Source organism: Cavia porcellus, unplaced genomic scaffold, assembly GCF_034190915.1.
Source record: "Cavia porcellus strain 051 isolate PalLab524CR breed Dunkin Hartley unplaced genomic scaffold, mCavPor4.1 scaffold_7, whole genome shotgun sequence".
Classification (NCBI taxonomy): domain Eukaryota; kingdom Metazoa; phylum Chordata; class Mammalia; order Rodentia; family Caviidae; genus Cavia; species Cavia porcellus.
In genome coordinates, this window is record NW_026947490.1 from 16,442,760 (window position 1) to 16,849,794 (window position 407,035).

General features: G+C 44.4%; 5 protein-coding genes and 4 pseudogenes across 29 annotated transcripts; 4 read left to right on the forward strand and 5 right to left on the reverse strand.

Annotated features, from left to right (window-relative positions):
• Nucleotides 1-1,827: 1,827 nt before the first annotated feature.
• On the forward strand, nt 1,828-59,924 carry LOC134470279 (zinc finger protein 30 homolog). 2 transcript variants are annotated; one of them, XM_023564019.2, is made up of 8 exons: nt 1,874-2,308; nt 4,400-4,573; nt 5,737-5,863; nt 7,411-7,506; nt 17,497-18,444; nt 28,624-28,636; nt 39,241-39,255; nt 52,962-59,924. In XM_023564019.2, exons 2-8 carry the CDS (start codon nt 4,565-4,567, stop codon nt 54,358-54,360), a joined length of 2,607 nt encoding a protein of 868 aa, XP_023419787.2. In that variant the 5' UTR covers nt 1,874-2,308; nt 4,400-4,564; the 3' UTR covers nt 54,361-59,924. The 2 variants fall into 2 exon arrangements, with proteins under 2 accessions (XP_023419791.1, XP_023419787.2); XM_023564023.2 differs by lacking the exons at nt 7,411-7,506; nt 28,624-28,636; nt 39,241-39,255; nt 52,962-59,924 and having other exon boundaries at nt 1,828-2,308; nt 17,497-27,234.
• LOC106027115 (RNA transcription, translation and transport factor protein-like) lies at nt 40,485-41,212 on the reverse strand (annotated as a pseudogene).
• LOC106025049 (succinate--CoA ligase [ADP/GDP-forming] subunit alpha, mitochondrial-like) lies at nt 42,265-50,569 on the forward strand (annotated as a pseudogene).
• A 23,440-nt stretch (nt 59,925-83,364) lies between the features above and the next one.
• LOC106027095 (large ribosomal subunit protein uL22-like) lies at nt 83,365-84,182 on the forward strand (annotated as a pseudogene).
• Nucleotides 84,183-124,915: 40,733 nt separating this feature from the next.
• On the reverse strand, nt 124,916-135,759 carry Wdr87 (WD repeat domain 87). The gene is given in 5 exon segments (XM_013149725.3): nt 124,916-129,997; nt 130,404-130,660; nt 131,323-134,180; nt 134,703-134,873; nt 135,647-135,759. Coding segments are annotated over 5 exon segments (8,301 nt in total). The 5' UTR covers nt 135,722-135,759; the 3' UTR covers nt 124,916-125,057.
• A 15,829-nt stretch (nt 135,760-151,588) lies between these two features.
• Sipa1l3 (signal induced proliferation associated 1 like 3) lies at nt 151,589-370,146 on the forward strand. 11 transcript variants are annotated; one of them, XM_063252656.1, is made up of 23 exons: nt 151,592-152,114; nt 210,793-210,930; nt 239,146-239,213; nt 274,710-276,509; nt 280,248-280,378; nt 287,161-287,349; nt 288,283-288,457; nt 291,107-291,210; nt 293,866-294,023; nt 300,594-301,170; nt 307,983-308,257; nt 315,867-316,118; nt 316,908-317,045; nt 325,518-325,645; nt 331,916-332,034; nt 334,020-334,447; nt 346,356-346,577; nt 356,825-356,990; nt 357,758-358,025; nt 359,393-359,536; nt 364,415-364,550; nt 366,295-366,376; nt 368,044-370,146. In XM_063252656.1, exons 4-23 carry the CDS (start codon nt 275,018-275,020, stop codon nt 368,185-368,187), a joined length of 5,328 nt encoding a protein of 1,775 aa, XP_063108726.1. In that variant the 5' UTR covers nt 151,592-152,114; nt 210,793-210,930; nt 239,146-239,213; nt 274,710-275,017; the 3' UTR covers nt 368,188-370,146. The 11 variants fall into 11 exon arrangements, with proteins under 11 accessions (XP_013005328.2, XP_063108726.1, XP_013005327.2 ...); XM_013149873.3 differs by lacking the exon at nt 210,793-210,930 and adding an exon at nt 271,090-271,148; XM_063252658.1 differs by lacking the exons at nt 151,592-152,114; nt 210,793-210,930 and adding exons at nt 166,817-166,937; nt 271,090-271,148.
• Nucleotides 231,803-232,215, reverse strand: LOC100725372 (large ribosomal subunit protein eL27-like; annotated as a pseudogene).
• Nucleotides 370,147-372,675: 2,529 nt separating the features above from the next.
• Nucleotides 372,676-387,153, reverse strand: Dpf1 (double PHD fingers 1). Of its 13 annotated transcripts, none has more exons than XM_063252664.1 (12): nt 387,019-387,153; nt 380,481-380,641; nt 380,270-380,377; nt 378,876-379,003; nt 378,259-378,342; nt 377,386-377,464; nt 377,046-377,177; nt 376,146-376,196; nt 375,936-376,055; nt 374,618-374,730; nt 373,891-374,002; nt 372,676-373,746 (listed from the first exon to the last, which is right to left on the reverse strand). In XM_063252664.1, the coding sequence occupies exons 1-12, from the start codon at nt 387,048-387,050 to the stop codon at nt 373,676-373,678; spliced, it is 1,191 nt and encodes a 396-aa protein (XP_063108734.1). In that variant the 5' UTR covers nt 387,051-387,153; the 3' UTR covers nt 372,676-373,675. The 13 variants fall into 13 exon arrangements, with proteins under 13 accessions (XP_063108734.1, XP_063108735.1, XP_063108731.1 ...); XM_063252665.1 differs by having other exon boundaries at nt 373,891-373,972; nt 378,259-378,348; nt 387,019-387,152; XM_063252661.1 differs by having other exon boundaries at nt 378,259-378,348; nt 387,019-387,152.
• An 11,591-nt stretch (nt 387,154-398,744) lies between these two features.
• Nucleotides 398,745-406,056, reverse strand: Ppp1r14a (protein phosphatase 1 regulatory inhibitor subunit 14A). 2 transcript variants are annotated; one of them, XM_003467143.5, is made up of 4 exons: nt 405,648-405,924; nt 403,387-403,467; nt 402,487-402,519; nt 398,745-401,628 (listed from the first exon to the last, which is right to left on the reverse strand). In XM_003467143.5, exons 1-4 carry the CDS (start codon nt 405,846-405,848, stop codon nt 401,527-401,529), a joined length of 417 nt encoding a protein of 138 aa, XP_003467191.3. In that variant the 5' UTR covers nt 405,849-405,924; the 3' UTR covers nt 398,745-401,526. The 2 variants fall into 2 exon arrangements, with proteins under 2 accessions (XP_003467191.3, XP_063108747.1); XM_063252677.1 differs by lacking the exon at nt 402,487-402,519 and having other exon boundaries at nt 398,745-401,646; nt 403,379-403,467; nt 405,648-406,056.
• Nucleotides 406,057-407,035: the final 979 nt, after the last annotated feature.

Sequence of the window (407,035 nt, forward strand, 5' to 3'; positions counted from 1 at the left end):
TCTGCTACTACAAAGGCTAAAATTACTTTAAAATTAAAAAAGTAATGAGATACAGTTTTTTTGGAATGTGGCTTGTAATTGTCCTGTTGCATTTTCTCTATTTTTACAAATATTTTTGTTAGTTTTAAATTCTCAATGAGTGGCAAAGAGCTAAACCTTAAAGGTTATGATTTAAAAATCATCCATTTTGGGGCTGGGGATTTAGCTCAGCAGCATAAGCGCCTGCCTTGCAAGCAGGCAGTCGTGAGTTCGATCCCCTGTACCTATAAAAAGGAAAAAGACAAAAAAAAAAATCATCCATTTAGCTTCATATATTTGCCCATTTTATTAAATGTCATCAGGAAATAAAATGCAGCACATATAATTTCAGAACTATTATATCTTTTGAGTGAATTTTTTGGTAAGCAATAATTATTTTGCTGTCTAGTGATTTTTTAAATTAATGTCACCATTGTCTGATTCAGAGTTACTTTGTTATTTTGGTAAGTATTTCGCAAATATGAGTTTTTGTTTTGTTTAAGTTTGTAAGTTTTAACGTCTTTGAAATTGCAGCCTTTCTGATTAAGCATTAAATGTGATACATTTAAACACCTGTTTGTACATTTTTAAATTACCATTTTTTTGTTTGGTTTTTTAGTTTTAAAGAGAAGGTCTTCCCATCTAGTTTGGGTTGGCCTTTAACTCACTATGTAGCCCAGGCTGGCCTCAACTCATTGTGATCCCCTTGCTTCAGCATCGCAGTGCTGACATTACAGGCTTGCACCATCAAGCCAGGCTTTCAAATTCACATTTAATCTCCTTTTGCATCTAAAAATAGTTAATCATTTGAATAAACAATAATTGATGATAAAAATGAGTCATTTTTGAGGTGGGTACCAGAGATTGAACCAACGGCTCATACATGGTAGGCAAAAACTTTACCACTAGACTACATTCTGAGCCCTTTCTTTCTTTATTTTTAAATTTTGAGACAGTCACACAAAGTTTCAGGTTGGCCTGAAACTTGCAATCCGCCAGGTTCAGTATCCTAAGTAGTTGGGATTACAGGTATGCACTAGCCTTATTTTCTGCACATTTTTCTCCTAATTTTGATTTTCTTTTGTGTTTACTTATTCTGAGTGTATTTTTTGCCATTATTCCTTTGGAAAATATTCATTCTTGTTTGATTCTCACAGTGGTATAGAAGTATAACTAGAATTTGAGTTCAGAAAATCCAAATTTAATTGACGTCTATCATTTCCATGTAACTGAGGTTTGAAGAATGCTTTAATTTCAATTCTCCTATCATAACGTTTGCTATTATGTAGTTCTTTAATTCATTTTGCTCTTATTTTTAACTAGTTGAATTAAATATTTTAATATTTCATGCAGTTGATGGTAAAGACGTATAAAGGACATATAGCAATAATTGTTGGTATATTTTGTGTACAAGTCCTTAATCAAGTATATATATTATGATCACCTCATCTGTCATTTGTTTTTTTTCTGTCAGTTATCTTCTCTTGATGATGTCTTTGATGAACAAATTTCTTCATTTTAATGGAGTCTAATTTATCATTTTTTCTCATAAGCTTTTTAAAAAACTTTCTTCTTTGTGTTAAGAAAAATTTTCTACTCCAATGTTTATTTTTGTATATATTCTTTAGCAGATTTCAGGTTCAAAGTTTCACATTTCAATCTTTGATATATTTCAAATTAAATCATTGCAATTTATTCATTTATATATACTCTTTTATTCATATATTTAACTACAATTCACTTATATATTTTGAGAATTAAATTTAATTAAAATAATTTTTTTGTTTTTTGAGACAGGGTATTACTTAGTTCCTCCTTTGCTTGTGTTCAGAAAATCTATTCTTAAACCAGAATAGTAAAAATACTTAAACAGTGTTTCCTAAAATATTTTTAAAATCAAACTTATTCAGTATATCTCTATCTTGGCGAATGAAAACCATAATGTAAAGCCTTTTCTCCACAAAAAAGCACCAAAGCATGGGGGGGGGGCATCTGCGCACGCGTACTCCAGACTCGGTGGGCTCTGGCCTCAAGGCTGGAGGATGGGGCGCAGGCGATTTTCCCAGAATGCAGCGGTGTTGTTTTTCACGTTGCCAGGACTCCATTTCCCACATAGGACTGTGACCTGGACGGTCTGGCGTGAACTACATTTCCCACAAGCTATCAAGGCAAAGTCCACCTCACTCTGTGATCTCAGTATCTCCGACCCCTTGAGGGAAGAGTGGTCGTGGGTTGCTGCAAAAGAGATTCTGTGGGTCCAGACGTGGCACCCGCGGGGCCCAGTGTGGCGGTGAGAGTGGGTCGCAGTGCTGCGCGCCGCGGCGGGAGCTGGTGGGGAGGGTGGTGACATCTGTGGGGACCGCAAGGTGGATGAGGCCGCGCTCACCCCGGGTGGATGAGCAGCTGTGAGGCTGAGCAGCGCGTGGCTGTCGCTGTGTGGCGGGGACACGGTGCGTATCCTTCACGTGTGCATGCGTTGCTGCAGCGATATGGTGAGCGTCTCTGTAACCCAGGAACTCCAGGTCCTCTGCTCTATCTGTGTCCTCTGTCACTGTGACTGACTGCTGCAGAGAAGTGGCCCGGATGGGGAGTCAGATATTGCGCCCTAGGTGAAAGTTTCCAGTGAGAAGAAACGGGCACCTGTTTAAGTTTCAAGTAGAACTCGCACTTAAAACAAATGTGGATTCTGCTAAAGAAAAACTTATTTTATGATACTTGCTGAAACATGTTAAGGAGGACTTTACAGTGGGTCAGGCGAGAGATGCAGGTTCCACTGCAGTGAGATTTTGCTGTGAATGGGAAATGGGCTCCACATGGACCAATGGGAGTGTATAGTCAAGGAGCAACACGGAGGTGAAGGGAAATCACTGAATTGAAAATAGAGAGAACATCAGGAGCAAGAGGGGTTGTGCCTAAACTGACCTAATGGGATTCTTGCTGGACAAGCCAGGGTGATCAGACTCACCTGTGGGATGGTGGAGACTGTGAAAACCAGAAAGATATGGGAATGAGGCTGTACAGGCTTGAAGAAAGTTCAGGAATCTGGTTTAAATTGGATCAAACAGAATCTTTGTTAGTTCTAAGAATTGGATTTCTTCCTGGTAGGGTTACTTCCTCCTGGGCGTCTTCTGAGTATCATACAAGTATATGTTTAAGAAACACAGTGTTCCTGAGCTCTGACCTCAGAACCCTGCAGTGAGCACTACTGATTCCATCCAGGATGGTTCCTTTTGGCTGTATGTATGAAATTCTAGCTAATGTACACTTGGAGGCAGAAACATAAGCTTTCAGTGATTTGAGGGAATCCTGGGTCACCCCCTTTTAAATTCTATACATTGTAATATTTAAAATACATAAAAATCAAGATCAAAGCAAAAATTAAAATACTGATTATCAAATTGTAAGTGTGGAGAAGTTTCTAAGCAAGAGTTTTGTTTACTACTTTAGGTTTATTCAGTTGTTTCTTGTACTGACCAAACAGAGCTCAATTCACAGTGATTTATTTAAATAGTCCAAACCAAATTTAAGCATTTTAAATATATGGCCATATAAGTTCCCTATATATTTGACTCCTGTATTATTGTCCATCGGTTTTCCTAGCCTTGTTAGCTAATGTAGTTCTGTGTTTTACAAAAAGAAATGTACTGGCCAGTCTGGGTTTTCTGTTGACCTTGTATCAGAATCCCTTCTTTAAATATTTTTCTAAACTTCACATTTAATTACTACTTTCTATTCTAGTACAATGATGATAGTCTGTCATACTTGTAATCAGTAAACTTTGCTAGATTCAGAATGCTGAGCTTCCCTTGTCCATCCTCAATATCTTGACCATTTCATTTAATCTCAAGACCACGAGACATTTTTATATGAATGATGTGGCCTCTTTCAGCCTTGAAGATGGGAATAGAAAGAGGTTGGTGTACTGTATTACAGCAGGACTCAATCTTATGCCTGATCTTAGGTCTTCATCGACCTCAGCAAAATGATGCATTGGCCAGAATGTGCCCTGCTCAGTATCTGGATTTACTTGAGGGTACATATATGCCTGGGCCCTCTGGCTTTGTGCTTGTAAAGATCTGGGCTTTTTTTGTTTTTGTTTTCTTATTTTTTGGTACTGGGGATCGAACTCATGACCTCATGCTTGCCAAGCAGGGGCTTGTGCCTCTGGGCCAAATCCCCAGCCTACTTTGTGACTTTATATAGCTGAGATTGCTAGGAATTTGATGAAGAAATGGGTTGATCTAAAACCCTAATCTTTCCAAATTGTATGTGACGAGAGGTAGTTTGGAACCTGGAATGAATAAATAATAGTAATATTGATGCAAAGCCTCCAGAGAACACTTAAAACACAACTGATCTCAGTGTCTTTCCTTTCTTTCAGGTCTAAGTCTCTGGAACTGCACCTGCTGGTAGAGGAATGCTGAGAGCAGATTGGCACTTTTTTTCTTGGAATGGGAATCAAACTCAGGACCTCAAGCTTGCCAAGCAAATGCCATTCTGCTGAGTTGTATCCCCAGCATTGATTTGCTCTTGAAGGTCTAAAATCATGGCCTGTGTAAGTCAGTGTTTCTTTCCTTATTGGTGTTTGTGTGTGTGTGTCACTGATAAGTCATATAAGAGTCTTCATTATTTTTCCCCAGAGTTACCTACAATGGGAGGATCCTCCAGTAACCTACTCCACAGTTCTTGTTCCTCTTGTAAAGTGTGTCCCATATCATCCAGCATTTTCTTTCCATTGCTCACCGTAAATTAACTAGTGTTCATGACATTATTAACAGATGTAGCCCATGGCATTGTGCATGCAAGGCAAGTACTCTTACCACTGAGCTACAACCCCCAGCCCTTATATCATTATCAAAATTATTCAGTGTTGTGCAAGTTTTATATTATAGGTAGTGATAGAGAATAAAGGAATTGAGTTTCTTCCATGTCAGTGTTACTGTTTTGTGAGACAATTATTTCATTTTACTATCCATGAAAAGTCTGTGAAATTTTCCAGAGATTGATTTTTGGCTACATTTTAAATATCTAAACTTTCATGCATGGTAAAGTTTTGTATGATCTTGCATGTGACTGGAAAAATACAGGAATTAGGAATTTTCATGGAAAATCCAGAGAAGTAAATACTATAAAATATTGGCTGAGAGTGTAGCTCAGTAGCATAATACTTCATATATGCAAGGCCTTGGTTTTAACCCTTAGCACAAAAAACAAAAACAAAACAACCCATAAAATCATGTTAAATGTCAAAATTCCATTTTTGTTTTGTGAAAACAAATACAAATTCTCATGATAAGATCTTACATAGTGAAGTACTTGATGCTTGTTAATTTTATGAAAACTTTATGTACTACATTTGAAAAAAAAATCTTAGTTAAAATTTTCAATTCTATTCCAAATGAAACCTCCCCACTAACTAACCCTTTTTGTGAATCTATGAAGCACCAGTCAGGCATTATGTGTATGATAATAATTGAATTTAATATTAAAATATCATTATTTTGTCATAAAGGGAAAACATTTGAGAGATTTTCTAGAAGATACAGTGAGTGGGTCTGTATCAGCAGGCTTTTAAAAATATGTGTATTCATCCCTTTCCTTCATATTGTAGATTTCTACCTTCTGTGCCAGTCATTTTCTTTTGCTGCACTGAGGTCCTTCATCTCTTCCATGTCTTTTCCTTAATTTCTCCAGTAATACATGGGTTTGCTGTTTCAGGGATTAATTTTATTCAAGGATGTGGCCATAGACTTCTCTCAGCAGGAGTGGGAATATCTTGACCCATTCCAGAAGACCTTGTACCGGGATGTGATGATGGAGAACTATGATAACTTGGTCTCACTGGGTATGTTTATTAACCTAGAATAATTTACATGTCCTTTGCTGTAGGATGTGTGCCTTTTCCATTGCAATTCACAGTGTTACTATTCAAGAAACTAGTTAAATTTGTTTTTCTTGAAGTGATTTGAGCTTTGTTGGCTTGGAAAAGAGAACTCCATTAAATACCTCCTTGTTCTTTTTCAGTGATTTTTACAATTCCATTACTTCATGTATTTGCCTATTGTTCTGAATAACCAACGGTCTAGTTTAGAACTCTCTGACAGTTATTTTAGAAGCATTGTGAAAAGGATCCACATAAGCTGTTCATTTGTGATCAGAATTTCTACAGTACTCTGTTTTCTGATCCAGTTTTAGGGATATTAGTTTGACACAGGGTCTTTAGTTACAATCATTATCCAAAGAGAGGACATCTTTTTATAGTGTTGGATTGAGTAAATGGAATTCTTTTTTTTTTTTTTTTTTTTTTTTTTTTTTTTTTTTGATACTGGGGATTGAACTCACAACCTTGCACTTTCCAGGCAGGCGCTGTGCCGTTGAGCTATATCCCCAGCCACTGAAATTCTTCTAAAACAGATAAAGTAACCCATTTCCTAAGACAGAGTTTATTTTACTAATGGTCAAAATTTGTAATCTATGAATATTACATGTAAAATAGAATGAATATGCTATGGCTCTCTCATCTTGTATGCTTTTAGTAAAACAATTACAATAATATAGTAACAGTTTACATTGGAATTAGTATATATCAGACATTTTTCTAGTTACTTTACATCCATGTCATCTAACTCAAAGTCTTTTCAACAGTCCTGTTATTTTCCCAATTTTATAAGTGAGAATGCTGAGAAACCAGGGGTTTAAGGGACATACCAAGAGCATAGCCAGCTAGAAAGTAGCAAAGTCAAGATTTGATCCCAGGCTCTACAGTATGTGTTTTCAGTCACATTATGCTTGTTCCTTCATAAGAATTAGAGGACATATTACTTGACTTTGTTATTTATTTACTTGACTTTATTTATTTATTGGGGTTTTTTTGCTCTTTTTTTTTTTTTTTTTTTTTAACTTTTTATCGGTACCAGGGATCGAACTCATGCTGCCTGCTTGCAAGGCAGGTGCTTATGCCGCTGAGCTAAATCCCCCGCCCTATTTATTGGTTTTTTTGAGACAGGGTCTATGTAGTTCAGGCTGGACTCAAACTCAGAGTGATCCTCCTGCTCTACCCCTCAAGTTCTGGGATTAGAGATATGTACTACCATGCCCAGTGGATACATGACTTTAAGGGAAAAAAAATATTGACTTTATGTAACTAATTTTTTTTTTTTTGTCTTTTTCATTTTTATTGGTACCAGAGATCGAAGTCACGACCGCCTGCTTGCAAGGCAGGTGCTTATACTGCTGAGCTAAATCCCCAGCCCCTATGTAACTAATTTTTTATTTCACTCATCTCCATACTCGGTATCATTATGACTTGTCACTTACTATAATTATAAATTAAATTTTGACTTTTAAAGTTTATTTCTGCATCCTATGATCCTTGCTTTTCTTTGTATCCAGGACATTCCTTTTCTAAGCCACATATAATTACCTTACTGGAGCGAGGACAGGAACCTTGGATGGTTGTGAGGAAAGAAATAAGAGGAGAGTGTACAGGTACGGAAGCTGAAGCCATTTGTGTAAATAAGTCCATGAGGAAGTGACCAACTCTTTTGGTAAACACATCCTTGAAATTTTGATTAGAAAGCTCCTTTCTCATTAGAGAAAAGCCATCTAATGTGGAGAGAAAAAGAGAATCATAGCATGAGAATCATAATATGAGGTAGCATGATTTTCCGTGTTACTTCCGTATCTACTTGTTATTCTTACATTTCTCTCCCAGTTGGTCTAGTGACAGGCATTCTTCCATGGAAGATAGGCTTTTTCATGGTGCAGAATTTTAATTCTACATGCTTTTTTGTAGATCTATATATAGAGCTCTATTCTTTAAAAATACATCTATTTCTATATATGGCAAATATTTGATTATTCTTGAGTCTGGCACTATCAGTCTGGAAATACTGAATAGGACAGATAATGTTCCAGTAACTATGGAGATTATTAAAAAGATAGCTAATCTTTTATGGAAATTAAGATACACACCAAATACATAAAAACAATACTAGGTAGTAAATGAAGTGAATTATTCTCTGAAGGATAGGAAATAAGAATAGGGCATGTTTACATAATATAGAGTGCTAAGCCCCCCCCCGCCTCCTTATTTTTAAGAACCCTTTTTTGAGGTGATAACATTCATATAGGGATCTGAAGTAAGAGATCAGATTGTTTGAGTATATGAGGGAAAATATTACAAGAATCAATAGCCCCATAAAGGCTCTGAAGGTCAAGTGAGATTTGTGTGTTTGACAATAGCGGGTAGAGCATAGCAGAGTTAATGAGGATATAAAATATATTAGGAGGGGGCACGTTTAGTAAGGTGTGCATTATTGTAAAGGATTAGTATTGTTTCTAAGATCTAATCCAAGGGTTAGGGATATAGCTAAGTGGCACAGTGGCTGCCTGGCAAGCTTGAGGTCCTGAGTTCTATTTCTGGTAAACCCCCCCTCCCCCAATCAGCTACAGAATATATTTTAAAATGGCCATGACTGAGTCCCAGTAAAATCTAATCCATTACCTGATAATATAGTTCATTATTTATTTTTGCCCTTGAGATAGGGTCACATTGTGTTGTACAGGCTGGTCTCAACTTCCTGAACTCAAGCAAATGGTGCTATAGGTGAGTGTCATCATGACTAGCATTGATATAGGACTTTCTTTTGGTATTAGGGATTAAACCCACAGCTAGGCATGCTAGGCATGTGCTCTACCACTGAACTACAGTCCCAACCCCTATGCTTAATTTTTTTATAATTAACTTTAGAAAAAGGTATAAACTTTTATTAATGTTGAAACATTGCAAAAATTTTAATTAAGGAAATAGGAGTTAAGTTACTCACTTTTATATACTTTTGATACCTTTCCAGTTGCCTCAATAGCATTATAGTTTTCCTCTAATTTGAAACATTTCTTTGATGCATGCTTAATTTGTCTCACTCACGTTTGTCTTTTTTCTTCTTATACTTTTTTTTTTTTTTTCCTGTCTTTTTCCTTTTATCAGTACCGGGGATTGAATTCACGACTGCCTGCTTGCAAGGCAGGCGCTTATGCCGCTGAGCTAAATCCCCAGCCCCCTATTCTTATACTTTCCTACATGAGATTTGACATTGAACTTTCTTTGGTCATTTTACCAGATTAGTCTTTCATGTGTTCAAATGATGGTTTAGGAACTAACAGATATATCTAGGAGCACAATTTTGTACAATATTGTAATTAAAATAGTATTAGTGAGGGGCTGGGGATTTAGCTCAGCGGCATAAGCACCTGCCTTGCAAGCAGGCAGTCGTGGGTTCGATCCCCGGTACCGATACAAACAAAAAAGACAAACAATAAAAAAAAAAAAATAGTATTAGTGTGATTTCAAATTGTTACACATTAAGATGGCAGTGCAGCCTCAAGGAAAATTGGGGGTGAGGGGTGGGGAAAGAATGAAAAAAAAACGTACTTTAAAAGGAGTAACAACTGGTGGACACAGTGGAGCACACTGCAATCCTAGCCACTCTGGATACTGAGGCAGGAGAATGACAATATTGAGGTCAATCTGAGCAACGTAGAGAGAGACCCTGACTCAGAAATAAATGAAATGAAATGAAATGAATAGAGTATATTGAATTCAGAGTGCCCCTGAGTTCAATCCCTAATACTGTAAATAAACAAAAAAGCATAGGTTTAAAGTATAGAATATTGGTGCTAGACGTGGTGGCACAAGTCTATAATCCTTGTCCAAGTCTATAATCCTCCTGTCTCAGTCTCTTGAGACTGAGACAGGAGGATTGCTGCAGTTTGAGGCCAGCCTGGTATACTACATACTGAAACCCTATCTCGAAAAACCAATAAAAAGACAACAACAACAATAACAACAAAAACCCCAAAACCATAGAATGCTACAAGAGGCCCATTGAAAAACATTGAGTGCTGAAGTGGCTTTATTAATAACTAATAAAATAGACCTTAAATCAAAAAGTTAAAAACATTTTTACGATGCAAATCCTAGACAACAGCTAAAACGGCTTTCCTATAACTGAAAAATTAGACTTTAAGGCAAAAATTTTTACTAAAGAGAAAAAAAGATATAACAAAAGACATTCCATATACATGAATCTTCCTATCTAGCTTCATGTTAGGATGACAGTACTTTGTAAATTGACATACATGAGCCAGTTATGGTGGTGCACACTTGTAATCTGAGCATTTGGAAGACTGAGGCAGGAGGTTTGCTATGAGTTTGAGGTAAGCCTGGGTTTCAGTGTGAGCTCGCAGCCAACCTGAACTACATGACAAGACCCCATCTCAAAAAAAAAAAAAAAAGATATATAGAGTCCCTGCAACAAGACTTTATGTTAGAAGTTCACATCCAAATCCTAAAATATATATGGAAATTACTAGAGGCCCAAAACTTCCAAAAGATTAAAAATTTTATAAACCAAGAAAGCTAATACCTCCTTTTTTCTCTATAGTGGGGTAATAATCTTTGGCCTGAGCTACAACCCAGCCCTTTTCATTATGTTTTAAATTTTAGATGGGATCTTGCTAAATTTGCCAAGTGAGACGTGAACTTTAGATCTTTCTGCCTCAACTTTTTTCAGTACTAGGATTATAGGAATGTGCCACCACACTCAGCTATGAATGTCTTTAGTTGTGCTGTCATGGCTTTCTCAACGTTCTGATTAAGTTGTCCAGATTGGCCTGATAAACTCACAAGGATTAATATATGTTACATATGTGGTCCTTAAAACAGTCTGTCTGTGTCTCTTGTTACCTGCAGTGCAGAAGTTGTCATATTTTCCTAGTGGTATGAATCCCACTAATATATTATTGATTCTTTTGCTCTTCAGCTGGAAGTCATTGGAAACATTTGTCTGTGTTACAGCGTGGCCTTTTTAGATGCTGTTGTAGTGGATTTTTCTTATGTTAACCCAGCTGAGCTTTCTGTGTAGTTCCCTAGCCAGCCAGTGAAAGTTTGGGTGACACTGGCAAGATAAAAATGAAGGAGAAACTATATTATTGTGCTTGAACCATCAATACAGGCCAATACCTTGTATTGTAGCTTGTGCACATTGAAACTCATCACCTGGTGATGCATGTTAGCATGCTCAACAGATGAACACAGTTTCCTCATTCCTCCTAGATCTTCCTTCAGCTTCTATAAATCTTTGACTAGCTTCATCTATTTGAGGAGAAAAAAAATCCCAGCTTTTCCTACAGATCTTTTTTATCATTAACATGGCAGCTTGAGGACATGTCAGTGTACTCAACAGTTCTTATTAGTACTGGTTCCAGTCTGATTTCCTGAGTTTCACATATTTTATAAGACTCTGTCCTTAACTTCTCTTGCTATATAGTCAGTATTGTTGCCCAGCTTCTGACCCTCCTAACTTGAAGTTCTAGCCTGTGACTGATAGATTCCTACTATAGTTCTCTTATTAACTAGCTTTCTGGATAAATCTCTTACTATGTTATCCCTTACTATGTTGAAATCACATTAATACCATTTTATTTTTTTTATTTAAAGAGAAAGAAACAAAAAAATCGAGGAAAAAAAGGTTAGAAATAATACAGAATTACAGAAGAATAAACAGTAAGAAATCACTAGTTAATAAGTTACATATTGTCATCTTAAAAATGGTTGTTCAGGTTACAAAAGCATACAAAGCATACAAAGTGACATTCAAATAGTGACACTGCAAACAGTTCTGCTCAATGATCCAACAAAAACTTAGTAATATGGTTATCAGTCCTACACACTTGTTTTTTATCTTAAAGAGGGTAAGATTATACATATCAAAACAGAACAAAACGGTTCATAAAGAAACAATTTAAAGAAATACAGATTTCAAAGCAAGTCCACTGGAGATCTTCACTGTCTATCTTATTGTCTCTAGTTTTCTTCCAAATAGTTGTCCCCATCTTCGCACACAATATACATACTGCATATTATAGAACTAATCAAATCATTACAGGATGATGAAGGCTTTTTAGGTCTTCAAGACCTGACATTGGGGAAGTCAATAATGACTACCATAATGTCTCTCATTCTCTTCGTAGTAGCCATCCTTATCTTTATGTATGCTGAAACTGAACTAAGAGACTAGACTAATATCATTCTGAACAGTGAATAATAGTATTGCTAGATTTTATATCGTAATGTTACAGAATTAGCATTGGATTTCTTAGTGTCTCTTCTTCAGAGTATCTGTTCATTACATCTTGTATTATATAATCTGTTCCCATAAACAGTTTAAAAATTCTTCCCATGTGTGAATTTCTACATGTATATCTATCTTCTCTGTATTATAGGGAAAAACAGATCATAACAAGACAACAAAATAAATTCCTAGAAAAACATGCAATGAAAAAGACACATAAGACCACAATATTAGGTGATCTACCATAGTTACTATGCTTTCTCTTGTTATTTTCAATAGACTTGTCCATATCATTAGGTTTAATGTGGTTAAGCATATTATTACATAGCTATTTTTATAAAAACACAACTTTGAAAACATTGTAGAACTTGAGAGCTGTTAATAATCAAAACCAGTATGGATATCTTTTACATCTTGTTATCTTCAGAGAAGTTGCCTCTACTTTTAGACTTGATACTATCAAGCATACCAAATTCGAATAAAATCAGCCAAGGTAAAACTGCTGTCTAACAAACCATATTCAAATAAGATCAGTCATATTAAGACAATGTAAGTAATTCAGGGTTTCAGTTTAAGTTAATAGGAAATTAAGGATATTTACCATGGTATAACCTGCTATTTTTTTTTTTTTGTCTTTTTCCTTTTTATCGGTACCAGGGATCGAACTCACGACTGCCTGCTTGCAAGGCAGGCGCTTATGCCACTGAGCTAAATCCCCAGCCCCATAACCTGCTATTTTTGGGTTAGATGTCTGTGCCTTCAAATCTGATATGAGTGGACAGACCAGAACAAAATAAACTCAAACTAAACAAGAGTGATAAGACTACTGTGACTTTTAAATCCTGATACATTATTAACAATGTCCTCTGCCTTCTTTTTTAGGCTATTTTTCACCTTTCCCCTTCTCAGGATGTTTTGTATGTTTTGGGTCTCACTAGCCCCTTTAGTTTTTAGATTAGGGGGCCAGCCCATTGTCTATCTGAGTGTTGCTGAACGTTTCTACTCCTGAGCTTGATCTTGAGCTGTACTCCTTTACTCACTAAAGTCATAGAGTTTTCCTTCCTTCCAGTTGTGTAATTCTACACTGCCCAAAAGTGTCATAGCTTTCCAATCTATCTGTAGCTGCTGGATGAGTTGTAACTATTTCTCTCTGGTTTCCTGTCACATATAGCTTTGCTTTCTCATCTTTGACTTTCAGTTTATTAACCCTCCTTTGGGTTGAGTGTATTTCCCATTCAGAGCATCTCAATGGAGCCTGCCTCCTAATCTACTCTGCCTGTTTTTTTCTTTTTAATTTTAGTGTATCGAGGCTGTCTATATTAAAGATTATAGCTTACCGTCTCTGCCTCATGTCTGCTACTCGACTTTACTGCTATAATTTGTCCACCTTACTCCCTCATTCCACTGTCTGCCCCATTCATTGAGGCCTCTCTGCCACTGTTGGTGGAATCCTGGCATCTCTTCCTTTCTCTCTCTGGAATGTCCTTCAGCATTCTTTGTAGGGTTGGGTTGGTCTCTTCTGTATACTTATCCTGGGCTTATCCATGAACTCCCACAGTTCCTCCTTGTCTTGGAAACATCTTGTTTCTCCATTAATTTTGAGAGAGAGTTTTTCTGGGTACATCAGTCTTGATTGCAAATTATTTTCTTTCAGGGCTTGGACTATTTCCCCCCAGGCTTTTCTCAATTTGAGAGTTTGTGCTGATAAGTCTTGTTGTTATTTTGATCATTTTTCCGTTGTAGGTAATCTGCTTCTTTTCCCTGGCTGCTTTTGGTATTCTGTTCTTTTGGTGGATTTCTAGAATCTTGATTATTATATGTCTGAGTGTAGATCTGTTTTGGTTGTAGGTGGCTGTAGTTCTATATTCCTCATTTATCTGGATATCATTTCTTTTTCCTATGCTTGGCAAGTTTTCTCTTATTATATCTGTGAATAATCTTTGTAGTTCATTTGTAGTTACTCCTGCTTCTTAACTCACATTTTTTATTCTTAAGTTATAGATCCTCTTGTCGTCTTCTAGCCTTTGAATTGTTTCTTTCCTGTTCCTCGTTATTTTTAAGGGGTGTTTTCTTTCACGATCATATATCATAAATCTCTCTTCAAGTTTCAAAAGGCTAACTTTAGTTTCTGTCAAGGCATTTTGCCAATTTTCAATGGAGTTTTTAGTTTCCTGGTAATCTCTTTGGATCTGTTTCATGTATTCTAGGCTATGTTTAAATTCTTCATCAGAGGTTTCTCTTTTTTTCCTGATTTCCTCTGTTTTTCCATCTGTGTTCTCGGGAGGGGCTTATTTCTTTAATCATTTTATATCTTGCCTCACTTGGGTCAGAAGTACATTTTTAAATTCGTCTATAAGGTCATGAAGGTATTTCTTATATCTGCTGATGCTGTGTCTAGTATTGGATGGTTATCACACTGGTTCTCTTCTGTATTTATTTATCCTGGGCTTATTTTCCCAGGTTTGGCAGCTGAAGATTTTTAAAAATTTCTATCTCTTGTCGTGTGTCTGGTTTCTTTCAGACCGGTGTGTCCTGGGGGTCTCTAGCCCTCTCTGTATTGCTTAGGGTCTTTCCTAAGCATGCTGACTGCGGCTTTGCTGCCCTCCCCTATTTGCTGTTATCTGAGGTACACGCAGGGATGCAGGGACATTGCAGGCTAGCCTTGAGCCTTTGAGCCAGTCAATCCGCAAGTTAGGTGTACCTTGTGGATGTTACAGAGTTGCAACAATTTTGTACCTGCTTATTGAGTCCAAACCAGAGGTGTAGCTCAGCCCCAGCAGACCCTGCTAGTTCTCTCTGCACCAGGGGCAGCTGACTAATATCACCACGGCGCCAGGCTCTGCCCAACTCCAAGCTGTCCTCCACCAGACCTTTCTGTACTAGGGGCGACTATCTGATGTCACAGTGCCAGGCTATGCCCAACTACAAGATGTCCTCCACCAGTTCTCTCTGTATCACTGGTGCTGCAGTGGCGGTAGGCTCTGCCCAATTCCAAGATGTCTTCCAGCCAGCAACAGCAGCTGTGGGACCCAATCCCTAGCACTCACTGGGAGTCAATGCAGATCTTCCTCTTGGGTCCACTGCTCACTGCATCATGTGTCTTCACTGCATTCCCAGCACTACACAGTCAGAAAACTGTGCAGTGTCTGGCTTCGGAGCCCAGGTGTATGGTCTTCTCGCAGTTTCCTCTAGTGCAGCCAGGTGGCTCTGGCTGCTTCGTGGGCCCCCTTAGGTCCCAATTTCCAGCAGTCACCGAAAGCTAATATAGCTCTTCCCCTTGGATCCACTGCTCACTGTGCCACATCCTCCTCTTAAGGGACTGGACTTCACCGACTCCTATTATCGGCAGCCGCAGTCTCAGCACGACCTAGGATCCTCCTGGCAAGCCTAGTACAGCGCGGAACAGGTGTTAGTGAGCGCGTCGGGCTTCAGCTCTCTACCTGCGCTTTTCCTTCCTCTTCCTAGTTTTATTTTTCCCTTCGGTCACTGCCTTGGTTAATAAGAATCGTTATCCATTCATCTGGCCCTCTCCATCTTGTCATATTCTAGCATCTGATCTGATTTCTCCACAGAGACTCTCCATCCAGCCCCCCTAGCAAGCCACCATTTTTTTTCTCTCCAATACCATTTTAATTACAATATTGTACAAAAATTTTGCTTTGTATTTTTTTTTTTTTTTTGAGACAAAGTCTCACTGTGAGATTCAGGATAGCCTTGATCTTTGAACTTCAGGTGTTTCTCCTGCCTTAGCCTCCTAAGTGCTGGGATATAGGTGTACCCTACCATATCTGGTTTAGTTGCCTTTTAACAAAATCATTAAATGGTAAATATTTTGCAAAATGGGATTCTTGGTTAAGAAGTTTTTTCTTTCATCCCTTTGAATTTGTCACCTTGAAACTTGTGACCTTTAAACTTTATAATGAGAAGTAGGTAATCATGGAAGGGATTCTTTGTATGTGAAGAACTGCTTTCAAGACTGTTTTTGTTTTCATTGTTGGGATTGAACCAGGATCTTGAACATAATAGGCAATAACTCTACTATACCTCCTCAGGAGTTATAGTATATTCAGTTATGGATCTCTTGAGTTCATCTACTTGGAATTCATTAAATTTCTTGGGTGTTTACATTTGTATCTTTCATCAAATTTTTGAAGATTTTGGGCTTTATTCTAATAATTTCTTTCTTTTCCTTTTTGAATTTCTGCAGTGTTTAGGTCGGCCTGCTTAATGGTGACCCTTCAGGCTCTGCCCTCTTTTCTGAAATCTTTTAAATTTTTGTTCCTATCTGTAATAATTTTAGTTATATTGTTTTAAGTCCATTAATTCTTCCTTCTGCCTGTTCAAATATGTCTTCGAATCTTGCTAATAAATATTTTAGTTACTGTACTTCTTAAGGTCCTTCTGGAATTTCCTTTTTGTCATTTAAGTTTTCTTTCTTCTTATTCATAATTTTAGCTTGTCCATACATCATTTTCTTGACTTTTTATACAACTTCCTTTAGGTTTTTTTTGAGCCTTTTAGATAGTGTGGGTTGGGGATGTAGCTCAATGATAAAAGTGCTTGCTTAACATACAAGGTTCTAAGTTCACAGTAAAAAAGGATCCTCAGTAACACACACATGCACACAATCACACACATACACACGAGGGAAAAAAAGCAAAAGGTGGTCTTGAAGATGTGTTTCTAGCAAGACACCATCTAATATTTATTAAGGATCATTTCTTTTATTTATTTTCACTTTGTGTAGCCTAAAATTTTCCTGTTTCTTTAAACTTTGATTTTCATTGTTGAAAACTTGAATATGTTGGTACAATATATGTAACTCTGGAAATTATATTCTCCCTTTTCCTCAAGATATGCTGATTTTGTTGTTGTTGTTTGATGTAGGTTCTCTATGCCAAGAAGTATTCTGAGTTGTGAGTTTAGCATATTCTCAGGTCTTTTAGAAGCTTGCATATACACTGCCTGCAAACTGTCCCAATAACACATGTGCAGCTGATTGCCTCGGGCTGGTGGGATGGATAGTTGCTTTGAGGAGAATTTGATGAAAATTACTACAGCTTATCTTTCATGTTTTTCTTGGGTAGTTACAGCCTTTAAATATAACTCAAAGTTTAAAATGGTTATGTCATAAAACTTCCACAGTTGTTATCTACCTAGGAAGACAGATTTTTGTACTGACTACTTTACCATCTCCCTAGAATTCTACCCTAATATCTGTGTTCTGGAGTACTTCATACTCTCTAATCTGTGAGATTTTCCATTTTCTCTTAATTATGCCATAGTATATTTACTTTTTCTGGTCAAAGAAACCAGATGCTTTTCTTTTCTCATTTTTTTATAGATTTGGAGTCAAGTTATGAAATGATCAGCTGTGGAAAGATGTACATTTATAAAAGAGATTCATCTCTTACTCTACATCAGAGAAATCAGTATGGAGAGAAACCTTATAAATGTAAAGAATGTGGGAAAGCATTTAGTCGTCCTACACACCTTAGACTACATCAAATGATGCACACCGGTGAGAAACCTTATAAATGTAAGGAATGTGGCAAAGCATTTAGTCGTCCTTCAGATCTTAGAGTACATCAGAGAATTCACACTGGCGAGAAACCCTATCGATGTGAAGAGTGTGGAAAGGCCTTTAGTCGTGCCTCACACCTGACTCAACATGAAAAAGTTCATACTGGAGAGAAATCTTATGTATGTGATGAATGTGGGAAGGCCTTTAGTGGAGTTGGAAGACTGAGAATACATCAAAGAATTCATACTGGTGAGAAACCCTATGAATGTAGGGAATGTGGAAAGGCCTTCAGTCAAGCCTCAAACCTAGTACAACATGCTAGAATTCATACTGGTGAAAAACCCTATGAATGTAAAGAATGCGGGAAGGCCTTTAGTCAACCCTCACATCTCATTCGACATGACAGAACTCATACTGGTGAGAAACCCTATGAATGTGAAGAGTGTGGGAGAGCTTTTAGCAGTAGTCACCAACGTACTATACACCATAGACTTCATACTGGTGAGAAACCCTATGAATGTAGAGAATGTGGGAAAGCCTTTTGCGTCTATGGACGACTTACTCAACATCAGAGTATCCACAGTGGTGAGAAACCCTTCCAGTGTAGCAAATGCAAGAAATCTTTTAGGCTCAATTCAGGCCTTAAAGTACATGAGAGTGTTCATACTGGTGAGAAACCCTTTGCATGTAACAAATGTGGGAAGTCTTTCAGGCTAAGTTCAACTCTTAAAGTACATCAAAGAATTCATACTAGTGAGAGACTTTATGGCATACATATATAGAAGGAATAATGTATTGTAGAATGAATTTACACCACTAAGAAACAGTTGGGAGAGAATATGAGAAGGCTTTTACCTGTGCTTCAGTTTTTATAAAGAAATCAAATAATGTATACTGATATGAACTCTTTGGAAGGTTAATAACATTTCAGATTTTTAGTTATGCCCCAAATATTTAGGCTCAGGGACCTTATAGAATTTTGTTTTAAGATTTCCTTCTGTGTTTTAGTGTTTACTGGCTAATCAGGGAAGAGACTTAACACATAACTTGAAGAAGACAGATTGCAAGTACATCAGGCACACGTGTTGTAACATGTATGTTAAGCAACAGGAAAGAGAGAAAACACAAGGGCCTGCCCCTATAAGTGCGTCACTAGCCTTGGCCATCAGAGCTACTATGAAGCTGACATAGATGATATGGCTATACACATTCCATTCTGTGTTGTGGCAGAACCTGAGGCTCTCTTCCCTATGGAGTATGAAATACAGAATTCTATGAGTGTGCCTCAGGACCATTGCTACTTAAACAGCACAAAGGAATGCGCATTGAGTCAGAAACAGGAAAAGATATTCCCACACAAGTTGCTAAATTTAACAGCTTTTCAGGATCTTTTGTCTCTTGTTACGGAAGTATTCCCGGATCAAAGCCCAGTCGAATGTGGCCATGCAGAAGGTGAGAGACTGCATGAATGAGATTCCTTTCCTAATAGTCTTTATGGATTATCAGATTATTTGTATTGAAGGAAAATTAAGAGAATGTATGAAATCCTCATTTTTTTTATGTATAAAAGGCTTCCAGCAAAAATCACTTATTAAATGAGTTACATCACAGAAAACCCCTGCTGATCTAACAGCAGTAAAGTGTTTACCATTTATTTGTTTCTATCTAAATTATTATGATGGTGTTTCCACTCTTTGTCTCATTGGTTTATAGTTCTAATCATGCCTTGTACCTGATTCAACTTAGATAAAGAAATAATAGTAATCCTACATTATAGTACTATTGGAATTAAACTAGTTGATGTTTAGGGAAAATATGGGAAATTGCGTAGCATAGTTCATGTTCGGTGCACAATGGCTACAAGTTCTAATTCTATTTTCTATTGGTAGAGAACTTTTTTTAAAGGGATTAAAAAAAATAAAAACAAAATACAAATGATACAGGATTTCAAAACAAACTGATTGGAAATTAACAATAGTCACTATATTCCATATTGTTATCTTCAAAATAGTTGTTCAGATTACAAGATATGGGCATTCAAAACAGATCAAACAGTATAAGCAATCACAGTTTCTTTCTCTGAACTAATAGGATCAGTAATACAATTATTTTAGATATCTTGTGTGTGTGTGTGTGTGTGTATTTATATTTTCCCTTCCTTCTTTTCTTTCTCTCCATCCCAGTTCTTTCCTTTTGAGCAATTTCATTCCCTTTCACAATATCTATTGTACTTTTTGGATCTTATTTAATCTTTCAGTTTCTTACACGAAGGAGAAAGTAAGATGTTTATATATGTGAGTCTGATTTATCTCACTTATGAGGATGGTCTCAAGTTGCATCTATTTACCTATAAAAGCCTCTAGTTTATCCTTCTTTATAGCTGAGTAGTACTCCATTGTATAAAAGTACATTTTAAACTATTTAATAGGCATTTGGATTGTTTCCAACCCAAATTGTGCTGCTATCAACATAGGTGCGCATATATCTCTGTGGCATGATGTTTTTAATTTTTCTGAAAAATACCCAGAGGGGGGAATAGCTGGGTCAAATGGGACCTCTAATCTTAGTTTTTTGAGAAATCTCCACACTGACTTCCACAGTGGTTGTACCAGTCTACATTCCCACCAACAATGGAGAAGGGGTCCTTTTTCCCTGCAACCTTGCTAGCATTTTTATTGATTGATTTCTTGATGATAGCCATTCTTTCTGGAATGAAGTGAAATCTTAGTGTTGTTTTAATTAGCACTTCTCAAATAACAAATGACAAAAATTTTTTCATATGTTTATCATTTGTATTTCTTCATGATAAAGGACTCTTATGGGGATTAAATGAATTTAGGAAAATTTCCTATAACTATCCTTTTTGAATTCGAATTGATGGCATATAAAACACTGAGAGCATCTTCATTCACATTTCTTAAGCTCAATCAGTTTTTAAAATTTTTAAACAAAATTTAGATTTATAGGTTTAGAATTTATGAATGCATTTAAATTAGGTGGTAAATTGATTAGAAATTAGCCAAAGAGGACCCAAAGGTATAGGTCTGTGTTAGAGCACTTGCCTAGCAAATATGAAGTCCTGTGTTTGACACCTAGAAACCATACACACACACAAAATTGCCACAGTCCATCCATTTTGCAATTTAATTTCATGTGCAATTAAAAATTTTTGAGCACAGAAAAGTTGAAATAACAGTACAGTCAGGTCTCCATGTCCATGTGGCTCATATTTGTACATTGAACCTCAGATGATAGTACTTAAGAAAACTTTGTACTAAACATGTATGGACTGCTGTTATCCCCTAAATAATATGTATAACAACTACTTACACACATTTGCATTGTATTAGGTATTATAAGTAATCTAGTGATGATTTAAAATATAGTTATTGGGATCGAGGATATAGCTCAGTGGCACAAGTACCTACCTGGCAGGTGTGAGGTCATGAGTTCGATCCCCGTTACCAAAAAAAAAAAAAATTAAAATACAATCATGCATTGCTTAACAACAGAGATACATTTACATAAATCTAGATGATCCAGCCTATGACACCATAGGTTATATCATACCACTTATTACTCCTAGGCTATGAACTCATATAGCATATTACTGTCCTGAATATTGTAGGCAGTTATAACACAGTGGTAAATATCAGTGTATCTAAACATACCCAGACAGAAAAGGCACAGTAAAAACAAAGTATAAATGATTTTGAAATGGTATACTTGTGTTGTACACTTACCATGACAGGAATCTATACAATGGGAAGTTTGTTTTGGGTAAGTCAGTGAGTGGTGAGCAAATGTGAAGGCCAGTACATAACTATCTACTGTTACAGACTTTATACATACTGTACACCTAGGCTACAGTATACATAACATAGTATTTTTCTTTCTTTAATAATAAATTGACGTTTATATAGACTTAAATTTTTTCACTTTTTTGTAATAGATTTTGTTTTGTTTTTTGTTTTGGTTGAGATACTTTGCTATATATTACAGGCTGGTCTTACATTCACTATGTAGCCCAGGCCTGCCTAGATTTTGCAGCAATCCTCCTGCCTCAGCCTCCCAAGTCCTGGGGTTACAGATGTATGCCACCACACATGACTATAATAAGAGTTTAAAATACACATGTTGTAGCGTTTTACAAAACATTTTTATACATCCTTATATAAGCATTTACATTTTTTGTTTTTTTACTTTTTAAATGTTTGTGTTAAAAACTAAGATATAGGGACTTCCAGGAGAACATGGTGGATAGATAGCAGCATCTTCACAGGCTTTCTGAGAAACCACACTTAAAATCCAGGAATGGTGCCAGGCAAAAAGTCCTAAACAAGGGGAGATATACTTTGCGGACCCAGGAACGAACTAAAGTAAGAGAAACCAACTGAAAACACAATCCCAGTGATATAACAGGAACAGATAAGGTCTCAGTGCGGAAGCTGGGGCCTGCGCCACTGGAAGCCGTGATTTGAATTTCCTGCAGCCACTGTTGTGTCCCAATCAGCACAGCAAGGAGAGAGGTGTGAAAGCTCTGAGAGTGGGAAGCAGTGAATGGAGTTGAGAGCGGGACTGGCCGGGAGCCATGCATCGACCTATGGTGAGTGAGCGGATCGGGCACCCTTCCATAGAGTAGGAGGCTTCAGCAAAGTACATACTGGGACTGGGCAGACTAGCCGGAACAGGGCGCTGCAGTGACTTCAGTCACATATTCCCCTCTCAAGCAGGATTGGTTGGGAGTACCTGGCTTGGGTGACGCCGCTGACTAAGACCCAGTAAGCTAGCCCAAACCAGGTCCCAGTGCCTGGAGGTGCACCCTAGCAGTGAAGCCTTCAGTAGGTTGACCTGGAGGGCCAGGCCCAGCATAGGCTTCCCAGGTCTGTGTCTCCCTAGTACACTGCACTGGGCAGGAACACCTAGCCGGCGCAATTCAAACAAACTGTAACCGACAAAGAAAGAAACTGGGCCTCCTATATACTCTTGTATGAAAGGAACAAAAAATATGGGAAGATGGAGCAACAAGAAAGGGTCCTCGGCCCCCAATCCTGAGAAACATGCAATATCAGACACGGCACCAATAGACATAAAGCGCTATCTCCAAGCCTCATAGACGAGTTCAGGAATGAAGTTATTAACGACCTGAAGCAAGATATAAGTAGAATAGTTAGAGAAATGCTAAGCACCGCCCAAGAAAAAACAGATGGTGGAATGGAAGAACAGAAAAAAAGGGGAGAATTGTTTGATGGAGAAAACAGAGAATACATGAAGCAAGTTCAAAGAGATTACCAGGAAACTAAAAACTCTATCTAAAACTGGCATAACAGCTTGAAAGAAACTAAGGATAGATTATCTGAACCGGAGGGCATATTTGTAATATGGAAGCATGAAATGAAAAACTTCTTAAAAATAATTAAAAAAACAGCAGCAATGCAAAGGCTAGAAGATGATAAGAGGATCTATAACTTAAGAATTAAGGACATAAAAAAAGTTGGGACACAAACAAATGGACTACAAAAGCTATTCACAGAAATAATCCAAGAGAATTTCCCTAATTTAGTAAATGGTAAAGATACTCAGATGTATGAGGCATATAGGACCCCAGCCACCTACAACCCAAACAGAGCTATACCCAGGCATATAATAATCAAAATTCCTGAACCAATATAAGAACAGAATATTAAAAGCCATCAGAGACAAGAAACATCACTTACAAGGGAACACCCATGAGAATTACAGCAGACTTCTCAGCACAAACCATCAAATCACGAAGAGCATGGGGGGAAATAATTCAAGCTTTGAAAGATAATAACCTCCAGCCAAGATTGGTATATCCTGCACAACTGTCCCTAGAAATTGATGGAAAAACAAGGTGCTTCCAGGATAAAGAGGAACTAGGGGAATTTGCAAACACCAATTCAACTCTACAGAGAATACTACAGGATATTCCTGCAGGCGATGCTGTGTCCCAATCAGCACAGCAAGGGGAGAGGCGCGAAAACTCTTGAGAGTGGGAAGCGGTGAATGGAGTTGAGAGCGGGACTGGCCAGGAGCCCTGTATCAAAAATACCAAGATTCCAGAAATAGTGGCCGAGAGGCCACAATGAATGGAGCAGAAAGCAAAATGAAGAAGACAAACTGACAACAAATGACAGAAAAAGAGCTCAACAGGAATGAGGCAGAGAAGATCAGATGGTAGGAACAGCTATTTTGCAGAAAACAAGACATCATAATAGCTAGTGCTGATTTAGTATCATCTTGTTTTGAAATCCCATCAAACTTATATTCTTCTGCCTCCATCAGTCTTAAAAGGTGTTATTGGATTTTATTATATATGATAATATAAGCAAAAACTTTTATAGACAAGGAGATTATACAGAAACCATTGTTCATTTTCTGTTAATTGATTCTAAATACCCTGTAATAATGTCATTCTCTTGAATGGTTTTATAGTGTCTTGATATGTTTGGTGCTACAGTATACGAAGTTATACTCAAAGATTTCAAGGAAAGAGACACTATGGTAACTATCTTTATGTTGGGATATCTTGTGGTGAAGCACTATTTTGCTTAAATGTTTATGTTTTGACCTGCGCTATTCTTTTGTTATGCCCTCTCTTATCTCAATCTCCCCTTTTTAAAAATTATTTACTTTTTAATTTTTATCTTTTTAATTAAGGGAAAAATAAAAAAATAGCAGGATACATTATAGTAACCAACCTTGATTTCCTATTAACTTGATTTGAAATCCTATATTGCCATCACCATCTTATTTTGACTGATTTTCTCCTATTCTGCTTTGCTTGATAGTACCATGTTTGAAAGCATAGGCAACAACTGTGAAGACAATAAGAATCATTATGACGCCCATTCTGGTTGACTTATTATCTTCTTTTAAAGTCCTGTAATGTCTCCAATGCTTTGGTTTTATTCTTTACTGTTTCATTCAATTTTATTATAACTGGCAATTCTTAAAATAGCAAGAGGCAGTATGGTAACCATTGTTGATCACCTTGTATTTTGCTTTTACACTATCTATTATGTCCATCCTTTTGGTTTGACTGACTCTGTTCTGATATGTCGCATTTGGTTTTACTCTCTTCAAAAAAAGTAATAAGGGGGCCTGGGGATTTAGCTCAGCGGCATAAGTGCCTGCTTTACAAGCAGGCAGTTGTGAGTTCGATCCCCGGTACCGGTAAAAAGGAAAAAGAAAAAAAAAAAAACAAAAAAAAGTAATAAGAACTGTGGGACTAATAAAACCCAAAATGTGTAATTGTCATTGTACAAAAGAAAAGAAAGTGCTCTAAAGGTTATAACTACAAATATGTTTAAGTGTATAAGATAGATAACCATATTCCTGAGTTTTTTTAGGTCATTGAGCAAAACTGTTTGCACTCTCACTGTTTGAAAGTCTACTTTATATGCTTTAATTTTGCAACTTGAACAACTGTTTCTAAGATGAGAATATGTAATCTATTAACTAGTGATTCCTTACTGTTTATTTTTTAAATTTTGTATTACTTATACCCTTTTTCTGTTTTTTTCTTTTTCTCCTTAAATTAAAAAAAAACTAAGATATAAGCATACACCTTAATCTAGGCTTACATAGGGTAAGGATCATCAGTAGTTTTGTCTTCTACCTCCACATTTTGTCCTATTGGATCAGGGTAATAACATGCATGGAGCTGTCACCTATGATAACCATGCTTTCTGGAATGCTTCAGGAAGGACCTGCCTCTCTTTTATAGTTAACTGTTTTTTAAAATTCTCTTCTGGGGTTAAACCCAGACCCTTGCTTGTGCTAGGCAAACACTACCTAGCCCTTTTATTTTTTTCAGATGGGGTCTGGCTAAATTCCCCAGGCTGGCCTGAAATTTGCAATTCCCCAATTTTGACTTCCCAAGTAGCCAAGATTGCAGTAATGTATTCCTGGTTTAAACTTTTTTTTAAGTAGAAGGAACATACTTTAATGATTAAAGCTGAGTATGGTGGAATACACCTGTAATCACAGCATTCTGGGAGCACAAGGAAAGAGAGCCACAAGTTTGAGCCCAGCCTCGACAAGTTAGTGACTTCGTGAGACCTTGGTTCAAAGTAAAAAATTAGAAAAGGGCTGAGGCTGTATCTCTATGTGAAAACCCTGGTCTCAATCCACAGTACTGCCAAATAAATAATTTTAAAATGATTAAAATTAGTATAGCCAAGCATGGTGGCATGTGCATGTAATCTTAGCTTTTTAGGAGCCTAGGCAGGGGGATGGCAAGTTTGAGACTAACCTGGGTACTTTGTGAGATCCTCCCCCTGATAAAAAATTAAGTAGGCTGTGGATGTACCTCAGTGATAGTATGCCACTCTTTTCAATCCCCAATATCAGCAAAAAATAATCATCTTTACTAATATAGCCAATAAAGTTTTGTTACGGATTTATTACACATTAATAGCGCACATCAAAAAATTCAGCAAATTGTGGTGGTGCATGTCTATAATCCCAATTCTCTGGGAGGCTGGGGCAGAGTCATAAGTTTGAGCTGGGGCTGTAGCTCAGTGTGAAGGCACTGGGTTTACTCCTCAGTACCAAAAAGAAATCCTTAAAGTCTACATATTAAAATATTCATATTGGCTACTGTTGTAGAGGTGTGTTACGGACAATTTTTTTTTTGTTTTCTACTTTTACATTTTCATAATAATTTTTGAGGAAATTACCAAGGAGTAACTATTGCACATTGCTTCCTTTTTCCTTCTCCTGTAAAACCTAAAATTTTTATGTGTTGTCCTGGTATCTTTGAGTGTCCCTCCAGGGTGCTAAGTACCTAAGCATAACTTCCCTCCTATCATCTGACAAGCCTCCATCCAGTAAGAAGCACTTTCAACCAGTTAGTTTCCCTTGTCCTACTTGGTCTTAACCTAATAGGGATCCCTTCTGTCAGACTGTGGAACCAGTGAAGCAAGATATTTGCATTGTCACATGGGAACCAAGGGATACCTCATCCTCTTTGCTATTTGAGAGTCTGAACCTCACAGCCCTGCTGATTTACTGTACTTCCAAGTGGAACCATTCTGGGGCATGTGGTGACCTTCACCCTTTGGGATGTGAGTATATGTGATTAATATTTTTTTGAAACAGGGTCTTGTTATGTAATTTAGGCCAGTATTGAACTCACTGTATAGCCCGAGCTACCCTCAAACTCAGCCTTTTCAGAGCTGGGGTTACAGGTGTGTGCCACAATGCCTGGCATATATGATTAAGTATTATCAGTCTCATCTCTCCTATATATATGTATCAGATGGTTAAATACTTGTAGAATCTTAAAGCAAGACACTTCTATCACCAACAGGGTAGAAAGGAGATGACAAAAATACTTCTACTTTTTTTCCCCCCTTGGATAGAACCCAGGGCTTTCTCATGAAGCTACATCTCCATTCTTCCATTTTTAAAAAAAATTCTGAGGGTTGCTGGGGATTTAGTTCAGTGGCATAAGTGCCTGCCTGACAAGTGAGAGGTCGTGAGTTCAATCCTTGTTACTACTACTAGTAATAAAACATACAAACATGAAAACTGATGTCTGTGCAGTAATATGAATTAAAGCATTGCTTTTTGGAAAATAAATTCCTTAATGCAGAGTAGAAGAAGACATGTTTCTTAAGTTAGGGTGCATCCATGCCTTAGCCTTTTGTAGTTTTGAAAATGATACTTATGTACTGATTTGGAACCATCTTTGTATGGAGAAAATCACATAGTTATATGCATATAACATAGGTATTTGAAATTATTTGCAAATATGCATATTCCATCTGGATTGGCACAAAGGCTATTATTTTTCCGGTTTAGATTTGAAAGCTTTCGAGGCAGACGATTTTATGTAACATACACTGTTAGTGGAAAAACCGTATTTTCAGTTGAGAAAAAGTGGTTAAAGTAAGACATAATTATCATTGTAAAAAGGGGAGAGTCAATGTAGTCCCTCTCTCCTTGCTAGGGATTGAACCATGGTAGCATGCGTGACAGGCAAGCACTCTAATCTGAGGTACATCCGCAACTCTTTAAATTTTATTTTGAGACATGGTCTGAATTGGTCAGGCGGGGTTTAAGCTTGTGATTCTCCTGTTTCATCCTCCCGAGTAGCTGGTATTACAAGCATGTGTCACCATGCCCACCATAAGCTTCTTCCTAAAATCGATCATTATGTGTTTTTTGAAAATTAGGAAAAAATTTTTCACAATGTTATGCTATATGCACATGAGTATATGTACGTGTATATGGACACATACACGCGTAAGAATACACATGTCAGAATGGAAAATTCTGTCCAACTTCTAATTACTCAAGCGTGCTATCCTCCTTAACAGTCAAAGCACTGATTTTTTTTCAGGGAAGATCCTCACAGGCCTGAGTCATAGAAAAAGACTAGCTCCAAAGTTTTGTTCTTTTAAATAACTGGGTCTACATCAAGGAGATCTGCCTTTAATCTCATTCCTGAAGAATCCTTTCTTCATCCGGCATCTGCGCATGCGTGCGCTCGCACTCCAGGCACAGTCTGCCCCGCCCAGAAGGCTGAGACCCTGGCTTTCGGGGCTGTGGTCCAGCTCAATCCCAGCGCCTTTCACGTTTAGCGACTGTGGACTTTGTTTCCACAGCAGACTGCGGGCCTGGACGGTCTGGGGCGGACTACATTTCCCACAAGCTACCGAGGTGACGTCCACGTCAGGCTCCTGAGGGAGAAGTGGCCGTAGGTCGCTGTGAAGGGGACTCCCTGGGCCCAGCGTGGCGGTGAGAGCGGGTGGGAGAAGGGGAGGGGCGCGCTGCGGCGGGAGCTGGGGGAGGGTGGTGGCTTCTGTGAGGGACAGCGGGGTGGCGCGGCTGCGCTTCTCTCATTGGATGCGCTGTGAGAACGAGCGATGCCTAGGTGTCTCTGTGTGACTGGGACACAGGGTGTGTGTGCTTCAGTGTGTGAGCTTTGGTGCGGCGGTATGGTGAGCGTCTCAGTAACCTGCGTCTCCAGGTTCCCGGCTGCTTCCTGTGTCCTCCTGTCAGCCACTGTGACTGACTATTACAGATAAGTGGCCCTGGATAGGGAGTCCGATACTGAGTTCTGAATAACAGTTTTCATCCGAAAAATATAGACGTGCTGTTAAGGTGGGAACTACAGAGGAGGAATTGGCCCTGAGACAGTAACCTAAAAGACTTAAAGTTAGGGACAGGATTTCTATCTGGTAGTTCTCTGGGCTTCATATATGTGTTTGTGAACTGTACCATTCCTCGGCTCTTACCCCAGGAACTGCTGTGAATGCTGCTACGGATTCCCATCCCTTCCATCCGCCCCACCTCTTTACATCCCATTTCCTGCGCTGAGGATTGAACCCAGGGCCTTCACACTCAGCTACGTCCCCAGCTCTTTTCATAATTTTGAAATATGGTCTAGTTAAATTGCCCAGTTGGGTTCAAACTTTATTCCTCCTGCCTCAGCCTCCTAGAGTGCTGGGATTACAGTTGCGTTGCAGTCAGTATTGGCTTCACCGGGCTGTAGGTACAAGGAGTGCATCTGTGAAAGATAGTAAATGCTCAGCATTATAGTTACTTGGATCATTCCCCTTTAGATTTCTGTAGATTAGAAGCAAAGAAAATATGAAGTTAATTATATCATGCTCTTGCCTCAGTTTCCTGAGTATCTGAGTACAGGTGTGTGCCATCATATCCACTCTGAATTTTCTTGAAGTCTCCTTTTTGGAGAATACCTTCATGTTAACAAAATTTTAAAGATACACATATATTTCAAGTTATTACAACAGTAATTGTGGAAGAAGCTTTAAAAACAATATCAAAACAAAACCACTTAATAGATAACCATATAATCTTCCAAACTTTTCTGTTTATTGATTTCAGTTGCCTGTTCGCCTCTTTCTCACTCGTTGAGATATTTCACTAAATAATTATATTGGTCAACCTGGGTTTTTTAAAACTGACTATCTAGAATATTTTCCATATTTTTAAGCCTCACATTTTACATCTACTTTGTATTGTACAATGATAGTATGTCATATATTTAAGTACTAATCTTTGCTAGATTCATAATACAAAACACTGTCTGTCTCTTAATCAACTTCACCCAATTCCAAAGTGGTTCTAATTTGGATGACGAATGCTCTTTTCAGTCCTAGAAGGTAAGAACTAAAGGAAGAGGATCTGCTCAGAGCAGAACGCTGGTGCCTAATATCAGGTCTATTCATTTGACTTACCAAAATCACACAGTGGCCAGAAAACTTGATAACATGGGTCAGGTAACGTTCTGTCTTCAATGCAAAAATGCCTGTCTTCTGTGACTTTTAAGTGGAGACCTTTGTGATTTGGATTTACCTAGAACTCTAATTGGCCCAAATCATATGTGATGTGAAATGGTCTGGAACTTGGAATGGAAGACCATAACAGCAATATTAAATAAGTTAAGTTCTGTAAACAACACTAAAGCAAAAATGGTCTTAAGGTGTTTTTCTTTTCTCAGCTCCAACTTTCCAGATCTGTGTTTTTGCTAAAGGAACCCTGAAAACTGGTCCACTCTTGCAGGTTTAAACCATGGACTATGTAAGTTAATATTTCTCTCCTTGTTGAAATTTTTATGTGTTTATGCAAATATTTTCATTAATTTTCCTGAAGTTTCCCAGTAGGAGAAATTTCCTATCAAATAACCAGCAAAGTCATCTAGAAACATCTAGGTTTTATTCATCCACTGAAGTGTGATTTCAGGTCACCCAGCCTCCTCTTTGTGTAATCCACTCTAAATTTACTAGTTGGTGTAGGGAAGTAGAGTGCTTGCCTAGTATGCGGAAGGCCTTAAGTTCCATTCCCAGCACTAACAACAAATAGAACTTACTAGTTTTTATGTAATTAGTGAGGAAATTATCAGCATGTCTTAAGTGCCTATTCATTTATCAGTGGCAATAATGGATTTAAGTTCCTTGAGGAAAGATTTATACCTTTTGGGTCAAGTCCAGTGGGGGAGTTAGAGACAGTTGTTGTATTTGACTGTCCATAACAAAACGTAAAGTGTCTCAGACATGAAACTGCCAGATAATGAAGATGGAAGTTTGCTACTACACGACCAAATGTGTAGATAAGAGCCTGTATTTTGCGTGGATTAGTAGATAACTAGGACCTGCAAATTTGGAGGTCATGGATCTTGGCAGGAAATCTCTGAGATAAGTATCAAGACTGATAGTATTCAGTTTTTAAGTGAGACATACTGAACTTGGGTGAAATGTATTCATCATCCTTCCTCAGTATTCTTGAAATGTATTTTTATCTATAATTATAAAGAAAATTAATGACCTTTTTAAAAATAATGGAATCCGCTGTGTTGCCTAGAGTTGTCTCAGACTTAACTGGGACTATAGACATGCATTACCAAAGACATTGGACTTCACCTGAAACTTGTGGCTTAAGATAGTCAACATTTCATAGTTTTTGCTGGTCAGATATCTAGACTGGCTTACTTTGCCTCCTGATTCTGAGTCTCTTATGAGCTTATTAAAGTATTAGTCAGGATTGAAGGCATCCTTGTGCTCAATGTAGGGGGATATGTTGCCAAGCTCATTTAAGTGCTTGTTAACAGTTCCTCATGGGTTGTTGGTATGAGGATCTCAGGTATTCATTGGCTATTGACTGAGGCCATCCTTGGTTTACTGTCATGAGGTTCTGTCAGTAGAACTTAAAACCTGGTAACTGCTGACTTTGCTAGTGAGCAAATGAGATGCCAAGAGAAGGAAGGCAATACGGAATTTATAGAACTTTGTAGCCTTTATCAAATATAACAACTTAGCAATTTAGCTGTTTATTAAAAGCAAATTACTTGGTTTAGCCTAGGTACAAAGGAACAAGATTTCAAAAAAACACAGTCCTGAGACATGGAGTAATTAGTAACCTACATAAAAGCTGTCTGCCACACTAAGCTTTTATTTGTTCAATAAAAAATAGTAGATGGGCACAAAAATGGTGATTATATACAGTATATGAAACACAGAATCTTAAAATTGAGACAAACCTCACAAATACTATACCTCTTAATTTATTAAATGACTAAATCTAATATATACATACAATACAATCTCATGTAGTAAAAAGACAAAAAAAAGGGCTAGGGATATAGCTCAGTGGCACAGCACCCACCTGACATGCTCAAGGTCCTGAGTTCGATTTCTAGTACCAAAAAGAGAGAGACAGAACAAAACAAGAAAAATGCATATGCTAATATCTGATGTAATGAAGTATGTATGTATGTATGTATTTATTTTGGTACTGGGGATTGAACTCATGGCTATGCACTTGCAAGGCAGGTGCTTATGCCACTGAGCTAAATTCCCAGCCCTGTAATGAAATATTTAAAGTCATGAGAATTCTGAACTTTATGTAGTCCTTATTTTCTAAAATTGATAATTTACATTCTGAAAAAATACTCAATTACATTTTTATCTTCTCTTGAAAGCAAAAAATTTCACCAGAAACTCATATTTATTTAAAAATATGTGGGTGTCTTGGTTACTTTTCTCTCAGTGCTGGGACAAATATCCAACACCCCAAATTAAGGAAGAAGAGATTTATTTAGCTCACAGTTTATGGTGGCTTCAGTCCATAGTCAGCTGTCTCCAAGGCAGGGTGGCTGGCACCAAGGCAACATTTCAAAATGGCAGAAGACAACAAAGCAACAAGAGCAAAAGGAAGGAGAATAAGCCTCTTTACCTCCCTTATACAGGCCACCCTCTTCCAGAGTCTAGCACTCAAAAAATCTCCTTGCCTTTCTCTTGTGCCAGATGAGGATGTTTACAAAGAACTCTGGCTTGCTGCAGAGTCTCTTAGTTAAATTTCTAAACTTTTGAAGTTGACACAATGTATCAAGTGTAACAATGGGTTACTGATGCAAAAACAGACATGAGGACCAGTGGAACAGAATAAAGGAGGCAAAAATTACCCTAAGCACTTTCAACTATTTGATCTTTGAATGGAGCCACAGACATACCACTAGAGAAAAGATAGCCTCTTTTAATAAGCGATCTTGGGAAAACTAATGTCTAAGATTGAATCTAGACTTATATCTCTTACAATGTGCTAAACTAAAATGAAAATGGATAAATAGTTAAGTGAAACACAATCTGCTGGAAGATAAAATGGGTAAAACTCTTGAAGTTATAGGCATGGATAAGGACTTTCGGAACATAACTCCAGTGACACAACACATAGTTCTGTGTTCTGTACAACAAATGGAATTATATCAAACTTAAAAGATTCTTTACAACAGTAGAAACAACCAACAAAATGAAGAGATAATCCACAGAATAGGAAAATATTTTTGTACAAATGCCCAGTAAATACATAAATGTTCTCTATTACTGGGATTAGAGAAATGCAAATTAAAAACAACACTGAAGCCAGGCATGGTAACATATGCCTATAATCCTACCACTCAAAAGGCTGAGGCAGAAGGATGGCTATGAGTTTGAGACCAGCCTGGACTACAAGTAAGTTTAAGTCTTCAACCATATAATGAGACCCTGTCTCAAAAAACCAAAAGTAAAAAAAAAGAAAAAAGTAAAACAACACTAAGATTCTACTTTACACAAGAAAAAAATAGCATCATCAAGAAATCAAATAGAAACAAATGCCAAAGGCTGGTAATATAGTTCAGTAGCACAAGCACCTGCCTGGCAAACACAGTGTCCTGAATTCAATTCTTGGTACCCAAAAGAAAAGACAAATGCTAACGAGGCTGCAGGGAAAAAGGCACCCTTCTATATTGTTGGTGTGTATATACACTAGTATAGCCGCTGTGGAAGTCAGCATGGAAATTCCTCAAAAACGTAAAACTAAGGGCCCACCTGGGATTTAGCTCAATGGCACAGGCGTCCGCTTCACAAGCACAAGGTCATGAATTCAGTCCCTGGTACTGGAAAAAAAATCAGAAATTAAAACTAGAAGTTCCATTTTACCCTGCTATTCCCCTTCTAAGTATCTTTCCAGAAGAGTTTAAGACATCATATTACAGTGATACATACATATCCATGTTCACAGCAGACAATTCATAGTAGCTGAATCTTGGAAGCAGCCTAATTGTTCATATAAATGGATAAAGAAATCTCTATACACACAATGGAATACTACTCTCCCTTAAAGAAAGATAAAGTTGAGTCATTTGTAGAAAAATGGATGCATTTTGAGATTGTAATGTTAAATGAGATAAGCTAGACATGCAAGATTAAAGATAGCATGGTTTCTCTTATAAAAGATAATAGGAAGTAAGGAATTAGACCTTCCTCCAATGGGATTGGATCAAGAGACAGAAGGAAGGACAGGGAGTAAAAAAGGAATTATGATGTGTTATATACATGTACCAGCTTCTCACAAGGAATGTAAATATGTACTGCAAATGTATACTAATAAAAAATAAATTTAAAACAATAAAAGTATCTAAATATAATATATAGCTCAACAGTAAAGTACTTGTCTTATATGCTGAAGTTTCTGGGTTCAATCCCCAGCACTCAAAAAACAAAATTTTATGTGGCACATACCAACCAGATATTTTGCTTGTATTCACTATTTAATAAGCAAACATTTATCTAGTCCAAAATGTTCTGAAGATTTAAGAATATACCTTTGTTTTTTACATCAGCAGTTTTGTTTAAAAATATCCTGCATCTTCTCTTTCAGTTCCTCCCATATTATAGATTCATAGCCCTGTTACATTGCTCTTTGGGTATTCCAGTCTATATAGTCTTATGTTACTCGCATTTTAAAAAATTTTATTGGTGCACTTTAGGTATGCATAACGGTAACATTAATCATAGAGAATTTATACCTGTATATGATATATCTTGCTTCTTCTTTTTTTCCCATTATCCTCCCCTCCCTTCAACTTCTCATTTTTTAAAGAGAAAAAAATAAAATAGGAGAATAACAATGGTTAATACATTGTGTATTGTTATCTTTAAGTTAATTTCTCAGAGTATAAAATATAGGCATTTCATTGTCCAAACAATATTAGCAGAAACCTTTCTTTTCAATAAACTAAGAGAAACTATCTTAACGATCATATATATAGGTATCTATATATATATCTCTGTATGTGTATATGCATGTGTGTGTGTAATATAACAGTTCTTTTAGTTTCTCACACTACGGAGACAATACAATGTTTACCCGTAAGTCTGATATTTCATTTATGGAGATGGTCTTTAGTTCATCCATTTACCTATAAAAGTCTCAAGTTTATCCTTATCACTGAGTAGTACTCCATTGTATAAAAATACCTTTTTTATCCATTCTTCAGTTGATGGGCATTTAAGTTCTTTCCAAGATCTAGCTATTACAAAACTTTTGTGCTGCTATAAACATGAGTGCACATATATTACTCTGGTATGATGTTTTTAATTCAGGGAAGATATCCAGAAGGGGCATTGCTAGGTCAAATGAGATCTTTAATCCTAGTTTTTTGAGGGATTTCCATAATGATTTCCATAGTGGTTGCACAAGTCTACACTGCCACTAACATTGGAGAAGGATTCCTTATTCCCCACAGCCCCTCGAGCATTTTTAATTGGTTGATTTCTTGATCATAGTCATTCTTTCTGGGGTGAGATGGAATATTTTAATTTGCATCTCTTGAATGACTAGTGATGCTGAACATTTTTGCATATATTTGCTGTTTATGTTTCATCATCTGAGAAGTAATATTCATCTCAGATGCCCATTTTTGGACTGGGTCTTTAAATTTGGGAGGTCTGATTTTTTTTTTTTTTTGAGTTTTTATGTTCTCCGTAGTAATTCTCTGAGGAACAGCTGGAAAACATTTTTTCCCACATTGTGGGTTGTCTTTTCTCTCTGTTGGTGGTTTCTCTTGCTGTGCAAAAGCTTTTTATACGATGAGATCTTAGTTGTTGATTATTTGTGATAATTCCTATGTGATTGGGGTTTTATTCATAAAGTCTTTGAGTACACCAATGTCTTTAAGTGTTTACCCATTCTATCTTCCAGCAGATTTATTTTTTCTGTTTTAATATATATATCTTTGATCCATTCCAAATTTAGTTTAGTTCATGGTGAAAGACATGGGTCTAGTTTTACCCTTCAGTGAATGTGCTTGGCACCTTTGTCAAAGATATGGTGACCATGTCTGGAGTTGTTTCTGTATCTTCTAATCTATTCCATTAATCTTTAGGTCTTGTTTTTTGTTGTTGTTGTTGTTGTTGTTTGTTTGGGTTTTTTTTTTTTGCCTGTACTGTGCAGTTTTTATTACAGTAGCTTTTTAATATAATTTCAACTCTAGGATTTTTATGCCCCCTGCCTTACCTTTGTTGCCCAGAATTGTCTTTGTTATTCTAGGTCTCTTCTGGTTCCAGGTGAATTTTAGGATTGTTTTCTCTAATTCTGTAAGACATGCTGTTGGAGTTTTGATTGGAATTGCGTTAAATCTGTATAATAGTTTGGAACTGTGGCCATTTTCACTATGTTGGTTTTTCTTACACAAGAATAAGAAATATCATTCCATTTTCTGATATCCTGTGCAATCTCCTTTTTTAGAGCACTGTAGTTTTCAACGTAGAGCCGTTTACATTTTTCATTAGATTGATTTCTTGGTATTTCATTTTTTGGATGCTGTTGTGAAAAGTGTTGTTTCCCTGATTTTTCTCTCAGTGAGTTTGTTATTTGTGTACAGGAAGGCTATTGATTTTTGAGCATTTTTATCCAGCTTTGCTACTGAATTTGCCTTATTTAAATCTGCCAGTTTTTTAGTGGAGTTTTTAGTGTCTTCCATATAGAGTATCATGTCATCTGCAAGTAAAGATAATTTAACTTCTTCCTTTCCTAACGTTACTTCTTTTATTTCTTTCTCTTGTCTAATTGCTCTGGCTAAAGTTTCCAGGACTATGTTGAATAAGAGTAAAGACAGTGGACATCCTTGTCTTGCTCCTAATTTTAGAGAGAAAGCTTTCAAGTGTTGTCCATTTAGTATGATGTTGGCTGTTGGTTTGTCATAGATGGCTTTTATCAGGTTGAGATAAAGACCATCTTATTCTAATTTTCTGTAGGGTTTTATCATGAATGGGTGCTGGACTTTGTCAAAAGCTTTTTCTGCATTTATCGATGATCAGATGGTTTTAGTCTTTGGCTCTGTTAATATGGTATATTACATTTATAGATTTACATATGTTGAACCATCCCTGCATCCCAGGGATGAATCCAATTTGCTGAAGACAGATTTGCTGCATTCTGTTTGTCAGTGTCTTACCAAGGATTTTTGCATCTGTATTCATTAGGAAGATTACTGTATACTTCTCTTTCTTAATGGAGTCTTTCTCCAGTTTTTATATCAGCGTAATGCTTGCTTCCAGGAATGAATTGTCAAGTATTGCTTCCTTCAGTTTCATTAAAGAGTTTGAGAAGTAATGGTGTTAGGTTTTCTCAAAATTTCTTGTAAAATTCAGCAGTGAATCCATAGGGCTTGGGCTTTTCTTGGTTGGTAGGTTTTAATTACATCTTCAATCATTGACTGATACTTGTTTATTTAGAATTTTTATATCTTCTTGATTTGGCTTTGTCCATTATCCGATGTATATTATCAGACCACAAGGCAATGAAACTGGAAATCTGTCCATTTCTTCTGTGTTTTCATTCTTATTAGAATACAGATTCTTAAAGTAGGTATATATGATCTTCTGGATTTCTGCAGAGTCTGTTGTAATTTCACCCTTTTCATTCCTAATTCATGAATTTGAGTATTTTCTTTCTTTTTATTGATAAGTTAGATGCAGGTTTTGTTGATTTTATTTAATCTTTCAAAGAACTAGCTCTTGGATTCATTGATTTTTTGTTATTTTAGTCTCTAATGTGTTAATTTCTGCTCTGATCTTTTAATTTCTTCCATTATATGAGTTTTTGGCTTATCCTGCTCTTCTTTTCCTAGAAGTTTGTGGTTTACCATTAAGTTGTTTATTTGTGCTTCCTATTTTCCTGATATGGGTATTCACTCATATAAATTTCCCTCTTAGGACTGCTTTCACTGAGTCCTATAAGTATCACTATGTTGTATTGTTATTATCATTTAATTGTGGAAACGGTCTAATTTCTTCTTTAATTTCATCTGTGATCCATTGGTTGTTTAGGAAGGTGCTATTTAATTTCCATGTGTTTATGAAATTCTTGTAGTTTCTTTTGCCATTGATTTCCAGTTTCATTTCATTATAGTCTGATAATATGCATGGAATAATTTCAGTTCCTTTTCATTTACTTAAGCATGTTATATGAGCTAGTATGTGGTCTATTTTGGAGAATGTCCTGTGTGCAGCTGAGAATGTATATTCTGATGTTGTTCCCTCTTTATTTAAAAAAGCTTTGTTTCCATTTTTAATTTTTTTCTTATCCCTTCCTTCCTTTTCCCTCTTCCCACCGTTTCCCCCCTCCTCATCTGAACATTTTCTTTCATTTGCCAGTATTTTATTATTCATTTTGGTTTTTATTTATACTTTTGGTTTGTCTGTTGCAGGAAGTTTCCCAAGCCAGGCCAAACCAAATCAAACCAAAGGAAGACTCTTTGCTCTAAGCAGATAAGAAAGCAGCATTTAATCTTTACACCAGTAGACTGTTGGATTTTCATGCCAATGGACTGTTGGAAGGATAATTCCTCCAAAGCAACCATCCTGAATCAGGAAGAAGTTTAGCCTATATAGAATTAGAAGTGGAAGGTACAAAGCAAGTAACCAAACATTACATGATGGGTTATATACATTGAATCATGTATTGACAGGCTAGTTATAAAAGAATGAAAACACTCCACAAACCAGGGGAGGGGGTGCTTACAAAATGAGCATTGTTAAGGGCATTACAATACAGAAGTGTTCTAGAGAGAGAGCCTTTACTAAATGAGCACAATTAAAAGCATTACCGTAATATAGAAATGTTCTGGAGAGAAGGCCTTTACTGAATGAGCATGAATCAGCCCAGGGTGCATTAAGGTATAGACAATTACTTTGACTTAGTGCTCATCTGCAGCAGGGCTGCAGACACTGTCAGGGTCAATTAAATTTAGCAAAAACATCAGAACAGCATCTTTTCAGATGCTTTAATTGATCATGAAATATCTTTAAGTTTACCATCTGATGAATGTGTTTCTACATTGTAACTGTGCCCCACAGTGTCAAACCAGAAAAACAGTGCTATATTTAAATATGTGTTTAACTTATTCCTGTTAAGAGTGTGGTCTCAAAGTGCATCCATTAGGCTAGAAATGTCTCAAGCTTATTTTTTATGGCAGAGTAGTACTCAATTTATTTTAAAAAACACATTCTTTATTCATTTATTGATTGATGGACATTTGAGTTGCTTCCAGGATTTAGCTATTACAAACTGTGCTACTATAAATGTGGGTTTGTGTATACTGTGGTAGTATGGTGCTTTTAATTCCTTTGAGAAGATACCAAGAAGGGGAATAGCTGGGTTAAATGGAACTTCTAGTTTTGGTTTCTTCAGAAGTCTTCACACTGATCCTCCATAGTGGTTGCAATAGTTTACTCCTACCATCAGTGGAAAAGAGTTTCTGTTGGGGTCTTAACCCCAACAGCAGTTGTTATTGGTTGATTTCTTGATAATAGCCATTCTTTCTGGAGTAAATGGATTCTCAATGTTGTTTTAATTTTTATCTCTCAAATGGTCAAGTGATGTTGAACATTTTTTAATATATTTGCTGTTTCTACTTCATCTGAAAAGTGTCTGTTCACTTCAGAAGCCTATTTTTGGACTGAATCTTTAAAGTTGAGGGGTCTGATTGCTTTTCTTTTGAGTCAGGATCTTACTATGTAGCTCAGGTTGGCCTCCACCACAGCAGTACTCCTCCTGAGTGCTGAGATAACTCAGGCATGTGCCACTGATATGGGGGAACTAAACTCTCAGTGTACTACATGTCCAGTACGAGTTTGTGTTCTCTAAAATCAAAGAATAAATTTTAGGAACAACAGAGGTTAACAGCAGAATCATTTATTGAGAGAAAGAAAGCTGCTGTCTGAAACAAAAGGGGTCCTGAGTGGGTTACCAAAAACTGCCTTTTCTAGAGACTTTATAGAGCAAAACTACAAGGTGAGGCAGGTGTCAGGTCGGGAAAACATGGGAACTCTCAAGGTAGGCATGAGGTGGGACAAACTGTGGTCAACCAATAAGATTAACTGCATAGGTAAAATTGATTAAATTGAGAACAAATGGGGAAGCGAGTCACCTGATAAGCAGACATGAATACCGAACTGTGACTTTTCCTGTAGGGGGTTAGAATAGTGACTTGTGGCTTCCTTAGAATGCTAGAGTCCTATTTAAAATATCAATTACTGATGCTTATCCTTAGGAAATATGTGGGTACATTTGATTAATCTTTTGTCTTGAGATCTGGCCACAGTGGGAGATGTCTATCTCTCCCACAGTTACAAGGTATCTGGCCTTCTGCACTGGTTCCTTGGAGGGCCTAACCCTGTCTGACTGTCTAATTGTTCTGTCTAACTCAATTGCCTATAACAGTACCATGCTTAGCAGGTCTAATTTTTTGAGTTCTTTATATATTCTAGATATTAATCCTTTGAGAAACAGCTGACAAAACTTTTCCTACACTGTGTCCCCCCCCCTTCTTAAACTTTATTAAAGAAAAAAAGTAACCATGGTGGTAAATTTCATAGTCAATTTTCTTGGATTTCTTCCTGCAAAGTGAGATTTGACTTTCAAATACATGCCAGAAGTATATAGTTCCCAACTGTACTAAGCAGGTAAGAAGCTGGAGTCTAAAGTGTTCATCTTTCAACTTTCCCCAGTCTGTGGTCTGTCTTTGGATCAGCCATAATTGCCTAAACAGTTACTATGGCTTCATTAATTTTTGTCTGTAGCTCTCTGAATACTACTTCTATATGCAGCACTTGCAGAATTTGGCCAGTTTATTAAGAACTGCATCTCCTGTGTCAAAACCAAGAATGGGTTTGTGTGAAGCAAAAGGCAAACCCTCTTTTGTCTGATTTGCATTAGCAATTGCATTTTGTATTAGGTGCCCCTGAACCAAAATGCAAATTGCCTTAAGCATTATCAGATAATCATCATGGCACTGAATCTCAAGGTTAGCCAAAGCCATTATGCCAGCCTTAAAATTGGAATTATTTACATCCAAATTGATCAATGGCTCTGCATTTTTAGTTGCATTGTTAGTATTTCTTGCGCTGTCAGATGTTAAGTCATATATTTCAGCATTATTTCAATATTCAAGTCTTAACAGCTAAGCTAAGGAGCCAGTCAGTTGCTTCTTGTTGATTTTGAATCTTGAAAGGACAGTCTACATCTCTGAGATACTTTTCAAAGAACTTGGACCAATCACTGATGGGGATGCTTCTTAAATTACCTCTTCAATTGAGTAGCGTCTGATTTTCTTGTCTTCAAGCCAAACAAATAAGTTTCTAAATTCTGCTTCATCTTTGCAATTGAAGCCGACAGGGTTGTGGTAGTTGAGAGCCATCAGCTTGTGTAGGAACATGATCCCCGCTTCTCACTCAGGTCCCTCAGGCCTCTACAGGGAGAAAAGAAGCAAGCTTTAGCAGGCTGCTCAGATACTGGTGGTATGATGAAAGCTGGCAGTTGCTTTTGATGTGCAAAAGCTTTTTTTTTTTTTTTTTTTTTTTGGTCTTTTTCCTTTTTATTGGTACCGGGGATCAAACTCACGACTGCCTGCTTCCAAGGCAGGCGCTTATGCCGGTGAGCTAAATCCCCAGCCCCGCAAAAGCTTTTTTATAAGATGGGAGCCCAGTTGTTGATTCTTTGTGATATTTCCTGTGTGATCAAGATTTTGTTCATAAAGTCTTTGCTTATACCAGTGTCTTCAGGAGTTCTTCAAGCAGCTCTGGCTAGCATGCAGTCCATACACTCGGATTCCAAGTACTCTGCTTTGTATTGTCTCTTGAACTGAAGAGCTGACGCTTGTTTCTCCTTTCAGCCTTGGCCTTTCAGGTCCAGACATAGCTGGACCTAAATCTCTGATCCTACACCCCTGCCCCATTCCAGCTGCAGGACCCCACTGCTGCTTAGGCACTTTCCCCTTCTCAGTCTCTGCCCTGGGCACGTTGCTGCCATCACCCCTTCACGCTGTTTTAGTGTTCTTTCTCTCCCCCAAAGCCTGCTTGTAGTGCTCTGCCTACACATCCACATGCACTAAAGCTAGCCAGCTCTTTTCATGCTTATATAGAGGAAATGCTAGATGTCAAATATACCAATTTCATGTCCCCCAAAGTTGAAGAATGAATTCTAAGGAACAGTGGAGGTTAAGAGTAGGAAAGCTTATTGGAAAAAGGATGGGGAATAGGATAGCTCCTGAGAGACAAGCTCCTGAGAGATTGTTGGCATCCTGAATGGGTTACCAACAATCCTTATATTCTTTGTGTCCATCTTCAAAACATTCTTTAATTTCTATAGTAACACCTGGGTTTGCCATTCCAGGGATCAGTGACATTCAGGGATGTGGCCATAGACTTCTCTCAACAGGAGTGGGAATATCTGAGCACCTTTCAGAAGACCTTATACCGGAATGTGATGATGGAGAACTATGGTAACTTGGTTTCACTAGGTATGTTTTCTGCCTCAAATAATTGAGGATAATTTAGAATCTTATCTTTAGGATATGTGTTTTTTCTACTCTGATTTTCAAGGCTAGCCTCTTAAGAAACTAAATTACTTTTCCCTTTTCCCCAAATGTGTGGTTTGAACTTTGTTAATGTAGAAATTACAGCTCCATTATAAATGTATTCATCTTCCCTTTCCAGTGATATTTAAGCTTTCTCTGAAGCCACTTAGAGTTGCCTTTAAGGAAGAACTAGATTAGAATTTTGTGACATATATCATACAACAATTGTTAAAGGAGTCAGGTTTTCTATTTATTGTGCTCAGAATTAGTGTACATACTACATTATCTCATAATCCATTTATAGGAAGAACAGCTTGACAGAGGATCCTAGATGGTTGTAATTATTTTAAAAATCTGCAACATATATAGTGATGAGCTGAATAAATGGAAGTCATTAAAATCTGAAGCAAACACATTTCATTTAAGACTTTTTTTTGAGACAGGGTCTCACTGTGTAGTTCAGACTAACCTTAACTCACTAGGTAGTCAAGGACTGCTTTAAACTCACAGCGATCCTCTTGCCTCAGCCTCTTGAGTGCTGGGATTACAGGCCTGCACTACCACACCCCACTTCTAAACCAAATTTTATCTGACCATTGAAAGTTATAATCTAGCTGGGGGTTTAGCTCCGCAGCACAAGTGCGTTTCTAGGAAGCATGAGGTTGTAAATTCTATCCCCAGTACGAAAAAAAAGAAAGTTGTAATCTGTTAACATTTGTAAAGGTAATATAAGCACTTTAAATATATTACAAACAGAGATAGATCAGCTGATCTAATTTTTATGAAATCAAACAACCTTATTTTTATTCCCATTTCCAGATAAAAATACTGAAGAAGAGTGCATTTAAAAGACTTAGCCAAGATTCTATACAACTAGAAAGTAGCAAAGTCAGGGATTGGTAATAGATATTAAGATCAATATTTCAGTTATATGCTCTCAAGTTGCATGCATGCTTTCAAGAAAAAGAGGATATAGGTGTGTAAATTATGTTTTTAAAAAATCTTACCCTATGTAACTAATTTCTTATTTTTAAATTTCTTCACCTTCTTTTCTCAAAAACTTTAATACCATTTTGACCCTTTAACTTATTATAATTTAAAGCAGACAGTTGTTCTATATTATATGGCAATTTTTTTCTTTGTAAACAGGCCATTCCATTTCTAAGCCAAATGTAATCACATTATTGGAACAAGGAAAAGCACCCTGGATGGTTGCAAGGCAAGAAACAAGAAAATTGAGTGAAGGTAAGTAAGAGTGAATCTGGCTCTAGAAAGTCATCTGTGTAGCAACAGCTCAACTGATCAAGGAAGATCCACATACCTGGGATGTTGGTTGGAAATCTCCATTTGTAGTTCAGAAAAGGCTTATGATCTAGAGCAGAGATAAATAGTGTGCATGAGCTTACCAAAGGGCTTTATCTTTACCCTTATATTTGGGGAGTTTTCAGCTGTTACTTTTTCAAATAAGTTTTCTGACCCTTTTCTTTCTAGAACTCTAAAAATACATACATTGGTCTGCTTGATGGTGTCCTTGAGTCTAATAGACGTCCTCCTTTTTTAAAACTTCTTTCTTTTTGATCCTTTAATTTGATTTCAAATGACCTATCTTAAAGTTTGCTAACTCTTATGCCTAATCAAATCTGCTGTTGAATCTTTTTAGTGAATTTTATTGTTTTTTCCAACTCTAAAATTTCTGATTGGTGTTTTTGTTGAAGTTTCTATCTCTTGGTTGATACTCTGATTTCGTTGCTGGCATTGTTTTTGAAATTTCATTTGATGGTCTGTGAACTCCTTTAGGTCACTAGAATTTGTTTTGCTTTGCAGTGTGGAGGATGGAACCCAGACCTTGCATATTCTAGGCAACATCTAATATATATATATATATATATATATATATATATATATATATATGCACACACACACAAATATTTTTTTGTCTTTTTGAGACAGGATCTCTCTATGCAGTTCAGGCTGGCCTTGAGCTCACTTTGTAGTCTAAGCTGGTCTCATACTCGCATCAATCCTCCTGCTCAGCCTCCCAAGTGCTGGGATTGCAGGTGTGAGCCACCACGCCCAATTTATCTTTTTTTTTTTTTAAGTTTTATTTTGAAGACAAAAAAAATTTCAAAACAAGATAGTAGCAGAATAACAGTGGTTAAAATAATAGGGGCTGGGGATTTAGCTCAGAGGCATAAGCACCTGCCTTGCAAGCAGGCAGTCGTGAGTTCGATCCCCGATACCAATAAAAAAGTTAAAAAGAAATATTGCATATTGTTATCTTTATATTAGTTACTCAAAGTGCAACATATAAGCATTTATTTGTCCAAACAATATTAGCAGAAACTTTTCTTTTCAATGAACTAAAAGAAATTAGTAGTATTACTACCTTAACTATCATATATGTGTGTATATGTATATACATACATATACATAAAGCATGTATATGTATTTTTTTATAGATATGCTTTCCCCTTCCTCCTTTTTTCCTTTCCCCCATTTCTCTTTCCTTTTGAACAGCTTCTTCCCATTTTATATTATCTGTTGTACATTTTAGATCTTATTTATTCTTTCAGCTTCTCACACTAGTAGGGAGACAATATGATGTTTATGCATGAGTCTGGTTTATTTCATCTATGAGTATTGTCTCTAATTGCATCCATTTACCTATAAAGGTCTCAAGTTTATCTTTCTTCATGACTGAGTAGTACTCCAATATATAAAAGACCACATCTTTTTTATCCATTCCTTAGTTGATGGGCATTCAGGTTGTTTCCAAGATGTACCTATTACAAATTGTGCTAAATAGCCCTACTATTGAGCCACACCCATATCCTTCACTGAGTTCTTTAAGACACTTATTCTAAATTCTTTGCCAAGAACATTGTAGATCTTTGCATATCTGAAGTTTGGCTTGCCTTATTTCTATGTTTCTTTTTATGTCTTTTGATCTTTTGTTTACATTTGAAGTTTTGAAAAAATGGCCACCTCTTCCCCCTATCTTTAAAGACTTTCTTTTATGCAAGGGAAAACCTTCATCCATCAACCTAGCTAGGGATTCTGAGAACATTCAGACTTTGGGAATACATTTTCCTTTGTATATATTTCCTTTTTATAGTATACATAGCTGCTTTTGGTTGTTTTGGGTTATGTTTTTTCTCAGGAACTTTTGGTTTCTATTGTATTTCTCTGCCCTGGTATCTTTCTCCCCACAGTGCATGGCTGTGAAAATATAAATTCCCTACCATTCTAACATGGCACAGTGCTCACCTTTTTTCTATGACTTCTAATCTGGTATTCAATGTATCATGTTGTTCCTGTCACTACCCTAAGCCATATGAGGCAGAAACAGTTTCCTCTGGCAGCTCCCAGGGAAGTCAGGGGAAGCACCAAGAATGAGAAGACAGTGTTTTCCAGAAGCACCACATTGTACTAGATTTAGAAGAGGTTTAAGAAAACTGTCATACTCTCTTGCCATTCTCAGCTATTTTCTTCTTTTGCTTATATACTCACCTTCGTGCTGTGGCTCCTTAACTAATTTCTAGAGTTCTTATAAAGATACCTGGGTTTGTTGTTTCTGTAATTTAATATCTCTGGTGGGGAATCAAGAGAATTGAATATTTCTAATCTGCTATCTTCCAAACAGTTTCAACTTCTAGTTTTTCTTTCCACTTTCCTACTTTGTTTTGAAATATTTGATATTTTTATTATTTATTTCATTTTACCTTTTGTGTTACATTTCTTTGAATTTCTTTTAATGGATGTTGTTAAATATCTATGTAGCTAACCTTTGGTTTTTTTTGGTTTTTTTTTTTCTTTTTCGTTTTTATCGGTACCAGGGATTGAACTCACGACTGCCTGCTTGCAAGGCAGGCACTTATGCCGCTGAGCTAAATCCCCAGCCCATAGCTAACCTTTTAAAATTTACCTAGCATTAATATTATACTACGTCTTGCAAAATGAAGAATTATTATTTGTGTCTATGTGTTCCCCAAACCCCTGCACAGTCAGGAGGGGCAGGCTTTTCAGAAGAGCTGAATCTAGAGTTTGTGACTGATTAATGATCCAGTGCTGGGATTAAGGATATGAGGTGAGTGTTACACTTGCCTTAGGGTGGGTAGCCTGCATACAATATAATGGATGTAAAGAGTCTTGTCCCTGGGGCTGGGGACTTAGCTCAGTGGCATAAGCGCCTGCCTTGCAAGCAGGCAGTGTAAGTTCGATCCCTGGTACCGATAAAAACAAAAAAGACAAAAAAAAAAAACAAAACAGTCTTGTCCCTCCCCTTTTGGTTGTTGATTTTGCTGTCTTCCACGGCCATGAATGATTGCCTGTCTGCCATGCACCTCCCTGTCTTGGAACCAATGATTTATGGATTGAAACTGCTACAAATTGTGAGCTAAATAAACTTTTCCTTCTTTAATTTTGGATGTTAGGTATTTATCTCAACAGTGAGAGAAAAGTAAGATAACCATGCATCCATTTTTGATACAAGGTATTGAACCCACGGTCTTACGTGTGCTGGGGAAGTGCTCTGCCTCTTTAGCTATATACCCAGCCTACTGTACATCCTTAATACTTTTTATATCTATCCTTTCCTTTGTGGTTACCAAATACCTTACATCTATATACGTTGCACATACCACTAGACAGTATAAAAAGTTTTGCTTTTAAATAGTCGTACTTGGCTCAGAGAACTTAAGAGGGAAATAAATGCCTTATGCATATAGATATTTCTCTACTTTGATATTTTTTATTCTTGAAGAGATTTGAGATTCTTGTATCATTTCCATTAGCCTAATTAATTGCCTTTAATGTTTGTTTTAGAACTGTTCTCCTAGTACTTATTCATTTTAATTTTCTTTTATCTGAAAAATGTCTTTATTTCATCTTTATTCTTGAATGATATTTTCACTGAAGTTAGAATTCATTGCTCACAATCTTTTTGTTTTTCTTTTGGTCAGTCTAACCATCTTGTTCACTTCCTTTTGGCCTCTTGTATTTCTCCTCTTTTTTTTTTTTTTTTTTTTTTGAGACAGGGTTTTACTATGCAGCTCAGGCTTTCTGTGAGCTCACTTTGTAGTTGAGGCTAGCCTTAAATGCACTTTGTAGTTGAGGCTAGCCTTAAATTTGCAATGATCCTCCTATGTCAGCCTCCAAGTGCTGGGATTGCGTGTGTGTGCCAGCACACCCAGCTTTTTTCTATTTCTCTTTCTTGAGCAAATTAATGATTTGAATAACTGTTACTCTGTATATTATCATTTTTCTCTACTTTCAAGAATTTGATATTCATTTTTAGTAGATTTTGATATATCTAGACATATTTTCCCTTTCATTTATCCTATTTGGAATTTACTGCATTTTTTTTAATCTACAAATTTGTATCTTTCACCAAGTTTAGGATATTATCAGCCATTATTTCTTCTGATAATTTTCCTTCTTCAGCCTCTTTTTTCTTTTCTTCTACTCATATCTTTTATAGATTCCCACAAGTCCCTAAGCTCGTTTGTTAAAAATTTCAACCCACAACTGCAGCTGCCACCACAACCGTGGTCTCTGCCAGTAGCGGATTGGCTGCCACCAACTTATTGTCTCACACCTTCCTCCCGTGACAGAATGGAATTAGACATTGTTCTTACGCAGCTTCTCAGAAGCATCTCTATGTTGATAAAAGTACAACAGGGCACCTTTCATAGCCAGCAGGCTTTGGAATGTGGCATCATTCTTGTTGGCGGAACCACCCTAGGGAAAGGTGGCAAGACGCACCTGGGCTTACCCATCTTTAATACAGGGAAGGAGGCCAAAGAACAGGCAGGAGTGACAACATCTGTCATTTATGTCCTTACTCCTTTTTCTGCCACTGCCATCACTGAGGCAGAAATATACTTAGTTATGTGTATTATGTAAGGTATCCTGCAGCAGGACATCACACAAATCAAGCACAGGTTGGCCTGCCAGGGAAAGATGAGGCTAATCGGCCCAGAGTCATCAGTCCTGGAGAATGCAAAATTGGCATCATGCCTGGCCATATTCACAAGAACGAAAGAGTCAGTGTTGTGTCCACATAGGGCACCTGACTTATGAAGCAGTTCATCAGACAACAAAAGTTGGATTGGGACAGTCTTTGTGTGTTGGCATTGAAGGTAATCCTTTAATGGAACACATTTTATTGACTTCCTTGAAATCTTTCTGAGTGACCCAGCCACAGAAGACATCACATTGATTGGTGAAATTGGTGACAGTGCAGAAGAAAATGCTGCAGAATTTTTGAAGCAACATAATTCTGGTCCAAATGCCAAGCCTGTAGTGCCCTTCATTGCTGGTCTAACTGCACCTCCTAGGAGAAGAATGGGTCACTCGGGCCATTATTACTGGAGGGAAAGGTGGAGCTCAAAAGAAGATTGCTGCCCTTGAGTGCAGGCATCATGGTCAGCATATTGCCTGCACAGCTGGGGACCATCATCTACAAGGAATTTGAAAAGAGAACAATACTATGAAAGAACAAAGATGTCCTTACTCCTGTGGGATGAATCACAATAGACAAGGGAAGCAGCAGCAGTTCACTCCCTTGTCTACTAATTATTGACTCTTGTGCCTGACACGGGTCTTTCAGTGTAACAGGAAACCAAAATGAGGCTTAGAATGTATTAACTTGAGATATTTTCACCTATTGTACAACAGAGACAGACAATAAAGATACCATTTGAAAAAAATTTCAACCTACGTTATCTATAAATTTTAGCTTGGATGATATCTATAGGTCATGACACACTAATTCTTGTATCATTTTCATTCTGTCATAAAAGCTCTTTAGAAATTAAATTCTTTAATTCTATAATCTCCATTTTGTTATTTTATTTCTTTCACTTAGTTATATAAATGACTTTTCAGTCATTTCAAATGTCTAGCTTTTTCAAAAAAGTTTAAATCTCATAGAATATAGCTAAAATATTTACTTTCAAGTCTTCAGTAATTCCACATCATAGTCATCATTGGTTTTGCATCTGTAGTCTTTTTTTTTCCCTTAAGAATAGGACCTATTTTTTGTGTATAGTTGTTTGCTAAATAATTTTAAATCATTCTTTGTATATTTTTGAGGGTTGTGTTTTGTCAATTCTGGGTTCTGTTTGTTTCTTTAGAGAACATTATGTTTTATGTCAATATTTTTACTTTATCAAGGAATCAGAGCAGTAATATTCAGAGAATAATTTTTGTCTAGGTATTTTAGTTCACAGTTTGGTTTTCTAAAATTTGGTTACACTGGATTACGTCCTCTTATGCATGTGTTCTACTCTGTTATTTCTTTTCTTTTTTTTTTTTTCTGTGTTGTTGGAGATTTAACCCAGGGCCTCAAGCATGTAAGAGAAGAGCTCTACCACTGAACCATATCCCCATCCTTGCATATGTTATTTAGTGTTAGTCTCAAATTCTCACTAGTACCTATCTAAAGTTCAAAAATATTCTCTGGATATACCCCCATTTCCTATCTTTTTCTGTTTGCTATGATTTCTTACCTTAATTTTGCAGCAAAAAATATGTTGCGGGTGGGCATGGTGGTGTATAACTGTAATCCCAGCACTCAGAAGACTAAGGCAGGAGGGTCGCTATGAGTTTAAGGCCATCCTGGGCTATGTAAGTGAATTCAAGGCCAGCCTGCACCACATAGTGAGACCTTGCCTTAAAAAAACAAAAAATGTGTTGGAATTTTGCTGCCCTACTATAAATGGAGCCCATATTTGGTTTGTTTTTGTTTTTGTTTTGGTACCAGGGATCAAACTCATGACCTCACACTTGCTAGGCAGGTGCTTATGCTGCTGAGCTAAATCCTCAGCCCTGCTTTTTGTTTTTGAGACAGGTTTGCTATGTAATTCAGATTGACCTTGAACTCACTATTAACCCCCGCTTGGCCTTAAACTCACAATGATTAGTCTGCCTCAGACTCCTGAGTATCAGTATTACAGGTGTATACCACTATGCCCACATGTGGAATAAGATTATGAGTTCTAGAGAAAATAGTAAGAAACTCTGAACAGTGTAGTTCATTTATTTATTTATTTTGGTTCTTTTGAAACAGGATCTTGCTATGTAATTAGGCTTACTTTGAACTCACATGTAGCCCATGCTAATCTTGAAATCACAGTGATCCTCCTGTCTGTCTTCTAAGAATTGGGATTATAGGTATCTGCTATCACGTCTGACAGTATAGTTCACTTTTTTTTTTTTTTTAGGTACCAGATATTGAACTCATAACCTCCCACTTGCCAGGTAGGCACTTGCGCCGCAGAGCTAAATCACCAGCCCTTGTTGTTTGTTTTTTGTAGTTCTTTTTTAAAAATATTTTTACTTGCACTATCTTCCTGTTTTGCTTATTCCTAATAATTGACCTTGATTTTTAAAACTTTATTGAACATTTTTAGTTAATAATAGAGAGGAAGATGAACAGTAAAAAGTTTATATAACTATTATAGAACTACATCTTAAAATCAAATTATTGAACGGTTTTGCAAAATTTCTTTTTCTTGTGTCACTATTAATTCATCACTTTTTATTATATTGCCTATCACCTGCCTGATAAGTGTGAGGTCATGAGTTCAATCCCTGGTACCACAAGCAAAAAAAAAGGATACCATTATATTGCTTATATATCTACCATAGTCATCTTTATATGCTGCTATTTGCATTTTTGTTTAGTCCTCTGGCTTTGAGGTTTTTGTTTCTTTTGCAGATACAATTTCTTTACCCACCTTCCTGCTACATTTGAATCTTAATTGACACTTTATTCAGCTATCTTTCATCCCTAAAGATTAGTATTTAGAAATTAAATTTAGGAGTAAAGAGAGCTCCTTAGAACTGTCTTTTCTGACAGTTTTTTCTGTTTTCTTTGTGTCTATAGCTCTGTTTGGTTTTTCCCTTTGTGGTCAATTTTGATTAATTTTTAATGAAAATCACCTATGTCATTTGTAATTTCGAAAGTATTCATGATCTATGCAAAAGTATACAAACTATAAAGGAAATTCTTTTTGTTTTGCATTTTATCTGTTATATATTATTTTTCTTTTACTCCTGTTTGATTGATTTAGCTTATTGTTGCATGTTTTACTTTGTAGGGTGTTATTTTTTCTTTTTGCAGGGCTGAGAATTGAACTAAGTCCTCATGCATGATAAGCAAGTGCTTTACCATGGAGCTACATGCTCAGACGTTACTAAAGTTTTAAGCACAAGTTCTTTGACTTGTTGATACTCTTGGCCTTCCAACTTACTATTTCCTTTCATCTTAGTTTTTCTTTACTTTGTAATGGATAAATTATATAAAATCTGGAGTTGAATTTTTACTTTATTTCTTTAATTTTTATTGAGGTTTTCTGTGTATAGAATGTAGTGAAAACTGAATTTGGGGCTTTCATGCTCAGCTGTATCCCCAGTCCTCCTTTAATTTTTTATTTTGAGACAGTGTCTTGATAAGTTGGTAAATTGCATAAGACGGACTAGAACTTGGAATTTCCTTGCCTCAGCCTCACAAAATGCTGAGGTATTACAGATTCCTACTACTGTGTCTAACATATTGGAATAATTTTTTATCCCAATTAAATTATTTGAATGTTGAAAAGTAATGCCAGTGATTTTGGTATATACTTTTTATTATAACTTACTATAATTCTTTCTTCTCAGGCTTTTATTTCATATTGATCTATAAGTTATTCTGGAAAGGATATTTTCATTTTCAGATGAAAGATGTTTTAGTTTTCTGATAATTGCCCTTTTTTTGTAATTACTGTATTTCAAAGAGAGAATATATTTATATATTTCAACATTTGTATATATATTATTTTTCACAAGAAGACATTTCCAGTCATTAGCCATGCCCCACTCATTCAGCACTCTCAAATTTGCTTAAGCTATTCCATCTGATAGGTTATTATCCTCTAATGTAAATCTTTTTGTTATTTTTCCTTGTACTCCTGGCACTCTTTCTCTAGACTTCTTCAGTGTATACTTAAGTTCCCATCTCAGATTACCAAAATATTCAGAATTCCATAAGATTTTCAGTAGTAAGTAATTCTAGAACATACCTGAAAACACATTGACATGTTCTTTTGGGCATTACCAGATTGATCAACTTTCTCAGAAAAGATATGAAGGAGTAAAGCGATTAGAACACTTGCAAAATGGATAATTAATGAGAAACATCTCAGCAAAGGTAATAAAAATTTAAGGTTTGGATTTGAAAAGCAAAGTTCACACACTTGTGCACTGAGGTAATTAACTATGATGTCTGTATTTTTCTGAAGAGATATACTTTGATGAAATTCAAGTGTAAGTTGTTACTTTTAATTTATTTGTTTATGTTAAGTATTAAAACTGATACAGGAAAGACTTTTAATCACTGTAGTGAAGTCTGATAAGTATGAATTATAGAGACATTGTCAGTAACAGTTCCAAATTATATAGCTGATTTTAGTCTTCTTTTTAGTATTCATCTCTAACTGATAGATTTAGCATTTAACTAAATCTATAAAACATTTTTTTTAAACAGGAAAACAATTGTTTCATTTCTTTTAGATTTGGAGTCAAAGTGTGAAAAAGTCAGCAATGGAAAAGTCCACATTCTGAGAAAACATTCATCTGTTAATCTACATCAAAGAATTCATAACACTGGGAAAGCCTTTGAATGTGACAGATGTGGGAAGGCCTTTACTCGTCACACAGACCTTACAGTACATCAGAGAATTCATACTGGTGAGAAACCCTATGAATGTAAACAATGTGGAAAAGCCTTCAATCGTGCTTCTAACCTGCTACAACATCAGAAAATTCATACTGGTGAAAAGCCCTATAAATGTGAGGACTGTGGGATGACTTTTAGTCGTAATATAGATCTTAGAGTTCATCAGAGAATTCATACTGGTGAGAAACCCTATCAGTGTAAAGAGTGTGGAAAGCTCTTTAGTCGTGCCTCATACCTAACTCAACATAAAAAAATTCATACTGGTGAGAAATCCTACATATGCCAACAATGTGGGAAGGCCTTTAGTAAAGGTGGAAAACTTAAAATACATCAAAGAATTCATACTGGTGAGAAACCCTATGAATGTAAGGCATGTGGGAAGACCTTTAGTCAGGCCTCTCACCTTGTGCAGCATGACAGAATTCATACTGGTGAAAAACCCTATGAATGCCATGAATGTGGAATGAGCTTTAGTCGTGGAATAGATCTTAGAGTACATCATAGAATTCATACTGGTGAGAAACCTTGTAAATGTAAAGAATGTGGGAAGGCCTTTAGTTGTACCTCAAATCTTGTTCAACATGAGAGAATTCATATTGGTAAGAAGCCATATGAGTGTGAAGAATGTGGAATGACTTTTGGTCGTATTTATCAACTCATTCCTCATCAGAGAATGCACACTGGTGTGAAACCCTTTGAATGTAGTCAATGTGGGAAGGCCTTTAGTCGAGCCTCAGCACTTATTCAGCATGAAAGAATGCATACTGGTGAAAAACCCTATAAATGTAAAGAATGTGGAAAGGCATTTATTCATGGTGGTAGCCTAAAGATACATCTGAAAATTCATTCTGGTGAAAAACCCTATGAATGTAAAGAATGTGGGAAGGCCTTTGGTCGTACTTCAGACCTTGTTAGGCATGAAAGAATTCATACTGGTGAAAAACCCTTTAAATGTCAGGAATGTTGGCGAGCCTTTGGTCATATTGAAAGCCTTCGAATGCATCACAGACTTCATACGGGTGAGAAACCCTATGAATGTAAGGAGTGTGGAAAGGCTTTTAAGAGTAACCATCAACTTACTGTACATCAGAGAATTCATACTGGTGAAAAACCTTACGAATGTAAGGAATGTGGGAAGGCCTTTAGTGTATATACACGACTTACACGACATCAGAGTATTCACAGTGGTGAGAAGCCTTTTCAGTGTAACAAATGTGGAAAATTCTTTAGGCTTAATTCAAGTCTTAGAATACATCAAAGAATTCATACTAGAGAAAAACTATGAGTGAAAGAGCTTTGGAAAGGGCCATATATAATAGACAATATATGTCTCATTATATTTGTAACATTGACAATTTGAATGAAAAGAATATGGGAATGCTTTTACAGGTGGTTCAGTTCTTATAAGACATTAGTTGACACTGTGAAAACTCCACAGACTACATAATACTTTGAGTTATGATTCAAAGATTCATATTCAGAGAATTTCTAATGTATTATTATGTAATAAGAAAACTTTCATGCTTGTCTATTCTTCAATTATCAGTATGTTCACTGAGGAAAATTCAGAGAATATAGGGATATCTTTTTTATGTTTTCTTTATAAAAGTTTTCTGGCCATGCTAATTATTAAATTGAGAAAATTTGTACCATCGAAAATTTATGTTGACCTAATAAATATAGAAAATATAGTGTGATTGCCATTCTATTCCTTAGAGTGTGCTTGACGTTGGGCAAGACATTTATCCTATGGGGAGTTTGCTGCAAATGTTGAAACCTGTACCTATATTATAGTGCTGATATTACAGTGTAGAAAACTTAGAAAGCTATCTCACATGTCATCTCTATTCAGTAAGTATTAGATACCCTGTTTAAAATGTGAATTTTATGGACCGGGGATTTGGCTCAGTGGCATAAGTGCCTGCCTGGCAAATGTGAGATCATGAGTTTGATGCCTGGTACAAAAAAAAGTGAGTTTTATTATTGGAGCAGTGGCACAAACATTTATTTACATATTATCTGACTACTTGCATATTACTCTAGCAGGGCTGAATAGTTTAGAACAAAGACTGTGTGGCTTATAAAGCCAAACATTTTGCTCTCTCTGGTTAAAAATTGCCACCTCCTGTTTAGAACAATATTCCCATAATTGTTTCATGACTTTGGGCTTTTAAATAGTACAATATATTTCTTTTCTTGAATGTGCCCATATTCTGAATTTTAAAAGTTACTTTCTTTGTGGATCATTTTTCTTTTTGTGTTTTTTTTTTCTCTTTGCTTTTCTAGTGCTGGGGATCAAATCCAAGATCTCATAGGCAAGAATAGTACTCAACCACTGAGCTGTACTCCTGGCCCTTTATCTTATTCCTCTGTCCCTAGTATTTTCTGTAAATTTAAGTTAAGCAAAGAGGAATAGATAAACCAGTGCTGTATAAATTAAAACATGCATAATGTTGAATTTTCCCATTACAAATGGAATATTCCTGATCTAATTCTCTGGAATTTGAAATGCTTCAAAATCTGAAGCTTTTGAACACCAATATAATGGTCTAAGTAGAAGGTTCCATACATGTCCTCATGTGACATGACAAAATGTATACAGAATGTACTAAAAATATAGTTGTGTATAACTTAAGGTGAGGGATACATTCTGAAAAATACATCATTAGATAATTTTGTTCCATGGAAATATAGAATATATTTATACAAACAAAGCAAAATAGTCTTATAGGACCACCAACTGTATATACAAGGCCATTGTAAACCAAAACATTTATGTATCTTGCATGATTGTATTGTATAAAACTACCTTCAGGATGTGTTTGCGTGACATATATGTAAACAGATGAATTTTATGTTTACATTTGGGTTCCATCCTCAAGCTATTTCATCATATATGTGCAAATATTCTAAAAATCAAAAAATTCCAAAATCTGAAGCACTTTTGCTTACAAGCATTTAGGATAAGAAATAGTGAAACCTGTATTATTGATGTTAGATGTTATCACTTGGTTATAAATGTGACTATTTGATTTCTCCCTTGTAAAGACCTACTTTTCATTTACTAATCTGAATGGAAATATTTCATCACTCTCTTTTGATAATAGACTTTTTTTTGTACCAGGGATTGAACTTACAACCTTGCACTTACCAGGCAGGCATTTGTGCCACTGAGCTAAATCCCTGACCATCACTCTCTTTTGAATTTGATAATCTGGTATTGATATATGTATGTATATTCTAAGTTGAATAGAAGATTAATGTAGAACTTAGGGCCTATTAAGAAAAATGCATTATGAGATGTGATCAAAAAAGTATGCTGAATATTAAAAAAATTTTTTTAACTTCTTACGGTAAAAGACATTGCCATCATACCCTCCCTTATCTAATACACTTATTCCATTGTTCTTGTAACTTTCTTGAGCAGTTATAGAGGTCCTCTTTTTTAAATTGTTAGTTGTGCTATTATGGTTGGCTCAAAATTCTGAATTGATTCAAAATATTTAACTTTCATGATCATTTTGACTGTGGGGAAGAGCCAGAAATCACACAGTACCATTTCTGGTGAATAAGGACACAACATAATGGAGTTTTTTGTTTGTTTCTTTTTGTTTTTTGATATAGGGTTTCATTATGTAATTAAGGCTGAACCTGAACTCAATGTGTAGCCTCTGCTCGCCTCAAACTCTACCTCAGGGTCCCAAGTGCTGGAATTACAGATATGAACCACCCTGTTCAGCCAGACTATAATTTTTGTATGCAACAGAAATTGCTATAAATGTTTTGAATTGATGCAGGGTAATGAAAAAGCCACAAAAAGACACTCAAGAAAGAGACTTCGAAAATTGTTTCATAAAATGGCAAGAATGATGGGATAAGTGTGTTCAAAGCAAGGAAGAGTACTTTGGGGGGACAGTTATGGCAATGTGTCTCCTGTAATAATTTTTAAAATTTTATTTAAACACTCATCATAGTTCTTTATCACAGCCCATGTGTCAGAGCTTTGGAATGTTGGCAGTCTTCTATTCAGGGGCAGGTTAATACTGTTTAAAAGATTACTTCTTGTCATCTAAAAGTTTGATGACTTATAACTAAATTAATGCTTTAATGTTTGGAGGGGGCAGGCTCTCACTATGTAGTTCAGGTTGATCTTGAATTTACAATGTAAGCTCAAGGTGACATCAAACTCATGGCAATCCTCCTGCCTCGGGGTCCTAAGTACTGTTGTTACAGGTGTGTGCCATCATGTGTAGCTAATGCTTTAGTTTTTAAAAAATTTTCTGCTAAAGAATGTTAACTTCAGATAGATATTGGTAAGTCTAGTCAAGGAAAAAAACAGAAAGGATTACATTATGGAATTGTTAGTAAGAAAGAAAACATATTTAAGACTTACCACTTGACCCTAATCCCAGTACTCAGGAGGCTAAATCAGGAGTGCTGTGAGTTTGAGGCTAACCCGGGCTACATAATGATTTCAAGACCAGACTGAACTACATAGTAGGACCTTGTCTAAAAAAAAAAAGAATAAAGAAAAAAGAAAGAAGGAGGACATGTTTATAGGTAATAGAGGACATGTTTATAGGTAAGATTTTGTCTTAATTATAATGTAATAATTACATTATACAAAATCTTAATTATAATGTAATAATTAAATTTATTCTGTTTTAGAAATCTACTGAAAGTGAATTGTCTTCCTAGAAAAAAAGTATAACTTAAAAAAGGTGGTGGTAATAGGCCTTTTTTTTTTAAATTCAGGAGTTTTTAGTCAAAAGGAAAACCTTTCCCATTTTAAAAGCAGCATTTACACTATGGTGCATTCTCAAGTAAGATTTAAAATTATTTCTAACAATGTTTTCCCAACTCCTTATTACATGGATTAGACTAACATGCATAATAAATCTGTGAGAATGACTCCTTAAAAAATCAAAAGTTGCCAGGTGTGGTAGTGTATACCTAAAAATCTCAGCAGTTGGGAGGCTGAGGCAGAAGAATTACTGAATTGAAGGACAGTCTGGGCTATATAGTGAGACAGTGTCTTAAAAAATGGCTAACTCATTTTCCCTTAAATCTAAGCATAGAAATATGAAATATATTGTCTACCAAATGACGATCTAACTGAAGAACTATGAAACTTACAAGCACTGATTTAGAATATTTAAGATTTCAGTCTTTGGGGCTGGGGATTTAGCTCAGCGGCATAAGTGCCTGCCTTGCAAGCAGGCAGTCGTGAGTTCGATCCCCAGTACCGGTAAAAACAAAAAAGACAAAAAAAAAAAAAAAAGATTTCAGTCTTCTAGTTTAGTTATAAGTCTTAATACATGACAAAATCAATCCATCTTTGATATGAGTTCAGCCTCTGTGGCACATAGGCATGTTTTAGAAATAAAAGTTTTTTGAAACATGCTATATTCATTTACATATTGTCACAATTCAAGAGTAGGGAGTAGAGTTTTTTTTAATATACAACAGATGACTCACCCAAATTACTTACTTTTTGGGCCTTTAAGAAAAATTTGTAATATGTAGTTTAGATTTATCATTGTGTGTATATGTGTGTGCATGAGTATGTGCACATGTGTGTGTATGGTGTTTTGGGGGCTTTTTAAGACAGGGTCTTGATAGGTAGTTCAGTCCATATTTGAACTAACAGTGATCTCCCTAAATGATCCATCCAGCTAGTCTTATTAATTTTTCTAATGTTTATTCAAGAAAAGTTGAATTATAGTGACTGATATTGTTACTACTAAAAGACATAGTTGGGTTCTTTTTGTTGTAGTTTTTTGTTTTATCTTCCCTGTATTTTCTGCAAATCTCAGGAAAATATCAGAAAATATTAGTTTTGTTGTAATAGTGTGTTTTGAGTTAGACTTCAATGTGGTTAGAGACCAGACTCTTGAAATAATTCGTGCCTTTTGGATAAGAATAATTGACAAAAATCAAAAATTATACATTGTTAGCCAACCATCTATGATGTCAATATTATTTTCCATTATAATTAATATTCCTACATTTCTATGTCCATTTTTAGCAGATCGGAGTCCAATAAGACAAGACAGAATAAGTCTTGTAGTTCTGTAATAAAATACATCATTGAATAGGTTGTTATTTCTCCAGGTTGTAATATATTTGTGGTAAATAGAAATGTAGACCTTTATGCTTCCAGGAACACTATTGATACTTGACGGTACTTTTAACAAAAGTTTTCCTACTTAACCAAGTTTATGCTGTATGATTATTAAATCTTGACTTTGGAATAGTGTGAAGCTCACATTAGTCAAACAAATGAATAAAAAGTCTTGTGCTAGAGAAGATTTTAAAATGTTACCAAGGAACCCACATTCCTAATACAGTCTAACATCTTTAAAAAAAAGTTGCCACATCCAAAGGGAAATGTCTATAGGGCTAAGATTTTCAATTATCATTTCAATGATTATCCATGACTGATAGATTTCTCACATTCTAACCTGATTAGCCTCTTTTTTCTGAATGTAGGTATGCTATTTTTCTATAGAGTGAAATATTTTTGAGACTAATCATTTTATTTTATTTTTTTCTGTTCTGTGGTGCCTGGGGTATGAATTCAGGGCCTTTCACATAGGAGGCAAGTTCTCAGTCCTCAGTGTAATTTTTATATGATTATACTTTATTATTTTTAAATTTTTTAATTTTTCAGTTGAAAATTATACAGTAATTTAAAATTTTTACTTTAGAAAAAAGTAGTTTTGTGTTTGTTTTCTACTGCATGTGATTGTTCAGGCAGAGTGGTAGACGTGCAGGTTTGATGCATATAACCAACTTGTACACTTTTCTAACATTGACAACTCAATTAAAATTAAAATATGTTCTATATTTCTCCTATGGTGTATTTTTATTTTTCTAATCACTAGCAAGTTGTATAGTTTTCACATATTGTATTGGCCAATTGTTATTGTCATTTTCATAGCTGTGTTTTTTGCCTGTTCAGGTTTTTTCCTTTTGATTTGTGTTTTTTAAAATGAACATATGAAGCGTGGTGGTGAACTCTTGTTATCCCAATCCTTGGGAGGCTGATGCAAAAGAATTGCTGTGAGTTTGAGGCCAGGCTGGGCTCCATAGTGAGACCTTGTCTCAAAAAAAAAAAATTCTGCCTTAAACACAACAGAGACTTCTAGGAAGATGGCAAAGTGCTGAACAGCAGAGAAACAGCCTGACATTTGGTGTCTAGATGCTAGAATATAACAATGTGGGGAAGAGAAGTAGGAAAGAAGTGGGTTCCAAGAACCAAGCAAGGATCTAAAGTGAGAATGGATACCCATGGGAGAGCAAAGAGAGACTCAATGAAGAAGAAAGGGATGGAAAGTGGCACTTTCTTCATAGCCTTGATTCACTGCATAGGAGGAGCAGCTTAAACCTACAGACACAGTGACTACTGGAAACCCCAGAGGCCTCCATACAGAAACACACCAGTGGGACAGAGCAGTGGACACAGTGAACTGCAGCGGCTGGTAAATTATTCAGGTTCTGCTGAGAGATTAGCTGGTAGCATCTTTAAGAGGGGCCAACTGACATCGGAACTCAGAGCAGCTGCAGGCTGGCCCCATCTAGAGGCTCTCAGGATGATGTGGAACCAAGTTCAAGTTGGCAGAAAGTCAGGGAGCCAAGTTCAAGTTGGCAAGAGGCACATGGAGTATTGCAGGCTGAACAAATTGGGTTCTAGGCTCATAGCCAGAAACCTGAACTGCAGTAGAACTAAAGGTGGGAGCTTAGCTAGACTCATCCACTATCCCACCAGAAATCTACAGCTGGCTTGCTGGGATCAAACAGCACACCTAGATTCTCTCTGCCAACTTTGTCTACCAATGGCAGAAGAGACATGCCTTGAAGTAGACATTTTTTCTTTTTTTCTTTTTTGTCTTTTTTCTCTTTGTTTTTTACTGTTTTTATATGAACATGACCATTGTTTCTAGTTTTGTTGTTATTGTCCTGTTCTGTTCTTATTTCTTCCTTTTTTTTCCCTCCTGTCTACTTTGCCAGTTTCTCAAAGTTTACATAATCATCCTTTGTTCTCCAGCCCTGCTTCTAATCTCTTCTTCTACTTCTCTTTTTTTCCTAGTGCGTTTTAAAGATTCTCCCCTGAAAGTAAAATCACCTTACCAAGGGCACATTTACTGTGTACAATTTGCTGGTTTGAGATTTTTTTTTTGTTATATAACTACAAATCTAGTTCATATGGTTAATGGTAGCAAATTAATAGTTACCAGTTTGTCATTTTCTAGACTGTTTCATGCTATTTTAGCCAATGTGACATAAGTGTTCTAATAAGTTGTCCTTCCTGGTATGCCAAGACTGAGATTGCCTGAGTCATAAAAAATACTACAGGTCAGTGCCAAGGAACCAAGGGTTAGGCCAAGTAGGCAGCAACTTCTAACCTCAAATAAATTGAAGAGGTAAGAGCATGCAACAAGTTCAATACCCAAAAGCCAGCTACAGCCAGAAGGCATCTCTGTGAAGTAGACATTTCTTAAGGGTTGTAAATAAAAAGCCATAAGCAATTTACAAACATTAACCCAGTAATTAAACCAAAAAAAGAAAAGAAAATAGAGGGCCAAGGACATAGCTCAGTGGCACAGCACCTGCCTGGCAAACACAAGATTGTGAGTTCAATCCTTGGTACAGAGAAAGAAAAAGAAAAAAGAAAATAGAAATGACAAGACATTTAAGCAAGATATACCCCAGGCTTCCAGCTCACCAAAAGCAAACCCAGAGAGTAATGAAGTGAAACAGTTTAAAAGCTACTTAGCTGTAACTCTCTGAAATTGTAACAGAAGTAATAAATTAGATTAGTTAGGCTCTAGAAAAAAATTGGAAATAATCTCATAGATAACAGAGAGATGGTGACTGTAATGAAAGACTCTAAAACAGATACAGACTTTTAAAAATAGAAGAGTTTAGGAAACCATAAATGCCAAACATAGGAAAGAAATGGAATCCACTCAAACAAATACCCAGGAGGTAAAAATGCTACTGAAAATATACCCAGCAGAATGAGTCAATGTGAAGACAGAGTATCAAATATAAATGACAAGATTGTAGTTAGAAGTCATGAAAAGAAAGATTTCTTAGGCCAGGTGTGGTGGTGCATTCCTGTAAGCTCAGAACTTGGGAGGCTGAGGCAGGCGGATCGTTGGAAGATGAAGAACAACCTGGATGCAAACATTGTCCAAGGTAAAAAAAAACAAAAAACAAAAAAACGACCTGGGTTACAAAGTGAACCCAAGGCCAGCTTGAATTGCACAGTGAGACCCTGTCTCAAAAAGACAGAGAGAGAAAGAAAGAGAATCTTAAAAATAGTAAGGGACACAAAAAATCCAAAAATCCATTTGCTAGATGATGCAAAAAAAGAATAACATAAGATTGACTAAAATCAATGAAAACAAACGGGCCATAGCACAAACGATATGTTTTTTAGGAAACCTGCTCACAGAAGAAATGGCAGAAAATTTCCCAAGCAGATGAAAAGAATTCAAACTCTCAAGGAGTAAAATATTTTTTCTTTTTCTTTTTCTTTTTTTTTCTTTTTTTCTGTCTTTTTTTTTTTTTTTTTTTTTTTTTTGTAGTGGGGCTTGAACTCACAACCTTGCACTTGCCTGGCAGGTGCTTAGCCACTGAGCTAAATCCCCAGCCCATGGAGTGAAATATTTCAAGCCCTAAAAGAAAACAAGCTCTATCTCAGATTAATATATCCCATGAAACTGTATTTCAAAGTTAATGAAGAAATAAGATACTTCCATGAAAAAAAAAAACTGAAGAAAATTCATAACCACTAAACCAGCACTCCAAAATGTTCTGAAAAACATTCTAGAGAGAGATAACAAGAACTACAATTCCAGTAATCTCATGATTCCAAGAGGCAAGGCAAACAAATACAGGGGAAAATGAACAACAGGAAAATGGCAAGGAAAAGTCAGTATGAATCCATTAGTATAACCATCAATGTTAATGATCTCAATTCACCAGTCAAAAGAAATAGACTGGCAGGATAGATCAAGAAGCAAGAACCAACAATACACATGAGAAACACATTTAATTCAAATATAAATTCATAGATTGAAAGTCAAAAGATGGAGACCAATTTCCATAGTAGTACAGGAATGTGGGAAAAAGCAGAGGTAGCTATTCTTCATGCAGACAAAGTGAACTTCAAGTCAAGACTAATTAACAGAGACAAGGTTATTATATACTTGTGAACAGAAAACTCCAAGAGGAAGAGATAACAATCATAAACATACATGGACGAAATACAAACACACCCAACTATATTTTTAAAAAAATACAGACATGGAAAATCAAATGGGCACTAATACAATTATAATAGGGGACTTCAATACCCTACTGTGACAAATAGACATAAACTAGGCAAATAGTTAACAAATACTAGAACTTCTGAATAAGTGGACTTAGTAGATATCTACAGTGTTCCACCCCAAAACATCAGACTATACATTCTTCTCAGCTGCACTTGGTATGTTCTTCAAACTATACCACATACTAGCTCATAGAACATGCTTAAGTAAATATGAAGGAATTGAAATTTATCCTATGTATTTTATCAGACCACAGTGCAATGAAATTGGAAATCAGTGGCAAAAGAAACCACAAGAACTTTATAAACACATGAGAAATAAATAGCACTCTACTGAACAACCAGTGGGTCACAGATTAAATAAAAGAATAAATTAGTTTCTTCAACTAAACCATGATACCAATATAACATACCAGAAATTTTGGGGCCAAATGAAAGCAGTTCTACAGGAAAATCTACAGTGATCAATTCCCATATCAAAGCACAAATAAACAACCTAATGTTGAACCTAAGGCTTCTTGAAAAAGAGCATGTCAAACCCAAAACTTATAAGAGGGAGAAAATTATAAAGAACAAATCAGAAATTGATACAATGGAGACTAAAAAATAGTACAAAGAACCAGTGAATTCAAGAGTTGGTTCTCTGAAAAGTTAAAATTGAGAAACCCTTAGCCAACCTTATCAAGAAAAGGTTGGAAGGGGGAAAAAAGACTCAAATCCATGTAATTAGGAATGATAAGGGTGAAATCACAACATATCCTGCAGAAATCCAGATAGTCAATACCTACTTAAAGAATCTGTATTCTAATGAGATGAAAAACACAGAAGAAATGGACAGGTTTCTAGATACATATGAATTACTAAGCTGAATCAAGAAGATACAGAAATTCTAAATAAAATATCAATGAAAGTGAAGATGTAATTAAAAACCTACCAACAAAGAAAACCCAGGACCCCAGGACCCGTTGGATTCACTGGTGAATTCTATAAGAAATTTAGAGGAGACAATGCTACTACTACTTAAACTAATGAAATAGAAAGAGGAGAAATACTCCCAGAGTAATTCCTGGAAGCAAGCGTTACCCTGATGCCAAAATCATAGAAGGATCCAACCAAAAAAAAGAACTACAAGCTAATCTCCCTAATGAATATAGATGCAAAAATTCTCCATAAGATACTGGCAAACAAAATGCAGCAAATCATCAAAATGATTATACAGCATGACCATGTCCAAATAAGAGTCATCTCAGGGATGGTTTCACATATGCAATCAATAAAAATTAAATTTTTAAAAAGGTTAAATATTAACAGAGCCAAGGATTATCGTGTGATATCTCAATAGATGCAGAAACAGTGTTTAACAAAGTCCAACACTCATTTATAATTAGAACCCTACAGAAAATTGAAATAGATGATCTTTATCACAAACTGATAAAAGCCATCTATGGCAAACCAACAGTCAACCTTATCCTAAATGAACAAAAACTGAAAGCTTTCACTCTAAAAATCAGAAGACAAGGATATCCAGTGTCAACACTCATACAGTGTAGTTTGGAAACATTAACCAGAGCAATTAGATAAGAGAAGGAAATAAAAGGGATAAAGATAGAAAAGAATAAATTGAATTATTATTTGTGGATGACATTATACTCTATATAGAAGACCCCAAGACCTCCACCAAAAGACTTAGATTCAATAACCAAATTCAGTAGCATAGCTGGATACAAAATCAACCCTCAAAAGTCAGTAGCCTTCCTATACACAAATAAAAAACACTGAGGAATTAGGGAAGCAACATCTTTCCAGAGGGCATCCAAAAAATTGAAATACCTAGGAATCTAACAAAGGAAGTAAAGGACCTTTACACCGGAAACTATGTACTCTGAAAAGGGAGTTCAAAGAAGATATCAGAAAATGGAAAGATATCCCCTATAATTTGAAATTTGTTATACAGATTTAATGCAATCTCAACCAAAATACTAATAGCACATCTCAACAGAATTAGAGAAAACAATCCTAAAATTCATTTGGAACCAAAGAGACCTAGAATATCAAAAGTAATGCTGGGCAACAAAGACGTAGCAGGCATTACAATCCCTGACTTGAAATTATACTACAAAGATACTGTGATTTAAAAGAAAAACAGCATGGTGGTTCCTAGGACGGTGGTGCCAGTGAGAGGAGTCTGAGTTTGTGCTCCTCCCTCCCTCCATCACCCCATGACACTATGGCTGACAAGAGGAATCTGACTCCTCTTTGCCTCCATCCACCAAGAATGGTTCGACTCGTGAGTATAGTGTGAGTTCAGCTCCTCCCTTCCTCCATTGACCCAGGACGGCATGGCTGGAGAAAGAAGTCTTGAGATCTGCCCCCAACCCCACTTCCCCTGGTAGGACTCAGCCTGGAGACCTAGAGGAACACTGGTTGCACAGTATGACCATGGCTGAGGCAGACATGATGGACAGATGGACCTGGAGGCATGGAAATATCCCATGTAACATTACTGATATGAGTCAACACATGGTCTCTAACCTTCATTTTTGTTTTTTTCTACTTGTCCTCTTCTGCTCTTTTATCAGCTATCTCATTTAACTCAAGGACAGTTTCATGCAAGTAAACATTGTTTTTCCTCATTTAGGTCTACTTCAAAACTCCCAGGCTTTCTCTTCAATCTTTCCCTCCTGTGTCTTACAATTGTCCAAAACCTGGATGATCATCCTGTTCTCTCCAACCTTGCTCCTACTATATTTAACCTCACTCATCTCTCCATTCTATGTCCTACCCTCCTGACCATCCTCCATCCTCCACCCCCCACCCCACCCCACACACACACTAGAGTAAAAACACTCTGTTAAGTGGGAAATCATTGCATACAAGTTCCTGGTATAAATGGAATTCTAGTTCTATAGACCTTCCTCCTACCCTCATAGATATCAGGTAATAGTTACCACAGATTGTCAGTAGACAGGCTATACTTGAGTCTATTGTTAGTGCCAGCTGAACTAATTTAACCAGGATATCATACCTGCTATATCCAGCTTTTCCATCCTGAAGACAACACTACAATTGTAGAGGATCATAATTACCACCATAGTCCAGTACAAAAGGAATGGGCCCTCAGTCAAATACATAACAACTCCTGAGTGTTAATATATTGGAAAGGGTTCTGGGAATAGGCCAAGAACCACATATATCTTGAAGATATCCGGAGGAACACCTAGGAAAGCCTTGACACTAGTGATAAAGCTAACAAAAGAAATTTGCAAGCATCAACCCACAAAACAAAATAAAATAGAAAATGACAAGATGAAGAAGCAAAATGCAATCCCAAATGCTCAGCCCACCCAAGACAAGTTCAGAACACAAGAGGCAGAGAAAATCAGAAGCCAACAAATGGTACTGTCTGAAATGATAGCAATAGAAGTGAAAAAACAAATGTGAGAGGTCACTGAAAAAATAATCTTTAAGGTGCAAAAAGAAATGACTGTCAAAGTGCATTCAAGCAGACACAGATAAGCAATAGAGGAGTTTAGGAAAACTATGGAAACCATGAATGCCAAACATAGACAAGAAATGGAATCAATGAAACAGACACACAGAAATGCAGGTTACAAACTCCATTGAAAGTATAAGCAGCAGATTGTATGAAGGTGAGGATAGAATATTATACCTAGAAGACAGGAACATGATTAGTGACCAGGAAAAGAAAGATATCTTAAATCATGAGACTAGGAAAAAATCAACAACTACAGGATAAAGCAAAGAAGAACAACATAAGATTGATCAGAATCAATGAGAAAGTTGAAGACAGCACAAATACCATTAAAAACTTCTTCATAGAAATAATGACAGAAAACTTCTGAAATGGGGATAAAGAATTTGACATAGAAATAAATGAAACATACAGAACTCTAGTCATGGCCAAAATAATCTACACCAAGCCATATAATAATCAAGATTCCAGAAATTCAGCACTAGAACAAAATATTAAGAGCGACCGGGGATTTAGCTCAGTGGCATAAGTGCCTGCCTGGTAAGAGCAAGTTCATTGGCACCAAAAAAAGAAAAAAAAATTAAGAGCAGCTAGAGAAAAGAAACTTATCTGTAGAGGAAAGCTCATCAAAATCACAGCAGATTTCCCAACACAAACCCTCAAATCAAGGAGAACTTGGATTGAGGTATTTCAAGCCTTAAAGGAAAACAATTTTCAACTCAGATTGATATACCCCAAAAAACTGTCTTTCAAAATTGATGGAGAAATACTTCCATGACAAAAAACAACTGAAGAAATTTATGACTACCAAAGCAGCTCTACTGAATGCTCTGAAAGAGCATACTAGAAAGAGATAACAGAGACAACAAAAACATGAACCAATAGAAAGAAGATGCCAGGCAAGGCAGGCAGTTAAACAGAGGAGAAAGACAGGGACCAAACCTGGAAAACAACGTGAAAAAGCCAATACATATCGGTTATAATCATCAACATAAATGGTCTCAACTTACCAATTGAAAGAAATAGACTGGCCAAATGGATCAAGAGGCAAGATCCAAAAATACATTGCATTCAAGAAGCACATTTAACCCAAAAAGAATTTCATAGATTAAAAGTCAAAGGGTAGAAAGCAATTCACCATGCCACAGGAACCTAGAAAAAATCGGGTAGTTATTTTACTTGCAGACACTGCAAACTTTATGTCAAAATGGATCAAAAGAGACGAAGATCACTACATACTTGTTAAGGGAAAACTCCAAGAAGAGATATCATAAACATACACCAAACATGGTTCACCCAACTATATAAAACAAATATTAACAGACTTGAAAAACCAAATAAGCACTAATGCATTTGTAGTGGGGGACCTTAATACCCCACTCTCACAAATAGATCAACTAGACAAAAAAAATCAACAAGTAAATATTAGAATTAAACCAAGCCTGTGAACAAATGGACTTGGTAGATGTCTGCAGAGTGTTCTACCACAAAACATCAAAATATACATTCTTTTCAGCTGCATATGGGATGTTCTCCAAAATAGACCATATATTAACTGATTACATGTTTAAGCAAATGTGGAGAGAAATTGAAATCCCATGCATGCTATCTGACCATAGTGTAATGAAACAAAATCAATAAAAAAGAAATCACAAAAACTACATTAACACATGGAAATTAAACAACTCACAGAGAAAAAGACTAAGCTGTATATACAGTTAAACTATAATGCTGATACAACATACTGAAACTTAAGGAATGCAATGAAAACAGTGGAAATTTATAGCAGTGAACTTGCACATCAGGGAAACAAAACAAGTTCAAATAAACAACTTAATATTGAACCTCAAACTTCTAGAAAAAGAACAAATCAAACCCAGAGCTCATAAAGAGCAGAAATTATAAAGATCAATGCAGAAATTAATACAAGGGGCTAAGAAAAACAATACAAAGGGTTAATGAATCAAAAAGTTGGTTCTTTGAAAGAATAAATAAAATTGATAAGCCATTAGCCAGCCTCATCAAAAAAGAGGAACAAAAAACCCAAACTCAAGCAATTAAGAATACAAAGAGGAAATCAAAATGGATTTTTCGGAAATCCAAGAGATCATCAATATCTACTATGAGAAACTATATTATAATAAGATGGAAAACAGAAGAAACAGACATATTTCTAGACACAAATTGCCTAAACTAAATCAAGAAGATACAAAAATTCTAAATAATCCAATATCAACCAATGAAATTGAAAACAACAAAGAAAAGCCCAGGCCCCGACAGATTCACTGTTGAATTCTGCAAGAAAAATAGAGAACTAATGCCACTAATGCTCAAACTCTAAAGAAGAAAGGGAAGCAGTATAGTTCCAAACTCATTCCTTGAACCAAATATTGCCCTGATTCAAAGCCAGAGAAGAATCCACCCCAAAAAGAAAATTACAGGCCAATCTCCCGAATGAACATAATGCAAAAATGCTTAATGAGATACTGGCAAACAGTACAATAAACTGTCAAGAAGATTATACATCATGAGCAAATAAAATTCATCCTAGTGATACAAAGATGATTTAACATGCAAATCAATAAATATAATATACCATATTAACAGAGCCAAAGACAAAAATTATATGATAATCTGAATAGATGCAGAAAAACCTTCTGACAGAGTCCAACATTCATGATTAAAACTCTACAGGAAACAAATAGGTCTTTGCCTCAATCTTATAAAAACCATCTGTGACAAACCAACAACCAACTTCGTACTAAATAGACAAAAACTGAAAGCATAGGGGCTGGGGATTTAGCTCAGCAGCATAAGCGCCTGCCTTGCAAGCGCGTGATTGTTAGTTCAATCCCTGTACCAGTAAAAAAAAAACTGAAAGCATTCACTCTAAAATCAGGAATAACACAAGGATGCACATAATTACCACTTCTATTCAATATAGTTCTGGGAACATTAGCCAGAGCAACAAGACAAGAGAAAAAAAATGAAAGTAATAGTCATTGAGAGTTTGAGGCCAGCACAGGCTGCAAAAGTGAGTCCAAGGCCAGCTTGAACTGCATAGCGAGACCTGTCTCAGAAAACCAAACAACAGTAAAAATAAGTCAATGGTATTCTTGTACACAAGCAACAAACTCAGAGAAATTAGGGAAAGGACACCCTTTACAGTAGCATCAAGAAAATGAAATAGGAATCTTACCTAACAAAAGATGTAAAGAATCTGTAAAATGATAATTACAGTACCCTAAAAAAAGGAGGTTGAATAGGATATCAGAAAATGGAAAGATATCCCTTGCTCTTGGGTAGGAAGGACCAACCTAGTGAAAATGGCCATGCTCCTCAAACTGCTATACAGATTTAATGCAATCTCAATGAAAATACCATTAGTGTACCTTACAGATTTAGAGAAAACATTCATAAAATTGATTTGGAACCAGAAAAGACCTAGAATAGCAAAAGAAATTCATTGCAATAAAGGCAACCCAGGGGATACCACAATGCCAGACCTGAATTTAAACTACAAAGCTACTGTGATAAAATCAGCAGGATATTGGCAAAAAAAAAAAAAAAAAAAAAAAAAAAAAAAACAGGCCTGAGGATCAGTGGAACACACTAGAAGATGCAGATACAACCCCAAACACACTTATCTTTGACAAAGGAACCAAACACGTTAATTCCCTTCCAGGAATTAATAAATGATGCTAGGGAAAAAAAACTAGCTTTCCACATGCCAAAGACCAAGATAGAACCATGTCTACCACTATGCACTAAAGTAAAGACAAAATGGACCAAAGAGCTAAATATTAAAATAGGAACACTAAATTTACTGGAAGAAAAAATAGGTAGAACTCTTAAAGACATCAGTGTATGCAGAGACTTCATGCCTTTTAAAAAAGCTTTTGCACAACAAAATCACCAACAGATTGGGAAAATGTACCTAGTTGTCCCACAGACAAAGGACATGTATCTAGAATAAGTAAAGAATTTTTTAAAAACCCAGGACCCCCAAATTCAGACTTGATTCAAAAATGGGCATCTGAAATAAACACACACTCCTCAGATGAAGAAATACAAATGGAAAATACATGAGAAAATGTTCAGCATCACTGGTCATTTGAGAGATGCAAATTAAAACAACATTGAGATTTCATCTCATCCCAGAAAGAATAACTATCATCAAAAAAATCAACCAATAACAAATGCTAGAAGAACTGCAGGGAAATAGGAACCCTTATCCACTGCTGATAGAATGTAGACTGGTACAACCACTATGGAAATCAGTGTGGAGATCCTTTTAAAAATTAGAATTAGAGGTCTCATTCAACCTAGCTATTCCTCTTCTGGGTATCTTCCCAGGAGAATTAAAAACACTGTACCACAGCGATAGATGTGCATCCCTGTTTATAGCAGCGTAATTTGCAATAAGTAAAATCTTGCCCATCAACTGAGAAATGGGTAAAAAAAGATGTGGTGTTTTTTATATATATAATTAAATACTACTCAACCATAAAGAAATAAAAGAAAAACCATTAAAAAATCAAACAAAAACCCGAGACTTTTTAAAAAAATGTTTTTATTTTAAAGAGGGTAAGATTTAACATAACAAAACAGAACAAGACAGATCATAAGGAAACAATTTTAAGAAATACAGATTTCAAAGCAAGTCCACTGGAAATCTTCACTGTCTATCATATTGCCTCTAGTTTTCTTGCAAATAGTTGTCCCCATCACCACACAGTGAATACATACTGAACATTATAGTACTAATCTAATCAGAACAGGATGATGAAGGCTTTTTAGGTCTTCAAGACCTGACATTAGGGAAGTCGAACAATGGCTGCTATAATGTCTCTCATTCTCTTTGAAGTAGCTGTCCATATCATTACGTATGCTGAAATTAAACATAAGAGACTAGACTAATATCACAACAGTGAATAATAGTATTACTAGATTTTGTATCATAATGCTACAGAATTAGCACTGGGTATCTTAGTCTCTCTAAAATCAGAGAATCTGTTCATTACATCCTGCATTATATAATCTGTCCCGTAAACTGTTTAGAAATTCTACACATGTGTGAATCTCTACATGTATCCATGTATACCTGTCCTTTCTGTATTATAGGGAAAAACATCAAAACAAGACTACAAAACAAATTCCTAGAAAAACATGAAACAAAAAGACATAAAACCACAATATTAGTGATCTACCATAGTTACTATGCTTTCTCTTGTTTTCAATAGAATTGTCTATGTCATCAGATATAATATAATTGAACATAGCATCACATAGCAATTTTAATAAAAACACAACGTTGGAGACACTGACTTCAAAAGCAGTTAATAATCAAACCAGAATGAGTATCTTATTACATCTTGTCATCTTGCCTCTACTCTTAAGACTTGATACTATCAATCATAGCAAGTTTGAATAAAATCAGTCAAGACAAAACAGCAGTCTAACAAACCAGCTTCAAATAAGATGTCATAGACAATCTAAGTAATACAAGGCTTCAGTTTAAGTTATAGAGAATTAAGGATACTTACCGTAGTATATCCTGCTATTTTTGGAATAGCAGTCTGTGCCCTCAAATCTAGTATGAGTAAGCATACTAGAACAAAATAAAATCAAACTAAACAGAGTGATAAGACTAATGTGGTTTTTAAATCCTGATACACTATTAACAGTGCCTTCTACCTTCCCTTTTTAGGCAATTCCTCCCCTTTCCCTTTCTCAGGGTGCTTTGTATATTTTGGGTCCCACTAACTCCTTTAGTTTTTAGATTAGGGGGACAACCCATTATCTATCTAAGTGGTGTTGAACCTTTTTACCCCTGAGCTTGATCTTGAGCTGTATTCCTTTACTTACTAAAGCCACAAGGTTTTCCTTCCTTTTAGCTTAGTAGTTCTCCACTGTACAAAGTGTCATGACTTTCCAACTTATCTGCAGTTTCTGGACAAGTTGTCTCTATTTCTCTCTGGTTCCCTATCACATAGAGCATTGTTTTCTCATCTTTGACTTTCAGTTTATTAACCCTCTTTCAGGTTGAGTATATTTCCTATTCAGAGCATCTCAATGGATTCTGCCTCCTAATTTACTCTGCCTGTTTCTTTTTGTTAGTGTATCAAGGCTGTCTATATTAGAGATTATAGCCCACCTTCTCTGCCTCATCTCTACTATTCTACTTTTCTGCTATTATTTGTCCACTTTTCTCCTTCATTCCACTGTCTTCCCCATTCATTGAGGCCTCTCTGCCACTGTTGCTGGAATCCTGGTATTTTTTTTCTATCTCTCTATAGAATATCCTTCAGTATTTTTTGTAGAACTGGATTGGTGGCCATGAACTCTCACAGTTCCTCCTTGTTTTGGAAACACCTTGTTTCTCCATTAATTTTTTTTGTCTTTTTCCTTTTTATCAGTACCGGGGATTGAACTCACGACTGCCTGCTTGCAAGGCAGGTGCTTATGCTGCTGAGCTAAACCTCCAGCCCCCATCTCCATTAATTTTGAGACAGAGTTTTTCAGGGTATATCAATCTGGGTTGGAGGTTATTTTCTTTCAGTGCTTGGACTACTTTACTCTAGGCTCTTCTTGATTTGATAATTTGTGTTGAGAAGTCAGTCATTATTTTGATGGATTTTCCTTTATAGGTGATCTGCTTTTCTCTGACTGCTTTTAATATTCTGTTCTTGTGGTGAATTTCTGGGTTTTTGGTTATTATATGTCTGGCTGTAGATCTGTTTTGGTTGTAGTTGGTTGGAGTTCTGTATGCCTCATTTATCTGGATATCATTTCTTTTTCCTATGCTTGGGAAGTTTTCCTTAATTATTTCTGTGAATAGCCTTTGTAATTCATTTGTGGTTACTCCTGCTTCTTCACTTACATTTTTTATTCTTAAATTATAGATCCTCTTGTCATCTTTGAGCCTTTGAATTGTTACTTCCTGGTTGCTTGTTATTTTTAAGAGGTCTTTTCAATTTCACGATCACACATTGAAAAATCTCTCTTCAAGTTTTGAAAGGCTAACTTTAGTTTCTGTCAAGACATTTTGCCAGCTTTCAATGAAGTTTTTAATTTTCTAGTAATCTCTTTGGATCTGTTTCATGTATTCTAGATTTTGTTTATATTTTTCACTGAAGGTTTCTCTTTTCTGGGTTCCTCCATTCTTCCATCTGTGTCTTCTTGAGAGGGCATTAGCATTTCTTTTATTAATCTTTTTATATCTTGCCTGACTTGGATTAGAATTTCAGTTTTAAGTTCATCTATGCGGTCACGAAGATATGTTTTTTATGTCTGCTGATGCTGTTGCCAATATTGCATGATTGCTGCCCTGGATCTCTTCTGTATTTACCTCTCCTGGACCTATTTTCCCAGGGTCAATGGCTGGAGGTTTTTTCTTGTTTCTTTCTCTTGTCATGTTTCTGGTTTCTTTCAGACAGGTGTATGGTGGAGGTCTCAGGCCCTTTCCATATTGCTTACGGTTTTTCTGAAGCATGCTGCTGGGGTATTGCTACCTTCTCCAGTTTGATGTTATCTGAGGTGCACACAGGGACTGTGGGCTGGCCCCACTTCTCTGAGCCAGTCAACCTGTGAGTGCCTTCAGCAACATAGGCTGTGCTGTGGTGAACGTCAGAGGTTCGGGACAGTTCCGTCCCTGGCTATTGGGTCCTGACCAGGGTGTGTCTCAGCCCATGCAGGTCCAACCAGTCTTCTTTGGGCCAGGGGCCGGTGACTGACACCACCACGCACCAGACTCAGGCCTATCCTGCCCAATTCCAGTGTGTCTTCCAGCCAGCCACTCCCTCCATGGGATCTACTTTCCAGCCCTCACCACAAATTAATGCAGTTCTCCACCTTGGTTCCACTCCACACTGTAACGCATCCTCCTGCCAAGGGCCTGGGACTCACCACTCCTGCTATCGGTGGCCGTGGCTTCAGTGTGACCGTGAATCGTCCAATTCCAGGGCACGCCCAGCACATTGTGGGACTGGTCTCAATGAGTGCATCTGGCTCCAGCCCTCCACCCACGTTTTTCCTTCCTCTTCCCCTTTTTCTTTTTCCTCAGTTTCCTCCTGGATCACGAGAATCCCTCTCCCCTCATCCAGCCCTCTCCATGTTTGAGCAGTTTTTCACAGAGAGGCTCTCCACACAGCTACCTATCAAGCCACCATCTTCTTGTCTCTCCAAGACTTTTATAGGTAAATGATGTAACTAGAGACCATACTTACAAGTGAAATAAACCAAACTCATATGTGCAAACATCATATTCTCACTAGTGTGAGAAACTGAATAAGTAGAAAAGATGTACAATAATGTCCAAAATGTACAATAGATGTTGAGAATTGGGAAGAAAATTAAAAAACAAAAAAGACAAACTATGATAGGGAAAGCAATAAAGGGGAAAATAAAAATATATACATATACACAGGATAATTAATATAATTATATAGCTAGTTTCTCTTAGTTCATTGAAAAGAAATATTAGTGCTAATATTGTTTGAATAATCATGCCTATATCTTATACTCTGAATAACTACTATAAAGGCAACACTATACAATGTATTATTGTAACTGCCCTACTAACCTGTTTTGAACTTCTGTTTCATTGTTATTTTTATCTTTTTTCCTCTTTAAAATAAAAACAAAAACAATGGAACAGATTAAAGATGTGAAACACTTCCAAACACACTCAACTTCTTTATCTTTGATCAATGAGCTAAATACCTTCATTGGAAGAAAGATAGCCTTTTTAATAAATGATGTTGGAAAAACTTACTTTCCACATGCTGAAGATTAAAAGTAGACACATAACTTTCACCATGCACTAAACTAAAATAAAATGGATCAAAGAAATAAATATTAAAACAGAAACTCTAGGGCCAGGGTTGTTGCTCAGTGGCACAGTGCTTACCTGGCAAGCACAAGGTCCTGAGTTGGATTCCCAGTACCAAAAAAATAAAAACAAAAACAAAACTTCAAAAAGCCCCACAGAAACATTAAATCTGTTGGAAGATAGATTAGGTAGAACTCTTGAAGACATTGGTGTAGGCAAGGACTTTATGAACAGAGCCCATCACACAGGAACTATCAGCAAAATTCAACACTAGATCTCATCTTAAGCTCTCAGCTTAAGCTTCTGCAGAGACAACCCACAGTGTGGAGAAAATTTATGCCAACTGTTCTTCAAACAAAAGACTAATATCTAGAATATATAAAGACCTCTAAACAAACCCAAGCAAAAACAGAATAAAGCCAATCAAAACAAGACAAGATCTGGGGCTGGGGATTTAGCTGAGCGGCATAAGCATCTGCCTTGCAAGCACGTAGTCGTGAGTTCGATCCCTGGTACTGATAACAAAAAAAGACAAGATCTAAAAACAAGGTACTAGGAAATCAACAATGGCTATCATAATGCTTCTTATTACTTTCAAAATAGCTGCCCATAACTTCAGATATAGTAAAATTGAACAAAACAGAAACAAAAGAGAATAAAAACAAAAACAAGAGAATAGTAAATCAAAATGATAGCTGCCCATGCCATCAGATACAACAAAATCAAACAAGATAAAACAGGATAAAACAAGATAAAACCCAACCAAACAAAACAATGAGACTAACACAGGATTTCAAGACAAGATAATAAGGAATTAATAGTGGCCACCACCTTCAGAAGGAGATCCCCCACATATGCTGTATTGTGTATTGTTATCCTCTTAATAGACGGTCAGACTACCAGCTTTAGGCCTGCAGTCAGTGAAACACTAAACACTAAAGCATTAAGTTATACTTTACTTCATGAGCTATCATCACAGTGTATGTTTCTCTGGATCAGCTGGTTGCTCATGGGGGGAGGGCGGAGGATAGGGAACATTGGCTTTTCTTGTCTCCCTGCCCACGTGCCAGAAGGGGCTGGCATCTGGCTCTCCCTAGTCAGCCTGCGCATGGCGCATACTCATAGGAGGTCTTAGCTTCTTGTTGACTTCTTGTTCTCCTCCCCACAGTCTGCGAATGGCACAGACTCACAGGAGAGGGCTGGCATCTGGCTGTCCCCCAGGCCAACAAAATTTAAAGATCAAGTCCAAAATGGGCATCTGAAGTGAGTATATACTTCTCAGATGAAGAAGTAGAAATGGTTAATAAATATATGAAAAAAATTTACTCTTACTGATCTTTTGAGATATTGAAATTAAAACTATGCTGAGACTACACTTCCAGAAAAAATGACTGTTACCAAGAAATCAACCAGTGACAAATGCTGGCAGGGCTGCGGAGGAAAAGGCAGTGGGAGTGTAGACTGGGGCAACCACTGTGGAAATCAATGTGGAGCCTCCTCAAAAAAATGCTTTTTTCCAAAGTTCATTTCAGGATTCTGAAAATGGCGGCGGGCTAGGGGATCGAGCGAAGAGTCTCTCCAGAGAATTCAAACTCGAAGCTAAAAAAAGACAGCATGGAGAGGGCCAGACAAATCGATAGCGATTCTTATTAACCAAGACAGTACAGCTGGAGGATTTAAAGTCGTGCTGAGACTTTCAACGCCGATAACGGGAGGCTGCAAATCCCGCACCCTTAAATCAACAAACAACTCGTGGACCCAGCACGAAAAGCTGAGTTGCTTTTGGGGACTGCGGGAAACGGAGACCCGGACCGAGACTCCAAGTAGCAGCCAGTTCTGCACCGCTGCACCAGAGCGGATGTACAAAGCTCTGGCGTTTCAAATCTAAACGGTGCACAGATATCTGACCGGTCAGCGCTGTACCGGGAGTGTGGGAAAAGTGGACAGCTTGGTGTGCGGCGGTCCCGGAACGAGGACTTGCACCGGACTCTGGTGAGTACAGAGAACCCCGCGGCTGCTGGGTTTGGCCAGAGAACAGCTGGCCCGCCACCACGGGGAAATCAATAACACAGAGTCTGGTGCAGACATATTAGCCTGGCTAATATGTTTATTATCTATCTGGTGCAGACATATTAGCCTGGCAGCTTGGTGACATCACCAGGTCCCCTTGTAGGGAGGGCTGGTGGAAGACATCTTGAGTCCTGGCAGAGCCTGATTACTTGCTGGCGTCAGCTCCACACAGAGAACTTAGTGGGAGCCATCTTTGTTTTGGGCAGATCTGCTATTCTGGTGCTCCTGTCACAGAGAGGTTTGGAAGAGAACGGCTGGGACTTGGGCAGAATCCTGTGCCATTACTCAGCTGCTTCTGATTCAAAGAGAACTGGCAGGAGCTACTGGGGCTAAACCAAGCCTCTGCTTGGGGCCCAATAAGCGGATACAAAATAGTCACAACTCAGTGACAACCAGAAAGTACAGCCTAATTTATGAACTAACTGACACAGAGGCTAGAGACTAAACTGTACCACCCCTGCATCCCAGCCTACCCCAGATAACAGCAAATTGGGGAGGACAGCAAAAACTCAAGCCAGCACGCTTCTGAGAGGCCCTAAGCAATTCGGAGAGGGCCAGAGAACTCCAGGACAGTCTGAAAGAAACCAGAAACATGACAAGAGATAAAAATAAAAAAAATCTCCAGCTGTTCAACAGGAGAAAATAAACCCAAGAGAACTAAACACTGAAGAGAACAAACATAGTAACCATCCTCTACTCGACACAGCATCAGCCGAAATTAAAAAGTACTTACATGATCTCATAGAGGAATTTAAAGATGTACTCCTGATCCAAGTGAGGCAAGATATAAAGAGATTAATTAAAGAAATGACAAGCCCCGCCCAAGAGAACACAGATGGAAGAACTGAGGAAATCAGAAAAGAAAGAGAAGCATCTGAAGAAGAATTTAAGCATAACTTAGAATACATGAAACAGATCCAAAGAGAATATCAGGAAACTAAAAACTCCATTGAATATTGGCAAAATGCCTTGACAGAAACTAAAGACAACCTTCTGAAACTTGAAGAGAGATTTAGGGCTTATGAACGTGAAAGAAAAAGCCTCTTAAAAATAACAAGGAACCAGAAAGAAGCAATTCTAAAACTGGAAGATGATAAAAAGATACATAACCTAAGAATAAAGAATGTGAGTGAGGAAGCAGGAACATCCAAAAATGAAATACAAAAAATATTCACAGATATATTAAAGCAAAATTTCCCACGTATAGCAAAAAGAAATGATATCCAGATAAAAGAAGCATACAGAACGCCAGCTACCTACAACCAAAACAGATCTACGCCTAGGCATATAATAATCGAGATCCCAGAAATCCACCAAAAAAACAGAATATTAAAAGCAGCCAGAGAAAAGATGCAGGTTACCTATAACGGGAAATCTATCAAAATAACAGCAGACTTATCAACACAAACTCTTAAGTCAAGAAGGGAGTGGGGAGAAATATTCCAAGTCCTGAAGGAAAAAAATATGCAACTGAAGTTCATATATCCGTCAAAACTCTCTCTAAAAATTAATGAAGAAATAAGATACTTTCAAGACAAGGAGGAACTGTGGGAGTTCGTGGCCACCAATCCAACCCTACAGAGAGCGCTGAAGGACATTACAGAGAAAGAGAGGAAGAGATATCAGGATTCCAGCAACAGTGGCAGAGAGGCCTCAGTGAACGGGGCAGACAATGGAATGAGGGAATAAGGTGGACAAATTATAGCAGAAAAGTGGAGTAGCAGACATGAGGCAGAGACGGTAAGCTAGTCTTTAGTAGAGACAGCTCTGAAACTATATTTAAAAAAAAAAGCAGAGGTCATTGCTAATGGTGTATAACGATTTAAAAGACACAGTAGTCCTAGTGCCATATTTAGATTGAATTAAATTTGTTCTGGTCTGTCCACTCATGTCAGATTTGAGGACACAGACCTCTAGAACCAAAAATAGCAGGTTATACCATGGTAACTATCCTTACTTTCCTATTGACTTAGGCTGAAATCCTGTATTACTTACATTGTCTTACTATGACTGATCTTAATTGTATCTGAATCATAAGACTATTGGTTGGCCTTGACTGATCCTATTTGAAATCAGTATGCGTGTTAGAATCAACCCTAAAAGTAGAGGAAACTACTCTGAGCATGACAAGATGTAAAGGATATCCATACTGGTATGAATCAGTAACAGCTCTCAAATACTACAATGCAGTCAAAGATAAGTTTTTATAAAAATAGGTGTTAGTATGTTTAACTATAATAAGCCAGTGTTGTGGACAAATCTATTGAAAATAACAAGAGAAAACATAGTAGCTACGGAAGATCATTTATATTATAGTTTTATAAGTCTTATCCATTGCATGTTTTTCTAGGAAATTGTTTCGCTGTCTTGTTATGACTTGGTTTTCCCTATAATACAGAGAGGATAGGAACAAATACTCTGAGGAAGAGACCTGAAAAACCCGAGGCTTATTTTGTAGCATTATAATATAAGTTCTAGCAATCTATTGCTTGCTGATTAGAATGACATTGGACTGGTTTCTTCAGCTCAACTTCAGCATATGCAGAGATGGGGACAGCTATCACAAAGAGAATGAGAGATGCGATGGTAGTTGCTATTGTCTTCCCTAATTTGGAACTTGAGGACCTAAAAAGACTCCATCATCCTGTAATGATTTGATTAGTTCTATAATATGCAATAAGTATATAAAGTGGGTGAAGTTAGGGACAACTATTTGTAAGAAGCTAGAGACAGTTAGATAAGGTAGATCTCCAGTGGACTTGCTTTGAAATCTGTATTTCTTTAAATTGTTTTTTATTTTTTTTTTAAATGTTCTGTTCTGTTTTGATATGGTTAACCTTACCCTCTTAGAGATGTAAAACAAATAGGTGGGACTGATAATCATATTACGGAGCTTTTGTTCGACCATAGAGCAGAATGGTTTGTAGGGTCACTTTTTTGAATGTCATTCTAAATACTTTAATTCTATAACCTGAACAGCCATTTCGAAGATGACAATTTGTAACTTATCAACCGGCAATTTCTTACCTTTTGTTTGTCTGTAATTTAGTATTATTTCTACCCTTTTTTTTATCTCCATGTATTTTTTTTTTCGTTTCCTTTTCTTTAAATAAAAAAAAAACAAAGTTCATTTCAATATTTGTTGCTGTACTTGTATATTATTCTTATTTTATTAATATACTAATTAATGTTGACTTCTTTTTTTATTAGTATGTTTGTAGTACATGACGACTATAATTACCACAGGGAGTTGACACATGTAATAATATATTTTAATTCTTTTTTTGTTTGTTTGTTTGCTGTGTTTTTCATTCTCCACCTTTCCCCCTCTTCCCTCATCCTTCCAACATTGGTCCTTTTCCTATTGACAACAGACTATTTTCATTAAATATTGATGTCTTCATTCTTAAACATCCCTAGAATAAATCTTGTTAGCCATGGTATAATAGTCATTTAGTACTTACCCAGTTCCAGTAGTTATTACTTTAAGGATGTTTGCATCTGTATTGTCAGATCGTATTCTAATTTCCTGTGTAACTTATGCATTTTGTGTTTGATATTGCAATTATCAGTTTTTAAAAATGTGGTAGAACTTGTCTTTGAAAACTTATAGAGCTTTTTCATATTTTTCTGGGGGTTTTTTGGTTTTGTTTTTAATGTTAGGTTTCTAATCACTTTAAAGAGAGCATCTTTTTATATGAGCATATAAGTAAAAGTCAAATATCATACATTTTTGACAATACTTTTTGGGACACCAGAACTCCTCTAGAAGGACATGAGTTTTTTTTTTTTTTTGAGACAGGGTTTTGCTATATTGTTTTGTCTGCCAGGCTGGCCTTCAACACGTGACAGTATTCCTGCTTCAACCTCCCAAATGTTGGTTTCCAGGCATGTGCCTGGTTATTCATGAATTACTTTTGTTTAAAAAGTTTGGATCCTTTTAAATAACCACATTAAATAGTATTCACAGATTCTTTTATTGTGAGTTTTTAGAGATAGTATATTGACAATATTGACTAATTAGAAATTCTTATTAATTTAGGAATATTTATAAATAATGTTTGTTACTTAAAACCAAGTTTTAGTCTGTCAATTACTACTTCATTAAACATCTAGTGGCAGGCATGGTGGTGCAGAAGTGTAATACTAGCACTCAGAAGGCTGGTACAGGAGGATAGCTAAAAGTTTGAGGCCAGCCTGGGGCTATATAGTGAGTTAAAGACCAGCCTGAACTATAATGTGAGATCCTGTCTCATGGAAAAACTTTTTTAGCAATAAGCATTTCTCTAAATACTTGCTCCTTTACACAACTAATAATTCAGATCTTAAAGATTAAATAAATATCTTTACTGACCAATTACAAACCTAAGATTTGAACATGGGATGAAAATCAGTAACTTGTTCTCATGCTGTCTTGTTCCTTCTCCCAATAGAATGTGTAGACTGTAGTCAGTAACAAGCAAAAAAATCTTTGCCCAGGAGTGTTGAAATAATGGATATGAGGTAGGAGTAGAGCTTAGATGTAGAGTGCTTGCTTAGCATGCAAGACGCAAGGTCCGGGGCTTGATGCTCAGTACACACACACACACACACATGCACACACACGCACACCAGAGAATATCGATTTATCCACATGGCAACAATCAAGGAATACTAATAGCCTCACATCCATAATGGTTCAAATAACCAATAAATTAAACCAGACAGTTATGGAAAAATCCAGGGAATGAGGCAATGAGAGAGAGATTGGCAAGAACTCACATATTCCTAGTGATCTTGAAACAGTAACTATTGCTACTCAAGAGAAAATTGAGAGGGTCCTAGTGAGCTGCTTATTCCTGATTAACCATGAGACTTCAGAAACACAAGGAGTAAAAAGCCATGCTGTTTTATCAGCTTAGATTTTGGAGCCATAGAGAGCTCCAATTGCAAAGCATAGGGGTTTATTGTATTACAATGACTAAATAAAACCTCCAATTAATATTTAATTAAGCTCTCCTGAGAGAACAAAATTTTTAAAATAAATTAGACCTCTTTCTGTAAGCGGCCCGAGGTGACCTGTAAAATGGTTCACTACTGTCTTGACCCAGAAAACTCCACAAAATCATGCAGATCAAGAGTCTCAAATCTTCATGTTCACTTTAAGAACACCTTTAAAGCATCCCAGGTCATCAAGGGTATGTATCTTGGTTACTTTTCTCTAGTTCTGAGACAAAATACCCAACACCCAAAGTTAAGGGAGGAAAGGTTTATTTAGGTCACCAATTGTGGTTTCTTTCAGTCCATCTTCAGCTGGCTCCAAGGCCTGATGGCATGGCAGAAGGGCAACCATTCATGGCAGTTGAAAACAACAAAAGCAACAAGAGCAAAAGGAAAGAGCAAACCTCTTTTCCTCCTTTATATGGTATTCAGACTATCTATGCTAGGGCTGGTGTCACACTCACACCCCCAATCTGAGCACTGGACTATAAACCAATTCCAAACTCTAGCTTCAGCTACCTCTGAAATAGCCTGCCCCCATGATTGCGTGAGGCTTTGAGGGGACATTCAGACATAAGAGTATGCATGTCCAAAAGGCCACCAAATATCTGAAGGATGTCACGTTAAAGAAGTAACATGTGTCATTCTGGTGTTACAATGGTGGTGTTGGCAGTTGTTCCCAGGCCAAATGGTGGGACTGGGCACAGGATCAGTGGCCAAAGAAGAGTGCTGAGTTTTTGCTGTACATGCTTAAAACTACAGAGTAGTACTTAACTTAAGGTTTCAATGTAGATTCTTTAATCATTGAATATATTAAAGTAAACAAAACACCCATGATACACTACCATAATTATACAATTCATGGCTGGATTAACCTGTACATGCACTCCTCCTGCCACACTGAGATGATCCTTACTAAAAATGAACAAATTGTTCCTAAACCAGAGGAGGAAGTTGCACAAAAGAAAAGATATCACAGAAGAAACTGAGGAAACAAAAATGTATTGCATGGGAATAAATTAAGAATAAGATAAATGCAAATAAAAGTTTAAAAGTAAATAAATAAAATGAAAGAGATATCAGAGTCTGCACAACCTTTATAGAATTAACCCAAGCAACTCAAAACAAACAAAAGCAATGACTGGCATCCAAGAGAAAGAAAGTCAGACTCTTGTAGAGTAACTACAGCCCATTTTTAAAAGATGTCTTATTTTCATTTTTTTCAAAAACTTTAAATCTTTCAAAATGGGAGAAAAGTCAGTAGAAATGTCTCTGCGGGGGCTCAAGATTGGACTTAGAGGACAAAGATTTAAAAGTAGCTATTATAAATATGTTCAGAGAGCTAAAAGAAATATGCAAACAGTTAAAGAAATGTATCATGTGGTTGTATCCTGCCTGTAATCCTAGCTACTCAAGAGGCTAAGGGAAGAAGATTGCAAGTTCAAGGCCAAGGGATGTAGCTTAGTAAAAAGTTCCCTGGTTTCAATTTACAGTACTGGAAGGGAAAGAGGGAGGGAGGGAGGATGACAATAAGAAAACAAAGGATATCAATAAGGAGAAAAATTTCCCTGGAAATTCTGGCAGTGAAAACTAAAATCAAATTGAAATTGTAAGTAGACTGCCTAATAGCCAATTTGCATAACCAAAAGACTCATTGAACAAGAGGATAAATCAGTAAAGATTATCCAAATTGAAGAACAGGATGAGAAAATAAATACACAATAATAGAACACACACATTTTAGAAATCTTGGAGCAGTGATATGGACTAAATCATGTTCTCCAGAAAGTCTTATGTTAAAATCTTAACTTAATCCCTCGTACCTCAGAACATCACTGAAGATGGAAAATCTTCAAAGAGGTAATGATGTTAAGATTAGGTCATTAGAGTGGACCCTACTGCAAAGATGATGATGAGCTTATGAGAGGAGGAAATTTGGACAAGGACATTATGATATAGTTTTAATAAAGTATATATTAAGGCATGTAGAAATATACCTTCAACCTCATTTCCTGGTGAAGAACACCTAAAAAATATTGGAATCTCTAGAATAACATGACTTTGGTATGCTATTGAGTTGATGGTGGCAGACAGCCCCTAAATAGCCTCAGGATGGGGACTGGTAGCTAGAAGGATCAAGGCATAGTAGAGGTTGAGAGTACCAGCATCTAGGGAAGAGAGAGGTTAAAAGTTATGTTGATCATCAGTGACAGCTGATGTAATCAATCATGCTTATGCAGTGAAAACTCCATCAAAATTCAAAAGCACTGAGTTCAGAGTTTCTGTATTGCTGATCATGAGGTAACTGGAGGGTAGTGTGTCTAGAGAGTATGGAGACCCTGTGGCCCTTCTATCATATCCTGAACATCTCTTCTATATTATTGTTCCTCTGAATCCTTTGTAATATTTGTAATAAATGAATAAATATAAAAAGTGTTTGAGTTCTATATCCAGTTCCAACAAATACTTGAGTCAAAAGACGTGATCACTTGAGTCAAAGAGGTGAGCCTTGATTTACAGCTGGTCTATCAGGAATATAGGTGTGCTTAGTTTGGATATGGAATGTCCCCCAAATGCCCATGTTTTAAAGGCCTGGTCTCCAGACAGGGATGTTATTGGGAAGTGGTGGAACCTTTAAGAAGTCGGGCCTATTAAGAGGCTTTAGGTTATTGGGACTGTGTCTTCAAAGAGCATTGTGGGAAACCAAACTTTTGTTTTCCAGCTGCCATGAGATGGGCAGCTTTGCTCTCCCACATGCTACCTGCCATAATCTGCCCCAAACTCAGAAGCAATAGAGCTGATCAATCATGAACTGAAACCTCTGCAACTGTGAGCTAAAATAGATCTCTCAAATCTTGTTACAGTAACAGAGAGCTAACACAAGTTAATAAAGTAGTACTGGCAACTGACATCTGAACAGCAGAGCAGTCTCCTGGAACTGAACCCTCAACCTATGGGATATGATAGCACCACCAGGTCAATAGTATCAGAATTAAATTATAACATGCCTAGTTGAATCTGCTGTCAGAGTGTTGCATTGAGTGATATAAGGACTATCAAAAAAAATTTGTTTTTAACCCATATATCTGTAGACAAATACAGATAAAAAAATCCACATGAAGATAGAACATGCCATGTATAAATCATGAGAAAGACTTAAGATACCTCCTACAGCTAGGCAGGATTGCACATGCCTATAATTCCTGCACTTGGGAGGTTAAGGTAGGAGGATTATGAGACATAGAAGAAGTAAAAAAAAAAAGAGGAAAAATATACTGTCCGGAGCCGCTTCTGTCCCGCGGAATGGAGCACACGAACACTTAGCCTCTGCAAGCACCTTTATTGACTGGGCAGCAACCTCAATACATGTCCGTCCTCGACGGCTTCTTCCGTGTTGTGCGTCGGGCACTTCCTATACTTGGGCTTATATAGCTAATGTTATCCAATCATGGGATTACACGTGGGGACAGGCGATTGGGCGGCAACAAGGAAGCAATCAATCATTACCATATATGGCGGGGACAGTAAGCCGAGCAAGAACCAGGAAGCAGGATGTGTGCACCATCTTGGGCACACGATGGGCGGGGGAGCAGCGAGGCGGTAGGCAGACGCCATCTTGTGGCTATATTCTCATGGGTAATACGGCAGGCTCCCAACATCTCCCCCTTTCTTATTTACAAGGAAGGACAGCGAGACCTTCCAAGTGACTACAGAGGTCTGTACCCCACTGTGCATGGCTCTGAGGTCATCCCCCAGCACAGGTTGGCCACCCCCGCGTCGGAAGGGACCTCCAAGCCTCATCCTTTTGCGCAGGGCTAGGGTAATTCGGATGAAACCTAGATGCATACAGACATATAGCCTGACATCTCTCTTCAAAAACCCCAAGAGTAGAATGTCATGCAGTACCATCTGGTCTCGCACCTTGGTACCTCTCACTGTCTTAATGGAACGGGGCCTGTCTTAGGTTGAGCAAGGTGGGGTACCTTGATCTTACCCGTCTTCAGCTCGCCCATTCAGCATCCTTATAACTGATGCTCTGCAACATGAAGGAGATATGCAGTCGCCCGACAACCAGATGGGCCAGCCTCCGCCAGCTGCATAGCCACCATGGCTGTAAATCTGACTTGTTGTTGAGTCTGCATCAAGCGATCAAGCAAGCATTTAACAACCACTAATCCAACCAGGATAGCAACAGCAATAAAAATCCAGGTAGTCAAATTGGGCCAGGAGAACCAAGAGGTGACATGATTCCATAAACCTTTTAGAACATCACTCAGGGTAGACAAATCAAATCTAACCGGGTTCAACTGAATTTTTTCTATTTCGTCTAATTCCTGACTAACAATCATTGACAGGTTGTGAAATTTTGGCAAACAAGTGTCCTGCAGCCATTTAGTCATAGTCTTTGTAGTTTCAGTCAGGTTGGTGCGAACAGGGGTGACGCAGACCCGTAAAGGCAGCCACCTCTGATCACAGAGTTGAGTGGCAACCTGCCACAACGCATCAATCTCCTGCCCGATGAGCTGGATCTCTTCTTGTAGCCGAAGTATAGCCTGGCTGTTAAGCTCAATCTGTTGCCTTTGAGCCTTGATGGTCTCTCGTGTAGCGTTGCTCAGCCGATTGACTGCATCCATGGTCAGCGCGAGCTGCTCGGAGGTCCATGCCTGCAAAACAGCCTGTCCCACTGCAGGGACAAACAGAGAAGAGACCACCCCCGCTGCCTGCCACAACCAATCTTTTATCCCTCTTTTTGTTCTGGTTGGCAAGGAAGAGAGCGAGATCTGCTGTGAGACCGGTCCAACCCAGTCCTGGGCTTGCACGGGAATCCAAAGATAACTTGGGCGGTAAGCTAGAATGGCGAAATTAGGGTAACCATTCCAGCAGTTGGACAGTGTGCAAATGGTCTCATTGGTCTCATTATCAGCAGATGAGTTACAATAAAAGGAATACCGATGGGAGAGGACAAAGACACCTTGCGAGTTGTGCCCAATCCGAGGGTGTCAGAGGGGTGGCTCCTATGTTTTCCAAAAGAGCCTGCGTAAAGGGGACATTGGGGCCGTAAGTGGAGACTGCCTCTTTTAACCCCTTAACCACTTTCATGTCCAGGGGCTGATAATAAGGCGCGCCAGCCTGGTCCTGGAGGACCGGGTAGAAGCTGGGAGCGTCATACGAGGCAAGGCCCCTACGCAAGACGTCCCATAAACGGCCATGAAATGAGCGGCGTCCGGAGAACGGAAGTGTGGCAGGGAAGGGAGGGGGCGGCCCCCAACCACCAGGGGCACTCATTCCCTGGGGTGATTCCCAGGGAGGGGCCGACGGGACTAACCCCGCCTCGCAGGGGGTGCGCATTTCCTGCAGATCACTCTCCACCCTCTCGAGCTCCTCCCCTAGGCTCTCCATCATCCCTTCACACAAGGCTCCAGCAGGTTTATGAACTTTCTGCCCTGTATTGCGATGTGGGCCTATCTTACTGTCAGTTTCCTCCTTTGGGCCCACCTTAGGGTCTTCCCCCTCTGAATCTGAATGGCTCGGTGAGCCAACCTTTGAGGCCTCCCTGGAGCTCTCCGAGCACGCCTGCTCGAAAGCGTGGCGTGCCTCTTTGAGTCCCTGGGCTGCGCCTACCATACTTTCGGTTTTGAGACATGCCCGAACCATCTCCCAAATGGGGCGAACCATGGGGTCGACACCTGTGCCTTGCTCTTCTGCAAATTGAATGTCTCGTCCTAATTTCTCCCAGGAGGGCAAGGTGAGGGAGCCGGTGGGCAGGAACCACGGGGCCAAATCGTTGATGCATTTGAAGAATTGTAAAACCGTTTGTTTTTCCATCCTAATTCCTCGTGCCCCAAGCAACATCCGCAATGATAGGGCGAGGGGGCCACAATTAACAATTGCCCATTTCAGCAAATATAGAAAGCCCCGAGGCGCTATAGCCAGCAGGGGCCTGCCCTTCCTTTTCGGGCAAAATCGACCCTAACAAGGGGTCAACTAACAAATCCCTTAAAGTGCGTCCACCAAGGGCCGGGTTGAGCCTCCACTCACCCGCAGGTACGTACCGTCTCTCAACACAGTCACAGGAGTCGCAGAGGGCGCGGGGGCAATCGCAGGGTCCCCGTACGGGCCACCAGCTGTCCGGAGCCGCTTCCGTCCCGCGGAATGGAGCACACGAACACTTAGCCTCTGCAAGCACCTTTATTGACTGGGCAGCAACCTCAATACATGTCCGTCCTCGACGGCTTCTTCCGTGTTGTGTGTCGGGCACTTCCTATACTTGGGCTTATATAGCTAATGTTATCCAATCATGGGATTACACGTGGGGACAGGCAATTGGGCGGCAACAAGGAAGCAATCAATCATTACCATATATGGCGGGGACAGTAAGCCGAGCAAGAACCAGGAAGCAGGATGTGTGCACCATCTTGGGCACACGATGGGCGGGGGAGCAGCGAGGCGGTAGGTGGACGCCATCTTGTGGCTATATTCTCATGGGTAATACGGCAGGCTCCCAACAATATACTACCCTACTAACACAGCATTGGTCTTGGACTTTTAATCTTCAGAATTGTCATGAAACAGATGTCTTATTTAAACCACTCAGTTTGTAATATGTGGCTATGGTATCCCTTGCAAACTAATATGGACTCTATTAATTGTACTAACATAAACATAGGAGCAGTCCCAGAAGTACAAAAAAGGAGAGTAAAAGGGCAGAAAAATATTTGAAGAAATAATGATGATGAAAATTTCCCAAATTTGATGAAAAACATGCTTCACATCAGATGGCTCAACAAGCTTCAAGTAGTATAACTACAAAGATGTACTCACCTACACATAGACAAACTGTTGAAAGACAAGAAAAATTTAGTTCATCACAAATAAGAGTAACTGCTGAGATATAAGAAACAGTGCAGGCCACAAAGCAATGGGATGGCATACCCAAAGTACTATAGGAACAAAAATGTCAATCAAAAATTACATATCAAGAAAAAATGACTTCAGAAGAAGATGAGATACAATTCCCCAATAAAGACTGAGATAATTTATTTCCAACAATGAGATGATAAAAGGGAGAATTCAGGTTCAAGTGACACTGGACAAAGTTCAAATCACATAACAAATAGCACAAGTAAACATGATTGTATAAGATTGTCTAAATGGGTGGATCGGGAGAACATGGCGGACAGACAACAGCAACTTCTGAACGCTCTCTAAAGGCTCGGCTCAGAGGCCAGGAATGATGCGGACTAAGGAGATACGAACCGGTAGAGATATGCTCTGCTAACTCAGGAACAAACTGGGCTGAGAGAATCCAACTTGGAATACAGTCCTGGCGCTAAAATAGGAACAGAAAAATCTCAGTGTGGAGGCTTGACTCCGCGCCATTGGAAACCGCGGTTTGGATTTCCCACCGCCGCCCGGCGGCCGGCTACCTCCACAGCGGCTCAGCAAGGAGAGACGCGACCGCCGAGCTCTGGGAACCGGAGTCCCCGAACGGAGTCCCCACGCCATCGGAAACCGCGGTTTAGACTTCCCGCCACCAGGCGCCCGGCTACCTCCATAGGGGCTCGGCAAGGAGAGACACGCAGAGGCTTGGGAACGGGAATCTGCGAACGGAGTCGGAAATGCGACGGCCAGGGAGGAAGGCTGACTGGTGGTGAGGTGAGCGAGGAACTGACTCCCTACCGCAGTTTGACTCCAGCGGAGGTTTTTCTGGGCGCGGGCAGTCCTGTAAGAGCAGGGCGCGGTGGCAACTGCAGCCGCACATTTCCCTCTCGGACGGGATTGGTGAAAGGTGCCTGGCTGGAGGGACGCTGCTCGCGGACCCCCTAGGCTGGCCTAACCCAGATCCCAGAGCCTGACGGTGGCCCGGAGGAGCGACCGACTCCCGCGTAGGCTGCCTCCTCCGCAACTCCCTGGGGCGCAGCGGTGAGCGGGAACAACTAGCCAGCGCAATTTGATCAAGCTGTGGCTGGCAGGCAGGGAAGCCGGGCCTCCTGTGTAAGATTACATTTTATAAGGAACAGAAAATATGGGGAAGGGAAGCAACAAAAAAGGCTCCTCGACCCCCAATCCTGAGAATCAGGCAATTGTGGACACTGCACCATTATACATTAAGCGCCATTTAGAGAGCCTCATAGACCAATTCAGGAATGAAGTTATCAATGACCTGAAGCTAGAAGTATGCAGAATAGTTAGAGAAATGCTAAGCACCACCCAGGAAAAAGCAGATGGTGGAATGGAAGAACAGAAAAAGAGGGGAGAATTGCTTGATGGAGAAAACAGAGAAAGCATTGAGTATGTGAAGCAGGTGCAAAGGGACTATCAAGAAATTAAGAAGTCTACCCAAGACTGGCATAACAGCTTGAAAGAAACTAAGGACAGACTATCTGAATTGGAGGGCAGACTTGAAACATGGGAGAATGAAATGAAAAACTTCTTAAAAATAACAAAGAAACACACAGCAATAATACAAAGACAAGAAGATGATAAGAGGAGCCATAACTTAAGGATTAAGAACATAAAAGAAGAAGTAGGGACACAAACAAGTGAACTACAAAAGCTACTCACAGAAATAATCCAGGAGAATTTTCCTAATTTAGCAAAAGGTAAAGATACTCAAATGTATGAGGCATACCAGGACCCCAGCTACCTACAACCCTAACAGAGAAACACCCAGGCATATAATAATAAAAATTCCAGAAAGTCAATACAAGAACAGAATATTAAAAGCTGTAAGAGACAAGAAACAGATCACTTACAAGGGAAGACCCATCAGAATTACAGCAGATTTCTCTTCACAAACCATCAAATCACGAAGAGCATGGGGAGAAATAATTCAAGCTTTGAAAGATAATAATCTCCAGCCAAGATTGAGATATCCTGCACAACTGTCCCTGGAAATTGATGGAAACACGAGGTGCTTCCAGGATAAAGAGGAACTGGGGGAATTTGCAACCACCAATTCAACCCTACAGAAAGTATTGCAGGATATTCTAAAAAAAGAAAAATACAAAGAACCCAGAAATAGGGGCGGGGAGGCCACAACGAATGGAGCAGCGAACAAAATGAAGAAGACAAACTGACAGCTACTGACAGAAAAAGAGCTCAACAGAAATGAGACAGAAGATTGGATGATAGGAACAGCTTTTTTGTGGAGAAAATGACATCTTAATAGGTAATACTGATTTAGTACCATCTTGTTTTGAAGTCTCATCTAGCTTTTGTTCTTCTGTCTCCAATGGTCTAAACAGGTTGTATCTTATTGGATTTTGTTATGTACGATAGTATAAGAAAAAACCTTTTAAAGACAAGGAGATTATACAGAGACCATTGTTCATTTTCTGTTAGTCGATTCTAAATATTCTATAATGCTGTCATTCTCTTAAATGGATTTACATTGTTTTGATATACTTAATGCTACAGTATATGAAGTTGTACTCAAGGACTTCAGGGAGGGAGTCAATATGGTAACTATTTTTGGGTCAGGATTAGCTGGTGGTGAAACACTATTCTGCTTAAATGGTTATGTTTTGATCTGCCCTGTTTCGCTGTTATGCCCTCCTTTTTCTCAATCTCCACTCCATTATTTACTTTTTTATTTTTATCCATTTAATTAAAGGGAAAAATATAGCAGGATATAATATAGTAACCCACTTTGACTTTCTATTATCTCGATTTGAAGCCCTGTATTACTCTCACCATCTTGTTTTTGGCTGAGGTTCCTATATTCTGTTTTGCTGGATAGTATCAGGTTCGAAAGTTTAGGCATCAGCTGAGAAGATAATGAGATTCATTATAACGCCCATTCTCGTTGACTTTTATCTACTTTTGAAGACCTACAATATCTCCAATGTTTTGGTTTTGTCGGTTTTATTCTTTACGGTTTTGTTCAATTGTATTACAACTAATGATATAGGCAATTCTATTAGAAATAGCGGGAGGCATTATGGTAACCATTGTTGATCACCTTGTATTATGTTCTTATATTATCTATTATGTCCACCCTTTTGACTTGACCGATTCTGTTCTGTTATGTCACATTTGGTTTTACTCTCTTCCAAAAAAGCAACAAGAACCGTGGGAGCAATGAAACCCAAAATGTGTAATAGTCACTGTACAAAAGAGAGGAAAAGAAAGTGCTCTAAACTATATAACTGCATGTATATTTAAATGTATAAGATAGAAAATGATATCACAGAGTTTTATTGGATCATTGAACAGAACTGTTTGCAGTATCATTGTTGGAATGTCCACTCTACAAGCTTTAATTTTGTGACTTAAACAATTATTTCTAAGATGGCAATATGTAATCCATTAACTAGTGATTTCCTACTGCGCATTTTTTTATTCTGTAAATCTGTATAACTTGTACCCCTTCACTGTTTTTTTTTCCTTTCTTTTCTTTTCTCCTTAAATAAAAATTAAAAAAAAAAGATTGTCTAAATGTACATTTTATATTTTTAGCTGATTTAAAAGATAATTGCACAATCAACCAAAAAAGTGGCTAAATTAATTATGGAAATGGAAAATTATGTAGCCAGTTTGGAAAAGAGCTTGGTAGTTTCCTTAAAAGTGAAATTTGAAATGGAAGCACATATCACCCCAAAAAACTTATATATAAATATTTAAAGCATTATAAATATTTTAAGCATTATTCATAATAGCCCAAAAGGAGAAATAATTTATGTGCTATCAACTTGTGAATGGATAAATAAGTGTGGTAATCCATATTATGGAATGTTACTCAGCAATGGAGAGGAACAAAGTAATCGTAAGAGTTGTGATATGGATTAATGTCAAATACATTATGCTAAGTGAATGACACAGATACATATGGCCACATACTGTAATACTCCATTGTTATTAAATATTCAGAAGAAGCCAATCTATAGAGACAATAAACTCATGATTGCCTTGCACAGAGAGTTGAAACAGTGGCTGCCAAAGACCATGAACCAATTTTTGAGGTAATAGTAATGTCCTAATATTGTGTCTTAATGATGGTTACACACATCTGTTTATACTTACTGTCTTAGTTACTTTTTACTCATTACTGAGACAAAATACCTGATGCCCAAATTTGGGAAAGGAAAGATTTATTTCTTAAGTTTTTGGAGGTTTCAGTCAATACTCAGTTGGCTCCAAGGCAGGGTGGCATGGCAGGGCCACAGTTCATGGCGGCTGCAAACAAGTGGAAACTGGCAAGAGAGAGAGACACACCTTCTTCCTGCCATTACATTATATGGTGGCTCCACCCCTAGGTGGGTATAGCACTGACACCATCAATCCAAACTCTAGACAGTGAACCAATCACAAATGCACAATGCAAATGCATGAGGCCTGGGGTCCACAGACATAAACCATGACACTTACTAAAACTCATTAGATGGTACACGTGCACAGTGGGTCAATTTTATCCTATGTAAGTCACACTTCAAGCTGCTAAAAGGATTCATCTAGAATAGAGGAATAAAAGAAGATTAAATAAAATGGATTTGCAAAAATATATGATGTACCAATGTGGATCAGTCATGATTCCAAACCTTAGGTTAAACAGAAGAAGTTTATTCATTTTGTTTTTTGGCAGGGCTGGGAATTAAACCCAAATCCCCACACATGCTAGACAAATGCTCTACCACTGAGGTACATCCCAGCTCCCAGGCTCCTCCAACCTCAAATTTGCTTCTGCCAGGCTTTTATGAGCTCTGGGTATATTTTCTGAACTTTTTTTTTTCACTTTTTCACATTTTCAACTCCAGGTATTCCCTTTGTACTCCTAGATGATACCTTTGAAATCTGACTCTTGTACCAAGATTTCTTCTCAGTTCATGGAATCTCACACTTACTTCAAGAATTTGTCTTCTGCCAAAATCTTCTAAGTCACTTTTTTATTCTCCAGCCTAGTTCTTCCTTTGCCTTTGCTAGCATTCTCCTTAAACTGTGTTCCTTCTCCTAGAGAGTCCACAAACTTTCTTGAGGTCTCAGAACTCTCCTCGATTCTTAGTACACTAAAATGACATACTCAGAATCGTATTTGAACCTCACAATGAACTCTGTTTTGCACACAATAAACTAAGGGTTAAAGAGGTAAATCAAATTGCAAAGAAGGGATTCGAATTCTGGTTTGATTCTATCCCATGTTTTCATTCACATGACATTTCCCATTAAGATAGATATCTATTAAAAAGAACTATATCATAGAAACTGTGTTAGACATTTCACTAAGTTAGGAATTATTACCACTATTTTACTTTGAGGAAACCAAAAATTAAAATCATAGAACTAGGTCCAGGAATATTGTTCAGTGGGCATAGTGCCTACCTGGCAAGCACAAGGTCGTGAGTTTGATTCTTGGTACCAAAAAAAAAAAATCATAGAACTAGGAAATAACAGACTGACAGTTCTGTATTCAAAGTTTTTGTGGTACTGGAGACTGAATTCAGGGCCTTTGCATTGATGTACCCCTCCTACCCCAGTGTTATCTTTTATTCTGAAACCAAGTTTCACTAAGCCACTAATTTGCCAATCATAGGCCCAAAGTTAAACTTTTCCTGCCTCATCCTCCTGGAGTGCTGAAATTTTAGGCATGTACCACTGTGTCCAATTTCAAAGTTGATATCCTTAACCATTAGTGCATTTCACACTATATCTCCATTATGTAAATGAGAACACTGAGGCTTAGGAACTAACTCAGAATCAAAATTTGTAGAGGAGCAAAATTAACAGCCTTTCTCTTTCATCTAATGATAAATAGATGAAAGGTCAATTGCAAGAGATCTTCTAAGTAAATAGTAGCTAATGGATAGCTATTAAAAAGAACTATATCACAGGAGAGACTTTTCTGGTCCTTAGCTCCCACAAGATATACTCTAATGACTGGAAAATATGTTTTCTGTAATAGAGTATCTTTTCTATGGCCGCTTTCCAGGAGATTCTAGATTTGCAGAAGAAAAGAAGTAAAAATCTTTGTTACAAGTAGTTTCATTTTATTCTGTATACAGTAGGACTTATAGAGTGAATGAAGGTCCTTGTCTAACCTCTACTTGAAGTAAGTAGCAAGTAAGAAAGTTTAAAAACTATGGCACAGTCTCACAATTTCTAACAAGATCTCAAAGTCTTAATACTAGGCCAAATCAGAGAGTGGAGGTGTTGCACAACCTCTCAATGTTGAAAGGATTGACTTGTGGTAGGCTTTTCCAGGCAAGTTCTAAGAACCCATACTGGGCAATACCCACAGGTTGGACAGTAAGCACCATGTTCTTCCCAGAGATGGGTATCACATTCTGGAACTTGAGGGAACCTGCAGGGACATGGGCATGACCACAAACTAGGCAAGAGAACACCCGTTCCCCAGGTACTGGCTCCGTAGCCTGCAGGGCCTCTTTGTAGATGATCTGTTTGTGTTGAAGTTCCTTTCCCAGTAGCAAATCTTGTAGCAGCCTCTGGATTCTGGGAGCCTTGAGCTGATACAAGGCCATGAGCTGATGGAACTGTTCCATCCAAGCAGCAGTCCTTACTTACCATATCGCTGCTGTAGCATCTGCAAAACATGGTACAGTGCCACAAATGTCTCCCAAGGAGGTATCTTTTCCTTCTTTTGTGAGACAGGCTGTGTCTTCTTCTCCAACTTGGGCAGTTTGGGAAACCCGTCCTTATCCTTAAAACCCCTAAGGTCCTTCTGAAACATTAGTGCCACAGTTTATTTTTCCACAGAGGCATGGGCACCTGTGAAGAGGTCTCTTTTGGCAGAACCAAAATGTCATGTCCCCAGCTCTTTGACAGCACTGGGTAACTGCTGTATCCACGTGCTTCTGTAAGGCTCACCTAGAAGATGCCAGTTTATATTTTTTGGGACTTGAGTCCTCTTGGTGATTGGTGGTAACACTGGTACAGGGATGGGCGGTATTTTCTTCTTTGCCTTGAGAAATTTGGGAAATTCACCCCTCCCCTTCAAGGTCAGGGAATTTTTACCCACAAAGGGACAGACAGCTGTGGGAATATCCCTTCTAGTTGGGTAAAGGTGTTTTATCTCCTTGACAGCAATGGGAAACTGTTGTACTTGTTCCTCCCCGTAGGACTCAGCTAAGAGAGGCCAACTGGAAGTCTGTGGGGTTTGAGTCTTATCGGTGGCTGATGGTAACATTGACTCAGGGACAGAGAATAGTTCCAGTCAGCTCTCTTTGTCTTTTCTTATAATTGGAGGGAACATTTTTAAGTATGCTGGACGCAAGCCACCCTTACAAAGTTGTGGGAGTGTGACTTAAATCTATGTTCTGACTGAGATGTTTAGTAATGGCCTTAAGATTGGACAAACAAAGCAAGGTTCCCTCTGGAGTAAACTCTCTGAGGAGTTGGCTCAGATGGTGGAAATTGTCCCTGGAAAGTTGTTTCCCTGCTTCCAGCTTTATTAAGGGATTGTTAATCCAGTCCTAATCTGAGACATTTACTTCTGAATCAACTAATCTTTCGAATGAAGAGGTGGAGGCTGGAGCCTAACTCTTAGTTTTCCCCAACAGAGAATCTTGATCCCACAGCAACCACTTCCATATGTAACTTTTCGGTTTTGGTTTCTGAGTTTCTATGATAATATAAAAAAATTGCAACTCTGGTCTTTGGAGAGCTTTTGGAATCTGGGTCTGTAAGCCTGTTGACATGGCTTGTGAAAACATACCCCTGGTTTTCTCCAAAAATATTTTTTCTTGTCTTTCCAATGCACTTGGTTCCCCAAGAAGTTGGCTGCCTTATCTTTTTTTTTTTGTCTTTTTCCTTTTATCAGTATCGGGTATCAAACTCACAACTGCCTGCTTGCAAGGCAGGCGCTTATGCCGCTGAGTTAAATCCCCAGCCCCCTCCTTGTCTTTTTTTCAAATCCAAAAGATCTGCCACTTTCAGGATCATTCCCTCTTTTCCTTCCAGGGCCGTCTGGGGTGGTATTTTGTCTCTAAGTCTAGAGTCTGTCTTTCCATCAAGCAAGTGCTCTTTCTTAAAAAGCCTTTTCCTTCTGGCTGTATTCTTTTTCTTTTCTAGCACTGGTTTGGGAAAGCCCACTTCTTTTGAAAGCTCTGATTTCAGCACTCTATCATCTTCTGAAAGCATCACATCTGGAAGTCTGTACTGCTTTCCCTCCTCCTCACTGAGTCCCTCCGCTTCCACCTCCTTTTCCTCCTCCTCTTTCTCTTCCTCCTCCTCACTGAGGCCCTTTTCCTCTTCCTCTTCTTCCTCCTCTAACTCCTCTTCTACCTCCTCCTCATCCTCACTGACCCACTTCCTCCTCTTCTTCCTCCTGAACTTCCTCTTCCTCCTCCTCACTGAGACTCTCTTCTTTCTCACTTGGATAACCCTGCTCTGCAATAAGGCTGTCCTCCTCTTCATTTGGGCCCTCTTTCTCCTTACTCAGAATGTCTTTTTCCTTAATCAATTTCTTTTTCTTTTGGGGGGCCAACCTCTTTGTCTTATGCTTCTTAGCCAAGTTCTTCAACTTCTCTTCACTTGGACTTACTATTTCCTTTTTCTTTTCATTTATCAGATATCTTTTTTTCTTGGGAAGAATCTCCTCTTCTCCTCCCTCTAGCAGATTCTCCTTTTTCCCCTTCTTAGTTAGACTTTCCTTTATTTCCTTTTCAGTCCAGATCTTAGATAAGCCCTCAAAGAGTTTGTCTCTGATGTTCTCCAGTAACCACTTCATTTGGGTTCTTTCTGATTTACTCTTCTCCGTTTTCTCCTGAAGCTTCTCTAGCTGCTTTTTTTCTAGCAGATTTTGCTCTTGTACCTTCTTTAATATAGTCTTTACTTGGATTTCATCAAGCAGAATCTTGTCCTGGATCTCCTCTAAAAGCCTTTTGTCCTCCTCCAAGCTCTGTGTCAGTCAGTGTTCTCTCTTTGGTGGCCAGACTGTCATCTTGTAGTTTTCTCTTTTTCTGAGCCTGCTCTTTCTCTTCCTCATATGGGCTGTGACCATCAGTTTCAATTCCCACAATAGTTTCTTTTTCTCAGTCATTTCTACCTCCTCCAAAGGCACTGAACAAATTTCTTTAATCTCCCAGCTAAGACTTTCAATAGTCGATTCTCTTTCATTTCTACATTTTTCTTCATGGAACTAACCTTTTCCTCCTGTGAACTAACCCCTTTTCCTCTGTCAAGTTTCCTTACTGCCTGCTTTCTTTTCTCTTTGATTATTGTCTTTTCTTCAACAACACGTGGCTCCGTGGTCCTCTCTGCCAGGGCAATTATTTTTCTTCTTAAAAAATTTCTCTCTCTTCTTTGGTTATTTTTTTTTCTCTTAATTGTCTCAATGCCTTCTTTGACTTTGAACTTTTCTAGCAATATGCCTCTTTATTGGCCCATATATCTTCTTCAGTCAGTTTCTTTTCTAATATCCTTTTCTCTTTTTTCCTAACCTCTTCCCCTTTCCTTGAAACTATCTCCATTTCACCAGCCTGTACCTCTTCCTTTTGAGAGTTTCCCCTTTTCCCAGGCCTGTTGTCTTTTTTGTTCAACTTCCTCTTTCTGACTATGCATTTCTTTCTGGAACAATTTCTCCACTTGTAGGCCTAGTTTCTCTTTTCTTTGAGTCCACTTTTTTTCCTTCTCAACTGTTTCCTCCTCTTTCTCAGGCTGCTTCTCCTTTTTCTTAGCTTAGCTTTTTAGCTTTTTTAGCTTTCTTAGCTTTCTTAGCTTTTTTTTCCCATGACCTGTTTCCATTTTTCTTGGAGCATTTTCTCAGTATCACTCATCATTTTCTTCTCCACTGGGACCAATTTCATTTTTTTCTATTGGCTGTTGTTTTATTTTCTCAACTTCTCCCTGCATTTTCTGAACCAGTGTCTCCTCTTCCCAGGCCCAATTCTTTTCTTCCCAGCCCCATGGTTTTTCTTCTTGGGCTTGTTCTTCTTTCTGTGACCACTTCATTCCTTTAGCCCTTTCCTCCTTTCCTAGGTCTCCTTTCTCTTTTACCCAGGATTTTTGTCTCGTTTCCTCAATTTTCTCTTTCTGGGCTCTTCTCTCCTCTTTCCAAGATTTTCTTATCTTTTTCCAGGCCTGTTTGAAAGGGTTTTGGCCCAGACAGGACACTGTAGCTGGTGAAGCCTTAAAGGTGGAACCAAAGAGCTCCTATCTCCCCCACCCCTAGGAATTTACCTGTGACGCCATCTTCCCCGCCCCTGGGAACTTACCTATGGCGCCAAACCTAGGACCAATGGGCTACCCGTGCATCCCTGATGCCCCCCTTAGGCTCCACCTCAAACCGAGGCTACTCACATACCCCCGATGCCACGTGTCCGCCAGAGAGAGAGCCGGACTCCAATGGTCGGGGGTGCTGGTTCTCTCTCTCCGTGTTCTCAGAATAAAGGCCTCTTTTGTTTTATACTTCTCATCTTTTGTATATAATCTTATCACTGTTTGTCTTCTTGTAATAACTTTTTCATTTCCCCAAACTTTACATCCTCCTCTAGGTCCAGTTTCTTTCTTTTCTGAGCTAAATGTTTTTTCTCCTTCTCCTCTTTCTGATTCAGACTCTCTTTGTAATCTTGTTTCTTCTGTTCATCCTGTTTCTCAATGTGTTTTTTCTTTTCTTGGGTTGTTTCTTTTTATGGGGCGTCTTGTCTTTTTCAAGCCATCTTTTCATTTCTTGGACTAACTTATACTCTTGCTTTGCCAGACTCTCCCTGTCTGATGCTTGTTTTCTGTCTTCCTCAGACAATCCTTTGTCCTCTGTACACAGATAATCTGGGGACAGTGTACCCAGTTCTTCCTCACTTTCCTCCTCCTTTTCCTCTTCCTCTGGAGATTCCTCTTTTCCCAGCTATGTTTCTTCCTTTCTCCAACTTGTTCTTCTATGCCCAGGATCACTGCCTCTTCCTCCTCACCTAGTTTACTCTCATGGAATAACAATCCCACTTTCCTGGCCAGGAAGCCTTCCTTGTCATCCTGCATAATCTTTTCCCAGTTCCTTTCTGAAAGAATCTTGCCCTAGGCCGGACACTGTAGCTGGTGAAGCTGGGAGGCAGAACCAGGGGGCTCTATCTTGAGCTCTATCTTCCCCGCCCCTAGGAATTTACCTGTGGTACCAGTGGGCTACCTGCGCATCACTAATGCCCCTTGGCACCACCCCAAACCTAAGCTACGTGTATGCCCCACTCCGCATGTCCGACAGAGAGAATGCCAACCCCCAGAGACCCCAGAGGGTCAGGGGGTCTCTCCCTGCATTCTTAAAATAAAGGTCATTTATATTTAATACTTCTTATCTTTTCAGCCACTCCAGAATTCTATCACTTTCTAGGCTTAGCTTCCCCTCCTCTGAATTCTTTCTCCAAGAAACTTCCTCCCTTTTCCAATTAGTCTCTTTTCTTTTTTGAGTACTTTCTTCTCTTTCATACTTGATTTTCTTTGGTGGGGAGTAAGTACTTCTTTTTTCCAGGGCATTCCTTCTTCTGGGTAGGTCCATTCCTTTTTATCCTTGGTCATTTTCTCCATTTCTCGAATTGACATTTTCTCAGGCTTTGTTAGTTTTCCTTCTTCTCCAACTATTTTCTCTAGATGCTTGTCCAGTTTCCTCTTTCCTTTCTCTAAGACTGGGTGACCTTCTAAGAAAGTAACTTTCTGCTTGACCTTCTAAGAAAGTAACTTTTGGAGAATATTTCACATATTTCTTCATCCTTTTTTAGCCTCTTGTTCTTTCAATACTACTGGTTCTTTGTCATCAACAGCCTCTCTAACCACATTTTCTGTTTCGTCAGGTGGTTCTCCCACTTGTCCATCACACGATTTTGATGAAAATGGGGTTGAACCTTGAAAAAGGGGACAGATCTCTTTGAAGACTTCCCTGCTGGGCTGCTGATCAGCAAGCACAACCTGAGCCAGATCTACCAGTTCTTTACCCAGATCCCTTAGCATTCCTGGAGAGGAGCTCGCTATCCTTGAGGTGACAAGTTGACAAATGTCAGACCACCAAGACCTCGTGTCTGATCTAGATACGTGTCCAGAGTTTCCAGCTATTTTTTTTTCATATTTCTTTCCATATTTCTTCTTTGTATCGTTTTCTGGTTCAGAAACCTGTAAGAGTTCTTCTGTAACTTCTTCTTTGGGCTCTTCTTTAGCCACCTCTGAAACATCTTTGAAATCCTTTTTTCTCCCCACTTATTCTTGGCTATTCTTTGACCTTTTTTTGCTGCCCTTTTCCCAAGTCTTTTAATGTGTTCTTGTCTTTCCAGCTTATGGATCACTTCTCCAACATCTCTCATGCTCTGTTCATCTGTATTCTCTGTGTCCTCTGTGATCTCCTTGGCTTTTGAGATCTCCTTGGTTTTTGTGGCCTCCATTACGCTCTCCTTTGTTTCAGCATCATCCTGGGGTTTAACTGGGCTGAAAGGATTGACACCTCTGGTTCCAAAGCAACATCCTAGGTGTCATCTTGCTCTGATTTCCTGACTTCTCTTTTTTCATGTGAATCCTCTGAAGTCACAGTCACAGAGCTAACCTTTTTAAATTCTATCTTTCTATGTCTCCTGGCAACTTTCAGAGCCTTTTTAACTGCAGAGATAAGGAGAGAAAAATAGAGGAAACGTAGAGGTCTTAAGTGAGATCTTTTGTTATATCTAGTTCAGTAAACTGTTATGAAAGATAAAAAGGTACCAAGGGCTAAGGCATTATGATTTAGAAATGCTCATTCATCATCCCAGCTTCCATATCCTAAAGAAATAAAATTGGCACTTGTGGGGTAGTCTTTCTTAGGAAGCCTACATTCTGTGGATAAGATTTTTCCACTTAACTATTTCCATTAGTATCATTTTTTATACCTAGGTCTAATTGGCTCTGCCTAATGAGGTTCGCCCCAATCACTCCCCATACATATTAAATTCTCTCATCTTTTCTTGACTATGTTTCTTTCTTTTGTTCAGTTCAATGATCTTTTCAGGTTCTGACAAAGGTATGAATGTTTGTTTAGCAGTAAGCTCAAGTTGTTTCTCTTCTGGTGTAGCAAAAGAAAAAGTAAATGGTTTATCTTTATAGGATAAGGTCAAATTTTCATTTAGCCTCCACCACACATGTGTAAGTGTGCATTGGATATCATTAGCTTGAATCCCCAGCAGCTCGAGCAAGGAGACTTCTCCAATAGTCTCCAACCTAAAAAAGTCAAACAGAAAAAAGGACAATACTGATTCAATAATAAGACAGAAATATTTTTTAAAAGAAGTTATAATGGATAAGACAGGGATAAAATAGACACTGAAAACCTAATAGGATAAAGTGACAGATACAGAAGAAAGAATAATAGCTGGGCATGGAGGTGCATGCTTGTAATCTCAGCTCTCTCAGAAGGTTGAGGCAAAATGATAGCAGGTTTGAGCCTAGGCTGGGCAATTTAGTGAGACCCTATTTCAAAAAAATGAAAATAATAAAGGATTAGAATGCAGCTTAATGTGCAAGGGCCTAGGTTCAGCAGGAGAAAGAGAAGAAGGAGAAAAAGAAGAGGAGGAGGAAAAGGGGCAAGAGGAGGAGAATGGGAAGAAGATAGGGAGGAAGAAGAAAAGGCAACTGGAGTGTAGCTTAGTGGTAAAGCACTCACCTAAGACATGCAAGGCCTTGTGTTCAATGCCTACACCAGCAATGAAGAAAGAAAACAGAAGAAAAAGGAATAAAGAATACCAATGAATAGTCAAGGTGACATATAATTCTTTGGGAGAGTTGTGGGTTTGAATAGTAAGGAATCTTAAGGAAGTGAGAAAATAATAGAAAATAGGAGCCAGTGGTCAGAAGAAAAGAGGAGATGCTAAGGTAAAATCAAATAGAACTAAAAAACAAAAGGAGAGAAAAAGAATTTTAGAAAGGGGTTGTGGTAAAGAGTAAAAAGCTATCAAATTCTGGAAGCTAGGAATCAGAAGAAGGGGACATCACCATTCAACCTATCCATTTCCTGAAGAATATCTTCTTTCTTCAGCAAGCAAATAAGCAGTCTTGGTTTGTATGCCTGTAACTCTTGTCATAAGATATAGCACCTTAGTCCACACATCCTTATCACTGTCCATCAATCCCATAGCCAGTGGAACAGCAAAAAGATGGCTCATAAAGCCCAGCCTTTCTAACCTCTCCCATGCTAGCTCACGGATATGTGAATTGTAATGGGTTGTATCTTTCAGTAAGCGACAGGCTGTCTCAGTGCACGATCTTGAAAGGTACTTGGTAACTGGCAAAAATATGTTCTAGGATATCAAAATATCTCTTGTAGTTCTCTAGAGAACAATAAGCTGTGAGGTTGAGAATGGTCTCTATTAAATTGCTTATTAACCCTTCACTAAATCTTCTCCCCACCCAATTTTGGTTTGTTGCATTTTCAAGGACATTAAAGTAAATTCTCTTTTACTCCTTGGGTTTATCTTTCTTTTTACTCATGGAGACTTCATCTTCTAGAGTCACAGGTGACAGTGACTGGGGTCTTAAGAATTCAGTCATGTCCCAGTTCTTATCTTGATAGGGTGAGTACAGATCATAGCGTAGGAAGATTGGGGTACCTTCAGGGCAAAGGGAGGCTCAGATCACTGAGTCGGGAATGTAGCAATCAGAAGCAAAGGGCCATTGCTTTCCCTGACCAAAAAAGCACTGCAACATGCAGTAGATGTTGAGTTCATCCCAGCTGGCCAGCTGTAATTAAGCAGGAACTACATATGGGGGTCGATTATGCTTGGAGTCTGGAGTAGACAAATCAATATCTTTATCCTCCAAAAACTGAAAATTGGATATGTCTTGAACCACAAAGGGCATATGGCTGTCTTCTACAACATGGGGTACAGTATTATCAAAGGCAATGACTTGTTTGTTGACAAGGGTTTCTAGTCCCTGCAATTCCTGCAGACCTTGTCCCAAGTAGACAAATTTGGGTACAAATACCATTTCAAACAAAAAGAAGAAGCTAGGCAGGGTTTAGGAACTTCTCGTATTTCATCTACATTACTTAGGCTATGTAAGTAAATCAGTCTATTTGGAGGCAGCAGTTTTAAACAGGATACTATATAAATACTTTGGTTGATAGTCAAAAGCAGGTCACCCCAATTATTGGCAAAGCAGAGTGGTCCAAATTGCAGTGTTGAGTCCAACTCAGTTATAAGTCTACCCCAGAAGTCCCAGATCCGGACTGAACCATCAGTGGCCCCTGTGACAAAAAGTTTCAGAGAAAGGCAGGCATCAAATGAAGTGATAGCATACTCATGCACGCATTTCGTCTCTCCAAAAAGCTTTGTTTTGATTCTGAAGAAATCAAGAAGTCTTCGTAGCACTAGAGACACTGATAGCAGCCACACAATCTGGCAAGAGCATCAAGTGTTTTAGGGGGCAACCACAGAGAACTCTGCTGATGGGCTGCAAGATAACCTTGCTGTCTTGAAGCACAGCCTCTGTCAGGTGTATAATGTTATGCTTGCCATAGGAGGAAAGTAAGGAGTTTTCTTGGGAACCTTCCAGAGTAGACAAGGACAACACTGCCCCATTGTGGATGGTCTTCTCTATTCGTGCAAAACTGCAATGGGAAAGGATTCTCACAATGCCACTTTCATATCCACAGGACATCAGTCCTTCCAGGCCCTTACCTAGATGGGACCTCCCATAGGCCAGGCATCTTACTTTATCCCTATGGTTTTGGTGTTCTGAAGTACACACAAGATACTTGGCTGGACAAGGAGAGCATGTTGTATCAAAAACCAGCACCTCTGAACTGTCTGTTGCCACAAAGAGCTCCTTTCTATTTGAGTCATAGGCCCAGGCCACAGCCTTATTCAGGACAAGTAGAGGTCATGTGATAATCAAGAGATCCCCTGTTACTGGAGACAGGAAACGCAATAAGCCATCTTCAGTGACACACAAGATCCGAGTCCAATTTGGCCACAGCAAACCCGCCGCAGCTGCTTAGGAGCAGAACCACAGACATTGAAAAGGTTATAAAAATAGGGCAGGTGATGCAATGAGAAAGTAGAAGTACTCTGGCAGAAAGAAGTGGTGTTATCAAAAATTTCAGTTGCTGTAAATTCTCATCAATACTCAGCTGCCTCAGCAAATTCCCAGAAGCAAGATTCCATTCCCTCAATACACCTTCACTGCCTGCCGTTAGTAAAGTGTAGGTCTCTGCCTACTATGGATACGTGTCACTGATAAAGAATTGGCCTGGAGGCTGCGGGGAAAGTTATTGTCATCCAAGCTCCAAGCATGGGTTAGCTCCAAGCTCCAGCTTTGTTTCCTGCATAGAAAGTGCTCTGAGAGACACAAATAAAGGAGCAAGTGATGGAAGGAACCGCTGGTTACGAGTGAACTTCTTTACTTCTTTCAGCTGGCCTTGACCCTGATAGGTACTGACCCTCACTGCATTTTCACATAGAACCTGCAGGGAACCCTGGGCATGATTGAGGGATATGCCCTGTACAAGCTCACCACCAGGCATGGGCACTGTTTGAGCCAACTGGAGGTTCCTGCCATTTGGCAAAATAAACCAGGTAACGACAGCCCCCAAGATACCAGACAGCAGCATCTCAGTTTCTGAGTCATAGCAGAGGCAGCTGATGGAGAAACGACAGGGCACAGTACCCAAAGATGTGAATGCTTGATGGTGATCTCCAAAGAGTCTCAGGCACATGTGACTACAGTAAGCAATTAGCATGTGGTAGGAACCAGTGTGGACCATTGCCTTGATGGGTGGCACTTGTTCCATCATGTGAAACTTCACCTTCTCAATCACTCCTTTCATATCTGTATTATTTTTCTGTATCCAAAGCACTGCCTAGAAGAAGATGAGACATAGACGGCTGATTATGGAGGCAGATCATCTCCCAAAAGTATGCATTAGAAAAACACCAAATATTTGGATCACTTATTCCTTTTTGTTAACTAAGGAAGGATGACTTTGGAAGTTTCCTAGTGTTAGGTGCTTGGTAAATGATAGAAGCACCATTTTGAAGGTCCTTTTCTTGGCCTTCAATTCTACTTTTTAGGAAATATGCATTCAGTGAGCCTGCATCCAGATCAAACTGGATATGGAAAAGGGTATTCAAATGAACTAATTCAGAGTCACCTCCATCATTCCGAAATGAGGCCGATGTAGCTTTGGTACCTATAAATCGAGTTAGGCAGGAGGAAAAAAAATCATTGAAGTAGCTTTACCTGCATTTGTTTTCCATACAATTCTACCCAATTTAAGGAGACAAAACAGTTGACATTGATGAAGTAGAAGCAGACAAAAGGCTTGTTCTGGGGATGATGAAATTCTTGGTAGAGAGTCTCAGGCCAGTCACTCAGAACAACCACATTGTTGTTGGTTCCTTCACCAATCTGAAAGAGAAGAGTGACCTGAGCTAAAAAGCCCAAGTCCACACTTATTCATTCATTTAATAAATATTTGTTGAAGGGTTAGTGGACAGTTTTAGCTGTTATTCATTCTCCCTAATAGTGGAAAACATTTGAGGGAATCATCTCTCCATTACCCTCAGTCTGCAACAGGATACAACCTTATTGATCAGAGTATCTTCTAGAATTTTTTAAACCAAGTTTCATAAGAAAAGGGAGTCTCTTATGGTATCCATTCTACATAATGAATGGATCTTTCTTCTAGTCATCTAATTATTAGCATTGAAAAAAAATGAGAAAACAGCCCCTCAAATAATTTTCACTGTTCCATGTTCAAACACAGTAACAAGACTACAAACAACTGATTGGTTCTACTAAATACACTGGCGATACAATACTAAGCAAAACAATCGTGGTCTTGGATCTTAGAAACAGAGCATCCTGGGGCAGGGACATGACTTAGAGTGCTTGCCTAACACATGCAAGGCCCTGGATTTGACCCACAGCACTACAAAGGCCAAACACAATGAAACAAACAAACAAGAGTCCAGTAGGGGAAAGAGATATTTAACAAGTCACAACCAAATACATAAGAGGAAAAGAAGGCATAGTGGCATATGCCTGCAATCTCAACATTCTGGGAGGCTGAGGCAGGATGATCATGTATTCAAACGCAGCCTGGGCAACTTAATGTCTTAATGAGACTCTATTGTCTCAAAAGCTAAAAGAGACTGGAAGTGTAGCTCAGTGCAAAGGCTCTGGGTTCCATCCCAAGTACTGGAAAAGAAAAGAAAAGAAGTGCTTATAATAGGATTATAATTCCATATGATTACGACAAAGGAACCCAACCATGGGAAGTAACTATACCCATCATAGTTGGAATAATTTTTCAGAGTTCCTGCCTGCAACAAAGGACCAGTTTTATTACAGTCACACATGCAAGTCATATTGCTCAAAGAAACTCACATATCACAAACATATAATAGAACTTTCATCATATATGATAGCTATATCTTGTGACTTGTACTTCCTGCACTCTTCATACATGTGTAAAGGGAAATGGGTGCCCTTCACAACACTAGGTTTACTACTTCAGGTCTAAAATTCTGTATTCTGCCCCAGTTGGGCAAGTGTGTGTGCACATGTATATGTATGTGTATCAAGGAAGATACATATCTTTTTTTGTCTTTTTTTAGACAGGGTCTCACTATGCAGTTCAGGCTGGCCTTGAGCTCACTTTTGTAGCCCAGGCTGGTTTCAAACTTGCAACAATCCTCCTGCCTCAGCCTCCCAAGTGCTGGGATTACAGGCATGTGCCACCACACTCAGCTACATTCTTTTTAATGTGTTATGCAGAACAATATAACACTTGTTATCTTCCAGTGATGCAGCATGTCTGTGACATATCTACATAAACTCATACTGATCAGCTTAAACTGAATCTCATGAATTTTACTTTTGGGATTCCCCTATCTCAGCAGATACTTGTGCTATACCTACTTCCTAAACAATGCTGCATGTGTCTAACTCTCCAAGTTTCTGTGTATCGTTATTTGTGTTATGTTCAATAAGCTGCAAAGTAAAATACTAAATGAAACTGAAGTATTAACACTGCTTTATTTCAATGTCTGCTTCTTGCAGCCACAAAGGATTTGAGACTATGCACTGAGGCCAATATCCATAACTCAGAACCTCAATTCTCCCTGTATTTCTCATTTTCAGAGTTTGAGTTTTATATTGTCATTTTTAATTCAGTGGCTACAGAGAACTGACAAATAGGACCGTAAGGTTCATTCAGGAAGCTGGATCAGAAGGCTCATTTATATAACATTATTCTACTAGTTAATCACTATTCCTTTTCTCCTTCCAAGCCTTCCTGTATTATCACTCATTGAACAATATTAAGGTGATTCCCTAGAGAAAGCTAATAAAAGACTAAAAAAATCTTTAAACACAAGCAATGTGTTTGTGCCTGACATTATGATGTCTATTCTATATGATTTTCCTTCACCTTCCCTTCATTCCTAGTTTAGGGTGATCATGGACCCAGAAATTCTGGCCACACAAAATATTACTAAGGGCTGGGCATGGTAGCTCACGCCTGTAATCCCAGCACTCAGGAGGCTGAGGCAGGGGCTTGTTGTGAGTTCGAGACCAGCCTAGGCTCAAAATGAACTTAGGGTCATCCTGAACTGCATAGTGAGACCCTGTCTCAAAAAGACAAAAAAAAAAAAAAAAAAGAACTACTAAGATCCTCCAAGGCTGGCACAGGCTTGTGGCTCACTAACCATCTATCTTTCTTCCTGCTTGGAATTTGAAGCTTATGCATGGAAGTACAGAAAGTATCTTACAACCTTAACATAATATGCTAACATACTATGGGTGGTAGTATGTTTCATCTATGTAAGTCCATTTTATAACCTGTAGGAGAAAGTATCCTAATTGTACCTAATATTATCATCTCAGTGTAGAAAAGGAGATTGTTGGGGGCTAGGAGAGGACCTTGCCAAAACTGTGCATATCTTGCCCATGTCACAGCCTTCTGTCAGGGGCCTTGTAGTTAATCCAACCTGACCGGAACAAGCAATTAGTTCAAATCCACAGTGCTCATAACTCTCAAGTTTCATAACATCACCTTATGTCCTTCAGGATCTTATTTATGAGGAATCTTAAGTCTTTCCACTGGGGAATAAGTCTGGATGAAGATGACTTCCCAGTGACACACCAGCCTTCACAGACATAATGGATCACAGGACCTATGGAAGGTAACAATAACTGAATGTCAACATCTGAAGGTGACCTGTAAATTAAGAGAATTGAGAAAGAATGAAGAGCAGGACAAGTTAAAGAAGGTGGCAGCAGAAGACTTATTTATCAATGAAAGAAGTTCCATTTCTTTTTTTTTTTTTTAACAAAGGCTAGGTTGGGAGATGGCGGTACACAACTGTAATCTTAGCACTGTGGGAGGCTGAAGCAGGAGGCTTAAAAGTTTGAGCTGGACAACTTACCAAAACTCATCTCAAAATAAAAAGCAAAAACTGTCTGGGGATGCAGTTCTGGGCAAAGACTCTGGGTTCAATGCCCAGCACTAACACATATGCACACGCACACACAGACATGCACACAAAAAGATAAAAGTGAGAATAAGCTACTGATACAGCACAAATGAACCTCAAAACCACAGAGCACAAGAAGGAAGACATAAAAGAGCACTTCTATGATTTCATGTCCCTGAAATTCTAGAAAACATAACCAGGCATATAGGCATACATCTGTAATCCCAGCTACAGGGGAAGCAGAGACAGGAGAATCACAAGTTTGAGGCCAGCCTGGGAAACTTAGAAAGATCCTGTTCCAAAAAATTAAAAGAGCGGAGATTGCAGTTCAGAGCCCTTGCCTAGCATACATAAGGCCCTTGGTTCAGTCTCTGGTACCCCTCCCAACTCTTATACACAAAAAATTAGAAAGTGAAATACATGGGAGAAGAACTGTGGCTGGAAAGTTGGAAAAGAAATATCTGTAATAGTCCCTGGGTTTCAGGCCAAGGTTCTGAATGAAATTTTATGAATTCTAGGAAGCTAATGTTAAAGTAAGAACATGTATGAAGGATATAAGATCAGTTTGAAATATACTTGTGTGACTATGGATCCCCTGAATAAAGATGACTGGGTGGGTGGATCAAGTGTGTTTCAGGTTGGAGATAAATGCATGGAAATGACCAACTAAAGGATAGCTGAAGCCATCTACCAAGAGGAAAATACCCAGAGGAGAGTATGCAGCATGAAAAGCAGGCTCCATAACCAGTTTAATAATAGGGAAACACAGTAAGAAGGAACAACTACAAAGACAGAAAACTCTCTCGAGACCAGGGAAGAAACAAATAGAACAAGTAAGAGGAAGCAAAAAATGGAATTAGAAAATGGTAGTGATACCCTTAAATGAGAAGAATATCACAGTAGTTATTCCTGATGGTAGGAGAGAACTGAGTGGTAAATGAAAGTAAGAAACCCAAGACCACTGAAGTGCAGCTCTTTAAGCTTGGAGATAAAGGGAAAAAGGAAAAGGAGAAGAGAGAAAGAGAGAGAGGTACAAAAGGATGTGAAATCAAAGAAAGATATTTTAAATTTTTAATTAAAATTTTAATTTAATTTAAAGTAAAATTTCAAACACGATAATTAGAGGGTAACAATGGTTAATACATTTCATATTGTTATCTTTAAATTAGTTATTCAGCATACAAGATATCTGTATTTAATTGTCCAAACAATATTAGCACAAATCTTTCTTTTCAATAAGCTAAGAGAAATTAGTAGTATAACTATCGTAACTGTCATATATGTAACATATAATTTCTTTCAGTTTCTCACACTAGTGAGACAATACAGTGAGTGTCTTATTTATTTCACTTATGAGTATGGTCTCTACTTGCATCCATTTACCTATGAAATTCTCAAGTTTATCCTTATTTATGGTGAGTAGTACTACATTGTGTAAAAATACCACATTATTTTTATACACTATTATATTAATGGGCATTTAGGTTATTTCCAAGATCTAGCTATTACAAATTATGCTGCCATAAACATGGATGCACATATATTGCTGTGGTACAAGGTTTTTAATTCTTCTGGGAAAATATCCACAAGGGAAATAGCTGGGTCAAATGGGACCTCCAATCTTAGTTTTTTGAGGAATCGCCACAATGATTTTTCACAATGGTTACACCAGTCTGCACTCCCACCCACAGTAGAGAAAGATTCCTTTTTCCTCACACCTCTAGCGTTTATCATTGATTTCTTGATAGTAACTATTCTTTCCAGTGTGAAGTGGAATCTTGGTGTTGTATTAATTTGCATCTCTTGAATGACTCGTGATACTGAAAAATTTTTTATGTAATTATTTACTGTTTTTATTTCTTCATCTGAGAAATGCATATTCATCTCAGATGCCCATATTTGGATGGGTCTTTAAATTTGGGAGACCTGATTTTTTAAAAGTGCTTTATATGTTCTCAGTGGTAATCCTTTGTCTGAAGAACAGCTGGAAAACATTTTTACTACATTGTGGGTTGTCTTTTCACTCTGTTGGTGGTTTCTCTTGCTGCACAAAAGCTTTTTAATAAGATTAGACTCTGGTTGTTGATTCTTTGTGATAGGTCCTGTGTAAGGGCTTTTATTCATAAAGTCTTTTCCTACCCCAATGTCCTCAAGAGTTTTACCTATTCTATCTTCCAGAATATTTAATGTATGTTTTAATATTTAGATCTTGGATCCATTCCAAATTTAGTTTAGTATATGATGAAAGATATGGGTCCAATTTTAATCTCTAGTATGTGCAGAGTCAGTTTTACCAGCACTGCTTATTGAAGAGACTATCTTTCTTCCAGTGAATGTGTTTGGTACCTTTGTCAAAGATAAGGTGGCTTAGGATGTCCAGAATTGTTTCTGAAACTTCCAATCTGTTCCACTGATCTTCAGGTCTTTTTTGCCAGTACCATGCTGTTTTTATCACAGTAGCTTTATAGTATAATTTCAAGTCAGAGAATAGGATGACCCCTGTTTTGCCTTTGTTGCTCTTCTAGGTCTCTTCTGGTTCTAGATGAGTTTTGGGATTGTTTTCTCTAATTCTGTGAGATATGCTATTGGAATTTTGATCCGAATTGCATTAAATCTGTATAATAGAGTTGGAACTATAGTCATTTTCACTATATTGTTTTTTGCTACTAAGAGCAAGGGAAGTGTTTCTATTTTCTAATATCCTTTTCAGTCTCCTTTTTCACAATACTGTAGTTTTCAAAGTAAAGTTCTTTTACATCCTTCATTAAGTTGACTCTTAGGTATTTCATCTTTTTGGATGCTATTTTGAAAAGTGTTGTTTCCCTGATTTCTCTCTTAGTGACTTTGTTGTTCGTGTACAGGAAGGCTATTGATTTCTAAGTGTTGACTTTGTATCCAGCTATCCTACTAAATTTAGTAGTATAAGCAAATTTGCTTATTAAGTCTAACAGTTTTTAGTGGAATTTTTGGGGTCTTCTATGTAGAGTATTATGTCATCTGCAAATAATGATACTTTAACTTCTTCCTTTCCTACCCACATTATTTTTCTTTCTCTTGTCTAAGTGCTCTAATGTTTCCAGAACTATATTGAATAAGAAAGGTAAAAGTGAACATCTTTGTCTTGTTCTTAATTTTAAAGTAAAAGCTTTCAGTGTTTGTCCAGTTATTATGATGTTGGCTGTTGGTTTGTCATAGCTGGTTTTTATCAGGTTGAGGTAAAGACCATCTACTTCAATTTTCTGTAGGGTTTTTATCATGAATGGATACTGAATTCTGTGAAATGCTTTTTCTGCATCAATGGAGATGATCATAGGATTTTTGTCCTTGGCTCTTTAATGTGGTACATTACATTTATTGACATATATATGTTGAAACATCTCTGGGATGAATTCCACTTTGTCATGGTATATAATCTTCTTGATGATTTGCTACATTTTGTTTGTATCTTATTGAGGATTTTGCATCTATGTTCATTTAGGAAATTGGTGTGTAATTCTCTTTCTTAGTTGAGTTCTTTTCTGGTTTTGGTATCAGAGTAATACTTCCAGGAATGAATTTTGAGCATTACTTCCTTCTTTTTTTTGGACTGGGGATCAAACTCATGACCTTGTGCTTGCCAAGCAGGCACTTATGCTGCTAGGCTAAATCTCTGGCCCTTCCCTTTCTATTTCATTAAAGAGTTTGAGAAGTAGTGATGTTAGGTCTTCTCTAAATTTCTTGTAGAATTCAGTAGTGAATCCATCAGTACCTAGGCTTTTCTTTGTTGGTAAGTTTTTAATTACATCTTCAATTTCATTTATTGATGTTGGTTTATTTAGGATTTTTGTATCTTCTTATAATTCATATATTTCTAGGAATCTGTCCATTTCTTCATTTTCCACCTTATTAGAATATGAGTTCTTAAAGTAGGTATAGGTGATGTTCTGGGTTTTTGCTGGGTCTGTTGTGATTTTATCCTTTTCATTCCTAATTGTGTGAATTTGAGACTTTTCTTTCCTTTTTTGATACAGTTTGATAAAGGCTTGTTGACTTTATTTAATCTTTAAAAAACTCTTGGATTTATTCTTTGTATTTTTTTTTAGTCTCCAATGTGTTAATTTCTGCTCTAATCTTTATAATTTCCTCTCTTATATGAGCTTTTGGTTTAGTCTGCTTTTTTTCTAGAAGTTTGAAGTTCAACATTAAGTTGTTTATATGCACTTGCTTTTTTCTTAATATGTGTATTTATTGCTATGAATTTCTCTCTTAGGAGTGCTTTCATTGTGTCCCATAAGTTCCAGTATGTTGTACTGTTATTATCATTCAACTATTAAAAACTGTCTAATTTCTTCTTTATCTGTGACCCATTGATTGTTTACGAAAGTGCTGTTTACTTTCCATCTATTCATGAAGTTTTTGTGATTTCTTTTGTCATGTTTTTCTAATTTCACTGCATTATGGTCTGATAATACACATGGGATAATTCCAATTCCTTTGTATTTGCTTACATATGTTCTATGACATAGTATTTGGTCTATTTTGGAGAATGTCCCACGTGCGGCTGGAAGGAGTGTGTATTCTGATATTGTGGGATGGAACACTCTGTAGATTTCTACTATGTCCATTTGTTCAAGAGTTTGGTTCAGTTCTAATATTTCATTGTTGATTAACTAGTTGATTTGTCATGACAGTGGGGTATTGAGATCTCCCAGTAAAATTGTATTAGAGCTTATTTGATTTTTCATGACAGTTAATATTTGGTTTATATAGTTGGGTGCACTAGTATTTATTGTGTATATATTTATGATTGTTATTTTTTCCTCTTGGATTGTTTCCTTTATGAGGTTGTAGTGACCTTCTTTGTCTCTCTTAATCAGTCTTGACTCAAAAGTCAATTTGTCTGCAAATAGAATAGCTAACCCTGCTTTTTGCTGAGTTCCTGTTGCTTTCCATCCTTTGACTTTCAGTCCATAAATTTATTTTCAGATTAAATGTGTTTCTGTATAATGTGTTTTTTGTATACAGCATATTGTTGGATCTTGCTTCTTGATCCATTCTGCCAGTCTGTGTCTTTTGATTGCTGAATTGATATTGTTATAAGCTCAAAAACCAAAAATGTGCTATACTTATAACTTGTTCTCTTCCTGTAAAACTTGTGTAATTGTCAATTAAGTTGCAACTTTACTGTGTTTAATGGAACCCGTGTCATGCTGGGACCTGGAACACTGGGAAACCAAGGAACCCTTCCTCCCTGGTGAGCAGCTGTGAGCATAGCAGGCTCCTGTGGCCCAGGATGGGAGCCACCAACCTTTACTGGGACCCTGTGCCTTGCTGGGACCTACAGCACCAGGAAACCAAGCAACACCCCCCCCCCCAGCGGCTGGGCTGAGAATCAAACATCACATCCCCTCCCCCCATTAGCAAGTGGGAGTCAGTGATCTGGACATCCCTTAAGAGGTTGACTATAGGCAATGTAGCAAATAGAGGGGATTTCCTTCTACCATCTCTTTGAAAGCAATTACTTTTATCCCTGTTTTGTTTTGTTCTAATTAATGGTGTTATTTTAGCCTGTTTTGTTTTGTTGAACTTCAATATACATGAAAATATGGACAGCTATTTTGAAGAGAAGCAGAGTCTCTACAACAGCCATTAGTAACTTCCTTATTTTCTGGTTTTAAAGACCTACAATGCCTTTCTCATTCTGTTTGGATCAGTTTTATACTATCTTTGTTTTGTATGAATTCTCTGTATGCAAAGACATGGACAACTATTTGGAAGAAAACAAGAGACAATATGATAGATAGTGAAGATCTCAGGTCATCCAGCTTTGAAATTTATCTCTCTTACATTGCTTTCTTATGTCCTATTTTGTTCTGTTTTGTTATGTTTAATTTTACCCCCTTTAAAATAAAAAAAAAAAGAAACATATGAACTACCAAAGCTGGGTCAAGAAGATGTAAAACTGCTGAATAACTCAATTTGTACTAATGAAATTGAAAATGTAATTACGTCCTTACCAACAAAGAAGAGCCCAGGCCCAGACAGATTCACTGCAGAATTCTCCAAGAAATTCAAAGAGGACTTAATGCCAACACTCCTCAAACTCTTCAGTGAAATTGAAAGGGAAGCAATCCTTCCTACATCATTCCTGGAAGCAAATATTACTCTAGTACCAAAACCTGAGTAAGACCCAAGTAAAAAAGAGAACTAAAGGCCAATCTCTCTAATGAACACAGACGCAAAAATTCTCAATAAAATATTGGCAAACAAGATGCAGCAAATCATCAAGATTATAATAAACCACGACCAAGTGGGATTCATCCCAGGCATGCAGGGATGGTTTAACATATGTAAATCAATAAATGTAATCTACCATAAAAAAGTTGCAACTTTATAACCATAACTTCAAAAGGTGCTATGATTGTTACTCAATGTGGCCTTACAACTGACTTCCTTTCTGTAATACACACACCGTGTAACATTCTCCCTATTTCCTTGCTTCCTGTAACTGCTCATCCCACTCCCCAATGTCCCCGAGACCTACATATTTCGAGAAAAATTCAACAAGTTACCTTTTATGGAATCAACCTGATCCTCAGACCCTGACCCCTCCCCTTGTGGCTTGTTGTTTTATAGCTCCCTGCAGCCCCTTACTTGGTGCACACTTCCCTGGCTGCTTTTCTGGGACAGTGCTGCCACTGAGCTCAGCTAAAAAGCGCTTTTGAAAATTTTTTGGAGTCTGTCATTTTTCTGCCCATGTCAGATATGATTAATACTGATGGTTATAACTGATACGTATTGACTTATCTTTGTCATGTTATTTTCCTGTTGTTGGCTCCCACTCTTTTTTCCCCCTCCCTCTGTTTGCCTTTCCTGGTGGATTCCTTCTGTTGGGGTTCATGGAGTGGTAGCCCTTGTTATTTCTTCCCAGAATGTCCTTCAATGCATTTTGGAGTGCTTATTTGATGATTATAAATTTCCTCAGATGTTCTTCATCATGGAAGTATCTTATTTCTCCATAAGTTTTGAGAGATAGTTTTTGCAATGTACATCAACCCGGGTTGAAGGGTGTTTTCCTTTAGAACTTGAAATACTTTACTCCAAGCTTTCCTTGACTTGAGAGTTTATGCTGATAAGTCAGCTGTGATTCTGATGGGCTTTACTTTATAGGTGATTTGTTCCTTTTCACTAACAGTTCTTAACATTTTATTCTAGTGTTGAATTTCTGGAATCTTGACTATGACATGCCTATCCATAGATCTTTTTTTGATCATGGCTAATTTGAGTTCTATATGCCTCACTTATTGTATGTCAAATTCTTTTTCTCTACCAGGGAAGTTTTTTTCTGTGGTTTCTGTGAACAGATTTTAATATCATTTGTGGTATCTCCTACTTTTTCATTGACTCCAACCAATCTTACTTTATTCTTCTTTGTCTCATTTAGCAACTGCTGGATTGATTTCTCAAGGTCCCATGCTATTTTTGAGAAATCTTTCTTTTCATGATTGTTAACTGCAAGTCTATCTTCTATATTTGAAGTCCTGTCTTCACACTGGTTTACTCTGTTGCAAATACTTTCAATGGAATTTTTATTCTCCTGGATATCTGCTTGAATATGCCTTATGGATTTCATTCTGTCCTACGTTGAGCATTCATGGCTTCCATAATTATCTTATGCTAGTGTTTCTTTTGTCTGTATTTGCTCTAGCATCACTAAGCATGGTCTTTATTTTGGACACCATTTCTGCAGTTATCTGAGATTATTTCTGATTTGATTTTTTCCAGAGCCTCATCCAATTGCTTTATTGTTACCACTTCAGAGAAGCCAGGCTTTTGGGTTGTTCCACCTCATTGCCTCCTAGGTTTGCGTTTGGAGAACTGGATATCTGTGTTCGCAATCTTAAGTGTCTTCTCATTTTCTTTTCTTTTTTTAGTTCCTGGGCTGATGCTTGTAAATTACCTAAGGTGGGTTGCTATATTGCTAGTATTTAGGACACTTAAGTAATGATTATGTCTCTGAGGTACCTTTCATGTGTAGCTGGTTTTGGGGTTTTGAATCCATTGGAAGAGCCTACCTCTTCAGTTGGTTGGAGATGAGAAGTTGCTGCTTGTTTGGCCTAGTCCCTGGTTCTTTGGCACTGTGTGACAGTGTTTTCTGTGACCCTTAGTCAATTTCAGACATGGAATACCAGGACCAACAGCTGTTTAGAACAATTATGTCAGTTTTGACTATAGTGGTACCAATAGCATCAAACAGCCTTGAAAATGACAAACTGAGCTAAACCTTAATTTGTCACTTTTAATCATATAAACTAGGTTTGTGGTTTGTTATAGTTTATACATTGTATCAACTTGAGAAGTCTAGAAATTTAACTAAGAGACTCAGCCGGGAGCCAGAATGCTTACTTTGTAAATATCCTCAGCCTGGGCAAGAGGAGGGCACAGAGATGGTATGAGTGCTACACCTGCCCTGGGGTGGTGGGGACGGGTAGGCTGTTTACAGTATAAGGGACGGGAAGAGGCTTGCTCTTCCACTCTTCTGTTCTGGCTGCGTTTGCTGGCTGCTGCCTTAAAGTGTTGCCCCAGTGCTATGCCACCTTGCCTTGGAGCCAACTGATTATGGACTGAAATCTCCACAGACAATGAGCTAAATAAATCTTTTCTTCCTTCATTTTGAGCACCAGATATTTTGTCCCAGCAGTGAGAGGAAAAAGTAACCAAGACAGAATTTGGTACTAAAGGAGTAGAGTCGTTGTTGTGACTATACCTGACCATGTGGTTCAAGAGCCTTTGGAAGTAGCTTGTGGGAAGAGTTTGGAAAAGTTTGGAAATATTGCCTGAAAGCATAGAACTGGAATGTTTTAGGCTGTTGTGTATGGGAGATTCTGGTCAGAGCTCAGAAGACCAGAATGCTGATAGAAATCCTGCTGGTAAAGACCAGGATTAGGAGGTTTCTGCTGGAAAGGACTACATTGGGTGCTGGACTCCAGATGATGTACGCTATGGCTTGGCAAAAAGTTTGTCTGCATTTTGCTCATGTCCAGAGACTTTACCCAAGACTAATATTAAGGGTGGTGGACTAATTAATTTGGCAGAAATAATTTCAAGGCAGTCAAATGTTGAGGCTGTGGTATGGCTATTGTTGGGGGCTTTTTAGCCAGATCTATATTGAGAATCAAATGCAAAGAGCCTAACAGGATAATTTAAAGTGCTAAGAGTTTGGGCAGAAAGGAAGCTCCAATAACACTGTGACTGCAAAGATAAAGCTGAGGAGATCTTGATTGTTGAGAAGGAACTAGAAAATAGAAAAGATGGCCTGAAGGCATCACAAAAAAAGCAGCAATTCTTAAACCTTCATAATTTCAAAACTGCAAAAGTGATAGACTGCTTTGAAACAAAAGCCACAGACACTACGTTCCAGAATGATGGCAGCATAGAAACTTTATTCCTCAGTGATCCAGGCACTTGTCCTACAGCCAAGCTGTTTGAAAAGGCCAGGATCATAGATTTTCTAAGGAAAGCTGCAAGAAGGGAGGAAAAGCCAACCTAGGAGAGAAACCATGGAAACTACAATTACCACAAGCACTGTGGGGATGGAGTCACTTAAGCCTTTTGGAGCTCAAAACTAGATTGCTTCAGATTCTGAACATGAAACTCCAGGACTTAATGTTTGCCCCACTGGATTTCTAGACTTCCTTTGGTCTCACTCCTTTGTATCCCCATTTGTACCCTTTGGAATGGTATTCTTTATCTTGTTCCATTAAGTGTAGGAAGTATTTAACTTTGTTTTCACCAATACGGGGGCTTGCAGCTAGAGTTTGCCTTACATCTCAGAGGAGGCTTGGGACGTGGACTTTTCAGTAATGCTGAAACTCTTAGGCCTGTGGCAAGTCTTGCAGATGGACTAAATGCCTTTTACACAAAGGAATGTGCACAAATCTTTGGGGGCCAGGGATGGAATGCTATGGTTCTAATGTAATATAATATTGGTAAGACTTAATACTGGTTCTTAAAGATTGTTAAACCTGTGTAATAGTGTTCAAGTTGTGAAATGATATGAATAAGCATGTCTTTTATCTGGAAACAGGTTTAAAGAAATGTGTCTGGTTGCCAGATTGACAAGGGGTGGATTGTTATGGTTGATACATTGTGTAGAAATTTAACTAAGAGACTCAGTGGGCAACCTTTCTAAATTTCCTCAGCCTGTGCAAGTGGAATGCACAGAGGTGGTGTGAGTGCTACACCTGCCAAGGGTGTGAGGAGGGCAATCTGCTTATAGTATAAGAAAGAAGAGGCTTGTTCTCCCCTCTTTTGTTCTGGCTGTTTTTGTTGGCTGCTGCCTTGAACTGTTATTGCCCTGGTGCTATGCCACCCTGCCTTGGAGCCAGCTGATTATGAACTGAAACTTCCACGAACAGTGAGCTAAACAAACTTTTCTTTCCTTCATTTTGGGTGTAAGATATTTTGTCTCAACAATAAAATAAGAGTAACCAAACAAAATCTAATTTAAAAAATCTAAAACAAGTCAGAAAATTATATGCAGTATATAAGTCCTTAATATGTCAGTTTTAGGCTAGGGATATAGCTCAGTGGCTCTGCATCTGCCTGGCAAGCACAAGGTCATGAGTTTGGTTCCTGGTACTCAAGGTTTATAATTTAAAATGGGTTAAGGGGAAAATAGAGAAGTGGAAGAAGAGGAAGAGATTGCAAGGTTGGAGGACAATGGAGGATCACACTAACTTTGGGAAACTGGTACAGAAGACTGGAAGGAAAGAGAGAAGGAAAAGATAAAAAGAAGAACAGAACAGAACCACAACTATCACAAAGAAGCTAGAAACCACATTCACACTCATAAAAACAAGATCAAACAATGGAGAAAAAAATAAAAACAAAAACAAACCACTACCACCACCACCACAACAACAGCAACAAAACAAATGAGAGAGAGTCCACTTCCAAAGTTGTCTGTGCCTTTACTGGTAGACAATCTGTAGAGATAGAGTCCCGACCCATGCCAGTCTATCCCAGCAAGCCAGTAATAGGGGTAGTAGATAATCTCAGTGAGCCTGCACTCTCTGGCCAATACTGGACTCATCTGGCTCACCGCTGACTGAGCATCTTCTGCAGGTCTGAGCCAACTGGGAGCCACTAGATGAAGCCAGCTGCAATTCTGTATTCTGATCTCAGCTGGCCCATCTCCAAGATGGCTCTGGATCAATTGCTCTCCCCTGCAGGAGGACCAAGCCCCTAGCACTCACTGCCCAGCCAGTGCAGTCCTTCACGTCCATTGCTCCCCTCCACTGCAGTGCCTTTCTATGGCGGCCTCCAGGGTCACTACGTGTCCACAGGTTTGAACCACTCCTCTCACACACATAGTGAGTCCCTTCTTAGGGAAAAGATGCCACTGGCTATCTATTTCTTCACTGAAGTTTCTCTCTTTACTCTCTCCACAGGCTTCAATTCATGCTTCAGATTCTTCCTGGGTCCAGGGGAGCCACTTCCCTACTTCTTGTCTTCCTCATGTTGCAATATTCCAGCATCTGGATGGTGATTCTCAGACTCTCTTTTTCTGCTGCTTATCATTTTGGCCATATTGGTCCAGTCCAAAGAAAGATTTTTACTGCAGGTTGTTTATTATTAAGTTCAACAGACATAAAACTACTGTGTTTCATTAAGTTGCTACAAAATTTTCTAGATTCTTACTCTGAATTTTTAAACTTATCTTATTGGAAGCACTGGCTGGCTCTAGTGTGCTATGGAGGCCCCTACTTCATGATTCCTATTTATAGAGCTTAATGGCCCTAAGCATTTCTTTTTCATCTAGCAAGAGTCAGTACCATACTTCAATTTCTACTATAAAGTTTGGGTTCTCCAAAATCTTGCTTATTACTCTCTATGACATGCATGAGAAGACCTAATTATTGGGTTCCGCAAAAAGGATTTTTTTGAAATCAGAAAACCAAATATGTTTAAATGTTTAGAGGCAGAAGCCAACAAAAAGAGAGAGTGAAAATACAGAAGAGATTGATGTAAATAAAAATGAGGTTAAATCTCAGTCTCAATCTCCCTAAAGTTTCCTCTGGTAATTTAATACAGGAGCTCTGGCAGGGAAAATGGGAGATGCTAGACATTTTGGTTTAAACCCTAAACTAACACTGCATCCCATCAAATTTAAAATGAGACCCAGACATTTCACTTTCATCCTCTTGACTAAAGAATACCTTGTGCTTCTCTACTAAAGCATAGAAGACTTCCTGTTCCTTATATTGTATGTAGGCTACCCACTCTAGGGTGGGTGTAGTCTCACACCTATAATCCCAGCATTGGACCATGAATCAATCACAAATTCTAGAAGACTGCCCCCATGATTGGAGGCTTTGGGGGAACATCCAGACACAAAACCTTAACAGGGATAAGTGCAAACTCATGTCTAAGAATCCTTAAAAAGCACCTTATTTTTCCTACTTCATGTATCTAACATACCATAACCAGGTGGACAGATTCTATTTTGGATTATCTGCCTCATCCTGTTATTCTCCTCTTTATTCAAAAGTACAACCAGTTATTTGGTTCTGGTTCAAAACTTTTATCTTGTCCTCATTGGGGTATAAAAACCCAAGCAAGATCTTAAATTACTACAACCAGAAAACCATACACTTTGCCACATTGTCTAAACAATAGGTCACAGGCCTATCACTTGTGTGCTTTATTTGTGTTGATGTGGGGGATTGAACCTATGGCCTTGCTTATGCTAAGCATCTACTTTTATCACTGAGCTGCACCCCTAACCTAAGACCTACCATTTGATTTTATTTCTCCTTCATATTTTGTTGCTGATCTTATCAGCTCAGCACAACTTCACATTTGAAAGGATGATTATGTTTTAGTCAATATTTCTAAATAATTTGTAGTAAAATGATATACTATTAGGTTGACCATAATTCCAGAGATAGAATTGTTTCCAAGCCCCATTCACTAAACTATTCCTGAATTTCAAATTTGTTACCTATGACTTTCCCTGATAAAAATCAGTACTTGCCAGTTGTGGAGGCACACACCTGTCATACTAGCCCTCAGGAAGCTGAGGCAAGAGGATTGCTCTGAGTTGGAGGCTACTGTGGGAGCTACATAGTGAATTCAAAGGCATCCTGAACTGCATATTTAGACTCTGTCTCAGAAAGCCCAAAAAATGTCGCTACTTTTCTTTGATCATGCTCTGTGACTGAGCTACATCTCCAGCCCCCAGATTTGCATAACAGAAAATACAAACGAATGACTTCTTGCCATATCTGAATCGTTAGGCTGGGTATGATGGTACATACCCATAATTTTAGAACTCAAGTGACTGAGGCAACAGGATTGCCCTGAGTTGGAGGCTACTGAGGGGGGTCACATAGTGAATTCAAGGGCAGCCTGAATTACGTAATGAGACCCTGTCTCAAAAAACAAAACAAGACAAAGAAACTGGTCACAGCAAGTACCAAGGTTCTGAGGCTCCTTTCTGACCTTAGGATCACAACAATTCACTGGGTTTTGTTTTTACTAGAGGAGCCACCGATAACCTGACTTTAGTTTTATCTTTTTAAGTATCTTTAGGTTTCTGTAGTGGTGTCCCTCTTTCATGCCTCATTTTCATAGTGAGTATTATTCCCTTTTGACAGATAAGTAAACAGAGGCCAAAAAGGAGAAGTGAGTCAAGTCAAGGATACTAGGCTATCCTTACTTTCACTGGCTTGCCTAGCTGTCAAGTGAGTCATCCGTTTTGAGGCTTTCTGCTCCAAACCATGGCTCTCACACAGTCTATGTGGCCCAATGGGTACCCTAATATAGAAGAGCCCAACTGCGGATTCATAGCTCTCATTGCTCTTGACCTTTGAGCTGAATTTAACTTCTCAGAATGTTCTGCCCTCTATCTCCTGTTTCCTCCCAAAGGAAAACACATACAAAGATGCAAAGGATTAGAATAACAAAATAGAGGTTGTGGCAGGGAATGGACAGTGGCAAAGATGAGGTGCTCACTAGACGCAGTTGGAAGATTCAGCTTCCCTTGAAAGAGGCAGCTCTGAAGAGTCCATGTAAGGAAACAACGAGATTACTAGCAGTGAAAGCTTCCTCTACCATCATTTTTTCTTTTAAATCTTATGTTTTTATTTGTTGGAAGTAAGGATCATAAATTCCTCAACAACTGGGGACTTATTTGAGCCTATACTTAGTCTTCTGAATTCTTATTCCATCACTCTCTCAAACTCCATCTCCAGGTGGTACCAAAGGAAATGAAAGGCATAAGGTTCTCTCCTGCTTTAACCTCAGATGGCTTCACTCTTTAGTGGAATCCAGCAATGAACTCAGCAGATAGTACTGCATTAAACTTGGTGAAGTTTTTTCCTTTACTCTAAGGATCTCAATACCCAGCACAATTGCTATTTAGGATTCAAGTCATCATCATGCACAGCTATGATCAGGGAATTAGTGTCACTCCCCACAGCATGCCCCCCAAATACTAAAATCAAAATGTTAGCTCTGTGATTCTTAAATCCATTCCACTTCTTATATTAATGCGTATATACACTACTTTTGTGACAGTTGTTTCCTGTAGTTTTGGGGGTGGGAATGGTGGGAGATAAGGAAGGAAGAGGTCAAGGACAAACTCTTCAAGAGCTTCACAGAGTAAATACCGTAGCCACTGGGACATTTTCCCACTCACAGAAGTGTGTGTCTTTGACTACCTTTCTAAAAATATAAATTTTGGGGAAAAAGAACACATTAAAGTTGAAAAAAAAACCTCCTCTTTATTCCACAAACAGGTTTCCAGAAATGGGTAGGGAAAGCACTTTGATCTGGTCCCTAGAAATGAACCTCTAGATTCTGATGAGCAAAGCTTTCTCCAATTAAGAATGTAAAGTTCTAACCTCTAGCCAGTCCCAAATTTGGGAGTGGTAGCAATGATGCGGGGAAATCCCTTAGTGAGGCAAGTATCAGCTTGGGGCAGGCTCTTCCAGGCAAGTTCTAAGATCCCATATTTGGCAATACCTACAGGAAGGAAGGTGCACACACTATTCTATCCAGGAAGGGGTATCACATTCTGGAACCCCAGACTGCTTGGGGTATGAGAGCCACCACAAATCAGGCAGTAAAACACCCGTTCCCCAGGTACTGGCTCCATAGCCTGCAGGGCCTCTTTTTTGATGATCTGTTTGGGTTGAGGCTCCTTTCCCAGTAGCAGATTTTGTAGCAGCCTCTGGATTCTGGGAGACTTGAGCTGGTACAAGTCCATGAGCTGATGGAACTGTTCCGTCCAAGCAGCAGAGTCCTTACCGTATCGCTGCTGCAGCATCCGCAAAACATGGTACAGTGCCACAAATGTCTCCCATGGAGGTATCTTTTCCTTCTTTTGTGAGACAGGCTGTGTCTTCTTCTCCAACTTGGGCAGTTTAAGAAACCTGTCCTTATCCTTAAAATCCCTGAGGTCCTTCTGAAACATTAGTGCCATGGTTTGTTTTTCCACAGAGGCATGGGCACCTGTGAAGAGGTCTCTTGTGTCAGGATAAAAATGTGTCTGCATTTCCCTGAGAGCATTGGATAGCTGCTGTAGCCGTGCGCTTCTGCAAGGTTCACCTAGAAGATGCCAGTTTGTGGCCTTTGGGTCTGTAATCACCTTGGCAGGTAATAGGGACTTTGGTGTAAGGACAGTCAAGGATTTTAGCCAACTTTCCTTCTCCTTTCCTTTTCTAGGAGGAATCGCTTGCAGGTGTTTCAGAGTCATGAATTTCCTGCTGGGCTCCGAGGCCCTTGTGCTTCGCGACTCCAGAGCCTGCATGTGATGGTGCACGATGGTGTCAAGCATGGCCGGATGGAGCTACTCTAAGTTTCCCTCTGAGGTCAGGTCTTTGAGGAGCTGACACAATCTGTGGAAGCTGTCTCTGGAAAGCTGTTCTCCTGCTTCCATCCGTTCTAGGACCTGATGGATCCACTCTGTATCTGTGAGGCTTACTTGTACCTCTGGATGTTGTTTGTCAGTCAGGATCTGAGCAAGAGGTGGTTGTATCTTATGTTTTTCTGTCAGAGATGGATGATGCTCCAAAAGCCACTTCCACCTGGCATCAGGGAGTCTATGTTTGAGTTTGTGAGCCTCCACTGTTTTCCTAAATATGTTGAATGTGAATGGTATCTTCGTGTCCTGCTCTTGGAACATTAAAATTGTATCCAAAACAGGTAGAGGAACGTGTTTATATTTTTCAAACAGTTCTCTTTCTTTATCCTCTAGCTCTACCTTTGAGACTGTGCTCCATGTCTGAAGTGCTGTGAGTTTTTCTTCTGGAGGTACTTGTTTGACAGGCAGGGGCATTTGTATCTTCCCTCCAATATCCATAGATACAGAGACTGGCTGTCCGGAAGGGACTTTTAGAACTCTCAGTTTTGCACCACTGCCCTTGACTGCAACAAATCTTTCTCCAATAGAAGGGACTACTTCTCTTCTTTGTAGGTCCTTTCTTCTTTCTTCCTGTAGCTTAAATGGTTTTTCTCTTTTCAAGGTGTCTTTTTCCTTGCCCATTTCTATTGAACTTCTCTCCTCCTGTGTCTCACTCAAACTTGCCAGTTCTTCCTCTCGCATGTCTTCCTCCTCCTCCTTGGAACCTTCATCCTCTTCCATCTTCCTTTTCTTCTTCTTTTCCTTTTCCTTACTCCTCTTTTCCTTCTCCTTCCTTCCTTCTTCCTTCTCTCCTTCCTCTTCCTTGTCTTCCTCTTCTTCTTCCTCCTCCTCCTCAGACAAACTCTCTTGTCCTACTTCTAATAGATTTTCTATTTCCTTAGAAATGCTCTCTTCACTTTCTATCTCATCCACTTTTCTGTGAAACTTTTCATTTAGGGTATCAATGTCTTTTGACTGTTTCCTTTTTCTCTGCTTGTGTTTAAGGAATAGAGTTTTATCTTCCTCCTCTATTACCCCTTCCTTTTCTACAGCCTGTATGACTTCTCTCTGCTCCTTGGCCAATTTACTTTTCTCTTCAGCCATTTTTTTCTCATGATATGTAATAGTACTCATTTTTTTGGCCATTTCTCTCTGTTTTTTAACTGGTTTCTTTTCATCCAGTTTTGACTCTTGATCAGAAATATTCAACTCTTCGATATCAAGTCTGCTCTGTTCCTTGCTCAGTGTGCTCTCCTTGACAACAAGTGACTGCTTTATGTTTGTCATCTTTATTTCTTCAAGACTTATTTTCCTTTCATCACTGACTAGTTTTTGAAGTACCATCATCATCTTTTTTATGTTCAGTGTGTGTTTTATCTTAGCAACTTCCAGCTCATCTCTGAGTATTTCCCTTCCTTGGAGCGCTGCCTTCTTTGCCACAGATAATTCCATTTTTTCCTGGGCCACTTTCTCCTGGTTTCTAGCCAGGGCTCCACCTGCTTGAACCAGGTTCTTCTCTACAGCATCCAGTTTCTCCTTCTTCTTGACCAATCCCTCATTTTCCTGACTCAGCTTCTCCTCTAGCTGAACCAGTGTCTCTCTGTATGTATCTGTTTTCCTCTTCACCTGAGCTAATTGCTCTCTCTCCTGGTGGAGTTCTTCTTCGACATGGTGGAGATTCTCTTCCTGCTGAGCCAATTTTTCCTTTTCCTGAGCCAAATTCTTCCTTTTCTGAGCCAGATTCTCTTCCTTCTGGGTCAGTCTCTCTTTGTTCTGTGTTAATTCTGTCTTGTTCTGGGTCCGTTTTTCCCTGTCCTGGGCCAGTTTCTCTTTGACCTCTAGCAGTAACTGCCTTTTCCAAGCCAATCTCCTTGCTTCCTTAGGGTTTTTTACCTTGTCCTGCACCAGCTTCTCTTCTTCCTGCACCAGCAGCTCTTCTTCCTGGGCCAATGATTTCTCTTTCTTAGCCAGATTCTCCTCTTGCAAGGCCTGTACTTCCCCTTCCTCATCCAGTTCCTCCTTTTCCTTAACCAGTCTGTCTTCTTCCTGCTTCAGCTCTGCTTCTTTTGAAGCCAGGTCTTCCATGTCCCTTGCCAGTTCCTCTAGTTCCTCAGCCAGCACATTTTCTTGCCAGTCCAGACTTTGCTCCTTCTGCTTCACTATTTCTGCTGTCTGGGCCAACAGTATTTTTACCTCAATTGCTTTTTCTACTCTTTTTGCTAGTTTCTCTTCTTCCTGAGTAACTTTCTTCAATTTCTTGGCCAGTTTATTCTCTTTGTGAGCCAATTTCTCTGCTTTGTGGCTTAACTCCTCTTCTCTTTGAGCCACTTTTTCCTCTTTCTGGGCAAACTTAGTGTCTAAGTGGGCCATTTTCTTATCTTTCAGGGCCATTTTCACATATTCCTGGGCCAGCTTTCTCTCTTCTTGTGTGAGTCTCTCTTCTTCTTGTGCTAGTCTTTTCTCCTGTTTATCTTCTTGTTTTTTATATTGGGCTTGTTTTCTCTGTGCCCTCGCCTTTTTCTGCTCTTCCTGGATCTGTCTCTGCTCTTGTGTGGAGGACAGCTCTTCTTTTTCATCTTCTCTTTCTCTTCTCAATTCCTTAAATACTTCTTTCCACTCTTTGAATAGTTTTTTCTTATCCTTGAACCTCGGAGAAAACACGTTTTCCCAGATCTGTTTCCACTCATCCCTACTCAGCTGCTTTTTCTTCCCCTCCTGCATTTCTTCCTCTAGGAATAGTTCCTCTTCAGCCTGGGGCAGTTTCTTCTCTTCCTGAAGATGGGTTTTGTCCCAGTCTTGCTTCCATTCTTCCCAGGATATCTTTCTCTCACTGCGTGCCTGTTTCCACTGATCCCACGAGGTCTTCCACTCCTGCCAAGACTGCGTCTTTTCTACACTAACTGGCTTTTCTTCTGGCTTAACCACTTTCTCTTCTGCTTTTGTCATTTCCTCGACTTTCTTGCTCACATCTCTCAATCCTTCAGTTATTTTGTTCTCCTTTTTATGTATGTTACTGTCCTCCTGGGTTGTTTTCCTCTCTTCCATAGATGTCTTCTCAGAGGATTTCTTCTCTTCCTTCTTTGACTTTTGTTTTTTCTTAGTCAGGTCACCTGATTCTACAGAAACAACTTGCTTTTCCTTGCCTTTTTTGGGAACTACCTGCCAGCCCTCCATGTCCCTGTCTTCCCTTTGCACTTGTTCTTCGTACTCCACTGGTGTCTCTTCCTTGTCTCTGATAACCATGTCCTCCCTAATTTCTTCTTCATAGATAAAACTTGGTTTCTCTTCTGGCCAGACTACATCCCTGTCAAGGTCCTCAGACATTTCCATGCTTTGTTTCTTCAACACAGGGCAGATCTTCTGAAAGAGTTCCCAGCTGGGTTGCCGATCCGCCAGAATCTCCTGAGCCATAGTCACTAACTCAGTGTTTAGATCTTCTGACATTTTTGTTTGGGAACCAGATATCCTCAGGGTCATAAGACGACATAGATCATCCCGCCAGGAGGTGGCAGATCCAACCTTATGGCCAGGCACTCCGGCAGCACCCCGCCCCTGAGGTTTAATTATTTTCCTAGCTGGTTCTTCTATTGGTTCTACAGTAGACACCTCTTCCTCAATTAAAACTTCTTCCTCTTGTCTTTTCTTGTACTTCTTTGTGAGTTTCTTAGCTGTAGCTTTCTTGCCTCTTGTGTCAGGCATTTGCTTTAACATCTTCAAGGTCTGAGCAGTGTAACTCTCTGAGACATCTATTTCTGAAGGTTCAACATCTTGAAAGTCCTTTAAACTACTGATTGAGGTCCTGGAGTAGAAAGTTGTGTTCTCCACTTCAAGTGGCACAGTTTTACTCTGATCAGTTTCACCTTCTGTTGGGCCTGGCTCTGTGCTCATCTGTTTAAAGTCTCCCTCTTTCATCTTTCTAAGACCTCGCAACAATTTTTGAGCTGCAAGAAAAATTAGTAGATGAAGGGAATGGCCATGGAAGAAAGAGTAACAGAAAGGGATAGGGCTTTTTTTCTTTCTTTTTTAAAGCATTCCTTACATACATATAACAGTTCCTAATGATGAATCTAATTATTACTGCAAATTTTACAATAAAAAATTTTAAAGTAAAAAATAAAAAAGCATTCTATAGACTCTCTGTATTCCCACAGCTTACTCCTCAGCAATCCTTGGAAAGATAGCCCTTGGGATCATCACAAGTTTCAGTAGATAGTTCTGAGAGAATTTTCTTCTATGATGAAATCACTTTATCTCTCTCTTCCCTCCAGTATCAATTGACCTGTTTCAGCCCCAACTACTTTGCTTCTTAGGGACCCAGAGGCACAGATCAGATCATTCCATACATACTGTGCCTTTTGCCCCCTGTTTGGCCCCGTCTTTGGCCTTTGCTGCGCTTGACATCAGCTTCTTCAGGAACAATGATAGGTTGTATAGGAGAGAGCATAAGGTTTGAGACATATAAAGAAAAATGAGACATCCTGTCTTCTTTTGACAAGGTCAAGTTTTCATTCAGTCGCCGCTGCACTTGAGTGAAAAGGATTTGGAGATCTGTGGGCCGCATCCCCAGCAGGTGGCCCAGGGATTCGTCCCCAATCACCTCTTGCCTAAGAGAGGAAAGACTATGTTAAACGATGGACAGAAGAGAGAATGAGAAAGAAAGAACTTTTCTGTAGAATAGGCAGGGAGTTTGGCAAAGAGACCGAGGGGGACAGCACAGGTACAGGTAAATAATGACCAAGAAGAAAGAAAAAAATCTAAGAAACCAAGATGGCAGTGACTGGAGGGAATTTGTGTAGGAACTACAGAGTAGCAAGAAAAAATGAAAAGTAGAACTTAAAAAGACAAAGTGCAGGCAGAAAATAGCAAAGAAATGGAGAAAAGAGTGAGTAGATAGGATCATCAAGAATAGTCTAGGAGGGGCTGGGAATTTAGCTCAGCGGCATAAGCACCTGCCTTGCAAGCAGGCAGTCGTGAGTTCGATCCCTGGTACCGATAAAAAAAAAAAAAAAAAAAAGAATAGTCTAGGAATTGAAAAAAGTTAGAAAGCCAGGTATGCACCTGTAATTGTAGGTGTGTGGAGGCTGAGGCAAAAGGATCACAAGTTTGACCCTAATTTGGGTATCATAGCAAGACCTCATCTCAAAAAGAAAAAGGATTTGGGAGGCCTAGTGAACAGGGATTAAAAAAGATAAGATTGAAAAAATGCAGAAGAGGAAAAAGAAATTTAGCAGGTGGTAGAAAATTGAGGAAAGCACAAACAACTTACTTCATCTCCTGTAAAGTCTCTGGTCTCTGAATCAAGTTTAAGAGTGAGGTCTTAGAGTGGATTCCAGTCTCTGGCATGATGTTGAGGGCCTTATTCCTTACTCTTTCATCCTTATCCATTAACCCTTGGGCCAGAGGCAAGGCAAAGAGATGAGTGACCATTCCTAGGCGCTTCAGCCCTTCCCAGGCTAGCTCTCGGATCAGTGGGTTGGAATTGGTTGTTTCATCCAGCAGACGATGAGCAGTCTCAGAGCGCAGGGATGGACACACCTGGTAAGAGGCAAAGATCTGTCCTAGTGCACCAATGCAGCACTGGAACTTCAGTGGAGGAGCATGGGTCATAATAGTGAGGATCGTCTCAACTAGGTTCCTAATAGCTACTTCACTCATTTTTCTGCCCAGCCAACTACGGTTTGCCGAGTCTATAAGGACACTGTAGGTTCCCTCCTTGGATTTTCTCATTGCTAGGAAACTTTCCTCCTCCTCCTCTTCATTTGCTTGCACTTTACTTAAAGTTCTTGCCCTGGTTTGCCAGAAGAAGAAGGGTTGGGATGTTTCCCACTCCAGTTCACGCTGGGGTGAATGCAGGTTACACTGTAGGTGTATCGGGCTGCCCTCTGGCCAAAGATGGGCACGAATCACTGAGTTGGGGATGTAGCAGTCAGGGGCAAGGAACCATTCCCGCCCATCACCAAAGTAGCATCTCAGTATCTGATAAGGGTTGAGTCCATCCCAATAAGTCAGTTGTAACTGAGGAGGAACCACATAATGGTGATGGGGAGGCTTTCTCATCTGTACTCCCTCCTCATGTTTGGGGGTACCCAGTAACACAGGACTCCCATCCTCATCTTCTTCTATGACATGTGGCACAGAATTGTCAAAGGCAATGGCCCGCTTATTGACAAGGTTCTGCAGACCCACTAACTCCTGTTTCCCATGACCCAGGTAGATATACTTGGGCAAAAACATGGTCTCAAAAGAGAGGAAGAAGCTTGGTGTGAAAGGCTTAGGGGCTTCTAGCACTTCATCTGCTATACTCCTTAAGGAAAGGAGAGAAAGCAGGTTAGGGGGAAGCAGTTTTAAGCAAGACACCAGATAAAGTCCCTGATTGAAACTCACAAGCAGGTCTCCCCTGTCATTTGCAAAGCAGAGCGGGCCAAAGTGCAGTGATGAGTCCAGCATGGCTATGAGTCTGCCATGGAAGTCCCAGATCCGGACAGAGCCGTCACTAGCAGCTGTGACAAAAATACTCAAGGACAGGCAGACATCAAAGGATGTGATAGTACACTGGTGCAGAGGCAGTGTCTCTATGAATTTTGAGCCTTTTTGTGACCCATAGGACATAAAATCATGGAACTTCCAGAGATGCAGGCAGTTAGCATCTGTGATGGCTCCCACAGAGTTGGGCAAGAGAATCAGTTGATTTAGGGGACAGCTGCTGAGAATGCTCGAGAGAGGCTGCAGCTGTACTTTGGTGCCATCAAACACAACTTCTGATAAGTGTATATAGTCATCCATTCCATAGGAACACAGCAAAGAGTTTTCTAGGCCACTTGAAAGCCCTGCAGCCAGTGTAGAGAGTGCCAGGACAGTCCCGTAGTGTATGAATCTCTCTGTTCGGGCACAGCTACACTGGGAAAGCACTCTTACCATACCACTCTGGTGCCCAGAGAATACCAGTCCTCCTATCCCTCGCCCCAGGTGGAAATGTCCATAAGCCAGGCAGTACACAAAGTCCCGAGAATTTGGTGATGTGCATATAAGATACTTGGCTGGGCAAGGACTACGGGTTGTGTCAAACACCAACACTTCTGTGCTGCCTGTTGCCACAAAGAGCTCCTCTTTACCTGGGTCATAGGCCCAATCCACAGCGTGGTCCAGGATTGAGAAGGGCCAGGTGAGAAGCAGAAGATCCCCTGTTAATGGGGACACAAAACGCAACAGGCCATCTTCTGTAATGCACAGGATCCTGTACCAGTTATCGCCACAGAAGACCCGATGCACCTGCTGGGGAGCAGATCCACAGACATGGAAGAGGCTATAGAAGCAGGGTAGACGGCGCAAGAAAAATGTGTGGGAAGTTTGGCAGAAGAAGGTAGTGTCATCAATAAACTGGAGGCAGTACAGCTCCTCACGGAGTTCTAGTTGCCGAAGTAGGTTCCCTGAAGTAAGGTTCCACTCCTTCAGTAAGCCTTCCTGGCCGGCTGTCAGCAGGGTGTTGGCCTCTGACCGGCTGCGGATACAAACCACCAATGAGGAGTGGGCCTTGAAACTGTGGAGGGCGTGGCTGTGACTGAGGCTCCATACTTGGATTTCCCCAGCCTTGTTTCCAGCATAGAGAAAATCCTTATCCAAACAGGTGAAGCAGCAGGTGATAGAGGAGCCACTGCTGGTGGACATGAACTTCTTCACCTCTCCCAGCCTGCCCTGGCCCTGGTGCTCAAGGGCTCTCACTGCAGTCTCACAGAGGGCTAGGAGGGAGCCATTGGGACCATTGAGCACGATTTCCTGCACAAGCTCATTACCAGGTATGGAAATCATGTGAGCTATCTGGAGGCCCTTGCCACTGGAATCAATGACCCAGGTGACCACAGACCCCCAGATGCCTGACAGAAGCATCTTCATTTCTGGGTCATAGCAGAGACAGTTGATGTTGAAGCGGCAGGGCACAGTGGCTAGGGGTTTGAATGCCCGAAAGTGGTCCCCAAAGAGGCGCAGGATCAGGTCACCACAGTAAGTCACGAGAATATGAAAGGAACCGGTGTGGACCATTGACTGGATGGGTGGCAGTCGCTCAGTCATGGAGAACGCTCTCTTCTCAACCGTGTCCTCAGATGTGCTCTTCATCCACACTATAGCCTGGAAGAGAATGAGGTAGAAACTAGAAAAGATAGTAAAGCAGAAAAGGGCCAAATACTCAGCTACGCTTTCCTGTTCTTTTGTTAAGGAGGAACTGGAAGACTCTACAGTGATTTTGCCCCCTAGTGATGGGACTTGGAACTAGGGTAGAGGTAGAAAGTGTAGGACCCTTTTTTAAACCTCAGTCTATTTTACAGGAACTCAAGTGTACTCAGCATGGAGACAGTAATTGGGGAAAGTAGGTGGCAGGGCACCAGGATCCAGGTCACATTTATTTAAGGGTTTATATTCCTTTGTCAGTTTGGTCTGAGAGCTGTATGGGTTTGGCCCATAGAAAGTGGGCTAAGAAGGCCGGGGGGGGGGGTTAGCTCATTGGCATAGTGCCTGCCCAGCAAGTGCTAGGTCATGAGTTCGATTCCCAGTACAAAAAAGGAAAGAAAGAAAGAAAGAAAGAAAGAAAGAAAGAAAGAAAGAAAAGAAAATGGGCTAAGAAGGGAAAGAAGAAAGAAAAAGAGAGTTTACCTGTGTATCTTTTGTGTGGGGTGTCACCCAGGAGAGGGAGGCAAAGAAGTGGGCATCACAGAAATAATGGCATATAAGTGGCATATGTTGAGGATAGCGAGATTCTTTGAACAGTATCTGGGACCGGTCACTCAGCACAACTGTTTCATTCTTTGAGACATCTAACGATTCCTAGAGGGAGACAGCATAAACTAAGAGTCCAGGGCACACATGCACTAAATGTGTTTTCACAAAGTTCATGATTGAAGCAGTTCCTCAAATCACACCTCCCACCTCTCCTAACTCCCATTACACCCACACATGCACAGCTCACCACCAGTGGAATCTCTACATTTGTGACAAATCTCCTAATGCATGAGGGAACTTGAATCCTTAGGCCATGTGTGGACAGTTTTATAGTGGGGGTACAGGGAAAAACGATATTTTTCCCAAACTGATACTCACCACATCTTTCCTCTTAACATTACCCAAGTAAGTATACCACCTTAAGAGAATTTTCTAAAAATCAGTTCAGCCCTAAGTTACCAAAGCTTAAAAATGTACAAGTAAGACATTAGGACACACTGTCTGGCCATTAAGTTTAACAGAAACAGCACATATACAGAATGCATGATGCATAGTGCTAGAACATGTGCTATAAAACATGTATCTGGGATCCATTGATACAGAGCCATCCATAGCAAAACTGAGGTTGGCTAATGCTCTCTCTGCTGCCTTCTCCCTTCTGTTAGGAAACCTCTCTTTCCAGAACATTAGCTCCTCTGACAATGCTTCAGAGTTTTGTCTACAATTCAGTACCTTTGTAAGAGGCTCACTTTCTACTAAAGTGACAACTGTTTTGATGGTTTATCCTGCTTGCTTCTTGGACATAGACAATCCATGGCTCCTCAGAAATGTTCATTAGTGTAAGATAGAGGCTGACTGATGCCATATTAATGCTTTACCTTGTTTTTATGTATGATGTCATTTATGAAGGTGTTAAAGTCCTTCCAGCTGGGGATGAGTCTGGGGGAAGACATCACCTTGATTTTCCTAAGGTCCTCAGGACCATTGCTTAAAACACCTGTGGGAACCCAAAAAAAGGCTGCTTGACTACTGTTATATTTTGAGGAGCTACGGAGTCAGAAGAAAGAACCATGAATTCATGTTTACTGCACACCTTGTATATTTCAGGAATTACAAGATCTTCACATTTAATCTTCACTATGACCTTGTGACATAGGTTAGTATTCTACCTATGCTTTAGACTGAAGCTTAGAGAGCATAAATAAAGGATTAGGGAGGTAAGCAGAAACTCAGAGAGAGAGAGAGAGAGAGAGAGAGAGAGAGAGAGAGAGAGAGAGAGAGAGAGAGAGAGACTAGAAAAGAATACCCTGACAGGAAAACAACATTTTGTGAGGATGAGCAGATTTTCAGAGTGTGGTTCTTGAAATTCTTATATCAAGACTATTGGGGAATGGGGTACATCTTCAAATGCCAAATCCCGGTCCCTGTCCTAGACCTACACTGAGGTGAGACCCAGAAGCTGTAACTCGTAACAACTCCTTAGGGATTAGGGGAGTCTATTGACATCCAAATCTGATTCCTGAGATAGGAAGTACACAGAGAAAAGGAGCACCTGGACTGCTTGCCCCTAGCACAGCTGGAGGAAGGATCCAGCCTATGGTCTTTTTGTTGTGTGTTGAGGCAGGATCTTTGCTATATAGGTTCACATTGGTCTTGAATTCATTATGGTGTCCAGGCTGACCTCGAACTTATGGTAATTCTCCTGCCTCAATCTCCCAAATTCTGGGGTTACAGAAATGTGCTACCATGCGTGGACCAGCCTGTGGTCTTGTAGGCTTTCCCAGGATTGTGGAATTGGGTGACTTTCTTGTAGAAAACAATCTACCATTCATCATTTGCTTCTTCCTTCCGCTTTTTTTGTCATCATGAGGAGGAGCTTTTTTTTCCTGGTTGAATTATAAATAATCCTATAACAATCCCTTTCTATCAAGTGTCTGCCATTAGCGGTGCCACAATGGGCTTGTTTCTCCCCATTTATAAAATGAAAATGCCAGACTTCCATGTGTCACTGGATTGTTTTGTTTTTTTTTTTTTTTTTTTTTTTTTTTTTTTTTTTTATTTAAGAGGAAAAAGAGAAAAACACAAAACAAACCAAAGCGGTGTAAGGGTACACGTAATACAGAACTACATAAACAAAACAAAACAAAGCAAAACAAAAACAAAGCAAACAAACAAACAAAAAAAAACCATAACAGTAAGAAATCACCTGTTAGTATATTACATATTATCATCTTGAAAATAGTTCCTCAAATCACAGTATCAAAGAATACAAGGTGGACATTCAAACAGGTAGACTGCAAACATCTGTGTTCAATGATCCACAAACATTGATACAGTCAGCTATTTAACACCCCTAAACACACTTGCTGTTATATCCGTTAGAGCTCTCTTTTTTTTTTCTTCCCCTCTCTTTTTTACTACAAAATTCACACCCTTTGGATTTCATTACTCCTTAGTGCTTATTACTTTTGGGGAAGGGGGGGAGAATACAGTCAAATATGGCAAAACAAAGCTGTCAGTCAATACCAAGGATAGACATAGCACATGGTGTAGAACACAGTACAAGTTTATCAACTATGGTTATCAACGTTGTCCCTTGTTTCCTTAAAAAGAATTGTCTATCTCATTAGATATTATAAAGTTGGACAAAACAGTAGAGAACAAGACCAATACAACTTAGGCATTGTAAACATTACAGGACTTCCAAAGAAGACAATAGTCAAACCAGAATGGGTATCTTAGTGAATCTTATTGTCTTCAAAGTAGTTGCCTATGTCTTCAAACTTGATACTACCATATAGAATGGAACAGAGTCTAATCGTCTAATCAGTCAAAACAAGATCGTGGGAGCACTACAGGACTTCAAAACAAGTTAATAGGAAATCAAAAAGAGTTATTATTTATATATCCTAATTATTTGAATTTTTTCTTTAATTAAGACAAACATAAGAAATGACTAATTTTTTTAAAACAATAAGGGGGAGATTGAGATAAAACAGGACATAACAATATAACAATAGAGGTCACAGCATGACTGTTTCAACAACCTAGTACTTCACCACCATATAACCTGACTTAATAGTAGTTACCATAGTGTCTTTTTCCTTGAAATATTTGGATAAAACTTCATATACTCTAGCTTCAAATATTTTCAAATCAAGAAGCCCAGAATAAAGCCTTTCTAATTAATGAGTGAAAACTTTATAAGGCTCCAAGGCCACCTAATGGGGAATCATGATTACCACATATTTTTATATATTTGAATCATTACTTACATTAGGGAAACTATTCGGTATTCACACATGCGAGATTGATTTATTTCACTTATGAGTATGGTCTCAAGCTGCGCCCATTTATTGATAAATATCTCAATGTGATCCTTCTTTATAGCTGAATAATACTCCATTGTATAGAAATACCACAACTTTTTTATCCATTCCTCAGTTGATGGACACTTGGGTTGTTTCCATGATCTGGCGATTACAAATTGTGCTGCTATAAACATAGGTGCACATATATCACTGTGGTATGATGCTTTCAGTTCTTCTGGGAATATGCCTAGAAGTGGAATAGCTGGAATAAATGGGACTTCCAGTCCCAACTTTTTGAGAAATCTCCAGACAGATCTCCACAAAGGCTGTACCAGTCTACACTCCCACCAGCAGTGCAGGAGAGTTCCCTTTTCCCCACAGCCTCTCCAGCATTTGTTGTCGGTTTTCTTGATCCTGGCCATTCTTTCAGGAGTGAGATGGTATCTCAGTGTGGTTTTAATTTGCATTTCTCTAATGACCAATGATGATGAGCATTTTTTCATGTATTTATTTGCCATTTGCATTTCTTCATCTGAGAATTGCGTATTCATCTCAGATGCCCATTTTTGGATTGGATCTTTGAATTTTGGAGGTCTGAGTTTCTTTAATTCTTTATATGTTTTAGACAAGAGGCCCTTGTCTGAGAGAGAGTTCACTAAAATCTTTTCCCAGTTTGTGGGTTTTCTTTTCACTATGCTGGAGATTTCTTTTGACATGCAGAAACTTTTTAATAAGAAGTGGTCCCAGTTATTGATTCTGGGAAGTATTTCCCGTGCGGTTTGAGTCCTGTTCATGAATTCTTTACCTACTCCTATGTCTCCAAGGTTTCTACCTAATTTGTCTTCCAATAGATTTAGTGTTTCTGTTTTAATATTCAGATCTTTGACCCATTTAGATTTTAATTTAGTACATGGTGATAGACATGGGTCTAGCTTTAGTTTTCGGCAAATGGAGAGCCAGTTTTTCCAGCACCATTTATTAAAGAGACTGTCGTTCTTCCAGTGAACCTGCTTGGCTCCTTTATCAAAGATAAGGTGGTTGAGTGTGTTCGTAGTTGTGGTTGTATCTTCTAATCTATTCCACTGATCTTCGGCTCTGTTTTGATTCCAATACCATGTTGATTTTACTACTGTTGCTTTGTAGTATAACTTCAAGTCAGGGATTGTGATGCCTCCTGCTTTGTCTTTGCTGCTTAGAATTGCCTTTGCGATTCTGGGTCTCTTCTGGTTCCAGATGAAATTTAGGAGTGATTTCTCTAGATCTATAAGGTATGTTGATGGAATTTCTATTGGGATTGCATTGAATCTGTATAACAGTTTTGGGAGAATGGCCATTTTCACAATGTTTGTTCTTCCTATCCATGAGCAAGGGATGTCTTTCCATTTTCTGAGATCATCTTCAATTTCCTTTTTCAGTGTATTGTAATTTTCACTGTATAAGTCTTTGACTTCTTTCGTAAGAGTAATTCCTAAATATTTCATTTTTTTGCTTGCTAATGTGAATAGTCCAGTTTCTCTTATTTCCCTCTCTGTAATTTTGTTGTTCGTGTATAGGAATGCTATTGATTTCTGAGTATTGATTTTGTATCCAGCCACATTACTGAATTTATTTATTGTATCTAAGAGTATTTCAATGGAGTTTAGGGGGTCTTCTATGTAGAGTATCATGTCATCTGCAAACAATGATAATTTAACTTCTTCTTTTCCTATCTTTACCCCTTTTATTTCTCTTTCTTGCCTAATTGCTCTGGCTAGTACTTCCAGTACTATATTAAATAGGAGTGGTGATAAAGGACATCCTTGTCTTGTGCCCGATTTTAAAGTAAAGGCTTTCAATTTTTGGCCATTTAGTATGATGCTGGCTGTTGGTTTGTCATAAATGGCCTTTATTATATTGAGGTAAAGACCATTTATTCCAATTTTCTGTAAAGTTCTTATCATGAATAAGTGTTGGACCTTATCGAAGGCTTTTTCTGCATCTATAGAGATGATCATGTGATTCTTATTTTTGGCTTTATTGATATGGTGGATTACATTTATTGATTTGCGTATGTTGAACCATCCTTGCATTCCTGGGATGAATCCCACTTGGTCATGGTGTATAATCTTCTTGATGATTTGCTGGATCCTATTTGCCAATATTTTATTGAGGATTTTTGCATCTGTGTTCATTAGGGAGATCGGTCTATAGTTCTCTTTTATAGTTGGGTCTTTCTCAGGTTTTGGTACTAGAGTAATATTTGCTTCCAGGAATGACTTAGGAAGGATTGCTTCCCTTTCAATTTCATTGAATAGTTTGAGGAGTGTCGGCATTAGGTCTTCTTTATATTTCTTGTAGAATTCTGCAGTGAATCCATCTGGGCCTGGGCTTTTCTTGGTGGGTAAGGCCTTAATTACTTTTTCAAGTTCATTAGCAGAGATTGGGTTATTCAACAGTTTTATATCCTCTTGATCTAGCTTTGGTACTTCATATGCTTCTAAGAATCTGTCTATTTCTTCTGTGTTATCAAACTTTTGAGAGTAGAGGTTTTCGAAATAGGTGTTGATGATCCTCTGTATTTCTATTGGGTCTGTAGTGATTTCTCCTTTTTCATTTCTTATTGCATGAATTTGAGCTTTTTCTTCCCTTTTTTTAATAAGGTTGGCTAGGGGCTTATCAATTTTATTTATTCTTTCAAAGAACCAACTCTTTGATTCGTTGATTCTTTGGATTGTTTTCTTAGTCTCTATTGCATTGATTTCTGCTCTGATTTTTATAATTTCCTCTCTTCTTTTGGCTTTGGGCTTGACTTGCTCTTCTTTTTCTAGCTGTTTGAGGTGTAGCATCAAGTTATTTATTTGTATTCGTTCTGTTTTCCTGATGTGGGAACTCAGTGCAATAAATTTTCCTCTCAGAACGGCTTTCATTGCATCCCACAGATTCCGGTAAGTTGTATCTGCATTTTCATTTTCTTTTAGGTATTGTTTAATTTCTTCTTTAATTTCTTCTGTGACCCACTGATTACTCAAGAGTGTGTTATTTAGTTTCCATGTGTTTGTGGAATTTTTGCAGTATCTTTTGTCATTAATTTCTAATTTCAGAGCGCTATGATCTGATAATATGCAAGGGATGATTTCAACTTTTTTGCATTTGCTTAAATATGTTCTGTGAGCTAATATATGGTCTATTTTAGAAAATGATCCATGTACTGCTGAGAAGAATGTGTATTCTGATGTTGTTGGGTGGAACATTCTGTATATGTCTATCAAACCCATTTGTTCACAGGTGTGATTCAGTTCTGTTATTTCTTTGCTCATTTTCTGTCTGGTTGATCTGTCCCTTGGTGTCAGTGGTGTATTAAGGTCTCCTGTTACAATTGTGTTACTGATAATTTGAGTTTTCATTTCTGTTAATAATTGTTTTATATAACTGGGTGCTCTGGAGTTTGGTGCATATATATTTAAGATAGTTATCTCTTCCTCTTGGAGTTTTCCCCTTACGAGTATGTAGTGACCTTCTTTGTCCTTTATGGTCATTGTTGGTTTAAAGTTCACGTTGTCTGCAAACAGGATGGCTACTCCTGCCTTTTTTTGGATTCCTGCTGCATGGAGAATTGTTTTCCATCCTTTGACTTTCAGTCTGTGAGTATCCTTCTGGGTTAGATGGGTTTCCTGTAAACAGCATATGGTTGGATTTTGTTTCTTGATCCATTCTGCTAGTCTGTTTCTTTTAGTTGGTGCATTGAGACCATTTACATTAATGGTTATTACTGTTAAATGCTGATTAATTGTAGGAATGTTATCTCTTTGCTGTTGCATCTTTATCTTTCTGTTCTGTTTAATTATTTGCTTTGCTTAGTGGGTTTTTCCTTTGTGTTTCTAAACTGTCTTTCAATATTTTTTGCAGGATTGGTTTGGTGTTCATGAAGTTCTTCAGCTGTTCTTTGTCATGGAAGTATCGTATTGCACCATCTATTTTGAATGATAGTTTTGCAGGATATATCAGTCTCGGTTGGAAATCGTTTTGCTTTAGGATCTGGAATACTTCACTCCATGCTCTTCTTGACTTTATTGTTTGTGCTGAGAAGTCTGCTGTGATTCTGATAGGTTTTCCTTTATAAGTGATCTGTTTTTTCTCTCTGACAGCTTTTAATAATCTATTCTTGTGTTGGATTTCTGGGATGGTGATTATTATATGTCTGGGTGTAGTTTTATTTTGGTTATGACTGTTTGGAGTTCTATATGCTTCGCTGATCCTGATGTCAGTTTCTGATCTCATGCTTGGGAAATTTTCAGCTATTACTTCTCTAAATATCCTCCTGACATCCTTCATGTTGTCTCCCTCTCTTTCATTAATCCCTATCATTCTTATGTTATTCTTCTTTGCATCGTCCTGCAGTTGTTGAATTGTTGTTTCCTGATTCCTTGTTATTTTCAAAAGATCTTTCCTTTCCTGTTCACTAGCTGCAATCCTGTCTTCAAGGTCTGAAATTCTATCTTCACTTTCATTAAGGCGGTTTTTACAACTTTCAGTGGAGTTTTTTATTTCCTGTATATCTCTGTGCATCTGCATTATGTATTCTGTTTGTTTCTTATATTGCTCATCTAGGGATTCTATCTTTTTGTTTAGTTCCTCCAATTTTTTATCTGTGTTTTCTTTAGATATATTTAGAATCTCTTTCATTTCTTTTATCATTTCTTCTTTTATCTGGGAGATTATTTCGAGTTTGAATTTCTTTAAAGCTTCCTGGAGTTGCTTGTCAATTTCAGTGGCTATTGTGTCCGATATATGAGGTGGATGGGATATATTTTCTTCTATATACATCGCTCCTAGGGTTTCTTGAGATGGGCTGGAGGTTTGAGGTTGTAATTTAGTCTTTCGTTTTGTCATTTTCCTATATTTCTGTGTTTCAAGTGTTATTTGAAAGCTACCTCAGGATCTGTTGAAAATCCCCTTCTATGTTTGGAGCTACTGAGACTCTGGCACCACGCTACCCCAAGCCTTTGGGCCTACAGAACTAGTGGCTCTCCTCTGCCTGCTCAGAACTCCGCAGTTCCAGACAAGCTGGGCCTCAGGGACACTGTGCGCCCACCTGCCCCTTGGAAGCTCCACAGTTCTTCAATCGCAGCCGGGTTAGGGTACTCACCACAGGCCGCAGTGCTTCAGGAACCTGTGGACCCTCCCTGGTTGCAGAGATATCCACAGTCCTCCAGACACGCAGAGAGGCCTGTGAGGGCACCCCAGATCTGCCCAGCTCCTCTTCTGCAGACCTATGTCCAGGCGCGGCAGCTAAACAGGCTGGGCTACGCTGATAGTGTGGGCCCGCCCATCCGTCGGCAGCTCAGCAGGTCTCCAAGTGGAGCCGGAATGGGGAGGCTGATGTGATAGCCTCAAACCCACCTCGCCCCTTTGCTGCACCTGGAAGCCTGGGGGAACTCCAGCAGTCTGGGCGGAGATATCCAGAGTCCTCCAGGCATGCAGAGAGGCCGGTGAGGGCACCCCAGATCTGCCCAGCTCCTCTTCTGCAGACCTATGTCCAGGCACGGCAGCTAAACAGGCTGGGCTAGGCTGATAGTGTGGGCCCGCCCATCCGTCGGCAGCTCAGCAGGTCTCCAAGTGGAGCCGGAATGGGGAGGCTGATGTGATAGCCTCAAACCCACCTCGCCCCTTTACTGCACCTGGAAGCCTGGGGGAACTCCAGCAGTCTGGGCGGAGATATCCAGAGTCCTCCAGGCACGCAGAGAGGCCGGTGAGGGCACCCCAGATCTGCCCAGCTCCTCTTCTGCAGACCTATGTCCAGGCGCGGCAGCTAAACAGGCTGGGCTACGCTGATAGTGTGGGCCCGCCCATCCGTCGGCAGCTCAGCAGGTCTCCAAGTGGAGCCGGAATGGGGAGGCTGATGTGATAGCCTCAAACCCACCTCGCCCCTTTGCTGCACCTGGAAGCCTGGGGGAACTCCAGCAGTCTGGGCGGAGATATCCAGAGTCCTCCAGGCACGCAGAGAGGCCGGTGAGGGCACCCCAGATCTGCCCAGCTCCTCTTCTGCAGACCTATGTCCAGGCACGGCAGCTAAACAGGCTGGGCTAGGCTGATAGTGTGGGCCCGCCCATCCGTCGGCAGCTCAGCAGGTCTCCAAGTGGAGCCGGAATGGGGAGGCTGATGTGATAGCCTCAAACCCACCTCGCCCCTTTACTGCACCTGGAAGCCTGGGGGAACTCCAGCAGTCTGGGCGGAGATATCCAGAGTCCTCCAGGCACGCAGAGAGGCCGGTGAGGGCACCCCAGATCTGCCCAGCTCCTCTTCTGCAGACCTATGTCCAGGCGCGGCAGCTAAACAGGCTGGGCTACGCTGATAGTGTGGGCCCGCCCATCCGTCGGCAGCTCAGCAGGTCTCCAAGTGGAGCCGGAATGGGGAGGCTGATGTGATAGCCTCGAACCCACCTCGCCCCTTTGCTGCACCTGGAAGCCTGGGGGAACTCCAGCAGTCTGGGCGGAGATATCCAGAGTCCTCCAGACACGCAGAGAGGCCGGTGAGGGCACCCCAGATCTGCCCAGCTCCTCCTCTGCAGACCTATGTCCAGGCGCGGCAGCTAAACAGGCTGGGCTAGGCTGATAGTGTGGGCCCGCCCATCCGTCGGCAGCTCAGCAGGTCTCCAAGTGGAGCCGGAATGGGGAGGCTGATGTGATAGCCTCGAACCCACCTCGCCCCTTTGCTGCACCTGGAAGCCTGGGGGAACTCCAGCAGTCTGGGCAGAGATATCCAGAGTCCTCCAGACACGCAGAGAGGCCGGTGAGGGCACCCCAGATCTGCCCAGCTCCTCCTCTGCAGACCTATGTCCAGGCACGGCCGTGTCACTGGATTGTTGCAAAGATCAATAGGATAATTCATTCAAAAACTTTTAGGATACTCTGAAACAGCAATGATGATTACTGGTTCTCAGGCTGGTGACCACTCTATTTCCATTCTTTTCCTAGTTTTTACTCCTTGGTTACTTTGGAAACATGACAGGTTAAGTTTATAGTATGGCCAGTAGAGGGCAATAGAGGCCAACCCTGCCTGTCAGATGTTCGCAGAGTGGTGGTTCCCTGGGTTGGCAGCTTCAGCTGGGAACTTGTTAGAAATGCAGCTAGCTTATTGTCCAAACCCCACAACTTTTAAACTGGAACCTGAGGACAAGACCCAACAATCATTTTTATTCCCCAAGTACTGAGCAATGAACTCAAGGTCCTTGTACTGAGCTACACACACACACCCATTTTAAGACTCGGTCTCATTAAGTTGCTAAAGTTGCCCAGGCTGTTCCTGAACTTGGGATCCTTCTGCATCAGCCTCCCACCAGTGCCGGGATTTCAGGTGTGTGCAGCCACACCCAGCTAAATAATCTGGGCTTCACCGAGCTCTTCAGCTAATCTGATACACACTAAAGTGTAAGGCTTCAGGTTTAGAGAGGTATTGGAGTCCTCGGTCAGTGTGGCCCGAGTCTCCAAAGCAAGGTCAGCAGAACCCACCCTCTGATGTGGCTGAGCCTGTGCCCTATGTTGCCACAGAGACTCGATGGCTAGATTTGGGGGAGAAGCAGCAGGCATAAGTTCTCTGGCACGTGTGGAGTGGGTTAGAGCCCACAGAAAAGCTTCCACATTAATTTCTTCACTAGTTCTTGAAAGAACCCTAAGAGATAGTTGTTGTCTTCCTCGTGTGAGCAACATAAGGTCTGAGAAGGAAAGGGACGTTTTGGAGGCTACAAGAGCAGATTCAAGACTAAGAGCCCATCCACAGCTCTGGGTTCTGTGTCAGAGGAGGAAGAGGCTCTGCTAGATGATACTAAGGACGCACTCTGATCACCAGATCCACTAAAAGCAAGCACCCCGTCTCCTTCCACACCCAGGCTGTACACTGTGCTCCTGTGTTGTCATTTTCATTTTGTTTCCCTTTGATCCTGCACTCGCCGCGCATTTGGATCACTGTGCAGGAGCCAGTGGGCTCTGCTTCAGATCATGCACATCAGTGGGCGGCGATGCAGGCCAGCCCCACAGCTCAGTTTCACTCCAGTAGCTTCTTAGACTACAGAGCTGCTGAGGGTCATCCTTTGTAGCAAATTTACAGTTTCCTATTAGTCTCAGTATCCATTCACCAATTGATGGGCATTTGGGCTGTTCCCATGATTTGACTGTTACAAACTGTGCCACTATAAACATGGGTGTGCATATATTGCTGTGGTGTGATGCTTTTTAATTATTTTGGGAAGACACCAAGAAAAGTAATAGCTGGATCAATTGGGATCTTTAGTTTTAGTATTTTGAGGAATCTTTACACTGATTTCCACAGTGGTTGCACCAGTCTACACTGGGTCCCACTTCTCTTAACAAAACCCCTACAAAAACAAAAAGTATGTGGTGGAATCCTTGCGGAGAATATTTGTAGGGGATGAATGAAGAGGGCCTTCACACCCTAGACTTTTGTTGATAATTTTGTTTTTGCTACTCTCTATCTTCTTTTTTTTTTTTAATTTTATTTAAGGAGAAAAAGAAAAAAAAGCAGAGAAAGGGTACAAGTTATACAGATTTACAGAAAAAAATAAACAGTAGGAAATCACTAGTTAATGGATTACATTTTGTCATCTTAGAAATAATTGTTCAAGTTACAAAATTAAAGCTTATAAAGTGGACATTCCAACAGTGAGACTGCAAACAGTTCTGTTCAATGATCCAATAAAACTCAGTAATATCATTATCTATCTTATACACTTAAATATACATGCAGTTATATCATTTAGAGCACTTTCTTTTCCTCTCTTTTGTACAATGACAATTACACATTTTGGGTTTTGTTGCTCCCACAGTTCTTATTACTTTTTTGGAAGAGAGTAGAACCAAAAGTGACATAACAGAACAGTCAGTCAAATCAAAAGGGTGGACGTAATAGATAATGTAAAAACATAATACTAGGTGATCAGCAATGGTTACCATAATGCCTCCCGCTATCTCTAATAGAATTGCCTATATCATTGCTACTCTCTATCTTCTTTGCAGATCAGTTTCCTCAAAAAAAAAAAAAAGCCTCTCTCCCAATATTCCCCACATTCCTCTATGCAATCCTACTACCTGTCCTTAAAAACAAGTTTAGAGTGAAATCTAGATGCCTTAATCCCAACTTGGGGGGAGAGTACCAGGAATTGAACTCAGGACCTTGTGCTTTCCAGGCAAGTGCTTGTGCCACTGAGCTATACCCCTGGCTCTTTCCCAGTGGTTTTGACTGCTTGGTATGTCAGTAACCCACAAATAATCCAAAGGGAGAACTCAAGTGATCAATTTAGGGGAAGAACTGTCAGTGGGAGTATAGACTGCACAACTGCTGTGGAAATCAGTGTGGTGATTCCTGAAAAGACTAGGACTAGAGGTTCCATTTGACCCACCTGTTCCCCTTCTTGGTATCTTCCTGAAAGGATTAAAAGCATCATCACACAGCAGTATATCCACACCCCTGTTTATAGTGTCACAGTTTGTAACAGTCAAATCACGGAGACAGCCCAGAATGACCATCAATTGGTGAATGGATAAAGATGTGGAGTTTTTTAAGCAATGGAATACCACTGTGCCGTAAAGAAGGATAGGCTTGAGACATTTCGAGGTAAATGAATAAACTTTGAGACTGTATTCTTAAGTGAAATAAATCAAATACATGTGTAAATACCACATTGTTTCTGTAGTATGAGAAACTGAAAGTGTAAATAAGGACCAAAATGTATAATAGGTATTGTGAAATAGGAAGAAAATGTTCAAATAGGGAGGGGGAAGGGAAAGAAAGTAAAAGTAAAAAAATTAAAAAGGAGATAGAACAGAAGGAAAAATTGGAAACAAAGCTTTTACAAATAGGGAGGGAAAGGGGTTGAAGAGAGGGTAAGGAAATGGGAAAAAAGAAGCAGCAAGATGTATCATGTACAGGTACAAATTCTCTATGATGAATCTGATAATTATGTATATCTAAAATGTGCCAATAAAATCTGATTGGAAAAAACAATTTAGGGGAAGATATGGTATGAAGGAAAGCAGATATCCTGACCCTGCCTTGAAACAGAGTTGGCTTTAGGGGGCATTGTACTCCACTACCTTGAGTCCTTAGGGTCCATCTGGGTCCTTCTCTGTGTTGTTGTCTAGGATATAAGGGAAGACAGACAATGTTCTTGCTTTATATCAGGAAAAGCACATATCAGAGTAGTCATGAAATTGACAACCATGGGAAATTCTTGGTAATGGGCTATTAGTCTTTGAACTTTTCTGCAACTTTAATTTTCTTAAGCCAAATTACTCTAGTGAGTCAGGGGTGTATGTTTTGCTTTTTTTCCGATACTGGGGAGTGAATGTGGGGACTTCATACTGAGCTAATCCCTAAACTTTTTATGTTTTGAGATAGGTCTTGCTAAGGTACTAAACTGTCCAGGCTGTCCTCAGCTTAGAATCTTCCTGCCTCAGTATCCCGGAGTGTTGGGATTACAGGTGTGTTACCACTATTCTAGGCTCTTTAATTTTTTTTTTTTTCTTTTGAGACAATGTTTTATTGAGTTGCCTGGGCTGGTCTTGAACTCATGAGGTCAGGTGATCTTCTCACATTTGCCTCTTGATTAGCTGGGACTGTAGGCATGCAACACCATGTCCAGCTTTAGAGATTAAGTTGTAAGAAAAGTACAAAGCACTGTAAGTACTGATAATGAGGCCTGGGTATCCCAAAGGGTGATGTATGCTCTGTACTTCGAGGTGGTGTTCTGCATAGAGCAATCAGCTTTACAAGTAGGTCTCACATTTGGAGAGGGGTGTATAGAAAGTCCAGCTATTATCAGAAGGATCAGGTAAATTAACTGCAAAGCCAGGGGCACTGGTTCTGATGGTGTACAGTTTAAGACAGGCTGAGCAGAAGGATCAAAAGTTGAGTCCATCTTGGACAACCAAATAAAAATTAAAAATGGGCTGGTGTAGCTTGGTGCAAAAGTCTTTAGTTTGGGGCTGGGGGTTTAGCTCAGCGGCAAAAGCACCTGCCCTGCAAGCAGGCGGTTGTGAGTTCAATCCCCGGTACTTAAAAAAAAAAAAAAAAAAAAAAAAAAAAAAAAAAAAAGCAGTCGTGAGTTCAATCCCCGGTACTTTAAAAAAAAAAAAAAAAAAAAAGTCTTCCGTTTAATCTGCAGTACCAGGTCAAAAAAAAAAAAAAAAAAAAAAAAAGAGGCAACCTTGGCTTTCTTGGTTTGCCTTAGAGTGCTATCTTGTCTTTACCATTTTTTATGGAAAAACAAGTTTCTAGGATGACAAATACACATTAACAAGGTAGACTAGTTTCTTTTGGGTTGAGGAGTTACTCAGGAGCCTTAGAAATAATAGCATTCAGAACTAACAAGACTGTACAATGATAACTAGGCAGTTTACATAATTTTTATTTAATAATTACAGTGATTCTGTGATTTAGCTTACCACCTCCCTAAATAACTTTTAAAAATGGAGATGGTTAAAATATACTGAGTAGAATTTAAATAAAAGTCATTTTTTCACCTTACCACCTGTCATTTCCCTTTTCAGAGATGACACTGGTTGTATCTTTCCTGTATCTTTATAAAGGTGTTCTATACATGTTCAGGCATATATATAAATGATAATTCTTTTATTATGATTAGTATTATTTATTGTTATTGTTAAGACAGTGTCCCCTTACACAGTCCAGGCTGGACTTCGACTCACAATGTAGCTCAGAGTGGCCTCGAACTTGTGGTAATCCTCTTGCCTCAGCCTCTGGGGTGCTGAGATAATAGCCTCGTGTTAGCATGCCTGGTTTCCTATTTATTTATTTATTTATTTATTTATGTATTGTGGTATTGGGGGTTGAACCTGGTGGCAGTTCACCACTGAAATACATCCCCAGGCCTTTTCAAAAAAATGTGGAGACAGTGTTTCACTAAGTTGTTCAGGCAGGACTTGAACTTGAAATCTTTTTGCCTCAGCCTCCCAAAATGCTGGGGTTAAGATGTGAGCCATAATGGGCTGGGGATTTAGCTCAGCAGCGTAAGCGCTGCCTTGCAAGTGTGTGGTCATGAGTTTGATCCCTGGTACCAAAAAAAGACAAAATAAAAACAAAAATGTGAGCCATAATGACTAGCTACATTCTCTTTATGTTAGTGCATATAGCTTTATTTTCCAGCGGTTAACAGCTTCAGCATGTTCTACTGTGTGGCTCAAATATTATTTATCCAAATTTCGGGAAATTGGGCACTTCCTAAACTTTTACTACTACCTATGATAGAGATATATATCTTTATTGGTGCCTCATAGTTGCAATTTTATTCAATTTTAATTAAATTGTAAAACTAAGCAACAAAAATTATTTCCATTCAGTATAAGTTGGAATAGCATTTTGAGTATATTTGGGCTCAATGTTATTAAAATAAATTTCACTAGTTCTATATAAATTTAAAATTGCACAAGCAGCTCTCATTATATATCTGTTAGTACTGCTTGAGATTGTCACTCATTGTGGCCTGATAACCCCTATTGGACCAAGAGCCTCCTAAACATATAGCTCTTTGGAGCCTCCATCTGTCTAGGTTTCTCCCGTGTCCTCTGTAACCAATTGCTCGATCTGAAGTAGAGCAGGTGCTTAAGATATTTCTGTTGAATGAGCAGGCAAATGACTGACCCTCTGCTCTCTCCTAGAAGAAATAGATGCTTCCTAGCTTCAAGATGTGCTGAGCATCTTCCTCCAATCAAGCTGAGGCAGGAAGGTACAGTAAAGAAGGCTGTGTGATTCCAATCAATTCCCTCAATGATCTTTATATTGAAGGAATGGCAGTATCATCAAAAGAGTGGTTTCAATGGGACACGTGTTTGGCCTCCTTATGCCAGCTGTTGTGATGTTGTTAATGAGAATAAAGTGACTTAAAAAAAAATGGTTGAGTCGCAAATATGCCAGCAGGTGAGCTAAATTTAGACAAAATTTCCAAGATTGTAGATATTCAAACACTACTTACAATATGCCTCCGGTAAATCAATGAAAGATAAAGCCTTTGGGGCAGTCCCAGGGTCGTGTGCCCGAGGCTGCTGGCTCAGGCAGGGCTCTGACGCCGCAAAGACAGGGAAGAGATGACCATCCAGACTCAGGTACCCGCGTGAGGAAGAAGGCAGCTGTGTTCGCCTCTTTAAAGCAGGTTACCTACGACAAGGATCCCCAAAAGGGGCGGTATGGCGTGTTTGGCGGCACCCAGGAACTCCTAGGTGGACGAATAGATCTAGAGAGAGCGTCTGAGAAGCTATCTCGCGGATGCTGCGCAAGGACGCGGCCCGTCAGAGCGTGTGGCTCCGCAACCCTGCGCCCAGCCGACTAACTGTAGCGACGGGAGTGGGCGCGCGTGTCCTGGCACGCGCCCGCCGCGAGAACCCGCTCAAGTCCGTGCACACGTTCTAAAGGTTAAAAAAAGTCCCGTGGGGGCCCGCGACAATTTGGCCCCCAGTCGGGCAGGCGTGGGCGCGTGCGCGAGCGCGCATTAACGCCCTCCTCCACAGCCCCCTCTGAAGGGGTGTAGCGCAAAAGCTTCCCTTCTGTCAGCCCTCTCGAGGCTCGAGCCCCTGGGGTAAGGAACTCGTGCCTTGTGGAAAAGAGACGACCCGCCGCCGAGTGATGAGGGGGCACACGGAGCTGGGAGAAAGGAGAAACCCCGGCAGGTGGAGGAGCGCGGCTTGCGGGCAGGAATCTGCACAAAATATGCCTCTTCTCACGTCCCTGGAGGCTGCGGAAGTGCTCTGGAGACTGGAGCTGCACGGAGCCAACCAGTGAACTACCATTCCCAGAGGGTAGCGCGGTGATGCGCCTACGGCTCCCGGCAGCCTTCGCGCGCCAGGCTCTTTTTAGCTCGCACCCTGTTTAGACGAAACTACAGTTCCCAAGAGGTCTCGCGCGAAGCGGCTTGGAAGTGGGCACCCTGGAAGTCACTCGGGCCACTGGAGCTGGCGGCGTCTCCGGCGAGCGGCGTGGGGTCGAGCGCTGCGGTCCAGGGGCCCGCGGGGTGGGCGGCCAGGACGCCCAGGTATGTGGCTTCAGGTGCAGGAGCGGCCTCGCGCAAGGGTGGCGAGGAATCGGTAGCTGCTTGGACCCCGAGGGTCAGCGCGGGCGGGCGACCAGGCAGACGGCCGGGTGTGGGCACTGGCTGTGGGGGGCGGCGGCGCCGGGACTCACGCCCTCGGGACCTGGCGGGACGCGTGCCCGCATGGCTCAACTTTTCAGACGTGCAACCCAGCGCGGGTGGGAAACAGCTTGGAGTCGGGGAGCGACGGGTGCACGTCCCGGCTCTGCCGTTAGGGAGCTGCGGTCTAGAGAAACCGCGCCGAACCACAATTTTCCTTTCGGTGAAACGGGGAAGGAGAGTGTTTTTTGCTGTGGAATTCTGTGGAGATGTGATTCGGCGAATAAAGCATTTGCCATATAGAAGGTTCATATTATATGTTTGCGTTATTGTTAGTTCCTGGAGAAATGAGGTAAGATATTATCGATTACATAGAGTGACGGTTAGTTGAGCCAAATCCATGGTGAGCACTCAGTGCAAGGTAGCTGCTATTAACTGAGATTATTTTGTTAAACGCTTTGAATTGAGAAGCGGAGAGATACAGATTCCAGTTTAGGCTCCACCGTTTGCCAGCTGTGTGACCTTGGGCATTTGACTTCACCTCTCTGTGCCTCGGTTTGCTTGTCTATAAAATAGGGACTTTAACAGTGGCCACTTCATAGAGTTATTTGGAAGATGCAATGAGAATACCGTGTAAAGTGCCTTGCACAGCAGTTGGCACATAGCTCTTAGTAAATGGTATTTATACAGTGTTTTGCCAATGGCCCAGAGATCTTTTGAGAGAGGGACCGTGGTTGTAGTATTGGTCTTCAAACCAGCCAAACTCAAAACTGGACTAGTTGACTTTTCCTCTTACAGCCTCATTTTTAAATATGGAAGACTAACACACATTTCCCCAGAAGGTTGTGAGAATTCACTGAGATTGCATTCCTAGTCTGAGCCATCCATCACTAAGCAGCAGCCCTTATGTATTATAATTGTTCTTCTTCAATATTCTCCATCTGGCCCCGAGAATGCCTAACTGTGGGCTGTGACATGACAGCCCTAAGCTCCCCCACACATTTGCTCCCAGCCTCAATGTCCCATCTGTGAAATGGTAGTCATAGGACTTTTATGCCAGAATTGTTCTGGTGATTCCAGGAGATAATTCATGTTTAGTGTTTAGCACAGAGCCCAGCATATATTAAATGTTTAATAAAGGTATCTTTCTTTTTGTTGTTTTTCTCCTCTCTTCCCCCTCACATAGACTCCTCTGTTACTGTTTGTACTCATAGTAGTGCGGGGACAAGATTTGTGCTTCTTACCCTTCCTCCCCAAAATTTACTTGTCAGAAGTTGAATTGTGGAATATCATTGAAGTATAAGGGGCTGAGAGGAGTTGGTGCTGATCTGCCATCAACAACCCGCTGTGTGGAGCCTCCTCTCAAGCTTGTATATTCACTCTAGTGCTTTACTGATTGTTTTGTTATTTTTTTGGTGCTGGGGATGGAATCCAGGGCCTTGTGCACGCTAAGTGTGCTACCTACCACTGAGCTGCCTTCTTACTACTGGTGCTTTAAAATTATTGTCCAGTGTGGCCAGCTGTGGACCCTGTATCTCAGAGCCATAGTGGCCTTGAGCTCGAGCTCCAGATAAGAAACCTGTGTTTCCTCGATGTCCCTTGATAGCCATCGTTGGGCGCTATAAATACAAGTCCAACTTTATTTCTTCCTTCTCCTGGACCTAGTAGTCACCATTTTGTCAAATGGGCCAACATTTACTCAGTCACCCAAGCCAGAAACTTGGGAGCTGCTCTTCTCCATCCTTCCCATATCCCGTTGCTCGTCAAGGATAGAGCTTCCAGGTCACAGAGAACCCATTTCATTGGCCCATATTAGTCTCTTGCCTGATGAACACTTGGATGTTCCCCCATAGTGTAGAGACGGTCGTTTCTAACAGGGTCAAGCTGCTAAAGTCACCAAGGATTAACATAAGTGAATAGGTAACGTGTGTTGGTTAGAGATAGAGAATGCATTATGGACTTGACTATTCTGCAGTGGCTCAGATGTGGCAAGAAGACCTGGCTTTCAAGGGACCCATTTGTAAGGTTTTAGCCTGACAAAGGTGAGCTGAGTTGTTAATGTGTTTCCGAAAAATTATACTCTGTCATCTCCAGAAATAAGGCAGTGATTTAAAACAAAACAAAACAAAAAAATAAAATCTTGGTTGATTCCCATTATTAGTGACAACAGTACATGGCTTTTTAGGAGTCTGTAGAATGTTTTCAGAGTTAAATGTGAGCCTGTTTTCAGACATTGCAGTTGTTAGATGGTAAATCAAAAATGAAATTTAGAATGTGCACATTTTGCTGATATATTTCAAACTTTTACTAATTTTCAAAATATAAATTAGATATACTTACATTTTAATAAAAGAATCTAACAGTCATTTCTTTTTAAAGTACAGTGTTTGTTCTTAGCTTTTAGGTTAAAAAGCTATTAGACCAGTTTGTGCATTTGTGTGTTCTTTAAGAATTTTCTGGTTTTTAGGATTATTCTGTTCATGACCTTTGTGTGTGGTGCATGTGTGAGTGGTATAAATTTGGCTTTAAAAAGTTATATAGGAAATACACGCTCATTGTAACGTCAAAAAGGAGAGAAATGTAGAAGAAAAAGAATAAATTCCACCCTCCATTCAAATCCCATTTCCCTAATGAGTGGTAACTATTAATTCCCACTGTAATGAGTCAGGTCATGGAGTTTCAGAGTGAACAAAACAGATATGCTCTCTGGCCTTAGTGATATGGTTGGCCGTGCTCTCTCACCTTTGTTTGGGCCTGTGTCAACTGCTTTTATCAATTATTTTCTTCTCTCTTCCTTTCCTTTCTCTTCCCTGAAAAAGGAGGGGCACAAAACAAGATACACATATTTGCAATTTGATTTTTTTCAGTTAATGATTAGGCATATTCCATCAAGTTATTATATATGGACCCACCTCATTTGATTCTCTGTGCATTCTTCAGCACAGAGGGATTATGCCTTATTCTGCCATTCCCCTATTGCTGGAAATTGAGGTTGTTTCTGAGATTTTTTTTACCTTAGCAAATACACATCCAATAAGCCTTTTACCGCCTTAAACAGTATGGCATGGTGACTAGAAATGCATCCTCTGGGGGCCTGCAGGGCTTGGATTCTAATTTTGACCCCACCTGTGTAAGTTGCAATACATTGGGTAAGCTTAACAGCTCACTGTACATTAGGTAAGCAAAAATGAGAATGATACCAGTACTTAACTCATGAGGGAGATACAGAGAGAGTGTTCAGTGAGAGTCTGTCACGCTTGTAGGGCAGAGCCTGGTGCAGTTGTTACAGGTGATTTTTTCAAACCCAAAGTAACTCATTGGAAATGACAGGTAGAGATCAGAAAAAGTTATAAAGCTGGGGTCTACCTTAGAGAGTTGGTGTTTTAGGTCAGGAGACCTTGCTGGCCTGGAAAGAGGAAGATTTCCTGAGGAAAGGAACATAGCAGCCAGCAGGGCGGCCTGACCAAAGCAAGTGGTAGGGGTGAGGGGACTGGAGGGGGAGCATCAGTGAGACGTATTATTTCTTATATGGGAAGGGTGTGTAATGGTCGGAAGGTGGCTTAAGTGGCAGACGGGTCTGGGTTCTAATTTCAGTACAGCCTCTCGTTAATAAATGAGTATTTTGTCTTTAGGGCAAAATGGGGTTGGTGGTAGTCTTTACTTCAGTAGTAGCTGGAGACTGAATGAAATATCTGTAGACTCAGCCCACAGGACTGTCATTAGCCCTGTGTCAGCTACAGCTCTCATTTTATTCACTTGACAAATATAGTGAGTGCCTACTGGGTGTCAGGTCCTGTTCTGGGCACTGCAGATTGAGTGGTGAACAGGACAAATGAGATCCTCTCTCTTACTGACATTTCTCTCTTTTACTGCTCTTAAAGTGTTTGCTTTCTAGCTGTGGAGTCACATAATAAACAAGATAATTTCAGCTTTTTTTAATTAAAAGAAAAAAGCCAGGTCCTTCCACTTACAGATGTTTTTAAGTATTATGGAGAAAATAACAGGGTAAGAGGATAGAAAGCGGCTGCTGGGAGGGCTGGTGGTGGGGAAGGGGTGATTACTCGGATGGTCAAGGAAGGCCAAAGTTACGTGAGCTGAGATGGAATGAGCAGGCAGCACCAGCTGTGCCAGGAGTTTGGGGAAGAACATTCAAAGGAGAGGGAACAGAAAGTGTGAGGGTCCGAGGTGGGAATGTGTTTACTGTGGAAACAGTATCATGACGGAAGGGTGAATTTCTTTCAAGTTCACACTGCTTTAATTTTTGTGAAATAGTAATACCACTATTTAGCAGGGCTTTCTCTGTGCTAGGTGCTCTTCTGAGTGTTTCACATGTCCTCAGTTAATCCTGACTGTCGTCCAGTAACGTAACTTCATTGAACTCATCTTACAGATGAGGAAACTGACTCAGACTCGTGCTCATCACGCTGTCTCTCCCTAGGTCCTCTTTACTATCCTGAGGCAGATTGAGGAAGTGGACACAGTTCCTTTGCAGGTTGTTGGACTGGCAAAGCAGGCTATCTTTCGTACCTCACTGATGCGGCAGCAGCCACGATCAGGGATGGTTAGGCATCTCTCCCACTGGGGATAGGACAGGGTAGCGTCCATTTCTGTTGGTGTGGTTTGTTAAAGCTTCTCAGTTTCAAAACTAAAGGTCTTTCGGCAGAGCTTATTAAGTAAAACAAGGTTACTTGCTTGGCAGCCACTGTACGTGGCTGACAGGAGACATAGTGTGGGGTGTAAACAGAGTACGCAGGAGTCAAGTTGCATTTGTTAAGTTTATCAGAGACTTGGACTGGCAGGAGCCCGGGTGTTTTAAGCACCGAGCCAGTCTTCTGGACTGTTAAAGTGGTGCAGTACAACCCAGCAATTAAAAGGATGACGCCTGGCCCGACAGGGGCCCCAGGACCTTTCTCCAGCACCATGCCTGTGACCATTTTGATTGGTACAGCCTGGGCCTTGAGGGTAGTTAAACATTTTGAAGGGTAACCCTGGTTAGATGTGAGGACAGGAATGAGTGCTTTGAGGACCACAAGTGATGAAAGAGCATCTTTCATCCGTGTATCTGAGACGTTTCTTCTACTTTATCTGAGTGCTAGGCACCATGCTAGATGCTGAGAGCAGGAACTTTGGATAAGACACTTGTTCTAAAGGTCCCACAGTCATGCTGGCCAGCAAAAGTATAATGTGAAGGGCTGGAGGTTTAGATCAAGCACTTGCCTAACAGGTATAAGGCCCTAGGTTCCATCTCCACCACCACAAAAAAGAAAATAAAAAGATATAAAAAACAAAAAACAATAAAGGGGCGATTACTTTTGATTATATATTTTATGTGGTCCAAAATATTTCAACATGTAAAATTACTAATATTATTTGCTTTTTTGAGACAACATCTCACTATATCATCCAGGCTGCCCTCAAACTCAAAATCCTGCTGCCTCAGTCTCCCCAGTGCTGGGATTATGACTCCTGGCTTGAAATATAAAAATTATTAATGAGATGTTATATATGTATATGCTTTTCTTCTTTCTTTTTGAGATGAAGTTTCACTGTGTTGCTCAGGCTGGTCTTGAACTCCTGGACTCAAGCAGTTCTCTGCTTTAGTCTCCTGAGTAACTAGGAATGCACGCATGGCGCACCGCACCCAGGTGATGATGTGTATGTTATACTTTCAGCACATCACAGTTTGACTGGACACATTTCAAGTGCTTGATAAGCACATGGCTGTCATAGTGGATAATGTAAGCCTAGAACATGAGACTCAGGTGTAAACAGAGGTTGCGGCCTTCCCTGAATTTCCTTTCTCCCTCCCTTCTTTTTTCCTTCCTTCCTTCCCTGCCTCCAGAGATTGAGTCCAGATCCTCTGTGCTCTTCAGATAAGTTATATCCCCAGCTCATTCCTGCTTTATTTTGGTTTTGGTGAAGAAGGGCAGATGAGTGATAAGAAAACATCTTTGTTATCAGCAGGTACTGGGAACCTTGTAGCTTCTTCTGTCAAAGGCAGTATTTTAGTTACTTTTCTTATTGCTAAGACAAAACACCCAACTCTTAAAGGACGAAAGATTTATTTGGCTCGCAGTTTGCAGAGATATTAGTCCATATTTGGTTCCAGGCTGAGTAGCACATGGCAAAGGGACAAACATACATGGCAGTGGAAGACAGAAAAAGCAATGAGAGAGAGAGCAAGACAAACCCTTTCTCACCGTGATGTTGTATCCAGGCTACTTTGATTAGGCCAGTGCCAATCCTGGCAGTGAACTGATCCAGCATTCCCTACTCTAAGCCCCCCACCCTTAATCCCAGCATTGCACTATATATCAATCACACACTAGATTCAGCCACCTCCGGAAAAATCCCACCCCCATGACTGCATGAGACTTTAGGGGGACATCTAGACACAAACCGTAACAGGCAGCTATGTGCCTGGCACTGTGCTTAGTGTTGGTGGCATTACCTGTGTTCTGAGGTGGCAGATAAGGAAGCTGCAGTGTGCCACTTACTCAAGGTTGTAAAGAGTTAGGGGTAGAATTTGGGCTCGAGTTCAGTTTTCTCACTTTATTTATTTTCTGGTGCTAGGGATGGAATCAGGGCCTAGGGTGTGCTCAGCATGTGCTCTATCACTGAGCCACACTCTCAGCCCTCCCAGTTTGTATGTAGTTAAAATCTCTGTTGTGCTTCCACATTGGAGTGTTTGAGTGGGATGGGGGTTTTGAGTTTTGAGCAAAGAAAGCCATGGGAAGGTTGTGTATAAATGGATTCCCAGAGTGTGTCAGCTCCAATTCTGAATTTATGTTGGAAGTGGAGTGAGCAATTGCCAGATTGATCAGGGACCTAGCCAAGATCCCCAGTCTCCCAAATGAGTGTATGGAAAAGGCTTAAATAAATGAGACAAGTGGTATGATTTTAGGGTTCCGGGAGAATCAAAACCCTCTGCAGAGTTTGAGACTCTGTGGGCTAAGACAGTGAATGTCTCTGGGTGGCCCATATTTATGTAGCATTCAAACAACACGGGAAACCTTGGGAGGGGTTCAAGGACCCCTCCAAGCAACAGATGGTGCTAATTAAGGAGAATTAAGAGAAAAATATCTCCAGGTGTCCTCAGCTGTGGCGATCTTGCCCCACCCCAGGTGTCTCCCCGTTCTTAATTCAGCCATGCCCGGGCTGTGCCATAGCCCTGCACGTGTATTCAGCTTCAACATCTCCAACACAGTTCCATTCCTGAAAATGGGCTCTACGTTTGTTGGACGCAGACCTCACCTTCCAGGAAAGAGGGGAGCTGAGAGAGTGAGGAAGGCAAGGAATGGGTCCAGCCTGTTTGAAAACTTATTTCTGAGCTACTATTTGGATGTGAAGCGCTTTCCCTTGTGTCGCTGACTCTCTCCTTCGTCTCTGGGGCCTGGGGGCACTCGTGACAGTTCCTCCTGTACTGTGAGTTCAGCTACAGCAGAGCTTAGCTGCACATCTGGCCATGCTCTGTGCCAGGGACATCTCTGGGTTGGCAGGGGCAGGAGGGGATGTCTCTGACTTCCTCTGTCAGCTCCATGGTGGGGTCACTTCTCCAGCCTCTCTTGGTTTGGGATTTCCTGGTGGCAGGAAGGATCTGGGCCTTCTACCCAGATTCTGACCTGGTTCATGTCTCCACACTTTCCTCCTGCTGCTGGGCAGTGTCTGACATGTAAAAGATGCTCAATAAAAATCTGTTGGCTGAACCAATCATACTAGCCAGCCTTCATTGAGTTCATTGCCTTTTTTTTTTAACCAGTGACTGAACCCAGGGCCTTTGCATGGAGCTACATTCCTAGCCCTTTGCATTTTTTATTGAGACAGGACCTTACTAAGTTTCCAGGCTGGCTGGCTCACATTTACAGTCCTCCTGCCTCAGCCTTTCAGAGTGCTGGGATTACAGGTGTGCACCACCATGCTCAACTTCATTGAGCTCTTGTTATGTGTGAGGCACTGCTCTGAGGGCTTTCATGCAATATCTCATTTAATCCTATCTATTCCAGAGGTTAGTACTGTAGTGTTGTTTCTCGCATTTCTTGTATGGGGAAACTGCAATCCAAAGAAGTTCAAGTCACTAAGCTGGTGAGTCTCAAAGCCAGGATTCAGACTGAGGCCACTGATTTCAGAGTCCAAGCTGTTAAATGCTCACTCTGTGGAATGGACAGACAGACTGATGGGGTGAGCAAGAGGTATTTGCCTCACTGGTTGCAGCCTCTCCACCCCACATGTGACCTCTGGTCTCCTGTTAGGGGAGATCTGCAGGTTCACATCAGATCCCAGGCTCCTTCAGACCTTGGGGCTTCAAGGCCACTCTGGGCGGAGGACTTTTCTGGCATTCTGGGACCTGCTCATCCCTTTTCTCTAGCAAAAACAAACTGGATATTTGGTATTGCTAAGGAATTCTTGTTAATTTTTCAGATCTGATAATGACACTGTGGTTCTGCTTCAGAAAAAGTTCTTTAAGATGTACATTCTGAAATTTCGATGAGTGACCTGATAAAATGACTGGGTTTGCTCCACCGTTGTTAGATGGGGCAGAGAGTGGAGGGAACAAGTGCGTGAGTGTGAATAAAAGATGAAACAAGCTGGGCCACGAATTGATAGCTGTTGAAGTGCTGGGCATGGAGGCCTTGTCCTCTTTTGTTTGAAGTGTCCCATCATGAAAAGTTAAAAACAAGCACAACAGATTTCACTCAGCATTTGTGTGTTTCAAGCTCGAGCCTGTGTGTGGAGAATCTCCTCCCTCTACCCAGTCCACTTATATAATAAAAGTGTTTGAAAGTGTCTGCTTTCTTTCCCCTTAATTATGCAAGCCAGTACTTGGCCCAGGGCTTTGGCAACTGCTTTGATAAAGCAGGCAGCGGCCAGTCGGGAGAGCACCTGGTGAGGTACCAGTGGCCACACACTCCCCAGCTTCCCTGGATCACAGGCCACGGTGGCACCCGCCTTGCAACCAGTTCCCTAGGTCCCTCTTCCCTGAGATCTGTTTCTCTCCAACACCTGCCTAGGGGGCCCCTCCCACATTTTTTCCAAAGACTTGCTTCAACAAGAGGCCTCAGATCCTCCCTTGATCCTTCCCTCAGAACAGACTGCACAGCTCCTCTGACCCAGGCCTTCCTCTCTTTGTTAGAGCCCCACAAGGAACCAGAATCCAGCCTTTGGTTTGCTACAGCTCTGCAGTGGGAGGCCGGGAGAGTGCTCCTTTCAGTTCTGATACTTGACAAAAGGACAGGGGCAAGATGCAGCTTGTGCCAGTGCCTGGGATGTGATGATACTTCTCATCAAGCCAGCAGTTAAAACTCCTTTACAACCATCCTGCACTCCCCATTCACACCAAGGGTGAGCTCCTGTTGCCTTTGTTACCTGGAGATCTGTAACTTCACAGCCAGTCAGTATGTGGTGAAACTGTTACCTGGAAGCAAAGAGGAAAACACACACTTGGGAGTTTCTGCTGGTCAGTTGCTTCCTGAAGGTGGAATTGGTTGATGTGTATAGCAGCGCTGCTCAGCCTGATCCTGCTGGAGTGCTAACACCCTTTGTTCCATCTGCAGCATTTTTTCTCTCTCTAGTGCCCCTTTCTCTGTACCATGCCAGGCTCTTGGGTTCACAGGGAGGAAGGCCCGGGAAGTCCTGCCGCCTCTCCAGCTCCCTTTACCTCTGTCCCTGTCCCTTCTTCATTTGTATCCTTGCTTTTTCTTTCACATGTGCTTTTTTGCAGTTCTTTCAGTAAGGAGGCCCCGTGGTGAGTCTTGTGTGGGTAGAATGTTAGGAGCACCATCTGTGGGGTAGGCAGCTTGACTTCTGGGTTTCCTAGTGTGGACCTGCACATGCTGGATCTGAGGGCAGCCAGGCACTGCATCTGGGTTTTAAACTTACTTGTTCAACATGTATGCACTGAGTTGAGCACTCTTCTAGATACTAGGGATATAGCAGTGAGTAAGACAGACAAAGCTTCTTGTTCTCCTGAGGCTCATGGAAAAGTGAAGGATTCAAAAACAAGATAAAGCAAACGTATACTATATCCCTTAGGTGGTTCCCTAGGATCTGTTTCCCTCCAGCACCTGATGATAGGTCCCTTCCCACTTAAGTAATCAGGGCTGAGGGAAAGAAATGAAGCAGGGGAAGGGGGATAAGAAGTAGTGTTAGGATATGGAGTGTTGAAATTTTAGGCAGAGTCGCCTGAAGGTACCTGAAGGAGGTGAAGGTGTGCGAGCCATGACGGACCTGTCTGTGCAGAGGAAGCAGCTTGTTCAAAGGGCCTGAAGCAAGGAGCCTGGTAATTTGAGGAAGACACAAGAAGGCCCACAAGGCTGGAACAGAGCGAGGAGGGGAGAATGGTGGTAAGTTTACAGATCTCTTAGAATCTAGCACAGAATGTTTTTGTTTGTTCTGACTGAGATGAGAGATACTGCAGGGCTGAGTATTACATTCAATTAAATGTTGAATAGTGACCACATGCACATGAGCCCAAAAGAACAAAAAATGAGGAACTTAGTTCTCTCCCCTAGAGACTGCCAGCATCCCAGTTTTGTTTTTTCGTTTTTTTTCCCAGGTGACCAGTTCCTTGACATTGTATTTTTTGAGTCATTTTCTTGGCTTATATTAGGTTGAATCATACGAAATTGTCTTTTTAAGATCAACAGTAGTTGAATATTGGTTGGGTTTTTTTTTTTTTTTTTTTGGTACTGGGGATTGAACTTACAACCTTGTGCTGAGTTAAATCCCTGGCCTGAATATTATTAATTTTATTAGATTCAGCCCAACAGCTTCCATTCAGGCACAGGAGGCATTTGATCAATCCCTTCTTGTCCTAAGGATTGGTGGTCAGAGGTCAGGACTTTTGACCTCCCATCCTTCTCTGTCAGTGACAGGACCAACAGTGTCTATGATGCTAGTGTGTGAAGGTCCCTCTAATACCTGTAGCACCAAAGCCAGGCTCACTGTAAGCCCAGACAAAAGGCTACCTCTTCCTGCCTTACCTGGCAGGTGGCATTTAGTCAGTCTTAGCCAAAGCTTTGTGTATCCTGGTGTCACAGTTTTGAATTCCTAGATGTTCCTGAAAGGAAGATCCTTGTTCTCTTGCACGATGTTTGGTATGACAGAAATGTTGGGGTGCTTTCTGGGGCCAGGCTGAACTTAACAGCATCCTGGAACAGTTATTGAGCAAAAAGCTGGCAGAGCACCCAGCTAGTAGTGTCTGTCTGTTGGAGTGGCTGTCTCTTGGGACCGTGGTGGCCCAGCCTGTAGGAGGAGGCCTGAGGAGCCATGGTATGGACATGGGAGAAAGGCCTTTACTCCTCCTGTTTGTCCTACTCCTGTGCTGACCAGTGAGGTTGTTGCAAGTCCTTGAGCCCTAAGGCCCTGGGCTGGAACCTGTGGGGTAAAATAAAGGAGGTGCAGATCCAGCTTTGAGAGAGCTCAGTCAGGAAGTTACAGCAGTTGGTGTGCTTTGGCTGCAAACAGTAATAATAGTAACAGCAGCTGCAGCAAGTAGGTGACTTATGTAGCATCTAGTATATACCAGACACTGCTGGGGACTTCACAGGAAATGACTTCATTGAAGTCTCCCAACAACTTCATAAGATACTCTTATTATTCCTGTTTTGCAAAGAAGGAAGTTAAATTTAAATGACTTGGTCAAGGTTACACAGGTAGAAGACAGAAGTGATGTGATTTAGAGTCAGTCAGTCTTGACTCCTGAGGCCATGCTCTTTCCTCATAAGCTCTGTGTACTTGGGTTCTCAGACCCGAGGCACATCTAAACACCCTGCAGAGCTCACTGAAACAGAATGCTGGGCCGCACCCAGAGTTCTTGACTCTATAGGTTCAGTTTGAGAATTTGCGTTTCTGACAAGACGCCAGCTGACAGTGGTGCACTGAGTCCAAGAAACACATTTGGGGAACTCTGATATACTCTATTAGCCCAAATGAAATTGGCCTGAAGTAAGGAAGGTTATGATGTCATGTAGTAAAGTAACCAGGAGTGGTTGACTAAGCAGTTCCATAATGCCTATAAGGATCCAGTCCTTCTCCTTAGTGTCACTTGGTCATCCATGGTATGCCTTTCCATGTCCTTAGGCGTCCTACATAGCCACAAGGTATCCCGGTTGGCATATCCTGACTGGCCATATCCCCAGCAAAAGAGGGCATCCCTACTGTGTGTCTCTCTAAGAGCGAGGAAATATTTTACTGATTCTCCTCCTATCTCATTAGACTCTTAGTAGATTCTCCTCCTATTTCATCAGTCAGTACTGTGATAAAGGACCCTGCCTGGGCAAATCACAGGCAAGGCCCAATCAGGACTTACTCTCTTTGGGGCAGGTGGGGGCAGAGGGGATGGGGGAATGAAGCCAGCTTTACCTGAGTGTCATTGGGAGGATAGTGGCTTTGGAAATAAAATTGGAATACTATTTGGAAAAGACTGAGAAAGAGGGATGAATACTGGGTAGACAGGCATCTGAATCTGCTGCAGAAATGAGCAAAACAATGTAGAATCATAATACCCATGCATTTTTGTGTCATTGTATTTACCAACTTTGTTGTAATTACCTCAATCAGAACTTAGCTTTTTGTTCTCCAGTCATTTCTACCTGTGACACACCAAGTATCAGATCTTGTAGAGATACCAAATATTTCATTTGAAAATTCAGGGAAACACTAGTTGGGTGGTGACCCAGCAAGCTGAAGAGTAGTAGGTCTTTGAGAACAGTTGACCTGCTTCAGAACTTGGAGCTTCTCTCTGCTCGCTGCTCATTACTCACTGTTGAGCACCCTCTTGTAGGCTCAGCTTTTTCTCAGCGGGTTGTTGAGCGGATGAAAGGAGGAGCTGGAAGATCAAATGCTTAAACCTACTGTCAGGCCTTGGTGAGTGATCAGTTATTGGCTCTATTAGTAACATTTCATGAGACCTATTATTTGAATAATTAAATTTTATCATTTAATAATCCCTTTTGCAGATAGAAATTTCCTGTGGATGCCTGTTGCTATTCCTCATGGCCAGTGTAAAGTAATTGCCCTGCAAGCCTGCAGAAGGGCCCAGAAATGGGGCATAGGCCCTGGAGCCAGACCATATCTGTGTGCAAGTCCTGGATCTGTCTGGGGCTTCTGTATGGCTTGAGCAAACCGCTTAGCCTGACAGTGTCAGTTTTCATGTCTGTTTTCAGACAGGCAGAACTCTGAGAGGTCTGTCATGCCGGGTTATTGGCAAGAGTCAAGTGCAGTGAGGCAGAGACAGCACTTAGAACACTGCATAGCATGTCCATTTTATGTGTTCAGTGCCCAGTATATCTGCTAAGCTAAGAGTAGCTTGTGCCAGTTTATTAACAGATGACTATATGCTCCCTACAGGCAGGATCTGTATGGTTCTTGTTTACTGATGCGCTCTATTACTTGCTTATTCAGAATAGACATTTTCTTTTTTCTTTTTTTTGATAAGAGAGTTAAGAATCTTTGTTTAATCCCAGCACTTGGGAGGCTGAGGCAGGAGGATTGCTGTAAGTTCGAAGTCATCCTGGGCTACAAAGTGAGTTCAAGGCCAGCCTGAACTACATAGTAAGACCCTATCTCAAAAAAAAAGTCTTTGTTAACTTTTTTCCCTTTAGCCACCCAGAATTTAAATTCTGTGACTAGAAGTTGATCACTCCTTATTTTGAATGCACCAGCATGGACCTGGTTGAATCTAAGAGCAGCATGTATAAGGGAAGCTGTTAGTAATTGAGCATTTTTGCTGGCCAGAGCTAGGTGCTTTTCATACAGAGCTCACTGAATTTTCACCTCCATCCCATTTTACAGGTGAAGAAACCAAGGCCTAATAGGGGCACCTGCTTCTCCATACAGGAAGACATCTGGTGCAGTGGTTAAAATCTGGGGCTCTGCTTGGGTTGAATCCCTACTTTGTCACTTTCTCGCTCTGTGACCTCCAGCCTGTGGTTTTTCTGCATCCAGTGTTCTTATCTATAACTGACTTACAGGGTAGCTGTGAGGGTTAGGAGATGTTCTCAGCCAGTGCTTAGAACAGCACTTTGTTCGTGGTGAACACTGTGGTTGTGGTGATGGCTGTTACTCTTAGCTTCCAAGGCAGGCAGGAGGAGCCCTGAAGCAGTGTTTAATCATTAACTATATGGCCTGTGAGCTGGCACCCCATATCTGTGAGCCAGCACCCCTGTTATCAGGGGTGGAGAGCCCACCTTTGGATTGTGAGGCTGTGAGTGAAGCAGCCAGTTGCAAGCCCAGAGCAGGGTGCGCTGTGGCACGCTTCCAGCCCTGGCTCGTCTGTCGAACACGTGGCCCGCTCCTGAATCAGAGGTAACAGGCCAGACATCTTTGTTACCTTCCAGCTTTCTCTTAAGCCCATTCAGACTCCTGAACCACGTGCCCAATGAGTAAGGAGTCCTTTGATTTTCCTCCCCCAAAGGGACTAGCAAAACAGCCCTGTTTGGGAATGTGCCTGTTCATGAACACCAACCATCTCCCAGGAAACTCTGGTGTGACTGGCGCGCTCTTGCGGGGCAGTTGAATAAGTCGCTGTTAGAAGCTGGCACGGCAGGTTCCCGTTTCCGCATTCCAGACACCCACAGCTGCTGGGGGAGGCACCACCCTAGGTCGGCTGAGAGCTCAGGCAGGTGGCCTTTGCCTTGGGAAGACCTAGGACGGGAGCCACACCTGGGGCCAGCCTAACAGTCACCTGTTGACTTTGTGAACACGCTTATGTTCCGGGATGCCTTTTAGGTGAGCAACGTATATTAACTTTGGTGGTAACTTGTAGAGAAAGTTCGTGTGTTTCTCCTTTGTGAAAAGTAGATAGTTGGCTTTTTTTTTTTTTTGTCCCAGCCCCCACCCTTCTCCCATGAAATGTTTACCTGTCTGCTCCTAACTGTGAAGAAAGGGTGGGCGGAGTGTTGAGGAAGTGAGAAGAAAATGGAGGACATTTCTCTCTGGATGAGTCAGTGACTCTTTTAGTTGAGCTTCTACTAAATGCAGGCTTCTGTGCCAGGGATTATGGAGCATCCAGCCTGGTACAGGCAAGCTGCATAGCCCCCGGCGGGGGTGAGGATTCTGTTCCTTAGTCCCTTCTTACGAAATAGGAAACATCAGCACCCACTGGGTCATGGAGATAGAGTGTGTGCGAGCCTAGCCCAGGAGTAGTGCTCAGATGTCAGCCATCTCTTGTTCCTACGCCAACCCTTAGGTCCCCAGATTCCTTGCCTGACCTTATGGCTGGCTTGCTGGATTCCAGCTACTCCGACCTCTGACTATTTTTCTCTTCCTTCCCCTGCTGATTCCCTTTCTGCAGGATCCCTAAACCTGCCTCCCTCTTCCAGGACTCTGCTTAGATGTCACCTTTTCAGTGAGCCCTTTCCTTATTCAGTAGTCCTTTTTCCTCATGTGCTAGCCCTTTATTCTGCCTACCTTTTCATCACAGCATTTCTTCAAATTTGATTTATGTGCTTCTCAAGTAGAGACTCCTAGAATTGCAGGCCCTTTGTCTCTGTCCTTTTGGAACTGTGCCTGGAACGTGGTAGGTGCAGGATAAATTATTCTGTGAATGAATTTATGATACCAGGCACCTTGTCCAAGGATGGGTGGCTGGCCCATTTGGGATTTGATTAGAGCCTGTGGCAGTGGGTGGGGTGGTATGCCACGTGCTCTCCTGTGGTCACTCAGCAGTTCTCCGGAGGCTGCCTGCAGCTGCTAGCCTCCAACTTCCTGTCCCCAGCCCCTTAAGACCATGCAGCCCTGGCCCTAGGAATGGCTCATCTGGGATCATGAACTTGGCACAGAATGCCTTGGCACTACAGCATAGGTGGAGAAGGGTTTGTAGACACATCCCCATATATACATGCACCTGACATGTATATGGAAGCTGACTTTATCTGCAGGCTCTCCTGGGCGTTCTTGCAGCAGGGAGGCCAGCAGATGCCTTGGAAAGGCAGAGTTTATCGGTCTCCCTTGCTTTAATAGGCAGTAATTCTTGCTTGGGGCAGAGCAGGTTTTAAATTAAATGGTGAGCACGAAGAGCCTGACTGTGTAATAACTGACACATTCTCATCTGTTTCTGGCTCCTGGTGTCAGCAATTGATTCTGTAAAAATCTCCTGGGGAGGGCTTCCCCAAGCCAGGGAAGTGAGCTCAGTGGCTTCTCAGATTTCTGCAGCAGCATGAAGCACTGAGGTGCCTATGGCCTTGGTGCTGCCCTATTACACATTGGGCCTGAGGCCATTTTTATAGGGTGCAGGGTGGTAGAAAGGCCATTTCCATGATAAATAACTGTCCTGCGAGCTCCCTGTACTGCAGTTTTGGGGTTGAATTGGGGAGAGGCCATTTCATGTAATATCTGAGTCCTAGCACTGCATAAGCTCTGGGCCTTATCTTCTCTGTGCCTTAGTTTCCCTATCTGAGAAATGGACTGATGGATAGTGCCTGCTCCCTCCCCCTGGGGAGCTGGGGATGGAACCCAAGCCCCTAAGCATGCTAGGCAAGCGTTCTGTCATTGAGCTATATCCCCAGCCCAAATCTGCTCTTTTTAATGACTGGGTAACACATGGTGGTGTGGATGTACCAAAATGCATTTGGCCGGGATATTACTGGTGTGCCTTCCCTTTGTTTCTAGGTTTTTTTTTTCTAAATTGTTGTTTTTATTGATAACTTTCTTTAAGTTGTAGGTGTCCAACCTGCTTAGCCACCTTCTTGTTAATTGAGCTCTAGGGCTTTGAGGAAGAATTTAAGGTAATAGTATAATGATGCTTTACATCCAGAGAGGAGGTATATTTTCCTGAGCATTTGGGCAGAGGGCAGGCGCAGCATGAGGGCCTTGTCAGGACTTTGGAGGGGCATCCTGGGCAGTGAGAGTGGAGAGGCGATGGAGTCAGATGGCGTGAGACCTTTGAGGCCACACTGGGAAGACTTCTGGCTTTACTCAGAGTGAGATGGAGCTTTGGGAGGGTTCCGAGGCAGGAGAGGGGCATGATCTGATTACTGGCATTTGGTGGCGAAAGAAGTCACGAGCAGTCCTCTCAGAGTCCCCTCCACTTAGCCACCTTTTAAAATAAGTAAATGGCTTCAGATACTGTTAACCTAAGGGCTACTCTGGTTTTACTTCTATCCTCCACTGTGTTTTATAAAAAGCTAAATAAATAGTTCAGGATTCTTTAAAGATATAAAAGACTATTCTCATGATTAAAATAATCAATAATTCCATATATCTTCCAGTATCCAGTCACTGCTAACACTTCAGATCTTATAAATATCATTCAAGCATTGACTTGTTTCCAGTCCGGATCCCATGATGTCCTCACTGGATTTGGTTCACAGGTCTGTTAAGTCTTGTTTTTTGTTTTGACACAGGGTATTGCTGTGTAGTCCACGCTGGCTTTGAACTCTCCATGGTCCTGTTGGCAGTCCCCCAAGTGCTGGGATTACAGGCATGTGCCACCACTCCCAGTTTGCATTAAATTTTATTTAATCTGTGGTCTCTCCCCTCCTTTTTTCTCATAATTCATATGTTGAGAAAAGCCATGCCATCTGCCCTGTAGATGATCAGGTCTGGATGTGACTGCCTGTGTCACTGCTGTGGTGCGTAACACGTTCCTCTGGCCATGTTTCTTTGTAAGTGAGGAGTTGGACTTAGAGTTGGTTGAGAGTCGGAGCTAAGTAGTGTACCTATACTCACACACGCCCTCCCCCTTCCTTTGGCAGAGAGGACAGGACCTCCTTCTGTTGGTTGCTGTGTGTGTGCTTATTTCCATTAGGAGGTAAGTCCACTGTGTTGGTGTTCCAGAGTGTTGGTGGCCATTATTTAGATCTCTTACATCATCTGGGGTTTGCAAAAATTGTGATGCTGTAGTTCTGTCCCCTCTTCATCTGTTAGCTGGAATATTCCTCTAGAGACAAACCTTTCCTCATCTATTATTCAGTTACCTCAAGGGTACTGACTTTCCAATTTTTGTTTACATTAGAAATGAATACTGATTGATTGGACCCTGGATTCCTAATCTGTTGGTACTTTTCCCATCTTTGGTTTTGTGTTCATTCATTCTGTATTTACTAGTTTCTGCTATTACTCACCTGTCCTGGCCTGGGGAGGAATGAGATAAACCACCTCCAGCCGTCCGCCTGGGGCTGCTTCAAGCCTTACCTTTACTTAGGTGGGGCCTAAACATGTTTGTCCCACAGCATAACCAGGGAGAAATTACTCTAGGCTGCTAACATTTGCCTTTTCTCACTTTCTTTCTTTTCCCAGCTTTGTATTTTGAAACTCTGCAGTCTTTGCTCAGCACCAGAGGATTAATTCTTTATGCTCAGGGCAAGAGGCTTTTGAGCATTTGGGTTTCTTCTGATCTGACCCTTGTTCCTAGACAAAAGAACAATAAAGGGCTCTGCTCTGTTGCAGAGGCTGGTCCTTCTAGTAGCCTGGCCTGGGGCGAGCTCTGACCCCAGCCACTGTTGTCTGGCTCATAAATTCTTGAGAGCAGTAGCACGCTTGAAATCATTTGGATGCTTTGGGATCAGTTACACATTATATTGCACTATATATCTAAGGGCCTCTTGGCTTCTGGAGATTACAACACATTTATTCCCTTTAGAATATTTGATGTGCGATGATGTGCAATTCATTAATTCATCCAACTGCTGACTTACTCATTCAGCATTTATTCAGTGTTACATATGTTTCAGCCTGAGAAGACCCATTCTGGAATTTATGTTCAGGTTGAGGGACCAGACAATAAAGAAGTAAACAAGTTAATAAGATAATTTTGGGGGTGGGGGTGAATAATGCTGTGAAGTCATTAAAGCAGAATGGTGAGAGACACACCTGGCAGGTGGAAGGGGTTGTGGGAGGCTGAACAACTGGGATGACTGGGGGAGAATGTCTCCCAGGTGGTGACACATCAGCTGAGCCTGGAATGGTACAAAGGTGCTGGCCTTGTGAAAGACCTGGGGAAGAGCTTTCGTGGCAGAAGGAACAACAGGTACAAGGTCCTGAGGCAGAAATGAGGTCTCTGTGTCCAGGAAAAGCAAAGCAGCTGGTGCATGAGTGCCTCAGAGCCTGCAGTGGGAGGATGAGCAAAGGGAGAGCCTGGCTGCGTGAAGTTGGTTCTGAGTGTAGCCTCCTTCCCTCTGGTCACTGAGAAAGGCTTAGGTTGAAGAGCTGGAAGTAGGACACTGGAGGAGGCAGCCTGGTCTGGATGAGAAAGTGTCAGAGTGGTGGCATGACTGCTGGACAGAAGTGTGTGGCCCAACAGAACTTGCCAAGGACTTGGGTGGGGGTGAGTGGTTAAATAGGGTGAAGGATTTTCAGAGGGCCAAAGCTTTGGTCTGCAGGTTTTGTGGTAGTAATAACAGCCCTAGTTCCGTTTTACATGAGCTGACATGTTTATGTTTTATACCTTACACATTACAATAGCTTTCGTTATAGTAGACTCTTCATGTTTTACTGAGAAAAGAAAACTGAGGCCTAAAAAGGTTAAGCCCTCACTTATAGTCACACAGCTAGTCAGGGCTGCATTGGCCCAATCCATAGTCTGACCTTGTTCCCCTTTTCTCCCTTCCTCCAACTTCAGCCATTAATGCATGATGCTGACACAGCCAGTACCCAGCAGGAGCTAGATATCCATATTCCATCTATGTCCCTGAAACATGTGTAATACTCTGCACCTGTGGCCTTTCTACCATCCCCACTAACCTAGATCCTGATCCGCCTTTTATTACAGTATTTATTACAGGGCAGAAAACAAGAACTTTTCTATTGCTGACACATACGTAACTTTACACGTGGCCCAGATAAAGTACCGGGCTCTGACTTTGAGCTTCTGCATCTGCTTAACTGATAGGCTGAAAATCTTCTCACCCATCAAATCCTCCTTATCACCTTCTCTAGTGCTCAACACGTAAAGAGAGATCACCTTCCATAGACTGTATACCTTGTGTGGTATGTGAGTCTTTTAAAAAGCGTTCTCAAGTTTGGTACTGCTTCTCTCTGTGCACGATTCATCCTATGGGGGTAATGGAGACTGTCCCTGCTTCTTCTTGCATTTAGCTTTCACAGCAAGGAATTTTTTTTTTTTTTTTTGTAGATAGGAGGAAATTTTATTAGAGAAAAGCTGCTGAAAGCAGTAGGGGACTCGAAGGTGGGTTGCCACACGAACTCTTTGTCTAGAGGTTTTTGTATAAGAAAATGGCCACATCTCAGAGCACTCTACTCCAGGCTGAGGTCAACTTAGAGGTTCAAACAGTTCAGCCAGAGTTGCGCATATAGAAATTCAGCCCTGGCCATTGTGTCTCCATGTTGGGCCCTGGTTCTTGTCAGCCCTCTGTCTCAGGCTTTGTCTTATCTTGGCCTCCCCTGAATCAGCCCACCTCCATTTTGAGCCTAGCTTGTACCTAGCTGTCTGCCCTGCCAAACACAAAGTCCCCCCTCTAAAGGGGTTGTCTCTAACGGCTGTTGGGGGAAAATGGGTGATGACTCTCTAGCTTCTTCCTGCTGGAAGGGGCTGGTGTAATAGTTGCAGTCAGGGATGTTCCCCAGAGGATCTATGTAAAGGTCCCCAATAGAGAGTAGACAGATAGCCTTGAGTCAGGAAGAGACAGAGCTTATTAAGCAATTGAGTACGTACAGCCTAAATAGCAGTCTCAAGAGGATAATCAGCCCAGTGACCAATGTTTCTTCCTATCAATGTGAGCTAGGAATGGCACCGAGGATTTTTATCTCTATTTGAAATGTGCAGGAGCCATAGGCTGGTTGTAAACCATAGAGCAGTATGTAAAGCATGGAAGTGCTGTCTTTCCATCTTTATCTGTGGCTGGCCTTCCCCTGACTTCTTGCTCAGAGGGTTAAATACACTCTTTCAGGTGGAGTATGTTGAAGAGCCAGAGTCCCTGGAATCAAATCCTAGTTTTGCTGTGTACTGACTGTGCACTGTATGCCTCTGTGCCTGTGTTTCCCTGTTTATAAACAGGGAAAAATCTATAGATATGAAAGTCTCAACCTTACAGACCTATGAGGACTTAACTAATAATGTATGTAAAAGAGTAGTGCCTGACATGTGGTAGGTGCTCAAGTGTTAACTGTTTGTATTACGCATATGTGTGTGTTGCTGTTTGTTTCACAGATGTACTCTCGTTGTTCTGCAGATTGTACTATAATAGACCGCTTTAGAGATTCTCTGTGGCAGAGGGTCAAGGCCCATGGCATTGATTTTAATGACTGCACAGTGGGATGTACTGATTGTTCCCACCTTTCATTATTGTAACTCTCAGTATCACACACAAAAGCCTTTGTTGCTAGGAGTGGTGGCTCACGCCTGTAATCCCAGCACTCTGGGAGGCTGAGGCCAGAAGTTTGAACCCAGCATGGGCAGTTTAGCAGCAGTTTAGTGAGATCTCTTAAAAATAAAAATAATGAACTAGAAATGTAACTCAGTTCAAAGGTACTGGGTTCAATCCATAGTGTCTGTAAAAAACAAAAAGCAAAACATCAAAAACACACAAGCCTATGTTTGCATCGTACATTTTTCTTTTCCTTTGTCTGTTTTCTTTTCTTTTTTGAAACAGGATCTCCCTATGTAGTCTAGGTTGGCCTCAAACTTCACTGCAATCCTTTTGCCTCAGCCTCCCAAATCCTGGGATCACTGGCATGTGCCACCACTCCCAGCTGCATTTTAGAATTTTCTTAACTGAAACAAAGTACACAACAAATTTTGTTTTTTGAGACAGTATGTAGTTCTGGCTGGCCTCAGACTCACTATAAAGTCTTATGCTAGCCTCAAACTTGAAATAATTCAAGAGCTCTGGGATGACAGGCATGCACCACCACACTTGTTTTATGTGAAAGATCTAAAAATTTTTTGAGATTTGTTGCTGACTTGTATTCTAGAAAGGTCCTATAGTATTGAGTCCAGTTAGCCTGAAGAGAGTCTAGATTTTCCTCGATCCTCACCAACATGGGGTTCAGAATGCTTCTTAAACTTTACTACTTTGGTGACCAAAAAAACAGCTCTGAATAATGTTCATTTACTTCATTTCTGATAAGGGTTATTGTATTTTTTATTAATCATGTACATTCCTTTAGTAGTTATCTGTTTTTCTGATAGAATATTTTTGTTTCTTATTGATATACAGATCTTTATTGAAGAAATGAATCATTTTATTAAATGTTATATTCTTGGTTACTTTTTATCTTTTAGTTTTTTTGTGTTCTTAAACAACTGAGATGTTTTAATTTTTATGTTGTTAGAGCTATTTTTCCTTTTTGGTTTGTGTTTTGCTTTACCCTTTAGCCTTTAATTTAGGATGAGATAAATACTATGTTTTCGTTTTGGTAATATGTTCGTAGTTTACGATTTTTTCTTTTCCTCTTCCTCTATCCCTCCCCACACCTTCTTTGGTGTGGTCCTGGAGCCTGAATGCAGGGTCTCCTGAGTGCTGGGCAAGTGCTCTACCACTGACCCAACACTCCAGCTATATGGCTTCTGTTTTTCTTCATTGGCTTCATTTTATTTTATTTTTTTTACATCCAGCATCTGAAATTTATTTTGGCATTAGGTTGAGATAAAGATCAAATCCCCCAATAATGAATTGTTCCTGTACTACGGTTGACTGAATAACCCATCCTTTTCCACAAATTTGAAAAGTGTAGTAGGAGCCAGGCGCTAGCCTCTGTGTTTTAATGTTTCCCTTTCAGTCTTCGGCCCCAGCTCAGTGAAGCAGGTTTGATAACGTTTGCATTTGTGGTGAGGTCACAAGGCACAAAGAGATACTTGCTGGACATCTTGCAGCTTGGTTGAGGCAGAGCCTGTTTTGGGGAATTGTAGATTTATTTAATACCATCCTCCTTACTTGCAATGCATTTTCAACAGCCTTCCTACAGTTTTTTGGCAGATCTTCTTTTTATCTACAAGTAACAGTAGTTTTTATTGTTCCTATGCTGTGACGTTGTGGTTTGGCCTGTACTCTACCCCCTGTCTTATCCAGAACTTCCTGACTGTGAAATGCCAGTGGGGGTGCCAGCAGGAGTTTGATGTCTCAGATGATTTATTCTGCACCTCCCCACCTGGTTAAATGGGCTTCAGAATGTTTCTGAGTCCCCTTATAGGGTTTATGATGACCATGCAGGCAGTGGCAGTGTCATGAAGGACATCTGTCCTCATGGCTGGGCCACATGAAGATGGTGGCGTCAAACACAACATTTTGAGTATAAGCAACAGTGAGCAGGGTTCTAGGCTGTCCATTAATATGGAGGAAAAAATAAGCTTATTAAGGAAGCAGCACACTGAGCCAAGGACGCAGGAGCAGCCTCAGAGCTGCTGCTGCCGTGGTGGTACTGGTTGTCCACTTAGATGTCGTAAGGCCAGAAGGCAAACTAATGGTTCATATCTGTGCTTTTTCTGGCAGGGTGGACTTGGGCAAGTAACTAAATCTCTCTCTGCCTCAGTTTCATCTTCTGTAAAATGGGGTAATAATAGCATTTACCCTAGGTTTTTGTGAAGATTAAATTAAGTGACCAGTGTAGAGTTCTTAGAGGAGTGTTAGCACAGTAAACACAGAGCGGGGATAAAGGTCCCAGGAGATGTGTGGGTGAATATCATTCCTCAGGTAGTTTCTGAACACCTGCAGCATGACACCCAAGTGCTAGGGCTGCAGCAGGGCTTAGGTCCCCAGGCTTTTCTTGGAGCTGACAGTCTGGAAGGGTGGTGCATGCTAAGCATACAGATAATTTCATGTGAAGTAGTGAAATGGGTAGTGAAGAAAATTGATCAGGGAAAATGTCAACTGAGGTACTGTTTAGCACATGTTGTCAGGGCAGAACCCTGAAGAGGTAGTGTTGAGGTGAAGGTGTGCGGATAAGCAGACTTGGTGAAAGAGCAAGAGAATAGCACATGTAAAGACTGCGGCTGGGTCTTGCAGGGTTAGTTCTAAAAGGTGCAAGTAAGATAATGCTGCTGGAGGGCAGTAAGGGAGAGGAGAGTAGCAAGAGAGGATTTCAGGGAGGGAGCCAGGTGGGAAAGTCTTACCCTAGTTTTTTAGCTTGAAAGTTCAAAAACCCAGTGTGATCTGATCCTAAAAAAATTTTGAAACATGAAATAGGCTTTGTTTCCCAGCATCAGAAGCAGTAGGCCCAAGCCTCACAGCTTTGTCTTGCCATCTCTAATCTCTGCCACTATTTTTCTGTGTTACCTTCTCTCTCTCTGCATTTTTCTAGACCCTTGGCTGTTTAGAACTTCATGCCTTATAGTTCCAGTTCCCAGCCACAGGCAAAGACTTGAGTGGCTGTCTGCATCTCAGGATGAAGGATCTGATTGGCCAGCTTTGGTCAGGTGGCTACCACTCACCTAATTTTTGTCCAGTTGTGCCTGGACAGTATTCATGCCCCCCCCCCCCCCGCCTCCCTTATGTACTCATGCAGTTCTCATTAAAAGGAGACTCCCAGGAAAGCCGGATAGGCCCAATTCTCTGCTTCCCTGGACTTACGGTATCATTTCTGTTATATATGAAGCAACACCGTGTCATGGTTAAGAACATGAGCTTGATGGCCTGGAGTCAAAGCTCTGCCACTTGCTAGCTGTATGACCTTGGGATTATCACCTCCTAAGGCCTCAGTTTTCCTTACCTGTCAAATGAGGATGCTAAAAGTCCCTATTCCAGAGGGTGACTAGAGCATTAAAAATTTACATGAAGTACTTAACTTGAGCCAGGTAGGTAGGAAGTGCTTGGGAAGTAGTCATTAGCATTCTCCTTATTTGTCCTTCCTAAATCTGGATAGTGCTGTGTATTTGAAGCTAGGTCTTGGGGAAGAGAAGCTTGGAATTGATCCCAGCTCTATTCTTTTTGAACTTTGTCACCGGGGCCTAGTAAGTAACTTCCCTTAGAGCCTTGGTTCCTTCATCTGCATAGAAAGGAGAGTAACAGGGAGCTAACTGTATGGACTCATTTGTTGAATATATATTTGTTGTTTGAGATTAGGAAATGACAGAATGTGTCAAGGCTCAGGATGGTCATGGCGCTGATGACACCTCAGGATTGTGAGCTAATGGCAGGATTGATGATAGGATCCATAAAGGCTTTGTGCAGGACCCTGTGTACGTAGCAAAGCGTGCCGTGCTTTCCTTCTCATGAAGAACACATCTGGACATAGCTTCTGGGGAAATGTATTTGTGTCTGGATGTATGCATTCCTCAGAGAGTGATTTTTTTTTTTTTTTTTAAATCCCACAGTGCTAGGGATACACCCAGGACCTCATACTGGCTAGGCAGGCACTATGTCCCTGAGCTACATCCCTAATCTGAGTGTGGTTCTTAAGTCAGGCTGTGAATGCCTTAGGATCTTGTTCATAGTTAGGATTCTCTGGCTTAGCTCCGAGAGCTTTGCTGCTACAGGTGTAGTAGATGATTATCTGTTGTTTGGGCAGCCTGGCAACCATTCATCATTCTTTGGGGGCTTTCCTGTTGGATTTTCTTGCTCTTCCACTATGCAGTCTATTCATTTACTGAGCCTACTCTGTGTAAAATGCTACTTACTCTAGGCTCTGGGGCTGTGGCAGTGATTCAGACAGAAAGTCCTGCCCGTGAAAGTGAATAATGTCTGTACGTGAGATAACAGTATTGTGCAACTGTCACTTCCTGATTTTGGTAATTATACTGTGACTGAGAGAATATCATTCTTAGGAAATGCCCACTGGCATCCTTGGTAGTTAAAACAAGAATAAGTTCATGAGAAAAGGGAAGCAAATAGTATTGGCTGAACAAACATGAAAATAACTAAAATGTTTATGCTTTTTTCAGTTGGGGAGGTGATGTGAGTCCTCAGCCACAATGAAATGCACTGTTGTACAGAATTGGGTTCTATTCAAGGAATCAGTGCTCATGTGCACAGCGGTGAATGTAAAGACTAAAATATTTGTTTATTTTGAGACACGATCTCAATATATTGCCTAAGCGGGTCTTGAACTCCTGGCTCCAAGTGATCTTCCTACCTCAGTCTCTCTAAAGCAGTGACTACAGGTGTGCACCATGTTGCCAGCTTAAATTCTAAAAATTTTACTTGGGAGGGCAATCATAGATTGTTTTCACTTGCCACTGTATACTTTTATGTATGTTTTACATTTTCTAGAAAAAACTTTTAGAAACAGAACAAGAATGAAATGGGGGGGGGGCAACTATGATGAAATACTCTGTCTCCGATGGTCTAGATACAGAAATACCTTAGCAGCAGGTGCAGGCATGGGCCTTCTTCCTGCTACAGTGATTGGTATAGGGGTGGGCTCAGGAGCACGTCAGTCTAGTCAGAATGAAGATGGGTCTTCTGCTGGATCTATGGGGAAGAGTAGGGGCTGTGCTTACTTTCTACTGGTGTACCAAGTTTGCAGGATAAGCTTAATGCTACTAGGAGCCATCTTTGCCCAGAGGGTTAGATGCAAATATCAAAATGATTGACACATTCTTTGGGTTTCTAGAAGTCAGAATAACCCCCAAAGTTTTCAATAATGTGAGCCAAAAAATTGTTTTCCTTTTTCACCCCACCCATATCAGTTTGAGTTGGGTCTCTGCCACTTACAACCAAGAGTCGTAAGTAAAATAGTTAGTTTAGTGGGTCCTAAATTCTGTATTCCAAGAATTCTCTGTAAATGAGTTGTATGAATCAGATGTTTGGGAAACACTTTGTTAGACTTTTCTAAGTGCTAGTTCACAGACTTAAGTGAACAACAGACTTGTCTGGGAACTTGTTAAAAATACAGAGGCACTGTTCCAAATTGTAGAAGATTCTGGTTTGGAGCCTAAGGGCTGGGTATCTGAGATTCAAACAACATGCTCGGTGACAGGGTGCGTATCAGAATTTGAAAACCCATCCAGTAAAGTGTGTGAATCATGCACAGCCAATGGCCGAATCCAGAGAGGGAGCAAGCCTCTTTCTTTGATGAGTGGAAGTGGACTTTGGGTCTACATCTCCTTTGGAAGAAATGTTTCCTTTCCCTGCCTTTTACCCAGCCTTGCACACCAGCTTCTAAACATAAATCTAGAGTATTTCATTATGTTGTAGGAGGAATTTGGTCAGATAGTCGACCTTTATTAGTATAATGGTTTAACAAGTGTGTACCCCTCATAGGTAATTTTGAAAAGAACTAGATGTAGTTTATGTTAAAATGTTACTACAGGTTCAGAACAAAGACTGCTCTTGAAAATGAACTTTGCTAAAAGCAGAAATTGTTCAAGAGATGATTGTTGGTGTAGTCCAAGATAATATGTGGTGAATGTTTTCTGTGCGTGTTTGTGTGTGTGTGTGTGTGTGTGTGTGTGTGTGTGCGCACTTATTTTAGTTCCCACCTTTTACTTGAATGAAGGAGAATCTTTTAAGTTGATCCATTGGGCCAGAAAATCCCTTTTCAAACACTCTCATGTAGCAGCTTTGCTTTTGAGGCCCCTGAAAGAGCTGAGAGAGAAGAGGGTGTGGGCCTAACTGACCCACCCTCTTGGCTCCACTGGTAGGCACGTGTGATGTTGCCTTTGTGTAAAGGCCTTTTTTCCTCAGGATTTGTACTCCTTGCCGAGTAACTGCAGCTCATCCACTAGGAATTAGGCCATGGGTTAGCCAGGGTTATTCAAATGTAAACTGGTCATCTTCAGACATTTTGCATACATTCTTCCAAAAGAATTTTGATAAGCCATACTTCCTTTGTATGAGTAAGAGTAGCATATAAAATAATTTCATGGTAACTTTAAATTTTTCTTATTTTGGGAGAAAGAAAATAGTACATATTTAATTATAATAGAAGTTAAGGTGAAGATTAGCTATTTGAAATAAATATTTTGTGAAAGGCTAAATTAAAGTGTTCTCACAGCTTGGTGAAGTGGTATGTATCTGTGGTCCCAGTTCCTCAGAAGTCCAAGGCAGGAGAACACCGGAGCCCAGGAGTTTGAGACCACCCTGGGCAACATACTCTGTCTTTAAAAAAAAAGTTTCATTATGTTATTAAATAAAACATACAGATACTGGGGAAAAAATCACATGAAATTTTCCCTACAAATTTTTTTCTGGTGAATTTTGAAAAAATTGGTGGTCCTGAAAATCACTCCATTTAAAGGAGTCAGGACTCCTGACCTGCACTACTTTGTTCATGATCCCGACATGGATCAGAATGTCTTGTTTTTTAATCCAAATTTCATATTTGATAAAAAGATGTGTGAGTCATGGAAGAACAGGTAGGACTGTTCATTAAAGACTGCTTCCCTAGAACTGATATTGATGTCTTCTGTGGCCTAGAGTCCTGGGGAAGATGTGGAGGGTTGTTACTGCATGGGGTTGGGCCACTGAATAGGAGGCAGGCTGGTTCACATTTAGACCAATCTTAGGAAGAGCAACTTGTGAAAATTGAGGGTCAGACTATTACTTCCCTTAAAACCATTCACGTGGCCAATCATAGTGGTGCATGCTTGTAATCCGAGCTCTCTGGGAGACTGAGGCAGGAGGATTGCGAGTTTGAGCCCAGCCTAGGCAATTTAGCAAGATCCTGTTTCAAAATTAAAAATAAAGAAGGTCTGGGGATGTGGATCAATATGAAGATCCTAGATTCAATCCCCAGTACTGCCAATAAACAACCCACAAAAAAACAAAATAAAGCTCCTGCCTTTGGATCCAGTGAAAGTTTCTATAGGCTTCTCAGGATACTGGTAAGCAGATCTGAGCCCTAAGACTGCTGGCTTTAAAAATTTGGCAGTTTCTTTTGGAACAAGAGATCCAGAGGTAGATAGGTTACAGGAACTGCAGTAGTGATGTCCACCACCGCCCAGCCTGGCAATTCATGTGGTGAAACATACATTATAGGTGCAATTTGATGATTTTTTTGTAGATTTGTAAAGTTGTACAACTGTCAGCACAGTCCAATTTTAGAATATTACCATCACCCCAAGAAACCATCTTGTGTCTGTTGGTAATCAGTCTTTGCTTTCGTACCCAGGCCCTGGCCACTACTTAGCTGCTTTTGTCTTTATGGATTCACCTTTCCTGAATATTTCAAATAGATGCAGTCATAAAATATATAGTTTTCTTTTTGCCAGCTTGTCTCATTGAGCATGTTTTTTGAGGCTCTTTCATGTTATAGTATGTGTTTGTAATTTATGCCCTTTTATCGTTGAATAATATTCTATTGTATGGGTTTAACACATTTTGATAGGCTTTATGTTTACTTTATGTATAGTTTGCTCAGAGTTGCCATGTTAATATCTGGTTACCAATCTGGGGGCAGAAATGCTTCTCCATTTATTTAGATTTTCTTTAAAGTTTTTGCAGCAGGTTTGTTTCATGGCTTTCAGTGTACAGATCTTATACAATTTAATTAAATGTATTCCTGTATTTTATTCTTGCTGAATGATGATACAGATTTTTTCTAATTGATTTTACTTTTTTGACTGCCTTTAAAAGTAGTTTTTTTCCTTTATCGAATTGGTGCAAGTTGTAATACAGTGCCAAGTAGGAATGGTGAAAGTGGACATCCTCTTGTTCTCTAAGAGGTAAAGTATTTAATTGTTCCTCACTATTTTTAAAAAAAATTTTTTTTGACTTTTTGAGGCAGGATCTCACTGTTCAGTTCAGGCTGGACTTGAGCCAACTTTGTAGCCCACGCTGGTCTTGAATTTGCAACAATCTTTGTGCCTCAGCCTTCTGTGCCTCAATCCTCCTGCCTCACCTGACTTGTTCACTATTGTGTTAATTATAGAATTTTTAAAAAATGTACACTTTAGCCGATTGACAAAGTTTCCTAGTTTGTAGCTTGTAGTTTGTGTATATGAGGGACAGGGTCTATGTGGTTCAGGCTGGCTTTGAACTTACTATGAGTGTTTTTAATGAGTGAATATTTAGTTTTTTCAAATACTTTTGCTATATAGAGATGATCATATACTTTTTGTTTTTTATTGTAACAGTGCATTATTGATTTATAGAGGTTAAACTAATCTTAAATTACTGATTTGAAATCTTTTTTTCTAACATAGGCATTTAAAACTCTAAATACTATTTTGCTTTCGTTATGTTCCATAAATGCTATGTGGTTTTCATTTTGATTCCATTCACGATATTTTCTAATTTCTCTTGTGATTTTGTCTTTGTCTCATGAATGTCTTGTTAGGTGTTATGGTACATGCCTGTAGTCTCAGCTACTAAGAAGACTGAGTTGGAAGGGTGACTAGAGCCCATGAGATTGAGAATAGCCTGGGTAACATAGCAGACCCCTGTCTCAAACAAACAAACAAACAAAAAGTTGTGTTTAATCCAAATGTTGGACATGTACTACATTTCATTCTATTTATCTTTTAATTCCATAATAGTGAAAAAAATACTTTGTATCATTTCAATTCCTTAATACAATTCTTTTACTTTTTATTTTGAATTAAACTTAATCCTCACGTGAAGTTGCAACAATACTACAATACACAGATGTGAAAGAATGATATTGCTCCCTAACCTTCCACCATATACAAATTTAACTTGAAGTAAATCATGTACCTAAATGTCAGAATTAAAAGAATAAAACTTTTAGTAGAAAACATAGGAGCATAGTTTTGTAACATTAGACATTTTTTTAAAAAAAAGATATGACACCAAAGGCACAAAGAATAAAAGGAATAAAAAAGATACGTTGGACTTCATCAAATTTAAGAACTTCTGTGGCCAAGCCTGGTGGTAAAGACCTGTAATCCCACACTCTGGGAATCTGAAGCAGAAGGATCACAAGCTAGAGTTCTGCTGAGACAATTTAGTGAAATCCTGTCTAATTATAATGATGATGATGATGATAATAATAATAGTGTCAGAGACATACCTCAGTGCAGAGGTCCTGGATTTAGTCTTCAGTACCATGACAACAAAAAACAAAACAAAATGAAAAATAATGTCTGTAAATTCAGAAAACAGCATCAAAAATGTAAAAAGACAACTCATAGAACAGGAGAAGATATTTACAAATCTTTTATCTCAAGAGAGACTTGTGTTATATACAGAATATACAAAGAACTCTTTGATTTGACAATATGAAAACAACTCAATTTAAAAATGGACAAAAGATTTGAATGGGTGTTTCTCAAAAAATATATTCAAATACCCTATAAACACATGGAAATATGTCCAACATTGGTAGTCATTAGGATAGTACTGATCAAAACTACAAGATTTCATTTTACACCAAGTAGGATATCTATAATTAGAAATAACAGATGTTTGACGACAATGTGAAGAAATTAGAACTTGCATACATGTTGCTGGGAAAACAGTTCCTCAAAGAATTACACATAGTTACCATATGATGCAACAGTTCTACTCTTAAGTATACACCCAGGAGAAATACTAACATGTTCATACAATAACTTGTACGCAAATATTCATAGCAGCATTACTCAAAATACCCCCAAAATAAAACAGCTCAATGTCTACCTGATGACACTGTATACACAATGGAAGGAATGAAGTACCAGTGTACACCATAAAACAGATAAACCTTGAAAACACATGAACGAATGAAAGAAACGAGATACAGAAGACCACATATATATATGACTCCATTTATATGACATGTTCACTATAAATAAATCTATGAAGAAAGACAGAAAGTAGATTAGCATTTGCTGGGACGGGGGATGGTATGAGGGAAGAGTACAAAGTGACTGCCAAGGGTCCAGAATTGATTTTTGAAGGCATAACAATTTTCTGAGCTTAGGTTATAGTGATGGTTGTGCAGATTTGTGAATATACTGAAAACAACTCAATTAGTTTTAAAAACAATGATGCATTTCATCTATTCATGTTTGATGTAATTGTTGGTATGTTTGTATTAACATCTGTTAGTTTATTTGTTTTCTTTTTTTTTTTTTTTCTTTCTTTCTTTCTTTTTTGGTACCAGGATCAAACTCACAACCTTGCACTTGCCAGGCAGGCACTTGTGCCACTGAGCTAAATCTCCAGCCCTTAGTTTATTTTTTGTAAATCTTTCCCTTCCCCTCCTCTGCCTTTGTCTCCCCACCCCCATTATTCTTAAACTGCCTTTCTGGTGAGTGGCTATCTTCTAGTGTTTTATTTTTATTCGTTTGGTGTTTTGTTTTTTTTTTTTTTAAACCGGTACCGGGGATCGAACTCATGACCACCTGCTTGCAAGGCAGGTGCGTATAAATCCCCAGCCCGGTTTGGTGGGTTTTTAAAAAGCTCTTTCTCTTATTACTTTCTTACAGCTTTCTAGTGATTATAGGATGCATCTTAATTTGTAGAAGTATACTTCAGGTCAATACTAAAACTTAGTTCCAGTTAAATATAAACATTTTGCTCTAATCCAGTTCCATTTCTTTTTCCTTTTGTGTTACGATTGCCATATATATTTTCATATATCACAAGCTCCTCTGTGCAGTTTTATAACTATTTTGTGAATTCTTACATCTTGCAGATCAAAGAAAAACCATATTTATGTGGTCTTCTAAATATTTGCCTGTTGTTTTTATTTCTGTTGCTCCATATCTTTTGTCAATTGGAGTTATCATATGCTGTATTTTTCTCTCAGTCTAAAGGGCTTGTGTAGTATTTCTTGAAGAGCAAATCTTGGAAGGCCTTAATTGTGCTTGTTTGAAGTATAGTTTTGTTGGATATAGAATTTTTGTTTGACAAAGATCTTTCCTCCTTCATTATTTTGTTTTTGCTTTTTATTGTGCTGGGAATGGAACTGAGTCTTGTGCATACCAGGCAAGCGCCCTACATACCCAGTTCAGCTCTCTTCATTATTTTGAATATGTTATCCTGATGTCACCTGTCCTCTGCTATTTCTGATGAAAATGAGATGTTGATTATATTGATGCTTCCTACTGTTTTTCTCAGTACTTTAAAATTTTTGTCTTTATGTTTCACCAATTTGACCGTATTGGGTCTAGGTGTGGATTTTTCTTTTGCTTTTTGTTGGACTTCTTGGATATGTAAAGTAATATTTTTCATCAAATTTGGGGTGTTTTTGGCCATTCAAATATATTTTTTCTGAGTTTCTTTTTCTCCTCTTCTGCATTTTCCATCATGTCTTCATTGCCCTTCGTGATATTTCTCACGTCTCTAAGGTCTATTTATTTTTATTCAATCTTCTTTTTTTCTGTTTCAGATTGTTCTGTTGATCTATCATTGAATCCACTGATTCTTTCTTCTGTCATCTCGAATCTGTTAAGCCCTTTTGTGAAAGTTTTTCATTACAGTTACTATAATATTCTGTAATTTCTATTTATTGTCTCTGTGATTTTCCTTAGTCTTTGAACATACTTGTGCTATCTTTTTGAAGTCTTTGTCTGCTAGATCTAACTTCTGTACACTCTAAAAGACAAATTCTTTTACCTGCTTCTGTTCCTGAATAAGGATCGTATGACTATTTCTTTGTATATCTTCTGGGTTTTTGCTAAAATGTGTATGTTTTAGATTACATAGCAGCTTTAGATTTTGATCACTCCCTCCCTAGCCCATTGTGATTGTAGCTGTTTTTTAGTTTAGTTTTGTTTAATGACTTTCCTGGGCCAATTCTTAGGAGTCTGTTTCCCTGTGATTTGGAAACTGAGCCCTACCCCACACCCTTTGCAGATTCCTGTCTTAACTTTAAGCATGATTTACTGTGGGTTGCCCTTGGTTTAGCATGGTTTAGTGGTCAGTTATTGTTTGATCAGGATTGAAATGCCCTAAGCCAATAAAGTTTCCATCCTTTGCCATTGGATCTGGGTATGGGTTGGGGAATATTTTAAAAGTTCAAGCAGTTTATGTGTCTGCCCAACTATGACTTTCTGCCTAGTCATCTGCTATCTCTCTTGCGCACTCTTGAGGCTTCATGTTCAAAGCCAGGGATGCATGGGTAGTTAGGGTCCTCTCTAGTCTCTTTAGAGCATGTGTGCAATCATGTACATACATAAATGCATACACACACACACACACACACACACACACACACACTTCCATAGCAGCAAGGATAAGTGAAATTTATTAAGACCCAGCACTACACTCATTCCCCATTCATCAGTAGTGGCAAATCTATAGCACATGTTAGTGCAGCGGGCACACAGAGCCCTCTCTATTGACACTCTTCAACCCAGCAGAGAGCATTGGAAAACAGTGCACATAGGGGTAATGTTGGCACTTTGCCATAAATAAGTAGGTTTAGGGTTGCAGTTTGGGGACTTGTTCTCTAAAAGGTTTACCATCACTGCCCTAGATCTTCCTGTGAAACCTCTGGCCAGCCTGCAGGTCTGTTGCTCCCGTCAGCAAGTTTGTAACCACAGTCCAGCTGAGATGTTGGTCTTCCCTATGTGTTTGCCACTCAGACTCATGCTGTTCTAACAACTCTGGACAGTGTAGGGTTCTCCTTGTTCTGTTTCAAATCAAGTCTGCCCCCTCTTGCAGCAGTTTTCATGGCTTACACTGCTTCGGTCAAACTGGTAGAGCTGATGCATGCGCCGCTAGCAACTCCCAGTTAGACACCACGTATTCCCATGTTTTTACTTGAAGCTTAGCTGTTTTTCCTTTTCTTTTTCAATTTTTTTTTTTTTTTTGGTCTTTTTCCTTTTTTATCGGTACCAGGGATCGAACTCACAACTGCCTGCTTGCAAGGCAGGTGCTTACGCCGCTGAGCTAAATCCCCAGCCCCAGCTTAGCTGTTTTTCTTGAACAAATGCTTCTCAGGTTATTAGCTGCTTTTGGTTGATTTCAGATGGGTGTGGTTCACAATCTTGTCCAATATTATTGTTGATTTTAAAGGAAATACATTTTCTGAGTACCTTGTTTTGTCATTCCAGAGGACTGGTTGGGAATTTTCTTTTTTTTTTTTTCTCCAGTTCTGAGGATTGACCCAAGGCCTTTGCACTGAGCTACAGCCCTTTTTCATTTTTATTATAACTAATTTAATTTTTTGGTTTTGTGAGATGGGGTCTTTCTACATAGTTCAGGCTGGCCTCAGGTTTGTAGCAATCCTCCTGCCTGAGCCTGTTGAAGTTGGGATTACAGGCATGTGCCACTATACTTGGCTGCAGTTTTGAATTTTGATTTCATCTTTAAGGCATACCTAGAAGGCTTCCCAAATTTACAGATTTCAAATACATAGCCCTGACTACTGGAAAACTTTCTAAATTGTTGATATTTTAAAACATTTTACTTTTTATTATGAATACTTACAAATATATAGAAGTAGAGTATATATGATCCAATCATGACCAGTCTTGTTCATAAACTAAGTCATACAAACTTCAGTACACTCCCCATTATTTTGACTCAAATACCATATATCTTATCCTGTAGTCCATAAATATTTCAATACATAGTCCTAAACAGAGACTGGATCTCTCTTTTTTGGTTTGTATTTGTTTTTTCTTTCTTTCTTTCTTTTCTTTCTTTCTTTCTTTTTTTTTTTTTTTGAGACAGAATCTTGCTATGCAGTTCAGACTGGCCTTGAGCTCACTTTGTAGCTCAGGCTGATCTGGAACTCACAATGGTCCTCCTGCCTCAGCCTCCCGGGTATTGGGTTTACACCACCACACTTGGTGAGACTGGCTTTCTTTAAAAGCATAATCATACAAAGAAGAGAAGAAGGGGAAGTAAAAAAAGATTACAATGTGATATGTCTATGTGCCAACTCTGCATGATGAGTGTATTTATTATGTGTTGCAAACACGTACTAATAAATACTTTTCAGATTAAAAAAATAAAGTTATAACCACAATACAGTTATCATAGCTCAAACAATAATTATTCTTTAATGCCGTCAGATAGACTTGGGGGAACCTTGAAAAATGCCATTAAGTGAAATCATACTCTCTTAGGCCTGAAACTTGGCCAGCCATCAGCCTATGTTAAACTTTTTAGGTACCTGTGACTTAGAGCAGCATTGAGAGCCTTTGGGTTATCTTCTCATCCTTTTCCAGAGTGGGTCATTTCACACTTAAATGTATTACAGTGAATGTTATCATATGAAAAATGTTTTGGGGAATTTGAGAAACATTTTCTAATACTGGATCAGTTTTTATCAGTGTCCCATGGATATTTTATAGAGAATTAATCTTAGCTCTTTCCTGGCAAACAGCTTTATGTAAACTTTTAAAACCTAGTTACCAGTATGTGTTACACAAACTCTCTATCCTTACTTTTGGTCAACTTTATGTGTTAACGGTTATGGTTTTGTCAATTCTTCCTAGATTTCTAATGATTTTTAAGCATTTAGAGTTATGTTTTCATAATTTTGTTAGGAAATTCTGAAAAAAGAACAGCAGACTACCACCTGGCTATCTGTTTTTGTGTTTTTGGGGGGAGGGTTTTTCTGTGTAGTTTAGGGTGGTCTTGAACTCACTTTGTAGCCCAGGTTGGCCTCAAACTAAGGACAAGCCTCTTGTCTTAGCCCCTAATTTTTGTATCTTTGAATACTTAATTGGATTCTGATCACCATGTTATCCAGTTTATTGAGTGTTATCAAATGCCACTTCAGTCCTACCATAATAGGCTCTTTCTCTCCAAAGTTCATGTCTGTGCATTATACTTCCTGCCCACCTCAGAAGCCCCTGCTAGATTCTGCTTTTTGTGTGTGGGGGGCCCTTTGAGGAAATGTGTACATTAGAAGCAACAAACTGTGATTTAACATCTTTTTTTGTGTGGCCCAAGTGTGTGCTGGCTTCAGGTTCCACCCCCTCTGCCAGCACCATTTGGTCTCGACACAGACAGAATCTCCCCACTCCCCTGCTGTGTGATCCGGGCTTACTGCTTCTCCTGAAATAAGTGCTAATTGATTTTTAATTCCACTTGGATTTTAATGCTGCCCACTGGCTTGGTCCAGAAACACTGATCTGTTAAAAGAAATATTCTGTAGGAAGAGGAATCAGTACTGCAGGGAGCTGGCAGGCTCTGTCCTTCCTAGCTTGTCACAGTGGCCTTAGGCCTCTACCAACCTCATATGCCCCTGCCTCAGGCTCAGTGCAGGATGCTTCATAGGGACTGGCTGGGGATGGCAAGGGCAAGTTTGGACAAAGTACCCACACCTCCTCCGTGTAGGTACAGGGAAGCTGGAGGAATGTCATTTGACCAGATTGGAGTGGTGGGTCTCAGACTCCTGGGCTGGGATCCAGGAGTGTGCTTGGGTCTTCTGGATGACTCCTGCCAGTGGACCACCTCCCCCTGTACCGCCCATCTGGGGCCAGCTCTGTTCTCTAGTCTGCTGTGGGAGAGCTGGATCACATCATGCCAGCCATCTGGGATAGGGAGGTGATTTTGATCCGCCTCCAACCTCCTCCCCCAGCGTTTTCTTCTGCTCAGAGCACTGTTCCTGCAGTGCAGCCTCAGGAAACCTGTACTTATATGGGCTCATTCATTTTCCTCACTTGCCCAGGTGCTGGGGGCCACTCAGGAGTGACGGGGCGCAGGTGTCAGATGGAGAACAGGAGTTGTGGAGGGTGGGGCTGGAACAACAGGGGCTTGGAGCACAGACGCCCACAGCCATGTGGGGAATCTGGCACAGGTGACCATATTGCTCTGCACCTCTGTGTCTTCACAATGTTAGTTTGCTGCCGTAACAAAGTACCACATACTGGTTGGCTTAAGCAGCGGAAATTGATTGTCTTGGAGTTCTGGAGGATGGAAATCTGGGCTCTAGGTGTGGGCCTGATTAGTTCTTTTTGAGCAAGACTTTGAGGAAGACAATGTAGGGCCTCTCCTAGTTTCTGGCATTGCTGGTGTTCCTTGGCTTGTGCTGTGTCATAAGCTTTCACTCCTCTTCATGTGGCATTGTCCCTGTGTATACGTCTATTTCCCCTTCTCATGAAGATTCACTAGAATTCATTTTAGATTAAGGGGGGCTGGGGATTTAGCTTAGCGGCATAAGAACCTGCCTTACAAGCAGGCAGTTGTGAGTTCAATCCCTGGTACCGATTTTAAAAAAAAAACAACAATTTCCTCATTTTAGATTAAGGGCCCACCCTCCGCGAGTCATGACATCTGCAGCAACCCAGTTTCTAGATGAGGTCGCATTCTGAGACACTGAAGGTTAAAACTGTAGCAAACGCACTGAGGAGGGGAAAGTTCAGCTCATAACAGAAAAAAGTAGCATTTATAATACTACCTGTAACGAAAAGCACTTAGCACAGTTTCTGGCACATAGCAAGTGTTCAGGAAATGTTCAGTCTTAGTGATGGGTTCCAGTGCCCTCACCTCTCTATGGGACTCTTGCAGTCCTCATTGATTCCCTGCTTTTATTCTTGTCCCTCCATTCTATTCTCCAAAACCAGAAGTAAAGGCTTGTCACATACCCTGTGTGTAAATTCTCTAGTAGTTTCCCATTTCTGGCAGTCAGAGTAATTTGGTCTTAGGTAACGGAACCCAAACTGGATATAAGGAAATTGAGAAATGATTGGCTTAACACGGTTGAAGTGTAGGGATATCTGCAGAGTGCAAATAATGTTATTGCTAATACTTTTTCTCTTCCGTCTCTCAAGTGGTTCCAGTCTCAAACTGGTTGTTCTGTGGTAGTTACAAGTTGATTACTACTCTAGCCCCAAATTGTAAGGTTCAGGTCCAGAGGAAAAAGGAGATCCCCACCTCCTCTTGTGTGGTAACTTATGCAAATGTCTGAAATTCTCTGTGAGCCAGCTTAGGTCGTGTGTCCATGTCGATGTCCGCTCCCGGCCGGCAGGAAGGACACACGACAAAGTCTGGCAGTGGACAACCTTTTCTTTTATTTTCCTTCTCCGTACAGCCTGCCCTGGGACCGCTCCCAGCTGAAGCCTCCTCTGGTCCGCTCCCCGAGGCTCCTTTTGGGCTTCTACTTCCGGGCTTCTACCGGGCTTCTACTTCCCCCCAGGGGTGGCACCGGTATATATACGGATACAGTGTCCAATCATGTTAAAGTGAGCAAGGCAAGCTGATTGGCTAACATCATCAGTTGCCAGGCAGACCATATTGTTGAGCGGGTTGTTTACGCGGTAAGCAGGAAACTAACGTGCTCGATGGGAGGGGTAATGTACCTCAGGCTTTACTCTTTACTACAGGCCTCACGTCCGCCAAGTGAGGCGACCGGGCTCGGGGCTGCGGCTCCCAACATGTCCATCTCTTACCATCAGTGTGACCCTGGGATGCATTGCTTGGCTTAGGCTTGGGACCGGTCTGGAGCCTTATCAGCATCTCATAACCTGAAAGTGTAGGGGTCTCCTGGATCTCAAGTGAAAAATAGTATAAGTTTTGGGAAAAGAGATAATGAATGTAAATGGAGAATGCATGAATTATCTGCTAATATAACCTGAGATAACATTAAAGAAATCCTTATTATGGCCCCACAGTTACACCCCTTGCCAACCTTTCCCATAGCACAGCAGTCTTTCATTTAAATCCTTTTTTTTTTTTTTTTTTTTGTCTTTTTCCTTTTTATCGGTACCGGGGATCGAACTCACAGCTGCCTGCCGCTGAGCTAAATCCTCAGCCCCTTCATTTAAATCCTTAAATAAACTACAATTTTTTCTTGCATTTGTATGTGCCCTTCCCTGTGCTTGAAATGCTTTTCCTGATTGCTTTTCTCCCAGCCTCTTCATTCCCTGAGATCTCAGCTTATGTTTCAAGTCTTCCTGAAGCCCGCTGAACCATCCTGAAGCCCAGCTAGGCCCCTTGTTATTCTTGCCTGGCAAAGCTTCATAGTAGTTATCATAATATTTAATTATATGTTATGTTTGTCTTCACATGTTTAATACCTATCTTCCCCACTGAGCTAGAAGCCCCAGGAGGGCAAGCCCAGGCCTGTCTTTTTCCTTTGCATTGGATTCCTGTTACATATTAGATGTTTTTTTTTTTTTTTTTTAAATCTTTATTAAGTGAGTGTGGTGGAGTGGAGTGGTTTATTCTTTTAAAATTATGGTTAGTGTGCCACTGAACTGGAGCAGGGAACAAAGTTCTGGCCGGAAGTTTTAAAAACCATGGCAGTGAAATTTTGAAGTGAGAGTTTCAAGTGGATTATGTTTTGGCTATGTTTTTATAGGCTGTTGGCATTAGTGGTGCCCAAGGTGACCTACCTTTTGGAGTCTTGGGGCCAGTTGAGATGATATCTTTCCAAACAATAAAAACTTTGCCATGTTAACTGAAGTCTAACAAGTTAACACTCATTTTCAATTAGCCTTGTAGGCATCTTGCATCTAAGGAGGCAGGGTAAGCACTTTGCACTTGGTTATTGGAGCACCTCTAAGGAGGCTCACATGGTTCTGAATCTCTGTGGTCTATAAAGGATCCTGCTGCCAGGAGCCTTTTTCCAGGTTACCAGCTTCTCACTAAAGCCCCATTTCTCCTTTTTACCTAAACTATCTGTCTAGCCTTTTAGTGCAGAGTGAAGAGGTCACCAAACTACATGGCATTGCAGATGTGCTGTGGATGGGAGGTGCATTTTGTGGAAGAGCTAGCCTTGGCTACCATTAGAGAAAGCTGAGATGCTACAGAGTGAAGAGCACCATTACTATTTGCTAATATGTTGGATGTTAGTTGGATATAGATTTGGCTTCTGGAACAGACTTAGAATAATAGTGGCTTAAATGAGAGAGCAAGTAACCTAGGGCTGACATGGCAGCACCACTGTTCTGGGGACCCAAGCTTCTGCCGTCTTGATGCTCCCCATTCTTAGAGGAGCAGCATGTGCGTATCCAGAGTGATTTCCTGTTAACTAGTACTTTCTATTTAAGGTAGGAGGTATTTTGTTTTTTTCCTTTAAAAGCATACATTTCAATGGTTTTTTGTATATTCACAAGGTTGATTGACCACCATTACCAGGTAATTGTAGAACATTTTCATCACCCCATAAAGAAATCTGGAATTCATTTTCCCTCTGGATTTGTGTCTATGAATTGCATCTGTATATAGAAATTTTGTGTGAAAGGAATGATAATGTTATAGATGCCTGTTTGTGTCTGGTTTCTTTCACTTGACACAATTTGTTATTTGCAGTGCTGGGAGTGAGACCCAGGGCCTCATATACACTAGACAAGTTGTCTACCACTGAACTGTACCTCTACTCCTGAGCATAATATTCTTGAAGTTCTTTCATCTTGTATGTGAATCAGTATTTCACTTTATTTTATGACTGAATAATATTCCACTGTGTGGATATACAAAGTGGACTCCAGCTTGGACCTTTGGTTGTTTCTAGTTTTCAGATGTAACATACTATGAATTTTGTACATAGGTTGTATTTTTCAGCTTTTTTGGATACCTAAGAATGGAATTTTAGAGTCATGTGGTAACTATAATTAATTTTTTGAGTAGTAAGGCAGAAGTTCTCAATATTTGTGTGCTCTGGACTTCGATATTTTTAACAGTCACACCTTTAAATTCCTAAAATACATGAAATTACAGAAGAAAGCAGTTGTGTCAAAATACAGATTTTGAAATAGGAAGATAAATTTGTGATATAGTATAGCAAAATTCAGTAATGATGTAGTGGCTACCATAATTTCCAAGTAATAAAGGGCATAAATGCTATTTTAAGATATCTTACAGGAATCATAATATGATAATAATGCTTGTGGTATCTATTGGTGTCAGGTATGAAATCTATTGTGGTTTGTCTGTATTCATAATTAAAGGAAATGCTGAATTTCCAGTTAGATGTTAGTGAAAATAAAGAGAGAATTCCACTTTCCCTATATAAATACAGTTCTTGAATTCTACCATGTTTCAGAGGACATGACCCAGAAGTTGTACACTCCTCTTCTATTTCTATGCCATTGGGCTAAATTTAGTCTCGTGTCCCCCACTTAGCTACAAGGGAGGTTGGGAAATGTGATTGTCATTCAAGCCAGTCATCTGCCTGGCTAAAATGTAAAGGTTTTGTTATTAAAAGAAAAAGAGTGAAAGTGGGTGTTGAGGACAAAGAGAAGTTAATATTACACTATGTCCCATGCAGCCAGTTTCTCCCCAAGGTTGAGAACATGTGTTCTTTCTTCTGATGAGCACATACCAAAGGAGTTCATTTGCCTGTAGAGGCCGTGCTGTATGAGAAGAATAACACGCGTTTCAGTCGGTAGACTGCTGCTCAGAGGGAGCCACTCCCCTCCCGTGATGAAGAGCTGAGCCTGCCTGAGGGAAGAGCATATGCCTGCCATGGGCTCATCTTCACACCAGAGCAAGTGCTCACCAAGTGGAATGCTGGACATCTGTTCTTTTTCCATTATTTGTCCTTTAGTAAAGAGTGAGAGGGTAACTTCCCTGTGCCTTTTTTTTTTTTTTTTTAACTGTGAAATATGTGATTGGCTTCTAAGATGACTGGGTTGTGATGCTAGAACTTTTGATCTGAGCATCAGAATCTACCTTCATTTACCCAAGCCAGGACTGATTTGTTGGCTCAGAGTCCTGGGAAGATCAGCGACAAAAAAGTGGAGCGCTTAGGCCCCAAGGTAGCAGTCAGCAGGATGTGTGTGGTCCATTGGCAAAGTGACCTCCTCATGGTCTTGGTTGTGAGGGCTGAAGAACAGTAATGCTGAGTATAATAATGCTAATGGGAGGTCTTTATGGAGCTCTTGGTTTGTGCCTGCAGTATCCATGAACTCATTTTACAGCTGCCTTAATGAGATAGATCCTGCTCTCCACCCATTTCCTAATGCACGCGAGTTATCTGACCTGCCATGATCATGTAGTTACTCATCTGTGACAGGGGTGGGATTTGAACAAGTCTGTTCTCGCTTTTTCTCTAGGTCCCGAGGACCAAAGATGAGGTGCAGAAACAGAGGGCTTAAAACTTTGGACAGGGAAAGTTTGTGTTTACTTCGCGCTTTCATTTCCCCAATCTTTATTTTTAATAATAACCTTTTGAATTTACATGGTTGTGCCAGACTCTTCTGCCTCTAATCCAGCACCCTGTGGCACATCCCTCCTTATCCAGCACCACTACTAAAGCATTCAGGTGACTCTCGCTGGTTCTCTACAGTGCTTTTGATTGTAGGCCAGCTCTCACCTTGGTTTCAGTTTTTATTTTTATTTTTTTATTTTTGGTATCAGTTTTTAAAGACAGTACTTTGCTGCCCTGGTTTTAAACATGAACTTTTAAAAAAGAAATATTACTAGGAGTGCAGTTCAGTGGTAAAGCATTTGCCTAGCATATATGAGTCCGTGGGTTTGATTTCCAGCGCTGACTAAATAAATGGAGCTGAGTGAGGCAGCGCATGCCTGTAATCCCAGCTTCTTGGGAGTCTGAGGCAGGAGGATCCTGTGTGAGGCCAGTCCGGCCAAGACCATCTCAAAATAAAAATGAAAAGGGCTGAGGGAATGGTAATTAGTAGAACGCACCATCAATCAATTAATCAGTCAGTCATCAGTGGAAGAAGAAAGTGCATTTTGTTACTCAGCAAATATATACAGTGTTTCCCAGGTGCCAGAACTGGGTTTCCAGACATATCCAGGTACATCACTAAGCTGGTGCCTGCCTTCCTGGAACTGACCCTCTGGAGAAGAGGCAGGAGACTCTAATGTTCAGCAGTACAACTTCAGAGCCTCAATTTCAGCTGTGATAAGCGCCATAAGAGCAAAATTCAGGGAGCTAGTGTTTGGAACAGCAGTGTGTGGAACCCTAGTTCTGAGCCATGGGGCACATGTCTGAGCTGAGGCCTAGAGACAGTGGCATCAGAGAGGGAGTAGAGCGCAAGCCAGGGCAGCCTGGAAAGTCCCAGTCTTGTTAGTCACAGTCCCTATTCCCACCTGCACTCTGAGCAGGCTGCTGCTCATTGAGACTCCCTCACTGTGTGCTAGTTACTCACACAGCTAGTAACTGTGTGCTAGTTACTCACACAGCCTGTCCAGGCTCCGTTTCCTTACTTGTGATATGGGAGTGATTTGGGATCCTGGTGCACATTACATTGGTGGGTGTAAGAATTCTTTTGGCATATGGGGAGGGGTCTGTGAAAAGTATTAAATCATTAACATTTGTAAGCCTTGATACTAAAAGTAGGTGATAAAAAACCTCCCCCTCAAATCAGTCTAGTGTTCAGCTAGAATCCAGATCAGGTAAGTGCTTGACATGGACTGCCAGACATGGGGACTTGGTGTGGGATTCAGGGATGCAGCCACTTGGTGCCACCCCTAGCAGGTCCTCAGGACGGGAGAGGGGGTAGTTTTGATTCACAATGAGTAGGGGACAGACAAACCAGAGTTTAGGTCTTGAGGGCTAGAGTTGCTAAATGACCTTTAATGCACATAATTGGCCTGGCAGCAAAGGATTGCTGCATCCAAAGCCCCAGTGACAGCCCCTATGGAAGGCTGTCTCCTCTTTCCCAGATTCTTCCTCCTACTCTGTTCCCTTGTTGGGTTTCTCTCCCCAGGGTGGAAAGATGGTTGCTCTTGGAAGTATAGGCTGCCCCCAAATGCCCTGACCATTGACTCCCACTCCTAAAATGTTTATGAGGTGACCCTGCACTGTGGAACTTGGAAGCGGTGTCAGCCAGCCTGGCAAGGTGTGTGAAACCAAGTAATTGATCCTGGTTTATCAGTTAGGGTACTTGTGTTGCAAGCAACAGAAACCAGCTTGGGCTACCTACGGCCCTAAAAGGAAACTCAGGTGAAGCAGCCCAGGGATGTGAGGAGGCAAAGAAGTAAGGAGCTGTGAGACACTGCAGCAAGCCTCCTTGGTGTGACATCCAACCTCAGCTCTCGCTTGTAAGTTTCTCTCAACCTTTTTGTGCCTCAGTGTGTTACCTCTAAGATGGAGATAAGACCAACAGAGAGCCTATTAGGATTCAGTAAGTTGATACTTACTATGCATTTATATGTGTGCCTAGTACCGTGTGGTTAGAAAAACATTGACTATTATTTTTAATTTATTGCAGTTGTTATTACTATTATTAGTTTTATTGGCAACTTGACATTTAAATTGCTGGTCAAGATTGGCCCAGTTTGGATCAGGTGGGTGGGTGAGTCCTGTGACTGACTGTACTCTTCCCCTCTAGCTAGCAGGAAGAATGAGGGAGCATGCTGCACTTTCCCCAGAAAAAGTAGGCTGCTGTCACCAGATATTGGGGCTGTCATCAAACGTCCTCTTATGTTCAGTAGTTTGATACAATAAATGTTGGTTTCTTTCCTGTCTTTTTTTTTTTAAAGACAGGGTCTCACTGTGCGGTTCAGGCTGGCCTGGCCCAGCCTCACTATGTAGCGTGGCTTGTGGCAGTCTTCCTGCCTCTACCTCCTGAGTGTTGGGATTACAGACATGTGCTACCGCATCTTGCTCTTTCCTCTTTTCTGCCGTGGCCTGTGTGGAACACAGCTGGCATAGAAGGGGCACTGATTTGCAAGCTGTCTTCTTTGTAAGACTCACAATCCAAGGGAAACAGTTGAAAAATGAGTTAAGAGCAAGCACCTAGAACAGTACTTGGTCTTTAGGAGGTCCTCAGTAAATATTTGTTGAATAAATATGAGCCAAAAAAAATGCAGAGGCTTATGGGAATATACAACCAGAGCATCCTGCCAGTTATTTTAAAGGAAACTGTTTGCAGCTGCAGCTTTGAGGGGGAGGTGCTGATGGTCATCCACCTACACAGCTTTGTGCATGAATGTCTTAAGTGGAATCTAGATGACCTCTCAGATGGTTAGTCTTTTGAGTTCTTCAGTGTACAGTTGAGAGCAGACCCCAAACTGGGGAGTTGGTTGCCTTCTCAGTTGAACAGGATGTGCAAACATGGCTCCAGGATGCATCTCTGTGGAATGCAATTGCTAATACAAATGAGCTTCCTCATGTCACAAGGCATCTATTATGTGGACAGTCATGGGACTGGGCAGGCTGTCCAGGGGAATTTCATAGCCACAATAATGTTTAGGGCTTCCCTTTGGAGAAGGGCTTTTCCCTAAAAATGACTTTTAATAACCAACTGTAGTAAGCACCACTTTCCCTTGCCAGTACTATGTAAAAGGATGAACCCCTAGAGTCTGCATAACAGTGCATGAGGCCAGCCTTCCATCCCCTTTGTGCTGAAGCTCAAAGAGGTAAAATAACTTACCTGGTAAGTGCTCAGCAAGTGAGAAATTTACCTGGGAATCTGGCCATAGCCTCTTCGTTGAAGCTCAGACTTTTTACTCTATGCCATGTGTGGCCTCTTTTTTCCTTTACTAGACTTCTCAAACAATATTATTTTGACCTGGAGCTCAGTGGTGGAATGCATGTGTAGAATGTGTGGGGCCCTAGGCTCCATCTCTAGCATAAATAAATAAATACATAAATGGATGCAAGAACGAATGCATGAGTGAAACTATATTAACTTGGACATGGTACAATATTTAAAAATAAAAAGTCAATTTCCTTTCTATCCTCTATAGAAGTAGCCACTATGACCTCTTTCTTACATCTCTGTTCAGAAATTCTCTGTGATTACGCAAGCAGATAATATAAGCAGGGTAACCATATTCCACACCAAAGGTGGCAAACTACACCACAGGCCAGATTTGGCCCGGTGTTGTTGTTTGGCCTAGGAGCTAAGAATAGGCTTTATGTTTTCACAAGATTGAGAGAAAAAAATCAAAAGATTTCGTAACATGTCAGATGATTTGAAATTCAGGTTTCAGTGCCCATAAATAAAGTTTTATGGAGCACAGCCATGCTTGTTTGGTTACATAGTCTGGCTTTTCAGACTTGAGTAGGTACAGTATAGACAAGATGGTCCTCAAGCTTGTAATAGTTGTCCTCTGGCTCCTTACAGAAAAAGTTAGCCGATCCTTGTACTCCATGCTTTCTTTCCTGTAGCACTATCGCACTTTGTACCTGCTTTTGTTCCCTCCCTGTCCCCTGTCCCCTGCCCCAGGGTGGAGCCCAACTACAGGCTGTAGGGCAAGCCGGGGTATGCGGCTGCAAGTAGGTCTGTCTGTGCCTCCACTACACACTCACTCTGAGCATTGCTGGGGCACCAGCTGCAGGACAGCCTCCGGCTGGCAGCCAGAGCAGGTCCAGGCCTGTCCACAGGAATCTGCAGACCAATAGGGGGTGGGGTGGGGGTGGTGTTATCAGTCAGTTCTGGGGTGGGTGTTTTTATTCATACCTGCTTTTGTGCACCGCCTTTCACACTCTCCTGTCACTCCTGCTTTATTTGTAAACTTAAAAAATAGGTTATACATTTAGATATGTCAAAAATCAATCTTGGGACTGGTGATTTAGCTCAGCGGCATAAGCACCTGCCTTGCAAGCGGGCAGTCGTGAGAGTTCGATCCCTGGTACTGATAAAAAGGAAAAAGACAAAAAAAAAAAAAATCAGTCTCACTGTATGTGTATAGATAAAATTATGCACCATGAGAGGTTTCTCTGCTTCCCCTTTCCCTGCCCACCTGGTTCCTCCACCCTTTAAGTAATTATTTATATTGTTTCTCCAGTATCCTTCTGTAAATACAAGCAAATGGGAAGATCTATTTTTATCTTCCCCTTGCTTACACTCAGCACCCTGTACTACACTTTGCTTGTTTTACTTTACAGCACGTCCTGGGGATTTCTCTGTATCTTCAATATTTTGGCTGATACAGAAGGGGAAGTATTAAATAGAGGTAAGAGAAGGGTAATGGGGTGCAAAGGAACAGCATGAGGGTCAGCAAGGGCCTGATGGTCAAGGAGGGACCATGGCCTTGATTCTGGGAGCTCTTAGGTATGTGGTTCTGCTCTGTTTCCTTCTATGCCCTGTTTTTCTTTGTAGCCAAGTACACATGGCCTTTGTTGCATCAACCAAAAAGTTAAGACTATCCTTGAGAGTTGGTTATTGCCTGCCTATAATAGTGAAAGAATTTCTCCTATAAGCTGTTCTAAAAATTTGTAGGCTGCTTCCCTGCCCCATGGTTCTTTCTAGGCATCTGACATGGGCAAGTCCCAGCACCTCTCCTCGTTCAATGAACATGGTCACAGCGCCCATCATGGGATTGTCTGGAGTGTGATGCACACACTATGGTCATTCGACTGCATAGTGTGTGCTCAATATGATAACTTCAGTTCTTTTGAAAGGATTAGCTTGGGTTTCTTCTTTGTTAGCATAGCTCAGGATTAGAATTTTGAGCCAGGAGTGTTAGTACTTATCTGTAATCCTAAAACTTGGAAGGCTAAGGCAGGAGGATTACTACAAATTGAAAACCAATTTGGGCTACATAGTGAGTTCAAATCCAGTCTGAACTATATAGCAAGACCCTGTTTAAAAAAAAAAAAAAAGAATTTTGATTTGATTAGAGAGCCTGATCACCTGGGTTCTAGTGTGCTCCTTTGCTGTGTTGGGCACGTTACTTACCCGCGCTGTATTTGACTTCTGTCATTTGTAAATGAAAGTGATAATTTCTGGTCCTGGTCCTTTGCTGAGGAAGAAATGAGTTAACATTTGTAATGCTCTGAAAACAGTGCACAGCACATAGTGACATCAAAGGATGCCAGCTGTTGTTATAATTACTATTATTTCACACCTTCTGCTTTCTGTCGGGAGCTCTACTGAATAGAAGACATGGGCCTCCAGGCAGTGGTGGCTGTTTCAGGACAGCAGTATTCTTTGTCATCAGCCATCCTCTCTCCCAAAAGACACTTTCTTTTCTGTCCAGGGGGTTTGGGTGGAGCTACCATTTAGGTAATTAAGAAAAGAGTCCCTGGAACAGAGATTGTCTATTTAATCAACCCCATCAGATTTCACTTTATAGTCATTGGCCATATAAAGTTACATGACTTGTCTTAACTGCAAGGAAGGCTGTGAAATCGAGAGTTTTCCTCTTTGTCCTCTCCCCCATAGAATATAAATGCAAATATGCCCAGTAAATGTTTGCAAGCACATGAATCCATTTACCAATCTAGCCATCATGGGCAGCCATCCTGTCAATGTTTTACACATGTATGTTTGGAAAAAAATGTCACCTATGGATGTGGCAAAAATACCTGATCCTCAACCTTGAGTGCTAGAGGGAAGCCTATGAGGGACACAATTGTTTTGAACCCTCCTGAGATGTATTGATCTAATCAGGGGACCAATTAAACCCTCCAGATCAAAGGCAAGTTGTGGGAACTGGGCCTTGCTTGATCAGCCAGAGAGGCTGCAGAACCGGTTTCTTCAGAGCTAGCTGTTTACCTGTGTGTCTGATTGCCTGGTGGACAATCCCATTGGTTCCCAGAGGCCTTCTGGGTTGTCTCCTACCTCTGGTTGGGGCCCTCTCTTGGTAAATGACTGAACCCCCTAAGGCCAGGGAGTGCCCACTATGGGGTCCCAGAGATAGTAGTAGGAAACACTGAGCACTCAACTGTGGGCCGGTGTTGCAGGTATTTGGGTTAATGGATTTAGTCCTTAAAGCAGTCCTGTGAGGTGGGACAGGAAAAACAGGGAGATACAACTAGGACTACTAAATTACTTGCCCATAGCTAGGTAGAGGTAGTCTCTCAAGTCTGAGTCAGAGCACTGGTCTTGGTAGCTTTTGCAGGCTATGTGCACTTCTTTGGGGTTTTTCCATAGTGGGCTTTCAGAAATCCTAGCTTCCAAGGGCTATATAGCAGTTTATGGTGATCCAGGTTAGTGGTGTTTGTGAATGTGGGTGCAGAGGAATCACATAAAGGGAGCAGAGGCTTGGGCTGGGAACCCTGGGCTCTTTCATTGTGACCCATAGCAATCCAAAGAAGAGGATAGGTGTTACAGACAAGGACATCAGATACCCTCTCTGAGCTTCTTCTGGCTGCTCAGGATTATGTGACCTCTCAAGGATGCCCTCCTAAGACAGATGCATCTCTATCGGGCCCATGCCCCCTCTTCCCTTGACAGCCCTGGGTTTGCTGTGCCGAAATTATTTTTGCATTTTTCAGTTCCCCTAAGCAAAGTATTTGTAGAGTGGGAGCCTTGCATCTACTTCTCTTAGATCAGTGATGACGAACCTTTTAGAGACAGAGTATTGAAACTCAGTGATGTCATCACCTGGCACCACTACTCCTTTCCAAGCTTGTGCATGGCTCCTGTGTGCACTGTTTGTTACCTGATGCTCAGTGCTGGGGCGACTTGGCTCACATGCCAACAGAAAGGGTTCTGCATGCCTGCTGTGGCACATGTGCCATCAGTTTGCCACCACTGCTTTAGACTAGGCCTGGCCATGTGATGGGGTTTAAACATGTCTGAATGAAAGAGGATATAAATGACTCATGGAGCACAATTAACAGATAAACAGAAGTTACTTGCAGTATCGTTTGGGCAAATGCCAGATCTGGGTTAAAGAGGCAGCAGAGGGTATCCTTAGGCTTAATGCTATACATTGGGGTTCAGATCCAGCCATCACTTGTTTATCACTTTCAGCAAGGGGCTACATGTGCTCTTACACTCTCATTTTTATCTGCAAAGTGGGGGTTATAATAGGACCTCGCTGATGGGGTGGTTGGGAAGATTTGTGGATTGAAATGTTAGCAAGTGCTTGTATAACAGTTAGCTGTTACTGTTGGGGGTTAACAGTACTGTTAACTATAAAGAGCGATTGGATCTGAGCTTCATGTGTGTGGAAAGGCCAGCTCAGCTCAATTCCTGGGGAGGAGGTGGTCAACTCCTGAGCCTGAGAACCAGTGCTTTAGCCAGAAAAGGCAGCTATACCCGAGAGTGGACTTGTAAGGCTGACCCCTGTCAGTAGGCTTGCCTTATAGGCAGAGTTGTGTTTTTTGGAGTTGTGAGAAACTGTGTGTTCTTTGTGGGGAAAGTGGGGATAAAGACACAGCCTGGCTGAGTTTCCTGAGAACAGTGAGTCACTTTTGCAGATGGCCTCTTCTTTTTTTTTTTTTTTTTTTTTGGCTTTTTCGTTTTTATCGGTACCAGGGATCGAACTCACGACTGCCTGCTTTCAAGGCAGGCGATTATGCCACTGAGCTAAATCCCCAGCCCCCCGCCTCTTCTTATATCTCAGGGAACAGTGCCTGTGCCCTGTGCAGAAGAGCTGGCAGAGTAGGGGTTATGGGCTGCATTTAGCCCTTACTGAAGAGTGGCCTTGGACAAGTGACTGGCCTCTCCAAGCCTCAGTGTCCATCCCTGGAAAGTGAGAAGCTCAGTCACATTGCCAACTTAATCAGTGAGCCTGAAAGCTGTAAACTTTACACAGGGCCTGGCACATAGCAGGTGTACGTTAAATGGAAGCTAAATTATCATTACGATTATAATGATAGTTAGTATTTTCTTTAAGTTGCTGTAGAATGTGGCTGTACTCTACAAATGTTTCTCATGTAGACAAATCTGGAGTGTATCATCGTGGTGAGTCCTCCAGAACAGAATAGTCACTTTATTAACCTGACTGTGAGTAAAAATTCATGTATTCCTTCATTAAATATTTATAGAGTTTCTGCTTTGTGCCAAACATTTCCTAAGGCCTGATTATATAACAGACATATAACAGGCATAGTGCCTACCCTCCTGGAGTGCAAGATCTAGTAGGACAGATAGACTGGAAGTAAATAGTACTTATCAGAGGTGATTGGTAGTGCTATGATGAAACCAAACCAGGAAAATGTCATGTGATGGGGGATGGATGGGGTAGGGGCACCACAGAAGACCAAGAAAGGCCTGAAAGGGTAACACTTCATCTGAAAATTGAAGATTGAAAAGGAGTCAGCCATGCAAAGGGTTGAGGAAGAAAATACCTGGCAGAGAGAATAGCAAGTGTGAAGGCCCTGAGGTAGGAACCAACTTGGCAAGTGGGAGGCACAGAAAGGAGGCTGGCATGGCTTAAATGGTTAAGTTGGTAAGCAACGGTGAGACTATTGTGGAAGGGATTTACGGGCCCTGAGTTTGTCCCCTGAAGCTTCCACGTTCACATTCTCCCAAGGCAGTGGTGTGGAGACAGGATTTCAGGGAGCCATTTTGCATCTGTGGGAAGAAGGCTGAGTGGGACCAGTGGTCCAGCTTTTGTGTCCCTCTGACCAACTTCCCAAAGCCCTTACACTAGGACTCCAGGCAGCAGAGAAGAAAATTCCCTTTGCCCTTGGGTGGGCTCTCTGACTTCAGCCAAAAATGTGATTTTTCCTTATTGTCCCAGGATGACCCAGCTATGTTGTCATACAAAGCAAAGTGTCAGTACTCTGTGTGTGAAGCCTATTTCTCCTTCCCCAAAGTGGATCACCCAAAAACTGCCTGCTCTGGAGAAGTTCCAGGAAACCTCCAGGGCAAACTGAGCCTGCTGCTTGGGAGGGGAGGAAACAATGATCTCTTTTGTTTGGGTCAGAGAAGAAAGGTATTAAAGCCTTAGTGCCTACTGGAATAAATCAGTTGAGAAGCTGTGCCCAGACTCTAGGTTTCAGCTCTGGCTTCACCAGTTACTACCTGTATGACCTTGGCTAAATAACTAGTAACTGTTTCTTGCCCTGGTCTTCTCTTCTATAGAATGGAAATAGTAGCCCTTGTGCTTAGAAAAGTGCACAAAGTATTCTATGGAAGTATATCATCATCCACTGTTAATCACAGTGTGATGAGTTTCTCTTTCCTCTGGTTTTTGTTAGCACTTAGAATGATGGATTTTACTCTCATTTCTCCACATCAGCCTCCTTCTTGCCCAGGAGCTTGGCGTCTGGCAGACAGCCTGGTTTCAGATGCCAAAAAGCAGCTATACTTCTGAGGAACAGGTTATTTGATACCAGGCAGCTGAGCGTGGTCAGAGTATTTGTCTCCAGAGATAGGGGACTGAATGAAGCCTCTGCAGTGGCAACTCTCCTGCCTGCCAGAGAAGATAGACTGCTTCCTCCTGGCAGTTCTGTGTTTCTTCACCCTGGCTCCACACTGGCATTAGGTGGAGAGGGTGGCAAACAGACCCAGGCATGGACATTTCTTGGGAGCTCCTTGATTGTCTGGGGACCTGCAGGTGCTGATTTGAGGGGCTGCTGCTCCCTAGATCATACTTTATAGACAAGGCCTGGGAATCTGGCCTGCAGAATCTTGGAGCAAATGTGCATTTTCCCCAACTGTTTGGTGACTGTACGTGAGCATTTGAGAATTTAGACTATGGTTTCTTCACCTTGTCACTGTTGACCTCGGGATCTGGTCATTCTTTGTTCTGGAAAATGGTCCTACGCCTCATAGAAAGTTTTGCAGAACCCTGGCTTCTACCTCTAGATGCAGTTAGCAAACACTTTCAACTGCCCACTCCCTAGGACAAAACAAGCCTCTAAATGTGCCCAGAATATGGGTGACAACATTTGCCCCCATGCTTCTGACCTCAAGGCCACTTGGTTATATGTAGTGATGTCCACGCCCTGCAGCCTCAGTTTCAACTGCTTCATTCTGGACAGGACTGTGGTGGCAAATAGAAGCTCCTGTGTGACTTCTCTTCACTGCTCTGGCCCCTTTACTGCCCAGGAGATGGTGAATGGGGCTGGGCAAGCAAGGGGAAAAAAGACTATAGAGACAGTTCTCAGCTTGATGGTACCATCTCTTTTGGAAATTGTCCCAAGTTCAGTTTCTGGTCCCCTCCTCCTTACCTCCTCTTTCTGCATGCTGGTCCTATCCTCTTTTCCCCTGGACTGTGGCAGCAGCCTGCCTCTTTCCATCTCTCTGCCCACTCCCGTCCTAGTAGTCTGTGCCCTGCACGCAGACAGGAGCTGTCTGTGAGCACTTGAGTCGGGTCACTTCCCTTCCCTGCTTAGAAGCCTCCGCTGGCTCTCAGTCACGGGGTGGGGGTGGGGGGATGTCAGATGCTCTCCATGGCCCATCGGGGTCCACATGATCTGCTGGTGACACCTCTGCTTTCATCTTTCCCCACCTGCCCCCTTGCTCAGTGGCCATTCTGCTGTTCCTCGAACACCCTGGGCATTGTGCTGGCACCTTCCTGTCTTCTCTCCGTCCCTCTGTCCCTCTTATCTCTCTGTCTCTCCCTGCCTCCCTCCCTCTCTCCTTCTTCCTTTCATATATATCTCTAATCTCTAATCTCTAATCTGTCTCTTCAGAACTGAGAATTTAACCCAGGGCCTTCAGGCTGAGCTACATTCCCAGCCCATTTTATTTATTTGTTTATTTATTGAGACAGGGTCTCCCTAAGTCACTAAGTTGGCTGGGCTGGCTAGGCATGAACTTGTGATCCCCCTGCCTCAGCCTCCCAGAGTGCTGGGATTTCAGGTATGTGCCATTACATCTAGCCCAGTGAGGTCTTCTTTTCCCCTGGTCCCCCAAATAAAAGTGTGTGCTACATTTACTTGTTTACTATGTCCTTTCCCCCTAGAATGCAAGCTCCTTCGGTGCAAAGGCTTAGCTTTACGTAGAAAAACACCTGCCCTCTATTAGGTGCTTTATGTTTGATGACTGAAGAGTAAGCAAGCGAGCTCCTGCCTGTAAATGCTCCTTTTTGCCTGGCCTTGTGCTTCTTCCTGTTTAACCTTCCGACTTGATGAAGTAGATACTATACTGCGCTTCTTGTTTCAAATGAAGAAACAAAAGTTCTGATTGACAAAGTCACTGCCCAAGGTCTCCTTTGGACCGGAAAAGCTGAAGGATGTACACCAAGCCTCCCTCTTCAGGATGAATTCTTTCATTTGCTACATCATTGTACAACTTGTTGGGGTGGCATCTCCAGTTTGAGCCTTGGGTTCCCAGTCACCCAGTGAGGGTGTTGAGGCTTACTGAACTGGTCCTTGAAGGTAGGAAGATTTGGGGTTCACGCTGCTGTGTCTGCTGATTGTATTTGAAAAGCGAGCCATGTGGGCCAGTCCCCTGGCCTTTTGTCTGGTTGGGGTTGTCCATTGGTAGGTGTGGAGCCCACATGTCTATTTAGGGTCCTTGTGGGAGTTTCAGGGGGATTCCACTGAGAATCTGGGGTGATGGCACCTAGTGTTTCTGCCTCCCCTTCAATTCTGAACCTTCCTAGACCTGTTTCCATACCCACATGTTGCTCTGTCGTGAAATGGACAGTGTCTCTGGGGCTTGGAATGGAGGGAGAGATCTTTTGCGGCCTGACAAGCAGTAGTATATTGTTATACTGATCCAAAAACATTCATTCATTAAATATCTGTTTGGGACCTCTTGTGGGGTGGGGGTCACAGCCTTGCCCATTCAAGAGGAAAGCAAGAAATGGAGCTTGAGGTTGTTGGTGAACATCTATGGGGCTGTGGCTGGTGCCAGGTCCAGGGGGAATACCCCTGGCTTTCTTGGAGTTCTCTCTTATGGTGGGTGGAGGGTGGAGATGAGGAATAAGTGGACAAATAGTCCAATGAGCCAAATAATTACAAGTGGACTGTGATTATAGCTGTCTCAGAGCTGGGAAGCAGGAATGAAGAACTCTGGCTCAACGTCAGGCAAGTGTGCCAGCAGGCCAGAGGGGATCTTGAAGAGTATTCCTTTCCTTGACTTGTAACTGATGGGTAATCTCAGGGTCTCAGGGGCCCGGTGGATGTCTCTGTCCACCCATGTGGTGTCAGTGTGTCTGACTGAGCTAGTTGTCCCAACAGTAGTGATACTTGAAGTATCAGGCCCTCTCCTAAGTGCTTTTCAGTTCCTGTAACAACCCTGAGATGGTGGTGATGGTTTTATTCCCTTTTCTAGATGAGAAAACTGTGACACATGGCAGTAACACATCCTACATCTCACAGCTGGTAATTTAACAAAGCTGGGATTTGAATCTAGGCCATGTGGCTTCAAAGTCCACACTCTTCAGTACTCTGTAGATACATGGTATGGGCGGACAGGGCTAAGCTGGCTAATCTGCCTGGGGAAAGCACAGAAAGGTGCTTCCAGCTGGACATTCTAAGTCTAACCATCCCTCCACACCCTTTGGGCAGTGTCCTTAGAGAAAGACCTGAGGGCAAGGAGAAAGCCATATCACTGGTCTGTCAGCATCACCTGGAAAGCGCTGGCCTGGCTCCTGGAGCCCACAGGAGTTCAGCAGGCCCAGGCAGAGCAACAGATGCTGGAAGGGAGGCCTGGAATCTGGGCCTGAGGCTATGGAGCCTTGTAGCTAATGGCTTTGGAGTTACACTGTAGGCAACTATGTCCTCTCTCCATCCTGTAGCAGCAGTGTGACACAGGTAGGTGACTTTGGGTAGATGACTTCACTTCTCTTGAGCCTCAGGCTGTCCTTTTTAAAATGTCTACCTTATTGGGTCCTGAAGTGCTGGGTGTGGAGTGCGGTAATTTTGAGATCAACTTATATAAAATCTTTAGTCCAGAGCCTGGCATCCTGTGAGGTGTCATGTTTTGGGGGCAGTGTCACCAAGTAATTTTGGGCAGGGCCTCTAGACCACCATTTCAAGATCCTGGCCTTGGTTGGACAAGTGGTTTTTACATTTCTGAGGCTGCGTTTCCTCATCCTAAAACAGGGGAAATGGTGTTTCTACCTCATAATCATGCCATGAGCAGTTAGCACAGAGCCCTGAACTTATAGTGGCACTGTAAACATGAACTGGCATGATTATAATTATCAATTAAGAGTCTAAGCCTAAAGCCTAGCACCCTGGTGAAAAGAAACCTTGCACAGAATAATGTTATGAAAGTCTTGGGCATGAGAGATGGTGACACCAACCTCCATTTGATTTGTCAGGAATTCTTTTCCTCCAAAGAGCCTTTCTGGAATAAGTAATGTGAGTTAATAGTGGGAAAGCCAGGGAATGGGGCTATTCCAAGGCTTCTAGGCATCAAGGACAGTTCTGCGATCAGTTGTGCAAAGCAGGAGCAAGCCTGGAGAGTCAGCAGACCTAGGTTCCCAGGAATCCCAGCTTTGTGGCCTCAGGCAGGATCCTTTCTCAGTGTTAGACAGAATGCTTGTCCCAGCACCAGGCTCAGAGTCCAGCCTGAACAGTGTGGGCTGTTCCAGGGGCAGCAGAGTGGTGAGGGTTGGAGGGTAGGTCCAAACCCTGCCTGTGTCACACCTGACAGTGGCTTAAACCTTCTGAGCTTCACTGTCCTCATCTGCAAAATGCGGATACCATGTGCTTTATATGGGCTCTGTGAGATCGTGAGTTAATTGCATTAACCCCTAAAAGTACTACTTGGTACACAGCAGGTCCTGAGCACACATTGGCTGTTATTGGTGGTTCTAACCTGTTTTAGAAAACAAATTAGGCAGAAGGTATAAAACCAGGGTTCACTCAGGAGCAGAGCCTTGATGGGGAAGTCTAGGGGCCAGGATTCAAGCCTGTGCATTTTTCTAGGAGCTGAGTGAGAGTGTGCAGAGGAGAGGAAGGGGTGTGTAAACCAGATGTGCTGTCCTCTTACCAAAGCAACAGGTTTCCCAGGGTCAGATCAAGCCACAGATAATTTGAGGTAAGGTGGTATATAAACACTTTAAACAGCTTAATAGTTGTAGTTTTATTTTTATGTGTAACAGGAAAAGAATTTAAACAGCATGTCAGGCCTAGAATTCCATGACCGTTGCTGTTTTGGGTGGGGCTAACATTGGTATTTGAGCCAAAATTTAAAGTGAACATAGCTAGAGAAGTTTGAAATAAGCAATAGTACCCATGGTCTGAGGATGTAATACAGTGGTACCAGGCACATACAGAGCCTGGGAGCTGGAGCCACAGGAAACAGGGTCAGGCTGGGTGTGGGTCAAAGGCTACAGTTCCCTCAAGCTACTGTAGAGCTGTTGGGCCCCTTCGGTTACCCATCCCCCCCCCTTCCCTTGAATGGCAGTGGAATCCCAGCCACCCAGAAGGGAGTAACAGGCCTGACAGCTACAGTTTCTCCATTGGAGGTGGTGGGGTGGGAACGAAATTCACTTAAGTGTTTGCAGATAGGGCAGTGAAATATGAAATACGAAAGCATGATATGGTTAGGAATATTGACAGTAATCTTTGATCAACATTGGGTGAGTGCCAACAATGTGCTAAGTGCCTTCCTTGCTTGATGGAATTGAATTCTTGCTCTACAAAGTGACACATGGGACAGCAAGTAACAAGATGCCTGTGAATCTGGGCAGGAGTTGGAGTCGGTTATTTAATCTCATTGCAAACCACGTGGAGGAAACAAGCTGCGTACTGGCGCAGGGAATCTGTGTTCGCTTTGAGCACCTCTTGCACTGTTTCTTTTTCTCTTCTACAGTTTCTGTGTGCAGCTGTTCTGTTATCTTGATGCTGGGCATGGCATGGATGTGCATAGGTTGCCCCAGCTCATGATCACATCCTTACGTATCCCAAGCAAGGAGGAAGGGTAGGAGAAAAGGCTTTCTGTTCCTGGGCTTTTCCTTTTGGAAGAGAATGTATTTCCATAAACACTTCAACTCCTACAGAACCTTCTTTATGTCTCACGGGCCACCAATCAGTCAGTGACCACCCTGCAGCTACAAGGGAGGCTGAGGAAATGCGTGTTCATACAGTGAGAGGCAGTCAGAGAGATGGGCTAGAAATGGCTGCGAGCTACAATCAGATGTCTGCTCCATGTGCACATTGTTACTATTCCCTCTTTAAATAAGAAGCATCAAGGATCAGAGAAAGGGGTAAGTGGCTTGCCTAGGACCCATAGAGTTTGTGGAGGCAGAGCAGGAAGTTGAAGCTACTCCCCTCTCATTTGGTACTGAGGACTGAAGCCAGGGCCTTTACATTGAGCTGTACCCCGAGGCCTTTTTATATTTTGAGACAAGGTATTACGAAGTTGCCCAGGCTGGACTCAAACTTGTGGTCCTCTTGCCTCAGTGTCCTAGAGTACTGGGATTACAGGTGAAAGGCCACATCTTTTTCCCTGCAGGGCTTCAGCAGGTGATACCAGGGTGGCCCTAATGCAGGGTGATGAGTGGGAAGCACCAGGTGGAACAGAGAAAATAAAAATTCTGGCTGTGTCTCGTCAAGGAGAGCTGTGGAAAAGAGGAATGCTCAGCTGCTGAAGGTGAGCCAGAGTTCTGCCAGGTGCCCAGGGGAAAGGAAGGCATGGTGAGGTAACCCGAGCAGAAGGCACAGGACGAACAAAAGTAGGTTGGGACATTGTGTGCTCAGTGGGTTAATCAAGACTCCTTGGGCTGGGAGATGAATTTGTCTGTGTCTCTGGGAAGTCTAAAAGCAGAGCTTCCAGCAGCCCTTGTTGGGAACTCACACATATCATCGAGGCTCTGATCCTCATTCTGCTTGGCTTCTCTGTGCCAACAGGCTGGGTCCAGGTACAAAAGTGCCTGGTTTATCACCCCAGGGCAATTTATAGTCCTCAGTTTTGATACATAAAAATTATATACATACATATATACACATATGCATATATACATATACACACATATTTATATTTGTGATGTGTTTTGTTTTGATACTGAGGATTGAACCCAGAGCCTTGCACATGCTAAGTATGCAAGCTATTTCTTCAGCCGTATATATCTTTATGGGGTGCATGATTATGTTTGGGTATATCTGTACTTTGTGGAATGACAAATCAAGCTACTTAACATACTCATTACCTCACATACTGTTTTGTGGTGGGAAATCTGTCAGTAGTAATCAAATATACAATATATTGTTAACTGTTGTCAGTGCAATATAAATAAATGTCTTGATTTATTCTCTCTGGCTAACTGAAATTCTGTATCCTTTGACTTAATGTCTCTTCCCTATTCTCAATGTAATTTTTTAGTGTTTTGCTTGCTGGTGCTGAGGATTGAACCCAGCACATACTAAACAAGTGCTTTACCTTGGAGTTATATTCCGAGCTTTTTAGTTCAGTCTGTTGGCTGATTTGATACAGTCTCTTTATGTAGTCCAAGCTGGTGTTGAATTTATGATCCTCCTGCCTCAGGCTTGTGTGTGTGTTTTTTGAGATGGAATCTTGTTGTGTTACTCGGGCTGGCCTTGTACTTCCGGACTTAAATGATCTTTCTCCTTCAGCCATGCTGGTGACTAATATTTTTGTATCCTAGCCCCAGAGAAAACTAATTGGGTCTTAGGCCTGTCTGTGAAGGTGGTACTTGAGGATGGAATCAAAAAGATAAGGCAGAGATGCCTGGGAACCTTAGATATGTGCATTAATAACTGTGTAACCTGTCATCAGTGCTTTCATCTTGCATACTTCAGTTTCCTTGTCTAAAATGTTGGACTAATATAATTGTCCCTACCTCATACAGATAACGGGCAGATTTTACATAGTAAGCATTCATCAGTATGATTAGGGAGTGCTCTGGAACCTAGATCAGTGGCCTCCTAATTTGAAGTCCCTCAGTGGTGCTTTGCCAGGACCTGGTATTACCATTTAAACCTTAACTGCTTGAGGTTCAAACCCTGGCTCTGTCCTAACATAATGTTAGCAACACCACCAACAAACAAAGCAGCCCATCTCACTACGCAGCACACACACAAACACACTCGCACACACAGCCTGAGATCCTGCTGCATGTGGGCAGTTAGAAGCTCCCAGCCGGTGGGGAGAGGGTAAATGACAGCCCTGCAGCCCTGTTTCCCGGGCCTCTCCATGGTTCCCCTTTGTGGGTTCCTGTTTTGGCTCAGCAACTGAAAGATAGTGGCTTTCCCACCAAGCAGTGATTTTTCATCTCTTCTTGTCCTGGAAGGGAGATCAGCCTCCCTAGAGCTTAACTCCTCAGGCTGTTCTTGCTGATGGATCTATTTTTACCATAAATAGAGGGAGCCCTGAACCGCTTTTCCCTAAGGATCTGTGTGATGAAGACAAAAGCCTAAGTGACTGGGACTCCACAGTAACTGGTTACTGACTCCAGCCTTTCACATCCTCTGAGCACACAGACAGTCCTTGCCCATCCTCCTTATGCAGGCTACTGTCCTGATCTTTTCTCCATTCTCCCTCGTGATGAGGTGATCTGAGCTTTCCGTTCCATTGCCCTTGGAAGGTTGGGGGCCTCAGCCCATCTGCTACTGGGTAGGGCTCATCAGAGCAGGCTGACCCCTGTTCACTCTGGTAAGGTCATCGTTCAAGAATGTTTATTGGGCAGCCCCATAGGACACTTATGTGTTCCTGTGGTCAGCTGCAGCTTCCGGCTGTCTCACTTTTGCTGAATTCCATTTCCTTTAGGAATTCTCATTTCCTTTAGGAAACAGAATGAGTCTGGAGAAAAGTATGAATAATCATGCTGGCATTAAGGATACTGGAAATCTGACTGTACTGTTCATAGTTAGTATCATTATTGGCAAGATCTTTTTTTTAAAATTTTATTTAAGGAGAAAAAGAAAAAGAAAAAAAAAACAGAAAAAGGGTACAAGTTATACAGAATTTCAAAAAAACAGTAGGAAATCACTAGTTAATAGATTACATATTGTCATCTTAGAAATAATTGTTCAAGTTACAAAATTAAAGCATATAAAGTAGACATTCAAACAGTGAGACTACAAACAGTTCTGTTCAATGATCCAACAAAAACTCAGTAATATGGTTATCTATCTTATACGCTTAAATATACATGCAGTTATATCCTTTAGAGCACTTTCTTTTCCTCTCTTATTTACAATGATATTTACACATTTTGGGTTTTATTACTCCCACAGTTCTTTTTACTTTTTTTTTGAAGAGAATAAAACCAAATGTGATATTATTGGCAAGATCTTTAGCAGTGTAGACCAGGGGAAAGATAGTTGAGCCTAGATAACCTGGGTTCAAATCCCAGTACTACCGCCTGATGGCCACGGAACTGAGGAAAGTCTGCTCTCTCGGTACCCCAGCTTCCTTATCTGTAAAATATTGATATTACCTACTTCGCAAGGTTGTAAGAATTAAATTAGGTGCTGCTTGTAAAGTTTTAAAAACTGCTTCCTATACAAGTTGTTTAATATTGAACATGGCAAGTACCATATCCTACAGTCATACCATTGGTCTATAATGGTAGTTTAGATGGAAGCAGAAATTAGAGGAAAGAAAAAAGGAAGTGTTTTCCTCTCTAACATTTCCCTGTAGTTCAGGGAAATGGACTTAATTTTACTATTCAAAAACATTATTTTTCACTTAATGTTCAAATTCTCATGGGGAAGCCCAGGCAGAAACACTTTTTAAAGGGAACAGTTGTATCCCCTCTTGTACATACACATGCTCCTGAAAAGGGAAAAGACTGCAAAGAAATGAACCAAAGTCTTAGTGGTTATCCTTTGGTAAAAGGTAACAGGCAGTTTTATCCTTTTCTCGTACAAGTTCTCTTGTAGTCAAATTGACGTAATATGTTTATGCCACTTTTATAAACAGCAAACATATCTTAAAAGGTAAGAAATGTGTGCAGTGGCTTCTGAGGTGGTTGGTTGGAAATTTCCCCATATGCCGCTCTCTGTTTACTCTGTGTGTGTCCAAGTCCATGTCTCAGCCTTCCCTAATGAGGGGTATTGAGCCCTGTAAATTTCCCACTCAAGACAGTTTTTTGTGTGTCTGTTTCTGCAATGCTGAAGACTAAACTCAGGACCTTGCACACATTAGGCAATTACTCTGCCACTGAACTATATCTCATTCCCAGAAAGTTCTTGATATCAACAGAGATTCTTCAACATCCATCATGTCTTGCCCAACCTTCTTCTACATATTTATGCGCTCAGTCCTTGACATGGAAGAACTCCAGTCCTTTTATAGTTCTGATCTTGAGATAGAACTGCATTTTTTAGTACTTTTTATTGTGGTAAAATATGCATAGTATGAAACTTACCATTTAACCATTAAATATTTTATGTAACATTTGGATTTCCATTTTAAAGCTAGCTTGATTATGGTGATTATTTCACAGTCTGTATGCACAGCATTTAAATTGTACACCTTAAGTAGATACAATTTTTACTCATCATATACCTCAAAAAATAGAAATAAGAAAGCGCATAACTCATTTAGTAATCTAGAATTCAAGTGTATGATTTTCTGATATTTTATTACATGCATTTTATTTATATGATATTACTGATAAATACAGTCACCAAAAAAGCTTGCCATTTTAAAATTTGCAGTTCATTGGCATTAAGTACATTCACACATTGTACAACCATCATCACCATCTGCCCAAAGAACATTTTTCATCTTACAAAACTGAAGTTGTATCCATTAAACAGTTTTCTGTTCCTAAACCTTTAGCTCCTGGTAGCCACTTTTTTTTTTCCCCTGAAATTGACTACTCACTTGAGTGGAATCATTCAGTGTTTGTCCTTTGTGACTAGCATATTGCACTTAGCATAATGTGTTCATGATTCATCCAGGGTGGCTTGCACCACAATTTCTTTCATCTTAAGGCTAAATGATGTTCCACTGCATGTGTGTGCATTTTGTTTACCTATGCATTGGTTGATGAACACTTGGAGTTGCTTTCACCTTTTGGCTATAGAGAGTAATGTTGCTGTGAACATGAGTTATCAATAACTCTTCTAGTCTCTGCTTTCAGAAAGTGGATTCCACAGAAGTGGAATTGCTTGATTATATGGTAATTCTGTGTGCTTCATTTTTTTGAGGAATTTTTGCTGTATTGTTTTCTATGGCAGCTTCACCATCTCAAATTCATACTAGCAATACACGAGAGTTTCAGTTTCTCCATATCCTTACCAATACTTACTTTCTGCTTTTTTGGTGATGATCATAGCCATTTCAATTGTTGTGAAGTGATATCTCATTTAGTTTCAGTTTCCCAAATGATTAGCGATATTAAACATCTCATTGGTATTTCCTCTTTGGAGGAATGCTCACTCAGGTCCTTTGCCCATATTTTAGTGGGGATGTTTTCATTGTTGAGTTTTAGGGTTCTTTATCTGTCTTAGATGTTGACCCCTTTTCAGATACATGACTTGCAAATATTTTCTACCATTCTGTGGGGGCCTTTTTATTTTGATAGTGTTTTTTGATATGCAAAGGTTTTTACTTTTGATGATATCTAGTCTATATTGTTATTGTTGCCTGTGTTTTTGGTTTTATATCTAAAATTATTGCCGATGTAACACCTTGAGTTTTTCCTCTTATTTTCTTTCAAGAGTTTTATAATTTTAGATCTTTGATCCATTTCAAGTTAACGTTTGTATGTGGTATAAGGGAAAGGACTAGATTACCTTACCTCATTCTCTTGCGTGTGGATTTCCAGTTTTCCCGACACCACTCTTTTAAGAGAGGGAACCTCATTTTGGTATGGTATTGGTATGGTAGTACCTCATAAGGTGTCACACACTCTCAACTCACTGCCAAGTTTATGTGTGAGTTGAAGTTATAAATATTATTACAATTGAAAACCAAGACAGCTCATTTATTCAGTAAACATCAATTGGACCTGTCTGGGCTAGGCAATGATAAACAAGACAGTCCATCCTTCATGGAGCTCGCAGGCAGGGGAAAAAAAACAAGAAATAAGGGGCTGGGGATTTAGCTCAGTGGCATAAGCGCCTTCCTTGCAAGTGTGTGGTCATGAGTTTGATCCCTGGTGCCGATAAAAACGAAAAAGACAAAAAAAAAAAAAAAAAAAGAAAGAAATACTGCATACGGATAAGAATTGTGTCCTGTGTTCTGGAGAAGAAAGGGATTTTTGAGCTGCAGAGCAAGGGTTCACAAAAGTTTCTCAAGGAAGTAAAGTTCAAGTGTCATAGTCTGGGTGCAGATGGAAAAAATGAAATTGCTGTCCATCTCTAGATAAGCTTTGGTCCTGAACACTTCCAGCTGTGGACAGGGATATCCAGATGGGTGTTGCCATGGAAGCATCTTCCACTTTTCACTTCCTGACTGAATTTATTTCTGAGTTTCCCATGCTGGTGCCAGTTCCCAGCTGTAAATACAGACGTGGTGGGTTCCTTTTTCCTGCTGCCTTGTAGCTACTCAGAGCGGATGTGGCTAGAATCTAGCCCAGGAGCAAACCTCCCAGCAGATTCAGTTGTGGGGCCTTCATGTGGTTGTTTCTCTTCCTCCAAGGTGCTCTTTCCTTTGTCCTCCCTAGAGACTGTGCCAACATGTTTCAGCCTGTGTTTTGAAACTTTAGAAGCCCAGCTTGTATCAAATGGAGAAATGAGCTCATGAGGGCTTTCTCCACTACCCAGCCCTTGGAGAAGCTGAGTTAAATCTCTCTCATTCAACCCCTCAGTGAAGCCGCCACCTTTCTGACAGAAACTCGGCTACCTGTTCTTTGAATCTGTGAAGAAAAGACTCACTGCCCTGAACAAAGGCTCTGGCATCAAGATAGGAAAGAGCTATGTCTGTTTGCCTACTGGAATTGAGACCTTTCGGCTACCCTTTAGTACTTTAGAATAAAACAGTTGTGTGACCCTCTTAGAACATAGGGACACAAACTAAGACAGCTTACGATGTCACAAGGCAGTGTAACCTTATGGGACCACCATCCTTTATGTGGTCTGTTGGTAACTAAAACAGCTCATGTGTGGCTTACAATGTGGTAGGTAGCCTTTAAATAAGTTTTAATCCTTTTAATAACTCAATCAAATATTTATAATTAGCCCCCACTTTACAGCTGGGGAGACCATGGCAGGGAACAAGTTAGGTCATTAGCTAAATTTCTGTACTGCAGTAGTTTAGGCAAAAAGGGGAGATTTAACCAGAACTTTATACCTTCTTTGGAAAGGACTTTACACCAGTCAGTTCCTTGGTTGCATGTAAGAAAAATAGCAGCCCAAACTGGCATGAACTCCAAGGTAAAGAATCAGTTCACTCTCCTGGATAAGCCCAGACTGGGCCGGTTAGTCCAAGAGCTTGGTGCTATTACCAGTGACCCACTTTCTTTCTGTTCCTTTATTCATCCCTCTGATGTCAACATCATCTTCAAACCTGGCTTCCCTGGAAGTTGCAGGCTGGCTGGAGTTTGTGTGTCCTCATCCCTGCGCAGAGAGCTAAGATATTTGTTCCCTGTCCATAACACAAAGCTTTAGCATTCTTGTCTGATTGGACTAAAACCCCAGGTCATGTGACATTCCTGGAACCCATTACTGTGATCTGAGAGGTGGGATCATACTTATAGTCTGGTCTGCCCTGCCCAAAGCTACTCATAGGGGAAGAACGGATGCTGGAAAGCAACCAACAGTGGATTGGATCCAGAACACAAAAGCCACTATTTGTGTGCACATGTTCCCTCCCCACCTCTCTGTCTACTTTATTCTCTTATAGTGATAGTCTCACTTTCTACCTTCCCTTCTTCTGGGTGGGAAGCCTGGGCATCCACAGTCTGCTAAGCTGTGTGCCTTGCAGCACACTGTCCCAAAGAATAACACTGTTCCTGTCATCCATGCAGCCCATGATGGGCAAGACTGAGGTGGTTGTTCCCTCTGTCCTGTTCTGAAGGTCTGCCTACCTGCATCTTCTTCCTAGGACCTCTGAGCTGGGAGGTACAAGTAAGTAAGGTCCCCAAGGACAGTGGCTGGTCATACTTCTTGACTGTAGTGACACTAAAATATCATTTCACACCTAAGGTACTAGAATATGTGGTATGCCTCTTGCATTTTCCAGATACCCACAGCAGTGCCCTGTGGAAAGGCCAGCTCTTCAGCACAGCTCACCAGGCCCGGCATGCTCTGGCCCCTGCCTGCTCCCTGTCCCCAGCCTCATCTGCACATCACTACTACCTCCCTCTATCTTCCTGGCCTGCTTTCCTTGAATGCATGGCATTTGCTCTCTGTTCCTAACAAGCTCCCTTTGCTCCCCCATCATCTTCCCCTGCAGCCCCTCTCCATTGCCCTTTTGTCCTGACCAATGCAGATGCCCCTCACAGATCTCTCCCTCTATGTCACACCAAGGGGCCTGTCCTAAAGGCCCACCCTCTTTTCTTCCCTGATCACTCCACTGATAAGTGAGGGTCTTTCTCCCTTGTAATGTTAGCTTCACAAAGTAGGATCCAAGTCTGCTTTGTGAAAGATGTAACCCCTTTCACCAAAATGTGTGTCACTAAACTTTGTTAAAGCAATGAATGCAGTATTAATAAAGATTGAGGGGGTTTTTGTTTGTTTGTTTGTTTGGAGAGAGGGACTGTCTAAGTTACCCAGGCCTGCCTTGCATTTATGTTTCTCCTACCTCAGCCTGCTGAGAGCAAAGAATACCAATTTGCCTCACCAGACCTGGTTTAGGTTAAGAACTTTTTATTCACAATGTTTGGGATCAGGCAGGTGATGCACACTTGTAATCCCAGCATTTGGGAGACTGAGGCAGGAGGATCTCTCTGAGTTCAAGGCCAGCTTAAGGCTACATAGTGAGTTCAAGGCTAGTCTGAACTACATCCAAAGACCCTGTCTCAAAAAACAAAGTTTGAGACCAGTAACCAGGCATGGTGGCACATGTCTATAATCCCAGCACTTTTGAGGCTGAGGCAAAAAGACCACTACAAGTTCAGGGTCAGCCTCGACTACCTAGTGAGTTCAAGACCAGCCTGAACTATACAGTTCAACTCAAAAAGTGCTTGGGATCAGAAGTGACAGGGAGATATCTTGGAAGTGGGACTAAGTATATATCCAAAGTTTGTATTTCATACATGTCTTTTACACATAGCCTAAGAGAAATGTTTGTTGTTTGTTTGTTTGTTTACAGAGTCTAAATTATCTTGACTGGTCTCAAATTTACAGTCCCTCTGCCTCAGCCTCCCAAGTGCTAGAATTACAGCCATGGGGCACCACACTCAGCTGCTATGATATTTTTAATGCACTTGTGTTTTTACTGTATCCTGTCACAGGACATCAGGTATAGAATTTTCCATTTGTGTCATCAGCACGATTTTTCAGATTTTGGCAAAGTTTGGATTTCAGATTTTTGGATTGGGGATGTTCAACCTGTACTACTATAAAAAAAAGATAGTAGCTATCTTCTGGTTGGCTGTAATAGGAAACACTTTTACATACCGTCCCTTGAAATGAGTATTCCTATTAAACAGAATATAATCAGGAAGGTACTAATTGCTGAGTAAGTACTAGCCAGTATTCTAAACCCCTTACTTATGTCATCTTGTTGGAGTCTTGTAGCAGCACTCAGAGGCCAATGTCATTATCATCCCTTGGTGTCAGTTGAAGGAAAGGGAGCATAGTGACTTGCTTGCTCAAATCACTCCTCTAGTAAGCAGCAAAGCTAGGATTTAAGCCCAGACTAATTGCTATCCTGCCTGCACTGACGGTGACACAGTTCTGGAAAGCTTCATTTTACTAAGGCCACATAATTAGTGGAGGCTTTCCAATCGAGAGCCTGATGTCTGTTAACCACTTTTGATGGGGCAAGTTTCATACCAACTGTACCTATATTTTTGTATGTTCTGTATGTGCCATAACACTGATTTTACTCATTTGTTGAGTTGCTAATATGGTCAAGGGGTTGACAGTTCAACAGAATATGCAGAAGCATATCCTTAGTTGATTTTTGTGGTTGTGCAAACACCATAGTATATATTTACACAAACTAAAACAGTTGTGTCACTAAGTAATATAATCTTATTGGACCACTGTTGTACATATGGCTTATTGTTGACCAAAACATTGTTGTATAGTGCGTAACTGTACTGTGAAGTGTTTTTCCTGTTCCTATCATCTGGGCACGTGAGCTCTCTTCCTAGCCCCAGTCACTGTTAAGTTCTTTGTATGTGAATTGTCCTGCTGAATATTTACACACATGTAACACACGGGTTTGTTTTTCTTTTTCCCAGAAACCATTTTACTTCTCATGATCTGCTGAGGCTGCTGTTGCTCATAATCGGCCCAAGGGTTAATTTAGTCAGGTTTCATATTTCTGATTTTTCTTCCATCCTGAGTTTAGGCTAAAAGTTTCTGTCCTGTGCCTCTCTCTCAATTTGGCATCATCCTGAACCCAATTCCTTTCCCCAGCAACCCTTCCTGCTTGGCTGCTGCAGAGTCCAGGCTGGTATGGGAAACAGCATAGCTAGGTCCATGGAAAACTGTGTCTCAGGAGTCTGGGAATCCTGAGAGGGGGCACAGTGATCCCAGTGGCTTCTGAAGAGGCATAACATTGGGAGCAAGAGCCCACAATGATGTTCCAGCTTTGTGCCCCTCCCTTGAACAAGTCTGTCCACTCTTTTCGGCCCTTCTGGGGGTGAGAAGTTAGTGAGTCAGTACATGTACAGAAAGCAGCTTGAAGGTTGGCATGTGGTATGCACTGAGGGCACACTACCTGGTAGTGTTCTGTGGGGATGTCTCTGATTAAAGTGCCCTAGAATGTGAGACCTCATGGAGATTCTGGGTATAGCTCAGAAGCACTTCATTTCCCAGCAGGTGTCTTCAGTTTAGCCTGTCCCATAGGGGCTGAGAGCAGGGACAAGCAGGCCATTGCCTAAGATAGCACGAGCATGCTTGCCCTCTCTGCTTGAAACGTCTTCCCTGTCCCCTTGACTTGCCAGCTCATGCGCTCTCTGCAGAGGCCCATGGAAATGTCCTTTCCCCAGGAAGCGACCCCTGACTCCCACCCTGGGCCAGGCCCCCCCTCCCTTTTCCTATACTTTGTTCTTAGGGTGCCTGAGTATCTGACACTCCTGCTAAATGGCACAGAGTGCTGTGGTGGTTAAATGGTTAATTGGTGATGGTTTTTTTAGTGTTTATTTCCTACAAAAGTATATGCTGTTTATTCATTTCCAAATATTTATTATTTGTGGGCTCTGCCCTAGTGTGTGTGTTGCAGGGGACAAAGTAATAAACAGGGCCGTGCCTGACCTGGTCTGTCAGAGCTTGTTACTTGTGAAGGACGGGCTGAAATAGATGGTGCACAGGCAGCAACTAGAGATGTCAGGGCCTGGGTGGGGAAGGGTGGGACTGTGAATGCCCAGAGGAAGTACCTTTACCCGCTGGCCTCAGGGAAAGCTTCCTGGAGAAGCAGGAGCTGAGAGCTGAGGAGGGAGGCACCTAGAAGAGGGCAGACTCTATACCAACCATGCTGTGTCCCCAGGCCACCCTACCCCTCCTTGGCATGTGTCTCAGTCACTTGGTCTGTAAATGTGACCACACTTCTGTGTGCCAGGCTCTGTGCTGGATGTGGAGAACTCAGCTCTGAACCACATGGTCCCTTCCCTCATAGACCTCAGTCTATTGTGTGTGCGGTCTATTGTGTGTGAAATGGGGATAGGGAGAGAGAAGGGTGTTAAACAGATGAGCACCCAGATGCCCATGGAGGGAAAGAATGAGGTGCCAAGAAGACATGGAGCAGGGCTGGAGATTTAGCTCAGCAGCATAAGCGCCTGCCTTACAAGCAGGCAGTCGTGAGTTCGATCCTGGTACCGATAAAAAAGGAAAAAGACCAAAAAAAAAAAAAAAGAAAAGAAAAGAAAAGAAAACATGGAGCTAGTTGGGAAGGTGACACTGAGGCTGAGAGCATTGGTGATTTCAGAGTGGGGCCTGGGGACATTATATGCAAGGACCCTGAGGTAATGTAGAGCCCAGTTTGGAAAAACTGCAAGACCAGAACTTGAGAGTGTCACGCGTGAGGTGGGATTAGCACAGTGGAAGGTGTAAAGTTGGTGGGGGCCGAGCCATGCTTGACCATGTACACTTTAGACAAGATGTTCCCCTTTGACTTTGCATATTCTAGGGTCTGAGGAGCATAAGTAGGGGAGGTGGGCAAGAGAGATAGGAATGCTTTGAAAACTGGTGTGAGGATACTGTCCGAGGAGATGAGGTATCTGCCACACCGCCATGGGCAGCATCTGTAAAAATAAAAATAGGAAATGCCTCTTAGACATGCGACACTGCATGAGAGAAATGCCAATTAAAATCATGTCGAAGTAATATTTTCCCCCTCTCCAAAGGGCAGAGCACAAGGCATGAACATGTGCTGCTGGCCACAGTGTGGGGAAGCGGGCAGGCTCCTCCATGGCCGTCAGGAAGGGACCGAGACCTGCTCTTCGGAAGAGATGCTAACCATGTCTCTCAGGGACCCTGGCATGTACATACCTCTGCCTCTGCAGCTCCATTCCTGGGACATTTTGTCTACAGTTGTCTGCAAGTATGAGAAGATGATGTCTATAGTGTCCAGCTAGGAAAATGGAAAGAAAGAGATACTTTTTAGTTCTAATTCCTAGTCAGGGAGGGCATATGGGAAAAAAAAATGGAGTGGAAGTATAGAATCTTCTGAGAAGATTCCAACTCTCGTCAGCCTTGGAACACTGGACTCTCAAATTAGATTGTCTTAGGTTCCCACACCAGGCACTGTGTTCTTAGTGATATGTATTGTATTTGTGCATAGTATGGATATATATGTGTACGTGCATGTGTGCATATGTGTACATGTATGTATATACACATGTGTGTATGAAGTTACATATATGTATGTGTATATATAATTTAATTTCTTTATTCAGGTTGCTGCTTGAGTGGCTGAGACACTGCCTCAGAGAGGCTGTACTGAGCCTTCTCTGTCATTTTCGGTCCCTGGCATCACTCCTTCATTGCATGTAACAAGCATCTGATGTTGTGGGTTTGCTTGATTTTCTACCATTCTCCTAAGACTGGAAGCTCCAGGAGGATATGGTCTTTGTCTGTTTTGTTCTTTTCTGTATCCTCAGAGTCTAGACCAAGGTCTGTCTGGTCCATAGTAGTTGCCTGGAAAGTGTGTGCTGGGTAAGTGTGAACAAACTTCATGTTAGCCTCATGTTACAGAAACAGGCCAGAATCCTGGAGCCTTTCTCTCCTTGTATGAACTCTAAGAAATGAGGGACAAACTGCCATCTGTTTGCAGAAAAGGCCGGAAGTTGCCACAGGCTGCTTTTTTGCTCTCAGAATTCTCTCTGAGCTCACAGTTCCTTTGCAAAGTTCCCTTGAGAGTTCTGGGCCCAGGCTGGGGCTCTTTCGCTGGGCTTGGCTCTGAAGCTAGGAAGCATACTGGGCATCCTTCCAGCCAGCTGGCCAGTCTTTCCCTTCTTGGACTTGTTCTGGGAAGTTATTCCATGGAGAACAGGTAGAGGGCCTCAGAATTTGCTATAGACATAGAAATAGGTATCTCTATTTAACGTAGTTTGCTTCTCTTTACACTAGGTGAAAGGCGTGGGTGGTATGCAGATTTATCTTAGTTTTTCTAATAGTTATGAAAGCATTCATTTAGCAGCTACTTTCTGAGCATCTTCTGGGTACCTGGGGATGTCATTGTAAACAGAACAAGAGTTCTGTACCCATAGAGTTCATATCATGAGGTAGTAACCGATTATAGGGAAAAGCAGTGGTAATGATAAGTATTCTTCAAGGGATAAAAATAGAGTCAGGTAGAGGCCACCTAAACTGGGATGCTCAGGGAGGAACAGTCCCAGAGAATCCTAAGTGGCAAGAAGAAGCTAGTTTTGGTAATACCTAGAGCAAAATGTACAAAGGCCTTGGGAAGGGAAAAGCAACCTCCAGAGTGGTGGAAGCATTTTGGTGATAGGTAGAGGGTAAGAAGATGAGGTCTGAAAGATAGTACCTAGGCTGGCCTCCAACTCCTAGGCTCAAGTGATGTTCTTACATACTTCAGCTTCAGGTAGCTGGGACTATAAGCATGTACCACTGTGCCTGGCTGAGAAGTTGAAGAATATTAAGCAAGGAAACAACCTGATGTGATTGCCATTTTATCCACCTGGCTGACTGGAGAATAGAATCTAGGAAGGCAAGAAGAACCAGGGAGGCCAAAAACGAATCTGATAAGAGTTGTCCAGGAGAAAGATGGTTGGTGATTTGGTCTGGGAAGAAAGAAAAAGGAAATGACTTCAGGATGTATTTTGGAGGTAGTGACAACAGACCTTGGTAATGGGGTTGCTGTGGAAGAGGTGGGAAGGAGGACATAAAGGATTCTGTTGTGTATCTGCAGGGCAACTTGTTGGTCAGCCCCTGCAGACACTCAGGCTGCCTGTGATTTTTGCCTACACCATGGGCCCAATACTGAAGGACCAAGGGCAAAGGCATTCCAGGTAGAAGAAACCCTTGGAGCAAAGCTGAGGCCTTGCTACTGGGGCTATATGGAGAGCTTTACCCATACCAGGTCAGCTCAGGCAAGAGGGGCAAGTCTAGACCGGAGGAAGCTGGGAAATGACAGCCACAGCTCTGAATCTGCCACCTGAATCAAGTGGAATTGCTGGCCATTTTGAGGTGATGTTGTGTTCTCCCAACCTCCATCTTCCCTGAGCAGCTTTCTCGGTGAGGCCATTTGTCTTCACTTTCTCTTAACAAGTTAAGATCAGAGTTTCTGAGATGGATCATGTGCATTGTGTTGGCCTTCCTGCCATTCTCCAGGTCTTGCTCTCTGCATTTAGGTCAGCTTTGTTGTCCCAGGGACTCAAGGCAGTGGCTTATCTGGCTCTCGGTTCTGGGTCAGCACTGAAAGAAGACAGATTGTAGAAAGGCTTCTTATTTGTATGAACTTGGGTCCCCTACATTCCTTATTCCCTGTTCCCTCCAGTTTCTCTTGCCTTTTTTCTTAGAATGCAGGTCCCGTGGACAGTGGCTACTGCTGTAGATTCTAGGCAGGACGTAGACCTTTCAGACTGTAACTTGCAAACACATGGTGAGAGAGTCCCTCCTCCCCTGCTCCTGCCATTGATCCCTCAGTTCCCTGAAGACCAGGGCTGACTCTGGCCTGGGTTTCTCTTTTGCTGCTGAGTTTGCTGGCCAGGCTGTCTGTCACATTAGCATCTCTGGGAATTCACCTTCTGCCTACTCAAGGGCTGCAGACAGAAGGGACCACAGATCACAGGAAGGTGAAATTTGATACATTTCAATGCACACCAGCCCCACCCCCAAAGGAGGAACAACCTTGAAGGAGAAAGATATGGGGCATTAATGAGCTCTGTAAGTACTCTCCTAGCTTGCTAGAGGATGTGTGAATCATTGTGACCTTTTTAGAAGACAGGCTGAAAGCAAAAGTTCTATTTTTTTTTTTTTTTTTTAATGAGCAGTGCATGCCATGCATTTGGTAAAACATTCAAAGGGCACAAGAAAGGTATACAATGAAAAGTCACTATCTCCCTCTCCTTTCTAAAGTCACCCAATCCCCCTTCTGTCTAGACACTTACTTAAAATGTGTTCTTCCAAGATTTTCAAGTGAAAACAACCACATACTATACATGCACTTCTACAACTTGACTTGGAAATTATTCCATAGTATAATGATAAAATATTCCATAGTCTTTGACCTAGTACTCCACCCCTTGAGGGTCTGCCTTGCAGAAAAAAAATAGGCTCAGAAAAAGGATATTTGGGGCTGGGGATTTAGCTCAGCGGCATAAGCGCCTGCCTTGCAAGCAGGTAGTTGTGAGTTCAATCCCTGGTACCGATAAAAAGGAAAAAGAAAAAAGAAAAAGGATATTTATTGCAGCATCATTTGCAGTGAATGATAAAACAAAAAAGAAATCCTATAAATAAAATAAATGGTCTTTTTTTAGGGAATGATTGATAAACTATAGTGCATCAATAACATTGCAATATCAGCTGTGAAAAGTGGGCAGGAAGCCAGGCATGATAACATGGTATCTAATCCCAGCACTTGGAAGGCTGAGGCAGGAGGATCACAAGTGCAAGCTTAGCCTGGAAATTTAATAAGATCCAGTCTCAAAATAAAGGGGAAAAAATGGGGGTGCTAAAACCCTGGGTATAATCCTCAGTACTGCAAAAACAAAACGTGAGGGTAAGAGCACTACCTATTGATGTAAGAGTATTAGAATAGTGAATATGTTAGGATCCTGTTTATATAAAATACAATGACAGAAGTCATTATCATTTTATTTGAGGTGATAGGTATTGTACTTCATTCCTTTCCATATTACAGCCCGCTTAGGCCTGGTTTTCTGTATAGGAAACTTGGCAGCTGTGGTTAAAAACAAACAAAAAAACCAAAAAATTTTGCACACTAATCAAAAATTGAAGCCCACAGGTGGCTAGCCCATGTGGTGATATTGGTTTATGCACACCTGGGCCCGTCAGACTCAGAGAGCATAGTATATTCCTTGGGAGTGAGTGCCATGGTGAGAAGTTGCTTCTCACAGACCTTGACAAACAATTTGACATGTTTCCTACTCTTGGTGGAATGAAATAAGCACAGAGTTTGATCACCTGTGAAGAACACAGTGCTGCTGAATCTGCCGCTTGAAACAGTGATGCAGAGGAACCATGGAGACGCTGAGGTCAAGGCATTAGGTGTCTGGCTGTGTTCCACGTGAAGCTTTGAGGGGCAGGCAGCACAGTCATTCACCTCATGTCCTCCCAAGCCACCACACAGCCACCCTTCTCATGCCCCATTCCTATTAGCCTTGTTACTCTAGGAGGAAGGCTACAGGCTGACACTTCCACACAGGACCATCTCTGTGGGCCACTCCAAGGCCATGCTTGGCATTGTGATGCCTAGGATTTTTCTCTGTGGGCCTCCCTTACTTTCCCACTTCTACATCCAGGACAAGGGAACATTCTCTCAAGCTCTCCTGCTCCCCTCGGAACATATGTGGTGTTCAGTGACAGGGGCGTAAGACCTCTTTAGATCATGCCTGTTCCCTGCCTTGCTTCACATCCACAGGAGTTGTCCTTACAGGAAAGTGTGAGGGTCAAGTTGGGCCTTTCCCCAGCTCTGACTAGCCCATGTTTATTCTCAGTGCTTCTCACTTTACTATACCCTACCATCACCAGGAATAAGGAAAAGTCCCACAGCACCATCTCGCCCTGACCCACTCCTGCAGGTTGTCATCAGAAGTGCTTGCATCCATTCCTCAGGCCCCTCAGAGAAGGAAGGCCCAATTGCCATTGACTTGGTGGTTTTATTCTGTATAGGGAGTGTGTTACTTCCTGCATTTTCTGGCCTCCTGCAAGGCAGCCAAGGGCAGTTAGTTTATCTTTGTGGGGTTGTGGGAGCACCTTCAGTGGAGGCCACATTTACAAAGATGTAGGGTGGGGCAGGGAAGGGACTGGAGGTGGGGACACAACCCAGGAATCAGAAGACCAAAGAAGGGAGCCATTCTTGGGAAGCATCTGGCTCTGGGAAGCCAAAGAAAGACACAAAAAGAAGGGAATGTAAAGAAAAATTTAATCTCTTAGCAGAAAAATTACCTTTCATCTCTGTATTGGTGCGGTACCAGTTTTTAATGCAAACAGGACATCATTTCATTCATGTGTGGAATTGCTAAATGGCACACTTTGTGTTTCCTATCTGACATATGCATCTTTGGTTCATTCTACCCTGAAGAGTAGAAATACTTCACAAAACCCCCACAACGGTTTATGTTTCATATCTCGATATGTATACAATCTGCCAACACTCTTGTCTTGGCTTACTGAAAAGAAAAAGAATTATGGATTGCCCTAGCCTTCTGTGTCACCACTCAGCATACTTGCTTAGCAAATCTAGCGAAGTGTGGCTAGAAAGGAAGGATGTGATTGGGCTCCTCGGACCTATGTTTGATGGCATCCCATTCCCTCCTGCTCACATGCATGCACCATTGGCTCTTTGACTTCACTTAAAACATACAGTATTGGGGCTGGGGATGTAGCTCAGTGGTAGGGAGCATCTCTGGCATGGGCAAGGCCTTGGGTTCCATCCTCATACTACCAGAAAAAAAAATTTAGTGATAAAATTTTTAAGAATTTTAAGTTAGTGAAGCAGCATTAAACCCAGTGAAGGGTCCTGTGCAGCTCGCTGGTTGGGTCTCGTGCCCAGAAAGCCAGCCCTCTCTGACTTGACAAAGTCATGTGACACATGAAGTAACCGATGCCTAGTTTGAAATTGGGTTATGTCACTGTCAAAATTTTAACTGGCTTAGAAATTAAAATACTTTCAGGGCCGGGTACATTTTTGACCATTCTTTTTTTTTTTTTTTCCCTCCCTTTCCCACTGAGCTACATCCTGAGCCCTGACTATACATTTTAATCAAAAGTATCATTATCACAACTTGCACCTGGCAGATAGTGCTCCATCTTGGTAAATAACACCATCTCTTAACCCTCCCTGTGCCCATATCTGAGATACATACATCTGTGTATACATGCTGAAAATTCACATCTTTACTAAGAATGCAAAAATGTACCCTACAGGGTCAGGTACAGTGGCATGTACCAGTATTTCAGGTAACTTGGGAGCTGACACAGGAGGGTTGCTGAGCCCATGAGTTTAAATCCAGCTTCTACAACATACCAAGACCCTGTCTCAAAAAAAAAAAAAAAAGTACTCCATGAAGAAACGATACAGTGACTATTCGTTTTTATCAATTCAGGCATTTGGCATTTTGGTAAACAGCTCTTGATGTTGTTCTGTATACAATTTGAATCTGGCAGAAAACGCCTTTGGAAAATCACATAAGACCATATAAAGGTCATTCTGGACTCTTTTTCTTCCTTGCCCCTGTAGCCAATCCATCAGCAAGGCCCATTTGTCCTTGACCTGAAACAGATCCGTAGCCTCCTCCTTTCCATTCCACTGCCCTCATCCTGGGCCTTGCCACTGTCCTCTCCTTGGGTAGAGAGCAGCCACCCCATTGTTTCGCCCCCCTGATTTGGAACCCCGACAATCTCTGTGCAACAGCCAGAGGGATTTTTCAAAAAAGGAAATCAGAACACATCAGTCCCCTGCTTCCTATCATACTTAGAATAAGAAGCGCCTGGCTGGCCATGGCCCACACACCCTCAGGCGTGCGGTACAGCTCCCTGCTCTCTCCTGTGCAGCAGTGATCTGGCCACGTAGGCCTCAGTGCATTTCTTTGAACAGACTCGTGTATCCTCCTCCATCCCCTGAGATATTCTGTCCAGCCTCCCCCATTAGGGACTTTATTTCCAACTCAATAATTAGTCTCAGTAGCCTTTTCATGTCTGCTAACTGTGTTATAATTCACATTACAAAATTCAATCATTTTAAAATGTAAAATTCAATGATTTGTAGTGTATTCTCAGGTTGTACGGCCATCTCAGTGTCTACTTCCAGAATATTCTTACTGATCTGAAAAGAGACCTTTAAACCATTATCAGTCAGCCAACAGTTTCCCTCACCCCAATTCCTGCTAACTATTAATCTATGTTCTGTTCCTGTGGATTTTCTGGATATTTCATATAAATGGAACTATGTAATACATGGTATTTTTGACTGGCTTCTTTCACTTAGCATCAGGTTATCAGGATCAGGTTGTACTTCATTCCTTCTTTTCAGGTGAATAATGTTCCATGATATGAATGTATTGTGTTTGGTTTATCCATTCTTAACAGATATTTGGGGATGATATTCTACTTTTCACATTCCTTCCTTTCTTTAGTTTTGGGCTTCAGCCACACAGGTTTCCACATGGTATATGTTTATTTGTTTTCTGTCGCTTGTTCTGTAAGCTTTTGAAGGGCAGAGTCTGTATCTGATTTTGCTCAGCATTTTACATACCCTTCCACACCATGTCCAGCAGAGGTTAGGGCTCAACAGTTGTCTAACTAATGGTTCAACATAGCACATATTTCTCATATAACCTCTTCCTAAGATGAAATGATTGCAACACCATTCTGTTCAAAATTCTAAGAAGTTCAGTATCGAATTTTTGTCTCATGTTGAGGAAAGTGCAGGTCCTAAAGCGCAGAGATCCTTTAATCATTGGAAAGTTGTTAGCCAGATTTCCCTGGTTTCTTATATGCCATGGAAAACCACAGTATCACCTGAAGAGTGTGTTTGGCTGCCAATAGCAGAGATCGTAAAAAAATAATTATGTAAATTCAGTGGAATGTGGTTTCTCTCATGAGTAAAATGTCCAGAGAATGGCAGTCTGGAGCTGGTGTGGCAGCTTCATGGTCATCAGGAAAAGTCGATCCCATGGTGTAGTAACCTTCTGCTTCACAGTCCCTGCCTCAAGGCTTTCGTCCTCACAGTGGCTTTGTGGCCCAGTGCGGCTACTAGAGTCAAGCAAGTGAGCCTGCAGTCCAGGTGGGAATGGGGGGGAGAACTGACACAAAAGCATAGTCCAGATTTCTGGTTTTGGTAGAATTTTCCTCAAGGTCCTACCCCAGCTTCCCTATACATCTTCTTGACCACTGCTGGCTACTGTGAGGCTTGGAAAATATAGTCTTAGCTGAGTATCCTGAGAAAGAAGGGCAGTTAGCAACTTTAGTAGGTCTCTGCACCTTGGCAGCCAGCTTCTGTTCACTGGCCTGCTCCCTCAGCCTCTTTTTCCCCCTAAGTGGCCAGAATCAGATCAATAAGCTTTTCTGTATATCTGGTTGTCCAGAGGCTGAGATTGTTGACTTCTCTCACCAGTCCAGGAAACCCAGCATATCACAGGCAATAAGAATAATGATAACTCACATTTATTAAACACCTAGTACACGACGTTTTTCATGGGATAATTTCTTTACTTAATCCCCACAACACTCCCATTATTACCCTTGTTGTATAGATGAGGAAACTGAGAGGTTAAGTAACCATAGATGTTCTCACAGTTTTTAAAACCTCCTTTTTCTGGGGCTGGGGATTTAGCTCAGCGGCATAAGCACCTGCCTTGCAAGCAGGCGGTCGTGAGTTCGATCCCTGGTACCGATAAAAAGTTAAAAAACAAAACCAAAACTCCCTTTTCAATATATTATGAATAAGAGGATTAAAAAATAAAGCCTGACCTATTTTGGTAGACTGACCGACTGTTCTAACTTCCATCTGATTGGCTGGGATGTGGAGAATACTTTGTGGAAAGGCACCCAGCAGTAGAAACCACACTGACAAGCAGTTTTTATGAGTGCAGGAAGGGGCTTAACTGTTGGCACACACGACAAATAGCTGGTGACAGGAGGAAAAAGGATCCACAAGCTATGCAGGATTTTCCCTGGCCTGTGGGGCTGGGGCCCACAGATCACAATGCAGTTGTGCTAACGAACTGAGTTTAGCCTTTCTTTTGGGGAGGTGGGTAAATTTTTAATGATGGAAACAAACAAAAAAGCATTTAAAACCAAAGCTTCTGGAAGAACCACTTGTTTTTGCCTGTCTTGTATCTCTCTTCAGATGTGACCTTAGCCTCTCAGTGGACCTTGTTCTTGAGAGCTGAGTCTGTGAAGACATCCTCATTGACCACAGTTTTGTTCAAGGGGATTTCTACAGAGTGAATACCTGGTGGACATAAAATGATTGTGGTTAAAAACTTTCACAAAGGACTTGATCTTTGGCTTCTTGGTGATTTTCTACTTGCCAATGGCAGTTGTCTCTTTGCATGGATCGTGGTTAATTCCAGCCACAGGAGCACGGCTGTGGGGGCAGTCTAAGGTGCCACTGTTGAGTTCTTTAATGATGACAGCTTTTTGTCTGGAATAGCATCCAGTCAGAACCAGCACCCTTTTCTGATTTCATGAACTTTCCCATTTCAACAGTGCTGAGCTGGGGCCTACTGGCTTAGCCTTTACAAAAACAATCAGCCCAGTGCTAAATTTTAGAAGCCTAATGGAGAAGGTCTTCCCAATTCAGTTCCTCCAAGAATTAATGTAGACACTTCTTTTCAATGCTTCTCATTAGCCGTGCTCATTAGAAATATTTGATTCCCAAAATTCATCTAAGTCAAGTCTGCTTGAGAAACCTTCTTGTCCAAATCAGTGGCTATCAGCAAACTCTCCAGGGTGGTGACAGCCCTTTGCTACTGAGGCCTGGGTGTGGCAGAGGTTTCAGCTGGGAGTGCATTTGGCTGCAGGTATCAGAATATACAAGTGGCCTTGTTACTTCAACATGTAGGTAGTCATTTGTGTCACATTACGGTGTCTGAAGGGAGAGAATGATGGTTCAACTCTGTGACTCTCTTTGTTGTCCATGGCTTCAAGATGGCTGCTCCATCCACCTTCATCAGGAAGCTAGGGATGCAAGAGAGTACAGTCCTTCTCTCTGGGCAAGGTGGTATTCTGGGGGGCAAGGAGCCAGCCATCACATCCATATCCACAAGCTAAAAAAAGATGCCCTGGTGAAGGGCTAGAGGACTCTGTGGGTGAATTGGAGAGGAAACAGTTTTCCAGAATTCTTGGATGAGTAGCCAGAGCCTGCCCTGAGGTTATGAAGCTATTCTCTTGTGTTGCTTTTAGATGCACTTGTGTTTTCCTGTTCGCATATAGCTCTTGGACCCATTGATGTCTGTATGTGTAGGGTTCAAAGCTAAGACTGCTCTTCACTGCTGAATTTGGAAGGCAGTATTGTTGGTGATTCTGGATCCACCTGAGTTCAGATCCTCCTGAATGTGCCACCTACTTGTTGTATGATCTTGGTAAAGTTACCTCTCTGGACCTCAGTTTTGTGGCCTGTGAAAAACATGGGTCCTAGTAGAACTCTCATAGGTTGTTACAGAGATTAGATGGATCAGTAGTTACAAAGAACTGAAAACCATGCCTAGCATGCAGTAAAATCAAAACAAAAATCTGTGCCTGAATACAGAACAAGAATGCTCAAAGCTACACATGAGTCTGGGAGCTTGACGGGGACCCCTGCGTCCCTAATAGTGGGAGAATTGAAGCATGTCACTGGGATACTGTCCCTTTTATAAGAAATTGCTCTCCAAAAATGCAGGCTTGAATTTCCACTTCCACCCACAGTGACTGAGCATTCCCTTCCCTCCACAACTTCAGCACATACTTGGTGGTGTCAGATTCTGGCATTTTGGCTTCATGTGACATGGTCACACAGTGTTGCTGTGTCTGAGCAGCTTCTCTTTAAAGATCTGTCTGCAAGACACTCCAACATGGAGTTACCTGGCGAGGCTGCAGGCAGGACAGCCATCATCCTCTCTGGTACAGTGGAATCTGCATAGCTCTGTATTGGGGACCTACTACCAGCACACTTACTTTGGGGGCAGGAGGGGTGCACAAGAAATGAGGAAGTGAAATCCTTAAAGCTCCTGGTGACCCAGTCTGCAGACTACATCTATCCAGGAAAGAACCTGTGTTAAATCATTAGTGTGAGCTATGAATAGAATATAGGTCATAAAGAGAAAACATGATTAATTGCAAGATGATCTCAGAGGCAGTTGAGGGCCTAGATTTTTTCCCAGGGTAGACTCCATTTATCCTGTGTCAGCTATTTTTTCTTGGAATGTGGACAGAGGATATTAAATGAACAGTTACTTTCCTAAATCAGAGCTTCAAAGACAGGGTGGGGATGGGTGTAATGGGAATCTTCTCTAAATGAAACACACGGGAGCCACTTTATCGATAGATAAGTAAGTTCTTAATGTCTCAATAGTACACTTTGGTAAAGTCCAAACAGAGAATGTAGCAGCAATAGGGGTGTGGATCTCCATGCCTTCAAGTTGTAACACCTAGACCAGCTGTCTACTAGCTAGCTGCCCCTCATTACCAGCTGGGCAAAAGAGTGTGCCTGTGGGCCAGGTCCTCTTAGAAGTTGGGTAGACATTGCCCACGATATGTGTCCTGTTTTGTGATCGTAAGTAGAAACGCCCTCTTCCTGTCTCTCGCTTGGTCTTGCCAGGCTAGTAATCCTGCCCTCTTGAAAGCAGATGCCAGCATCAATCAGTTAGATTAGCCATTCCTCCTTCCTTGTGGAGGGCCAAGTAAGTGGAAATTGTTTTAGTAAGCTTTGCATTACTGTAAAAAAAAATACCTGAGCTAACCAAGTTAAGAAAGGTGAAGGTTTATTTTGGCTCACAGTTCTGTAGATTTCAGTCCACAGCTGCTTGGCCCATTAGGGCAAGGAGGGCTGTAGCAAAACAGTAAATCAAAGTGGGGTCTCATGATGGAGCAAACTGCCCACCTCACGGAGGCCAGGAAGCAAAAGAAAGAGAGGGAAAGACCCAAATCCGATGATCTCTATGGAGGGCACACCTACAGTGACCTAAGACCTCCCATTAGATCCCATCTTTCAGAGGTCTCCCACTTGCCTGCCAATATTCCTATACTGCAAACCAAGGCTTTAACCTATGGCTCTTTAGAAGGTATTCCAGATCCAAACTATAACAGGAGTGAGGAACTACAAGTAGATGATCCCTTTCATGTGAGCTGAGATGAAGTCTGAGAGTGGAAGAGAGAAGTCAGGACCAGAAGAATAGGAACAGAGAAGCCCAGGTATGCTGGCAGCCTTGGGGTCAGCAGAGCAGTGCCCTAGTACAAGTGTGGAAACAGCTCACTTGGAGCCATGATGATATTAATGCCTTTTTCATAGGACCAAAACCAAGGTCATTAACAGCTCGAAGTCTATAAAAGATTGGTTTCAGCACATTGATTATGGAATTGTGGAACTTTGGTCAGACACCTCCCTGAAAATGTAATTTACAAAACAAAACCACGATGCTGCTGTAGGTGAAGTGGTCACACAGACTCTTAGAGCCTCACTTGCTGCCTCCCAGACCTTTTGCAGCTTTCTCTTACACTCAGCAGAGTGTGAGGTAAAAATCATAGGGCATTAGGGAGACTCTCCTTCTTCTTTGGCTGAACCTGGGCCCCACACAGGTTGTTTGAATATCAGTTTCCTTATCAAGTGGACAGGTCAGACTGGATCAGAGTGCTCTTTACCCCATTCCTGAGGACACAAACAGGCTTTGATAGCCTTGAGATTGCCTTTGATAGCATTTTGTGGGGTATTTTTTCCTGAGAAGACATGACATAGTTTTTTGTCTTTTTTCTTTTTCTCTGAAACATGAAATAAATGCTGTGCTAATTTTTGAGGTCCCTTGTCCAGTTCATTGTATTGTGACAGACTCTCCTTGACTTAAACTGGGAGAGGAAAATCATAATGGCTCAGGGACCCAGCAATCCTAGTTGCTACTCAGGTATTTCTCTTCAGGAATTTGCCCTTGGGGTGGAAAAGAAGCCCCAACTTTCCCTGCCTTCCTCTCCATCTCTTTCTGCAAGTAATTACAGAAAAATGTCTAGGGCCAACTCTGATTGGCCTTAGATGGACCACGTGTCTCTCTCAGAGCCAATCTCTGTGATGGAAGGAAGGGGACATTCAGCCTAGGAATCAAGCCCAGGTACGTCCTCTTGACACCCAGTCTTTTTCTGGGACTCTCCTATAAACGAGTGATAAGTAATGTGCTTGGCCTGTGCCATGCATATTATGTGTGTCACAGATGGGCCACAGCCAAAGGGCATGCTGGGATTGCTGAAGTAACTTCTGGAACATCCTCCTTCCCCGGGATCTCAGGTGAGGCCCTGGGATATTGGAACATGGCCTGTAGCCCTTCTTTGCTGCTGTTGTCACAACCCCTTAGCATTTTCCTCTTTGCCTTGTGACCCTCCATAGCCTCTTCCAGTCTGTAGGAAGCAGGTTCTGGCCCAGAGAAAAGCAACCCTGGCTTGTCACTGCTGATCTGCCTGTAAATAAAATTCATCCCTTAGAGAAAAAAAGGGAAAAATTTAGAGTGACAGAAAAGCAATTTCCGCTGCAATTTAAAAGACGGCTATTAAAATTTTACAAGAACTTTATTGCAGGGGCTTCCTGATCATCCCAGGAATTTTTTTACGGGGCTGGGGATTTAGCTCAGCAGCATAAGCGCCTGCCTTGCAAGCAGGCAGTTGTGAGTTCGATCCCTAGTACCAATAAAAACAAAAAAGACCAAAAAAAAAAAAAAGAGAGAGAGAGAGAAGTCTGATGATAAAGGAAAACATTCTGAGTGTTTCTGGTTCCCTCCTGCCCTGTCACACATCTTAAAAATTGAAGCTGTTATGGTTTATAAGCTAGCTTACAGATATAGCTGCCCAAGGGCTATTTCTTAGTTTTTAAAAGAATTTTTGTTTTGTTTTTTATGTTTGCTGTTTCTATACATAGTAACTTTTTCTAATTTATTTTGTACTTTCCTAAATGGCCTTGAAGTGAGTTACGAGAATCACTGAGAATGGCTCTACCTCTCTCTATTAGTTGAGAGTCATTTGTTTGTATGAACAAATAAAAATTAAGATCATTCTGCTTATGTAGAAAAGGAAATGTGTGGCTTGGGAAAGTTCATTTCTAATGATATCAGGAATGGTGGGATCCAGGATTTCAGTGATGTTGCCAGGCCCCATTTCCATCTGCCTTCTAGCTCTGGATTCTTATACACTTGGTTTATTCTCAGGCGAGTCTAAGACAGCCCCTGACAGCTCCACAAGTAGATCTGCTCAGCTCAGTGGCCCTGGGGAAAATAAACCATCTCATTACTCATAGTCCAATGCGTGTCCTGGGGCTAGAGTTTATTGACTGTTTTTGGTTCCATTGCTGGAAACAGCGGGGTAGTGCAATGGCTTTATTACTGGACTAGCTCCTCCCCATGAACGAGGTCATTCACAGACTAATTCTGTGGGCTAAATGGGAGAGGCCAGGTTCAAAGGGCTGACCCAGGGAGGGAAGTGGGTGCAGGTGGGCCAAATAGCCCAGGATCAGAGCTCCTTCCCATGCTAAGTTCACAAGGCTGCATCTGCCACACACTCACAGTTTTTGTCTCCTCTTGGAACCTGTTCCACATTTCTGCAGGTCTGGTTTAGGGTTTGTTTTGTTTGTTGTGTGTTGGAGTTGGAATCCAGGTGCTGAGTAAACACTCTATCACTAAGCTTTATCCTCAGCCCTAGTCTAAGTAGGAGTTCTTAATTGTTGGTCTAAACACCCGGAAAGGTGGTGTTATGGATTAAAAACTGGTGGTCAGTTTAACACCAGCTGACTTAAATCAGCATGGTACTGAGTGTAGATGGTCCACCTGAGGAAAGTTGCCAGCCTAAATAGAGATGTGGAGAAGAGTGAGGCATTGTTGCTGTTTCAAGACATTGGTTCTCCTGGAGGAGACTGTCATGACTAGCTTCCCCAGTGTGAGTTCAACCATTATCATCAGAGGAGCTGGGGACCTTGTTGGTGAGAGTGGCTCTGGTTCACTTTGTGGGAGATCTGGTCCTTCATCGAGCATCGCTTCCTAGTTCCAGAGGGGAAGATATGTGCAGTTTAATCTCCACGACAAACTTGTCATGCTGCCTTTCTGGCATATACTCAACTGTTCTTATTGTCGGAGGAGCTTGGGACCTCTGTGTTGTTGCGGATGGCTGTGGTGCTTTTCAGGACAGCCCTGGTCTTTGTTTTGAGCTTCTGGGCTTCCCTGTAGAGCCCTAAACCTACCAGCAAAGCTCTTTCACCCCGCTGGCATAGACTTTCTAGCTTCCACTGCTGACCTTTGGGCCTTCCCAGTGTGGATCTGTAAAACAGACTGGTGTGAGTCCTTTTCGTGGGCTCTAGATCTCCAATGGAAGGCATGTCATGGGGTCTAGATTTTCATCTGGGCTTATGCAGGACATTGCTGTAGGATCTAGGCCCTTGGTTGAATATTCTGAGTCTTTAGTGTTGTGGACAGATTTCCTGCACTTTCTGTGTTTAACTCTGGGTGACCATCATAAAATAATATAAATTCTGTGTCCTGATTCTAATTGTTCTACTCACAACCTATGATTACAACAGGTGGGAATTGAAAGTTGACTAGGAAAAGTTACGTCTCAGTTTTCCACTGTAATCTTGTGTGTTGTACTCTACGCTTTTAAAAATATGCTTCTGAAGAGAGGAGAGCAGAGGCAAGGGGGAGTAAAATGATTAAAATGTGATAATTATGAATATATAGCCCTCCCTTTTCCACCATCATAACAGAGTAAGGTCTAGTCCACGAATCTGGTGTAAGCTCTGGAGCTAGGGTGCCTGAGTTCATGTCCCAGGTAGACTACACTTCAGGCTGGGCAGTTTCAGCTATTGAGTTCCTTACCTGCTCCATTTCTCAGTTTCTTCATCTGCAACATGGATAAAATACTAGAATCAACCTCTTAGGGTTGTTGGAATAATGAAGTGAAATCAGCCTCCAGGACAGAGCTGGTCCGTGAGGACTGGAGGTCATTACTAAATGACCATTCTGTTTAGAAGGGTTGTAGGCTGACCTTTTAGATCGATCTTTCTGACTTAGCCTGGGCTACATCTTAAGGTACCTGGAACATGGTGGCAAACAGAACAGATTATCTTCTCAGCCATGCGATGTTCATCTGTGAAATACCCATTCATGTATGAACAACCATACTAAATAGTCATAAACATAGATTCATAAAATAAAGTTACAAGTCAAGAGCTGTTTCTCTGCAAATCCTCTCCCTTCAGTAGTCTGAAGGAAATGTCCTTATGATGGTGTCTGTCGCTGAAGATAGCCCTTTGTGTTAGCCGCTGGTGTCGTATCAGTGCCTGGCATGTAGCAAGAGTGCAATAAATACCTGTTGAGGGAGTGAATATGTGAATGGCAGATGGATATGACTGCAGGAAGGCTTGAGTTGGCCAAAGAAATGACCTCTTTTTTTTTTCCATTTTGTGTAGATGCACAGTCTTTGACATTGGTTCTCCTGGGAATCTCAAGGTGCACTAGAGTCTAGAACACACTGAGGGTAAGTATAATGTGGCTATTTGCTTAAATTTTACAACTAATAACATAAGCATCTTTATTATGTTTAAAATGTATGTACACCGAACAACATCAAAGGAAAAAGTGTCCTTCGCGGTCCGTGCTGTCCTCACAGCCTGATGTCTTTCCTCAGAGGTAGTTATAACTATATGAGAATATTCCTAATTATGTGGATATACACTTTTTATTTTAGTTTGCTATATAAGAAAAAGGGACCATGTGTGTGGATGCTTCTGGATCATGTTTTCTCTGTTCTCACAGTGGTGCGTTATGGAGATCCTTGTTCATCAGCATTTATGAGTTTAATGTGCTCTTTTTTTATAATTTAATTCAATTTTAAACTTTATAGTGAGTAAAGTTCAGTCTTCAGTGTATAGTTTTTGAGTTTAGACAAAAGTATTCAGTTGGGAAAAATCACAATTCAGTAGCAAAAATCACAATGCAGAAGAGCCCCATCACCCCACTGCTTAATTGTGCTTTCTCTGTAGGTTAGGTATAGATATTTGCCCATAATTTAAAAATGTACATATGGTAAACACTTGCCTATAATATATGTAGGTTTTTAATGTGTTCTGTTTAGGTTTCTGAGTTTTGTTTTTGCTAGTGAACGTCCTCTGTCATGTCTGTGAGATGGACTCAAGTGGAGGAGGCCTTGGGCCGAGTGCTGTTCCAGTTTTTAGTGAGGCATTGCTAAATGGGGACACCAGCCTGTGTTGCTAAGGTGCTAGGGAGAAGGTCTGGTCTGAGCCTTGGAGGACCAAGAGATCCTCGCTGTGGCAAGTAGGGAATGGAAGATTCTGAACTACAGACTCTGGATGTGGAGCTGGAGCTTTCTGAGTTGCAGAGACCAGTCAGTGGAGCCGTGGGCCCTGAGAGAGAAAGCACAATTAAGCAGCTCTCTCAACTGCTTCCTGTGCTCATCTTGCTCCTTCATCTGGTGAACTCCTCCTGGATACGTAGCGCTTCCTCTAGGGCAGTTTCTGTCAGTGGAGGCTTCTAAGCGCAATTCATTATTAGCTCTTAAGTTTAATTGTTTCAGAGTTACAAAAAGTTGCCTCTCAAAAAAGGTTAGCATTCACCTTGGGTTCCTCTAGTGTTACCGTCTTACACCCCTAACACACAGCAACCAAAACCAGGAAGTAGGCACTGGTCCAGTACTATTAACAGAATTACAGACTTCAAACAGATTTCAGCAGGTTGCCCACCCATGTCCATTTTCTGTTCCAGGATCTCACAGTGCATCATTTAGTTGCCATCTCCTCCTGTCAGCAGCAAGTCCTTCATTCCTCCTTGTCTTTCACAACGTTGGTACTGTAGAAGAGGACTGCTCTGTTATTTTGTAGAATTCTGAATTTGGGTGTGTGCAACATTCTCCCTTGGTCTCACTGAGGTTCTCCATTACAGAAAGACCTCCACAGAGGCGATGCACCTTTTGTGCTCACACTGGGGTCCCTGATGTCCATAGTTGTTATTCCCATACCTGGTGATTGTCACCTGGATCCCTTTGTGAAGGTGGTGCCTGCCAGCTGTCTCCACTGGTGAAGTCACTGTTTTCCTATGTGACTGATAAGTATTTTGAGGGAGATACAGTACTTTGAAACTATGTTAACATCTTGCTTCTGCTGACACTTCCACTTACTAATCTTAGCATCCATGGGTGAATGGAACTTGTTTACAACCATGACAACAGAGGTATCTCACTCATGGGGGTTTTTATATAAATCGTTTCCTTCTGTGTGTATTAACTAGAAGTCTTCTGTAAGGAAGATATGTCCCTTTATCCTTACTTATTTCTTTTTTCAGTTACTAATTTATATTGTATGGATTCACAATTAGGCTTTAATTGAGCACATTCTTTTTAAATGTGGTTAAAGTTCCCAGATTCCTAATGTATTGCCTCTCAGACTACAAGAGGACTGGAGATTTACCTGCATGGTAGTCAGGATCTTAGGAAACTGAAAAGAAGGAGACAGAGTTTCATTTGGTCATTCATTCCCCCTCTTTCACGAGTATCCATTTGATTGGCTATTAGGTTCCAGTATGAACAAATCAGAGCTTTTCCCCAGTAGCTCCTGTTGCACTACAACAACCAAAAGATAAGAAGTGGATATAGGATAAGTCTGATGGGGATGAACAGTATAGATACATGAAAGAAAAAAGCTGGGCAGGGGAATAGGAGCCACCACTGGGAATTTTAGATAAGGACAAACCATGTACAGAAAAGGGCCTGGCCTAATTCTTACACCAGCCAGCTGGGAGATCTCGGCAAATCACCTTGCTTCTTAACAGGGTCTTGGGAATCATATTAACTAGGAAGGATGTTCCTTCTGAGGGGCAACCCTGGCTCAGCTGTAGCACGTTGTTACCCTGTGGCAGTGCTGGGTATAGCTAGATCTTAGCATAGTGTTTCCCCTGGGAGAAAAGAAAAACGAGGAATTTTTGCTAGTCCATTGAAAGCAAATTTTCAGTGGTGCATGAATAACTATATTCTGCTTGTTTTCACTGTGTTTGTTTTTAACTTGGTTTTTTTGCAGGGGGTAGCAAAAGATACCAGTTTTTCATTCTTAATGGAGATAGGGATTATGTCTTTAAAATTCATGTGTTTAAATTTAAAAATGAATGCCTTAAAGCAGTTGGTAAATGGGTGTATAGAGTAGACATAGAAGCAGCTGAAAAGGAAGGCAGTGAATGATGACTGGGGTTTGGTAAATATCATGTTGGCCCAGCCTTTCCTGTAGACCAGGGTTCCGGATTGTCAGCCTGGACCGAGACTGGCACGTGATGACTGGAGTCTGCGCTCAACAGCGCTTTGTGTCATGTGAGTGCATCACCCAGTGCTTTCAGCTTCAGAACAGGAAACCCCCCTCACAGCAGCTTAAATGAGTGAGGGTTGATTTCTCTCCCACAACAGCAAACCTGGTGTACTTGGCTGCCAACATTAGTTTGGTGGCTTAGTAGTGTCAGGGCTAGGGCCTTGGTGTTTCTCTTGGCCTTTTCCCTCATGGTCCTTGATGCTGCAGCTCCAGGAAGGACAGAAAGGGAAGAATTAACTCCACTGACACGTGTGCTTCTATTCTCCCAAAATCCCCCGGAAGACTCCGCTTCCATTCTGTGGCCAGAATTGTGTCGCATGGCCTCCCATTGTCCAAGAAAGATGGGAATTCCATTTAACTTTTCAGTCTTTCCTGAGAAGTAGGCCATAGAAGAAGGGAATTGAGAATGTCAAATAGGTTAACCCAGCCAGCAATGTCTGACTCCACAGGGAAGAAAAGCAATAATAATTGGCATTAATGGATGCTGACTTAATGCCAAGCCCTGGTGTAAGCTACATGTGTAATCTCACTCAGTACTTACAGCCACCCTGTAACGTCACTGCTGTGATATCCTTATAGTAATAAATAGGAAACCGGGGCACAGAGAGGCATAGTTGCTTAATTAGCAGAGGACCTGGGGTGGAATCTTACAGCCCCTGCTTTTAACTATTACATTATGTTATCTAATAAGAGTACCAGGGTTCTAGGCTGCTTTCTGTCTGGCCTCAGTTTAGATTCTTTTAGCAAGGGAGAAATAAGGCAGCGTATCTGGTGTTGGTGAAATGCTGGTCCTGCTGCAGTCCTGATGAATGCCATCAACCACATACCTTCCTGCCAGCCAGAAAAACTGTATCTGTACTTTTAGTTATTCTCCCCAGAATGGGGCTTCCTGCCCTGTGCATTTCTATGGCGTTCTGCTTCTTTCATTTGTGCTCAACACACATTTAATACACACCTCCTCTGTGCTTGTCCCTGTAGTTCAGTGGATTCATAGTGGTGGCTGAGGTTGCCTCGTGGCTGGATGGGCCCTGCACTCAGGGAGGCAGACCCTTAGATAGTGATAGCCCTGAGTGGTCAGGGCTCCTGCAAGAAGCTTTTGGACCTGGGAGAAGCAAGAGAGGAGGTAGAGAGGAATAGAGATTCCTTCTGGGAGGAGGAATAGGAATTCATCAGTTTCCTTCTTCTTCTGTACCTCCCCTTTCTTCAGTGAAACTCTCACTCTAGGTTGACTTTCTGCATATGTGCTTCCCATCCTCTAAAATGAAGGATTTAGATTTGAGTTTCAAGTCATCTGTCCACCATCTGCCAAGCAGTAGCAGGGCGTGCCCCCACACTTCTGGTTCTGTGCTGGGTATTGGCTTCCCTGGGTGTTCAGTGTGTTGATGGAGCTCTCCAGTTAAACAGAGTAATGAGAGTCCTATCAGGAAAGCCATGGGCTTTAGGCACCCAAAGCCAACACCCAGCCTTAATTTGGGGTTTCATGGCAAGATTCTTGAAGGAGATAAAATCAAAAGTGAGTCAGCACATTGGTCAAGAACATGAGCTCCAAAGTCTGCCACTCTAGGTTCTAGTTTTACCTGAACCACTGACAGGCTCTAAGTGGGCAGCTTAACTCTTGGAGGCTCTATTTTCTCCTGAGGTTGTTTTGGGGATTAAAATATGTCTATGAGCCAGGCAGTCTCCGTGGTACATGTCTATAATCCCAGCAGTACCAGAGGCTGAGGCAGGAGGAGCGCAAGTTCAAGCCCAGCCTGGCCAATTTAGTAAGGCCCTGTGTCAAAATTTTTTTTAAAAAAAGGGAAGGGGGCTGGGAACGTAACTTAGTATGCAAGCCCTGTATTCAGTCCCTAGTGTTACTAAAAACAAACAAAAAAGGTGCTTATGAATTTCAAGCCCCTTAGTGTGTGCCACACAGTAAGTTACTTCATAACTGTGATGACAATGAGAGGGCTGGCAAGAGTGCTGGTAGCAGCTCACATTCGTTAGCCCTACCTGTATGTCAGAGGTTAGTAATAAGCGTTAGCTGCTGCCTTGGTTGGTTATGTAGCCGCCAAGCCTGAGAGTGTTTACCCTGTGTCCAGCCCCCAGCTAGTGACACAGAGCTTGGATATAGCAGGACTGCGTTCTGGGAAGAGGACCTTTTCACTGGCCTGGCCAGGAATTTCATAGGAGAAGACAGTCTCTGTGATGTGTGTCGGAAACCCACAGCCTCTGGCCTCCCATCCCCTTCTTCATGTAGTCCCCGAGCCTTTCAACACTGCCCTTGAGAGCATGGGTTGCCCTTGACCTCTGTGACCAGAACGCATGGGTGCTCTGCTCAGCCCGTCAGCTAAGGCCCAAATGAAACCTGACAGCATGATTTATTCTCTGGGATGGAGCTGGGAGGGCAGAACCCCAGTGGGTGATTCCGAGGGAAGGTTGTCAGCACGAATTAGCCCAGGCCTTTCATGTACCCTTGCTGTTTCAGCGGCCTCCAGCTAATAGGGTTTCCAGGGTGTCGCTGGCTTCTGAGCAGCCTCCCCTCCCGTCCCCCATCCCCTGGGACTGGGACTGGGACTTGGCTGTGATCCTGAAGAGCTGTGTTTGATGAGAGCTGTGACAGAGGCATGCCCTGGCTGATGGCATGAGGCTCCAAGGCCTTTCATTTGACCCATCAGGAAGTGAAAGTGCCAATTCCCGGGGAGTAGCTCCCCTCCTCCTCTCCTGGTGCTTTCACTGGGATTCACTCCTGGCAGCTGGAAGCCCTTCCCTCTCTCTGCCACAGCAGTCTGATCAAAGGGTCTCTCTGTCTTAGCTACCTTCATTCATTCACGGGAATTTCAGGGGTGAGTGGGATTTAGTCTGCTCATACTCAGAGCTTGTCACATGGCCCTGCCTAACTGGAAAGCTGGCAGAGGATGGAGGGGTTATCATGTGGGTATTCAGTAAACAGAAAATATTCTGATCACAATTGACAGGTGTGGTATTTATGTAGCACCTACCCAGTACCAGGTCTTTTCAGGGGTTCCCACCTTCCTGAGGTTCCTAGTTCAGTGGAGGAAACAGAATCCAACCAAGTAATTATGCCAACCACCTACTTCTGGCTGTGTTGGGGGCTTGCCATGTTGGAGACGTGAGGCGATGTCTGTCATAGGTCTGACATTGGGAGGTGGCCTGAGGAGTGAAGGATGAGAGGTAAGCGAGAAGGTTCCTAGTAGGGGAAGTAGAGGGGACAGCACCATTGAAAGAACAACAGTGGTGAATTTCTAAAGGTGGGAAGGAGCTAACTCTTGAAGGAATAGAAACAGAGTTATGATTTGGGGCAGTAGGTGAAGGCTGATGATGTGGAGTCTGTGTGGCTGTGAGGACGAGTTTAGTAGTTGTGCCACCTCCTTTTGGAGCTGCTGACAGAATTAAATCTTAATCTCTCAATATCTCTGTCCTTTCCCTTCACTTTTTCCCTGAGGATTAAACCCAGAGCCTCTGCACTGAGATCCATCTCCAACCCTTTTTAAGTTTTTTTATGCTAAAGATAGAAAGTCTCACTAAGTTGCCCAGTCTAGGTTCAAATTTGTGATCTCCTGCCTCAGCCTCTCAGAGTAGTAGGATAAGAGGTGGGTGCCACCACACCTGGCTTTAAATCATTCTTTCAACACATGCTGAGTTGTTCTCTTTGGCAGGAAGTGTTTCAGGTACAGTGGACAAAACAGAGAATAAAGCCTACAGATATCCCTGTTACCTTGAGGTTGGCATTTTAGAAAAGACAAACAATAAACAGAAAAAAATAATAATTTCATAAGAGAGAACATGTGTAATTGGGATGTATCTGGCTACAGGTAGCAAAAAAATCCCCATTCACGCCAGCCTAAATGGTTAGGAAAGATACGGGCTCTTTAGCTCCAAGGCCCAGGATTCTTTGTATCACCCTGTGCACTCTAAAATCTCCTGCTAATCTTCCCTGGACCAGGGAGTTCCCGGAGCCAGTGTGAGAGCAGGGAGGAGGCTACCGCTGTGATCCAGGCAGGGGGCAAGGTAACAGCACAGAGATGGAGGGGGGAGTGAGGCTCTGGGTACAGCTTGGAGATGGCATGGCCAGGCCTTGCCAGTGGCATGGCTGCTTGAAAGAAGCAAAGTTGAGTGCACACACACATGTTCGTCTCATCTGTGTCTTCCTCGTACAAAAGGCACAGTGCACAGTTCCATGGTCCTGTTTATTGGTCAACCGATTTTTTCACCAGTAAAAATCATTTCTATTAGGCTCTGAGAAATCCTACAAGAAAGAAACTTGCTTTTTTGATTATGGTGCCTTTTTCTTTTTGAAGATCATAGTAACATGTTCTGTAGTATAATTTGGAAAATTGTGTTTTAATAGTGATTCTTATTCTTGCCACACATTAGAATTTCATGAATTCAAAGAGTTTAATCGTTCTTTCAACAAATATTAAGTTTCTGCTCTTTGAGGAGTTTTAAAAAATCCCAAGGCCTGGGCTCCACCCCAGAGTAATTCAGTTAGAATTACTAAGAGTAGGACCAGGCCTGTGGAACTTTTTTTTTTCCCCAAAAAAAGCTCCCTAGATGATTCCAATGTGTGGTCAAGGATAAAAAACTACTACTTTGTCATGTCCTTAGGTGAACTTCACATTAGAAAGCTGGGTTGCCTTTGTGTATTTCTGATTATCAAAGTATAGTACTTACTTGTTGTGTAATAAAAAGAAATCAAAAGACTCACAATACCCTAAACTAATCACTTTTAGGTGTTGGTGTGTGTCTTCTAGTTTTGTTGTTGTTTTGTTTTGTTTTCTCTTATTCATAAAGACCACAGTTGTATTCCACAACAATGTGATTCCCCATCTTTCCAAAGAAAAGATTTTTGCAAAGTCTTGGGACCCACTTGAAATATTGGACATAGATAACATAATCAATTGCCTATTTATATTTTTTAATTTGTTAGTTTTTTGAGACATTTGGAATCCTAGAATCAAGCTGGGCGTGGTATTCACACCTATAATTTTGGGGAAGCTGAGGCAGGGAGAAGTTCAAGACCATTCTGGGCAATTTAGCAAGACCTTGTCTCAAAATAAGATACAAAGGGGCTGGGCATGTAGCTCAGTGCAAAAGCCTCGAGTTCATTCGCCAGTACAGGGGAAGAAAAAAAAAAGAATCCTAAAATTTTAATGCTAAATTCAAAGTTTTTCACGTATTTCCTTTTCTCTCACAGACCATAAAACAGTACTCACACTCTGCACACTCTGCAAAGGGTAACTTAGCATCACAAGTTACTCTTTCACTCACCTACCCTGATTGCCAGAGTCCATCTGGAGTATTGATGGTGTGGCACTTACTGAATTTTACTTTTGTTTTTGTTTTGGTACCGGGAATCAAACTCAGGACCTTGTGCTTGCCAGGCAGGCACTTGTGCCCCTGAGCTACATCCCCAGCCCTGAATTTGCATATTATATTGTCGCTGCAAAGTGTCCCAGCCCTTAAGCGCCACGCATAAATATGTAGAGTTTTTAAAAATTCTTTTTAGTTACATATTGATGGGCTCTAAAAATAGCCACTAACTATATTACATTTTTTAAAAAGTAGAAAACTTTGATTTTTTTTTTTAATGACAGTTCCTGGAAATGTATAAGTGGCCAAATAATTGTGAACAAGGCTGGGAATAACTCAGTGGCTCAAGTGCTAGCCTGATAAATACGAGGTTTGATCCCCAGTACAAAAATAAATAAATAAATAAATAAATAAATAAAATAAATGTGAACATATAAGAGGAGTTACATAAGCACTAATTTCAGGTCAGTCAGACTAATCATTTCAATATGAACAATAAATGGTGAAAAGTAAATTTCTCCATGTAAGTTCATTCCACACAGTGGCAATTTGTTTGCATCTTACTTTGTACATCTTAATAGGACCTGTTTATAATGACTTATAACACATGGAATTGTGTGCTTAAGCCCTTTGGCATAGTTAGTTCTTTTTGTGTTATAATCTATCCTTCCTTTTATTTTGTTGCAAAACTATCATTTAAGTTTTTAGAACATTTTGTTAAAAATAATACAGAAGGCTCTGCAAGACAGTTGTTATTCCTGAGGATAATTTTTTGGGGGGAGTGGTGTTTGACCTTCCTGCAATTAACTGTAACTAGTTGGTGAGCCTAAATTCTCTACTTCCCCAGCTGAATCCCATTCTGTCATTCATCCATTCCTTCAATCTTGAATTATAGTAGTTCTTCTTATCCTGGTTTTTTTTTTTTTTTTGTCATTGTTTTTTTGTTTTTGTTTGAGTCAGGGTCAAGGCTGGCCTTGAACTCACTTTGTAGCCCAAACTGGTCGCAAATTTGCAATAATCCTCCTGCCTCGACCTCCAAGTGCTGGGATTAAAGGTGTGTGCCGCTGTTTTTAAATAAAATTTATTTCAGTATATTGTTAACATTTATTGTTATATGTTCATTGTTTTTAATTTCTTCCTGAGCTTATTTGTAAATTTTTTATCACAAGTATGTACAATAGGAAAATACTAACTGTGCTTGTAGACATCCACCGGGGGTCTTGGGGCGGTGTCCCCTGCAGATGAGGAGGGACTGCTAGTGTAGTCAGCATTTCAAGGGAAACAATTTAATACAGGACATACAATTTATAGGAGTATTTTATAATCACCCAACAAGTCAACTAGAAAAGAGTGCCAGAGGTCTGTCCACACACTAGAGACCCAGAGAATCCAGCTGAAGGCCTGGATCCCATGGCAGTGTCCTCCATGGGTCCAGCTGAAGACCTAGAGCCTGTAGCAATGTCCACCACGAGTCTCACTGGAGGCCTAGTGCCCACGACAATGTATCATGCAAGTCTGTATCAAGGATCTGCACTGGGCGGGCCCAAAGGTCAGTGGTGAAAGCTAGAAAGTCTGAGCTAGCGGAGCAAAGGATCTGTGCCAGCAGGCTGAAGGATCTGCACTGGAGCCAGGAAATGATTCTCAAAGTAAGGACCAGAGCTTCTCCCAAAGTGAACCACAGCCATCCTCAGCCACAGCAAGGTCCTGCACTCCTCCAGTGATGAAAACAGAAGTGGAGTTCATATCAGGAAAACCAGTGTGACAGACTTGGAGAATCAACAGCACACACTTTTCCCGCCCACTTCTCTTTTCATGCTGTTGCAAGGATCCTCAGGTAGACATCCACATCAGCTGATTCAGTTCAGCTGGCCGCTGTTACCAGTGGCCCATTATTTAATCCGCCACAACTGCCATGTTTCCTGTCAGCTATTCAGAGACCCAGTGTAGACACTTACGAAGGTGACCTTTAGAAAATGTCATTGGCCCAGCCCTCCACTTGTGTGGCAATGGCCAGAGCACTTAACCTTTGTGTGCCTTGGTTTCTCCATCTATAAAATAGAGATAAAGCTCCCTAACTCCCTAAAATAACCGTGGGCACCCATGGACTTAAATTCAGAGCCACAGTCGCAGGTGAACTGTGACCAAGCTGACATACTGTTACCACTGCAAAACGTGATGGGGGTAGATTACCAGTGCTCTCCAGACCCTGCTGGGTTGCCTTTATAAAATCCAAATTATTCAGAACTCCAAAATACATCTGGCCCAAGAAGTTTGGAAAGAGACCAAGCAGCTGTACATATGCAACACTTAGTACAGTGCCTAGCACATAGTAAACACTATGTCAGTGTTGACAGTTTATCATTGCTGTTATTACTGTTGTGTTATTCAGAGTGCATACCTCAGCATCCTTAGTCATCATTATAAAAATGGAAATCACCGTGAGGTGCCATTACACACACACCTCAACAGCAACAATAAAAAGAAAAACAGATGAGGTCAGAGGGCCATGCCAGACCATTCGCTGAGCACCTGGTGCTGTGGGCTAGACTGACCCAACATCCCCAAATAACAGATGGGGTGCTGACTGGTGATCTCCTGGAGCTGTTGTAAGGTGCCATACTTAGGTGTTTAATAAATGTGAAAGTAATACTAGAGTTACCATTATTCTGACTTCACAACCCTTGTCATCTAGGTGGGGAGGTGGATATTTAATAATCACTCAAATGACCACATAATTTACCTGGGTAATTAAATCATAAAGAAAAAGTGCAGAGTTCCATGAGAGAGACAGCAAGGGGTAGAGATCTTTCAAACTGAGCTGGGGCAAAAGGGTTTGAGGAAGCCTTTCCAAAGAAGTGACCCTTGAACTGAGACTTAAAGGGTAAATAGAAACACACAGGGTTGGCTAGAGGTTAGGGTGTATCTGGTGACAGGAATAACCCATGCAAAGGCCCTGAGGTAGGAAGGTGCTGGGTGTGTCAGAGGAACAGAGCTATCTTTATGACTCCAGCAGGGTGAGGAAAAGGAAAAGGCAACAGGGTTGGCCCCTCTGGGCCTGGTGAGCCATGATAAGATTTAGACTTTTCTTTCCACAGCCCCGTGGGAGGGTTTTAAGGGAAGAACGGGTACAGTTTTGTTTCAGATGCCTTGCTGACTTTCAATGACTGATGTTCTGGCTCCCTTCCTCCTACAGGACCATTTGTACTGATTGTTTCAAGCCAGGGTCAGGGTCAGAAACTCTACTGCCTCCCTGTCCCCCAGCCCTCACATGGCACCTTGAAGCCTTGGTGCTGTCATCTGGCACTCTGCAGGGTCGAAAGGAGTTTTCTGTGAAGGAGGTAACCCTGGTCTAGACTCATCCATCCCCAGGAAGGAAAGTTTGCTGACCTTCCGCATGCTGCCGGAGGCCTGCAAAACAGGTCATGACCGCCTTGCCTCTCCTTAGAAAGATTCCAGGCTTCAGACACTCAGGATTCCTTCTTCCCGAAAGGGACCCCAGCCTGCTCCCCGCAGAGATGGCCTTGTTTCCTCCCAGACTCAGAGCTGCCAACCCACCCCTACCCCCGCCCACCCCCAGCTTCCCAGTTTCTTTCATAAGATGCCAACCAGTATGTTTCTCTCGGTTCCCTCTTGTGGGCCAGGCCCTGGAAAGAGGAGAGCAGCCAGAAGGGCCTTGCGTCTTCTGCTCTACACATGGCAGCGCACTATCAGAGCAAGGCAGGCACTCGCCTTGCAGGCAGGGGCCTTCCCTTCACAGCCCTGGAGTTGTGTGTGTCTCTTGGGAAACCCACAGAGCTCATAGCTGTGGCTTCTTAGCAGAATTGACACTATAGTGAGAGGTTCTTTTAGAGAGCCCTCCATCCAGGCATGGTCTCTTTTTTAATACAGATTTTTAAAATTTTTTCCTTAAGCCTGGTGTGATGGCACATGCCTGTGATCCCAGCAGCTTGGGAGGATAAAACAGATAGAGTGCCACAAGTTCAAGGCTAGCCTAGGCTATATAGTGGTTTCAAGACCAGCCTGAACTACATAGTGAGACCCTGTCTCAAAAAAACCCCCAAAAGCCAGGAATTTAGCTTAGTGGCACAAGTGCCTGCCTGGCAAGCCCAAGGTCAAGAGTTTGATCCCTGGTACAAAAAAATTTTTTTAATTAATTAATTTCTTGCTTGGGCCTCTCGGAGTGCTAGGATTATAGGCGTGTGTCATGATGACCAGTTTAAATCTGGTCCTTGTTGCCATGTATTATGAGTATTGACTCAGTCCTTCTAATAACCCTGTGAAATGGGTATTATCTATTTTTAAAGATGGGAAAATTGAGGCAAAGATTGGATACTTACCTAAGCCACACAGGTAGAAGCAGTGGAGTCAGGATTTGAACCCAGCCTGTCTGGCTCATAATTACTGGGCTGAGTCACCTGCCAGCCTATTGCCCCTCCTGTGTAGATCACCTTGTTTATTTTCTCTTACACTTATCATACTTTTTAGTCTGTATGCATCTGCAGTGGTGCCTTAGTTCACAAACACTTTTGTTTGCAATTAGGTTCGCAAACAGAAATGTTTGGCAAAGTTTTGTTTTTATTTGCAAACTCAGCATCAGGGTGACACATGTGACCACCATGTAGTCATCTTTCTCACACAGACACAAACATGGCCATCTTTTCCAAAATCATAGAGCAAATTAAATTCATGAACTGAGGAGACACCACTATATTTGACAATATGAGTTCTGTGTCTTGTTTGTTGCTGTGTAGCCCGCACCTAGCACACAGCACCTGCCCCGCAGTTGTGTTGAATGAGTGACCCAAAGTTGCCCACAATAAGGACATTGAGTGCCTGGGATTCTCAGATGCTGCTGGTATAAAATGGTGTGGCTGCTCTGGAAAACAGATTGACGGTTTCTTAAAATGTGTGCATTATGTCCTGTGGGTATTTGGGCATGTCTCTCAGAGAAGTAAGACCCATGTTCACATTAAAATCTGTGCACCATTTTTCAGAGCAACTTTGCTCATAGCCAGACACCCTGCAGGAGACAGAGTGTTAAACTTGGAGTACTGCTCTACAAGATCAGGGATAACTCCCAGCATCAACTGCTAGTCTTCTGCCTGTGTCAAAACATAGTTTAGGGGCTGGGAAAAAACTTCTAGGTAGGTGCAGGGAAGGTGCCTTGCCCCAGCTTCATCATCATGTAGAAAGAAATAGCTTTTATAGTCACCTCTGGGCCACCATGGTGTCCAAATATAATGTGTCTGTGGACACTTCCCTAAGCTGAAGAACTATGCACACAGTACTCCAGTGGGTTGTCCCTGTCGTTAGCCAGCCTGTCTCTTCTTGGGAGCATAGGTCACAAGTTATAGACATGTGTCACACTTCACCAAATGTGAGCTCAAAGCAGATACGTTTCATTATGTAATGTTCCCAGTAAATAAGGAAGTAAAGCTGCATCACTGAATAATACTGTAATGCCAATAAGATAGTCATGCACCAGCCTCTGCACGTCACACTTTATGTGTGTTAATGCGACAGTCTTATGAGTTGGGTCCTTTGCAGACAAGGCAGTCTGAGTTGCATTGCTGGTCCAGGCAGCAGAGCTGTCTGTGGGAACAGCAGTGATTGGACCTGGGGCAAGCTGACTCCAGAGTGTATGCTCCTTTGTGTCCCCCTTGCCTCACTTGCCCTTTATTCTGATAGAGTGATGGTACACTGCAGCTGGGAGGTCCCCTCGCTGAGGTCCTCAGGCCTTGTGCCATTTCCGAGCTCCGTGTGGTAGCCCAGATCCAGAAGTCCAACCTTTGATTCAGAAACAAAGCCGCTACAGGCAGCCAGGCGGCGCTTTCTGGGCCTGTCTCTCATCCTGAGCCCCAGCCAGCTGGGGATTAACCTCCTGCCGGTGTCAGAAGTGGAACACAGGAAGCTGGCTGCAGGATGGTTGTTGTTAAGAACGAGAGAGACAAAGTGACCCACCACAGAGGGTGTCCTGATGCCCAGAGGACAGCGCAACTGACTGTTCCTGTGGCCTCTGGATGGGCAGGAGATGCGCAGCTTGGAACTTGGAAACATTCTCCTTTCCATGAGGACTAATTGGCCCTGCCTGTTCCTGCCTCTGATGTCCCGTTTTTCTCTTGTAGAGATTTTCTCTTATTTAACAATCAAAAATTCCTGTTTGTGTATGTCTCCATTTGGTTGCTTTTAGTTCCCGATAACAAGATCATGGCCAAACAATAGACAGTTCATGTGTCCTGGAAAGTTAGAGTGGGGTCTTATCAGGCAGAGTAGAACCTGGTAGCTCAATGTGTTTCTAAGGCTCTGGTTCTCAGCCTTAGCTTCCTCTTGAAGCCTCTATGTATCTCTCTTGGACCCTAATGGCTTCCAGTCATATCCAGAACCATTTGCTCTCTTGTCTAAAGGCATTATGGGAGGAGACTGCCCCCGAGTTATAAATACTTCCTTTTAGGCTATAATTTGTCCCCCCCCCCCACTTGGACAGTCAGATTACCGCAGGAATTGTGCACCTGAATTGCCTCTGACCAGTTGGGACCCTCTCGAGGAGCAGGGGAAGGGAGAAGTGGGAATGAAGTAGACAAGCAGATGCCCATCACAGCCAGGAAAGGCCTCCTGACTCTGGCCTGGAGGCCCCACAGACTTTGGGACATTTAAGAACAAAGAACTGAGGTCTCCTTTTGAAGAAGTATCGTGAGTTATGTCTCGCTTCTTCCTCCTGCCTCTTCTATCCTTACTCAGCCACTAAAAGAGAGGCAAGTGGACTCCGGCTGCCAAGGCTACTTGTCTGATGGTAGGAAAATGATACGTGTTTCCTGCGTAGATTTTGTTTTCATTTTCTATCCTTCCTTTCATTCCTTCCTCTAGAAAGTGTGTGCTAGACTAGAGCTATGTATATATCCTCACAAAATATATGAGATCTGAGTAAAGAGTCCTTTCTGTCTTCCAGTTTCACCAAATGGCATGTTCTAAGAGCTGGCCATGTCATATGTATAGGGAAGACACTATCTAGAATCTAGATTCTAGAATCACTCTAGATATTTTAGGCAGAAAATTTGTCTAAATATGTGGTACAGAACAAAAAAGAGGCAGAGAGGTAGACTCTAAATAAGCAAAAAGGGACATACACAGCCTGCTGAAGTGGGGTCAGGGAGTCATCTCCTGCCCTCTGTCCAAGGTTCAGGGCTGGAGGGAGGACCTTCCTGGCTTCTGCCCCAGCCCCTTTGCTAAACCTGACCAGGAATCCTGGGAAATGTGGTTCATACGGTAAGAATCACACAACAGGTCAAATAGGAAGTTTGATCCCCATTTTGTAGATGGAAAAACCACGTAAGGTTTGAGTGGCCTGTCAAGGGTGGTGTTTTAGTGATAAGCACCTTTGCTGGCACTCTGGTTCCTTAGTTGCCAGGGTAACCTGAGGCAGGTTCAAGCATTGCCTGCCAGCTGCTGGTCACTGCCACCTGAGACGGGCCTCCATGGTTACGGGCTCTCCCTGTGCCAGAAGAACCCACTCCACGCTTCCTCAGTCTGTGCTCAGAACAGGCACTACCTTTTATTGCCAGTCATCAGACAGGGCTGTGCCTGTCCCAAAGAATTCCCTGCTGAGGCAGGACAGGGTGCCAGCAGAGGGGGCAGTCTGCTTGCCTGGAGAGCGTGGGTGGCAGATATTCTGAGTTTCAGCACAAGCCCCTGATGAGGGACAGGGTCCCAAGCCAGAGAGAGGCCAGAGGAACTTCCTAACATTGAGCAGCACAGGCTGGGAGCTGCAGACTCTGCTGGGCAGTGGGCACAGAGAAGAGAACTATGGCTTCCTGGAGGCTGGGGCAGTGGGGGAGGGCTGCCAGTGGGTGAAGAGGAAAGTCCCACAGTGGTGTGAGAGCTTTAGAGAAGCGTGGACACCTGCTCAGGGCCATAATGCTGGCAAACAAGAGCAGGCACTTCTTGTAAATGATACTTGATATTCAGATTCTTCATGCTTACTCATTTAATGCTCGTAATCCTTTGAGGTAGGTGCTGCAGTTAATAGCCTCTAAGAGTTAGATGAGTTGCCTAAGGTCACATATATGGGGCCTTGGAGTCTGTGTAACAAAGTGGCAGCCCTAGCAATGCCAGGCTTTACCCTCACAGCTTCGCTCCTTAACACATTTAATCTTCACAGCCACCCTATGCAGGAACTGCTTCAATGTTTCCACTTTATAAACAAGGCAGCTGAGGCACAAAGTGATTAAATGACTTGTCCACGTCATGCAGGTGAGCTGGGATTTAAAGCCAGGAAGCCTGAGCTCAGGATGCCCTGAGTGCTCCGCCATACTGAGTCAATGAGAAGGATGAATGTTGGCTTAGTTTCAATTTATCAATTCCTTAAATTGAAACAGTGCACACTGCTGGGTCCAGGATTCCAGTACAGGGAGCAGCTCTGTTGTTTCCATTTCTCCGGAGGAGCTATATGACCTTCCTTCCTGATTCATTCAGCAGGAACATGTGAGCACCTGCCTTGGATTCCAGGAGATGAGGGGTGAGCAGAAAAGAGCTCTTCCGGCAGGGGATGGGAAAGACAGGCAGAGAAGCAAACAAATGGAAAAGCAGGTGGAGAGCAGGGTGTGTCCAAAGCCAGTTCTTGCAACTAAGATTCCAGGGGCTGCTGTGAAGTGCTTAGCAATAGATTCACATTCTAGCTGTCTCTCTTTTTGGCTGCGTGTGACTTTGGCTGGTTACTGCCCCTGCTGAGCTTCAGTTTTCATATCTTAAAATGAGGACTTGGCTAGAACCACTATCAGTCAAGATTGCACCCAGCTGCATCTAACAAAAACCTATTGAGCAGTAGCTTCAGTGAGACAGTTGTTCTCTTGTGCCTGAGAAGGAAGGGAGTGTGGGCAGGCCAAGGCAGGGCTGCCATGGGAAGGAGTAAATTCCTTCAGATTACTTGCCCTGCTGTCCTTAGCAGGCGACTCTTGGCCTCATGCTCACAAGACGGCTGCCACACTTCCTGATACAGCATTCACATTCCAAATACAAGAAGGCAGAAAGAAGTGTGTCAGCTGAGCCCACCCCCTTTTTGTGAAGAAAGCGATATCCTTTTTCCCCTGCCCCTGGCAGACTTTCACTTACCTTTTATTAACCAAAATTGGACAAATAATTAGCGATAGCTACAAGGGAATCTGAGAAAGCAAACTTTACAGAAAGACATTCTGCTGCCCAACAAATTCAGACTTCACTCAAGAAAGAAGAGGAGAGTAGGATTCAATTCATATAACAGCAGAGGAGTCCCAAAGCCTAGCACTGGAGCAGCCCAGCATGGAGGATGCAAGTGTCTCACTCTGGGACCATGTTCTGGTCCTTCCTATGAAGCAACACCACTGCTTTATGCCCCGTTGCCTCATGTGCCCTTTGGGAGTGGTATACCCTCTGCTCACGATCTACTGGTGAGCACTTGTGAGTCTGTAAAAACCTGCATGGGAAGGGTGTTGAAATATATCCCACACATCCTGAGAGGAGGGGCAAGGCCAGTTTGAATTTGGAAAATTCTCAGATTTTCTTAAAGCCAAATCCAGCCCTGCCAGTCAGTTGTCAGAGCCCAGAAATACTACCCTGAAATGGCTCACAGATGCTTCTCTCTCCCCCTCTGAGTTGGACAACATGAGGGCAGAGAGCCAGAGCAATGGCCATGTGTTTACAGCTAACATCTGGCCTGGTACCAGGGCCCTACCAGGTGTTTGGTTGAGGAATGAGGTGCCCAGGGCACCTCCTCCTGCAAGAAGCGGTTAGATGGTTCACAATCTCTTCCCTTCTCTATGGTAGCAGCACCCAGCTGTGAGCCAAGCCACTCTTGCCCCCATGTGGATGGCACCCTGTTGGGTGCATTATGTCCATGGCAGCCAGGTCAGGCCATGGCCCTAGGAAGCCTGCAGTGGAAGTGAACTCCAGGTTTCTAAGTCTTTTAGGATCTTTGTGCTTGCTGTTTGTCTGTTCCTTTGCCAGTGTCTCATCCTTTAAGGCTGAAAGAGTGCCGCTCTCATGAAGTCTTTCTGGACCACCTAGTTGGCAGCACTCTGTTCCTTTCCTCCCTCAGTGTGTTCTTTGCTTGTCTTTATACTGTACTTGTTCAGTGCATTTAATAAATGTTGTCTCCCCCGAGGTCAAAGGTCAGAAAAAGGGTTATCTTTTCTACTCATTTATCATTCACTACACAGTAAGATCTCGGAACCATTTGTGCATAGACTAAAGTGAATGGAAACTTGCTTGTTTGGGAATTTTCCTCAATTTTGAAAACATATTTATTGAAAGCAATTTGAAAAAAATACAGGAAGATATAGAACACATTTTCAAAAATGTCATTCCAGAACCACAGTTTAGAGAAATTCTTTCTAGTCTTCTCTGAACTCACACTTGTGTGTATAAATGTTTACTCCTGTAAGGATATGTATTCATTTAACCAGATTCCTGGTATCCATTGTGAGGGTTGGTTCTATTAGGGCATTTGTTTTTGTTTTGCTTTATAACCAATGCCATGAAATTTTTTTTCTTCATCTCTAGTTGTTTTTTTGGGATCAGTTCCCAGAAGTAGCATTCCTGGTTCAGAGGGTAAGAACATTTTTTAATGCTATTGCCAAATTGCCTCTAGAAATGTTCCACCAACTGAGAGCATTTTTAAAAGTCTTGTCCGGGGAGAGGGGCTGATTTCCCAATGTCCATTCTGAAGGAGAGCCATTCTCTCAGCCTTCTGAGGTCCCCAATCCCCCAGCCAGCCTGTTCCCTCTTCTCGGCTTGCTTACCTGGCCTGTGGGCCTGGCTTGTGCACAGTCCAAGGCAGGATGTTTGATTTTTCTGTTGTACAAATGGAGCAGTGGGCCCTTGCCGTCTGTCAGCTAGTCCTGCAAGACTGAGAAAAGGCTCTGCACCCAATCAAGAGTCACAACCACAGCCCTTCTAGAGCCATCTGTGGCTTCACTGTGGAGGGGCAGAGCTGGGATGCATGTGTCCCCCAGCATGAATCACCTCCATTTCTTGGGTGGGGGTGGAGGGTCCCTCCCGCTCTGCCCCAAGCTGCTCTGTGGGGAGTTGTCCTGTGGAGCCTGCTCAAGTGGGTACGGCCCACTTTTGCTACCCGCTCCTGGCAAGGAGGGAAGTGCACCCTCCTCGTGCGCCCCAAGGTTGTGTTCAGACAGATGGGGTGGGCCTGTGGCCTGTGGGAGTGGAAACCTGTGTAGGAGAGAAGATGAATCTCAAGCAAAGGGCAGGAGAGTGACAGGGGTGTTTGTGCGTGGGTACAGTTGCACGAAACTAACCCTCAGGTCTTCTGAGGGGTGATCAAACAGCTGGGATTTTAAAATAAAAATTACACATACAAGAGTATAATCACTGTTTAAAAGTGTTTCCAACCTTACAAAAAGCTTTTAAAAACTTCATTATTGTAAAATATAGCATACTTACAAAGAACTTTATAAAATGTGAATACAGCCAGACATAGTGGCACATACCCCTAAGCCCCTAGCTCTCACAAGAATGAGGCAAAAAGTTTATAAATTAAAGGCCAACTTGGGCAACTCAGCAAGACTTTGTCTCAAAATAAAAAGGGCTTTGGATATAGCTCAGTTCTAGAGCACGTCCCTGGCATTATGCAAAGTATAGGGCTCGGGCCCCAGTACTAGAGAAAAAAAAAAAAAATTAAATACATTTGGCCTTCCAAGTCAGTGGTTTTTGCATCAATTGTAGATCAAAGATATTTGAGGCTGGAATGGGGATTGTGTCTTTGTTGAATATGCACAGACATTATTTTTCTTGCCATTTTCTAAAATAGCCTAAAAACTATTTGCATAGCATTGGTATGATATTAGCTATTCTAAATAATCTAGAAACGACTCAAAGTACCTGGAAGGGTGTTGGGTTATACTCAAATACTACACCATTTTATATAAGGAACTTGAGCAGCTGCAGAGTTGGAGGTCTTCAAGGGGTCCTTGGTCTGAAGACCAAGAGGTGGCTATACACAAGTTAGCAAGGAATATTAAAGGAAGCACTCACAGCAGTCCGGTCAAGGAGGAGAAGCTGCCAGTGCCCAGAGCCCTGTACACCCTCTCTGCCCTCAGCCGCTGCTCTCCAGTCTTCCACGGTCATTATTTACTGGTGTTTTGAAAGTTTCACCCCAAATGTGGTGAGCACTTCTAAATAACACAGTTCCGGTGGCTGTGAACTTCGTGTAAACAGAATGTGTTGTTCTGTGCTGGACTTGCGTGCTCAGGATCCTATCTGGGAGATGCATCCTGGTCGAGATAGCCACACTTCACTGGTACTAAAAAGCTTGTTTTTTTCTGGGTTGGGTGTGGTGGTGTATACCTATAATCCCAGCATTTGGGAAGTTTAAGCAGGAGAATCTCTGAGTTCAAAGCCAATCTCGGTTACCAAGTCAGTTCAAGGCCATTCTGAATTGCATAGTGAAATCTTGTCTCAAAAAGACCAAGGTGAGGGGAGATGTAAAAACCCGAGTCTCACTGTGTAGTTCAAGCTGGCCTTGCACTCACTATGTAGCCCATCTTGGTCTCAAACTCGTGGCAAACCTCCTGCTTCAGCCTGAGTGATAGGATTACAGGCATGCGCCACCACTCCTGGTTTAGGCTTTCTCATCAGTAATGTAATAGTGGTACAGGTGGGGCGTGCTCAGCCTGAGTGGAGGCACGTGACTTTGGGAAGGTTAGGAGCTTGGGGCTGGAGACAGCTGAAGGTACGTGCTGTCATTGACCCCGCCCTTGAGGAGTCACTGTTAGCTTTCAGGTCTTTCCTCAGCTCTGACCTAGTTCGGCAGATTCAGAGGGAGGGAGAAAGATGGACATAACATACGTGAAAGAGAGTGTGCCATTCTTTTGAAATACTTCTTGGGTTTTTGAGTTTGTTGATGAAAGCAGCCAGTTCCCTTGTAAGAGTCCACCTCAAGCTCAGGGAGTGAATCTAGACCAGGCATTCTGAGTCCTACCTAGGACACTGGGAAGTTAGAGGCCAGAATAGTGCCACGTGGCCCAGAGATTTGTTTGTTTATTTGTTTAGCAGATGATTTGGTGTCTGCCTTAACTCCTTGCAGCCAATAGTCTTAACCGATTCCTTAGCTTTCTCCCTCTCTGCATATGTTGGAAACTTGGGCCCTGGAAAGAGGTTGCCGGCCTGGGACATACTCTCAGCGGTGAGTTAACATGAGGCTGTGCCTCAGGGTGTGGCCATCTGTGTGTGCGTATGTATAAGAGATTCAGACAAAAGAACAGGGGTGCAGAGGTAGAGGGGAGACACAGAAACATGGACAGAGATGCAGCGAGGTGGGGTGAAGGTGAAGAAAGTTGGGGACAGGACAGACCTGAGACCAACTGTCTTATTAACTGGTTCGGGTTGGTGTGCTCTGATTGGTCAGTCATCCAGTTGGCTGACTCATTGGTTACCAGGTTACCTGAGTGGCTGACTAGATACCTGCCTGTTTGTTTGTTTGTTTGTTTGTCTGGCCTCATGTACTTAGCCTGCCCCCGGCACTGTTCTGTGTGCTGCTGGCTGAGCAGCAGTGGGTGGTGTCCCACGGGCTCTTAGGTATTGGACCACCAGTCTTCACCCTTACCCCTGTGACCGCTCTGTGAGCACAGTCACTATTGTTGCTGCTTAAGAATTTCAAATAAGGGGGTTAGGGATTCAGCTCAGTGGTAGAACATTTGTCTAGTAAGCATGAAACCCAGGATTCAGTCCTTAACACCAAAAATTTGAAAACAAACCAAAAAACTGAAGTAAGAATGTACTGGGTGTTGCTTGCCTCTGGGTGTTTACCTTCCCCAGCACCTTCCAGGAGCTTCTCGTGGCTGTATCAGCAGTCTAAGTGGTGGCATTTACCCTCTCTGGTACACACTGGGGCTGGGATTTGATCATAAGGGACCTGACAGGAGTGTGAGCCCATTTCTGACTGAAGCACACAAGGTCAGAAAGCAGGCATTTACAGAGCACCCACTGAGTTCACATCTGTGCCTGCTTTTAAGAGATAGCAGGGTTAAGTTAGCCATAGATTCAACTACTGGGCTCCACTCTCTGGCCTTTTATCTCCCTGGGATATTCAGCAGGTCACTTGCTGCTCAAAGCCTTGTTGTTCATTTCTGTAGAATGGGGACACCATAGGGCCATAGGGCCTTCTCCTAGGTGCCTTGTGGGTTCAGGGGGGCCAGATGTGAAGGATGTGTATTGGGTGGGATTGGCGCTTGAGGGGTGTAGCTCAGGGAACCAGGCCATCAGAGCAGGCCTCCAACACAAGCTTCTGACTCTGCACATGTCAGTTTCTTCTCCTACTTTTGATAACTTGGGCTTACAAATAGGGCAGCCCCACAAGAGGTCACTGGCACTGGAGTCAGCCAAGCCTAGGTTCAGATCCCAGCTCCTCCCCTCCTTCTTTTCATGGATCCTGTCTGAACCTGGGTTTCCCTTTAGTGAGGTAACAGTAGCAGGAACCCTCCCTCAGAGAGTAATTAGGAGCCTTGAGCCCAGGGCTGGCGTCACGTGCTCTGGTCAGGGCCTTGCTCTCAGAGCCCTGGATCAGCCCAGTAGAATGATGGATGATGACTGCCAGCAGCTGGCTGCTACCCAGGAGAATAAGGCCCAGCCGAGTGTATGTCTGCTGCCCTCCTGCTCTTCCCTCCTCCTGCAAGGAGCTTTCCTGGCCACGTGTTCCTGAGGGCTCCAGCATGGGCCCCACCACTGTAGCCTAAAACCGCCCTCAGGTGAAACAAACAGAGCCAAAGATGCTGCCGGCCCCTCCCCCCAGGAACAGGATGGGAAGAAGGGGGCTTTTAGCAGATGTTCTTTTACAAGGATTCCCTGGCAGTGTTTAATCAAGATTGTCAAATATTGATTTAATCTCCATGCCCAGCAGATGTGATCCTAGCAGGTTTTGGTGGCAATTAGCTGGGATTAGTTTGCAATTCAGGCTGCATACTGACAGGATGCCTTCTAAATAGGAGACTTGGCCTGCCCGAAGGAACTAGCCCTGTCAGGGACACATGTCTATTTAACCATTAGTCCAACCTGCACAATGGCCCGTGGGAGGAAGCCCTGAATGTGGGTCCTGCAAGCCCCCACGGCCCATGCTGCTTCATACAGTGATAATGTGAACACTAAAGGACTCAGCGATCAGCCTTTGACAAGAATAATTTTCATATTAAGATAAGCAGCATTGTCACACTGGCACCTGCAGCTGGGCTGGAGCCAGGCAGTTCCTTCAGGGGTAGCCTGAGCAGTGGCGTTGTGCCTCGTGAGGCCTTCCCAGAAGTGGTTACCCTGCAGCAGAGGCCCTTTGTGGGGCTCGGCTCTGCCGCATCATAGCCTTCCACAGGCTCCTCTGCTGCTCCTGGGTGGGCTTGGGGTGGGGCGCACACTCCAGAAGCATCCCTTTCCAATTGTGCATTTCAGAGTCACATTTGAAACCAGTGGGTCTGGGCCCAGAATTGGAACAAGATGCTTGAGCCATATGTACTTCGGGGAGGCAGTGACACCTCGCCTTCCCCACCAGCCCCACAGAGACTCAGAGGGCCACCTCCCCTTGGCTTTTGCTCTGCCTCCCTGGGTTGCCTGGCCCCTGAGCCCAGAGGAATAAAAGGTCATTGTAGGGCTACACTTAGTATGCTGGAGACTTTTTAAAAATTACTGTTATATATGAAAATGATAATAGCTAATATTTACACATCATTGTATGCCAGAACATTCTAGGTCTTTCTATATGAGTTAAGATAAAGCTGAGTATGGTGTAACACACCTGTAATCACAGCACTATGGGACGCTGAGGCAGAAAGATTGCAATTTTGACCCTAACCTGGGCAACTTAGTGACTTAATGAGACCCTGTATTAAAAAAAAAAAATAAAGGAGAAGAAGAAGACTGGGGATGTAGTTCAGTGCAAAGACCCTGGGATCTATCCTGCATATCATTGAAAAAAGAGAGGTAAGCTGTATGGTGACACACTCCAGTAATCTCAGCATTCGGGACACTGAGGCAGGAGGATCTTCACATGTTTGAGGCCAGCCTGGGGTAATGGTGCGTTCAAGACCAGCCTGAACTACATAATGGTAAGACCTTGTCTCAAAAGAAGCAAACAAAAAATATGATTATCTCCCTTTTACAGATGAGAAAACTTGAGGCATACAGAGGCTAAGTCACCTCCCAGGATCTAGCCAGTGAAATGGCAGAACCACGAACTAATCCAGGGTGGTCTTTGCTTGAGTCTGCTGTGCTACAGCTGCCACATCTGGAAGATCTCTAGGATCTGGTGATAAGTGAGAAAATAACTAGGAAGGCATTAACCCATTGATTTCTCTTAGTGCTGTCTCCTTATAAACATACAATTGTCAAGCACTCGTGAGTTCGATCCCCGGTACCGATAAAAACGAAAAAGACCAAAAAAAAAAAAAAAAAAAAAACATACAATTGTGAGCACCTAACTCAGTGATGGCAAACTTTTTAGAGCTCAAGATAACAAACAGCCTGTTGCATACACATGCCATATGTTTGCCATTACAGCCTTAACCTGTAGAAGTTCAGCTATCCCAGGGAACAAAATAAAAGCAAGAAAACATGGCAGTATGAGCATTTGAGGTGAGAACAGCTCTGTTTCATTGGAGCCCAAGTGATCACAGGGTGGCATGTCAGTGGCTCGCTGGACCGTGAGGGCAGCTGCCATCTGGAACCACATGTGTCCAGACTCCGAGGGCCCAGAGCTAGGCTGGCTCAGGGGCTGGTGCCCACTGTGGAGCTGGTGAGTCTTGTGCTCAACTCTGAATTCCACCAGTGCTGATCTTTACCCTGCCTGTGTCTTCCTTCACATGCTCGCTTTTAAAACTGAAAACTGAATCCCAGCCTCAGGCACCCCTACGTTGTACAGTTAGGAGTATAGTAACATTCTTGGTTTGTGAAAATAATTTGTTGTAGTTGTAATTCACAGCCCTTGTACATCGAAGCAAGTGGTGGGGGAAAGGAACCATTTGTGATCATGTGATGTGCAACGTGATGCGCTGCTTGTATTGCAAGTCATCACTTGTTTATCAAGTTAAAATTTCTTGGAAATGTTTGCTGATCTTGTGGAACACTAACAAACCAAGTTACTCACAGTCTAAGGTTGGCTGTATATCCTTGTAGTCACAGAGAAAGTTCTGGAAGAAGGAATACAAACACTTACTAGTCCTCCATGCTGTTCTTCTCTTTTAAACAAATGAGGTCTTACTGCACAAGCTATTCTGCAGCTTGCTTCTTTCCTTTTGTAAGTGGTTGCATAGAGTAATCAGCATAAACTGTCAAGGTGGTGTGGCAGGGTTCACATTACCACTTTCTAGGTGAGTACCTTACCCATAGCTCTACTTGGCTTTTACTACAAATGCCTTCTACTCCCTGGAATTGAAGCACCCAGTGAGGCCTCCACGAACAGGCATTTGGTCTGTGTATAGCTCTTCTGTATTGCAGTCACATGATTGTCCCTGTGTCAAACCACTGTGTACCTAGCTTGTGCAATCATATGACTGTTTGAAAAACAGAGTCTTAGAGGTGGAACTGTCAGTTAAAGTAAAGCAAAATACACACTAAAAGTTTCAGTGAGTATGTAATTCCAACTCATGCTTCCTATTTGCACCACTGGGGAAGAAAAGTACAGATTTAACACTGTTAGAAGCAAGACAAAGTTGGGCATGGTGGCGCATTCCTGGGAGGCTGAAGCAGGAAGATACCTGTGAGTTTGAGGCCAGCCGGGGCTACATAGTGGGTTTAAACGCAGCCTGAACCACATAGGAGACCCAACTCAAAATAAGATAAAATAAAGTAAAAATTTAAAAATAATAAAATGAACAGGTCACTTGGAATCTCTGACTGGTCTGGAAACCTCACCATTAGGGACGTGACAGCTGTAAACAGCTGCCCTTGCCCTGTGCAAACTGCCTTGGCTCATGCATGAGAACAAAGGCCCCTCCTGGATCTCAGGGAAAATTTCAATTAGAAACACCAGTCCTCTGGATTCTTTGCTGTTGATTAGGAAAGCGCAGGTTTTCATGGCCACAGTTGAGGCCCTGCACACTGCTCTTGGGCTGGTGGAACAGTCTTTGCTGCGGCACTTGTAACGAGATTTGAAGGTTCCCCTCTATCTTGGCTCCTGAGGGAACATTCAGATAGTCCCAGATATATGCTCAGACTTCCATAAGAGAGGTGAGAAATGGGCTGGGGATTTAGCTCAGTGGCATAAGCACCTGTCTGGCAAGTGGTAGGTTGTGAGTTTGATCCTTGGTACAAAAAAAAAAAAAGAGAGAGAAAGAAAAGAGGAACAGAGAGAACAGATTCTAGACTTGAAATCACTGAGCCATTGCTAACTTTCTAAAATGCTGTTATTTGTTGATTTTGAAGAGACTTGTGTCATTCACATATTTGCACACAGTGGAACTGCCTCGTCTTTATTAGAGCCGAGTGGTGAAGGGCAAGACTCAGACTATCTCTGTTTGAATTCCAGCTGCCCCAGCTGCCAGTAGCATGACTTGGCCACCCCACCAGCCCTCATCTGTGACATGGGCACAGTAAGCAGTATACCCTCTGTGTAGGCTTGTTAGTATACACAAATTAGTACCTGACAATGGAGAGTCCTGAGCCTGGTGCACAGAGAGACCTTACCAGTCAGCCGTATTGTCGGTAGTGCTGTCACTGTGTTGTCTCCATCTGCAGTGCATACACAAGAACAAACATGTTAGCCCCTGGCCAACCCCAGACTGGGAACTGTTCAGAATCCAGAGAGGGCGAGAGATACTCAGAGGCTCACAGGTCTAGCAGGTTTCATTCTGTAACCCAGGAGCTCAGCAGAGGGAGGAGGGATTCCCCTGGCTGTGGAGGAACCGGCAGAAAGATAACAGCAGGGTGGCAGCACAGGGTACATGGTTGGGGGGAGGTAGGCGAGGTTCCCTCAAGCAGTTGTCTCTGCAGTCATCTGCTGCAGAGATCGCTGGGGCTCTTCATACCGGTAATTGTCATACTTGTGGCCCTTTCAGCAGCATCCAACCCTGTGGATCACTCAGGTCTCTCTCGAACCTGCCCTGCTGGGCCTACTCCCACTGTGTCTGTCTCACCTCTCCTGGCCACTTGCTCAGATTTAGTCTCCTGGAGCTTGATGCTGGGCTCTCTGCTCTCTGCTCTTTGTTCTTACAGTCCTCAGCTCTGGCTGCCCTATAGAATCCACTACACTGCTTTTATACTCAGGGCTGTTCCTTGCTCAGGGCAGCTGATTCAGAATCTCTGGGGGTAGCATGTAGACCGACACCTGGAGTTTTAATGAGCACCTTTGTGCCTCTGCTCTATAGCCAGAAGCAAGAACCTCTGCCTTTATGCAGCCTGTCTCACCGTGTGCACTGATTGCATCCAGCTTTCCTGCCTCTGCATGACACCTTGCTCATTTGCATGCCTGGTACAAATCAGGGGCTGTTGCGGTTTGGATCTGGAGTGTCTCCCAAGACTCATATGCTACAGGACTGGTTATTAGCTAATGGTGCTATTGAGAGGTGGTGAATTTAAGAAATGGAGCCTAGAGGAAGGAAGTTAGGGGATTGGGACAATAGTCTCTCGAAAGGACTATTTGGACCCTTGGCCCTTTTCTCCTCTTACTGCTTCCTGGCCACCATGAGGTGAGCAGCTTCACTCTTCCGTGTGCTCTTCACTGTCCTGTGCTGTCCAAAATGCCAGGGGCAAGTAACCATGGATTGAATCCATGAACCAAAATAAGCCTTTTCTCCTTTTAAATTGATTAACTCAAGTATTGTGTTTCAGAACTAAATCTGATGGAGACAGGTGCTTTTCCTTCATGCAGATCAATGAGCCTTGCCCACCTGTCCCAGCTAGCATAGTCCCCTGCCTGTCACACCATAGCATTTTATTCTTCAGTGGTTACCACCCTTAAAAATCAACCCATTTTTTGTCTAATATCTCTGGCTTCTCTTTGTCTTGCTCAGAACCACATCTTCCACACTTACAACAGTAGTGCTGAGAACATACTTCACAGAAGTACATGGAATAAACAGATAGATTTCGAGTGATTGGTGCTTACGGAATGCATGAATAAGTTTTTAGTGCTTTTTGGACTGAATGGTTTGTAAGAATATGGGAGGTGGGGGGCTAGGGATTTAGCTCAGTGGCACAAGCGCCTGCCTTGCAAGCAGGCAGTCGTGAGTTTGATCCCTGGTACCGATAAAAAGGAAAAAGACAAAAAAAAAAAAAAAGGAATATGGGAGGTGGTGGTGTGTGCATGAATGATGTGCTACGTCTTCACGAGTGACTTGTGTACCCACAAACTGCTTACTCAGCAGATACTCACCTGGGGGGGGCCACCATGAGAAGCTCTCAGACTGGACACCCCAGTTTGGGCTATCAGAGTGTAGAGTGCAGGGATGATCACAGTTCTGTGAAAGAGAAATGCCTGGGCACATGGGAGCAGCCCTAGATACCCACTCTGTACCACCTGCCTCCCCTGTGTGCACTGCAACCATTACTCTCAGTTTCCTGGTCACATTTCCTCCCTGTGCAGACACACTTGGGCACCAAGAAAGCCCTGCCTACCCTCAGGTCACAGCCCCAGTTGAGCCAGTGCTCCCTGGTTCCCAATGAGGCTGGTGTCCCCCCATTGCATTAACAAGTGCTCATTAACAGTTGCCCCTGTGTCCAGCCCAGGCCAGACATCCAGTGCTCACACCCCTTGCAAGAGAGCACTGAAGGCTTTCAAAGCTCAGCTGAATTGCTGAGCAAGGGCGGTCAAGGGGAGGAAGTAACCCATGGTCTGAATTTAGAAAAGAAATTAGCTAGGTAGGGAAAGGGGCTATAGGGCTGGCATTGGCAAAGGCCCTGAGGCAGCGACAGGGTGTACTAAAAGGAGAACTGTGGCTGGGCTGAGAGCCAGGGCTAAGTGGGAGCCTGAGGGCTGTGAGCAGAAGAACCCTCAGGGGAGTGAGAGAGCACCAAAGCCGTCCAGGAAGAAGACAGCAGCCAGACCAGGGTGAGTAGGGGAGACAGGGCCCTACTGTTGGGGAAGCCATGCGATAGGGCTGGTGACTGGAGCAGTAGAAGGGAAAAGACTAGGGGAGGCTGCCATTGGTGTTCCAGTTTGAGCTGTTGGAAGGAAGACCACTTTTCACTTTGTCCGCAGACATAGCAGACGGTGGCCCACCTTGGCGGCCTCAGTTCTGTCTGTGATGTGTGTGTGTGTGTGTGTGTGTGTGTGTGTGTGTGTGTGTGTGTGTGTGTGAAATCCAACTCATGACCTCATGCTTGCCAGGCAGGTGCTGCACCGCTGAGCCACATCCCCGGCCCTTTTTTTTTTTTTAAACTCTCTGTACTGAGGATCAACTCACCACCTCAAGCTTGCCAGGCAGGCACTTAAGCTGCTGAGCTAAATCCCTGGCTCCCTCAGTTCTGAATCTGTGACTGTATTTGGCCCATGGAATGTGAACAGGAGTGCCGTGTTATTCCTAAGCAGGAGCTTTAAGAGTCATTTCCATGCTTGGGCCGTGTCCTCTTCCTCTTGAGAGACAAGCTGGCACGGGCAGCACCCTCAGCCACCCTGTGGTGGACATGCAGTATGAGGCAGAGTGGGCCTTTGTGAGAAAGCCCCAGAGCACTTAGGGTCTTTTGTTACTACAGTGTCACTTAGTCCATCCTGACTACCTGAGAAGGGTGAAATACTATAGATGGGAAGTGATCAGGAGATCAGGCGGAGAAGATTCTGTTCACAGCGCATGGGAGATGTGTATGTGACATTGTGTAAGTAGCTGGACCCGTGGGTAGAAGCACGGTAGATCTCAGGTGTTACCACAGAGCAAAACGAGAGGCACAGAGGTCAGGACACTGGCTGTGACTGCAGGGAGGGCTGGCACTTGAACCAAGACCTTGGCTTCAGGAACTTGGAGTTGGGATGGAACCCTCTTGGCCTTGGGCACATTGCTTTCAGTGTCTGCTAATTTGTTTATCTATAAAGTCAAGGTAATAATGCTGCCTACCTTGTAGTTGATGTGATGGTTAACAAACGTCCAGCAGAAGGACTTGACCCATAGAAGAATTGGATTCATGGATTCAGATGATGTTTTTATTTTTATTTTTATTTTTATTTTAACTAAAACATCATGTGGCGGGGAGTAGAATGGGAATAGCTTCATATCCAGCTTGATGTGGAGACTCAAATGATGACCACAGCCCCCCAGATTCTCTCAGCCCTTCACCTTACAGTCACAGGTGACTACATTGGTTCCATCCCTCACAGCTTGCTCAACTCAGAGTAAGAGTGAATAGTGCAGTGTTAGCTGCAGCAGTGATGTCACTGGGTCTCACTTGTTCTCATTGGTTCATGTGGTTGTCCCTGAGCAGAGCAACCACCATTTCTAGCACATCTCTAGGTTGAGAGTTGCAGAGAACAAATTCCCACAGAGAAATGTGGGCTGTTGTTGGAAAAAAGAAGTCATGGCTCTGCCCTGTAAGGTTCTGGCAGACTCTACAAGCCCATAGCATAAGTACCTTTGGAGCAAGCACACCCTAGCAGACCTGGAAAGGTGTGTGATAAGGGGACACTCTCTGTGCTGAGAATCATACCCCTAGACAGGGCTGTGATTACCTGCCCTTCTAACAGACTCTGGTGAGTTGCCTAAGAGCAAGCAGGATTGCTGAGTGTGGTGGTGCACACCTCTAATCCCAGCACTCAGGAGGCTGAGACAGTAAGATCTTTGTGAGTGGCAAGACCTGGTCTCAAAAAAAAAGGCAAGCAGGGTGATGACAGATTGTGGCTTTCCCAGCTTCCTTCACAATTGGTATGGCCCTACGATCACATTCTGGTTAATAGACTTTAAAATGTTATGGTCAGGGGATGTTTTGGTAAAGATTCTCCTTCCTTCTTAGAATCAGACCTTGTCCATGTCTGTCCTCCTTGCCCATGATATTGCTGGCAGACGCAGCTTATTGGGAACCGACAGAATCGCAAGGCCAGAAGAGTAAGAACAGACAGGAGCCCTGGAAGGAGGGAACTGGGGAAGGAACTGTAGGTACCCAATGAATGTCACACCCTAGGAAAAGCCAGGCCCAGCATCCTTGCCACCCCAAGACTCTGTCCAGCCTTCCCTGTTATTGTGAACCTCTTAAGAGTCCCCACAGAGACTGTGGGGCCCACCCAGTTAGCCCACCCCAGCCATATTTCCATAAGTGGGGGAAGAGGGATCAGCTGTTGCCACAGTGCAGGAAAGAATAAATGGCAGAGGGGCTGAGGATTTAGCTCAGTGGCATAAGCGCCTTCCTTGCAAGTGTGTGGTCATGAGTTCGATCCCCGGTACTGATAAAAAAAAAAAAAAATAAATGGCAGTGCAGGTGGAGTGTCACTTACACAAAATGCTTGGGAGCAGAAGTGTTTTGGATTTTGTATTTTTCAGAATTCAGATTGGAATATTTGCATGTACATAAGGAAATAGTTTGGGGATGGGTCTCAAGTGTAAGCATGAAATTCACATATGTTTTGTACATCCCTTATACATATAATCTGAATGTCATTTTATACAGTATTCTTAATGCACCTACATTTGATCTCAACCCATCTCAAGAGGACAGGTATAGAGTCTTCCACTTGTAGTGTCATGTTGGCACTTCAAAAGTCTCAGAGTTGGGAGCATTTTGGATTTTGGACTAAAGATGCTCAGCCTTTAATATCAGTAATTATGAAATAATGGTGTTATTCCTGCATTACAGATTGAAATTGGATCATTGTTTGAGAAACAAGTCTAAGGCACTCCAGAGCTTGAGCCCAGGTATCTGGTTCTTATGTACACTATACACCACTCCCTTAACAGAGGTTCTCCATCAGAACGATCTAGATTCTTTTAGGAAGGGGGAATGCGACAACAGACACCTGGAAGGGACCAATGTGCAGCAGTCTCTGAATCTCAGGGGCTGTGGGTGCCATTCAGGCTCAAAACGTCACAGGAAGGTTCAGCTGCACCTGTCCAGAAAAGGGATTTGTGCAGAGTTTAGGTCCTGCAAGAACATCTGTATGTGTTCACAAAAAGGACTCAAAATAGATTTAGGGTTTCCTACTGAGCTATAAACCAAGTTATCAACAATAACCCATCTGTTAGAAGGTGTTTGACACAGCAAATCGGGTCACATCTGGGCCACTAGTTTTCCCACCCACCCTAAATGTGGCCTCAGAAGACTAAGCCTGTCTCGGCACCAGAACCCAGGCAGACCTGAAGGCAGACTGCATGGAGGGCTGCTGAGCTAGGCAGTACCTTGGCTGAGCTCCGGCCCTCTCGGCAAACTCTCTTGCCATTCTGAAGCATACAATTTAGTGGTAGAGGCAGTCATCAAACAGATAATGCACAAAAATATTTCAGTTTTCTCGGAGAAACCTGCAGTACCAGTCAGTCTCCAGATACTGCAAACCAGCAGCCCCTGCCCAAATCCAGCCCACATCTTGCTTGTGGACTGTTACTGTGACTGTTATAGGTAATGTTCTTGAGAAGAATTCAAGATTAGGGATGTGACGGGGTTTTATCAAGAGCACAAGGCCCCAGGTTCCATTTCCAGCTTCACAAATTAATCAATCAATCAGTCTAGAAGTACATTCTAATCACTCAAAAAATAGCCAATAAAAAGTAAGACCTTCCCTTCCATTCTTGTGATACAAATTTCAGTACTGGGGGTATAACAGTGGCTCACATTTGTACAAGGTGAGAGACTGGTAATGAATAATTATATTCTTAAGTGCCAAGGAAAAAATGAAGCAGAAAGGCTTGGGATTGTTGAACAGACACACAATTCCTTCCCCAGAGATAACATGATTAGCTGTTTGTCTATTTCCTTTCTTCCTTCCTCCTTTCCTTCTCTCTCTATATCTGTCTCTCTGACTTGCTTTCTTTTTGTGTCTGTCTCTGTCTCTGTCTCTGTCTCTCTCTGTCTCTCTCTGTGTCTGTACTGGGCATTGAACCTACAGCCTTGCATATACTCTACCCTGAGCTATATCCCCAATCTGTTTCTTGAAAGTCTTAGAATCTTGTGTGTATGGTAGTGTGTTGTTATTGTTGTTGTTATTTGTTTTGCTTTTGCAAGATGTTACATGCAATTACAGATTTCTAAATTCTCTTGAAAAAATCAGATAACCTTGCTAGCCATGGTAAGACATACCTGTAACCCCAGTACCCCAGAAGCTGAGGCAGAGGGTTGTTTTAAGTTCAATGCCAACCTGAAATGCATAGCAAGATCCTGTCTGAGAGAGTGAGAGAGAAAGTGACGCAGCATCCACATTCCTAAAAGACTGCTGGGGGATCGGAGATCCATGTGCCTCTTGACAGATGCTCCTGCTCTGATTCACCATGGGCTCCTCCTGGCCTCTCTCCTGTGTGTCTCCCCAAAGTAGCACTTGCCCTGTACTGTCTCCCTGAGTGTCTTCAGGGTTTCTCCTGTGCTTACAGTTGACCCCACTTCTCCTTTCCACTTCATGCTCCCCTTCCTGAATCCATGGGCTAGCCTCGCTGCTTTGCTCCATGAGTCTGCTTCCTGTTTCCCTCCTGGTTTCTCTTTGTTGGTTCACTTGGTACCTCTCGGGACACAAGTTAAGAAATACCCACTGCACACACACTAGAAATCATTAATCAGAATGGCTATGCCTGGCTCTAGACTTTAAGGAACGGAAAAGTTATTGATCATTTTGACCCAGTGCCTAGCCCACTGTAACACTCTGTTGTGCTAAATTAAACCACCTCTGTTGACAGGAGGAAGCTGGGGCAGCTAAGGTTTGGTCATAGATGTTGAGCTCCCTTCCCTTCCTTTCCACGTCCTCTTTTAGCAGTTTAAGGTAGAGGCTTGGGGAAGTCATTCTGCAGACTACTGGACAGGAACATGAATTTCCTTCCCCAGGGGCCTTCAGATCAGGATGTACTTAACCTCAGGTTAGGCACAGGCTGTCTTTCATGTACTCATTCACACAGTAAACAGTCACCGAGCAGCCTGGATTCCAGTCTGCCCCAGTCTTACAGGGAAAGGGAGCACAGTATATCTGTGAATAACTGCAGCATGCCTGCTGTCCTGGAGCTAACAATCTAGTTGGGGAGACAGGGAATGGATAGTATAGTGAATAAATAATCACAAAACAGTTTTGGTTGTTAACAGTTGCCATGAACAGTCTGCAGGAAGCAGAGTAGGTGATAGAGAAAGGCTTGGAGACAGGGCTTCCCTGTCTACACAAGGTGATTTGGGAAGTCTCTGTGGAAAAGTTGCCTTTGTGGAAAGCCAGTGGGATTTGTGTTGACTCATCTGTCATTTTTGCTTCCTTTCCGGCAGACTGGCTGTGTGGGGTGGACTGCAGAGCAGATGGCCAGTTGCCTGCCCTCTCAAGCAGCCCCCATAGGGAATACAGGGGCAGAGGAAAGTGTTAAATGGCACCACATGTATTTTAAAAAGTGGAAACTGCACAGGACAATGACCCCCTTCCTTCAGCAAGTAAATAGGATCAGAATAAATGGTGGCTGCTATCAAGTGGATGGGACTTAAGAAAAACATCTGCCAAAGCAGAGTCTGGTTCTTATTTGGAACCTCATTTGAACAAGTCAGCTCAACAAAAGAAGCCTTTGAAATAGTATTAATGCCGGGCATGGTGGTGCATGCCTGTAATCCCAGCGCTCGAGAGGCTGAGGCAAGAGGATCGTTGTAAGTTTGAGACCAGCCTGGCCTATGAAGTGAGCTCAAGGCCAGCTCAAACTGTATAACGAGACCCTGTCTCAAAAAGCCAAAAAGATTTTGTATTAATTCAGATGAGTACCATAGTAACCTCTTGGTTATTTTTATTTAATGACCTTAACCACTAGAGATACACACTAAAATGTTTATGGGTGAAATACCTGCTATCTGGATTTACTCTGAAATATTATCAGGGCCAGGGTGTGGCTTATTGGTAGTGCACTTGCCTAGCATATATAAGTCTCTGGCTTCAATACCCAGCACCACAAAGAAAGATAAAACATGATAAAATATTTAAAATAAAAGATTGGGTGAAAAGATAAAACAGGATGGCAAACGACTGGCAGTTGTTAGAGCTGTTTTTGAATATGATGGAAAATCTCCATATTAGAATCGTTTGCAAGTTTGAGATCAGCCTGGGCTACAAAGTGAGCCCAAGGCCAGTCTGAACTGCATAGTGAGACCCTGTGTGTTTTAAAAAAAAAAAAAGGAAGAAAAACAGAAAGAAAATCTCCACACTAAAAAGTTTTTAAAAGATGAATAAAGCTGTACAGAAATAAAGAGCCACATATCCTATTTTCTGGGAGCAATAGGATGTTTACCCCCTCTCACAATTTCCTTTTTTCTCCTTTCAGCATGGCAGGGAAGACACCCTTTCCGCCTGCCAGACCATACCTGCTGCTGCTGCTTACTCTGCCCTGCTGAGCCACTCATCTGGACCCCCCCAGGACAGCACCTGCCCCTGAGGCTGTCCTGGCTCAGGTGTCCACAGCAATGGTGGAGAACTGGACTCCACAGACTCACAACCTGCACATCTGGTTTCAGGGGCCAGCATCCTTCATCCTGGGACTGGTGGCCCTGAACAATGGCTGAGGCCCAGGGGACCCCATAGAGTCACACCACAGCTTCTGGGGGCCAGAAGCACTCCAGTGCCCTGTGGACTATGACCACCTATCGGCCCCTTCCCAATGATGGTGTGGACCTGGCAGCCAGCTGTGGGGCCAGGGGCACCGATGTCCTCCCAGGGCCACACACAGGGGACTATACTTCCATGGGATTCTGGGCCCAAAATGGCAGCATGTCCCAGCCTCTCAGTGAGAGCCCAGCCACTGCCACCACCCGCCCCAGCCCCACCACCCCTGCCATGCCCAAGATGGGTGTGCGTGCACGGGTGGCCGATTGGCCACCCAAGCGAGAGGCCCTGAGAGAACAAAACAACCCGAGCCCCTCACAGGACACAGATGGTATGAAAGCCACCAAAGTGACCCATTCCATGAGGAGCATACAGAACGGACAGCCCCCTGCCAGCACCCCAGCCGCCTCAGGGTCCAAAGCTTTCCACCGAATCTCAAGGAGAAGATCCAAAGATGTGGAATTCCAGGATGGGTGGCCGCGGTCACCTGGCAGGGCCTTCCTTCCCCTGCGGCACCGCAGCAGCAGTGAGATCACCCTCAGCGAGTGTGATGTGGAGGACATGGTGGAGCCTCGGGGGCCCCGGCACACTGGAGGTGTGCTGCCACTCTTCCGAGAATATGGCAGTACATCCTCCATCGACGTGCAGGGGGTGCCCGAGCAGAGCTTCTTTGACATCCTCAACGAGTTTCGCAGTGAGCAGCCTGATGCCAGTGGTGGTCAGAGCCTTAGTGAGTTCCTGCAGGCAGACCCTGGGCACGGGACCAAGGGGGACTCCCGCAATGGGCAGCCCCCCAAGGACAATCTCCTCCCACTGCAGCCCTTGAAGGAGAAAGAGAAGGCCCGGAAAAAGCCCACCCGGGGCCTGGCATCTGGAGACACTGTGGACTCATCCATCTTCCGCAAACTGAGGAGCTGCAAGCCTGAGGGGGAAGCCAGCCGGACCCTGGGTGAGGCTGAGGAGGGTCAGAGCCCCCCAGAAGCCAGCAGACCTTGGGTCTGCCAGAAGAGCTTTGCCCACTTTGACGTGCAGAGCATGCTGTTTGACCTCAATGAGGCAGCTGCCAACAGGGTGTCAGTGGCACAACGGCGGAACACCACTACAGGGGCCTCAGCCGCCTCCGCTGCCTCAACCATGGCGTCCCTCACAGCATCGAGGGCCCACAGCCTTGGGGGCCTGGACCTGGCCTTCACTAGCACTGAGGACTTGAACTGCAAAGAGAACCTGGAGCAGGACTTGGGAGACGACAACAGCAACGACCTGCTGCTCAGCTGTCCACACTTCCGAAACGAGATCGGTGGGGAATGTGAGCGCAACGTGAGCTTCTCTCGGGCCTCTGTGGGCTCCCCAGGCGAGGGCCACCTGGCTGAGCCTGCTCTGAGCACCTATCGCACCAATGCCAGCATCTCAGTGCTGGAGGTGCCCAAGGAGCAGCAAAGGACACAGAATCGGCCGCGGCAGTACAGCATTGAGCATGTGGACCTGGGTGCCCGCTACTACCAGGACTACTTTGTGGGCAAAGGTGAGGGGATGAGTGGGCCAGGCTTATCTCTGATACCTCACTGCCCATGTGTCTCTCCTGAGCCAGGCTGTATTCCTGGTACACTCAGTTCAACAGGAAATGAGACCTGCCTGCTGGAGATCATGAAGACACAACACACAGAGCCATTCCAGCATTTAGCTTCGTGTCTCATGCCTGGCATTCCATAATTCTTGAGCTACGTGAGGCCATAGATTCCCAGTTATTCTGCAAACACACGCTCAGTGCAACTATGTGCTGAGCACTTTTTAGAACCTGGGGATATAATATTGATTGCCTTCAGGCACAAATCCTGTCTTCCTAGAACCTAGTACCTTAGGGAAGTCAGATAAACAGTGATACCTAAATATATAAGATATTGTGTGGTGCTAAGTGCTGCGGAGAAGAGGAAAGCACAGAGGAGGGAAATGATGGTCGGGTAACAGTTGCCATTTTCAGTAGGGCGTCAGGGAGGGCCTCCTCAGAGGTGGTACTGAACTGCAGGAGTTGAGGGAGGAAGATGTGTGAAGGTTGGGAACAGCGCTTTTGGTATGGGGATCAGCAGGTACAAAAGTGAAACTAGCAGGAGTGCTGGAACACACTTGTAATCCTAGCACTGTGGGAAGCAGTCACAAATTTGAGCCCAGCCTGGGCAGTTTAGCAACTTAGTGAAACACCATCTCAAAAAATAGGGCTGCGGATATAGCTCAGCATGCAAGCTCTGATTTTGATTGCTAGTATGGGGGCGTGGGGTAGGGGTCGGTGGGGAGCCCTGGAATGTTAGAGGACCAGTTGGGAGGCCAGTGTTGCTGGGGTAGTGACTGTAGGACAGTAGGAGGAGCCTTGGCGGAGAAGAGAGAGAGGAACAGAGCACATGGGACTGTGGGCTGAGGTGGAGACTCGTTTCTATCCTGGAGAGGCAGTCACTCGGGAGCGCTCTGAGCTGAGCACCGACTCATGTTCCTGGCCTCCCTCTGGTTGCACATCAGGAGCAGACTTGTGGTTGGGGATGAGCAGGGAGACCAGGCAGGGGATTACTGCTTGCTGAGTCAGGTAGAAGTGAGGCGTAGGGAAAAACCATATAGAGAAGTTCCAGCTTCATTGTGAAGGTGGAGCTTGAATGTGTGGAAGTAACAAGAGAGAGATGGCTTGAGGCATCCTTTGGGTTCCCGATGTCGTGGGCCAGTTCAGTGGGGCAGCACAGCCTGGCACAGAGACCACAGACAAGATCCAGGCGGCAGACGCACAGAAGGAAGCTGCCATGTAGGAACCTGGCAGCTTCAGCTGGCTCTTGTTGCACAAGAAAAGCAGATAAACATAACATTAGCAACTTTCTCAGTTTTTGAAGATTCTCTTGAAATTCACATTTTTAATGTAAGCACAAGTAATTTTTAAATGCTGGCAACTATATTGATTGAAAATTTCTTATAACTGCTCGTAACATGGCTAAATAATAAAGAAGTATCTCTCATTGAAGAAATCTAGAGGTTAGCAGCCCAGCACCCCTCTAAAGAACTTTCTCAGAAGCCCTAGCCAGCTGTGGTTATTGGCTACTCCTGTCCAGAAAGAGGCTAGGAAATGTAGATACTAATTAGATAAAATCCATCTTTTTGCCCCTTCCCAAAAGAGAGGGGTTTAAAAAAAAAAAAAAAAAAAAAGACTATAGGTGATAGGCAGCTAGTACCCTGTAACAACTAGTTTAAAGAATTGTTAAAGCAGTGGCCTGGAGCCTAGGAGTGTAGCTCAGTGGTAGAGCACTTACTTGCTTCATGTGCACAAAGCCCTGGGTTCTACCCTCAGTAATGGGAAGAGAAGTGTCCGGGTCAAATTTTCACCCCTCTGACTGTCCTCATGTGAGGAGTGGAGTTGACTCTGTGCCCAAACCAAAATGACACCAAGATTGAGAATAAAGAGATGAAAAGAGAAGTTTCAGACAGTTACCAATCAAGAGGAAGCTGATGAGGCAGTGTGAGTCACTTGAAATAGACTTTAGGACGAGAGGTACTTCTTGGGAGCAGAGGGGCCCATTTCATGTTAATATTTAACATTCACTAAGGAGCTGAGAGTAAGCCTCTAGCTGGGTCGAGGGGAATAAACAGGCTACATACAGGAACACAGCTGCCAGACCCACGTGGCCAGACCAGTTGGCAGGTTCTCTTTAACACTGGTAAAGATCTAGTAACCAGAAAATAAGGATGTACAGAATGTGAATAACCTCATCAAACTTCGGGGGGAGGTAGCAAGTAGTAAGCACTGATGCAGCTTTTTAAACAACCTTTTCCTTTATAAAAAATACTTCATTGATGCAGAGCATGATGTTGCATGCTTGTAATCCCAGCACTCTGGGAGACTGAGACGGGAGGATTCAAAATTTGAGCCCAGCATGGGCAATTTAGTAATAGTGAGACCTGTCTCAATCAATTAATAAAAAGTTTTTTGAAAGGCTGGGAATGTAGGTCAGTGCAAAGGCCTCTGGGTTCAATCCCTACAAAATGAAACAATTAACAAAATTAACAAAATGAAAATGTATTTCTTTTTTTTTCCTGGTACGGGGGATCAAACTCATGATCTCGCATTTGCCAGTCAGGCACTTACACTGCTGAGCTAAACCCCTGGATGAAACAATATTTCTTTGTAGCCCTGGAAATTCATAAATAACTTCGTCATTCACCAGGTATTGAGTACCTACTGTATACAGTAGGTATTGAGTATCTATTGCATACTAAAAAGGTACTGGGAACGCACAGGTGAACAGACCACCACCACCTATGAGCTTCAGGAATGAGCTATTGTCTGTGAAATACAGTATTTATGCTTCTCTGTTCTGTTAGGACCATCAGTTGGCACATTTTACTCTTGGATTACCATTTAATTCACTGTGTCCCTCTCATGAGGAACCATCAGTTAAGTATTGAGAGCACCAGGATGAGAGGTAGCTCCTCGCAATGCTCTTGTGTAGAGGCCAACTTTGTGGACTTGAGTCCAGATAGACTGGGAGTGGGTTCCTACCACAAATGGAAAGGATGCTAAGGTGGCAGCATGTTTTAGAAGAGGGAGACAGCTGAGTTGTCATTGAGAGGAGAGAGCAGGAGACTTGCTCCCTGATTCACTAAAGGCTCTGTCCGTCGCACTGAGGGAAAAAGTGCAGTGTTCTAAGTTACCTAGGTCTAAAGAAACTTACGGACCTGTGTCATGGTGCAGAGCAAGCATGGTACTTGGGGGGTGTGAAAGCCAGCACTTAGGCCAGGCACTCACTGTTCATGCTGTGCCTGCCGTGGACTGACGGGCCATCCATGAGCCCACTCGGCTGCTAGGGATACTATCAAGTGACTTGGCCTGGGCTGCACAGCTGATCTCACTCCAGATTTGTGTTGGCAGAAGGCTCTCTAGGGTCTTAACCACTTCACAAGGGCTAACGGGCAGCTCAGCCAGCCAAAGCATGTGCAGACGGAATTAATGACAGGAGAGCTAGGTTTATTACTCACCATACCGTGTACTAAGTGTTGCATCTCTAGCCTCATGTCACCCTCACATGAACTCCCAGAAGCATGGGTGGCATCAAGGTCTCTGCTGCACAGGTAAGAGGGCCAAGGCTCAGTAAAGTTCTGAGAGTGACTGTGCCCAGGCATGAGGTGTGTGTGAGCATGGTCCTGCCCTCCGTCCCCCCACCTGCAACCCCACTTCCCACCCTCAGGCCTGCCTCAAGATGGGACTCTCAACTCACCTGCTTTTATTTCTCAGAGCACGCCAATTATTTTGGTGTGGATGAGAAGCTGGGGCCAGTGGCTGTGAGCATCAAGCGGGAGAAACTGGAAGACCACAAGGACCATGGACCTCAGTACCAGTACAGGATCATCTTCCGGACTCGCGAGGTGGGCCCTGGTGCTGGCAGTGTTAGCCTTCCCCTCTTGCTCTGAAACAGTTCTGGGCTCAGGGTGCTGCTCTAGTGCCCCTCCTGTATCTTCCAGCCCTTAAACCGAGAGAGCTGTCCTGCCAGTCTCTCCATTTTACAGAGGAGGAAACAAAGACTTAGAGAAATGAAGGACAAGATCAGTGCATAAGAAGCCAGGACTTGAATGCAATGTGTGACTTGAGAGCACAGGACTACAAAAACCCATTTGTAAGAGATTAACTCTCATTAGTGTACAAATAATGGGGGAGGTGCGGGAGCCTGTCAGGTTCCTGAGGTGTCTTGCTTGATGGAGAGAATTAAGGTCACAGGCCTCAGGCAGGGCAGGGGAACTGGAGAATCTCAGCAGGCCTGCTGTTGTGCTGATAGCTCAGAACATTCCCCACTGCTCCTTCCGTTCTAAGCAGTCAATCTGTGTTCCTGATTAGCGAGGTCCCCTTGACTAAAGGTCAGCTGTGGCCAGAGGAAAAGGCCTATTTAGGGCACCCCTATTCAGTAAAAGTCTCCATCATAAGTGACAGAATCCTGTTTCAAACTGGCTTAAGCCAGAAAGAACTTTCCTTGGTTCATGTTACTGCACATCCCAGGGGTGGGGCTATCTTCCAGCTTGGCTGGGCTCAGAGATTCCACCCAAGTTACCAGCTACCTCCTAGAAGCTCGATCAGTGTAGCTCTCCTTTGCATAGTGAGTATTATTCTCTTCTGCTACCTGCAGGCTTGCAGCATGTCCTAGGAAGAGGAGACAGCTGTTCAAATCTGTTGTATCTTTATAGCTTCCCATTCATGAAGGAACTGACTCTCATGTGCCAGATCTCTGGCGCTGAGTGAATCCTAAGCCCACACCCTAGTGGCTAGGCCAGTCCCTGTGATCAGGGATAATTGAAGAAGCTGGCCAAGTCTAGGACATGTGCTCTCTACCCTGGGGCCAAGGCCTGGCACTGTGATTGACAGTTCCCTGGAGCCACCCAGGGAAGAGGGGGGACAGAACCTTAGCAAAAAGAGGAGAGAAACAAGCCAAACAGAAATTATGGGGGCTTCGAAAGGCCCAAGAAGGGACAACCTTTTCCAAAAAGGGGGACTCACCAGCTAGGCAGGCTTCCCAAACTGGGTCTCTCCATGGGCGTGGCATCTGCCCAGGCAGAGGACCCAGCAGGTGAACACTGCCAGGGCTTTGAATTCGAGCCAGCCACATCCTGGACCTCATCCAGGCTGACAGATGCTGTGCTGAGGGCCCTTGCCGTGTCCCCTGATGAAGACTTTCAGTGGGATGTCATGAAGTTTTGCGGCAGCTGAGGAGAGTGGACCCCAAAATCATATATGTGGACTGCAGGTGGATCCAGCCCGTCCTATGCCTGCCCTGAGCACCAGGGCAAAATGGACGGTACCAGCTCTGATGGCGTCAGGACTTGTGGGCTTGGTGACTCTGCTGGGTGAGATGGGGGATGTGTCTCACAGCTGCTCGTACTGCTGCACATCCACCAAACCGTGCCCGGCATTGTTCACTGTGTGCTCTTTACGTATATTAACTCCTTAAATCTTATCCAGGTCTTGGTGAACACTTACGTCCTCACTAATGTGACGAAAATGGCTCAGAGCCATTAGGCACTTGCCCAAAGCCCCCTCCAGTAGGTGGCAGGCAGGGTGCATCTCGGTTTCGACCACTGCATGTTGGACTCATTCATGAGTGATGAACTCAACTAACTCAGTGCCAGTGTTTTGTTTTGTTTTGTTTTTTAAATGACAGCAGAATATGTAGGATGAATTTTTGAAGTACTGGAAGTCCTATAGGTCATGAGTCTTGAGTGCAGATACAGCATCTGGATACAGCTTTCCTTTGGTTCAGCAAGGTGTAAACAGGCTCAGTGCCATTCTTGGTAGTTCCATGCTTCCATTTCCTACCCTTGGCACCCACCAAACTAGCCTAAGGGGGCTGCAGCCCACCCCAGACTGTGCACCAGGGCCCTTGAGTCTCATGGCCATGCCTGGACTCATCTATCATTACCTCCTACCAGCCTGGAGCTGGGCCCTAAGCATCCAACAGGGTCAGATAGCAGAGGCTCAGGGCTGTCACTCCTGAGGCAGACAAAGCGAAGAAAAGAGCCAAATCTACTGGGTGCTTAAATCTTGAGATGGTAGCCGGGAGTGGTGGCTCATGCCTGTAATCCCAGCACTCGGGAGGCTGAGGTGGGAGGATCGTTGCAAGTTCGAGACCAGCCTGGGCTACAAAGTGAGCTCAAGGCCAGCCTGAACTGCATAGCGAGACCTCATCTCAAAAAAGACCAAAAAAAAAAAACAATCTTGAGATGGGATGGTCAAGGGAGGTATTGCTGGGAAGATGACATTTCTGTAAAGACCTAAAGGAGGTGAAAGAACCAAATGAACATCTTACTGGAAGACATTCCAGGCAGAGGGAAAATCCAGTGCAAAGGTCCTGAGGTAGTTCTATGCTTCGTGTGTGGAGGCCTGGTCTGAGTTCTAGTTCTACGCAGAAGCTCTAGAACCTGGAACATGCACTTCCTCTCTCTGAGCCTTACTTTCTCTGTCTTGTCAATCCCAGGCTTACAGAATGATGGTGTGGCCTCTGTGATGTGTACAACATAAAGCAGACAATGCTGGACCTGGCATTTGGGGAGAGAACTTAAACCATCCCAAAAGGCCTTAGCCTGACCCCCAACCCCATCACACCCAGGTCATCCTTGTGTGTTGTAGTCCACTCTGAGGTTCACAGGGCTCTCGCAGACTCGGTACTGGGCTCTGTTCCTTGCAGGCTGCCTTATTGGACCCTCAAGCCTGTGGCCCTGTCATTTAGAGTTGGAGTGACCTATGAATTTGCCTTTTTCCTAAGACCCTCCTTTCACAGAGGTAGAGTAGAGGGTCACATAACCCAAAAAGAATAGTAACGGAAGTGTTTTACAATCCACTTATCTGTCAGTTCCTCTCATTTGTCCCAAGATGTGGGACCTGTCATTATCCCCACCCTTCAGACAAGGACTCTGGATCCCAGCAAGATCGTCACTTGTCAGGGTCTGACAGAGATGTGGCCCCTGGCTGCCCTTCTGCTGAGCCCATGCCTGTAACCACTGCCCCTTGGCACCTGTCAGGTCAGGTTTGAATCCTGGCTCAGGAATCAGGCATCCTTCGGCTCAGCATCCAGCATACTCCAAGGTCACATGGCTTATCCTCTGTGCAGCTCAGCCTCTTCTCTGTAAAATAGGCTGTGTGCCTTGACCTTTGTCCTAGTGGTGGGAGGTCCTCTGGGCTGGCCCCTCGTGGAGAGGTAGCATAGGCTGCAGGGCAGCAGGAGCTCTGAGGACAGGTGCCATGTGGCTGACGACACTGTCCCAGCCGGTGTTCTTTTCCAAGAGGTCAGAGGCCCATGCTGAGGAGCACACTTGACCTCACAGAGGACTGTGTCCTCCTCCTGTCCACATGCACGCCTGAGGCTCCTGTAAACCAGGGCACAGGACCCGGGCTGCCTTCCAAGCCAGCTGGCTGGCCTGCCCCAGATGGCTGCCCCCAGCCACCCCACAGACAGCCTAGAGTGGGCCCGCATCTCCCGGCAGATGGGCTATGAGCATTGGCAGCGCCAAGCTTCCCACCGAGGCAGTCGACTCAGAGCCGGGCTCGGGTACCACATGCCCAAACACGGGCTCCCAGAGAGCCCAGGCAGGATGAGACACAGGCCAGGGCTGCCCTACCCGTACCCCTCACTGTCATAGGCGCCCCCAGGTGCTGTGAACTCCCTTTGCACTGGCAAGCAGGAGTTTTTGACCTCAGTTTTGATAAGGTTAGAAGTTTTTTTATTTAAAAAATATTCAGTGCTAAGAAAGTAAACAGTATGTAAATATGCAAAGTGTAAGATAAAGCCGGGGCTAGGGATTTAGCTCAGTGGCATAAGAGCCTGCCTGGCAAGTGTAAGTTCGTGAGCTCCATCCCCAGTATCAAAAAAAAAAAGATAAAGCCAGGATATAGTGTCTAGTGGGACCCCATCTGCATTCAGCCGGTACCTCTGATTTCATGTGTGTGCGGGGTGTGTGTATATACGTGCATACACACAGACTTACAATATCTCTAAAATATATTGTTAGTGGGCGAAAACAAGCTGCTGCTTCTTGTTCAAGATTAAAGCATTTTAGGACTAGGGATTTAGCTCAGTGGCACAGCGCCTGCCTGTCAGGCGCAAGGTTGTGGGCTTGATCTCTGGCACCCAAAAAAAAAAAAAAAAAAAGATTAAAGCATTTTAATTTATTTTTATTATTTGAAAAATAAAATTTTATAACCATAAGAGAATAACAAAGTTAATATCCCATGTATCGTTATTTTTCAAAGTAATTACTCAAAGTGCATGACATCAATACAAAGATTCTCTTACAAAAAAGAAACAAACTGATGGTGCGTACACATGTGATACATTCACCTGTAGCAGTGGCTAATGCCATTGAGCTCTCACTGCATGTGAGACACAGAGCTAAACACCACATGTGGATTTTCTTACTGAGTCTTTTCAGTGCTTGAGGTGGGCACTCTAATTCTTGTTGTGTGGAAACAGGAAATAGGCACAGACAAATTATGCCACTCATCCAGAGTCCAGAGCTAGGGAGGGATGGAACTGGGATTGGAGAAAGCCAGGCAGAGGACTCCCAGGTAACCTCCCAGGCAAGACTCTCCACAGATCCTCCAACACCCAGCCAGAGAAAGGCAGGACTGCATCCCAGTCAGGAGGACACGGAGATACAGTGTCCCTTTCACAGCTCCCTTGGTTTGTTTCCTGAGCAGGATGATTCCAGATGTTACCAGGCTCTGAGCAGACAGCTGTGATCTGACCCAGGCTGCTATGGAGAGGATGGGGCGGGAGAGGGTCAGGGACACCAGAAGTAGGCAGGTGGGAGGTGACAGTGGACATGACCAGGTGGAGAAAGGTGACCATTTATGACCCACCAGAGCCCTGCTTCTCCTCGCCAATGCAAAAGAAAGAGCAGCGAGCTTTTTAAAGTAGTAAGCATGAGGCACTTGAGTCAGAACCAACAAGGGTAGAATGATTTCTGCTCCATGCTGTCCCTTAGTCCCAGCAGAGGGCGCTGCGGGACAGTGTCATAGAATATAACGATGCTGAGCCTGTTGGTGCAGAAGTTGAAACCCACAGCCCAGGGCCACCCAGGCTGCCTGGGCAGAATACCTGACATCATTGCCTAGGCAAGGCTTGATTCAAGATGGCCTTGCTCATGGTTAGAAAGGTTTGTTTGCTTGTTAATTACCAGCACCAGAGCTGGGAGCTCCCAACCATGAGATCACTCCAGTCCTCCTCACATGCATTTCACCCAGGTCCTGTTTGGCAAGGGTGGGCTGTGTGCCAAAAGGCACAGTCCTGACACACTTCCACTGCCTCCTGTGTCTGGTGGTTTAAGTGCTCATGTTTTTGCAGTTAATACTGACGTTTAATGTTTAAACCACAGCTCCGTGTATAGTGGGTACATATAAGCAGCCCCTGGGGGAAGGATTTTCCTGTGATGTTTCAGGCGCACTGCCATGCAGTCTTTGGGTGCTGCTGACCTGCTGTGCCCAGCCCAAGACCTGGCCTGACCTGGCAGCCAGCAGTAGGCGCATTGCAGTGAGAGGTACAGCTAGTGCTAGTGGGATGTAGAGCAGTGGGGGCTCACACCAAGGCTTAGCAGGGTGTAAATTGGTACAGCCACTTGGGAAACTGTTCTGCAGTTCAGGAAAACTAAAATTTATCATGCCTGGTAATTTAGCTATTTCTCTCGTAGGTATAAACCTGAAAGGGAGTGTGTTCATGTGCACTAGAGGTGCTTCCATGAATGTGTCCCGCTGTGCTATTTGCAGTTGTCAGATGCTAGAAGCCCATTCCAGTGCTCACCAGAATTAGAAAGGATTAACCCTATAATGGCAAAAAGACCAGTCTGTCACCACAGTGTGGCCAGATTCCATGCACACAGCATTAGCAAGAAAGGAAGAGCAGCGGTGGCGCACACCTGTAATCCTAGCACTTGGGAGGCTGAGGCAGGAGGATTGCTGCTGGGTTGAGGCCGATCCGGGCTACATGATGAGCCCAAGGCCAGCCTGATCTACATAGTCAGACCCTAAGAGAGGTGAGAGAGAATGCAACAGATGACAAATACAGGTTTCCAGTTTTAGATAATGCTCAGTGGTAGAACACTTGCCGCAAGCTCCAAGTTAGCAGGAATGAATTACAGTGCTAGAAGTCAGAACAGTGGAAAGACAGGGATGTAAGAGGGCTTTCAGATAGTGGAAATGCTGCGTTTCTTAATCTGGGTGGTGACTGATCAGATACTCATTTGTCAATCTTTTCTGTGGCCATCATGTATGTATTCTATACTTTTATATATGTAGATTATATTTCTTAGGCAAAAAGGGAAAAACATGAGCTGTGGAGAAGTCAGGCCTGAGTTGGAGGCGGCAGTGGCAGGGTGTGCTGGACAAAGGAGAACGTGTTACATCCAGAGTTCCATTTAGCATCCCTTTGGGGTGCGGACATTAGCACTGTGCCCACTTTCACACCATGGAAGAGGAAGCTGAGCCTGAGACATCTGAAGTTACCTGATCTACGTCACGTAGGAAGCAGCAACAAGTTCAAGTCCGGGCTCTGCCCCAGAACATCTGCCCTTAGCACTTGTCATGTTATGTCTCGTGAAGGGCAGGACGCTTATGTGCCCTCGTGGCTCTCAAGGCCCTGGGAGCCTGACTTTCCCTTCTGTCTCTTGGGCAGCTCATCACCCTTCGGGGCTCCATCCTGGAGGATGCCACACCCACAGCCACCAAGCATGGCACTGGACGGGGCCTGCCCCTAAAGGATGCCCTGGAGTATGTCATCCCTGAGCTCAACATCCACTGCCTACGACTGGCCCTCAACACTCCAAAGGTGACGGAGCAGCTGCTGAAGCTGGACGAGCAAGGGGTGAGCTGGCGCATGGTGTGGGTGGGCAGAAGGTGGGGCCTGGGAGCACCAGCCTACAGCCCGCTGGCCCTCTGTCTTGACCACTTCATTTATTTATTTTTGACAAGTAACAGAAACCTACTTAAGCTGCTTTCAGCAACAGGAGGGATTTATTAACTAGTTCTAGGTATGTCAAGAAATAGGCTGAGGACCAGACAGCCACCAGGAAGGAACTCCTGGTGTCCCCATGTGCATCTTTGTGTGTGTGTGTGTGTGTGTGTTTGTGTGTGTGTGTGTGAGAGAGAGAGAGAGAGAGAGAGAGAGAGAAAATGAATTTTCCTCCCCATCTCTACCCACAGGCTCCTTTTCTTTTTGTCATCTCCTGCAGCCCCCAGCACTACCGTTGGGTTTATTGCCATACTTAGAATGAGCCAGCTGAGTCTTGGTCATTATAGAGCTGCTGACTGGCTTCACTTAAGTCATGCATCTGTCACTGGCTCAGGAACCAAGTTAGTCCAGGACACCTAAAGCAAGCATGGTTATTGAGTGAGAGTCCCAAGTCTTAAACCCTGTAGATTCTGCTCCATTTTGTAACATCTCAGCCACACTCATCCATTTCCTGTAGGCAGCTGGCCGTGGCTGACCCATCTCTACTCAAGAGTGGCATCACCATCTGCTTTCACCCAGGGTGGAGAAAGTGGGCATCATGAGGGCTTTTTTTCTTCCTTTTATTAGTCCATGTTTGCAGTACATTATGTTTACATTCATCATGGGGGGTTGGTACATGTATATGGCACATGTCATCTTAGTTTTTTTAACTTCCCTTTCCCTATCCCTCCCTGGAATGGGAGAGAGGAGAACGAATGCCCTGTGGCTCTGTGCTCCTGAGTGGTCCCCTTGGCCCCCTAGTGACCACCGCTGCGGCTGCTCACACAGCCACCCTTATGTCCACAGCTGTGCCAGAAGCACAAGGTGGGCATCCTGTACTGCAAGGCTGGCCAGAGCTCTGAGGAGGAGATGTACAACAACGAAGAGGCCGGTCCAGCCTTCGAGGAGTTCCTCGAGCTCCTGGGAGAGAAGGTCTGCCTGAAGGGCTTCACCAAGTACGCAGCCCAGCTCGACGTCAAGAGTAAGTGGGGGCTGCTGGATGGGGGCAGCTTTCACACGCCCACCTGACAGGGACAACAGGGCCTTTTAAACACCGCCTGCCAACCCAATAGCCAATAGCACAGCCATTAGGGGAAACAGTTTATTGTATTCTAATGACTCAGGGACCCCCCCTTGCCGTTGGGCTCAGTGGTTACACTGCTAGACCCTGTTCCTAACTGGCCACTGGGAGTGCTGTGGAGTGGAAGGGTGGGAGTCAGGCAGAGGAGGGTGAAGGCCACCTGCCTCACGTCTGACTTAGATAACAGGTCTCAGGAGGGTGTACCAAGTGATGTGCCTTGCATGCCAGTTATTCACCAAGAGTTCAGATTTCATTCTTAAACAATGAAACTAAAAAAAAAATTGAAGAAGTAATAGACGCTACATTCCAGGTGGTGGGCACCGCTGCAGGGACTACGGGTAGGACTGGGAAGCAGCACTCACTCAGAGGGCCAGCAGTGGCCTGTTTCCTAAGGCAGTGGCAGGCACAGTGCTACCACAGAGCAGTCTCTGAACACGGGATGCCCATGTACATATTGATGTATCTGGTGTGTGGGTTGGAAATGTTTCATAAGTAGTTTAGGGATATGGACGGGTTATGTCCCTAGGTATCACAACTTCCCAGGCAGTGTCTGTATGGTTGTCCTGTCACCACGTTATGACTCAGGCACCTCAGTTCCCTCATCAGTAAAGTGAGCATTGTAGCTGCGCTTTCTCTGGTGCTAGGGGTTAACCCAGAGGTCCTAGGCTCTCCCTCCACTGGGCTCTTCCTGGAGCTCCTAGAGGACAGCAGCTCCCAAAGAGGGCCGAGGAGCCAGTAGCCTCACAACAAGCCTGGCACCAAGGAAGTGGCGAGTGCAAGCATGGCTGTTGGAGGTGTTAGTTTCCTTCTTCACTAAAGGAGCAAGACAGGCAGGAAAAGGAAGAGGAGGTATGTTCTCCCCTTCTCTGCACCTCCTACGCCTCAGGGTCCTTCTTCACACCGTGAGGTGAGGCCGCACTCCTCCCCCATGCCAGGTGCTCACTGTGAGGACCAGGTGCCTAGCACAGCCCCAGTAGACAGCTGTCAATCTCTTCCCACATGGCCTCCGTGGGAAGCAGATTTTCTCAGAGAACCCCCGAAGTGGAGTGCCCCACACACTCTCCGCAGCTAGTAGGCAGGGGTACACCTGGCTCTAGCAGCCACCTGGGGATCACCTTGCTCAGGCATTGCCCAGCTGTGTCTTCTCTGTCCCCAACTGACACCAAGAGACAACTGGGAATACTGTTAATAGAATTGAAGGGGTTGGGGTATAACTCAGTGGTAGAGCACTTGCCTGGCATCTGCAAGACCCAAGGTTCTACCCCCAGTCCTGGGAGAAAGAAGGAAAGAAAAGCAAGCAACAGTAAGCAAGGTACAATAGTATACCACACCTATAGTCCCAGCCCCTAGGGAGGCTGAGGCAGGAGAGCTGTTGAGCCCAGGAATTTGAGACCTGTCTGGGAAACGCTGTCCAAAAAAAAAAAAAAAAAAAATCAGATCTGGAGGCAGTCAAACTCAGTTCTGGCTCAGACTCTTTTGCATTGTGACCATTCTGTGCCTCAGTTTCTCCCTCCAAAATCCGAAGTCTGTATTTAAGTGTGCCTCTCCCTGATTGTAATTCTTCTCCTATTAAAGATAACCAGCACCCTATCATGATAATTATTTCCTTGCTTTCTTCATATTGTACATCCCCAAACAGAACTATTTTTTGTTTGTTTTGTCTTTTTGAGATAGAGTTTTGCTAAGTAGCTCAGGCTAGCCTTGAACTCCTGCCTCAACCTCCAAAGTGCTGGAATTACAGGCATGCACCCCCATGCCCAGCTAGAACTGTTCATTGTTGTTGTTTTAATTGTTGTTGTTGTTGCTGTTGTTACTGTTTTGGTGGACTAAACCCAAGACCTCCTGCACATAAACTTCGCACAGTAACTCATTTGATCTGCTTTTGCATGTAACATGAACGCACTCATACAATACGTGCGCCTTTGTGCCTGGTATCTTTCGTAGCATTCACCCATGTGGCAGCTATGCCTCTTCCTTTTCCTGGTGGTGTATTTTTCCATGGCGTGTGTGTTCTGCAGTGTTTTGTGTTTGTCCATTCGTTTGACTGACAACGGAAGATCCTTGTTCCCATATCCAAAAGTGTGTTTCTCTGGGCTGTGTCCCAGGAGAGGAAATGCTGTGCTGTCTAAGAGACACTGCCAAAAGTTCTGCAAAGTGGTTGCACCAATTTACCCACCTAACCAGCCATATAAAGGGCTGTAGTTTCTCTGCCTCCTCACTGATTCTGGGTAGTATGAGGTTTGGAAATGTTTTCAATCTGAGAGTTGTATAACAAGAGGGTTCCTTTTTTTTGTAAATTTATTTCATTTTAAAAAGTGGACTTAAGGGGGCTGGGGATTTAGCTTAGCGGCATAAGCACCTGCCTTGCAAGCAGGCAGTCGTCAGTTCGATCCCTGGTACCAACAAAAAGGAAAAAGACCAAAAAAAAAAAAAAAAAGAAGTGGACTTAAGTAAAAGCATCAAGTTGAAAACCAGCACAGATGGTATGTGGGATATGGCAAAAACCCAAAGACTCTGGAAATGTGGTACTAACCGGTGTTTCCATCCCAGCTGACTCCACGGGCACCCACTCCCTCTACACAACGTACCAGGACTACGAGATCATGTTCCACGTCTCCACACTGCTCCCTTACACGCCCAACAACAGGCAGCAGGTCAGTGGTTTCTGGCTGGCACACACGTGGCCCCAAGTGCACTCCCTCCCCTGGCCGTCTGCCGGCACCTGCCGCATTGCTCTCAATATCTTCCTGTGAGTGAGTGGAGGCTCCTGAAGACCCTCAGTACTCTAATCATTTCATCCATAGGTAGAGACTCGGCCAGCGGTTTGTATGGTTCTCTTTCTGTTCTTTGGCCACGCTGCTTGCCTCTGGCTGTGCTAACTCCCTTTAGGCATCTTGTGAAAAAGAACAGTGAATTAGTTAACATTATTTTGACCAAAAACTCAAACCAATCTGGTATAAGCAAAAATTGGTACTTATAGGGTGTAACCAAAGTTCTAAGAGTGTGCTGGCTTTAAGCATACCTAGACCCAGGGCTCAGGTAGCCTTAGGAATCCCATCTGTCTCTTCTCTCTAGTTTTCTTTGTAGTAACTGTACTCGCAGGTCTTCCTAACAGCACTAGGTCACATCCCACAAACTTAGCCACTCCACGGAGAAGAGTCTGGCTTCTGGTGTCCTAGAGCTGTTTCTGGACTGAATTTCACTGAACCGTGCACATGCCAGTCCCTGGGCTGCTGTCTGGCCATGGCCGAGGGACCTGCCCACCCCAGCAGAGTGAGTGGAGTCAGCTGAATGTGAACAGGACAGATGTCAGAGTGGTGCTTCCTCAGAGGGCTTTCAGAAGTGTGGCTTTCAGAAGCAGGAAGGAATCTGGGGTGGACAGCAACACACATCTACACTCAGGCCTGAGGAGTGACTTTTGGCTGGTTTCTTATGAGCAGAAATCCCACGAAGTGCTGAGAATTTTTCCCTATTGGTACAAATGACATTGTAAATTTTTTTTTTTGACATTGTAAATTTTATAGGTCACATATCAGCAATTTCCTAAGGTTGACCTAATAATGTGCTCTTAAAGTATCACTCTAGCTGGATGTGGTGAATCACTTGAGGTCAAGAGTTCAATGCCAGCCTAGAAAACTTACTGAAATCCTATCTAAAAAATAATAATAAAGTATATATATAGTGCCTGGAACTAGGCCTCAGTTTGAATTTTTTTCTTTGCTACTCATTAGCTATGTGGCCTCAGGTAAGTAATTTTTCCTCTCTGAGCCTTGGTCCTTCCTCTATGAAATGGGCCAGATGGTCGTGTTCATACTGAGGAGAAGGGTCTTTCCTCCCATGCCCAGGTATCTTGCCCTGGTGCCAGTTATGTGATGGGTGAAGCTTGGCCTGTAGACAAACAGAAGTGGGGCAGTGGCCATGGTGCTCACTTTTTAGTCCCAGCACCTGGAAGGCTGAGGCAGGAAGATTACAAGTCCAGGCCCAGCCTGGGCAATTGGATGTAGCTCAGTGCAAAGGCCCTAGATTTGATCCACAGTATTTCAAAGAAAGAAAAGCAAAAATGGATTAAAATTCTGCTCTTTCCTCCATTATCTCATGACGAAGGGTGAGTCATTTAGTTTTTGAGTCTCCTCTCTGAAGGGGATAAGAAAGAGCTGTCGCCTTACAGAGGTATGAAGGCTCAGTGAGGCTGTGAGTTTAAATTGTGGCTATCAGATGATCCTAGTACAGGGCTGACCATAGCCCACAGCTCCTTTATCTGTCAGTATGTCATGGTAGCATTCAAAGCACATGAGAACTAAGAGATTGAAAAGATTAGTTGAGTTGCTAAGTGTGCCTGGATTTTATATCAGAATCACCTCAGGCCTCCTATGTGGGGCACCTTGTCTGTGGGTCGCATCACAGTCTTGGGTTCCTTAGCGAGTGCAGAAAGATTGTGTAAAGAAGAACAGCATAATCTCAGCAATTAGGCAGGATGCCATGACTATCACCAGGAGTGTAGACCCCAGCGTCTTCCTCAGAGACTGACAAGCAAAGGGGAGAGGGCAGCCTCCCCTGGGCCCACCTGAAGCCCCACCATTCCAGCCTTCTCCACTGAGGCATCCTGGAGAGGGATATGGCCTGGAATCAGCTTGCCTGTATTCTGGTCAGACTGCCATTGCCCATGAGTGTGGCTTTGAGCAAGTCAAAGGCTTGTGCTGTGCCTTAGTAAGTATAGTTTATTGGATTCCTCTGTATGCCAGGCAGTGTCCTGGGTGCCAAGGATAGAGCAGTGAGCCGTGATCACAACGGCAAAATGTCCAGTCTTCTAGCGCTGGCTCTTGAGTGGGAGAAGACAAACAAGAAACAGAGAAGAAGGAAAGCCACTGTGCACCACGTGTAATGTTCAGTGATGGGGGCAGGAAGGCAAAGGTGGGCCGTGTTGGGTCCACAGGAGAGGGACTTTTCAGCAAAGTCCTGAAGGGGTGGAGAAAGAAGCGACATGGAGATCTGGGGCAAGGGAATAGCCAATGCATGGGCCCAGGAGAGCAGCAAGGGCTAGCAAGGGCGTGGCCACCTGCACCTACTAGGTAGCAGTGGGGACTTTGTCCTTGAGTCTGAGTGAAATGGAACTGCATGAGGGCTCTGAGCAGGGAGGGATGTGACCTGACTCCAGCACACACAGCTTCCTTCTGGCTGCTTGTGGGTCCAGACTGTGGGGACAGGACAGGAGCAGGGGGATGGCAAGGATCTGTTGCAGTGGTCCAAGCAGAACCCCTCAAGCCAGCATATGACACTTCCCTCTCTGCCCTCTGATGTCCATTTCCCAGCTGCTGAGGAAGAGGCACATAGGGAATGACATCGTGACGATCATCTTCCAGGAGCCAGGGGCGCTGCCTTTCACCCCCAAGAACATCCGCTCCCATTTTCAGCACGTCTTCATCATCGTCCGAGTTCACAACCCCTGCACTGAGAATGTCTGCTACAGGTACGTATCCCATGCGTGCTTGTAGTCCTGAGTTCAAGCTAGAGCCCCATCAGAATGAGCCCCACAGAGGTGTGGCTCCCCGGTTCACATAAGGAGGCAGTCAGGAATTGTGTTTGCCTGGGTTCTTTTGTTGCAAATGATAGAAAACCCAGTTGGGCCGAAGGCAAAATGATAGTTGTATTTATTGGCTTTCACAAATGTGTGCAGCTGGGGATTAGCTCAGCGGCATAAGTGCCTGCCTTGCAAGCACACAGTCATGAGTTCAATTCCCAGTACAAAAAAAAAAAAAAATTGTGTGTGCAGGGGAGGAGAGGTTGATTGGAGGGTAGGGGAATCGGGGGGAAAAATCAAATTATATCATGTACAGATGCAAGTTCTCTATGATGCATGTGGTCATTATATATACATAAAATGTACCAATAAACTGATTGGAAACTGGAAAAAAAGGTCATATGAGTAAGGCACGGTGGTGCACCCGTATTATCCCTGCATTTGGGGAGGCTGAGACAGGAGGATTGCAAGTTCAAGCCCAATCTGGATAAATTAGTGAGGCCCTGTCTCAAAATAACAAAAAGGGTTGGGGATGTAACTTAGTGCAAAGTCCCTGTCTTCAGTCCCCAGTCTTGGGGAGAAGCAGTGGCTAAGCACAGTGGCCCAGGCCTATGATTCCAGCTATTCAGGAGGCTGAGGCAGGAGACTGCACATTCGAGCCAGACTGAGCAATTTGGTGAAACCCTGTCTCAAAATGAAAAAGGCCGGGGATGTACCTCAGTGGTAGAGCACCCCTGGGTTCAATCCTAGCACCGGGAAAAGAGGGAAAGATGGCATGTGGAAGTCTTTATGTGCGCTGTGCTTGTTGGCAGCTGTCATTTAACATCCCATCAGCTACACATGCAACAGAGGGTGGGCTTTTCTTTCCCAGCAGTTAAGCAGGAGCCATGGAAGGGAGGCCTACCAACCTGGCTGGAGTCAGGTACTTGCCTAGAGCCAAAAGCCAACCAGGCCTGGACAGCAGGCCACAGAACAGAGACCTCTTCAGGAGTGATGACCTCCAGGAAAATCCTGAGGATGGAGGGATGGGGGCAGGGTAGGCAGAGATCCCCTATGGAGGTGTCCTGCTTGGAAGGCAGAGTTGGGGGTTGCAGTTCACTTATGGACAAGTGATGCAGGCCTCAAACCTGTCCTGCATCCTCCTAACAGCAGCACAAGCCCAGGGTTGAGGCTGCCCCGCAAGGCAAAGAAGAACCAGCAAAGAGTGCTATTTTCCATTTTTTGAAAATGGCTTTAAGTTCAAAGGTTACCTGAATGTATACAGATAAAAGTCTCCCCCAAACCATGCAGCTGACTTCACAGTTGACATGATTCTTGCTTCCTGACCTTACAGGCATCTGTAGCAAATCCGTGTAAATGTTCCTTTGCCACTTTGGAAATGCTATACCCACTGTTCTGCGTTTATTTTTTTTCATGCCACAGGCTTTGAGATCCTTCCATTTTGGTCCATAAGGAAGCTTTTTGCTTCCTTCTGACTGCTGCACATTGTGTAGTATGGATGCGTGATAATCTCCTGCTGTGCTCCGTTACGGGGGAATGGGCTTACTTCCTGGTGCCTGCAATGAATGACCTTGTTTCTGCTCATTGCACTGTGACCAAGCGTGCAGCTGTAGGATAAATTCCTCACATAGATGCCCTGGGTCAAGAGTATGTGCGTGTGTGCACAAGTAGGCTTAGTGGAATCACCAGAGTTCACCAGTTTCTTCTGCTATCTGGTTGTCCGAGAAAAGGGCAGGGCCTTCTGCTGCGCAGGGCTCACTGTGCAGGAGGTATTCTCACAGCTGCTGGGAGCACACTGCATGGCAGGACCACCTTGTGGTCATGTCCCAGGCACAAGGCCACCTTCCCCAGCCCATTTGTTCCTGGGACTTTAGAGTGGCAGCTGCTTGGGCTCAGGCCACTTAGGTGGTGACGGGGTTTAAAGGAGCGTGGTTCCTTGGCAGCTGAGGGGTAGCCGTGGTGAGAGAAGGTGGGAGATGTTCACACATCCCAAATCTGTCTTCTTATGATCAGAGATGGAGGTTGCATTGGCCTGGTGGCTCTTCTCCTCTCCCTCCCTGCCTCTTCCCCTCCTCTGGTTCACCTCTGCTGCCCCAGGCAGCCCCTGCCTGGTCTATTCTAAAGAGAAGAAGGTGGACAACTTCTTTTGATGCCCAGCCTTTTTTGCTTTGTACAGTTTAATTTAAAGTAATTTTATTTTGCAATATGTTAAGCATTCTGAAAAGTGCAGAAAATAATGTAACAGACACCCATGTGTCCACCACCAGATATAACAGATGTTACCATTTTGCCTTAATTGCTTCAGCTCTCCTCTCTCCCTCTTTTCTCTCTCTTGCTTGCATTCTGTGTGTGTGTGTGTGTGTGTGTGTGTGTGTGTCTGTCTGTCTTTCTGTCTGTCTCTATATCTGTCTATCTGTCCCTTTGTCTCTCTCTGGTTTATTGAGACAGCCTTGTTCAGGCTGGCCTCAAACTCAAGGCAATCCTCCTGCTTCAGCCTCCCAGGTGCTGGGATTATAGGCATGTGCCACATGACCCTTTTCTATTTTTAAAAAAAGAAACTGTTAGAATTCAAACCAAAGTGGCCCCTCACCCACCCCTTTCTATCACTGCTCTCTGGGCACAGCTGACCTTGGGTCTCCACTGTAAGAAAGAGCTTGGGTCCCAATCCATCCACCCTGACTGCCCTCCACCCCACTCCTGATCTCCCTTCAGTGAATTTCTAATCCTCCTTCACATACTTTTGATACCCTCCAGTGGTCATTACACCCTCCCTGTACCCTTGCCAAATGGGTTTCTGTGGCAGCATAAAAACAACTCACTCACCTGACTTGGTAACACACTTGAAATCCTAGCACTCAGGAGTCTGAGGCAGGATTGAATTCTTAAGGCCAGCCTGGGCTATGCAGTGAAACTCTACCTCAAAAAACAAACCAAAAAAAAATCCATAAGGACAAACAAATAAACTTGCTGGTGTGGCTTCTTCATCCCTTGAAGGCAACCTGATGTCACAGTTACCTTCCTGTGTCTATTATGGCACAGTGCTTGGCCCATAGTGGTCCCCAAAGTGCTAGCCAAACAAATCTCTGACTCATACATTGTAGGCCCAGAGGATTGTTAAATCAATAATTGTGAGCATTCTAGAAAGACCTACTGAGCTACAGGACTACAGGAGTCCTGGTGGTCATACCATGTCCTGGTTATGTAACGAGTTGTCAGCCTTTCCCATTTCTGAATGGCATACCAGCATCATCCTGGAGTCTGTGGGTTGTAAGCATGCCTCCTCCCTCCTCCTGGGAAGTCGGGGACCAGCTGTTCTGACTGTCCAGAACCTTCAACAATTTGCAATTTCATGATTTTTATAATCATGAGTCAGAACAGTGAGAAAAGCCAAAATCTGTCCTTCTAGGCAACCAAGTACTGAATGAAATTGCAAAAGTTCTTCCCATCTGAAAAGCACAGTGGAATCACATCAGGAATTAGAATTAAGGGACTGATCCAGGTGTATGGTGCACACCTGTAATTCCAGCACTCAGGAGACTGAGGCAGGAGGATCACTGCAATTTGAAAGCCAGCTTGGGCTACATAGTAGATCTCTTTCTCAAAAAACAACTACAACAAGGAAAAAAAAAAAAGAATGAAGGTATTGGCAAAGTCAGCTTACCATGCACCAGCCCAGGACCAAGGCTTTGCCCATAGAGTTGCCACAGAAGGAAGCGTGCCTGGTTTGTGCAGCCTTTGAGGAACGTCTGCCTGTTTCAGGAAATAGTGCACCTGCACCTGCACCTGCACCTGCACGCAATGGGAATCCGTTTCTTCTCAGTTTATCTGTTCCACTTCCAGTTGTTACTTCAGTCAGTATTGAGTGCCTGTGCTAGTTAGTGTTGGGGAAACGGAAGAACTAAGAGTGGGATCTGCTGTGTGGCTGTCCTTGGGCACCAGGAAAGAGAAGAAAGATGAAGAAAGATGGATCTCACTCATCCACCAAAGTGGGTGAAGAGTGAGGATCCTGCAGTGGCTGTCTGCCTAGTCCGCTGCACTGGTTGTGTTCTGCACAAGGCTCCTACAGTGGTCTCTGCAGATAGCCAGCTTGCTGTCCTTCTTTTTTCCCTCCCATACTGGGATTAAATCCTGTACCTTTGTACTGAGCTACACTCACTGAGCCCTTTTTAAATTTTTTTTAGAGACAGCATTTCACTGAGTTGCCCAGGCAGGTTTCATACTTGACCTTCTGCCTCAGCCTCAAGGGTCCTGGTATTACAGGCATCTGCGACCTTGTCTGGCTCTGTTGTTACTCTTTGTGCTGCCTGCTTCTATCAGAGATCCAGATAGTCAGTGATTCTGTTGGATTTAACTGAGGGAGTTTGATGAGCAGACTAATGGGGGTGTGTGCAGGTTTGGGGATCTGGTATGGCAAAATGAGGCATGCAGTGGCTTCCCAATAGCTCTGCTAACCTAGGTTTGGCAAGGTTAGAGGGTGATGGGAGAAGTTCCTAGAAGCTGTGGGAGTTGGACCTCCTAACAAGAACAGTGTGGAGGATAGGACAAAGGACCTAAGTCAATCCATCAGGGAAAGAAGGAAAAGAAAGAAATACAAAGCATATATCACTTGATGATTGGAACATTTTCTGAGAAGTGCATTGTTGGCTGATCTCATCATGTAAATAAGGATATACTTATACAAACTAAAGAGCCCACAATGTAATATATGATATAATCTTATGGGTCCACTGTCACATAAGTGGCCTATCCAGAGCTGGGTATGGTGGCACATGCCTGTGATCCCAGCACTTGGGTGGCTGAGGCAACAGGATTGCCTCAAGTTTGAGGTCAGCTGGGGCTACATCATGAGTTCAAGGCCAGTTTGAACTACATAGCATGACCCTGTCTCAGAAAACAAACAAACAACAGATGATTGCCCCAGAGTCATTACATGCTACATGACTGTACTTCAGCCTCTCTGTCCCCACCTTCCTGTCTTCCACCAGTGCTTCCCATTGGCCAAACTCAACTGGAAGCCAGATGTCAGGGCCTAGGTACCACAAGGCTCTGGGTGGTCTGACTGTTGTGACCTCCCCAACCTCCCGCTCCTTGCTCCCTGGGCTCCACCTCTGGACCCGAGGATTCCTTCTACTTTGCACGCCCTTCCTACTCTGCTGTAGTGTATGCTGTGCCCTCCACCTGCAGTCCTCTGCCCCAGCCCTGCTCAGCCCTTAGAACTAGATTAATTGTGACTTCTTTAGGCTCCCCTTGTCCAAATCGGGCCTTCTGTTGTCATGACATGTAACTACCCTGTGCATGTCCTTCATCTGTGTAAATTCGTGTGTGTGTGGCTCCTCCTAAATTAGAAGCTTGGGAGGCAGGGGTCACTGTATCCATTGCTCAGACGAGGGATACTAAAGAAACATCTGTCAAACAAATGGATGAATATTGTACTGTTCCCCATTAAGATGGGAGCCAGGGAGCCAATCAAACCCAAACAAGCATTACATTGTGTTTGGATTGCATGGAATACTTTTTTTTTTTTTTTTTTTGTATTTTTGTATTTTTACTGGTACCAGGGATCAAACTCATGACCACATACTTGCAAGGCAGGCGCTTATGCCGCTGAGCTAAATTCCCAGCCCCCGCATGGAATACTTTTTAATCCATAATTTCTGTATTTACAAAAGTGCCCTGCACTAGGAAGAACAACAATGGGGAGCTAGCAGCACTCACCAGCTAAGGTGTCCCTTAGGACAAATATAACAGGTGCAGTGCTCCAGGGGAAGCTTGGCTCCTTCTTATTTGTTCTTATTTCAGCTCTTACATTATCATGCAAACAGAATAGAAAAGTCATCTTCCCCGACCTGGGGCAAATACCTTGGCAGATACCTTGACCTTCCTGCCCACTTCTACAATCCCAGCACTCTTAAGAGATTGCGGCAGGAAAATTACAAATTCAAGCCCAGCCAAAGACCCCTGAGTTATTAGACGGTCACTAGAAAGTCACATTCAGGAATTCATTGCCTCCAGACTTGACTCAACAAATCTTCCCCTGCTCCTAGTGCAGGACTCCCCTGTCTGGAAGCCTTGATGGAGTGGAAGCCTGCCTTCTCCTTCATTTCTCTCCCGTGCTCTTCTCTGCTTCCCATCCCTGCTGCCTGCCAGGTTTTGACCCATGAGGGTCAGAGTGAGGGGAAGAGAAGAGAGGCGAGGAGGTGCCACTGGGCTGGCTTCAGAACTGGCTGTCAGCTGGCTAGACTTTTCAGGAGCTCCCTGACCACCCTTGAATTTTTGCAGACAAAACCAGTCTCCTTCCTGCCGTATGAGTCTCTAGCACCCTCCTACCTGGGGCCTTCATTCACAGAAGGGAAACTCACAGGTGTGGCTCAGTGGTAGAGCACTTGTCAAGCACGCATAAGGCCCTGTGTTCAATCCTCAGTACTGGGAAGGGGGAAGCCTCTACTTTTGATTCTGGTTTTTCTCTAAAGAGAGGCTTGGTACTTGTTTTTCACATCTAAATAATTTCTCCCTCTCCAGCATGGCTGTGACCCGATCCAAAGACGCTCCACCTTTTGGTCCTCCCATCCCCAATGGGACTACATTCCGCAAATCTGATGTCTTCAGAGACTTCTTGCTGGCCAAGGTGATTAACGCTGAGAATGCTGCACACAAGTCTGACAAGTTCCATACCATGGCCACACGGACCCGCCAGGAGTACCTCAAGGACCTGGCTGAAAACTGTGTCTCCAACACCCCCATTGACTCCACTGGCAAATTCAACCTCATCTCCCTGACCTCCAAGAAGAAAGAGAAAACAAAGGCCCGGGCAGGTGCAGAGCAGCACAGTGCAGGGGCCATCGCCTGGCGGGTGGCCGCTCAGGACTATGCCCAGGGGGTGGAAATCGACTGTATTTTGGGAATTTCTAATGAGTTTGTGGTGCTTCTGGACCTACGCACCAAGGAGGTGGTATTCAACTGCTACTGTGGGGATGTCATTGGCTGGACCCCAGACTCCTCAACCCTGAAAATCTTTTATGGCCGAGGGGACCACATCTTTGTGCAGGCTGCAGAGGGCTCTGTGGAGGACATAAGGGAAATTGTGCAGAGACTGAAGGTAAGAGAGCTCAGTGGTACAGAGGCCTTGGGAACCACTGAAATACTTTCCCTCACCAGTCGAGCAGGCTGGAACACGAGTTGACCCGAAGATCAGAATTACACACTGTGGGTCTGGTGGGCCCTAAACTCAGGGTCTTCTGGGGAAGATTTGGGCTAATGCTCTGTGACTTTCCACACCACTGCCTCAGGACAAAAATAAATATAAGAATAAGCCCATGTGAAAAAATGTAAGTAGGCTTAGTACTTTCCTAGAAGAATTAAAATCCTATAAAAGGTTCCAGAGGCAGGAAACAAAAAAGTATTAATTACACACCTGTAGTCCCAACATTTAGGGAGGCAAAGACAAAGACATTGCTACAAGTTCAAGACCAGCCTGTACTACGTAGTAAGTCCCTGTCTCAAAAAAAAACAAACAAAAGGAAACCAAAATTAAATGACAGGAATAAATTCCATGTCAAAAGTCATAATAAGCGTGAATAGTCTAATTTTTCATGTTAAAAGACAAAGATGCAGTCTAGATAAAAATCTTACTGTAAAAATAATAATAGGGCCAGGAATATAACCCAGTGATACTGCATGCCTGGTAAGCGTAGGGTCCTGAGTTCAATTTCTGGTACCCACACACACAAAAATAATAATCTCTAGACCAAACCAAGAGTGGCAGATTGGTGACAACTTGGTTGGTAATGGTTGCCTGAAGTATTGTGCTAAGAAGTGTCCGGGCTGTACCTGAGCACCACAGAACAGTACACTGTGGTCAGCACAGTGATCATCTCTGCAGAGGTTTAGTGAGTGCTAAGGGAAGGCAGCGAGAGCACAGGATCCAGAGTCAGAAGGCTTGGCTCAAATCCCAGCATTGCATTTGTGAGAACTCCTATTCAATTTACTTAGCCTTTGTGTGACTCAGTTTCTCTAACTGAAAAACAGTAACAAGAATTATCCTATATCCTATATATATCCTATATATCCATAGCATAGGCAGGTTCTAAGGATTGGGTGAGTTATGTTGTCCAGACAAACTTACCTGAAGTGGTGGGCTATGCCCTCCTACTGCCACTATGACTGGGGGCTGTCGTAGCCCATTGAGGCCCTTTACACTATGTCCTCAAGTTCAGGTAGGGTTGGTAAAGCCCTGCTCACAGCTTCTCTGACCTTCCATATCATGCTGCTTCTTAGTATAATGGCCCATGTTTAGATTTCCTGTTGAAAGGTGAGATCCAGAAACTGGGGCTCCCATTGACTGGTTTGCTTACTTGCTGATCTCACAGGCTTAGAACACCGCTGGCACATAGCAGGTATTCAATAAACAGGTTACTGGTGGGTTAATTGAATGAGTTTATTGAACCTTTGCTCTGTGCTAAGCATTCCACATACAGGATCTCACATGATCATCCCACCCAAATGCAGGTCCTGTTCTTGTCCCCATTTGACAAACAAGGAAACCAAAGCACAGAGAGGAACAGATATTCACAGAGATCAGACAGCAAATAGGCAGCAGAACTAGGGTCTGAATCCAGAGTTTTCTGACTGTAAAACTGCGTATGCCCACACTGGTCTCTACTTCCTCAGCATCTCCCTGGGCTAAGCGACCCTGAAACTTAACATGACTAAGAGTACACTGGTGTTCCTCCCACCTGCTCAGATTTCCTGGTTCAGTAAGGTTGAGGCCAAGTCCATCCTCCATTTGCTAGGATCAGAGGCCTCGCCATCAGCCTGGCTCCCCTTGTGTCACCCCACACCTTCACAAGCAACCTCGGCTACTTAATCTGCTTCTGTGGCTGCACCCCAGTGCAAGCTGCCTGCGGTCTCCCGGGTTACTGCGGTCGCTTCCTCACCAGTTTTGCACCTCCACCTTGCTTCCCAAGGTCTGTTCTCAGTTTGGGAGCCCAAGGGATCTGATCATGTCACTGCTGTGCTCCAGACCTCAGCTCACTGTAGGGAGAGGCAGAGCCCTTGCACTGGCCCCCTGGTACTTGTGATCAGGTCCCGATTGGCTTTTCTGACCTAGTATCCCCCTCACTCTGTCACAGCCACACAGATGTCTACTGCCCCTCCAGTGTGCTAGGCAGATGGCTGGACTCAGCCTCTCACTGGATTACTTTGTTTGACCCGCTCTTGGCTTGTCCTGTCTCTTCCTTCAGCCTTTGGTCAAATGTCAGTACAGTATCATTATCTCACTTTGCAAAATCCTTTCCCCAGTTTAGCCCAGTGTACTGCTGCCCGCACTGCCTATTTTCCCATCATTGGATGTGTCGCCACTGTGCCCTTGGCACCCAGGCCAGCATTTAGGACACAGCAAGCACTTTGTCAGTGTGTGCTGTGTACCCACAGAACATGTGCTGTCCCTGTAATGGGAACAGGGCCATTCGTGGGGGCCAGCTGTGGGTCAGACTTGCTCTGCCCTTTGTGTGCTTTTGCCTTCTTCCTCACAGATGCCTAGGGAGGTAGATATCAGCGTCATGCCCACTTCACAGATGAAGAAACTGAGATCTAGAGACATAAAGCATCAGGCAGGAAATTAGCTCAGTGGCATAAGCACCTGCTTGGCAAGCGTGAGGTTGTGAATTTGATCCCAAGTACCAAAAGAGAGAGAGAGAGAGAGAGAGAGAGAGAGAGAGAGAGAGTTTTCCTAGGGCCCAGAGTAAAAGAAGACCTTGAGTTCTTCAACACCAGGTCATTTCACCTCTCTTACCCTGACTGCAGCTTTCATTCTGTAGCAAGGACCATGCTAGGCACTGTGCAGGCTACACATTCTACCCACTCCTCTCACTGCCACTGTGTTCCATCCCCACCCCTATTCCACTATGGGTGCTGTCCTCTGAGGGCACATTTCCATGGCCACCCCCAGTCTCAACACCCAGAGCCTGCCAAGGAGTCAGTGGGCTAGGAAGAGATGACAAAAGTCATCTGCTGTGAGGGGACAATGTGTTGCTTTCTGTGACAGCTACCAGAGCGAGCTACCCCTATCCTTCCCTGGCAGGACTACGATCCAGACCCAGGGCTAGCTGACTGTACCATTCCACTGTCCTAGACATCCTTTTGATGAATGACTCATGTCCCTTTGTTTGTTAACGGCAGGTTTTGGAGTGTGCTGGCCCTGGCTAGCCATCCCTGGGACACAGCAGTAAAAGTAATGGACCCTGGCCTGTCTTGATGGGGCTCCCATCTGGGCAGATACATAACAAGCAATTACAAGTACCAGGAGGTTAAAAGAAAGGTGTTGAGAATGTTAAGAGAACCTGTCATAGGGACCTAAATTAAATTAGACAAGCAGGTCCCCAGTCCACAGCTTGGCTACAGCTCCATAGTTGGTTTGCAAAGCTTAACACAGGATTTCATATGAATCTGACTTTCCTTGAAAAATTGGGGGATCTGGCTATACTGGACTCACATTCACAAGAGCAGTGGTCAGCTGAAGGGGGACAATAGGTACCCCCTTTACTTGGGGCACAGTGTGCCATTTGGCCATGACTCACATCCCATGTCCTTTGCTAACACTATAAAAGAGAGAAACATTACTCAAGAGGTTGCAGATTAAAAAGAGAAACATAGGGGTGCAGCGTAGCACCAGGTAAGCAGCGGAGGGGCCAAAGGCAGGAAGTCACCTGTGACTAACAGCACCCTCAGTTTTGTTCTCTGTAGCATAAGCAGAGGAGCTGTACCTGCCTTGTGAGTGAGAGACCTCTGAAGTTGAGTGTGGAAAGGGCTAAACCTAGGGCTTAGGGCTGGGCTGGGTGGCCGCTGTAACCAGCAGGGCTTTGTTTGAATTGTAGATTAGATGTCCTGTGTGGCTCCCTAAGCCCTGCGGCCTTTCTGGAACCTTGTAAACATTAGGAATGGTTCTCTTCTTCATGCAGGCTCTTGAATGTGCTATGAAAGCAGAAGAGACAAAAGTTTCAGGACTCCTGTCTTGCTCCTGCTCACACTCTCTCTGTCTCTCTCCTCCCTCTCTCTCCATCACCAAATGACCCAAAGCAGCTGCAGTAGGTACAGACTGAGCTGCTAAAATAAAATAGAGACCTAGCAAACTAGAGGCTGAGACAGGACCTTCTATCCCTTTTAACTGGCTCTCGGGCTGGCAGAGAAGCATGCGAGCTCAGGGGCTAGCACTCATGGTCCTGTGGCTCACCCTTGCCCTCATATTAGTCTAGAGAGGTATTGTACTTCTCTACACAGTCAGTGCCAAGTCATTCCATGTCCACGTTCTTGTGCTCAGGAAAGAATACATGAGTATGGAAGGCACATCATTTTGTGTTCAGTAACCACAGTTACACCAGGTGTGTAGTGACCCACTCCTATAGTCCCAGCTACTTAGGCGACTAAGGCCTCCTAAGAGAATCACTTGAATTCAGGAGTTTGAGAATAGGCTGGGCAACATAGTGAGACCCTGCCTCAAGAAAAAAAAAAAAAAAGTAGAAGTTCTATCATTTCTTATTCCACCAGCCAAAATTAAACCATATATCCTTACCCAGCCACAAGGGAAGCTGAGAAATGCATCAACAGTCTGTTTTGGGCAGGTGCAGCCCCACCTCTAATCCCTGGTATCTAGAAGGCAGAAGCAGGAGGATTGCTATTTAGAGGCCAGTCTGGGAAACTGTGAGAATATATGTATGCGGGCTTGGCAGGTAGCTCGGGGGCATTCGTGAATGCTGGTCTAGCATGTACAAGACCCTAAATTCAATCCCTGTTGTTGGCATTGGGAGAGTGTTTTGTACTAAGGGTCTTTCCCCATAGGAGGAAGGAGACAGTCAGTGCAGGTGACGGTGGGCAGTGCTGCTGCAGCGTGTGCTGCGCTGTCACCAACACTTGGTCTGGGCCTTTCTAGAAGGTAGGAACACGGGCCTCTGAGGGCTGATGTGGCCCAGCTGGTATCGGGCATGGCCACACAGGACTTTTCTTTATAACATACACACACACACACACACACACGTGCACACACAGCTATCAAAGTACATCGTTGTGAATAATGAAAAATACTATTGTGTGAAGCAGCCTTTTTTGAGACAGGGTCTCACCTTGAGGTTCAGGCTGATCTTGAACTCACAACAGTTCTCCTACCTCATCCCAGTGCAGGATTGCAGGCATGAGCCACCACACCCAGCAGAAGCAGACTTTTAGTCACACACGTTTCCCTCTCTTCCAAATTTCCACTATCCAAATCAGCCCTCAAACCAATTTGCTGGCATTTTTGAGGAACTCTTTTGCCACCCCATCTTAGCTATCCACACTCCAGAATGTGATCGATTTGGATTGCAAGGAGTATTTGTGTCTGTGGTGTGTGTAAATGTGTGAATATGTAGTTTGTGACTTATTTCTTCCAGTGGTAGTCAAAAGAGTGTGAAAGCCAGCACTGTACAGCAATAAGTACATTAAATAGCATAATTTCTAGCTAACGAATGGCTTCTCATGGGAAATTTGAACATTACTTGTTCTCTTTTTTTTTTTTTTTTATCAGTACCGGGGATTGAACTCACAACCGCCTGCTTGCAAGGCAGGTGCTTATGCCGCTGAGCTAAATCCCCAGCCCCCACTTGTTCTCTTTCTATAATGTAGTTTTAAGAAGAGGGTAGGTAGATCTTGCTGTAACTGGCTTGTGAAGCTCATCTCTTTGTATCCCCAGAAGAGGCAGAACCACTAATGGCAAGCTGAGGGCCCGAGGCTCTTATCAACAGATTCTTTCCTTCATGTCTTACATTCACAATGTGGAAATGGGAAAAATCTCACACAAGGGAAGCAGGAAATGGGGAATAATCGGAGCGAGACTCTAGTCTTTTCAGCTCCCTTTTGGGAAAGTTCTGATCAGAAGATGGGATTTATGCTTCTGGGAATGATGTCACCAAATAGAAGAATACTGTATATATTAGTTACTTTCCTTGTTGCTGGGACAGAGCACCCCAGCATCCACATCTCGAAGGAGGAAAGGTTTGTTTCAGCTCATGTTTCAGAAGTTTCAGTGCATGCATGATCAGTGGCACAGTGGAAGGGCCCAGGCAGACGACTGCCACTCATGTCATGGCAGCCAGGAAGCAGAGAGGGAAGGAACAAGCCAGGGAGGCAGAGATACCCTTCCAGGTCACACCCACAGTGGTCCAGGTCTTCAGATGAGCCCCTTCCTCCTAACAGTGCATCAGCTATAGCACCTCCGTAATCCGATCACCTTCCAAAGCCTGCTGGTGAGTGCACGAGGCCCTTAGGGAATGGCTAATATAAACCATCGCACAGCATGGGTGCCCAAGCAAGAGAAGGTCCCAGTCTTGCCACTCTGTTGTTTATCATCCACTCATTTCAGTTGAGTCAGTGTGTCAGATGGGGTACATTAGTGGATTAAAGCAAACAAGATTTGTTTGTTGCTTGCGCTACTTATGTGTCCTGGGCTTGGCTGGGGCTCTGCTCATTCTGTTCTAACACTGGGACCTACACTTTCCAGACAGCCGCTGCTGTCTAGAATATTCCTGCCAGAGACAAAGGCCTCACACAGGGTCTCGTGCTGGCAATTCCATGTACCAGCCAAGGGGACTTGCTCATCCCAGTGCCGGGTCACCCTGCTGACCCGAGTGGTCAGCAGTGCATTCTGCCAGATCTGAAGAAGGAAGGAGATGGGCATTTGGAGACCCTGTGCACCAGTAAGCCACAGCTAGCCTATCCACATTTCCTCTATGGAAGCCTGAGTTGGCACCAGGTGATGCCCTCTCTCTTTGCATCCTGGCATTGCATGAGAAGGAGAGGAGGGAGTCAGCAGGTCTTCATCTTAATGGGGGTTGGAGGTTCTGACCCAAGTGTCTGAGGCTAGATCCCATCTGCTGCCCACAGGTGATGACCAACGGCTGGGAGACAGTGGACATGACCCTGCGGCGGAATGGACTGGGGCAGCTGGGCTTCCACGTGAAGTATGATGGCACAGTGGCTGAGGTGGAGGACTATGGCTTCGCCTGGCAGGCTGGCCTCCGACAGGGCAGCCGGCTGGTGGAGATCTGCAAGGTGGCCGTGGTCACACTGACCCATGACCAGATGATCGATCTGCTGCGCACTTCTGTCACCGTGAAAGTGGTCATCATTCCACCTTTTGAGGACGGCACGCCCAGAAGGTGAGAGACAAGAGCAGGCTGGGGATTGGTGGCTCCCAGAGACGTCCCTGGCCCTGCCATCCTAGGCTTCAATAGAGGGTCTCAATAAGCCCTGTCTCAACCAGAACAGTGACAGTGGTGATAGATGGGAGTGAACCCCTAGCTATGCCAGTTACTGGTTTAAGCTTCTTGGATGCAGGCAATCTTGTACATTCTCCACAGCAACCCTGATGCCTCACCCACATCTCTAGATGAAGCGCACAGTACTACAAGCAGCTTGCTCAAGGAAACACTGGACTGCACTTGATATCTTTGTTCAGCCTGTGTTTACTAAGCCCCTACTATGTACCACTTCCATCTGCAGTGCCAGGGCTTGAGTGGTGAGCAAAGCAGGGGCCTGCTATCTTGGAGTTTGTGTACTCTGGGAAAGGACAGGGAGTAAAAAAATATAGACATATACTATAGGGTCTGGTAGTGATCACTTCTAAGAAAGAAATAGAGGCAATGAGCTACCGCATGACAGGAGGGCTGCTTGTAGTTGGGCAGCTCCTGGCAAAGGCAGCCATGTGGTTTGGGGGGCCAGCCAGCTCTAGATGGAAGCCAGCCAGGAAAGAGTTTTCCAGTCATGGATGTGGAATGGCACAGCCTGTGCAGAGTGAGCCCGGATATGAGCTGGGAGAACAAGACCCAAGTAGGACAGACTGGGACGTTTTTATGGGCCATGGGAGCCACTCGGGTTTTATTCTAAGCACAGTGGGAATCCAGTAGAGGGTTTGTTTCTTTTAGTTTCCTCTTTCAATAAAGCATTTCAAACAATAAAAGTTTGCAGTTAGACTGGACCTGATGGCACACACGTAATCTCAGCACTTTGGGAGGCTGAAGCAGGATCACAAGTGTCAGCCTAGCCTGGGCAACTTGGTAAGACCTTGTTTCAAAACAAAAGGATGAGGATGTAGCTCAGTGCAAAGGGCCTGGGTTCAGTCACCGCAACTTTTTAAAAAGCATGCAGTTGTCCCTTCATATCTTTGGACTCCACATCTGCAAGTTCCACACTGGAGTTCTTCCAATTGCAAATCAAAACTTGAAGGTGTATTACATCTATACTGGACAGGTACAAGTTTTTTTTTTTTTTTTTTTTTTTTTTTTTTTTTTATTACTCTTCTCTAAACAATAAAGTATAGCAACGATTTACACAGCACTGACCTTGTATTGGGTATTTTAAACAATCTGAAGATGCTTTACAGTGTATAAGAGGATATGCATCAGCTATATGTACACATATTGCATTTTATTTAAGGAACTTGGGGCCAGTGATACAGTTCAGCAGCACGATGCCTGCCTGCCAAGCCTGTGCTTGCCAAGGTCCTTAGACAAGTCCCAGTACCAGAGTAAAAAGAAAAAGTGCAAGGCCTTAAGTTCAATTCCTAATACCAAAAAAAAAGGAACACCGTTGGATTTCGAACCAGACCCTCCTGGAGAGCGAGACAGCTGTACTGAGCCCCTAGTTTCAATTCTCATCAGCATATGTCCAGTTTATTTTATTTTTGGGGGCCAGTATTTTTTGCTTTTATAAACTCTGCATCTTCCCTGACACTCACTACCCCCCACCTTCAGTTATCTGAAGCAGTTCCAGACCTTGCAGTGAATTTCTACACAATAGGGAACAACTTTCAGATTTTTTATTAATGAGTTAGATGTGGTGCAGCACATACCTGTGATCTCAACATTTAGGAGACTGAGGCAGGAGGATTGCTGAGAGCTCAAGGCCAGCCTGGGCTACATAGTGAGACCCTGTCACAAAAGAGCCAAAGAAAAAGAATAAATACACGTTTTAAAAGTTTTTGATTGTTATACCTAGTAAGTTAAATAGTAATTCCCTAATACCACCTGTCCAATCTGTTTAATTTTTCCCTATTGTATCACATACATAGTTAAGAAAAAAATAGTTGTTTTTTTTTTTATTTTATTTAAAAGGAAAAAGAGAAAAACACAAAAACAAAACAAAGTAGTGTAAGGGTACAAGTAATACAGAACTACAAAAAAAAAAAAAAAACAGTAAGAAATCACCAGTTAATAGATTACATATTATCATCTTAGAGATAGTTGCTCAAATCACAGTACCAAAGCATACAAAGTGGACATTCAAACAGTGAGACTGCAAACAGTTGTGTTCAGTGATCCAACCAAAAACATTAATATGGTCAGCTAATAGTTGTTTTGTTAATCGGTATCGTTATGTTACCTTCTTATAAGATTTTTTTTAATTTATTGTGCAAGAGATTAAACCTAAGGTTTTTGCACTGAGCTGTATCCCCAGCCCTTTTTCATTGTTTTGTTTTGTTTTCTGGTACTGGGGATCGTACTCATGACCTTGCACTTGCCAAGCAGGCGCTCACACCACTGAGCTAAATCAACGGCCATTCCCCAGCCCTATTTTATTTTTTATTTTGAGACACAGTCTTGCTAAGTTACTCAGGCTGGCCTCAAATTTGGAATCTCCTGCCTCAGCCTCTTAGAGTGCTGGGTTTACAGGATATGCCAAGATGCCCAGGTTCTTGGGTTCTTTTTAATCTATAAGGGCCTCCCCAGCCCGCAATTTATTTTGAGAAGAAATCAGGTCACTTCCCCTTAGTTTCCCATGTGCAGGGTTCAGCTGGTTGCCATGCCATGGTGTCCTTTAACCCCTTCTTTAGCAAACTAGAGGTTCACACAGAAGCTTGATGGGGTGGGGGGCAGGGACAGCAGCAAAGGCCAGAACATAAGAACCAAGCCCCTCAGCTTCTAACAGACCAGAAAGAGGCCTATGTGACTGGCCTGACCCAAGAGAGGGGCTTGAGATGAAGTAACACTGAGTGCCATGTTCATTCCCAACCTTACTGGGCCCCCACCAAGACTGGCATGATTCCCAGCTTTACAGATGAAAGCTGAGTCAGAGTGGGCAAGTCACTTCTGCAGAGTTGCACAGCTTAGTAAGTTCCAAAGCCAAATTCACATCCAAATGTGCCTGTTTCCATTGCATACTCTGGCCTCTAAAAGCTGTCAAGAGCTGTGAGCACATAAGTGACTTTGCTAACCCTCCCTCTAAACTTACTCTGAAGGCTGTGAGGGACAGTTTGGGGCAGCCTAAATCCTGAAACCACCCCTGCCCACACCCCCAATCCCTCAACCTCAGGACTCCAGTACAGCCCGCAGGCAGTCCCTGCTTCAGCCCTTTCCTGTGCCCTTTTAAAATCACCTCTTCCCAGAGCATCAGCAAGCCACACTTACTGGATCTCTGCAGACACCAGCCTTGCCAGGGTCACTGCACAGGCAGGATCCTGGCAGTTGTGTTCCTTAGGCAAGGATGAGACAAAACCCCACCACCCCACCACCTCTTTCTGCACACACACTGACGTGCACACACAGTGAGCCAGTTTTTTGGTGTGCCTTTCCGAAGCCAGGGGAGCACAAGAAAGCCACAGAAAACAAGCATGTAGGGACCAACCAAAAGCACAAGTAGAAGAAGTCTGTAGTCTCTGCCTGGGAGACAAGGCCAGGGAGGTGCAACCAGACAGACAGGTTCTGTTCCCTGCCCGGGTGAGGAGAATGGTTCTCCCACCCCTTCACAAGGAGGCTGGTACGGAAACAGGATCTCCCATTTGCAAGGCTGGTGTGGGATGGGGCCTGGGTCGTGGGCGTTGTTTTTCAAATGCAGAGAAGGTTAGAGCCTCTCTCTAAACAAAGCTCCTGGCTCAGATATCAAAATAAACTCCTGTGGAATACGCAGAGAGGCCCTCATTGCCACCACCCAAACTGCATAGTATGCCTTGGAACCCCTTGCACTTTAGACATCCAGAATATAAGAGCATCTCTAGCCCCTCTCAGGCCACAAGATTAGAATTCACTCCCTTCCCCAAGGGCGATGATGCTAAAGATGGAATCAGAGGCCTCATAAATACTGAACAGAGCAAGGGGTGGCAGTGTATGCCTGTAGTGCCAGCACTGGGGAGGCTGAGGCAGGAGTATCACCATGAGTTTGAGACCACCTTGGGCTATATAATAATTTAAATGCCAGTTTGGAATACATAGCTAAACCTTGTCTTCAAAAAAAAAAAAAAAGCTGGGCAAATATTTTACCACTGAGCTACACCCCACCCCAGTCCAAAGCTAGAGTACCTAAGTGATTCCTGCACTTCTGGGCCATAGCTGGACTGAGCCAGGTGGCCAGGAGGACATCCCCAGGCCTGTAGTATGTCATGATAGAGTGGAGGTTGTGTGCCTTAGTAGTAGAGCATCTGCCTAGCATATGCAAGTTCCTAGATTTGATGCTCAGCAATGAAAAAAAAGTCTGGTGACCTTGAGTGCTTATGTAGGCTCAGGAGGGATGCTCTTGTCTTTGTCACTGTCTGATGAGGCCAGCAACTCTGGGACGTGTTCAGATCTGCTGTTTAGTCCCAGGATCTCTGATTGTAAGAGTTGGGAGTTGCTCCCTAAAAAGACAAATTGAAATCCCACAAATGAGTGAGTAGAAGGCATAAGGAAGATGTCCCTGGAGCCCTTAGAAACTAGACTGTCAGGATCAAGGAAAGGGAGGCAGTAACTGGAGACCCCAGGGGGCATTCCTCCCTCCGACTTCTCCTGCACAGGACTTAAGGTCGGAACAGAACAGTGCAGGGTTGGAGGACAAAGACTACCTACGAGCAGCCTAAATATCTATCACTAGGGAACTGGCTGGGTAAATGACAGGCATCAGGTGATTAATACTGATTGTTTTAAAATAAAATTAGCCAGGTGTGATGAATTACACATGTAGGCAGGAGGTTCACAAGTTCAAACCCAGTCTGGGCAACTTTAGTGACTTATCAAGACTCTGTCTCAAAATTAAAAAGGTATGGGGATGCAGCTCAGTGTAAAGGCCCTGGATTTAATTCCCAATACCACAATTAAAAAAATTTTTTTAATTAAGCAGTTTTTAGATATAGCTCAGTGTTAGAAAACTTGCTTAGCGTGTCATACCCTGGGTTTCATCCCCAGCATCTATCCCCCTAAAAAAAAAAAAAGGAAAAAAAATTTTTTTTTTGAGATAAGGTCTCACTATGTTTCCCCAGGCTGGCCTCTAACTTGAAGTAATCCTCCTGCCTCAGCCTCCTGGGATTACAGGCATGTGCCACTACATTCAGCAATAGAGGAGATAAAAATTAAGTGAATGTGTTTGTGCTACAGTGGCATGGTAAAATGTATTGATTTTTTGTTGTTATTTTTAGATGGGTGGGTTGGTTCTTCATTTGGGGAAAGGTTGAGGTTTTTCTAAGGGGTTTTGTTTGTTTGTTTTCATTTTTTGAGCCAGGGTCTCACTATGTAGTTCAGACTGGCCTTGAATTCACGGTGTAGTCCTGGGTGGCCTCAAACTCACAGCAGTCCTCCTGCCTCAGCCTCCCAATGCTGGGATTACAAGTGTGCACCACCATGCCCTGTTGTTAGCATGCTATTTTTATTACTATTTTAAATTGTATCTGTTCATCTGCATAAGATATTTCTAGAAGAATACATGACAAACTGAACAGTGGCTGCTTCTGGTGGGTGAAACTGGGAATAGAGATGCCCTTTTAAGCCATTTTAATCTTTAAGAACAGTTCAAAAATGAGAGAAATGAAGTGAGGTTTTTCAAATGATACTGTGCATCACCGTCATCACATGAACCACAGTAACACGCAGGTCCTGGGCCCCATCCCCAGGGAGATTCCAATCCACGTGATCCAACAGGGAACTCAGGAACCTCATTCTTTGCTGAGAACTTGGTGACTCAGATGCTGGGTTTCAGATCACAGGAGATAACTAGAGAGGAGAAGCCGGGAAAGATGTTGCTCCAGGGCTGGAGGTGGGTGTGACTGGACTTTGGGAAATGTAAGGGAGATTTCAGCCTCAGTTGGTAAGAAGAGGAAGGTGACACTGCTGGACCCTACTCGAATGCTGGTACCCCATCTTATAGATTAGGAAAGTAGGCCTCTTAAGAAGGAAAACCCGGGGCTGGGGGTTTAGCTCAGCGTCATAAGCACCTGCCTTGCAAGCAGGCGGTCGTGAGTTCGATCCCCGGTACCAATAAAAATGAAAAAAAAAAAGGAAATCCCTTACCCAAAAGCATGCAGGTGGTAAGGGCTGGGACCTGAATGGCACAAGGAATGACTGTGTTCTCATGAGTCTGGCCCTAACACCCACCTGCTTTCCCTGTCGCCATCATTCTCATGCAGTCTCCAGCTTTCTGGGGATGCAGCTCTGAACTAGCTTAGCAGCTCCAATAGAAACAGGCCTTGGGGCTGGGGATTTAGCTCAGCGGCATAAGCGCTTGCCTTGTAAGCAGGCAGTCGTGAGTTCGATCCCCGGTACCGATAAAAAGGAAAAAGACAAAAAAAAAAAAAGAAACAGGCCTTTTCCCCCCTGGAGTTCAGGAAATGACTCTAAACAGTTGCTGTCCTTGGGCCTGTTTATGATAATCCCATGTTAGTTACTACATACAATAGAGAGGTTTCTGATTGGACAGTCCTGGGCCACATGCAGGAAGTAGGGTCTGCCTCACCCAGAACACAGGGCTGTTATCAAAAGAAAGGGCTGTAGGAGCCAGGCGGGCAGGAGCTCTGGGTGTGCATCACTTGGGAGAGTGGCATCCGCCTCCACCTCTGAGGCCAGGCCCTTCTGCCAGCTCTGTCAGACATCTGTGTTGATACTGGTCCCTACCTGGTGCTTGGTGAGGTATGGATACCTAGGGATCCCCACTGACAGCTATGTGGCACTTCCAGGAACATGACATGGCAGGCCGAGGTGCCAGGGCACAACCTCATACTTTCACCTGGTTCCTTAGGAGTCCTGTCCTGGCACACAGCCTCTAAGCTGCACCATCTACCAAATCTTTCACCCAGTGGCTGTAAAGGTTCTCTGGGTTCCAGAGAAGCTCAGAGATCAGCACAGTAGGGGCACCAAGCTTCCAGGCTAAGCACTCCTCAGAGCCCAGAGCTCACAGCTGCTGGGGGTGGATTTCCTGAGCACAGCCCCATCTGGGGCGCCAGGCCCCACCTGTGCAGAGAATGCCAGCCCAGCCCACATATCTCCCCACTCGAGCCAGAATCACTGTAGTGTGTATGCCAGCCCTGGTCTGGGGGAGTCACAGGCCGCTCTGCATCTATTTCAAGGTTCTGGGTTTCATAGCTTTTTTTTTTTTAACTACCCTGTAAAGTAGGTCACCTGCTCCCCTTCCAGTAGCCTTTGAGATTCTTTGGAACAAGACAGAAACTGTCCTTTGATGCCAAGGGCATCCGCCTTTCTGGCCCAAGTACTGCTAAGAGAGCCCCTGCCAGTGCACAGGACACTGGCCAGCTGGAGGTTTGTGCTGGGGAGAAGGGAGAGGATTCGAGACAGAGGGGGAGTAGGGAAAACGGATGAGAAGACAAGGCTGGCATTCGGAGCCCCTGTGTCAGGCCCTGTCCTAGAACTCTGAGCTGGTAAGTTTCAGACCTTGTTCAGCTTTTAAAATCGGTCATCATGGTTCAGCTATCGCCAGGAAGCCCTGGCCCTGTGTGAAGGAGGCAGCAGGTTCCTCTCAGCAGCAGGACATGTGCCGGTGGGCTGGGGTCTCAAGTAACCAAGCTGTTCCCTGCAGGGGCTGGCCAGAGACCTATGAAATGAATACCTCGGAGCCCAAGACCGAGCCAGAGAGCATCGCCCCTGGGGGCCGGCCCCCCTACCGCAGCAACGCCCCCTGGCAGTGGAGTGGGCCCTCATCCCACAACTCTCTGCCAGCCTCCAAGTGGGTCACCCCAGCTACCCCAGGCCACGCCCAGTCTCTCAACCGGCCACCAAAACAGACCTCCATGGTCCCCTTCCGAGAGTCTCAGCCACCGCACAGCAAAAGGTAAGGACCCCAAGCCCTTGGGGTCCCCCAAGGCCCTGTCTCTCACCTGCCCACACCCATTCTTTCCTCCCCTCAGTCTGTCTGTGACCCTGTCAGCCACCCTTTCCCTCTGCTCCCGCCCTCCCCCCAGCTTCCCCCTGGGACCTTTTGTGCTGGATGGGGTTGCCAGAGTGGAAACCTGGCTACCAAGTACTGTTGGGATGCTGCTTTTTAAAGCTGAAGGGGCTGACAATGTTAGGACAGTGACTTCTTGAAGAGCCTCGGGGCGGGGGGATCATGCTCTAGTCTCGGGTTGGGTGGCAGGACACTGAGGGAGTTTGGCTGTTTTGAATGCCTATACATTAAAAGAGGTTGTGGCTGTGTGGTACAGCACTTGCCTAGCCCGCATGAGCCCCTGAGATCCATCCCTTCAGTGAAAAGGAGAGAAGTGTGTCCTCAGAATGAAGCAACCAGGTTGCATGTGGTGGCACATGCCTGAGGTCCCGACACTGTGGAGCTATGGAGGCTGAGGCAGGAGGATCCCTGCAAGTTATAGGCCAGGCTGAGCTACATCTTGCAGAAGAGCATGTCTTTTTAGGAGAGGAGCAAGAACCTGAAAGAAAGGACCATGGAAACCCCAACTTCTCACTGCCCTTTACTGAGCTTCCATCTCCTCATCCAAAGAGAGGATAGCAGATGGAATGTGTTCAGGCCAGAGAAAGATCATCTGTCCATCTGCCCATCTCCATCTGTGCTCTTGAGATTAGGGTATCTTCCCATGACTCCTGCTCCTCTGTTGTCTTGTTCCAGGCCTGTGAGCTTCCCAGAAACCCCTTACACAGCATCACCAGCAGGGGCCGACAGAGTCCCTCCCTACCGACAGCCTTCTGGGAGCTTCTCCACCCCGGGTTCTGTCACCTACGCGAGATACAAGCCATCCCCTGAAAGGTCAGTCTCCTCCTGTTTTGCAAATTACTGTCTGGTGAAAGCTAGAATCCGTCTTCCCTAGAGAGTGTGCCCACCACAATTTTATTTGCTCCTGAATGGGATTTCTGGGCTCCAGGAGGTCATCAGAGCACCCTCAAGGGATTGGTTATGTCTCACATTTAAATGTAGGGCTATGCTGGACTGGGGAGGGCTCACCATTGGCAGCCTTGTCACAGAGTTTTGGTTGCTATTTTCTTGACACCTGTTTCCTTTTTGAGTCAGACCATCCTCGGTCCCGCCTTGCCATCCCCTCATCTTCCTTTACCCGCCACCCCTGAAGCCCAGGCCAGAAGCATTACCTCATACTCATGATCATTCAGACTTCATTCGTACCCCTTGGAGCTGTCCCCAATCTGGCGGCCCAAGAGATCTTCCCAGACGCTCTGTGGTTCCCCAGTGCCATCAGGATAAACCCAGACTCTACAACTTGGCAGGCAGAATCTGGTTGCGGCCGAGCTTGTGGCCGGGGGCCTTGTCCTCGCCTCTTCTGCTCCACCCTCCACTCAGCAGCCAAAGGCTCTTTCTGTATCCAGCCATGTTTCTGCCCTGCCCCAAACCCCCACTCGATGCCCAGAGTCCTCAGTCCACATCCTCAGTCCCCCCATTGTGGCCTCCCAAGGCTCTCACTCCTTGTAGGACAGGCGCCAGCTCCCCCAGCCACTTCCAGATCCGTAGGCGGGCCGTCTGCACGTCTGCACAGCCCTGGCCTGGGAGTTCTTCATCTTCCTCACTGCACTCTCCACACCCGAGTTCTGATGCTGCTCCTGCTAAGAAGCCTTTTCCAGCCTCTGGGACCAGGGGAGCACTGCCCCTGTGACCCTGTACCCCCCAAACCAGAGGTGCTCAGTCTCCAGTTACCCAGAAGAGGACTGGTTCAAAAACGGGCAACAAGGAATTTCTGACTGGCAGGTCCGCCGTTGAGCCCACTGTATCCTCTATTAGATGCTCAGCCTCTGTGGTAAACTTGGGGAAACAAACCCACCGTTTCATCCTTTAGTCGCCACCACCAAGCTACTCATTTACCCAGGGTCCTGTTCGTGCCCTTGCTGACCAGTGGAGAGAGGACCTTACAGGCATGTGAGTGGGCATTCCCGCAGAGGAAGGAATGCAGCCCAGCTCCGGAGCCAGGCTGGCTGCCCGGAGGAAGTGGTGTCGGAGCAGGGCTTGGAGAGATGAGCAGCTTACCACAGAGAGGAGGGAGCAGGTCGTTCCACACAGAACAGGGTCCACAGGCAGGAATGTAAAAGAGGCACAGAAAATAAGCGGTATGTGTGCGCTGTGGCTAGTAGAGATGACCGGGCTGCAAAGTGGGCGGAGCCTGGAAATGACAGGCGATGTGATGTGATCTGCTGATGACCAGCCAGTGCTGATGTGACTGAGAACAATTGGGAAAAGTGTTTTTTCTTTTGTCTTTTTCTTTTTTATCAGTACCGGGGATTGAACTCACGACTGCCTGCTTGCAAGGCAGGCACTTATGCTGCTGAGCTAAATCCCCAGCCCCGGAAAAGTGTTTTTTGATGTTTTTTCCCTCCAAACTGTTTGTGTTCACTTTCTAATTTTCTCAACTTTTTAATTGGAAACAATATTTATAAGGCGTTGCAAAGATCTCGTGAACCCTTCACCTAGCTCTCTCCATTATTAACATTATAGATTACAAAATAAAATTATTTATTTTGAGACAAGGTCTCACTGAGTCTTTAAATTGCCCAAACAAAGAGGCTGGGGATACAGCTCAGTGGCGCAGCACCTGTCTGGCAAGCATGAGGTCCTGAGTACGATTCCTGTCACCCTTCCGAAAAAACTACCAGGGCTGGGTTTGAAATTGCACTCCTCCTGCCTCACCTTCTCAGAGTGCTGAGATTAAGGCATGTACCACCATACCTGGCTAGTTTCTGGACTTTTGACTCTTACAAAGACCTATGCTACCACAAACAAGTTTCTGCATGAAAATAAGTTTTCATTTCTGTGGGATAAATGCCCAACAATACAACCACATACCGTATGGTAGGTAAGTCCACTTTACATTCCCACCAGCAGCATACGAGTGATCCAGTTTCACCACGTCCTCACTACCATTTGTTGTTGTCACTGTTCTTCACTTTAGCTGTTCTGATGGGTATGTAGTGATATCTCATTTTGGTTTTAATTTGCATTTCTCTGGTGGCTAATGATATTGAACATCTTTTTAAGTGCTGATTTGCCAAATGTGTTTCCTTTTTGAGGAAATGTCTATGCATGTCTTTTGCCCATTTTTTAATTGGATTCCATACTCTTCAGTGGTAGAGAGTTCTTTGTATGTCCTAGATACAAGTTCTTTGTCAGCTCTGCAGTTCTGGAGATTATACTCAAGGACTTCATCCTCAGCTACATCCTCATCTTTTTCTATTTTTTGTTTTATTTATTTGGCACTCAGGATTGAACCCAGGGTCTTACCACTGAACTGTATCACTTGGTCCTTTTTATTTTATTTGAGGCAAAAGCTCACTAAATTGCCCAGTTTGGGCTTGAATTTGCCATCTTCCTATCGCCACCACCAAAAATGCAGAGATTACAGCACCACACCCAGCTTATTTATTTTTTATTTTGAGACAGCATCTCACTAATTTGTTAAATTGCCCAAACGGGGCTCGAACTTGCAATCCTCCTGCCTCAGCCTCCCAGAGTGCTGGGATCACAGGCATACCTCAGTATTTATAGTTTTCTTTTTACCTTCTTCTCCCTCCCCCCCCCCCGTGCCGGGAATCAAACTCAAGACCGCCTGCTTGCAAGGCAGGTACTTATGCCGCTGAGCTAAATCCCCAGCCCCTTCTTTTCACCTTCTTTATAGGATCTTTCACAAAACAAAACTTTCATTTTGATGTAGTTCAAATTAACATTTCTTTTCCTTTTTTGAATCATGTTTTTGGTGCTGTCTAAGAACTCTGCCTAGGCTTAGATCCTAAAGATTTTCTCCCAGGTTTTTTCTAGAAGTCTTAACTGTTTGACATTTAAGTCTTTGGTCTGTTTTCAGTTAGCTTTTGTGTACCTGAAAGATTTAGTTCCCTTTTTTGCCCATGTATGTCAGATTGGCTCTGCCATCATGTAGTGGTGCATTTCTGCAGTACCAAGGATTGAACCCCAGGCCTCACACATGCTAAGCAAGTTTTTCACTACTGAGCAGTGTCCAGCCTGTTTTTTCCCTTCTTCGTGCAGATATTGATGACTGGGGCTAAGTGGGCCTATTGGTACAGCTCTGTTTTGTGTTCTCTGGTGTGTCCCATTGATTTTAAGCATGATCTCAGTGAGTTCTGCTAGCAGTTCCCTGAGATACTCCCATTTTACAGAGGAGAAATTGAGACTCAGTAGGGTGAATTCACGTGGCTAAAGTCACGCACTTGGAACAGGAAGCCAGGTCTGTGATCCCAGGAGGCTGAGCCCTCACCTTGGAGCTGTCTTGCCTGCCTAAGGACTTTAGGCTCCCCTTCCAATTCAGGCCAGTGGGGTGGTTCCCTCTGAAACACTTGTCCACGGTGACATGTTGATAGCTGTGATTTTGCATTTCTTTTTTTTTCTTTTTCTTTTTTTTTTTTATGTGTCAGCACACTGGGAGATTTTGCATTTCAAGCTGACATTGACAACACCAATTTTCCTACTTACTCAGCCCCCCACACACACACCTGTGTCTTCCAAGGGTCCTGGCTGTACTCTCTGTAGCTTATACCTCAGCATTTTCTATCTCCATCCATCAGCAGCTGGGTTTCCAGCTCTGCCAGATGTTCCTAGTGCACCCCATGCCCTACACCCCCAGAACCACCTTTCAGAATCAGTCACCAGCCAAAGGTGAAAGGGCCAGGAGCAGGTCAAGGCTTTTTCCTGCTGCACAGTTGTGTGACTTCCTGCGTGGGAGGAGCAGACCACCGCCCTGCTGGTCGTTAGGGAGAAGGAAGGAGGTGTGGGTAAGGCTGTCCTGAAGGCTGTACTGAGCCCCTGGCAGCTGTTCACCAGCCCCTGGCTAGATTTTTTTTCCTTGTTTCCTCTGCCAATGCCATGTGGAGTAGTTTATTAGTTAGGAGACACTTGACTGCAAAGGACAGAAAACCTTCTTCAGGAAAACAGGAGCAAAAAGAAAAATTGTCATTTTTTTTCTGAAATTTGTTTAAATGCTTACTTTTACAATATAAAAAAGAAGAAGAAGGAGAAGAGGGCTTGAAGCCGTGGACATGGTGATATACACCTGTAATCCCAGCTACCCAAGAGGCTGATGCAGAAGGATCTTAATTCAAGGCTAGCCTGGGCAATTTAGTAAAAGCCTATCTCAAAATAAAAATGTTTAAAGAGCTGGCAACCTACTTCAGTGGCAAAACACCCCAGGAGTCAATCTCTAGTACCACAAAAATAAAAAACAACTAGTAAAGTGTTAGGGAATTTATCATCTCCAATGCTCAAGGGTATCCTTAGGGACTGTACTCATGGTCCCAAGTAAAACCAGTCTTGGAATGGGGATGTAGCTCAGTGGCACAAGCGCCTGCCTGGCAAGGAAGGAGGAGTTCAATTCCTGGTACTCAAAAAAAGAAAAAGATTGAGGAAACTAAGTCACTTCTTTCCTACCCTTTAACCCTGGCAAAGCCACATTAGGACCTATGACCTTTTTTTTGAAACAACGTATTGCTGTGCAGTTCAGGCCTTGAACTCCCTTTGTAGCCCAGTCTTGAACTCATAGCAATCCTTCTGCCTTTGCCTCCTTAGGACTGGGATTACAGTTGGCCTGCTATGAATGACTGTCTTTTAAACTGTCATCTACCAAATCATGTGACAGTGGAATGGCCACCAGAGCAGAATTTATTCTCCACCAATAGGGACAAACAAGGTTTGATGGCTGTTGGGGTACAAGCACCTAGCAGTGGCTCTACCGTCTGCCTGCCCATCTACCCAGCATCCTGTCATTCCACTGTTCTGCTGTGAGGATAGGAGACTGACCACAGCTCGGGTGAGGCTGTTAGCCGTGATCACTTTGGTCTTGGTGTTTCCCTCTGTGGTGAGTGGGAAGCTCATGACCCCAGCACCAGAGCCAACCCTGCTAACTCTAAAGGACCCTACCTTGACCTCCCCAGAATCACTACATCAGCTGCTGCCTTGAGATGCCCATATTTGCAGCTAGTCAGGCAACATAACCCAAAGCCCTGATTTCATTTTCTAATTTAAAAAAAGGGTGACTAACTTGAAATATCTCAGCTGAGATGGAAGACAGCCAGGCAGTCTCCCCTTTCAGGGATGCTTGCCCAGAGCCCTGTGTGTGATGAGATGTCCCGATTCTCAACCATTTGGACCAGAATTGGGCGGTGATAAGAAATGGCCCCAAATAGGACATATTCACTGTCACAATAAATGGTCAGCCTTGTTTTCTTTTCTTTCTTTCTTTTTTTTTTTTTTTTTTTTTTTCCTTTTTATCGGTACCAGGGATCGAACTCACGACTGCCTGCTTGCAAGGCAGGCGCTTATTCCGCTGAGCTAAATCCCCAGCCCTAGTCAGTCTTGTTAGTAAGAAAGTGACGTGATTGGATACAGTACAGGTTGTCTTGGTAGAAGACAAGAGATGAACTTTGTAAAATATATCTTCTAGAAATGGTCTATCAATTAGAATTAGGTTAGAGGCTGGGGGTTTAGCTCAGTGGTGTAAGCACCTGTCTGACAAGCATGAGGTCATGAGTTCAATCCCTGGTACAAAAACAAAAAACAACAACAAAAAAATTAGGATTAGGTTTAACTGCACAATCCAGAAAACAGCTATTCAGCAGAGAGACTTTCTTTTTTCACATTGTTAGGGACCTGGTTCCTCCCTGATGTGTCACTGTCCTTGGCTTTCTGCCTCGGGGTCCATGATGCTGCTCAAGCTGCAACCTTAAGGAAATGATGAGGTGAAAAAAGAAAGCCAGGTGTGGTAGCACACACCTGTAATCTCAGCACTCAGGAGGCTGAGGCAAGAGGATTTCCTTTTGCTGTGAGTTTGAACCCAGCATAAGCTAGGTAAGTGAGTTCAAGGCCAGCCTGCACTATATAGCAAGACCCTGTCTCCAAAAAGAGAAAACAATGAGGCAAAGACAGCCACAGCACACCTCTAAGGAACGTTCCTGGCTAGAAGTCAAAGACAGCATTTTTACTCTTATTTCATTGGCCAGAACTACAAGGGAGCCTGGGAAGTTGGTCTTTTGGCCAATCACATTGCTGCCAGGTAGGACGGCACAGAGCAGAAGCAGCCTGTGGTCTGGGCCTCCCACCTTCTCACTTTCCTCTGGCATCTGATCTCTGCCTCTGTTGACATTTTCCTCTGGTGCTCAGGATTCAATACCAACTCTTCGGGGAAACTGTATAAACATGTCAACACTCTGTCTGCAGCTACGGTGGAGCCACGGTTTACCAGGCAGCCAGCCAGGTACAACGAAGGCAGCCAGTGAGATAAAGTTGGCCTAGTGTCAAAGTTGCCTTTGTGAAATCCCTTACCTTTCCAGAAACTGGACCTTCAGCTGTGGGGGGAAGAAAAGAATGAGTAAGATACCAGCTTCTGATATCTTGGCTCTCTTCCTTTCAGAAGTCAGAGGTCAGGGTCTGGTCCAGGAAAGGGAGGATAATATGTCTTTTCTTGGCAGGGGAGTGGAGTTGCTGTCCTGGAGGAATTAGGCCTGGAGATTATAGCCTGCTCCTCATAGAGACAGCCCTGTCCTTGAGCTGGCACATGACCTGGAGAAGTCGCTGAGCTCCCTGCCACATCTTCCCAGGTGGAAGGGACCAACACAAGGGGGAAGATGGGGGACAGCATTAGTGATGGAGGTTCAGTAACTCCCAGTCATAGGCATGTGTCAGGGGGCGCTCCTGGTTGATGCGGTCAAGACTAGGCAGCTCGCACATCGTCACAGCAACGGATGCGGTGTGGCTGTAGCATCAACAGGTGCTCGGCCCTATACCTTCTGTCCTCCACCTGCCCCTCAGGCCAAGAGCTGGAAGGCAGCCCCTGCTTGTGATGTAGTATCTGGACCCAGTACATCTGCAGGAAGCAAGAGACCACCTTTTCTTGCCATTTCTCTTAGGAGCAAGGAGACTTTTTTCAAAAGCTACTCAGCATCTGTTTTAGTTGGGTTATACTAGGTAACAAACACTTGAAAAACTACGTGATTTAAATTAACAAGGTTTATTTCTCTGGGCCCGAAGGGGTTGCTCAGTGGTAGTGTGCAGGCTGAGGCCCTGGATTCTTCCCCAGCACTGCTTAGAAGAGGGTGGAGACTGAATCTACTCTTCAATGCCACTGCTGGTTGACAGAGGACTTCGAAGGACCCAAGCTCCCTGAGTACTCATAGCCATAGGCCCATCCAACCAATCTCAGGGTTAGGAAGTGCTGTCCTGCTATGTGTGTATAGGTAGAACCTGAAATATTTTGTGCAAGTTTTAGTAACCATCACAAACCCTTATTATACCTCTTTAGCCAAAACTGGCACACGCCTGTCCCAAACCAACCCCAAGCAGGGAAAGAGTTTCTACCAAAACTGGCTGTGATAAAAGTGGATCGGACAGTAAGAGGTGTCCTTGGGCATGGACAAGGCCCCTGGCATCTGAGGACATGGGCAGAAGCTTCCAGCACCACCCTTAAACCTTGGCGCTTGCCTGAGGATGTGCAGAGTTAACCTCTCAGAGGATCTCTGCCTGGGGTGTGGCTCTTAACTGCATTCACTCCACATGCCCAGAGGGCAGGCAGTTTTTCAGATAGACCCACCTCATTTCAAATCCATGTGCGCATGCTTCACTAACATCCCACAGCCTGTGGTGAAAATGGGGTTTGAGCCACAACTGCCTTGTCCTGAAGCCTGAGCCCATGCCACACCCCCAGAAGCAAAGGGACACACAGAGTAATACCCTGTGACAACTGGCCAGTTGTCACAACTGAGTATATGTCACGTGTCAGCCCTAGGCTCAGTGCCGTAAGTCCTGTGAAGAAAGGACTTCTGTGAACACCTCAGACTTTTAGGAAAACTGAGGAGCAGGCCTAGGAATTGACTGCCCCTGGTTGGGGAAGAGGCTGTGGTGAGGGGAAAACCCAGCTTGCCTAGTTCTAGGCCCCTTTCACCTGCAAATGCTCCCTCATCCAGTCTCCCTCAGAAAGGAAGGAGATCTGAGGCTGGCCTGGAGCAGCAGTGTACCCCATTTCCAGCACCTCATTTCACAGGGGAGAGCCCACGTTCCTCTTCTCCCTCCTTGAGAAACCTACCAGGCCCTGCATTTCCTGCAGCCGCCACCCCCAGCTCTCAGGCAAGCAGCTTCCCTGTGCTCCTAGCTAACAGCACTCCCCAGGCTGCCCCTCCCATGCTGCGGCCTCCACTCAGGCTCACTGGCCAGCAGGGCTCAGGTTCAGGCAGTTTGACATGCTGGTCCTTCACCCTGTGCTTGCGTCCCCTCACTGCCCTGCAGGTACGCAGCTGCCCCACACCCGCTGCTGTCCTTTGATCCTCACTTCAGCCACGACGGGATGTCCAGCGGCGACTCCTCCTCAGGTGGCCTGACCAGCCAGGAGAGCACCATGGAGCGCCAGAAGCCAGGTAGGGCCTCCACAGAGCCTGCCAGATGAAACACAAAAGAAAGCCACATGAAGCCGAGCATGGTAACACACACCTGTAATCCCACCACTGCGGGACGCAAAGGAAGGAGGATCACAGGTTCAAGCCCAGCCTGGTCATTTTAATGTCTTATTGAGACCTTGGCCTCCAAAAAAAATTTTTTTAGGGCTAAGAGTGTAGCTCAGTTCAAAGGCTCTGGGTTCAGTCTGCAGTACAGAAGGGAGGGAAAGGGAGAAGAGAGCCAGGTGTAGTGACACATGCCTGTGATCTCTGATCCCAGTGCCTGGGAGGCTGAGAAAGGAGAATCCCTGGGAGCTCCAGGGCATCCTGAACTGCAAAATGAGTTCAAAGCCAGCCTGAACTGCACAATGAAACCCTGTCTCCAAAAAAAGGAAGAGGGATTAAAAGCATCTAAGGAGACTAGAACCCACTTTGTTCTGTGTGTTCTTTATTTGTTTTTGTTTCATTTTGTTTTCTGAGGCCGGGTCTCACTGTGTAGTCCAGGCTAGCCTTAAACTCACTATGCAGCTTGCCTGCCTCAGCCCTCCTGAATGCTGGGGTGACAGGCATGCATCCCCACTCCCAGCTCTGTGTTGGTTTTCAGTGCTCATAGATTTAGCGCATGAGCTGAGAAGAGCCTACCTCATGAGTATATAGTTAATGACCTGTGACAAGGTGAACACCCAGAGCAGAAACAGGAATGTGGCCCTCTGGGAGACTGAGGCAGGAAAATCAAGAATTTGACTATAGCCTGGGCAACTTTGCAAGACCCTGTCTCAAAATGAAAAATAAATAAAAAGCTTCATACTGATATGCAGGTCAGTGCGAAGGCCCTAGGTTCAATCCCCAGGACCAAAAAACGCCCCCCAAAATAAAAGTCAGGCCATAGCAACCTTCCAAAGCCCCGCACACGCATCCCTGCCAGTCTGTACTCCAAGGCCACCACTGCCTGGCTTCTTTTGGCCTGGTTTGGGGGAGAATAGAAATCACACTGTCTGGTGCTCTGTGTCACATTGTGGGAGCCAGCCACGTGATGGCATGTGTCAGTGCAGTTTCCAAGTAATATTTTATCGTCTCAGGGAGCCACAAGGTTCTGCTCCATGCACGTGTTGATGGTGTTTGGATTCCTTCCAGGGTGGGGCTGCTTAGAGCAGCGCCTCTGGAACACTGTGTCGCCTGCCTTTGGATGGTTCCCAGAGGGTGTTCACCGGGAGTGGCGTTGCCAGATTGTCTGCTGTACCTCAGAAGGACCGAACCGTTCCCAAAGCCATTTTACCCTCCAGCCAACAAGAGTCTAGATTTGCTTCCTGTCCTCATCATCCTTTTTGTTTCAGCTGTTCGAGTGGGCACCTAACGCTATCACACCAATGGTGCATTTTGTTTTAGTTTTTTTGAGGTGGGTCTCACTGTATGCCCCAGGCCGACCCTAAACTCCTCGGCTTACATCCATGTCTGGAATTACAGGCGTATATCGTGATAACTGGCTCACATTGTGTTAATTTCCATTTTTCAGATGATTGATGAGATTGAATATCTGGTACTTATTTTCCCATATATAATCATTAATTCTGTGCATGTATTAAATGATTTTTTTTCCAATACTGAGGCTTGAACTCAAGAGCTTCACACTGAGCTACATCCTCAGTCCTTTTTTTTTTCAATTCAATTATTTTTGGTTTTTTTGAGACAGAGTCTTACTGTGTAGCCTAGCTGGCCTTGAACACATGGCAATCCTCTTGCTTCAGCCTCCAAGTGCTGAGGTGACAGGCAGGCACCACCACACCTGGCCTTTTTTTCTTTCTTTTTTTTTTTCCTATTTTTTTTTTTTTGTTTTTGTTTTTCAGACAGTACCTCACTAAGTTGCTAACTTGCTCCAGGTAGGCTCAGACTTGCCATCCTCCCGCCTCAGCTTCCAGAGTGCTAAGATTACCACCATGCCCAGCTAGGTGAATATTTTAAAAGCATTACAAACTTTTGGGCCTTTTGAACTCTGAAGATCCAGATAAATGGATGAAATGGATTCAAAAGGAAGACAAATACAAGTGCCTACAGCATTAACCTCCCAGGAAAGAGATGGAGATAACTTTCTTAGAGATAGTTGGATATTTCTGGGCAGCTGGCAGGGGTGAGCAGCCAGGGCTATCTTAGTAGCTCCCCTAGCACTGTGGGGTAACAAGAAGGTCACAGGTCTCACAGGAATTCTTTGCACCTGTGATTCTCTTAAACCAGGTGTAATGGGTCAACTGATGGCCAGCAGGTGCGTCCAGTCTCCCAGGTTCCCCTGCTACCTCTGTGGCCTGCAGACTGCATCCATTCTTCCCTGCCTGGTGCTGCCTGCACATCCGTGATCTTGGCTCCAAAACAGACAGCTTTGGATCTTTTTCCTTTTTCCGCAGCCAGTTCAGAAAAAAGAGAAAAGTGTCCCTTGGCTATTTTATTACACTGGGGTATAAAATGGGAAGAATTTTCCCAGCCTTCACTGTGGGCCCCAAATAGGTGTCAGAGGAAGCTTCCCTTCTCCAGTCCCCGTCACCTCCTCAGGACCTTGTGATAGGGTGGCTAACACCTTCCCTGCCCCTCCACTCTCACACCGGGAGAATATGTGCTGAGACATCTTCAGGAAATTGAAGATGTTCAAACCCTAGGGCAAGTGTGGGTCCAGTCAGTGGTGAGGAGCATCGAGGATCAGGCAGTACAACAGACACCGGCTTCCCACAGCCCAGAGATGCAGCTGTGACACCAGTAGTTGGTTTTGTGCAGCTGTTGTCCAAGTTTGCCACATACCTTCCTCTTGAGTCACTACAGCAGTGCTGCAGAGCAAGCATGTGACTGCCTGTTGCAGAGGTGAGGGAAGAGGCAAAAGAAAACTTGGTCACTTGTCTTCTAAGGTCTCTGCCGTAACTGGGATTTGAACTGAAGTCTTTTGGGCCTCAGGACCCCTCCTGAGCCCCTACTACCCAGAAATACCACCTAGTCTCCTCCTGAAGGAAAGTGGATATGTCCAGGCAGGATCCCCCAGTCTCCAGCTCGTTCATACCCGGTATCTTTCAGTTTCCGGCCATCCTGCATATAATGGGAGGCATGAAGGCCTAAAAGACACTGCACAACCAGTGAAGGGCCCGAGACCAGGGCCTGCCAACAGCAGAGCCAGGGCAAGGGGACCCTGGAGCAGCCAGGATGGGAAGGAACCTGGCCCTTCCTCCACTTGCTCAGTGTTTCACTAATGACACCACCAGCCCAGGGGCCAGGGAGACAGTGTGAGCCAGACAAACACATTGCCTGTCTTTCTGGGATTAAGAATCTTGCAGGAGAGATGGATAATAAGCAGGGGACAGCGGGGACAGAATAATAGTTGGCCATGCTGAGCGCAGAGTGGAAACTAACACAGTGCTAAAAGGGGCTGATGGAGTTTGGGGAACTTTGAGAAAATCAGGCTTCTGGAGAGGCTGAAAGAAGGCAGTGAGGTCAGCTGGGAGGATATTCCAGAGAGAGCTGGGAGGAGCTGGCCCCAGGTCTTGAGGCTGGAGTATGAAGGAGCAGCCCGAGGAGCCCACCATGAGGCCGCATGTGGGACAGCATGTGGGGCGTGACCTTTGTCCTTTACTCACAGTGGGCCAGAGCTGCAGGGTTCAGTCTGGTGAGCAAAGAGGAGCTAGGAGCAGACTCATGGGTGCCTTTGGCTGCAGCTTCCTGCAGGTGGACTGGGACTGGGCCTGGGACCAAGACCAGGTGGGGACAGAAAAGGGGGAGGTGGGTGGTCCTGGGTGTAGTATTTTGAAGGCAGCATTGGCCACATTTCCTGACGTCTAGAAGCAGGTGGGAGAGAGGAGTTGGGATGGGGCTGAGCAGCTGTGAGGATGGAGCAGTCATTGGAAAGCAGGTGAGACACTGAGATGGGCAGGCAGGGGTCTGTGAGGAGCCTGGCTTCAGGCACAGCAGTGCCGGGAGACACACATAGGAGGTGGCTGTGTGAGGCGAATCAAGCCAGGCAGGCCTATGGAGACCTGGACATGGCTGTGTAAAAGTGTGGTTCTCTGTGTGGCCTGCCTGCCTCCCTGGGCATATGAGACACTCCAGAAGGCAAACTACACCCAGAGGAAATGGGTGTCAGTTGCTCCACTCTCTCATATCCGTGGACCACAAGGAAAGGTCACAGGTAGTGGCACCCTGCCCTGGGTCCTGCCAGCCTGCTCTGCAGTAGTCCTCCTGTGTGCTCTGCCATCCCCCATGCTGCACTGCGGGCAGTGGCCTTGTGCCCATGGGCCCAGGCTCCCACAGGCCTAGTGGACAGCAGGGTCTGAGCCAGGCTGTTTGTTCCAGGGCAGTTAGAGATTAGTGAGACCATGCCCGGCTCACAGCACAGGTGGCACATTATTAGGAGAGTGAGATCTGCTGCTTCTCATGTGCTTGTCCTCAGTCATTGCCTGTGTTGTCACCCAGGAGAGTTCAGGGCTTGAGAACACAGGGCCTGATGTCAAAATGACCTGCACTCTACTTCCTGCCTGGTCCGTTCTCTGTGATCTTGGACCAGTTACTTAACAGCTCTGAGTCTTAATTAGAAATGGTGCTTTTCCATTAGAAGTGGTGCTAACATCCACCTTATGTTGTATCCCCACATTATGTGCCAAGATAATACACACACAGACTTAGAGATAGGACCTGATGCAGAACGTGTGCTTGTCAGTAGTTAGCATTATGCTAATTTTGACTGTCATAAAGACTTAAGAGTATGGGCTTTGTGGTTAGACCATGTAGGTTTAGAAAAGGTTAATAGGGGCTGGGGATTTAGCTCAGCGGCATAAGCGCCTGCCTTGCAAGCAGGCAGGCGTGAGTTCGATCCTTGGTACCAATAAAAATGAAAAAGACAAAGAAAAAAAAAAAAAGATGGGCTGGGGATTTAGCTCAGCCGCATAAGCGCCTGCCTCGAAAGCAGGCAGTCGTGGGTTCGATTCCTGGTACAGGTAAAAAAACGAAAAAGCCAAAAAAATAAAAAATAAATAAATAGAAAAGGTTAATGCAATTGTAATTTTGTCAAATGTTAACTAAATGTGTTGGGGTATTTCTCTTCACCCCACCCCTTTGAGTCCCAGGAATTGAACCCAGGATCTTTACATTGAGCTATATCCCCAACCCCTTTTTGTTTTTGTTTTGAGACAGAGTTTTGCCAAGTTGCCGAGGCTGGGGTTGAACTAACGATCCTCCCGCATCAGCCTCGCACGGTATTGGGATTAGAGACATCTGCCACTGCACCTGGCTAGTCAGTGTTTCGAAGGCACATAAATGCTCCATTCAGGCATGTCACCATGCCTGGGAGGTGTATACCACTGGAACTTCACAGCATGGAACCTGCTCACCTTTGTCACATCAGTGCCACTTACAGGGCTCTGTCCCACGTATGATCTGCACTCACTCAGAGCTGTCAGGAAAAGCCAGGACAGCATGATTGTACAGTAAAATCAATGATAACCTATATATCCACCCATAGGAAACTAGCAAATAATTGACACCCATACATTTGATGGAAGATTGTGCAACTATTAGTAATGAGATAACTTCACAGGGCATAGTGGTGCATACCTGTAATCCCAGTGCTCTGGGAGGCTGAAGCAAGAGGGTCATAAATCCAAGCCTAGCTTGGGCACATTAATGACTTACTTAGGAAGACCTTGTTTCAAAAAAAAAAAGTATTTAAATTTTACTGGTGATGGGCTGGGGATTTAGCTCAGCAGCATAAGCGCCTGCCTTGTAAGCAGGCAGTCGTGAGTTCGATCCCTGGTACCAATAAAAACGAAAAAGACAAAAAACAAAACAAAACAAAAAAATTTTACTGGTGATATAGGTCCACGTGACAGCTCTGGGTTTGATCCCTAGTACTTCTCCCTTCAAAGGGTGATATACATCTAACTGCTTTGCATATGTGAAAAACTTCAATAAGATAAAAAGTCAGCCCCATAGAAAAATAGAGGAAAGATGAATAAGTAAATTACAAAAGAGAAAATCCAGATGGCCTTAAGTAGGAAAATGTCTCAGCCCCTCTCAGGATGACGAGGGGGTCACTGTGTGGTCTCAGGGAGTTAACTGGCTGGTATAGAGCTCTGACAATGATGCTTACTAACTGTCCCCTGCCACTGAGTGTTGTCACAGCCCAAGGTGTGGGTCCATGGGGTCCAGCCTGAGGTGAGCCAAACAGGCTGGCAGAGGGCATGGCCTGCGTCACCCTTAACCACCTGTGTTTCTCTTGTTTTCCTGCAGAGCCTCTGTGGCATGTGCCCGCCCAGGCCCGGCTCTCGACCATAGCTGGAAGCAGTGGGAGCAAGCACGTCCCCAGGCAGGACGCAGCAGGCAAAGATTCCCCCAACAGGCATTCCAAAGTGAGTCTGGGCACACCCACCCCACCCCGTCCCAGGAGCCAAGCCTTCAGGGGCTGCCAGCTGGGTAGGCCACTCTCCTGGGCATGGCCTGAGACACCCTGGTGCACCTCCTCCTCCTGCGTCACCTCACACTCAGCTGGGAGCAGAATATGCAGTCTGCAGTTACAGCCACCAGCTTCACATCCTGGCTGTGGCCCTCGTCAGCAGGGCATCTCGAGCAAATCACCCATCTCAGTTTCCTTGTTACTGGGTCAGTCCTGGGAGATGAACAGCTCTGCCCAAGGGCCCTGGGACTCAGTAACCATATTGGAGGCCCCATTCCCCCTCTCACACTGTGTAGTACAGGTGTTGAAGGAGCAGCTGGCTGCCTACATAGTGATTCAGGGTCCCGGGCTCCCTCCCTCTTGTGGCTCTGCTGTCCGCTAATGTCTCCCAACCACTCCTGGGCCCCTGCATGGTAAGGGCGGGAGGCAGAAAGGATGGAGTAGGAGGAATTTTTAGTCTAGGCCTGAAAATAGCACAAATGACTTCCACATACATTGCAATAGCCAGAACTGCATCACTGCAAGGGAGGCTGGGAAATGTAGTCCTGAGTCCAGGAGGAGGAGCTCATTTGGGGGAGTTCTTGGCAGTCTGTATCTATTCATTCAGTAAGGCATTTGACACACACAGTGTGCTGGGTGTTGGGACCACTGTAATGAAGAGGATAGACAAGCTCCCATCCTTGGGAAACTGACGCCCCAGTGGGACAACAGGCATCAAGCAGATAAACAAAAATGGTTTATAGCAGTAAGAACTGATCCTGTGCCAGGCCTAGTGTCACATGCATGGAATCCCAGCACTGGGGAGACTGAGGCAGAAGGGTTGCTGTGAGCTCAAGACCAACCTGGGCTACATAGTGAGCTTAAGGTTAGCCTAAACTACTTGTCTCCAAAAACAAAACAAAACCCTGATTCTGGGGCTGGAGAGTTAGCTCAGCAGCCTAAGCACCTGCTTGGCAAGCAAGAGGTTGTGAGTTCAATCCTCAGCACAAAAAAACAAAAAACCCTGATCCTTGCTATGGAAGAAAAACAAAGCACAAAGTTAAACAGTGACTAATCTTGCTGCTTTAGGATAATACTGTCAGCAAAGCTTTTTTGAGGAGGTGACCTTCAAACCAGAACCTTGAATGAAGTAAGAGGTAGTCTGGGAAAAGAGCTATGGGAAGAACGTTGTGAGCAGAAGGAACATTAGGTGCAAAGGCCCTGCGGCAGGGGTATGTGAGCAGAATGAGGTATAGTTAGTGGCCAGTACATGGGCCAGGCAGTCAAGGCTTCATGTGCTATGGCAAGAACCCTAAATTTCCCAAGTGAAGTGGAGCCATGGGAGATCTTGAGCAGAAAAGGCTCATGATCTAACCCAGATGCTCACAAATTCCCTTTGACCTCACATGGGGAGTAAAGCATGGGAGGCAGGTACAGAACAGGCTGCTGCAGTGGCCCAGCGGGAGGCAGTGGTAGACAGGACCAGGCTGGAGCCCAAGAGGCTCCAAAGTGGCAGATCCTAGGCACGGTTCCAAAATGCTGGAGGTAGGGTTTGCTGTGGGGCTGGGCATGATGTGTGAGCAAAGGCTGGGAGTGGGTGAGCCCAGGCTCTTGGGTGTGGCTGCTGGGGGGTAAGAAAGGGTGCAGCCATTATCCGAGGCAGTTGCTGATATGGGCAGGAAGGCCCGGAGCTCAGTTTTACACGGGTTGATTTTGTCCGGTGTTATTTGTTCCTCCAAGCAACCCCATGAGGCAGGATATATAATCACACACCCCCCATTTTATAGATGTGGAAACTGAGCTAGAGAGAGAGGGTGCATCACTTGCCCAAGGAGACCAGGCCAGTGCCTTAGGGGACAAGATCTGAAGCTGTTTTCTCACTGGGTTCACACACAGGGGAGGCGGGAGGAGGGGCGGGGTGCCTTCCCTGGAGTCAGGGTGACGCACCTCACTGCCTTTCAGGGTGAACCTCAGTACTCCAGCCATTCCAGCAGCAATACCCTCTCCAGCAACGCCTCCAGCAGCCACAGTGACGACCGCTGGTTCGACCCTCTGGACCCCCTGGAGCCAGAGCAGGACCCCCTCTCCAAGGGTGGCTCCAGTGACAGCGGCATTGACACCACTCTCTACACCTCCAGCCCCAGCTGCATGTCCTTGGCCAAGGCGCCCAGGCCCACCAAGTCTCACAAGCCCCCAGGAAGTATGGGCCTTAGCGGTGGGGGACGCGAGGCTGCCGGGAGGCCCCACCACACAGACAGGCGGCGAGAGGTCTCCCCAGCCCCTGCCGTTGCCGGACAGAGCAAGGGCTACCGACCAAAGCTGTACTCCTCAGGCTCCAGCACCCCCACAGGCCTGGCGGGGGGCAGCCGGGACCTGCCAAGGCAGCCCAGGTAAGAACCCCACACTCAGTCCAGGTCCTCCAGCGGCTCTTGGCCACCTTCCCCCTCTCAGATGGAGGCCCCTCTCCAGCAGCTTATGCAGTTGCATAAGCTGGCCTATGGCACAAGGCTTGTGGACCACCCCCTGCTGCCCATCAGCCTTTGAAGACCAAGGACAGAGAGAGAAAAGCCCTGACTGTGTCTGTGTTCATCTGTCTCTGGTTCTCTCTGCCTCTGTCTCTGTTTTCTCCTGCTGCTGAGACCAGTGGTTCTTGTGCTTTCTAGGGGAAAACCAGACTGTTCAGAGTGCGTTAGGCTGTGGCTTAAACAAATAAGGGTTAACAGTCCTCTGATACGGGACTCCAGAGAGGGCAGAGCCAGGCTGTGCAGCAGCTCAGGGGCCCTAGTGAGGCTGCCACTCTGACTTCCTGCTCCGGCAACCTTCCCGTGCTGGCTTCTGTGTTTCTAGTGGCCGTGTGTTACCAGGATGGCTCTGGTTCCTGCAGAGGGGAAGGGCAAGGGCAGGCAGCAGTAAATGGGCACCGCCTCTCTGCAGCTCTCCTGTTTTTGTGTTTTGGTTTCTTACGAAGAAAGCAAACGCTTTCCCAGAACCCCCTGCAGCAGGTGATGTGACATGACTGTCCTGGCGTGAAGGAAGTCTAGGAGACCACAGTTTATCCTTTCTGCCACGTAGTCTAGGGCAGTGGTCAGCAACAGTTGAGCTTAATCCACACAGATTGCTGGGCCCCACCCAGAGTTGTCTCATTCAGTGAGTCAAGCTGAGGACCAAGAAGACACATTTTTAATCTTTTCTAGCAGACACACCACGGGTCCCAGGAGCACACTAAGAAGCACTAGCAGGAGGCAGGCAGGCAGGGCCAATTCTGCTTAAAGCAATGACCTACTGCCCAAAAAAATGTAGAGGTGGGAAAGACATAGGCTTCAGTGTCATCCAGGGACACCCGGAGGTGCACAGGCAGGGAATGCCTGCTGGTCCCTACTGCCAACTCCAGGCCACAGCCCCACTTCCCTCCCTGAACTGAGCCGGCCAGCCTGAACCCAGGACCCACCAGGGCAAGGACCTTCTCAGGCCCCAGACTTTCTGAGAGCCTTGCTGGGCACCAGTCCCTCTGCCTCAGTACCCAAACCCTTGGCATGAGTATCGTTCCTGCAGGCAGCAGCCTCAACCCTGCTGGCCATAACCCAAAGTAGAATGGAGTCTGTGTAGAGAAGGTGGTTTCCAAAGCAACCCTTCCCGCTTTCTCCATGCAGCACACTTTGGTCTGGTCTGGATGCTGAGCGATCTGTAACTAAATGGTTTCCTGCCCTACCAGAGGCTCTCTGACAGATTACAAACCCATCACAGTTCATAGTGACTGTGGTGTCAGCACTGACCCTGAGTCCCCAACCTCAGGAGCTGTGAGTCACAGAGCCCAGGAAAAGCACTGAGGTAGAGACAGACGTGGAGAAACTAAGTGAGTTAGCTCTCTGGTACTGGCAGTTGAACACAGGGCCTTCACGATGAACTACATCCCCAGCCGTTTGCTTGTAGACCAGGTCAGATTGAGTCGCCCAGGCTGAGCTGAACTTGTCCTCCTGCCTCAGCCTCCCAGAGTGCTAGAATTAGAAGCAGGTGCCACTATGCCTGTCTAAGTTCTCAATCTTTCAAACTCGAAGGCTGCTTTGAACAGCTTCATTCCTTTACTCAGTCATTCATTCCTTGCACTCCTAAGTATTTCTTGTGGATCTGTCATATCCCAGATCCGTGCTGGAAACTGAAGAGGAATAATAGTGGATTCAGGTGATGGCCCAGCCTTTGACACACATGATACCGTAATCACTGAGACATGCTGGTAGCACTGTGCCCACTGAGAGGGATCTCCAGTCTGAGCATGGTGGCCCAGTTCTAGACACAGGCTTGTGTGCTGTCAGTGAACCTGAGTAATGGTGGGGTTCGGCACTCACCATGGAAAGGCAGCAGTGGCAGGAGTAGACAGTTAGAGGCAGAGAGTAGGCACAGAATTACCCCTTGTGGAAGGGAATGGAGGGAGTAAAATGGGAGGGGGCATGCCACAAAAGAGGGCCCTGCGCTTGGGAGCTTTAATTTGCATACAGACAATTGATGCTAATTGCAAATCATTCTTATCTACTCATTAGAGCTGCTTCCTGAAGTTTTCTCCTAGGCAACCAAGCTTTAGTGTGAAACAGTGTTTCCCAGTATGGGGTGCTAGAGGTGATTTGGGTGGTGCAGGGAGGGAAATGTTTTATCTGAAATGGATACATATTTGCTTTAATGAGTTTTAGGAAAAAGCTTTTCCAACCCATCCCCTGATTTTACAGATACTTCCTCGAACAAGTGAAAAAATAAAATAGTTGGTTTAACCACTTACCAGTCCAAATGTAAATAGATTACCAAAAATGGCGTATTTTTTAAATTAATTTTTATAAGATAATATAACAAGAAATATAAAAATGACAGTTTTATCGTATGTATTTGATAGAAGAATCAACTAGTTGAAATCTTCGACACCTGCCAGTCAGTATATAACTGCCCAAGTATATAAACTGCTCAAGTAACTCAGGGTAAATTGTTATTAAGTGGTTGAAAACCATAGTCATAATGAGTAAAAATGTGGACTCCAGAGTCAGCCCTCCTGGATTCAAACCTTCCCTTTGCTATCCTCGGCTGTTGCCCTGAGTGTGCTGCTGGACCTCTCTGGGCCTCAGCTTTCTGATCTGTGAAATGGGATAAATCTCACCTTCCTCAACCCTCAGAGCAGTGCCTGGAAGTGTACCTCCAGCCTGGCTGGCTGTAGGGTCAGACAGACAGAGGTATTTAAATAACAGCACAATAAATAGGAGCTACCAGGCATGTGGCACACTGCCAGTAAACCCACTACTCAGAAGACTGGCAAGAGATTGGCAAGTTGAGGATCAGCTTGAGCCATATAGCAAAAAAGGCGTCCAAAATTTTTTTTAAAAAAGGAGCTGGTGATGTAGCTCAATGGTAGAGATCCCTTGGGTTCAGTCCCTCATAACACACAGATATACACACATAGGCCTGTTTGTGCGTATACGCGCACACACACACACGAAAAGAGAGGCCAGGCATAGTAGTGCACGCCAGTATTTCCAGAATCATTGTGAGTTCAAGGCCAATCTGGGCTATAGACCAAGACCATGTCTCAAAAAAAAACTATACAAAAACACAAAACAAGATCCTGTGTCAGACTATATAGAACAAGATCAAGATCTTGTTATAGACAGTGCTGGGCATATCTTCAGAGTTCCAAGACGAGTGGGGGAGACAGACCCATTCCCAGGCAGCAACAACTGAGGAGTCTCAGTTGAGATGGGAGGGGGCTGAGATGTAGGAGGCACTGAGGATGAAAGGGTCCAAAGGCGGAGCTTCCTAGAGCAGAGTCAGAGCTGGCCAGGGAAAACGGGAAGGAAGTGCATTCCAGACAAACAGCAGCACATCCCATCACCTGTCACCCACTCACCCATTATGCTTTCCCACAGTTGTCACACCTTAGGCAGCAGTCATTGAGCACCTGCTTAGGCCCAGACCTGGGCTCTGCCTCTTGCTGCCCCTGCTGACATCAGTGCCAGCCCTGGGCCAACTAGAATGCCACCCCGCTGCCCGACCTCAGCATCCAGGCCAGAGGCCTTTGTCTGAACAGGCCAGGCATGAGCGCTCACTGACCACCCTGTCTCCACCTCCACAGCTCCGTAGCTGGGAATCGGTGTTTATTCATGCAAGTGCTCGGTATGTACAGGCCCTCTGCTGGACACTGGTACCAAGTGGACAGGGCCTAGAGGCCGCAGCATGCTGGTATCAGGAAAGATAGCAAGCAAATACATTGAATGTATTATACTGAGGACAGCCTCAGAGGAGAGCCAGGGCTCCACAGTGGGTAAGGTTCTGGACAGAGGGTCAGGGGTGGGATCCCTGAGGAGGGGCACATGTCTCAAGGAGAAAGGGAATGTGGAGGAGGGAGCAGATAAAGGAGGTGAGGGTCAGATTCCTTTGACCTAGGGTACAATTGTGAGGGCGTTAGCATTGCAACAGTTTGTTGGACTGTGAATATATATTTTGTACACTTCACTGTATATAGGCTAGATTATGCTTTGTGTGTGTGTGTGCTCATAATGGATCCCAGGACCTCGCACGTGTTAAGAGTGTGCTCTACCCGTGAGCTGCATTTCCACCTTCAGCCATTTACAATTAAAAGCAGAAAGGCAAGCCTGGATGTGTAGAGGCCATTCCTAGGAGAGGAAATGGGGAGTACCGAGGCCCTGAGGTAGGGAAAAAGGTAGCGCCCCAGGTCACTGAGCACAGCCCCATTGCTCAGGTACAGAAATCCAGGGGCAGCTGATGAGAGGTCGGCAGAGGTCAGGACACTTGGCCCCACAGGCTGGGTTAGGAGGTTGGTGTTGACCTTACAGCAGTAGATAAGCAGGCATGTTTTCAGCGGAGAGGGGGGCAATGCAGGCAGATTTGTATTTTTCATGGTTGTGTTGTGGGGTTTTTTTTTTTTTTTTGGTCTTTTTCCTTTTTATCGGTACTGGGGATCGAACTCACAACTGCCTGCTTGCAAGGCAGGCACTTATGCCGCTGAGCTAAATCCCCAGTCCCCTTGTGTTGTGTTTTTTTGGTGTGTTTTTCGTTTTGTGTGTGTGTGTGTGATGCTGAGGCTTAAACCTAGAGTCTTAGCACTGAGCTACACTCCTAGCCCTTTTTTTCTGAGACAGGGTCTCACTAAGACCCTCAAACTTAGGATCCTGCCTCAGTCTCCCAGAGGTCTGAGATTACAGCCATGCATCGCCATGCCTGGCCAGATTTGCATTTTGAAAGATGGTGTTGGGGCGAGACAGACGGTGAAGTCTCAAGGAAGGGGCTGAGTCCAAGATCTGAGAGCGAAGGATGCAGCCCAGAACAGCACAGAACAGCTGAGTCTGTGTCAGAGGCACCGTCAGGATGGGAGGTGGAGGGAGCCTCGAGTCTGGGAGGGAGCCAGCGAGCTGTGAGACTCCCTGGATATGGAGTGTTGGGGCTGCTGCTCACAGAGGGCTCAAGATTCTTGTGAGAAGAGGGGGGAACAGCCTTTCACAGAGGAAAGTCCCTCCCTTGTAGAGCTGACCTTGTCCTTCAGAGAGAACCAGACAGACAGACAACTGAGCAACAACTGTGATTTGCCAGGTGGGAGAAAAATGGGACAGAACAGAGTGGGGGGTCCAGGAAGACCCCTGGGAGGGGGCACCATGCACTGTTGGAAGCAAGGGTGTGGCCCAAGCAGCTGAAACAGCAAATGCTGGGGTCCTGGGGTGAACTTGTTTGCCTTGGTCCAGAAACAGCTGGCCAGAGCACTTAGAGCAGGCGGCACAGGGAAGAGTGGCAGAGGCGAGGTTGGCATGGTGGGCAAGAGCCCAGTTCTGGTAGACCTGCGATTCTTGCTAACAGGGGAGCCATGGGAGGTATGTGAGCCCGTACTCTGCCTTACAGTTTTTAAAGGATCACAGTGGGCTTTCCTGGGAGAAGTGAGCTATTTGGAACCTAGAGGGGAGAAGAATGGAGGACAAAATCCCAAGCCAGCCAGGAAAAGGATGGGCCCTGCCATGCCCAAGCAGGGAACCCCCCCCCTTCCCTCCCTAGGCTCCACAGGAGGCCACGGGAGCCACCGCAGCCTGCAGCAGCTTGTGCCCATCGATGACTTCAGTGGCTTTGCACACACTCCCCCAGACATTTGTCATGGGAGTTCTGCTGGCAGGCACAGGGCCAGGCGTCAGCGCCTGCTGTGGGCACCATGAGGGCTGAGTGACGCCAGGCAGGCAGCCACCTGGCCCCACCCGCTCCCGAGGCAGCAAGTCCTACTGCCTTCTGGCTTCCAGAGCAATTTGTCAGGGCTGAGGAGGGGCAATAAGAACCTCCACCCCACGTGGCGCCCACACAGCTGGGCGTTGCCGGCAAGCAGGAAGCATGTGGCCTTGCCTGCCCAGTCTGTGCCAGCTGTCTCCAGGACACTGTCTGGGGGCACATCTCTGAAAGGTAATCTGGAGGCCCTGGGATCCACTAGGACTATCCTTCCTATGGTAGTTAGGAAGCCGTAGTCACACAGACAGACCTACACAGTCACTGTCAGCTTGGCAAGAGGAATGCAGGCTGTCTGTACAAGTCAAAGGAATGAGAGAGCCAGGCAGAAATGTGTGTGGTCTGAGAGAGGGCAGTGCAAAGGCCCTGTGGTACAAATGTTTGAGGATCACCTTCCATGTGACTGGAGCACAAGAGATAAAGGAGTGGAGGAACTTAGGACACAGACAGAGAGATGGTGTGGGAGCCCTGTGGTAGGGCTCTGGCACTGTCCTGAGGTGAGCTGGAACCCCAGAGCATCCTGATCTAATATAATTGTACTCAGGATCCTTCACACTGTGCTGGGGAGGCTGTAAGGAGTCCACGGAGGAGGCCTGTATTCTGATCCCGGCAGTGACCCTTAGTGGAGGTGGCAAGCAGTGGTTGAATCAGAACCCACTATACCCGTGTGCCCCTTTTCCTCTCCCAGTCGACCTGTCTGTTCTGCTCCTCAGCACGGGCTGCCATGTGGCCGCTCCACAAGCCCGTGCTGGTGCATGATTGTCTGCAGGGACAGAGCTGGCTCTGGAGCCCAGGGCAGGCCTCAGGGAGAGCAGCAGGACAGGTGCAGAGCTGTAGCCAAGTGGAGCACAGGGTGGGCACTGGCCTGTTCTGCTGAGCCCCCACCTGCCTGGTCCAGATTGCAGCTCTGTCGGGCTCCCTCTGACGCCGCTTCCCATAGGTTACAGGCGGTGACAGTAGGGGTCAGGGTCTAAGGCCTCAAGGCTGAATTGAGCCCATGCATTTAAAGAACTTAGCACAGGGCCTGAGACATGGTGAGGACTCAGAAATAGCAACCGCTGCTAGGTTTTCTTTTCCTTTACTATGAATTTTCCATTGTAATTATTGTCTCCAAGCATAAGTACAGTAGTTAAAGGCATTGAACTATACTGCCTGGGTTTATATTCTAACTTCCCCTCCTATTGGCTGTGTTACTTGGGGCAAGTTATTTGGTCTCTTGGGGCCTCAGTTTCCCCACCTGAAACAGTGGCAGCAGTTCCGATCTTGGGTTGCAGGATGACTAAAGGAGGTGATATCTGTGAGATGCTTCAGAACAAGGGCTGGAAGCAGCCAGTGCTGTCTGGGCCACCTGTGCCCCTGCTGCTGTCCTTCCCCTCTCCCCCAGCACAGCTTGTGCCTGTCACCCACCAAGCATGAGCATCATCATCAGCCCCAAGGCCAGCTGACTGGACCAGGCTGGTGTGGTTTTTCTGCCCAGCCTATGGCTTTTGCTTTTTTTTTTTGCAAGCCACTAAATGTTTACTCTAACAAAATTTGCCCCTCTATGATATAAAACAGATAAGCCCATGGCCTCTGTGGTTGAAGGTAGGGCGGCAGTGCAGAGCAAGGTGCCACCCATCTGCCATCCTGCCTGAGCCTAGGGCAGGGGTTTTGGACCCTGGAGACACCGTGTCCCCCATACTTGCGCTCAGGGAGTGTGTCCCCTACTCTGTGCCGAGTGCTTTGCCCTCACGATCTTGGGCAGAGACTGTGGTTTTGCTGTCTTGTTTCTGAGGCTGAAACTGAGGCTCACTGAGGGGAAAGGACCCAACCTGAGACAGTCAGAGGAAGGTATCAGTCAGGCCTGGAAGCCTGGACCATCATCTGCCACACCATGCTGCCTGGGGAGGACACATGGCCTCAGTGACGCTTCAGAAAGAAAGATGCTTCACTGTTGTGACAAGTTCGTTTTTGCGGTGCTGTGAATGGAACCCACAACCTCACACAAGCTAGGCAAGCAGAGTCATTGAGCTACATCCTCAGCTCAGGAAGGCTCGCTGTTGACCAGCAGACGGGCCCAGGACTCTGCCCCATACAGCACACCTTGCTGGGTGCCACTGAGAAATGACAAAGCACACTCTGCACCTGGCATCACTTGTCCCCTGAGAGGCTGGGTCAGGATGCAGTGCACATTCAGGGGAACACTTGTCAAGACCTGCTGTGTTAGTAGGGACCAAAGATATGGCCAGGTGGGGATCTGCTTTCTGCTGGAAGTAATAGAACCCAGCTTAATTGAAGGAAATTTATTTTTCTTTTTGGTTTTCTGAGACATCTTCTCACTATGTAGTTCAGGATGGCCTTGAACTCACTGTGTGCCCTGTGCAGTTACTTTAATTAGTAAATAAGTGCATATATTTGCAGGTACAGCATGATGGGCTTGTTTGTTTTGTTTTTGTTGTCATTTTGTTGTTTTGTGTGTTGGGAATCAAACTCAGGACCTTGTACTTGCCAGGCAGGTGCTGTACCACTGAGCTACATCCCTGGCCCCAGCATGATGTTTTCATCTGTGGATGCATTACGGAAAAATTTGTTGTAACTAATGTGTCTGTCACTTTACTAAATTACCTTTTTTGTGGTAAGAATATTAAAGATCAATTCTTAAACCATTTTGACATACACAATTATTACTGACTGTGGCCACCATGCAGTGCAATAGATCACTAAAACACACTCTCCTCCAGCCTGCCTGATGCCGTGTTCTGTGCCCTCAACACCTACATACACACACACACACACACACACGCACGCACGCACGCACGCACGCACGCACCCCACATCCAGAAGAAATTTATTACCTTACAGAACAGAACGTCTGAAGTTGGGAGAAAGCCCCAGAATTGGGACACTTACTGATTCCACTGTTTCCTTGTTTCCGCTGTTTTTTCCTGTCTTCTGTGGTGCTGGGCAGGTGTGTATGTTACGGGGTTTGTGCCTTAGCACTGCCAAGGGTCCAACCCAGAGCCTCCGTCACCGAGCTCTCCACCCTGCCCTGTTTCTTTTCATGCAGAAATCTTCCCCAGAAGTCACACTGCACACACGCAAGGACTCACCAGCCAGCAGTAAGTTGTGGCAAATCCCCAGAGGATTTGCCCCTGGAGCTGGATGCCAGGTTGCTGTCCCCAAGCAAAGGATGAGTGAAAGCAGCCTTCCTTTACAAGGCTGGGGAATTCACACAACAGCCGACAGTGTGTGTCCCTGCAGCTAAACAGGGAGCCACCTGGCCTGCAGCGGGCAGTGAGTGGAGCCAATTGGCAAACACAAGCAGAGGGCATTTACTTATCTTTTTCCTTTTTAAAAAATTTTTTGTCAATTCATGAAAGCTGAACCTACCTATTGACGAAGTGGAGAAATACAACAAAGCTGGGTATAGTGAGGCATGCGTGTAATTCCAGCACTGGGAGGCTGAGGCAGGAGGATCACAAGTTCAAGACCAGCCTGACTTACATAGTGAGACCATCTCAATAAAAGAAAGAAAGAAAAAGAAATATGTACCTTAGACAGACACGGGGTTAAAATCAGCTGAGCATGGTACCATACATGTCGTATAGTAGTTTCAACACCCTGAAAGGCTGAGGCAGGGGGATTGTAAATTCATGCCCAGTCTAGATAACTTAGTGACTTAGCAAGACTGTGTCTCAAAATGAAAATTAAAAAGAGGCTGGGAATGTGTCGTAGTAAAAGGCCCTGCATTCAATCACCAACACCAAAAATAGAAAATTTTTAAAAAGAAAGAATTGGACCATAGTTGCCTCTAAGAGCAAGACTGAGGTATCAGGTGGCCACTTCCTTTTTACCTAAAGTCATCTATATGATCTAATTTGATATTTGTCATGTGCATGTTCACCATCATTTTTTGCTTCAGAGATATCAAATGCTGTGCAGTCCTCCAGAGATGCTTCTGCAGACATGTACCAACCCAGCTCTTTGAAACATTTTGACCATTATCAAAAATAGCAAAAACATTTTTATATTATAATCCAGCAGAGACATCTGGAGTTAGTTTCACAGAACCACTTAACATTTGTGAGTACACTGACATTTTTTAAGTCTTTCTATCACCCTGTCTTTCCCTTATGAATTGCTAAGACTTGGTGGGCCAAGACATTGGCAGTGCACACCTGTAATCCTAGCACTCAGGAGGCTGAGGTAGGAGGATTACATTTTCAAGCCCATCTTGGACCTTATAGTGAGACCCTGTCTCAAAACAAAGCAAAAGACACCTGAACGGGCAGGATAGCTCAGTGATTGAACACTCACCTACCATGCACAGGCTCTGGGCTCAATCCCCAGTTCTTGGGTCGGGGAGTTACTCAGGTCTTTCCATCTCTCCCCCTCCCTCCCTCCGCCCCTCTCTGACACAACGACCCCCACGGCTCACTATTCAGTTCATGTGGCCCCGAACTGACTGTAGCCCAGGCTGGCGTCAAACTTGCGGTGATCCTCCTGCTTTAGCCTAAGTGTTAGGCATGCACCACCATGCCCAGCCAAAGAATTCATTTCTGGTTTTTGGATATTTTGTTTGTTTGCTTGCCTGTTTTCTGTCAGAATCTCACTATTCTAGGCTGTCCTCAAACCCACAGCAGATCCTCTGCCTTGGTTTCTCCTCACTAACACCACCTGGCTTTTCTCTTTATAAATTTGTTATTAGTACATGTTTGTAATATATATTGATGAGAAGTTGATTCATGTATGAAATACATCTTTAATTCTTTTTACTGCTCAGATTTTCCTGATGATAAACAATAGTAGCTTGGGAGGCTGAGGCAAGAAAATCACTATGAATTTGAGGCCAAACCTATACTACATAGTTCAAGGCCAGCCTAAACTACATAATGAGATAGCAAACGTTAGACTAAAATGATTTGTCCTTTACTTCTCAGCTCAGATGTTGTTGCCTTCTGTGATCTTTAATCTCTTTTAAGCTGTTTTATTAGTGTATGTTTGTAGTAGATAATGGTTATATTCATGGTGGGGAGTTGGTGCCTGTACCCAACACACCTAATTCTTTTTATGTCCCCATATGATTTTGAATTTTGATGGTCAGCATGATGGGCTTGAGAGATGCCTAGGGTATCTGCAAAGCATGCTGCTGAGCGTGTCTGGGTAGTATGGGAGTGTGACCTTGGGCACTCTGTTGCCTTTTTTTTTTTTTTTTTTTTTTTTTTTTGAGACAGGGTTTCACTTTGTAGTTCAGACCTTAAACTCATTATGAGGCCCAGATTAGCCTCAAACTCCTGACAGTCCTGCCTTGAGTGATTACTGGCATGTGCCACCACACCTGGCGCTGTCGAGTATTTTAGTTCCACCAGTGAGAAAGCTCACCAGGGCCCCTCCTGAGAGGAAGCCTTCTAGACCTTGGGTGGACCTAAGTCCACTCCCAAAGCCACACAGGTCAGTGGCTCTGGGACCTTTGCCCAGAGCCACTTTGCTGCACTGCAAAAAAAGCATTTACAGTTGCTTTTAAATCCAGTCGGAAAATCTCTGCCTTTTTTTTTTTGTTTGTTTGTTTGGTTGGTTTTGGTATTGGGGATTGAACGAATGATCTCGCCTCCACCTGCCAGGCAGGTGCTTGTACCACTGAACTAAAACCCCACCTGCCTTTTGATTCCTTTAAACTATTCTCTTTTAATGTAAGTATTGGCTTTTAGATTTACATTTGGCCTTCAGCTGTCATTCTCTGTTTCCTGTCACTCTTACTCCTCTCCGGATTTCCTTTACTGCTCTCTTCATTGTGGAGTTTCTCCAGCCAGGGTGCCATTTGGACATAAGGCCAGCCGGCCCCATGGCTCCCTCTAGAGACGGGTGGGCAGCAGGAGGGACCCCACCTTCAGCTGTAGTGGTTGCATCAAGGGAAAGGTGACTCCCACAGAGACCCCAAAGGTACCAGAGGGTCCCTGGACCAGAGTCTGCATTGCTCCTTGTCTCCTTCCATGTTGCTGGAACTGTTCACAGCAGTGTTATGTCTGCCTCTCTTGCGGGAATAAACTTGCTTTCCCTTGGTCTTTGCAGTGACATGGGCTCCCGGGCTGGCTACCCCGCTCAGGTTTACAAAATGGCCAGCGCAGAGACTCCTCGGCCCTCCCAGCTGGCCCAATCCGGCCCCTTCCAGCTCTCCACCTCCGTCCCCAAGTCCTTCTTCTCCAAGCAGCCTGTGCGCAATAAGCACCCAGCAGGGTGGAAGAGGATGGACGAGCCCCCACCACGGCTACTGCCCTTCACTGACCCCAAGAAGTAAGTGCTGGGTGCACAGCAAGGCCAAGCCAGGAGGCCCTGGGCCCGGAAGAGGGTGACTAATGCACGTGCGGGGAATTCTCGGGGAGCCAGCATTCCAGTGGGGGTGAGGGGCAGTCAGTGAGAAAAGAGTGCAGTAAGTCAGAAGGTGGGTGGCACCTTGTGGCCCTTGGCCAAAGAGCATTCCAGGCCAAAGGAACAGCAGGAAGAGCAGGGGAGGGAGGTAGGCGTGAGGTCAGATGGTGTCAGGATGGTCATGGGAGGTCTTGTGGGCCGAGTGTCAGGGCCTCAGTTCTACTATAAGTGAATGGAGCTGCAGGAAGGTGTAAAACGGTGGAGGGGTGGGATCTGCGGTGGTGTCCACAGGGTTCCTGTGTCTGCCAGTCGGGGCATTCTGGGGTCAGGATCCTGGTCTGAGTGGGGCATGGTGTGCCGGCACAGGGCGGGGCAAGGCAGAGAGAAGGGGAAGCGGGTCCCTGACACATAATCTGAGCCAGACTAGCAGATCCAAATGCCTTGTGAGACTCGGGAGGAGACATGGCCTCGTTGAAGCATGGAGAAAAGGTGACCTTGAGCTAATAGGGAACAGAAAGGAGTGGGCTTGGGAAGCCTTGAGGCCCATCTCCAGGTGCTTTCCATTTGAGAACTTAACAAAGAACCCCAGCAGAGACTCACAGGAGAGGGTGTGCTCCCACAGGAGAGGAAGTGCTCCTCGGAGGCCTGGCTTGGAGGAAGCAGGGCTGTGAGGAGGAGCCACTGGAAGAGGCTGATGTCCTGCGGCCAGGTGCCCAGGAGGGCAGAGCGTGGGGTCAAGTTTCATGAAAGCCATGGAAGGAAGGGAGAGGCTGAGCAGAGGCCACGTGGGAGCCACTCCGCTGGGGTGTTCTGCTATGGAATGAAAGGGGACAAGAGCACCTGAGAGTTTGCAAGGGCTTTGTGGTTTTTAGTAGGATCTGCAGTACTTCTGAGTGCTTAGCATGGATTAGGCTCAGTTCTAAATTTTTGTTTTTTGGATGGGTAGGAATTAAACCCCGGGCCTTGACACTAAGCCACATCCCTGGTCCTTTTGTTTTTTTTTTTAAACAAGGTGTCACTAAATTGCTTAACCAGACTGAGCTGGAATTTATGAGCCTCCTGCCTCAGCCTCCCAGGGCGCTGGGATTACAGGCATGTGCCACCACCCCCAGCTTGCTGTTAATTCTTCTACCTAAAATTGATTCAGAAAATGTTCACAATAGCTCCATGAGGACTCTGATTCTACCTGTATTACAGATGGGGCAACCAAGGCCCAAGGTCCCACAGATGATAAAAAATAGTGCTTAGATCAGAAGGCAGGAAGCCAGGTGCAGTGCTCTTGTTCTGTTGTGTAAGAGGGAGTCTGCCCTCCTCCTCTTTGTTTTGTTTTTTGAGACAGGGTCTCATTATGTAGTTCAGGCTTGTCTTGAACTATGTGGTCCTAGGTTGGCCTCAAATTCACAGCAATTCTCCTGCCTCAGCCTCCCAAGTATTGAGAACAAGGCATGTGCCACAATATCCAGCTGCTCTTCCTAACACCTTACATGGCCTGGATGGGGTCATTCAGATTTGAGGGTGACACAGCTTGGAAGAAGAGAGTTTATCAAGAGACAGAAACATTGGGTCCCTACAGAGGGTGACAGGCGCCCATACTGAACTTGTACTGAGAATCCAGTTCACAATCCTCACAGTCAGCCAGAAGGGATTCTGAAAACTAGATTCTTCCCATTTGCTCCTCTGCATACAATGGTCAGTGGCTTCCCGAGTCCCTAGGACAGTGACAGTGACAGAGACCACTGAACACGTTGGTCCACACGCTAGTGCACTGTGTTGTTTGCCTGGACTTCCGGACAGAGCCTCCTGTCCATGCCCTCAGCGCCCTGCCCCAGCCACCCCGGGCTCCTGCTGCCACTCTGCAGGCGAGCTCACCTCAGGCCTCCACACTGGCCCTTGCCACCACCAGGAACACTTCTTTCTACAGCTCTAGCTCTGACAGCTCTGTGAGGACTTGGGCTGATGCCACCTCACACAGGCCTTCCTGGCGGTACCTTCAGCCTGGTCCATGGCCCGTCTCACCCACAGGAAAGCAGGGGCCGCCCTCTTGGTCAGGAGACACTGTGACCTGCCCGCCCACTGTGGGTGCTCAGTGGGTAAACATGTGAGCCCTCTGGACTCATTTGGCTTTGACTTCAACTCCATTCAGTCAGTCTTGAGAGGCCCCTACTTTTCTATGTGGCAAGGACCAGCCCCTAGTGTGCTGTGCGTCACCCTGCGCTCTGCCTTTGTCTTCACATGGCCTTCCCCTCCGTGTGTCTGTGACTGCACCGCCCCTGTCTGCAAGGACTCCAGTCATAGCAGATTTGGGGCCATAGCCGGGCATGGTGCACACTTGTAATCCCAGCACTGGGGAGGCTGAGGCAGGAGGATTGCTATGAGTTCAAGGCACAATACACAGTAGTACACAGTAAGACCTTGTCTCCAAAAAAAAAAAAAAGACAGGTTAGGGGCCCACACTAATGGCCGTGAGGCAGAAGGATGACAAGCTTGGGTATAGCCTGAGCAACATAGCAAAACCCTGTTTCAAAATAAAAAATGGACTGGGATGTAGTTCAGTGCAGAAGCCCTGGATTAAATCTCCTGGGCCACTGGAGAGGAAAAATAAAAAAGTTGGTTACCCTTGTAAAGACCCTGTGTCCACAAAGATAATATTGAGAGACACCAGGTTCGGCTTTTTCCGAAGTGACATAATTAACCATAAATACTTACCTGTAGGTCACCACACAGAAATGTGCCTTCTGGGGCTGGGAATTTAGCTCAGCGGCATAAGCGCCTGCCTTGCAAGCAGGCAGTCGTGAGTTCGATCCCCGGTACTGATAAAAACGAAACAGACAAAAAAAAAAAAAGAAAAAGAAATGTGCCTTCTTGGAGAAGCCCCCGCATTGCAAAGGACAGTGCGGCCTTCCCACCTCCCTGTGCCTTCTTCCCAAACACAGCATCTGTCCAGACCAAATGGGCAGTCATTCCATAGCAACACGTCTGCTCTCTGTGGCTCCCACCGCACTGAGAGCTCTGGGAGACACCCTGACACCATCAAACCCGGCACTGAGAAGGTGCTCAGAAAATATACTTGAGCTTCCAAGAAAAGAAAAGATGAGATACAAGGACACATGACAACCTAAACTATCACCCTTCTCAGTGACAAGATCCTGAGGTGACTTTTTGTATGTATGTGGTTTTGTGTAAACATATAAACTAAACGCAAATGAGATAATTAACATGGTTCCTGTTAATTTAATCACAGATGCATTTTTTAAATTACATAAAATACTGACAAAGTTGCTGCTTTTGTCCATACACTTTATATTACTTTTTGCTTTGTTTTCAAGATAGGGTCTTACCCTGTAAGTCAGACTGGCCTTGAACTCACTATTGTAGCCCAGGCTGGCCTTGAACTCACAGCAGTCCCCTGCCTCAGCCTCCCCAGTGCTGGGATTATCAATTTGTGCCACGATCCTGGCTAAGAATGTTAGAGATACTGTCTTTGCCTTGTTAGAATCACTTTTGAATGCCCTAACCTAGTTTTCCAAATCAGTTTCACTTCTGGCCAAATTAAACGTGGATTTTTAAATTTATACACAAAACTGTCACAGAAATTTCATCCCAAGGCATGAGCACTGGCTTATGTATCTTGTCTCGCTGCATTTGTCTGTACCTACTCTTGGTGGTGCCATGAGAAGCTTTCTGTGCCATTTGCTAGGTGAGAAAGGCTGAAGTAGAGAACGACCACGTGCCTGAATCACTTCGTGGACTGAGTCACCACAGATGCTGTGATGGTTGCTTTGTAATCTGCCCCCCTAGGATCACCACATGCTGTGAGTGTGCCCCCAGGAGAAGCCACCACGTGCGCTAAGCATCTCGGTCTCCTTCCTCGCACACCCCCGGCAGGGATCTCCTAGCCACACGGAGGCTGTGTCCCCAGAGCAGGGTGCCGGCTGTGACCAGCACCAGGCACCAGCAGCAGCTGTGTTGGCAGCCTTGGCTGGCTTTGTTGATGCTTCCGGCAGTCCTGCAGGAGAAGGCGTATTCTTACCCCTACTTCCAGATGAGGAAACCCAGGCATAGCTACACATGCCTTACCCAGGGTCCCTCAACTAGAAGTGGCAGAGCCAGGATCCAAACCTAGTCTGACAGCGCATCTGGTCCTTCAAGAGAAGGACTCAAGTACAAGGCAGAGAGGGGAATTTCCCAGAAGAAACCATCCACTCTCCGTTTGGTGCAAGTAAAGTGCACACTTTACTTGTTACACTAAAGCCAGAGCAAGCAAGTGAAGGACAGAAACTCTGCAGGCTGGGGATACCAAGCCCTTCTCCCACAGAAGGGCCCTGCACCCAGGCCTTTTGCTGCAAAATTCCAACAGCTCTGCCTTAGAGACAGCCAGACAGTGTTGTCTAGTCTGCATTGTCGCAGGTCTTTTGGGCCTCCTCCCAGCAAGACAGCATGGGGACTTCATCCACTGCTCGCCTTACCCTAGGCCCTCTGAGTAGTGTTTAAACTGGAATAACCATGGTCTGAACCTCCAGGGGCTGCTGGGACTCCCTGAGTTAATCCAAGTTAACACTGCACAGGGTTCTCTGGGCGTAGGGGGAGCAGGGGTGGTTTTGGGCACCTGTACCCTAGACAGTGGGTTTTGTTTTGTTGGGTACTGGGAATCAAACCCACAGAAGGTGGGTCTGACTGAGGGCCAGCACTGCCGCATGAGCCTTTTCTTCAGAGTGGCCTTGCGGTCACCTCTTGTCAGTGCCTAGTGAGTCTTGGCCCACCGCCTAGAGAGGTCAAGAGGTTCGTGGGTTTAATGCTCACTCACCCTTGTCCCTGGGAACAGGTCCGGGGAGGCAGAGTCACCTCTGCCACATAGCAAGGTGGCAGTTACAGCTGATGACCCTGCTCATGGAGGACCATGAAGGGCACGAGGTGAAGTAGTGACCCTCAGGACCTGGGAGGGTGAGCACTCCAGAGAGCTTGGACTGCTGCTATTGTGACAGCACCAGCAGCTAGGAGCAGAGCCCAGGAGTCAGGTGACCTAGGTCCTTAGCCTGGATCCCCCTGCCCCAGGGACCGCCAGGGAAGTACAGGTGGCACCTGAACATGTCTCTCACAGCCGCTGTGAATCACATGAACCCCTGTCCCCAGGAGATGTCTCTCGAAGGGCTGCTTTCATCATGAGTGAATTATGGGGTGACTCATAATTGGCTTGATCATGAGTGTCCTCAACTCAGTGTGCCTCAGTTTCCCCAGTCACGAAGGGGAAGACATGAGCGCCTCCATCCCCAGAGGTGATGTGAGGATTCAGCAGTCTGGTGGCCACTGGCATCAGGTCCCTCTCTTCTCAGGTTTAGGAGCCTCTGGAAAAGCTCAGTGTCTGTCCTCCAGCCCCAGTCCTACATGCACAGCAGTGTCCCCCACCTCAGCCTGCTGGCCTCTCCCAGACATTGTCTTTCCACAGAAGCTGCCTGCTGCCTCGGGTGTGGCCCTGGCGAGTGTCCTTGCCAGCCGTGTTGGCAGAACCCCCAGCCCAGCCAGGCTGACAGCAGTGCTAATTAGCTTAATTAACCCGGGCCCAAGGGAGCCACCCCAGTTGGAGGCCAGGGCTCCGAGTCAACTGGGATCGGGCCCAGACCCATCTGACCCACTGGTTGCCTGCCACTTCTGACCTGCCTGTCACAGGAAGGAGTTGCCACCATGTGGTCTTGACTCAGAGCCTTTGTAATTTCTCCATCTTTCCTTTTCTGATGGAAATAATTTAATCCCACATCATGGCAAAATCCAAATTTAGACATGCAGGCAAATCAGAGGCTGTGTTCAGTGCTGCTGGACAGAAGCTTGAGGTATGTTTAGGAAGATGAAATATGCACCACCTAAAAAGTGAAACAGTACCGAAGGGCTTACAGTGAAAAATCAGCCTCTCCTTCTCCCAGAAGCAACCATCATGTTATTCCTTGCAGCCATAGCAGGACGTGACCAAGCAATACCTGATCGCATGTACCCTCGCTTCCTTGTCACACATCAGCAGTCACCTGTGTGCACGCCGCGGCCCTCCTCATGTGCTCTTTCTCTTCAAATCTCGTGCAGTGTTTCCACATCAGAGCATAAAAAGAGGTGTCATTCTTGTCACCAGTCATAGAGTAGCCCATTTTATCCCAGATTTTAACAATTTCACAGACTCAAGATCTGGAGAAAAAAAAAAGAAACAACCAGTGACATACAAGCCTCGTTTTTTGCAGTGCTGAGGCTCAAACCAGAGCCTTGTACATGCTAGGCTATTACTGTACCACTGAGCTACACCACAGCCCTATACATGGAATTTGCAAGTTAGAAAATACATCAGGGCAGCCAGGCATAGTGGCACACACCTGTGATTCCAATCCTCTTGAGAGGCTGAGGCAGGAGAATCACAAGTGCGAACCCAGCCTGAATGCCTTAATCTGTCTCAATATGAAAAAAATTAAAGGAGCCAGAGTATAAAGGTCCTGGGTTCAAGACCCAGTGACACACACACACACACACACACACACACACACACACACAAACACAAACACGCACACGCGCAGAGAGAGAGGCAAGACCACCAGGGAGGGCTGGGGGTGCAGCACAGTGAGGGTTAGCAGATGGTTAGCATGCAGGAAGCCCTGGATCCCATCCCTGGTACCAAAGAGAAAGAAAATACACAGGAAGATTTCTCCACAGTAAGGACAGTTGTTTTTTTTCTAAATGATCAGTTTGAATCAACATTGCAGTGTTTTCCTTTAAACATGCTCTCTGCAGCCCACTCACAGAATCAGGCCAGGGCGGCTGCAGTGAGCCAGCTTCCCCCTGAAGAATTAGGAAGGCCTTGTTAGAGTGCCAGAGGGCCGGGAGCTGGGAGGCTGATTGTTTGGGAACTGAACACAAGTAAAACAGAGCAGGGAAGGAAGAGAAGGCTTTTTTTTCCTTTTTGGTGCTGAGGATTGGACTCAAGGCCTCACGCATGCTGGGGACTGGTTCTGCTGCTGAGCAGAGGCCTGCTCCCTCCTCAGCTCTCCTCCTTCACCTTGACTTTGTGCTGGATGTGTCCTTCATGGAGGATTCTGGGAAATGTCAAAATCAAAGGTAGAGGGAAAAGAGGTTCCTTCCAACATTGACTCTTTTGAGGGACTCTTTTCTCTGTCTGTTTCTCTCCTCTGGATCTAAAGTTTTTCATTTTCCCAGAGAATGTGCTCCTCTGATATGGACATAATCAGCACTGCCCCATCCTGGAGCTCTTGTATGGGGTGGAAATGACCTGACAAGGAAAATCTGGCCACCCTTCCTTCTGCCCTTTGTTAAAATCACAAAGCTGGCATCTGAGAAAGAGAAAGGAAACACAGACTTCAAAACCCTGGGGAACCTAAGACATTTATCCTCTGGGCTCCAAGATTTTCTGTTTTGAATTTATATAAGGCTAGGTGTCAGCTATGTTTTTGTGTTTTGGTGTCAGCTTCTTAAAAGGTGTTATTTTGGCAGACAATTTGGTAAATTCATAATTCGGAAATATATCACATAAAAAGTAAAAGTTCCATGTTTCTTTTTTTTTTTTTTTTTTTTTTTGTCGTTTTCCTTTTTATCGGTATCGGGGATCGAACTCACGACTGCCTGCTTACAAGGCAGGTGCTTGTGCCACTGAGCTAAATCCCCAGCCCCAGTCCCATGTTTCTACTGCTTAATAGGATTGCTGGTTCTAAGAGGTAAACACTGTTCTTCGTTTCTTCCTGAAAATATTGTCTGTATACAGAAATATGTTTTAAGCATACGTTGTTGGTGTGCAACTGAGACGGAAAGATCACGAGTTCAGGGCCAGCCCAGGCAATTTCGTGACTCAGTGAGACCTTGTCTCAGAATTTTAAAAGCAGGGGTGGACTGGGATGTAGCTCAGCTTGAAGGCCCTGGGTTCAGTCCCCAGTTTGACATGTTGGGACCTGGGACTCAAGTCATGCTTAATGCACTGGCTGTGATGAGGGTCAGAGGACTCCATGTGGTCAAGGCTGGCCTTGCTCTAGCGCTGCCCACCTGCCACGTGGGCGGCCAGAGTTGGAGCAGACTGAACAGCAGTAGCTGCAGTGAGGAATCGTGGAAAGGGCAGTGTACTGATCAGCAGCTTCGGAGCAGGGTCAGTCCCAGTAAAATAAGGCTAATAATAGAGTGTTTTCCCGTGAGCTTTTGTTGTTGGGTTTTCACTGGGGGGTGTTCATGTAGGTGGTTTAGTTTTGTGTTTTGTTTTGTTGGCACAGGCTCTTGCTATGTAGTTCAGGCTGGCCTTGCACTCACTGTGTAGCCCAGGCTGATCTTGAACATGAGGCAGTCCTCCTGCCTCAGCCTCCTGAGTTCTGGGACTACAGGTATACACCACCAAGCCGAGCTTCCCTGTGTGGTTTTAATAAGTGCCATACATATCCCTTATGTAAGATGGTGCCTAGTTAGGCACCTGTCCTGTCACCTGTCATCTTTCTCCTGGAAGGTGGTGGTGCCTCAAGTCAGGCTCCTGGTTTCTATAGAAAGGAGATCCTGAGTCCAAAATAGGGCTGAGTCACAGGTAGGATGAGGACAGGCAAGTCAGCCTGGCCCTGAGGCCAGTGACCACAAAAGATAGGCCCCTCTTCCCTGGAAAGAGCCTGGGACCACAAACACAGCTGTGGAGCCCAGCAGGCATGGAAAGAGCTGAGTACCCCAAGGAGAGGAGTTGTCAGGCCCAGGGTGAGGGTCGCAAAGGCATTCTCTTGTCCTGAGCATCTGCTGCATGGAGTGCCAGCCAGCACCTTGGCAGCAGATCCCACACAGTACTGGGAGGTGGGTGAGTGGGGACAGAGCGGCAGGACTGGTCCAGGGCCCCACACCAGGAGCAAACAGCCAAGCTGTGCTCCCTTCCACCGTGGGCAGTGGCCCATGGCTTCCGATCACTGAGCATCAGAAAGGGCACTGACAAGGCCAAATAAGGGTGGTGATCAGAGTCACCCAGTTCCCCAGCCACGCTCTGAACAGGAGGCCCTGCAGAAAAGCAGCAGTGGGGGACAGGAATATGGCTCAGTGGCACAGCACCTGCCTGGTAGCAGGTGAGGGAAACCAGGCACCTGGTGGTGTGTAGTCACTGTCCTGTGTGACCAAGGCTATAGAGTTCCCCTGGCTGGTCCCAGAGTATTCAGGCCACAGGCCTGTGAGGCCACAGGCAAGGAGACGTGACTTACAGGCCTCTGTCTTTCTCTGTCCGGGCTGCCCTGCTCTCACTTGAACAACTGCAGGAGCTTCCACCCCACCTCCTGCTCCATCCTTGCCTGGCCCCCTGCCTAACAGCCTATTTTTGCCCAGCACCCACTGACCCTGGCAAGGTGCAAAAGAGACTTGAGAACCTGCTCTCACTCACCCTTTGCCCCCCACCCTTCATTCCAGCTCGCCAAGCCCAGTCCCCCTCCGCCCAGTGCTTGCTGCTTCCTCCTTCTGGAATGTTCTTTTTGTACCAGTTCCTCCCTCACACCCTTTTTATTCTCTCCTCCTCAGATGTCCCCCATCAGAAGAACCCTCCCTCTTCCTTTCCCCAGCTTTATGTTTCTTCAAAACAGTTCTCTCTAGCCAGGTGCCATGGTGCACACTTGTAATCCAGCACTCTGGGAGGCTGAGGCAAGCCAGGCAGGCCATTCTGGGCAACTTAGCCATTTAGTAAGACCCTGTCTCTCTTTTTTGAGACAAGGTCTTGCTATGTAACCCCGGTTGGCCTTGAATTTACTATGCTGTAGCCCAGGCTGGCTCTGAACTCAAAGTGATCCTCCTGCCTCAGCCTCCCAAGTGCTGGGATTACAATGTGCCACCATACCTGGCTTCTGTCTCAAAAGTTAAAAAAGGGCTGAGAATGTAACTCAGTGTGAAGGCTCTGGGTTTAACCCTCACGGGATCCCCTCTGCTGATTGAATCAGCATTGGTTACCTCCCCTCCATGTAGGCTTCTCAGTCACTGCCAACTCCCAATGCCTAAACAGGCGGGGCTGGAGTAGGTTCTGGGGAGGCTTTGTGTGAGAGACAGTGGTCAAAGCACAGCGGGTCGCTCTGCTCTGTGGCCAGGTGAAGAAGGGGAGACATAGTCGCTACCCAGAGTGGCCAGTGACTGGAATCCAGACAGCTCTGAGAAGCGCTCAATCCGCAGGCACCCCTAACCTGATACTCTCATCCCAGGCAGGTGGACGCCAGCACGAAAAACGTCTTCGGGCAGCCGAGGTTGAGGGCATCCCTGCGTGACCTGCGGTCCCCGAGGAAGAACTACAAATCCACTATCGAGGATGACCTGAAGAAACTCATCATCATGGACAATCTGGGACCAGAGCAGGAGAGGGACACAGGGGTGCGTGGCAGGCAGGGACTCAGGGGGACGGGTGGGTGGGGAGGAGGACAGCACTGTCCTGGTCCACAGCCTTCAGCATCTGCTGGCCCTGTTGGGGTGTGAGTGAGGGCATGGTAGGAATCGGGGACAGGGGCAGAGCCAGGTGTGCTAGTGCACACCTTTAACCCCTCACACTCTGGGATAATACCCCGGCACTGGTAACAAAATGACAGACGGAGACGGGACATGAGCCAGCCCAGACAGGTACAGGGAGCCCCAGGTGGCACAGCCTGCTCCTGGAGCCCTCTTCTGCCCAGAGTGAGTGACGGAGAGTGGAGCAGGGCCCCAGAGGACACCTGGGCTCTCATCCCCAAGGACTGGGCAGAGCCAGGACACCTCTGCTTCCTGCCACCTCTTGTGCCACTTGCCTGGTTGCCCATACTGTGAGGCGGGTACCTTCTGCAGGACCAAGATGGCCCTAGTCTCCCCAGTTTATGTCCCCCCAGTCCAGGAACCAGAGAACAGGAACATTGGGTATCACTGGTGTCCTCTGGAGTCCAGGCTGGCTCTCCAGATCCATCGTAGCCGAGTTACCTCCCCTCACCAGCCAGGCCTCGCTCTGGGCCTTTCCCGGAGCATCAGCTGCGGTACCCCCTCCATCCATTGAGCAGTCAGCAAGGGCAGCCCCAGGGAAAACTTTGATCAGAAAGGGAGAGTGGGTAAGTCACAGCTTGCCACAAGAGCAACCCTCTAAGGACCGGTACCGGTGTGTCACCCCTTCTTGGCAGCAGTCCCCCCAGAAGAGCCTGCAGCGGACACTGTCAGATGAGAGCCTATGCAGCGGGCGCCGGGAGCCGAGCTTTGCCAACCCCGCCAGCCTGGAACCAGGGCTGCCCAGCGACGTGCTCTTTACCAGCACCTGCGCTTTCCCCTCCAGCACGCTGCCCGCCCGGCGCCAGCACCAGCACCCCCTCCCGCCCGGCAGCAGCGGTGGCAGCAGCAGCAACAGCCCCAGCACCATCCCTGCCACTGGCAATGGCTTCCCGGAGAAGAAATGTGAGCCCGGGACCCTAGGGCTGGATAGTAACGGTCACCCATGTTGAGTTTATCTAAGGGAGGGAAGTGGGGTGCACCCAGGGGGTCACCAGGCACCAAGGGATTGCTGGCCAAACATCAGAGGCTTCCTGGGGGTCGTGCGGCCAGGTGTTTGCACTAGCTGCTTGCCCGCTCTTCTCCCAGCCTCCCTACTGTACCAGGTGTCTGCTCACTGATGACTCCTGCAGACCTGCCATGCTGAGAGGAAGCACAGGCGTGTGACTGACTTGCCCCTTGGTTCAGGGAGCAGACACTTGTTCACATCCTCATGAGCAGGGTGCTGTGTCCACCACCCCATCACAAAGCTTTGAGGCAGCTGGGGCTGTCATCCCTGTGCCCGTCTCCCTATGGTGACCCTACCACACATAGACAACCCAGGTTTCTATCCACAGGTCCCCTGCCCCTCCCATTGCTCCTTCTGAGTCTCTCGGATTCTCTGCACGGCACCTCCAAGGAAGAACTGTGGTCTCCCCACTCCACTTTCCCTTCACTGGGCCAGCACGTCTAGCTGCGCCCAGGCCCAGCACCCTCGTATCCCAGGCCCTTCTCTGCCTCACAGCTCTGTCTACTCTTCCAACACCGCTGGCTCAGAGATCCAGAATTTGCCCACTTGTGCCTCCTACCGCCCACTCTCTGTCTCCCCTCTGGATCCTCTTGGGAACCCCCTTACTGGCTCCCTGCACCACACACACACACAGAGACAGCCAGAGGGAGCCAGTGCTGGTTCTGAGGCAGAACCTTACAGTGGCCCCTTCACTCTCAGGGGAAAAGGACAAAGTCTTCAGCTAGATGTGCTAGAGTCTGTAACTCCAGCACTCTGGGAGGCTGAGGCAGGAGGATCCTAAATTCAAGCCCAGCCTGGGCAATTTAGTTACTTAACCTGTCTCAAGATAAATAAAAAAGCTAGGGATTTAGCTTAATGGGAAAGCCCTGGGCCCCACCTCTAGTACCACGAGAGAGAGAGAAAAAAAGGCAAAGTCCTCATTGTGGCCTACAAGGCCCCACAGGATTCAACCTTGTCTCCTCTCTGATGTCACGTTGCATTTCCAATCTCTCCTTGCTCACCGCGTCCCAACCACGCAGCCTCCACAATGCGCCGGGCCTCCAGGTGCAGCTGTGACCCTAGAATTTGCAGTGGTGGTTGCATCCGCTCACAGTGCTCTTCCTCAGACCCCATGGCTCCCCTGTCTCAGAGCTGTTCTCAGATCTGGGTCATCCCACGAGCCCCATGTAGCACCCTGTGGAAAGGCACCCACAGAGTGTCTGGGCGCTGGTCCATGTTCCCCCTGTGGGTCGTGCTCAATGCCTCCTGTCTCCACTCTGCGCAGCTGCCATCTCCACCTCGGAGCTCTCACTGGCTGATGGACGGGACCGGCCCCTGAGGCGCCTCGACCCGGGGATGATGCCACTGCCCGACACGGCTGCCGGCCTTGAGTGGTCTAGCCTGGTAAATGCAGCCAAGGCCTATGAAGGTAGGAGGTTCCGCCCCACAAGCTCCTCCCCGCCCAGTATTCTAGAACCCTCAGTGGAGGGCTTGTGGCTTTGCAGGGGAACGCAGTGGGCTCCAGAGCCAGGGGAAGCAGGTGGAAGGCATGCCCTGATGTCCGCCCACTGCACCAAGAGCCAAGGTTTCTTGCTGACCACCAGCTGCTGAACAGGGGCAGTGACTGCCAGATGCCTGGTTGTCAGTGAGGATTGCATGGAGCACCGTGCGTGGGATGTGGCAGGCACAGAGCGAGGCTTTGACAGACCGCACCTTGTGCTCTTGTCACAGTACAGAAGCAGTGTCCAAGTTACGCTGGGGTTGGTTTGACCACAGGTGACAGAAAACCCAAATGAAAGACTTTATTTTTTTATTTAATTTTTTTTTTTTTTTTGTCTTTTTCCTTTTTATCGGTACCGGGGATTGAACTCACGACTGCCTGCTTGCAAGGCAGGCACTTATGCCGCTGAGCTAAACCTCCAGCCCCCCCAAATGAAAGACTTAAATGCAGAAGTTTTATTCAAGATTCCCAGGAAGGCAGTTTAGGGACAGGGAGCATATTCACAAACACAGGAAGGCCCAGGCTCCTCCAGCTCCCTGCCTTCCCACTTAGCGGGAGTCAGCTTGGCTGCCGGAGCCCTGGCCATTGTGCCTCACTCCAGCTAGTGGGAGAAGGGAAGAGGTATCCTGGGAAAGGGGAGGGAAGAAGAAGGGGAAGAGAGGAACTCTCCCAGCAGGCCTGCAGGGCTCTGTCCTGTGGGTTCCTCAGGGCAGTGGGCATGGAGCGCAATGCTCTATGCTCTGTGACCCAGGGCCTCTTATGATACAGGAGTGCAGCCAGGGATTGTGTCCTGGGAGGAATGGAGAGTGGAGTTCTGGGAGGCTGGGCCATCGCCTCCATTTCCTCTAGGTCTCCTGCCATCCTGGGTCGCCTAGCATCCTGGGCCAGAACAGGTGATTCTAGGCGTTAGAAGCAGGTTAGGAAGAGGACTCAGTGGCTGAGCACCTGCCTAGCATGCAGGAGGCCCTGGGTCTGGCACAGCCCTGAGTAGGAGAAGAAGCACACAGGAGATCCCAGGCATCTCCCTGGAGACCAAGGTGGCATTAAAGGCCACGATATTGTCTAGAAGGCAGAGCCATCCAGACTCCAGCCCCACAGCCCCTGTCCCTGTGCAATCCCTCCCTCTGCCCCAGGGCACCCTGGGAAACATGAGCCACGGGTGAGGACCCTTAAGAAGCATGGTTGATGACAGTGATCACTGATCTGGCTGTGTCAGAGTCATCTAGGGAGTTTTATCCTTTCTTACAAAATTAAGAGCTGAACCGGAGAAGTTTGAAGGGAGGATGGCAGTGTGGCAGAAAGTCCTGGGAGGAAGCACACCACACTGAGCTGGCAGCTGCCTCCCTGGGAGCAGGACCAGGGCCGTGGAGGAGTGGGAGGCAGGCAACTTCCGCTCGTCACACATACAGGGCTTGCTTCTGTAGTGAAGATTCATAGGTGTTTCCTGTGCAGTTCCAAAAAATGAAAAAGACTAAAGGAATTCTTCAGTTGTTAACTTGTTTAGTTTCTGTTTGTTCTTTTTGAGTTGTTTGCTTGTTTGGGGGAGTCCCAGGGCTAGGGATGGAACCCAGGGTGGGTCTCACACATGCTAGACCAGTCCTTTATCATCAAGCTGCAACCCCAGCCCTAGTGTTTAATTCTTATAACAAGTAGTCATGGCTGTGCAGGTCTGTAATGCCAGCCCTCCAAGAGGCTGAGACAGGACCCAAGTTCACGTCCAGCCTAGCCAACAGGAGCAACTGAATGAGACCTTGTCTTTGAATAAATAAAGGACTGGGGATGTAGCTCAGTGAAGCCACACTGGGTTCAATCCTCGGTACCACCAAGAATGAGTCACCATGAGGGGAAGCTGGTGATAGGGGTTGATTCTCTGTAAATCTAAAAGTATTGTGAAATAAGGTGTTTTTTTTTTTTTTTAAGTGAGGAAAAGTAGTAGGAATGCAGATTACATTGGAACCCTAAGGGACCATTGTGGCTCGTCGGTGTTGTTCATTATTGCAGTTAGGAGACAGTTCCATGTGTGGGGTACATGTCAGAGAGACGCTATTGTGCACTTTAAACATGCAGCTTAGTGCCTGCCAGTGAAGTCTCAGAAAGATATTGTGCACTGGGGCGTGATGGCCCACACTTGTAATCTCAGCACGCAGGAGGCTGAGGCAGGAGCATCACCTCAAATTCAAGGACAGTATGGAATAAATAAGACCCTATCTAGAAAGAAAGAAAGAAAGAAAGAAAGAAAGAAAGAAAGAAAGAAGAAAAAGAAAGGAAACAAAGAGGCCAAACTGGAGATACAGCTCAGCAGCACAAGCACCTGCAAAAAAAGGAAAGAAAGAGTTCTGTGTGGAGCTGGAGTAGAGCCTTGGGCCTCACACATTCCGCCACTGAACTGCAGCCCCAGACCCCAGGCAGTTAACTCACAGATGGTTAAGGTACAGTGTGGTAAAGAGGGAGAAAGCCAGGCGGCACCTCATTCTTAACAGGGGCGGCCCGGGGAAGGCTCTTGAGGTCTGTGCTGTGCTGCCTTTTCAGCAGAAAAATGGGAGAAGTCAGCCAGGGCTTAAGCTTTGCATCTTAGGCTCCCTTGCAGGGTACATGGACATGTCCTTGTTTCTTTTTGTCTTCGTTTCCCGATATGGGGGACTAAACCCAGAGGCTTTGCTCTGAGCCCTTTGTTTACACTTTTTTTTATTTTTTTGGTCTTTTTTCTTTTTATCGGTACCAGGGATCAAACTCACGACTGCCTGCTTGCAAGGAGGCGCTTATGCCGCTGAGCTAAATCCCCAGCCCAAGCCCTTTGTTTAAACTTTTGAGACAAGATCTCACCAAGTTGCTCAGTCTTGGCTGGAACTTGCAGTCTTCCAGTCTTAGCCTCCTCTGTTTCTGTCACCCTCAGATGTCTCACCGGTTCATTGTCTTGCTCAGACACTGCCATTAGGGCACTGGGACTGTCAGCAGTTCCTGTACGTCTTGCCCCAAGTGAGTCTAGGTTAGGTCCAGGTATCTTCCTTTTCCCTGGCAGCCCTGCATGATTTCTCTGTCTCCTCCACAGAAGTGACAGTCCGTGTCCCACTTCTGGGACCTTACAAACCTCAGGAGAGTCTGTAGTTTAAGAAGCCCTTGTGTCCCCACCCTCAATTTCCATTTCATCCGCCATGGGCCAGAGCCTTTGAGAAAAGGGCAGGGCTTAGTGGTGGAGGGCTTGCCCAGCATACACAAAACCTGCATTCCATCCCAGCACCACAAAAATAAATAAATTAGCCAAATGTGATAGCACATACCTATAAGCACAGCACTCCAGGAGGCTGAGGCAGGAGTATCCAAACTTCAAGGCCAGCCTGGGCATCTTAGCTAGATCCAGTTTCAAAAGTAAAAAGTAACCAGGCATGGTAACACATGCCTGTAATCTTAGTGCTTGGGAGAATGAGGTAGGAGGGTCACCGTGAGTTTGAGGCCAGCCTGGGCCACATAGTTCAGGGTCACCCTGAACTAATAGCAAGACCCTGTCTCAAAAAATAGAATGAGAAAAAAAATAAAGGGGGCCTGGGGATGTAGCTTACTATTAAGGTCCTTTGTCCAGTACATACACATTTACATACATCTATACCAGGGCATTTGTGGTGAGAATGTGCTGGAGGTCACATTTGGTCACTTCCTTGAATTGTCATTTAGTTCGGCATCTTGAGCTCTCATACATACATGAGTAATCAGATCTAGAGTCTTGTTCAGAATTAGATCTTATTGTTTGTGTTATGTTTTAATAGGTCAGGGTTTGGGGTGAAACTCCATCCTAAATGGCCTATGAGGTCTATGTGATTTTAAAAAGAAAATATGAGCTGGAGACAGGGTACATGCTTGTAATCCCAGAACTCAGGGAAGCTGAGACAGGAGGTTCACTACAAGTTTGCAGCCAGCCTAGGCTACATAGTGAGTTCAAGACCAGCCTTGGGGCTGGGGATTTAGCTCAGCGGCATAAGCACCTGCCTTGCAAGCAGGCGGTTGTGAGTTCGATCCCTGGTATTGATAAAAACGAAAAAGACAAAAAAAAAAACTAACATAATAAAATGTGGACACAATTCATAATAGCTAAGCAGCCTATATGTCTATCAACAATTGAATGAATAAAGCAAGTGTATTTATATAGTGAGGAATACTACTATCCCATAAAGAAGGATAAGGCCATTTCTGGGAACATAGATGCACCTTGCAAGCATAGTGTTAAGTGAAATAAATCGAAGACACAAGTTTAAATACCTCATGGTTTCTTAGTCCCATGAGAGGACTTTCTCTCCTTTAGGTTTCTGTCTTCTGAGAAACCTAAAATATAAATAAACAGCAAAATAGAAAATATTCAGGGATATAGCTGCACGGCAGAGCAACTACCTGGCAAGCACAAGGTCCTGAGTTCGGTTCCCAGGACAAAAAAAAAAAAAACAAAGAAAGAAAGAAAATAGATAACCAAAGTAGGGAGATAGATTTTGTTCAAATGGGAAGGAAATCAAGAAATGGAGAGAGGGAGAGAAGAAGGAAGGGACACAAAGACCTGAGGTGTGTTGTGCACACGAACCCGCTCGCCACAAGGAGCATGAATTGCCTGTACCGCACACATGCGCAGTACTGATACAGAACAGTAACAAGATTCGCGCCCCTGCGGTGTGGTTCAGCACAGACACCCAAAGCCCTGGTTCCATCCACAGCACTGAAAAATAAGGCAGAGAAAACGCAGATGCAGCCCGAGAGGTGTGCGGCAGGAGGGCCAGCCCGTCTGCGTCCTGCACGGGACTCAGCCCTCCCCTCTCTCTCCGGCAGTGCAGAGAGCCGTCTCGCTCTTCTCTCTCAACGACCCCACCCTCAGTCCGGACGTCCCACCTGCACACAGTCCTGTGCACAGCCACCTGAGCCTAGAGCGGGCGCCCCCAGCCCCCAGGACCACCCCTACTATGAGGTAAGATTGCCCTGGGGACCTCTGGTGGTCCCTTACAGGCAGCAGGGAAGGGGGACACAGCGGAGGGGGCAGGAGTTTAGTCCATACACTAATTCCCAGCAGTGACCTGGACAGTCTCCTAGTCCATTAGCAATCATGACTTATTTATTTGTTTATTTAGGGTTTGTTGTTGAGACAAGGTCTCACTATGTAATTCAGGCTGGCCCTGAACTCACTTTGTAGTCAAGGCTGGCCTCAAACTCTTGGCAGTCCTCCTGCCTCAGCCTCCCGAGTGCTGGGGTTACAGGTGTGAGCTGCCACATCTGGCTTGACGACCATGATCTAGTCCCGTAGTTGTTCCACTTCCAACCTTGGAGAATGCTAAGCTGTGTCCCCCGCTCCTGCTCCCTGCCCCCATCCCTGACGTCTGCTCCCTGGTCTCCCCACCTGCAGGTCCCCGAGAATGTAGACAGGGCCCTCACATCATCTTTAATGTCTTCCCTGCTGGAGCCTTTGCTCAGCCATCTGGGGACCCCAAGGTGACTGAGGCTAAGCCCTGCCCTCAGGAGACTTTAGGGGAAGGAAGAGGGCAGGCAGCTGAGACAGGTGTCACTTTGTCACCTCACACGTGGCTCCTCACGTTGGAAGCAAGGCATTCGTCTGTGCTGGGCCTGGAGAAAGTGAAGGAAGGGGCAGAGTGGGCGGAAGTGGCCTGTGCTGGCTGTGGGTGGCCTTAGCCGTGCATCCATGCCCCAGGGCGCAAGGCCCTGTTTACAGCGGCCCGGTGTGGTGTCCAGGGGGCAGGGGAGGCCGCTTGCTGATCCGCCCCTCGCACCACCTTGGTGTCTGACCCCAGCCCCGAGTGTGGCCCACAGCAAGGCAGGTGTCCGGGACAGAGCCAGGGTGGCTGTGGAGGAGGCCACACATGTGTCCCTGGGCTCCCTCCTGGGTTCCCTTTGCCCCCAAGCCAACGACCTCCTGTCTGCTCCCACCTCACATGGCAGCTGCCAGCCCTGAGATTCAGGAGCATGGAGGGAGGAGACAGGAGGGCCCATGCTCCCTTGTTCCCCTCTCACCCTCCCAGAAGCCCACACAATTCGAGAGCCCGCAGCCTGTGGTGCCGTCTCAAAGCCCACTCCCGGCAGGATTCAGCATCAGGCCAGGAGAATCTGCCCAGAGCAGGGGCCCCTCACAGTGGGGCCCTGGGTACACATCTAGCACCGGAACTTAGGTAGACAGTGTCCCCTGCCTCACAGCCTGGAAGCTCCCTCCTCTGTCCCATGGGCTGCAAAGTGGCCTCTTACAGGCCACAGTGGGCTGACCATGCCTGGAGCTGGGTGACTCAGGGCTTAACCAAGGGGGTGCTCCTTATGGTGGGGCAGGGTGTCATCACCATCAGTACTGTTACCAGTCCTGTGCACGGGGTCCCCTTCTCCATTCTTCCACCTCCTGCACCTGGAACAGGCCTGCCCTTCAACCCAAGAGATGGCGAGTAGTTGTGGCCCATGGACACAGGGACAGGGTTCTCCCTAAATTTATGCTCGTGACCTCACTTGTGGTAGACACACTCCTCAGGGTGCGGCCTCAGCCTCGCTCCGACGTGATGCTTTCATGAGCCCATGCTCACTGGCAAAGTGGCCTGAGGGAGGGAGGGCAGCACCAGGGAGAGCTGGCTTCCAGATCCTGGCCACGTGGGGACTTGCCAGAGCCCTGCAGCCCTCAGGGAGCTGGTGCGCCTCGGGCCTAACCCTGTGCTGTCTTCCAGTGAGGAGCCAGCCCTGGACCTGAGCGGCAAGGTGCACCAACTGGAGGTAATGCTCAAGCAGCTGCACACGGACCTGCAGAAGGTAAGGCCACACGCGGGCCCCAGCCAGCCTCCCGCCACTTTTTTTTTGGTACCAGGGATCAAACCCATCCCCTACTACTCTTGAAGGTGCTCAGAAATAAAGAATAAAAGATACTGAGCCAGGTAGGGTGCACACTGTAATCATATCATTTGGCAGGCTGAGGCAGGAGGGTCATAAATTCAAGACAAGCTTGGGGAACTTATCCGGCCCCTATATCAAATTTTTCTGAAAAATGTAGCTCATTACAAAAGTCCTAGGTTTGGGCTGGGGATTTAGCTCAGCAGCATAAGCACCTGCCTGTCAAGTGTGAGGTTGTGAGTTCAATCCCCGGTACACACACACAAAAAAAGAAGTCTTAGGTTTAATCCCAAGTATTTATTTTCTTTTTAAAAAAGAAAAAAAAAAAATACTGTCCAAGTGTGGTAGAGCATGCCTAATGATCCCAGCACCACTGAGCCAGGAGGATCACCATGGATTCCAGGCGAGTCTGAACCATATAGTGAGACCTTGTCTCAAAGGTAGCCAGGCGTGGTGGCGCATAGCTGTAATCCCAACCCTCAAGAAGTTGAGGCAATCTGAAGTGAAGTTAAGGAAAAGAAAAAGAAGTTGAGGCAGGAGGATCACTTGGGAGTTTGAGGCCAGCCTAAGTATAAAGTGAGTCCAAGACCAGTCTGAAATACAAAGGGAGACACTGTCTCAAAAACAGCAAAAAAAAATGGTACATCTCATTTCCCAGGACTTCTACCTGTGGGACTCTGTCCATGAGAATTCCCCATGTAAGTACAAAGACATCCCTGGGCAAGGATGTTTCTTGCTGCACTGTTGGCAACAAAACCAGAGCCAGATGGCTGTCTGTCAACAGAATGGCAGTGTAAATCACAGGACAGCGCCCATTAAACCAGCAGATCCATCTACTGACTAACATGCAAGAGAAGGCCAGTAAAGAAAGCCAGAGCAAGTGCAGAGCTATTTCCTAGGACGCAGTTGTACTTTTTGAAAAGATTTAACAGCCGTGTGCCAGGAGGCACACATAGAAGGGGGCCTTCCAGGCAGAGCTCAGTGCTTATCTCCAGGGTATAAAAAAATAAGGAGAAACAAGGATGGAGGAGACTTGTGCTTCCTGTTCATCTACTTTGGGAGAAAAGGCAGGATGGTGCAGAATGTCCACTGTAAGTCCTTGAGCACAGGACCAAGAGGGTCCAGGTGAAACCCCCACCCCCAGCTCCACCCCCACTGCCTCAAGCAGTGTGGCCTTCAAAGGCACTGCCTTAGGGTCCTGTGTCACTTGGGAGAACACCTCTCAAGCTGTGGTGGCACCGGCTCAGGCAGCTCTGTAGTGTGAGGGTTGATTTCACACAGCAGGAGAAAGAGGGTCATGATGTCCTCGAGTTTGGAGCGGCTGTGGCTGGGATGAAGTGATGCCAAGCAGTTCATCCAGGGTGGCCTGGGTCCTTCGACCTTTCCATGCATGAGCCTGGGGACCCCTTGGAGCCAGTCCTGTCTGAGTTGAGCAAACTGCCCTTGGGGGAAGGGGAGCTGCCTGACCAGGGCCACCCAGCTGTGGAAGCTGAGCCCAAACTTCAACTCCACAGCCTTGCTCAGATCTGGGTTCCCAGGCCTGAGAGCCCCTGGGGCCACCCTGCCTGACGTCTCCCCGCCCCCCACAGGAGAAGCAGGACAAGGTGGTCCTGCAGTCGGAGGTGGCCAGTCTTCGGCAAAACAACCAGCGGCTGCAAGAGGAGTCCCAGGCCGCCAGCGAGCAGCTGCGCAAGTTCGCTGAGCTTTTCAGCAGGGAGAAGAAGGAACTCTGAGGGGCACACTGGCCACGGGCCCTGCTCCCCTCTCCACTGTGGGCTCCTGGTCACAGTGCCCCGCAGCCCTCTGCATGGACAGAACCCTGTTGGCAGTGCGGTCCCAGCCTAGGGGCCTGCCTGTGCACCGTGCTCAGCAGCATCTGAGTCATCTACCTGGGGTCCTGGGGCCACGGAGCCACCTTCTAGGACCCAGCCACCCAGAGCTGTGGGAAGACAGAGGAGGTGCAGGAGTCTGCATTCAAACCAGGCAGCCCCTGCAGCCCATGGTTGTATTGCTTCCGCATGAATGACAGGTCTGGCTGCGGGCCAAGCCCCTGCATGAAAGACAGTGCAAAAGGAGCCCTTTCCCCCCTGCACGCCAGAGAGGCGGGGCCCCCCGCAGGGCCACAAACCAGGGCTCCTTGGTCCCCAGTGTGCTAGCTTGGAAGGCCTGGGCATTGTCCCTCCTCAGCCCCTTCTTCCACAATGCAGTCAGGAGCACTTTCATAGAGTTTTAAGTTATTTTCTTGGGGAACCCAGGATGGAAAGAAGAACCCCCAGCAAAGAAACAGAGTCCACTGCTTTGAGAAACTATTTACAATCAGGACCATTTTTATGATTTTTTTCTATCAGCTCCTTTCCTGCAGGGGCCACAACGCCTGGGCTAGGGGCCCACAGGCCCCTCCACCTTTGAGCTACTGACCTAGCAGGCCCCTCGTCCCCTCCCCACACTCGCAGCACGACCAAGCCCTGACCAGCAGCCCCAGCCTCCTCTGGGCTCCAGAAGGCACCCCCAGAGCCTTGGGACAGGGCTGGAGAGAAACAGCCTTCATCTCCTGTCTGCTTTCGTTTTCCTCTGCAAGGCTCCTGCCCATCTCACAGTCCCAGCCAGAGAAGCCCGACTTGCTCACTGTGCTCCCCAGGGAGTGCTCGTAGTGCACACCCGAGACTCTGCTCTAGCTCGCCAGGCAGCCAGGCTGGTGTGGTACTATGCTGCTCACCCAGGAAACATGAGTTCCTTTTTTCTTTAAAAACAAACAACGACAACAACAACAAATTATATATATATATATATATATTCCCCCCACACACACACACACACATAGACTTGAGCCAGAACAAGTCTGTATGGCCCAGTCTGGATTCCCCAACCTGGAGCTAGGGATTGAGGCATGTCCCTTGTGGGCTGGGAGGCAGCTCGAGGGCCTGAGGGACAGGCAGGTGGGCGGGCAGGCAGCGTCCCCTTTCTGGGAAGCACCAGGCGGGGAGGAGTTGGCAGCAGCTTGGGGCTGAGAGCCAGCACCAGCCGGCCTGGCCCTCATCCAGAGACCCTGCTGCCTTCCCTTTGGGGCTGGGAACTTGGGGGAGGGGGCTCTGGGACTGCACAGATGAAGGTACTCGGAAGTGCCAGGCCCAAGGGGCAGGGCCAGAGAAGAGAGTATCATCTCAGCTCCCTATGATCCACCTTCGCTTGCAGCCCATCCCGAGAGGAAAACCTTGCAGCAGTGGGGACTGAAGGCCCTACCCCACAGCTGTCTGAAGCCCTGGCCAACTACTGTGATGTCTCTCCACCCTTCCCACCCCTTTTCGGGGGCTTCTCCAGTACCCTGCCCCCTCCTCTTTCCTCAGACCCCGACCTGGTAACTTGGAGCCTTTCTTCTTTCTTTCCTTTTTTAATTGTCTCATATCTTCAGATCATTCAAATCATTATGGGGACCTAATCATGTATATTGACAAGTGTAAATTATGATTTTTGGTTTATTTTGTTTTTTAAGAATTTCTGCAAAACAAATCTATTTAATTTGAGGTTGGTGTTCTGTCTGATGGCTGGAGAAAGCGGGCTTTTTTCATGTTGATTTGTTTCATTTGGATTTTTTTTTTTTTATTCTTCAATGTCTTTTTTTCCTTTTCATCCCTGTCTTGAGATTTTCTGGCATGTTTCTGGAGGTTTCAAAGGAAATAAATGTTTCATAGAAATGGCTCGTGTGTTCACTAGTGAGGCAGTTACCTGGAGCCAGCCCCAAGCCCTCCTGTGTCCTGTCCCAAACCCCCACCACCACCCTGAAGGTGCCACACACTTCCCTAGAACTCTGGGACAGCCACACCTTGCCTGCCTGTAATCCCAGCCACTCAGGAGGCCCAAAGGACATGTTCAAGGCCTGCCTCGGCAACTTAGAACCGTCTAAGAAAACGTGACAACTAGAGGACAGCAGCTTTGAAGTTTTGTCTTGGAACCTAAGCTCCAGAAATCCAACCCTCACAGTATGAAATGTGCTGAAATTTTTAAAAAAGTTTCAGAAGTTGTATGCTGGCCTACAAACCAAACCCAGCCTGAGGATGTGTGCTGGATTTAGAAAAAATGCTAACTTTTGTTTGAGACAGAGTCTTGCTCTTTAGTTCAGGCTGGTTTTGAACTCACTATGTAGTCCCGACTGGCCTCAAACTCGGCAATCCTCAGCTTCCCAAGTGCTGGGGTTATAGGCATGAACCACTATGCCCAGCTGAGTGGCCAGTTTTTAAAACTCGGGGATTGTAATGTACCGTAAAGCCAAATTTAGTTGGGCCAAAAAAAGGGGGGGGGGGGGCTGGGGATTTAGCTCAGCGGCATAACATCCTGCCTTGCAAGCAGGCAGTCATGAGTTCGATCCCTGGTACCGATAAAAAAACGGAAAAGACAAAAAAAAAAAAAAAAAAAAATTTAGTTGGGCATAGTGGTACATACCTGTGATCCCAGGCTCGGGAGGATCTCAACTTTTAGGCCAGCCTGGACTATAGAGACCTTTCAAAAATAAGCTGAGTGTGGTGGTGTGTGCCTGTAATCCTACCATTGAGAAGACAGGCAGAAGAATTGTCAGCAGGACTACCCTGGGTTACCTAGTGAGTTTAAGTCCATCCTGAACTACATAGTGAGACCATCTCACCAAAAAAAAAAAAAAAAATCTAGCCCAATAGCTCTGACTGTTTCTGACAGACTCCCAAGTCAGGGCATCTTGTTCCCTAGCCACAGGGCCTGTCCCTATGATCCCCTCGCCTTCAGTCTGTCCCAAGGGGCTGGACTCTGCTGGTTATAGTGACATGGGATCGACAGCCACCTCCAGGCCAAGTAAAGACAGCACAGCCTCCCTTCTTCACACCAGTTGCCACACAGATATTGACAGCCTGTGTCCTCAGCCAGGGTTCAGCCTTGCTCTGAGGCCTCCTGGCTACAGGGCAGCTTTCACCCCTGTCTGGTCTGGTGCTTGAGCGTTTGTTTGCAGGTGGGTCCTGAGCTTTCTGAGAATTCCACGTGAGGGTCCCAGGTCCAGTCCCTTGGGGACAGGCTTGATGAGTCTGCCTGGGTCTCGCTGGCCTCTGGACACTGATGGGGACTTCCCACCCCTCCTCAGCCACTACCTGTCACTGCCTCTGAGCCCAATGCTTCTGACTCACACCCCCTAGGCCACAAACTGTCTTCTGCCCAATTCCATCCAGGGGAGGTGCACTGGCCAACCCAATGGCACCCAGGCCCTCGGGAGTGATCAGGAATGACCGGCTCCTTTTCTCCAGCGTCCCAGAGGCCTCTAGCTGCTGCCTCTCCTTTGGCCGGCCTGGGCTGCAGACCTGGGAGATGCCCCAGCGACCCCAGCACCCCCCACGCGCACCGTGTCCTTTCCCGTTTCTCTGGGCCTTCTGGGCCCTCCCCTACCTCCTCTCAGGCTCCCTCCTCCAGGTTTGGTCTCCACACTCGCCCTCTCCAGGTTTTCCTCGTGGCCCCCTAAATCCTGCAGCAGTCTTTTGTCCCAGGACTCTGCTGCTCCCTCACCCCACGGCCTTCCTTTACTTCATTGCGCATTTGTTTTCTGGGGTTCTGGCTCCCAGACTCTCCCCTGCCGACCCTCCCCCCAAAACAGCCTCTGCTGCTTCTCCCGAGCGCCTCTCCCTCCAGGTGGTTCTTGCTGCTGTCCCTTTCTGCCACTACAGCTCCATCTCTGTCCTCTCCCAGCCCTCCTCTCTTCTCTGCTTCTCTCATGAACTGTGACTTTCATCATCTTCCTCCTGATCGTGTCCCGGATCTCCCGCACTCCTCACCTCGCCTCACCCCAGTCTCTGTTTTCCTCCTGCTCCCCAGCCATCTTCTAGTCCTTCCCCCCTTCCCCATCGTTCTTTGCCCACCCCGGGTGTCCACCAGGCTTCTTGACACCCCTGCCCCCCCTCCAGCCCAGGAGGGGCCATCACCTTCCTCTCCAGCCCTCCCTTCCCCCAGCCCGCCCTCCTTCCGCCCTCCTCCCTACCTCCCACAGCAGCTGCAGCAGCCCGTTGCCAGGGCAACCACAGCTGGCTGGGCGGGAGCCCCCTCCACCCCATCCCCCTCTTCTCCTTTCCGGAGAGGCCGGGAGGAGCTGGGACAAAGCCTGAGAGGCGGGTGCCGGGAGGTGGTGGAGGTGGCGGCTGGCGCCGCTCACCCCCTGCGAGGCCCCGCTTGCTGCTTGGTGTTGCCCCACAGCAGGCCGGAGAAGGAGGCAGGCGTGGGCAGAGGGGTCAGGCCCAGTTTAATACACAGAACAAGTTAATTCACAGCAGAGGCAGGCAATGAAGGAGACTCAGTTACAAGGGGGGAGCACTCCTGGATGGGGGAATCCCCCTAACCGCCACCTCCCCCACTTGCAGTCTCAATTTCCCTTTTTTTAGAACCCAAACAACAAACACACACAACCACAAGAAACAACCATGCCCCCTCACTACCTCCAAAATGGCCAGTGAGGGTGGCAGAGGGCAGCCCGGCCTGGCCGGGAGGGAACGGGGCTAGCGGGGAGGGAGAGTCTGTTGCAGTATGTGCTTCTCATTCCGGCAGCAGGCACCCAGTGGGGACACCTGGCCCCACAGCCACCCGCCACCATGGCACTGGGTGGGCGCAGGACGGGGGCTATCAGGGAGGGGCAGGAACAGAGTTCAAAACCATGCAGTATCCATGGTGGTCACCAGGAGGGGGCAGGGTGAACACCATGCCCACCAGCCCTGGGCACCAGGGGGGATGGTGCCCACCTCAAGGGGGGAGGTGGGACAGCTGTAACTCCAGAAATGGGGTGGGGTGCCAGACAGGAAGCTGGCATAAACGGGTGCCCAGTGGATGCTTGGCAGTGCCCCTTCCACCCAGCCAGTCCTCACAGGACTCTTTGTATATATTAATTTTTTTTTAACTTTTTGTCTTTTTCTTTAGAAAAAGGCTCTGTCCATGCCCCCAGCTGGCATCCGCTACCCCCCTGTGCCCGCCCAGAGGCGGGGTATGGCTTTGAGGGGAGCAGAAGCCCCTGGTGCCCATTTGCCAAGGGATGGGGAGGGAGAAGGGGAAGGAGAGGGCCTGCTGGGCCCACGATGCCCATGGCCAAGGCTCCACTTGCAGAGGGGAGGGTGGCCCAGCCCCTCTGGGCTTTACCCTGCCCTCCCTCTGGGGAGCAGACCTGGGAGGGAGAGATGTTGAGGCAGGTGGGCAGCACCACCCTGGAGTCCGGGAGAACCAGAGCCAGGCCTAGGTAAGCGTGATATAGGCGGAGGCCTTTTCTTTCAGGTGCCGGAGACAGAGGTGACAACTCCAACTCCCTGCACAAGTGTAGGAGACAGATAAGGGAGTTAGGCCAAGTCCAAGAGGGTGGCCCCCATCCCTCGCCCCCAGAGGACATGGTTTTGCCTACTAGGAAGACAGCTCTCCAACCAGCCACCCCCACACGCGCCCACCTCTCTCACCTTCCGGGGGCTCCGCCATGGGGGGACTCAGGCAGTACATGTGGTAACCCCGATCGCAGTCATCACAAAACAGCAGCTGGTCCTGGGGGGTGAGACCCGCCCAGCTGGCACCCTGGGGGTACGGGCACCAGAAACCGGGGTGGGGGGCTGGGGCAGGGGCTGGGTCAAAGGGGCTGGGGGAGTCTGTCCCAACACAGTGGCTGCAATCATGCAATCAGCTTGGTCAACAGACGGCCTGAGGACTGACAGCCTACAATTCCAGTCCGAATTTCATAAAACCAGAGCATTAAATGATACTAAGATGATCTTCGACCAGCTCTGGAATCAGTGGGTGTGGGTTCAAATCTTGACTCTACATCACGTGTGGTGACACATCCTTGTAATACCAGAATTCAGGAGGCTGAAGCAGGAGCATTGCTGCAAGTTCAAGGCCAGCCTGGGCTACATAGTAAGACCCTGTCTCGAACAAACCGCAGCGCTACCATTTTCTTAGCTGTGTGACCCCAGCAGGTAGTTTTCCCTCTCTGAGCTATTTCTTTGTGACGTGGGAAGAGCAGTACTGTACCTACCGGTGTAAGAGATGCAGAGTATGAAGTGCCAGGCTCAATTAATGGGCACCAATGATAACAACCAGGCCCCTTACTGGTGTCCCCAAGGCCGGCCAGGGAAGGTTAGGCTCCAGGGGAGAGGGGCTGGGCTACGTCTGGGAAGGTGGGCGCCCACTCACGTCGTTCTCGGAGGTGCCGCACAGGCTGCAGGATTTGCACTCGATGCACTGCCAGCGGTAGGTCCGCACAGCTGCCGTCATGTTCACCGTGAACTGTAAACACGAGGGGTGTCCTGGGGGCCATGGGGCAGGGATGCTGTTAGGGAGTCATCAGGGACCCCCTTGGGCCCCCTGTGGCTCACACTGACCCCTAGAGAAGAAATGGTGGCAACTGCTCCCCTGGCTTGGATGAGCTGCTACAGCCTGACCCGGCCTTGCAGGTGATGCCCAGCAACTGTACCCAGAGCCACAGTACCAGGCCACCACACTCTCCCACCAAGCTACCATAGCAACCACAATCTGATCCCCAGAATACTATGACAACCACATTCCATTACCCAGAGTGCTGTGGCAACCACTGTCTACCACCCACAACACAGTGGCAACCACAGCCTGTTAACCACCATGCTGAGGCAGCCACATTCCATTACCCACAGCAGAATGGCAAACCCAGCCTGTTAACCACATTCTCCCAGCCACAATGCCATGGCAACCACCTTCCACAACAAGCCCCCCACACTCAGTTCCACACAGCCAACATCCATTCCACAGGATGCCACAGCAACCAAACTAATAATACTTGCCATGCCAATCTATTAGTCACTCAACTGCTCCTGTACAGATACCTGCAGCCACTGCCTGCAGTCCCCAATCCCCACCGCTACCTTCCGTGGTATACAGCCACTGCCCCTGTGCTCTAACAGCTACCTACATTCCATTATACTGAATTGCCATGACAACCACAAGCCACTACCCATGATGCTATGGCAACCACAATTCATTACCCACTGTGCTGAAGCAACCAGTCTATAACCCATGAGTCCACCATGGGAAACCACATTCTATTAACCACAGTTCTACAGAAAACACATCCTGTTATCCACCATGCCCAAAGAACAGCCATCTATCACTCCCATATCTCAGCCCCTTACCCACAGAGCCTTTGCAACCTTCCCTCTCTTATTTTTGGCAGGTACTAGCTAGGGATGGAGCCCAGGGCCTTGCACATACCGTGCTAGACAAGTGACCTACCCTTAAGCTGTGCTCCCAGGCCTTCTCACTACTCCCAAAGGCCATAAGCATATATATTCCATGACAACCACATCCCATCATCCCCTGAGCCCCGCAGAGCCCAGTGCGTCTCCCACAGTCCTTAGCAGCTGTGTCAACACCACTGTTCTGCTTAGCCACAGTATCCTCACCCCTATGTCCCATCCTCCAGACCTGGACTCCCGGGTGTCCTCCTCCCAGCCCCAGGAACCTCTGAGGGTGGTGTCACCTGATCGCCCACAGTCTGCACAGGAGATGAGGTCCTCAGGACACCCGGTCTTCTTGGAGCCACCCAGGCAAAAGTCACAGTAGCCATTGGGGATGACAGTGCCATCAGGTGCCTTCTTGGCTAAAAGACAGCAGGTGGGTCAGCCCGAGGCAGGCAGGGACACCAGGGAAAGGCTGCTGCGGCAGGAGGAGCAAAGGGAGGCATCCCTACCTGTGTGTTTCCTTTGTGCCTCAGGGACCCAGGCCAATTCTTTGTAAAACTCTGGGGGTGAGGGGACAGAGAGGGGCTCTCACCACAGGCAAGGCTCCACCTGCCCCCAGCCTCAGCCTCGGGGTTGGGCCCTCAGTCTGACATGGAGAGGTGGGAAGAGATAGTAACCACCCCGAGCTATGGCCAATAGCAAAAAAAAGCTAATTCTAGTCAGGACTCCCAACTTTTTGGGACAACTGACATGTCCTCTTTAGTGGGTAAAAACTTGGTAAATAAATACAGCTTTAGGAACTCCCTATCACTTTCCAGTGACAGATCTCCCAGGCAGCCACCCCTAACTAAGCCTGGTCTTGGTGGAAAATTCAGTAGATACCTCTGGCCAAGACTTGGTTTGAAATCATGAAGAAAGCTTGGAAGCACAGAGGGGCCTGGGGGTACAGTGGGCCTGGCCTGAGGACTCTGCCCTCTCCCTCCAAGAGACAGCAGAGGACCACTCCCCTCCCCCGCTGCTCAGTGTCAGGGCTGGCACGGGATGGGGACTGGTGGGTACCAAGTGTTCCTGAGCCACAAACCCTGCCCCTTGGCTAATGCCGAGAGAAAGGGAGGCTTGAGGAGAGAGAGGAGTCATCTATCACCCCCCTCCCCAAGCTTTAATTGAAACAATAAATCAGACCCAGAAATATTACGCCCGGCCCAGAGTGAGGGAGATGGTTGGTTACCATGGCAACCCTAGAGCCAGCATCCCCACGGTCGGTGGGGGAGAGAACAGCTGAGCTGGAGATTTTCCAGAAATATCTAATGCGCCCCCTCTTCTCCAGGGCCGCCACCAGGCTCCTCAGTCTACCCCCCACCCACCTACCCAGGGAGCCCTCACCACCCAGAGCAGGCCCATGGGCTCACGTTTGTGGTTGTTTTTCCGGTGGAAGGGCAGGGCGTGGCGCTCAGCGTGCTCCTCCCCCTCCTCCTCAGCCAGGTGGGTGTGGGTGTAGTGGTAGCTGAGACCAGGCCGGTTCTTATACCGTTTCCCACAGACTGGAGGACAAGTGGACAGCTGTCAGCACCCTGTCCTTGCTGCCTCCACCCTGGCCTCCAGGATCACACCACCCACCTCTGCCAGAGATCTGCGACCCCCACCCTGGGCCAGGATACCGGGGTGGGGTGGGGATGAAAGTGCGGAGGACCGCAGGGGGAGGGGAGGTCTCCAGGCTCCCCTCTCTCTTTCTCCCTCTGCAGGACTCACTATCACAGACATACGGCTTGTCTCGGTCCTCCAGGGAAGTGGTGTCCTGGCGTTTCCGGAGGCCCCCGATGCCATATGCCTAGGGGAAGGGTCAGGAGTGAGGCACCAAGAAGGCAAGGAAATGGAGCTTTCATTATTTGGACAAGAAAGTCAAATTGCACAAAACAACATTTGGCTTTATGGGTCTGGGGAGTGGATCGGTGGTAGAGCACGGACCTGGGTTCCATCCCTAGCACCACAAAAAACAAATAATAACTGCAAGACACGGTAGCACACGCTAGTAATCCCAGCACTCAGGAGGCTGAGACAGGTCTGCAAGTTTGAGGTCAACCTAGGCCACATAAAGGCCAGCCTGTACTACATGGCAAGACTACTCTAAAAAGCAGATACTGATAAAATCTTCCCCTGAAGTTGGGCATGGTGGGCACACCTGTAATCCCAGCACTCAGATGGCTGAGGCAGGAGAGTCACTGAGGGTTCAATACCAGGCCAGCCTCAGCTGCATAGTGAGTTCAGGGCCAGTTTGAGCTACATCCCTGTCTCAAAAAGGAAAACACAACAAAAACAAAATCTCCCCCTCCCGAAGCAACTGTGCAAACTTCTAGCTATGGCAGTTCCTCTGAAGTTGCTTCCCTATCGGTGGCAGTTATGAAGACAGTTCTAACTCCCCGTCCAATCTCTGTTTTGCAAATGGTTTCAGGTACAGGAGCCTCAGGTTCCTTATCTGTAAAACAGGTAGGAACCAATTGTTCACCCCTTCCAATTGCCCTGGGGACTAAATGAGGTCACACTTGTGACTGAGGCCGACATCCCACATGCTCAGTCAATGGGATCTATCACTGGGGGTGGAGGAGGAGAAGCTTCAGGTGATACCTTTCCTTTGGCCCTGTTCTTCCTCCTGGGAATGTCATCCTCCAAGTCTTCCACCTCAAGATCATGTGGGAACTCCAGCAGCTGCTGTTTCTGGGCATCAGGAAGATTAGGTCAAGAAAGTAGAGAGCTTTTAGGGAGGCTGAAGCAGGAGGATCGCCATGAGTTCAACGCCAGACTGGGCTACATAGTAAGTTCCACACCAGCCTAAACTATATAGCAAGACCCCATCTCAAAAAACTAGAAACATGCTGGGGATGTAGCTCAGTGGCAAAACACCTACCTAGTAAGCACAAGGTCATGAATTCAATCCCCAGGACCAGGAAAAAAACAAAAACAAAAAACAAGCCTAGTATGGTGGTGAACACCTGTAACCCCAGTACTCAGGAGACTGAGGCTGAAGGATCACTGACTTTGAAGCCAGCCTGGACTACATAAGCATGTTCAAGACCTGTAAGACTCTGTCTTAGTAAACAAGCAAAAAGAAAAAAAAAAAAAAACACCAAAACCAAAAACACATCAGGGGGCCTAACTGCTACAGATGGGGGGCTCCAGGGGCATGGTGTACAGGTGGCAGGAATGAGAGAATTTGCAACCAGGGTGCCCTGAGACAGTCTTACCTGACAGTCCATAATGGTCTCCTCCTCCTTCAATTCAACCTTCTTCTCTCCTGTCTCAGCACACAGCAGAGCCTCCAGGACGGGCCCTTCCGGGAGGCCACCCTCCTTCTTCAGGGGTGCCTCACAGTCTGGGGACAAGCCATGGAGAGAGTGTCAAGTGAGCTGTCCTCAAGCTTCCCAGGTTGGGGACCATGCATGCTTGAGGTGGGAGAAAAAGTCTTTCTTTCCCACACTCAGCAAACAACCAACACAAGGACTCAAACATACACACTTGAAAGGATTCCCTAGACTGTGGGATGTCCCAGCTGCACCCTGAGACACATTCAGAGGACACATGGGCAAAACTCTGAATACACCCTCCAAACAACACATCAGCCTTGCCCAGACCCTCACAAATATCTATATCACATGGAGGCAGAGGGAACCCCAGCCAGACATCAGATACTCCACTTAGATATAGATACTCAAATACAACACACACAGCCACATGCAGGGGAGACACAGACAGATCATCTGTGGCACAGAGACACTGGAAGATAAACATAACCAGACTCACAGATACACCTAGACACCCAGCAGAGATACAGCTAGACCCTTGAATAGATCCACAGACACTCAGAAAGACAGACCTGCTGACATAAAGCTAGGTAGGGCCTCTGCTGCACCTGTAACACTTACAGACACAGCAGGGGAAATGCACTTAGGTGGACACGTGGACATACATAGGCAGCCCCACCAAGGCAGTCAGATACGCACAGGAAAACACAGATGAGCATTCTACCATGCCCAAACCTGGGAGGGCAGAGATACAGCTCATGTCTCTCAATTTCCTGGACACATTCAAACACTCAGTCCAGACACTGTCAATAGCACATATGACCACAAATGTATGTAATATGCCAGACACACAAAAAAGAGAAGCTCCCAGACACTCTGAAGTATCTGCTATACCCAGAAACATTCCAGAAAAGCCACACACTCTGACAGGCCAGAGACAACCCCAGAAGAAACACACTTCTGATATATCTGGAAATACCTAGAAAGAGACAGTAGTATGCTCAGCTACAGAAAGTTTAACACCAGATTTGGACACATCTGACTTCCAGTACATGTGCTGCTGACACAAGCACTGGACACATCCAAACAGGTGGACACCCTCAGGAACCCACAGAAAGAATAAATCCAGACTGGATGTATCCCAGCTCACTGGCAGGGTATGCAGCCAGAGGCCAGAGACACCATATACCTAGACACACCTACTATACATCACTACGCCCTCCCTACACCTGGGCTCGCGTCTGGGGCTCAGTGACTAAAAGCTGTGCAACCTCTGGAATACACCCAAGACACGCATAAGGTGCTCTGAACAGGCTCAGTAGTGCAGCTCCACCCACCGATCTTATACTCGCAGGGCCTGAGTCTGGGGTCTTCTAGGATGTTGAGTCTCCGTTTCTTCCTCCAGCAGCGAGCGGGGTACGTGTAGATCTGTCCCGGGGCCAAACCTGGTGGTAGAAGCTCTGTAAGGAGGCAGCTGGGACGCTGAGCCAAGCCGAGCCCCGCCCCGCCCCGCCCCGCCCCGCCCCGCCCTGCCCTCCTGGCGGGTACCCGGCCCGCGGTGGGTCTTCTCCATCCAGATGTAGCAGTTGTTCTGGGCCACGCCAGTCTGCGAGTCAAGGAAAGGAAGGCGCAGGCTGCGCTCGGCGCACAGGCGCGCGTTGTAGCTGCGGCAGTGCTCGATGGCCTCCCGGTAGAAGTCCTCGCCTAGGCTGCAGGGCGAGGAGCGGGCGGGCGGCTGTCAGCAAGGGCGGTGCGGGAAACTCAGCACTCTCCCTCACCTCGACCAGTCCTCTAGCTTGACCCCTCCTGGCCCCAGAGTGGGGGAGGGGACCCTAGCCCGGGAACTCAGCAGGCCTCCCACGATGAAGTGGATGTACACAATATAGAAACAGACAAAAACATAAGGAGACCCAGCCATACACCACCACATTCAGACACACAACACAAATCGCAGAGACACGGATTTCACACACAAAGAGAGACATATCCCAACACTTACAAAGGACACGCAGATGAACCTCACACACATGAACACACAAATATCTCCTGAAAAACACAAATATTCCAATAACATGGTGTGGAACAGACCACACAAACATCTACGCACGAAATACACATCACAAATCCAAGACACGCAATATAAACAGATGACCCACAAAGACTCACCACATGGAAATAACATACACATACATTTATGCATCCAGTTACACAAATGTCAAAAAACAGGAACTATAGAAACGAATTATCCATACATACACTTAACATACATATCCAAATAAAACACAACATAAATCATACAGTGCACAATACAAAGAAATCACTCAGATCTTACATAGGCATGCACATATTCACAAAGATACATAACACAGAAATCAGTGTCTAAAATACATATCCACAGATACCTGTACATAAAACCATAGGACCAATCAAATCTACCCATAGTTACACAAAAAGAGGCATCCCTTCATTCCCAAAGACACAGAGAACAAGACAAATGAGGCCATGTGTATACACTAGAAGTCCCAAATTTTCAAAGATATGTAGTATAAAATTTTTTAAAATCCTATACATATGCACACACGTCTCCAACATCTCAAAAACAGAACCACAAATAAGTCAGACATACATACTCCACATTCCAAGACAAAGGTAGTGTGGGCTACTGGCATCTACCGAGGCCCCGGTGGCCCCTGGCCATTTCACCTTCTCCCAAAACGGTATGTCGCTGGACGAGGACTATGACCCCCTTTCCCCAAAAGAACCCAGAGTCCCCCACGTGCTCCACCCCTCCAGGAACAACGCATCGGACATCATTCTTGCCAGAGACCCACAGTCACACATACTCACACCCCCGTGCAGGCTGGCACACGGTGACAGCCCCCCTGACACCCATCGGCCCCACCCCCAACCGCCACACATTCACACACATGCCCGCGCAGACCCTCCCTCGCGTCCTCCCACGCTCACACCAGCCCGCACCACCTCAGGGGGCCAGGGATGACCGTGGCCATCTTGCTCCCCGGGTCCTGCCCCCAGCAGGTCCCTGCTGGGTCGGTCCTCCCAGCGGTCGGGCGGGCGTAGAGGCCGCCCATCCATTCATTCCTGAAGGGCGGGAGCATGCAGGTCACAGCCAATCACGACAGAGGGGCGTGACACCCGGGGCACGCTGGGAGTGGTAGTCCCGAGTGGAGGCCAGCAGCTCCCAGGGAGGACGGGCGCACATAGTTACTCACACACGTCCTTATCCCACGTGCGCACACCCTGCATGCACACCAGGCCTCGCGCACACCCTCACGTAGAAGTTTACACACATTCACACATAACTTGCACCCTCCCACGCACGCCCACTTATACTTTCACACAGTTACTTAGGCGGGCACGCCCTCCTGCCAGGAGACTCAGACACCTTACAGGTAGGTACCCACACAGACCTCGCACATACGCCCGTGCCAAAATCACGCTCACTGCCACCACGCCTGCCCCAGGCCCTCCCAACTCTGGGGTACCCTACTCTGCTGTCTCAGGCCTGTCTGTCGCTTCAGCGACTCTCAGTGAGCCCGAACTAACTCCAGTCTCAGGCCTGTGGGCAGTGGTGCTAGAAAGAAGGAGCTGCAGCCACCCCATCTTTGCTTCAAATCCTAGCCTGACCACTAGCTGGAAGGTGACCTTGGGCAAGTGGCTTAACATACCTGAGCCTCAATTTCCTCACTTGTAAAAGAAGCATGATAAATAGGTATGACGACCCATACCTATAATCGTAGCATTGAGAGGCTGAGGAAGAAGGCTGGCAAGTGGAGCCAGTTAGGCTACTCAATTTTTGTTTTGTTTTTTGTCTTTTTCGTTTTTATCGGTACCAGGGATTGAACTCACGACTGCCTGCTTACAAGGCAGGCGCTTATGCCGCTGAGCTAAATCCCCACCCCGCTACTCAGCAATTTACCAAGACCTTGCCACAAAATGAAAAATAGCAAAAAGGCTGGAATTTAGCTCAATGTGAGGAAAGGCCCTGGGTTCATTCCCCAGTGCCACAATAAATAAAATAAATAAATAAATATCATGGCTTACCAGACTGTTGAGAAAATCACATGAGTAACTATAGGCAAAGTGTTTTTAAAAGGTACCTGGGGGGCTGGGGATTTAGCTCAGCAGCAAAAGTGCATGCCTTGCAAGCCCACAGTCGTGAGTTTGATCCCTGGTACCAAAAAAAAAGAAAGAAAAAAAAAAGATACCTGGAAGGGTCAGGCATGGTGGCACACACCTCTAATCCCAGCACTCAGGAGGCTGAGGGAAAGGTATACTGTAAGTTTCAGGCCAGCCTGGATTACCTAAACCAGTTCAAGATCAGCCTCAACTTACAACAAAATCCTGTCTCAAAAAAAAGGTACCCAGAAAGGTCTGGGACTGCACAGTCCAGTGGTAGAGCAAGTATCCTCACAGCTCTGGGTTCAGTCTCTAGTGCACATAAATAAATAAAGGATAGCAGGGCAGGGACTTAGCTCAGTGGCTCAGGCGCTTGCCTGGTAAGCATGAGGTTGTGAGTTCGAACACTGCTACCAAAAAAAAAAAAAAGCACCTAAAATAAATAAATGATACCTAGCAGATAATGAGTGCTGAACACATTTATTCCACAGAGAGGATCTGATGTGTATAAAGATGATCTGATGGGTATTGAAACATAAGGTGGTGATACTGTGGTTAGAAAGAAGACTGCCAGACTAGGAGTAGCTCAGTGATAGGGCACTTGTCTAGAATATGTGACACCCTGGGTTCAATCCCAACATCATAAAAAAAAAAAAAAAAAAAAAGACTAAAGAAAGATGATTGCCTGCACATAGTAAATGCTCAATAAAGGTTGAATGCATACATATACTGAGCATCCACTATGTGCCAGGCACAGTTCAAAGTGAAACTTACTATCTCCATTTTCCAGATAAGGACTCTGATGGACAAGGCAGTGACCTCACATACTCTCACCCCGGTAACTCTTGGCAGGTGACACTGAGGGAAAGATCCACATACCCACAAGCCTAAATCCACCCCCAAAGAGGCCTTACCTCTTTTTCTCTCCCTGTCACCCACAGAGTCTGTACCCCAAAGAATCCCCAGAAAATGAGCTGCCTACTGAGGTACATGCACGCAGTCAATACACACATACACACACAGCCCCATTCTCCAGAGACAGCATTCAGATTCTGCATGAATTAACACATGCACCAGTATGGCCCTTTCCACCAGGGGGCCTCCAACAGACAGAACGGGAATAGCAGCCCTCCTGTGACCCACTCAGGGCTCCCAAATTGTCACTTCTACACACACACACACACACACACACACACATACACACACACACACACCATACACCTGTTGACTCAGACCTTTTGGCAGACCACCCCTCGTCTAAGCCATGGAAGGCTTGATCTGTCCTTTCCCCATCCCAGGAGGAACTGGGTGTTCAATTTGCCTTCAGCCGAGACTGGTGACATGAGGATTAAGTGAGGTACACTGGCATTCCCACAACCACTCCGGTCTCAGGGGCCCTCAGAGCACACCCCACTTTATTCATGGTGAGCCCTGCCCTGCACCAGGCTCAGCTCTTCACTGCCTTCTGCTCTCACCTCCAACTCCCTGCAGATGCTCAGTAACTCCTCCACTTGCTCCCCACATCTCTGGCTCAGATGCCTGGTTACTCCTGCCCCTTCCCCCCACAGCATCAGTGCAATCAAATGGAACTCAAATGCAGACTTTCCACTACCCCAGCAGAAGCCCAGGCCATCCACACTCTGCACATCCACCGGTCTTCCAATCCTCTCCCCTGCCCCATTATCCTCCTGTCCCCAGCCACAGTGCCCTGTGTGGGAGCTCATGCATAGTGCAAATCAATATCAGTATTTGCACAACTTTTTTTTTTTTTTTTCTTTTTGAGACAGGGTCTCCTATGCAGTTCAGGCTGGCCTTGAGCTCACTTTGTAGCCCAGGCTGACCTCGAACTCACAATGATCCTCCTGCCTCAACCTCACGAGTGCTGGGATTACAGGCATGAGCCACCACACCTGGCTGCATTAATAGTTATTAAGCACTACTTTTAGGGTCAGGCTGTGTACTAAATGCTTTACAAAGGTCACAGTCGAGCTGGGCATTGTGGTTCTTGCTTGTAATCTCAGGACTCCAAGAGGCTGAGTCAAAAGAAAGAATTTGACACAAGCCTAGGCAATAAGTGATTTATGTGAGGTTCTATCTCAAAATGAAAAAGAAAAGACTGAAGATGGAGCTCAAAGAAGGCCCTGGGTTTAATCCCCAGTATAAGAAAAAAAAAAAAAAATCAGTCTTTAAACTTTACTTCCTCCCCATGAGTTAATAAGTGTTACACTCTCCAATTCACAGATGGTAACACTGAGGCTGTGAGGGAGGAATTAATGGCTCAAACTGAGGTGTGCAGTCAAACAGTCAGAACTCCTAAACTGAGGCTCCAGGTTCCATTCCCAAGGGGATTTGACTCCAGAATTCTTCAGACGCAAGTGAATTCCCATATTCACACATGCAGATCACTTGCCAGTGAGGCAAAGAGAGGCACCCACCCTCCCACTGGGGCAGACCTTGGTCTCCAGGCCCCGCCCCGCAGCAGAGAGTACTCCTTCCTGGGGGCTGCCAGGGTCGGGCTTAGGGCCCGGCGCCGGCGGCGGCGGATCCACCAACCTGCATAGGAAGCCACTCCTGGCCAGTCTGAGGGTGTCTCCCACGGGACAGACATCGTGCAACTCAGGTTGGGAGGGAGGCAGAGGAGGTGTTTCCATCAGCCACAGTCCCTCAGGGACCAGGACCAGCCCCTCCCTCACAGAAAAGCCACCCTCCAAGGCCCTCGCCTGCGAGTCCCCGCCTCCCACACCCTCCTCCCCTGACTCTCACTCCACCCCCACTCACCCCAAAACCAGAGGCGCGGGGGGAGGGGGGACTTTCGTTCGGTTCCCAGACAGGGTCCTTGTAAAGGGTGGGTGCGGGCGACCGCCCCAGCAAGCGGTGCTCAAGGTCAAGGCACAGCGCAAGGGGTGGGGGAAAGAGTGGGGAGGGCGCCCGGGCCCCTTTGTGCGGCGCAGGCTCCTCCGCCGGGCCGGGAGGAGGGAGGGGAAGGCCGGCGCAGCGCTCGCCTGCGAAGACCCGGGGCGGGAGCGGCCGCGCGCTGTCACTCGAAGCCCGCTGTCAACCACCCGGGAAAGGCAGGTGACAGCGCTGGGACCCGGGAGCCGGGAGCCGGAAGAGAGAGCGACGGAGGGGACACGAAGGGAGAGGGGGAAGAGAGGTGGAGGGCAAGGCTGGCAGACAGCGTCAGGAGGGCTCGGTGCCGGGGGACCTGGCGCCTGAGTTCCCAGCTCCCGAGCTAGGCAAGCTGAGGCTCGGACAGACCGACCGGGAAAAGAGGGGATCCCGGAGGCGGGCGCTCCCAGCACCTCCCCGGGAGGCGTCGGTCCTCGGGGTCAGGAGGCGCCCTGGTCGCTGTCCGCGCGGGGACCGGGAGGGACGCCACGGTCCGCGCTGACCCGGGCGTCGAGCTGAGAGTCCCTGAGACCCAGCGAGGAGAGGGGGCGGCAGGGGCTGGACGGGGGAGTCCTAGGTCTCCGCTCCCACCCTGCGGCCGTGCGGGCCGGGGTCCCCAGAGAACGAGGGAGTGGGAAAGGTACCGCGAGGAGGGAGGGCGGTGCTGAAACCCTGGGGCTCTGGGTTCACACTTAGGCGTTGTTGACCCAGCCGCCCCCAGGCCGGGCCTTCACCCCAGAGACACCGAGGAGACGGGGGCGGAGAAGCCCCTACTCCCGCCCAGGTTGGGGACCCGGCCTCCGCCACCCCTTTGCCCAAACCACATTCCTTCACTGACAGCGACAAAGAAGAGGCGCCCCCGCGACCCTAGATGGGCCCTGGATCTTAACCCCACGAGGCGACCGAGGGGATGACAGGGCCCACAGGCGTGGGGCGCGCTGGGGGCCTCTATTCGCTGCCCTCGCGCGCGACGCCCCCTCCCCAGCCCCAGGGAGGCAGGGGAGGGGCTCCCAGGAGGGGGGGTCTGGACGCGGGCGGGGACGGCGGGGACACTCACGACTTGAGCGGGTTCTGAATGGCGGTAGCCATGGCCCGCTCGGCAGGGCCGCCTTCGGCCCGGGGCGCCGCTGCCGCCGCGCGCGGGCCCAGCCCGGCCTGCGCCGCCCGCTCTGCCGCCCAGCGCGCTACGATTTCATTCATTCTCGGGGCTGCGGCGCGAGGGAAGCGGGGCGGGCCGGAGGCGGGGCTCAGCCAATCCCGGGGCCTCCCGGCGCACGACGGGACGTGGAGTCTGGGGGTGCGCCACGCCGCCCCAGGGCTCCCCTGCCGGGACTACACGTCCCAGGGGGCGTTGGGAAGCCCGCGTTCCCATTGGCTGCTGGAGATACAGGGCGGGGCTTGGCTCTCCCCAGAGCATCCTCTCCCACCTCCCTGGAGGTGTTTCATTAACAGCTGGGGCTCGCTTCATTCTCCCGACACCACGCGCGTGGAAGCAGGTGGCCTCCAGCTTCCGGGTCTCCCCCAGGTATGTGGGTGACCCCAGGGTCTGTCGTGTACACTTGTTTGTGCCTACTTGCCTGGGTGTTTCTAACGTGTAAGCCAGCCTGCAAACAAACACTGGAGTTAGTCAATGTCTTTGTTCATCTACTCGGTGTCTGCTGTGTGCCAGGCACTCTTCTAGGTACTGGGAATACAGCAGTGACCCAAAGAAAGTCTCTGGTCTAAAGAAGGTGACATTTCCTCCCCAAAAAAGTGACATTCCAGTGGAGAAAGAAGTTGAACAAGAGAATCATTAGATAAGATCATTTTAGAGAATAATAAATACTAGGAAATAAAATAGGCTGGGTGTGGGAGTGTCACCGGGTTGGGTCTGGTGGTCCCCCAGGCTAAAAGAATCTAACCCATCCTTTTAAAGTAGTCTGCAGCAAGGTGGGATGGCACATGCTTGTAATTCCAGCACTCTGGAGGACTGTTGTGAGTTCAAAGCCGCCTGGGCTCCATAGTGAGTTCAAGGCCAATCTGAACTATACATATGGAAACCCTGTCACATAAATAAAATTAGTGTCCAGGTTGGTTGACTCCCATCACAGAAAAAGAATTTTCAAAACGTGTCCATAAAATAGACATGAGAAGGGTCATTAGACACAAGCTTGGGATGCAGTCAAGAGCAGAGTGTGGCTCAAAAAGTGAAGCATGATATACTCAGCAACTGAAGATCTTTATGTATTTTGGGTGGTGGAAATCTGTGGAATTTGATAACCTCCAGTCTTAGTCTGACCGAGTGGTTGGGAGAGGGTGGCCCACCCTTATTAGTAAGATAATGGTCCACTGACCAGGAAAATCCTAAAAGGTGGTCTATTCCCAAGTGAAAGAGGACCATTTGCAAGTAAAAGGGAACAGCAAAGTTATTTGTAGGTGAAAGGGAGTTGCCTAAATTTACCATGTTTTGGGAGAAGAGAAAGACAAGAATAAACAAAACTGGACTTGTGTCCTGAAGCTGCAAATTTTAAGAGTGTAATTTTTAAAATCATCCTTCTCTCCTTTTTACCTAGTTTTTATTTTTTTTTTTCTACTTCAGTAGTGCACACCTGTAATCCCAGCACTTGGGAGCCTGAGGCCAGAGGATAGCTGCAAGTTCAAATCCAGCCTAAACTGCTTATCAAGACCCTGTCTCAAAATTTTAAAATGATCTGAATTGTACAGTTTCACTGAGGAGTGACTTTTGAGCTGAGATCTGAGACATTACCAGTACTGGACTACAAGAGAAACCATAATTCCTGGACACAGGAACTGTCAAGTGCAAAGGCCCTGGGAGTAGGGACAAAATTGACTTGCTCTCAAAAGTTAGTAGGAAACCTAGCATAAAGAGCAGAGTGATAGGTAGACAAGGTTGTTGAGCCATCGAGGACTCAGTGCTATAAAGGAAATGCATTTAGCCCTAAATACAATCATCCTTATTAGCATTTTTCAGCGCAATAAAAGAGCAAAAATACAAAAGTAAAAAATAGCCCTTATTCCAAGGACGTGGAGAGGAGCCCAAAACCAAAGGCAGTTGGGCTTCCTCTGACCGGAACATGGGGTATGGTCTATACATATAACCTCTGACGGGGTTAGTGCTTAGGGCGGGCATTGATGACTTGCAAGGAGCTGATGGAACTTTTTTTACTCGCACCGGGAAAGGAAAAAGGTAGTTGTAATAGGGAAAGAAGGAAGTGACGTCAGGGTAAACATCCCCAATTCAGCCTCTGCAACTTATTCTAGGGCAAAACTCTTTCAATCCTTGACTTTATTCTTTTTCACAAGCACATCAACAAATCCCATTATCTCTATATTTACAAAATGGATCCAAGATCTACCCAATCTCCTCCCTACTGTCCCAGCAGCTGCCATGGGCGCCTGCCCCCACCTCGGTCTATTCTGGGGCCACCTAAAACCTTTACAGCATCAAACCCCTCTGTTGTTTTAAAATTTTTTTTTATTTTAAAAAGGGTAAAATTAAACATAATAAAACAGATCATAAGAAAACAATTTAAGAAACACAGATTTCAAAGCAAGACCATGGAGATCTTCACTGTCTATCATATTGTCTCTTGTTTTCTTCCAAATAGTTGTCCATATCTTCGCACACAGTGAATACATACCCAACAAAATAGTACTAAACTGATCAGAACAGGATGATGAAGGCATTTTAGGTCTTCAAGACCAGATAATAGGGGAGTTAACAATGGCTGCCAAAATGTCCCTCATTCTCTTTGAAATAGCTGTCCATATGTTTACGTATGTTGAAATTAAAAGAAAATAGATTAATATCACTCTGAACAGAGAATAACAGTATTGCTAGATTTTATATCAAAACACTACATAATCATTAAACTCCTCTGACAAAACTTCTGCAGGTGGCTGAGCAATCCAGAGCCCGAAGCAGAAGGATCTCCAGATTTGGAGGCCAGCCTAGGCTACATTGTGAGGTCAAGGCCAGTGTGACATTCTCAAAGAAAAAACACTCACTGGCTTCTTACATAATTAGAATAAAGCAGAGGCCTTACTGTGCCCTCAACACCTAACTCCAACTTCCTTACAAACCTCCTGCATTTCTTACTTATTCTTTTGGCTCTGCCCACACCAGCTTCACCCTGTTCCTAGAACAGAACAGCTGTACCTTAGCCTCTGGACCTTTGCACTTGCTGCTATTCTCTCTGCCTACAGGGCTCCTTCCATGATGCCTGCATGGCTTCATCCCTTACCATCCACTAAGACTAAAATTACCAAGACTAAAACTATTGATGATAGCTGCTGGGGGTGGTAATCCTGTAATCCCAGCACTCAAGAAGCTGAGGCAGGAGGAGTGCCAGGAGTTCAAGGCCAACCTAGGCTACACAGCGAGACTCTGAACTAAAAAAAAATCCAGAAAAGTGGGCCTGTTGGCAACCCACGTTTAGGTCCTTTCCTGTCTCAGGAACTATCTCTGTTTCTATAAAATTTCCTACTCTTAACCTCCATTGTTTCATAGAATTCACTTTTTGATTTCAAAGAACATGAACTCAGTGTATTTGACATTTGGCAGGTTGAGAGTCTCCTACGTCACAAGCCTGTGACCTTCGCATAGGGACTCTTGGAAGTGGGTCAGGTTGGTGACTTTGTCAAGAAAGTCCAGAGGTTTCCAGTAGAGGGTCCAAAGCTCCAGCTTCAGAGCAGTGAGACACAAAAAGTTATCAGGTATACTCACTCACTGCTAGGACATTCCAGTCCTCAGCTCTGTGTGGCCATGCTGAGGACACAGCTGTGACACAGATGGCCCCTGACCAGCAGGGTGACAGACATATCACCAGAGAATGACAGCCCAGAGGACTCAGGGCAGGGCCAAGGGACACACAGGAGGCTGTGGGATCTCAGCAGATCTAACCCTTCCCAAGGATGAAGGAGGCCTCCCTGGAGGAGGTGACATTTGACATGTGTGAGAATCCTTTTGACTCTTAACCTCCTGGCCTTTCCAGACACCAGGCAGGGTCTTTGCTCTGACCTCTTGGGTCCCTGATGGTTGATCTTCATGTCACTTGGCTCTTGGAGACAAAGAGGGATCCGAGAAATTTCAAGGTTTGGTTATTTCTCCTGGCCATAGAGCCTAAGGATTTGGCCACTAGGGGACACTGTGGCCCGATCCAGTGTCATGCAAAGGCACCCTGTAGACGCTTGCCCTCACTCTTTCGCACAGCACAGGCTCCGTGTCCCTCAGGATGTTCAGAGGAGGCCATCGGAAGCCTCTGCCCAGTCCCTGCACTCTGGGAGGCTGAGGCAGGAGGACTGAAAGTTCAACACACACACACACACCCCGATAACCGTAGGGGGACCCTGTTTCAAACTGTTAAAAAGGGCTGAAGAATGGAGCCCTGTGTAACAGCCCTGGGCTCCCCCTCCAGTTCTGAGGGACAAAAAAAAAAAAAAAAAAAAAAATGCTGTCCAGGAAAGATGCAGACAATGTGAGGCCACACAGCACCCAGACAACAACAGCAACGGCAATACAAATGATGGCAAATGAGGTCCCCCTTATTTAGCTGCTCCTGTGCACCAGCACTGCTGTGGAGCTGTCATCCAATCTGTGTCGTCATCAAGTCCTACAGACTGAGCGGTCGGCTCAGAGGCAGCGGCTGGGGCAGAAAGTGGCGGTGCCTCGCTAAGGACCAGCATGCATTCCAATGGCCAGAGCCAGGATTTGAACCCCACTCTAAAGCACACCCCTCAGCTACTGGCTTGGCATCTGTCAGGATCCCCAAAGGCCCCAGAGGAAAAGATTCGTCCTGCTACCCCCTGGTCTTACAGACTCTAGGTGTCAGGTGGATCTGAGAATGTATCCCTAACAAGCCCTCAAGTCTTTGTTAGTTTGTTTTGTTTTGTTTCATCTTTTGGAGACAGGGTCTCTCTATGCAGTTCAGGATAGCCTTGAGTTCACTCACTTTGTAGCCCAAGTTGGTCTCCAACTCACAGCAGTTCTCCTGAGTGCTGGGATTATAGGCATGCCCCACCACCTGGCTCCCCCAAATCTTTCTTTCCCTTCCTTTTATATCTCTCTCCTCTCTCTCTCTCTCTCTTTCTCTCTCGCTCTCTCTCTGTCTCTCTCTCCGTCTCTGTCTCCTCTGTAATATTGGGAGCCCAGGGTCTTTGCACTGAGCTACTCCCACAGCCCTTATATTTAGAGACAGTCTCCTGAGTTGCTAAATTGCCTAGGCTGAGCTCACACTTGTGTTCCTTCTGCCTCAGCCTCCCAGAGTGCTATTGATACAGGGGAAAATTGATAGAACTGTGGGGGACCGGAGACGGCTGAAAAGATAAGAAGTATGAAATATAAATGACCTTTATTTTGAGAATGCGGGGACAGACACCCCGATTCCCTGGGGCACAGCATCTCCACCCCGGGGTCGGAGATCTCTACGTGGAACACGTGGAGTGAGGTACATAAGTAGCCCCGGTTTGGGGTGGAACCTAAGGGGGCATTAGGGATGTACAGGTAGTACATTGGTCTTTGTTTGGCGCCATAGGTAAATTCCTAAGGGTGGGGGAGATAGAGCTCCTTGGCTTTACCAGCTACAGTGTCCTGTCTGGGCCAAAACTCTTTCAAAAATATGGCTCCCACTAAGATGTCAGATATAGTAAACTAGTGTTTCCAGAAGTCGAAGACTGAATTCTAAGAAACAACAGAGGTTAAGAGTAAAACGATTAGGGCTGGGGATTTAGCTCAGCGGCATAAACGCCTGCCTTGCAAGCAGGCAGTCGTGAGTTCGATCCCCGGTACTGATAAAAAGGAAAAAGACCAAAAAAAAAAAAAAAAAAGAGTAAGAAGATTTACTGGAGACTAGGAATAGCTTCTGAGAGACAGGAAGGGTCCCAAATGGGTTGCCAAGGCACCCCATTTCTCTGATAAAGTTTAATAGAGCAAAGTCACCAGGGGTGGGTCAAATTACAATCAATCAATAAGATTACAAGTGTAGCCACTGAGCTGGGCATGGTGGCTCTCGCCTGTAATCCCAGCACTCAGGAGGCTGAGGCAGGAGGATCGTTGAGAGTTCAAGACCAGCCTAGGCTACAAAGTGAGCTCAAGATCAGCCTGAACTGTATAGCGAGACCCCGTCTCAAAAAGACAAAAAAAAAAAAAAAAAAGTGTACCCACTTAGCTAATATTGACCAATAGTAGCATGTGGATGTCATCATTAACCTGGTTGTTCATTTTTAGTCTTAGTGGGTGGGAGAGGATGGCCCAGGCCTAATGAGGTAATGGTTTATTTATATGGGAAATTTCAAAAGGGTGGTTCCAATAATCTGAGACTTCCTTAGAGAAGTATGTAAACCTGGCCATTGTGATTTTAATCTTCTTCAATTGCTTCTCCAGCCAGTTTTTTTTTCTTTCTTTCTTTTTTTTTTTTTTTTTTTTTTACCGGTACCGGGGATCGAACTCACAACCACTTGCTTACAAGCCAGGTGCTTATGCCGCTGAGCTAAATTCCCAGCCTCTCCAGCCAGTTTTTGACTTCCATCTGCACTGACTTCCTCAAGGGTCCAGCCTTGTCCACCTAATTTAGCTGTCTACTGAGATTGTGGGAGTGCCTACCACGCCTCAGAAGGGGATCAGATCGGCCCCCTGCGGGGCACGAGGCCAGCTTTAAGGACCAGCTGGTGGCCAGAGTAGGGGTGATGTTTCCTGCCTGGTTCTCTGGATCCAGGTTCCCTGTGGCTGAGGGGCTGTTCCCAGGAAAGGGCACCTCTGTCTCTGTTCTTGGTGGCTGCAGCTGTGGGGCTCTGGTTTTCCTGGAATGCAGGTGATCGTGATCATAGGTTTAGGACAATGGCTGGAGACTGCTGGGCACACTTGAGGGTCCCCATAAAGCTCTGTATTTTTTTGCCCTCTGTTTCAAGGGAGCATGTGATAGGTTTTATGAAAAATTCAGGGCGAAGGGCCAGGAGTTTAGCTCAGCAGGATAAGTGCCTACCTGACAAGCATGAGGTGGTGAGTTCAATCCCTGGTACAAAAAAAGAAAAAATCGGGGCTGGGGGTTTAGCTCAGCGGCATAAGCGCCTGCCTTGCAAGCAGGCAGCCTTGCAAGCAGGCAGCCGTGAGTTTGATCCCTGGTACCGATAAAACCAAAAAAGACCAAAAAAAAAAAAAAAAAGAAAAAATCAGGGTGAATCAGTCTTGTTTTGCGACTTTTAGACAGACACTCCCCAAATGATGAACATAGCTACATGCAGAGCTGAGAAGGGATTTGACCCAAAGTTTTATGTAACAAAAAGGCTACAAAATGAAGTCAACCTTTATTCTGCTTTTAGTTACTTACTGGGCATCTATAGGCCCAAGTTCATAGAAAGATGACTTTTCAATCCCTGACTGTCCCAGAAAAAACACAAATCATACTTTTGAGGAGTAACAGGGTAAACCAGGTGTGGTGGTGCACACCTATAAGCCCAGCACTCTGAGAAGCGGAGGGAAAAAGATGGGAAGATTGGCCCCAACCTGGGCAATTTAGCAATTTAGCAAGACCCTATCTCAAAATGAAAAAAGAGAGAAAGGGTTATGGATGTAGCTCAGTGTGAATGTCTTGGCTTTAATCTTCAGCACTGCCCAAAACAAACAAAAAACAGGCTAAAAGGGCTGGGGATATGACTCAGAGGCACAGCACCTGCCTGGCAAGCTCACTATTGGGAACAGCCTAAAGCAGGGTGAGGTGCTACATACATGTAATCCCAGCACTCAGGAGACAGAGGCAGAAAGATCTCCTCCAGTTCAAGGCCAGTTTTGGCTACATAGCAAGACCCTGTCTTCCCAGACCCAGATACCTGCTTATCCCAACCCTATACTGGTCTCTGACTACATCAGATCCCAGTCTTGAGCATCTGGTTGTCATCCAGAAAGAACACAGAAAAGAAATAAGCCAGGTGCAGTGGCACATGCCTATAGTCCCAGCTGCTTAAGCAGGAGGATTGCAAATTCAAAGCCAGCCTCTCCAATTTAGTGAGACTGACACAAAATAAAATCTTTAGCAAGATGTGGTGGCACATGCCTATAATCCAAGCATTCAGGAGGCAAAAAAAAAAAAGTAAAATAATAAAATAAAAATGTTAAGCAAGGTATTGTGTTGCATACCTGTAATCCAACTTGTGAGACTGACACAGGAGGATTGTCAACAACAGTTCAAGGGCAGCCTACGTGACATAGTGAGACTTTGCCCCCAAATAAATAGATAAAGGACTGGGGCTGTAGCTCACCAACAGAGCATTTGCCTAGCATGAGTGAAGCCCTAGGTCCAATCCCTAGCACTAGGGGAAAACAGTTTCTATTTGTCTTCTTTGAGAGCGAGTCTCACTATGCAGTTCAGGTTGGCCTTGAGTTCCCTTTGTAGCCCAGGCTGGTCCTGATCCTCCCACCTCAGCGCCCCCCCCCCCCGCCCCAATGCTGGGATTACAGGCGTGAGCCAACATGCTCGGCTAGAGAAAAACAAGTTTTGAAAGAAAGTAATGAAAGAAAAAGAAGCACAGTTGAAAACTGTGTTCTACTCAGGTTGGGTAGGCAGGGTGCAGGGTTGAGCACAGGCTAGGGATCAGCAGAACAGCTTCCAGGGTTTCCTGCAGGCTTGATCAGTTTCCTAATCCTTGAGGTTCCTTCGGTGTTCTCATCTGTACAATTGGAGCAATTGTTTCAACCTTTCAGGTGTGTGGTGTGGACACACTTAGACGAGCCCCTGGTGGGGCTGGAGATTTAGCTCAGTAGCATAAGCGCCTGCCTTACAAGCAGGCAGTTGTGAGTTCGATTCCCGGTACCGATAAAAAGGAAAAAGACAAAAAAAAAAAAAAAAAAAAGAGCCCCCCGTGTGTTTTATTGCATGGTAAATATTCACTGTGGTCCTTACCAGCTCTAATCTCGGTGCCAGGTTGTTAGCTGTGAGCCGCTGGGGCCACAGCAACCTGGTGGAACAGGCACTCCCACCATACCCTCCAAAAGAAAGGGCTGAAGGGGTGGCTCAGAGTGCCCCCTTCCATGGGGAAAGATCTGATGTCTCTGGCCCCCATTATTCTGCCCATCTCCTTGGAGTGCATGGGATTTGTGGGTGGAGAAGTCACAGAATCTGAGGGGGTCCCTGGAGTGTCAAGGATGACTCAGGTCCAATGGCCTGAAGCAGCCAGAGGGGCAAAGATGCCACCCGGAGGTCAGGCCAGTTTTGGGGTACAAGGAGATCTGGAGAGAGACCAGGAGCTCAGTGTGAGATTCGAATCAGACACCCAGGTGCTGTCACTGCTTTAGGGGTGGAGGGCAATTCGAGATGTGGCTGGAGACGACTGGGAGCCACCACAGCCGGGGGAGCTCTTGAGGGCCAGTGGGGGAGAGGACTATGGAAGGCACCCTGCTCTGCTGGACAGATGAGGGGCACCAGGGCACTAGTGCACCAGGCACTGTGTCAGGGGTTCAGGAGGCAAGGGAAGAAACCCTGGGCCCACGCAGCTAGGACTGGCGCTGTAGTTCAAGGGGAAGAGCACTTGCCTAGCATGCAGGCCTTGGGTTCCACCCTCAGCACTGAAAACAATAAAAAGCAAAAGGAGGCCAGGTGTGGCGGTACAGGTCTGTAATCCATAGGAGGCCGAGGTGACAGAGGATCACAGAGAATTCAAAGCCAGCCTGAACTACATAGTGAGACCCTGTCTCAAAAACAAAACAAAATGTACCAATGAAGGGGCAGGTTGCTCTTCAGAACACTAGTCTAGCAGGGTATGGTGTCACATGTCTGTAATCCCAGCACTAAGGAGGCTGAAGCAGGAGGATTGCTGCAAGTTTGAAGCCAGCCTGGGTTTACAAAGTAAGCTCCAGGCCAGCCTGAACTGCAGAGTGAAACCCTGTCTCAAAACAACAACAAAAGAATGCTGGTCCATGGGGCACTCCCCTTTGGGGACTTTCTCTCTCCACACCGAGGTCCATAGTTGGCTAGGTGGCACCAATGTGCCTGCACCACCTAGCTGCCTATCTCTCCTGGGGTCAAGGCCACTGCCATTCCCACCATGGCCTTCCAGGTTTTCTAGGCCCAGATGAGGAGGGACTAGCAGGGGCCACACTGTTGTGTACAGTGCATCTTCCAGGTCCCTGTATTGTGAGCACTTCAGGCTCTCTCTTCCCATTCAGGCCCATTTTTCCGCTAGCGCTGCTGACTTTCAATGTCTGTGCACAGAAGCTCCTTAAAGCTTCTGAATTCTGGTCATTATCTTGGATGTTCTTTTCCAGTGTACCCATTAAACGCACTCAGTTTTAGTGCTGGGCTGAGCCTGGGCTCCGCACCCGAGCTGTACCCAACCCAGCTTTACACCTTTGGAGGTTTGTCACCTCTACCTAGGCTATGAAGTGAACGTTTGTGTCTCCTTCAAATGGGAATGGAAAATGCTTGTAACCCTAACATTTGGGAGGCTGAGGCAGGAAGATCATGAGTTCAAAAGACTGTCTCAAAAACACCAAAAAAACGTTGAAAATCTAAATCATATGATGACTAGGATGTGGGAGATTTGGGAGGTGATTAAATCATGAATGTTGAGCTCTCCTGAGGAGGGTCGGTGTCCTTATAGAACCCCAAGCCAGGCATGGCAGCACACGCTTGTGATCCCAGCATTCTAGGAGATGAAGGCAAGAGGATCACAAATTCAAGCCTAGCCCAGGCAAATTAGCATCTGGGGGAAGAGTTTATCTCGAAATAGTTTTAATGGGGCTGGGGATTTAGCTCAGCGGCATAAGCACCTGCCTTGCAAGCAGGCAGTCGTGAGTTCGATCCCCGGTACCGATAAAAATGAAAAAGACAAAAAAAAAAAAAAAAAAAAAGAAAAGAAATAGTTTTAAAAAGTCCAGTGTGTGGGGCTGGGAATTTAGCTCAGTAGCATAAGCGCCTGCCTTGCAAGCACATGGTTGCGAGTTCGATCCCTCCTACCGATTTAAAAAAAAAAAAAAAAAAAAGCCCAGTGTAGTGGTGCATGCCTATAATCCTGGTGCTCAGGAGGCTGAAGCAGGAGGATCACTGAGTTTAAGAACATCCTGGACTAGATGGTTGAAATCCTGCTCAAATAGCCAGAATGATGATGATGACAGGAGACGTAGTTGAGCGCAAAAGCTTTTTTGCAACTCGTAAATACTGTTCCGATTGATGACTGCAGTGTCAGCAGCACGATATTAAACTTTGAACAGGCTGCTGTCATATTAGCCATGATAAACCCTTCGCTCAAAGCCTTCCTGTCCTCTTTATTCCTGGAGCAAGAGGTATTCCTAAAACATTTTAATCAAATGAGTCACAATCATAACACAAGCTCAGTTCTAGTATTTGTCATCCTGCTTAGCAAAGCCTCTGGTGTTGAGGGGAGGTAAAGATAGGCAACAGCTTTGTAGCCTCCATCCTGGACTTCCAGGACTGAATGTCCATTAACCCCACCTACTACGTGGCCATGGTCTGCACTAGGTCGTCTCCCAGGAGGCGTTTATAACCGATTTAAGAAGCCTGGAGGGGACGCCGAGGACTGCCACTGCGCGAGGAAGGCGCGGTACATGGAACATGACCACCAGGGGGCGCTGCTACTATCCACTTACCTACTGTGGGCCAAGTGCTGTTGTAGACACAAAAGCATAATTCTCAGGTGCTCTAAGCACTGCTGGCAGGCAGACATCTAAATGACCGCGAGAAAGGGAACTTGAGTGCTTCGGGATGGCAAAGCGGGACCTCGGGCCTGCAGGGGAACCCTGGGGGTGTGAGGACAGGAAAAGAGAGAGAGCAGGCAACCGGGGCAGAGCCTTGCTTTTATTCTGAGGACTAAGGAGAGACTGTAAATGTGAGGGCACAACCACCTCCAAGGTGGATTGTGAAATGACAAAGGCAAGGTGTGCTCGGGGAGGCTGAGGCAGGAGGATCCCAAGTTTGAGCCCAGCCTGGGCAGTGTAGCTCTTAGTGAGAACCTGGAGAGCTGGAGAGACAGTTTAATACGAGGCTCTGGGTTCAGTCGCCAGTTTTGGGGATGGGGGAGATTGTAAACTCTGCTATGTGGCACAGAAAGTGGGGACAGGTCATAGATTCCTACTCACTCTACTCACAGGGGTTTGCAGACACTGGAACCATGCTAAGAAATGCATGACAACCTTGACCTCTGAGGGGAAGAGGAACAGGAAAGGACATGCATGGAGACTGTGGGAGGGGAGTGTGATAAGCGTCATTGGGCTGCCACATGGGTCATAGACCACAGGCCATGGGAGGAGATGGACTGGAGCGGATAGCCATGGCCACGGTGTGGGGGCGGGGCAGGGCCCTCACATCTTCTGGGGCCTTTTCCACATCAGGGCCTGCAAAGGACATCTTGCAGGCCAAGGATGGTACGGAAGGAGGGCTGACCCCTCTGAGCAAAGATAAGGCTGACTAGCTTGGTACCTGCCTGGCCCTGGTCTGTGCCATGTGACTTTAACCCCAGCCCTCCAGGAGGCAGGGACAATTCCAGTCATCTCCATCCTACAAAAGTACACACTGAGCCACAGAGGCAAGTGACTTATTCAAGATCACACAGCTAGAAAATAATAATCTGAATCTAGACAGAAACGTCAGAGACCGTGTGGGTTTTGTTGTTGTTGTTGTTTTGTTTTTGAGTCAGGGTCTCCCCACGTAGTCCAGGCTGACTTCAAACTCATGGTGATCCTCTTGCCTCAGCCCACCAAGTACTGGCCAGCTGTGCTCTTAACCTTTATGGTATGCTGCTTCCCAATCCTCTTGCCGCAGCCTTGTTCTCAATCACTTCTATGCCTTTTTTTTTTTTTTTTGTCTTTCTCCTTTTTTTATAGGTACCGGGGATCGAACTCACAACTGCCTGCTTGCAGGGCAGACGCTTATGCTGCTGAGCTAAATCCCCAGCCCCACTTCTATGCCTTTTTAGACAGGATAGCTTTGAGGACTGTGAGCAGTCACTAACACCTCGGGATGAGTTAGCCAATTTGCTCATACCACTAAAAATAAGAACTGCTTTGGCACTTAGGGGACACCAGCTTGTGGGAGTTAAATAGTTGGGCTCTGGAGTCATGATGTCTGGGATTGAAGCCCAGAACTGCCCTTTCCCAGCTGCATGTATGAGGGCAGGCACATCACTGAAGTGAACCTCAGTTTCCTCATCTGCAATGTTCCTGTTTTCCAGTGGCCTAGTACACCGCACACCCAGGACCTCCAGACCTGGAATTGAGCACACTGCTGCCCTCACAGCAAGGAGGAGGAACCAAAACCAGGTTCTGGGAGAGGAAGTAGCGTTTCATGGCCCCAAGTTGGGGCTTTGGGACAGGAGCCCCCAAGTGACAGGAGGTAGCAAATGACTCACTCACCCTGCACAGGGACAAGGCCACCTGGCGGCTGGGCCTGCTGGGTCCCTCACACTCTCTTTCCTTCCTGCAGAGCTCGGTGCTCCGGAGTGCCGACCCCAGTGGGGCTGCTAGAGGCTCCTCAGAAGGCAGATGGGACAGCACCCTGCCCAGGTCTGACTGGGGCCCCAGACACCCAGACCCGCTGTTAAAATGTGTTAAGCAGCCACTGACAGTTTCTGAGCCCAGCTCCCCATCAGGCCCCAGCAGGAGGGATTATTCAATCCCTGCGCTGAGTAAGGGACCTCCTTGACCCAGCTCTAGGGGATGCTGTCCATGTCCATCCTAACTGGAGGAAGTTCCTGCTAACATCTGGTATTTTCCCTGGCTCAGCCCTAGGTCAAACCCTCCACCCCCAAGTTCTGAGTCCCCAGACATAGGTGGCACCAACTGAAGCCAAATCCCAAGCATTCTCCAGGGCCCCACCTCAGATGGCTTCCTTCAGGAGGCCCTGGATTTCTTCACCAGGCCAGGAGGAAGGGCTCCTGGCACCTGCCAAGTCCTTTGCACCATCCAGCACATCTGGCTGAGTCCTCCGAGTGATCCCTTCTCTCCTCCAGGTGCAGGCTCCACAAGGCTCCTTTCTACTCCCCTTTATGATCTTTTTTTTTTTTTTTTTTTTTTTGTCTTTTTCCTTTTTATCGGTACCAGGGATCGAACTCACGACTGCCTGCTTCCAAGGCAGGTGCTTATGCCGCTGAGCTAAATCCCCAGCCCTTATGATCTTAATTACAATCACCACACCAAGGACACAACGGCAGACTGATAACCTTAATGTGTGACCTGGTTAGTTTGCACTGCCCCCAGCCCATGGCATGGGCTCATGTCATTCCCCAGTATACTGCCCACAGGGGCCCTGCTGACTAGGACTGTGTAGGGCGGGGGAGGGGGACAGGATGTGAGTCCCACCCTGAGAAGGCCGTTGCAGGGTCAGCAGGGCAGTTCTCACGCTCTTGCTGCCAGAGATGGAGGAGAACTATTCTCCATCTGTTGAGGATGCAGGAGAGGGAGGCTAGGGGCTCAGGGAAGTCCTGGGTGGCCAGGGACAGGAAAACCAGGCACTCGGGTCACTGTTACAGACCATTAAATACAACGCATACACAGGCCAGGGGCTGGGGAGAGCCGAGGGTCACAGAGGCCACAGCGGTCAGGGGGCGCCGTCCAGGCCTGGTCCTATCGGGGACTCAGGCTGCTGTCATCAGAGGGACTGGGCTGGGGGAGGCCAGGCTGCTTGTGGAGGCCCCGCAACTTTGCCAGCAGCTCCTGGACGAAGTCCTGAGGACAGGATGAGTGCTGAGAACACAGGGAGGGGGGGCCCCAGTCCCTCTGCCCCCCCCCTCCTGCTGCTTTGGGATTATGGGAGGGATGTGGAGTTAGGGAAGGATTTGGGGAGAACGAGAGAGTAAAGTAGAAGAGACAGGGCAAGAAAGAGATGGACACTGGGTGTGGTGGTGCATGCCTGTATACCCAGCACTCTGAGAGGCTAAGGCAGGAATATTCGCTAGAGTTTGAGACCCTTCTGGGCTATATAGTGAGTTTAAGACCAGCCTGCACTACACAGGGAGTTTTTATCTCAAAAGCAGTAAAAAAGGAAGAAAAAAGCAGACAGACACACACAGACATCTAAATGCATAGGGACAAGAGACACAGGGACACGGGAAGAAAGATGCTTCTCAAGCCAGGAGGTGATCAAGAGGGTCCCCAGAGACAGGCCTGAGACAGCTCCAAGGCAAACTGACACACAATGACGTTTGTCCCTCAGGCAGCCCAGAGCTGGTTGGAGAAACATGAATATTTTTCCCTTTTAAAGCAGGGAAGGAAGTGGGAGGGGTTGGGTGGCCTAGCTTCAGGGCTGGAGGATGGGCCCCCCAAGAGGTGGGGCAGGGAGCCCAGCAGAGGGAGGGTAGTGGGGGCAGGGGCAGAGAGAAAGGGGAGGCCACAGGGCAGCGTGGGAGAGGCAGGCACAGGAGCAGATGGGGAAGTGGCTTGGAGCGAGCTGTCATGGAGCCCTTGCAGCAGATGGGGGAGAGAGGAGAGGAGGAGGAGGAAGACAAAGGACATCTCTGGGGAGCAGAGGAGAGCTGCTGGGGGCCATGGCCAGCCTCCCTCCTCCATGCGGGCAGATCAACTCACCTCTGTGGGGTTCGTGCATGACGTCAGGAGCCCCTACACCCCCAGGAAAACAGTAAATGGTTAAGCCCTGGACCCTTCTATCCACTCTTCTCCCCTCCCTCCCTGCCTCCTTGCTGCAACACAGGGGAATAATTCTTGAGCCCAGGGCCTTTGCAGTGAGCTACATCCCCAGCCCTTTTTACTTTCATTTTGACATAGGGTTTCACTAAGTCCCTAAATTGCCCATTCTGAGCTCAAACTTGGGATTCTCTGGTCTCAGCCTCTCAAGAGTGCGGGGTGTATTGCCACCCCTGCTCTTTCCTTTCCCAACAAACCCCAAAGGCAGTAAAATAAATGGAAGTTGGACCCCACAGACTTCAAGAAAAGCAGACGTCTGCAGCCCTCACAGAGTGAACTTGGGGGGAGTTGAGTCAACAGGTCCCTACGTGAGGAAGTCATATGTGTACTATCCCCTGGAAGGGCAGAGGCTATAAGGAAAGGGCTCAGCACCCCCACTGGCTAAGTTTGCATCAAAGCTCTTCTCTGGCTGAGCTACGTGATCCTTGGCAGATGATTCAACCTCTCTGGGCCTCATTTTCCTTATCTGGAAAATAGACATAATAATTGTGCCTACTTTATTGGTTTGGTGGGAAACGGAAGAGTCACTAAGTGGAATGGAGTGTGGTGGCCCAGGCCTGTAATCCCAGTACTCGGGAGGCTGAGGCAGGATTGCATCAAGTCTGAGGGCAGCCTGGGCTACACAGTGAGACTCAAAAAACAAAACAATACAGAAAAGAAGAGTTACTAAGTGTACAGAAATTGAGCCACTGTCTGGTGCAGTTAAGTGTTCCTAGCCTTGTTAACTCTGGCTCTTTGGGGTAACACCAGGTGGAGGAGTAGGAGTGCCTTTCACTCAGCTACCTGGATCTTCCGGGTTCTGTCCTCTTCACTCTCCAACTCCAGCAGCTCATCAATGTTGACCTCATCAGGCATATCTGCCTCCTGCAGGGAGAGAGAGGGCTGCTCAGGGTCCCTTCCTCTCCTTCCCTGGCCTTTGTCCAGGACTTTGGAGGGGCCCCATGGCTCCCAGAGCCCAGCTGGCAGATTCTGGAGCAGTAATGTGGCAGTCAGGGACAGCACCGCCAAGGCGGGACATCTGGGTGCTAGGGGGAGGGGTGACAGATGGGTCAATGGAAGCCGGGGCCCTGTACCAGCCCGATGCCTGGGCCCAAACGCCCCGGGAACCCTGGGGTTGGCACTGGTCTCTCCCCTTGGCTGCAGTTCCCACCAGGGAAAGCAGGCCTGGTCGAATCTTGGAATGTCAGCTTCTGAGATGCAGGAGAGGGGCTGGCTTCTGCCCTTTCAAGGCAAAGTCTCAGCACTAGGTGGAGGAGGAGGGGAGACTGCTGGGCGGGCCCCTTCCTCCAGGGAACAAGAAGAGGGTAGGGTTCTTGGGGGACAGCTCCAGCTGGAGGGTGATGACCACCCATGACCCCCAAGGTGGTGGACAGGATGAGTCATACATCTGTCCCTGAGTGATCAAACATCAAGGACTGTGCAGAGCTTGGCCTCTTGGGGCAGCAGCCCAAAAGACAGCTGGCTTAGCACCCCTGACAGGGATAGGACCCAGCTGTCCTAGAGCCCTGTGACTAGTCAGGTCCCCATAAAGTCCTGCTCTCCAAGTTTGGGGGGGCATTATGTGTGTTGAGGAAGGTTCAGCAAAGTCCTGGGGTTTCTGTAAGTGTGTCACATGCCTGTCTGAGTCTTGGCCAGAGCCTGAAACACATGGAAAGTCCAGTGTTAGGTATGGGCCAGAGGTATGCATCATCTGGTGGCTTCCATAGGGCTGCCTATGGTACCCATTAAATATGGCACAAACTTCTATCAGGTGCATGTGCCTGTTCACTATATATGAGCTCAAGTGTGTGTCTGAGAACAGAAAGCCTTTTTTTTTTTTTTTTTACTTGCAATGATTCTCCTGCCTCAGCCTCCCAAGTGCTGGATTACAGTCATGAGCCACCACGTCCAGCCAGAAGGACTTTATGTCACTATGGGCGGCACCATCATTGTGCTCAGAAGGTTCCTGTGGTAGTACACACCTGGAATTCCAGCACCCCGTGGGGACTGAGACAGGAGGATTCCAAGTTTGAGCCCAGCATGGGCAACTGAACGGCTTGGTGAGACCCTGTTTCAAAATACCACCAGCTCCGTGGAAGGTGCGTCTGTGTATGTACGGATTGCTCTGTCCGCCAGATACTTGGCTGTGTTAGAGATAGATAGATAAATAGATAGATAGATAGATAGATAGAAGATAGATGTTGCAGGAAGTGTGACCTCTATCAAAGATCCAAGTGGCAAAGCACCCATGTCTGCCTGTGACCGATGAGCCAACATATGTAACTGCGGCTTAAGCTCTATGTGCCGAGGGCAGCTGCAGTTGCTCCCACTTTGTTACCATGCACACCTTGAGTTTTTGCATTTTTCTGTAGTTGTAACTGCTGTTGATTTATACCTGGGGTTGGCTGTGCCATCTGTCATTGGATTTGCTGGTAGCTGAGACGTTTTTCTTGAGAAGGTAAATGGATGGTCCTGTGTAACCTGAGTTGCTCTGTGACCCCGGCAGGCAAACTACGGGAGTTTGTCTTGTCCGTGTGTTGCCACAGCTTGTACTGATACATATCTCTGAACAGCTGTAACTTGAGTTATCTTGTGTAGTTGTCTAGTGTAGAGCATATCGCTGTGGCCTGTGCTATTGTGTCCTCGGGGTGGCCTGATGGCTATAGCATTTACGGGCCCATAAATGCCCACAGCTTGTGAGTTTGTGTGGGGCTGTGGCTGTCAATGGCTGTAACGTGTCACTGTGGACATCGATGTACACTGTTGTTTCCTTTGCTGCGTGTCTCTTGTGCTCCTATCTCCCATCACTGTGCGTGGCTTTCACACACCCCTTTTGTATGGAGGCCCAGCCTCCACACCTACCATACATTGCCCAGACCCTTACGGGGGAATTGCACGGTGTCTGGAGACTCAAGTGTGCGTGTGTGTCTGTGCCGTGGAGCAGAGACTACCAAGACGATGCACGTCTGTCTTGTACAAAAGAGGATGCATGTGCACCAGCGCCCAGCCCGGACTGTTCTCTGCTCCTCCCGACGCCGTCCAGCCCCCAGCCCTCAGGGTCTCACCCTGCCACGGTACAGCTCCTCCAGGCGCCCGTCGATCCACTTCTCCACGTCCAGTCGCCGCTGCAATTCCCGCCGGTCGTACTTGACGGTGACGCGCGCGTGGCGTTTCTGCAGCCCCCCGGGGCTGCCCCCTGGCCCGCGGGCCCGCGATGGGGACTGTAGCTTGTTCAGCACTCGCTTGCCCAACCGCTGCGCTGCCATCGCGGAGCCGCCGGCGGCACGGTGTGCCGCTAGCGGAGCCGCAGCTCCTCTGACTGCCGAACGGGGCGGGGCGGGGCGGGCGGGGCGGGGCGAGGCGGGGCTCGCTCTCAGGGAGGGTTGGTCCGCCCCCGCCGCCCAGACTTAGTTTCTCTGCACGTAACGTTGAAGCCAGGCCACAGTGTGGGTCAGAAAGCCGCAGTCCTGCCCACTTCGTGCATGGAAGGTCTGAAAGAACAGCTGGTCCGGAGGTGTAGCGCCTCCTACCCACGGTTTGCATTCCAGGGGCGAGGTCCCGGGCGGCTCTAGAGGACCTGGCCTGTCCACGCCCTCTGGTGGCTGCGGGGGACCGTGGTTCCAGCTGGGCCGCCCTGGCTGCAAGCGGTCGCATCTGGAGTGCTCTGCAGCACCCCCACTCGGTGCTGGAGATGGAACCTTGGGTCCCCTATATGCTAAGCAAGCACTCTAACTCTGTCCTACCACCCAGCCATGAACCTACATGTGTGTGTGATGTGTTACTGGGGACTGAACTCTGGACCTTTTTTACTGGGTTACACTTCCACTCTTTTTATTTTGATACAGGGTCTCAACTAAGCTGCTAAATTCCCCAGGCTGTTTTTAAATTTACAGTCCTCCTACCTCAACCTCCCAGAGTGCTGGAATTACAGGCGTTGAACTGCCATACCTGGCTTCTCAACTGTCTTTTTTTTTTTTTTTTTTTTTTCTGGGTGGTTCATCCACTCCTTCACGCACTCATCCATTCATCAATCTTATTCATTCGCCTTGTGAACAAATAGTTACTGAGGGACTGGGAATTTAGCTCAGTGGCACCAGCGCCTGCCTGGGATGTGTGAGATCATGAGTTTGATCCTCAGTACCAAAAAAGAAGAAGAAGAAGAAAGACAAAGAAAAAAAAAGTTACTGAGCACCTGTTTTGCACCTGACCCCGATCTGGAGACCAGGGAGCGAGCAATCAGAAACATATCCAAGGCTAGGGAATTTAGCTCATGGGCTGGGGATTTAGCTCACTGGCACAAGCACCTGACTGCCTGGCAAGTGTGAGGTCGGGAGTTCGACCCCTATGACAAAAAAAAAAAGGGGGAAAAAAAGCATCCAGTCCAGTCTTGTGGAGTTTTCACTGAGATGGAGAGAATATAACAGTATAGGATGTTATACATACTTTATTATAG

Bases quoted from the DNA above. Each gene is read 5' to 3' on its own strand.
- LOC134470279 (XM_023564019.2), top strand. The intron at 5,864-7,410 runs GTATGTTTATTA...CTTTGTATCCAG, and splicing joins TGATAACTTGGTCTCACTGG to GACATTCCTTTTCTAAGCCA. The intron at 7,507-17,496 runs GTACGGAAGCTG...ATTTTTTTATAG, and splicing joins AATAAGAGGAGAGTGTACAG to ATTTGGAGTCAAGTTATGAA.
- Sipa1l3 (XM_063252656.1), top strand. From the start codon at position 275,018: ATGACCACCTATCGGCCCCTTCCCAATGATGGTGTGGACCTGGCAGCC. The intron at 316,119-316,907 runs GTAAGGACCCCA...GTCTTGTTCCAG, and splicing joins CAGCCACCGCACAGCAAAAG to GCCTGTGAGCTTCCCAGAAA. The intron at 317,046-325,517 runs GTCAGTCTCCTC...ACTGCCCTGCAG, and splicing joins TACAAGCCATCCCCTGAAAG to GTACGCAGCTGCCCCACACC.
- Dpf1 (XM_063252662.1), bottom strand. From the start codon at position 382,051: ATGCTCCCGCCCTTCAGGAATGAATGGATGGGCGGCCTCTACGCCCGC. The intron at 376,056-376,145 runs GTAGGGATGCCT...GCTGTCTTTTAG, and splicing joins GGCACAAAGGAAACACACAG to CCAAGAAGGCACCTGATGGC. The intron at 374,003-374,617 runs GTGAGTGGGCGC...CCGTACCCCCAG, and splicing joins GCGGCACCTCCGAGAACGAC to GGTGCCAGCTGGGCGGGTCT.
- Ppp1r14a (XM_003467143.5), bottom strand. From the start codon at position 405,848: ATGGCAGCGCAGCGGTTGGGCAAGCGAGTGCTGAACAAGCTACAGTCC. The intron at 402,520-403,386 runs GTAGCTGAGTGA...CTGGGGGTGTAG, and splicing joins ACAGAACCCGGAAGATCCAG to GGGCTCCTGACGTCATGCAC. The intron at 401,629-402,486 runs GTGAGTTGATCT...TCCTGTCCTCAG, and splicing joins CATGCACGAACCCCACAGAG to GACTTCGTCCAGGAGCTGCT.